We start from the raw sequence: 505,206 nt of genomic DNA, 5'->3' as shown, positions 1-505,206 counted from the left end.
TTAGTTTGAGCCCAAAATTTAAACTTACATGGACTATAGTCATAGCAAATTATTATCAAAATTATTATTCTACATGGGAGCATGTGGGCGTGGCTAAGCATCAAACTGTTAACTCCAGTCATACAAAGCCACATTTCTAGGAGGAGAAGGATGATGAGAAAGACAAACAAACAGCAGTAGGAGATGCAGTGAGAGCAGCAGCAGGAAGAAGAATATGAAGAGAAGGAGCACAGGGGGAGGAGGATGATTAGGATGAGAAACAGCAGAAGGAGAATGGAGGAGGATTAAATGAAGCAGGATAAGGAGGATGAAGAGGATCAGGAGAAGCAGCAGCAGGCAGGAGATGAAGAGAAAGAGCAGCAGCAGGATGAGGAGAAGGAGATGCAGCAAGAGCGACAGCAGGATGAGGAGAAGGAGATGCAGCAAGAGCGACAGCAGGAGGAGGAGAAGGAGACACAGCAAGATAAGCAGAAGCAGGAGGATGATGAGGAGAAGCTGTATTAGCAGGAGGATGAGGAAGATGAGAAGCTGCAGGAGGAGGAGGATAAGAAACAGTGGCAGCAGCAGAACGAGAAGGAGGGGGAGGATGAAGAGAAGCAGCAGCAGGCATAGGCTGAAGAGCAGGAGCATAGGCTGGGATGGAGCGTGGAGGTGGAGGTCGATTGGTTCCCGCGGTCGCAACATACCAGGCGGTGCGAGCTGCGAGGGCCGCTCAATGCCACTTGTGGCTTTAATTGAACTTATTTTTATTAATCATGTGATTAGAATTTATTGTGCGATTAATTTAATATTGCAACAGGCCTACTCTAGACTTGAGACTTGTCTTGCACTTGAGCTCTCAAGACTTGAGACCTGACTTGGACTTGCAAAAAATGACTAGTGAACATGTCCTATGTGACATAAACATCTTGTCACCAATGTATTTATTCAGGGTAAACATTTTCCAAACTTATCGCAGATCAAACAGCAAGCTAACCTATTTCCTTATCATAAAGGGTGATTGACTGCTGAATTGTGTGTCACAAGTTTTTTTTTAAAAATTTTGTATTGTACATCTATGGACCGCATTCTTTTTAATTACTACTCTTGCAGTTACCTAAAGGTAGAACAGCAAAAGGCACTAAATGAATATTTAGAAGCAACTGTTGCTGTTTCTGAATATAGAAATTGTCTCTTTAGCCATAAAAACAAATGATGCAGTGATTAAAATGGTTAAAATGTTTTACATGTTTTATAATTCTATTGAACCTAAGGGCCTCTTGCAGTGATTAAATTTTAGGGAGCGTGTAAGTGGAGAACAATGTAATAGGTTTTTAAACTAAAGAGCAATGCTAAAGATTAAAAGTGGGATGATTCTTATTGCTAAATTAACATCCGCTGAGTTAAAAGGGAAAGTTTGATTGGAGTTCAAATGTATTTACATATAGGCTATTAAGCAAGTGTTTGCCTTAGATTTTATTCAATTCAATTCAGTTTATTTCTATAGCACCAATTCACAACATACGTCATCTCTTGGCACTTTACAGTTCAACCAGATCATAAACTCAAATTGATTCAAAGTTTTCTATCTAAGGAAAACCAGTTGATTTCATTGACTCGAATGCAATCCCTCACACTAAGCATGCTTGTAGTGACAGTGGAGAGGAAAAATTCCCTTTTAACAGGAATAAACCTCCAGCAGAACCAGGCTCAGAGTGAGCGGCCATCTGCTGAGGCCGACTGGGGTTTAAGGAGACAGAAGCAGAGATACAAAAAGCAGCTGTAAAAGGCGGCCCCATCCAGGAAACACACAGCCAGGCAGACGAGCTCCAAGCCAGCTCCCATATCAGAGGATGAAGAGAGCACATCCAGCCAGTCACAGTCAGAGAAACAGGACTACACTGAAAAACAGTCAGATCCTCAACATCTATAAGCAAAGGTGTTGATGGCAGCAGCACAGCTGATATTTCTCTCCAGGATGGAGTCACAGCCAAACAGGAACAGACCAGATGAAGCTACTATGAGAAAAAGCAAAAAGACCATAACATTAGAGATTGAACTAATTTGAATGATGAAAAGGGGGTCCCCATGTCCTCCAGAAGTCTAAACCTATAGCAGCATAACTTCATTGTATCCAGGTGTATAAGAGTATGGAAAGGGAACATAAATGCTTTTTGGAATTTGATTTATAAAAATAAAAATATAAGATCCTGAATAATTTTCTACTTCACAATTATGATCAGCTTTGTGTTGGTCCATCGTATTAAACCCCCCAAAAAACATTAATTGTTTTTCCATTGGAAAAAATATGAAAAATATTCAAGGAATACTTTTTCAAGACACTAAACTTGATTGTGTTTCGTAAATATGTCCTAACAGCTGTTGCATGTTATCCAAAGCAGCAGCCTTTGTCTGGAGCTCAGTTTAAATCTCATGTGATTTCTGTCCTTTCAGCTGTTCTGTTGATGGGCTGCCAGAGCAAAGAGCAAATTGTATCAGCAGGAGTAAATTCAGGTCTACGTCTCCCTCATCTGAAACCTGTGGACCAAGATAATGGAATGATTTTTCCCCATTTCACTGTGTTCACACACCAACCAATTAGAGGGAAACTCAGGGGAGTGTATGCTGGCAGAGCTGGGGATATTATAAAAGAACAAAAGAAAGGGAGCAGCCTGACACATTACAGAACACACACAATGAAAAGGACAAAAATAAGCGGAAAATTATGCATTTGAAAACTATGTTTAGTTTTTATAATCTATTCTTAACATACATTTAAACTCTTTTAGTCACTGTTGGTTTGCTTTTCGGTGTTTTTATATATAAAGACATTTGTAAAGCTGTCTATAAATAATTAGTGTTGAGGTCATGAGATGCTGCTACACCTTTCCACTCTGCAATAAATAAATAAAAAGCTTTGCTTTCCTTGGGAGTTGGTTTGAAATCACTTACTAATAAAGACAGAATGATGGTTGCTGGGGTTTTTTTTCTGTTCTTTTTAACAGCAGAATAAAAGTTTGGGGTTTTTTTCAGGTTCGGTATAATGAGGTGTCAATTTTTCTCTTATGCTGGTTTCAAAAAACCTTCAATAGCTTTATTTTAGATTAGGTCAGAAACTGTGGCTCTAGTTTTTATTCTTTGATGCTGAAATCATCATAGAGTTTTTGAAAGCCAAAGCTGTTGAACTACATAAAAATAACTCCATCTTCAGTTATAAAAGATGAAACACAAGGAGAAAAGCCAAAGTGATAAGTACGTCACAAAAAGATCATCAGTTTTGTAAAGATTTCAAAAGGACAGCTAAAGATATCCTTCTTTAAATGTTTCCAACAGCAATAATCATAAGATTACAGACAAGCATTATGACCATGAATATGTTGATGTAATGATGCATTCAAAGGTCAAAGTTTCTTTCTCACAGCCTGTGGTAAAACTCTGGCTGAATATTTGAACACTCTTGTTGGCAGTGTTCCTTAAAATTTCAGGTCCCAGATTTAAGGCATAATAAGTCATTTAAAAATAAAGATAAAGTTGGTGCTTTTGGGAGGCCATCTGGGAATGCTAAGTGTAAGCTTTCTTAAATTAGTTTTGATGTATATTATATAGTGGGGAATGTTCGCCTAATGGTTATAGCAGTGTGCTTGTGCTCTGAGAAGGTTGCAAGTACCCAGGTTTGTTCCCCACAGCCCCCGCTTTGGTTCTCTGAGCAAGACCCTTAACCTCACACTGCTACCTGGGCGCCACACAATGGCAGCCCACTGCTCCCCAAGGGGCGCGGGTTAAATGCAGGGGTAAATTCTCCAATGTGAGATCAACATTGGCGCCAGCTGGGAGTGGCCACAGCCACCCTGTTCAATGCCCTGGCACCCACTGACCACCCCGCTCACCAGGCAAACATCTCTTAAGTATCATTGCACACATTTTGATCTTGGCCAGAAAGAAAGGAAGGAAGGTTTCCTGGAAGTCTATGATTACTGTAGACATGGGTGGTTTAAGCCCCACTTCAACAGACTGTCTCACTGAGCAAAGACCCTTAACCCCACACTGCTCCCCGGGCGCCCCACGATGGCAGCCCACTACTCCCTAAGAACATGGATTAAATGCAGAGGTATATTTCTCCAATGTGAGATCAATAAAGGTCAATTATTACAATATTTTTTTGAAATCATTGACTTAGAAACATCCCCTTTGTCCAAATTTCAACAGTCTGTTTAACACTACCAACCTGAGATACAAGAAATGTTGCCGTTTGTTGAAGAAAGTTGAGGAACGATCATTATAAACCAGAAAAAAAGCTGAGGCACATTCAAGTCAGTTATAGATCCCTGTAAAGACCAACCGAAATAGGAGCCCTTGCTCCAAAATCAAGCTGTCAAAATGAAAACAAAAAACAAAAAAACTAATTCGATTCATTGTGCCCTTGACTCTGCAGTGATCCCTCACACTGAGCAGAGAGAGAGAGAGAGAGATGGATGGATGCAGTGCTCAAAAACATAAAGGGAACATATAAACAATACATTATAGCTGCATTTAAATCAAACCTCTGTGAAATCACTGTCCACTTAAGAAACTGATTTACAATCTATTCCACACAATTCCATCTATTCCACTCAATAATGGAGTGGTTCTGCAGGTGGGGACCACAGACCACTTCTCAGTACCTATGCTTTCTGGCCGAAGTGATCAACTTTTGAATGTTGGTGGTGCTTTCACACTTGGGTTAGCGTAATATACAATCCACACAAGTGGCTCAGGTAGCTCATCCAGGATGACACATCAACGCGAGCTGTGGCAAGAAGGTTTGTTGTGTCTGTCAGCATCGTGTTCAGAGGCTGGAGGCTACCAGGAGACGTGGAGGGTGTGCTAGGAGGAAAACACCCTTAGCAGCAGCACCACCTTATGCCTTTGTGCACGGAGAACCAGGAGGACCACTGCCAAAGCCTTGCAAAATGCCCTCCAGCAGGCCAAAAATGAGCATGTCTCTGCACAAACGGTTAGAAATGGACTCCACGAGGCTGGTATGAGGGCCAATCGTCAGCAGATGGGGATTGTGCTCCCAGCCCAACCCCTGTCCAGAAAAACACCAGGATTGGCAAATTTGCCACCGACACGCTGTGCTCTTCATATGAAAGCAGGTTCACACTGAGCACGTACAATGGATGTGATGAAGTCTGGAGACACCGGGAAGAGCGATCAGCTGCCAGCAACATCCCTCATCATGACTTGTTTGGCAGTGGGTCAGGCATTTCTTTGGAGGGCCACACAGCCCTCCATATACCTGCCAGAAGTAGCATGGCTGCCATTAAGTACTGAGATGACATCCTCAGACCTCTTGTGAGACCATATGCTCATGTGGTTGGCCCTAGGTTCCTCCTAATCCAGGACAAAGCTAGACCTCATGTGCCTGAAGTGTGTCAGCAGTTTCTGCAAGGTGAAGGCATTGAAGAATAGACTAGTCCGCCAGTTCCCCAGACCTGAATCCGATTGAGCACATCTGGGGCATCATCTCTCACTTCATCCACTAACGTCATGATCTACAACAGGCTGTCCAGGAGTTTGCAGATGCTTTAGTTCAGGTTTGGAGATCCCTCAGAAGACCAACCACCACATCATCAGGAGCAACCCGGCATTGTAGAGAGGTTATAGAGGCACATGGATGCCACATACAATACTTACCCTCATTGTGAGTTATTTTAAAGACACAACATCAAAACTGGATCAGCCTGTAGTGTTTTTCCACTTTAATTTTGTGTGTGACTCTAAATCCAGGCCTCCATTTTTGTGTGATTTTGTTGTCAGCACATACAACTTTGTACAGAACAAATTACTCAATGAGAATATTTCATTTATACAGATTTAGGATGTGTTAATTGAGTCTCTTCTACTGTATTTAATTGAGCAGTGTATATGTATAGCACCTCTTCAACCTTAGACTGACCCAGAACACAGTGCCAGTGGTGTGGACTGTCCAGTGGTTCCTTGTTCCTGTACCAAAGAATATTCAGCCAACAGTCATCAATGCCTATAGACCTTTTGCCCTAACAGCCCACATCATGAAGGTCATAGAAAGACTTTCTTCACCTGACCATAAGTCAAATATGGACAAGAAGCTAAGTACAGGAAGCTGGTAAACCGCTTTTTGTAATGGTACGGAAACAAGTATCTGATCCTGAATGTCAACAAAACAAGGGAGATGATTGTAGATTTCAAAAGAAAAAGGAATGAGTTGAATCCAATTAACATCATGGGAGAATACTGTAGGTGGAGGTGGTGGAGGAGTATAAATACTGTACATTGGTGTTAAATAAGTAAATTTTCCTTTGTGATTAATAAAGTGTTTTTGAATTGAATTGAGCTGAGATGGGGGAAAAACCTAGCCTGACATAGTCCTACTCAATTCTAGTCAGAATATGAGTCTGATGCTGCTCCATAGAGCTGTGATTATGGGGCGCGTTTTGAACGAACCAGGAAAAAAAATGCCTCTGCACTCAATTGGATAGACCTACAACCAATAAGAGCAAGGGAGTGCGTGACGTATGTTAAGCGATGCATAGTTGTTGTCAACAAAAATCAAAGCGTGCAGTTGCACGCCTAGAATAAGACGATGAACCTTGATCGCGTTTCTCTGTTCCTCTTTTAAAATTAATTTGCTGTCGATATCTTCTAGAACAGACCTAATAGCAGAATCTACTCACCTCAACTCTCCAGCAGCAGCCATTGTTGTTGTCACCCAAGCGCGCTTTGGTGACTTGATTGATTACGTTACTGTTGATCATCTGTCCATCATCGTATAAAGCCCGCCCTGACAATTTGATTGGCTCGCCAGATATTGTGCGAGCATACTCGCGCTACTATTGAGCAATGCCAGACCAAACTTCCCGACCTCAAACGTTGTGGGCGGGACTAAGTTTGGAATGGCACCCAGGCTAGGAAAAACAGTTATATGAGGAATAAACCTCCACCAGAAGCAGTCATAGTGTGAGCAGCTTTGTGCCAAGGCTGACTGGAAGTTCAAGGAGAGACAAGCAGACATACCAGAGGAACATAGAAGCACTGATCTACTTTATAAAAGCTGTGCCTATAGCTATGACTGAGGAGAGAAACAGGGCTAAACAATAAAAAACAGGCTTAAATAAAGAAAAAGCAAAGAGAAAAGAAAGTTGGGGGTTGAACAAACGAATACTACAGAATGGGAGAATAGAAATAGAATGAGGCAGAATAAGGAAAAGTGGTCCCTATGACCTCCAGCAGTCTAAGCCTATAGCAGCATAAATATAGAGATCGACCATGATAACCTGAGCTGATCTTACTACAAGCTTTTACATAAAAAGAAAAGTTCTAAGCCTAGCCTTAAAAGTAGACTCAAGTCTGCCTCAAGGACTTAAACTGGTAGTTTGTTCCACAGGAGAAGAGCCTGATAACTAAAAGATTATACTTTTAGAAATTCTAGAAAACACTAGTAAACCTGCAGATTGAGAGCAAAGTATTCTGTTGGGAGCATAAGGTAATATCAGATCTCTGATTGGGCTTAGTACCTGAAAAGAAGGATTTTAATTTCTATTAGGGATTTAACAGGAAACAATGAAGGGGGGCTATGATAGGAGAAATATGATCTCTCATTTCAATTTTTATCAGAACTCTGGCTGCGACATTTTGGATCAGCTGAAGGCTTTTTAACTCAGCTTGTGGACTTCCTGACCAATAAAAGATTTACAAGAGTCCAGCCTTGACGTTACAAATGTTTTGATAATTTTTTTCAGCATCACTCATGTAAAAGATATTTTTAAATTTTGCAATATTCAGCAGATGAAAGAAGGAAATGATCGAAACGTTGTTTGATATAGGATTTAAAAGACAAACACCTTCTGTTGAAAAATTGTGTGGTCACATCAGACAAAGTTTGAGCCTTTTAGAGGAATAAAGGTGAGGCACTTACATCTAAAAATACAATGAGATGTGACGCATAAAGGTGGAAGCATCAGATTGAGGTTCTTTTTTGTTACTTGTTCTTCAGGTGTCTTGAACTAACCTGACTCTTTCAGATGGATTTGCTCCGCATATCCATCTGGAAACCTTCCGTAAAAGTAATTTTGGGAAGGGGCGAAAATACTGGTTAGCTGATTGGCCTATGTTGGTGATAGACGGGCCAAATAAACCTATCAGATCAACGAAGCATATGACGTACTAACAGAGCGACGACGAAGAGGAGCCAATTTATAGATCAAACTCTTGCCGAAACCAGTCGGGAGAAGAGCAAAAACATCTTTTCCTCTGAGAAAAGCCTCCAGAGCCTCCTTCTTCAGTGAAGAAATACTCTGTAATTCCGATAAAACTTGCTCGATAGCCACGCTAACGCTAGTTTCATCGGCTGAAGCTGCCTTGTTCTTTAGACTGAACTGTCGCGCTTCTCGTTGCGTCACACCTCAACACGCCTCAAAGCCAACGCTGATTGGACGTTCGTTTGGTCTCCAGACTGATCTGCGAGTGAAACCTTGAAAGCTCGCGAGATCAGGATGGTCTCACGAGGCTAGTCTTGAACTGGGTGGTGTTTGAAATTGAAATTGACTTCTTCCAGTTCACTACAGAGGAGGAACTTGTTAATGGCTGCAAATATTTCTGTGGTTTCTTTGCACTTTATTTAAGATACATTTAATGAAAATATTAACCTTTGAAAACAATAACTTTTGCCAAAAATTATGGAACTTGTTTTTTAACACAATTCCACCCCAAATAATGAGTGGTTCAAATGGATAATTTAAAGCCCCAATCAATATAACAGGACGTAAGTGTATGTAACTCATTCTGATCCAGCATTGAAAGAGTTAAACGTATGGATTATTAGGACAGAAGATGGATTGAGAAGTCTGACAGCAAACCTCTTCTATCCATCCTTAGTTTCTCCTCTCTGTCATCTCTGACAATATTATAAGCCAGTAGAAATATTAGGCTCCCATGGAAGCAAGATGGCTGAGAAACTGAAAGAGAAATCCATTTATGTTCTTTACCTGTCTCTTCTCTCTTGTGTCAGCTCCTTTTTAGTCTAAACTATCCATGTACTGCACAGACATTTAAAACTAGAGATAAATGTGCATGATACATTTGGATTTATAATGTGCTGACATCAAAAGGGAATGTAGGAGCTGTATCTTTTGCACTCTTCTTATGATTGGACAGATAATAACTAGTGCATAAAAAGATAAGATCATATAACCAGACATTCCTTCCAGACAAAAGCACTTGCTCAGACAAAAACACTGGATGTCTGCTCTCTCTTAGTGAATTACTTAAGCTAATTGCCCCTAATTAGACAGCTATGATTGTGGTAGAGTCTTTGATTTACGAAGAAGCCAGCAGTGATCAGTTCTGTCACATTTTCTACCACCGAAGTGTTTTAATTTAGCATTCATGTCTTCTTTATATGTCCTGTCACAGGACTCCATGCATATATGCAACCAGTTTGCCTCCTCAATTCTCTTGGAACATTTTCTATGTAGATTAATTTGCAACCCAGTGACCTCAAATGAATATATAATTTGCACTTTTGAATCCTTAATATGTCTTTCTATTCTGACCACGGCTCAGTACAATCTGAATATTGTTGTTTAGAGTAAAAACCGACCTTCTACCCGCCTGTTAAACAACATAAAATGTGTTTTTGCTACGAGGTGCCGCATTTCTTCGGCCTCAACGCAGTCGGGTTTTATAAATAACAGAACTTTGCTTTCATTTAGTATGTTCTGACAGTGACGCATTGTTTTAATTTCCAAATGTGTGACAAGATTTGAAAAATGCTTTTAATTTCAAACCACAGTAATGATATTCTTTAGTTCCCCTGGTAAATTTGAAGTGATGTGCAGCCAGAAGCGTTTTAAATTCTGCTTCTCATGTCCCACTCAACTACATGAGAGTTAGACTTGTATTCCTGTTAGTGCAGCCTGTTATGGATGCGTTTTAATTAGATCCCTGTGCTGAAAAGTAGGTTGGTTGTTAATTATTATTTAACAAGTACAGATGAATTCAGGCTGATCTCTCATCAGTTTATGCTGAATGTATTACTCACAATTGACAAGGGGTCTGAAGATATTCACAAACAGGAAGATCATTTTCCCTGTCCAACACCATCATCTACTGACAAATGTCATAGATGGGAAAAAAAGAAAACTATTGTACAATCTGATATATTTCAAGTGTTTACATTGACTGGTTGAGTATGGAATAATAAATAGTTCTTTAATTTATCTATGTATGATAGATTTCATCATAGTTTTATTCGTTTTGTCTATTTCCATTTTTTAGAATCCCTAAAGCACTTTGGTCAACTGTTCATATTTATTTAATGTCCATTGTAAATAAATTTGACTCCGACATTAAAATCTTGATCTTTTGGCTTGAAACTAATGGGCAATGAGTTTTTAATTAAAATATCAGGTAAAACTAATACAAAATAAAGGTTTTCAAATACAATTATAGTATGTGGAGCAATGTTCTTGTATCAGTGGGACAACTGACATGATGGTTCTGCTGCAGCCGTCATTGACGTAATAGATTACTACACTCTAGCCAAGATGTTCAAAGAAAATCATGTGGAAGGAAAAATGTTGCAGAATCAGATGCACTAGTAGAACCAATTTAGTAGATTGGTGAAGTTTAGCGGGAATCAGACATTTAAAAACCAGTACAGCCATTTCCAGAATGTGTGCTACAGCTGATGTACCTGTATTAGAGATAGTTTTAGAAGAATCATAAATTGGTTAAAGAGAAAAACGACTGTACCTTCGTTCAAACTCAAATTTTTATTTTTGTTAATTGCTTTTTTACAGTAGAACTATTCATCTCTGTAAACCAACCTGTGCTTTTTTGATCACTTTAGCAGAGCAACACCCCCTTTATTCAGTTATCAATGCATAAGAGGACAAATCAAGTATTGATTGGATACTGTACAGCACACCAACATTAACCTGACTCCGCCAGATGGATTTGCTCCGCATATCCATCTGGAAACCTTCCGTTGAAGTAATTTTGGGAAGGGGTGAAAATACTGGTTAGCTGATTGGCCTATGTTGGTGATAGACGGGCCAAATAAACCAATCAGATCAACGAAGCATATGACGTACTAACAGAGCGACGACGAAGAGGAGCCAATTGATAGATCAAACTCTTGCTGAAACCAGTTGGGAGAAGAGCAAAAACATCTTTTCCTCTGAGAAAAGCCTCCAGAGCAGTGTTTTGCTCTTCTTTCAGTGAAGAAATACTCTGTAATTCTGATAAAACTTGCTCGATAGCCACGCTAACGCTAGTTTCATCGGCTAAAGCCGCCATGTTCTTTAGACTGAACTGTCGCGCTTCTCGTTGCGTCACACCTCAACCCGCCTCAAAGCCAACGCTGATTGGACGTTCGTTTGGTGAACGGCTACAAATTTTCTTTAACGGAGAGTCTCCAGACTGATCTGCGAGTGAAACCTTGAAAGCTCGCGAGTTCAGGATGGTCTCATGAGGCTACACCAACATCCCTTAGAGTCAAATTTCCTTTTTATGGTTTTAGGCCATATTTTTGATTTCAATTCAATTCAGTTTATTTATATAGCGCCAAATTCACAACACATGACATCTCAAGGCACTTTACAGTTCACCAGATCATACAGTCAAATTGATACAAAGTTTTCTAATCTAAGGAAAACCAGTTAATTGCATCGACTCATTGACTCATATACAATTCCTCACACTAAGCATGCTTGTAGCGACAGTGATTATATATTCCTGAGAATATACATTTTTAAACATTAGAGATAACTGTGTCTGATGCATCTATTTAGGTAACAAGAGAATTAACCTACACAATGAAATAACCTTTTTGATGATGAAATGTATTTAAATGCACCTATATCATTTCTAAATGTACTGACTGTTACCATTCTCTTTAAATGTCCTCTTCTTTTGCATCCTTTTCTTTCACAGTGAGAAAAGCGCATCTTATTTAAGGAAAGTGGAGGAATAGCGCCCTTTGGTGACAACAGCACACATGGTACAGACACTGCTTCCTTGATAGCTCATAGAAATTCTGATGTATTTATATGATAAAACAAATACATTTTTTAGGGAGTGCTGATTATTTTTATGGACAGATAGAGCTGAAATGAAAACAAAAGAAATAAGTTTATAGTTATGTATTAAAGCGTCATATTCCCTTGACCATGGTCCCTTGATTTGTTTAAAAGTATATGGTTCATGTGGCTGTAGACACTGCCAGGATGTGGGTGAAAAAGCAACCCTCGGTTGATCAGATGGATAAGGCAGATGGTAGAAAATCTGCCTAGAAGACTTTCCAAAAACATTCAAGCTGAGCTCTAAGGTCAAGGTACATCACCTTCTAACCACACCATCTGCCACATTTTGAATCATCATGAGCACTATGGAAGACTACCCAGGAGAGCTTTAATGTAGACCGCCAAATTGGAATTTTCCAAAATGAAAATTCTCCAAGTAAGCCCCAAATCTGGGAGAGAATCCTTTGGATTGATTGGGTAATATAGAGTTATTAGATAAGAATCAGCTATGCTTTTAAAGAAGGACATATGTAGCAATAGGAGGAAAGATTACTATTAATTTTCTTCCTAAAAGATTGATTGTGTAAATATTTTCCAGCATGATAGGGGCGGCTCCAGCAAAGCAGTTCGTTTTAGCACACAGTGGGCTGTTTTTTGAAGTAACCTGATTGCAGTTTAGCTATTTCTTCCATTCGACAGTTAGGACACAGACAAACATTTCCTTCCCCATGACTTAAGCTGTGTGAAAAAAAAGATAATTACTGAGATCAATGGATCATCTAAAGATCTAAACTCTACCTTCTTCCAAGCTGCATGACGAGGGACAAAGATCTAATAAGGTGAAGAATCCAGCATTTAAAGTACACAGGAAATCAAATTTAACAAGCAAACTGAAACACATCAGTCTGTTAGTTTCTCATGAATTCAGTTGTTGCTTGAGTCGTCACCTTATCAGTGGTTCATTTCCCATTGCTGCTCATCACATAAGGAACTAAGGCAATGTGGATGTAGAATCTAAATGAAATGTTGCCACAAAAAGCCAGGGAGGTTTGCTCTTTTTACATATAAACTAAAACAATAAAAGCTTTAAAACTGAAAAATAAAAATACTGAATTAGATTACACTTCAACCTCCATTCTTGTACGCAGCAGAGTGGACAAGGTCAATGAATATATTGGTATACATAATTAGAGAAAATATTCTCAGGGTTCTGGTATAAAAATTTAACCAGACTCCGCCAGATGGATTTGCTGGATTTGCTCCGCATATCCATCTGGAAACCTTCCGTTGAAGTAATTTTGGGAAGGGGCGAAAATACTGGTTAGCTGATTGGCCTATGTTGGTGATAGACGGGCCAAATAAACCAATCAGATCAACGAAGCATATGACGTACTAACAGAGCGACGACGAAAACACAACCACAAGCCAGGCTACTCTTGCCGAAACCAGTCAGGAGAAGAGCAAAAACATCTTTTCCTCTGAGAAAAGCCTCCGGAGCAGTGTTTTGCTCTTCTTTCAGTGAAGAAATACTCTGTAATTCCGATAAAACTTGATCGATAGCTACGCTAACGCTAGTTTCATCGGCTGAAGCCACCATGTTCTTTAGATTGAACTGTCGCGCTTCTCGTTGCGTCACACCTCCACCCGCCTCAAAGCCAACGCTGATTGGATGTTTGTTTGGTGAACGGCTCCAAATTTTCTTTAACGGAGAGTCTCCAGACTGATTAGCGAGTGAAACCTTGAAAGCTCGCGAGATCAGGATGGTCTCACGAGGCTAATAAAATAATCCATCTAAATAAAAAAGGACTGCTTTAGACATGCATCCCACACCCCTCCATTGTAACAGTTTGAGCAAAGACAGAATTTTATTTTAGGTTATGCAATAAAAAAATTATATTTTTAGAAATATTTTTAAGTCTAAATTTATTTGGTCCAGCAGGCAAAGTCTTATTGTTACTTTGCAAAAGTATTTGCACATTTACATATTTTTCTTCTTTGTCCTATTACTGTTTCAGAAAAGAAATTAACAGAGAAGTTAACATATGATGGAAGATAACCGTAGTAAATCAGAAGAGCATTTTTCAGATGATGGTTTCATTTACTGGATGAAAACAGATGGTCCTATGTAATAATGACCCTCTTCCCTTGTTAAATCAGATTATTTGATTGATTATTTGTGATTAACCACACAAGCTAAAGCTCTTTTCGCTAGCCTCATCCCAGCCTTATTACCCCCAGACCTGCAGAATATGAAAAAAATAAATCATTTAAATGGAACCTGCTTGATGTGAGGTAGGGTTTTCTCAAAAAGCGAAACACCAAGTTCCAATCTAAATGAACTCAACAAGAGATAAGATTTGTCTTCATTTTATTTTGTTTTTGAACAACATACAGATCATCTGTATTAAGAAATGGAAATGTCTTCAGAGGTGTATACAAAATTACAAAGTTTATCTCTGTCCAAGTTTTTTACATTGAACCTGCTGCACGCTTCATTTGGCAGTTAAGCTTTTTATTCATAGTTCAACAATGAGAAAAAAGACACAAACGAATTTAGCAACTTTGATGTCTTTCTGAAAATTCACATTTTGAATTAAAAAAGCTTCCTGGATGGGAAGTGAAACGTCTTCAAACCTGGAAACCAAGTCCAGCGGATTATTTCTAATTTTTTTCTTCTTTTTTTTTCCCGAATGTCTTTCAACATTTTTGACTGGTGTTAATTTGCTTCACTGGAAAAACAATCTAGAAATAAGTAAGAACTTTCTTAAATTAAGTGTATTTACCTTTAATTTGAGCAGGTAATTGAGATAGTTTGCCAGTAGAATGAGTATTTCTACTCTTAAAATTAGGGATGCACGATATTGGGATTTTGGCCGATATCCGATATGCCGATATTTTAAAACTCATGTAGCCGATAACCGATATCGATACTGATGTTAAAGCTGGACAAAAATAAGTAGTAATTGAAAATAGCAGTTTTGTTATCCATTTCTGACACTTTGAAAAATAATATACTCAAATATATTTTCATATGCTGATATCAAATAGATTTTTAAAAACGCGGTATCGATCTATGTTACTTTCAAAATCACGTGAAATTTCATCGTTCTGTTACGAACTCTCGTGATATTTTGCAAATTCTTGTGAGATTTTGTTAGTAAAATAGATCGATACCGCGTCAATATATCAACATGTAAAAAATATGGCAAAATTTCGTGAATTTTCGGGGGATTTCGTAGCATAACGATGACATATAGCAATATTTCATTAGTAAAAGAGATTGATATGGTGTTTTTAAATGGCAATATATCAGCATATGAAGATATTGTGATATTTTAATATATCGATATTTTTTTCCTCGTCTTTAGAAGTTTTTAAGTCTGTAAAAAAGAAGTTTTTGAGGAAGAAGAAGTAGTATTTTTTTATTTTTTTTTTAACTTTAGAAACTCAGACGCTGATCAAATATCGGGTTAAATATCGGTGGGGTGGCCGATGTCCGATATTCAGTTTTAAGGCAGATACCGATAGGGGGCCGATTATATCGTGCATCCCTACTTAAAATTAGATAACTAGATAATATATACTTAAAATAAGACAAAGCAATTATCTTTTCTTATTTTAAGTGTAAATTGTCTTGTTTCATTGGCAAAATGTCTGTTTTACCTCCTCAATACAAGAACAAATGCACTTATTTTAAGAAAAAAATTACTTATCTAGATTTTGATTTTTTTCCAGTGTTGACATCTAAGCTGGGGGAATGAGCTGTGGGTCCTAAGGCAAGACCCTTCATGCCTAATGCCTGCTTTGGAGTGGCGGCCTAGTGAATAGGGCATTATGCTTGGAATCATGAGGTTCTGAGTTCAAGCTCGACCCCCACAGACTGACAATCTCAGGCGTTTCTCAATATGCGTTCTTGAGCGTTCTCGTGTGCTCGTGACACGTCATCAGCCTCAGCCCGAGTACCGTTCCAATTCTCGAGAACGCCAGATCGAGAACGCATCAAATCCCCGGATGTTGTTCTGCCCCGCCCTCTTTACCGAGCATGCATCAGAGCAGACTTGTGCGTTCTTCAGACTGACCGCTTCCCCAGAATGCCCCACGGCCGCAGCTTGATTCGAGACAGCGCTCACAGTGTTAAGTTAAAAATTCCCTTTTCTGCTGCTGTTGTTCTTCAAAAGTACGTTTTGAAATCGTTTGAGGCGATAACATTATACATTTAAGCCTCCCTGTGTGGCCTGTTTACAGAGTTAGTGCGAAATAAATAAAAAAAGTCCGACGTTGAGCGGACCAGAGTGACCAGCAGACCTCCGAGGGTAACCGCAGCCAGGGCTAAATTTACCCCGTCTGTAGTGCACTTCTCTCGGTCTAGTTATGTGTGAACTTCCGCTCGTTCTGATGGCGGTTTTTTGCGGTTCGGTAATTTTTTTTAATGTTTTTTAAGCTTTAGAAATTAAAAATATTGTTTTCAAAAGGTTTTGTGTAGGGAATAAATAGTTTTGACTGTTAAAGAAATGCTAAAGAACGTTGCATGTGATGACGTCACGAGTACGCTTCTGTTCCAATACACATACGTGCTTGCTTGCTTGCGTTCTCGTCAAGTCCGATCTTCCTGCGTTCTCGCCAAGAACGGACTTGACGAGAACGCGAGTACGTACTCGCGTTCTCGTGAATTGAGAAACGCCCTGACTCCCTGAGCATGACCTTTAACCCCCACACTGCTCCCCAAGGGGATGAGTTAAATGCAGAGTTAATTTCATTGCTCTGTACTTGTGACAGTGTAATGACAACAAAATGCTGGAAATGTATTAGGAATAAAATAATTTCAAAGCCCTGAGGTTTCTGAAACTCTTATTCTAAAAACATCTCTGCAATTTTGTTAAGTGAAATCTCAAGAAAAACCTTTGCTCCAACTTTACATATATATTTCACAATGCTTTAATCTGTTCCTGATTCACTATATATTACTTTATTAAATGCTTTATAGTTATTATAGAATTATTCATAAGATGTGGTTATTCCCTTTTATTTTTTTACTCTGGAATGGTACCAACAAAGTTGTTGGCACCTTTATTTTTTCATGTCTTTTTCTGCTTGTCTTCTTTTTGTCTTTAAGCTAAATTTAACAAGGGAGTCACAATTTTCCACATCAAAGGAGACGTTTTACGAGGAAAAAACAATTTCGCCCTGAAAACATTGTCTGCAATTAAAACATTTCATCTCATTTACATTTCCTTTGAGATGCCTGCCAGTGTGATTCAGTTAAAACCTTTGAAGTTTTTCCCACCCTCAGCCCACAGAAAGGGTTTTTTTTTCCTTCCCCTTTTTGGCTTTGTAGCAAATGTCTCTTATGTATCATTGCACACATTTTGATCTTAGCAAGAAGAAAATAAAAGGAAGGTTACCTGAAAGTCTAGGATAGGAGATGGTGGGGGGAGCGGCGGCCTAGTGGTTAGGGCATAGAGCTGGGAGTTCTGAGTTCGAGCCCCACTCCCACAGACTGCCACTTACAGCATAAGGCAAGTTAAATTCAAGACTTTTTAATGCCACTTGAAATAAAGATTTAAGACCAAATTCACAAGAAACATAAAAAAAACCTGCTTGCGACAACTTAACCCAAAGATTTATTTTAACATAAACCACTGCACTAATGTTTCAAATTTTGAAAAGCTTCCCATACAGGAAGAAAGCTAAAAACAAACAAATGACAGATATATTTGAACAATTATTTAACTGAATTCACAAACTTTGTTTTAACAGGGAACAAAACAAATCAGTTTTAAAGCCCCAACATAACCAGTGCTAAGTCTTTTTTGCAGCTATTTTTCTTTGTATCGTTTTCTTAGTATGTTTGATTTGGTGATAAGTGGAGGCGTTGCAGAGACAAGGGTGGAACTAAACTGAGAAATACCAGCTGTTTCTCTGTAACTCCATTTTGACGCTTTGTGTTTCGTGCTTCGCATGTGCGACTCCACTGCCTTAATTCCCATCGTTCTGAGCTTGAATGACTTCTTGCACAAAATCCACTGAGCCTCATGTATGTTCCCTGGTTTTAGCCATGGAGAAAACTCTTGGCTGGAGACAATTTTGGTTACATTTACACTTGCTCATATTTTCCAGACAAAAAGTTAATGGCGCATCTCCCAAATGTCCCGCTTTTATTGGTTCCGCCATCGGGACGGAACCAATAATGGCAAACCGTTATTTTTAAATAAAAAAAAAATAAATTGTCAATTTTTATGTTTTATTTAGATTACAAAAATAAATCATAATAAAAATAATCCTATTTATGATGTTTTAAAAATTAAGACCTACGAAAGACTGATTTAAGACATTTTAATACCAATTAAGGCCTTAGTTTTATTTTGAAGAATTCAATGCCTTTTAAGACTTTTTAAGGACCCGCGGGAACCCTGCTTAAGCCCACACTGATCCCCGGGTGCCGCACAATGGCAGCCCACTGCTCTCCAAGGGGATGGGTTAAACGCAGAGGTAAATTTCTCCAATGTCAGATCAACAGTGGTGCCAGCCGGGGGTTACCCTGGCCACCCCACTGGCCAGTGTAAATTGTAGTACCATTAGCTTAGCATTTCTTTCCATTATGCACAGCCAGCGACATAAAAATTTTTTAAAAATCACACGATTTCTACAGGCACAAAATGATGGCTTTTAGTTTAAGTATGCCACCGCTAAGAAACATTTCTGTAGGCGCCACTGGAGATCAATAAAGTGAGTTTTTTATTTTACAGCTTGGGAAAAACTCTCCAGTTTCCTTTAACATTCACTGTGGACATACCTAATGCACATATAAAATAAGAGACTGATACACACAGATGAGAAGTTTAAAAAAATTATTTATAATATGATACAAGGATATTTTGTGCAAGACCGGTAGTTGGTGCAGTCAAACCTGTACATTATGAACAAAGCACTTAAAATCCAACCTGAAAACAGAGCATGGCTGCAGGGCCATGACTGTGTCAAATGGCTAACTATCAAGATACTACTTTGCAATATACAAACAGGTTGTTTTACCTGTATACAATGGCTGTTTAGATTCAGATTACATTATTTATATAAAGTGCCGAAGGTTGACTCGTGGTATGATAGGGATTCATATAAACTGTTGTCCATTGCTAAGCGGCAGAATATACACTGTTATACAAACTTAGTTACCAATCTGTGCATATGCTTTTACAAAAAACGAATACAAACAAGTATAAAAGATTTCATAAATTCCCGTTTTTAAAATTCGAACAGATGCTTGAAGCCTTTTCTGTGCAAATGTTTGTTATTTTTGTTCTTCACAAGTGAATAAGAACTGACCTGAAGTAGATGAGACGTTTCACACTTTCTTTAAGGGAATAAGAGATCTTTAAAAATTATATTCGTATGAAAATATATAAGATGTTAGTGACTAGATTAAATGTTTTGTATACATTTCATAGTTCTGTACTGCCACCATAATGTGTCGATGTTACAAAAGCGAGTGAATCCAGCATCACAGTTGAGTGTCGCCGATGCAGGAGAATCGAGGAGGCATCGAGCGGTCCATTAGACTAAACGCGTCTCCAAGCTCAAACGCCAGCAGCTCGGGGAGGATTTTCTAAGTTTGCTGGGAACCCTGCGGGGTAAGAACAGATGATTCAGCCTTACAGAGAGCTACCACACCTTTTTCTGTGGTTCTTACCGAGTTGGTTCGTTTCCGTTTCCAGCAGTCTGGATTGAGTCTTTTCTGCTCCTCTGCCAAAGCCTTGGCCTCCATGGTGTACATCCTCCTCTCCTCGCTCCTCATCTTCTTCCATTTGTCACCCAAGATGACACTAATGGCTCTAGGGTTCAAAGGTAAAAAAAGAAGGTTTTTGGTTTTGCTTCCCTTGTTCTTCATGTAATAATGATAGTAATATAAATAGCTGCTTATATTAGTTGGCATTAACCATGTTTTCGCTACTCCCTGTGAGCTTTAGTATCTTAGCCCTTATGCTACGTTCACACCGGACGCAGCAGGCGCGGCAGAAGCAGCGAGTTTACATGCAAAGTCAATGGTTGACGCGCGTCAAGGCGCAGCAAAAGGTCCCACAGCGCGTTTTGAGCAGCAGGCGCAGCGCGTCTGAGCAGCTGAAGCAGCACGTCGGGAGCATTTAAGCATCTGACGTGCCGCAAACGCGCTACTGCTCGAGATGGAAAAATTTAACTTGCTCGACGCGCCGCATCAACCAATCAGAGAAGCTGATCTGGGAGCTGGCGGGGAGACAGACGCATCACTGATGACAGAGCGCTGTGATCACTCCTCTGAAACTGTTTATTAACGCCTAAATTAACTTAAAATGCTGAAACCTGCCGACAGAATATGTTCGCGTTTATTATCCTGGTGCCTCAGTTTAGATTATTTAGATGAAAAACACCTACCAGCCGCCGCGGTGAACCGCGAGGAGGCGACCCGGCCAGAGGCTGCTGTTGAATGGAAGGCAGGATGGTAATCTGGATGAACTGACTGCAATGATTAAGTTTTCAGGTGGATTTTCTCACTTAAAAACATATTAAAACTACTTTATTCCCACTGATCACAGCAAATATAGCTGCAGGGCAAAGAAAGGATAGTGAAGCTCCGCCCAACGCGCGTCAGACCCACTTTTGCACCGCGAAGCCAGAGCAGCAAAGCTGCTTCAGCCGCGCGTCAGAACTAACTGGTACAAGCAGCAAAAATGAAGCAGCAGACGCAATTTTGCTGCTCTTGCTGCGTCCGGTGTGAACGTAGCATTATACTTAATCACATGTAGGCATTGAGAGCCCTCAAAGTCCATCCAACAGATCTGATGTAATACTGGCATGCAGTAGGTGAATCCATTTAATTGGAAATGTATTAATATACCAGAAACTGGAATAAAATTGTCCTAAGTAAATGGAATATAGCATATTCCATTGGGGACTTAATTAAAAAATATTGAGTTGCTTCACAGAATACTAACTTGTAATAATTTAAAACATTGTTTATATATTGAAGGAAGCGGGAGTCTAAATCTATTGTTATATGATCAATGAGGTTTTCATGATGCAGAACTAGAAAAGATAATAATCAGGGAATGCTAGGTCATTTCTGGATTAATGGGCGAAGATTAAAACTTCTGAAGCACTATACCTTTGCCAAAAAAATATATATTTTTCATTTTTTAAAGATAACAACTATGGAGAAACAGAAATCTTTTCTTACCGGTTGTCCTTTCCAGGATACATCTGCGTGTATTCCACCCTGTACTTCTTGGCGAATAGCATGAAGGCATTCATCGGTCGCTTGCATTTTGTAGGTGTGGCGTTGCTGGCTGTCCCTGAGTGGTGACTACGGTGGGATTTGCTACCGGAGGATTGTGGGGAGCAGGAGCGCTCCAGCTTATAGCAATCTGGGCTGACAGCGCCCCCGCTGGAGAGGGAGGCTCTGCGCTGACGAGCCATGCTGCTCAGAACGTACACTGCTGAGGAATCCAGAGGAGTAAAGTCATAGCTGTGGGAAAAAAGGACATAAAACACATTTAAGAATGTAACTCAAACTATATTAAGTTCATTTATCAAACTACAAATTCCATAAATATCTTTATGTACATATAGTACATCAGGGCTATCTTTAATGAGAAGACTCCAGCATTATCAAAACATGTAAATGAAATTGATGACCTGTGTTATCATAACTCAGCCTCTGAATGTTGGTGACAATAAGGTTATAAACAGTTTACCTTCTGAAAGTGTCAAAGACAACTGAGTCATCACAGTTAATAGCATCTGGGTGGTTTGGTGGCAGGCACACGTCTCCCAGCTGCATCTCATAGCAAGGGATCCCATGATGCACCACAGTAAGGCTCGGATAAAAGGAAGACCACCCTGACAGAAAGAGATGACATAGTACAATTCTCTAAACAAATAAGACATTTTATAATAATGGTGAGCAAAGATTATGTGCTGATTTTTTTTTTAATAAGAATCTGAAAAGGATGCTATTCATAGCACCCCCCCCTCCTGGTTTTACTGTTGTTAAATGGTCAAAGCTACCAAGGTATGTGTGTAGCAGCCTTAGAAATCTAGAGCCTAATGCTACATTCAGATAACCTGACTCCGCTAGATGGATTTGCTCCACATACTCTTCTTGGAGTTGCATTCTGAACAAAGATTGCTTGCTCTAAAATAGTTAAAAACTAATTTGACCTGATTCCAAACTCTTCAAGATAAACTTTGGCTCCCAAACAAATACCAAAATCATTGCTTCTATTTATTCATTCTGTTTTTCACCCATTGTCATTTCTATTTCAATGTGTACATAGCACATTAATTACACTGAGTTTCACTGGTTCAGTCAAGAGTTCTTAACTAAAATATGTTCGACTTGGAGTAGAATGATTTTTGAAATAAATTCTTATAATTCAAAGTAAAGTTCAAAACATAAAAATTAACTCTGTGCAGATTTAAGTGTTTGACCATGACTTGAGCTCGATTTCATTTGTTGTACAATATAGGACAATATATATGACAATCTGAAAGTTATTTGAATCAAAGTCCGAAAGTAGTAACTGAATATAGAGTTATTGCATTACATCTGTGATTGATTATGGAGATATATTGTACATGCATGCTGCATCCTCCATCTTGTGTCATATTGACTGAGTGTACCATGCATCATTACGATTCATTACAAATTCTAAGTCCCTTACTCATTACTGCATTCTTTATGATCTAGTTGGTTGGACATCACTAACAATTCGTAGAAAACAGCACTGGTGTAAACTCCCACTGTACCTCTGTAACCCCCTCTCTGTGAGTTCTGGTAGTTATCAGTTGCGCTCCTCTCAGTGGTTACTTTTTAATGTACCCCGAGCTTCAACAGAGTTGGGAAAAACTGCATTCTCCTACTCTGCACCTTTGGGATGGAATAACCTCCAGAAAGAGCTCAAATGGTGAATTTGATTTAATTAATTTAAAGCAACCATGAAGAATGTAGTGATGGAGATATGTGCTTGTTTTTCTTGAGATGCTCAATGTGTTTTAACATACTGCTCTGATTTTATTTAATATTTTATTTATTTTTATTATGAAAAATGTAATATGTTGTAAATATGTATGAACTTCCTGTGGTTTGGCTGCTACTTTGGCCAGGTCTCTCTTGAAAAAGAGATTCTGAATCTCAATGGGACTTCCTGGTTAAATAAAGGTAAAAAAAAAAATCTATCAAATCAAATCAATGACTGGCAAGAACAGCTTGAGCGCATGATAGAAATTGCCCATCTAGGTTTTAATCTTTTACGCAAAATTTAAATAAAAGAACAAGAGTCGGCGGGTGTTACCTGACAGAATATCAGGGGGTATTATTTTGTTTAAAATGTAGCAGGAAAAATCAAAAAATCATGACTGGAATCATAATTCCTTATTGTCAACTAACTAAACAATCCACACCACCAGACAGAAACACCCAAGTTTCAAGATACCTTTGTTTTTTACGAAAAACGGATGATCCAATCTGCACTCGGCTGTGAGGAGACCTTTTTCAGGGGAGCCAGGGTCAAAGGTCAGCTTGAGAGCAGCCTGGCCAAATGATATTGTATCTTCATGGTTTACCAGTTTAAGTCCATCAGCCCCAAATCTCTGCAAATTAAGAAATTAAGTGTTACTTACTGTCTGTGCAGTTTTCTTTTTTAAACAGCTCTAGACCATCTGTTTTGGTCTGTTGAAGGATTAGCAATTTACATTCCTTAGGCTTCATTTACTGAGTGACTCAATGCAATTTTCCTGACATGTCTGCCATCTTGTGGCCAGCTCAGGAAAAGATGGAAATGAATTTGAGTCTTGAGGTCTGCAATGCCTTACTTTGGTTGAGAACGAGGAGCGTGAGATGTTTTCATCATCAGAGTCATCATCTGAGTCCCCCAGTTCATCAGCTTCCTGCCATTCAACGTTAGGACCTCGATGGAAGCGCAGGCGAGTTCCTGAAATATCAACAAAGCAATGAGTAATGGATAAAACTGGGTGCAGTACACATGTTTGAACACCAGAGGTCAGAAATGCGTTACAAATTTCCAGTTCTCTCAAAAAAAAACATTCAAGAACTCTGGTTGTTGTTAAAGCAGTGTGCAAAGTCATTCTATTAACATCTATTTAAAGAAATTCAAAGGATCTGTTTTAAGACCAAACTGGTTGATTTTTTTTAACTAATTGTTTAATTTAAATATTAGTATTATAATTATGTGTGAATAAAGCATTTTGTTCACATGAGTTTGAAAAAGCACGTAAGTATGATATGAATTTACCTTTTAAGAAGCAGTGCCAGGCTGTGGACGGCCAGGAATGAGACCACGCCATGTCTTCATCATCAGAAAATGATGAGGACATGGAGAAAACCCCAGACTCTGATTCACTGCTGGCCTGTCGTAGGTAAGAAGTGTAATTCTTACATTTACAGTAATAATCAAACAGCCTGATAATAGAGTTTAACAGGAAACAAGGGTTACCCTGACACGTCTGCGCTCCCTGAGGTGGCCTCTGGAAGGGCTGGGTGCGCTGCTGGCTAATGGAGGTCGGGCATAGGAATGTAAACTGTTACTGTTGCCAAAGATGTGGACTGGAGATGATCTGCAATTGATATTGAGATAAATGTTAATGCAGGGTTCCTACAGCATAAGGCAAGTTAAATTCAAGACTTTTGAAGACTTTTTAATGCCATTTGAAATAAAAATTTAAGACCAAATTCACAAGAAACACAAGAAAAACCTGCTTGCAACAACTTAACCCAAAGGTTTATTTTAACATAAACCACTGCACTAATGTTTCAAATTTTAAAAAGCTTCCCATACAGATATATTTTAACAATTATTTAACTGAATTCACAAACTTTGTTTTAGCAGGGAACAAAACAAATCAGTTTTAAAGCCACAACATAACCAGTATTAAGTCTTTTTTGCAGCTATTTTTCTTTGTATGGTTTTCTTAGTATGTTTGATTTGGTGATAAGTGGAGGCGTTGCAGAGACAAGGGTGGAACTAACTCCATTTTGACGCTTTGTGTTTCGTGTTTCGCATGTGCGACTCCCCTGTACGGTGGCCCTGAAGTGCAAACTGCAACTACAAATCTAAAAGCGCAACTACATTAAGAAAAACAAAACTACATAAAGCAAAGCGCAACTACGTTAAGGAAAACACAATTACATTAACCTACCGGAAAAGGTAGGTACCAGTGGGAAACATGAGACATCACTGATTGGACGACGGCGCCGTTTGACCCTTGAACCGGAAGTCATTCTGCCTGCTGCGGCTTTTGAAAACATGGATATTGTCGGCGCCCCAAACATAGCTGCCGTTATCCAGGAATATTTTGAATCAGGACATACGTCCGAGGTGATACTGGATATGCTCAAGACTGATCACGAAATTTCAGTTAGTTTGCGTACACTGAAGACACACTTTAAAGAAGCTGGACTGTTCAGACGACGCAACTTCCGGTTCAAGGGTCAAACGGCGCCGTCGTCCAATCAGCGATGTTTCATGTTTCCCCCTGGTACCTACCTTTTCCGGTAGGTTAATGTAATTGTGTTTTCCTTAATGTAGTTGCGCTTTGCTTTATGTAGTTTTGTTTTTCTTAATGTAGTTGCGCTTTGCTTTATGTAGTTGCGATTTCCTTAATGTAGTTGCGATTTCCTTAATGTAGTTGCGCTTTTAGATTTGTAGTTGCAGTTTGCACTTCAGGGCCACCGTACCCCTACTTTAATTCCCATCATACTGAGCTTGAATGACTTCTTGCACAAAATACACTGTTGCGTTACATTTACACTTGCTCATATTTTCCAGACAAAAAGTTAATGGCGCATCTCCCAAATGTCCCGGCCGCAACAACGCTTTATTGGTTCCACTATCGAGACGGAACCAATAATGGCGAGCCATTTTTTTTTTTTTATAAAAAAAAGGTTAATTTTAATGTTTTATTTAGATTACAAAAATAAATCATCATAAAAATAATCCTATTTATGATGTTTTAGAAATTAAGACCTACGAAAGACTGATTTAAGATATTTTAATACCAATTAATGCCTTAGTTTTATTTTGAAGAATTCAACGCCTTTTAAGACTTTTTAAGGACCCGCGGGAACCCTGTAACGTTTTTTTTTATGCTCAACCCACAGTTGCAGTGCCTATTTTTTTATGTAACCCTAAATTGCTTTGGGCATAAACATAGTGTGTAATAAATGACTTATTTGAATTTTTTTACAGTTACAGATAATAATAATTTTAAGAAAACTGTCTAAAATCAGTACAGAAACACGGGTATTTCCCAACAACTCCCGTTAGGTTCTCTAACTTGCCAATCCAGCTGTGTGAAAACTTCCCCTCAGTTGTACTCAAGTATTACTAGTGTCAGTCTCACAGCGGACTTGAGGAATTTAAATGTGCTCTTTTTTTGTTCGTTTTGAAGGCAGTCTGAATTTCTATGAACCTCTTGTGTGGCGCATCTTTCAGCAGAGGACTCTGGAGACTGGTGGCGATGTTGGCTAACTCTGCAAGCCAGTTGGTGTTAGGGGAGCAGCTGAGCTCCTGGTGGGACACGTGTCCAACCTGGAATAAGCTCTGAGACCTCTGGTCTTCCTCCACCTCCTGCAGTTCAGGCATATCATCTGAAGAAAAATCAGGAAACAATTCAGCCAAAACATCAGAGAGAAAAAAAAGGCAGAAAATAACACAGATTCTGTTGAACGAGCGTTTTACCGTATTCCATGTGGCAGCCGGGTGAGGAGGGCAGATCCTCGTTGCACTTGAGCGGATCAAAGGACTCGTCCATTTCAGAAATGAGTTTTTTCCTCTTATTTAATTTTTTCAAAAGCAAAAGATTGTCAACAGGCTTACTTAGCTTCCATCTTTTGCAACTTCAACTGGTTTGGAAGACAAAAAAAAAAAAAAACATAAGTTAATGGAGGAATGTATTCAGCTACACTTCTGCTAGTAAATAATAATTACTAATTGCCTTTAAATAATTAAAATAATCTATTTTTTTTAGAATTTCAATTGCATTAAAATGTAATAATTTGGAATAAAGCTGCTTTTTTAAATCAAAAACAGGCTTTTTTTTTCTCCTTGTACCTAGAAATGAAATTTCCTGGTTACAATCTGTAATCACTTGGGTGGAAAACTCAACAATCTGTATTTCATTATAAAGTGAATTAGAGCTGAAACAATTAATTGGCTTAATCGAGATTAATCGATGATTGAAATTATCTTCAATTTAGTAATCGATTTTTTGTGAACTGGAGTAGAGAGCCCTTAAGCTGACAGAGTGACCTAATTTGAGCAGTAATTATATCAAAATTGTAAAAATAATATATAGTAATTTTTTATTTAAGATAAACAACGTTTTTGTCTGTCAATATGTCCTTTTCAGAACCCCTCAAGTGGAAAATCTTAGTTTCAACTGGTTTAATTTAGTAAAAAATCTTCTTTAAGGAACATTTGGCCATCAGATTATTAATCGATTAATTGAAAAAAATAATTGGCAGATTGATCGATTTGCAAAATAATCGTTAGTTGCAGCCCATAGAGATGTAAGAATCCTTTATTTTCTTTTACAAAATGTATTTCCTATAACAAGTAAAGGCATGTCTGAGTTGAATGCCAGACAATCAGCAAATAACAGGAAAGCTGAACACAGTAAAGTTGTTTTAACACTGGAGTTTTTATTTTTTTTCTTTATATCAAACTGAGGTACAAACTGTTATTCAATGATGCAAACTGTGTTACCTGCTATTAGATAATACTGTAGGGTTAGAGTGTCTGTTTTTGTTTTAAAAAGATCTTAAAATGACAGTTGCCAAAAATAACCTAAAACTGCCAATGGCGGAAACGCTAGAGAACTTTTTCTTAATACTGTTGTAATATTGTGACACTGGAAATTAACAACACAATGAAGTTGGGGGAGTGTTGGCCTAGTGGTTAGAGCAGTGCGCTTGTGCTCTGAGAAGGTTGAAGTACCTAGTTCGGTTCCCACAGCCTGCACTCTGGGTCCCTACACTGCTCCCCTGGAGCCACACAATGACAGCCCACTGCTCCCCAAGGGGATGGGTTAAAAGCAGAGGTAAATTTATCCAATGTGAGATCAATGTGGGGTCTTGTTCATGAATAAGGGGAAGACGGAGCGGGAGATTGATAGGTGGATTGGTGCACCGTCTGCTGTGAAGCGTGCCCTGTACCAGTCTGTTGTGGTGAAGAGACAGCTGAGCCAAAAAGCAAAGCTCTCAATTTACTGGTCCATCTACGTTCCTACCCTCATCTCTCCCTTAGAGATAGGGTGAGAAGCTCAGTCATCCGGGGAGGACTCAAGAGTAGAGCCGCTGCTCCTTCACATCGAGAGGAGCCGGTTGAGGTGGCTCAGGCATCTGGTTAGGATGCCTCCTGGATGTCTCCCTGATGAGGTGTTCCAGGCACATTCCACCGGGACGGGGCCCAGGGGGAGACCCAGGACACGCTGGAGGGACTAAGTTTCTCGGCTGGCCTGGGAACACCTTGTGATCCCCCTGGAGGAGCTTGCCCAAGTGGCTGGGGAGAGGGAGGTCTGGGCCTCCTAATGAAGCTGCTACCCCCGTGACCCGACCTCGGATGGATGGATGAGATCAATAAAGTTAGATTATTATTATTGATGCTTAGAGTAGCTCTTTATTAAAGACATAAAATTACAGCCCTGTGGGATCTTTTTTTAAATTTTTTGAGTGTATACTTTCCACAGTACAAACTGAATGCAAAGGATGTTTGAATGAATGTCAGCCTTGGTAAAAAAATAAAAAATATTTAGACCATCTTAAGTCAGGAAAGCCATTCTAAACATGGATATCAAGGAAAATGTGAGCAATCCTTTGTCTCTATGAATGGTCACGTGACTCGTTGCGTGGAGGCCTTGTTTATAAACTCAGAGGGGGTTGACGCATGCGCACCAGAGCTCATTCATTCACGACTACGCAGCTAAAGAGTTAAATAACAGAAAATGGTCTTAAAGGCCATCTAACTTAACTTTGAAACTCGAAAGCAAAGCGAATGTGATTCTATAAATGGCAGAGAGATGTTTATTTAACATGTATGGAAATCGGATTACATCATTAGCATGGAATTAAAGTAAAACAGCCTGTAATAAAAAGGAAGCCGTTAAAGCCTAAATGAATCAGTTTTTAAAGAAGCAGAGGAAGAGATGTTTTTTCGCTGCGCGTAGATCAGAAAGCAAAGATTTACGGTACTGACCGTGGATCCATTGATAGCACGTCGGTAATAAAACGCTTCAAACAAGTTAAAATAGAGAAAATAGGTAGATTAGCGAGACGAACGCTGTGTCCGCTTCACATAGAGACAGAAGGTCGGAACATTTGCAGAGACCTACAGCCTGTCGGCTCCGTCACTGTAAACAAAAGAATGTCAACAAGTTGAGACATGACGCAACCGCTGCAGCCTTTAAAATGAATGACACTCAATATCACATTAAATATCCTAATTATACCTTCACTCGGCTTATGGGAAGTTTTATCAATTAAATCAATGACTTAGTTTCACAGAACCTGCAGTCGGGTGGGTTTCATATCAACAACAAAACAACAGGCGTCACAACGAGAGGAAAAAACAGTCGAGCTCAAACTGTTATTTGACGCGAATGAAAGCTGTGACAACCCGGCTGTAAGCTAGTATACGGGCTGCAACGACATAGATGGCAGAGAAATAAGGTTAAAACTTAGTTTCAACGGTCGGTTCTTCGAGAAAAAAAATCAACTTCCCACTTACCGTTTCTTTCTATCGCCATCAAGAAACTCTGAGGCTTTCAGTAGAGGGTGGGAATGAAGGCCTTCAGAGGACGCCTCCTATTGGTCTGTGAGAATTTCAGTAACATGAAAGACGGGTTTCTATTGGCTGTTGTGGTTGGGGAAGGCAAAGAAGGCGGGGCTGAGATTGTTGATCATTTTCTGATTGGCTGAAAGTATATACATTAAACTAATACAGCATCATATACTTCCAAGTGTCAATTTAGATTATTGCATATAGCTAATAAAAACCAACGGTTCAGATTGACAGAGAGTAACACTAAGGGTTAGACACTAAGTTAAATAGGGTGTATTGTCTATCATATAAAGTTTACAATATTTATACTCTATACAGAATTAGATTCAGAATCAAGTTTGTTGCCAAGTAGGTTTGCACTTACAAGGAATTTGACTTGGTGTTGATGGTGCAGACAAATTAGATATTTACAGAATACAGAATCTATAGCTATTTACAATATAATAATAATTGAACTTTATTGATCTCACATTAGACAAGTTTACCTCTGCATTTAACCCATGCGGTTGGGGAGCAGTGGCCTATCTGGGCAATCTGTGGGAGTGGGCCTCGAGCTCAGAAAATCTGGATTCAAAGCTCTATGCCCTAACCACTAGGCCGCCACTCTACGTGTATACAATATATAGTTTATAGCTATTTACTATTTACACAATAGACTGTGCGTTAATGTAAAGCAGGAGGTCTGGAGATATAAACCCAGATATTTTCTGCTGGGTTTAGGCTAAAAATGTTTACTGGTTGGTCTAGCACAGTAATCACAACATGTTGATCAAAGCAGGTATTGGTATTTTTTTAGATGTTAGGTCCTGCTGGAAATAGTCCTTTTCTGCAATAGTCAACAATAGCAAGTCAATGAGTCGATGCAATCAACTTGTTTTCCTTAGATAGAAAACTTTGAATCAATTTGACTGGATGATCTGGTTGAATTATCTCTCTAAAGTGCCTTGAAATTTGAATTGGCGCTGTATAAATAAACTGAATTTAAATGGAATTGAATTGAATAGGAAGCATGAGCTCATCTAAGATTTTCTGATACATGGCTGCACTAACTCTGGAAATAATAAATCACAGTGGCTCAATGCCAGAAGACTTTGCTCTTAAAAATATTATGAACTATAGGAACTCCACATTTGGCCTCAAAAAACGTATTCTCTGTGCCTTTCCACTGTTCATTGAGACTCTACAATTTAAAAGTAAATGTTCATTCAGTCCAATTGTTTTTTTCCTGATGCAAGATGTTGTGTTCAAGACCAACGCGACAATGATAAATCTCTCTCAGACTGTTGCATGTTCTGCTTTCACACTTGTTCCTTTCACTCAATTGGATGTCAATCACCCTCAGCAAAAATATTTTAATATTTACACTCCATGTACAGTAAGAGTTATCAATGTATGCAAGGCAACTGTAAGGTCAGCAGTGTTCCATATAATTTCAAGGCTATGAAATTTTCTATACAAATGCAGATTTTTGCTGGTCTTAAGTAAACAAAATATTTGGGTTTTATTTGTCATAAGTCATGCTAATAAAATTTTAATTAAATGAATAAAAAAAACTCCTGCCTAGTATATAGTTATTTATCTATGTCAACTTTAGTCAAATCACACTGAGCATCAGCTTCGCTGAAAGAATACAGAAGTTATAACTCTTAGATCTTTATGTTTTTTCTCACTTGGGTCAAATAAATCAGAATGATTATTTGTAGACAGAGTCATTGTTATTAACAATAAATTGTTTCAATTAAAGAAATATGATGCATATCTTCTCTTTATTTGTGGTTAAACTGCGAATGATGAATCTAAGCGTTACATTAAACATTTAGTGTAGCCATGGTAAAAAATGTCTTCTTTATTTTTGCAATTTCTTATATATTTGTGTAATCGTGGAGGTATTTGAAATTTGATCTTTAATCTTTTTTTTCGCGAGATAATCAAAAAAATCCTATTGACTCTATCCCTTCCCCTACACCACAAGAACAGGGACAGCCTACCCCTTAGAAAGAGTATGAAGAATGAAGACCCAGGGGTGAAATGCCCCATGAGAGACAAAAAATAATCTCGTGTCACACACAAATATAAAAATGTTCTTTAATGACATGAAAAGTCAAACACACATTTGTTTTTCTGGCTAACGTTGTGATTTTGCTTTTAAAAAATAAAAGTGCTACTAAAGAGTGGAAGGAGGGGGAATCAAAATTCTTAAATATAAACTCAGTTGCAGACAGAAAACAGACAAAAACAGAAGAGTTTGGTTGGGGGAAGACGACGACCCATTTTTCAAATCCTGTAAAAGTCATTGGCAGAGGTAGACAGCAATAATGTATACTTCACCTACACAAAAAGTATGAGCTAAATCTTACATTAAGACACTTCAAAAAAGAAAAAACTGTCTGAAGACACTGCCTACAATGACTACAGTCCATTGGAAAAACGTTTTCAATCAAAAGTGGGCCTATACCGTTTAATAACACTCACTTTCAAAATAGTACAGCAATGTGTTGTATCTTCTTACAAAACTATCAGCTATCCCTTCCTCTGGCATTTGCTTTGTTGTAAAAGCAGAGCATTTAGGCAAAAAGCCACTAATACCTATTAACAATAGAATACCGTTTATCAGATTAAAAGCTTTTAATCTGCTGATAAACAGAGATGTTTCTGTGTATAAATGTAAAATCAGCTCTGATGATAACAAAGTATGGTATTTTTTTAAGTATAGCACCGTGAAAAGATATTCACCCCCTTCAAGTTTTTTTCTGCTGTTCCTTTTAATCAAATGCAATTCAGATTATGGAAATATTTTGAGCAGCCTAATATACCCTGCGAAAAGCAGCTGTTTATGTGCTAAAGTTTATATAGATATAGCAGTTTTCCAAATTTAATGAACAAATACATAAACCTATAAAATCTAAGATGGACTTACCTAAAAAGAATTTCACTCGCAGCCCACATATTGGAGGGTTTTGAGCATAAATGGCCAATTTAAAGATATGAAGTCCAGATTTAGATTAGGTTACTTCACTATCTTTCAGCTTTCCAGAGGTGGATTTCATAATCGGCTATGATTGTCCTGGTTAATACCCAAAGAGGCTTTAGGGTACTTGAACTAATGTTCTAGCTCCTTTAGGAGGGTCAAAGCTAGCCTCGTGAGACCATCCTGATCTCGCGAGCTTTCAAGATTTTACTCGCTAATCAGTCTGGAGACTCTCCGTTAAAGAAAATTTGGAGCCGTTCACCAAACGAGCGTCCAATCAGCGTTGGCTTTGAGGCGGGTTGAGGTGTGACGCAACGAGAAGCGCGACAGTTAAGTCTAAAGAACATGGCGGCTTCAGCCGATGAAACTAGCGTTAGCGTCGGAATTACAGAGTATTTCTTCACTGAATGAAGAGCAAAACACTGCTCTGGAGGCTTTTCTCAGAGGAAAAGATGTTTTTGCTCTTCTCCCGACTGGTTTCGGCAAGAGTAGCCTGGCTTGTGGTTGTGTTTTCGTCGTCGCTCTGTTAGTACGTCATATGCTTCGTTGATCTGATTGGTTTATTTGGCCCGTCTATCACCAACATAGGCCAATCAGCTAACCAGTATTTTCGCCCCTTCCCAAAATTACTTCAACGGAAGGTTTCCAGATGGATATGCGGAGCGGAGTCAGGTTAGGTCAAAGCAGCCCCCACCACCATACGTCCAACACTGTGTTTGAGTCTTTGTTTAATGCTCTTTCAAAAACATTCAGTTTTATGTCACACAGGAAATCCACCCCCCCTTTAAATCATTGTTTGTTTTCTAATCAGTTGACAGAATATTTTGCCATAAGTCATTGGGCTGATGAGGATTGGTTTGGCAAATACAAGATGGGGCTCAGGAGTCTTAGCGGTTGGCGGCGGCTTTGGCCGTGGAACCCTTTAAAGGAGGACATTTTTGTCTGGTCTCTCTCCATAGTGATAAATATTGATCTTAACATAGATAGCTGTAGATCTTTGGATGTTGTGCTAGGTTCTGTTTTGAGTTTCTGAAGAAAATGCTGATGTACTGTAGTTTTAAAGCAGTTACAGCTTCTGTAAATGTTCTTGTTTTTGTCTATTTGGATAGAGATACTGATATATACGGATTCACTGAAATCCCAAAGCCTTTGATATGTCTTTAAGTTTCCAGTAATATATGTCAGTAACTTTATCATGTTATTTAATTTCTATTGATCAGGGCATGGGGCATGGATTTTGGCCAACTTTATATTATCAGACATAATTTTTATTAAAGTTTGGTAATAACTGGTTCAGTAAATATAAATAAACTCAGCTTTAAAAAAACACATGATCGATCATATAAAATGAATAACTAACAACGGTTCAATCACTTTATTACTTTTTTATACAGGGTTGGTTTGGATAGATCTCCCTCTCTAAGTAAAGAAAAAAATCATAATTTAAAAACTGCATTTTGTATTTATTAAGATTATCCTTGCATGATTTTAAAGTTTGCTTTAATTTTGAAAACATTTAGGCTGCAAAATTTTCCAAATCTCTAAGGAAGTAAATATTTTTTCACGCCATGTGTGGATCATATGAATTTCTCCTACTGAGAAAGGTAAATGTGGCAAATCGAAAATGACTATCCAAACATAAATCAACTGTGGCATCCTATTTAAGACTGCTAAGGTTTAGAAATTTACAAGCAATAATACACTGTCTTATCAGAATACCTTTTTTCAAAGAAAAATATGGGGTGAGGCTTAACAAAGTGTTTCAGTTTACAAAAAAAGTGAAGCACTTGACACTCGACAATAAAATGCACACATATTCTTTACAGTGAAAGTCATGGTTAATGCAATAAAACAAGCTTTTGAGCAACTCTGCTTTGGCGTGCTGAATCTGCAACTTTCTGTTGTACACTCTACTAAAACGGGCCATATCTTAGTCTTAATTGTAAGACACTCAAATGTTGTATAGTGGGTATTCACATTTCTTCTTGTGTTTTGAGTAGCATTGCGGAAAAACATCCTCAGTGGGCCTGTTTGTTCCCGTTGTCTCCATTATGGTTTGTTGGAGTCGATTTATGCACTCTGCTGCTCAATCTCAGTGCTACTTCCAAACAAGGCCACCAGCTGCTCCTCGTAGTTAGCGATGTTTCTCTTCATGATGTCCATGCACGGGCCGAGTAGTCTCTCAAAGGCTTTGACATCCAAGACTTAAAAATACAAAAAAAAAAGGAAGAGAGAAGCAATGAACTTCATGGGGATAAGTAAAGGACATCTACATCAATTCAATTGAAATAAAAAAGGTTTTTTCATTGGGATCAAGGCTAATTTTATACACTAATCAAGCATTTGAGAATGCTGAACCTTGCAGATTACCATTGCATATGTTCTGCAAGCTGAAACTGTTACCAGTTAATACAGACCTGATGATGTTTATTTATAGAAAGGGAAACAAATGTATGCTTTCAGAATTTTGTGGGATAAAACTTAAAGACCTTACAATACACTGGAAAAAAACAAAATCTAGATAAGTAATTTCTTCTTAAAATTAGTGCATTTGTTCTTGAATCGAGGAGATAAAAGAGACACTTTGCCAATGGAACAAGACAATTTACATTTAAAATAAGAAAATACAATTGCATTGTCTTATTTCAAGTGCATATTATCTAATTATCTTATTTAAAGAGTAAAAATACTCATTCCATTGGCAAATCATCTTATTTATCTACTCAAATTAAGGGTAAATACACCTAATTTAAGACATTTTTACTAATTTTTAGATTGTTTTTTGCAGTGTAGATTGTGTTTGTGCAAAAAATTACACTGCAAAAATTTTATATCTACATAAGTCATTTTTTTCTAAAAACAAGTAAACATTTTTTGTATTGAGGAGGTAAGTGAGAGACTTTGCCGATGAAATGAAACAATTTACACTTAAAATAAGACAAAACAATTGCACTGTCTTATTTTAAGTGCATGTTATCTAATTATCTTATTCAAAGAGTAAAAATACTCATTCCATTGGCAAACAGCCTTATTTACCTGCTCAAATTAAGAGTTAATGCAGTTACTTTAAGACATTTTCACTTATTTCTAGATTGTTTTTGCAGTGTATATATGTATATACACCTACACTGGAAAAAACGATCTAGAAATAAGTAGAATTTTCTTAAATTAAGTGTATTTACCCATAATTTGAGTAAGTAAATGAGGAAGTTTGCCAATGGAATGAGTATTTTTACTCTTAAAATAAGATAATTAGATAAAATGTAGGGATGCACGATATTGGGATTTTGGCCGATATCCGATATGCCGATATTTTAAAACTCATGTAGCCGATAACCGATATCGATACCGATGTTAAAGCTGGACAAAAATAAGTAGTCATTGAAAATAGCAGTTTTGTTATCCATTTCTGACACTTTGAAAAATAATATACTCAAATATGTTTTCATATGCTAATATCAAATTGATTTTTAAAAACGCGGTATCGATCTAATTTACTTTCAAAATCTCGTGAAATTTCATTGTTCTGTTACAAACTCTTGTGATATTTTGTTAGTAAAATAGATCGATGCCGCGTCAATATATCAACATATAAAAATATGGCAAAATTTTGTGAATTTTCGGGGGATTTCGTAGCATAACGATGACATATAGCAATATTTCATTAGTAAAAGAGATTGATATGGTGTTTTTAAATGGCAATATATCAGCATATGAAGATATTGTGATATTTTAATGTATTAATATTTTTTCCCTCGTCTTTAGAAGTTTTTAAGTCTGTAAAAAAGAAGTTTTTAAGGAAGAAGAAGAAGTAGTATATTTTTTTGTTCTTTTAGACTTTAGAAACTCAGAAGCTGATCAAATATCGGGTTAAATATTGGTGGGGTGGCCGATGTCCGATATTCAGTTTTAAGGCCGATACAGGCCGATACCGATAGGGGGCCGATTATATCGTGCATCCCTATTAAAATGCACTTGAAATAAGACAATGCAATTGTGTTTTGTTATTTTAAGTATAAAACTGTCTTGTTCCATTGGCAAAGTGTCTCTTTTACCTCTTCAATCCAAGAAGAAATGCACTTATTTTAAGAAAAAATGTCTTATCTAGATTTGGATTTTTTACAGTGTATATATTATTTGTCCTAACTTATCTACCCTCCTCATCCCTTTTTTCCAGATATGCCTAATTAAAATAAAAAGGTTAAACATTAGACCTGAATTTCATCAAAATTGATTTTCATACAGTAGATGCCTCCCATCCAATTAAACTGAGCCATAGGTTTTTTTTTCAGAGAAGCCAAAAAATGGCACCCTAAAAAACATGCAGATGAAACTGCATTGATTCAAATTCAAACTGTTGCATACTGTGGCTGCAGTAATTTAAGTTTTTTTGGGTCTTAGTATGCTTGTCTATAATCTCCTCTTTTAAGAGTAATCCTGCATAAACACTTTTAGAAGGGTAATAAGGCATAGCAGGAGATTGATTATGAAAGGCTGCCTAGACCCCTTAATACAGTACATCAAAGAAATGTACAAAATGTACCCAAGCATTTGACACTCCCCACAGCATATGCCGATGCAGCTCTGGGCTTGTTTGTGACAAGAGCCAACTCCCCAAAATACTGGCCCCTCGTGCACGTGGCAATATCCACCTCCTCTTCCTCCTCCTCGTCTTTTTTTGTCTTGTGAAAAACAAAAGTGTAAAAATAAGAAAACCAGAACTGAAACACAACACTCCCAGTATGCATTTGAGGCTCATGCGCCGAGTTTTCGGGTAGAGAAACATTGTGAGGATACAGAAATAAATGAAATCTCCAAAATTACCCGGCTTCTTTTCATGGTGATTCTAACTTGGCCGCTCTCAACGATGTAAAAGCAATCGGCTAAATCACCCTGTTGTAACACAGCAATACAGGTGAGTGGAGTCACATTATGTGAGCGCAGAGCAGAGGATAAAAACAGTAGCTATCATTGCAACGATGAATTACCTGAGCAATAATTTGCTGGGAGTCGTTATACACCCTTGTGGAAAGCACATCTACTACCTTCATTCTCTCTGACACCTGAAACAGAAGTCATCAGTAATTTGACTATGAATTCATGATGTACTTTGTTGAACCCTGTGCTGCAAAGCTGACCTCTAAAGACGTGAGCAGGGGAAGAGTTTCAATGAATGCCTCGTACAGCTTCCTCTTCTTGGCGTTGTTTTTCACTATGATCCTCCTGAACGTCAGACGATCCTGTAACACAGTTTAAAATAAAACTTTTATTCATTTTGGTAGATTAAAATGAGATTTTCTTAGTTTAACATGTCTAAATGGCTTCATATTTGTGACGTTGTTAAAACTTTTTCTGCATTTTGTTTGCATGTTTTCCCTACAGATTAATGGGTTCTCTCCAGCTACCCCAGCTTCCTCCCATAATCCACAGTAAATCTAACTTAGGTACTGGTGTAGGTACCAGATCTGCTCGGGGCCCCGCCCTTTCTTATAGCAACTCTTAAAAAAAAAAAAAAATTAACAGCAATATACTGGACTTTGTTTCCAAGTTTGAAGACGTTTCCCTTCCCATCCCGGAATCTTTTTTAATTCAAAATGAAAGAATTAGCATTGAGTTAGAGGTTTTATACAATAGCCCAACAAAGCCTTTTTTTTGTTTTAAAAACACGCAAATTTAAACTGACGAAAGGGTCCACCCCTTTGGAGTGGGGGTCGTTTGGCTTCCTTTTTTAAGGGCTGATTATACTCCTCGCAGCAATGTGTCCAACATATTCTCATTATCAGTTCGTCTGAAATCGTACGAAAAGTTATGCACAGTATTTCGTACGTTTTTGACGTTTTTTCCTCCAAAAAACAGATCAGTGCGCATGCGCTGCCAGACAGACGAAAAAAGCAGATCCGCGGACGGACATAAAACTGGGAAAAACAGTGCAATAATTACTTCTTGATGTCTCTCACTAGGTTGCTTGCTGTTTTGTTTCTTAGGGTTAGGGTTAATTGTATGTTAAATTCTATGTTATTGAATGGTGCGTAAGATGCGCATGCGCATGGATATCTTGTCTCGAGGCAAGACGTAAAAATATGGCGAAATACGACGAAAAAAACGTCAAAAACATTAGAAATTACTGTGCATAACTTTTCGTCTGATTTCATACGAACTGATAATGAGAATACACTGATGTGTCGCAGTGAGCTTGAGACAGACATTTTTGATTTATGCTCAATTTTGAGCGTGGTCTGCGCTATACGCTGTGGGTCTAGATACGGCCGAGGCGATGATGAAGTCGGGACGAGTTTGTCCGACAACGGAGGGCCAAACATGAGGGCCAAAAAGAGCGGGGATCCAGGTGGAAAAAGGGTCCCAACGTTCTCGCAAACCTCGCTCTTCTATTCGGTCAAACTTTACGAGTTGTTTTCCGCAATTGCGGTCATAAAAACAAAACAAGCCGGCCTCCTGTCTGCAGTCAGCTACAATTTGGGAGAGGTGCAGCAGAGTGTCTGCGTAGAGGGCGGAGACGTCTTTTTGTTTACTGCGACCTAGTTTCAAAGTATAAATCAGCCTTTAGCCTGCAATGCCCCATAAGTGTCTGAAAGGAGGGTTGTTAAAGGGAATTGTTGGCCTGGCTGATTAAGTGGGGACCTCCGCTCTCCAGTACAGGGGCTGGTGCTTTGATAACAGCTAGAAGGGATTAACTCAATTGCTGCATTGTAGGTTTTTGAAAGCTGAAAGTCACCCATTACGGTATTGCGCCTGTTTCTAACTTGGAAACAAAGTCCAATGGATTGTTTAAAATTTTTTGGAATCACTATGACCTGGATGACTGAGAATCTTCACCAGCATATGGCTCGGACAAACACTACTGCACCCGTTTCTAAGAATCAGATCTCTTTTGACGTCTCAACATATTATTACCTACTATATTTGCTATTATTTCACATTTCATTGGCCATCTAAAGTAGCCGAAAGTAGAAAACAATCATTGTCAGTCTTGAAGGAAAGTACTGCGTCCTGTTTTCATTAAGATCTCACAGCAGTGGAGGACAAATTGAACATCTTAAAAAGAATGACTTTCATAGAGATTTTAGACAGAAAACACTACTTGTAGAAAACAAACATTTGTTGTTGACACAAAGTTATCTTAAGTAAGTTATTAACTAAGTAACGTTTATTTATATGGCAACTTTCACAGACGTAGAGGTCACAAAGTGCTTCACAAAATTAAAATACAAATAAAATACATTTACAGTCACAAAAAACATGGTCATAAAACAAACCTTAATCTACTTGAATTAAAATGCTTTCTTAAACAAATAGGTTTTCAGTTCACCCTTAAAAATGTTATAATGATGTAGCTTAATATGGCTAACTGATTGAGCTAAGATAGGCTAACCTATTAGCTACTGAGAAAAGGTAGCCACAGCGCTACCTTGCAGTTACTTTGTTCCCCATAAACAGATTCTTTTCAATTTTATTATCACTCAGGTAAAACTTCTCCGATCATTAGACACGCTAAAGCTACAGATGCTCCCCACTCGGCACATGTATGTTATTATCGTTGTCTGGGCAACCACAATGTTTTACATCATGTGAAAACGTGCAGCCAATCATATAGCGTAACATCACTGGCATGTGCAGGACCCGAGCAGATCTGGTAACTACAGCGGATACAGACCACTCCCCTTTGTCCAGTATCTATGGGTTCAAGTGGATGACTAGAAGTGGATGGATGGAAAATGTGTGCAAATGAAACTATGTTAATAAAGCAACTCTGTTTGTCCTCGATATTCTACCGACCCTTTAAAACTAGGGCTCCATTGATTTTTCTGGCTGCACCTACTAACCTAAAAAATAGCAATATGCTGTAAGTGTCACAATGAGCTTGGTTTTACACAAAAAAAAAAATCCCAAAATCTTTTACTCAAATACTAAAGAGAAAGTTTGCATTGAAACGTATCCAGTGCTTCTGGCATCCATTTGAAAAAAGTTTTCAATTGGTTTTAGATGTCTGATATGTCAAATATTGGACTGAGGAACACTATGTCAACATGCAGTATTGTAAAGTACTTATGGAGGATAAAAAGTGCCAAAATTAAATAAATAAATACAGCATTAAATAAATAATTAAATGTGTCAATAATTAATTAAATGTGGAATTAAATAAATAAATGTGTCATTAATTAATTAAAACCACGTCACTAATATAAAGTGCCACAATTAAATAAATAAATATAGCGATAAACAATTAAATGTGTAATTCATTAAATAAATAAGGAATTAAATATATAAATGTGTCATTAATTTTATAAAATACGTCTTCATTTTATAAAAAAAATATATCTAATTATTTCAGTGTGCATTTAATTATTTCATGGTCCTGTGACGCAGTGCATCGAAACCATTAATAGAATCTGTCAAACTCACCCATTAAATTTAGGGGGCGGGGTTAACGCGAATCGAGTCGCCACCTACTGTATCAGAGTATGTTTACAACCTGTGGATCACAGTCTCTGTAATCGATTTGCTTCGCCTTAATGTGCAGGATGACCAATCAGGTGTTAGATAACCGCCCCCTAACTTTGATGGGTGAGTTTGACAGATTCTTTTAATGGTTTCAATGCACTGCGACACAGGACCATGAAATAATTAAATGCACACTGAAATAATTATATATATTTTTTTAATAAAATGAAGACGTATTTTATTAAATTAGTGACACATTTATGTATTTAATTCCTTATTTATTTAATGAATTACACATTGAATCAATTGTTTTTTTTTTTTTTTTTTTTTTTTACAGTGTCCTGTCTGGCAAGGTGGCAATAAGAATAATTGTCTTGATGCCAAAAGGAGCCCAACAGATTTTACTTTCACAAGTGTAGCGGTATGGCAATTGCCATACTGCTCCACTTGTTTCATGTATATAAATTGCTTTATTATAATTATGCAGGGAGTTTTACAGTTCATATGGACACTGCAATGTAAGTAGAGCAGAAAAACAGAAGAAGAAGAAGGGAAAAGAAAAAGAAAAAAACAGGACAAAAGATGAAAGAAAGAGGAGATAGGAAGGAGACAATGACAAAACATTTTCAGTCTGCTTCAACACATGTAATGAGATGGAAAAAAAAAAAAAAAAAAAAAAAAAAAAAAAAAGAACAGCACAACCAAAAAACATGGTACGAGATATACAATAAAGCAAACACCTTGAAACTATCGCTAACGTAATATTATTAAGTCTGACATGTACACTGTGCACTGCAAAAAATATAAATCTCAATAAGTTATTTTTTCTTAAAATAAGTGTGTTTTTCCTTGATTTGAGGAGGTAAGTAAGACACTTTGCCAATGGAACAAGACAATTTCCTTTTAAAATAAGAAAAAACTATTTTATCGTCTTATTTCAAGTAAATATTATCTAACTGTCTTATTTTAAGAGTGAAAATACTCATTCCATTGGCAAATCATCTTATTTACCTGCTCAAATTAAGGCTAAATATACTTAATTTAAGCCATTTTTTACTTATTTCTGGATTGTTTTTGCAGTGTGTTACCTGAAGATATGAATGTGGGGTTTCTGTTTGGAAGTGAATCTCTAAGTACCTGAAGCCTAGCACCTGTAGTTGTTTGTGAGGGTGAACTTGTGCATGTAAAGTTTAACCATAGAAAAAATGCTCAATAGTGGTTGTGGAGAGCCGGAGAGGCACACCCCCCAGAGCACTGAGTCCAGCGCCGGGAGACCCAAAGCCCCAGGCGCCCAAGGGGACCCCAGAAGCGAAGGCACCAAGGCGGGGCCAGCCCCGGAAACCAGACCCCACCAAGGCAGGAGGAGAGACAGCCACGAAGAAGCCCCCCAGCCACCGCCATGCCGGCGCCCCGGGGAGCCGCGGGGACGAGTCCGCGGGCCCCGCCGGCAGCCGGCCACCCCGAAGTAGGGCCGGGCACCGAACACCAGCCCCCCCACGGCGCCGACCTAAACGCCCCAGCCCCACAGAGCACCGAAACACGCCCCGCCCCCCAGCACCAAGCCCCGGCGACCGGCCGCAACACCCACCGCGACCGCACCACCCAGGAAAACACTCAGGCGGCCCCGCCCCCGGCCGGGGCCCATGCGCATCCGCCGCGAACCGGCCGCGAGCGCCGCGGGACCCCCCTAAAACGCCCCCCCGGCCAAAAGCGCAGCCCCACCCCACCAAGACCGATGCCAACAGCGCGCAACGAAACACACCGCGCACAGAATCAGCCCGAGAGCAGAAAAGCCGCCCGGCGCAAAACCGCAAGAAGAGCAGACCGCAGCCGACGCAACCACCCCCCCCAGCAGCCCGAGGGGCAGCACAAAGCCAGAGCGGAGCGAACCGCGCCGCCCCCCCACCGGACGAAGCCAAAGCAGCCCAGCCACGTCCGCCGCCCCCCCCCGCCGCCCGCACCAGGCCCTGACACGCGGCCAGAGCAGCTCCGCCGCCCCGGCCCCCCACCACGCGCCGGCCATAGCCACTCCAGGCCCCCACCCGCCCCGCAGCCCCACCCGCCGCGATCAGCGGGAACAGAGCAGCCCCGCCATGCCTCCAGGAGGGAAAACCCACCCGAATACCTAGCCAGCGCAGCCAGCCCGCCCAGACCGGCCCCCCAACACTACCCCCGCCGGAGCCGCCCGGACCCCCACACACCAGCGGCGCGCCGCCAGCAGGACCCCCACCCAGCAGGCCCGCCCGCCCCCCGAGAAAACAGACATGCCAAACCCCCCAAAGGAAGAAGAAAAAAAAAAAAAAAAAAAAAACAATGCCCCCACAATGCGACAGCGGACACCAGACACCGACCCGCCCGCAACCGCTCCCCCCCACCGAGGAAGAGAAAAAAAAACATAAATAAATAGGTAAATTAATTAATTAATTAATAATTACAATTAAAATAAATAGGCAAGAGGAGAAGTGCGAGCGGAAAAACCGGAGCCCAAAACAGGACCCAAGACCCGCACCCCACCATGCCGTGCAGCTCCCCCCCCCCCCCCGAACCGGTACCACAGAACCGGCATAGGAAAGAAACACCGCCCAGGAACCGGCATCGTAGCGAAGGCACCGGCACCGACCCCGAAAATCCCCGAACAACACCCAGCCCCACCCCGAAGCGGATCCAGTCCCAGGCCCCAGGGATCCGAGGCCCCAAGGGCACCCGATCCCCAGACAGGAGCCCCAGCAAATCAATTGTTTATCGCTGTATTTATTTATTTAATTGTGGCACTTCATATTAGTGACGTGGTTTTAATTAATAAATGACACATTTATTTATTTAATTCCACATTTAATTAATTTTTGACACATTTAATTATTTATTTAATGCTGTATTTATTTATTTAATTTTGGCACTTTTTATCCTCCATAAGTACTATGTGAAAAGCATCATTAGCTGCAGAGGGCGCCCTCTAGCCATGACCTGTGATCCACAGGCCTTAATAAAACGGTTAGCACCAGCGCACGTCACACCCCAAATAACATGTCCCCTGTAATCTTCTGTTTGCTGTTTTCAGAGAGACTCTCCGGCACCAACGCTCCTCCCCAGATTAAGCTGGCCGCGTGGAGAAAGATGGAGCGCCTGCTTGTTCACAGATTAAGCTGCACACTCTAAGACTCTCAGGTCAGCACAGGGTTAGCAGCAACATCCTTCATCTCCCACTGATGATATAACAGAGCTGTTAGCCCCTTTTTAAGGACAGAATCCTTGCTGAGTCATGAATAAGTGGGATGGTTTACATGAAGTGGACGATTTACACCTCAAGCAGCTCCTCTGCTTACAGGAAACTTTACTGTTGTTTAAAAGATATCAGAATACTGATTTCATCACCCTGTTAAATACATTTTAAAACTTTATAATTGATTTTGATGAATATCTAAATTTATATCAAGCAGTATGATTACTGTCCTCCTTTATCCCCACACCCACTGTAATTTAGATAGATCAAAGAGGATATTTACATAAAGTAGGTATAAAATATAAGAAAAATCATTATTTTATGTGTCTTTCTCATGGGCAGTGAATCACTCTTCTTTTAGGTCAGTTAGGATTATCGAAAATGTTTCCTTTAAATGCATTAATATTGGAAAAGTCCAGAACATACTGTCATGGTTTTGCAAACTCCCAATTGTTTAGTTTGAGGAGAATTGCGGCAAACCTGCAAGTAGATGTTGGATGTTAAGGCAATACCATAAACAAAAAATGCTTTGTTGTCCGAGATCATTTAAAATAGAACATTTATCAGGCAGACATTTATGAATCTCCTAAAATCCTGTTCATCCATGAGCACATTCTCAGATGGTTGAATCTGCATTGCTCATTTAAAAACTCATATGCAAGAATGAACACCATGGGCAATAAAACAAGCATCATACTGCTCAGAAAGGAGGGAAATGTGAGTTTTGAGCCCAGAATAAAGGCAAAAGACCTTGTGAACATGCTGGCTGAAACTAGTAAAACAGTGAAATCCTAGAATTTCTAAAAGTAGAATGGGAGGCAGATCTTTTAGTTATCAAGCTCCTCTCCTGTGGAACCAACTATCAGTTTCAGTCAGTGAGGCAGACACCCTGTCTACTTTTAAGGCTAGGCTTAAAACTTTCCTTTTTGATAAAGCTTATAGTTAGAGTGGCTCAGGTTATCCTGAGCTATCTCTATAGTTATGCTGCTATAGGCTTAGACTGCTGGAGGACATAGGGACCCCTTTTTCATCATTCTGCTTCATTCTATCTCTATTCTCCAAATCTGCAGAATCTGTCAGTTTAATATCTAACATTCTGCTCTCTCTGCTTTTTCTCATAGTAGCTTCATCTGGTCTGTTCCTGTTTGGCTGTGACTCCATCCTGGAGAGAAATATCAGCTGTGCTGCTGCCATCAACACCTTGGTTTATAGATGCTGGAGATCGGCCTGTTTTCCAGTGTGGTCCTGTTTCTCTGACGGTGACTGAGTGGATGTGCTCTCTTCATCCTCTGATATCCTCTGACATGTTTCCTGGACGGGGCCGCCTTTTACAGTTGGCTTTTGTATCTCTGCTTCTGTCTCCTGGAACCCCAGTCGGCCTCAGCAGATGGCCGCTCACACTGAGCCTGGTTCTGCTCGAGGTTTTTTCTTGCTAAAAGGGAGTTTTTCCTCTCCACTGTCGCTACAAGCATGCTTAGTGTGCGGAATTGCTTTCGAGTCAATGAGTCGATGCAATGAACTGGTTTTCCGTAGACAGAAAAAACTTTGAATCAATTTGACTGGATGATCTGGTTGTAAAATTGTAAATTGCCTTGAGATGACATGTGTTGTGAATTGGCGCTATATAAATAAACCGAATTGAATTGAAATAGGTTTTTCACCCACATCGGCTTAAAGGCCATCGAGAAAGGAGGAAACAATTACAGAAAACAAAGACCTACATTGCAATTTATAAATGCACTGGGGGTCCTACATTTATCGATAAATGTTATATAGTTGGATTAAATTAAAACTATTGTAACGAGAAAAAGGAGGAAGTTTGCAAATCCAGAGAAATATATTAATCTCAGTGCTCCTCAACGCTTGTAAGAACTGAAGAAGCCTCTTGGATGAGAAACAAACCGTCTTCTAGAAAACTTCACCTCCAGCTGCCTAAACTGAACTTTATCAAGCTTGACCTGGATGACTGGCGATCTTCACAGACATGTTGCTGGTTGTTTTGATGCCAAATCGCTTCACTTCACAAACTGAATACTGTCATTAACAAAAGAATATTGAAGTGATCTCAATACATCAGTCTGTAAGTTAAAGCTTGTAGAAGCATATGGAAAAAGGCTGTCATTTAATACATTTTAAGTGAATTTATGCTTCCACCTGTACAGTAGGTTATCCAATCTGCTCTGTGCCATCTCCCTCTTTTCCACCATGCCCCAGCACAGCCACAGACACCCTGGGTGTGTATTTAAGCTGTGCCAGCTGACTGCACACAGTATGTCATAAAAACCTGAGCAAGCAGCCAGCTCCTGCATGGCTATGTAATGTTTGACTCACCAGGCACCAAAGGGCTCCAGGTGAGGTTGCAATTATCGTGGCTGCCCGGGGGGTGTTGTACATCAGCGCCAGTTCTCCAAAGCTGCCTTTGTTGTCGTAGGAACCCACCAACTTCTCAGCACCCTCGACCTTCACGAAGATGTTGAACGTCCCACTGCATAAAAGATCAAATAAGCAATGAAGATATAAGCAGACGGGGATTCTGGAATCTTTTAAAAGTAACTGCTTTAAACTACCTTTCAATTACATAGAAGTTGTCCCCGTCATCATCTTGATCAATGATGTGCTCTCCCTCCGTGCAGAGCTTTTCAAACATGGCGTCCAAAACCTGAGACATTTGCTCCTGAGAGGGAGAGAAAATACATTGAAGTTTTTTTTGTTGTTGCTTAAACTAATTTATATTACAACATAAATTGACTACAGTACAAAAAAATAATGCACACATGAAAAAGAAAACAAACCACTTCAATCTGACGACTTCAATCATTTACTCACTGGATCTAAATTCTTGAAGAGAAGAATGTCCCTGCAAGCTTCCTGTAGTCTCTGTCTCTGTTCATCCGTTTTGGGATGGGTAACCTGAGAGACAAAAACGTGTTTCTGTGAGACTGCCTTAGGGCGGCCGATCATTAAGTAAAGCCGGTCCTTTTCTTGGCCAGTCTGATTCTAAGCTAAATCATAAATGTGAGGTTGTGGTGTGGAATGCAGTTTACCCGTGGCTCTTTATCTTCTTCTTCATCGTCAGGGTTGAACGCCTCTGCACACACTGTTACAGATAGCAACAAAAATAATACTGTATTGTTAAACTGTGCTTTGTTGATGTCACAGTAAATTTACCACAGTGTAGACTGCATCTAGTCATATTCCTACCATTCATTTTGAACAATAAACACAAATAGAGCAACTATTTATCCTTTAGTCAAAAAGTGGGGTTCACAATACAGTCACTTGTGAAGGTATTCACTCCAAGGCCTAGCAATGTTTTTCACACTTTGTCCCAGTACACCCACGAAGCTGTTAAATGGTATTTTAATCACCTTTTTATTTTACGGAACACAAAATAGAGAATCATTATGAAGGGGAAGGAAAATCAGTCAGGGTTTTTAACCATTTTCTACCAATAAAAAAAAAACTGAAAAGTGTGGCATACATTTAAAATAAGCCCCATGATGACATAGACTGTCATCGGGGGAGCGGGGTTTTTTTTTGCAGCTAGCAAGAAAACTGCAGAGGACGTAGACATAATAAAATAGAACGTTTGGTTCCATCCACCTTACTTCAACCCTGCCTAATTCTCTGTTTTAAAGGAATAGTACACCCAAAACATGATTAGCCTTCATTTTCTACTCACCCCCATGCTGAACAACACTCTGGAGTACTTTTTTGATATCTCAAATGCATCTGGAGATCTGGGAGGCTTCTTGCTGTCTGCTGACATTAAAATAATGGAGGTCTATGGTGACCGAGAAAGAAAGGTCCATAAAAGTCCACAAAAAACGTGTCAATATTCCTCCATACTTCTCGTCTAATGTATTCCAAGTGTCCTGAGTGGGTAGCATCCAGAATTTACTCGAAACTAAGTTATTTAGAATGTTTTTAGAGCATAAACAGTAGTGTATAGGATTTCCTGAAAGCGCGTTCACGACGCTACGGAAGCCGGCAGACCAAACCAGATGAAAGTGCGCATTCAGCGTCTGCTCTGCTGATAATGCAAGCGTAGAAGAAGAAATGTGCTGTTTACCTGTGCAAAGAAAGAAACAACGAAAGAAAAATGTCTGAGGACTTCAGTGTTGAGGAAGAGCATGATTTCTTTGCCGAGCTGAATGCGCACTTTCATCTGGTTTGGTCTGCCGCGGTTTCCGTAGCGTCGTGAACGCTCTCAGGAAATCCTATACACTACTGTTTATGCTCTAAAAACATTCTAAATGACTTCGTTTCGAGTAAATTATGGACGCAACCCACTCAGGACACTTGGAATACATTGGACGAGCAGTATGGAGGAATATTGACACGTTTTTTGTGGACTTTTATGGACCTTTCTGCCTCAGGCGCCATAGACCTCCATTATTTGAATGTCAGCAGACAGCAAGAAGCCTCCCAGATCTCCAGATGCATTTGAGATATCAAAAAAGTACTCTAGAGTGTTGTTCAGCATGGGGGTGAGTAGAAAATGAAGGCTAATCATGTTTTGGGTGTACTATTCCTTTAAAGGCTAAAGGGCTGGTTATACTACAGCAGTGTGTCGCAGTGAGCTTGTCGCAGATATTTCTGATTTATGCCCAATATTGAAGCGTGGTCAGCGCTATGTTATTCAAAAGCGCAAGAGGGAAAATCAGGAACTAGCTGTGGGTCTAGATATAGCCAAAGTGGTGAGGAAGTGGGGGCAAGTTTGTGTGACAACGGAGGGACACGAGGGCAAAAAAGAGCGGGGATCCAGGTGGAAAAAGAGTCCCAACATTCTGGCGCACCTCGCTCTTCTAGCTGCTCCATCTTAACAAGTCGTTTTCCACAATGGCGGTCATACAAACAAAACAAACTGGTAGGTTAACAAACAGGAAATACGAAGAGTGTGGAGCGGATGTAGATTTGATCAATCAGAGGCCTCCTGTCTGAGGTCACCTACAAAGGGGCGGAGGCACAAATGCATTCACTGAGGCACACACGCAGACGACCTGCTTTCTGAGTATAAATCAGCCTTATGTTACGTTCACACCGGACGCAGCAAGAGCAGCAAAATCGCGTCTGCTGCTTCATTTTTGCTGCTTGTACCAGTTAGTTCTGACGCGTGGCTGAAGCAGCTTTGCTGCTCTGGCTACGCGGTGCAAAAGTGTGTCTGACGCGCGTTGGGCGGAGCTACTCTATCCTTTCTTTGCCTTGCAGCTATATTTGCTGTGATCAGTGGGAATAAAGTAGTTTTAATATGTTTTTAAGTGAGAAAATCCAACTGAAAACGTAATCAGTGCAGTCAGTTCATCCAGATTACCATCCTGCCTTCCAATATTATTTCTGTCTTAGCCGCTCAGACCCCCACATACCAGAGGTGCGCTGTCAGTAGGAATCCCATTCCACAGCAGCCTCTGGCAGGGTCGCTGCCTCGCGGTTCACTGCGGCAGCTGGTAGGTGGTTTTCATCTAAAAAATCTAAACTGCAGGCACCAGGATTCTGCCAGCAGATTTCTGCATTTTAAGTTAATTTATGCGTTAATTAACTGTTTCAGAGGAGTGATCACAGCGCTCTGTGTCATCAGCGATGTGTCTGTCTCACGGCCAGCTCCCAGATCAGCTCCTCTGATTGGTTGACGCGGCGCGTCGAGCAGCAAAAGTTCAATTTTTCCATCTCGAGCAGCAGCGCGTTTGCCGCGCGTCATATGCCTAAACGCGCCTGACGCGCTACTTCAGCTGCTCAGACGCGCTGCTTCAGCTGCTCAGACGCGCTGCTTCAGCTGCTCAAAACGCGCCGCGGGACCTTTTGCTGCGCCTTGACGCGCGTCAACCATTGACTTTGCATGTAAACTCGCTGCTTCTGCCGCGCCTGCTGCGTCCGGTGTGAACGCAGCATTAAGCATTCCCTTGGCATAATCCTGCCACCACCATGTTTCAAAGTGGGAATGATATGTTCAGGATGAAGCAGGGTTTGTGGGTAAACCACACATTGTGTTTTTTCATCAGTTTTTTTCTCATATGTATTGAAGCGTATTGCATTCACCAAAGAAAAAAAAATCAGCTTATCTCATATTGACGAGATCAGTATCTCGTCATTATGAGATATTGCTGTCAGCACTTTCTTATAGCTGTTGTTTTAGTCCCTATTGGAAATTAGATATGGGTGGTGTGGCTTTCTTTCATTTAAAAATTTTTTTTTTTTACTTAAGGTATCTAACAAAACCATCATAAAATAGCTGTATTTATACCGAGACATATTTTTATTCTTTCTATTGAGAATTGGAGTAACAGGCATTGGATATTGTATTTGTTTAATGCAAAGCATCTTAAAACAATACACTGAAATTTGTGTTTATCAGTAAAACATTTTAAAACCTTTGCACTTTCTGTGTGTGCGCATGCCACTGTGTATATTCACTTTAGAATGTTTTCCTGTAAGAGAATTTTCAAATTAAACAAGGGCCTAATTTGACATATATTTTCTTTTCACATCCAAGTATGCCTGCTTTTAATTTCTTAAATATTAGCCAATCAAAATGGTGATAGTACAACTATATACGACTGCGTTACGCAACGAGAAAACTACAGACAGTTTTCTAACACCGACAAAACATTTTTCATTACTGTGATCAAGTGAACTATAAGTATCACTTGTCCTGATTTCCTCCTCTATGTCCTTCAATGATATAATAAACCAGGTTAGAGACAGAGCAGCTTCACAGGCTCTTATAAATCAAACGTATTATGATAAGAGGGACAGACGCTAAAAGACAGATGGAAAAAAATATTTTAATTTCTGAGAAAAACTGTTCCTTCTCCCAGAAATGATACAGACCACACTTACAGGAAGTTAATAACCAAGCCTAATAAAAGCAAACTGTAACTCACCTGATGCTCTTCTGATGAATCTGTTTATCACTGGTGCTGTAAACAAGAAAACGCCACATGTTCAATTTCATTATAAGCTGAATTGCTCTGAAAGCTATTATGGAAAAGAGGTTTAGCTGGCTGTCATTTTACAGCTAATTCCCCTGTGGGGGCATATCTCATTAGGGAATCCATATTCATTGTGGTTAGACCTGAATGAGGACAGCTGCTTTGAAGTGGGTTTAGATATCTGAATATCAACAAGAAAGGGAAAAAAACAACCTTTAAATGAACACATGAATAGAGCCAGGGTGTTTGCAAAAAGATCTGTATTAAAAATTAGGGCTGCAACTAATCTTTATTTTGCAAATTGATTAATGTGTCGATTATTTTTTATATGAACTGATTAATTATTGGACAGCCAAAGGTTCCTTAAGACTCTTTACAAAGTTAAACCAGGTGAAACAAAAAAATTCCACTTGAGGAGTTCTGAATAGAGTATTTTGACAGATGAAAACTTTTTTTTTTTAATCTAAAATGCAAAATGTTATTTTGCAACATATTATTTTTTTACAATTTCGGTATAATTAATGCTCTAAGTGGGTCGCTCTATCTGATAAAGATATATTTTATTGTCTCTACACTCAGGTTAATGAATAATCAATTAATAAATCAGTTGATGATTATTTCAATAATTGATCTATCACCAATAATCCAATTTGTTGTTTCAACCCTACTCCGGATCCGGACCAACCTGCTGGCTAATCCGGACCCAACCTGATTTAAAACATTTATTAAAAAAACTGCATGTTGAGTGACAGTGTCTAACTTCACTTGCACTGCTTCTCCTGTTAATACGGTAAAGCCCTCCAGAGCGTCTGGTTCCAGGCTACATGTGATCCAAATTATCCAATGAGCTGCTGTCAGTCTGGGTTGCTGCTGCTGCTACTTTTAGACACAGCAGGTAAACCTGTGGCGAGCCGGACGATGGGAAAGAAGGAGAAGACGGTGAGAAAAAGAGAGCAGAGAAAGTGTGGACTGCTGGAAGAACTGCGGTGAACTGGTGACAGAAAAGTAAAATGGTGTGCTAAAAGATGACCCTGAACATTTGGAGGATGTTTGGCTCAACCTGCTGCTGTGAAGCAGGATTCTCCACCATGAACAGAATCAAAAATAATAAATCTGGATCCTGGCTCAAAATGAGCACCTTGATATGTGCTTGAGAATGGCTTAGTCTCCATTCAAACCCAGGTTTAAAGCCTTGCAGGGCAGCATAAAGCCCACTGGCAACATTAAGACAGAAAAAAGAAAGAAAAAGAAAAAACAAACGTTAATTTCAGGTGTTTTATGAAATATGTCAATCAGGAAATTGTCTATGTACCAAACTGAACAATTGTTCTGTACTTCATAAAAACACTTGATCTGAGATTTTAAAATGGACAAATGTTCTTTATATATATATTATTTAAAAAGTCAATGTATAACATGGATGCATAAAAATCTAAGTTTATTTCAGTGTTAAATTCTGTTTAAAGTAACAGATTATAAATAAAAATGTCTCCTCCCTTTACTGATTGATGATTTTCCTTATTTGGACCCCGCTGATTTTTAATCCGGTTACCCCTGCATTAGTGGCTCTCATCCCAAACACCACTGTAAAACATTATAGGTATTTTCTTTCTTTTTAAAGTTTCTAATTTCTTTTTTTTTACTTTAAAATTCTATACAGTTGAAGATTTTAGCAGGGAGTAAGTGGACCCATTTCAATAGTTCACAGCGTCACAGACAACTTTCCAGCCCACAGCACATTTTTATCCATTAAATGCCTCAATTTTTAATCCTGACCACATCCTAAAATAACACCAAGGTCATATTTAAAAAAGAAACGAGATACAGTATCTTAAAAAAGTGGGCAAAAGACCAATTGGTTGATGTTTTTTTAATCCAGGAACTTAGAAAAAGTCACTTAAAGCCTGTATATTTGATGCCTGAATAAAACTCTGTTATGGTGTTTGGTTCTGATTTGAAACTCCTAGTTAAAGTTGCATTTTCCCAAATTAACCAGTTGATAACACAACTAGAATGTATTTGGGGACACCAGTTTGGAAAAGTTATCATAAAGCTATATCTATTATCGCTGCCAAACATGAAAAATGTAATGAAATCTGAGGGTAAAACTATTTCCTAAAAACATGGTTTGGTTTATTGAAAAAATAAAAAATTATGCAAAATCTTAATTTATGATCATGTTCCCTTTGTTAGTGTATTTAAATTAAATAAGTACTAACTGAACCGCTGAGCCAGAACCAAAACAACGTGACAACAAAGTTTTTTTTTTTACTTTATAAAACTATTTTTTGAGCCACACTATACCATACACTCACTAACACCTCTGGTGACCATCAAACAGAACATCAGACCCTAAAAAACCAGTCTGCACTTTATGCTTCACTCAACATTCTATGTACATATTTCTATGTAAACATTTTTTTTCTATCTTTATCAAAAAATTTTTGCTTTTATTTTGTATCTCTAACCTTCTGCTCTCTCTGCTTTTCCTCAGAGTAGCTTTGCCTCGTCTGTTCCTGTTTGGCTGTGACGTCATCCTGGAAAGAAACATCAGCTGTGCTGCTTCTATCAACACCCTTGTTTATAGATGTTGGAGATCGGCCTGTTTTCCAGTGTGGTCCTGTTTCTCTGACCGTGACTGAGTGGATGTGCTCTCTTCGTCCTCTGGCATGGGAGCTGCCTTGGAGCTCGTCTGCCTGGCTGTGTGTTTCCTGGACGGGCCGCCTTTTACAGCTGCTTTTTGTATCTCTGCTTCTGTCTCCTTGAACCCCAGTCGGCCTCAGCAGATGGCCGCTCACACTGAGCCTGGTTCTGCTGGAGGTTTCTTCCTGTTAAAAGGGAGTTTTTCCTCTCCACTGTCGCTACAAGCATGCTTAGTGTGGGGGATTGTATTTGAGTCAATGAGTCAATGCAATCAACTGGTTTTCCTTAGATAGAAAACTTTGTATCAATTTGACTGTATGATCTGGTTGAACTGTAAAGTGCCTTGAGATGACATGTGTTGTGAATTTGGCGCTATATAAATAAACTGAATTGAATTGAATTGTATGCTGTTTCTTTCCTGAGGGTGTTTTATATATTTTACAAATATTTTTTCCATTTTGCCTGCATATCATGTCGTTCTTCTAAGCTGGCTGCACAATCTTAGCATCTCAGAATGATGTAGGGCTGCACGACATGGCAAAGATAAAGATTTTACGCCTGGTAAAGTATAAATCACTGATTTGTGGGATTGTATAAAGGCACCCAGTTGGTGTTCCTTACAAATCTAACAATCTTTTGGAGCCAATAGAATTGTGAGGGTCAGTGGGTAATATTGATTTCATCTACAAGTGTGATCCCATTTAAACCTGCTCAGAGCTCATGTTTGGTTCCAGGTGTCCACAGATACGCTCTAATACTAAATACAAAGCTGAACAGTATTGTGTAATCCTGATTTTGCTTTCTATATACATGTATTGACTGGGTGTCTATGGGGTACTTTCTTTTTTTGTGGATAGTGCATTGTGCTGTTTTTTTCTTTCCCTCTTATATCATGTAAGTGTGGAAGTATAGGAGCCACTGTATATTTTCCTTGTTTTTTGTTTTGTTTTTTTCATTTTCTCTTTTCTCTCTCCATCTTAATTCTTATCCCCTTTCCATTTCTCACCTTCTTTTCCATCTCCGCCTCAGTTGCATACATTTCATGTCTTAGGGGGAGTGGCGGCCTAGTGGTTAGGGCATTGCGTTTGGCCCCCAGAGGTTCTGATTTCAAGCCCCACTCCGACAGACCCACACTGCTCCCCGGGCGCCACACAGTGGGAGCCCACTTCTCTCCATGGGGATGGGTTTAATGCAGAGGTAAATTTCTCCAGTGTGAGATCAGTAAAGTTCAATTATTATTAATCCCTAAGCCATTTCTAATAAACCTTTATAAATAACTACCAAGCGCAACATTATCACCACAATCATAGCTGTTTACTTGTGAACGAAAAGCTGTTGGGTGTCAGGGTTTGGTTGAGGTTTGAGGACCCAATTGCAGAGGCAGGGTGGCAGAGGAGAGTTTTTGTAGAATTAATGAAAGGTTCACAAACAACTGAGGCAGGAATTCAAAAATCCCAAAAAATCAAACATGAAATAAAGTAAAACAAACCAGAACAATGGAGACTTCAGGAGACACATTAGGACGGAGTTAGACAAAGTTAGACGAGGAACCAGCCCTGAGGAACTGCACAAGGAGAGTATTTAACTGAACAAAGAGAGGACTAACGAGCAGATCGGGAGCAGGTATGAAGAGAGCGGTCTAACGCCCCATCCACACGAAGCCGAACCCTGGCCTAAACGCACAAATTTTTCACCAAACCAGCCTCTCATCCATACGAAGCCTGCGTTTCGGGGGTCTGTAAACGATATTTTTTTTATTAAGCCTTCAGAGTGGCAAGATTTTGAACGCCGTTTTCGCGTTTCCATCTTTAAGCTCTAACCGCATTTTTTTTCTTACACGCATGCGTCATAGCGTCGCCTCTAAACACGCATGCGCAACAGAGTATCACAACAACAATGGCGCCGTACTGTGTTGAATGGTTGCTGCTCATGCTACTCACCCTGCTGTCGGGCTTACAACAGAATCTTCTTCTTCTGGAATATCTCCAGGAAGAACAGAGCAATATCGACGACATAGTTCAGCACCTGAATTTGACTGAACCACGAAAATGGACCCGCAGGGCAACCATGTATAAATATTAGTGGGCATTCCCAACATTTCGTTGCCTGTTTTTGACTATTTTTGCTTTGGCACCACAGCGCCACTTACAGGCCTGGCATACATTTTGCAGCGTTTTCATGCATTCCTGTGGACGATCACATTTATTTTACGTCTCCGTCTTTACGACAAACGTTCTGGAAAATATTAGCGTTTCGTGTTCGTTTTGACTTCGTGTGGATGGGGCCTAAGGAGCTAGGGAATAAGGAGACCAACACAAGCAACATATTCTCATTATCAGTTCGTATGAAATCCTACAAAAAGTTTTGCACAGTATTTTGTACGTTTTGGACGTTTTTCCTCGAAAAAACAGATCAGTGCGCATGCGCAGCCAGACAGACGAAAAAATCAGATCCGCGGACGGACGTAAAACTGGGAAAAACAGTGCAATAATTACTTCTTCATGTCTCTCACTAGGTTGCTTGCTGTTTTGTATCTTAGGGTTAGGGTCAGGGTTAGGGTTAATTGTATGTTAAATTCTATGTTATTGAATGGTGCGTAAGATGCGCATGCGCAAGGATATCTTGTCTCGAGGCAAGACGTAAAAATATGACGAAATACGACGAAAAAAACATCCAAAACGTACGAAATTACGGTCCATAACTTTTCGTACGATTTCGTACGAACTGATAATGAGAATACACTAACTTCACAGCTTCCTAGGAGAGACAGGTCTTGTTACAATCCATATTAAATCAAGCCGATCCCTTCTTTAAACCCCTATCAAGTGAGGATATCAATTTATAAATCCAGATGAAGCTAACCCATTACATAGATTACAGGCATGTCTTGAAGACATAAAAACCTGGATGACTCTTAACTTTCTGCTCCTGAATGCAGACAAAACAGAAGTTATAGTCTTTGGACCAGAGTCTCTGAAAAAGAAACTGATTAGCCAGTCACTTCATTTGGATGGGATTAAACTGATTTCAGATAATAAAGTAAAAAATCTTGGTGTTATTTTTGATCAGGACCTGTCATTTAAATCCCACATCAAAGAGGTTTCTAGAATTTCCTTCTTTCATCTGAGGAACATTACAAAAATTAGAAATCTCCTGTCCAGGGGTGATGCTGAGAAACTAGTCCATGCATTTGTTACTTCAAGGCTGGACTATTGTAATTCTTTACTATCAGGAAGTCCACAAACTGTAGTTAAAAGCCTTCAGCTGATCCAAAATGCTGCAGCCAGAGTTCTAAAGAAAAATTAAAAAGAGAGATCATATCTCGCCTATCCTGGCTTCTCTTCATTGGCTTCCTGTTAAATCAAGAATAGAATTTAAAATCCTCCTTCTCACATATAAAGCCTTAAATGGCCAAGCTCCATCTTATATCAGAGATCTGATTGTTCCTTATGTTCCTAACAGAGCACTTTGCTCTCAATCTGCAGGTTTACTAGTGGTTCCTAGAATTTCTAAAAGTAGAATGGGAGGCAGATCTTTTAGTTATCAGGCTCCTCTCCTGTGGAACCAACTACCAGTTTTAGTCCGTGAGGCAGACACCCTGTCTACTTTTAAGACTAGGCTTAAAAATTTCCTTTTTGATAAAGCTTATAGTTAGGGTGGCTCAGGTTATCCTGAGCTATCTCTATAGTTATGCTGCTATAGGCTTAGACTTTTGGAGGACATAGGGACCCCCATTTCATCATTCTGCTTCATTCTCTCTCTGTTCTCCTATTCTGCAGAATCTGTTAGTTCAATCTCTAACCTTCTGCTCTCTCTGCTTTTCCTCAGAGTAGCTTTGCCTCGTCTGTTCCTGTTTGGCTGTGACGTCATCCTGGAAAGAAACATCAGCTGTGCTGCTTCTATCAACACCCTTGTTTATAGATGTTGGAGATCGGCCTGTTTTCCAGTGTGGTCCTGTTTCTCTGACCGTGACTGAGTGGATGTGCTCTCTTCGTCCTCTGGCATGGGAGCTGCCTTGGAGCTCGTCTGCCTGGCTGTGTGTTTCCTGGACGGGGCCGCCTTTTACAGCTGCTTTTTGTATCTCTGCTTCCGTCTCCTTGAACCCCAGCCGGCCTCGGCAGATGGCCGCTCACACTGAGCCTGGTTCTGCTGGAGGTTTCTTCCTGTTAAAAGGGAGTTTTTCCTCTCCACTGTCGCTACAAGCATGCTTAGTGTGGGGGATTGTATTTGAGTCAATGAGTCAATGCAATCAACTGGTTTTCCTTAGATAGAAAACTTTGTATCAATTTGACTGTATGATCTGGTTGAACTGTAAAGTGCCTTGAGATGACATGTGTTGTGAATTTGGCGCTATATAAATAAACTGAATTGAATTGAATTGAAATTATATTGAGATTTCTCAACATATTTTTGGAGAATAGACTCTCTGAAGTGCATACATTTGGATACGTAAGTGCTGGGCCTAACAATAGGAGAACCTCCCTTGAGCTTTGGATTTGGATTAATATTCACATGTGGACAATAAAATGCCTCCAAAGATGAAAAATTAGGAGGACTTCATCACTGCTACTCAGGTACGTGATCTACTGGAGCAGCAGAAGTCTGTTTATATGGAGTTGTTAAAACAGCAAGAAAATACATACAAAGGCTTTGTGCAAATGCTCATGGATTCATTCAATAAAAGACTGGATGGACTCACAAAGGATTTGTGTGACCTGAGGGCAAGCCTTCAGTTCACTCAGAAGGATTTTGAGGATGAAAAGCTTCATGCAGAAAAGTTGTCTCAAAACTGTAAAGACCTGAACAATGATGTCAACATGCTCAATTCAAAGATGAACACTGTGAATGTTAAAATTGACTACTTGGAAAATCAGTCTTGGCGTAAAAACCTGGTTTTTGATGGAATCCCTGAGTCTGAACATGAAAAATGGAGTGATGCAGAGGATAAAATAAGAAAGATCCTGAGTGAAAAACTCAAACTAGATCAAAAACACATTGAGCTTGAGCGTGTCCATCGCTCTGGAAAGCCACCTGCTAAAGATGAAAAACCAAGGCCAATTGTGGCCAGGTTTCTTCGTTACAAAGACGGAAATACTGTTTTGGAGAAGGCAAGATACCTCAAAGGATCGAACATCTACATCAATGAGGATTACTCTGAGACTGTGAGACAAAAGCGCAAAGAACTTATTCCTGCCATGAAAGAAGCCAGAAAGCGAGGGGACATAGCTTATCTGAGATTTGATAAGCTCATAACACACCGTCCCACAAACAAAGCAAAAGTATAATAATGTAAATGATCATGAAGTGAATGACTTCATTTAAAATGAATGATTTCATTTAAAATGTACTCATATAACTGGACATTATTCTAATCTCTGGCTCTCTTGGTTTTGTAGAGACTGCTCTGCTGAGTTTCCTTTTTACATGCTTGATGATGAGAACTTGCTTTCAAGTCATAACGAAAATACTATGGATAGAAATTTGGATGAAAATGTATTAATATTTCACCCCTTTGATTTGAACGATCTTGACAATTCCTATAATGATGATTTTGATCCTGATATTAACTTCTTTTATGGTACTCTAAATAATCGTTCCTGCAAATATTATTATGAAGAAAAATTTAATCTTTTGTTGGAGTCTGCATCTAAGGATAGTGTATTTTCTCTACTCAATTTGAATATACGTAGTCTTCCTAAAAATTATGATCACTTAGTCACATTCTTATATACATTAAATCATTCATTTTCGGTTGTTGGCCTCAGTGAAACATGGCTTACAGAAAATTCTAAAGAATCTGGTTTATATGAACTGCCAGGATACAACTCTGTCCATACTATCAGGCAGAACCGGACAGGGGGAGGGCTGTCAATTTTTGTGAAACAAAATTTTAAATTTATTCAACGAGATGATCTAATTCTCAATAATGAAGAATTTAATATAGAATCAACGTTTGTCGAGCTTGAGACTTCAAAAAACAAAAATATTGTGATTGGTCAAATTTATAAGCCACCTGATGTTGATATTATTAAATTTAATGATGGAATGAACAAAGTTCTTGGAAAAATAAATCAAGAAGACAAAATATGTTGTAGTATGGGAGATTTTAATATTAATATTTTGAAAAGTGAAATTCATGGTCCGACAAATGAATTTCTAAATATGCTGCATGCTAATTATTTTTTTCCAGCTATAGACAAACCAACCAGGATAACTAATCAATCTGCAACTTTGATCGACAATATACTGTTTAATACTTTGTCATATGATACGATGTCTGTGCTATTATTTACAGACATAACTGATCATTTACCAGTATTTCTTTTTGCAAAATATAATGAAAATGTGAAGACAAGACAAGTTGAAACTCAATACTTTAGAAATTTTAGTAAATCAAATAAAATCAAATTTAAAAAAATGATACAAGAAATTTCATTTGATGAAGTTTATAATGAAAATGAACCAAATTCTGCCTATAAAGTGTTCATAAAACTGTTTAATTCTTGTTTTGATAAATGTTTCCCATTAATGCATGGAGTTGTGAGGAAAAATAACCCTTGGTTTACAAGTGGCTTGAAAAAATCTTCTAGAATTAAAAATAAATGATATAAAAAATATCTTACATGCCCAACTCCACTAAATCTGGCTACATATAAATTATATAAAAATAAATTTGCTCATTTGTTGAGAGCATCTAAGAAAAAATATTACAGCAATCAGTTTAGAAAATGTTTAAATAATATAAAAAACACTTGGAAAACGATTAACCAATTATTACAAAGAAAAAAGGCTGCATCAAAGTTTCCTTCAACTTTTGTTAATGGAAACTCTGTTCTGTCTGATCAATATAAAATTGTTTGTCATTTTAATAACTTTTTTTTCAAGTATAGGTATCACACTTGCCAACAAGATCCAAAACACAACGATTGATCCAGTTGCCTATATTAAAGATTCATTTCCAATAATGGATAGCTTTGATCTTCCAAACAGTAATGAAGTGTGTGAGGTTATAATGCAGTTAAAAAACTCAGCTCCAGGGCATGATGGCATTAGAGCCTCTCTGATAAAAGATGTGCAGACCCCATTGAGCAAACCTCTGACACACATATGTGCACTGTCAATGATTACTGGTATTGTCCCTACAGATTTAAAAGTAGCTAAAGTCATCCCTGTATTTAAAACTGGTGACCGAAGTATGTTTACAAATTACCGTCCTGTTTCCGTTTTACCATGTTTTTCAAAAGTTTTAGAAAAATTGATTTATAAAAGATTATTAAAACATTTAAATACACATAATATAATCTATCAGTATCAATATGGTTTTAGGAAGAATTATTCCACCTATATGGCACTTGTAGAACTTACTGACAGAATATTAACTGCGTTAAACAATAATGAATATACAATAGGAGTGTTCTTGGATCTCTCTAAAGCATTTGATACTGTTCATCATGAAATTTTACTGAAAAAGTTATTTAAATATGGGTTTCAAGGTTTTGTTCATAAATGGTTAACTAGTTATGTAAAAAATAGATATCAGTATGTATCAATGAATGGTCTTGATTCAAAGCAAAACTCAATACAATTTGGAGTAGCGCAGGGCTCCATCCTAGGACCTTTATTGTTTTTAGTTTACATTAATGATCTTGCTAATGTCACAAGTTCTACAATACCTATTCTGTTTGCAGATGATACAAATTTTCTAATCTCTCATAAAGACTTGACTACTATTACAGAGAATTTGAACAGAGATCTAGCCCAGTTTTCAACCTGGTTCCAAGCCAATAAGTTATCTTTGAATGTGAAAAAATGTAATTTCATGGTTTTTGCTGGGCACAAAAATTACACATTTGATGATATAAGAATTTGTATTCAAAACCAACAAATTGATAAAGTTTCTACTGTTCGTTTTTTGGGTGTCCAACTTGACGACAAACTCCTTTGGAGAGAACAAATTGGTACAGTCTGCAAAAAAGTCACTAAATCTCTAGGTATTTTGAGAAGAATTAGAAATTTTGTTCACAATAAAGTGATGTTAACTCTATATTATTCATTAATCTATCCATACCTGTCATACTGTAATATTGTTTGGGCAAGTACATTTCCTAGTTATCTTAAAAAAATATTACTTTTGCAAAAAGCTTTTGTTCGCTTAGCAACATTCTCTAAAGTTGATGCAGCTAGTGCTCCTCTTTTTTCCAAATTACAGCTGTTGAATATTTTTGAAATTAATATTTATCAAACATGTACCTTTATTTTTATGATAAAACAAGGTCAGTCTCCTGATACTTTTAAGAAATATTTTGTTAAGAACTGCCAAGTGCATTCTTATAATACTAGACAAGCTTTGTCTTTTCATTTACCGTTAAGTATTAAAACTCAAGTGCAATTTTCTTTTCGGCATCGTGGTGCAAAATTATGGAATGAATATGGAAAATATTTGGAATCTTCAGAAATAAATGGTAGAAAGTCTTTGAAAAAAATACAGTTATCCAAAAAAGACAGTGATGTATGATTTTACAAAAATTTGACCCCCTGAAATCTGAATGCTAAAATGTAAAAATAATGTTACTGTATATGTCTATTCTGTTTTCTCTGAAAGGACTTTCATAATGTGAGCTGCCTGATATTTTGTTGGTTTACGGGTGTGGCCTTGGTATAAGCCCTAAAGGGTTTCTGTCACACTCCATCACATTTTTTTATTTTATTCTATTGGTGTATTCTGAGTTTTTATTTTGATCTGTGAAAATAAATAAAAAAATAAAAAATAAAAAAATAAAACACAAGAGGGCAACATATGAAAACCTAAGAACTGAAATATAACCAGAAAACACAACAAAATAAGGAATTAAACCAATAAAACTAGAAAACATGGAGCAAAGTAAACCTGAATACTCAAAAGAAAACATAACAGACCCAAGACTGTGACATTGGGCAATTGTCTACCTCTGGAACATCAATAGGGGACGGGCACAGCGCGTTGCATTCTGGGTACGCCGCCATATTGACAGCTAGTTGCTACGGTAAACAAAGACCTAAAACAGCACAGAGACGAGTAAACAGCGATGTTAAAAGCGAAGAAAGGATGCGGAATATACCGAGACACACTGCAGAGGGAAGCCAGGGACCGTTATCTGCAAAAGATGGGCTTCATAAACGGACTTGATCCCTACGAAGTAGCAAGCAAGGAGTGGTGCGTTGGGGAAGAATTTCTACCGCCGTTTGCGAGGGAGGACATATTTTCCTATCTAGTGTGTGGCGTCAGTGCCTACACACATGAAGAATTTCGCTGCTACAAGTCGCTAGAGGCTTACAAACAGCTGACAGATGGAAAAGTTCACGACATGGAAGTAATCAAACCGAATGAGAACACAGTCATTAGATCCAAGGTAAGCTACCGTCTCAACATGGTGTGGTGTTTGTTGTGGTGATAAGACTAGGTGCAGGCACTAACGTAAAACATCAAAAATGTATCTAAACAAATCTTGTGCTGACTGTACGTGTCCTGGGATACTGTAGTTACATTCTGATGATATATGACTGTCCTACCATGGTACTATGTTGTATGTATGTTCTGTAACTTACCAGAATGAAAATGCCGGGAACACACTCTCATGAACACTGGGATTGAGTTGAAAGTTATATTTGGCCGTCTTACAGCAGCGACCCATGCTAGCCGGCGACTCTTTGTTATGGAGGACATTTGTTTTCCATTGAGACGCCTCCAGGTTGGAAAACGGTAAAAAGACAATCCATTTGGGATTTTTTCCCCCGTCCAGTCACAGCTTGCGCTACTACACCCTACGACACAGCAACGGGTGACCATAACGACAGCAGAGGTAAAATAAAACGGCAAAAAACTAAGCAAACTACTAGCAGAAGAAAGCAAGTCCTTACAGGCGCGAAGTCGAAGTGTAAACAATGGGCTGACCAGCTTTCAATATGGCTGCCGCGCAACGTGTGACGTCATGTGCCCGTTCCTTATTCTATTGGTATATTCGTAAAACAGGACAGGGGGACAAAAAAGGAAAACCTGCTCAGGGCCCTGTTTAATCTCAGAGCAGCCCTGCAGCCAGCCTTTGACACTCTATTATTGGGATGCTGTGCCAAGTCTGTTTTGCTGATCTGTGCAGCTCTGCACAGACAGTTTTGTGCAACATAATCATACTACAAGACAAAATGACACCTTTAGGCTCTCCTTTCTTCAGATCTAATGTATTTCCATATTTCCTAATAGGCTAATCATGTTAGGCCTGCTGTAGCGTGGCCTGCAGATGAATCACACAACACCAGAGCCATCCTCCGATCTAACAAAGATGAACAGATTCTGCAGCTGTTATTGAAATGCATTTTATTCTAAATGAAACGCAGATGGAGAGATGCAGAGCTCGGCATAGACAGCCCCCAGCCTCTGTGACCATATATGGCAAATGACAGCGCGGTGGTGGATGCAAGGTGGCGAGCATCTCTGCGCCTTGTTTCTATCATCTGCCAGCGCGCAGCAGCTGTGCGCGCAGCAGCCATGCGAACGCTTCAGCGTGCATGGACACATTCTACAGTCATATATACATTATTCAATAAATAAAATGCATTGTCTCACCTATGAATTCTTCATCGTCGTCGTCCTCTTCCTCCCCGTTCTCCGAATCGATCTGCATGGCCTCGTCAATGAAATTGACCGCTTTCCCAGATCTAGGGGCCGAATTTTGGTCATGGCCAAAGGAGGCCTCTTTGGTCTCGCTGTCCTTCAGACGGGTGAAGTACTGGAGCGCAAACTCAAGCAGATCACTCGGCTGATTCCTCAACACTTCCACGGTAAAGCTCTGTAACAGCTCCGTCAGTCCCTCGGGAATTTCTATACTCATTCCTGTTTTCCGTCTGTGGATGTGGAGAAAACGGGTTTGCTGCGAATTCAAGAAGAAGAAAAACAAAAAACAAAACAAAGAGGTCAGAATAAGCGGGTGTAGTCTGGCCACCACCACCGCCCCAGTCAGACAGCGAGCCGTCCACAGCGGATCCTCTCTTTTCTTGAATGAAAATGGCTGTGGATTTATGGTCCAAGCATCTTCTGCTGCTTCTGGCTATAGGGAACCCACGCATGTGACCCAGGAATCCATGGCAACCACCTATCCAGGGATTGCGCACATGAGCAGCAACGGCCCAAAAACTGCAGTCGGTCGCAAAATACAAATTATGGGAAAGAGGAAGCCGATGGGAAGGAACAGGGAAGGATTTTCACCAGAAGAGGTCAGTTTCTGACAGCATAGCCAGACATCACATCATGCTTATTTTCTTACCCAATAGATGTTCTGTCTATTCAAATAGGTAATTAAGCTGCTTTAGTTTACTGATTTAAAATGTGCTAGAAGTGATGAGTACAACTGCTGGATTGGATTACTATAATGTTTTATATATATTTAACACTTGAAATAAATTCTACTTTGTTCACTGCAAAAAAAATTCTAATCTAAATAAGTTTTTATTTAGATTTTTCTTCAAATAATTGCATTTGTTCTTGGACTGAGGAGGCAAGCAAGACACTTTGCCAATTGAAAACGATTATTTCCATTTAAAATAAGAAAAATTTTGAGTACATAATATCTCATTATCTTATTCTAAGAGTAGATATACTAATTCTGTTGGCAAATCGTCTTATTTACCTGCTCAAATTAAGGGCTAATACACTTTATTTAAAAAAATGTGACTTATTTTTAGATTTTTTTTGCAGTGTATCTATTCAATTCAATTCAGTTTATTTCTATAGCGCCAATTCACAACACGTGTCATCTCATGGCACTTTATAATTCATACAGTCAAACTGATTCAAAGTTTTCTATCTAAGGAAAACCAGTTGATTGCATCGACTCATTGACTCCAATGCAATCCTTCACACTAAGCATGCTTGTAGCGACAGTGGAGAGGAAAAATTACCTTTTAACAGGAAGAAACCTCCACACTGGAAAAAATCCAAATCTAGATCAGTCATTCTTTCTTAAAATAAGTGCATTTGTTCTTGGATTGAGGAGATAAAAGAGACATTTTGCCAATGGAACAAGACAATTTAGATTTAAAATAAGGAAACACAGCTGCATTGTCTTATTTCAAGGGCATATTATCTAATTATCTTATTTTAAGACTAAAATCACTCATTCGATTGGCAAACTATCGCATTTACCTACTCAAATTAAGGGTAAATACACTTAATATAAGAAATTCTTACTTCTTTCTAAATCATTTTTGCAGTGCAGCAGAACCAGGCCATCTGCTGAGGCCGACTGGGGTTCAAGGAGACAGATGCAGAGATACAAAAGCAGCTGCAAAAGGTGGTCTGTCCAGGAAACACATGGCAGATGAGCCAGCTTCCATGTAAGAGGATTAAGAGAGCACATCCAGCCATTCACAGTCAAAGACTACACTGGGAAAACAGGACGATCTCCAGCATCTATAAACAAAGGTGTTGATGGCAGCAGCACAGCTGATGTTTCTCTCCAGGATGGAGTCACAGCCAAACAGGAACAGACCAGATGAAGCTACTATGAGAAAAAGCAGAGAGAGCAGAACGTTAGAGATTCTGCAGAGTGGGAGAATAGAGACAGAATGAAGCAGAATGATGAAAAAGGGGTCCCTATGTCCTCCAGCAGTCTAAGCCTATAGCAGCATAACTATAGAGATAGCTCAGGATAACCTGAGCCACTCTAACTATAAGCTTTATCAAAAAGGAAAGTTTTAAGCCTAGCCTTAAAAGTAGACAGGGTGTCTGCCTCACGGACTAAAACTGGTAGTTGGTTCCACAGGAGAGGAGCTTGATAACTAAATCGGATTTTGTTGAGAAATAAAACATCTTCCAAACTATGTGACACAACATCAAGCAGTGGTTGTAGTTAATTTTTTTTTATTTTTACAAAGTTAAATAAAACATAATTCCAGGTGTGGGGGGATTTACCATTTGTTGTCTGTAGTCTAGGGCCCCAAGTTCCTGGGGCCCCTAGAGTACTAGTTTACTACTAGTTTTTATATTAGTATTCTGTGTATTTGCATTAAATGTGTCATGTGGCTTATGTTTTTTTACATCCAACTGCAAAAAAATATGCACAAATAGCCGCTAGTATAAGAAAAACAAACAAATGAAATAGCTTTGATAAATAAAAATGATAAATTGTACTGAAAATACTAGGGATGCACGATATAATCGGCCCCCTATCAATATCGTCCTAAAAACTGAATATCGGACATCGGCCACTCCACCGATATTTAACCTGATATTTGATCAGCTTCTGAGTTTCTAAAGTCAAAAAAAAAAAAAAAAAAAAAATACTACTTCTTCTTCTTCCTCAAAAACTTCTTTTTTACAGACTTAAAAACTTCTAAAGACGAGGGAAAAAATATTGATACATTAAAATATCACAATATCTTCATATGCTGATATATTGCCATTTAAAAACACCATATCAATCTCTTTTACTAATGAAATATTGCTATATGTCATCGTTATGCTACGAAATCCCCCGAAAATTCAGGAAATTTTGCCACATTTTAATATGTTGATATATTGACGCGGTATCAATCTATTTTACTGACAAAATCTCACAAGAATTTGCAAAATATCACGAGAGTTTGTAACAGAACGATGAAATTTCACAAGATTTTTATGACAGTAAAATAGATCGATACCGCGTTTTTTAAAATCAATTTGATATCAGCATATAAAAATATATTTCAGTATATTATTTTTCAAAGTGTCAGAAATGGATAACAAAACTGCTATTTTCAATGACTACTTATTTTTGTCCAGCTTTAACATCGGTATCGATATCGGTTATCGGCTACATGAGTTATAAAATATCGGCATATCGGATATCTGCCAAAATCCCAATATCGTGCATCCCTAGAAAATACATAAGTGAATCAAATAAGGAGTCAAATATCAGCTTATCTTCGTTCTCCAAAGATGTTTGTTTCAAGAAAGATTTCACTAATCTTTCCTCTTTTGTGTCAATGTAGCCCTGAAACCAACATTTTATTTAACTTTTTAATGTATTAGGTTTCTAGGATTTTTACGTGGTTAAAAATATTTTTATTTAAAAAAATAAACAATATATCGCAAAATGTGTTTTAATTACATTTTCATGGGGCCCCCCTGATTATTCTGGGGCCTTTAGCAGTCATAAATGGATATTTTAAATACAAAAAAATCTTCAATAAAGTTAATATTCTAGGTGTGCATTATTAACTCCTCAAATTCTGTCTTAAACATGTTGAATTTTAGAGATGTTGCATCTTTAGACTTTGCATCTTCACCTTAAGTCTTGATTACATCATTTCTGAGGTTATTGTGCAGGATTATGTATGTAGGTGTGTATTAACATTGCACAGGGCTTAATGAATTAAAAACCCTTTCTGCCTGCAAAACTGTCTGATTTTATTATAATCTTATCTTAATTATAAGGCGAAGCTATGAAAGTAAAGCTAATATCACTACATTTACAGCATGTTTTATTAATGCACTGAGGCTACCTTTACCCTAATGCCCTCCAGGTTTCAAAATGGGACCGTCCCCTTCTTTGTCCTACATCTGTCACCTTTAATCTACAAGACGGAGCATCCTCTAACTCCAGCGCAGACCTGCTGCCTGTTGGCTACCAGCTTTCTGACTTTTCTTAGAAACCTGCTTTGTGTGCTTCTTTTCTAGTCAGATATTTATCACAGTTCATGCATCCAGTCTACAGGGCATAAAAAATTCTCTCTGAAATAGGAATCTTAAACACATTCAAGAGAAAAAACTGCAGAAATGATCAGGACCTGCATGCAAGTACAGCATTAGAGGCAGTAAATAAACGTGCATTTATACATTTGAAGTTGTCATGTTTAAAGAAATTGAGTATTTGAATATATAAACTTTATTCTATATTAAAATATCACTCTAGTATAAAACTGTAAAAGATCCTGCTTGCATATTTCAGTATTTCCCTGTTACTACAGGAATTAGCCTACTGGTTTCTGACATAATTCAACCTAGGCAATAGCGCCACCTGCAGGACAGTTGAGAGTTTTCCCTTGTTTAACCATTTAAAGCCTGATCCAAGAATAAAACAAAACAGAAAATTACTTTTTTTTGGTTCGAAGTCCTTATTTGGACTTTTAACGAAATATGTAAAAAGAAAAAAAAGAAATCCATTTTTGATATTAATAATTTATTACTATGCCATAAGTCAAGATTATCTTTTGTGTAGTCTTCTGTCCTCTGTTATCAGGTATATCTGATTGTGTACAATAGGATTTTGAGCAAAGTTTTTACCATTAAATTATGCAAAAGGCGTCAGACGCAAAACATTTTGGAAACCGTATGTGTCAAATATGATACATTTGGCATTACAGGGTTAAAGGGGCTTAAAAAAAAAGGAAAAGGTCCTGAAATCAGTGCAAAGTCAATTGTCTTTAAAACATGTGAAATGTTACAAGTCGTGATGTAGGAAACTCATCACTACGTTTACTAAATTATATTGGTTGCATCAATAGATATAGATGTTTATCACAAATTTGATCAACTTCCCTTATTGGTATTAGAATAATGTGGGCCTTTAACATGCATGTCCATTTCATTTAAACACTCTTCTAAACATCCTCCCCCATGCCATGATTCTTCAAATATTACTACTTTTGTTTCATTTAAAAACATGGATATTTTCAGGAATCTATCCATATCAGCCTTGGCAAATCTCTACAATAATGCACTATAACCACAATAACTCCTGTAAAAACCACTGTGCAGCTATATTATAGTTTATTTATTGACTGTGCAATATGCTGAATGTGCAATATATGTGAATAGTCATACCACTACCTATATAAGCCATCCGGATAGTACGTATTTTTTTTTATTTTTTTTTTCATTGTGTGCAATACATGTACACTTGCACCTTAATCCTTATTTATCTTGATATATATATTGTTTATTCTTAATGCACCTTTTTTCTCCTTATTTGCACCTTCTTTGACTTCTATGCCAATATGTGACCAGTGAATTTCTCCGCTGTGAGATCAATAAAGCTCATCTAATCTAAATGTTTTCTACCAAGTTCAACAGAACCTTCGCTCAAGAATACAGTTTGCCTTAACCAAAAAAAAAAAGACATTGATCGGAAGTATGTTTATGTAAATGCCGTACATGCCAGAAACCATTTATGCAAAGTAATGGTTAGGCAGAACTTCGCCACCTGCAAAACGGTTTCACTTCTGCTTTAATAAAATGTTTTCCATAGACAGACAACGCTGGATTTTTTTTTGTGTGGCAACATTTATTTGATCAATAAGACGGAATTGTATCTTTCCATAAACAGCTCAGTTAAATATTAACAAATTTACAGTCATGAGGAATGTAAAAAAAAAGAAAACAAAAACACCAAAAAATAAACAATGGTCTTGATAAAAAAAAACCATTCCCCAGGACCCCCTCCCCCCCCTCAGGATAACCACCACAGTGGCACTGGAACAAGAAACAGAAACAGTCCGATTCCCAGTTCCATTGTCACACACCCTCCTGTTCAGTGCTTCACAGTTCATCCTTCGACTGTCCCTGCCAGGACAAAAAAATTAAAACAGTTAAATACTGCTCAGTTTTACTTTAAGGCGTATTCTGGATATAAACACATGCAAAGACGTCTCACCGTTTCATCTTCATCATCATCTACAATTTCTTCCTCTTCTTTATCTTCAGATCCTTCATCTGCTGGTTCCTCTGGCTCTTCCTCAGGTTCCTCTTCAACCTACCAAGGACAATAGTTTTAATAAGTACAGCAAGGCTTTTAAAATAATGCTAATAAAAAAATAAACTAGCATGAACTTGCCTGTTCGTCCAGGGGAACATTCATGCTGAGTCGGAGCATGCGCTCTATTCTGTCTCCATAGGCTTTAGTGTCAGCCAGCTGGTATCCTGAGCGCAGTGTAGCCGTCTCAAACAGAACCACTGCAAGATCTGATGCTGTCTGGTCCTCAGCATCAGCCTGCAAAAAGGTGAAAGAGAAACTAAATCAAATATGCAGTTTTATTTCCATCTACATATCTAAATGATGTGCAAAAAGGTTCAGCAATAAATGATTAAAATGTAGAATCTTACATTGACTCTGCTGAGCATCTGCTTAACGAGGGGATGTTTGGGGTTGATTTCCAGGGTTTTCTTCTGGCTGGCATAATAACTGAAGGGCATGAGAAGAAAAGTGAGCCAAAAGAACAACAACAACAAAAAACAACAAAAGAAGTGCAGCAGCTGCATATGAATCAATTCAACCATAGAAAGGATCGCCTTATTAAAAGCTTATATAGAATCATACATTGGTTTATGCAAACATTTGTACGGAAGAGCATTAGGGCCACTGAAAAAAGAAAAAGTTACCTGATTTTTAAATTTTATTTCAGTTTAGTATGGGGAAAAAAGTCAGAATTCTGACTTTAATCTCAGAATTTTGGATCTTAATGTAGATGGACACCATGAAGGAAGAGATGTGGAGCACTCAGCTTCACTGACAAAGATGTGAGTTGTTTGAGGTGGCCAGTGACACATTGGTGGATAAATGACGGAATTTTTACGTGCCTGAGGGGTCCCCTCATTAATGGAGGAGCAGAAGGTCATTAAAACAAGAGAGCTAGTCTCTAAACCAGACATGGCTATGGCTTGATGCTAACATGTTTGTTTTTACAGACTTAAAAACTTCTAAAGACGAGGGAAAAAATATTGATACATTAAAATATCACAATATCTTCATATGCTGATATATTGCCATTTAAAAACACCATATCAATCTCTTTACTATTGAAATATTGCTATATGTCATCGTTATGCTACGAAATCCCCCAAAAATTCACGAAATTTTGCCATATTTTTATATGTTGATATATTGATGCGGTATCGATCTATTTTACTAACAAAATCTCAAGAATTTGCAAAATATCACGAGAGTTTGTAACAGAATGATGAAATTTCACGAGATTTTGAAAGTAAAATAGATCGATATCGCGTTTTTAAAAATCAATTTGATATCAGCATATGAAAATATATTTGAGTATATTATTTTTCAAAGTGTCAGAAATGGATAACAAAACTGCTATTTTCAATGACTACTTATTTTTGTCCAGCTTTAACATCGGTATCGATATCGGTTATCGGCTACATGAGTTTTAAAATATCGGCATATCGGATATCGGCCAAAATCCCAATATCGTGCATCCCCATGTTACTCTTTAACTCAATTTTTCCTTCCACTCTACTTTCTTTTACATACGAGGATACTGCATTCTAAAGGACCAATTTCTTAAATCTACATGCCAACTAGCATATCAGTTTAGCTTATAAGATTTACACATTAAAATCGTCTTTAATTGACGTCATTGAGGTTTTTTTATTTGCTGCAAGTATCAATCATAAATTAGCAGATATATATGGTCTTTAAATAAATCCCATTTGTAATGAATATTTAGCAGAGTCCCTTCTAGATAGACCGATACATAGGCCTGCCAATATTAGCCTTTCCCCCCCGCATGAGCCGATACATGCATGGGTCGATTAATAAGCAAATTTAACAGCATTGCCTTAAGATCATTTGAAGTGCATGCATTGTCACTCTGCATTCCTTATAAATTGATTTAGTAACAATGGTCTGTTACATTTGTTATTGTGCAATTTTAATATAATGAAGAAAAAGCAATGCCATCTCCAAGAAACAGCCTAAAAATATCAAAAGCATATATTAGGGATTGTTTAGACAGAGGTAAAAATCAATACTGGGATTTAAAAAAAAGTAACTGTATCAGTTGATCTCTAGTGTCCATGATCATTCTGTGCTTTAAACGCATGTCACTGCATTAATACTCACTTTGTGGAAATATCTTTTCCTGTCTGATAAGCCTGCGCCTTCATGATCCTCTCCATGTTTCCAGACCAGCCGTACTGACTGGCAACCAGAGCACAGGGTGAGTTGGTCAACCTCTGGGAGAGAACGGCCTTTTCAATCTGTAGACAGAATACAAATATTGTGTTAAAATTGTAAACCTGTTAATTTCTTCAGTTGATCTTCCATGGGAGGACCACTAAAACGTGTTCTCCACCTTGTCCTTCAGAGCCTTGTCCTTTAGCCAAGTAGTGAGAGGCTCAAACTCCTTCTCCAGGGCCTCCCTCTTCTCTTTGGCCTTCTCACTTTCCTCGAACTTCACCCCCTCTTTGGCCACGTTCTGGAAGCGTTTTCCATCAAACTCAGGCAGAGCCTGGATGCAGTACTCATCCACAGGCTCCGTCAGGTAAATAACCTCATAGCCTTTCTTCAGCAGCCTCTCGACAAAGGGGGAAGACTCCGCCTGTGAAGAGGAGAACCTCAGATTAACTCAGCGCATGGGGTAAAACACACCCCCTCAACCAGCAGTCCATCTTTACTCACCTCCTTTCTGCTGGTACCAGCCATGAAGTAGATCTTATCCTGCTTCTCCTTCATGCGCTCCACATACTGCTCCAGACTGGACAGGACGGTTTCGCTGTTGGAGGTCTGGAAGCGGAGCAGTTTGGCCAGACGGGTTCTGTTGGAGTGATCCTCGATCACGCCTAGTTTGATGTTGGTTCCGAACTCCTTCCAGAACTTTTCGTTGTACTGATCATCTGCAATCTTCTTGATCATGTCCAAAGTCTTACGGACCAGCTTCTTGCGGATGACCTAAAGAAAGCAGAAACTATTTTTAACTAAATGTTTTTACTTTGTCGTAATCGAGCAGAACTCATTTAATCCAAAACTTTGAGATGTACCTTCAGCAGTTTGTGTTGCTGCAGAGTTTCTCTGGACACATTTAGAGGAAGGTCATCAGAGTCGACCTGGCAAAGAAAACCACCTTTAGTCTCAGATTAAAGCAGACTGATCATAAACAAACCAGCAGTTAAAACTTACCACTCCTTTGATGAAGTTTAGGTACTTGGGCATCATGTCGTTGAAGTCGTCTGTGATGAAAACTCTCCTGACAAACAGCTGCAGCAGAGAGTTTCAGTGTGAATGTCAACCCAATACAAACATCAATCGCTCTCAGTCGTTTAAACTGAACTCAAACCTTGATGTAGTCGTTCTTTTTTGAGCCATACTCGTCAAAGAGGCCACGTGGAGCCGCCGTGGGGACGAAGAGGATGGACTTGAAGGTAACTTCACCTTCAGCTGTGAAGTGGATGTGTGCCAGGGGGTCATCGGTGTCCTGGTGGATAGAAGAAGAAGGTTTACTGGAATCGAACCAGATCTTTATAATCCAAAAGGTTGATTAACTGTCTGCAGATGCTGTTCATACCTTTGAGAAGGTCTTGTAGAAGGCCTTGTATTCATCCTCCTCAACCTCCTTGGCTGGTCTCTGCCAGATCGGCTTGATGTCATTCATCAGTTCCCAATCCCAAACTGTCTTCTCAACCTACAACATGAATATTAAGTTAAGAAATGGGCCTTGGTACCTAGTTAGGATTTTAACACATTTTCTACAGTAATAATAGTTAAGAGCTCAGCTATGATGAGCATAATATAAAAAATGATTAGACCTGCTGGTCAGAAACCAGAGCTACATTCAAAATGTCCCTACTTTCCTTGATTTATCACCTACAATTCTAACCTGGCTCCGCCAGATGGATTTGCTCCGCATATCCATCTGGAAACCTTCCGTTGAAGTAATTTTGGGAAGGGGCGAAAATACTGGTTAGCTGATTGGCCTATGTTGGTGATAGGCGGGCCAAATAAACCAATCAGATCAACGAAGCATATGACGTACTAACAGCCAGGCTACTCTTGCCGAAAAAAGTCAGGAGAAGAGCAAAAACATCTTTTCCTCTGAGAAAAGCCTCCAGAGCAGTGTTTTGCTCTTCTTTCAGTGAAGAAATACTCTGTAATTCCGATAAAACTTGCTCGATAGCCACGCTAACGCTAGTTTCATCGGCTGAAGCCGCCATGTTCTTTAGACTGAACTGTCGCGCTTCTCGTTGCGTCACACCTCAACCCGCCTCAAAGCCAACGCTGATTGGACGTTCGTTTGGTGAACGGCTCCAAATTTTCTTTCACGGAGAGTCTCCAGACTGATCTGCGAGTGACACCTTTAAAGTTCGCGAGATCAGGAAGGTCTCACGAGGCTAAGCCCTTGGTACCTAGTTAGGATTTTGACAAGTTTTCTATGACCTCAGCTATGATGAGCACAATATAAAAAAAGCCCTGAGAAAAAGATAACCGATTAGACCTGCTCGTCAGAAACCAGAGCTACAGTAGAAGCCATTCAAAATTTCCCTACTTTCCTTGATTTGTCCCCTATAATTCCTCTTTAAACATCAATCTATGTACTGAAATATTCTGTCATGATTTGTAGACCTTAAAATTTATCAGAAGCATCTCCTGGTCAGACCATTTAATGCAGTGAAAGGATGGAGTCAGAGTAAAAATAAAAAATGAAAGTCCAGGAAAAGGCCACTGGCTGGAAGTTGGAGGGGATTTGGTCGGGAGTCGCAGGGGAGCAGGCCGCCATTCAGCTTGGAGTTGACTGGAAAGGGCCAGTTTGAACGGCTGCTACCGTAGGGTTTATACAGGAATAAATAACTCTAACTAAATGCGTTTTAATGCTCTCGTCGATAGGCTGCAGCCATGTCTCGAAGTTCTCGTTTTCCAGCCTCATAATTTTTTTAATTGGCATTTTCCGCCCAATTCTGTAGCTTTTTCTGAACATACGGCTTTCCGATCAACCGGAAGCAGTTCCACACAAATATGTCATGATGTGATATGTTTGACAATTGTTTTTATAAGCAATTTTTTTTAAGAATGCATTTTAAATGCCACAATAAACACATTTAATGGATTTTAATGCCAATTAAGGTCTTAATTTAAAAAAATAATTTAATAACCCAAAGAAACCCTGACTGTACCAGAGTGCTTAGTACTTTGAGTATAAGCAAATAAGGTAATATCCAAGACAGGACATTTTCAGATGAAGAAAAAGTATTAAGATAAAGTTCTAGCAAAGGACACTCATTTAATCTGGAGGGTTTAAATTAATCTGTACATAATAGGTGATGCAGAAAAAGCTGCTGTTACAGAGTGATTTTAAAAAACTTGTCACAAGTCTATAAAGCCGTTACCTTCTTTGTCTTTGGTTTGTCTTTATCCTCCTCCTCTTCCTCTACTTCAGCCTCATCTTCAGTGGCCTCCTTCTCTGGTTCCTCTGCTTCAGCATCTTCCTCGATGGGCTCTTCGACCGTCTCAGTCTAAGACATTAAGAACAAAATAAAACCATTGCTACGTTTTCCATCTACCTGAAAAGTTGGAAATATTCGGAGCTGAATGGTCACCTTGCTAGTCCAAACGTAGATGGGGAAGTTGATGAACTGGGAATACTTCCTAACAAGATTCTTGATGGTTTCCAGCTCCAGGAAGTCAGAGGCTTCCTCCTTCAGGACCAGCCTGAGTTCAAGGAAAGATGAGAGAGAACGTTTAAGTTCAAAGTCGACGCAACACCAGAACAATTCAGAAAATGTTCTTAACAGCCTATAATGGTAAATGATTAAACCTACGTGATGGTTGTTCCTCTTCCCAGAGTGTCCCCACGTGGGTCCTCGATGACCGAGAACTGGTTTGAATCCGACTCCCAGATGTGCTGAGTGTCGTTGTTGTGCTTGGACGTCACAATGACTTTGTCAGCAACGAGGAAAGCGGAGTAGAAACCCACGCCGAACTGGCCAATCAGCTCGGACGTAGACTGTCCCTCAGACTGCATCTCTGTCATCTTATTGAGGAACTCGCTGGTGCCCGACTTGGCGATGGTTCCCAAGTTCTTCACCAACTCTTCTTTGGTCATTCCAATACCAGTGTCAGTGATGTGGAGCATGTTCTTTTCTTTATCAGACTGTAAGCAAGAGAGGCAACATTATGTTAATGTTCATTTCCCAATGTAAACACTAAAACACTTAAGTTTTACAGTTTTTAGACGAAGTTCAAATCTTTAAGATTCAATTACAAGCAGTTATAACAAATTATTGCATGTAAATTAAGAGCAGTTTAGGATTTATTTTGTCATGTTGAGACAAAGACTAAAGAAAAGTATTAAAACTTTAACCCATTTTTCCCTTTTGGCTAGCAGGGAATATAAATAAATCCTCATTTAAAAAGCAGATTAACTGCTATACAATAATATTTCACTCCTGAGATCTAATATAAAGAGCTTAAACATAAAGTTTCAACAGTTCTAAACGCATCTTTATAATAAATTAGCCTCATCTGCTTACTTTAATTTTGATGGTCAGCTCTTCATTGGCTGCCAAAGCAGTGTCATCAGTAAGCGACAACAGCCGGATCTTATCCAGAGCATCCGAGGCGTTGGAGATCAACTCCCTGAGGAAGATCTGGAAGACATGAACAACACGTAAGCTTTCCCCCTGACAATAAAACAGTGCCTCCAGCTTTAATTGTTTTTTTCCCCCTTACACACCTCCTTGTTCTTGTAAAGAGAGTTGATAATTAGCTTCATCATACGATTGACTTCTGCCTGAAATGCGTGTTTTTCAGACTTTTCCCTGAGTTCCTTAATCTGAGCAGCATTCAAACCATCCAGCTGGATAGCCTCCTCCTCCCTGTAGGCAAAAAAAAAAGAAACGCAAGTGAAACAAACAGAACACACAGATTCCAACTGTCACTACAGAGTAGTTAAAACAGAAAGCAACTGGGTTAATTGTTCAGCATTTCTAAGGGTGATCATGTTCTTAATGGATGAGAATCTACAGTAACAGGATCAGCTAAGGACACCTTCACTGATCCATCAGATCTGTTCCCAAACTACAGAGTCATGCTTGTCCTGATGACCTGTGTATACAAGCCTGGTCACCCTGACCTTGAGTTTGGTTGATTGTCAGGGTCACAAACAAAAAAAGGAAAAGTGTCAATTTAGGGCAGAAGAATACCCGGAACTTGATTTTTGACTAAAAAGATGTAATTTAATGTCTCAAGTTTGTTTAACAGAAAACAATGAAAGTTTACAAGAAAAATGTCAAAAAAAATAAAAGCATCAAAATATAGTTGGATTAAAAAAAGTTGAATTTGGCTGCTGCAGCTTTATTGGCAATGAAAGCCGCTTTGCAAGGCAAGACTGCTGCTTTATGACCATGCAAAACATTTTCTGAATATTAACTAATATTTTGAAAAAGGGAAGAAGAAAAAAAAAAGACATTGATACAGATGCTATATATGAATGAAAAGCTGCATATTTCTTGTGGTGTTGCCCACTAATGCTGGAATGATGACACATTTAGACAATGTGCAAACTTATTTAAACAATTAATCTGCACCTACCTCTGCACCACCTCGTCATCTGTCCTGGATCCATCCCTGCTCTTCCCGAGGTCCTCCTCCACTGTGCCATCCACACCCACCTCATCCTCAGCCCTTACAGCAGCTGCAATAAGAGAGATAGTTATACTTTTCATACATGGTCGCATATTTCTGATTGTAAAGCAGAGTTTGACAGTGATCTGTTTAGTCTAAATGAGTTTTAAGTCAAATATAATTGTTTTTGGAAAAGCAGGATTCTTAAAGCAAGGGTTCCACATGTATAATTAATTGTGTTGCTCAGGGAAACTTCTAGAAAGACTATTAGGAACCAATCGGGTGATTTTAATAGAGAAATAGAAAAACACTTAAGGATGTTTGCTCTAGCATTTCTCCATCTCAATAGGAGTCAGTGTGCTTTTTTTCCCCTCAGCCAGAAACTTCTAGAAAGGCGTTAAGTCCTCATGATAGTTAAAATGTGCTTTAAGCAGTATAATAAACCATGCAATGTTATATCCACATTAAATATCTAGAAATAAATAGAAATATTGCTCTGACAGCAGCACAAAGACAGGTTCATATTAGCCTTCATTTAGCTAAAGCAGCTAAATATGGTGGATAACAGCAAGAAAGTCACAATGAAAAATATCTTTCCAACACTCACCGAAGGCTAGAAGTGCGAAAACAAGCCCTAACACCCAGACTCGTTTCATTTTGAGATACTTCTCTACCGGTGGTGAGTCTTCAGCTCCCGAGACAAAAGGCAGGAGAAGCAACGAAGGTAAACTGTCTCTATCAGCGGAGGCTGTGCGGCTACTTCTTCCACACTGAGCGTGCCCACTCCAACACCGACCAATGGCTGCGCACCACGCACAACATCGGACCAATCACAGGCTAGCATATGGCACAGCTCGTCCAATCACAGACTTCAACATAAGTCGATGACCGAAAATCGTGGCTAGTCACCATTGGCCAGCAGAGAATACTCAGCACATGCATCCCTTCCTAACAGTAGGAATGTATTATGGATGGAAATCTAAATTGGTTAAAGATTGATTTCTGATGTAAAATGTCATAGTGACAAAACGGGACTTGGTGACACAAAAAACGACGACCTTTTTTTTTTTTTTATACCCAAGTTACCATAACTGCTCTGTCCCAGACAATATAAAACAATGGAATTAGATGACAGCAACTTAACGTGCAAATTTGAAAGATATGTAAATATACTGGGACCTGCATGAGAATCTCCTAGGAGTGTCTTTTATTTCTGTAGGGTTTGTGAGGCTAAAGCGACTCATAACCAACCCAAGATCATATTCAATCACTTTTAAGTTTATAAGCGTTACCTATAAATGTCCACCAGATGGCGGTATTAAGTAAGTAGTAAGCAGCATTCTGTTCTTAACTTTTACATGAGTATTTTCAAGATAAATAATCAGTTGCTCGAGATGTGTGTGGCTATTTATATATATATTAAATTCAGTTTCTGTTTAGTTTATTTATATAGCTCCCATTCACATGTCATCTCATGGCACTTTACAGTTCATCCAGATCAAACATTCAAATTGATTCAGTGTTTTCTATCTAAAGAAAACAAGTTGATTGCATCGACTTATTGACTCGAAGGCAATCCCTCACTCTAAGCATGCTTGTAGCGACAGTGGGGAGGAACAATTCCCTTTTATCAGGAAGAAACCTCCAGCAGAACCAGGCTCAGTGTGAGCGGCCATCTGCCAAAGCCCGACTGGAGTTCATATATATCTGTGTGTCAGCTGTGTAAGCTGATTCTATTGCCTGCATTTGTAAGACAGCAGATTTCTTTCTGTGTGTTACCCCAAACTTGTTATAATTAAGAATATCTAAATAACTAATAAATTAGTCTTTTTTGTAACGTATAAGTTTGATTCATCCAAGTACAGTTAACACGTAGTACTGTTTTGAAGCCACTTTCCATAACAACGTTCTCATCTTAGTTATCTTGAAATGGCTTGACTACCACATTCAATATTTTCCTGTTTTCAGTATTGCATAGGAAAGTAACTTTTTCCAGCAATATATAAACAGCAGGGTTCAAATGATTTTGGACAATATGGACCAACCCTGGTTTAATTTCAGGCAGTAGAGTTGGATATGTGGATCTGCTCTAATACATCTTTTTTTTTTTAAGTAAATAAAGTGACCCGTATCTAATGTTAAGCTCCTTGATGGGAAGTGGGAAACCGGAATTTCTAAACAAAGTAATATAAAGTAATATAGGATTGATCTTTTTTTTCCCAATGAATCAATTTCCATAACTGCAGCTGGTGCCTAAGCCTAGTGATGTAAAAAGAAGAGGCTGGGTATACCATAAATAGATGGCTAAACCTGCACAGGTAAAAACCCAAATGTACACATGTACACCTAAAGGGTCACTTAGAGTTGGCCTTTTCCCTGGTGTGAACATTGGAAAGGGGCCTGGATACTGAAGAGAGGAAATATATTGCACAAGGAGAGCATTAAGACCGTCTCCTCATATTAAGGAGATAGTTGACTAGAATCTTGGTCTTGGGTTTTTTTTTCATAAAGAAGATACAACCCTGTGTAAATGTGCAATTATGTTCACAATTAGTAATTTTTAGGAGTGTGCATTGAGATTAACCTAAGCTAAGTCATCCTTATTTTTTTTATACTTTTCTAACAATTTCTTAATTTGTTACAAAAATGAAACTTATTTCTTCATAAGTTTCATTTCTGTGTTGAATATAATTTTAAGGAAGACTGATTAGTAATTTAGTATACACATTCTTCTTGATGATGATGTCTTTATCCTTGCTGTATAGCAGATGGCTGATCCTCCTGCCACAGGTTTCTTCCTGTTAGGTGATTCTCCTCTACTGCACATGCTTCCTCAGGACGAGGGACTGCTGTAGTTTAAAGTGAACTCCTTGCTATAACTTCAGATTTTTTTTTTAACCAATGGGTATTCTATGACTAACTGACTTTGATTGCACTGCTGTATCATTAAATTTGTATGGGATAACATGATTTAATTGATTTTGGAATGATTTTTGACCTGTAACCTGACACAAATAGGTCAATTTTTATCTTAATCTTTTATAATTTTCAGCTCTCTGAGATATGAACCAGGCTAAATTAACTGTACTGAATTTAATCAAGTTGTATATATTCAATAGTTATTATTATTTTATTATTATTATCTATTAGTTTTAAACACGGACAAAATTAAAAATTGGTGCAATTTTTTTTTTATTAAACACATTTTTCTCTAGGTCTACCAGATTTGGCCGAATGCCAGACGCATCGGCCTCTCATTGGCTGCGGTTTGTAGAAACGCGGAAGTGACGTCAGAACAGCTATACAGGGACAGTTTGGTGTATCTAGAGAAGTCTGCCTTTCCCGCGTGCGGCCGACTGGTAGTCCACAGCGACCCCGCACCTCTGGTCCCCGCAGAGAACGTCGCAATGACGCCCCTGTCGCGGTCCCTCTCGCCTCTGGTCAAACGGACGGAGTGTCTGTGGAGGCTGGGGGTCTTCCGTAGCTTTCTACAGGGGCAGGCCGACCGCCGGTCCATACCTGGTTGTTGGAAGCGGAGTTTCAGAGCAGTGTCCTGCGGAGGAGCCGGTGTCCAGCCGCTGCTGAAGCCGCCCGAAGCCAAGCAGAGCAGCGCATCTCTGAGCAGCAGCAGCTCCTCAGAGGGTCCGGGGGATACAGACAAGCTGTGGTCTGTGTACAAAGAAACGAAAAGACTGACAGAGGGTATGTTGTTCTCACTAATAAGTTCATTTAAAAAAATTATAGCTCAATAATGCTGCTGACTGATTCATTAACAGCTTTGCTTTAAAAACACCTATAATACTAAACATGTTATAGACCAGTAACTAAAATAAAGCTGTTTTACTAAGACAAAATCTCAAATATTTCAAGCAAAAGTTTAGTTTTCTGTTTATTTTAACAAGATTTTTTAAATTCTGTATGTTTGCTATAAAGATACATTTTAAATTAATCAAAGGTCTAATTAAAATCAGCAAATTTAAATTTAAGTTATTTGCTCATTAATCTGCATTACACTACAGATCACAATGTTCCTATATAGGAATGTATATATATTTACCATAATACCACTGAGCTTGCTACTAATATTGCTGAGCACTGCTTGTCAGCTGGCTTAAAGAATGCCACTACACTCTCTCCTCGGTTCCTAGAAGATCCAATCCAATCCACTTTATTTATATAGCACGATTTAAATAAACACAAGGTTTCCAAAGTGCTGCACAAAAAAGATTCAATTACTAAAATAAATAAAAGTAAATAAAATAAAATAAAAGCACTGCCTGCACAGGATAAAAATATGCATGTGTATACATAAAATCAACACTCTACATGGTGTCAAAAGCCAAAGAAAAGAGGTGGGTTTTAAGAAGACGCATTTAGTTGTTTGGAGGATAAACTATTTTTAAATCAGTAATGTTTGTTAAGGGGTCGACTACAGGCCCACTGCACGAGCAGATAGCCCTACTAACTCACACGTTAATATAATTTCCAGAACAGCAAATAGTAAGATATTGTGCGCAATTATAAAATGTACTTAAACATTTCTGCAGAAATTCTGAAATGTTAATTTTCTTTGTTTGAGTGTATTTAAAGACAAAACAAAAAATATACTTTATAGTCAATGTTAATGTACATGTAATAACAAGGATGGGGATTGGCTGCCTAGTGATTAGGGCAAAGAGCTTGGAATCCAGAGGTTCTGAGTTGGAGCCCCACTCCTACGGACTTCCACCTGGGTCCCTGAGCAAGACCCTTAACCCCACTCTGCCCCCCAAGGGTGTGGGTTAAATGCAGAGTTAATTTCATTGCTCTGTACTTGTGACAGTCTAATCACAATAAAAGCTGGAAAGAAAAGAATGAACCAAAATATATTTTGTTTTTTTTAGCTGTTTTTTTTCCCTTTCTGTTTTCTTTCAATCTTAACTCCATTTATTTTACAGGTGTAGCCACTTAGAACCCTTAAAATAACATATTCGTTTAGGTGAAAAATGTCTTTTGAGGTCTTGAGAGCCAGATAGATGTCTGTGAATAACACGATTCGACACAAGTCTTGAATTTGACACTCGTACTGTAGCTCATGTCAGATTATTTCTCCTTAAATGATTGTATTCAAACTCTGATGCTTTGCCATTTTTCTTCAAGGTTAACATGCTGTAGAATCTCACACTGGCCCATTTCTGCTCAGAGACTCCAGAGGCAGCAATTATGTCTATCAGAAATATTTTCAGTAAGAAGAATAAGTTAAAAACTGAAACGTCTAAAAAAGAACAACAATGTCTCATATTAAGTTTTAAATCACACTTTTTAAAAGCTGTTATATTGAAATAGGAAATAATAGCATTTGCTCTGTGTAGGTCCTCATAAAAAACAAACAATGCTTGTTTTAAATTCAAATTATCCAGAAACACTGCTAAGGTATGCGCCTCAATTATTTTTTCCCCCCACTGTAATCTTGTATTGCAGCAGGTGCATAAAGCTTCTCTATGAGGCATAATGTAAATATACTAAATTGTTAACCTTAAAAAAAACTTGTGCATCAGGGGCCGTCATATCTGAATGTTATTTGGAATGGGAATAAATGAAATGAAATTAAACCCTTTGGTGTATTACATTTTCTCTTAGTTATATCCACCAGCTCCGTCGATCCGGACACCATTTTTGCAAACAATGAAATGAGCCTGCGAGACATCGAGATCTACGGTTTCGACTATGACTACACCCTGGCGTTCTACTCCAGCCACCTGCACACGCTCATCTTCAACATAGCGCGAGACATCCTCATCAACAACCACCGGGTGAGGTGCCTGTTTTAAAAGCATCACTGAATAACGTTTGAGCTCTAGGAAACTAAATTTTAAAGAAAACACACTAGGTATTGTTAGAAGTAAGGGTTTTTTTTGTCATTGCAATACTTGAATAACAGTATTACGGTAGCCATTGATTTAAGATGATGTGCAGCTTTAGTTTATACTAGACATCTGCCACTCATAGTTAATCAGATTTTTTATATGACCTAAACTTTTGTTTGTAGTATCCAGAGGGTTTGCGGAAGTATGAATATATTCCAGATTTTGCTGTAAGAGGGCTTCACTATGATGTCCAGAAGGTAAGAGAAACATCCCCTCTACCCAGCTGTCTAACTGCTGCTGCCATATATAGAAAACTTTGTATCAATTTGACTGTATGATCTGGTTGAACTGTAAAGTGCCTTGAGATGACATGTGTTGTGAATTTGGCGCTATATACAGGGTCCCCGCGGGTCCATAAAAAGTCTTAAAAGGCATTGAATTCTTCAAAATAAAACTAAGGCTTTAATTGGTATTAAGATGTCTTAAATCAGTCTTTCGTAGGTCTTAATTTTTAAAACATTAGCGTCAAAAGCATTTAAAGCGTCAAAATCGAGTTACAGAGAAACAGCCGGTATTTCTCAGTTTAGTTCCACCCTTGTCTCTGCAACGCCTCCACTTATCACCAAATCAATCATACTAAGAAAACCATACAAAGAAAAATAGCTGCAAAAAAGACTTAGCACTGGTTATGTTGTGGCTTTAAAACTGATTTGTTTTGTTCCCTGCTAAAACAAAGTTTGTGAATTCAGTTAAATAATTGTTAAAATATATCTGTCGTTTGTGTGTTTTTAGCTTTCTTCCTGTATGGGAAGCTTTTCAAAATCTGAAACATTATTGCAGTGGTTTATGTTAAAATAAACCTTTGGGTTAAGTTGTCACAAGCAGGTTTTTCTTGTGTTTCTTGTGAATTTGGTCTTAAATTTTTATTTCAAGTGGCATTAAAAAGTCTTAAAGCTATAGTGTGTAATAATTACAGGGATATACAGTCAGAAATGTAATATATTATACATAACTATGTTATTTATCATCATCTACAAGCTCAGCCTCTTAACCTTAATATTTGCGTTGCCTTAGAATTCGTTATTTATAATTACATAGGAGCCATGGAGGCAGACACCTTTGCACTACGGCAGCACAGAGCCAACAAACTAGCGATTGCGAGATCGCCCATTACGCTCGAAAGTAACTACGGCAAGTTGTTTAAAGGGATAGTTCGGTATTTTTGACATGAATCTGTATGGCATCCCCATCACCAGTGGCATGCAATCACACTGACTTACCCCTGGCAGCGTCCTGTGAGCAGAGTTATCGTCCAGTTTTGGTCAAGCCGAAAGTAGTCCGGCAGGTTTTTAGGACCAGCGAAATAAAACTTTTCTCTTCCCAAAACATTATGTGTTCAAAAGAGTGATATTTTTGCATCCCAAAAACGTTGTAGTGGAAAAAGTCACACGTCGTTATCAATTGGTCCTATTTTCTCTCTGTTCGTATCACTGCGCGCCGTCATTCAGACAGCGAGCTCAACAACAGCCAGATGCATGTCTCCCTCCGCCTAGCTCCTAGCTGGGCGGACCGAGACATGCATCTGGCTGTTGTTGAGCTCGCTGTCTGAATGACGGCGCGCAGTGATACGAACAGAGAGAAAATAGGACCAATTGATAACGACGTGTGACTTTTTCCACTACAACGTTTTTGGGATGCAAAAATATCACTCTTTTGAACACATAATGTTTTGGGAAGAGAAAAGTTTTATTTCGCTGGTCCTAAAAACCTGCCGGACTACCTTCGGCTTGACCAAAACTGGACGATAACTCTGCTCACAGGACGCTGCCAGGGGTAAGTCAGTGTGATTGCATGCCACTGGTGATGGGGATGCCATACAGATTCATGTCAAAAATACCGAACTATCCCTTTAAGTCTACATGAAATCTATACCCTACACAGACTAATGAAATACTATCTGTAAAATTATCTATGTAAACAAACCTCATCACTTGAGAAGGTAGGTGATGCGGACGTCATGGAAGACATTTTGTCCCGTAACGCTCGCAGTACTGTTGGGGGGGAGAAGCGGTGGGGGGGAGATGTTCATGTTGCTGCGGTCTGCAGTCTGGACGTTAGATGTCGCTGAAAATTACACACTGTAGCTTTAAAAAGTCTTGAATTGAACTCACCTTATGCTGTAGGAACCCTGTATATAAATAAACTGAATTGAATTGAATTGAATATGAAATCATGTTCTCTGCTTCTCCGCAGGCTCTCCTGATGAAGATAGATGCTTTTCACTATATTCAGCTGGGGACAGTTTACAGGTATTTTGTTTCTCCTATTCAGTGTTGAATGAAGTTCTAGAAATATTATTACACAGGTTCATTATACAAATGTTCTAAAAAATTTCCCAACAACAAGTTTACTGATGATTTAAGATTTCAAGATAAACATTTTGTTACAGTCTTTTACCCCATTTAGACTACCCTTGAAAAACCGATCCATGTCAACACCGGTCCGAGCTCGGATCTGACGACCGTTAACACATCACGCTATCTTGGTTCCTTGACTCCTCGCCTCCTAGTGACGATCTGCAGTATTACTGCCAGGATTAAAGGAGGAAATCAAGCAGTTGGTGGCGGTAATGCACCAAAAGTTGTTTGCCAACCGCCATAAAACACAAAAAGAAGACGAAGAAGGAGGGAATCGAGCAATCAAAATGGCGGCGCCTGTCACAATCAGAAACTTATGCTTGATTATTATTGCTGTACTTCAGTGTTTGCGGAGGGTCAGGCGAAGACGGCAATCATTATTTAAAATGTTGCGTGGAGAAGATTTCGATTGTTGTTTATAGTTGTTCTTCTTCTGTTTTGTGTTGTTGGCAAACAACTTCCGGAGGGGCATTACCGCCAACTACTGGAATAGAGTGTGAATCGGGATGTGCAGCCAGATGGAGATGACGCGTTCTGCTCATGCAATCTTGTTATCAGAGAACCGAGCCAGGGAAAAACCGAGCCGAGCCCACCTCTGGAACTGGTCTGCAGTTAGCTCGGTTCGGTTGTGTCTAGCTCGGTTCAGTTCAGTTTGCTTTCCATTTACACACGATAAGTTATCTCAGTTACTGAGCTTGGACCAGTCTCGACACGGTTTTTCAAGGGTAGAGTAAATGGGGTAGTTATCTCCATATGAGGTATAAAGGTTCTGCTGGAGGTTTCTTCCTGTTACAAGGGAGTTTTTCCTCTCCACTGTCGCTACAAGCATGCTTAGTGTGAGGGATTGCCTTCGATTCAATGAGTCGATGCAATCAACTGGTTTTCCTTAGATAGAAAACTTTGAATCAATTTGACTTGATGATCTGGTTGAATTATAAAGCGCCTTGAGATGACATGTGTCTTGAATGTGCGCTTTAAAAATAAACTGAATTGAATTGAAGTACGAAAGCTGAAACATTACAAACGATTGTCCTAGTGAACACTGTTGAATATTTTTCTCCTTTTCTTGCAGAGGCCTTCACCCAGTGCCTGATGAGGAAGTCATCGCCATGTATGAAGGCTCCCATGTTCCTCTAGAGATAATGAGTGACTTTTATGGCAAGGTGAAGATCATCTACTCTCCCTCCCTCTCTAACTGAAGCCCGTCACAACTTTTGATTTTGACTTCGATTTAGACCAGCGTATGCCTGACGTACAGAAAATCTGGCAAAAGCACTGGCATACTTTGGATAAGTTATGGGTACAGTTTGTATAAATGATGAGCATGTGGAACTACGGTGAAACACGCTGGCAGATGTCGTCATACTGCAAGTATGTTTAGAAATTTCTTGACATATGCCAGCGTATGCCATACGTGAGGCATAAGTTAGAGGTAAGTTATCTGATTATTGACATCCGTTAAGTAAAAGGTACTCATAACTCGTGGGGTCTAGCTTATCCAAAACCTCTGAGTAACTGGTGCATAACTTATGCATAACTTATCAAGAACTTCTGTCCAACGCATATCAACGTATTTGACGTGTTCCAGACGAGCGCTGAACGTGTTTCTGACTTAAAGCTACTGTATAACGGCGTATTGGTATAAAAGGGGGTTCACAGGAGGAAACCGTCAGTTCTCCTCCAGACTTCATCGTCATCATAGGATGAAGCTGAGGGTGAATGTGATGGATCCTCCCTGCGTTCACGCCCACAACCATCAAACTTCCTTGCGGACATTACACTGAATCTGCTGCAGCTGCAAACCTTTCTTTCTTTTTCATTTTTCTTTTTATTTACCGTATTTTCACGACTATAAGGTGCATATAAATGTCTTTTTTTCCCCTCAAAATGTGTGGCGCGCCCTATAGTGCAGTGCGCCCTATGTGTGTTGTTACTGCGGACATTGTTAAGACCACCATGAGAACGTTAAAGGGGGAAGTGTGGGCGTAGATTGTGTGTAAAAGAACAGGTATGTGCTTTATGCAGAACATTGTTGTCATAACAACCCTGAAAATGGCAAAGAGACACGCCTATGAAGCACAGTTTAAACTGAAGGCTATCAGCTACGCAGAGAAACATGGAAATCGAGCAGCCGCGAGAGAATTCAAGATTAATGAATCGATGGTTCGCAAGTGGAGGAAGATGGAAAACGAACTCCGACAGCAGACTTTTCCATCTGGAGTCGTTATTAAGGCAAATGAAAAGGGCTGGATGGATAAAGAGATGATGAAAGAGCGGCTGAGGGAGGAGTATGTAAAGAGACCAGGTGTTTTTTTCCACGTATCACCATCGCTGTTAATCTGTGACTCCATGCGTGCCCATCTCACAGCCGATGTGAAAAACAAGGTGAAACAAATGAACGCTGTGCTTGCTGTTATTCCGGGAGGTCTGACAAAGGAACTTCAGCAAGCCGTTCAAAGTAAGGCTGCGAGCGGCGTGGGAGCGATGGATGACCGACGGAGACCACAGTTTCACGAAAAGTGGAAGGCAGCGCCGGGCAAGAAAACAGAGGATGATGACTTCGATGGGTTTGATTAATACTTTGTAATAAATACATGAATAAAGCACAAATATACTCAGTTTTGCTCCCGCTCTATTTTTAAATAGGCAGTAGAGGTATTTAAAGGTAGTAGAGGATATGTACCTGTATATAAACACATAACTGAGACTGCACCTTTTAGTACGGTGCACCTTATGGTCGTGAAAATACGGTTATCTTTTTTTTGGGGTGGGTGATAAACAGCAGCTAGGTTAAAACCGTGATCAAAGACTTATTTTTATGCAGACCAGGCGCCTCCAGCTGCATGGCTGCCCCCTCAGTAGCAGCCATGCGCCTGAGGGGAGCAGCTTTAACTGATGTTTCGTAATGCCCATTAAATTAAGCTTGTGCATTATTTCACGGGCATGACGCTGTCATGTGTTAGGCATAAGTGCGGCTGTCATAGGACATAAGTTCTGGACTCGTTATGAATGCTCTATGTATACACCCTAATTTGAAAAAACACAAAGAAAGTTCAGCGTATGCCAGCGTTATAGAAGATTCTGGTTCGCCCGGCATATGCTGGCTAAATCGGCAAAGTGTGACAGGGCCCTAAGATGACGAAGACTCAAATGTACACAGTAATAATGACTGCTGTCCTGCAGAGTACACATGGCCACACCATGAAACAGTTCATGGACATTTTCTCCCTGCCGGAGATGACGCTCCTGTCTTGTGTCAATGACTTCTTCATGAGGCACAACATCGATTACGAACCCGTCCATCTCTACAAAGATGTTAAGGTAAGGGTGCCTTAGGCTGGTGGCAGCTGCTGAATCCAGCTTATGCCAGTGATATGAATCCTATTTTAGAGTGCTTTTTAAAATCGTATGAATATTTTTTTTTGCATTTCTTCTACATTGCTTAAAGTTGAATGTCTTTTATGAGGACTTTGTGTGTTAACCCAACACAGAGTAGTGCAAAGTTATGAAGAGTTATTGAACAGCTTACCATTCCATTCACCATTGCTCACAAGTAAATTCCGCAGCATCCGCTGCAGATCCACCAGGTTGTGCAACAGCTTCTTCCCCACTGCCATCAGACTGTTGAACCTTTGATCCACAAACCGAACTCTGAACCTATTGCACATTATCGGGCATCAAATGCTGCTGAACGTTTAACTTTTAGCCCTTTAAATTGTTCCTCTCATTTCTATTTTCAATAACGCATTTTTTGCACAAATGCCTATTTGCACTGAACCACTGCAACTTGCACACTGTCTCTTATCCTCTGCACTGTTCACACTTTCACTGCTGCACTTTTTGTATTTTTGTATAACTTGTGCCATTTGAAATATCAATGCAACGTTCATAAGCTGTATGTAACGCAATTTCGTTCTGTATGCAATCTGTGCATACAAAATGACAAATAAAGAAGTCTAAGGTCTAAGGTAAATTGTACATTTCAGTTCAGCCTAACAGCTGCATATGATAGAGGATATGTTTCTAAAGAATTTGCTCATCTGTTGATCTTGCAAAATAGCAAATCTGACAGGAGATAAAGCATACCTGTGAAGATAAGTTTAGTTTGAAGTTTGCAACAGACTGTTGGATTTAGATCTGTAGATCAGACAAAACCCTTATGTTTGGGTTAAAGCCATCTCACTGTTTGTTTCGGGTTGTTGCAAAAAGTGAAACTCTTTACAATCTTTTGCTTCCTCTGAAAAAGTACTGTTTTAAAGTCATCCCCCCAATAGTTTAAACACAGTACAAACACAGTGCATGTTGGTCAGCTTTGGCTTAATGTCTTTCCATGCAAGACTTGCAGCAAACTATGAAATTTGTAAATTATGTATCCCCTACGGCACCAGTGCTATAAAAAAATATTTAATTTACCATTAAAGCTTGTGTTTGTAATAGAAAAAAAAAATCAGGGATATAAATAGCTATGTAAGACTAATAGTGCATGAGTGTTGACGTGTTTACATGTTGCAGTGCGCTGCAATGCTGCAGCCATTAAAAGCGGTCTTAATTTTAGTTCTGAAAAGGCAGCGTCTAATTTTAGTCGAGCAGTTTTGCCACCAGCCATGTGGCTCTGGTGCTTCACAGGGACAGCGGTGAGAAATCAGCACTGTTAGTTCTCCCTTGGAGGCCTGCTGTCGTGCCGCTCTTGTTTGTTCTCTGTGACACCAAAGCATTTTTTTTTGACGGAAAGCTGTCCTTTAAAGCCCCCCCCACACGTGCTGTGTTTAAAGAATCCATCTCATCTTCCCAAGGACGATCTCCTTGATCTCTCTTTATTTAGGAATCAGCTTTGACCTTTTCGTTTTTCAAACCTTCTTTGCTTTTAAATTTTTAATAGATTTGCAGAGTCTTTGAATATGATGGTTTAAGTGTTTGATTCACCGGTTCACATGTTTTCTCACGGCAACAAACGAAGCATCTAAACTCCTGCTTTCTTCCTATTTCATTCGTATTCAGGAATAAGCTCGCTTGTGCTCCAAGCCAATTGTTTATTTACAGAGTAAAGTTGCTGTCAGAGCTGAATACTAACTGTGTATCACTGACTTTCTAGCTAAGTCCTGTTTGCTTTTCCTTTTTGCAGGAAGCTATCAGAGATGTCCATGTCAAGGGTATTATGTATCGAGCTGTGGAGGCAGATATTGGTAACATTCTTTGAATAGAGATTATGAAAAAAAAAAAAGATAAGACCTTATCTTAGAAGGTGCAAACACATAGTTTCAGCTTTGAGGGGTCATGATATTTAGATAGAAAGCACAATAGATTAGTACTATTGACCCTTCTTTTTTTCTTCTCTTTCAAGGGAAATACATTTGCTATGGTGAGCAAAGCCACGCTGTGTTGAAGAAGCTGTCGGCACATGGGAAGAAGATGTTCCTCATCACCAACAGCCCTTTTGATTTTGTGTGAGTAAGCTGCAGCCATGTTTGTTTACAGTAATACTGCTAGTTAAAAATGTTCTTTAGTCTTAATGTTAAACTTGTGGAGCTGTGTTACTGTCAGGTCTAAGCACCTAAAACATCATACATACATACAGGGAAAGAAAGAAGGTACAGAGACAATTAATTTAGTTTTACTCACGAGGAGAGTAGTAAGAGACTGCGGAATTTATAAATCTCCAACCTACTCTGCCAGTTTTCAGCTTTCTCCTCGCTATTTATTAAAAGTCAGAGGGGGGGGTCCCTATTTACACAAGCTGAGGTTGCGCTAAAGGAATAGGAAACAAGAAATACAAATCAATTTGCAGCCTCAGTGAACAGGTCAATTTGCATTTAAATGTCTTGCGGCAGAGATGGCAAAAGTACTCACTTTCCGTACTTGAGTAAAAGTACAGATACTTGTGTTAAAAAATACTCTGGTAAAAGTGGAAGTACTGATTAAACTTCTTTACTCAAGTAAAAGTAACAAAGTACAGGCTTGTAAATTTACTTAAAGTATAAAAGTAAAAGTAGAAACCACTTTTTTCAGGCCGTTGCCTACATTTTAAATGGATGTCTGCCAATAGGACTAGATCTCCGTTGTGTTCATTTTCAATCATCTCGTCGTCCATGCTACTATGCTAACACCACCGCCACCAAGCTGCAATGATTTGCCGCGAATGAATACCGCCGAATCTGTCGATTCATCTTGTAGTGATGCGTCAAATGCAACGTAGATTCCCATCCAATTAGATTGAATTTGGTATTGATGACGTGAAAAATAATAACGGTAACTCCATTGAAATGATTCAAAACTAAAGTAACGAGACAATTTTTTAAAATGTAAGGAGTAGAAAGTACAGATATTTGTGTAAAAATGTAAGGAGTAGAAGTAAAAAGTCGCCATAAAAATAAGTAGTAAAATAAAGTAAAAATATCAGAAAAAACTACTTGAATACAGTAACGAAGTATTTGTACTTCGTTACTTCCCATCTATGTCTTGCGGTCAAATGATCCAAGGTTAAACTTGAGCAATACTTCCTGATAGTTGACCTATACTGCTTGTGCTACACCCCCTCTGGAACAGTAATATGTCACACATTATACATCATAAGAACAAACTTTAAGGATCTTATACATAATTATATCAACAGTTACAGTGTGTAGCTGAAGCGAGATAAAATAAATGGAAAAGTTTAAAGCTAGGTTTAAACTTAATGCCCTAAACAGGGTGCGAGGAAGATGGCAGCAGTGATGAAACTGCATCATCTCTGCGTCATTTCACTGACATGCAAACAGTTCACATTAATAAATCCCTTCTTCAAGAACAGAAGGGAGAGAGAAACAAAAAGTAAAGCAACAAAGAGAAAAGGACAAGAGAAACATAAATGGCAGTTATAAAGTTGGTTTAAAATGAATGGTGTTGAGACTCCAAAATTGCATATTGGTACAGTTTTACATCCTTCATTGTTTTAATCTACTGAGTTTGACACTTTGGAAGAAAAAAGAATCAGGCTGATAAGAATGTTTTCAATAGTGCAAACAGTCCCTTTCGGTGTGTGAACTTCTCTGAAGTGTTTCCTCTCTCGAGTTATGTGGAGCAGTGTTTCCCAGTCAGGGTTACTCGTACACCTAGTGGTCCGCGAGTGCATTGTAAGGGCTAACTGAAAATATTTTATTTCTTAGGTAGTAAAATAAAATGGGGCTGGGACCTGATTTGCTTTCTGAGGACCCAACAAGCTTTAACAGGGTTCCCGCAGGTCCCTAAAAAGTCTTAAAAGGCATTGAATTCTTCAAAATAAAACTAAGGCCTTAATTGCTATTAAAATGTCTTAAATCAGTCTTTCGTAGGTCTTAATTTAAAAAAAATCATAAATAGGATTATTTTTATTATGATTTATTTTTGTAATCTAAATAAAACGTTAAAATTGACAAAAAAAAAAAAAAAAAGTGGCTCGCCATTTTTGGTTCCGTCCCGATAGCAGAACCAATAAAAGCGTTGTTGCGGCCGGGACATTTGGGAGATGCACCATTAACTTTTTGTCTGGAAAATATGAGCAAGTGTAAATGTAACCAAAATTGTCTCCAGCCAAGAGTTTTCTCCATGGCTAAAACCAGGGAACATACATGAGGCTCAGTGGATTTTGTGCAAGAAGCAATTCAAGCTCAGAACGATGGGAATTAAGGCAGTGGAGTCGCACATGCGAAGCACGAAACACAAAGCGTCAAAATGGAGTTACTGAGAAACAGGCGGTATTTCTCAGTTTAGTTCCACCCTTGTCTCTGCAACGCCTCCACTTATCACCAAATCAAACATACTAAGAAAACGATACAAAGAAAAATAGCTGCAAAAAAGACTTAGCACTGGTTATGTTGTGGCTTTAAAACTGATTTGTTTTGTTCCCTGCTAAAACAAAGTTTGTGAATTCAGTTAAATAATTGTTTAAATATATCTGTCATTTGTGTGTTTTTAGCTTTCTTCCTGTATGGGAAGCTTTTCAAAATTTGAAACATTAGTGCAGTGGTTTATGTTAAGGTAATCCTTTGGGTTAAGTTGTCGCAAGCAGGTTTTTCTTGTGTTTCTTGTGAATTTGGTCTTAAATTTTTATTTCAAGTGGCATTAAAAAGTCTTGAATTTAACTTGCCTTATGCTGTAGGAACCCTGTTTAAAAAAAAAAGAAAAAGAAAATTGCCTGGGATCAGCTGTTTTTAACACTGAGCTACCAGAGCTCATCAAAGCAGCTCAGGTATTTTAATTAAAACAAAGTAAAACTAATTAAGTCAGTCTGACTATAATTTTTGTTTTGTATTTTGTTCCCATTTCATCCAGTTAAACTTGATCATAAGGGAGTTACTCAGAGGAGCTCCAGATGTATAAATACAGGTTCATAATAGGATTGCATTTTGTATTTATTTTTATTCCTTACTAACTTCTAAGCATATATTTATGTTGTTTTTTTATTTGAGATGGAAAAAATTAAATTATAGATATTAAATGCTCAAATTAAATAGATTAAGTAAAATAGTCTTTATTTTAGTTATTGTACCTCTTTTGGACAGTCATCAATACTTTTGACTCAGGGGTATCATGTATCAGGTATACTATGCAACCGGTGTTGATTTTACAACAAGGCTCGTAAATATGCTCAGCTGTTCTCCTGGTTTCTCCGTCAAGCCAGGCGGGGTTGTTTTGAGCTTAGCAGACAGGCGAACGCAACGAATTACCATGTCTACTGCGGTAAGTGACTATTTTGTTCCAATTTCGCTGTTTTCTCGCTGGTTCCGACATGATAACTGCACAAATATTGCCACTGCGCTAGCAACGAGCATGCCTTTCACTGGGGCCATGTAGCAGTTCTCGCCGTAAAGCAAGACCGACTCTTGCGATGCACGAGACTTCTGAGCCTGTGGGTGCGGGCCGAGGGCTCCTGCAATTGCAAGTACGGTATTTCCCCTACAGACCACCAGGGCGGCCGAGAAAACCTTTGTTTGACCTGAAATGACTCATTTAATCATCCAAAACGTTATGGAACACATTAATTAACTGAAAAATGTTGCATAAATGCCTTTAAATATAAGTAAGTCCATTTTTCTTTTGTGTTTTCCCTTGTTCTGAGCAGGTAATTTAGACACTTTTCCAATGGAATGACTTGATTATAATAAGACAAATATTTCTATTATCCTGTGCAGTGCATAATATCTAATTAACTTATTTTAAGAGATAAAATACTCATTCCATTGGCAGATCATCATTATATTAATATTTTCCCAGTGCTAGTTCAAACACCTACACTGCAAAAAGAGTCAATCTAACAAAGTCTTGCAATCTCACATCTAGCTAAAAAGTCCTTTTTCATTTGATACACCCCCAAAAAATATAAAATAAAAAAAAAGCAGATTCTGATACATAATTAATCTTCTTTGGAGAAGAACTCAAAATAAGTGCAATAATTTGCCTTTGCAGTAAGACAATTATGATAATGTTTATAAGAAAATACCAGAAATGTTAGCCACTGTAGTGGTTGGACAAACAAAAGGATGTTTTATGAATAACTGATGTATCAGCTGGTTTAATTAACTCCATACAAAGCAGCGAGCAACACTGGCTGTGATATCTCAAACCTACCAATATTTTCACAAAATTTGCTTGTTCTTAAAACTCACTTGAGGCAGAAAGATAATTATTTGCCAGTTATATTTTACACCTGTGGTGGGGACAACTGTATTTATATAAAAAAGCTTAAAGTCTTGATAAGCTGCACTCAGTAGTACCTAGAAGATTTATTATGAGCAACAAAAGGTTGTAAACATCAGCTTAAAAAATTTAGATGTTTTCCAATGTCTATTGATGTGTGGATTATGTATTTAATTTTATTTTACAACGGCATATAAATATTTGCAGCAATCAGTGCAAACGCTGCTGACCATCGGGGAGAGGAATGTGATGGTGAGGAATCAATTAAAATATTGGACGCCTTTTAGAATCTTAGCTGCTTATAAACCTTTTTTATTTAGGCAAAAGATTCTTATTTAAAGTTACAACTGAGCAGTGCAGGCCTATTTCACACTGCTGTTTCAGATCTAATATATTTGATATGCAATTAAAGTTTTTTTATGAAGTGAAACTGAATATCAGAGGAATTTGGATCCAGTCTGGCTTCTAATTCTCTAAATCACCATTTGTGCCGCCAGTTGTCTCCTGACTCCAAAACGTACTTAGCCCATATGCACGGCTCCGTGTCGTTTAAGGGGCCACAGATTTCCACGGCAGGTTTGTTTATTGGAAAATGGCGTGGATCAGTTTGATACTCAAACATGATAATTGGAACCCTAGGTCAGAGACTAGAAGACAAATATAAGGGGGGCAGGAAGAATGAAATTATTGAAGAAAGCCATTGGAATGCCTTTCTGCACAAGGCTGCAACACGTCATTTTGTTCTATTTCCACTTCACTTTTATCTACCGGTTTATGTCAGTCTATCACATAAAATCTCAATGAAATATATTTAGATTTGCTGTTGAAAGAGGACAAAAGGAGGGAAAATCAAATGAGGTATGAATACTTTTGAAAGGCACTTTATGCCCCAAGTTTTATCGATGCGTCTCGCACATCTATGCTAATATTTACTATTCTGTGCACCTTCATATCGACCATGAAGTCCTTTGAAGTCAGAGCTGTTTGCACAAATTGAGCTGCTGGGAATTTGGGCTTCAAAAGATTATCCAGAGCCAAAAGCAATGAAATGATGACCTTGTTTCAATAGGCTAAGATATTAAGTCATCAAAGCAATCAGGAGGGAGGTGTCTACTCACAGTGAAATCAGCCGGTCCTTTAGTTTTTATTAAACAAACATTTTAAAGTGCTACACTAAAGAAATTCTATGAATAAAGTGTCAAATGCTGAAAAAACAAACAAACTGACAGATGAATCTGAGGTGTTTTTCAAGCTCTGCTTTTCCAACATACATCTCCAAATATCTGTGGGAAACAACCTCAGTCTGTAATCTTCCTGTAATGCATAACAATGTATGAATTTGTTTGAAAGCACAGTACATAAGTAACTGTAAAGAAACCCCGCAAAAATGACTAAATGGGGCTGTAATGTTTTCCATTTAGATGAAAATACCATGAATGTTTTAGATACTTTAACTACATTTGTTTTTTATTCACGTAGTTTTTGTCTAACCGCTGCATGTTCATTGAGCCACAGGAATGCAAAGTCAGTATCCAGTCACTAATGTGAAGAAAAGACTATTGATCAAGGAGAAAATATTGTAGCTCGTCTTTAAACTTGGGCTCCTCCCAAATATTGACATTGAAACTAATAAAATATCCTCCTACAAACCAGTGACAAAGAATTTCTGCCTCAGAAAATACTTTTCTCTTTAGTCTAATACCCCTGAATAAAAACAAAGTTTTGTTTTGGACGTTCTACTACAGCTAAGCCAACTGCATTATAAAGTACTTTAGTGGCCATCTATTGCGTTTTTGGACCGGCCCTTCAGGGCCAAATAGCACAGAATTTCCAGAAGTTTTGTTTCTCATAGCTGTCAATCTCTAACAGGGTTCCCGCGGGTCCTTAAAAAGTCTTAAAAGGCATTGAATTCTTTAAAATAAAATTAAGGCTTTAATTGGTATTAAAATGTCTTAAATCAGTCTTTTGTAGGTCTTAATTTTTAAAACATCATAAATAGGATTATTTTTATTGAGATTTATTTTTGTAATCTAAATAAAACGTTAAAATTGACAATATTTTTTTCATTATTAAAAAAACCAATAAAAGCGTTGTTGGCCGGGACATTTGGGAGATGCGCCATTAACTTTTTGTCTGGAAAATATGAGCAAGTGTAAATATAACCAAAATTGTCTCCAGCCAAGAGTTTTCTCCATGGATAAAACCAGGGAACATACATGAGGCTCAGTGGATTTATGCAAGAAGTCATTCAAGCTCAGAACGATGGGAATTAAGGCAGTGGAGTCGCACATGCGACCAAATCAAACATACTAAGAAAACGATACAAAGAAAAATAGCTGCAAAAAAGACTTAGCACTGGTTATGTTGGGGCTTTAAAACTGATTTGTTTTGTTCTCTGCTAAAACAAAGTTTGTGAATTCAGTTAAATAATTGTTAAAATATATCTGTCATTTGTGTGTTTTTAGCTTTCTTCCTGTATGGGAAGCTTTTCAAAATTTGAAACATTAGTGCAGTGGTTTATGTTAAAATAAACCTTTGGGTTAAGTTGTCGCAAGCAGGTTTAATCTTGTGTTTCTTGTGAATTTGGTCTTAAATTTTTATTTCAAGTGGCATTAAAAGTCTTAAAAAGTCTTGAATTTAACTTGCCTTATGCTGTAGGAACCCTGTCTACATCCCAGGGGGATGTGTTATAATGGTTTTGATAATGAATAATATCTACTATATTAAAAAAATGTATGTAACTCAAACCAGTATTGTCTACTAGCATGTAAAGTTTATTTATTTGATAATGGTTATAATCTTTCAGATTTTTATTTAACAAAAGGTTTACATTAACTCATGTACAGCCAAATTATATTCCATTAGGGGAATGATTATCGCTTAAGGTCCTGGGTTCAAATCTCGGACAAGCCTCCAGTTATGTTACGAACCCCAAGTCTAGGGGTTTTGGGGAGGGAACATAAAAATGCATCCAGAGAAAAATAAGTGGAATGTAAAATGATTTACTGCAAAAGATGGTTTCACAGAACCAAAACACAAAACAGCTTAACTCAATTAAAACAAAAGAAAAGAGGCAACAAATTCAAGAACTGTTAGTGCAAATTAGGGGTGGAACGGTTCACTAAAACCACGGTTTGGTTCGGTTCACAGTTTCGTGGTCACGGTTTTCAGTTCGGTAAATGTTGATTGTTAGGAAAATCTATTATGTCTTGTATAGTACAACACATGTTGCACAATGCTTTCACACTGTTGCACTTTTATCAACAACTTTCTTTCCGCCGTCATCGTAGGTCACTCTAAATGCAAAGTGGTCCCATACAGCAGACCTATAAAGTGCTGCTGGCGCGTCTTCCAACTCCTGTTCTTTCCCACTCGCCATACCCACACAATTCTCCACAACAACTGATTTTTTTCTGCTAAGCTACTTCGCTTCTTCTTATTATTGTTTACTACTGGTGGTTGGCTTTGGTCGCAGTACCGCCACCTTCTGCTCTGGAGTGTAAACGCCTATGAGAAAAAGGAGCAGCGCATGAACCGAACGCAACACACGAAAACCGAACTGAGACAGTCGAACCGAACGGTTCGGACGGTTTTCATAAAATGTTCCATCCCTAGTGCAAATTAAATTACAAAATGTCCAAACAAGTCAGTCTAAGGTAAACTCAAAACAACCCAAAATAAAAGACAAAGGGAGCACAGAACCTCCCAAACACAAGCTTCTAGTGTGTACAAAGTCCACCTAAAGCCGATTCAAACAATATACAGAACAAGCGAGAGCAAAGAGTTCAAACTGACCAAAACAGTTTTAAACACTAGTGATGTTATGAGATGAGCCGAGGCTTCGAGGCGTGTGTCGAGTAATGGAGGGGGCTTTTCCCCGAAGCGCGTGTCGAGGCGTGATTCATTTAGAGGAGGGGGCAAAATTGATGACGTCCGAGGCCTCGCTAGCGTGATACCACGTGACCGCTTTGGGAAGTGGTTCAGAAAGCGCAAGAATTTTGAAAGGCATCTAAACATTCTCAGTGTTCAGTCAAGATGTGGGAGTTTGGAGGAGAGCTGCTGTCAGCTGGATAAAGTTTGGATAGATTCTAAGAATAGATTGGTTGTTTTTCCAACCAATCTAGTTGCTTAAAGCTAATTTGGTTAGAATAAACAATGTAATGATCAAAATTTGAGCAAACCACCGGACAAAGCCGGTGTTAAGAAGTATTTTCTCCTATCAGTTGCTATCTGCATAAGTGGCGTCATCTGTTAGAGACAGACTCCCACTCTAGAGGTTGATGGTTCAAGACCTGTCTTTGACTTTTAAAAGTTGCGATTCAACTTTTTGGCTGATGAGACTAATTTGCATTGTTTTGCCCGAGTAAAAATAGATTGGTTGAACATAACTTCCAACCAGATTAAAACCATAAAACGTGGAAAAACAATCATGTTTGAATAAAAATGAGTAACACCTTTCATTTTGCTCATCATTGCCCAATTTGCACAAACACTTTCACTGTCTGCTTGAGTTTATTTCACTAAAATGGCAGAAAAACTGTGCACCTTAAATGATTGTTCTAAGAAATTTTACACTTAAAAAAACTTACAAAAGATTTTACTATACACACCAACCATTAATAATTTCAAGGGAACTTAAAAGGGGGAAAAAATGCAAAATAATCACAGATTTTATTACAAACTGTAGTTCTGCTTTCCACCAGTAGGTGTTGACATGTTCACATGAAGCCTCATGAACTGTGGGGATCGTTGAAACAATTTGGCCAAACGGTTCAAAGCCTCATGAGGCTTCATCTCTCCATCACTATTAAACACCAAAGGTGGGGGAACAGCTTAACGAAACCTCTTCCTACTTGCTGTCCCCCAATTTTTGTTTTTTGAACATTCTTTATTTAAGATTATTAGGAATCCAGAACATATACATATGTATATTTATGCATGTACTTACATAGAGAAAAACAAAACAAAAACCAAAACAAAAAACAAAAAAAAAACAAAAACAAAAACAAAAACGGGGGGGGGGGGGTCTCAGCAAACACTTAAGTCCATTTTGGCAATTGACATTTAGAGGTTCTCATCGGCTCACATGAAAGAGAAATGTTTATATCCAGTGTCTTTCATTAAAAGAGAGAGACATGTCAAGGGGATTAGCAGTTTTAGCATCTTTATCAAAGTGGCCATCCAAAGTGGGAAATAGCTGGGGTCCAAACACTCAAAAAAATGTCAATTTTTACATGAAGTTTTGCTGTTATCTTTTCCATGATATACACATTCTTCAATCTGTCTTGCCACTGTTGAAGGGTGGGAGGCAAAGGCTTGAGCCAAGACAAAGTTATCATTTTTCTTGCTACTAGTAGCAGGATCTGTAGTAACTGGACTTCCTTTTTCCCAATATCATCTCCTGGGGTCAAACCCAGTATATAATGCAGTGGGTTCAGTGGTAACGTAAACTTGAGTATATTTTTAATTTCTATCTGAACCCCCTGCCAGAATGGAATCAGTACTGGGCAGTCCCAAAAAATGTGAGTGTGATCCCCAATCTGACTACAATTCCTCCAACACATTTTTGTAGCATTTCTGTCGTATTTTGAAATACTGAAAGGTGTTTTGAAGAATCTCATTTTTAATTTCCAGTCAAATTCTTTCCAATTTGGACTGTGGGTGATCTTAAAACCTTTCTCACAAATCTCCTCCCACTCCTCATCTTCAATAACAATGTTCATTTCAAGTTCCCACTTTTGTTTTATGTCTATAGAGCTGTCAGAGAAATGCATTTGTAAATGTTTATATAGATTAGATATGATCTTCCTCTTATTATTTTCCTCCACACATTTTATCAAAAATATTTCCAAAGGTGAAGTATTTTGTTTCAATTTAGGCCATTCTTTATGTGATAGAAAATAATCTCTTAATTGTAAATACTTATAGAAATCTTTTGAGCATAATCCATATTTGTCCTGTAATTGCTTAAAGGTCTTAATATTTTCTCCACTGAATAACTGATTAATTCTTATTAATCCTTTCTGAGCCCATCTCTGATAACCCGTATCTAGCTTGTTTGGAAAGAAGTCAGTAATCTTGGCTATTTTTATCATGCGTGATATAGTTAAAGGTGCTCCTATTTTCTTCCTCACTAGAGACCAGACTCTGTATGTACAGTTAATCCACTCATTTTCAATTTTTAAATCCTTCCAATTTTTTCCCTCCATAAATGGCATCGCTTCAAGAGGTACCAGTGGGCAAGCATTGTTCTCCAGACCAATCCAGTTCGTCTCCTCATCCTGCACAAGCCACTGGACCACCGCGCTAAGTTGTGCTGCCCAGTAGTACAATTTCAAATTAGGCAAACCAAGGCCACCTTTTCTTCTTGGGCTTAACAGTAACTTCTGTCTGATTCTTGCTTTCCTCCTTTGCCAAATAAAGTTATTAATAATTTTATCTAAAATTTTAAAAGTGGAGGCAGGTATCCAAATAGGAAGTGCCTGAAATAGATACATTAATCGTGGGAGTATATTCATTCTCACTGTTTCTATTCTGCCCAAAAAGGACAGAGGGAGAATCTCCCATCTAGACAGGTCTGATTTTATTTGTGTGATTAAGCTACTAAAATTTCCATTAAATAGTTGTGAGGTTTGTGGTGTAATCGTCACACCCAAATACTTGAATCCCCTCTTGGACCAATTGAAGGTGACCTCTTTATCTAAATCTGTAGGCCATTTTCCCACTAACATCATAGCTTCTGACTTGGTTTCATTAACTTTATAGCCGGAGATTTCTCCAAAGTCTTTTAAACTAGTCATAAGTCTAGGGATTGAGCACAGAGGATTAGAGATATACAAAATAATGTAATCAGCATATGGTGAGATTTTATGAGTGACTCCACCTGCTGTTACTCCATGAATTCTAGGGTCTATCCGTATTCTTTCTGCCAGGGGCTCAATGCTGATAGCAAATAGTAGAGGTGAAAGAGGACATCCCTGCCTAGTTCCTCTTTTTAAACCAAATTTCTTTGAGGAGTATCCATTCACCCGTACTATGGATGTGGGTCCAGAATATAGCACACTAATCCAATTGATAAAGTCTCTATGAAATCCCATTTTTGCCAGATTGTGTTTCAGGTACTGCCAGTCCACCCTATCAAATGCCTTCTCGGCATCAAGGCTGAGAAGCATTGAAGGATCCTGTTTCTGTCTCGCCACAGAGATCACATTCAAGGTTCTCCTAATATTATTTATCCCTAAACGTCCCGTTATAAACCCTGTTTGATCCGGCTTAATTATTGTGTGGATACATTTTTGAACTCGGTTTGCCAGTATTGTAGTTAAAATTTTTAAATCACAGCAGAGCAAACTTATTGGCCTGTAGGACGAGCAGTTTATGGGGTCCTTGCCCTCTTTGGGAATTATGGATATTATTGCTTCTGACCATTGCTTTGGGGGGTCCTTATTCGTGAGGGCATAATTAAATACTCTTTGTAATAAGGGGGTGACCTCAGTTTTAAAATGCTTATAAAATTCCGCCGGGAATCCATCGACTCCTGGCACTTTGTTGTTCTTTAAATTTTTTATGACCACCTCAATTTCTTGTTTTGTGATTGGATCTCTCATCTCTTTGGCATCATTTTCAGTTAATTTTGGTAACTGAATTTCACCCATCAAATTCTTAATCTTGTCTATTTCACTGTCTATTTCCTCTGAGTCATAAAGTGTCTCATAGTAAGCTGAAAAAGCTTCTGCAATGTCTTTAGGCTGAGACAGAATTTTCTTTGTGAGAGGATTCATTATCTTTTCCACTGTTCGATCTGCCTGTTTCTTGCGCAGCTGAAATGCTAGTAACCTACTGGCCCTATTTCCTGATTCATAATACTTTTGATTAGCAAACCGTAATGCCCCCTCTGCTTTGTGCGTCAACAAAACATCCAGTGATTGTCTGTGTTCGCCAAGAGATTTTAAAGTAGTTTCATCATTAGTCTTTTTATGTTCCTCCTCCAATTGTCGTATACGATTTTCTAACTCCACTCTTTTTTTATCGCGTTCTCTTTTTATTTGGGATGACAAGGAAATCAACCTACCCCTCAGCACAGCTTTTCCAGCTTCCCAAAGAGTTGACACTGATACTTCCCCATTGTCATTGTGTTTCATATACTCAGTCCAGTCTCTTTTAATTCTTTGAACTATTTCTGGATCATTTAGAAGTGAAACATTCATTCTCCACTGTTTAGGTTGTGTATTATTCTCTAAATTTATTGTCATCACTACTGGACTGTGATCTGATATTGTTATTGGTTCAATATGGCAATTTGTAACTTTATGTGCATCCCTCTTTGAGACAAAAAAGAGATCTTTTCTGGAGTAGCTTCCATGGACCTTTGAATAAAAGGTGTAATCACGCCCCTTGGGGTGGCTTTGACGCCATATATCCACTAGCCCCAGTTCTTCAATCAAACTAGGCAGAATTTTTGCCTTCTGGGGCACTGGTCTCTGTTCATGTGGGTAGTTATCCAATTTGTGGTTCATCACACAATTAAAATCCCCTCCAGTTAGTATAAATCCATCAGCTTTTGCTGACAAAAGAGCTGAAATTTCCTTGAAGAAGCCAGGATCATCTTCATTAGGCGCGTAAATGTTTAGGAGGGATATTCTCACTCCTCTAATTGTACCTACAGCCAAAATGTAGCGTCCCTTTTTGTCTTCATACGTGTTCTCTACAACGAAGCCCAGTGACTTATGGCATAAGATGGCAACTCCTCTCCGCCTACCCCCCTCGCATGAAGCGCTGTAAACCTGCCCTACCCATGCCCTTCTAAGTTTTTTATGTTCCGTCTCATTAAGGTGGGTCTCCTGAAGCATTGCAATTGAACATTTCAGCCTTTTTAACTGGGTCAAAATTTTATTTCTCTTTATTGGATTGTTTACTCCATTTATATTATACGTGATAACTGTTAATGTATCCATTTTTATTGCTTAAGGTCTTTTTTTTTTTTTTTCTTTCCCTTTTTTTTTCTTCTCTTCCTCTTTTTTTCCTTCCCTATAAACATACCTAATTGACTATTGTCTCTTCCCTGTAACTGGGCTTAATAACTATCATCAGTGTAATGTCAAAAGCCATAGCAACATAGAAAACATTGTTTGCTGAGAGACACAGAACATTAAAGAAACAAAACAGTTTTCCTAAACATGAAAAACAACTGTGAACTTCCAATTCCCCAGTGGTTTGCCCCTGAACTGGAGTGAACATAAACATAACCATACAAACAAAGTCAGGGGGTCCCCACCCCTGATCTTCTTTAGGCAGAGAGACAAAGCTCTCTGGGTGTTGTGCACGAAGTGCCTGGGCGATGGTCCTCCAGGACGTCCCCGAAGTGTCCTCACACCGCCATGGTTGTAAAGTTTGCTTCATCCAATTTCCCTCCTTCTCCCTTCCCCACTGTTTTGTAGGTTATTTACCAACGATTATGTTATAGCCTAAATCTATATATTTAAGTCAATATTTTGTGATAAATGACATTCCCCTGCAAATCCACTCTAGTCTTTCTTTTATTCTACAATTATTGTCCATTGTCTTCCGTGTTCTTCGTCAAAAGATTTTGTCTTTATTTACCTTCCAACCAGTTCTAGAGTAGACATGAGGACCTTACTCACGACCATTGGCTCTCTCCTCTCTGTTGTCACCATGGATAATGGCTCTGATCTCAACAGGGTTAAGCTGTTGGCTCTTCCCCTTCTTTCCCTGGGTTGTCCATCTGTCCTCCAGGGATGTTTCAATGCCAAGATCTTTCAGTGTAGAGTGTGCAGCTAGAAGTGAGGGAAAGAGTTTTGTACCCCCATTCATGAAGAGCTTAAGCTTAGCTGGGTATGGTGACTGGGCTTTAATGTTCTTTTCTTTAAGCTTCTTTATTACCTCTCTGACCTTTTTCCTTTTCTTCTGCAAGTCAGGTGAGTAGTCATGGTCGAAGTAAATTGTGTGCTCTTGGTACTTTATGTTTCTTTGCTTCCAAGCTTGTAATAGCACTTTTTGTTTTACATCAAAGTCCAGAAATCGGGCTATAATGGATCTTGGGGGCGCCGCGGCTTTAGGTTTCGGACCTGATGCTCTGTGTGCTCTTTCTAGTTTAATTACAACTTCTTCCTGAAACTCTAGAGAAGTGCTCAGAAGGTCTGTGACAAAGTTCACCATATCTTCTTTTTCCGCTCCCTCTGGGATGCCATACAGCCTGATGTTATTACGGCGAAGTCTGTTTTCCATGTCGTCACATTTAGTCGTGAGGATAGCTTCCCTCTCTAGCAAGTATCCCAGCGCCTTCTCCTGCCGTATGCTTCGGTCTTCCGTTGCACTTACTCTGTCCTCCGCTTGAGTCAATCTTCTGTCCAGCCCCTCCATTCGTTTCTTTAAGTCCTCCATGGATGATTCTACTCGATGTAGAGAGCTTTTCAGGTCCTGAAATGAGTCTGTGTTTTCCTGCCGTAGTTTTCGTAACTCCGTTAGCATCGCTGTTTCCCCGCTAGCTTCTCCTGTAGCTTTCAACGGTGTAGCTTCAGCTAACGTTAGCTGCTTGGAGCCTGCCATAACGTCGTCTTTTCTACCAGCCTTCATGTCTTTCTTCTCCGTATTTTGACTAGAACTCCGTCCTCTTGAGCCCTTTCCTTTTATTTTAGTACTCATTTATCACTTTTCATTACCTTGTCGGCTATTTATTGTGGGTCTGGTGGAGCAGCAAAATTATGCGTCCGTCTCCTCCATTGCCTTCCCGGAAGTCCTGTCCCCCAATTTTATATGGTGCAGGTTGGCCTCATCAACATCTGATCGGCTTGACAATCCTCTGCAGGTCCAATGATGTCACAGCTTCTGCAGCCTTCAGGCAGCCAACAAGGAAGGTGTTCTGTCACAGCTGAACCTGCATAACAAAACAAGCCTGCACAGTCTTAAAAGGCCAGGGGCCGTAACAACATTTAAGATTCAAACGCTTTTATGACTATTTGTCTTTGTAAAATGAGAATATTTTAATGTAAACAAACAAATTGCAAGACTCTTGGCTTTTGGGACATACCTGCATGTTTTATGTGTCTCCCTGGCTTAAATAAATGGGATTAGCAGCCACCTCTGCCCCTTGGCTGCCAAGGAGGGAAGGCAATCATCTTAGCTTCCTGCTTTTAAGTCTTATCTTAAAACTGTATATATTTTAATAGCTTTTGATCCGTGTTGAGTTAGCTTGCTCTTATATTTTAGCTGTTCTATTTTCTGAGTGCTTTATGCCTGTTGGGAAGCTTGCTTTTATTTTTTTATTTATTTATCTTAGACACTCAAACTTGCTTTTTGAATACTGCTGTGAGAACACATTGGGCTGGAGCATTCGTCTTAAACACTCAGCGCATCCTGAGTGTGAGGGTTGAAGATCTCCTGTTTATTGGAAGTTTGTGAACATCTATAAAAAGACCATAAAAAAGGGAAAAAAGGGGAAAGTGCCAAACAGTGATACATTGTTCTTAGAGCATTGTATAAATTACAACATGGGTGAATTTGCCTTCTTTGTTATTAGAAGAAAATATTTCCCACTGGGGAAAGTTTGGATGATAATACACCCCCCTTTCTTTGTTCATCTATCAAATCTGTTTTGACATTTTGCTTTTGTCTCTTGTGATGATGACCTCTCAATAAATATACAATAAATACTTTCCATCTTGTATCATGAATACAGCCTGTAAGCCATGTCAGAGTGTTTTTGTCCAAAAAAAGACAGAAGTAAAGGTCAGTTTTAAGCAGCAGCATCCATCCCTTAAATAGATCTGTTATTCTCTGATCTGGTCGGTGGTAAAGACTAAACAAGGCTGATTTTCAGATAGATTTCTTAGGCTTTTTGTGGATAAATATTGTCTTGTTATCTTGCAATAATCTTGATATCATTTTGAACCATTTTATTTCTTTTACCTTTTTGATAACTATTGCTTAAATCCAGATTTGAGAGCTGTTCCTGAGGTGTAATCTGAGCTGAACTGACATATTTTCAACTTTACAGCTCTTTCTAGTTGATAGAATATATGGAGTAGGACTTGGTTCTTTAGTTACATTGCTATTTTATTATCTTTGCTCATTTAATGCCACATCCTTCAGTCTAGGGATGCACGATATTGGGATTTTGGCCGATATCCGATATGCGGATATTTTAAAACTCATGTAGCCGATAACCGATATCGATACTGATGTTAAAGCTGGACAAAAATAAGTAGTCATTGAAAATAACAGTTTTGTTATCCATTTCTGACACTTTGAAAAATAATATACTCAAATGTATTTTCATATGCTGATATCAAATTGATTTTTAAAAACGCGGTATCGATCTAATTTACTTTCAAAATCTCGTGAAATTTCATCTTTCTGTTACAAACTCTCGTGATATTTTGCAAATTCTTGTGAGATTTTGTTAGTAAAATAGATCGATACCACGTCAATATATCAACATAAAAATATGGCAACATTTCGTGAATTTTCGGGGGATTTCATAGCATAACGATGACATATAGCAATATTTCATTAGTAAAAGAGATTGATATGGTGTTTTTAAATGGCAATATATCAGCATATGAAGATATTGTGATATTTTAATGTATCAATATTTTTTCCCTCGTCTTCAGAAGTTTTTAAGTCTGTAAAAAAGAAGTTTTTGAGGAAGAAGAAGAAGTAGTATTTTTTTTTTTTTTTTAGACTTTAGAAACTCAGAAGCTGATCAAATATCAGGTTAAATATCAGTGGGGTGGCTGATGTCCGATATTCAGTTTTAAGGCCGATACAGACCGATACCGATAGGGGGCCGATTATATCGTGCATCCCCACTTCAGTCCATCATTTTCAAACAGATGCATCAAAATACATTTCTGTCTCCTAACTTTTAATATTTATGGTGCTTAAAGGTAAAATGACATAAAAGAGCCAGTGAAAAGGTAAGCAGAAAGCAATAAAAAGAAAGTGTCTAATACGAGAGTCCAATATATCTTAGCATTGTAGCTATTTTCTATGGTTGACACACACCGTGTTATATTTAGATTTTTTTATTAATTTTGTAGCAAATGTTAGCATAGCAAAATTAAAAGCTCTGTGACGATGTACTCCAAATCACATCTTGAGGTATCAATTCCCTTTAAACCCTCGTAAAGAATAATGTCTTTGTTTTCCTCAGGGACCGTGGAATGAGCTACATTGTAGGAAAAGATTGGAGAGATTTGTTTGACGTTGTTATTGTCCAGGCTGATAAACCTAGTTTTTTCAACGACAGAAGAAAGTAAGTATTTTTTGTATACGACCTTTACTGCAACTGCATGGAAATAATCGTACAGCTTGCATTTACTTGAAATCAAACCTTTTACAACTTGTGTTTTCTGTTCTGCTGCAGACCTTTCAGGCGGGTGACAGATAAAGGCGTGTTACTGTGGGACAGAATTCACAGGCTGGAGAAAGGACAGATTTACAAGCAGGTACTCTGTCAGGAAAATTATATTTCATACACCCAAAAACTGCTGAGTAAAATCCAATATCAGTTTATTTTCTCTATTTTTTTATTTTCTCAAAATGAAAATATCCATGCTTGGGTTCATTTAACACCGGATATATATTGGCCTCTAAAATCCATAGATGGGTTTAAGAATGTAATATGTACCTTTAAGGCTACTGAAGAGTAGATTAAAAATAATAACTCATTATTACTAATAACTCATATTTTATTGTTAGTCTAAATTTGCATAAAGCATGTTAAGAAGAAGTCTAAATCCCATCCCATTTAATCAAAGATTTAAATAAATGTTGGGAGCAACCAAAATCAAAGCATGTAGGGTAAACCTAGCATTCCGTAAAAATTCAAAAAATATCCACTGGACTTGGTTTTCAAGATTTGAAGACGTTTCGCCACCTCTCCAGGAAGCTTTCTCAATTCAAATGTCTGGATCCGCAGTGAGTTTGAGTCTTATATGGACAAGGCCTTGTATTGCTTGGAAACATGCAAATGGTAACCGATGAATGGGTCGTTTTAGTTCCATCGTTAGCCTGTAATATCTGAACCTGTCTATGATTCTAGGGGTCGGTCGTTAAAGGGGGGATTGCCATTAAGGGGGGATTGTCTCCTGTAATACCTGAAACCTTTCTATGATTGTTATGGGTCGGTCGTTAAGGAGGTATTGTTTACCGGCTGGAGCGGGTAGGTCCCTCGTTCCTCTGTGATGGGGTGGGGGGTTTGGTGATATCTGGAAGGGATCATGTCTATGATTGAATTGTATGTTTTTGGAAGCTGGAATCTGAGTCCACCACCTCTGTTTAAAGTTGTTTTTTCTCTCTTAACATAGATGGCTTCCTTCACGCCCCTCTCAAACCACCTATTTTCTTTATCCAGAATATGTACATTCTGGTCCTCAAAAGAATATCCTTTGTCCACAAGGTGTAGGTGTACTGCGGAGTCTTGTCCAGAGGCGGCCACTCTTCTGTGTTGGGCCATGCGTCTGTGGAGAGGCTGTTTGGTTTCTCTAATATAAAGATCAGAGCATTCCTCGCTGCACTGAACAGCATATACCACTCACCACTGTTCAGTGCAGCGAGGTCCTCCGGAAGCAGACTTCTACCGCAAGTGGTACGAGACAGAACGACAGCCAGACAGACGGACATTAAACATAAAAAAACCTGCGGCTTGTATATGTACAAATCATGCAATTTAGCTTCTGCGGCTTATATTTAGGTGCGGCTAATAGTCCGAAAATTACGGTAACACAATTACAATATATACAATTAGGGGTCCCCGCTCCATCTCGCCATCAGTTTGAGGGTCCTTGGCCTGGAAAACATTGAAGACCCCTGCCTTAGAGAACATTGTAATGAAGTGCCTACACCCTGTGGTGCTCCTTCAATCATTTACGTTAGAGGAAGGCTTTCATTTCTAGGATAGTTCATAAATATTACACTACTACTAAATAAGGGCCAACTATTTATTAGGCTTTTAACAGGAAAATATTATGAAATACCACCACTGGGTTTCCATGTTTTTGTGCAAGTGGCTCCAACTGTTGCATAGGGACGAGAGGTTTCCTCAGGTGTTATCTGTATCTACTGTTTGGCCAAAACGAGTGATGTCCCAATACAATATTGATATCGGAAATTTGTTTAATATAAATATGGGAATATATATTGGCTTGCATCTAAAATGTCAGATATCACCAAGGTAAATAAAAAAGTTTTATGGGGACATCGAAACCGGCCCTAATTGGTTTGGGCAGTAATTTTACCGGTACGTGTAGTGAAACCTAGATAAGCGTGGAAGCAGTAGCAGAGCAGTAAACAACACCTTAAAAGATAAAGAGCTGTTAATGATTTCATTACAAAGGCCTGTTTTTAGGATCAGAGGCCTAAAGCAGTTAAAAACATCTTACCAGAAGGATCTAACCAGCAAATATAACATGATAAGAATTTGATAATAAACATTCAACAGACATAATTATACAGACCCAATGGGCCTCATGCAATGCGATTTTTTTTTTTGATCAATCAACAATAAAATGCTCACAACGCTCCAAAAACGGATATAGAACCTTAAACTTTTTAATTCAAGGTTGTCAGATATGTGGCCCAGTAGCCAGTTGTGTCTTTTGTAATGATTTTCTGCAGCTCGGGGAATGCCATCATTGGTTGGTTTTGGAAAAAAAAGAAAAAGGAAACGACTCTTTATAAGAAAGAAGAATTAAACAGTAGTTTTTTGTATCCCGTTCTGGTTGGTTAGAAGGGGACAAAAAAAGCATTGAAGACAAATACAGATAACACATTTTAAAGGCCTTTTTTTTCTATAGACCAAATACATAAAACCATTTTTTTTTTAGTTTTGAATTTACTATGATTTAAAGATCCGTCTTTAAAGAAACAGTGATTTTTTTGATTAAAATATAAAATTTTTCTTGTTGAGCAAATAAAAAGATTTAACAACACCCACAACTCAGTATGCTTTGAATACAAATACACACAAGTGCACATTATTATATCTTATATTATATTATATCTATGATATATACCGTAAATTCCGGACTATAGAGCGCACCTGATTACCGTACAAGCCGCACACTCTAATTTTAGATAAAACAAACAAATACGGTATATATTATGAATGCTTTTTTTTTCCAAACTACCTGTAACACTTTTAAATATACAGTGGGGCAAAAAAGTATTTAGTCAGCCACCAATAGTGCAAGTTCTCCCACTCAAAAAGATGAGAGAGGCCGGTAATATTGATCATAGATATACCTCAACTATGGGAGACAAAATGAGAAAAAAAAATCCAGAAAATCACATTGTCTGATTTTTAAAGAATTTATTTGCAAAATATGGTGGAAAATAAGTATTTGGTCAATAACAAAAGTTCATCTCAATACTTTGTTATATACCCTTTGTTGGCAATGACAGAGATCAAACGTTTTCTGTAAGTCTTCACAAGGTTTTCACACACTGTTGCTGGTATTTTGGCCCATTCCTCCATGCAGATCTCCTCTAGAGCAGTGATGTTCTGGGGCTGTCGCCGGGCAACACGGACTTTCAACTCCCTCCAAAGATTTTCTATGGGGTTGAGATCTGGAGACTGGCTAGGCCACTCCAGGACCTTGAAATGCTTCTTACGAAGCCACTCCTTCGTTACCCGGGCGGTGTGTTTGGGATCATTGTCATGCTGAAAGACCCAGCCACGTTTCATCTTCAATGCCCTTGCTGATGGAAGGAGGTTTTCACTCAAAATTTGACGATACATGGCCCCATTCATTCTTTCCTTCACACGGATCAGTCGTCCTGGTCCCTTAGCAGAAAAACAGCCCCAAAGCATGATGTTTCCACCCCCATGCTTCACTGTATGTATGGTGTTCTTTGGATGCAACTCAGCATTCTCTCTCCTCCAAACACGACGAGTAGAGTTTTTACCAAAAAGTTCTATTTTGGTTTCATCTGACCATATGATATTCTCCCAGTCATCGTCTGGATCATCCAAACGCTCTCTAGCAAACTTGAGACGGGCCTTGACATGTACTGGCTTAAGCAGGGGGACACGTCTGGCACTGCAGGATTTGAGTCCCTGGCGGCGTAGTGTGTTACTGATGGTAGCCTTTGTTACTTTGGTCCCAGCTCTCTGCAGGTCATTCACTAGGTCCCTCCGTGTGGTTCTGGGATTTTTACTCACTGTTCTTGTGATCATTTTGACCCCACGGGGTGAGATCTTGCGTGGAGCCCCAGATCGAGGAAGATTATCAGTGGTCTTGTATGTTTTCCATTTTCTAATAATTGATCCCACAGTTGATTTCTTCACACCAAGCTGTTTACCTATTGCAGATTCAGACTTCCCAGCCTGGTGCAGGTGTTACACGTGGAAGAAGAAGGGGTCTTCACTGTGCAGCATATTTAATTTTTATTGATTTTTCTGTGAAAACATGAACAACAACATCAGTTCACTTTTGCTATGTCTCATCTCTGATCACACTGTCTGACGTCTTACTCGCTCCACAACTGCACGCGCCAGCAGCGGATACTTTGACTAAAGCAAATCATGTAAAACATACCAGTCCTGACACATTAAACTGTGGTCGTATTCACCAAACATCAGTAAATGAACTCTTTTTAACCTCCATATTTATCATTTTTAACCACAATATTCCCTTTATTTTCATATATACACATCTCGGTGCTGTAATGGGTTAACTTGTTATTTTTGCATATTATTTCTAACCATAAACAATTATAAACAAACGATAAGACTAGTAACAGTCTAGTACATCAGTAAATTAACTCTTTTTAACCTCCATATTTATCATTTTTAACCACAATATTGATTCCCTTTATTTTCATATATACACATCTCAGTGCTGTAATGGGTTAACTTGTTATTTTTGCATATTATTTCTAACCATAAACAATCATAAACAAACAATAAGACTAGTAACAGTCCAGTATTTAGCCCATGAACTGACCCACCGTATGCTAACATCACGCCACCGCGAGCTGAGCAACTGTCGGTTAGCTCCGGTTATACACTAAGCTATTAGCCGCGTGCTAATGTTAGCAACTCGCTCAACCTGTTGAGACCAACCTAAAGATAGTAACAGTCTAGTACTGAGCCCATGAACTGACTCACCGAACGCTAACATCACACCACCGCAAGCTGAGCAACTGTCGGTTAGCTCCGGTTATACACTAAGCTATTAGCCGCGTGCTAATGTTAGCAACTCGCTCAACCTGTTGAGACCAACCTAAAGATAGTAACAGTCTAGTACTGAGCCCATGAACTGACTCACCGAACGCTAACATCACACCACCGCAAGCTGAGCAACTGTCGGTTAGCTCCGGTTATACACTAAGCTATTAGCCGCGTGCTAATGTTAGCACCTCGCTCAACCTGTTGAGACCAACCTAAAGTCGCACGGCAATACGTTCTTCAGTGTTCGCCCACATCATGTGTCATCTTTACACATCTGTATCTTATGAATTTTACATTTTCTCTTACCTGTGAAAACATGAACAACAACATCAGTTCACTTTTGCTATGTCTCATCTCTGATCACACTGTCTGACGTCTTACTCGCTCCACAACTGCACGCGCCAGCAGCGGATACCTGGGAGACGCAGCGCCCCCTGCTGATCGGATGTTTTCACAGTCACATGCATACATAACATTGAGTCAAAAAAAATAAAAAATATAATTGGGGGTACACTGTAAATTGTCTTTTCAATAAACTGTCCATTAGCACCAAATTGTCTCTGTAAACACCTTATGCCACACTCTCCCCCACAAGTTTTAATGTCTCCCGACATTACAACCAAAGTTTTACCAAGGCCGCCATAACTGTCTCTGCTCAATATGCTGAGTCTCTATCACCTCACAGTGTCTTGACACGAATGATGGCTGTCCCAATGTCTCATAGCTCAATACTACAGGTGGCTGCCTGAGTCTGTGTGGGTGTGTGCGTACCTTTTGAGGTGAACCCTCTCTTGACTCACCACTCTTCTGTACTCCAGATGCAGGATACAGGTCTGGTTGCTCAGTCAGTAGCAACACATCAGCAACATTGTCATTCTTTAGTGGCAAATCCTCTTCAGTCTGTAGTGGCAAATCCTCTTCAGTCTGTAGTGGCAAATCCTCTTCTGATTGTAGTGGCAAATCCTCTTCAGTCTGTAGTGGCAAATCCTCTTCATCAGGTGAGGAACTCTGTTGAGGCTGGAAAGGTTCAGCCTCAGGATTCAACAACCCTTGGCTCTGTTTCCTCCCCTTTCTTGACCGGAGATACCAGTGGTAGGCGCCGTCGTCGTCCTCATCCCCTGAACCACTGTCTGATGCTGACTCTCGCTGCTGGTCGCGGTGTGGTGTCCTCTTCTTCTTTGCAGGTGTCTGGGCGTCGGTCGGCTGGGTTGAAGGCTGTGTAGATGGCAGCTCAAGGGGCAGATGGTCACATGGTAGCAACAGGTTTCTATGTACCACTCTGTCTCTCCCATTGCCATTCTCGGGACTGATCTGGTACACTGGGCTCTCATCCCCCTTCCTTTCCTTTACCCTGAAGATTTGGTCCTCCCAGTAGGCCTGAATTTTCCTTGTTCCACCCCTCGGAGTGAGGTTCCGGATGAGGACCCGATCACCTGGTTGGAGGTCCCTACCCAGCACTTTCTTATCATAGTTGGCTTTCCCCCGAGTTGCTCCTTTATCTGCATTGCTGGCAGCGATCCGGTAGGCATCCTGCATGGTCTCCTTCCAGTGATGAACATAATCCTCATAACTCCCATGGGCATTGTCTCTCTCAATGTTGAACAACAGGTCAATTGGGAGGCGTGGAGAGCGTCCAAAGATGAGGTAATAGGGCGTGTATCCTGTACTCTCATTCTTTGTACAATTGTACGCATGGACGACCTTAGCCAGAGACTCCTTCCAATCCTTTTTCTCTTCTTCGTCCAGGGTGCGCAACATGGTGAGCAGAGTTCGGTTGAATCTCTCCACCTGTCCATTCCCCTGAGGGTGATATGGTGTGGTGTGTGAGCCCTGGATGCCAGAGAGTTCTTTCAACCTTGACAACAACCTGTTCTCAAACTCTCCACCCATATCATGGTGCAGTTTGACAGGGAACCCAAACTTCAAAGTGAAATCGTTGAAGAGCTTATCAGCCACAGTCTTTGCTGACTTGTTCTTTGTTGCATAGGCCTGCGCAAACCTGGTGAAATGATCCATAACCACCAGAATGTACTCATAGCCATGTTTGCACTTGTCCAGGTGGAGGAAGTCGATTGAAACTAACTCGAATGGATATGTGGTCAGGATCGGGTTCAAAGGTGCACGGGTCTGCTTGTGTGGTTTCTTCTTCTTGACACACTCACAAACGTTGGTCACAAAGTGCTCCACATCCTTGTACATCTGTGGCCAGTAAAACCTCTCTCGGACTAGGTCCAGAGTCCTTTCGACCCCCAGGTGACCCATGTCTTGGTGTAATTCTTTAAAGATTAATGGGTGGTAGGACTGAGGAGCGACCAGCTGTTCTCGTCGGAGGGTCCTACGGTGTAGGATGCCATCGTCGCACAAGCTAATTTTTAGCCACTGTTTTAGTAAGGTAGCGACTGCTGGATGTTCTTTCTTGATCGCCGCTCTGCTTGGTCTGTGTCCTTGGCTCTTGTACCAGATGACTCGTGCCAGTATTTCATCCTCTCTTTGAGCCTCACGGATCTGTGATGGAGTTAGAGGTTGGCCAGTCCTGCTGCTACAATCTTTTACCAGGCTCAAAGCACAGGTCTGGATGACTCCAACACCCCTGCATGGATTCTCTTTCTCAACTTGTACATTCTGTATGAGCGCACCAACAGTCTCTCCACTGACCTCTTGCGTGCAGCTGTTTATGTAGTCTTCCATACTGAGTGGCATCCTCGACAGTCCATCTGCATCATTGTTGTTCTTTCCTGGGCGATAGCGTATTGTGAAGTGATAGTCGGCCAGCTCTGCCACCCATCTGTGTCCTGCGGCATTGAGTCTTGCCGTTGTGCGCACATATGTCAGAGGATTGTTGTCTGTATAGACAACAAATGACTTGGCATGGTACAGGTAATCCCTGAAGCGCTCGCAGATAGCCCACTTCAGAGCTAGAAACTCTAGCTTCCCTGAGTGGTACCTCTTCTCTGACTGGCTGAGGCTGCGAGAGCCGTATGCAATGACTCTCATCTTTCCCTGTTGGCGTTGATACAACACTGCGCCCAATCCATCTTGTGAGGCGTCGCAGTGAAGTGCGAAGGGCTGGTCAAAGTCAGGATACCCAAGGATGGGGGGTTTTGTAAGGGTCTCGACCAGCTGATTCATTACTTCCTGGTGCTCCGCGGTCCACTGGATTGGTGTGCGAGAGGGTAAATGACCTTTCTTACCCTTTATTGGTTTCTTTCGTTTCTCAGTCTGTGTCTCTGGGTCATGTTGTTCTAACTTGGGTGGAGCAAGGAGGTTATACAATGGCTTGGCCTTGCATGCAAAGTTAGGGATGAAGGATCGGTAATAGGACAGGAACCCTAGCATCTGGCGCAGGTCGCCCACCGTTGCAATTGTCCGCTTCTTCAGAGCCATCACGGGTGCAACCTCTGCGGGGTCCATTGTGTAGCCCTCTCCTGTCACCATCTTTCCCAGGAACCTCACTTTCCGTTTGAAGAGCTCACACTTCTTGGGTGTCAATTTCACCCCATGTTCCTTGTAGCGCTGGAGAACAAGGCGTACATGTTCTAGATGGTCATCGAAACTGCCACTGTGCACCAGGTTATCATCCAGATACGGGAGACAAATTGTGTCTCTCAGGCCTGTTAAACAATGCTCCATGCTTCGTTGGAACTCAGCAGGGGCGGAGCTCAGACCAAAGGGGATGCGTACCCATTCGTACAGCCCCCAGGGCGTGATGAATGCGGTTAAAGGCCGACTCTCTTCATCCAGGAAGCCCTGGTGGTACGCTTTCCCTTGGTCCAGGACAGAGAACCATGAGCTTCCGCCGAGCGTGTCGAGCATGTCCTGTATTCTTGGGATCGGGTGGCGGTCGGGCACTGACTTACTATTCAGTTCTCTGTAGTCACAACAGAGGCGGAGGGTTCCATCTTTCTTGCGGACACACACCACGGGTGATGAATATTGAGACCGCGAAGGTGTGACCCAGCCCCTGTTCAACAAATCCTGCAGATACTCCTTCACTTCCATATGAAGGGGTCTTGGGACTGACATGTAAGTCTTCTGTACTGGATTAGTGTCATGAAGTGTGATGTGCATCTTCAAAGATGGAATACAGCCTATCTCATCACTGTTGTATGCAAAGGCTTCACACTCCTCCCTCAGCATTGCCATGGTGACTTTCTGTTGTGCCTCGGGGAGATGGCTGAGGTCCACTGGTGGATCCCATTCTTTTGGCCTCTCCACCCTGGCATTCTCTGGTGGTGTCAGGCTCAGCGTCTCTTTTTGCTTGTTCTCACTTGCCTGAGAGCCTACTGAATACATTGTCTTTACGGTTTCCAAATGTCCAATAATCTTGTGTTGGTCCAGGTAGATGTTGTGGTCAGTGGTGTTGGTCATGGGGATTGGAATATACGGAAATCTCCTTTGGGGAATACATACCAGCACCTCAGTGAGGGACACACCTTCAGGTGGGGGATGGAGCACGTCCGGTGTGAACAGCATGTCGCGTCCTTGTGCTTGTGCGTTCACATGGGCTCTAATGTAGATGGTGGACATTTGATTCGCTGGCAGGATCACTCTTTTTCCACCAGTGCGGGCCACCCCAGTAACTGGCTCGGAGCCACCTTGCACTAACTTGACCACATCCTGGGCTGTTTTCACAGTTATGGAGAATGCTTTACTTACTTGTTTAGCCAGATGTCTTTGTTCTTTTCTTGTGTTTGCCTCCTTCCCATTAATTACAGCTTCAATGACGTTATAACCCACTATGGGGTCACTGGCAACTGCTGGGTCGCTGGACACCAGGATCGGAACTTGCAATTTGTCTCTGTCGTCTTCAAGCTGAAAGCTGACCTCAACCCAGCCAACATAGGGGATCGGGGTGTCATTGGCTGCCAGAACTGTCAGGGTGTCGTCATCTAGTAGTTCTGTGACAGACCTGATAACAGTGTGGGGCAAATGCTGCATACGCCAGGAATCATTGATGATGCAGGACTGAGCACCTGTGTCCCACAACACTTTTACGGGGTGATCGTCCATATAGCAGTTGACAATGCACCTTCTTCCAACCAGTCCCACTAGCTGTGATTGGTGCTTGGTGGGGAGGTACTGGATTGTGTTCACTGCCGCTCCTTTGTCTTTTCGCACCGTCCCTGGCGAAGAAGAGTTGACATGTCTCTGCTGACTTTGGGACTCTCGATCCTGGACTACTGGTGATCCCGCCCCAGTGGTCCCGGCCCGTTTCCCTGCAACGGTCTCTGGGCCCGGCAACCACGGGAGAAGTGGCCATCCTGCCCACACTTAAAGCAGTGTGTACAATTTTCACCTACCCCCTCATTTCTGCATTTTTGACAACCTCTGCTCCGCTGTCTCTCCGCAGGAGGATGAGGGCGAGCTTCCAAAGCAGCGGACAACATCTGTTTCATTTCAGTGCGCAGCTCTTCGATCATCTGTTGTGTGCTCAAGATCTGCTCGTTTTTGGTCTCTTTGCCTTTCATCGCTTTGACAACCACCGTTGTGTTGGATTCTTTGGATGTAGGCACACTCTTGGACAGAATGGAGTCGGTTTGAACATCAGAGGTGAGCTCATGCACCCTGGAGCCTCTAGCAGCAGTGCACCTCTTTAGTTTTTCCTGTCGTTCATTTTCCAGTTTTGACGCTTCATTCACTCTCTCTATGAGTTCTTCGTCTGTGATTCTTACATTATTGAGGTGAGGTAGGATGTTAAACTTAACAGCGTCACTCAATAACCCTGTTTCAATGGACCTGAGAAACTTCCGCTGGATGGTGGCTCGACTGTAATGTTCCTCAGCATCCCCATTCTCAGCTTTCCACAATAACTTCTCCTTTACCTCCATGGCACGGAACACAAAATTCAGGGCCGTCTCTTTGGGCTCTTGGGACAGGCTAATGAGTTGGTGGTAAAGGTCTGTGGAGCTATCAACCTTATAATGACCTCTCAGGATGGTGAGGAGAGCGGGGAGTGTAAGGCCGCGTTTTATCTCCAACATGTCTCTCAATGGCAGTCCTGGACTCACAGCCCTGATCACCGCTTCAGTTATCTCCATCTCCCCGTGCCCCTTTTCTGTCCCCATCTCAATCTGTCTGAGGAGGTTGAGGTAGGACAGCTTTTCCTTCTGCCCGCTTTCTCCTATTTGTCCAAATATTTTGAACTCTCTCCTTAGTGTGACCTCAGGCCACCCATGTGCTGGGCTCTTGAGTGGAGGTTCTGGGCTCTTAAAGAGGAGTTGGTGCCGTGGTGAGTGCTCCTCATGTGTGGTTGCCCCGACCGCTGGCGTGACGTGTAGGTGACGTGGTGGAGAAAGCCTCTCCCCCTGACTCTTCTGTGGAACAATCTCATGTTTTTTTTCTTGTTTTTCCATTTCTATCAAGATATCATTCAGGACTTTTTTAACGTCATCATCACTACGACTTATCTCTATCTCATCCAGCACATCTTCTGCTTTCCTAATCAACATCCTCCGGGGCAAACTTCCAGGCTCTCTGTTGTCCAGGCCATCACACTCTAACGACCTGCAGACACGCATGAGAGGTCCCTCTTTCAGTTGCCATAAGGCTGCACTTACACGGTCTCGCAGAAGCTGGACTTCCTCCATTTCTCCACTAAATGAAGAAGAAGACTCGTCTCTTGGGTAGAGGAAGGGGAGCTGATGGGCTTGAAATCCACCGGCGTCCTATCCTCCTGGCTGGCTCGCCAAAAATATGTTACACGTGGAAGAAGAAGGGGTCTTCACTGTGCAGCATATTTAATTTTTATTGATTTTTCTGTGAAAACATGAACAACAACATCAGTTCACTTTTGCTATGTCTCATCTCTGATCACACTGTCTGACGTCTTACTCGCTCCACAACTGCACGCGCCAGCAGCGGATACTTTGACTAAAGCAAATCATGTAAAACATACCAGTCCTGACACATTAAACTGTGGTCGTATTCACCAAACATCAGTAAATGAACTCTTTTTAACCTCCATATTTATCATTTTTAACCACAATATTCCCTTTATTTTCATATATACACATCTCGGTGCTGTAATGGGTTAACTTGTTATTTTTGCATATTATTTCTAACCATAAACAATTATAAACAAACGATAAGACTAGTAACAGTCTAGTACATCAGTAAATTAACTCTTTTTAACCTCCATATTTATCATTTTTAACCACAATATTGATTCCCTTTATTTTCATATATACACATCTCAGTGCTGTAATGGGTTAACTTGTTATTTTTGCATATTATTTCTAACCATAAACAATCATAAACAAACAATAAGACTAGTAACAGTCCAGTATTTAGCCCATGAACTGACCCACCGTATGCTAACATCACGCCACCGCGAGCTGAGCAACTGTCGGTTAGCTCCGGTTATACACTAAGCTATTAGCCGCATGCTAATGTTAGCAACTCGCTCAACCTGTTGAGACCAACCTAAAGATAGTAACAGTCTAGTACTGAGCCCATGAACTGACTCACCGAACGCTAACATCACACCACCGCAAGCTGAGCAACTGTCGGTTAGCTCCGGTTATACACTAAGCTATTAGCCGCGTGCTAATGTTAGCAACTCGCTCAACCTGTTGAGACCAACCTAAAGATAGTAACAGTCTAGTACTGAGCCCATGAACTGACTCACCGAACGCTAACATCACACCACCGCAAGCTGAGCAACTGTCGGTTAGCTCCGGTTATACACTAAGCTATTAGCCGCGTGCTAATGTTAGCACCTCGCTCAACCTGTTGAGACCAACCTAAAGTCGCACGGCAATACGTTCTTCAGTGTTCGCCCACATCATGTGTCATCTTTACACATCTGTATCTTATGAATTTTACATTTTCTCTTACCTGTGAAAACATGAACAACAACATCAGTTCACTTTTGCTATGTCTCATCTCTGATCACACTGTCTGACGTCTTACTCGCTCCACAACTGCACGCGCCAGCAGCGGATACCTGGGAGACGCAGCGCCCCCTGCTGATCGGATGTTTTCACAGTCACATGCATACATAACATTGAGTCAAAAAAAATAAAAAATATAATTGGAGGTACACTGTAAATTGTCTTTTCAATAAACTGTCCATTAGCACCAAATTGTCTCTGTAAACACCTTATGCCACACAGGTCTATAATTTTGTTTCGGGTGTCCTTTGACAGCTCTCTAGTTTTGGCCATGGTGGAGTTTAGAGTGTGACTGTTTGAGGTTGTGGACAGGTGTCTTTTATACTGATAACGGGTTCAAACAGGTGCCATTAATGAAGGTAACGAGTGGAGGACAGAGGAGCCTCTTACAGAAGAAGTTACAGGTCTGTGAGAGCCAGAAATCTTGCTTGTTTGTAACTGACCAAATAATTATTTTCCACCATATTTTGCAAATAAATTCTTTAAAAATCAGACAATGTGATCTTCTGGATTTTTTTTCTCATTTTGTCTTTCATAGTTAAGGTATATCTATGATGAAAATTACCGGCCTCTCTCATCTTTTTGAGTGGGAGAACTTGCACTATTGGTGGCTGACTAAATACTTTTTTGCCCCACGGTAAGTATGTGTCTGTAACACGCAAATAACGCTGCATATACCGCTACTTTTAATTGAACAACGCACAGAACATTGCAGCCGACCAGGAAAAGTCATTAATCACTTTCTTCTTCCCCCTGCGCACTAAAACCCTCAAAGTCCTCTTCCTCGGTGTCTGAATGGAACAGCTTCAGGATGCTGTCACTGACTTCAGTCTCATCCTTGTCGCTCTCACCTGAGCACTCGCGGTCCTCTTCATCCCGCAGCAGCCCAGCCTTCCGAAACCCGCTGCTGATGCTGGATGTTTTCACACGGCTCCATGAAAAAAAACATGTATTAGCCGCACTGTATTATAGGCCGCAGTGTTCAAACAGCGGGAAAAAAGTAGCGGCTTATAGTCCGGAATTTACGGTAGATATAATATAATATATATATTATAGATTCATAAATGGCTAACTTGACATTACTGTTACAGTTTGGCAGGCAACTTTATTTACTTACAGCTCGGTGTCTAATTGGGTGGTTTTATTCAAGGAATCACACTAGTTTAAGAAATAAAGTTCCTGGACAGTCCACTATGGCACCTTAATGTTCATTAAGTAATCATCAATGTGATGCTCAGTTTGTTGGATGCTTCCAAAAATAAAATCCAACCACTTCTGCATTTTACACCTTACTCCAAGACCTTTAACTACGGAGCCCCTAAAGGGACATGGAGGGAAAAAATAAACTTTTGCGAGAATACTTTTGCAGGATCTCGCAATACTTTTGCGAGATCCCAAAATACTTTTGCAAGATCCCGCAATACTTTTGCGAGATCCCGCAATACTTTTGCGAGATCCCGCTATACTTTTGCAGGATCTCGCAATACTTTTGCGGGGTCTTGCAATACTCCATGTCCCTTTAGGGGCTCCGTACATAACACCCTCAAACATAGTTTTTCTTTTCGGTAAAGAAGAATATCAGAAGCTGTCCCTGTGCAGATTAACTACTAAACACGCCACTGCTGCTCAACTTTGAGTTGAATTGATCACTCTCTGCCTCAAGCACCGATCAATAATCAGAGAAAGTATCCGTAGGAGTGGCACAGTCAAAGCAGGAGCTTCCTGGAGAGGTCAGGCAATAACAGCTCTACGTAGCCGGTCATGGCTGCTCGCTTTCTAAGACAGAGGTGCTGTTGCTCAGAGAGAGAACTCGTTAAGATTTTTTCGACAAGCATGAATAAAAATTTTATAAATACTATTTTTTGCTTGTTTTTGATTTTAGGATAGCAGTATAACAGTTATAACAAAAAAAAAGTTAATTGTGTATGATATAGGCCCTTAAAGTTATCAGTATTGTTCTCTTATGTGAACTGAACTTATCAACACAACCCACTATTACTATTATACAGCATCATTCTATGCACTATTTGCACCGTTCGCACTACTGTTTGCATATTTAAATATTTTAATATTTATTTTTATATCATAGGTTTTTATTTCTATTTTTCTTTTTTGTTTTTTTATGCTATGGTTCGTTATATTTTATATTTTATTATACACCGTGGGGTTGAGAGGACTGAAATTTCATCTTTGTTGTATGTTTACCATGTAGCACATTTGACAATAAAGTTGAGTTGAGTTGAGTTAAGTTCAACCATCTTTGCATTACTTATTCGACATACTAAAATATATTAAGGGAAGTTTGATCAGGTTGTTTTTAACTTTACACAAATTTTTGACCCAATGCATGGTTAAAACTGCTTAATTTTTAAAGTCTTTAAACCAGCATTTGACTTAAAAAAACATGGCAGTTTTTAGTGTGTATTTTCTGTTGTGACCACATTTATTAATGCAACAGTTTTATTGTCTGACTTCATGTATTTTTTTTATGTTTTGTTCTGCAGGGAAACCTCTATGAGTTCCTTAGACTCACTGGCTGGAGGGGATCCAGAGTGCTTTACTTTGGAGATCACATTTACAGCGACTTGGCAGTAAGCGGTATTCACACATTTATAGCAAAAAGCTAATTTTAACTGCACAAAGTTGTTGTTTTGAGTTTAAACAAAAAGAGGTGTCTTGTTTTTCCACAGGGAAGTGAGTAGTCCTTTTAGCTAAAAGACTGCTCCTGACTGTTTTATCTTCACACTAGTCTAAAGCCCATATTTATCATTCCAGTCGAATTTTCACTGCTTGTAATATCCTCCCAAGGGCTCTTTGGCATATCAGATAAAACTCAAACTTTGCTGGCACAAATGCAGGTGTTCTCAGCTCATTATCAGTGAAGAGCTAAGCAGTTTATGAGGAGCTAATAACACTAATAACATAGAGTCTCAATTACACAGACTTGTTTAACCACAAGCTCTTGATTAACCATCTGTATGTACATCTGGTACATTGTGAGTCGTTACCCTGGCATAGGTTAACAAGACCCCCAAAAAATGATGTGCTTGTGTTGGGTGACTCATATCAACTAAGGTCTTGTCTACTTTTCTATGCAAAAATCCCCAATTTATAGTTAGAGTTAACTTTTTATATTTTTGTCTTTTTTCATTCTTGGTTAATTAAGCTCCATTCATACCATACCAACTTTATTTATGAAGCACTTTATGCACCGGATAGGACCAAAGTGCTGTACACATTCATAAAATACAATACAATTATAAAATAGAAAAAAAACGAGTGTAAAATACATATTAGTATAAAAAGAGAATAAAACAAAGTAAAACCTCTCAAATTGTGCCAAAAGCCAAGGAAAATAGATGAGTCTCAAGAAGGGACTTAAAAACAGCAAGAGAAGAGGCCTGTCTTCTGCTCAGAGGCAGATCATTCCACAGCTTAGGAGCTGCCACAGAAAAAGCACGGAAAAGTCTGCACGCTCCATTCAATTAAAAGATACTTTATTGGGCCCAAAGCTAATTAAGTAATACATTGTGGAGACTATGGTTACCGTGCTAGAAGGTTAAGTTTTGGGTCTAGTTAGTTATTTCTGTGTTCGTGTCTGGATCATTTTCCTTTTGACAGAACAATCTCACTGCCTGACAGGTCTTCTATTCTGCTTTTACAGTCGGCCTAAAGTGCTTTTCCATCTACACTTTGATTCATGCCCAACCTGCTATGAAAATTTAACGTTGCAAAAGTTCCTTTGCAGTTCATCTGATCTAAATAGACATGTTCGGTTCGATTTGATACCAGATTAAATTCTTGAAGGAGTAAAGGAGTAAAATAAAGTGTTAGGTCTTTGCTAGGCCATCCTTCCTCAGAAGGCCCTGATAATGTTGGTGAAAAGAATAACAATGATAAAATCTCAGTAGCAGTAACACGCACATGTGGGATTTGATAATACACAGAGATGAGTTATAATGAAAATGCTGAAATCTCCCCAGATCATTACCTGGAGTTTGTACCCAATTTAATTTAAGTCCAACAGAGATGGATGAGTCTGTGTGTTTTCTAGGTTTCTTTTAAAAATGGTGAGAAATGGCAGCATCGTCTTTTACATTCCAAACACATTTTCTAAACCAGCTACATTATGAATTCACTTCTATTGGATGATGTTTTTTTTGTAGCTTTGTAGCGTAAGACGTGAATATAAGTGGACTTTGTTTTAATTACTGGCATATTTTTTGCAGAGTTCCAAAATTCAGATTAATGTGTTTCTCTCCATGTTCTCCAAATGGATCTGCAAAGATAGATCCTTTACAGGTGCTGGTCATAAAATTAGAATATCATGAAAAAGTAGATTGATTTCAGTAATTCCATTTAAAAAGTGAAACTTGTATATTATATTCATACGTTACATACAAACTCATATATTTCAGATGTTTATTTTGTTTAATTTTGATGATTACAAATTACAACAAATGAAAATCTCAAATTCATCATATCAGAAAATTAGAATATTACTGAAGACCAATAAAAACAAAGGATTTATAGAAATGTTGGCCAACTGAAAAGTATGAACATGAAAAGTATGAGCATGTACAGCACTCAGTATTTAGTTGGGCCTCCTTTGGCCTGTATTACTGCAGCAATGCGGCGTGGCATGGAGTCGATCAGTCTGTGGCACTGCTCAGGTGTTATGATAGCCCAGGTTGCTCTAATAGTGGCTTTTAGCTCTTCTGAATTGTTGGGTCTGGTGTATTGCATCTTCTTCTTCACAATACCCCATAGATTTTCTATGGGGTTAAGGTCAGGAGAGTTTGCTGGCCAATTAAGAACAGGGATACCATGGTCCTTCAACCAGGTACTGGTAGCTTTGGCACTGTGTGCAGGTGCCAAGTCCTGTTGGAAAATGAAATCTGCATCTCCAAAAAGTTGGTCAGCTGCAGGAAGCATGAAGTGCTCTAAAACTTCCTGGTATGTGGCTGCGTTGACCCTGGACCTCAGAAAACACAATGGACCAACACCAGCAGATGACATGGCACCCCAAACCATCACTGACTGTGGAAACTTTACACTGGACTTCAAGCAACGTGGATGAAGTGCCTCTCTTCTTTTCCTCCAGACTCTGGGACCTTGATTTCCAAAGGAAATGCAAAATTTACTTTCATCAGAGAACATGACTTTGGACCACTCACCAGCAGTCCAGTCCTGTTTCTCTTTAGCCCAGGCAAGACGCTTCTGACGCTGTCTGTGGTTCAAGAGTGGCTTGACACAAGGAATGCGACAGCAGAAACCCATGTCTTTCATACGTCTGTGTGTGGTGGTTCTTGAAGCACTCACTCCAGCTGCAGTCCACTCTTTGTGAATCTCCCCCACATTTTTGAAGGGGTTTTGTTTCACAATCCTCTCCAGGGTGCGGTTATCTCTCTTGCTTGTACACTTTTTTCGACCACATCTTTTCCTTCCCTTCGCCTCTCTATTAATGTGCTTGGACACTGAGCTCTGTGAACAGCCAGCCTCTTTAGCGATGACCTTTTGTGTCTTGCCCTCCTTGTGCAAGGTGTCGATGGTCGTCTTTTGGACAACTGTCAAGTCAGCAGTCTTCCCCATGATTGTGTAGCCTATAGAACTAGACTGAAAGACCATTTAAAGGCTTTTGCAGGTGGTTTGAGTTAATTAGCTGATTAGAGTGTGGCACCAGGGGCCATCAATTTTGAACCTTTTCACAATATTCTAATTTTCTGATATGATGAATTTGAGATTTTCATTTGTTGTCATTTGTAATCATCAAAATTAAACAAAATAAACATCTGAAATATATGAGTTTGTATGTAATGTATGAATATAATATACAAGTTTCACTTTTTAAATGGAATTACTGAAATCAATCTACTTTTTCATGATATTCTAATTTTATGACCAGCACCTGTATAAGCAGTTTGCCTCCTGTTGCTAGCCCTCATGTTTTCCTCACAGCAGCTTGCAGCAAATTACAGTCACGTCCCGACTTGCAATCATGTAACAGCATCATTTTTTTCCCTGCTTTCTACATTAAGTTGTGCTTCAGACATTAGTGGTATAAATAGTTCTCTAAAATGTAGTTTATACATTCTGAGTTGGGAGCCAAAATAAGAATCTTTCCGACAGTCATATGCAAAGCTAACCGTCCACCATCATCTGCCAAAGATAATCTACGCATTTGGACAAAAAAATAATAGTTTTGACCAGATCTTTCTTAAAAAAAAAAAACACACAAAAAAACATGTAACTCAAGCTAAAATAAATTTAGGGTGTAAGCCTTTTATTTCTGATTTTTCTTTTCTGAGGTTATTAAATTCACAAACTAAGATTTTTCGTTCAGTATTTGAAATTCAACAACAAGCAGTGATATTGATCATCTACTTTGTCGGTGCAGATTGTTTAATCTCAGCACATCAGTGTTGCTCCAAATTATTACATCTTTATCTCTAAAAGCTCCTAATTTGTCACTGCCAAGCTAACCTCTGCCAATATATATTATTTTGGATCACAGAGCTGAAGTGCTTTTGAGATGTGTTTATAAATATGCATGATCAGCTGCAAAGCGTTGTACCGAAAGATAAAATTTACATCTCTGGCAAGAAGCCTGCTTCATCGGCCAGCAGCCATGAGTCAATTATGTTGTTTAGCTTGTTTAAAGTCATGGACCTTGGCATTTGTGGTTTATACTGACCACAGCTTATTTTAGACCCCCTGGTTGGAGGATGAGGTTATGGTTGTGAACTGGGGAGTTGACTCAATTACACAAACTTTGAAAATACGCTCTCCAGCTTTTGATGAATTTGGAACGACATATTATATGTCATTTGTTTTCTGATAAAGCTAATGGAGCATTTACATCTGAAATCAAACCATAAAAATCTTTCTAACAAAGCAAATATAACAGGAAAATGATAATAAACACTAATAGAACAAACAGAACTATACAGACAATGTTACATGAATTAAACAAGATTTTTCTAAACCAACAAAAGAAGAAAAAACTAAAGGATATGTAGGTTTAAATCGGGTTTTATGTGGCCAAGGTGACAGTTGTAGCTCTTTTAATAATTTTATGCAGCTCTGGAACCACCACAAAATAAAAAATTAGGTGTTTATATCCTGTGCTTATTGGTTACGGCGGGAAAATTGCAAAAAAAAAAATCAAGACAAAACGTTTTTTTGGTCTTTTTCCTCTAAAGCAAAGATGTAAAACCCTCTTTTTACATTTCGGATCCAAAATGATTTCACTTTTCTAAAAGACAATGAATTATTTGTTTGACTAAAATATAACATTTTCATTGTTGTGAATGTAAAAAAGATTGAATATTTATATATATTTTAAATGCTTATATTGGTACATTCAGTGTGACCATTTTTGCCCAGATCAACATCACTGCTTTAGAAGATACTAGGTATTACAAAAAATGAAAATAACCAATGATGGCATCTTCTCTTTAAACTCAGCACAACCTAATAGGAAGACAAACATACTTTTATACTAATAAAACATCCTCTTATAAGCGTTGTTAATTTCATCCTTTAAACAGATTATGTTCTATTTATCCCCACCTTCTTCTCCCTCCACTTCCCATACCACTTAACAAATTATTAATTACTCATGTCACTTACTATAACAGGGTTCCCGCGGGTCCTTAAAAAGTCTTAAAAGGCATGAATTCTTCAAAATAAAACTAAGGCCTTAATTGGTATTAAAATGTCTTAAATTAGTATTTCGCAGGTCTTATTTTTTAAAACTTCACAAATATGATTATTTTTATTCCGATTTATTTTTGTAATCTAAATAAAACGTTAAAATTGAAAACATTTTTTTTATATATAAAAAAACAAAAAAACGGCTCGTCATTATTGGTTCCGTCCCGATAGCAGAACCACTAAAAGCGTTGTTGCGGACGGGACATTTGGGAGATGCGCCATTAACTTTTTGTCTGGAAAATATGAGCAAGTGTAAATGTAACGAAAATTGTTTATCCAGCCAAGAGTTTTCTCCATGGCTAAAACCAGGGAACATACATGAGGCTCAGTGGACTTTATGCAAGAAGTCATTCAAGCTCAGAACGATGGGAATTAAGGCAGTGGAGTCGCACATGCGAAGCACGAAACACAAAGCGTCAAAATGGAGTTACTGAGAAACAGGCGGTATTTCTCAGTTTAGTTCCACCCTTGTCTCTGCAACGCCTCCACTTATCACCAAATCAAACATACTAAGAAAACGATACAAAGAAAAATAGCTGCAAAAAAGACTTAGCACTGGTTATGTTGTGGCTTTAAAACTGATTTGTTTTGTTCCCTGCTAAAACAAAGTTTATGAATTCAGTTAAATAATTGTTTAAATATATCTGTCATTTGTGTGTTTTTAGCTTTCTTCCTGTATGGGAAGCTTTTCAAAATTTGAAACATTAGTGCAGTGGTTTATGTTAAGGTAATCCTTTGGGTTAAGTTGTCGCAAGCAGGTTTTTCTTGTGTTTCTTGTGAATTTGGTCTTAAATTTTTATTTCAAGTGGCATTAAAAAGTCTTGAATTTAACTTGCCTTATGCTGTAGGAACCCTGTATAAGTAAAGGGTGAAAGGAAATGTGCCTTTATTGTTCCACATTGGGGAAGCATGTCCTCAGCATTCAACCCGCCCCAGCAGTGACCACGTCGAGTAGCATCCAGGGATCATTGTGGGTCTAAAGGTCTTACTCTTTCCATCCATCCATTTTCTTCTGCTGTTTGCCCTTTTTTGTCTGGCTCCACTGGGCCTGGCTCTTCTCCATCCCACCAATATTTCAATGTTTCTATTAGGGTTGAGTAGAGCTAGGCTTAGTGGAGGCAGTTAAAAACAGGCATTTAATTAGCCGCTTTTTTTTTTTTTTACCTGTTGAGCATTTTCATAAACCATTGGAATAAAATTGTAAAACTTCATACAAAAAGTTAATTTGTAATGATTATATGTTTCTCCAGTGGCTCTGGTTCTGATCTTATGGGGCCGGTTGTTTATTAATCAAGACAGTTTATGACACCTAAGCAAACTGGAATTAATGGGAAACGATCTTCTGCTGATTTTTATTATTTAAACAAGTAGATTAAAATAATAGTTCAAACAATTTGAGGTAGAAATGAATGTGTTAAAACAAGTTCAAATTGATGCTAGTTGGTATGAAATGTGCTAAAATAGATATTCTCTTTTTGCACTCCAAGGAATTCGGCTATGATGCCATTAAACCTGCAAAAATGCATGTGGGCAAAGAAACGATATGACAAGCTAAAAAAACCCAAACAGCAGCACAGATAATACAGCAGCTAATAAAACCAAACATTTTTATAAATCCCTTTTAGTAACGGTGATACCGATGATAAACACAATTATAAAACAGCAATATTTCACAAGACGCAATCTACCATCCTTTTTTGCATAGTGCTTCAATTTGTTCTGCTCTTTAAGAGGGTTTTTTTTCTGTTTAGCTTTGTTTTTTTTCCATGTTTAAAGTACAAAGAATCTGGTTACATGCGCAGTTTTTCAGCAGTGCAGAGTTTTCATTTGTTTGGTAGATTCGCTTTTAGTGTCACTGAGTATAAAACAGGTCTGGAATGACTGAACAACGTGTGATGCTGACATTTGACAAGATATACACTCACCGGCCACTTTATTAGAAGCATTCCTCAGGGAGTTTGGTCCATATTGACATGATGGCATCACACAGTTGCCGCAGATTTGTCGGCTGCACATCCATGATGCAAATCTCCCGTTCCACCACATCCCAGAGATGCTCTATTGGATTGAGATCTGGTGACTGTGGAGGCCATTTGAGTACAGTGAACTCATGGTCATGTTCAAGAAACCAGTCTGACATGATTGCAGCTTTATGACATGGCGCATTATCCTGCTGAAAGTAGCCATCAGAAGTTGGGTACATTGTGGTAATAAAGGGATGGACATGGTCAGCAACAATACTCAGGTAGGCTGTGGCGTTGCAACGATGCTCAATTGGTACCAAGGGGCCCAAAGAGTGCCAAGAAAATATTCCCCACACCATGACACCACCATCACCAGCCTGAACCGTTGATACAAGGCAGGATGGATCCATGCTTTCATGTTGTAGACGCCAAATTCTGACCCTACCATCCGAATGTCGCAGAAGAAATCAAGACTCATCAGACCAGGCAACGTTTTTCCAATCTTCTATTGTCCAATTTCGATGATCTTGTGCAAATTGTAGCCTCAGTTTCCTGTTCTTAGCTGAAAGGAGTGGCACCCGGTGTGGTCTTCTGCTGCTGTAGCCCATCTGCCTCAAAGTTCGACATACTGTGCGTTCAGAGATGCTCTTCTGCCCACCTTGGTTGTAACGGGTGGTTATTTGAGTCACTGTTGCCCTTCTATCAGCTCGAACCAGTCTGGCCATTCTCCTCTGACCTCTGGCATCAACAAGGCATTTCCGCCCACAGAACTGCCGCTCACTGGATGTTTTTTTCTTTTTCGGACCATTCTCCGTAAACCCTAGAGATGGTTGTGCGTGAAAATCCCAGTAGATCAGCAGTTTCTGAAATACTCAGACCAGCCCTTCTGGCACCAACAATCATGCCACGTTCAAAGTCACTCAAATCACCTTTCTTCCCCATACTGATGCTCGGTTTGAAATGCAGGAGATTGTCTTGACCATGTCTACATGCCTAAATGCACTGAGTTGCCGCCATGTGATTGGCTGCTTAGAAATTAAGTGTTAACGAGCAGTTGGACAGGTGTACCTAATAAAGTGGCCGGTGAGTGTATGTGAGAATAAAGTTCTTGTTTATCGTCTTTAAGCTTCAACTTGCAACTTTTAGCCAATCCAGATTTCTCTTCATAGCCTATAAAAGGAGTGAAATACTGGTTGTAACATGGTTAGCTTTACAACCCAGGATCCCGATTTAAACTCTCTCAAGGATCTTATAATATTAACTAGCTTCATAATTATGCCTCTCATTACAAAAACAGCAGCGTAACGCTGTAGAATGCAGATCCTGAAGGCTTCCAACATTTCTAAATCCAATATTTTTCATAGAAGTCAGAAACCAATAGTTCAAAAGGATCAAATAAAACCTTGGTGCGGTACTATGTTTAACCTTCCTGTTGTCTGCTGGATATCTTGCTCTTTCTTCCCTAAATAAAAGACAACCTGCTTCAACATGTGGTAGCACATGATGTGTCCTTTTAAATAGCCATGCTTGTCTTTGTGTCCCCTCTGACTTTATTATAAATTATTACCTAGGAGATTTTTCTTTTTTCTTTTATCAGAGTAACATTTTAGCTCTCCACATGATACATTTACTATCTTAAAAAAAACTGTTTTTTCTCTTGCCCGCAGACACCCATCCATCAGAGCCATTAAAGTGTCTAATATGTTCTAATGATGGATATTTCTTGTATTCTCATTTACTGGTTTATTATTAATTTTCTTCAAATGGCCATGAAACATACATGATAAATGTGTAGAAAAACCTCTTAACTGTAATACGATGCAACAAATATCCTTTGGACTGAAACCTGATTATCTTCTCTCCTGACCTTCAGGATTTAACTCTGAAACACGGCTGGAGAACAGGGGGCCATCATCCCTGAGCTAAGAAAGGAGATAAAGATCATGAACACTCCACAGTACGTCCACATGATGACCTGGTTACAGGCTCTGACAGTGCTGATCGAACAGATGCAGGTCAGGAGACCATTGCAGACATTTGATTTAATCTTCTTATATCCCTCATTCTTGACATCTTTGTCCCTTATATCCATGGGTTTTCTTTTAACAGGTGCACCGGGATCCAGCAACCCAAGCTGTCGTTGAGGAGTGGATCAAAGAAAGAGAAGCCATGAAGTAATTAAAAATGGGTTTAATCTGAAAATCTGTAGCTACGCATGACTAAACTTCCTCAGCAGTAATGAAGATACGTCTTGATTGAACAGGGTTTCCGTGGGTCATTAAAAATCATTAGGCAAGGCAAGGCAAGGCAAATTTATTTGTATAGCACAATTCAGTACAAAGACAATGCAAAGTGCTTTACATGATTAAAATACAGGAAGATGAAAAAGAATCAAATAAAAAAAATAAAATAAAAAAAATGCAGAAACAAAAAAGTTTGGACTAAAGAAAATATGTTTTAGTTGAACAGTCGAAGGCAATCCTAAACAAATGTGTTTTAAAAGTCATTAAATTATTATTGTTTAAATTAAGGCCTTAATTGGCATTAAAATTCATTAAATGTGTTTGTGATGATATTTAAAAAGCTTTATTTAAAAAAAAAATTTTGACAGTCATATTATATCACTATATATTTACGTGGAACTGCTTCCGATTGATCGCAAAGCTGTACGTTCAGAAAAGAAGCTTGAGTCGGAGAAAAAGCTAGAGAATGGTAACCTGACTCCGCCAGATGGATTTGCGCCGCATATCCATCTGGAAACCTTCCGTTGAAGCAATTTTGGGAAGGGGTGAAAATACTGGTTAGCTGATTGGCCTATGTTGGTGATAGACGGGCCAAATAAACCAATCAGATCAACGAAGCATATGACATACTAACAGCCAGGCTACTCTTGCCGAAACCAGTCGGGAGAAGAGCAAAAACATCTTTTCCTCTGAGAAAAGCCTCCAGAGCAGTGTTTTGCTCTTCTTTCAGTGAAGCAATACTCTGTAATTCCGATAAAACTTGCTCGTTAGCCACGCTAACGCTAGTTTCATCGGCTCAAGCTGCCATGTTCTTTAGACTGAACTGTCGCGCTTCTTGTTGCATCACACCTCAACCCGCCTCAAAGCCAACGCTGATTGGACGTTCGTTTGGTGAACGGCTCCAAATTTTCTTTAACTGAGTCTCCAGACTGATCTGCGAGTGAAACCTTGAAAGCTCGCGAGATCAGGATGGTCTCACGAGGCGAAGAGAATGGGGGGAAAAAAAGCAAATTTCAACAAAAGTGGTTGGAAAACGAGGAATTCGGTATCTGGCTGCAGCATGTAGACGGGTACCTGTTGGTGGAATTAAAATAATTTTTAAGAGCTTAAAAAGAGCATTAAAAAGCATTAAATTTGAGTTATTCATTCCTGTATAAACCCTGTTGAATTGTTTTCTTGACAGGCCGCTGACGAAGGACATCTTCAACGCTCAGTTTGGCAGTCTCTTCCGCACTTACCACAATCCCACCTACTTCTCTCGCCGACTGTCACGCTTTGCAGACATCTACATGGCATCGATCAGTTGCATGCTCAACTATGACCTCCAGCACACATTTTTTCCTAGACGCACCCCTCTACAACACGAGGCCCCCTTCTGGCCAGAACAAAGTTCTTCTGGATTTGGGATCTCTTCTTCTTCCCTGGCTCCACAGAACCAAGACAGGGTCTGATTAGTCACGGAAAGAGCAGAAGATAAAGATGGAACAATCCCCTCTGCTTTATCCTTTAAGAGGTGTTTTGATAGAATTAGGTAGTGTTTTAGAGGGCATATATTGGTTTTAAATCGTTTCCTTCTTAAGCAGGAAGGCTTGTAGATCATAATCTTGCATTTATTTTAAAGTCCAAAATATAGACCCATTCAAAACATTGTGAAACCAACAAATTAAATAGAAGCCATCTGAAAATTGTCAAAGAGCTGAGTCTGGCAGTGGGCACCCAAGACAACAGCGATGACAGTCAGGTTTCCAGCTCAAATTTTACTTCACGAATTGAGGATATTTGAGTATTTATGCAATAAGAAGGAGAGCAATAATTTTAAAAAGTAATGAAAGGGCTAAAAAAAAATCTGAATACACCCAACCTGCTTTCAAGATCTGTCCAGCATTTTACTCCAAGGCTAGTGGGACACCAGCAGCCCCGTTTCTCCCAACAATCAGAATACTTTATATTAGCATCAATTGTAAAAGTAAGTTTCTAATGTAATTAGTCTGTTTACTCAGACTTAAAATAGATGGAAATCCTGTCATAATATATTCTGAGGACAGTAGCTTTTACCACGTCGTTTGGCCCTAAAATGTCACTTCTAGCTAATGCAGTCAAATAGTCCCTTTTGCAAGGACAAATACAAAGAAATTATGCCGTTACAACTAATGTTGAAAGCCTACATTTTATGACCTTATGACCTTTAGGCTTAGATTCAGCTATTATAGAGGCTTTTGTGGTCTGGCTGTTAACGTCCTGCTTATGCTAGAGATTTAGTGGTGTTGTTTATGGGTCTCTCAGCTTTGGGTTGTTCCATCCCTTATCTCTTAGAATTATTTTTTTTTCTTGGGGGAAAATGTGATTTGTTTGTGTTTTTTGGGGGAGTTGAGGAGAAATCTCATCTTTACTTATGTTTGCTCAAGTTTTTTCACTCCTTTATTTTCATCTGCCATATTTTCACCATATATTATTTTTGGGGGGTGGAAATTACACTCCGTTCTTTGATTTGCTTGAGGTAATTTGGTTACAGACGATGTGTCATCTGCCTTAGATACCTCCACCAGCTTGTTTTTTTTGTTTTTTTTTTTTTCAGAAAATATGTTCTAAAATAACTTATATGCTTTAAAAATTATGGGAAACTCATTCATTATTTATTAAAGTTTTTTTTTTAAAGATTTTTATTCTTAATTCTGGCTCCAAAATAGTGTATATTTGCCCTTTAAAGTAATGAGATTAAAATATTTTTTTCTTTAAACGTGTTATTTATTTGAATACTTTCAGATATTTATGTCTGAAAGAGCACTGGGTGTTTTATTTTCTAAGCCAAAAACTGCTATTATGTGCATGTGTGACGGTGCGAGTAGGTTGAATAGATATTTACGTAGCTTGAACAGTAGGGGGCAGTCTCACTCCAGGATTAGCATGCACTTGTGTTTTTGTCTTAATGCCTCTAGCCTCCCCTGGTAAAATGGGGGGTTTTTACATTAACACTGTATTCTCCATTGCCTTAATCTGTTTTCTTTTTTCTCATTACTGCAGGATGTGTTTTTATAATAGGCTGATGTTATGCAGTATTTTTCTTTCAACTGATTTTGTGCAGCACATTGAAACTTATACCACAATGATGTTTTAGCATATTTCTTTGTATTGGTTTAGCCATTTTACACCAGATTATGTCTTATGTCAGAGGACTGGTAATTGAATATTCTTGTGAAAGCTGCTGTTCCATCAATGAACAAAACATCCTTATGCTGATTTTAAGTGAACAGGGAAAGTGTTTTTCTTTTCTCTTCCTGATATAAAACCATGTAAAGCACTGATACATCATGTAAAAGGGATTATTAAATAAAGTTTTAGTGGCAATAACCTTCACATTCATTTGTAAATGTGCTTCATTTGATCATCTGTGTCCTCTCCAGAGCTAGATGGCATTCTTTACTGTAGTCTTTACTGCAGTAATTACATTCAGCATTAATTGTGTTTAATGAGTATTTGTTCAGCTGCACTCAAATGTTGCATTGGTTCATACACGTGGAAAGCATTTAAAGTTTTCAGCAAATTAATTTGAGGACTGATTGCTGTTTATCAGACTCAACTTTCCAATTACAATTACAGCCTTGGGTTTAGTAGGTTTAATCCTGGGAAATCGTGTTAAGAGCCAATTTCCCATAATGCTTTTGTTGGCTTTCTCAATCAGACAGGTGCACAATCTGAGATCCCTGATGAAACCAAAAGCCAGCAGGAATCATAAATGCTGAAGTCTGAAGGGTCACTTTAGTGCTGCACAGGAACATCTGAGCAACATGGAGAGAAACAACACTTCCCTTACAACCATCCCCTCAGAGGTGATGGTGACTCAAGCGCCTACTATTTTCCCAAGAGTGGGCTACAGTATTCTGTCCTTTTTGATGTTCATCAATACAGTGTTTTCGGTTTTTAACAACGGACTGGTGATTGGCGTGATGTTGAGGAACACATTTCTTCTCCAGCCCATGAACGTTTTGGTCCTCAGCCTGGCGGTTTCTGACCTCATGATCGGCCTGTGTGGCTCGCTGGTAGCCACCATCACAAACTACCAGGGCTCCTACTTTATTGGCCACACAGCCTGTATTTTCCAGGGATTTTCTGTTAATTATTTTGGTAAGTAAAGCTGTAAGGATTGGGAACTCTGTGATTGGAATTCAGGTTCCCATAATGTATATCATGATTTCCATTTATTATTATTTCTATTTATTATTACTTTTGTCGATTTCAATTTATATTTTCTGTCTTTAATAGAAGAGTATGTAAACTTTCAAGCACAGCTGTAAAATACTTCTCAAACTCTCCATTTAATTAAGAAATGGCCTGTTGTAACTCTACCTGTATGACTTGTTACATGAACACTATTGCATAATGCAATCTTAGACCTCTTAAGCAATTATTTCTAAAAAATTCCCTAATTTGTGGCTCCAAACTCACTTTTTCTTTCATTAATTTGTTCCTTTTTTCTTCCTTAGGTCTGGTTTCTCTCTGTACTCTAACCCTTCTCGCCTTTGAGCGTTACAACGTAGTGTGTCGCCCAAAAGCTGCTTTTACCCTAACCATGCGGAGAATCATTAAGGGGCTCCTGTTTGTCTGGATCTTCTGTTTGTTTTGGGCTGTTACTCCATTATTTGGCTGGAGCTCTTACAGTCCCGAAGGGGTCCAGACGTCCTGCTCTCTGGCGTGGGAGGAGAGGTCCTGGAGCAACTACAGCTATCTCATTCTATACACACTGCTCTGTTTCATCGTTCCTGTTGCAGTCATAATCTACTGCTACTTCCATGTGCTGAAATCCCTGAGAAAGGTGGACACCATTTACACCACTAAGAATTCTTAAAATGATCAAGTTGCACTCTTCTAAAACAAGTTTTTAGGTTTTAATAGCAGCTCAAATGTACTCTCCATCAGTTGAACAGGAGCATTGAGCTGCAAGGTGGCCGTTCCAGGAAGAGTGAGAATGATCACGCCATCACCATGGTCTTGGCAATGATCGTATCCTTCTTTGTATGCTGGCTGCCCTACACAGCCTTGTCAGTGGTGGTAGTGGTGGATCCAGAGCTGCACATTCCTCCGCTCGTTGCAACTCTGCCCATGTACTTTGCAAAAACCAGCCCAGTCTACAACCCCATAATCTACTTCTTTTGCAACAAGCAGGTAAACAGATATTGTGCATCTAACAGCATTTTTTTTTAAATTGTCGATGCATTTCCTGGCAGCACATTTTTGTGTGTTTACATCCAACAGTTTCGTGACTGTGCTCTAGAGCTGTTGTCGTGCGGGCGGTACGTCCCCAGAGGGCCCACCAACGTCAGCATCCCTCTGTGCTCCTTGAACAGGAGGAGCTGTCTGTCTTCCATAAGCAGGAGCGCCAGCACGCACAGCAAGGTGTTGCCTCTGTGACTTTTTCCCGGCCAAAACAAACAAGGTGCCATTGTTGACAGCGTTTGTTGGTGCCTCGTCAAGAATACAGGGCTGAGAATGGAGGGGGGGAAATGTCAAGGAAACTTTCCGGAATGTGCTAAAGCTTTACAGCTGCAGTTCACTGAATTAGATATTATTCAGAAAGTTTTTTTATTTTATTTCAGTAAGTCAGTTTTGAAAGTGAGAATCACAAGTTAAATACATAAAAATCAAGATTCTACTTCTGTTCATTTTGATGAGTATCATTTACAGCTAATGAAAAGCTCAAACATTTTGTTTCTAAGAAATTTAGAATAGAATGATTTTTACTTAAGGAATGTGAGAAGATATATATCCTTTACTGGACAGTTAAGACACTCGATACTTGGTTGGTGCAGACTGCTGACTTTTCACATATTTTGTGGCTCACCGTCCACAAGTTTGGTCTGCCAGAGAACATCAATTCAATTTAGTATATTTCTATAGCGCCAATTCACAACACACGTCATCTCAAGGCACTTTACAGTTCACCAGATCATACAGTCAAACTGATTAAAAGTTTTCTATCTAAGGAAAACCAGTTGATTGCATCGACTCATTGACTCGAAGGCAATCCCTCACACTAAGCATGCTTGTAGCGACAGTGGAGAGGAAAATCTCTCATTTAACAGGAAGAAACCTCCAACAGAACCAGACTCGGGGTAAGCGGCCATCTGCCGAGGCTGACTGGGGTTGAAGGAGACAGAAGCAGACATAGTAAGAAGCATAGATACAAAAGGCAACTGTAAACCAGCTCCACAGGCGGCCCTGTCCAGGAAACACACAGCCAGGCAGACAAGCTCCAACCAGCTCCCATGTCAGAGGATGATTGAGCACATCCAGACAGTCACAGTCAGAGAAACAGGACTACACTGAAAAACAGGCTGATTTCGAACATCTATAAACAAAGGTGTTGATGGCAGCAGCACAGCTTATTTTTCTCTTGAGGATGAAGTCACAGCCAAACAGGAACAGACCAGATGAAGCTACTATGAGAAAAAGCAGAGAGAGCAGAACGTTAGAGATTGAACTAACAGAATCTGCAGAGTGGGAGAATAGAGATAGAAGAAAAAGGATGAAAAAGGGGTCCCTATGTCCTCCAGCATTCTAAGCCTATAGCAGCATAGATATAGAGTTAGCTCAGGATAACCTGAGCCACTCTAACTATAACCTTTATCAAAAACGAACGTTTTAAACCTGCCCTTTAAAGTAGACAGGGTGTCTGCCTCACGGACTTAAACTGGTAGTTGGTTCCATCACCGATTTAAAGATGTCTGTCCACAAAGTGGTGTGTCCAAGCAATTCAGTGAAAGGCTGAATAGATGGTCAGCTACAGAAAAGGTGAATCAAAAGTTAAAAGCCATCAAACACAGAAGTATTCAGGATATGAACTACAACTGTTTTTTATTGAAGGTGTTCTGTATTTATTCCTGGAAGGGAAACATCAGAAGTGTCTTACTGTCCCTGTGTTAGAAGAAGCAGGGCAAGAAGATTGCTCAGTCATCCAAACCTCTGAAGGTCTGTTTTATAATATTTTTTTCATTATTATTTGAAACTCAAAGACCTACAGTTAGTGATGATTTGATTAATCTGCTGTTGGTGCAGTGGGTTTCATTAAAACCAAAGTCCAAACAGAACATTCATGCTTCTCTCAGCTGACAGGCCTCCTTTCCCTGCAGTGATCACTGTGTTTTAGTGGTCAGCAAACCCATCAGGCCGAAACCCTGACGGGAGTCTGTTGAATATTGTCAGGAGGAACATGAGAGACACCAGGTCAACAATGCAAACAGGATGTTGGATCTTAACACCTCAGCAAAACCGATCCCTCTGATTCCCCTCAAATGCTGCTATACAGTGATGTAGTAAATAAGGGGAAATCAATATTTGTAAATGGTACATAATGTTCCTTAACATAGTCCTCAGTGGGCTCAAATTTCTTAATTAAAAACCTTTTTTATTAGGCGTATGTAATGAAAAATGACTTTTGGGTTTACATTAGCTTTAAGGCATAATCATTAAAATGAACTAAAATAAATATGTTCCTCTGCATGTAAAGACTTACTATATCAGTTTCACTTTTAAAATTAAATAACAGCAATGATATGCCCATTTATCAAGCTGTACCTGTGACTGGAAGATGTTATTTCTGTTTAAATGTTGTTGAGACTTTCTTTGTGAAATTAGTTTTCCTTTTTAACGTTTTATTGCTTGCTGCCCTTTGTTCTCTCTGCCTATTTTAATTTAATGACAGCGAGTTACTTAGTGAGACAATTTAATTTCTCTGATTTGTTTCAGATTTGTTTAGAGGCATGCTGTGTTGAAGGACGACAAAAAAATTGCTGAATCGAAAGAATGTTTGGCTAGAACTGTAGCTGCCGCCTGTAATTTTCCATTTGTATGCATATTTAACGAGACCAGACAAAGCAATCACAGGCAGTTCAGACAAACAGGAGGAAGTGAAATCTCCTAAAAGGCAATGTACCTGGATTCATTTGCTCAGTAAAAGTATCTCCTTTAAGAAAGTTTCACAGTTTCCGGTTGCCTTGTACTGAAATATCAAATAAACACATAAAAAGGGATGTTTTAAACCCATTTTGATTGCAAAACAGAGCAGCTTATTCTAGAAGTTTTATGCAAAAGCAACTGAATGGATTAAATTCAGAAGAAGTAGCATTTTGTATATGGTGGATTTCATAAAGTCTAACCAGGCAGCAGCAGAGAAAGTTAAGCTGAAAAAAAAAGAAGTTAGGTATAAGTATAATTTAAAATAGTAACTCTCCCCTCATTACTGCTAATCATTTGAAAAGAGTCCAGTTTTGCATCTATCATAATTACAGAATGCTGAGAAACTATAAGCAAAACCCACTTTTGTTTAAAAGCCAAAAAATCTGAATGCCGCCAATGCTACAACCAGTGAATTGTACAGGTTAGTGCATTACTTGATGAAAATAAGTAGATGCTTTGGAAGGACATACAGCACTGCCAACCCCAGTAAAGGTGTTTTACAAGTCTTCAAATAAATCCTCTTTTATTGCAGAAAAATAACCCTAATCCTTGTCTGAAAAATACAACCTTTAATCAAAACATATTTATTCAATGGGGAAAAACTGAGACATCTTTATCCCCATATTCATTTCCAACTTTTGCCGATCTCCATTAGATAAACATTACTGAAGTCTTGTTCAAATTTCTACTTTATGTTTAAAAAAAAGATCAACATGTTGGGGAATTTTCACTTCTTGAATCCTGTCCTCAGTAAACCCCCTGCCTTTAGGTATAAATATGCAACATAGGTTAATATCTCTTTAACACTCTTTAACCCTTTAAAGCCCGATTCAAGAATAAAACAAAACAGAAAATTACTTTTTTTGGGGTTTGAAGTCCTCATTTGCCCTTTTAACAAAATATGTAAAAAGAAAAAACAGAAATACATTTTTGATATTAATAATGTATTATTTTTATTATTTATTATTATTTTTTGTGTTGTCTTGTACTGGATTTTGAGCAAAGTTTTTACCATTAAATTATGCAAAAGGTGTCAGATGCAAAACATTTCAGAAACCGTATGTATCAAATATGATACATTTGGCATTATAGGGTTAAAATGGAAAATACCAACTAAAAAAACCCAACTCATACAATATGAGTAATGCTGATAAAGAAATTCTTTCCCTAACTGGGGAGACTGCAACTTTCCCTAACCTCAGACAAGTACATATTTACATATATATATATATATATATATATATATATATATATATATATATATATATATATATATATATATATATATATATATATAAAGCAAAGAAACCGACTCCAAAGCTCACTGTCACATAATTACGATAAAAAGGAGAGAAATGGGCGAAGCTGCTGTATTTGGTTGTGCTGTTGAACAAGAATAAGGTCGAACGACTGACCTCTTTCAGTAAAAGAGAATTACCGGTAGTTGTGTTTGACCTTCAGTACTCCTGAAATTTGAAGTTACTCTTCATTTCTGAACAGCAGATGCTAACCTTCCATTTTTTTCAAATTTTGTTTAATAGTAAAATATTTCAATCTTGTCTGCTTCAATGGGCTTTTTTATCGGCTTTGAAAGTGAACCGTTTTGCTTATTTTACACGAGGCTGCATATATTGTCTATTAATGTTGTCCTGATACTAAAATAAAGGAGAAATAAAAATCTATTTAGTTTCCAAGAGTTTTTATCCATATTTTTCTCAGAGATTTTTCCCCTGGTGTAATGTTTTGGATGCTCCGGACTGTATCTTATTGTGGTAATCTAATCCCAGATTTATCATGGCTCCATAAGCTTCTGCATTTGAAGCAAAGAGCGTTTCACACTTTATCTCCAAACAGGATTACACAATGTCAAACTATAATCCTGCAGAATTGTTCCCATCATTTCCAGTGCTAATTCATGAACTCCTATCTCGTCCATCTGGATTCACCAAAGCCAGGAGTTAAACCTTTTGGACTCTTAATCAAATTAAATGGACGGCTGTTCCTGTCGTCATAACAGTGCTTCAGCACCTTGCAAAGGTGCTTATACCCCCTAAACCCTTTTTCTAGATTTCACATAATGTAGTAATTTAGTATTGGCTACATAACTTTGATTTTATGCGATGGACCATGTTTCTGAAGTGTAAGGAAATATTGCTTGCACAGGTCTTAGTCACCTTTACAATGACATCACAGAATAAAATTTAACCAAACCTATTACTTTAAAAGGTCACTTTATTTGTTAGCAGAGTCCAGCTGTGTGTAATATATATTTATATATTTGTTTTCGGTATAGATAATGATCTATTGATAATTCCTTGTTGACCAGACGTTTCCTTTAAAAGCAGAGTCCAGCTAACTTTCATGATTTTGTTGTGAAATGAGGGAAAACCAACTTTTTGAGTTTACTTTTGTGACTCGATGTTCTTTTAATGTTCAATGTTAACAATATAAAGTAAGGCTAAGGAGATGCTTCCAATTAGAATAACATTGTAGGTTCCACAGAATGTCAATTAAGTTTTATTAAGAGTTATTAACCTGTAGTTAACTAACCAGTCATTAGGGCTTAGAAATGCCATGGTGTGGCCTTGTGGTTCACTGCAAAAACTATCTAGAAATAAGTAAAAATTTCTTAAATTAAGTGTATTTACCCTTAATTTGAGTAGGTAAATGAGATAGTTTGCCAATGGAATCAGTAATTTTACTCTTAAAATAAGATAATTAGATAATATGCACTTGAAATAAGACCATGCAATTGAGTTTTCTTATTTTAAGTGTAAATTGTCTTGTTCCATTGGCAAAATGTCTCTTTTACCTCCTCGATCCAAGAAAATTTGCACTTATTTTAAGAAAAGTATAGCTCATCTAGATTGGACTTTTTTCCAGTGTAGAAGTCAGATGGTTACTTTCCCTAAAAAAAGAAAAGAATTTGGTAAAAATGTAAAGTAAACATTTTCCCACTTAGTTACAATAAGCTCCAAATTAAAAAGTATGATCTCGTAGTTTAATTATTACCTCCTAAGTCACCACTATTTTCACATAATTTGGAAAAAATCAGCATTTCAAGTTACAAAAACTGAACTCAAAGTTTTATTAACATAAAAGCAAAACTGAAACGATTAACTTAAACCAAAAATTCAAAATTTGCTGAAGTTTATTGGCTTACCTAACAAACTTATAACCTAACTTTGAGTTCTTCCAACTTTTCTTTTTTCGCACAAGGCATCAATCAGAAAAGTAGTTCGGACTCATGAGTACTTTGGAGGATAAGAACCGATGACTGTACAATTATTATTTGAAACATCCACACATTTAAAGAGGCGTGACAAGAATAAAGAGATTAAAAAGCCACATCCATCCCCCTCTTAGCAGTTTTTCACAAGTAAGAGAAACATTTGGAAGAAGATGCTCTGGTCACATAAGAGCAAAGCTGAAAATATCTGGCTGATATAAAAAAGGTTTTGAGTGACAGAAAACAAACACTGCCTGTCATCCTGAGTACCTCATCCTCATAAAAAAACTGTGGTGTGGTGGCAACATGATGCGTAGGAGAAGCTGTTCTTCACCAGTGACAGGGATGCCGTGATGAAGGGATGATGGATGCAGCTAAACAGGGCAGCCCTGGAAGATTGTTATAGAGTGAAAAAAGCTTGAGTGGGGCACGGGTTCACTTTCCAACAGGGCATCAACGTACAACCAGAGCCCCAATAATGAGGTGAACAGATTTCTAAAATCAAATGTGGGGATATTTCCAACTCATAATAATAAAAAATACAAACTCATCAATATAAAATTAGGAAACTGGATTTTATTTATTTCTACATATTGATATTTAAGCAACAGAATTAAATATAAAAGCCAGGAACCTGCCTCTCCACATTGTTAGTATTTCCTAAGACTAATAAAATGAATAAATGCATAGTGTTAGTGTTAATAGAAAACTCGATCTGTGTTTCTTGGTTGGGGGAAAGGGATGGGAGAGAACAGGGTGAAAGGCTTTCCAATTGTGTGGGGCATAAATAGCTCTGCCTTCCCCTAGTGGGGACATTTATCCAACGCTTTTGCCTGTAGCGGTCTGTGGAGACAGGGTTCCCCCACCTCCGAAAAAGTACAACAAATACTCATTCTGTTCATTATGGAAGTAAATCTGTGTCACTGGGATTTGAATTAAAAATGCTACTGAAATTTAAATGTTGTATGTTTGTACTTACTGTTTCAGTTTAATAAAATAGAATAAAATATATTCAGAACACATTTTTGACCTAAAAAAAAAATCCTTGTCATTATTTCTACACAGTTGAAATTTCATTTGTTATTTTCTCTTCAAGCTAAAAATTCACATTACTATTTCAAAGTGATTACATTTTCAATACTTATTTTTCAGTTAAAATTTTCAGTGTTAAAAAAAATCTGCATATAAAAAAAATTCAACCTTTCAAAATTCAAACTCAATATTTTCAGCCTCCTGAGATTCAACTGGCTCTATTTCACTGTCTTAAATTCGGCGTCTAAATTCAGTGTAAAAAGGGAAGGGTTACTTCAGGTCACAGACATTAGCAATGGATAGTGGTGTCCAACACCCAGCCAATCCCGTTACGTTGTCTTAGTCACATGACGTGACACGTGTGGCGCTCATACAGAAGGAAAACCAGCATCATGGACGCGGTCATGCAAGCTAACGCTAACTCAACGGTCAGTTTATTACTTTCATTTTTCTGTAGTTGAGTTAGCGTTAGCTTGCATGACCGGGTCCATGATGCTGGTTTTCCTTCCGTATGAAGGCACCACAAGCGTCACGTCTAATGACTAAGAAAACATAACATACAACATTTAAATTTCAGTGGCATTTTTAATTCAAATCCCAGCGACACAGATTTACTTCCAAAGTTCATATCTATGTGTGTAAGGTTTTTCTACATATGGATAAAAAACAAGTAGTGGTCAAACCTGCAGGTAAAGGATGTTTATTACTATCAACTGACAACTGACAGCATGCAGGAGGCTGTGCATCTCAAAGGTGCAGATTAATTTCTCCCGCTAATGGGCTCTATGCACTGCTCCACTTCTTCCTGAACTTCAGCCAACACCTTTGTTTCCTGTCGTTCATTACTCGACAGTTGATTAATCCAGGTTTGTCTGGCTGTTTCTAAAACCGAGACATAATATAATCCGAGTCCCTTCCAAAAACATTAGATGTACGACGTGAAAATTTACAATTTAATAATTAAAACAGAATTTTTGTTTCACATACCAATTTGAAGTTGGTTATTTTTAGATTAGATACTGTGGTTATTCTGGTATCATCCCATCATACATATTATTATTATTATGTAACCTGATTAAATACCTACACTGCTAAAACGATCTAGAAATAAGTAAAAATTTCCTTATTTGAGTGTATTCACCCTTAATTTGAGTAGGTAAATGAGATAGTTTGCCAATGGAATTAGTCATTTTACTCTTAAAATAAGATAATTAGATAATATGCAATTCAAATAAGACAATGCAATTGTGTTTTCTTATTTTAAGTGTAAATTGTCTTGTTCCATTGTCTCATCATCGGGATTTGCTCCGTGATCAGAGGAAATGTTACTTGCCGCAGAACAGTGGTTAAATTTGGAACTTCAGTTTAATATAATACAACTCTGTGAATAGTTCCGTCTGAAATGAATGAAAATAGTTGTTTTAATGGTTATTGAGTCAGATATGTGGCGGTAATGTTTGATTTATCTAAAGGTTTTTATCTGTTACTGTGTAAATGAGTTTGGCTGGAATTTAAGGACAGATTCTAAGAGATCTGCAGAGTGGGAACTATAAATCTGATAGGAGTTTAATTTTTCTGTTGTTGTTTTGCACAATATGCTTAACTAAGTATTTTTTGTTGTTGAATATTAGAGATTTTGCAGATATATTTTTATACATACATTGTTTAGATTTACTTATGTATTTCTAACCCTTTTATAGTATAGAAAATCCCTTTATTTTCCCACAATGGGCAAATTTACAGCAGCAGAAAGATTATTGAAAATGGTCTCACAAATGTGGACCTTAGAAAAATTTATAAGAATAACATAATAGGGAAGAGTTAAAATATAAACAATAAAATACTGTAAAGTGTTTTAACAATATAAAACTGGAGAATAAATAACCAATATGCAGCTATGGACATTTTTACAGTATTGGATATTTGAAAATAGCAGCAACATCAGAGATGTGCAGAATGACAGCAGCAGGTTATTTAACTGACTAAGGTTTCTATCATTACATTTGATTTGATTTGTTCCTGCTCCCGGTGGTTGGAACCTTTATTCCACTCTGGATTCTTGTGAGTGTAGTCTTTGTTCGCTTTAACTTTTTTTTAAATAAATAAATAAACAAACAGTTTTGAAAACCTCGGTATTCATTCCTTTCCTGCTTTGTGTGTCAACGTTCACGGTTGCTAAGCAACAGAGAATACGCCGGTAAAACCCGTCGAAGGGTGGACCTGTTCGAATTTACAGACAAAACTCTTCTGGCCTCCTTATTTTCAAGGACTTCGAAGGATCCAGTCTAGGTAGACCGCGTCCTTGGAGGATGCAGCCCAGGTTTTCAGAACAGAGCCTCTGATTAAGAGCAGGGCTGCCGAAGTACACTTCGCTGCAGCAAACAGAAAGGGGCGGGGACGGACCACTGTCAGTCTCATACCTTATATGGAAATGGGACCATTTCATTCCGGAACTGACGGGGGCGCTAGTGACACTATTTCCTGTACCGACCGTTTCATAATAATTATAATAATAACGTATTTTATTTGACAACGCCTTTCAAAACACCCAAGAACACTTTCAACATTAAAAATACTAATTAAACAGTAAAGAAATGGCTACAAAACGTGATATGTCACGTGGTATGTCTGTCACGTGGTATGTCCTTTTTTTATTTTGAAATCTTTATTTAAAATTATATTAGTAACAAACAATCTAAAATAAGCAACAATAAGGAATCATTATGGAGAAATAAAATCAATATTTTGGAGACAAATGTACATTACATTAAGAGCACATTTATCCATCCATTAATGTTTATGAATTATCCTCAAGTGGGGTCATGAAGGCTACTGACCCTGGACAGATCCCCAGTCCATCGCTGATTAAGAAAACAGATATAAACAAATACATGCTGGTGCTGAAGTTCAAATAATATATTTTGATGTTGTGAACGGTACTCTTAAAATAAATAAGTTAAAATCTAAAATATAATAGCCTTTGGCTTATTTAATAAGAACTAGATGGAAAAGAGGTTTGGTCTGTAAAACATTTAGTCGACAATTTTGGCCAACTTAGTACGTCCATTCACGGTGCACTTTTGTTGTTTATTTGCCAAATATTTTTTCTTATTATTCTCATTGTGAATATAATTTACAAACAAACCAAAGGACTTTTGAACTTTTAACAAGTGCCTTTCGTTAACTAGAATATACTTGGTTGCAGGTGACCTGGCTCAATTATTATCATTATTGACCATAATGTCTCCTATAAGGACTCCAGCTCAACTAGTAAACTGACTGGTGTCCCACTATTCCATTTAGAAATACCATATTAATTTTATCAATTGCAATAAATTCATGAACTGCACTCCAAAAACATGAATATCCAATTGTAGGAAAACCCAAAGTGATTAATTAAAACCTTAAATGTAGCTTCAACCTGGAAAGACTCGCACAGAAAGTAGGTTTTAGAAAGTTCATTTGACAATAATCTTCAACTTTCTGATCCCGGCAGTAGACACTGTACTGGTAACCACCAGAGAGAATGATCTTTTTTCTACATGAAAACCTTTTTGAATAAAGTCTGTCTTCATCTCACCTGCTCAGCCAATCACCTGCTCAGGTGCCTCCCTCCCAGCCTAACGGCGCCGGTCTCAAGTCCTTCACCCTTCATAAAGTCCAGCTTGATGTGTGCAACTGCTCCTCACCTGAGCTTCCATCACCTCCACCCTGATTACACCTTCGTTTTGCTCGTTTAATCTTATGTTTGTATCTGAACAATATGTTTCTGCAACTTATTTTTCATTACATAAAACAAGTTGATTCTAACTGTTAAAACATAAACAACTTGTCTGTATGTCAGGTTTGTAAAGAAAGTTTGTATTGATTCCAGTCATTGTTCAAAAATGTATAGGAAACATTGTATATTGCAAGTTATTAGCTTTGCTTGCATTTAAAATTTTCCAACAAGATTTTCCAATTGTTAAACAACGCTGTTACAATATATTTACAACTACTTTATTGGTTCTACTGTCTCTCCAACAAATTACAGCCACAATGTAACTTTGTGGAAACGACACCATTTCTATGAAAACTAAATGATGTAAATCAACTGAGCTACAACAAAAGAAACTTTAAAAAATGTAAATAATATTGAAAGAACACATTATGAAAAAGGAGGACTGCACAAGTCAAAAGGTAAATATTCTTTATCAGAAACGATTTCAAATGGCATGTCACAAAAAAACTAACAATATGTGACAGATTGTGGAAAGCAACTTTTATTTTATTTTAATTCAATGTTGGCACTCAGGGCAAAGTCCAGGTATGCCATCACAGTAGTAACGAGGGTACTCTCCTCTCCTCTGCATCTGAAAAAAAAAACAAAAACAAAATAAAAAACAGGTGCATTGCAAGACTGTCATACAGGAAGAATGGATGATACATATGATTATGAATGAATCCTACCTGTAAGATTGGCGGTATCCTTTCTACCTGCATGGTGAAGAGCATTAAACAATAATTAATACTTTATATCTCTCAGTATCTTATCCTTTCATCTCTAATGATATAAAAAAAGTTGTCCAAATAATGAATTTTAATTTGAAAAAAATCATTTAGGGTTTTAGTCTCATTTGCACATAAAGATACACAAATCAAAATTACTAGTTATGTGTAAATTTAAAAATTAACCTTGATTTGTGCCTCGGCTCCTTTGGCATAGGTGTGGTCATCAGCACACAGAGTCTGTAAAAATACAGATATGTTCTAAGTGAAAGATGAATGCAAGTCCAAATAACATCAAAACTGATTCAACCCTTTTAATTCTTCTATCCTGATTTTCTTTCAGACTTAAAAAAATAAGCATAGAACAAAAGTACACTGTGAATGGACATAATACAAATTCTATGACTTAAAACAACAAAGTGATGAATTTTAGCTACAGCTTACCTCACATTTTGCCCTCTCATCAACTTTTTTCCGCTTTCTCTCCTTTTGTAGTTCTTCTCTGGACCTTTTAAAAAGGACAAATTGAAGGTTTTCTTAAAAAACTGAATCTAGAAAAGCGTATTAATTTACTATGTGAAACAAATTTTAAGAAGGTAAAATTACCTTTTGTTGATTTTGTGGGTTTTGCATTATGGATCGTGTGCCGAACACCAGTGCAAAAACTTTTCAAACTTCTTTCTTTCTTCTTCCTTTCCTCTTAACCCCGCATCTTTAAGGCATTTATACTAGTGATTATGAAAATAGCGCCCCCTTCATTTCCGGAATGCAATAGTCCCATTTCCAAATAAGGTATGGGACTGACGGAAAGGTCTGTCCCCGCCCCTTTCTGTTTGCTGCAGCGAGGTCCTTCTCGGGCTGCCCGCACTGACGCGGCTCAGGGATTACGTCACACGGAGCGTCGTGCGCAGTGAAATCAGGACATTTCCTCACTTTCTAAAAAAAACCCGGGACGCCCTGGACAGGACGTGAAATACGGATATGTCCCGGGAAATACGGACGTTTGGTCACCCTACATTATAATAACTCTACTTATAATGACTATCTATCAGAAAACATAAACTAAAGGTCACTAATTAAAACCCTTGTTGATTAGCGCCTTTCAGGAGTTTTCAATCATTCTGTTTCATTTCATTTCCTTCTCTTTTACTCATGCCAGCTGTAACCAATGGTCTTGTTTTACTTTTTGTTGATTAGCTTGGTTTATGTTACATTTCAGGTCTACCTATTTGTTTTAACCTGAGCATCAACCAAACATAAGGATCTGTCGACTCCAAATAAAATCGATTGACCCACTTACCATAGGGGGTTCTAGCCTCGTGAGACCATCCTGATCTCGCGAGCTTTCAAGGTTTCACTCGCAGATCAGTCTGGAGACCCTCCGTTAAAGAAAATTTGGAGCCTTTCCCCAAACGAACGTCCAATCAGCGTTGGCTTTGAGGCGGGTTGAGGTATGACGCAACGAGAAGCGCGACAGTTCAGTCTAAAGAACATGGCGGCTTTAGCCGATGAAACTAGCGTTAGCGTGGCTATCGAGCAAGTTTTATCGGAATTACAGAGTATTTCTTCACTGAAAGAAGAGCAAAACACTGCTCTGGAGGCTTTTCTCAGAGGAAAAGATGTTTTTGCTCTTCTCCCGACTGGTTTCGGCAAGAGTAGCCTGGCTTGTGGTTGTGTTTTCGTCGTCGCTCTGTTAGTACGTCAAATACTTCGTTGATCTGATTGGTTTATTTGGCCCGTCTATCACCAACATAGGCCAATCAGCTAACCAGTATTTTCGCCCCTTCCCAAAATTACTTCTACGGAAGGTTTCCAGATGGATATGCGGAGCAAATCCATCTGGCGGAGTCAGGTTAAGGTGGTTCCCCATCAGTTGCGACAGGTTGTGAAAAAGAACTTCTTAGTGTTAGACTTAGACAGATTTATTTGTCATTTTATTTACAAATGCGTAAAACAAAAATAAATTTCTTCTTTTTTAAAAGTGGTGCGCTCTGTTCCCCATTTTTACCTTAACAGCAAAGAAACCAGCTGCTGTAACAGCTGTGTCCATGTGCAATATGCTCACTCGCTCTTCCAACACAAACATTTTCCCCTTCTTTCACAAAACAGTAAAATCAGTGACAGATTTAGCCAGGGACAGTTGATCCACAATAACTGTCCCTGAAAATTGGGGAGTTCTGGTGATCATACCCTTAAAAGCAGTTTGAATGGGGGCGCCAGTGAGCCAAGATGGAGTAAAGTCGGATATTTCAGAGCTCCTGCAGGCATATCAACATTTTCGTTTAAAAAACCACAACTTCTCACTAATTGTGACCTAAATTGGTTTAATAGTGGCCCTGGACTATAAAGAATTCCGTTCCGGTGGACGCTACTCGATAAATGGCGGATAAACTTCGCAAATTCAAATACGACGGTAGCACGGCAAAGCTAACTGCTAACACCAGATCCACGAAGCTGCGCACTCTAGAGGACGTAAACCCGCAACCCAAGAGCCCTGGTATGTGTGAAGAGCTGAAAGCCGATATCGTAACTTCCTTACGGGGGGAAATCTCCAAAATCATAAGGGAGGAAATGAGAAGCGCTCTGTCTGAGGAGTTCCCCGCTCTCAGAGCTTATCTCAATGCAGTGAGGGCCGAAATTGCTAGTAATTCCACCGCCACCCGTGCAGAAATCACCTCAATTAAATCAGACGTTGAAGATGTGAAAAGTGGACTGTCTACATGGTCTGATGAGGTGAACTCACTGCAGACTATAGTTACCGACCTTCAAAGCGAGCTGGTTAAGATACGAGACAAGTGCGAAGACATGGAGGGGAGGATGAGGCGCGGAAATATTCGTATTGTTGGGGTCGAGGAATATCCCAACTCCGCCAATCCTAAGGAGGTCTCAAAAATTATTAGAGAAGCGCTTCAGATGGACCGGGATGTAAAAGTCGATCGCTCACACCGAACAGCTGCTCTGACGAAACCGGGCGGCGGAGAAAGACCCCGTGTGATCATCGCTAAGCTGCACTATGATGGAGACGCCGCTGACATCCTGAGAAGAGCCAGGGACAAGGCCCCGCTGACCTACCAGGGTAAAAGAATCGCAATCTTCCCGGATTACACCACCAGTGTGGCCAAAGCACGCGCAGCCTTCTCCGATGCACGGAAAGTATTACGGGGGCGAAGCGATGTGCGCTTTGGATTACTTTATCCAGCAAGACTCAAAATAACATACAAAGAGGACAGTAAGGAGTTTCAAGATCCTGTTAAGGCCATGGACTACATATGGAAGACCATCCCTGCTGCAATAACTGGATCTGAAACTGCTTAAATACCAACTGTGACTGTGTTTGGTAATGTCACATTTCTAAACTGGTATGTTGAAAGGGTGTGTAACACTGTCACTTCTAACTTGGTTAAATACCAAAAAGTCATAATTAGTCATAATTTAGTTACATTCATAATACCAGTAGGTTCTACACTGTGGTTAAAGTACATATATTTATTTCCCCTGCGGGAGCCTGGACTTCCACATTCTTGATCTCTCTTGTTTTGTTGTTTTTGCACACATCCGTCTCTCTTTCGGTTGTGTTTGTTGCTGCTTTTATAGTGGCTAGGGTCTTAAACCCACTACTTTGCATTATGTTAGTTATGCACTTTTTTAATTGTGTTTTCTGCGTTTTGATCCCTCTGTTCCCCGAGGATCTTGTGCATTTAAAAAAACAGAGCTTCTGAATCTTAGTCTTGACAATTTTGTACAGCAAAGCCTCACTACTTTTATTTTATTGCATCATCTTGGTTTTCAGCGTTCATGTTATTCAAATGCTTGGTCCCACCAGTCAAATGGCCGTCTCTGCCTCCAATACAATACTATCACATATATATTTTAAATTAAATTAATTATGAGTACACTAACTGTAACAAGTTATAACGTGAGGGGTTTGCATAGTCCAATCAAAAGAAAAAAAGTTTTGTTGCAACTCAGACAATCAAAATGTCACATAGCACTGTTACAAGAAACACACCTATCAGATATGGAACATATAAAATTAAATAAGTCTTGGGCTGATAAAGTTTACTACTCGTCACATTGCTCTGGTAGAAAAAGGGGTGTTGCTATATTAATACATAGGCAAAAAATTTTTACTGAAACGTTGGTACATAAAGACAAAGAGGGTAGATTTATATTGGTAAATGGGATAATTGATGGAACAGCTGTATCCTTTATAAATGTATATGCCCCCAACGAAGATGTACCAGGGTTTATTCAGTCAGTTTTCAATATGATTGCAGAATACAGTTCTGGTCTGCTGATCGTCGGAGGGGATTTTAATTGTGTAATGTCAAATCTAGATAGACAACCACTCTCTCGGACACCCATATCTAAGATGGGTAAAATGCTTAAAAATATGTCTGTGGAAGCCGGATTAGTGGATGTATGGCGATCCAAATTCCCAAAAAATAGAAATTTTACATTTTACTCAAATCGACATGCATCTTACTCACGAATAGATTACTTTTTTACCACCAAGGCCGAACTACACAGAGTTGAGGATATCATAATATCGCCCATCACAATCTCTGACCATGCACCCGTTACCCTCAAGTGGAATATAGGATTGACACCATCATTTAAGCAATGGAGACTTAATACCTCCCTTCTTAATGACCAAGAATTCATAAATTTTGTTAAATTAGATCTCAAAAATTATTTGGACATAAACAATACCCCTGAAACATCTCCTATTATGTTGTGGGACTGTGCAAAGGCTTATTTAAGAGGTAGTATCATCTCCTATACAACAGCAAAAAAAAGACAAAAGGCAGCCAAACAGAAATACTTAGAAGATAGAATCCAAGATCTGGATCTTCACCATAAAAAGACTAGAGCATCCGGGATCCTGAATGATTTGAACACTGCACGTAGAGAGCTCCAAGATTTGCTATCGGAAAAGATAGAAGGTAACCTTCGTTTTGCCAAGCAGTAGTATTATGAAAATGGAAATAGAGCGAGCAGACTTTTGGCCTTCCGACTTAAAAAACAACAGTCCTCAAACGTAGTTTTAAAGCTGAAATCGGGCAATAAATCCATCTTAAAACCAAAAGATATTGCTGAAACATTTGCGGAATTTTACAAGGTTTTATACCGAGACACGGACACTTGTGATGATGAGAATAAAATAGCAGACTACTTACAAAATATAAATATCTCAGAATTATCTGATACTGTAGCTAAACAATTAGATCAGCCAATTCAAGAAGAAGAAATAAAAAATGTTGTCTCTTCCCTTAAAAATAACAAAAGTCCTGGTCCTGATGGTTTCATAAATGAATTCTATAAGTGTTTCATAGACATCGCTAGTCCACTATTATAAGAAGCATATCGCTTTTCTTCAGAAACTAAAACAATGGCGCCATCTTGGTCTGATGCCACAATAGTTGTATTATATAAAGAAGGTAAGGACCCTACTGACTGTGGGTCATATAGGCCAGTATCAATGCTTAACGTGGACGTACGCATTCTAACTGGTATTCTGGCAAGACGATTAAATGTCATAATAAATAAAATTATACATCCAGATCAAACCGGATTCATTGTTGGGAGGCATTATGGAAATAATTTACGGCGTTTATTAAATATTATCTCTCACCAAAAAGAGAAAAAAGCTATGACAGCTGTAATATCTTTAGATGCCCAAAAGGCCTTTGACCGCGTATCATGGAGATACCTTATTCAAACATTAAAGAGATTTAAATTTGGGCCGAAATTCATAGATTGGATACATACATTATATTCTTCCCCACAAGCGGCTGTAAGAGTTAATGGTTTCAGGTCGGCGAGTTTCAAATTGGAGCGCGGATGCAGGCAAGGGTGTCCTCTGTCACCTCTTTTGTTTGCAATTAGCATTGAACCACTGGCCCAGCTCATTAGAGACAAGGATGATATTAAAGGGATTTTGATTGGCACAGAGGAACATAAAATATCCCTTTACGCAGATGATGTACTTCTATATATAGCTGATCCGACATCCTCAATTCAACGTCTGAGGGAAATGATTTCTGTTTATGGCAATTTTTCTGGTTATAAAATAAATGTTGATAAAACAGAAACAATAGATATCAATAGCAATATTCCACTGGAGGTCAAACAATTGAGTGGTTTTGGGTGGCCAAAGGAGGGCATTAAATACCTAGGCATCAACATTGTTATCAACAGATGTTACCGGTTGGCATACCTAGGGCCACATTCATTGAATTGGATAAAAGTATATCAAAATTCATATGGCAAAGCAAGCGCCCTCGCATAAAATATAAAACACTACAAAGAAGTAAGACAGAAGGCGGTCTCAAGCTTCCTGTTTTAAAATATTATTTCTGGGCAGCTCAGTTAAAACCTTTAATTTCATGGATCCAACAGGATTCTCAAACAAGATGGCTGAGCATTGAGCAAGCAAAGTGTTCAGTACCATTAAAAGTTTTGCCATTTTTAGATATTCCAGTAAAGGAGCTGCCATTGTGGACTAAAACCACTTTTGACATTTGGAATAAAGTGCGAATTTCTTTCAAGCTACCAAGAGGCTTATCAACGTTATCAATCATTGGACATATTCAATCCTTCACACCCAATTTATTTGACAAAACGTTTTCTAAATGGGCTGAACAGGGGCTTACATTTCTTCATCAGTTGATCCACAAGAACAACCTTATGTCATTTGAAGAGCTATGTAGGAATTTCCAGAAAAGTGATTTCTTTAGATATTTACAGCTGCGCTCATTTCTAGTTGCACACAGGGACTGGGAAAGAGTGCTTAATTCCTCACCAATTGAAAATCTCCTAATTCATTTTCAGAAAGGGGGAGGAGATAAAAAATTGATAGCAAAGTTATATAGTGTATTTCTGTCAATGAACCTTAACGATCCCACTAGGACAAAACAAAGATGGGAGGCAGAGACGGCCAGAATAATCTCTGATGAAACATGGGAGGGAGTTTGGACTGAGGCACATCGAGTTACAAACTCCAATACGTGGCGGGAATATAAATGGAAAATCATAAGTAGATATTTCAGGACCCCGGATGTTGTTGCCAAGATGGATCCTAGAGTACCAAGCTTGTGTTGGAGAAACTGTGGCTCAGCGGTCCCCACTCATACACACATTTTCTGGTCATGTCCCAAACTACAAAACTTTTGGGATGAGGTGTACAGGACTATGAACCAGATCTTCACAGAGGTTATACCGAGGGATGTTACTGTTGCGGTACTTGGTATTATACCGGAGGGTTTGCAAGGACGGGCCAAAACTTATCTGTTGAATGTGCTTTTTACAGCAGCCCTGAAATAAATTTCAATCAGGTGGATGCAGTTGGAGCCTCCTTCTTATGATTTATGGGTACAAAAGTAAGAGAGTTGTACAAAATGGAAAAGATAACCTACAGGTGCTGGTCATAAAATTAGAATATCATGAAAAAGTAGATTGATTTCAGTAATTCCATTTAAAAAGTGAAACTTGTATATTATATTCATACATTACATACAAACTCATATATTTCAGATGTTTATTTTGTTTAATTTTGATGATTACAAATGACAACAAATGAAAATCCCAAATTCATCATATCAGAAAATTAGAATATTACTGAAGACCAATAAATACAAAGGATTTATAGAAATGTTGGCCAAGTGAAAAGTATGAACATGAAAAGTATGAGCATGTACAGCACTCAGTATTTAGTTGGGCCTCCTTTGGCCTGTATTACTGCAGCAATGCGGCGTGGCATGGAGTCGATCAGTCTGTGGCACTGCTCAGGTGTTATGATAGCCCAGGTTGCTCTAATAGTGGCTTTTAGCTCTTCTGAATTGTTGGGTCTGGTGTATTGCATCTTCTTCTTCACAATACCCCATAGATTTTCTATGGGGTTAAGGTCAGGAGAGTTTGCTGGCCAATTAAGAACAGGGATACCATGGTCCTTCAACCAGGTACTGGTAGCTTTGGCACTGTGTGCAGGTGCCAAGTCCTGTTGGAAAATGAAATCTGCATCTCCAAAAAGTTGGTCAGCTGCAGGAAGCATGAAGTGCTCTAAAACTTCCTGGTATGTGGCTGCGTTGACCCTGGACCTCAGAAAACACAATGGACCAACACCAGCAGATGACATGGCACCCCAAACCATCACTGACTGTGGAAACTTTACACTGGACTTCAAGCAACGTGGATGAAGTGCCTCTCTTCTTTTCCTCCAGACTCTGGGACCTTGATTTCCAAAGGAAATGCAAAATTTACTTTCATCAGAGAACATGACTTTGGACCACTCACCAGCAGTCCAGTCCTGTTTCTCTTTAGCCCAGGCAAGACGCTTCTGACGCTGTCTGTGGTTCAAGAGTGGCTTGACACAAGGAATGCGACAGCAGAAACCCATGTCTTTCATACGTCTGTGTGTGGTGGTTCTTGAAGCACTCACTCCAGCTGCAGTCCACTCTTTGTGAATCTCCCCCACATTTTTGAAGGGGTTTTGTTTCACAATCCTCTCCAGGGTGCGGTTATCTCTCTTGCTTGTACACTTTTTTCGACCACATCTTTTCCTTCCCTTCGCCTCTCTATTAATGTGCTTGGACACTGAGCTCTGTGAACAGCCAGCCTCTTTAGCGATGACCTTTTGTGTCTTGCCCTCCTTGTGCAAGGTGTCGATGGTCGTCTTTTGGACAACTGTCAAGTCAGCAGTCTTCCCCATGATTGTGTAGCCTATAGAACTAGACTGAAAGACCATTTAAAGGCTTTTGCAGGTGGTTTGAGTTAATTAGCTGATTAGAGTGTGGCACCAGGGGCCATCAATTTTGAACCTTTTCACAATATTCTAATTTTCTGATATGATGAATTTGAGATTTTCATTTGTTGTCATTTGTAATCATCAAAATTAAACAAAATAAACATCTGAAATATATGAGTTTGTATGTAATGTATGAATATAATATACAAGTTTCACTTTTTAAATGGAATTACTGAAATCAATCTACTTTTTCATGATATTCTAATTTTATGACCAGCACCTGTACTCATTAAGACTTCTAAAAACCACCTTTAGCCTCCGCTGGGGGCCAGCAGAAGCTATGTTGATGTAAATAAGCTTAACAAGTTTGTTTCTTGGCATATGGTGTTTAGCTATTCCATCCAAAGTGTATGCTTATGCTGGGGTCTCAGGATGATGTGCCTACAAATTCGAGGCTGAGATTATAAGGCATCAAGCTAAGATGTTCATTTTTTTATTTATTTTTTTTTTGGAAAACTGTATATTTTCAACTTTTGTGTTATGTACCATTGATGCGTGGCTGTACAATTGCTCTGTAAAAAAATAATAAAAGTATAAGTAAAAAAAAAAAAAAAAGCAGTTTGGATCAAGCAGAGTGAAGTGTTAGAGTCAAGCGGTAGAATTCTGAACTCATATTTAAGCAAATACCCGTGGTAGAACTTATAACAAATGCTGAGCGAGAGCTCAATGAAACAGTGAACATGAATTTTAGTCTCCACATGGTACAGAAATACTCCTAAAGACTGTATTGAAGCACCAGGAGTTTCTACAAGGTAGAATTGTCTTTTTAAACCAGAATGTTTGACTGATTTAATAAAGTCATATATATCACAGATGACACAATGGTGACATAACTGTTTTTCAATTAACAGCCATCTTTTATACCCCTGTTGTCTCCACTGTGAATACACAGCAGAGTTTTTAATGAAATGTGAACAGGGAGGACTCCCAGGTGACCCACTGGTGCTGCAGAGTGATAATGAAATGGGCGGGTACTTTGGCGAAAGCCGTCCAGGCCGCAGCTTCACCCATTATTCATTCATCAGAGATGGTGGGAGACTGAGAGGCATGCTGAATGTTTGCTCCGTCAGCATCACCAAACAGCAGAACATGTTGACTTTCTGAACCTGGAGATGAGAGGGGCACCCACATCTGCGGGGAGCTCTGGGAACATCACAGTTTGGGAGGTGTACATCGACTTTGCCCTTGTGGTGGCAAACAGCTTTGTTCTAATAATCACCTCCGTCGTGGGAACAGCAGCAAACATTTTCGTCATCCTGGCAGTGTGTCACCAGAAGTCGTTGCAAACATCTGTCAATGCGTTAGTGGTGAATCTCGCTGTGGTGGACTTCCTCCGCTGCACTATCGACTGCCCCGTTCTACTGCATGTTATCGTGACCCTGCAGCGAAGAGGGCATTTGGACCATCTGATCTGTGACACACAAACAGCCTTGTTCTCATTCAGCTGCTGCATCCAGCTGTCGACGCTGGGGTGCATAAGTGCAGAGAGATACCAGGCAATTGCGAATCCCTTCAAAACCAGTCAACGAAAAAGACGGATGATGGTGCTGATCCCTCTTACCTGGATCTTGGGAGTTTCAGTGGCTGCTTTTTGTCAGATGTTTTTGAAAGACCCCACTGTATATTCAAGGTGCAAGGAAGGCCAAAGAGGAAAAATCCTCTCCTATGACACCATCGGTCTCTATGTGCTGCTTCCTCTGTGGGTATCCTGCTTCGGGATTATCACCGGATTCTACGCTAGAATATTTGCTCTGCTGAGGTCACACAATCGCAAAATATTTGATGAAGGCACTTCTGTTCCAACAAAAGACTTCAAAGAAGATAAGCAACCCCCTACAGTAGAAAATGGACAAAACAAATGTGAGAAAAAGCAGACCCCAAGCATTAGTATTGCTGAGCCGAATTTATTTGAGAAAAATTCCCTGCTGACCTCAGGGGGAGCCCTCCAAAACAACTCCATCAGTTCTGAGAGGAAAACTGGCTTTAAAAATACAGTGGAGATGAGTCACTTGGAGAAGGTACAACCCCACCCTCCTGTAGCAGAGAACGCAATGCAGCCTGTAGAGAAAATGTTGGAAACAGAGCAACGCAGTGCTCAGAAAACAGAAGAAAATGCCTCAAATCAAGATGGGATTGCTAAGAGGACAATGCAGGAAAAGTCAAGCAGTCTTAACCTAGAGTATCAGGTCAGAGAAAGCCTGAAACCTGAAAGCCCTGTCAAGGGGAACAGTCTTCCTAATGCGTCATCTACACACCCCGAGCATCCTGAATCTAACTCTGTCCTGTTGACTGATCAGGAACAAGAAAACATAAGCACCAGAGGTGAAACACAGGCAGCACCTACGCTAGATAAAGAGTCCACACAGCCTTCTGTCCAAAGTAATGAAGCCACAAAAGAACACGTTCAGTTGGAGGGGGCTGTTTGCATCATGCCTTCGAAGGCAAGCAAGGAGAGAGCGAGAAAAAAGAAGGAGACTAAAATGGCCAAACGTGCCGGCTATATCATCATATCATTTCTCCTATTCTGGCTTCCCCTAATCACAATCATCTTTCTCAGTTTTTTTCTTCACACAAACACTGATACACAGGTGAGTCGCTGTGCTATCTATACTACATGCTCAGGAGAAATTAACATGCAAATTTGGGAGTGAAAGGAATATTTGGATCATTCTGCCAGTGCATTCTAACGTGTGAAACAAAGCTGTAGCTCTAAACAATGTTGTACCTCTTTGCTTTTTTCAGATGCCCTTTCTTCAAGGAATGGAGATCCTGTCAGTGTCTGTTTCCTGCATCACATCACTTAGTGACCCGATAATATATGCTGCAGTGAACCCACAGTTTCGCTCAGAGTTTTATAAGCTTAAAAACTGGGTTAAATCCAGATTCTATAAGAGATGAGAATATATGCTTTACAGTGTATTAAACATTGTGAACTTTATCAAAGTTTGTTAAACTACTTCCACAGACCTCTAACTGTTCAATAGGGAGGTTTAGGTGATTGACTAAATCCCTTATGGTAACCAGGTAATGTGTCATTAAAAGCAGGTATGCACCAGAGACTAGATCTGGCTAATTTGCTCTTGATTGGTTTCATCTTTGTTTGGCTAGTTAAACACACAAAAAGATGTATTCAATGTTGTTTTGTATTCAATAGCTGCATCAAAAGAAGGCACTCCCACCATTAAAAGATCTTACCTTAACCCTGTAATGCCAAATGTATCATATTTGATACATACGGTTTCTGAAATGTTTTGCGTCTGACACCTTTTGCATAATTTAATGGTAAAAACTTTGCTCAAAATCCTATTGTACACAATCAGATATACCTGATAGCAGCCAGTAGAAGACTACACAAAAAATAATCATGACTTATCGCATAGTAATAAATTATTAATATCAAAAATGTATTTCTGTTTTTTCTTTTTACATATTTTGTTAAAAGGCCAAATAAGGACTTCAAACCAAAAAAAAGTAATTTTCTGTTTTGTTTTATTCTTGGATCGGGCTTTAAAGGGTTAAAAGATCAGTATTGGCCAGGAAAAGCCTGATCTGTCCACTTTGTCATAACATGACAAATGTGAAAAAGTTTATGTATCTGATGAGATATAATAAATATGATGTGATCAAATAATCAAAACACCAGTCCACCTCCCTATTTTAAAGGGACTATTTATTCTATGTGGTTATAGGAGGCCTCTAGTTTTACACGCTGTCGTGCTTTCTTCCATTTTCCACCTGCTGGTTTCTCAGCGGTAGCTAAACCCTGCAGAGCAGAGACATCCCGTGCTGCGAGGAGCTGCTTGGACCAACATTCAGCTCAGCGGGCAAACGCTGTAGAGCTCAGCGTCAAACAATCACTGAGGTCAGCTTATCTGTCTCCAGGGACCCTGCTAACAGGACCCACTGCTGGGCCAGTCAAGTCTTCACATGTTCTATAGCAGCGCCTCCTTATTACCCAGGCTTTCTAAAACAGACTCACTTGGAGTAAAAAGGAGAAAACTATAAAACCTAACCTGCTTTTAGTAACCATGTGTTTTTTTAAAGATAGACAACATGTAATTAGAAGTTGAAATATAAATTTCTTAAGCAAATCAGGATTATTAATTGCAGGAAACTATATGACCAATTATAAATATTGGTATAAAACAAAAGTGACGACATATTTCACAATATTCCAATGTTTTTTTCAAAATAATGAAAAAATCTTTATCTTATATTCCTTCAGATCCCTCAACCATTCAGCTCCTAACTGTTAAACCTACAGAACTTCTTGGCTTCTCTCTGCCAAAAACTAGGAACCACAAATATCCATATGAAATTAAATCACAAAACTATTGTCCTTCGCATTAAAGCTACAGTGTGTAATTTTCAGCGACATCTAACGTCCAGACTGCAGACTGCAGCAACATGAACGTCTCCCCCCCACCGCTTCTCCCCCCCAACGGTACGGTGAGCGTTACGGGACAAAATGTCTTCCACGACGTCGGAATCACCTACCTTCTCAAGTGATGAGGTTTGTTTACATAGATAATTTTACAGATAGTATTTCATTAGTCTGTGTAGGGTATAGATTTTATGTAGACTTTAGATAATAAATATACCCGTTATTTTTTCTACGGTACATTGTTGTGACGTTTTGGTGAGCTGCTTTGCATGGTGATATAAACAGACGAAGTAATTGTAGTCATTAGTTTAACAGCGAGATTGTGTTCGCTGGAAGAATATATATTCCCCGTTTACAGAGTCCAAGTCATTTTGGTGGCACGGGGGTTACAAGGCGAGGAAGAGGGCGAGGAAGAGGGCAGAGAGGCCGGAGTGGGCGTGCAGCCAGGGCCAGGTGAGGGAGAGGTGCCAGCGGGGTGACTAGAGCAGAGGAGGAAAGGCTTGAAGATCTCCAAAGGAGCCGGAGAGAAGTAACCGAGGTATATATCCAGAAAATTATTTTGCAGAAAATTACTGAATCATTACCTGTGAAATGTCAGGGACGTTGCTGAATAAGTATACTGGAGAGTAACAGCATCATCACGCAGCATGTTATTGTTTTAGACAGGTCTGAGCATCCTGTACTCCAAAAACTGCAGTGATATTAGACAATTGTGTGTGTAGGATTAATTACCTGTCCAAGAGAAAACTGGCAACTTGAGGGTCACTTTGAAAACCTTTTTCCTCCATCAGTGACTTCCATCGTGTAAATGCCGTGCCAATGTTGATCCGTGTTTTTTGTCGTTTCTTGTCACGTTTGCGTTTATTCTCGTCGTGTTTCCGCTTCTTAGATGACGGGGGTGCGGTGTCCGCCGCTTTTCGTTGTGATACAGAGTAGGCATGATCCTCCATTCGTCTGATGTTTGGCCACACAGTGCCAAACAGTTTGCAAAGTCACTCACGCCTGCCGCCTTGTTCACCTTTCTTGTTACTGAAGCGCAGTATACCTGCTTCTTCTTCTTCTTTGGTTTCAGGCAGACTAAACGCTTCTCAGGCATAATACTGCCATCTACTGTTCAGTACCGTCTCAGTTAATCTCTCTCAACTTGCCGTAGTTATTTTTGAGCGTAATGGGAGATCTCGCAATCGCTAGTTTGTTGCCTCTGCCTCCATGGCTGCGAGACCGGCTCCTATGTAATTATAAATAACGAATTCTAAGGCAACGCAAATATTATGGTTAAAAGGCTGAGCTCATAGGTGATGATAAATAACATATTTATGTATAATATATTAAATTTCTGACTTTATATCCCTGTAATTATTACACACTGTAGCTTTAAATATCAAGGAAATTAGAATCAACATACCAAAAAAGTTTTTTAAAAATCCACTTGACGTTGTATCCATGTTTGAAGACGTTTCTCTTCACATCCAGAAAGCTTTTTCAATTGAAAATGTCAGAAATAGCGTCGAGTTCCAAGCTTTATGTAGTAGCCCAAAAATTCAGAAAAATCAACCTACAATGCAGCGATAGAGTTGATTCCTCGCCGCTATCATCTCAACCCCCACCCCCATACAGGGGACAAAAACATCAGCCAGACCAACAATTGCCTAGCCTGGGTGCCATTCCGAACTTAGTCCCGCCCACAAGGTTTGAGGTTGGGAAGTTCGGTCTGGCATTGCTCCATAGTAGCGTGAGTATGATCGCCCACCCTCTGGCGATCCAATCAAATTGTCAGGGCGGGCTTTATACGATGATGGACAGATGATCAACAGTAACGTAATCAACCACGTGACCAATGCGCGCTTGGGTGACAACAACAATGGCTGCCGCTGGAGAGTTGAGGTGAGTAGATTCTGCTATTAAGTCTGTTCTAGAAGATATCGACAGCAAATTAATTTTAAAAGAGGAACAGAGAAACGCGATCAAGGCTCATCTTCTTATTCTAGGCGTGCAACTGCACGCTTTGATTTTTGTTGACAACACCTATGCATCGCTTAACATACGTCACGCACTCCGTTGCTCTTATTGGTTGTAGGTCTATCCAATTGAGTGCAGAGGCATTTTTTTTCCTGGTTCGTTCAAAACACGCCCCAAAATCACAGCTCTATGGAGCAGTATCAGACTCATTCTGACTAGAATTGAGTAGGACTACGTCAGGCTAACAATTGCCCCCAACGACCCCCTTTCAGAGGCATAGACCAGTATCTGGTGTTGCAGGCTGACAAAGAACCCAAACAACCCCCGTTACTAAGGAGCGGACCGGTTCTTCTGGTTTAATTTGCATGTTTTGTAAGCAATAACAACTTTTTAGGCCACTATATAAAGCTTAAAAACTTAACGCTAATTCTGACATTGGAAACAAAGTCCAATGGATTTTTTTTCTTTAACGTTTTTGGAATAAACTGTGACCTGGATGATAGAGAATCTTCACCAGCAACCATCAACATATTTGCAAAATTCTATCAGTAAAAATCGGTGACCAAAAATAAGGTTTACTTAATAAAAATAAAATGTTTCCTTTGACCTACTAGATGGCAAATTCTCATCATGGCACAGCTGCATCATATAACACATTTAAGTGGCAAGACAATGTAAAGCACTGTACATGAGAGAAAAAGTTTAGTACATTATAGTGACATAGAGGCGACATAAATAGTTAAAGTTAATAAAGTTGAATACTTAAAATAAGACAATTCCAGGAAAATAAATAAAAAGGAAAGTTGGACCGAATTGTGTTAAGATCGTACAGTCAAAGATCTAAACAAGCATGATATTAATATGGATTTAAAGCAACGTTCAGAGCCTTTACAGTTTTCTTCGAGTTCTTTGCAGGTGGATAATAGACTTTAATTAGTGGGGAATAAGAACTAAATGCTTCTTCTCTGTATTTGGTTCTGGTTATATGTATGCAAAGTAGATTTGAGCCACAAGACCTTCATTACACCCAGATTTGAAACCTCATTGGTGGTTTCTGTTAAAAGCAACCACTTTTGCTGCAAGCACTCGGCTCATTATCAATTTTTACCTCACATAAATGCGAGTTCCTTTATCTCCTATGAACAGACATTAACTTTGTGGTTAATTTTAAGCAGTCAGTCTACAATTTTCAATGCCATTTCTGAGAGTTTCTAGCTGTATTAGTTGGAGCTGTGAGCTAACTTTTAGAATCTCTTCTTCAGTTTTATTTTTGCTTTGCATTTATCCAACTATTGAATCTCTAGACTCCCTCTCTGTGGATATTATAGTCATCTTTGTCATCTTTTGTGAAATGCATTTTGAAACTTCCATTTTTTCACTCTTTTTGTCATTTTTCTTCCCAGAAACAACTTTCACTTTAATCCATGCAATTTAATTCATGATGTCTGAAATTTTGGAATAGGAATTATCTACCAGATTATCAACAGAGTTTGCGGGAAAATTAAAGTTGCATTTTCTTTTTGTCTCATTGGCTAACTGTATCATTGGAAATTATGCTTCAAATTAAAAGAAACGTGGTCAGATATGGCGACATCAGTTACAGAAACTTTGGAAATATATGGACACTTAGGGCTTTGTTTTCAAAGATCATACATAACATTTTAAATGCAGGCTGGGAATTTCTCTTCATTGATTGATTGATTGACTTTATTGAGCTCACAGTGGAGAAATGTACTTGTTACATCAGCTCAAATGGTCAAAATAGAGAAGAATAAAGTGCCATAGGAAGAAAGAGGTGCATAGGATATATACAATATATACAGTGCGTCGTCATATGACAGCTTTCTTATGTGCAAAGAAACTTATTTGCACTTGTTTTAAGATGCACAAACCCTCTAGAGATAAGATCCTTAATGATGGTCAAGTCCAAAATATGTTCCTGTTAATGACTTTCCTGTTTAACGTAACAGGTCAAGTATCACGGAGGTCTGTTGCACTTCTATCTTTAGCACTTTCAATGTGAATCTTGAAGTCTTCCCAAATAATTAAGTGGTCATAGGCAACTCATGTCACAGATTACATTCGAGAGTCAGATTTGCCCAGAAATATCTTCTAATGCGTCAGTGAATCTTTAGCCCCAGTTATCCACATCACCCTCTGTGACTCCACAATTGACACTGTGGAGTCTTTCCGCTTCCTGGGAACTATCATCTCACAGGACCTAAAGTGGGAGCTGAACATCAACTTCCTCACCAAAAAAAGCCCTGCAGCAGCTGAAAAAAATCAACCTGCCAAGGACAAAGATGGTGCACTTCTACTTCTCCATTATTGAGTCTATCTTCACCTCCTCCATCACCCATTGTTACGCTGGTGCCACCACCAAGGACAAGACTGCAGCGTGTCATCCGGTCTGCAGAGAAGGTGATTGGCTGCAATCTTCCATCTCTCCAGGAGCTGTACACCTCCAGGACTCGGAGGCGTACAGGGAAGATTGTGGCTGATCCCTCGCACCCCAGGGAACAAACTATTTCAGTCACTCCCTCTGCTACCAGCCTTATCAACAAGGCCCAGAGACCCCGTGAGACTCACATTGCCTCTTTCCCTCCCCCGTTCAGGACCTAGAAGCTACACCAACATAGCATCTGCAGACCTCCTGCTTTACATTAACGCACTGTCTACTGTGTATATAGCATATGGCTATAAACTATATATTGTATATAGTATATTAATGTTTTATATTGTATATAGCTATAGATTCTGTATTCTGTATTTATATCGAATTTGTCTGCACCGTCAACACCAAGTTAAATTCCTTGTAAGTGCAAACCTACTTGGCAATGAATCTGATCTGATTATACAAAGTGACCACTCCCCCAACTTCAGTTTGCGTTTTGGTCTCACAAAGAGCTATAGACTCAATAACGGGTGCTCAAGTCCAGTGCTTGAGAGCTGCAATACTGTAACTTTGAGTTTGCATCTCTTCTCTAACACACCTGAATCCAAAGGCGCAACCCCATCATTTAGCTCAGAAGCATGGCAAGGACTCACTCATCTGATTGTGTTAAAAACAGGGTGCATCAAAATGTTGCAGGATAGTAGGTCTTGAGGACTGGACTTGAGCACCTCTATTCTATAAAATTAGGTGCCTTATTGAATTCCTGTAACCATCTTTCTGTTAAAACATTATGTAGAGATTATGGTCAGAAATGAAGGAACTGATTAAAAAGGATTTTCCTGACATAGATCTAATGTTGAATAAACCCATTATAAATTACTTTTTATTGGCTTTGGTATTTCTTTCCAGTATTACCACAGAGATTTTATGACTGTTTCCTATCAGTTTCCCAAGTTTTTCCTTGCAGTTAATGTTTCTGATAGAAATGTCACTGATGGCAAGGTTTCAAGGGTGGATAAGATCCTCCCTGAGTACCTTAGATCTCTGGATGTTTTTGGGGAGTTGTGGCTGACACACCTCTTCAACATTGTGTGAAGGTTGGAGCATTGGCCCTGGTGTTGAAGCTGGGTGTGGTGGTTCCCCTGCAACATCAAGGTGGACAGGAGGGTGTGATCCAACTATAGGGGGATCACCATTCTCCGTCTCCCTGGAGAGTCCTTCTGTATGCCAGGGTGCTTGAGAGGAGGGTACTGCTGATTGTCGAACCTTTGCTTAAGGAGTACAAAGTCTGTAGAAGCAGTGCAAGAGTTTGCTCCAGATTGCTGGCATTTGTTTGGACCTGTTCCTAGTTGGTGTTGGACTTTGACAGGGCTGCCTTCTGTCACCGGTCAAGTGCACAAACTTTATTGACAAGATTTGTAGTCGCAGCAATGGGCCCGAGTTGGTCTGGACTGGGGACCAGCAGATTTTTTTTCAGCTTTTTTGCAGATGATGTGGTTTTGATTTGCTCCCTCCTGCCAAGACCTACAGCAGGCACTAAAGTTGTTTGCAGCCGAGTGTGAAGAGGCCAGATTAGAATCAGCTTCTCCAAATCTGTGGCCAGGGTTCTCAACTGGAAAAAGGTGGCTTGTCTTCTTCAGCTTGAAGGAGAGTTCCTCTGTTAAGTGGAGGAGTTCCAAGTATCTTGGGGGTGCTTTTCATGAGTGAGGGGAGAATGTAGCAGGAGATTAATAGACAGATCGGAACAGCTGTGGCAATAATGTGGACCCAGGCACTATTCTGTTATGATGAAGAGATAGCTGAGTGAAAAGTAAAAGCTCTTGATTTACCGATCGGTCAACGTTACTACCCTCACCTATGGTCATGAAATCTGGATGATGACCCAAAGAACGAGATGCCGGATGCAAGCACCTGTAACAAGCTTTCTCCTTGGGCAATCCCTTAGAGATGTTGGAGCTCTGTCATCCGGGAGAGGCTCCGAGTGGAGCTGTTTCTTCTCAACATCCAGAGGAGCCAACTGAGGTAGCTCGGACATCTTTGTCGGATGTCCCCTGGACGCCCCCCTCAGGAGATTTTCTAGCTAGTACTACTGGTAGGAGGACCAGGTGCTGACCCAGGACATGCTGAAGGGACTAAGTTTTCTTGGCTGGCAAGGGAGCGCCTTGTGCTTCCACCAGGAGAGCTGGAGGAGGTGTCTGGGGAGAGGGACCTTTGAGAGTCTCTGGTTCTGTATAAAACAGAAGATGACGAGTATGAGTACGAGTATGAGCCATTGCTGACATCTTCCAGTGGTCATCTATGTAGATGTTGTGGCTTTGCAACTAAAACATGCCGATTACTATCAGGAATGTGTTCAGTGACAGGGTAGGTATTATAGGTTCCCGTATTGACCTCTAAGTTCACTTGGCAGCCTCCATTTTGAATCACAGGCAGCGTTTACTGTTCTACCCAGTATTGACCTCACTCTTGTCTATACTGTACAGGGCTCGATTGTTAACCATTGCCCGATCTCCCGGGGAAAGTAGTTTTTATTGTCGGGAGAGTACAAATTTCATTGCATTTGCCCGCCGGGCAAGTGCAATCATCGCAAAAAAAATGATTTATCACTCAAAATTACTTTTAAATCACCCACATTCGCTTAAAAAAGGACCCACAAGTGTTGCCGGCGCCATTTTTGTTGTTTTGTACACATTCTCGCATGATTTGAAAAAGCCGCAAGACTTTCCGCCAGATGGCGTGATTTTTTTTTCACCTAGCGGTAATTTTGATGTAGTTACCAAAACGACAGGGAAAACTAATCCTGAGTCAGTTAAAAGTCAGGAAATTCTGAAATTATGTAAGACTGTGGAAACCCTGTAACAATAACTATGTATAATGATTCTCTAGAAAGGTCACATTATATTAATAGTATTATCTTGTATAAACATACCGTGACTCTAAAATAAGTTATTTATTTGTGACATTGACTTCTATCTTGTGATTTATCTTAAGTTTTTAACCTGTCAAGTTTTTTTTTTTTTTTAGATTTTCAACATTGCAATTTATATTTTTCCAAGCACACAACAGTTTAAAGCAAAGTTTAGTGTGAAAAGAATGTGCAGGAAGGATTGAAAAGCATGTTAACACGGTAATGTAGGCTTGAGTTCATTATCTGACGCATGCATATACACACCAGGAACCTGGAAACTTAAAAAATACTGAATTACAAAAAACATTTAAAAAACAAACATGTTTCATTGATATATATACAAAAATGCATATTAGGAACTATATTTATCAAACATTATACTGGGCAAATGTAATGTAAAAATCCTTAACATCAACCCCTGCTGTAGACCTTTATCTCCAAAACAGACGATTTCTGTAAAGTTTTTCTCTGTGCTGACAGGAGGCATTGTGTGCTTATTAGCTGGCATCAACTTCTTTTTATTTTGAGTTCAATCAAAAAAGCATGGTGAAATAATTTTTGAGAGTAATAAATCAATATCTGGTGAAATCATTTTTGAGAGTAATAAATCAATATCTGGTTTTACCTGATATTACCATTAAAACCCACACACATACAGACAAAAAACTGCTTTAGTGACCATTATGTACAGAATAGTTGAAGAAAGACTTGGGCCATTTTATGGATGCTTCAACAGAGCTGCTCTCTTTATTCTATCCACTGCACCAAATGCACAATGTGTGATAAATTTTCCCTTTTTTTCACTCTTACACAGTCCAAGACAAGATTTGTATTTCATTAAAAGCAAACTCTAAAATCTGGACACACACCGCTTTATTGTGCTCCACTGCATTAATCTTACCGTCACTGACAAACCTCCCAACAAGAAGCAGAGACACACTTTAATTAAAACAATAATTCTGCAATGACAGCATGCAAATCATTAAATTCAACCAGATAACAGACAGAAAGGGTTTTTGCCAACAACTGCTTGAACTAAATCTAGAAATGAGAGGAGCCAACTTCAGATGCATTTGATAGTCCTAACCGAGAAATATTTACAGTATGAAAAATATACAAAATGGTGCTTTGACTTAATGGAGTCAACCAAGTCACTGTGAGGAAGTCAGTTAATGTTTTTTCATCAGGTTTTCCAGGCTGATGCTACCATCTTGCACGTATCCCCATTAAGATCAGTTAAGTGTTGCAGAGAACATTCACTAATTCACTTGTGCCCTAACTAATATTTACCCTGTATAGTTATCATTAACAACTGTTAATCACTGACAGCAGCTTTCACATAAATCCGTATGGCAAATATGGAAGCTAACACAGATTTGGCTGTTTAACTTTCACTTGCATGTTTCACAGACATATCAGGATGAGTCGTGTGGTTTTACCCGTCGGGCAATGACACCAATAGTTTATGAGTCAGTTCATGAATATTCACAACAGCTATCTGTTCCACTGGATGTATGTTTTTTTGGACTTTACAACAGTAAAGGGGAAAAATAAGAAAGCAGTTAAACAAGTGTTTCAAACAGATAAGTGTGAAGGGTGATTTCATAGTCACAAATATGGCCATTTAGGCAACAAATATATGTGCTTTATTCCAAAAGGCTGTCAAGAATGATCCGGAGACTTTCCTTCTTTGAATCAGAGACGACAAATACATCTACGTCACATATTGAAAAATTGTTTTTTTTTTCTCAGTATGTTTAGGCAACGATGACGATCATTCCAAATGCTTCCTCACTTTGATGTGCTTAATGAAGCAGGATCTGCTGGTTCAACATCAAACTCCCTGGGGCCGCTGTCCACACTCCTTTTATTTATTTATTTTTTAACACCATGCAGAGTTTGACATCAGATGAAATCACAACTTCAAATAAAATCCCAAGGACTGTTAAGCTTCTATTCCCTCTCGGTTATGGCAGGTTGATGCTCAGTGGTCCCTCTCCTCAGCATCTGGTGCTTCTCAAGACCAGTTAGCTGATCAGGTCAGATAGGCGCGACATCTACAAGGCAGATACTCGAACAATGTTGCTCTGCGAGTACGTGGTGGTGGGAGTGGATGTGTTGTTAGACGAGGTCGCCACCGGGGCAGACAGCCGGACCATGGATGGGGAGATGTATGCTTCCTCGCACTTCAAGGGCATTGTCTCATCGAGTTTTGCGTTCAAGCTGGAGCGGCTGAGGAGGAAAATTGAAAGAGTGAGACAGCTGACCTTGAAAGAAATGTCGGTGCTCAGACTTTTTACAGAATATTTCACAGGTATAGGTGTCTGTTTTCATTAAAGGAAAAATCTTTGGTGAAGGAATGCTCAGAAAAAAAACTTTTATAAAGCACTATTTGACAGAGTATATAAAAAATACAATAAAAGACAATAGTTGTTAGACTGTTTTTATGAAGAGAACGGTTTAGAGATGCAATGCTGTGCGAAAGTATAAAACATCTATATTTTCTTTATACTTTGATTCCAAAGAGCCAGACCTTCTCTTCCTTTTTTTAAACATTGAAGTCAATCAATAGTCTTTCAGGCTTTCTGAAGGTCTTTAAAGTTCTTTTTTTAACTTATTTTCTGTCCAGCTTCTTTACTGGACCATGACAGAATATTCTGTCTGTTGAGTCTGTTTTAAAAAGGAGAAGAGTTGACAAACCTAAAGGAAACTCATATACCACAGATCAACATCTAGGTTTAGGTAATAAAATGGAAATAGTTATGTTTCTGTGATGAGCTGATGGTAATTGATAGTATCCATTGCAAAAACACTCATATCCAGTCAAATTTTATGCAATAACACAATTTGACCTCAAGCCTGTATTCTGTTGGGGATAGAAAAACAGTTTTGGCAAAACACAAAACACATCACTGCAAAAACCATCTAATAATAAGTCAAAATTTCTTAAAATAAGTGTATTTTGCCTTAATTTGAGCAGGTCAATTACATGATTTGCCAATAGAATGAGTATACCTACTCTTAAAATAAGATAATTAGATATTATGCACTTGGAATTAGACAATGCAGCTGTTTTCTTTTTCTTATTTTAAATGTAAATATACTTTTTCCATTAGCAAAGTGTCTGGCTTACTTCCTCAGTTCAAGAACAAATGCACTTATCTGAAGAAAAAATGACTTATTTAGACTAGAATTATTTTGCACTGGCACAATCTTGAAGAGAGAAATGAAGTAACTCATCTGCTGTATCTTAGGCTGTATGTTTAGGGTCGTTATGAAACTGGAAGGAAAACCCAGTGTCTAGTATTCGTATTTAGCAAAAATTAAGGGACCCCTCATCATTATGCTTTCACCACCATGTGGCACAGAGGAGATGGTAGGTTTAAGGTGTTGTGCAATAATACATTTCTGACACACATAGTGTGTTTCATGCTGGGCGCAAAAAGTGAAATACTTGTTGGTCTATCTAGAGCAAATCTGGTTTGAGGAAATATGGCGGAAGTTCAATTGAAGAAACTAATTGCTCTCCTACATCCAACTGTGACATAGCCAATCACCTTTGAACCACACCTCCATGAAAGCCAATCGGCATCCAAAGTTCATCTCAAAAGGCATCCGATCTGCAACTCGTCTGCGCAGGCGGTGGGTGCGCTATGTGACTTCATTCAGATGACTGCATTTCAACCCAATTCCAGCCCCTCCTCCACCATTGTAGCTAAAGCTTCATCAGAGTGTCATTTCTCCTGCACTCACTGTGTTCCCTGTCTCATCTCAACTGGTCTGGCAGAAGACCGCCATGTTGAGCCTGGTTCTGCCAGAGGTTTCTTCCCAAGGGAGAGTTTTTCCTCTCCACTGTCGCTTCATGCTTGCTCATCATGGACAGGTTCTCTCAACCTGTGTAATCTAGCTGGACTTCCATCTTCCAGTAACCTGACTCCGCCAGATGGATTTGCTCCGCATATCCATTTGGAAACCTTCCGTAGAAGTAATTTTGGGAAGGGGCGAAAATACTGGTTAGCTGATTGGCCTATGTTGGTGATAGACGGGCCAAATAAACCAATCAGATCAACGAAGCATATGACGTACTAACAGAGCGACGACAAAGAGGAGCCAATTGATAGATCAAACTTTGCCGAAACCAGTCGGGAGAAGAGCAAAAACATCTTTTCCTCTGAGAAAAGCCTCCAGAGCAATGTTTTGCTCTTCTTTCAGTGAAGAAATACTCTGTAATTCCGATAAAACTTGCTCGATAGCCACGCTAACGCTAGTTTCATGGGCTGAAGCCGCCATGTTCTTTAGACTGAACTGTCGCGCTTCTCGTTGCGTCACACCTCAACCTGCCTCAAAGCCAACGCTGATTGGACGTTCTTTTGGTGAACGGCTCCAAATTTTCTTCAACAGAGAGTCTCCAGACTGATCTGCGAGTGAAATCTTGAAAGCTTGCGAGATCAGGATGGTCTCACGAGGCTAATCTTCCAGGTCCCTGAGTGAAGCTGTACTATCAGCTCACGCAGTCCACTGGATCTCCCCATAAAGCTCATAAATCATCTATCTCCACTCCACCACCAGTTTTAGGCCTGGGGGGGGGGGGTCATGCATATCTGTCAAAATTAAGCGCAATGTTTCCTACCGAGGTCTGAAGGCCAAAGACTAAGTAATTGTATAAATGAATTTCTTCTAATTGTCTTTTCTTTTCGGATGAGTTTTTGGGACAGGAAGCTGTGTACTACTGTATTACATCAAGTTATCTTATTCCTGCATAAATGAGCATTTGAGCTGTTAAACATAATATGGAATTTTTCACTTGTTGATTATTTTACTCTTTCTTTTTGTCAAATATTTTCTTTAGATGTAATGTTAATTCTCAGTACATGGCCATGATGTTATAACACGGAATAGAAAGGCTGAAAAAGATGTTGTTTATGCTGATGGCGCTACGTGTTGCTTGAATTCCTGAAAATGTGAGTACATATTTTATGCTCTTTTATTTTAGAGTCTGAATTGCTTCTCTGAAAGAAAAGCTTTGGATGTGTTAGACCATAGACTGATTTCCACTACAAAACCAATGCCTGAGGGCCTGAAGATTTTCACAACGAGGCACTTCTCTTTCTTATGTGCAGACTATCTAGGTTCTTAAGGTTTTCAGGTAATATCATGTTACACATTGTAAAATCAACAGTATTTTTCAATATTTATAGTAAGAAATGGTGGTTGAAAATATCAGTATTTATTTACATATTGATGCACCTTCAAATTCCAAAACCAAGAGGGTTTTGCTGAAAGAACAATAAGGTTAGTCTTGCAGTTTCTTACAAAAGCATTGCATGGTTGTGAAGTGAAAGAAAAGGGAATTTGTCTTTTGTTTTATTTAGCTTACCACCCTGTAGAAGTACTTTTTGAGGCTGAGATCTATTGGGATATGACCATCTAGCATTGCATAAATAAGAATAACAATAGGACCGGGACTTTATCGTATTAAACGTGTTTCCATTAATTTAATAGAAACATTTGAACGTGTTAAAACAATTAACACAATTAATTGTATTGTCTTATATAACTATTAAAATCCCAAGCAGGAACCTTTGTACTAACTCACACCTGTAAATCTGACGCACAAGCTGCATCACAGGTTTTGGTCCACTGGGGTTATTTAAGCTTAAAGACCATCATGTCTCGAACTGAATACAAGTGCTGCAGCGAGGTGTACTTACTGAATACGTCAAATCGGTACGGCCATCTAAGTTTTGGCAGAAGGGTGTACGAGTTTGTCATAATAAGTACTATATATCTGAACAGTACTGGCAGTTAGGAAGGTGCCAGGGCCAGGAACATGAAATATTTCTGTAACTGGCTTAATGGGAAGTAATAGCCCCAATGGCCTAAATGTTTTAATTGTGCTAAATGCCGCACCCTAAATTGATCTTGGCACTGATGACTGGCTTAATTGCTCATTCACCTGTCTACCTCTGCCCAGTTTCTCATCGCTGCTCATCTGATCCACCTGCTCCTGCCTCTATTTAAGTTGCTTGCATCCAGTCATCAGGGAAAAAATTTCTTGTTCTCTATAACCAGTGATGAGAGTGTTTTTAGAGTTCCTTGGTGTTTCTGATATCCTGATCCTGATTGTGTTTGATTCAATGAGTCGATGTAATCAACTGGTTTTCCTTAGATAGAAATTGAAATCAATTTGACGGTATGATCTGGTTGACTTGTCTCTGTAAAATGCCTTTAGGTGACATGTGTTGTTAATTGGCACTATATGATTAAACAGAATTGAGTTGATTAAGCCCATAATTAGACACCACTATCAACCGATTGTGGAAAAACTCCCGGAAAGAAATGACTGTCACTCTTGAACAGCATCAAGAGGCTTTGATAATGTTGCATCAGCATAATTAGCCCTTTACCTATATGCAGAACTACTTAATGTCAGGACTCAGCCGACAGGGCCGTGCAGTTCTGCCGGTTGTGCTTTTTTCTGCTTTCTCCGCAGGTGTTTGCAGTTGACATGTGGGCAGGGCGCACGCCCCTGTGGCTGGTTGAGCTGCGTCTGATCGCACTATAAGAGCAGCATCCAGACAGCAGGAGAACGCCAGAGTGTTAACCGTAGTGGTACGCCTAAGGCCACAGTCTGTCAACTGAGTACTGACTTCCCTCGTTAATCCAAACCTCTGTGTTCCCCAGGTTTCCTCACGATCGCCTTCCAGAGGCACTGCATGAAAAGTGGGATTTTCGTCAATATGCGGCACTGTAGATTGTCGTGGAACTTCAGGTTAGCGGCAGTTTACGGCAATTTGCAGGCTTCGCCGAAAACTCCCGTAAATTGTCAGAAATTGACGTGGACTTTCTTAGGCAGTGTTCCCCCCATGCCTCCCCCCCATGGAATTCTAGGGGAGGCTTTAACATGTAAATGAACATGCTGTGAGCTATACAAATTCAAATCAGGGTTGCAGGGGGGGTTTTACTCCAAGTGACATTTTTCTAAAAGATAAGAAAATCTCTGATACAAAGAGATCAGGCTCAGTATAGCCTCTTACATTTTAGCTTGAATTGATTTATTTAATTAAAGTATAGAGACCAAAACAGATCTTTAGCTGACAGAGCAATACATTTAGAGCAGTAATTATAAAAAAAAAAAAAATTGCATTTAAGATAAAAAAATAAAATGTTGTCTGTCAATATGCTCAATTCACAATTACTTAAGTGGAAAAGTTTCAAGAAATGAGTCTGAGATGATTCACTTTATAACATGTGGCATTATCCTGCTGGAAGTAGCGATCAGAAGATTGGTACACTGTGGTCATAAGGTCCGGCCAGGTCAAGATCCGCAATTGCAATCGCACCAAACAGGAAAAAGAACATCGACAAATTCCGGTTCGTCAAATTAAAATATAGCAGCAACAGATCGGTGACTAGAAATTATAACACAATTCTTATATATATATATAAAAAAAAAATCTAACACCGTTTATTTAAATGATTGGATCCAAACTATTGGTTATTCGCCAACGAGGAAGCAGATTTCTCATCTCCATCAAAATATTTATTTTATACCGAGGGACTTAAACTTTAATCAAATCCATTCAAAAGAAACGTCTTATTACAGGAATGAAAAGAGATGCTGAGTTTGGGAGCATAAGCGTCGTTAGACCTATTTAAGGCTGGCTTCAGTCATCCTTTCTTTGGCATTAGCCACCCTATAATTATTTTGCGATTTAAAAAAAATATATTTTTTTCGGTATTTATTTTTTCCTCATATTTTACCAAAACAAATGCAGTAAAGCACCAAATAAAAGCCATAAAGAACACAAGTTAATCTGAACGCCTTAGCAGCTGTCTGAGACGCGCAATATCTTCTAGGGGCTGAGCCACCCTTGTCTCTTAAACCTAGAGACGCCCCTGTTTGGGAGTAGTGAACAAGTTCATTCAAAAAAGCAGTTTTGAATTATCCTTATCCCGTTACAAAAATCTACAAAAATATATATATATATATTTGGGCAGAAACTGAACATATGCTGGATGATGGTGGGATTTTTTTAATATGTCATATTAAATTAAGCGCTCACAGGGTTCATACAGGAATGAGTGACTCTAATTTAATGCTATTTTAATGCTATTAGAAATGATTTTAATGCCATCTACAAGAACCATGTACACAAGTTATTAGTGTACATGAAATATGAAGGAGCTGTAAGCAGAGTTCCATGACTCCTGTATGTATGTAAACACACACACACACACACATATATACGTATATATATATCCTCTAGCTTTTTCTCCGCCTGGAGCGATATAATATATCTGACGAAATTGTTTTTATAAGCATTTTTTATTAAAGAATTATAAATACTTCGATAAACATATTTAAATAATTTTAGTGCCAATTAAGGCCTTGATTAAAAAAAAAAAAAGAATGATTTTTTTAATTATTTTTATTGATCCGCGGAAACCCTGGTTCATCTCGCGCATGCTCTCTGCGATCTCCAAGAAACTCAGAGCGGTGCGATGTGCAGCCACAGTGGAGGATGGATGCTTTGCTTTGTGCAGGCGGTCTGGAGCAGAGTATGTCGGATTTCGGGGTAAAACTCCTCTTGGACGCGATGGCGACTCTGCATCGAACAAGACGAACTCAAAGAAGAGATGATAGCGGTAAATATATGTTCGATTACTGCCTGCTAAGCTAAAAGCAGCCTAGCCTAAGCTACGGCTAATAGCAGCCTAGCCTAAAGCTACGGCTAATAGCAGCTAATAGCAGTAGCCTCGCAAGAACAAGCTTTATTAAAGTGTATTTTTTGTGATTCACAGGAAGCAGTACGCCGTCTTCACAACTCGGAGACTAATTGCAGGCGCTATGAACCGGAGCAAGGGTTAGATTTAAAGAATATGCTTTCATTCTGCGGTAAAAGGCAATGGATACGGATAGATACCGATGATCATAGCTGTACATTTTGTTTTCACAGACTACTGTCGCCTCACAATGAGGCGGTGACCTATTTGCTCGGAGCCATATCAGCAAGTCCAGATTTGCACGATGTTGATAAAGACGACATTGTGTGTAAGTGACTTGTTTTAATGTTTTCTCCTTCCTTGTTACTGTGACTTGCGTTTGATTTTTTATTCATACCACTCTCATTTAATTGTTTTCCAGCTGCCTGTAAGACGTATTTTCAGACAGTACGCAGGAGCTTCAGATATACGCAGCCAGCCAACACGTTGCGTGCGGAGGCTGCTCGGAGTCGGGCCAGAAGAAAGAGGGTAAGACTTTATTTGCTGACTATTTTTCAGGTGCATTGATAGATGTGTTGTGTCCATACGCAGTGCGCTGATTCATTGTTTTTTATTTCCAGCTGCTGAAAGCGAGGCAGAGTGTGCTAGCAGATGAGGAAGTGGAACTCTGGAAGTCCGCCACCGTCGGCCTCATGTCCGACGAAGAAGATGGCGTCGTTGGCGGTGTCTCTGGATGGATTGTACGGTCGCCGCCATTTCGTAGGCCGGATCTCACTGAACTCTGTGTTAAGCTGCAGTCCCGGTTAGAAGCGATGCCGAAGTACAGGGCCACGCACAGTAGGCGTCTGCACATCGGACCTGCCTCGGAGGGAATGCTGCCAGTTACCTCCAACCCTGAGGAAGCAAACGGACCGTTCACGGAGTTGTAATTGTTAGATAAGCATGTGTTTGGATACGCGTTGTATATAGTTGTGTGTGTTTTAATAAAGCTCTTTCTTTGCATAAACAGCTTCCTGGCAAATGTTCATTTCCTGTATAAATTCATTCATGTCCTTGATGGTAGCCTAATAATTGTGTAGTAGTGTAGGATAACATAAATACACAGCATATGAATGAATAAATATATGAATGAATAAATATATATATATGTAAATTTATATGTAAATATATATATATGCCAACCAATCACGAGCGACTTTACTTGTTTAAAAAGAAGTGGTTCCGTCCAATACTGAGTAGGTTATTCAAGCCAGACCTGGCCAGCCGCGCGGGTTTGCTGCATTCATATGCTAATTAGGGCCATTAGTACAGCTGATCGCTCTCCACATACGTCAAAGTCCGTTTCCGACAATTTGTGGCACGACAAACGCGGACAAGCGCGGGTTGCAAATTGTCGGAAACTGACGAAAAATCAGGGAGATCTGCGGGAGTTTACGGGGACGAAAATCTCACTTTTCATGCAGTGAGGGTCCCACTCGTGCTGACTCCAGGTTCTGAGTTCCCACTGGGTCCTCCCTTTCTCCCGGCTCCAAGCAAGGTGCTTCGAGCCACTCTGGTTTCTCCTGCTGCCCCGGATCATTGGAAAGTAAGTGCAGCTCTGTCACCCTCAAGCCCGAGCCCCACCTGTCACTGAGACACCCGCCACCAGCTCCATCGATCAGAGTCCGCTCTGTCCTCCCCCGGTTAGGTTGCTGCATCCGGTGGAAAGCTCACGTTCCTCTATTCTTTTTTGCCTGATCGCCCTTTCGGGCTAATCACTAACTTCTCCTTTCAGAAGTCGAACGGGTCCCGGTGCTGTTGCTTCCCCGTCAACTCCATTGCTACCATTCTCTCTCTCTCTCTCTCTCTCTCTCTCTCAATAAACAGTTAACTGATCCCTGTTGCCGGTTTTGGTCTGCATGGGCTAAATACGTTTAGCCGAACATGACACTTAAGCTCTTTCAAACATTCTGTGCCAGGTGATAAAATACCCTGTGAATCCTTTGCCCACTATAATCTCCCTCCTTGTTATCAACCTAATTCATGTCCTCAGATTATTCTTTTCCTGCCTTGCCCAAGAGTCATGACAGTGCTCTACTCCCTATATGATATTTGGAAATAGGCCTCCGCTCCTACTTCTGAAAATCGATTCATGTATAAAGCCTCTGATAGGTATATCTACACCTGATAGGTGTATCTTGTAGATGACCACTGCCTGTTTATGACCATATTTTTGGGGCTTTATTTATGTTGTCAAAATATTCCACAAAATGAAGCAGCACTAAAACAATCTTTTACCTTACCATAATCTTCACGAGAGTAGGTTCTTCCCCTGGGTGTGCAGCCTTCCACACTCTGACGTCACCTTAGCTCTTGCTTCCCCGCCTAATCAGTGCAGCTGGATTGTTTTTACTAATTAGATGATTTCTGATGGCAAAGTGGTAAGCAGGATTTTGTGTTGGACGATCAAAGTAAAGAGGGGCTACAATGGGCATTAGAAATCTGTGTTATTTTCGTCAGTCTATCACATTAAATTTAAGGTGCCAAAATGGGAACATGTTAAAGGCATTTGAATACTTTTGCAAAGGAGGGCATTTACTTAGATCCTTTAATTGGAGTATTTTGCCGCTCCATATCTATGTGTAAAGATGATAAAGATGAATTTGATCTACAGTCCTTGCATTTTTTTATTGATGCACATCAGAGGTCAGTTTTAAACATTTCTCACCTGTTGGTCATGGGCCTCTCTCTGATCTGTATGGTGCTGAGCTCCTGGTTGTTGGTGCTCGGCAAGCTGAAGCTGCTCTTCTTCCTGTGGCGTCGAGAGCAGCATGAGCTGAAGCCGTGTGGAGACGAGGAGAGCGAGGAAGTCCGGGAGCCCGACTTGTTCACCACTGAGATCTCCATACAGTTGGCCTGGAACGTCTGCTCGTCAACAAACTCATGATTCTGGCAGAAGAAAAATATGGCTTTAAATCCAGTGTCAGTTGGGCACTTTTTTTTTTTACATCTGCGTTTGGATGTGCTAGATAATGAGCAAAGATGTTTCCAAGCAGACTGAAGAGAACAACAGTCAAATAGTTGGAAAATGAATTGTCAAGGGAATAGGACCCTATTGGGCCAGATGTCCATATTAAGTGCCATCTGTGTGAACACAACTGTGTTCACACAGATGGGGGGGCGACGGGGACGTGTTGCAGCTCCCACCAGCAGGTGGCAGGGAGGCACCGTGAAGGATCGGATGCGGTACCTTGAATCACGCCTCTGTTCTCACTACCTCCTGCTCATTTCTCCATTATCTATAATACCCATCAAGAGAAGCCTATTGTAAACATTTTCACAGCCGTCTGAATACAATATGTATCCTTTATGTAGCATTTTCCAAACAAGCTGCAGGTCTTTAAACAACAGGAGAATCCTCCAAGATTTCACTGTCTCTGTAAGTCTGCACCCGGATTAAAGCTGTGAGTGAAAATAACTGCCACGGTATGTCACAAGCATTAAAGGGGATCTTTCATCTCTAAATTATAGATAACACGAAACAAAGCAGGCTTTTTTGTTAAGAAGGAAATAAAGTAACTGATAAGAACACTCATTTTGTCTTGAATACACACACAAAGAAAACTCGTCTCCACATTTCCCAACCCCATTTACAGCTATTTTTAACAAGCGCTGCATATAAAATAGATTCTACAGTTCCAACATGGATGGAAAACTCACTTTGTTTCTATTTTTATCTGACTGTAACAGGTTGGCACTAATGAAGATGCAGCCCAGACTGCAGGAGTAATGTAATTTTACATGAAAGGATATGGGGTTTGTTTTTATTTTTCAGAGGGAAATGTGAATCTCGCTGTAAAGGAACAAATGGATGTAACAAAAGTTATTGCTTTCCAATGGACATAGGTTTTCAAAGCTACCAGCTAGACTAAAACTTTATTTAGATTTACTTTGCCCCCTATATATACTGCATGCCATTGCCAGTTTGTTTTCCTATTTTATCATAAATAGTAAAGTAATCAAGACATAACTTCAAAATTCTTCCATCAAAGGTCTAAACTTGCATAACAAACAAATGTTGCAAACAATCTGAGGCATTTTTGAGAACATATTAGATTGCTAAAGATGACTTGGGTTGACTAGCATTGACAGCTTTTACTGTCAATGGTCATTAGTAGTCATTTTTAACACGTGTTGTGGTTCTTAGTGATGTTTCCTGCAATTCCACTGGTTCTTTTCAGGGTTTTCATGAAAATGATGACCATGTACAGGAACTGAATGAATGCAGCTAGTTCCACCATGTTTACTCATGTATAGCCTTGACCAGCGGGGTTTAACTCCAGTCCTGGTACCCTAAAGTGGTGTTTTGTGTTTGGACTTCTGTGCAAGGCATTGAATGTCCATTATGAACAACGTGTCCAAGCATAAGGATACCCACCGGTGCTCTTGGCACCAGGACATCCTAGGCCGGAGGTCAGTGATCAAACTTTGTAGTCATCTCTTTTACACGTCTGCCATATGTCTTGGAAACTCAGGTTAAGAGAGGGGCGGCTGTGTCAACTAATCACCACCTACTGGTGAGCTGGACACAATGAAAGGGGAGGAAGCTGTAGAGCCTTTGGTTAGGGACATAGCCCCTACCTCTGAGAGAGCATCTCCCAGATTCCAGGGGTTGGGAGACATGGAGCATGAGTGAACCATGTTTTCTGCCTCCATTGTTGATGCAGCCTCCCTTAGCCGTGGCCGTAAGGTCACATTGCCCTTCACAGCGGCAATATCTGAACCCAGTGTTGGACACCTGAAATAAGCAAAGCCGTCAGGCTTGCTTGACTCTGTAGGCAGCAAGCAGGTATCCTGAGGCCAAACATTGCCACTGTCCAGGTGGTTGCAGAGGCAGGAACTCAGGCCTGGGAGGAGTCTGGGTAGGTCATGGAGAAAGACGATTGTTCTCAAAGGGATTCTGGCAAGCTGTCCAGCATCTCTTGATGGCAAAACAGTGCATTGATAAAAAAGTTTCAAATGGGAATGGAAAGCTGATCACAGGTGAATGAAGACATCATCGGATGTTGAAAGAAGCACTTTAGGGATCTCCTTCATCCAGTTGACATACCTTCCATGGCAGAAGAAAAACAAGGTTCTTGGGGCCAGCTAATCACCATGACTCACCTTTTTAGGGCTTTTTTGAGGCCCACCTCAGAGTCCCTCAGGTGGGCCAAAAACTCCATGGTGGCAAGGCTTTGGGGCTGGATGAAATCTGGCTTGAGTACCTTAGAATTCTGAACACTGTTGGGCAATTGTGGCTGGCACCCCTCTTAAACATTGTGGGGAGGATGGGGAGTGCCCCTGGACTAACAGACTGTGGTGATGGTTCCCCTGCATAAGAAGGGGGTCTGGAGGGTGTGTTCCAAATATAGGGACTCTGACAGGGCTGCCGTCTATCACCGGTCCTGTTCATAACATATATAGACAGATAACATGGTTCAGTCTGCTCCCTCCTGCCAAGAGCCACAGCATGCATAGCCAATCCTGAAGCAGTGGGGATGAGAATCAGCTCCTCCAAGTCCAAGGCCATGGTTCTCAGCCGAAAAAAAGATGGCTGAGAGTTCCTGCCTCAGGCGGAAAACTTCCAATTATCTAAGGGCCCTATTCACGAGTGAGGGGAGAATCGAGCATTAGTTCGACAGACAAATTGGTGCTATAATGCGCACGATGTAACTTTCTATTGTGGCTAAGAGAGAGTTTGGTGAAAAGGCAAACCACTTGATTTACATGTCAGGTTACATTTCTACCCCCACCTCCGCTCATGAAATCTGACCAAAAGAACAAGATCCCGGATACTCTGACATATGCTTTCTCTACAGGGTGGCCGGGCAGTTCCTTAGAGGAGGTGTCTGGGATGAACAAAGACTGGGAGTCTTTGCTGAGATTGCTTCCTTCACGACAGTCCTGGATAAAGCGGAAGAGGATGAATACATTTCAGCATGAAAGATGGTGTTTCTTTAGTGAATTAAGCCCTTGGAGTTACTAAGACAGAGATAGTCTTAAATTCAAATGAAAATCTCAGGAGAAGTCTAAAAAAGGCTGTGCCCAGACATCTCCTAACCAACCTGATTGAGCTTGAGATGTACTGCAAAGAAGAGTGGACAAAATGGGCACCTTTAGATAATTAGGGATTCTGGCATCACATTAAAAAAACCTAAGTTGTTATTCTGGTAAAGGTGGAACAAAAAGTACAAAGCAAAGGCTGGTGATACTTGCATAAACTGTATTTTCTATTTTCTATTATTAATACATTTGCAACAATATAAAAAAATATTTACCACTTTGTCATCATTGGGTGTCATGTGACGGAAGACATTGATTGTTCATTATTTGTAAAAGAGCTGTAATATAACTAAAATAGGGCAAACAAAATCCAAATGTACTGAATTTTTCAGTAAGAAAGTAATTTTTACCGTTGTCTTTTCCAAGCAGTGCAGCAAATGATGATGTTGGCTCTCGAAAGGAGGGCTGGCAGCCTTTTCAGCCAAGGCTTTTCCTGCTACCTTAGAGGCCTTGGGAAACACAAAGTCAAAACAGAATAAAGAGAAGAAAAAGTAGTTGCAATGTAGATGAGCAGGCTCAGACTCTTAAAACAAATAAACAGTGGCAGTGATGCGGGTGAAAAAAGGCAAAGCACTGAAATTAAACTGCTGATCTGTAGCTTGGCAGCCAATGTACTGCATCAGATGTGGGAAAACTTGGGCTAACAGAAGAGATGCAGAGAGAGATCAACTGGTAGATGAAACCAGATGATTTTCATTCTATTTAGCGCTAGAGAGTAACCTGGCAGTCAGAAATAAAAAAATTAGGGATGCACGATTGGGATTTTGGCAGATATCCGATATGCCGATATTTTACAACTCATGTAGCCGATAACCGATATCGATAGTGATGTTAAAGCTCGAAAAAAAAGTAGTCATTGAAAATAGCAGTTTTGTTATCCATTTCTGACACTTATATATAAATAATATACTCAAATATATTTTCATATGCTTATATCAACCTGATTTTTAAAAACACGGTATCGATCTATTTTACTTTCAAAATCTTGTGAAATTTCATCGTTCTGTTACAAACTCTCGTGATATTTTGCAAATTCTTGTGAGATTTTGTTAGTAAAATAGATCGATACCATGTCAATATATCAACATATAAAAATATTGCAAGATTTCGTGAATTTTCGGGGGATTTCATAGCATAACGATGACATATAGCAATATTTCATTAGTAAAATAGATTGATATGGTGTTTTTAAATGGCAATATATCAGCATATGAAGATATTGTGATACTTTAAGTTATCAATATTTTTTCCCTCGTTTTTAGAAGTTTTTAAGTCTGTAAAAAAGAAGTTTTTGAGGAAGAAGAAGAAGTAGTATTTCTTTATTTTTTTTTTAGACTTTAGAAACTCAGAAGCTGATCAAATATCGGGTTAAATATCGGTGGGGTGGCCGATGTCCGATATTCAGTTTTAAGGCCGATACAGGCCGATACCGATAGGGGGCCGATTATATCGTGCATCCCTAAAAAAAATGTCATCTTTTCCTTCTGTGATACTATAGTTTTCTTGTAGTAATTGGTGTAGATTACAAAAAGGAATCTATTCAAGTATCAGTAAGGTATTTTGAACTAGGTCGGAGGTAATGTTACAGGTATTTTATGTTTCCTCTGACCAAAAAGGAAGAAAAAAAGGGAATGATTTTTATTTTTGTGAGGCATATGTCAACTGTTCATTCAAGCTGCTACTAATGAGAGCTTGACTTCAGCAAGTAAGAAATTACTTTGCTTTCTTGCCCTTAGTAATTGTGACGTTCTGATAACGGTTGTCAGTCATGGGCCAATTATCAACGACTGCAAATGTTTGTCAAATTGCTCTTGTGTTTTGAATCCATTTAATTGAATGGCAAGAAAAATTAAATATAAATTGAGTTTAATATAAAAACTCAAGGTTTTTATATTATAATAATCTCTCACCAGGTAACACCCATGATTAGCCTTTGCTAATTAGGCTTATATAATCTTATTATTATAATAAGATGCTACCGACAATTTAAAATGTTGCTGCTGTTATCATGTTGTCTTTGTTTTGGAAAAATAAAATCCTCTTTTATATTGTAACTTCTCTAACACACAAAGTGTATTATTGCCTTTGCTCATAATATGGCCAATCAATATTTGCTAATTACAAACAGTTAGGTTAAATAAATTACTCTAGGCTGTTATTCATTCAGTTAAATGTCAAATTATTGACACCTTTTAAATTAAAAAAAACAATTTTGGACAGTTTTGGAGTGGAGCAGCTTTGAAGAGGGGTACAGATAAAAAAAAAAAAAAAAGATAATTTGCTTTGCAATGCTGATCAGAGATGGCAAAAGTACTCACTTTCCGTACTTGAGTAAAAGTATAGATACTTGTGTTAAAAAATACTCTGGTAAAAGTGGAAGTACTGATTAAACTTCTTTACTCAAGTAAAAGTAACAAAGTACATGCTTGTAAATTTACTTAAAGTATAAAACTAAAAGTAGAAACCACTTTTTTCATGCCGTTGCCTACATTTTAAATGGATGTCTGCCAATAGGACTAGATCTCCGTTGTGTTCATTTTCAATCATCTCGTCGTCCATGCTACTATGCTAACGCCACCGCCACCAAACTGCAATGATTTGCCGCGAATGAATACCGCCGAATCTGTCGATTCATCTTGTAGTGGTGGGTCAAATGCAACGTAGATTCCCATCCAATTAGATTGAATTTGGTATTGATGACGTGAAAAATAATAACGGTAACTCCATTGAAATGATTCAAAACTAAAGTAACGAGCCAATTTTTTAAAACGTATGGGGTAGAAAGTACAGATATTTGTGTAAAAATGTAAGGAGTAGAAGTAAAAAGTCGCCATAAAAATAAGTAGTAAAGTAAAGTAAAAATATCAGAAAAATCTACTTGAGTACAGTAATGAGGTATTTGTACTTCGTTACTTCCCATCTCTGATGCTGATATTGATTAATTTTACTAATTTCTACCAAATACAGTGATTTTTAATTCAAACTGTTATTGGCTTTTAAGATGTTTAGCTTAACTGTATTTTTAACAGAAGCAGTTAGCTAAAGTTGTTATTAACAGCTTACAGGCCTATAAAACACCCCCAAAAAACTTGCTTATTTCTTGCATCTCAAACCAACATGTATATTTTCTTTTTTTGGTACAACAGATATTAGGCAAATTCAAGATGAACCTTTTTAAGAGCAACAGCAGTGGCACACCTTGAAACAGATCAAACAGATTGCACCAAATGAAGCAAAAAGGTTACACTATAACAACACAACACACACATATATATATATATATTTATATAAAAAAAAAGGAAGCTGATGGAGTTCTGCACGGCTCTGGAATGGAAGGCATTGCATTAGTCTGCACTACAACCTGGATGCTCAAGAAGTCACACATACAGATCAAACACAGAGTTTAGAGGAGATGCAGGCTGAGCACACAGGTTCCGTGGCCTGACACACTCTCCGTTTTCCCCCTTTTGGTCTCCCTCCTTCCCCTCCAAACCCTGGTGGACAAACATGCAGAGCTTGTTCATGAGTCAGTGTGACTGTAATGGCTGCGTTCTAACAAAAGGAAAGAACCCACTCCCCAAAATATACCCGCCCCCCCCTCCCGAAGCCCTCTTGCTGTATGGGACAAAAAGATAGCTTTCACGAAGCATATCAATGCTGGAACTGAAAGGTGTGATGCAAGAGAGAGGACGATCACACTAAAGCACTGGAATGACATCGGCCCTTAAATTACTGTATGAGAAGCCCCCCCCACCGCCCCCAACCTCCAAATTGCATTTGTTCTTGGTGGCATGCCCCCCCCCCCCCCCCCCCCCCCCCCCCAACCCAAGTCCATCCTCGAGCACAAGCGGCATGCAAGCGTCAGCGAGGACCCAGGGCGGTCGGTCATGCTGCTGCTTGGCGCCGTTACCTCCTCCAGTGCGTCGATCAGGAGCCCATTTTGTTTGTAGCGCATATAGGCGTTAGTGCCCCGAAGCTTGGCAGCACGGATTCTAGCGAGGCGAGTTTTCTGTTTGAACAAACAGACCTCTGTTTTAGCCCCTGACGGTTTGTCTGTCTGTCACACTAATTGGCCCTGTCTCTGCCTGACAGCAACAGCATCCGGCAGGAAGAACTTCTGCCCAAATCTACTGTTAGCAAAACTCTGCCTTGGCAAACACTTTTGGTGGGGAAAAAAACAACAAAAAGATGTAAATATAAAGAATGCTTTTCTTTTAAAAAGCTGCTGACTCGATAATCTGGATCTAGATGATTTGTTCAGTCTTTTTCATTCCCCTCTGTTATTTTTGACTCCCACTGAAATACACTTAAGCAAGTTCAGTCCACCCCGATGTGCACATCCACACAAGCACAATAAAAGATTAATATTCTGGAAGATAGTGTTTGCCCTGTCATTCTGTTGCAGGCGGATGAGACAGGGACAGCGCAAAAAGGGCAGAGAAAAGCAAAACAAATACTATAAAAAGAAGGAAGAGGAAGGAGAATGGGTGGGGGGTTGGGTTGGGTCAGTACCCTCTGGGCTCGTCGTTTCTCTGCTCGCTGGCTTTGGTGGTAAATACGGCTGAAGTTTGACACTATGACAGGGACAGGCAAGGCGATGACCAGCACCCCACTTAGAGAGCATATGGACCCAAACACCTTCCCCACAATCGTCTTTGGCACCATGTCACCGTACCTGCAAGACAGAACAAGCGCATATCTCTGAAAAGAGACTCAACAGAAAAACAAAATGGAGATAATATTATCAACCTTATTATATTATCTTTTCAAAACCACATATTTTCTTACAAAAATACTTTTTTTTTAATGAATGTTGTTACTTTACAAATGAAAACTTTGATGTATTGTATTGAGGGTTTATATGATAGACCAAAATCAGTAATGAATAACTGCAAAAGGGGAGAAAAAAAAAGGATGATTATGATAGTAAATGTTGATAATGCATTATAGAACCACCTTGAAATGTAATTTACAAATAGGAACGTTTTAGTTTATGTATTTATTGATCTCGCAAATAGCTCAGGTTAAGCATATTGGTTCAAAACAATCAATAAACATCAATTTAAAAGGATTGCATTACATTTTAGAACATAATAAATTAATGGAAATATCCTTTATTGCCCAATGTAGCAGAAATAAAGGGACAGGAATGCGGAAGCATACTGATTCACAAAAAGGTAAACATACTTAAAACTATGAATAAGAGAGTGCATTAAAAAGCAGATTTACAGCTGAAAAGGTTATATTCAGAAGAAAAAATGAAGAATTCTTACTCTAAGCATGAGACCCGTGATGTGAAAAATTATTTTCCTCTCCATTTCTCCATTTTATTGACAATAAGTGGTTTATGAGTATTTTATCTTCTATTCAAAAGTATTCACTCAGCCTCCCACACACTTGCAAGAGTTTGTAGTGAGTTGTTTTCACTGCCTGATGTTGTGGAAATTAGCTTGGCTTATGAATGCTCAAGGTTATTTCAACATCTGTTTGCTCAAACTGTCTGCAACTTGTTTTGGTTAAGCTGCATTTGAGAACCTTTACAGCTCTTTGCATTGGATTGAGATATCAATGATCTAAATGATTCCCCTGCAACTGGTTGTTTATTGAGGATTGATCCTGTAGAAAGAACAACTCAGATTCTTGTCACTTGCAGCCTCTGGCAGATTGTCTTAAACAAATGACTTATATTTAATTTAGTACATATTCTAATCAAGTCTAACCAGTCTCCCTTACTCTGCTGAAGAAAAATCTCAGATTAGCATGGTTTGGTATTTGGTATGACTAGAGTGCGAAAAACGGGGGGCTGGGGGTCCAGGGGGCTCGACCCCCGCGATTAATCCATGAGATCCCCTGAAAGGCTCAAAAGCAAAATTTAAAGGGGGTCTTAAATTGTGTCAAAAAAATAAAAAAATAAAATATTTTTTGTCACTAATGGTCACTAAACTGTTTTTAAGCTCAACATGTCCAGTATTTAAAATTCAAACCTTTATTCACAAATAGGGATGCACGATATTGGGATTTTGGCCGATATCCGATATGCCGACATTTTAAAACTCATGTAGTCGATAACCGATATCGATACCGATGTTAAAGCTGGACAAAAATAAGTAGTCATTGAAAATAGCAGTTTTGATATCCATTTCTGACACTTTGAAAAATAATATACTCAAATATATTTTCATATGCTGATATCAAATTGATTTTTAAAAACACGGTATCGATCTATTTTACTTTAAAAATCTCGTGAAATTTCCTCGTTCTGTTACAAACTCGCGTGATATTTTGCAAATTCTTGTGAGATTTTGTTAGTAAAATAGATCGATACCGCGTCAATATATCAACATATAAAAATATGGCAAAATTTCGTGAATTTTCGGGGGATTTCGTAGCATAACGATGACATATAGCAATATTTCATTAGTAAATAGTAAAAGAGATTGATATGGTGTTTTTAAATGGCAATATATCAGCATATGAAGATATTGTGATATATTAATGTATCGATATTTTTTCCCTCGTCTCTTGAAGTTTTTAAGTCTGTAAAAAAGTTTTTGAGGAAGAAATAGTATTTTATTTAACTTTTTTTAGACTTTAGAAACTCAGAAGCTGATCAAATATCGGGTTAAATATCAGTGGGGTGGCCGATGTCCGATATTCAGTTTTAAGGCCGATACAGGCCGATACAGATAGGGGGCCGATTATATCGTGCATCCCTATTCACAAATATGTTGTTTTTTTGTGTGGAGCCAGCCAATCCTGTTCTTGTACCCAAAGTAGCCATGTACTTTTCCGCAGTTAATAACACGAAACAGATTGCACGAAGACAGCAGGTCTTCACTGATGTTTGTGGACCTCAACGGACCTCCTCTGGACAAATTCAACCCAATTCCATTCGTCAGAAACTGGATTAAAGTGCGTGCATAAAAGAGACAGACAGTCTTTGTGCATGTGTGTGTTTTCATAGATTGACTGTCTGTTCAGGCTCTTGCCTGCTCCACCAGATTCACAGAAAGCTTCATCCACCAAGCTGTCAGGAAGCTGAGCACCCCCTCAAAAAAAACAAAAAACACTACTATTATTACTATATTTATTTACTTTTCATTTGCACTGTTACTGTTACAAATACTGTATCTTACATAATTGGTAATACTAATATTTTTCCTCTTCCATTACCATCTGCCTTTTTGCACTAGCATAAGTATTGCATATTTTATATTATTGTACATTTTATATTTCATTGTGAAATTGAATGTTTAAATTTTAGTATTAGGAACTGATCTTATCGTTTGTGTCTGTGCACTTTATCTGTTTCACTGTTGGTGAATGAGAAACGTCCTCTCGAGTCCTTGTATGTCTGGTGAATGTGAAGAATTGACATTAAAGCTGACTTTGACTTTGAAATGTTATAGGCCTACTTCATATTGAGAAAATTTAGATCGGTATTGCGCAACAATCGGGAGATGGGAACCCCCCCCAAATATTGACAGGTATTTCGCACACTGGGTATGACCCCCCTTGCTATGGGTAATACTTAGTGTCAGTTCTCTACAAACATTTTTAAGTTTAACATGTGTGGGGGGAAGAATCAGCAGCATTTGTGTCAAAGGGTATCAACACAAAACCAGGCCACTCTTTCAATTTGATATATGCAAGGAATTGAAAAAAAAAAACTTTTACACCTAATCACAGCTTGCGCAGGTCTGGTTTAAATCACAATAAAATACTTGAAAGCCTGCGGTTCTTACTGCACCTGACAAAATGTTATAAAATCCAGATGGTGTGAATATTTTGCCATGTCCTGGAGCTGACATGTGTCTCATGCTATTTTTAAGAGTCCTGAAATAGTTACAGTGAACTTGGATTATTTCACAACTTCAAATAGAAAGTCACACATATGAAGCGGTTGAGGAATAAATAGGAATTCTCTGAAGATGACTCGTGTTGGCCTACTTTCTTTCCATGCAAGTCTTCTTTAAAAAAAAAAAATACACTATTTCATGTATAATTACACACCTGGTGGCAGCAGCTAATGCCTTCACGTTGTGACCAAATGTGCTACACATCCTCTGTGACCTCAGTTAGCCTAACAGCTTGCAATAGATAAAGGGAGCAGTTTCACATCGAGTACAAGTAAAGAGGGGAGGAGTTGGGGACAGTCTGGGGGAGATATGTTTAAGATTGTTGTCCTCGGCAACAGCTACTCTAGTATTTACTTGTTATTCTCATATAAAAACAGGCTGTGAATTATGACATGGAAATATGGAGTGAAATGAAAAAAATATGAGTTCTATGGAAATTTTCTAAAACCTTAATTTATTTTAACCTTTTTTGAATTAATTTATGCAATAACATATTAAATCCTATCATTAAATAGATTTTTCTGTTCTGATACAAAGTTAGATATGGTGTATTCTTTAACAGGAAACCTAGGTTCAATCCCATGTCTTTGCTTAAAGCAGGCATGCCTTACGTCGGTCCTCGGGGGACGCTGTCCTGCTGGTTTTACAGGTATCCCTGCTCCAACACAGCTGATTTTTTATTGATAGCTGATTAACAGGGTTCTGCTGAACTGCAATCATCAGACCCAGCTGTGCTGAAGCAGGGAAACCTCTAAAACCTGCAGGACACCGGCCAGGTCGAGGACCAACGTCTGGCTTAAAGTGCTGCGCTCATGGTTTGCACACTGTTCAGAGGTGGATTTGCCATTATTGTTAGGATTATTGTCCAGCTGCATAACCCACACTGCCATGTCCTTGAGCTTAAGGTCATCAACCAGGGGCTTATTAATCAGGATTTTCTGGTAGAGCAGAACTGATGGTTCCATCTATTCCGTTTTAAAACTGTAAAATGGCCTAAGACCATTGCACTATGACATGTTTTACTCTCATTATAATGTTTTCTTTGTGAAAACAAATTGTTCTCAAAATAAAAAATGAGCTCCATGGTCTTACTGTAATATAGGAACTAATTTTCAGTGGAATCTCTTAATTGTCAGAGGTATGTCTTAAACCTTACCTATTTTCTTACAAAAATACTTGTGCCACTTTATTTTTTATGAGTGTTGTTACTTTAAAAATGCAAACTTTGATGTATTGTATTGGGGATTTATATGATAGACCAAATCAGTAATTAATAACTGCAAAAGGGGAGAAAAAAAAGGATGATTATGATAGTAAATGTTGATAATGCATTATAAAACCACCTTGAAATGTAATTGACAAAAGGGAATGTTTTAGTTTATGTCTCTTTATATATCTGTCCAGACATTTTATCCATTGATCTGATGGTTCCATCTATTCAGTTGTAAAACGGTAAAATCGCCTAAGACCATTGCACTATGACATGTTTTACTCTCATTATAATGTTTTTTTGTGAACACGAATTGTTCTCAAAATGGGAAATTAGCTCCATGGTCTTATTATAGGTACTAATTTTCAGTGGAATGTCTTAATTGTCAGAGGTATGTCTTTATTCAGTTTAGTTTAGTTCCAAAATACTTTATTGATCCCAAAGGGAAATTAAATGTTTTTGTAACTCATATGTTGATAGGCATGAAGGACCTTCACAACAAAAAGTGATCTAGTAATAAATAAAAATGTCCTAAATTAAAGTTGTAGTAGGAGATCTTTTCTGACAAATTTTTTACCATGTGGCTTGAAGATCTCCCAACAGCCACGTAGCGAGCAGTGAAATAGAAGGTCTGGAAGTGAAACGGGAAAAAAAATGGTCGCTGCTACACTGTGAAATCAACAGGTAATGTCCACCAATCTCAAAACACGGTCCGTGGTCCACTATTGGTTCCTGACACGTCAATCAGGGTCGTCTGCTTCTCCCTCCCCTCTGTGCACGTACCCTGACACATGAACAAATCGACCCCCCATTGCTCGTGCAGGGGCTATTAATATTTCTTGAAGATACAACTGTGAAACGGAGAAGAGGACGCCATGGCTGGAAGCTAGCCACAGTTATGTTGTTGTTAGCTCAAGTCACTCTGTCTCGGCTTGTTTCGTTCCTTGATCTCGGAAACAACTCGACAGACAGCATGCGCGTTCATATGTTTAGAAATGTATGTGTATGTTCAAATATATAGCTTCAAGATCCAAGTGTGAGTGTAAGTGTATAATGAGATAATATGCACCTAAAATAAGACGATGCAATTGTTTTTTTCTTTCCTATTTTAAATCAAAAAAAGATAAGTGTCAATTGTCTTGTGACGCACCTCCTCAATTCAAGACAAATTACTTATTTTGCAGTGTTCTGTCTTGCACAGGATCTGGAGGAGCCTTTAACTAACTTTCTGACTGATCTAATTTTCATCAAACTTGAAACCCAGAATATCAAAGGATGACTGTTTATGTCTCAACTCACCCAAAAAGTGGTCATTTTGAATTTGGTTGCGTTTGATCATGATTACCAGTCACTGCTGATCTAAGGTACATTTTAATCACTGCGATTGAATGGTTCATTACTCAACATAAAGTGGTGGACTATCTACAATAAGACATTAAATTGATTTTTGCAGCCATAAAACACCAATATGGGTGAAAGTATTTGTGGTTTTAACTTTCAAACTGAAAAGCTGGAAACCCTCCTGCATCACAAATCAAATTGCTGATACCTCTAACTCCAACATTCAGCTTGAATTTAGACAAAATGGAGGGCTAACTGGATAGCTGAAACCTGGGAATAGGTAGCAGTTTAAAAAAGAAATAGGATTCAGCCTTCAAGTGACAAGTAAAGCCAGGAATTTACGAATTTGCCTGGAAAGTGAGGAACATGTTCTTAGAACATTGGTTAACATCGTTATTTGTAGAAAATAAGCCAATCGGACACAAACCAAGAAACCCTGTGCAAAAAGCATTCAGAAATATATTGTTGTTATTGTTTTTTTACCAATAGTCTTCTCCTGTCATTGCAGTCCACAGGCAATGCTGAGATTCACATCCATTGCACATGAATGATTCAGAGAGTGTATGTTTTCCTTGTTTCCAAAGCCTTCCTCCAGACAACCAGCAGTTTGCATGAATGCAGGTGGGGTGAGATGAATGATCGAGACCCTAATGCGCAAATGACCTGAGAAGACCATTACCTCCCGAGAGGAAGATAAATGCAGGTAGGAGGGGACATCAGCACTGCTCAGTGTCTGTGACAGCAGCGCGTCTCTCAAGTGAGGCGGCGTAATGTGAATGTATCGCTACACGGGAGGTTGACTATTTCATAAATGAAGTTGTCTAATGCCCACAGCCGTCTGCCTGAGTCATTAGGCTTTTGGGTTTCCATCATGCTGGACCCATTGGCCTGGACTTCAGCAAAAGAAAAAAGAAAAAGATGTAATAGTGGACATTTTAATATCACGCTTGATGAGGCTTCATGTCTTACGGTTTGCTTTCAAGTCAACTAATTTTGCACAGAAGTTATTAGTTTTATAGATCATTACGAGTTGAATCATTTTCTTATGCAATCAGACATGCTGCCTGCCAGCAGGTGTCAAATTACTCATTCTGGAAGTTGTGTTGAAGGTTAGATTTCTGTTACACAAATCTTAACTTCTTGCTGATATGGGCTGGTAGTACTTATATGTTATTTTCAAAAAATGCCACAGAAATATAAATTGCATCAAGAAATGTTTAAAAATTCTCTTTTGCTCTTTTTCTATTCCATTTATTAATATATAAATAATATAAACATTTCCCATGTTGCTGTTCTTAAGGTTTAAAGTATTTTGGAATAAAATCAAAGATGTAGTCATCTATTCCTCTTTTGAAGCCAGTAACTTCTGCACATTTTGTTTTTTCTTTTATAAAGAAAATCAGCTGTTTTAAAGGTTTTATATTTTGAAACGGTATCTCTACAATCCTAAAATGCTAAAGCAGCATGTCTGTTCAGCGACTGACTACAACCTTTATAGTTATTTATTAATTTATAGTTAATTTATTAGCTAGATAGTCTAGCTAATTGACCTGCTTACAATCTATCTTAGCCTATAGCCAAACAAAGCAACATTATTCTTATTCTGTGCAACAAGAATTATCCCCGAAAAACTCTAACATATTTATTGAGTCTTATTTCTGCATATTTTACTTTCTACTCTGCGACTGTGAACATATATAAAATATTAGCAGCAATAAAAAAGAAACTAAATCTTTTATAAAGACGAAGGGCTTAGGCTTATAATGCTTTAAATTATCTCAGTTTGGGATCAAAGTAAAATATAACCATTTATTCATTCATATATATTATACAGTACAAAATATATTTACTGGTGAATTAGTATTGTAAGTAGCAGACCCTGGTCTCTGATTTTGATGGCCTGTCAACACACTAATAGCTTTGGTTTTTTCATCAGTTTTAATTTTTACCCAGATTGGTATATGTTGGCTCAGTGGTTTCTCTTTTTCAACCCTTGTCTCTAAGACCCACTGATCTGCAAGTTTTCAATGAATAACATGAATGAATAGGTAAGGCTTCTGCAACGCTTGATGGCATGCTGAAAAAAAAATGCAGCATTTTGAATCACGTATGATCAGTATCAGAAGTAGGTTTGCACTTAAAGCCATTCAAAATTTCCCCACTTCCCTTGATGGACCCTTGGCTGGTCTCCAGAGATTCCTTTTTTAAAACATCAATCTTTGTACTAAAATATTCTTTTTGTCATGATTTGTGGACATTAAGATCTAAAGAGAAGCGCCATCTCCTGGTCCAACCCTGTAATTCAGTGAAAGGGTGGAGTCAGAGTAAAAAAATATGCAAGGGTAGGGTCACTCCAGTGGCTGGAAGTTGGCTGACATTTGGAGGGGCCATTTGGAATGCCTGCTACTGTACAAGAAATCTGACTTTTTGTTGATGGTGTACACAAATTTGATATATATATATATATATATATATATATATATATATATATATATATATATATATATATATATATATATATATATATATATATATATATATATATATATAATACTGAATCTATAGCTACATATAATATATAGTGCAATATATGGTATATAGCGATATACTATATACACAGTAAAGTGCATGTTAATGTAACGCAGGAGGTCTGGAGATGCTTGGCATAGCTTGTAGGTCCTGGATGGGGGAGAGAGAGAGGCAGTGTCAGTGTCATGGCGGTCTCTGGGCCTTGTTGATGAGGCTGGTACCGGATGGGAAGAAACTGTTCTTGTTGCGTGAGGTTTTGATCCTGATGGACCGTAGCCTAGTGCCAGAGGAAAGTGACTGAAATAGTTTGTGGCTGAGGTGCAAAGGATCAGCCACAAACTTCCCTGCACGCCTCAGACTCCTGGAGGCGTACAGATCCTGGTGAGATGGAAGATTTCAGCCAATCACCTTCTCTAGAGACCGGATGGCACGCTGCAGTCTGCCCTTGTCCTCGGCGGTGGCACCAGCGTACCAGATGGTGATGGAGGAGGTGAGGATAGACTCAATGGAGTAGAGGTTCACCCACATTGTCCTTGGCAGGTTGGGGTTTTTCAGCTGCCGCAGGAAGTACATCTTCTGCTGGGCTTTCTTGTTGAGGGAATTGATGTTCAGCTCCCACTTTAGGTCCTGTGAGATGTTAGTTCCCAGGAAACGGAAAGACTCAACAGTCTCAATTGTGGAGTCACAGAGGGTGATGGTAATAGCTGGAGCTGAGTTCTTCCTGAAGTCCACAACCATCTCCACTGATTTTAGTGCAGTGAGCTCCAGGTTGTTCTCCCTGCACCAGGTCTCAAACAGGGAGTAAAATAGAACCTCAAGACCAGGATTAATTGCCCCACTTCATGTTGTCAGACAGGTTTTATTTTATAGACTTCAGTGACATACAGTGAGGTTTTGTTAGGAATCCAGTTTGTGTGGCCTGTTTGTGTGTTTTTCCTTTTCCACCACCAGGAGTTTCCCTGTCTCCGCTGTTCCTCCCTGCACACCTGCGGCTCATTGGATCATTATCTGGAGGTTTGAGCAGTGGGCTGTCACTTCCTCGACGTCAGAGTGTTTGCCAGTTTTTGGGTACTCTAGCCAAGCTGAGTTTAGCTGAGTCTTTGCTCCCCGGCAGGAAGCTTTCCTGTGTTACTGGATTCCTGGACCTTCTCTCCCCTGGAAGGAAAAAAACTAGTTAAACTGAGCAGGGGAAAACCTCCATATGTTCCGTTCAAGTACCCATCGGAAATCAGAGTGACAGTCCACTCCATTAATCCTCCGGGTCCAACGATTGTCAGCCTGTCCGCCCTCCAACGTGTGCACCTTTCTCTGGATTTACCACACAATCTGGATTCAAGGACTAACAAGGCCCCCCTCAAACGTGAGTTCCCAACCTTGCAAAATCTCAAGAGCTTCCAAGATTCCCACAGTACCTGAACTGACCACTGAACTTCCCTTCTCACTTCCAGTCCGGGTCACAAGCTCACTGAGTTCCAGATCCAACTCCTGTTTACTCCTTCAATAAACCTGTTAAATTTTTTCCGTGCTCTCTGAGTGGTTTCTCTGCATGTGGGTCAGATTTGTTAAACCGATCATGACAGGTTTGGCTTATAATTGCCCTCAATCAATCTTACCTCATGATTCACCAAGGTTGGTTGAAAAGGATGGGTTAGATTGCTACATGGTCCAGATTAGTCAGGGTACCTTTTACAACTAGTGTTTTATTTACTTGGATTATCTCTGTCTATCAAAAATTGTAATCAGAAATATTTAAGTATTCTAGCTGTTATGTATCCCTATAGTTAGAATTATTAAATTCATAATCATAATAAATATATTACATTGTCTTAGCAACAACGAAAAATAAGTGTTGCATTACTTTCAAAATAATAGCATGAATTGTTGTAAGTTTAGGTTAAAACTGTTGAGTAAAGATGTGATTTTCCTGAAGGCATTTCATAATGGTAGAATCTCATACAGGCCCATGCTTATAGCTTTTATATGTTTTATTTAATCGAGTGGGCATGAAGGATTTTACTACATTGAGTGTGGAAAGCAATGTTTTCCTGCATCAACTTGTGATGGCCAAGCATGGCGGTGAACAGGAGGGAGCAAGTGCACTCAGGAGAGAAGCACTAACAGTGATGGATTGTTCACTAGGGAGAAGTTGAGACACACCAAGCCGCTGCTCCTGCATGAAGGCAGAAGCAGGAATTAACAGCGGCGACAGATTAAAGTAATGTTCCTGCTTTCTTCTTGTTTTCTCTGACTGCCAGGTATCCAGGTTCGGCAGCATGAGCTGACACGGCTGAGACGCAAAGATGAATGGCCAGATTTTTATCCTCACTGCAGCGGAGGAAGAGGAATGTCGGAATGACTGAGTATCAATTCCCCACTTCCACCCACCTGAAACGGTGTTGTACTCGTGCCGTTTTGAATAAAAAAGAAAACAGAGCTTTCCCTAGCAATGATCCTGCAGAGAGACAACAGCACTGCGGATTGTGGCCAGCCACCATACCAACAGGTAAAAACAGTAAGCCTTTGAGGGAGACATGTCGGATCAAATCGAATATTTGAAGAGTGAAAATGGCTGGATGAGGTGGGGTAATAGACCAATCAAACATTCATGAGTCTCTGTATCAACGTTGGCGGCAGCATTTGTGCAGCTGACCTCCATCAGAGAGGCCCTGAGACAGAATTGCTCATGACCTCATCGTCTCACAGCGAGCGCCGTCGACAGCTAAGAACACAGACACGCCCAAGAACACACACAGGCAGTGGCGAGAACATGCACCTGTTTGTTTCTGTGTTTCAGTGTGTGAAAAGGCCTGTAATTTGACATGTACTTAAACCAATCCCTCTTCCTAAAAAAGCAATCTCGTTCCTTGATTATCTTCCAGAACCCTGTGTCTGAAATCTGACTGCCATCTGGTTGGTGGGAAGTGCAGAAAAAAAAGTGATCTGGATGGTTTTAGGCTCCTGTTATTTGTTCATTTTCTTCAATTCACTGTAGGAGCCCTCCTTCTAAAATTAAACAAAACAATATAAGATCATTTTAACTTTCTTCTTGTTCTGATATTCGCCTCTAAGTCTGTCGCATACAAGCTGTTAGTGATTGCAAAGAAAACAGTAAGTCCTACGGACTCCTTTTCTCCGATGAAAGCACTCAGGGTTAAAGTAAGTCCTGCCGTCCCACCAACTCACATTCCAGTTGTGATCATTGCGGCAGCTTAGCAATGCTGACAAAAGGATTGTAGCTGATCTTTCGGCTGAGAGGGTTTTGTCAGGAGCATTAAAATCCAATCATCCTCTGGCACCTCTGTCATACATCCAGCTTCCACCTTCTGGATTTTCTATGTAACTCATTCACCTTCAGCAGAGGAGACTGCAAAGTGCATTAGTGCAGAGGGAAAGGAATGACGTTTTTAGGTGCAGGAGGTAAGATGAAAAACATTTGGGATAACAGTAAAGCTGAGAGTGCGGCATTTTAAACGGCTGGGAGGAAATTTTACTTGGTAATAGTAAAATTCGTCTCCCAAGAATCTGTGGAAGAACATGACATGGAGATAAATCAATAAAATGAAGATATGTAGGTAAAAGGACGTAACATTACATGTATTCAGACTGATATACTCAGTGTGGAGCAATGCAATTTTTATATATTAACATATGAAGTGACATTTACAGAATATACTGTCCTATGATGAGAACATGGTTAAAATGTTGTTTTTCACACCATACTGAATATGCTCGTCTGTCTGTCTGTCTGTCTGTCTGTCTGTCTGTCTGTCTGTCTGTCTGTCTGTCTGTCTGTCTGTCTGTCTGTCTGTCTGTCTGTCTGTCTGTCTGTCTGTCTATCTATCTATCTACAGTAGTGGCATTTTAAAATGGCTCTTCCCAGTCAAACCAGCCAAATGGCAGCCAACTTCCAGCCATTGGAATATTTCCTTATTCTGTCTCCACCCTTTCACTGAATTACAATGTTTGACACTTCCCTTTAATGTCCACAAATCATGACAGAAAGAATAGTTTAGTACAAAGATTGTTTTTTAAAAAGGAATCTTAGGGGACCAGCCAAGGGCCCTATCAAGGAAAGTGGTGAAATTTTGAATAGCTGCTAGTCTGTCTGTCTGCACTGCAAGAAATGGAAATCTAAATAAGTAATTTTTGCTCAAATTAAGTGCATTTTTTCTTGAATTCAGGAGGTAAGTGAGACACTTTCCCAATGGAACAAGACAATTTACACTTAAAATAAGAAAAAACAATTGCTTTGTCTTATTTCAAGTGTATATTATCTAATTATCTTATTTTAGGAGTAAAAATACTTATTTCATGGAGAGATCATCTTATTTGCCTGCTCAAATTAAGGGTAAATACACTTCATTTAAGACATTTTTTACCTATTTCTAGATGTTTTTTGCAGTGTGTCTGTCTGTCTGCTGTCTGTCTGTCATCAGAGCAACAACACAGGCAGGTAACTAAAACAGCTGCACAAGTAACAATGGAAACAGTGAAATCGGTCTGGGCTATTCTCCAATCCAAACATCTCTTAATATTTATCCAGTAACCATCAAGAAGGAAAACCTAAACCTCTAAAGGAGAAGAGTCAGACCAGTTGCCATCTGACAATTACACCTTCTTTTGTATTAAATATTTCTGGCATTTATAATCAAACACTCAGATGTTATAAATATGTTAATCTTAAGAACGTTCATTAAGACATAACATTTTTTCCTCGTGTTGTATAAATGGTCAATGCTCTGATCCAGGAAAGGGTTAACCCGTCTCAAGCCCATGTGGAGTAAAACGGTGAGTCTGGTTAAAAGGTTCCGCCACAGTCTGAATGAAAAAGAGCTGAGAGAAGAATCATTTTTATGTTGTCTTCCCCCTTTCGCAAGATAAAAGTAAATAAAATAACTAAATGTGTCTTTTGTTTGCATTTTTATGAATTACCTAAATAGATACATTTTCTCTAAAAATGCATTTTATACCAATAGTTATCCAAGGTTTATTTATTAATTTTACTGGTTTATTCATTGATTACTATTTTATTTAAGGTGTTTATTCAATTTAATCTATATGGCTCCTTATGAGTTTACTTTTTTTATATATAATAAATTGACTTTACAGTTTTTTTGCTTTCATTGTTTCTTTATATTGAAAGTTTATAGAAAAGATACATGTAAAATATATTTTCGGTTTACTTTACCCTTATTGACCAACTACTGTTTCCAGGCCGTTCAGCCCTGGATGTCCCCCCTCCTAAAACAGGTGTGCCTCTCAAACAGTTTCTCATATCAGTTCTCAAAAAAAATAAATAAAAAGTGTAAAAAATAATTTAGCACCAAAAGGAAGGAAAGCCTTATTATTGAGCATTGTGTGCAAAGATCAAACCATTTTATGCATTTTGTTCTCTGTCCTGTTTCCTGTCCATATAGTTCTTATGCAGCTCTTTAGCCACATCTGGGGGCAAACCTTCAAACCTTCAATGATTGCAGCTCACATGATGGGTTATTGGGCTCAGGGGTTCAGTGCAGATAAGGTTCTTGGTGTTGTTTTCCCCATATTTTAAGCCCCGTCCACACAAAGTCAAAATGAACACGAAACGCTAATATTTTCCAAAACGTTTGTCGTAAAGACGGAGACGTAAAATAAATGTGATCGACCACACGAATGCATGAAAACGCTGCAAAATGTATGCCAGGCCTGTAAGTGGCGCTGTGGTGCCAAAGCAAAAATAGGCGAAAAAAGGCAACGGGAAAAAAATGCGGTCAGACCTTAAAGATGGAAACGCGAAAATGGCGTTTCAAAATCTTCCCACTCTGAAGGCTTAATAAAGAAAAGATCGTTTTAAGACCCCGAAACGCCGGCTTCGTATGGATGAGAGGCTGGTTTGGTGAATAATTTGTGCGTTTAGGCCAGGGTTTGACTTCGTGTGGACGGGGCCTTAGTCTCTGAGTCTATGACAGGATGAAAGAAGCCATCGTTTATCTCCAGTCGTTAGACTTTTTCGTTTGATCGCATATGTAGTAATCAACATGCAGCGTGGCTGCACTGGGAAACAGGTGGAGGTGGGGGGTGCTTAGAATTAGCTACCGCTTGGGCAGAACTAGGCAGATCATTGCCCCTTTTAATCCTTCAGCCACCTTAAATAATTTTTCATCCTCTAACCTGAAAAAAAAAAAGAATTGCCTTTTCACTTTTAATTTCATTTTAGGTTAATTCCTCCAGTTTGTCAACTAATTTTTAATACTTTTAATTTTAACCTTTTACTTTATGCCCTACTTACTTTGAAAAAATGTGTTAATGTCTATGAGTTATTAATTTCCTGTCGGGGTAATTTTCTTAAGAAGAACTGAAATACAGACTTATCGATAATTATTCCTGGAGGAAGGAGAGACAGTTGAACCCCAGACTTAAACATACTGTCTCCCACTGGACCTCCTCTGCAGAGCGTTTATTAACAGAACATGACGCATGGTTACAAACAGAGTATTGTTCTGACAGAACAATTGATCAGTTCATGAAGACAGAATGCTCCATCAGAATGACAAGGCAGGATGGTCTCCTGACTGGATCATGAGAAAAAATGCACAAATGTTTCATAAGCACACATTAATTTTATAATCATCATTGAATAAACCCAACATTTCCTATAAAGGTTTGTCATTTTTCTCTCCTTAAAAGTAATCTAAAGATAAAATCTTATCAATTATACTGTGGATATATCACTGTATATAATAATTTGATAAAAAGAGAGATTTTTAGTGACAGACTCTAGTATTCACACAGATCTTTCCTTCCAGCAGGTTTTAGACTTCATGACTATGGGGTTTGTTTGAAAGGGTCAACCATACTGCACTGCAGGATTCTTTGGCATCTGAAAACACGGTTCTGCTTGTTTGCACTGCATGCATCCACAGCACTGCCGTGGTTTTCTCTAGTTTTGCCTTTGACAGGTAAAAAAGATAGTGTACCGGTTGTGTCATTACTCTCACACTCATTCACATGAGCGATTTAAGAAAGGCAGCTGTTGTGAAGCTTTATTTTTCCAAAGTATAAGCAAAGCCAAAAAGAGACAGCAAATGGCAGCCCTAAATTACCAATCCCGAAACTCATGTGTGCGTTCTCAACATTTTCACACTGATATGCTTAAATTAAGGAACTAAAATCATTAAAAACCTCTGTCCATTTATCATGTTCCTATTTCACTGATCTCTGAGTTTTTTTTTGGTTTATTTTTGGTAGCTAATCTTTTGAACAGCATCTACCTTTTTAATCGCATTTCTCTTTTGTATGATCCATTTCTCAATCACTTTGCATCTTTATCTTTTACTGCAGGCTTCCACAATCAGCAATATAAATGAAAGCCGTTTCCCAGGATAATGTCGACAGCAGGCAACAATACGTTCCACGAACAGGTGCCCTTTCGATCTCCAACAGCTTGCAAAACCTCAATTGGTAGCTTATATCTCTGCCAATGAATGCAAATGTTTTTTTTTCTAATTTTACTTTGTTGTAAATCACAGTTTATTCTGTTTTTTTGACAGCTAAAATTAATAATATTTTTTCCCAGCACAATTATTAAATGTGCATTTTCTCCATTCTTTAATTGATCCAATTAAGTTGCACCATTAATTGATCTGAGTGTACTGTGTTTGATAACTGAAGAATTTTCTTTTGCTGCAAACTTTCCCCCTTGCTGCTGAAAACACCATTTGGGAAGAAACAGAGCTTGCTCTGTCGTACTGTATAAGTCCATTGCACCTATTGGGAGTCGAGGCACAATCCTAGCTTACCAGATCTCCTCTTCAGGGCAAGTATAAAAGGCATTAAGGTTTTGGCTAAGATTATCCTAAGCAATATAGATAACAAAATCCCTTTATTGTCCCACAAATGGGGAAATTCTGGTGTTAAAGCAGCAAAAAGATTATAGAAAAAAATGGTCACACAAATGTGGACCTTAGAAGAATGTATAAAATAACATAATAGTAAAGAGTAAAAAAAAAAAAAAAAAACATAAAATACTGTACTATAAAGTGTTTTAAAAATATAAATACTGTGCACCTGGAGAATAAATAACCAATATTCAGCTATGGACATTTTTTACAGTAATGGACATTTTAAAATAGCAGCAACATCAGAGATGTGCAAAATGACAGCAGCCTGTTATTTATGTTGGTAAAAGTTAAGATAAGGGTAAATGTACAGATTGCCATAAATTCAACTACTAAAGAAACACTGATAAGAAGTCTTAAAGGAATAGTACACCCAAAACATGATTAGCCTTCATTTTCTACTCACCCCCATGCTGAACAACACTCTGGAGTACTTTTTTGATATCTCAAATGCATCTGGAGATCTGGGAGGCTTCTTGCTGTCTGCTGACATTCAAATAATGGAGGTCTATGGTGCCCGAGACAGAAAGGTCCATAAAAGTCCACAAAAAATGTGTCAATATTCCTCCATACTGCTCGTCCAATGTATTCCAAGTGTCCTGAGTGGGTAGCATCCAGAATTTACTCGAAACGAAGTCATTTAGAATGTTTTTAGAGCATAAACAGTAGTGTATATGATTTCCTGAAAGCACGCACCTGCGCGTTCAGGTTGCTACGGAAGCCGGCAGACCAAACCAGATGAAAGTGCGCATTCAGCGTCTGCTCTTCCAATAATGCAAGCGTAGAAGAAGAAATGTGCTGTTTACCTGTGCATAGAAAGAAACAACGAAAGAAAAATGTCTGAGGACTTCAGTGTTGAGGAAGAGCATGAATTCTTTGCTGAGCTGAATGCGCACTTTCATCTGGTTTGGTCTGCCGTGGCTTCCGTAGACTCGTGAACGAGCTTTTAGGAAATCCTATACACTACTGTTTATGCTCTAAAAACATTCTAAATGACTTTGTTTCGAGTAAATTCTGGATGCTACCCACTCAGGACACTTGGAATACATTGGACGAGCAGTATGGAGGAATATTGACACGTTTTTTGTGGACTTTTATGGACCTTTCTGCCTCGGGCGCTGGGCACCTCCATTATTTGAATGTCAGCAGACAGCAAGAAGCCTCCCAGATCTCCAGATGCATTTGAGATATCAAAAAAGTACTCCAGAGTGTTGTTCAGCATGGGGGTGAGTAGAAAATGAAGGCTAATCATGTTTTGGGTGTACTATTCCTTTAATATAGGCAGAATTATAGAGATTGGGATTGGGTAAGAGCGTTTGTGTGAGTGCTTGCCTATGTTACCTATTTATTTACTTATTTAGGTAACATAGGCAAATACACATTACACAGTACATTTATGGTATCTTTACTAACCTTCTGAGGACTAATAGACCATATAGTGACCAAAGGCTGGTCCTAATCAGGGCAAACTTAGCCATTTTTGGGCACAAAGCAATCTTTTGTCAAGGGGCCCTCCTCCATGTCCACCTTAATGTGTCAGGTTTCTGTTTCTGTTATAGTATTCAGTCTTGCTTTACTCCTTGTTTTCTAGTGTTAGTGGTTTTATTTTTATTTTGCTCTGTTTTTTGTTTTTTTCCAGTTACTGTCCTAGTCTGGGTTCTGTTATGTTTTCTTTTGAGTGTTTAGTTTTCTTTTCTCCATGTTTTATAGTCCTAGTAATTTAATTAAAATTTTGTTATTATTTCCAGTCTTCCAGGTTTCTTTTTTTTGCTCTCTGCTGCCCTCTTGTGTTCTCCTTCTTCCCTAGCTCTTTCCTTCTCTTGTTCTGTGCACACCTGCTCCCAGTTTCCTCATTAGCCCCCTCTTTGTCTCAGTCTCCTTTAAAAGCCCTCTCTCTTCAGTTCCCCTTTGCTGGGTCCTCGTCAAACACTGCCTAACTTTGTCAAACTTCCTCCAACTCCGTCTTTCTCGTTGTGACAGTGATTCCCCCTGATGTCTCCACGGTTTCTTGTACGTTTTGACTGGTTTTTATGTTTGATTCTTTTGGATTTTTGGACTCCTGATTTCATGCTAGTTTGGACTTCCGTTTTCATTTTCATTATTGGATTTTTGGATAACCTGCCTTTGTTATCAGTTTCCCTTTTTAATTAAATCTAAAGAAATTCACCTCTGCCTTCCTGCCTCTGTTTTTGGGTCAACACTCCATAACCAAATCCTGACATAATGTCCCAGTAGGACCCGATTGTGATGGAATTCTGTAAAGCTGCCATGGTGTTCATACTGCAATACTGTAAACCAGATAGCAGCACAACTGTTGTTACTCTTTCCCTCCCCTGGCCTTTACAGCTAAATTATTAGAGCCTTTTACTACAGCAATCCATAGCAAATATGCATATCGATCTGGAGGAATCCGTCATTCAAAGGGTGTCCGCCCCAGTGCTCAGTACTAAATGGTTGATGTGTTTGAATCAGCAACAACGCTGCACATTATAGAAGCCATGGCTTTTGGCTTCTTTAAGGAGGAGATGAAAGGTTAAAATATATCTGTTTCCCCTCTTAAGAAAAATATACCTAATATACCTGTAGTATTTTCATAGGGGAACAAAATATTTTTACTTCTGCATTTTGTTTCAACGATAAACACTTTGCTGTAAACTGTCATTACTCAAACAGGGTTTAGTTGTTTTTTAAAAGTTGCCAAAGGATAAAAAAAAAATGAGTTCACTACTGATGGAGAAAAAAAACACTTTGATGTTTTGCTTTGGGAAATTGAGAAAAACCGTAAGCTGAATTTTTGATTATTCAAATGAACGTGTTCTTGAACTAAGAGCATTTCAGAAACTGATATAAAGTTAGAATCAGTCAAACGGTAAGCTTAAAAACATTTATTTTATACAAGAGCTTTTTGGTTGAAATTTTTTGGATTATTATGTTCCTTCTTTCATAAATATGTTCAGTTGTTTTGCTGTGAAACAGACTAATCTGTTGGATCTCTATAAAAAGCTTTTATTTTTATTTTACTTTTATTTTTTATTTTTTTTAAAAGTGTTAACGTTCAAGGTTAAAATATATCATAGAGCCTCATCAAGGACATTTTCTGGATTTTCATTCCTTTGGCTGTCTAACTTCATTTATTAAGAACTTTTTTGTTGTTTTTATTAGTATTTCAATTTTTTTTAATCTTTGTTTTAATTTGTGTAGTTTATATAATTTCCCCGCATAAATTGTTCAGAAAATAAAACCTTAAACAGATGAGGGAACATTTATGATTAATTGCTATAGCTTATTGATTTTTGATATTGCACCAGTCTCAGCCCCAGGCTGGATGCTGAGAATTAGTGATGAAAACAAGGTTCTTTGTAGATATGTTCTATTTATCCAGTCAATTGAGCAACACCTGCTTTACTGAACTGATGGCAGACATGTTATGACCTACAGGACCCTTTAAGCTGTTTAGCTGCTTTAGGAATAGATGTTTTAATTTTCACTGAATTAAGGGCCAGATGTTTATTCATACCCAGATGAATACAGCCAGAAGCTCCCAGAGGGGCCCCCCCACACTGCTTTCTATTACAACCAGAGGTTTTAGCTCAGGTGAAGTCCAGATAATTAACTATACTAGGGCTGCAACTAACGATTATTTTGCAAATCGATTAATCTGTCGACATTTATTCGATTAATTGATTAATAATTGGATAGCCAAAGGTTCCTCAAAGAAGATTTTTTACTAAATTAAACCAGCAGAAAACTAAAACTTTTCCACTTGTTGGGTTCTGGATAGAACATTTTGACCTATGAAAACAATTATTTTTAATCTTAAACGCAAAGTGTTTACATATCATTTTGCAATTTTGATACAATTACTGCTTTAGGTGGATTGCTCTGTCAGCTAATGACATGTTTTACAGTCCCTATACTCCAGTTATCGATTAATCAATTACTGAGTTAGTTGACGGTTATTTCAGTAATCGATTAACCACGATTAATCTGATTAATTGTTTCAGCCCTAAAATATACCTAAAAATTTCCTCGTTCTGAGTCAATATTCAATTTTGATTGCTCTCTTTAATCTGGGTTTATCAACTTTAGGTTCTTACGGACAAACTGGACTTCATCTCTGTGGATGGCAGCCCTGTTCCCCTGTTGTATTTTTTGTGTGTGTAATAAACAAGGCAAGCTGACATCCCTGGACTGAACAGCTGTTCTGGTCATAATAGGACAGACAAACTACCATTCTGCCTCAAATACCATTTTTGTTCTTTTTTTATTCATTGTCAAGTTGTGGTGGGGTAGGTAACGCTTACATAAAAACTAATCTGATTAGTTTCAAATAAAAATATTAAAATCTGATGTCTTTCTTTGGCTTACAGCATCTTTTTACACGAGTCTTCTTTCATGAAATATGGTTTCCTATTTAGAAAACATACAGGGTTTCAGCCAGCATTGATTTTATATAAATTGTGTTTTTTTCTCTCTCTTTTAGCTCTGCTTTGATAGCTCTGCTTCATCTTTCTGTTTTTTTGATCTCTGCTCATTTGAGCGGCACACTATATCTCTGGATGTTTTACATGTAGGGAAGGATCAGTCCATTCTAGTAAATGGAAAGGGGGGAAACAGAGCTTGATGTCTTGATTCGTTGTCATTGTTTTGAGGCTAAATCACTATTAAATTTCAAAGGTGCATAAATATCCCAGAGGTGCTGTTAAAGGTGTGGGCAACCAGTCGTTAGGAATATGCTGGTAAGGGATGGGGTAATTATCAGGTAGTTGGTAACTAAAATGAATATACGTTTATGTATAATCTTGAATTTTAGTTATGTACATTTATAAGAACCGGAAGTTTGTGTTTGACTATAAATATTGGCTGGCAGCACTGTCAAGAAGCTCACATGAACACGAGGCAGGAATTTATGCTAAGCAAAGCTCAAGTTCTGTGTGCAACAATATCTTATATTCTCCATATGCATGGGCGTAGGTTTGCATAGGGACCATAGGGACATGTCTCTACCAAAATGTTGGACCGATCTATTTGTTCCTACCAACAATTACAGGTGAATAACATGTTTATAATTTACAATACAGCATTGTTGCAGCAGTAGAGAAGTTCTGGATGGAGAATGACACACAAAAACATGTTTTGTCTAAAATTCAAAATTTTCTACTTATTTTTTTTTTACAATTTTGGTATTATTCCTGCTCTAAGTGGGTCACTCTGTGAGCTAAAGACATGTTTTAGAGTCTCTATACTCCAGCTAACGATTAATTAATTACTACATTTTTTTTTTACATTATTTCGATAATTGATTAATCCGATGAATTGTTTAAGCCCTAAATAAAATACATGAAATGGGTTAAATAGAGTAACTACAGCCTAGACGTACAGCTTGTAGAGTGAGGTCAATATATTAAGTGCTCAGTGTCAGTTCCTCTTCTAGTTCCAGTGCACAAGTAAATACAATGCATTTATTTGGCACGCCTTGAATCTTTTGCTTTGTTTCATGATACAAAAAGAACATCTAAAATAGTGGGTTTTACCTCTATTTACCCCTGCACAATTCTCTATGTTTAAAATAAAAAACGTATAAATCCACATATAACAGACATATTTAGACTATATTCTGTAAAATAGGCACAGATTTACCTACGTGTCTTAGGCACTGGTAATTTCAAATGCAAACCTTCCCAAAGTGGGAAAAAAAGTCCTAATTCCTAATTCATCAGAGCTATTTAACCTTCAGCCATTGTTAAACATCAAAAAGTGTGTGTAGTGCTTATAAAATTTGTATAAATGTAGCAAGAAATGCTGCTTTTCTCTTTAAATGAAATACACCCTGATTTTCCCGTCAAGCATTAGAAAAACAAGCATGCATATTTTTGCATAGGACCGATGACATCAGACCAATAGTGTCCCTACCAAAGTTAAAATAAAACCTATGCCCCTGTCCATATGCTGATGAAGATTCTCAGTCATCCAGGTTATAGTTATTCCAAAAAAAAGTTAAAAACAAACCAGTTTACTTTTTTTCCTACCCATCCAGAAAGCTTTCTAAATTCAAAATGTCTGCAGTAGCTTTGAGTTCGGGTTAATTTGCAGACCAACAACGACTCCCCGTTACAAAGGGGCGGACCTGTTTTCAGTTCAATTTGTGTGTTTTCTAAGCCATAACAAGGCTTTTGTTGGGCTACTCTAATAACCCGGGAACTCTGCACTACTCCAGATACTCTGGACTTATTGTTGTTTGCTGGAACATCTGCAGCATCGTATTACTCCCATGACTGAATAGTTATTTTGATTTATTTTTCATACAGTGTAAAAAAAACAACAAAAAAAGATCACATTAACAGCCGTAACAAAACCAAGTTAAAATCTCTACTTAGTCTCCTGCAACTAAGACACATTAGCTTATGCACAAGCAAACTATCTGTACTCATTTTCTTTTAAGTGTTTATGTGCTTATTTGCAATATGTGGGAAGCGATAAATCCATATACGTACCTATATAAGATATCATCTTATCTTAAGATTAGAATTATTGGTATTACTGGTCTTCTTTTAATGAAAACCTCTGATAAACTATACCAGAATTTCTCTCAACAGCAGCTGACTCTCACAGATCACATAAGGGATAAGTGAGTGTTTTAGAAGCGGAGCCATTCCAGACATGTGAGCGAAATGAGCTGTTTGGTGCCATTTAGCCAAAAAAAAAAAAAAATCACTCACAGGTTATAAATGCATGTTAAATATTTTCATAATCAACTGACCACAACCCAAAGATTGAACTGAAAGACAGGAAGAACCACTGGCCTGCATGATTTTAATTCAATTCAATTCAGTTTATTTATATAGCGCCAAATTCACAACACATGTCATCTCAAGGCACTTTACAGTTCAACCAGATCATACAGTCAAATCGATACAAAGTTTTCTATCTAAGGAAAACCAGTTGATTGCATCGACTCATTGACTCTACAGCAATCCCTCACACTAAGCATGCTTGTAGCGACAGTGGAGAGGAAAAACTCCCTTTTAACAGGAAGAAACCTCCAGCAGAACCAGGCTCAGTGTGAGCGGCCATCTGCCGAGGCCGACTGGGGTTCAAGGAGACAGAAGCAACCTTTATGGTCCTATAAGGTAAGTGTGATTGTTCTGAATACAAATTAGGAATCTGATACTTCCAAATCTTATTTAGACCTGAAGTAAAGGTGAAACTTTTTGTTAATCCGTTAATTGTCTCACAGTGGGGAAGTTCGTTCTCTGCATTTTAAACCATCCCCTTGGGGAGCAGTGGGCCGACATTGTGTGGCGCCAGGGGAGCAATCAGGGGTTAAGGGCTTTGCTCAGGAACCCAGAGTAGAGACAGTGGGATTCAAACTAGATACTTGCAACCCCTCAGAGGACAACATCACTGCTCTAACCACTAGGCCAACACTTTTTTTTTTTTTTATAGAAAAAAGCAAAGAAAAACTGTTTTTGTTTATTTTTGTCTTCGCATTTTCATTATTACTTTGACAATAAGTAAGAAGCTGCTCTCAATTCATAATATTTCATGAACCAATATAAAAACTAAAAGAACTAGACAGGCTTTGATTGGTGGAAATGATGTGTTTTCAATAGTTGAGGCTGAGGTTGTTTTACCACTGTCCCCCGAATTACGGGGACAGACAATTCCTTCTTCTGCTTAGCACCTCAGGTCAACTAGAAAGTCTGCACAATATTTTTCTTCCAAGAGAATAAGGTCAAATACATCAAAAAAGGAAAAAAGCACACGAATCTATAGAATAATTTGATCGACACAGAAGCGGCTGGACTGTTTTATTAAATATATTAAGCTAAAGATATTGAAACTCCCACTCATCAACGCACATTTTGATCTACAGCACTTTGATATTTTAATGAGAAGCAATGGGATGAAACTAGTTTAATTATTACATGAACGATATCGATTAATCAGCCGATTAGACGTAAGATGAATGAAGCCCGCTTTCATATCTAATGCACTTTCTAAGCATGTTGTTTCATGGCAGAAATTATGCAGAGAACTTCAATCATCTAAGGCTCAAATTAATTTTATTCTTACCATCTCATTCACGCTGATTTAACATCTGTTCTAGTTCATTGGAAGTAGATATATGTAGTTAGAATGTACTCAAACAGAGCTGTTATGGTACATTCATTGTCATTGAACATGAGAATGTAATTAGACAAGGAGTGCACAGTTGCTTTTGTTACCCCTGAAAGCCTTAAAATGAGCTAAAGCTTTCCCCTCCAAAGCAATGCAAGATTCACAAGCAAGATGACACTCAGGAACTTAAAGGCCTTATAGTTTGTGATAAAAAAGTTAAGTTACCTGTACAGAGAGCAGACGGTTGGTCAATGGAAAGCCGAAGGATTCAAAATTCATGCATTTAAAGGGAACCTATTATGCTTCCATGTTAGGATAGATCTGTGGTATAAAAATATATCTAACATTTATTTGCACAAAATCCTTGTCAGATGAGATTTCACCTCCTAAGTTCTACCTATTTTGTGCCCCTTTAAGAATGTACGGTGGCCCTGAAATGCAAACTGCAACTACAAATCTAAAAGCGCAACTACATTAAGGAAATCGCAACTACATGAAGGAAAACAAAACTACATAAAGCAAAACGCTACTACATTAAGGAAAACAAAACTACATAAAGCAAAGCGCAACTACATTAAGGAAATCGCAACTACGATAAGAAAAACAAAACTACATAAAGCAAAACGCTACTACATTAAGAAAAATAAAACTACATAAAGCAAAGCGCAACTACATTAAGGAAGTCGCAACTACATAAAGCAAATCGCAACTACATTAAGAAAAACAAAACTACATAAAGCAAAGTGCAACTACATTAGAAAATCGCAACTACATAAAGCAAATCGCAACTACATTAAGAAAAACAAAACTACATAAAGCAAAGCGCAACTACATTAAGAAAAACAAAACTACATAAAGCAAAGCGCAACTACATTAAGGAAAACAATTACATTAACCTACCGGAAAAGGTAGGTACCAGTGGGAAACATGAGACATCGCTGATTGGACGACGGCGCCGTTTGACCCTTGAACCCCACTTTTAGATTTGTAGTTGCAGTTTGCACTTCAGGGCCACTGTAAGAATTAGATATTTAAGGGATCTGTCACTATTGTACTGTAGCTGTCCTTGCATCGGCTGCTCAGTGGGCAGCACTGCTGCCTTGCAGCAAGAAGGTTCTTGGTTCAATTCCCGGCCCGGAGTCTTTCAAGACGCCTTTTGCGTATTCTCTCTGTGCATGCGTGGGTTTTCTCCGGGTACTCCAGCTTCTTCCCACAGTCCAAACACTTGACTTTTAGGTTAATTGGCCTCCCTAAATTCTCATTAGGTGTGAGTGTGTGTGTGAATGGTTGTTTGTCTCTATGATGGACTGGGGACCTGTCCAGGATGTACCCCGTCTCTCGCCCATAGACAGCTGGAGATAGGCACCAGCACCCCTCGCGACCCCGCTTAGGGATAAGCGTGATGGAATATTGATGGATGGATGGATGTCCTTGCATCTCAAATTAATGTTTACAATTATGCTTTATACATATGCAAATTTCTGTAACAAAGGATCAGTTGATCTACACTCTGACACTCAGTCAGACCCATAACCTCCAGAAGTGGAACATCCTGCACAACAAGCAAGGATGCAAAGAGCTGTTTCTGAATGGTATGTACCCTACTGTTGCATTAGCCTGAGCCAAATGACAAATCATGTTCATGATTGACAGCAATATAATACACACAAGACACATCGACTTGGTAATCTCCAGGCTTGCAATGAACATCACACACAGAACTTTCCTTCAGCTGAAGTCTTTTGTCAGATAAAATCTTTATCGTTTCCAGCAGCTGTAAAGCCCGTGAACTGATAGAACATGTGGCTGTTCTAGGGGCCGGGTTCAGCTGGGGTTGCTAGGTCAGAGATAGTGCCTGCCAACTGTGATGTTATAATTGAAAGGGTTTCAAAAGGGCTCAGTTTCCATATATCTGCAGTAAGAAACATTTAGTAATTGCAAGAAAATACGGTCGACGGTAGAGACCTCAATGGAAGTGCAAAAAACGTGCATAAAGTGAACTTTGCATAATAGGTCTCCTTCAAGAACAGCAAGTGGCATATTTAGGGAAAGGTCAATAAATTAAAAGAAGAGGTTAAACTCCCTGTAGAACAGCCAGAGGGAGACATTATGGCATTTTTAATAGTAATAATAGTTTACACACAAAAAAAACCCATAAATAAATAAAAAAACAACAAAAAAATTAAGTGATAGGTGGTAATATGATCACTTAAGACTGTGGCACATTTTCATTGATCTTGCTAAAACAAAACAACAATTTGTAATGATGTGCCAGACTTCCCCATTACAATACTAATTCGAGGTGAGCATATTCAAAACACTTCTGCAGGTTTATATTCTAAGTTCCTGCTGCACTTCTATATGCTTATCACATTTATGGGCTGTTTGGTGTTGAGCTGAGGTTTTATGGAAGACAAACTTTAAGATAATAACAAAATAAAGACATGTCCTTGAATAAATGTTTACTAAATAAATTGGCATAAAATTAAAAGGACAAAAAAATACAGCAAATAAATAAATGTAGGCTGTGGTTAAATTATACATTAAGACAAATGTATGTGTCTCTTATTTAGATTCTTTATTCATTCTCTATAATAATAAACATGTTTATTTATCATGGTTATAATTTTCAACTTATTTAAAAATATGCAATATATTTGTTTAATTTTAGCCCTATTTATATCCATTTTATATTCCCATATAAATATCTGACTCATTATGCAAATGGCGATGCGTTTTCTTAAACATACAACTTCTGCCTCTTAGGTGTTTAGACTGTTTGAAACCTACATGCTGCAGTTCATGTGTTAACAGACCAACTATGAGGCCAGTTTAATCTATTTTTATTTGTATTTTGTATATCTACACTAAGATGCAATCCAACTCTGTACCACAGCTTTATTTGCATGCAGTTGAGAGCAAATTCTTTCAGTATCTCACCACTTTTAATGTAAATGCAGTTACCAGGACTCCGGCACCTTGCAAGGAAAATTTATACCTCTTAACATCCGTATTTTGTCACTATACACAGTTCATTGTATCCCATTGACAGCTGTTGAAAAACACAAAGTAGTGCCTCACATGCTTTTCTATATTTTTGCAAATAAAAATGCGTAAAGCGAGACAATAATTCATATTCTGTTCACTCAGTCAAAACTCTGTAGAACCAATTTTTACTTCACTTTCAACAGCAAGTCCTTTGAGAGTCTATCTTTATCTGATTTAATGAGGTAGAGAATTCAATATTTCCTAGTTTTACTTTTCAAAACAGATTCTGCAATTTCATATTTGATGGAAAACACCTGGCAAGGACAATAGTCAAGTATTAAACCAAATATGGTCAATTATGTTCCATTAATTCCAGATTGCAGCTTATTCAATTCAAGGTTATCCATCGTTTGCACTTTTCCAAAACCAAACTTAATAAGCTGTTTCCTAGTGTCTCTCCTATATGTGACAAATGTAAATCAGACAATGGGACTTTGGGTCATATGTTTTGCTCTTGCCCTAAGCTTATGGACTTTTGGTACAGAATATTTAAATGTTATAGTAACGCTTATGGCAAAGTTCTATATGCAGAAAACCATTTGATAATTCTGGGTTGCTCTAAATTCCCTGTTACTCTTCCCATGTCTCTGCAGCAGGCTCTAATGTTTGGTTTGGTGGTTGCAAAAGGGGTTATTCTGAGGGAATGGAAATCCTCTACACCTCCATGCTTTAAGAAATGGCTCAATGATATGGTGTCCTGTACCTATCTCGAAGAAATTCGATACTCTTTGTCAAACAATCATGATAAGTTCCTAGATGTGTGGGGTCCTTTTAACAGACATATTCAAAAATAATGGGTTAAAATGACTCTTTTCTGGCCCTTTTTTCTTTTTTTTAATTCTTTTTTTTATTATTTATAATTATCTCAATACTGTCATCCTTTATTGCACTCTTCTTTTTATTGATTTCCCATGTTTTATGTTGATCCGCTTGACACAATGTCTGCAGAATTATTTGTTGTCCTCTCTGACTCTGCCTCGTGCTTTTATATGCTCTATTAATATAATAATAATATAATTATTCTCTTATCAGTTCTTCAGTTCGCTGACACTGTTTTGTCTTGTTTTTTGTTTTTGTTGTACTTGTTTACTGTTTTGCTGTATTTTTTTTCTCTTTTTTGTCTTGTCTGTTTAACTCTGGAAATGCATAAATAAGATAAAAAAAAAGAAAAAAGATGGTCAAGTAGATTTAGAGTCTTACTCTGCCTTTTTGAAACATTAATCTTAATAAGCGTGATTTCAACCATTCCACTGTAACTCTGGTTATATGTTAAGGTGGCTCCACAATAAACCTCTCCCCACTCTTTAGTCCTTTACAGCATCTGAAAGGTATTTTTCCATCATTGTCCTATGTTCACAGTGGCTCAATCCATTTCCTATCAACTATAACCATCTTTTGTGTACTTGAAAAAGAAAAACATCCCCATAGTTTTTTGCTTCCACCACCAGTGTTTTGTGTGTGTCAGGGCTCCTGTCTGTGTGTTTGTTTTTGTGTTTGTCTCTCTTCCACCAACAGGAGGCGCCTGGTTCTGGTCCGCCTCCTCACACACCTGCTGACGGTTACCTCATTAATGGAGTGCTTTTAAACTGCTGATTGCCACTGCCTCGATGCCAGAGTGTTTGCCAGTTTTTGGTACTCTGGCCAAGCTGAGTTTTCTCTGATTAAGACTGAGTTCTAAATTTTAACTTTGTTTTTGTCTTTCCGCAGGAAGTCATCCTGCAAACTGGACCTTTTCGGACCTCCTCTCCCAGGAGGGATCAACTGAGTCTTAATCTGAGCCAGGGATTCAAACAGGAGGTTTGGATCCAGTCTCCTTTTTGAGGACGTTGAAATTACTCTCAGAGCAAGGGAACCATCTTCACCACAACCCGTTTAAGTACAGTCGGAAATCTGAGTGGCAATCAGCGTCTCCGTTAACCTACACCGTCCGAGTTCTGGGTAAACCCTGTTCCGCCCTCCGCCAAATCAGACATACACTGGAAAACCAACACACAGATTGGAGCCAAGGATCCTTCACTTCTCTGGAAACGTGAGTCAACAATCAGATCCTCTCCTTCAAGATTAACGAATCAAATTTCTCACTGAGCCTGAACTAACAGTCTGTCTTCCCCTCGCCTTCCAGTTCCAGCTGAGCAGAGTTCAGGGAAACTCTGCACCGAGCTTAACATCTTCAATAAAACCCGTCAAACTTTTCATCCGTGTCTCTCTGTTTGGTTTCACTGCATGTGGGTCTGAGCCTTAGATAAAATCATGTCAGTTTGAATGCATTCAATGAATAGTGTCCACTGAATATGATCATATTTCTAGTGAACAGTGAACTGAACGGACTACTTTTGAAGTAATGAAAGTGAACGAGAGCGAGGTTCACCCTGAGAATAATGAGCGACACATACAGCTCAATCGCATCCAATTGATAACAACACTTTTCATTGGATGACGTCTGGTTTTACGTCACTTATTGCAGCAAACAGAAACAGAAAGACAGACTAGCATGTCTACTGCTAGTACTAGTCTGTGCAATTCAGACTCATCTGTTGGTTTTTCTGATTCCAATTTTGCAGAGCACCTTGTAGAGTTTTATGAACTAACAAAGGAAGAAAGGGACAAAAAAAGAAAACTTGCGTTTTCGTGCAAGCTGTGCCCACTGGGACTTATCAAACAAGTCCGTACGTCAGCCATGTCCACTTCAACTTTAAAGCTACACATCGGGTTAAAGCATCTGAGCTATCTTGGTAAATATCTGCTACTGAAATGGGAATGTAAGAAATCCCTTTTGGTATAAATCTTTTAAGCTGATCCTGAATGTTCCTGTATGTTTCTGAAGTTCTGTGTAATTTGGCTAAATAATGGCTTCACTGCACATCCAGTATACCTTGACTGTATCAAGTATTTTCCATTTCTTTATCTGTATTATGATCACTAATATGTGTTTCTAATGTGTAGGATTGTGGCTTAAAGGAAAATTCCGGTTTTTAACACTTTTAGCCCCTTTTCTGTAGTGTCCAGGATGAAATCGAATGATCGACACCAAAATTTTGATGATTGGTCCTGTCTCGGCTATTTGGCTCATGCAGAATCCCCCCCTGGCTGCTTCAGAATGGCTTGCATAGTGCATGTCAGATAATGTCCTTAAAACAACCTTAAACGTTCTTTTTTTAAAAATATGCTACTCACCGAGTCGTCAACGCTGTTCAATGACGTTCAAAAACAAGTTTCGTAAAGAAAAAACGTTCCTGTAGTGTTTTATTTAGCATTTTGTAAATCCCATTGAGTTCTGTTGGAATAGTCAATATCCCTCCGCCACCGGAAACTGAAATGGGGCCTGTTTACGCTTAGTTGCAGTCTTTTCGCAAGGCCCAAGTGTTTCTGCTTCACTCTGTGTACTCCGACGTCGATGTTAACGGCTCTGTTAAACACTTTAAAAAACTCTGAAAATGGAATACGAAAGGTGGATTCTTGAGGAGGACATATTGGACTTTGAGTTTGATGGTAGAGGATTCGAACGGGAAGCGAAAGTTTATAAGCGGTTGTGATGTATCGGAAAAAAAAAATAAAATAAAATAAATCTGGGATTTACAAAATGCTAAATAAAACAAGACAGGAACGGTTTTTCTTCACGAAACTTTTTTTGGAACGTCATTGAACAGCGCTGACGACCCGGTGAGTAGCATATTTTAAAAAAAGAACGTTTAAGGTTGTTTTAAGGACATTATCTGACATGCACTATGGAAGCCATTCTGAAGCAGCCAGGGGGGGATTCTGCATGAGCCAAATAGCCGAGACAGGACCAATCGTCAAAATTTTGGTGTCGATCATTCGATTTCATCCTGGACACTACAGAAAAGGGGCTAAAAGTGTTCCTTTAATTTACCAGTTGAACTTGAACTAGTTAATTTATAGGTTTGTAAACTTGGTTCATTTTTTGAAAAAGTGAACTTTTAACGTGAGCTACTTCATTTTCATTTTGCTCTTTTTAATTATGAACTTGGAAAACATTGGCCATCATTAGGTGTTTCCATTGGAATAGTGTAATTAGGGTCAACTACGGTGTTTTCCATTAACCTTATTTTGTTTGTAACCTCCAAGTTTTAAGTTGAGTATCTTATTCTACATATTTGCTGTGATTCCTACATGGCTTGTATAGAACTGAGAATTTGAAGTCTTTAGGCTTTCAAATATGGAGAAACAGCATTTAGTTCCTATTCTCCACTTATCTGGAACAAACTTCCAGAAAACTGTAAAAGTGCGGAAAGCCTGAGTTCCCTTAAATTAAGACTAAAAACACATTTGTTTAGGATTGCCTTCAACTGTTCTAGTTAAACAGTTCAAAACATCATTAGTTCAACTCTTTTATTTTCTTTAGTCCAACTGTTTTTGATGTTCTTTTTGTTTCTGCGTTTTTTTATTTTATTTTATCTTTTTATTTATTTTTTCCTACTTGCTTTGATTCTGTTTTATTTTCCTATATTTTAATCATGTAAAGCACTTTGCATTGTCTTCGTACTGAATTGTGCTATACAAATAAATTTGCCTTGCCTTGCCTTGCCTTTGATTCTGTTATGGATTTCTTTCTACCACCTTTTCAAAGAGGCCAGGTCTGTGTAATTCTGCAATCCTCCACGGTCTTAGGATGCTTGTGATTTTATCCAAAATTTTTTTTTAAAGAACAGCTTTATTAATATACATTTAGGGATTTAGGGCTATCAGATTGGATGCCATATTTTTCAGAATTTATAAACAAACAAATGAAAACCACACAGCATTTTCCTCTATTAAATTATGTGCTACTATCTCTCAGTGTGTTAAAGAAATTCCCAAATCTACACTAAAGTTTCTGGCTGTCATGTGAAAAATTCTGAAAATTTCAGAGTTCAGAATACTTTTACAAAACACAATTTTAACCAGCTGCCAGTACGAAACCAATTACTAAAAAATAATTTATATATTTTTTTCTTATTGCTGTGTTATAGGTAGTTGTTTTTTTTTTTCAGATCAAACTACAAAAAGACTGCGGTTTACATTTTAAGTAATATTCATGACGACTTGTGCTGGTTAGGACAAAATGGTTTTAAAGATAAAGTAAGATATGTTTTTATAAAAAACAAAATCATGAATGTCTGGGTAAAAATCACTTTACACTTGGAATGCCTTTTTAATTTCAGAAAGTTTACCACCACTAATTGCTCTCTGTATCAAGTGTCCTCGGTCTGTCATTGATATTTTTATGAATGCATAATTTTTTGTCTGACCTTCACCAGCCATCTGATTGCACACGCCTCCCTATTGTGCTTCCTGAGGTAATTCTCTGGCCCAGTTTCACAGCTCAGTGGTTTCAGCAGCACAGACGAGCGCCACAAACCTGCAAGACCAAAACCTGTCAATTATTCTGAAACCCTGATACTGTCGCTGACCGTGCCCAAAGTTGATAACAGCAAAGACAGGCATTAGAAGTGTGCACAGATAACAAGATAGCAGAAAGGCCAGAAAGTATTATATACTATACCCCCTTGAGGACGCCATTTTGAGCTAACGCAGAAGATCAAAAAGTGCCAGAGTAGACATGTTCTTTAAACTTTTTTGTTCTTCGGACTCCCTTTGAAATTACCCTGACCAAACAGGACAGGTGCAATATATCCCGACAAATATCAAATGGTGCATTACTTCACAACATCCCGATTCTCCGTACCTTTTCCACACAGCTGAAAGAGCACAATATTCATCCCTGCTGACAGTTAAATAATAGATGTGCAAAAAAAATATATAATTTTCCCTTTGAACTCCATCATGCTATGAAGTATGAATTTAGAGTTTGAGGGAAATAGATTATACTGCCGACGTGTCACAGAGGCATACAAACATGAGTGACAAGATGATAAAAAAAATTTTCTTTGGTTGTATTTGTGAGAACTGCAAAATTTATGGGGTCCTACCAGAGAGGGTGTGACAGTGGTTTTGTCATATTAAGAGCCCTCATAAAATATTTAGGTTGAGAAAAACACCCCACACCCCCCGAAAAAAAACATTTTATGCCAATAGGCAGTGAATCTCACCATTAAGTAAGAAAAGACAAATGTACAGAGCCTTGGAAAGGTATTTTTCTTTTTTTTATGATTTAAGATTAAGCTTTAATTCAATTGTTTTGGGGCATTTTTGTGACAAACCAAAACAAAGAAATATAATCTGTCTCTGTCTATTAAAGACTAAATATTTAAGTTTTCCTAATCGTTCACAAAAAAAGAAATGAAAGTGAATTTAAATATATAAACACAACACATTTGGCTTTGCTCCCATTTTTTATGAGATGAACTCAGAGATCTAAAACTTTCTCATGTTTGAGGGAAATTGTTTTATTGTGCATGAAGAAAAAGTTTTAGATCTTTGAGTTATGGACACTGTTATTCTCTCTGCTTTTCCTCAGAGTAGCTTTGCCTCGTCTGTTCCTGTTTGGCTGTGACGCCATCCTGGAGAGAAATATTAGCTGTGCTGTTTCCATCAACACCCTTGTTTATAGATGCTGGAGATCAACCTGTTTTCCAGTGCGGTCCTGTTTCTCTGACCGTGACTGGCTGGATGTGCTCTCTTCATCCTCTGGCATGGGAGCTGGCTCGGAGCTCGTCTGCCTGGCTGTGTGTTTCCTGGACGGGGCCGCCTTTTATAGCTGCTTTCTGTATCTCTGCTTCTGTCTCCTTGAACCCCAGTCGGCCTCAGCAGATGGCCGCTCACACTGAGCCTGGTTCTGCTGTAGGTTTCTTCCTGTTAAAAGGGAGTTTTTCCTCTCCACTGTCGCTACAAGCATGCTTAGTGTGAGGGATTGCCTTCAAGTCAATGAGTCGATGCAATCAACTGGTTTTCCTTAGATAGAAAACTTTGAATCAATTTTACTGGATGATCTGGTTGAACTGTAAAGTACCTTGAGTTGACGTGTTGTGAATTTGGCGCTATATAAATAAACTGAATTGAATTGAATTGAGTTTATCTCATAAAAATTGGGAGCAAAACTAAAAGTGTTCAGTTTATATTTTTGTTGAGTTTAAATTAACTCGGATATGCAGGTAGCAAAATCCTATTTAAAGTCCAGAGCAATCATCTGCTTTAGTAAAACATGGAGTTTGTAAATGTGGTCTAGTGTAAATATATCCTAATATAAGTACGACCGTTCTGCTTTGAGACATTTTTGAAGAACAATATTAATCAAATAGCTTAATAAAGAGAAAAAAACGCAACCGAAAGGTCAGGGAAAACATTGTAAAGAGTTTTCAACCTACATTAACTTATAAACCAATGTCCAAAATCTTGACCACTCAGTACTGTTTAATCCATCATCCTAGAATTAACAAAGTATGGCGCAACTGGGAACTAACAACACATCTCTATTGACCTAAATTCCCAGGCGGGTCAGGGAGAACGTTAATCATAGAAGCAGCCAATAGATCTACGGTAAAGGAGCTGCAGAGATCCACATCTCAGTTGCAATAGTCTGCTGGCAGATATAAATATTTCAGAAGTCTCTTTTAAGCTAATGCTAACCATGTGGACGGTGCTGTTGTCAGATGTGACCAAAATGTAACCTTTTGTTCTGCCTTTCAAATATGGCAAACTAACTTTGCGAATCCTCCTGTACACATTATTCCCACCTTTATTATGTTTTAACTGAGTCAAATTGATGGAGTGCTATTTCTCAGCAGGGAAAGGGGAGTTGGTCAAAGTTTACGGGAAGATAGATGAAGCAAAATATAGGGCAATATCTGAGAGATCCTGTTAGATGCTTCACAGGATTTTAGACTGAGGCAAATTTCACCACTGTGGCACAATGGAGGTTTTTTCTATTTTACAATATGTTCACTTTCTAGCAAGCCCATATGCATACGGTCAGAGCCATAATGGAACAGTTTAGAAAAAATGTGTTCAGTCTTTGGATCACAATATTTTCCTATTGTAAAGGGGGGTGCAATAATTTGCTCCTTCCTCACGCTTCCCATCAACCCTTCTGAAATAGAACGGCGCTCATGCAGAGCCTCTCCAATAAACAATGAGATCCTGGACTAAAGAACCCTGAAGACTCCTTGTCTAGAGCAAAGTCATTCATGTGATGGAAAAGGTCCATTTTATTGCAAGTATACTTAAGGCATCTATTTGTTCTTCTGAGAGGCCTCCATGTGTTTTGATCAAATTTGACTCATTTAATTTTACTGTCTGGGTCCACGCTTTCAAAGGTAAAAGGTTGAGGTCTGGGAGAAGGACTTAAAAATGAAGGTAGCAGGGTGGAAAATCTTTAAATAGAGGTGCAAGGGTGTAAAAACATAACCGGACTCTGCCAGATGGATTTGCTCCACATATCCACCTGGAAACCTTCCGTTGAAGTAATTTTGGGAAGGGGCGAAAATACTGGTTAGCTGATTGGCCTATGTTGGTGATAGACGGGGCAAATAAACCAATCAGATCAACGAAGCATATGAACTATCTACAGTTTAGTAAGGTTTTTCATGGAGATTTCCATTGGCAGTGCACTCACAGTCAGATTGCCTTGCAATAAACAGAGAGAACTGTCATGATTCTTTGGTTCTGTTTAAGTTTCTTTTTAAATTTTCACTTACAATTTGATTTATGCAATTCTGTGTTTCATTGGTCATTGGTTTCTTTTCCATTTTATGTCTTCTAGTTGTTTTCTAGTTATATTTAAGCAGTAGTGTGCTACTCTCTTTTCCACTAGCTCCCTTATAGTTGTTTCTCTCCACACCTGCTCCCTATTAGCTGATTGGCCCATTCTTTGTTCTCTCTCCTATATATACACCTCCTGTACAATTCCTCATTGCTGGATTATCTTCTACTCCTCATGTATGTTTCTCCCTGGCGTCTCCTAGTTTTGGTTACCATTTTATTATTTATGAATTTGTGCTTCTGCTACCAAAACAATAGAAAATCGATATAAAACCAACTCCCCTGTGAGCTGAATGTTAAGGAGTGCACATGACATGAGTAATGCAGAACAGACTGGCAACATATACTGGGAGAAAAAACCCTGCAAGATATTTTCAGTTCAGGGACAATGCTGCAGCATGTTGCACTGGGGTAAGGCTGTGAGATATACCACGAGGCTTCCAGAATCTGAAAAACAATAAATGATCATGATCTCCAGCATGATCATGAAACACAATGAATCTGTTTTGCTCTGCACTGCATCTCTGGCTTTAGGCCGGGTGCATAACATCCAAAATGCTGGCTCTCTCAGGTTTGGACACCAAAGACTGATGGGATTAGGGGTGTGTGGGCTGATAGGATGCTGCTCCGATGCTATCCCTCAGATATACATCTTTATAGAGAGGGGAATCCCAAAGGCATTGAGATTAGCCTGCTAGATTTTCCCTTCAAGTGATAAGCATGAGGAGAGACAGGCAGAGCAACACATCATATTGGGCAGATGGGAGACAAACGATAGATGCAAGCCAGAGGGCCACACTGCCTGTTGTATGGCATGCTGTGGGAGAAAAAAAAAAGATTGCTTGAGTGTTGCGAACTGTGAACAATAGCAGCAGAGATTGAAAAACGTGAGATGGATAAGTGTCAGTGTTGTTTTGACTGGATTTTGAACCGCAGTAGAATGAAGTGTGCATCAGATATGAGAAATACAGCTGAGACAATAATGAAAAAGCACATTTTTCTCTGAGGAGATATTTTTTTTACCAAAACTATGTGAATAAAAATCACATCTGGGGTCAATAATAGCCGCTCCTAACCATGCATACAAATCCAAAAAATAAGTCTGTATGTTACCCCCAATTTACACTGGGTTGGATTCTGCTCTATTCACAATCACAGCACTATGAGTACACAATTTTTTTTAGGTTACGTTAGTGCACATCTAAATTGTCCTTAGGTGTGAGTGTGTATATGTGTCAGGAAATGGTGTTTGTTGAGGAGGACCCAAATGCAGAGACGAGTTGGCAGAGGTGAATTTAAGTGGTTTAATAAAGTTCACAGACACTGAGGCAGGAGGTTCACAGGTACTGAGGCAGGAATCAAAAAATCCAACAAAAAATAACTCACGAACCAGAACCTAGCAGACATCAGGGGAAAACCAAAATCTAGGAACCAGGAAGAGATGAGGAAGGCAGACAGACGATAGACCAGGGGTTAGACGAGAGGTTATACAAGGATCCAGCAAACAGGAACTGAAGAGGAAGGGCTTTTAAAGGGGGCAGAGACAGGGAGAGGGCTAATGAGGAAATTGAAAACAGGTGAGGGCTGAACAGAGAACAGAGCAAGAGAAAGAGGACACAAGAGGGCAGCAGAGGACAACAAATGGAAAACCTGGAAGACAGGAACTAATAAGAAAACAACATCAAAATAATAATCAAATAACTAGGATAAAAAAACATGGTGAAAAGAAAACTAAACACTAGAAATCAAGGAGCAAAAGAAAAAAATAACAGAAACAGAAACCTAACAATATGAATGATTGTATGTCTCTGTGTAGGTCTGTATTGCACTGTGACACACTGCGAACCTGTCCAGGGTGTACCCCACCTTTTGCCCACAGACTGCTGGATGTAGGCACCAGCCCCACCACGACCCTGAATGATCAACCGGTACAAGGTGGAACATCACATCAACATAGTTTTATTTTCATAAAACATCATTTAACTGTACAATGACCTCAGAAGTGTATACAGAGCAATCAAATGGGCTTTTCTATGAGCCAAGGTACACATGCAAAGGTACCAGAAATTACTAGGTTCAGTTTATCCAATGAAAACAATAAGGAAGAATAGTACATTCACCTCACAAGAACCCACTGCTAAAGAAAATGCACAAACACTCTTTTCATCTGCACACCTTAAGCAATATAATCCTTTCTCTCGCAAGACACTCAGTATACATTTGCAGGAACTATAAACTTTTTGAAAATAAGTCACTGGATTGCTGGAAACTGTTCATAGGACTTTTTGAAAATCACAGGAAAACACTCATAAGTATCGACAAACAACTTTCTCAGGACATTTTCGGACTGCTCAGTAAATGCAAATATTTTCAGGACTGGACAATTTGATTAATTTTTTGTGCATAAACATTAATTTTTTCACTGTAGATAATTAAGAGGGAAAGTATTTTTGTTGATATGGGTTTGTAATGGGTTTCTTTTTTTTGTTTTTTTTTTGTTTTCTGTAAACGAATAACAATGTTTGATTATCCTTTTTGTTCACTGTATATAGTTGCACCTATTGTTTTAAATTGAATTTTTTCAATAAAAAGAATTAAAAAAAAGAAAATGCACAAAGAAGATTTCTTAATGAACATTTGGGAAAAACAAACGGTGTCAATGAAAAAGTAAAGCCAAGAAAGGTTTTATTTGTAACAGAGAAATAAATGAAACCTTCAAGGATTGCTTAGTCAATAACTTGATTTTTATTTAAATTAGATGGAAATAGCTTAGACACAGAGGGCTTAGGAGGGGCCCTGAGAACATTTGAAGGCAGTTTGGAAGAACGATGCTAAAGTAAAAGGAGCTTATCATGTATTTGTTTTGTACAAGGCGTTTCTTGAAGTTTTCATAAACAAAAAACTTTTTAAAAGTAAAATTTTCTAAGCCTACTATATATTTTATTCTGTTATTCCACTTAGCTGCACATAGTTAAATGAGGGAATTGGCTTAATTCCCTTTCACATGTGTTGCTTTGTACAGCAACCCAAACTTGGTAAGAATTACATTTCATAAGCCCTATTAGAAATGTATCTACTAAGAAAAAAAAAGTTCACTACTTATTTTTCCCAGTTAATTTTCTTTTATTTTGCTTATATTCACCTTTAGCACACCAGGCAGTCTCTAGGGCAGCGGGTTGGTCTGTGAGATCTTCAAAGAAACAGACATGAAGCACGCGCCTTCCAATCGTAGTGCATTATAAATGAAAAGTAAATGACGACTTTATAGTGCAGTGCTGCCAATGAAGCTTTGATCTTCAAGCTTAACGTTCACAGTGGAGTCTTATGAGCCACACAGACTCAATAAAGACCAGTAGAATTACTCTCCTTTAGCCAAGCAGACACAGATAAACCCCACAGAGTAATCCTCCATGTATAGTTTCGGCAAAGGCACCTCAGCTCTCGCTTACATATCAAACATGTATTCCCTCAACCCTTCCAAATCCAGCTTAACCCTAACCCTAAAAAAAAAAAAAAACTAGGCAGCTAGTTATCAACATAGCTTTGACATTAGCATGCACACCCTCCCTCATTTGGGATATCTTCTTAAGAGTCGGGAATGATAAAGAGCCTTTCCTCTCCGGCATTCTTCCATTCCTGACTTTGACTCACCCTTCGTCTGCCTGGACCTGCCTGCCTCTAACTATGAGCTGGAGATGAAACGCTTCATTCTCCCCCCCCCCTTTTTCCCCCCTTACATCCTTTTTTTTCTATTATCATGCAGCGCTAGCACAGCCCTGCTCTGACATTTTTCTGCTGCGTTCCAATCTCTCAGGCTACACCCGCTGACACCTGGGAAACAACTGCTGTCCTATGCAAAAAAAAAAAAAAAAAAAAACAAACCTATTACTTTGCTGTTATATGCCAAGTCACCTTTACATCAGCTCCTTGTCATCATAATTGCCAGCAAGTCCTTGTGGCGCTTTATTTTAATTACAGGATGAATTGCTGTTCTGTATTGCTTGAAGTTTACAAGCCCCCCCGCATGCACATATTAAACAACCTGTTACCTTGAGAAAGCTCTAAATGTGAGAGTAATTACTTCGAGATGGAATGTCAAACAGAAATATTCAAAACCAAAATGAGTGTACTCAACTATTTAGTTGTCGGTACATATTTTTCAGTTATAAATATACGTTCTTCTAACACAGTCATGAAGTTTTGATAATAGAATGACTCTGGTCTGTGGCTGGGTTGAGTAAAATCACATTAAAGAGTGGCTGAAGGCACAGTGAGGTGCCACAGCTCTGGATTAAAAAAAAAAAAGAAGAAGAACCTTAAATGAGAATAAATTAAAATAATCAGAACACTGAAGCGATTATGCTAATCATCTAATTATGTATTCACCATAGGTTAATCGGTATGCAGATGAAACAGCAGTGGCATTTGCTTGAACACAGAAAGCCTTGATTTTGTATTACATGCATTAGTGTTAAACCCATAAGGCCCTCAGCACGTTTAAAGATGAAAACTTTAAATTGTAAAATGTATCAACTATAGGAAAGTGTATAATTACCATTGCAGGAAAAATAATCCTCAAAATTAGAGGTAGAATTAGAAATAAGAGGACAATCTTTTATTTCCGGGTGGATCATCTAAATAATTGGTCCTCCTAATTGTCAATCATTCTGGTGATACGTTACGTAAGGCCGCTACGGTTTCAGACAGTCATTGAAGCTCACCTTTCTCACCACGGTTCTTTGAAAATGGCAGAGGGTCGTAAGAGACGGCTGTCGCCGTAGGCTGTCGCAACCCGACAGCGGCGACTAATAACAAAGATGACACAGGCACCGCGCCAAGGAGGAGAAGTTAACTGAACAACTGTGCAAAAAGCAGTGATCATCTGTCCGAACGGTCAGTTAAATGAGTTTGCTATAAAGTCCACAATATAGTCCCTGCAGTATGTGGACACAGTAAGCTTGTATGAGCTATGAGTAGAGAATATTTTGAACAGGGCCTGCACGAGGAGAAATGGGCTCGTGCATGCACATTTCTTTTGAAAGTGGAGAGGGCGAGTATTTTAAAAATCCTCCACATCATCTTTAAGAGATTGAGGTGATGTATAAGTCTGTTCACCTCAGGATTTTAGTACAAATCAGAATCTGAAGAATTTCTGGCAGCTGAATAAGAGGCTGAATAAAAAGTGCAGGTAGACGCCTTTATGGCATGGCTTTGGAATAATGTTTTCATCTTCAATGTGAAAATATATCAGGTAACAATTCATAAGTATGATAAATAAATAAAATTTTCATAGGGGTGGCCAGGCAGGGACCAATGTGCACTGAGGTGTCTACACTCATCACACCAGAAAATTATTGAGTAAAAGATGAATATTTACAAAATAAATAAATAAAGACAGACTAAATTTTAATAAAACCATTGCTAATATATATATATACAATATGTATACATGTATAATCTAAATTGGTTCTGGTTCTGGTAAATATACACTTTGAATAGGTAGAGCGGTGATTCTTTATTGCTAATTTTATAGAAGATTACTTGATTACTGCAGAGACCCAAAAGGTTTCCCAATAAACCATGAAACCTGGTTTTGAAAAGAGCATGAATTCTGTTTATATCCTTTCTGACTTAAGTATTTTTATATTAATGTCTAAATTATAACTTTAATTTTCTTAGTTAGTTTATTTTTTATAAACTAATTACTGAAAATTAAGGCCCTTTCTCATATGTCTGCTTATGCATTCTCTTGTGCTCCTGAAACAGCATCAGCTTAAGTCCTAGTACTGTTCCAATTCACAAGAACAGCAGACCGAGAACAGAGTTAAGTCCCCGGCTGATGTTCTCGGCCCTCTCTTTTTACTGAGTATGCATAAGGTCAGACTTGAGATTGACAGCAGTCCCAGCATGCGCTGTAGCAGCAGCTACAATGGAGCTTTCAATGGAGCGCTCACAGAGCTCAGGATATTAAGTTAAAAGTTCTCTTTTCTGTTGCCTCTGTTCAATAAAAACACCTTTTAAGATCATATGAGTTGAGGACATTATACTTTTAAGCGTCAATATATGTTCCATTTATTGCGTAATTTGGGCTCAAATTTGACAAACAGATTAGCTCCGTTGTCAGCTCGAGCTTTTTCCAGCTCCGTCTTTTGGCCAAAGTCAAGTCCTTTCTCAGTCGGCAGGATCTTGAGAAGGCAATCCATGCTTTTATTAGTTCAAAACTGGACTACTGCAATGCCCTTTACGTTGGCCTCAGTCAGTCAACAATTTCTCGTCTCCAACTTGTGCAGAACGCTGCTGCCCGATTTTTAACAAACACATCCAGACGTCAACACATTACTCCTGTGCTCTCGTCCCTCCACTGGCTTCCAGTCCGTTTTAGAATCGATTTTAAACTTCTGCTGTTTGTTTTTAACGCCATCCATGGCTTGCCCCCCTCTTAGTTGTCTGAGATTTTAACTTTCCGCAATTGTGGCAGAGCTTTACGCTCCGCGGGTCAGCTTCTGCTAGAGGTCCCTAGGTCAAGACTCAAACAGTGGGGCGATCGTTCTTTTGCCGTCGCTGCTCCCAGACTGTGGAACAAACTACCCCCTGACATCCGCACCACTACTGACCTCAGCCTTTTTTTTAAAAAGCTTAAAACCCACTTTTTTAAATTAGCTTTTAATTCTGACTATAATACTGTCTCTTAGATGTCATCTTTCTGTGTGCTCCTTTCTATGCACCTCTGGAAGGCTTTTAATGTCCTGCAGCACTGCACCACTACAGCACTTTTAATTGTATCTTGTATGTTTTTATATGTGTTATGTATTGTTTTTATGGCTTTGTTGTAAAGCACTTTGGGTACCATTTGGCTATTGTAAAGGGCTATACAAATACATTTGATTTGATTTGATTTTGATTTGAAAAGAATATTCCGAAGTTGAGAAGACTGCGGCAACCAGCGGACCTCCGAGGTCAATGGCAGCCAGTGCTAACCTTAGCCTGTCTGCAGCAGCCCTCTCTCACCATAGAGCGTGTGAAGGACTGCTGACTCTGATGGCAAGTTTTTGTTTTATTTGGCAAAATGTTCTGGAGGTTGTAAAGTATTTTCTAATGGGAACAACAAATCCCTTGGTTGGGATGGCTGTAGGGGTAGCCACTGATTGGCTAGGCCAACCTTGGCCCCCCCTTCCAGCTCCACCACGTCATCTCCTTAGTTTGAACCTCTTCTCAAACCATTTCAGAACCCTATTTTGCTCAATGACAGTGCCCATTATCCTGCTGAATGAGACATTAGTCATCATGGTTTCATTATGTAGGTTGGTCCCATCCCTAGAGATACAAGATGAAAAACACTGGCCCTTCTAGCTTATTTCCTTTCCAAAGTGCTTCTTAGAACTTCTCAATCCTGTCTGCACTGTCAGAATGATGGAAGGTAAAGTCAAAGGATTTTATCAGAACTGACAACCCTCTTCCATTTGCTTAGGTCTCTGCAATCCACCATTTTTGGCGGTCGACAGGGGTCAGTAAAGGTTCCTTGATTCATATTTATATATGCAGTCTGGTACACAAATGTACTTTTGATTCTGACATATTTTTCTTAGAAACAGACTACAGTAGCTAGTCTATTAGTTTGGACAACGCACATCCCTCTCTCTTCTCTATAGGTCTATCAGTGAGAGTGGTCTCCCATGAACCTTTTATTACCAATTCTTTTTTAGACTACCATACTTTTGATAGATGCTGACCACTGCAGACTTGGTAAATAAAAAAGATGGTTTTGAAGAGAGTTTGACCTATTTATCTAAGCAGAAAAACTTAGTCCTGATTAAACCTGCTCAAATCTCTAGATTTAGCACCTATTTCTGATGCTTTAAACAGATCAGCTTTGAGAACAAAGTTTTTGATCACTGCCTATATACCCCTCACTAATAGATGACATGTCAAACAGATAATCGGCACTATTTACATTACGTGCAATGGTGTTACTGTTACCTAAATGCAGAAAAGCTGATTCTGTTCTAAGCCATTTTTGACCAGATGCATATTCAAGGTCAGACCTGTGACTGCTGTTGTCTAGAAAAAGTCGGGGGGGGGGGGAATCACGAAAGGTCTTTGGGATTAGTGGCTCTGTGCTGGAAAGGGGAACTGGTCCAGGAGCCTCATCACGCTGACAGCAGATTAGTGCTCTGCAGCACCAGAGCAGACGGTGCAAGATTAACTTTGATGTGCGATTCCACACAGAGCAGCCGCTGGATATCAGTTGCCTCAACCAAATGGCCCCTTAACTCAGAATTTGCAGTGTGTGCATTCGCAATGTGCAGTATCTGGAAATCAGCCTTTTTTAACAGCTGGTTGCAGCCTGACCAGATTTACAGCACACAGTTTGTCTATTATTTCACCCACCATAAAAACAAGTTTACAATGTTTTAAAACATCCCACTATTTTTTTCTATGGCTATAAGTAATTTAGTCCTAAGTTTAATTATTGTTGTCACTCCCCTGGTTTTATGGATGAAGAAAAGGCTCCTCATGAGGTAAAGCATTTCCTTACAAGTAAATCTTTTAGACAGTTACACAATGTCTGCAGTAGATCTTGAGGAGCTTTTATAAAGTACAATTCCAGATTATGTCACTGTGTAGTTATCTGTGTTATCTACTCTCAGGCTCTGAGACTTCAAACTTTTCAGATAAAGCCTGGGAATAAGAGTTTGAAAGCAGCAGAAATGTTCCAGTCAGAGAGGGATTAAGGAAAGAGGCTTTCAAGTTTTTCATTTAGTCTTTTTTTTAGATATCTAAATAAAAAAAAAAAAAAGGCATTTCTTTTTTTCCTCAATCTGGATAAAAGGATGATTAAACACCAAGCGCAATAACAATCCCTTCATTTATCAACTGTTCAAACAATTAAATCTTAATGTCAGAAAATATAAGAAAATTACTAATTAGCAATTCTAAAGATGATATTCACAGCTATACCTTAATTCTTTCCTCAATTCTTTTTTTTTAGATGATAATTATAAAATTTCATAGACAGACTCGCATTATTTTGATGGAACTATTCGGACATTTTCCTCATATGTTATTTGCTGCAGAGGACTTTACATTTCATATTGTTTTTTTAACCATTTGTTTTATTTTGCTTTGAAGTTTGGTCTGAAATATTCAGATAGATCAATAACTCAGTTGTATTTGTCATGCCAATAATTTGGTATACCTTCTAGTTTAGATATACCTAGGTTTCCTAAACTAGAAGCACAATTGCTTTAATCTGCTCATTAAACACAGCAATAAGCCTAAAGGGTGCAGATTAGATTAAATGTCTGTTTACAGTAACAAATTTGATATTCAGTATACCTTTTTTTATTATAACAGAGGTCTTCAAAGTGGAGATTGCGACCCCCTAGTGTGCTGAGGAGATACTGCAGGAGAGTCTCGAGCCAAAGCATGCAGCAAACCCCAAGGATGGATTATGGGCCTACAACAGGCTTAAAAAAAATAAAAACGTGCTTTGTTTTATTACAAATAAATCAAATAGTAAGATTTGCAATATTTCTTAAACTAGAATTTGTTTTAATATTTTACCTTTACACCAAAAGAGGGAGTGTGTGCCTAGTGGTTAGAGCAGTGCGCTTGTGCTCTGAGAAGGCTGAAAGTAACCGGTTAGATTCCCACAGTGTCCATTCTGGGTCTCTGAGCAAGACCCTTAACCCCATGCTGCACCCCGGGCCCAGCACAATGGCATCCCACCGCTCCCCAAGGGGATGGGTTAAAATTCAGTGATGAATTTCTCCAGTGTGAAACCAATTAAATTCAATTTTTACTATTATTAAAAGTTAGCATTAATACCTGATTACTGTGGAGTTATTTTCAGTTTATTTTGTTGCATAATTATTAGTTGGAAATTCGTAATCCTCTTGACTCAACAGGTTAAATCTGCACCTCAGCCCCTAGTTTGAATTAACACCTTCTTAAGCACCCCTGAACTCTGATGAATCTTGGGGTCCCAAACTGAAACGTTTTGATGACCCTTCCATTACTTGAATCCTCTGGTATTAAAGGGGTCATAGAATGCAAAACACGGTTTCCATTATCATAGATGAATAACGATAGTTCAGTGGGTAAAATGGACGTACAGAGACACCTCCTTTCTCTGCAAATCTCACAATTCTAAGCTGCCTAATCCAAGCAAAGCACCGAATTGACGTCAATTTTGGGATGTTGCTTATTTGGTACAGGCCTGTACTTTTGTTACGCCCCGAAATTGACAATTGACATACGTACAGACCGGCCCACTGGTTCACTGGCGCAAGGGGGGGCTATTATGAAGTGTGGACTGCTGGGCCGCTGACTGGACTGGACCTCAGTAGAGAGGCATGAGCCACCCATCTTCAGCCGGAGGAGGGGGGGCTAGGGACCGGTAACAGAAATCCCAAGTCTCCCAAAAGTTCTAGGAGTCTCCTTGATATAGCTAGTTGTTCAGGATGCCTGCGAGTCGGACAAATTATCACGGATTTTAGACTATGCAAGGTGGTGCTTTTTTAATGTGAGTGAGATCGCACAAGCAGTGCAATAATTCGCGCACCATGTGTGGATTAGAACTACTTGGATTGTGCAGGCACAACAAGAGAGGGGTGGAGGTTGCTTGTGAAACCTGTAGGTATCTGTCCAAAGCGATGCTTTGTTCTAATCCACAAGTCAGACTTAGCGCTGAGAGATGGTGCTGGTCGGACTCGCCAATCTCAAAGGAAGAAGAGCAACTCCCTTGTTTGCATTTGCGCAGTGAATAAAGGTCTGATAAATTGGCTCGTAGACGCTTGTAACTCTGCTTCTACAACATGTTTTATTTTCTCCCGACCCTGATCTGGAGGTGGCCGTCAATTTAGTCATAGTGTTTCTATTTATGGTAAAATTGCATAAACATCTAATTGCTTCCCCTTCAAATAATCTGCAACAATGGGCATCACGGGGTTGAGTTCTGTCCTTTTCTAAAGCTGTTTTATTTTAACTGACCCAGTTTGAGGTAGATTTTAAGCTTTTGTTTGGACAGGTTTCCTCATGAGTGAAGAATGTTAAAATACTGCGGTACAAAGAGCTGGGTAAATTCTTTAAATATTTATAGAACGGACTGCAGTTATTCTTTCCTTTAAACTACTTCAGAACAAAAAAAAAACATGGGATCCTCCTTCATTAAACAGGATGTGAATGAGAGCTGACTTGTGTCGTTATGTTCAAAGCTGTGGTATATTTATACAATATTTAAAAGTAAGACTCATACTGATAAATGATATGATAGAAAGGTCATTGTGAGATATGATTCACAGAGGGACAACAGTATATTCTCCCTTCAGAGGATTAAACTGACTGATGTAAGTAATGGGCCAAAAAATCCAAAATCCAGGAGTTTTTATGATACATCTTTTGAAGTTTTTCATCAAAGCATTGACCATTCAGAGAGTAATCTACAAGCCCATTAGTTTTTCCTAGTAGTGACATTTTTTCCCCTTATGATTCCCTTTTCCTTAAACCCCCTTTACCTTTTTGTTTTCCATCATAGATAAGCATTTACAAAGAAATATACAATCAGATGCTTGATTTCCAAACAAAGATGAATCTGTGTTAGAAGAAATCCTACATGGTGTGAATGTGTTTTGGACTAGAAGAATTATCAAAATGTTGCTGTTATGCAAGAACATCAGTCATAAATGTTGTTTTTACAAACATTTTACCAAGTAGAAAGCTGAGTAAATTTTCAAATCAAAATCTGCCCCCAAAGTCCCATTAATAAAGCAGAAGGAAAAAAAGCTCTATATTCTAAAAAAGCTCCACACTTCTTCAATTCTTCTTAAACTTCTCTTTATATTTCATACTAGAGACTAAACTTAATTTTACACCCTGTTGTGTGTTTTTATTGAATGGAAGTTGATTTAAAGCTGCAAAAGACTTGATAGACTTGACATATGGCCAGGGCTATATTAGAGGGAAGATTAGATGTACGCGTATTCATGCTATAATGAGTGATTGTTACTCTGGGGGCGTAAATCAAATCCATGGCACACTTTTCTGATTTTTATTAGTCATGCACAATATTAACCATTTCAACCGATACCTATGATTTTCGGCTTTTCATGACCGATACCAATTCTGATATGGATAAGTTCATATTCAATTTAATCTTTGCATAATCTGGGGTTTGTGGTGAATAAAGCTATGAAAAAGCTCTGGCTTATCTATAACAGAAAACAAGAGGTTTTGGCTCTTTAAATGATTTATTTTTATGCCATCACACAAAACGGTGGTCTTTTGCTTTAATTACCAGCAGCAATAGACAATTCAATTAAAACACAAGGAGCATCCTGTTAAAATTAATTATTGAACCGATCTATGGTTTAACTGCAAAGGTATTTGTGAAGTCCAGTAGTTTTCAAATATATGATTATCTGCAATTAGTCACTTAGTGACAAAAAATGGGTTAGGGTTATAAATATTTTAAACCTTGGTTTGCAATATTTTTGTTGAAATTGCAAAACACTGGTTGATAGAGGTAAATCCAGCTGTTTATAGTTTCGATGTAAATCTGACCATAGCTTCTTCCTTATCTAGGTTCTGTCAGAGAGGAGTTTGGAAAGGTCATGCCCTGAATGATCTGGGTATGTCTTTACAAACTCAATTGGCTTTTCAAAAGATTCAAAAGGCTCTTTCTTTTATAAAAGATATTTTTAAGGCAAAAATCAAAGAAAAAATGTCATCTTAAATATTTTTTCAGAATCTTGAAAGATATTTGTGGAGCCTAAGTCATACATTTTCAGACATGAAATGTGATGAACTATGTATGTCAGCTTCAGTAACAAAAATGTATGTAAATGAAAGTATATCCTCAAAAATTATGTGAATAATCAACAATACATTGCCTGAATGCATGAGGCCTTGTGTGTCTAGCATTGATTTTTGCGAGTTAAAATCTTGACCCAACCACTGAGCCGTTAAGCCTAACATGCTAACGGGACTAACATCTGAAGTCCATATGTCTGTGGTAAAACACGTGTAGTCTGTTATTTTTGGTCAAGTTGTGGATGTGTGTACGAACTTTATCATTAAGGGCAGGTAGATATGTCTGAGAAGAAGCCATGGCTCGGGATGAAGTAACGTGGCTCCAAAAGTTCTATCAAATAAACCTGGGTCCTCGACGACAGAAAAGGTCTGTTCGTGGAGCGCTATAAATTCCATCACTTTGTCGTAAATGGCTTTAGCTTTTTCACTGTGTCTAAAAGAGTTTTTTTACAGCTTTCAAAAACCTTCTGAATGGAGACATGTGTCCTCTGTGTTGTCTTAGCCTTAGCGCCGCATGCTGCCACCGCTGCTGCTTCCATATTGCTTCGCTACAATGACGATTTTTCAGGTCATCTATTAGGTTTGTTGTGTTAAAGATTGAAGCCTGTTTTCCTTCTCTCAGAATTTTTGTTGAACAGGTTTTGCAAACGGAGAAAAAAAACTGTTCATTAACAGCCTTGGGTCCTGCTAGTAAGATTTGCAAAACCTCACTTTGGGGCTGCTCTGCCTGAATAAAATTACACAAAACTTAATTGATTTATCTGCTTTTTTTATCGGAAAAATGTGCCAATAAAAAATTCTGCCAAATTGGCCGATATTTTATAATATAAAAATATCGTTCATTCCTAATTTTTATTAGTAAAAAATATAGGCGAAAAAAATATTTAACGTCCAATTCACAAGGATAATTTCTTTTTTTCTGTATTCTCATGTCATAATGTAAAAGAAATTAGAAAACATAAAAGTTAAAACATTAAAATATATATATGTATTGAAAGATTAAAGGCAAAATTCACTTCAAAATTGTTGTAATATGGATAAATGCCCTTTTTTTTTTTACAAACACACCATACTTATGATACATACATCAAACATTAAACCACTAAAACTTTATATTTCACATAATAGAAGCTCACAGTAAAACTCAGAGAAAATATCTGTACTCAAAATGAGACAGAATAAGTGGCAAGGTGTAAAAATGTTCTCAAAGCTCTCTCAGAGAGCATGGACAGCAGCCAGAGAGGCAACAGAAGCGATCCCAGATGACAGCGAGGATGGGGAGCCAGCAAGGAATCTCAGAAGAGGTAACGGGAGATAGCTGTATCTCCCTTAACAGCTGCTGTCTGGCCCCAGGGGTAGAGCTAAAGCCACGTCCGCCGCTGCAGCCGCCCCACCTACACACGTCACTTCTACTGTATGGAGACATTGTTATTTTCCCACTCTTACTCCACAAGGCTTCAGTTGACATACAGTGAGAAAAGCGACATGAAAAATAATAACTTAAGGCCAGAGGAACAACAAAAACGAAGCAACCTAAAGGTCATTTTCCTCATGAAAATTGGTCTTACATGAACACAATCTATCAGCCATCAGAGGTGTTATTACTGTCTGCTTTTACAGCAGGAGAAGCTGAAGCCTGAATTAAACTGACCTAGGGTCAATGTGCATATGACACAACTGCCATTATATATAACTCCCACTTCTTTGTCACCACTGAGGAAAGGCATCCCAATGAATAGCAATGTAAAAAGTTTAAGGACATACAAGCATGTTTGAGCCCATCCCCTTTAACCACTGGCTGCACATTTGAATATACCCTCAACAATCATGACGGAATGAAGGTTATTCATTATTACGACACCAAAGTGCGGTCTTCTCTCCACTATCCCACAGCGTTGCTATATTTAAGGACTTCTTTCATTTCTTATCCCTTTTTTTTCTTAGTCCTGGCTGATGGCAAAGCAATTGCTTTCTGGGACGTCCGCCGTTAAAGACTGAAACAACAGAAGTAAATATTGAAACATAACAAAGATGTGGTGTGTGGTGGTATTTATCAACTTTGTAGTTGATGTGTGGTGGTATTTAACAACTTTGTAGTTGTTTTCTGTTGTTGTTTCTGTTGTTGTTTAGTTATTGAGTTCCTCTCTGTTTCCCCCCTGTGCTTGTTTCTTTTTCCCTTGGCTTCCTTCTGCTTAGTTCCATTCACACCTGCTCCATATTCAGCTCATTAGCACATCCCTTGTTCTGTTCCCACATATATACACCACCTCTGCAGTCGCTCAGTCCTGGTTTGTTGTTTTTGTTTTGCTGCTTCCTTATGTGAGTTTTCCCCTTTATTTTTTCTGGGTTTTTTTTTATTGGTTCTTTATATTTTTTTGTGCTTTGGATTTTTTATTTTTGCCTCATTATCAAATGTACAAGACTCACCTCTGCCTTCTGATCTCTGCATTTGGGTCATCAAAAACCTCCACTCTATCGTGACAGTTAAGTTTTCTTTAAATTTGTATATGTAGGTATGTTTTGTTTATGTATGTTTGCTCTGTGATGCAGATCTGGACAACCCCAAATCTTGTTAATATTGAGTAATTATTGATGAAATTGAAGCATTATCGCCAAAACTGAGTGGTATTTGATATATAAGATTGGGATAGAAAAAATAAAACATCAAAAATGCCCTTTTTTTGGGCGCTGGTCATTTTTTCCCTTCACCGCTTGGTATCGTTGTAGTTTGACAATTTTGTCCTCTAGTTTTTATGGAAGAAAAAAACTGCATTTTTCAGCTTACACTCCAAGCACTGATTGTACTTCAATTTATCTCTTAATTGATCCCATTTCTCAATACACAATTACAGGAAACTTTAATTTTACATGACCATGATTACTCAAAACACACAACTACAAAGAAAAACAACCTATATGTAAGACACAGGAATTAGAAGTAGGGTTGAATTGTTAACAAAAGTTTAAAATGGGGATGAATTGGCAAACGGTTGTATCGATCTGGAACTCTTTTTTTTCTCAGACATCAGCCCTGCATAGATAGCAGGCTTTGCTCCATTAATGGAAAGCTCAGCACAGTGACAAAGGAATGGTTAATCACTTCTAAATGTCTTGCTGGAGATCTGATCTGATCTCATGTATCCCCACCTTTCAGCAAGCATCTTTCCTAATGTGCATACAGAAAGGCTCTCTTTAGTCATGTTTCTTAATGATGCAGACAAACATTTCTGAGTGTGACACCACCAGGGCTTGTTTACAAAGAATGCCTACAGAAGCGGTATCGTGATTCTGTGTTTTAAGTGTATTGTTCAATTCTTTTGTTTAAATCTCTCATCTGGACTGTGATTAAATCGATGCACATTGATCCAAAGCGAGCTATATCTGCCATGCTTGTTACTAGCCGTTCACAGGGAGACAGGTAGATAAAAAAACATTTGTGGAAAACTCAATACAATTTCCCTCCAGGAATCAAAACAGGGCTTTAACGTCATAAAACAATATTATCACTATTAACAAAGAGATGATTAATATGAAACCTTAGAAAACATGTGGAGCTAAGTTAATATAGCAGGCGTGTGGGAATCAGTTATATTAAAACAAAGCACCTTCGGCCCACCATGATATTTATGTGATCAAGACATAATTTAGCTCCACATTTAGCCCAGTACCCATCACGTAGGCTGCGTAATTACCTTTAATCTCCATTCATGACAAATTAATTGCTAGCCAGCTAGCTTCTGCACAGCTGCACTACTTAGGAATAGCTCTGGCTCAGTACTAGAGTGGCCGTCATGCAGTCGGAAGATTCTTTGCTGGATTGGGTCGATAAAAGACGCTGTAAAGCTCTTTGTGGAAGATAAAGGTTAAAAAGTCCTAAATAAAATACAACGTGAGATTTATATATGATACAGTGATGGTAGAGCAGAAAAATCTAATTCTTTGTTCTTTGCAAGACTTTTAGAGGGATTCAAGTCTTCAAAGATGAATTTAGAGCTTTCGCTCTTTATCTTTAGAGCAAAGGTCTTAGCTGAATTTTTGTCAGACTAAACTAAGCAGTTCCATTGTATGATAGATGCATTGTTTGTTCAGGGATGTGATTTGAAGTTAGAGTTGGGTTATATGTTTTCTTTTAAGGTTGAGTGCATTGTATAAGCAATCAAATTATTCATTTTACCCTTTTAAAATGTGGTTACACTGTGATCCAAAACTATGATGCATTTCATTGGAATTTTATTCAAAAGTAAAACAAAGTTAGGAAATCAAATGCAAACTGGAAGGAAAACAAAACATAACAAAACAACATATCGATCTCAGAAATTGTTGCATGTATCTATCAGTCGGATGTGTTGGGAGCTGGAGAAGTACCACCTTCCTCCAGCAGAGTCCGCCGTGGATCCTCCTGAGCCGAGCCTTCGACGCACCTGAGGCTCGTTCCATCATCAGAGGATCCACAGTATAAAAGCTGTCTTCAGACCTTGCCTCGACGCCGCAGTGTTGAATCTAGTTGGTTAGCACCTGAGCCAAAGAACCTTCTGAGAATCTTTTGATGCCCTCTGAGTCCTGCTAGGATTCTAATCCTTTGTGTCTCTGTTTCCAGGAAACCAGTTTTTCTCTGTAAGCTCTGGATGAGCTTAGACTGCCGAGCCTGCCCTCTGAGCCAAACCCGAAGACTCCTCTCTGGATTTCCCATGCAGCTCTGGATTAAGAGCTGGAAACCCAAAGCCAAGGTCTGCTCCCTCATCAGAAGTAAGACGCTGAAGCAGTTATCGGACCCTGCTGAAACAAACCTTCTCTGGACCCAACAGCTCCTCTCTCTGAGCTCAAACCGGAACCCTCAAGGTATTAACCTGAACATCACAAACCCAAACCCAATTGCTCTCAAGGCTAACTGCTCTGTTATCTACACAGACTCCAGTGAACCAGTCCCCAGGCCTGAACCAGTTCCTGACAATATTCCATGTGCTTGTGAACAATAAACTTTGTTTAAACTTTTACTATTGTTTCCGTCTCCGTGGTGTTCTGCATTACTGGGTCTCATCAGTGAACCCATCATGACAGGATGCACAAAATAAAATCCAGTGTGATTACCTTTTTAAGTCACCTTTTTAAGATATCAGTGCATATAAATGTTTATGTTAAGGTTTTAGAGTTACAGTAGTGAAATTTAGTATACAAACAATATCCAAACTAAGAAGAAAAGCAGGGAGGTCAGACATACAGTTATGGAAGGGCTTATGGTGTGACTAGTGTCATGGTCTTGTTTCTATTGTGCTTTACTTTGCTCTGTTTCCTAGTTTTATTGGTTTAATTCCTTTTTTGTTGTAATTACTAGATTTGTTAGTTCTCATGTTTTTCTGTTGTCCTCTGTTGCCCTCTTGTGTGTGTGTGTGCTCCTTTCCCCTTGGCTCCCTCGTTGTCTCCTCTCACACCTGCTCCTTGTCAGCTCGTTAGCCCTGCCTTTGTCTCCGTCAGCTATATACGCTCTCCCTCTGCTCTCACTCTTTGTTGGTTCCTTTTTGTTGATGGTCCTGTCATTGCTGCTTTCTTCCTACCTCGTCTCTCCCTGGCTCCTCGTGATTATTTTCCCCTGATGTCTCCATGGTTCTGGTTTGTGTTAAATATTAAGTTGAATTTTGGACTCCTGCCTTTGTTAAAATGTTTCCTCTCATTAAAAACTACAAGAACTCACATTTGCCTCCCTGCCTCTGCATTTGGGTCCTCAAACACCAACCCAAACGTGACAACTAGTTTTTAGAACAATATGCACTAATGGAGCACTAATCTTTTATCATCTGAAAATGGAGAGAGTAAAGCAAAACTAAAATCTGCCAAGATATGGCAATCAATCTAAACTGACAGGTTAGGCACGAAAGCCTTAACCAAAGAAGCATCCAAAAGGGGAGTAATTCTAAAAGAGATCCACAGCTCAGTTGGCATTAGCCTCGTGAGACCATCCTGATCTCGTGAGCTTTCAAGGTTTCACTCGCAGACAGTGTTGGGCACGTTACTTTGAAAAAGTAATTAGTTATAGTTACTAGTTACTTCTCCCAAAAAGTAACTGAGTTACTAACTGAGTTACTCCACAATAAAAGTAACTAGTTACTAGTAAAAGTAACTATTGTGTTACTTTTGCGTTTCTCGCCCCCGTAGCCCTCACCACCCGGCCCCCACCTTCTCGCCGTGTGTTTCTAAAGCCAGCTGAATAGAGCGAACGACAAAGACAAGAACCTGCAGAGAGTTAAGCATTTATTGCAACTCAATGTAAATTACATCAGGGGGAACGCCATGTGAAGTTTTTTAACAGGGCATTCAGATCTGGTGAAATTAATAACTGGGGATTTCTAATTCTGAAATCCTGTGTGTTTGGGTTGTTATAGATACTGCAACATCTATCTATCTATCTAGATCTATACTCTGTGTGTGACATAAAATAGGGATCTCCATCCCTGCCACAAAGGCCATCAAATAATGTTTAAAATAAAAAAATACAGTAGGTTGAGAAGGCAGAGTATCCATCCATCCATCCATCCATCCACCCACCCACCCACCCACCCACCCACCCACCCATCCATCCATCCATCCATCCATCCACCCACCCATCCATCCATCCATCCATCCATCCATCCATCCATCCATCCATCCATCCATCCATCCATCCATCCATCCATCCATCCATCCATCCATCCATCCATCCATCCATCCATCCATCCATCCATCCATCCATCCAGATTTATCCCTTTCTCCATATAGGCTATCATTTCTGGCTTTTGTCAGGTTAATCATTTGATTGTTCACGCTCTCCATAGTTCTCCTGTGGCGCGAGCACAGGGAGACTGTTGCGCGCCTTTAGCGAGCATGCGCGTTTCCTGTCGCTTGCGCGGTGACTCGTGCCGCCTGCGCTGTGTGGAGATGCAGAGGAAACCGTATCTGATGGGGAAACGCAGCTCGACGTAACACCGCTATTTCCATCAGGAAAACGCTGTTTTGCTGCTGGATCCTCCTCACTCTCCATCTCTCTGTGTGTGCTGTACGTTAACACCCGCCAGCGGAAACACCCACCTACCCAACTGACAGACGGAATCTCACTATACATCAGCCATTCTCATCCTCCCCTCTCTCATGACAAGGCGCGCACCTCTGGATGACCTAAAAAAATAATCTTTAATATCTCTTAAACAAAAGTAGCACAAACAATATTTTTTTCTGCACAAATCTGCACTAACGTTGCACTAACCATTCAGTCTATATGCAGAGTTTTTTGACGTGGGTGGGGTGTCAGCTTCACGCAGCTGCGCACCTATCATGAAAAAAGGTTCAGGTGCGACCTGAGTAACGCGCAGTAACGGGGTGTCTGCAATGGTAACTGCGTTATAGTTACAGTCAAAGTAATTAGTTAGATTACTCGTTACTAAAACAAGGTAACGGCGTTAGTAACGCCGTTACTTTCAACGCCGTTAGTCCCATCACTGCTCGCAGATCAGTCTGGAGACTCTCCATTGAAGAAAATTTGGAGCAGTTCACCAAACGAACGTCCAATCAGCGTTGGCTTTGAGGCGGGTTGAGGTGTGACGCAACGAGAAGCGCGACAGTTCAGTCTAAAGAACATGGCGGCTTCAGCCGATGAAACTAGCGTTAGCGTTGCTATCGAGCAAGTTTTATCGGAATTACAGAGTATTTCTTCAATGAAAGGAGAGCAAAACACTGCTCTGGAGGCTTTTCTCAGAGGAAAAGATGTTTTTGCTCTTCTCCCGACTATCACCAACATAGGCCAATCAGCTATCCAGTATTTTCACCCCTTCCCAAAATTACTGTAACGGAAGGTTTCCAGATGGATATGCGGAGCAAATCCATCTGGCGGAGTCAGGTTAAGGTGGGATAGTCATACCGACTATGCCACCTTATTGGGGCGACAGTGGCGTTGGATTTAGGAGTTTGCCCTGTAATCGAAGGGTTGACGGTTCAAGCCCCGACTCCGACTTTCATTGTCTACTGATGGTGGTCAGAGGGCCCGGTGGCGCCAGTGTACGGCAGCCTCGCTTCTGTCAGTGAGCCCCAGGGCAGCTGTGGCTACAATGTAGCTTGCCACCATCAGTGTGTGAGTGTGTGTGTGAATGGGTGAATGAATGTAGTGTAAAGCGCTTTGGTCAAGTCTCCTAACTTGAATAAAGGCGCTATATATAAGTACATGCCACCTTTCTTTCTTATGTTGAAAGAAAACCAAAAGAAAAAAGTTCTGTTTGTAGTTTTTTTCAAAGGACATGTAGATGACATGGCAAACAGATAAATTAAAACTGATCCTTTTTGGGGCAATTGGGGAATTTAAAACATGATGTGTTGTAGAAAACGAACACCTGACGCAGGAAGAAAGCTATTAGAAATAGTAAAAGACTTGCTACTAAAGCAGAGGTCCACCTTCCAGCCGAGGCCATCTCATTCCCAGACCATTAAAAATTGATGCTTGATCAAGCCTCTCATGTACGTGCAGGTAGCATAAAAGGTTGTACCAGGACTCGCAGAGATTTTATATGAACTTCAAACAGTAAGACTAACCAACCCATCCCGTACCCTATCCCCAAACAAACACTAGTATACACATCACCGTACAATTCCAAAGCTACCAACTACAACAGAATACGTGTCACATGAAACAATGTGATCCCTATTGTCATTGACAATACTTGACAAGAGGGGTACCACATATTGTCAGTTTTTGAAGCAAAGGGAGTTTGAACAATATTTGAGGGAAAATGCTGTGTTTTAGCAAGGTTGCAACCCCAACATAGAACCAAAGAAACAACTGATGTGAAAGCAGAGAAAAATTATTAATTAACATGAGTTAATTTTTGGCAACACTTAAATTTAAGGCTCAAAGACTCTATCTATGCAGTGACTTGTAGATGCAGCAAAAATATTCTATAAACAGTTCATTCTTACTGTGACATGATCTATCTCCAAAACTCTCAATTTAAAAGATCTATGTTAGTGGTAGTGATAAGTCAAATAAAAAAAATATATATATGAAAAAGGAGTATGAATACTTTAGCAAGGCCCTCTATTTTATAGCTAAAGGTTAGTGGAAAGCTGTGAGGAAAAAAAACTCAGTGTAATTTCCTCCGACACCATAGATTCAGGAGGCTGCGGTGTGTGTGTGTTTCCTCCTGTGTAATGTCTAATCAGAAGTCCAGCAGCAGTGTACAGCCTGGAGATAAGCAGACATACAGGATGCCGTGAGATGTGATTTGAAGCTGGCAGAATTGGCTGTTTGTGGAATGGATCCATCCTCCACACAGCAGATCTGTCGTTAGACAGTGGTGTGCTTTAATAAGAATTATTTCACAGGGTGACAGCTATGAACGAAGCCCCAAACATAGTGTTGCTGTTATTAACTGGACATGCATCTATTCTATGTTGGTCCTTAAAAAATAATTGGTGATCCCCCCCAAAAAATAACCAAAACCTTATAGATTTTCTTTAAATTCTCTCTTCTTGCTGTTAATGGTATGAGAAAGAGTGTTCCTGAGGCTTGTCACTCTTTACATCTCATTGACTAGGAGTTGAATACTCCAGAGTGAGCAGTGGGACGTATGACACAGTATTTGTGGTGATGATTACAGCCCATTAACTTTGATGGATGTTGTTTCTTGGGGAAGACAATGGGAGATGGAACAACGGCTGCGTACCTTGTTTTCTGTCACCAACGTGTATACAGAACTATTAAGGAATTTATCTTGTCAATTTTTAGGAAGATTTCTTATTGTTATCCCCGAGTTTGATACTTAGCACTAAATGAATGTCACGTTTCAGTTTGGGTATACGTTACTTTTGAACAGCCAGAGATTATCATGTGACCCTCGTTCTAAAGGACAGAAAAGATCTAGTATAGGGACATGGCAATAAGCAGATGGATCCAAGAGAACATCCCATGTGTAAGTACTGTGGACTATTGGTCATGTCATGGAGCACGGACAGATGGAGAGCGGGGCACCGCCCAATCACAGACACTCTGCAGGAGAAATACAGGTAAGTGACCACGATCATCTGACAGAAGATGATTATCTGAGTTGGCCAATTAACTGTTTTAAGAGTCCAGTCCAAGAATGTCCCCAAGTGTTGCAGTCCGAGAGGACATGCTGGAAGCCCATCCTGGTCAGGGATCCAGAACAGACAGGAACAGGATCCAGATCAGGCAGGAACAGAAACAGGTGGCAGGATCCAGACTTTCAGGCATCCACAAGCTCCCAGGAGGGTTCAGAGTCTGACAGGGTCCGAAAGCGTGACCAGGTGGTCCCGCACAGGAGCAGACAGGATCAGGTGCAGATGAGCAGGATCAGTGGAAGAGGGTAGCAGAGACAGGACGTGGAACCAGAACTTGATGCAGGACTTTAAACTGGTCTCCTGCTTGGAGCCAGGCTTACTGAGATAAAAACTGAACCTCCCCACATATAGAGCCAAAAACCCAGAGGACTCCGCGGGGAAGGAACAGTGGACGATCAGGGAGACGAGACAAACACAAAAACCCTCTTTCCACTGGCTGCTAGGATCCAGGACATGAACGATGAATCAAAATAACAGACATGCTGAACTGAATATAACCCAGAAGAAACAGGTGAGAGGAATAAATTATAATTGAGGCAGGGAGGGAAAACGGCAGGTGAAAGAGATAACCAATTAAGGAGGAGAAAACAGGCCAGATCATTACAGGTCAAGCTAGAATTTGTTACGAAGTCTGCTTTATTAATGCTACTTGTCCTTGTCTGCTTTTTATCCACATTGTGGTTCTTTGCATGTTGACCAAAGTCGAATGAGGCGACATCCACCATGTGAAGATTAAACCAACTCTTAAAGGAGAAGTCTGGTCATATTCAGAATTCAAACTTCTGAAAGTACTTTAAATGTGAAATTATTACATACTGTTCAATAAATGATGTGTTTTTAATTAAGAGTAATTTTCATTTGAATGTGCTTTACTGGAGGCATCCATGTTTGTCAAAGAACACTACTGCCACCTACTGGTTAGTGACGTCACGGTGCGGTATCGGCTGTTGATCAAGTCCCTGTGCTGAATCTGGTGTTTGTCACAACGCGCTATTATCCAAGCAGTCTTGGAAAACATTCTTCTTCCAAATGTTGGCTACATATTATGTGTTTTTTCTCTGGCCAGAAGTTCGATGGCAAGTCCTCCCTCTTCAAGTTGGCAATCCAACGACCAACCCGTCCGTGGAGGATCAGGAATCCGAAAAGTGAAATAACTATTTTTTTTTCACTTTTACCCCATTTATACAACGTGGGCATTGTCAGTTTACCTATAGCTCTGGTGAATTTCAATGGTGAAGTCCTCTGGAAATCTTCAATAATTGTTGTTGATTGCAGATGTGTCTAGTAGTTCCAATTGATTTTGCTTGTAAAGCGGGGAGAATGGCGCTAGGTTTACCGAACCGTGAATTCACAGCCAGAAGATCGCAGGAGGGAGGTGTTACTATGTTTGGGCAAAAATGGCCGCTCCCGGACTCCCTGATTTTTTTTTTTTTTCCTTTTTTTTACTGATTAACTCTAAATTCATTAAATCACCACAAACGTATTAGTTTTAGGTATCGATAATTATCCATTGATCATTCCTTCCTCACCAGACTTTTCCTTTACGCTTCTTCTCTGGGATTACAGACAATTGGCTGCCAAATACAAATAATATTTGGCTGTTTACAGTTTTCTCACTGATACCTCAGAAGGAAAGTAAAAATCCCCTTTTGGGAACCTGAGCTTATACAGTTGTTACCCATGAGTAGGACACCTGGAATGAGCCACACCAGACAGTAATCCTGAAGACATGAACTAAAACTGCACCAAAATAAAATTAAGACAATTATACTACATGAGTAGTATACTCAAAAAGATGAGCTGACAGGTTTTCTTCCCTCTGAGTCAACATGGTGGATTCATTCAGCACAAAAAAAGGTACATCATTATCAGGCATCACTACAATCCCAAACATTCTACAGAACTGGGTGTTTATAGAACTGTAAGACAGTGATGCCTGGGTGTGCATCTCAGCCAATCGTGGTAAACATTACCTGTAAGTAATCGTGCACAGGCATAAACAGGTTATGTTGACATGACCAGACTATTTTAACAAGACCTGGCTAAGGCTGTTTGGTTAAAAAAAAGCTTTTCCTGTCAGGACTTCATGCAAACCATTTTCCTGGACTAAATGGATATATGAACCTACAGTAACAACTAACACAATTCTCCTTAACATACTGTGTTAAACAGGACAACATTGTATGTGAATAATTTCAACTTCAACCATGTTCAATGTATTCGTTATGAAAATATATTAACTAACATTTCAATCCACAACCTGTAGGTCAGCCTCTGCCCTGTCTATTCTCAGTTGAACGTGGCACATCTGAGCATGTTATTACAGATGCCAAACACTGACTCTGAAGCTGCTCAGTGGGAGCAGATGCTGCAAGAAAAAAAAAAGATTTTGAATCCGATTTTCCAATACCAGTGAGATTGATATCAAGTGAGACCGGGATGGACCACTCAGCAGGTGGTTATGAAATAAATTATTGAATGTTTTAGTGCAGCACAGATCACAGAGCGGTTCACTTGCTGAGAACTTGGCTTTATGTTTAATAAGATAAAGTTTTGGATTATTTTCATGTTAGGTTTATGTTTTATACATAATTTGCACTGTTACTTTGTTAGCCAGATTACAGAGAGTAGATGGCCTTCCGTCACATTGTGAATGTCACTGTGTGTACGGAGGTCATCTAATCGGGACAGCCTTAGTGTCTTTAAAAATACACAGGATATGGGCACATCTTGGAGCCAGTCTGATAGAGGAGAGCTATCTGTAACCCTGAGACATAGAGGCAAGCTGCATGAAGTTCAAGACATGGATGGTGTGTCAGTTTCTGATACGGACAGCTAAACATCAACATGATGCAACACATAGACTCATGAGCTATAAGAAGCAGGACATGACCTTGTTCGGGGCTCAATCTTTGCCGGACGCTCGCGGACATGATTTTTGAGCCCACAGCTGTGCAAGCTCCAAGCATTTTCTCTGTCCTGTAACGACCTAATCTGGAATAAACTCAGTTACTTTTTTACTCCTGTTTTTATAGTCCTTTTTTATATGATTTTACCCAGTTTGAGTTAAGAGAAGTAAATAACTTGCTCCCAGGAAAAGAACCATGAGGAAGCCCCGAGGCGCAACAGCTTTTTAGGGGACATAACTTCCTCATTTAACACTCATTTTGGGCAAGATTCTCATTCGATACTACAGGAGAACACAAATATTTATCTTGTCTTGTAATGCACTAACTGAACAATGAGTATAATGATATCCCTCTGTCATGTTTTAAAAAAAAAGTTGGACATCCTCCAGCTGAATGTGCCTTCCTGAAGAAGAAGGAGCTGGAGCCATCTTTGTTGTGACTGTGGCTGGCCTAGTAGCATGTTTACTCTATGCAATCTAACCAACCAAGCTGTCCACTTAAGATGACCGCTCCTTATTTGCATAATGAGGCAGAAACTCATACAGAAATGGCAAAAGGACAGGCATAAATAAATAGTGTTGAAGAACAAAACAAAAAAAAAGAAAAAAAAACAGAAAAAAAATCAAACAGAAACACAGAAATAAATACATATGAACAACAATTCATTAATAAAGCTTTAATTTCTGCTAACATTTGTTGTATGTATTTCTTTGCCTATTATATTGTATGCCTATTTATTTATTATTTATTATGGTAAATGGCAGTCTGCACAGTGTAACAGTGGGTAGCACTGCTGCCTTGTAGCAAGAAGGTTCCAGGTTTGATTCCAGGCCCAGGGTCCTTCTGCATGGAGTTTGCATGTTCTCCCTGTGCATGCAGGGGTTCTCTCCGGGTACTCCGGCTTCCTTCCACAGTCCAAAACATGACTATTAGGTTAATTGACTTCTCTAAATTCACCTTAGGTTTGAGTGTTGCCCTACGATGGACTAGCGACGTGACCAAGGTGTATACATCTTGCCCATTGACAGCTGGAGGCGCACCAACACCCTTTGCAACCCTGCTTGGAATAAGTGTGACGGAAAATGGCTGGATGGATGGTAAATGGCCTTGCTACTGTTGCTCATTATATCAGAACTGGTCTTCCACATATTACACAGACTAAGGTATCCATGAGCACTCCAAAAACCAAGGAGTCATCTTTCCATTTAAAACATGTTCTCTATAATTTATTTGTATGCCTGGACAGTCCTTATTAGCTCAGACATGTCTGTCATTGTTTGACTGACATGCTGCTAAATTATTTAACTGTGTTAAAAATGCATAAAAACTAAAACATAGCCCTTTTTTAATTATATCAAATCCTAGCCGATAGCATAAATATATTTGTCAACTGTTCTTTTTATTGGTATTTTATTTGAATCATGTATCAGTCTTTTTACTATAAACTTTGACTAATTACTTCTTTGCAGTAATCAAAGTTCGTTTGCTGGTTCAAAAAGGTTTAAACTGCAAACTAAACCTTCTGAACCTTATGCAACCTTTGACCAGAGCAAATATACATCATGGTCAGAGAAACCATGCAGAGAAACAGGTAGACCAAGATCAGGGCCTGTCTTTGAACATAAAAAGTATACCAATGCCCAATATAAGTATGCTGTGCGTTATATTGGTAAAAATGAAAGAGCAATGAGGTCTGACTCAATGGCCAGAAAACTCTTTTGTAACAATACCCAAGGTTTCTGGAAAGAAGTTAGAGGTATGACATCCTACAAAACATCCCTCCCATGTTCGGTTGATGGCATATCAGGCACTGCTAACATTGTGGAGCTGTGGCGCCAACATTACAGCAGATTATTTAATTGCATCCATAGTGAACCATGCACTACAAACAATGTTGACCATATAGATGAAATCCTGCCTTATGAGGTTCATAAAGCTATTTCCAAATTATCTAACAATAAAGCCACTGGGCTGGATGGAGTCCCAGCTGAACATTTAAAGTATGCAAATGCAAGGCTAGCTCCTCTACTTTCCATTTGTTTCACATCGTTTTTTATTCATGGGCTTTTACCTGACTCTATTTTAAGTGTCCTGTTAGTACCCGTCATTAAAGACAAAACTGGAAACATTGGCAATTCTGATAATTACCGTCCGATAGCGCTGGCCAGCATAGTTTAAAAAATTATTGAATCAATCCTGCTGGACAGGATTTTAGAGGTTATCAAGTCTACAGATAACCAGTTTGGTTTTAAGGCTAGGCTGGGCACAGATATGTGTATATATGCTCTAAAAGAGATTACTTATAAATATAATAAGCAGAACTCTTCAGTGTTTATGTGTTTCCTGGATGCATCAAAAGCATTTGATAGGGTAAACCACAGAAAACTATTCACAAAACTGACACAAAAAGGAGTACCAGAGTATATTGTTCGTATTTTGAAGTACTGGTATACTCAGCAAACACTGCAGATTAAATGGGGGGAATGTGTCTCTGCTCCATTCAAAGTTAGTAATGGGGTGAGGCAGGGCGGGATTTTGTCCCCAGTTCTCTTTAACTTGTATCTGGATGAACTGTCACACAAGTTGAGAGCTTGTCACACTGGTTGTGTGGCTGGTGACTCGGTACTTAATCACCTGATGTATGCAGATGATTTAGTAATATTTAGCCCTAGTACTGCTGGGTTACAGCAACTACTAAACATCTGCTCTGAGTATGGTCTGGAACACGACATAAAGTACAATCCATCTAAAAGTGTGATCATGATCTGTAGGAGTAAGGAAGATAAATCTACTGAGTTTCCAGATTTTTTGCTGTCAAATACTGTGCTGGGCGTAACAAATAAAACCAAGTATCTTGGGCACATCATCACAGAAAATCTGTCAGACGATGAAGATATTTGCAGACAGCGTAGATTGTTGTATGCTCAAGCTAATACCCTTGCACGTAAATTCGGTTCATGTACTGATAAAGTCAAAGTGGAACTGTTTAATGCATATTGTACCTCTCTGTACACTGCTCACCTGTGGACTACCTATAGAAAAGTCAACCTGCAAAGGCTGCAGGTGGCCTATAATGATGCTATGCGGTTACTTTTGAAACGTCCAAGATGGTCCAGTGCAAGTGAGATGTTTGTCACAGCAAGAGTTAATACCCTACAAGCTGTTCTACGAAAGTTAATGTATAAGTTTATTTGTAGGTTAAATGCATCTGAAAACTATATTATTTTGTCACTCACTGATACCACACGTAGTGCAATCCGATATCAGTCTAAGCTGTGGAGACACTGGTATTCCTGTCTTCTTAAAGATCCTATTTAATCGATAATGGTACTTGTATTGTGTTTTTATCATTAACTATTTTTATTTTATTTTTATGTATGTATTTATTGGACCATGAGTCCGGAATAAAGTTTATCTATCTATCTATCTAAACTGAGATTAAAAATGTAAATTTGACTGAATAATGCATGTAGCTGCTGTTTTGCTGCGTAAAGGTCACTTCAATTGGAATTTTAAGTTTGTCCATCATCATGACAAAATGGGAGATTGTGTCTGCACAACATAATGTGATGTAATTTACAGCAACACTATTAATACCACTGAAGCACAGATCCCAGTCCACTTGGAAGCTAGTGTGCATTATTTAGAAGCTGCAACAATCTGCAAGCATTCCAAACCCCCACATCAGTTTTTACTGAAGAAATTCAAAACTTGTTTTATTTTTTTATTTTGTTTTAGCTATTCCTTTTATATATTTATTTTAAATGTTCTTAAGAAGATCGGTTCTTTGGTAATAATTTCTCATGTTTATAAAAGTATGTAGAGAGGCGGGGTGGGAAAGCCGACATTGATCTGCTGATGAAACAACCTCGGAATCAAACCAGCGGGTGATCAACTTCAACACCAACTCTACCCATCTGAAAAACTCTCACAAAGAGAAAAGACAATTAGGAGAAATTATTGATACAATGACTTTGTCTTTGGCGCACAGACCTTGGCAGGAAACATAACACTAATTTTGATAGATATGCATGAACAGGAGCAAAGAATAGGGCTATTTCCCTCCAGGCCTGAAACTGGTGGTGGCGTGGAGATAGATGAAGTTGGTCAGTCTGTAGACTACTGGTTAGTGAGACGGTCTGCTGAGCTTTATGGGGAGATCCAGAGGATTGCGTGAGCTGATACTAGAGCTTCACTCAGAGACCTGGAAGATAAAAGTCCAGTTGGATAGCACAGGTTGAGAGAACCTGTCCATGATGAGCAAGCATAAGGCGTCAGTGGAGAGGAAAAACTCCCCGTTGGGAAGAAACCTCTGGCAGAACTAGGCTCAACATGGCGGTCTTCTGGCGGACTGGTTAAGATGAGACAGGGAACGCAGTAAGAGTCTGGGAGGAATGACACTCTAATAAAGTTTTAGCTACGAAGGTGAAGGAGGGGCTGGAGGTGGGTTGAAACGAGGTCATCTGAATGACGTCACAGTGCATCCGCCGCCTGAGCACAGAGCAGACAGGTGCGTATCGGAGGCCTTTTAAGATGAACTTTGGATGCCGATCGGCTTTCGTGGAGGTTTGGTTCAGAGCTGATTGGCTGTGTAGCAGGTGGATGAAGGAAAAACAATGAGTTTCTTCAGTTGAACTTCCACTTAGGCTCTATTTGTTCACACAGGATGCTGACACACAACATGGCTTCATAAGACACAATTTGAGAAGAAAGGTTTACTCATTAGGAACTCAGATGACTCAGATTTTTGCACAAAAAAAGGAATAAAGTTTATATCTTCAATTATGGAAATAATTTACCTTTAGTTTTATCACAACATCTTTTCTTTTCTGAAAAGTCTAGATTTAACACAAGAAAATCTAAATAGAGGAACCTTTTCCTGTTTATCTTCAGGTACTCCTATTTTCCCTTGAATACCCTGTAGAATACAGAAGCCCACCAAATTAACAAAGCAGAATGCTTTAGTATTAGATCTTGAAGTACCCTGAACTAAACTGGGGTGTCTGGGTTTGTGGTGGGAGCTTGCCTAACGTTTATAACTAGTAAATGTTTCCAGTATTGTTTCAATCAACTTCCTGTTTAAGCTCCTGTACAGTTTATGTGAACAGGTCCTTTTCACATATAAATTATATGACTGAAGTGATCCCTTTTGCTCTCTACTAACACAATCTTTAACCTTTAAATCCAAAGTCATTTGCAACAGATTGGCTCCTCATTCCTTTCCACTGTGGTCACGAGAGTAAGCAGTACTACTCCTAAGCTAAGGACTTGCTGCAATCAACCACCCACTGTCTCCACATGCTTACTTACTAGGAGAGATTGCTGCAAGGTGACGACTCCTGGCAAATATCTGAGCTGTTTTGGATGGATAGAATTTTAGAAATGGGCATTATCAACTGAATTAACTGAATCTCACAAAAATAAAATGTACAAAATAAAAAAAAATATCTCTGGACTCTGCAGTGGGCTGAGATCTTCAATCCAGATGTCAGGACTCCAGTCTGTGTTTGTCTTTTGGTGTTGTTCTCCCTTCCACCAGCAGGAGGCGCCTGGTTCTGGTCCGCCTCCTCACACACCTGATGATGGTTGCCTCGTTAGCGGACTGCTCTTAAGCTGCTGATTGCAACTACCTCGACGGCAGAGTGTTTGCCAGTTTTGGATACTCTAGCCCAGCTGAGTTTTTTGCTGAGTAAGACTGAGTTCTTGTTCTACCTGAGTTTTAACTTCGTTTTTGTCTTTGCCTCTCGGCAGGAAGTCTTCCTGCAAACGGGATCTTTTCGGACATTCTCTCCCTGAAGGAATCAACTGAGCCTCAAACCGAGCTGGGGATTCAAACAGGGGGTTTGGATCCTTCTTCCTTGAAGAGGACGTTGAGTTAACTCTCTGAGCAAGGGAATCATCTCCATTATGACCCGTTCAAGTACCGCAGGAAATCTGAGTGGCAGTCAGTTTCTCCGTTCACCAACAACCACCCAAGTTCTGGGTAAACCCTGTTCCGACCTCCATCGAATCAGTATAACACTGGAAAAAAGCACACAGATTGGAGTCAAACATCCTACAACTTCTCTGGAAACATGAGTCAACCACTAGAGCCTGTTCTCCATATCCACGATTCAAATTTCCCACTGAGCCTGAAATAATCGTTTGTCTTCCCTTCACCTTCCAGTTCCGGTCGAGCTGAGTTCTGAGCAACTCTGCACTGAGCCTAAACTCTTCAATAAACCTGTTAAACTTTTCATCTGTGTCTCTCTGAATTGGTTTCACTGCATGTGGGTCCGAGTTTTAGATAAAATTATGACACCAGATCACTCAAACTGAACCAGCAACAGTTAATGGTTTGATTGAGGACTCAGCAGTGATAGAACACACAAGAAACAAATAAAAATATTTTAGAAAGTTAAATTCTGGGTTAGAAGCATTTAGGTTTACACTTTAAATGTGTGTTTATAAATGTTGATGGTTCAGAGCAGCCTAGTTATTGTTCAGGTATCATTCATGTCTGTCTGGCATTATTTCAAAGGACTGGAAGTAAAACAATAAATACAAAAGTAAAAGAAGGAATTCATACGTGAATTATGAGGCACAAACACAATCTTTAATCGTAAACCACCAGCAAAAAAACAAATAGTCAATAAGCCTTCTGTGGTTGTAATAAAGGGTGCAGATAATTTTGCAGTTTCCAAGTCTGTTCTTCAGAGTAATTAACTTCTGCAAATAATTTACAATCAAACCTTTTACTTTTGTTATGCAGTTTTTTTGTCTAGGGTAAGACAGAAAGACAGAGCAGCTTTATTATTCTCAAATGCAACGTTAACAAAGCAGAAGCAAAGTCTTCTCCTAGCTGTTTCTACAGTAACCTGGAGGCAGATACAATAGTTTATGTCGTGGAGATATTAAATTATGCTGAAATTCTGTCAAGAAATAGACACTGCTCAGCACAGCCTTTCACCTGTCGTTATATCACTAAATTTACTGTATGTGCATAATAAAAATAGATTCATTTTGTTTAGCGATGATTTATTACTTGGTTTCTATTACTGCAAAGTGCTGATTTATCTCTGCAGTCGTATTGATGAAGCAATGCCATTTTTATGTTCATTAAATTGAACAATGTTCTTACAGGAAACATCCAAACAGAAAGGAAATATATATAAAAATATGTTTATGTTTTATGGTTATTTCATGTTACAGATCTATTGTACTTTGATCTGCAGATAGCAAAAATGTACAAACTCAACGACCCTTGAAATGTACTTGTAATCCTATTGCAGTTTGCGTTCAGTTGCAAAATAATACTGGAATAAAGGTGAAAGATTAATTTAAGTGCAGCCATCAAAAAGCTCAATATTTATCATATATGTAGGGGAATTTTTTTTTCTGTTTTTTTTTTTTCAAATAGGCTAATATATTAAAAGAGGTAATTTCTGTTAGTTTTGACTAGTGTGGCTTGAAGCTAACATAAACCTAAAATTCCTTAATCTACCCATCTATTGTCTTCTGCCAATTCATTTGAGGAATCTCAAGATCTCTATAGACCAGAAGGAAATGTAGTCCCTCCATAATCTGGGTTTCACCATAACCTGGGTCCCTCCTCTTAGTGGGACATGGGAAGCCTCAGGGTGGCTTTCCATGTCCCACTGAGAGACATGAGACCCAGTTAAAGGTACACTATGCAACCGGTGTTGATTTTCCAGCGAGGCTCCCCCCAGAGGGCAGTAAAAGTGCACTGTCGTAAATATGCTCAGCTGTTCTCCTGGTTTCTCCGTCAAGCCAGGTGCGGTTGTTTTGAGCTTAGCAGACAGGCGAACGCAACGAATCACCATGTCTGCTGCGGTAAGTGACTATTTTGTTCCAATTTTCGAGTTTGAAAATTGTCGCTGGTTCCGCCATGATAACTGCACAAATATCGCCACTGCGCTAGCAACAAGCATGCCTTTCACTGGGGGCGTGTAGCAGTTCTCGCCGCAAAGCAAGACCGACTCTCGCGAGACTTCTGAGCCTGTGGGTGCGGGCCGAGGGCTCCTGCAATTGCAAGTGCGGTATTTCCCCTACAGACCACCAGGGCGGCCGAGAAAACCTTTGTTCGACCTGAAATGACTCATTTAATCATCCAAAACGTTATGGAACACATTAATTAACTGAAAATGTTGCTTAGTATGCCTTTAAGGTGAATGCTAAACTGAATGCTTTCGATGCAGAGGAGCAAGGGCTCTAATCAGAGCTCCCTCTACATGATACACCAACTCATCCTAATGGTGTGTTCATAACAAAAGCATTTTGGGCCAGGTCATGTAATCTACATGCAAAGTCTATGGTAGACAGTGTCAAACTGTGTCCAAAGGACCTGCGTCATGTCCCAGTGTCATGGCTTCCGATGCTGGAGTTCTCAAAGCTGAACTTTCGCAGAGCATCAACTAATCAGAAAAACTGATCCAGGAGAGAGACTAAGACGCCATTAGCCTGGAGGGGCTAGCTACTTTCCGCGCCGACAGAAACAAAGAACTCAGCGGTAAGAGCCGAGGAGGCGGACTCTGTGTTTACATCAATAACAACTGGTGTAAAAATGCTAGAATAGTCACAAGTTTTTGCTCTCCGGACATAGAGCTTCTGACTGTTAGCTGCAGACCCTTTTACCTGCCCAGAGAGTTCACTGTTGTTACCATCACAGCGGTGTATGTCCCCCCCAGCGCTGATACAAAGGAGGCCATGAGTGTTCTCTATCGGACTGTCTCTGAGCTGCAATCTACACACACAGAGGGCGTTTTCATCATTGCTGGAGATTTTAATCAGGCGAATATGAAAACTGTTCTCCCTCATTTTTATCAACACGTGGATTTTGCTACTCGTGGAGAGAACACTCTGGACTTAGTTTATACAAACATAAAAGACGCATTCAGAGCAGCCCCCCGCCCCCACATCGGCTCCTCAGACCACCTTTCTGTGATGCTAATTCCTGCATACAGACCCCTGCTGATCAGAGCAAAACCTACAGTGAAGCAGGTGAGGGTCTGGACGGAGGGGGCCATGGATGCACTCCAGGACTGCTTTGAATGCTCTGAATGGGACATGTTCAAATCAGCAGCAACATATGACAACAAGATCAATGTTGATGAGTACGCCATGACTGTTTCAGCCTACATCAACCACTGCATCGAGGACGTCAGCACAACAAAGACCATCACCACCCGAGCCAACCAACGGCCCTGGATGACTGAGGAGGTCCGCCACGCGCTAAAAGCACGGAACTCAGCCTTCAAGTCTGGTGACAAGGAGGCACTGAGGACAGCTAGAGCCACCCTGAACCGTGCCATCAGGTTAGCAAAGCGGAACCATAACCAGAAAATCCAGCATCTGTTCCACGACGCCAACAACACCAGGAGCATGTGGCAAGGCATACGGGCGATCACAGACTACAACACGCCCCCTGCCCCGGTGGATGAAGTTGATGCTGACTTCCTAAACGGACTAAATAACTTTTTTGGGAGGTTTGAGGCACTAAATCGCACTCCAGCAGTGAAGGCTGTCCCACATCAGGAAGAGGAGGTTCTCTGCCTTGACACAGCCGACGTGTGGAAGACTCTGAGGAGGGTCAACCCGCGGAAGGCCCCAGGTCCCGACAACATACCTGGGCGGGTGCTCAAGGAGTGTGCAGGTCAGCTAGCTGGTGTCCTCACGGACATTTTTAACACCTCGCTGGAGCAAGCCACAGTGCCATCATGCTTCAAGTCTGCCTCCATCATCCCAGTGCCAAAGAAACCTCAAGTCACCTGCTACAACGACTACCGGCCCGTCGCACTGACTCCCATCATGATGAAGTGCTTTGAAAGGCTGGTAAAGGAACACATCGTCTCCAGTCTCCCCCCAACACTCGACCCGTTCCAGTTTGCCTACCGGCGAAACCGCTCCACTGAGGACGCCATCTCCTCTGCTCTTCACCTGAGCCTGGCCCACCTGGAGGAGAAGAACACCCACGTGCGGATGCTGTTCCTGGACTTCAGTTCAGCGTTTAACACCATCATCCCACAGCACCTGGTGGGAAAGCTGGAACATCTGGGCTTCAACACACCCCTTCGAAACTGGCTGCTGGACTTCCTCACCAACAGACCTCAGTCAGTCCGGGTCGGTCAGAACACCTCTGATGTCATCACCCTCAGCACGGGCTCCCCTCAGGGCTGCGTCCTGAGCCCCCTGCTGTTCACCCTGATGACATATGACTGCGTCCCCAGGTTCACCACCAATCACATCGTGAAGTTTGCGGACGACACCACGGTGGTGGGCCTCATCAGGGACGACAACGACCGGGACTACAGAGAGGAGGTGGAGCAGCTGGTGGACTGGTGCAGTGAAAACAGTCTGATCCTGAACGTGGAGAAGACGAAGGAGATCATCGTCGACTTCAGGAAAAACCGCCCCCACCATGCTCCACTGCTCATCAACAGCTCAGCTGTGGAGGTGGTCAGCAGCACAAAGTTCCTGGGGGTGCACATCACGGACAACCTCACCTGGACTGTAAACACTTCATCTCTAGTGAAGAGGGCACAGAAGCGCTTGTACTTTCTGCGGAGGATGAGGAGAGCCCGCCTGCCCCCGCCCATCCTCACAACCTTCTACAGAAGCACCATAGAGAGCGTTCTGACCAGCTGTCTCTCTCTGTGGTGTGGAGGCTGCAGAGCTTCTGACTGGAAGAATGTGAGGAGGGTGGTGAGGACAGCGGAAGGAATCATTGGGGCTCCTCTTCCCTCCATTAAGGACATTTCATCACAGCGCTGTGTGTCCCGAGCCCGTAATATCATCAAAGACCCCTCACACCCCCACCATGGACTGTTCTCCCTGCTGCCCTCTGGAAAGAGGTTCCGCAGCATCCGCTGCAGATCCACCAGGTTGTGCAACAGCTTCTTCCCCACTGCCATCAGACTGTTGAACCTTTGATCCACAATCCGAACTCTGCACCTATTGCACATTATCGGGCATCAAATGCTGCTGAACTTTTAACTTTTAGCCCTTTAAATTGTTCATCTCATTGTATTTTTCAATAACGCATTTTTTGCACAAATGCCATTTTGCACTGAACCACTGCAACTTGCACACTGTCTCTTATCCTCTGCACTGTTCACACTTTGACCACTGCTGCACTTTTTGTATTTTTCTATAACTCGTGCCATTTGAAATATCAATGCAACGTTCATAAGCTGTATGTAACGCAATTTCGTTCTGTATGCACCCTGTGCATACAAAATGACAAATAAAGAAGTCTAAGTCTAAGTCTAAGTCTAAGTGCAAGCTTCTGCCGCTACAAACAATAACAGATAAGAATCCTGATGAACTGACTGCACAGAGGACGTTTTGAGGAGCCAAGACTTTCTCTAGATTGCATCAAAAGAACAGAGTAGCTCAATGGCTGGAGTGGCAAGAATCCAGAGTGTCTGAGCTCAAATACACATTTAATATTTTAAGTTAAAATGCATTCGTTGAGCACGTAGCATAAGACTGAGGCCAGCCATCCTCAGAAAGAAACTCACTCCGAATCTGAGGCTTGACAATAAGTCGGAAATTTCTTTCTAACACCCATGAGCTAGCTTTTCCAGGCAGGTGGCAGCAAACTCCCACTCAGCTTCCTACAACGTGCATTATGCAAGACAAATAACAAAATTGTGTTATGTTCCTTTCCACTTTCCCTCCAAACTCTGCGACCATATAAAATACCAAATTAATTTTCATCTGTAAAGACAAAACTTTTGAGAAACAGTTCAATCTCTTTTCTCCTTAGTGCAGTAAGACAGAGCTGTAGCAGAGTCCTGGATGTATCCACATGCTGGCTTTTTCCTACTGATTCCAGATGCACTTTTTTCTTTCCTTTCAACTTTTCATTATAATCCTTGGGCACAGCACTCTGAAAAGCTTCCTTATTCAGCGGTACGTTTTGGTTTTTGTGGCTCTCCCTCCTTTTAACAAGTCGACTGCAGAACAACTGTCACGTAAGCAGTCCTCCCCATAACTATGTAGGTTTTAAAAGGGCCATAGTACAAGATTCCTATACTAAAAGACTTTTTAATTGGTCTTTAATTAACATTTTTGGAGAAACTGAATATTACACCTCTATAATATATCATGAATAAAAACACTTGAATTATACCTCTCTGTGCCTAATTAATCTATACACTATGTTTTTGAATTTGCAGTATTCATGTTCAAAGTAAGACATAGCCTATTGCCTGGGAATATCCAAGAGATGTTCTCTAAAAGGAGGGTACGATTTAAAGGGAAGGGGAAATTTTAAGACTAATAGATGTAGAACAACAAGAAAAAGATTATGTTTATCAATTTGCGGAGTTAAATTGTGGAACAAACTAAATGAGAACCTAAAGCAATGCCCAGACATATTCCATTTCAAAAAAATGTACAAAAAGATTATTTTCAAAAGGTATAGAGAAGCAATGTAGAAAGTTTTGTTTGTTTTTTTGTTTTGCTAATTTGTATATATGCATGACGGTATATGCGTATACATATTTATGTATGTATATGTGTAGGTAGGTATGTATTTATATGGATATATATAGCAACATAATTATAAATATTGTAAATTAAAGAAATACAAGAATTAAAGGGGTAGGAGCACATAAGTTTTACTTCTTCCTACTCCTTTTCGCACATGTAATAGAGGTATATTAATTTAGGAAAGAAGGGTACCTTGTTTGTTGTTTTTTTCTCCAATGTTTTTAAACATTGTTTTATTGTTTTGTTTTTTTTTTTCGTTTTTCTCTTGCATGTTCGAAATAAAGACTTATAAAAAATATATATATATTTTTTTTAATCACTATCATAAATGACATTTTTAGGATACTCAGATTTATTTCAATGTATTGCTACATTACCTTAAAAGAATCCTGCGGTTGCATAAGAGAGAGCAGTGAGAGGGATTAAGGAGGCAAAGTTAAAACTCCTTGTGATTTATCAATACTCAAGGAATCCATCCGGGGAGAAAAAGAGAAAAGTAGCCCAGAGCAGATGTCCTGTTTCGTTTCAGTTTGACCAAATGGCCTACATTAGGTGATATATTTTGCTATTTATAGAAGTTGGGCCAGGCAGGAAACAGCTGCCATGCGTCAGGGTGACAGCCTGACATCCCTCATCTCAGCAGGACCTCCCTGCAAGGCAGACAAGTGGAAACTCTATACCTAAACTGAAATGGGACATGGCCTTTTATCACTAACACCACATACAGAAAACTAATGATATATGGAACCTGTGGCAAAGACTCAACAATGAAACTGGGTTAACAGGGGCTTGTATGGGCATCTTAATTCAGAGCCCAAACTTTTACATGTCTGGAGGCCTTTTTTTCTCTCTCTATATATATATGTATACAAAGGCGTCTTATCGTGATCAGGAGAGGCCTATTAGTGATGCAAACCTGCAAACAATTTAACAGCAAATTAAGCCAAGAGAAAAGTTAAGTGGGACTTAAGTTTACAAAAGGGTTGAATCAATATTTATGACTCTGGTCGTGTTCAGGTAGAATGAATTGCTGTAAACAAAGTTTTAGTTAAGGAAGCTGACATTATCGTTGCCTATGAAATTGATGACAAACTCTGCGCCGTGTTCGCCTCTACAACATGAAAGTTTATATTGATTTCAACACTTACAGAAGACGCGAGACAGCAATTAGGTGACCGTTACAGAGTGAACTTCATCTGCAACGATGATCCATTAGGGTGAAGCGTCTGAGAGAAACATTTAAGGGTTCTCATGAATGTTTTTTTTTTATATATTGTAGCTGCTTTGTTCACACAGTAGACTGATGATTGTTGTTCGCCGTAATCTCCAAACCTCAGCTGATCACAGATGTTGCTGCGTTGGCTGAGGGCTGTTTTTGATAAAGAGACAAATGTCAAGGGAAGTGATATTCACACTACAAAAGCTGGCAGTGTTTCAAGAGATTGTGTTTGCCATGCTGCCCCATGCGCCTGAGAGACATAATCGGTGCATACAGCAGTGAAAAATAAAAGAGAGAGATAGAAAAACATTATGGAGGAGGTTACATTCTAAGTATTCAAATCAATGAAAGCTTTTATTCTTACAAAAATTGGGGAAATTTCTATTTGTTTAACTAATAAATCTTATTCGAAAGAAAATTCTGTTTAGTTACTCTTAAAAGGTGCCAGATTTGTAAGATATATGAATAAGTGAGGTGAGGATGTGGGTTGCTAAACAGATTTTAGTGGAGGCAGTTTGATAGTGTGGAGCAGTATCACTCTCTGTCGAAAAAAAACAAAGCTTATTACAATTGAAGACAAGGTGAATACAGAAGGATATCGAGATGAGATTCTGGAGCCTGTGGCTGTCCCATATCTCCTCACGTGGAAATTGAACTCTACTCTAAGATTTTAATGAGGGTCTCCACCAGAGTGATCTTTTACCAGAAACTCCCTCCAGAATTTGGATGGATTCCAGGATGGAACATCCTGTCCACAGTTCTATCCCACTGAATACGCTGTAAAAACGATCCAGAAGTAATAAAAAAGGCATAAATTAAATGTATTTACCCTTAATTTAAGTAGATAAATAAGATGATCTGCCAATGAAATCAATATTTTTACTCTTAAAATAAGATAATCAGATAATATGCGTTTGAAATAAGATACAAAATTTTTTTTATTTTAAATTAAAAATGTCTTATTCCATTGGCAAATGTCTCACTTACCTCCTCAATTCAAGAAAAAATCAGAATCAGAAATACTTTAATAATCCCAGAGGGAAATTACTTTTGTTACACGCTCCAGTTACAGTTTTATATAATATATACACACATCCAACTATACAATGTAATAAAGATTAAAAAAATAAGAATAAAAAGAGATAAAATATATACACATATAGCTCTTCTGTATATATATCTGTACGTATATCTATGCATATGTCAAAACTAAATCCAAATAATGGGAAAACCCAAGTAAAGTGATAAATCCAAGTAAAGTGATAAATCCAAGTAAAGTGAAGCGTGGTGTGCAAAAAAAATGCACTTATTTTAAGAAAAAAATTACAAAATTAGCATTTTTTGTAGTGGGATCAGTTCAGCTTGCTGTTTCCAAGAGTGAAAAACACAAACCCATTGTCTGACTAAAGAACGGGTCGCTGTATCTTTGAATGACAACGGGTCGCTGGATCTTTGAATGACAAATCCAGTAAATGACAACAAGCGCTAGAGAGGATTTGACAAGTTTCATGAGTGAAAGCCAGCTATTCATCACTTCAGCTCAGCCGAAAGTTGCATTCTCCAAATGGGGATTTATTTAAAGGGAAATAATTAGGCTTTCTCAAGTAATTATATTTACTGCCATCAAAATTGTTATGAAAAAAGAAGAATTAACCATGTTTTGCCTATTGGGCAGCATTTAGTCTTTTACTGTTGCATTTTGCAAGGCAGGAGCATTCAAAAATCAGGATCTTTAACACCTTCCTCTTTATAAAATCTTTTTAGATCATCTACGGTTCTTTGTTATGATCTCCTCTGGTCTAAGTGCACAGTGTCTTTTCAAGTAGGGTTTACATAACTTAACATTTTAACATTGATATTTAATGGAAGAAAATACATTTCCCTTTCGTTCTTTATTAATACAGTTTCTAAGAGTTGTTAGAAAAACGTGTCAATTCAATTATACCTTCTTAATCCTAAAGGGAAATTCAGTTTCGGTACAGCCTGTCCAAGGGGGAACACAGTTTCTGGCTTTGCTGCCATGAGAGGCGCGGCCCTTTTTTTAAGATAAGCTCAGGAGATCTTAAGTTTTCTCACAGTCTGTAGCAGGAATAAGTTTGGCTCTTCTCTAGCCTCAAATGTCTAATTAGTAGTCTGGCAGTTACACAGAAGAACATTGTAAGAGATAAATGAGACAGTTCTTTTCTAACATGAATAGTGTTTGGTTGTTATTGTTTGTTTTTTCTTTACCTACTGGAAAAAGGAAACCAAATTATAGTTTGTTTTTCCAAATATTTAAAAATGTTATTTTGTTTTTTTGTTGCATTTAATTCATACATATTTGGCCACATGATAAAATAAAAAAAGAACATCTATTTATATTTTCAAAAATTTCTTAAATTAGCTTTAAGACATTGGCCGTTTCTTAATTCACACGAGTATGAACTCATGTTCTCACCACTTAATACCAGCCACTTCACACTCTGTTGCAAACTAACCCAAAGCATGCTGTAGCTCTTTGCAAGAGGGAGCCAGGGATCTGCAAACCAAGCAGGGACGAAATCCACTGGACCCTAAAAGAAGCCCCCCTCCGAGCACTAGCTGCACTTAGAAATTCTTTGCATAAAGGTTATGAATAGATCCAGGTATAGAAAGAAGCCATGTCATAGTCCTACATGCACCAGGAACAGGTATGACTTAATGCCAACAATACGGACAAAACTCCTGCTCCACTTGTACAGAGACTGGATGGCCCCTAGTAAAGGGCCCCAACTCTGCCCCCCACAGGGCACGACAAGGGACACAGTCAAATACCTTCTTCAGGGGCATAAAACACGCGTGGACTGGATAGGTAAACTCCGAAGCACCCTCAAGAACCCTGCAGAAAGTGTGTTGCTGTAACAGTGTTTCATGGCAGGGAGACGGCCATCTTGCTCCTCCTGAAGCCGAGGTATATTCTATTGGATTCCTCTGTGTCATTCTCTTATACTTACATGCAGTTTGTTGCTTTTATTCAGCCCCCCAAAGCCATGACACCATAGCTGGAAGATGTGTTGACTCTGTACAGTAATATTCTTTTAGTGCTATGACCTTTATATCATTAGGAGCTGTGTGCTGTAGCTTGTATAGTGTCTTTTCCACTAGGTAACATCATATATTACCTTGTTTGCTGTGTTTCAGACATCCCTGTTAAAGGTACAACAGTGATACAGGTGCTCAAAAAGCTTCTTATTCAAGAAATAATAAACAAACTGTCGTTTTTAATACAGGAGAATAAGTTGTGTACTAATAAGCAGAACTTGCAGTCAAACAGCAGGCCAATTTCTTACAATTATATTTAGATAAAAAGAGCTCAAACCATCAGTTTCACATATTAGTAAATTATATAAATGAAACATTAAAAAAATTGTGGAAATCTAAAAAAAAAAAAAAACTTGCAGCCTTATTTGAATAGCAGTGCTTTTACTCATCTTAATCTCAGGGTTGAGATTAACTTCTACCATGTACGTGTGCAGCAAAGCTGCCCTTTGAAGTACTAAAGTAGACAAGGGAGCTCAGAAAGTGCAGTTTAATGATCACTAGTTCGAGGTGATGAAGTGACATCTAAAAATAAAAGAGCAACTGTTTCCCCATCATCCAGCACACATTATGTGCCCTTGTGGGGGTAGTGTTCATGAGGGCATCGCAGGCATTAAAAACATTACGGCTCGACATGAAAACGAACCCAGCTTGAGCTTTGTGTGTTGATTAGCGTGAAACAAAAGCAACAAGTGCACAACCTCAGGAACTATTTGTAGCCACTAATTACGCTACTGATGGTATAGCACAACTATGAGCATAATTGTTTAAACAAGAAAGTGGTAATGGCTATTTTTCTCCATGGAAACCTTTAGAAGCTGCAGTGGTTATGAAAAGGGTTTATAAAGGTCACAAAATGAAATGGAAAAAAAAACTGACAATAAAAAGTCTTTAAAACTAAGATGATATGTGGATGGAGTATTCCCACCATCTTGGTATGAAATTATTGCATTTCCACCTAGCCTTATGGATATAAGTATTTTCAAATGTGATAGAACACAGAAGAAGGGCTAGGTCAATTCTGGAAGTAGGTAGGGACTGGTTGTCTAGTGGGTAGGGCATAGAGCTTGGAATCTTGAAGTTGTGAGTTCGGAACCCACTACCACAGACCGCCACTCTGGCTCCCTGAGCAAAGACCCTAAATCCCACACTGCTCCCTGGGTGCTGCAAATGACAGCCCACTAAAATCCAGAGAGTAAATGTCATTGTGCTGTACTTGTGGCAGTTTAATGACAGTAGAAAACGCTGCGGAAAAAAACCAAAAAAATTTGGTTTATACAGCTTTGCTGCCTAATGCAAAGAGACACCATATAAATACTAGCATAGGAGGATCATTTTTTCATTTGTTTTAAGGTCATGATACAAGTCAGAAATGTTTCTTAGAGGTTTTTGATCTAAATTTATATTATACTATGTCAAAGTTACCACATATTTCTTGAATGCACAATCATGACACCTGTGTCCTGTTCCACTTCCTCCTGTATGTGTCATGATCCAGGCGCTGATAGCTAATATTGCTCACTCAGCTCACCTGCCTAACCCTCCCCGGTTACTAATTATCATTCATTTTATCCACCTGCTCCTGCTGCTTTATATTTGGCCCAGCCCAGCTATCGGGGCCAGATCATTGTTTGTTAGTTTGTTTGATTCACTTTGTGTTTTTAAGTTAGAGAGGGTTTTTTGTCTTGTCGTGGTGTTTTCCTGATCATGTCCTGGTTCTTATCCACTAAGCATGTCTTTTTCGTGCTTACGGCTCAGTGGAGGGGGCTACTTTAAAGTTCTGTAGTTTTCCTGATGTCACGTCTTGTCCTGCCTTTCAACTCACCTGTTTTCCATCTGAAAATTTCTGCCTGAACTTGCTGTTGGACTCATGGAACCTTGCACCTGCCTGAATGCTCTGTGGATTCCTGGATCCCTAGATCTCTTGTTTCTGATCGGAGCCCCTGACTGGGTTATGGAGCCCTGGATCTCAGAATTGACCTGTTCTGAACTGTTCCCCTGACCTGGCTTGGGGAAACTCTGAGCGGCTCCTGCCACACCTGGTTGGCAGTCCGTCGGCTGGATCCTGCCTCACTCAGAGAGGATGGACTGAACTGTAAAACCAGGTAAGTGGCTCACATGGATAGTCATCTTCCATCAGATTATCGTGGTCATTTACCTGCGTTTCTCTACCTAAACCAGCGTGCCTATGAAGGGGGGTGACCCGCCTCAGTTCTACGTTCCGCATTTTGAGCTAAAATTTTTTAAATTAAACTTTTTTTACCTTTCCCAGAGTCTGTCTCGCTTCGAATTCTGGGTCCTACATTCTGAGACTTTAACAGTATGAGCTTCACTGAACTGGGATCAGTAAAATCTTACCTTCAAGAAATCTTCTTCCAGCAAACTGGTTAAATAAAAATATACAGGCTCTCTAGACAGTAACATTTGTTTAGACTTGTTTAGCAATGCACAGCAATAACACCCCTTTATCTAAGATAATGAGGTGGTATGGTGGTAATAGCATTGAAAACAACGAAAAAAATGTTCTTTAACTGTAGATACTCACCAAAAGGCTTCCTGTTTAGAATAGGTATTTCGCTAACCTCAAGTTAAATAACAAAAACACAGTATTTTCAAGGCATTCCTTTAAAGAAAAAATGTATTTTTCCAGCAGATTTAATGAGAGTCATCCAGTCAGTTGAAGCTTTATCTTGTTTTTCGTGTCACAGGGCAGCAAATGTTTTCAGCGGTTCGAAGGACTGCGGTAAGGCTAAGTTGTCATTTTCACTTTATTCCTAAAGAATTGTTCTATTGTGATTTTATTGAATACCGCAAGGATTTGTTTGCTGATATAAGATTGACCTTCCTTTAAAAATGACACTGCAGATACAAAATCAAGTGTTGCAGCTTTTCTCTTGTATAAAGTAAAACTTCTCATTTTATCCATATTTTCTTAATATTTATAGAAAGTGGTGTACTTTAAATTATGAATACCTCAAACTCATTGTAGTCTCACTTTGAGGCACATTATACTTTAGGTGTTGAATTATTTACATGTATTATTTTTATCCCTGAAAGCCTTGGTGATGCTCTACTTATCTTTTTATCAGCTTTGTTAACAACATGTTTTATCATGGCTCATAGTCTTGTTCATTTTTTTTCTGAATAAGGCAACTTTCCTGTTAAAACCTTAAAATCATGACATCAAATGTTTGTAAATGTTTGACTGTTTAGTGGAAAACTGACATTCTCTTTAACCTCACTTGGTTTTATAATTTAGAGGCGACCTTTTTTAAGCAACTTAGTACTTAACTGGATCTGTACTTGTGCTAAATTATATAAAGTAGTTTTCTTGTGCAATGTTTTCACAAGACCTGTACCAGCTGGAAGAAGTGATCTAACTTTTAACCTACTGTCCTTTTAAAACTGTACCTAATAGCAACATGTTGTCACAATGTCATAAGGTGGCATTAAAGGTACTATAAGTGTTTGACAACAGATATTTAGGCAATATTTGAATATTTAAAAGCAATACATATATATTCATATATCTATCTTTCTTGGTTACTCTGTCCCTTTTATTTTTCGTCTTTTTTTTCTCTCCCTCCTTTTACCTTCTTTTTTCCTCTTATCCTTCTTTGCCTACTTTATTTCTGGCCATTTTTCTTTTTCTTCTTATTTTTTCTGTATTACCCGTGTCTTTTTCCTCCTCCTTGTTCTTTGTCTCTTTTTTTCATCCTTTCGTCTTTTGTTCATTTATCTTTCAGTCCTTCCTGGGTTCCTTTATAATCAGCCTAATTCTTCCGCTCCATTTTTCTGTCCTTTCTGACTTACTTTATTCATTTCTTCTGTTGAATGATTCTGTCCTCCTCTCTGATCTCCTTTGTTTGTTCCCTTTCCTCTCTCCTTTTTTCTATTTCATCCAGTTATTTATTTTCAATTTGCTACATTTTCTGTCCTTTCAAATCTTTCTTCACCTTTTTTTTCCGTCTATCTTTTCTTTTTCACTTTTTTTTGCCTCAATGTTTTCCTTCCCTTGATGCTTCTCTATTTTATAACTTCTTCTGGGTTTAGCAGCTGCTAAATTCACACTGAACCTGAACTCTGCTGGCTTGACTCTGGAGTTAGGACATGAAAAATGTGGAGGAACCCTATTTTCTTATTTCAGAGACTTGGTTTCTATCTGCTTGTGTTTGAACATGCTTGGCTCATAGAAGTCACACAGTCTGCCTTTTAACAACCTACCGATAAAAATACATTGCACATGAATATTTATGTATTTTACAGAGAAGTAGAAAATATTTTCTAAACACTGTAAATATATTCAGAAAGATATTTAGCTCATAAATCATAACGTAGAGCTTATGTTTCACTTTAGCCATCAACACGTTTGCAATAAAAGCTCTAAAAAGATGAATCACCGCCCTGCTCTCACTGGGTGTCAGATGGAAACCCAAATACACGATGCAGAATGCCCTGAGTGAATCTCTTGGTCACTTTAACATATCTTTGAAGAGCGAATATTTATTGATCCTGACATGATAACTCGATTGAGCGCTAAGTAGACTCTAAACATAAAGGGAATCCATTTAGAAACCCTCTTGCACATTTGAACAAAGTGATGATGAGGCATTATGTGAGTCTGCATACCAATCTCTGCGACCAGACGTGCCATTTTCATCTGTATGTAAATGCTGAGTATGTAAATAAGGCCACGCTGCACCGGAGGAGCTGATAGCTGTTGGGCTTAGATTTATCACTGGCAGTGTTTGATCCACTGATCTTGTGGCGTACACTTTGCATCGGAATTTCTTTTTTACAACGCTTCAGCTTTGAAGACAGGACACGGTCGCATAATAGGCAATATTTCCCCTTTTCATTCATTCACTCAGAGCTGGGTCAGGGTTTCCAGTTTGCTAGATTGGATGAAAGTGGAGCCAGGCAGAGCAAATGCTTTCTAACAACAATGAAATCGAGGTGATGTGTTTTCTCACATATCTCCTCATTCCCTAATGCAGTGATGCTGCATTCATTTGGAGAAACTTTAATCTTGTTCTGGAAAATTCCATTAATCTTCAGCATTGCTTGCAACACAAAGAAGATAAAAAAAAATGCTGAGCAGTGGAAAAAAACACTGATGCCATATTTTACATCCACACCCCATGTGCAGAAGCCACAAGACTATTTTCTTGCATAATAACAAAGTCAATTAATGACATCCCACCCCCCATGTTTGTGAAATGTGCGTGTTACCGGTGCAGCCTTTAAGACGGCTTGTCGAAGAAATTGAATCGAACAGCAGGACAGCCATTTTGTCCTTGCCTTATATAGATTATTTATCAATCTGACTGTACACTCTGATGCATGGCTGCTTTTACAGTCAGTTCACATACACAGTAACCTCACATCAACCTAGCAGCTGGCCATTATCTGTTTTTCAGCTCAGAGTTGACTGACCGCAAAAACACATACCAGCTGACATTACCTGTCAGTCTGAAATATAGATCTCCTATTAATACTGAATTTTGGGTGAAAAATGTTATAATAATGATGAGGCATGATTTGTTTGGGCCCTTCAGTATAGAGGGTGTTACATATTTTATAATTTAATAGGGATTTTATGATTCAAAGCCTCCTTCGTTCTTCGTTCTGCGGCATCTGTGTGTGTTGTCTGTGCTGCTGCATGTGCTCTATTGAACCGATAAAGCTGGATTATTATTTATGCAAGAATGTGTGAAACATTGCGAAATCCTTTTGCAGCTTGTTTCAGATGCCGCTTTTGATTGAATGTGCTGTATTTCTGAAGCAAAATTAAGCATCAAAGCTGAAATAATACTAAGAACTCACTCTTCTGTAAGCTGTGGAAATAAAAGCACCTGATAACTGTCTGAGTTCTGAGAAATGCCTGAATATTTCAGGCAGGATTAGAGCTGATGCATGCTAAGATTTAGCCGAGCATCTCCCTGTAAGACTTTTTTATTCAGATTTGTTTGGTTTAAGCCAATTCCTAAGCCAAAATTACAACATATGGAACAAACAAACACTACACACTCAAAAAATTGCTCCTCTACATTTTAGAGTTGTTTTTACTCTCACAACCTTTGACACCGAAAGTCTTATCATTCCCTTCAATCTGACATTTATATTTATGTAGCAGTAAATATGTGTTTCTATTTCATTCATAAATAATTGTAAATAATTGCAGGCTGCTGGTCCAATTTGTAGCACTGTTGCCTCACAGTGAGAACGACTTGGCTTTCGATCCCCAACCTACGGCCTTTCTACATAGTTTGCATGTTCTCACGATGTCTGGGTTCTTTATGGGTACTCTGGCCTCCTCCTACAGTCGAAACCAAGACTGCTAAACTGCCCTTAGTAATGAGTTTGTGTGTGCATGGTTCTGTGTCTCTGTGTTTCCCCGTGATGGACTAACAACAGTCCCTTAAAAAAAGAAACTATCCCATATTAAGAAACAACATCTGGTGTTTATTTAAATTCTCTTTTGATTTAAATGTGCAGTAAATCAATTAACACACAAAAGAAAAGGCAAAAATAAATTCACAATGTCGGTAGGGTGGAAGGAAATGTCCTTTATATAATTTTCATAGAGTTGGCAACTCTATGTCAACGTTCACACATCATTCTGAAGTAACCCAATCCCGATTTTTTTGTCCCGATTTTTTTTAATCAACACAGATCCAATTTTTCTCCAATGGGACCCAGGCCACTTCGGTGGTCCTGAATCTGATACGAATCTGATCTTTTCAATTGCGACCTGTGTCTGAGCGGCCCGGTCGCATTAATCTGACCTGAAAAACTCACACGAAGAGAAAAGACAATTAGAAGAAATTTATTGATACAATTACTTGGTCTTTGGTTCTCAGACCTCAGCAGGAAACAGCGTTGAATTTTGATTGATATGCATGAACAGGAGTAGAGAATAAGGCTGTTTCACCCAAAGGCCTGTAACAGGTGGTAGAGTGGAGATAGATAAAGTTAGTCAGTCTGTAGACTGCTAGTTAGATAGATGGTCTGCTGAGCTTTATGGGGAGATCCAGTGGACTGTGTGAGCTCATACTAGAGCTTCACTCAGGGACCTGGAAGATGGAAATCCAGCTTGGATAACACAGGTTGAGAGAACCTGTCCATGATGAGCAAGAATAAAGCAACAGTGGAGAGGAAAAACTCCCCGTTGGGAAGAAACCTCTGGCAGAACCAGCCTCAACATGGCGGTCTTCTGCCGGACTGGTTGAAATGAGACGCAGAATGCAGAAAGAGTCCTGGAGGAATGAACTCTGGTGAAGTTTTAGTTCTGATGGTGGAGGAGGGGCTTGGAGGTGGGATGAATTGTGATCGTCTGAATGAAGTTAGACAGTGCAACCAGGCAGCACACAAGTTGTGGATCAGAGGCCTATTAATATGAACTTTGAATGCCGATTGGCTTTCGCAGAGGTGTGGATCAAAGCTGACTGGCTGTGTTGTAGTTAGATGTAGGAGAGCAGTTTCTTCAGTTGAACTTCCACCTACACTCCCTTTATACTCAACAAAGGTCACTATTCTGCACAGAATCAGGAAGAAAAACCACAAACATGGCGGACAATAATGTGGAGAGCAGTCTTTTTTTATTTTTTAACCATCTTGAAAGCACTACCATCCATGTTTACTTCTGCTTGCTTGTGAGGTTATTGCGTCCTCAGATCGGGACAATTGCATTGTATGAATGCAGTTCACACAGGAGAACACATACAACTTGCATATATTTGGAAATGTGAACAGCAATGCAAAAAATGTCCAGTAGGTACTCTGCCTTTCAACCATGTAATACTCGAGATAGGCAACAGCCCCTGTGACCTTGATTGACCATCGGTAGAAGATCTCACTCTCCTTTTCCAAGTCAGTTCAGTCCAAATTACTGAATTGGAAAGAAATGTTTCTTCTTGCCAAACAGAAATCTGTGAGGAGTAAACCTAAACGATTCTATATCAGCTTGAAGTGTAATAGCAGAGCTGACGCCATCCTGGAGAGAAATATCAGCTGTGCTGCTTCCATCAACACCCTTGTTTATAAATGCTGGAGATCGGCCTGTTTTCCAGTGTGGTCCTGTTTCTCTGACTGGGACTAACTGGATGTGCTCTCTTCATCCTCTGGCATGGGAGCTGGCTCGGAGCTCGTCTGCCTGGCTGTGTGTTTCCTGGACGAGGCCGCATTTTACAGCTGCTTTTTGTATCTCTGCTTCTGTCTCCTCAGTCGGCCTCAGCAGATGGCCGCTCACACAGAGCCTGGTTCTGCTGGAGGTTTCTTCCTGTTAAAAGGGAGTTTTTCCTCTCCACTGTCGCTACAAGCATGCTTAGTGTGAGTCAGTGCCTTCGAGTCAATGAGTCGATGCAATCAACGTGTTTTCCTTAGATAGAAAACTTTGAATCAATTTGACTGTATGATCTGGTTGAACTGTAAAGTGCCTTGAGATGACATGTGTTGTGTATTTGGCGCTATATAAATAAACTGAATTGAATTTAATCCATTATGCAACAACAGCCTAAATGCCCAGGAAATGATGCTTGGGCTTCATTTCCTGGGCATTACAAAGCATCAGTTCAAGCTACTCCCCTCAGGCGCATCATGGTCAGAATGCAGCTCCTCTCAGGACCATGTCAAGTTACTCAGCATAGTAGTAACTTACACTTAACGTATGTCAATGATCAGATAACTTACCTGTTACTTATGCCCCATGTATGGCATACTTGCCGTAAGTCGACGTGCTTCAGCATGTTTCAGCATTCTTTAGCAATCTCATAACTTATAAAAAACGTACCCATAACTTATCCAACATATGCCAGCGTTTTTTCCCAGGTTTTCTGTCAATCAGGCATACGCTGGTCTAAATCATCAATGTTTGACAAGGGCTTTAGTCTATAAATCACTGCAAGGCTTAGCTCCAACATACATTACATAATTGTTGTCAGTGTGTCAGCCTCTGAGACCTCATAGGTCTTATTGTTCGACTCTTCTCTGCTTACCAAGAACCAGAACGAAACATTGGAAGCAGCATTTAGTTCCTGTGTTCCACTAAGCTTGATGAAACTCCCAAAAAACTGTAAAAGTGCTGAAAACCTCAGTTGTTTAGCGGCCATTTGATTGAGCTTTCTAAACATTATTAGTTTAAGATGGTAATTTCATTTTACTTTCAATCATTTTATCATTTTTTTTTACAATTATCTTGCAGTCTATTTTTCCCTATGTGTTTTCCTATTAGAACATGTTCCGCACTTTGAATTTACCTCCTACTAAAATTTGCTACACAAAACAACTTGCCTTGCCTAAAATGTATTAATAATTAAAAAGGCTTACTTCTTTCATGATCTATTGCTTAGAGGTTTAGCACATCAAATAAAGAATCTTTACTTATTACTTTCTTAATTGTGATCTAATCAGCAGCTTTGTTGTCGTCTTGCTTAGGGTGGTGTTTCCCCTATCAGCTTAATCAGGTGTGCATGAGCACCAGTGCATCTCTTTAAAAAAAATAAAGGAGTCCATGAAAGAAATAAATGAGCACATTCAGTTTAAAAGGTCTATAGATGTTATTTTTGACCTTGCGTGTGAAAATCTGGACATACTATAGACTTTCGAAGGGATTTGATTTTTTTTTCTGCAGAAATCAGGTTTAGTTGTTCTGAGCATTTAAAGAGGTTCAAAGCTCCAGTGAATTCAATAAAGGCTCTGCCGAACAGACTTTTGCTATTTTACCATAAATATGCAGATATGATCAAAGGTCCCTATGGCGACTCGCCAGTAACCCCCGAACATGGAAGCAGCTGGAAGGACACAAACATTTGCAGATAAAATCCATGTTTCATGCTGAAATTTCAAAAGCTGATCTAGTACTGATAAATATGAGGAAAACAGGGGGACGATACAAAATGAAGCCTAAAATCTTTAAAAATAAAATCTAGATCTTTTTAAAATAAAGGTACTTAAACTGAGTAATTTTCTGTTTTGTTTTAACCCTTTAAAGCCCAATCCAAGAATAAAACAAAACAGAAAATTACTTTTTTTTTTGTCTGAATTCCTTATTTGGCCTTTTAACAAAATATGTAAAAAGAAAAAACAGAAATCCATTTTTGATATTAATAACTTATTACTATGCGATAAGTCAAGATAATTTTTTGCGTAGTCTTCTACTGGCTGTTATCAGGTATATCTGATTGTGTACAATAGGATTTTGAGCAAAGTTTTTACCATTAAATTATGCAAAAGGTGTCAGATGCAAAAAATTTCAGAAACCGTATGTATCAAATACGATACGTTTGGCATTATAGGGTTAATACATGTTTGATGTGGGCTGGTTGAGTATATATAAAGGGTTAGATGTGGCCCCCTGGGTGGTGTATTGCTGAGGTTTGATATATGGATTCTGTCACAGCTCAGCACACTTACCTAGGACCCTTCCCTAAGCCCTCCCACCTCAATCCAGAGCCTTTCGCTCTCTCCTTCTGTGAGACAGGTGGTTTGGCATCTTTAAAGACTCTGATGAAAAATATATAAAGGTATATAGGTAATAAATCTGTACCGTATTGCTGTCAATAAAATGTTTATAATTCAGCTCACACTTCCATAACACGCCTTTAAATCCCCGGCTGCTTGTGTGAAACTGCTATGGCTAACAAAGCGGATAAATACAGTCGTACTGTCTTTTTTTCAATTTTGCAGAAGAACATAAGATCTGCATCTTCCTTTATTCCATCTTAAACAATGATCTTAATCTCCTCCGAGTACGGTTCCCTATTTCCACCCCCCCTGCTCTCGCTCTTCCATTTTGCAGTCATTTGCATGGGCAGAAAAGGAGTGTGCAAAGAACACATTTCAGTGCCTGGTTCCTCTCATTAAGTCACCTGTCACTAAAGGACCATTATACCAGCCCCACATTAGCATTCCCTCTCTGCTCCCCAATAAAGCACCTGGTTCCGACGGGAAGGAGGGGTGGGTCGGAGCCTACAGGCGAAAGGCAGCCTACACATCTCACATTAACCACTTGTGTTTTACACCGCGGTTCGTCGCATCTCTCATAATGGTTTGCTGATTTTCATAATGTGCATAAAACACACAATGCCAACTGGTGTAATGTATTCCTCTGAACATGAAAATAACACCCATCTCACTCCATAATCAAACACACCAAATGTTCTCACTGACTGTCGTGCTCTGCGTAAAAAAAAAAAAAAAAAGAGTGAAAATTCTGTGCTTCATCTGCCACAGGCACGCTAACTTATCCAATCATGTGAGGACTAAATCAAGAATGCATTTTTTTTTATCTCTTGGGAACAGAAACAGTGAAAGGCCCTCCAGATTTTTCCTGTACATTTCAATTAGATTTGACATGTAGTGAAGTGTTTGGACTTCAAAAAGGGCTACGCTCTGCACCGCGGCAAACCACCATGTCAGGGCTCTGCATTGTGTGCTTGCTTTGAATGCCGCGAGGCTGAGGTGTCAAAACTGGCAAGCATGATAATGGTTATACTTCTGGTGGTTTATGGGCCCTACAGTGACCCTTGTGTGTGTTAACCTTGCTTCCTCTGCCTTATAAATTGTATCCAGAGAGGTTTATGGGGACCCACTTGTCAAGCCTTTCCAGTTGGATTCGGTGGGTGGGACTGCAGCATTGACGACTCGGCGATAAATTCGTCATCTCGTGACTACATTGTTCGAGCTTGTTTGTTGCAGGACAATGCATTTATTCTGTGCCACAAGTGATTGCACCGTTATGCATTATCTCCACACTGTAAAAATTGCATGTTAATTAAAAGTGGCATTGGAACAGCACTGCTTTATTGAGCTCTTTATAAACAGTAATGCACTGTGGGAGGTGTGATAAATATGGTGCCAAGTCCCTGAATTTAGAATTAAATGGGAATAAACAGCTGAGTTTTTTCAGGTGTAGCAGGAAAAATGGGAGGGTTCAGAATCTAAACCCAATTAGAACCTCCTGTATTTTTTTTATAGGTTGATTACAATGCTTGTGATTGATTTTAGTATCAAAGACTGGGCTATGTCGAGGTACACATCTTTAAAGGACCCAAAAGATTTCTGCCAGGCTTTTCTAGGAGATCTGAGCTGTTTTAACAGGTTGTCAGACGCAGTGGTGGAATAGCAGGTCAGACAGAGAAGCTCATAGCTTGGCAACCAAAAAGGCAGACTTGTACATTTATATGAATATTTGATATGAGTATATTAGTGCAAAAACATACTTCAACCTCATTTTTCAATAAAAACAGTCCTTTGAGCTTTTTCTCCACATTTCATCACAAACTTCAATGTATTTTATTAGAATTGTATGTCAAAACTGCAATAAAATAGTCCATAGTTGTAAAGTACATAAAAAAAAGTAATAGTTTTTTTTTTTTTTTGGGGCGGGTGGGTTGGAATTCAGCTGTAAATTCGTATTCAGCAACACTAAATCAATTCTCTGCAGAGCCACCTTGCACTGAAATTATTGCTGCAAGGCATTCAGGGTATTTCTCTGCCTGATTGCAAAGCTAGAAATATAATGTTTCACCCATTTTTCTCAAAAAAAGAGCTGAAAGCCAGTCAAACGGTGATGCAAACTATAGCTTCAGATTTCTAAATAAATTCAGTTCCAGGGCTTGGAATATAGCCTCGTGAGACCATCCTGATCTCGCAAGCTTTCAAGGTTTCACTCGCAGATCAGTCTGGAGACTCTCCGTTAAAGAAAATTTGGAGCCGTTTACCAAACGAACGTCCAATCAGCGTTGGCTTTGAGGTGGGCTGAGGTGTGACGCAACGAGAAGCGCGACAGTTCAGTCTAAAGAACATGGCGGCTTCAGCCGATGAAACTAGCGTTAGCGTGGCTATCGAGCAAGTTTTATCAGAATTACAGAGTACTTCTTCACTGAAAGAAGAGCAAAACACTGCTCTGGAGGCTTTTCTCAGAGGAAAAGATGTTTTTGCTCTCCTCCCGACGGGTTTCGGCAAGAGTTTGATCTATCAATTGGCTTGTGTCTGGCTTGTGGTTGTGTTTTTTCGTTTCACTCAGTTAGTACGTCATATGCTTCGTTGATCTGATTGGTTTATTTGGCCCCTCTATCACCAACATAGGCCAATCAGCTAACCAGTATTTTCGCCCCTTCCCAAAATTACTTCAACGGAAGGTTTCCAGATGGATTTGCTCCGCATATCCATCTGGCGGAGTCAGGTTATTGGAATAAGCCACTCTGACACAACTAAACCATTCAGGTTTCAAAAAGGTGATCCTCCACCTCAGTCTTTATAATTTTTTTTACAATTGACCTTTATGTACCTCGATCGACCTTCCTTTTAGCTCAGCAGCTCCTCCAATGTTGGAGCCTGTTGACTACACTACCTTCCTTGCCCTTTGTGAGATATTTAAACTTATGTACATTATCAGGTTTTATGCAACCATTGTCTAGAGAATCTTGAAGAAACTTAAGGGGAGTCCAAATAAAAGTCATTTAGACAGAAACTGAAACAAAGCTGTCAAAACACATAAATACTCAATCTAACGGAAAAGGACTCAAAACAAGTGAAAATACATGTGTCTGTCCAGAGTTTGGTGCAGTGCAAAAATCTATAAGAAGGTCTTCAACTGCTGGGACACTTAGTATCCCTCTAAAACATAACATGTAAGAGAACCAGAACAACTGGTAAATTCACAGATAAAGACCTGGTAGGATGGATAACAGCCGCTTTAGAGACGACTTCAGTCTGACCAGCAATTATTCTCCTGAAAGGAAATCTGATTTTGTGAACTGCAGCAGTTCAAAGTGCTGTTTTCCACAGATAACATGACTGTTCAAACTACTGCTTGTAACCATATCTGAAATAGAGTCCCTTCAAATATATCATGCTATAATAATCTCTTTTGACATTTGCTTAATCGCAATTTATGGGAGGGTGCTGGTGTTCTGGTTATCACTGTAGCCTCAAAGCCAGCCAAAGAATTGGGAGTCATGCTCAGGTCCAAGTTGATTCAGAACATTTTTGCAGTGAATGGATGGCTTTTGGGAGAATAATCGGACTTCTGACTGCAGTTCGATGTATATATATTAGGGATGGAACAGTTTATGAAAACCGTCCGAACCGTTCTGTTCGACTGTCTCGGTTCGATTCGCGCGTGTTGCGTTCGGTTCATGCGCTGCTCCTTTTTCTCATAGGGGAAGCGTTTACACTCCAGAGCAGAAGGTGGCGGTACTGCCACCAAAGCCAACCACCAGTAGTAAACAAGAAGAAGCGAAGCAGCTTAGCCGGGTGTAGCAGAAAAAAAATCAGTTGTCGTGGAGAATTGTGTGGGTATGGCGAGTGGGAAAGAACAGGAGTTGGAAGACGCGCCAGCAGCACTTTATAGGTCTGCTGTATGGGACCACTTTGCATTTAGAGTGACCTACATTGACGGCGGAAAGAAAGTTGTGGATAAAAGTGCAACAGTGTGCAAGCATTGTGCAACACGTGTTGTTTATGCTAACAGCATCACAACCAACATGTCAGGCTAACAATCAACATATACCGAACCTAACCGAAAACCGTGACCACGAAACCGTGAACCGAACCGAACCGTGGATTTTGTGAACCGTTCCACCCCTAATATATAAATATCTTCTATGTGTTTGGTGTGATATCTGACATGTGGTCAATTTCTGCCAATCATTTAGTAGAATCAACATTAAATTAACCGATTCATTTCAACTTATTTTATTACACAAACGCGTTCAATCGATTCTGAAATTGGTGATTTTAAAATCATGTTGTTTCTCCACATCTTGCGGAGAAACAACATTATTTCTTTCAAATTCTCCGGCGATTCTGATTGGATATTTGCCTTATCTTCTTTTCCAAAACTGATCAATATTCTTTAATTTGGCCCGTTTAATTTGGCCCGTCAACATTTCTCCTTTGCTTGAGAAACACATTATCACATAGGTTTGTATTTAGCCAAGTCCAACAAGATGCGTTGGGTCGGATCAAAGCTGAGTGCAAGGTGGCTGGGATGAAGATCAGCTCTTCCAAGTTCATGGTTCTCAACAGATAAACGTGGCTTGCCTTCTTCTTGCTGTAGAGGAGTTCCCGCCTCAAGTGGAGGAATTCAAGCACCCTGGGTCCTGTTCATGAGTGACGGTAGAATGGAGAATGGGAGACTAAAGTCTGATTTATACTCAGAAACCAGGTTGTCTGCGTGTGTGTCGCAGTGAATGCAAATGTGCCCCGCCCCTTCCGCAGACACTCTGCTGCACCTCTCCAAAATTGTAGGTCACCTCAGACAGGAGGCCTCTCATTGGTCAAATTTATATCTGCACTACTCTATGTGTATTTCCTGTTTGGTACCTTACCGGCTTGTTTTGTTTGTATGACAGCTATTGTGGAAAACGACTCGTGAAGATGGACCAGCTGGATCCCCGCTCTTTTTCGCCCTCATGTTCCTCCGTTGTCACACAAATTTGCCCCCGCTCCCTCACCGCCTCTGCCATATCTGGAGCCACAGCTAGTTCCTGATTGTCCCTCTTGCGTTGTGGTGTGGAATAACATAGCGCAGACCACGCTTCAATATTGGGCATAAATCAAAAATATCTTCGACAAACTCACTGCGACACACTGCTGCGGGAGTATAACCAGCCCTTAACAGACAGGTTGGTGCACCTCCCGCTGTAATCCAAATGCTCCCTGGTTAAGAGAGGACCGAGCCAAAAGGCTCTTCTCTTTGGTCGGTCTACATTCCTACATATGGTCATGAAATCTGGTTCATGACCGAAAGAACCAGATTCTGGATTCCTTTGAATGGTGGCTTGGCACTCCCTTAGAGATAGGGTAACGAGTTCAGCCATCTAGGAGAGGCTCAGAGGAGAGCCACTTCTCTTCTATATCGAAAGAAGTCTGCTGAGGTCGTGTGGACATCTGTTCTGGATGCTTCCTGTACACCTCCCTCGGGAGCTGTCCCAGGCACGTCCCAACGGGAGGAGGCCCAGGGGACATCCATGACACACTGCTCTGAAACACTTCAAACATTCCTAAGAGGAGCTGGCTAGGGTGTCTGGGGAGAAATGCTGCCCCCCAAAACAGGTCCCGGAGTTGAAGAAGCAACAAATGAAAATGATGGAATAAATTGAAAAGAAATGGAAGTCATTCTCTGCGATGGACTGGCGACGTTTCCCAGGTGGACCCCGCCTCTCTCCCATTGACAGCTGGACATAGGCACCAGCACCCCTCACGACCCCACTTCGGATTAAGCGTGTTAGAAAATGGATGGATGGATGGATGGATGGATGGATGGATGGATGGATGGATGGGTGGATGGATGGATGGATGGATGGGTGGATGGATGGATGGATGGATGGATGGATGGATGGATGGATGGGTGGATGGATGGATGGATGGTTCATTCTTCTTCATTAATTAATTCCTCTTCAGAAATGTACCAACTCAAGCCTATTGTTCAACACAGATCAACTGCTACAGGATTTCTACCTATTATTTTGACATTGGTCTAACCCAAGGGTGGGTATTGTCAGTTCCTGAGGGCTGGTATCCTGCAACTTTTAGATGTGCTTTTGGTTCAAATAATCTGATCAAATGATTAGATGGAGGAACTGACTGCTTACTAATTTGGTAACTAGATCAAATGTGTTGGACCAAGGATAGATCTAAAAGTTGCATGATACTGGCCCCCAGGAACTGGAATTGCCCACTCCTGGTCTAACTGATCCCCAATATGTGCTGCCGATATTTTGGGTCAATTCTTCCTGCTGATATGGCTTTTGCTTCCTCTTTTTACATGATAAAAAGGACACCATGATGAGAAATATAAACATAAAAACAATGGAAAGTAAATTAATGGTCAATCGACAATCCATGAGCCTCACATAATCTTAAGGCACGGATGCTGAAATGCACTCGAGAAAAGGCAAACACATGTCACTGCCGTCACCGAGCACTAATATCTGCCAAAAATAATGGCTGGACAGCTCATCCATCCATCTCTATCTCATTTAAAGACAATTACAAGGTCGGCTTTCTATCACCTGAAGAACATTTCCAGGATTAAAGGACTAATGTCTAAGCATGATCTGGAAAAACTAATCCATACGTTTATTTTAGTCCAATCGATTACTGCAACAGTGTTTTCACAGGTCTGCCTAAAAAGTGGATCAGACAGCTGCAGCTGATCCAGAACGCTGCTGCCCGTGTCCTCACTAAGACTAAGAAAGTAGAGCACATCACCCCAGTTCTAAAGTCCTTACACTGGCTCCCTGTATCTCAGAGAATAGACTTTAAAATACTTGTTAGTCTATAAATCTCTGAATGGCTTAGCACCTAAATACATCACAGACTTGCTATCAGTGTATCAACCCTCCAGACCACTCAGGTGGCTCCAGCCTGCTCTGCATACCTAGAACCAGAACTAAACATGGAGAAGCAGCATTTAGTTCCTATGCTCCACTTATCTGGAACAAACTTCCAGAAAACTGTAAAAGTGCAGAAAGCCTGAGTTCCTTTAAATCAAGACTAAAAACTCATTTGTTTAGGATTGCCTTCGACTGTTCTAGTTAAACAGTTCAACATATTTTCTTTAGTCCAACAGTTTTCATTATTCTTTTTTGTTTCTGCATTTTTTATTTTATTTAACTTTTTTATTTTTTCCTACTTGCTTTGATTCTGTTTTATCTTCCTGTATTTTAATCATGTAAAGCACTTTGCATTGTCTTTGTACTGAATTGTGCTATACAAATAAATTTGCCTTGCCTTGCCTCTACTATATGCTAGTGCAGTGTTGCTCCTGTTTCCAGTGACACTAGCTTCACATTTCCATGGATTAAAAGATTAAAAAATAAAAATAATAATAAAAAATTAAATTCAATTCAATTCAGTTTATTTATATAGCGCCAAATTCACAACACATGTCATCTCAAGGCACTTTAAAGTTCAACCACATCATACAATCAAATTGATACAAAGTTTTCTATCTAAGGAAAACCAGTTGATTCCATTGACTCATTGACTCAAATACAATCCCTCACACTAAGCATGCTTGTAGCGACAGTGGAGAGGAAAAACTCCCTTTTAACAGGAAGAAACCTCCAGCAGAACCAGGCTCAGTGTGAGCAGCCATCTGCTGAGGCCGACTGGGGTTCAAGGAGACAGAAGCAGAGACACAAAAAGCAGCTGTAAAAGGCGGCCCCGTCTAGGAAACACACAGCCAAGCAGACGAGCACCGAGCCAGCTCCCATGCCAGAGGACGAAGAGAGCATATCCAGCCAGGCACAGTCAGAGAAACAGGACTACACTGAAAAAAAAGTCAGATCCTCAACATCTATAAACAAAGGTGTTGATGGAAGCAGCACAGCTGATGTTTCTCTCCAGGATGGCGTCACAAAAACGATCAAATTCATATCAAACCAATAGATAGATGGTTCAACATTTGGGAATGTTAGCTGGTCGGTCAGGACATCAGGCCCCAAAACAAATAGGTTTTGGCCTGGATAAGAAAGGTAGTATCAAGCCTCTGTAATCAACACAATCAAAGCCTTGTTAAAAAAAAATTTACTCTTCAGAATTAGAAAAATTTTAAATAAATTTACTGCTGAGCTGCAAGATCTCGCTTTTTACATTTAATTAAATAGTTTGCTGTATCATCACCAAGTGGAAAATTCAGAAAAAGAGCAATATTTTACTTGAAACTGAATTTTTTTTAACACTGAGGAACTGCAATTAAAAAAAAAAGGTTTGAAAACCTTTTTTTTCATCAAAAATGAGTGCAATACAGCTATTACTGAAGATTTTCTCATTTTATTTTTCAAGAGAGAGCAGATGTGAAATGGAGTAGATAAAATGTGTGTCTGTGTGTGTGGGTCATGGAGTGTATGTGCGTGTCTGAAACAAACATGTTCTTGTCAGAAGCTGAGACCCCTCATGTCTATCAGTGGCAATGTCTGTGGTTCCAGAGGAACAAGCGTGCCCATGTTCTAGAATAAACCCTGTCCTTCCCAGTCCTCCTCCCTAGTGGGTTGCGCTTGACTTCCACCGTTTTCACAGCTGCTCTCAGCAGTGCACTCCATTACACCTTAAATCACTTAAAAAGATCTGAAGCACCGAAAACTCCCTCAGCAGCTAATTCACCCTGACTACGTGGATTATCCAGAGAAAACAGGAGCATGAAAACACTGCAACATCTGATTCCAGCCTAATAAACTCTGATATCTTTAGATTAGAATCCGAATGGGCAAAATCACACCAAGTCACGATGATGATGCTTTAGCCCAGCCTTTCAAAGGAGCTGCAAAGCAAAACACCACAGATAGAAATCTCCTATTCTGAACCCAGTCAAGCATTGCTTGAAAATCTGCGCAGATCCGTTTCGATATAGGCGCATTCCTCTTTGTTGGGTATCCAAAAGCGGCCGCAGAGATTAGGCTCGATAAATAGGGTGCGATAAGTGGGTCTTGTCCTGTGTTTGGTGGCATAGAGCAGAAGACACACAGAAGCATGACACGCAGCTGCACAGAGCTATTGATTCTCCCCTGGTCTCCAGGCACCCTTCCCTTTTCATTCAGGCTTCCTGCCAAGTGCCTCAGAACAGGAGCCCCCTGCTCTCCTCTCCCAATGTCTACACGTCTGCTTAAGCACAATCAATGGGCCATCAGCGGGGGAGAGAATGCCCACCACTGTCTGTGCTTCCACAGGGTGGGAGAAAAGGGAAATTGAAAATATACATAAGGTGAAATGCATCATGAAAACCATGCTGGCATGAAATATCTTAACGTTTTGCCTTAGAGTGCAGGTTTCAGTCACTGGCGCCTCTGATAGCCTTTAAAAAGCTTACTTGCAGCTAAATGAAAAGACCAACTCATTCGTATCAGTCTAAATAGCTATTTCTTAGCTGTTTTTCTGCATCCTGGACTCTGAAGAAAACACAAAACACCTCATTTCCTTTGCTAACTGGAAGAGGGTGCAGCATACACTCTCAATCTAGTTTTTATACAGACAGTTAATTCAGCTCTACAGGCCGCATAGATTAGAATATCATTGAAAAGTTACTTTATTTTTACCTTATATTGAGAAAATAGAGGTCATATTATTATAGATGGATTTCACTCAGTGGAATTTATTATTTTTTATATTAAGCAAATAGCTAATAAAAAAAAAACAGAGCTCAGTATCTCAGAAAACTGAAATGTGGAATTAAACCCAGTTAAATCAAAACATGTAATTTCCTGATTTTCGCAGATTGCAGAGTTGACTGTCGTTTAGCAGGAAGGAAGGAGGACAAGACACTGAAGGACACTGCGGAAGAAGCAGGCTTGGCATAATAATGGAAAAATTCAGAGATGGCAAAAGTACTCACTTTCCGTACTTGAGTAAAAGTACAGATACTTGTGTTAAAAAATACTCTGTTAAAAGTGGAAGTACTGATTCAACTTCTTTACTCAAGTAAAAGTAACAAAGTACAGGCTTGTAAATTTACTTAAAGTATAAAAGTAAAAGTAGAAACCACTTTTTTCATGCCGTTGCCTACATTTTAAATGAATGTCTGCCAATAGGACTAGATCTCCGTTGTGTTTATTTTCAATCATCTCGTCGTCCATGCTACTATGCTAACGCCACCGCCACCAAGCTGCAATGATTTGCCGCGAATGAATACCGCAGAATCTGTCGATTCATCTTGTAGTGGTGCGTCAAATGCAACGTAGATTCCCATCAATTTAGATTGAATTTGGTGTTGATGACGTATAAAATAATAACGGTAACTCCATTGAAATGATTCAAAACTAAAGTAACGAGCCAATTTTTTAAAATGTAAGGAGTAGAAAGTACAGATATTTGTGTAAACATGTAAGGAGTAGAAGTAAAAAGTCGCCATAAAAATAAGTAGTAAAGTAAAGTAAAAATATCAGAAAAATCTACTTGAGTACAGTAATGAAGTATTTGTACTTCGTTTCTTCCCATCTCTGGAAAAATTAGTGGAAGGAAAAAGTGTGGTAAGCAATTTGGATAACCACAATCTGTGAATGGTTGTAAAGCGAAACACATTCAAAGTCTCCATTTGGATGAATGGAGGGTTTAAAATTCATATTGCTCAAGGTCCAGTGAATCCTTTCTATAATCAATAATTTTGGAAACTCTGTCATCTACTGTTTGTTTTCTGGTTTCCAAAAAAGTCTAACTTTATGTTCCTCTTTACTGACCAGCTTTATAAAGTAGCTAATTTAATTTTCCAGCAGAATGTGCCTCCTACCCACAAAGTGTTACTTTAACAGAGGTGGAAAGAGTATTAAAAAAGTGTAATTGAGTAAAAGTATCTTTACTTTGCTTAAATTCTACTCAGAGTAAAAGTAAAATTACCCATCTCAAAATTTACTCAAGTAAAAGAACAAAATTACTTAATTTAAAATGTAATTTGAGTAAAAGTTCCTTAGTTACTTTGTGTTATTTAATGCAAAAAAGGATGAGTCATGAATAGAATTGACCACAAGGTGTTTTAATCGATTTCAAGGCGTATTTCAGTGGACATCCACACTTGCAAAAGATCAGCTGGGCTAAAGAACATACTTCCTCTCAGCACAAGGACAGTCACAACCTGTACCATAAAGTGCAAACAATTTTCAATCCTACTGTCTAACAGACAACACCATGATAGGAACAAAGACATTTAAACTACATTTTAAAGTTTTCAAAATGCACACAAAATTAAATGCCCAAAAGATCCCAGAAATCAAACTAAAACGCAACAGAATGCCACTGTTATTAACAAGCTCCTCATTTAATGATTTTAACTGACACTTGTTTTTACATCAATTGTTTATATGTTTGAATTGTGTAAATAAACTGCTGTTAAAAGTCAAAAGTCTTCTTCTATTTTTTAATGGCGATTAAGTGTCGGTTGCGTAAAACAGGGGTTTAAATTTCCGGCCGAATTTCATTTTTTCACCATCAGTATTTTACATTTTTTTTTGTACTCAGTAACGTGAGGGGGTTTTAAATGTAGCAAAGTAAAACTACTTAGGTTAAAATTTACTCGAGTAAAAGTAAAAATTACATATTTCAAAAACTACTCAGAAAATTACGTATTACTCATAAAATATACTCGATTACAGTAACGTGGATAAATGTAATTTGTTACTTTCCACCCCTGTACTTTAATACCTTCAGAGTTGAATAAACTCTGTTTCAGATAATATTTGGTGCCACTCCAAATGAGTGTAAAATTTACTCCATAGCCAGCGTCAACTTTTCTGAATTAATTTCACTAATTTTGGTGTCAAAATCCAGAAGATATCTCAGAGACTGTTGGTGACACTGCATGGCTGTCAATTTTTCACCTACTATTAAGCCGATAATAGATCAGATTTACATTGAAGTATAGTTATAAATACTCTATTTTCAGTAAAATAGGTTGACTCTTAATTTTCAACACCAAATATTTTACTGTGCATAAATACCTTCTTTAATAACCATGACATCGCTATGATATAGAGCTCTTAGCAGGGGTGGAAAATAACGAATTACATTTACTAAGTTACTGTAATTGAGTACTTTTTATGATTAAGTTGTAATTTTCTGAGTAGTTTTTGAAATATTTATTTTTTACTTTTACTCGTGTAAATTTTAACCTAAGTAGTTTTACTTTGCTACATTTAAAACCCCCTCACGTTACTGAGTAAAAAACTTTAACAAAAAAATACTGATGGTGAAAAAATTAAATGCGGCCGGAAATTTAAAACCCTGTGTCACGGAACCGACACTTAATCGCCATAAAAAAATAGAAGAAGACTTTTGACTTTTAACAACACTTTATTTACACAATTCAAACATATAAACAATTGATGTAAAAACAAGTGTCAGTTAAAAATCACTATTAAAGTAAAACACAGTAAAATCATTAAATGAGGAGCTTGTTAATAACAGTGGCATCCTGTTGCGTTTTAGTTTGATTTAATGGTATCTTTTGGGTATTGAATTTTGTGTGCATTTTGAAAACTTTAAAACGTAGTTTAAATTTCTTTATTTCTATCATGGTGTTGTCTGTTGGATCAGCCCAGCTGATCTTTTGACAGTGTGGATGTCCACTGAAATACGCCTTGCAACCGATTAAAACACCTTGTGGTCAATTCGATTCATGACTCATCCTTTTTTGCATTAAATAACTCAAAGTAACTAAGTAACTTTTACTCAAATTACATTTTAAATGAAGTAATTTTGTACTTTTACTTGAGTACATTTTGAGATTGGTAATTTTACTTTTACTCTGAGTAGAATTTAGGCAAAGTAAAGATACTTTTTACTCGATTACAATTTTTTAATACTCTTTCCACCTCTGGCTCTTAGCAAACCTATAAAGGATTGTCAAAAGTCAGATAAAAATAATAAGGACCAGCAATGCGGATGAGTTGAAGCCTGCTATTAATGCAACATGGATTTCTTTAGCACCTCAGCAGAGCCACAGGTTGATCTCCTTCATAGCACACTGCATTGATACAGTAAATCATATAAAAACAGCAGGTACTTAATGAGCACTGATAGTACATGTAAGTAATTTTCAGCACGCTGATAATTTAAGTACGCTTATTAAAATTTTCTAAAAAAAAAAAAAAAAAAACCCTGTTTTTTTTTTTTATAAACAGTAGATCTAAAACATGACTTTCACCATTTGAATTTTATGACAGTAACAAATGACCTACACAATAATATTCTAATATATTAGATTGCACCTGTTTAAGTTCTGTTTTCTAAAAGCACACCTTATGCAATAATACAAGAAGAGAAAAGGCCCTCTTTATTTTCCAGAGTTGGTTATTCAGCCTACTCCAGCGGTGATCCACTATGCAGCATTCTGCACCACTGGAAGGCTCCAGTTCATGTTGCAGATCTGTCAGCCTCCTGTCACGGCTCACAATGGAGAGACAGAGACGTCCCCATTACCAAGGACGTCTCAGTTTTGTTCTCGCACACAAAACATCTTTTTCAAATCCATCTCGAGCAGCACAAAAGAACTCAGAGCCGAACCCCAGTGAATATCTTTGCTGCTACCCAATAAGATAAATAATGTAGCCTTTTGCACAACTCATCTTTCAAGTGTGCTTTGAATCTAAATGGAGTGCATGTCCGGCAGTACACAGAGCCAGGAACCGAAGACCGTGCATATTACTAATTATGTGCTCAGTGGTCATTTAGGAGGGTGAGTTGTATTTCGACTGGTATTGAGTGAGCACAGGGGGAAGATTTGTATGTGCCATTAGGAGGACAGAACATCCACTAAGTCAGTGTCACCCACATAATAGGAGCCGATAGGAAGAAGCTGATGAGACAGAGAACACCTTGAATAATAGCAGTAATATTTAGAACCACACAGTTTTCCTGCAGAACTGAGAGGAGGGGAGCTGCATCAATGCAGGTGTGAAGACGGGAAGATATAAAAAAAAAAGCTGCAGGCATTTGTACTGAACTGAAAAATAAATAAAACATTTAGGCTATTCTGCCGTAACACATTTTCAGATAGACATTTGTTAACGTCCAACCACAGTCTTAGTGTGTGAAGATAAATGCATAAAACTGCAGGAAATTTGTTTTGCATGTTTGATTTGTGATGTCAGGACTTTCAACGGGATCTCACTTCTGTGTCATCATCATCAGCAGGAGTTAGACAGAGTGGAAAAGGGGAGGGCTGGGTTGCTCAGTTCTGCAGCAGGGAGTGAAAAGGAATCCAACAGCCTATATTTCAAACATCTGCAATGGTCTGATCATGATTTCTGGTCAATTTAGGGGAAAGAGAAAAAGCAACTGGTGAATGTTTTTTTTACCAGCTTGGAGAACATAATCTCACTCATGCAGTGCATGATGGCAATAATAGGGCAATAACTGAAGTATTAGTATAATTCCAGCACCGAAAATCGGAGCACTTGAATGCTCTCATCAATACAAATTAATGTGATGTAATCGTCTTAGCTGTGTTTAATCATTTTATGCTACATCAGCACACGGCAGCTGCTGACATTGTGCATGGGCATGAAATTAGCATTCAAATATTTACTGTACCTCGCTGAAAGGAAAATGAGCTGAGAGAGAATGAATGACAGGCAGGGTGCAGAGAAAGGAGAGGAGTGGAGTGCAGGGTTTTATGAGTCCACTTATTTTAACCAACAAGTGTAACTTCAGTTTAATCCCCTACTGTGCCTTTCTCACTTAGATCTGTGAACTCAGCTTTGCTCATTTGTCATTTAGGCTATAAGCTGTCCATTTTCTGTTTCATGAGTCGTTTTCTTTCTCTTTTTTCCCCCCACTATTATCCTTTTCAGAGCGACCCTGAACTGTTCAATGCAGTAAACTTTACAAGCGAACCACAGAAATCCTTGAAAATAAGCAGAGAGAAGGCTTGACCTTCAGCAGAATAAAGGGTTCGGTCCATTGAGGTTGAGCGACAGATTTGCCAGCAGCAATCTGATTGGCTGGGAGCAGCTGGAGGACTCTTTAATAAGTCTAGTGCACACCTGGCAGCATTTGCAATCAGCAGGGGTGCTTCCAGAAAATGTTGAAATGGGCAGCCAGAAAGGGATGGGTCTGGGTTAGGGGTGGGTATTGCCAAAGAAGTCACGATTCGATTCGAATCACGATGCATCACGATACTTGAATTATTGCGATGCATTGCCATATTTTCTCCTCCATGTTTTGTTTTTGAATGACTCGGCACAGTATCCCACGGCCGAAAATGCTTGTGACACAAGGCAGCGTGCGTCAACACATTTGCAGCGACATCTACTGGACTGGAAGTGGTATTGCACTTGTTTTTGGCTGATGTTCGCCAACCATTCATGCAATTTTATTTATTCATTTTTTAAAATTAATAATCGATTCTTGGCATCAAGAATCGATTCAGTAGATCACGAAAATTAGAATCACGATGCATCATCATCACGATTATTTTGCACACCCCTAGTCTGGGTGCAATGATACGTGGGGGGTTACCAAAGTTATGAATTTTAGAGTTTTAACACAAGATTTCTTCCCCGGTACATAAATGCTTATTTTAAATAAAAAAAAATGATGCATACAATCAGGGCTGAAATAATTAATCAGATTAATAGTTATTAGTTGATAATTGAAATAATCATCAACTAATTTAGTAATCAATTAAGCGTTAACTGCATTTGCTGCTGCATTTGATACAGTTGACCATAATATTCTTTTAGAAAGACTTGAATATTTTGTTGGAATTAAAGGAACAGCACTAGACTGGTTTAAATCTTATCTATCTGATCGAATTCAGTTTGTTCATGTTAATGATAGATCTTCAACACGCTCAAAGGTTACCTGTGGAGTACCACAGGGATCAGTGCTAGGACCAATTCTCTTTACTTTATACATGCTCCCAATTGGTAGAATTATTAGACAGCATGGGATTAATTTCCACTGTTATGCTGATGATACCCAGCTATATCTGTCTATAAATCCAGATGAAGCTAACCCATTACATAGATTACAGGCATGTCTTGAAGACATAAAAACCTGGATGACTCTTAACTTTCTGCTTCTGAATGCAGATAAAACAGAAGTTATAGTCTTTGGACCAGAGTCTCTGAAAAAGAAACTGATTAGCCAGTCACTTCATTTGGATGGGATTAAACTGATTTCAGATAATAAAGTAAAAAATCTTGGTGTTATTTTTGATCAGGACCTGTCATTTAAATCCCATATCAAAGAGGTTTCTAGAATTTCCTTCTTTCATCTGAGGAACATTGCAAAAATTAGAAATATCCTGTCCAGGGGTGATGCTGAGAAACTAGTCCATGCATTTGTTACTTCAAGGCTGGACTATTGTAATTCTTTACTATCAGGAAGTCCACAAACTGTAGTTAAAAGCCTTCAGCTGATCCAAAATGCTGCAGCCAGGGTTCTGATGAAAATTAAAAAGAGAGATCATATCTCGCCTATCCTGGCTTCTCTTCATTGGCTTCCTGTTAAATCAAGAATAGAATTTAAAATCCTCCTTCTCACATATAAAGCCTTAAATGGCCAAGCTCCATCTTATATCAGAGATCTGATTGTTCCTTATGTTCCTAACAGAGCACTTCGCTCTCAATCTGCAGGTTTACTAGTGGTTCCTAGAATTTCTAAAAGTAGAATGGGAGGCAGATCTTTTAGTTATCAGGCTCCTCTCCTGTGGAACCAACTACCAGTTTTAGTCCGTGAGGCAGACACCCTGTCTACTTTTAAGGCTAGGCTTAAAACTTTCCTTTTTGATAAAGCTTATAGTTAGGGTGGCTCAGGTTATCCTGAGCTATCTCTATAGTTATGCTGCTATAGGCTTAGACTTTTGGAGGACATAGGGACCCCCATTTCATCATTCTGCTTCATTCTCTCTCTGTTCTCCTATTCTGCAGAATCTGTTAGTTCAATCTCTAACCTTCTGCTCTCTCTGCTTTTCCTCAGAGTAGCTTTGCCTCGTCTGTTCCTGTTTGGCTGTGACGTCATCCTGGAAAGAAACATCAGCTGTGCTGCTTCCATCAATACCCTTGTTTATAGATGTTGGAGATCGGCCTGTTTTCCAGTGTGGTCCTGTTTCTCTGGCCGTGACTGAGTGGATGTGCTCTCTTCGTCCTCTGGCATGGGAGCTGCCTTGGAGCTCGTCTGCCTGGCTGTGTGTTTCCTGGACGGGGCCGCCTTTTACAGCTGCTTTTTGTATCTCTGTTTCTGTCTCCTTGAACCCCAGTCGGCCTCAGCAGATGGCCGCTCACACTGAGCCTGGTTCTGCTGGAGGTTTCTTCCTGTTAAAAGGGAGTTTTTCCTCTCCACTGTCGCTACAAGCATGCTTAGTGTGGGGGATTGTATTTGAGTCAATGAGTCGATGCAATCAACTGGTTTTCCTTAGATAGAAAACTTTGTATCAATTTGACTGTATGATCTGGTTGAACTGTAAAGTGCCTTGAGATGACATGTGTTGTGAATTTGGCGCTATATAAATAAACTGAACTGAACTGAACTAACTAGAGTATAGAGACTCTAAAAGGTGTTTTTAGCTGACAGAGCAACAAACCTTGAGCAGCAATTAAACCAAAATTGTAAAAAAAACATTTGCAAACATTTTTTATTTAAGATAAAAAGATTTTTCAATCTGTCAATATCATCTATCCAAAACTCGTTTAAGTGGAGCTACAGTGTGTAATTTCCAGCGACATCTAACGTCCAGACTGCAGACCGCAGCAACATGAACATCTCCCCCCCACCGCTTCTCCCCCCCAACAGTACGGCGAGCGTTACGGGACAAAATGTCTTCCACGACGTCCGCATCACCTACCTTCTCAAGTGATGAGGTTTGTTTACATAGATAATTTTACAGATAGTATTTCATTAGTCTGTGTGTTCAGTACCGTCTCAGTTCATCTCTCTCAACTTGCCGTAGTTACTTACGAGCGTAATGGGCGATCTCGCAATCACTAGTTTGTTGGCTCTGCGCTGCCGTAGCGCAAAGATGTCTGCCTCCATGGCTGCGAGACCCGCTCCTATGTAATTATAAATAACGAATTCTAAGGCAACGCAAATATTAAGGTTAAGAGGCTGAGCTCGTAGATGATGATAAATAACATAGTTATGTATAATATATTACATTCCTGACTGTATATCCCTGTAATTATTACACACTGTAGCTTTATGTGGAAAAACTTTAGTAAAAAAGTCTTCTTTAAGGAATCTTTTGCTATCTGATTATCGATCGATTAATTGAAAATATGATCAATAGATTAACCGATTTGCAAAATAATCGTTAGCTGCAGCGCTACATACAATGCAAAAGGAGCAATACCCCCACTTATTCAGTAGTGCCACAAGAAAAGGATTAGCATAATCGACTTGTAAAGTCATCAAAATAATTCCCTTTTGCAGAACTAATGATGCATAAGAAGAGGCTCAACATATTCTCATTATCAGTTCGTATGAAATCGTACGAAAAGTTATGCACAGTATTTCGTACGTTTTTGACGTTTTTCCTCAAAAAAACAGATCAGTGCGCATGCGCAGCCAGACAGACGAAAAAAAGGAGATCCGCGGATGGACGTAAAACTGGGACGGACAGTGCAATAATTACTTCATGATGTCTCTCACTAGATTGCTTGCTGTTTTGTATGTTAGGGTTAGGGTTAATTGTATGTTAAATTTTATGTTATTCAATGGTGCGTAAGATGCGCATGCGCACGGATATCTTGTCTCGAGGCAAGACGTAAAAATACGACGAAATACGACGAAAAAAAATGTCAAAAACGTACGAAATACTGTGCATAACTTTTCGTACGATTTCATATGAACTGATAATGAGAATACACTGAGAGGCTTGGCTTTTAATATCGGTGGTAGGGAGCAGCAGTTTTCTGTCAGATGAGCAAACCCGGTCAGACTAGCATACCCGCAGTCAGTAACTGTTTATCACTTAATAATACTACTTCAGCGATAGTTTAAAGGTGTTGCTTTATTGTATGTCTCGTACCATGTCTTTCGGTTGTGCTGTTCTTTTTACATCTCGTTGCAGGTGATGAGGCAGACTGAAAATGTTTTGTCAATGTCTCCTTTCTATCTCCTCTTTCTTTCATCTTTTCTCTTTTTTTCTTTTCTTTCTTTTTCTTCTTCTGTTTTTCTACTCTATTTATATTGCAGTGTCCATATAAACTGTAAAACTCCCTGCATAATTATAATAAAACAATTTATATGCATGAAACAAGTGGAGCAGTATGCCAATTGCCATACTGCTACACTTGTGAAAGTAAAATCTGTTGGGCTCTTTTTGGCATCAAGACAATTATTCTTATTGCCACATTGCCAGACAGGACACTGTTAAGTAACTGTTTATCCCTTTAATTTATCCCTTTAGTTTATCCCTTTAGTTTTGTATGAAAAATACACTTTAACTAGATCAAGGGACATGTATTACTTTAGTCATGTACAAAAAAAACTATTTAATTACTTACTTATGGGTGTTTTTCGAAAGGTATGGCGATCTGACCTTAAATAGTTTTTTTTTTGTAAATGACTAAAAAGATACACGCCCATCAAGGGAGTTTAAAATCTATTTTTTTGTTAAAAAAACTAAAGGAATAAATGCATATCTGACGTCTTGCGCATGTGTATTGATGATGGGTATGCTGGAGTTACAGGGTATGCTCATCTGACAGAACAACGGTCTGGAAGGTGCTCCAGCACAATTCTTAATGGTAATTTGTCAGATTATTTGCATTCCTGGTAATTGCTGAACTGGCATCCCAATGTGTTTAGAACAGTGATCATAAATAATGCTGTAGACTACCATAAGCTGATGCCACTGAAGTTTTTCACAAGATTCAAAGCTTAATGTCTGACATGATCTAATTGTTTTCATTTGAAACAGGAAGGAAACAATTAACTCAAATGCAAAAATAATATAAAACATTGATTAGTAAGACATAATAAGTAGTGTGTGACAACAGGCAGAAAAGGGGGAGGGGTGTTTACTCAGTGTTGTAAGGAGCTATAGCAACAATCTGGTATGTAATTCTGTTTTTAATTATAGTCAAATATTAAAACCAGGATATTCTCACAAAAAAATTTAAAATCTATATATGACTATATGCATATCAGATCAATGTTTTTGATTATTGGTGTTTCTGAGAAACTAAAGTGATGAAGTGATGCCATGTGTGGAGAGGAAAAAACACCATTAAGTAAAGTTGATGGACTTTAAAGAAGTTGCTCATCCACCTACCCCAGTGTTGTCATGGTGACGATGGTGTACCAAAAGGCTGCGGGGATGCTGGTGAACTTGGTTGCTGTGGAGCCTTTCTCTGCATAAAACATGACCGTGGCGAATATAATGATGGCCATGGTGAGAGAGAAGAGCAGGAAGCCCAGCTCGGAGGCGCAGCTCTTCAAGGTGTAGCCCAGGATGCGCAGCCCCGCAGAGTGCCGGGAAAACTTGAAAATCCGAAAGACGCGGAAGACCCTCAGCGTGACGAACGCCCCGCTCACCTGGTCGTTGTCGGTCATGACCAGGCCGATGTAGTACGGCATGATCGCCACCACATCGATGACGCTCATCACGCTCTTCATGAACTTGCAGCGGCTGGGCGCAGCGATCAGACGAAGCAGGTACTCAACCGTGAATATCATGACGCACGCGGTGTCCAAGCAGAAGAAGGCCAGCGCGTAGCGCTCCCCGCAGGACACCTCTTTGGACCTGTTGGGCAGAGTTCCGCATGGAACCGTCTCCACAACGTTCGCCATGACCGATATGGCGATGAAGAACCCCGTAACATAGTAGAAAACCAGTGCCAGGGTGCTGGTGTGGGGGTTTTCAAAAGCCCGCCACAGGTACTCCCGGAACGTCAGATTCACCGGCGTGACGTCGTTGCTCATGTCCATCTCCTCGTCATCCTGGAGACGCTCCGCGTTCTCGCGCCTCCGGTCCTTGTACTCCTCGTAGCAGCAGTCTCCGATGATCTCGGGGATGATGCCGAAGAAGGCGAGCTCCTCGTCGTACGCGGAAATGCACTCCTGGCGCGGGTAGTGCAGCTTGCCTGTGCGGTAGAAATTGAGGATGTGTCTGAAGATGTCGGGGTCGCGGTCGAAAAAGTACTCGCTGGTCTCCTCGTGGAAGAAGAAGTCCCTCTCGGTACTCCCCAGCAAGCTGTCCGGGTACCTCTCCAGGGTGGTCCGCCACGTCTGGAACTTGGTGCCGCTCACGTTGAGGATGATGAGCCCGTCCTGGGTTTTCCTCTTGTCTTGGGGAGGGATGGGCATCGGGGTGCTCGCCACGGGCATCCACCCGATGGCCGCCGCTCTGGCGAAGGGGAGCCAAGCCGCTACACCTGCTGCCATGCTGACCTGTAGTGTTTAAATCGACCCTTCTCCGCTTGTCACAGTGCTACGGCTCAGAGATAGATCGCATCTGCAGGAATACAAGCAGATAGAGAGAAAATCAGTGTCACATAATAATAAAAAATATCACACAACCACTTATTTTTTTCTCTCTGAGCATATCCATTTCCCCCCTAACTGTTCTGTTAAGAAAGCCCACTCTGTGCGGCAGAATATCAATTAGATTCCCAAATGTCCATCCAGGATTATGCTGGATTTTTCCCTCTTCCTTTGCAAATAAACCCAAGAAAAAGTAAAAGACCCACCATAGAGACGCTCCATCATTAATCGGCATCCGCGATGACTTCAATAAAACACTAATCCTGGGAAGGGAATATTTGCAATCCAGCCAGCCATCTATTACTCACTGCAGCCAGGCGACTAGGACCGAGAGGTTAAGAAAAAAAAAAAAAAAGAAAGAATACTGTGCTGTAACGTTGCATCAACAAGTTAAACAATTGAAGCGGTGGACTCCAGGCAGAGAGTGCTCATTTGTCCCTCCTTTACCAATCCGCAGGGCTCATGTGCAAAGCTTTTTCCCCCTCTCGTTGCAGCGACTCTTCAGCAAACTCATGTTCCTTTCTCTCGTCGACTGCAAGACCACCTTCCTCCCCCCCCCCCCCCCCTCACCTCCCCCACCTTTCTCAGCACCGAGCAGTGGAGAGATGAGAGGAAAAATCGGATGCAGACAGAAAGAAAGAGAGAGAAAGAGGAGCGGTCCTTTCTGCACCCACAAATTCCTCAGCTTGCCTTGCTCCAGTGTGCGCGCATAGGGAGCTGTTCAATGCGCTTCAGTCCTTGTAGGCGGTATCTCCTGGAGCTCGGCTTCCACATTTGTTTGGAATGTTTTCAGCAACGTGGATCAACAAGCGTCTGCAGTTTACCTGAGATATAATGAAGTCTAGATGGAACAGAAAGTTCTTTTAAATATATCAGCTTATTTACTCTACAGAATGTTCTCATATTCCTTTGTGCGTGTAAAAATACACATGTAATTTTGTCTCGAAAAGCGCAGCTTCATTTGCGTATTTTATTTATTTTAATTACTATATTTAACGAGAAAAATAGGAAAGTGAAAAATCTAAAGTTTTGTCCACAATTCACAAAAAACAGTCGTTAGTCATCTTTATGTCATTTAGAAAACCATTTGATCCATGGATAAAACAAGCCTCCAGGGAGCAGCATTAGGTACCACTGTCCAGATCTAGAGCCATTCCAACGACAATGATCAGAAATTGTATGAAAACAGCTCAATATAATAAATACTTTGAACCTAAGCTGGGGAAAATAAAACACAAATTCACTGTAAAAACAGTTAAAATGTAAACCTGCACAGATATTTTACATTTTTAAATGATTTTTCCTATTATTGTACAACAAATATGATAAAAATGATTATTGTAAAAGGGATTTTGTTTGTTTGAATGTATTTTTTACCTGCTAAGAAAATTAATATATAGCATTAGTAATAGAGATTGATCAATGCATGTTTTGTTTTTGTTTTTTGTCCAACCCTCACTGGAAAAAATCCTAGATAAGTCAATTTTTCTTAAAATAAGTGCATTTCTTCTTGGATTGAGGAGGTAAAAGAGACACTTTGCCAATGGAACAAGACAGTTTTATACTTAAAATAACAAAACACAATTGCATTGTCTTATTTCAAGTGCATATTCTCTTATTATCTTATTTTAAGAGTAAAAATACTAATTCTATTGGCAAACTATGTCATTTACCTACTCAAACACTTAATTTATGACATTTTTACTTATTTCTAGATTGTTTTTTCCAGATTGTGGTTACTCTGACATCTGTTTAATCAAGGGGTTCCCAACCCTGTTCCTTAGGGACCCCTGTTTGTACATGTTTTAGGTGTTTCCTTGTTGCATCACACCACATAATAGTGGATGATTAACAGGCTTCTGTAGCGCTTGACTGAAGAGGAGGAGCCCTAATTTGAATCAGGTGTGTTCAGGGTAGGGGGCCACTGGTTTAACCAATTCCTGATTTGTGCTGCCCATTTGAGGAGGAAAGTGTTGCTCTCTCTTCTTTCATGTACATTATAACAATTATATATTGACAAGTCTAAATAAAAAAATACAACAAACATTTTTGAACAAATAGATTTTTTAAAATATTTTTTTTACAATGCATTGCAGAAGGAAGGAGCAGCAATGCATGTGCATAACCAAATCTCAAGACATGGCTGTTGACTGCACTAACGATTCAACATATGCATGCACCCATAGGCACCTAGCAATACAAGAAAAAACACTAATAGTGGCCAAACATTAGCTGGCTGAAGTGTCCATTTGTCTCTAGTGAGAAATATGTGAATTACACAAAAGACCTGAGAGACTTGATGCATGCTGATAACACAACATTCGCTATATGTGTTAAATTTTCTCAAAAATTCAAGTAGGTCTATCTTCAAGAAATATATATAAAGCGGAATTAAGATGTTTTAAATCCCAATCAGGTTACATTCAAAGTAGGGATGCACGATATTGGGATTTTGGCCGATATCCGATATGCCGATATTTTAAAACTCATGTAGCCGATAACCGATATCGATACTGATGTTAAAGCTGGACAAAAATAAGTAGTCATTGAAAATAGCAGTTTTATTATCCATTTCTGACACTTTGAAAAATAATATACTCAAATATATTTTCATATGCTGATATCAAATAGATTTTTAAAAACGCGTTATCGATCTATTTTACTTTCAAAATCTTGTGAAATTTCATCGTTATGTTACAAACTCTCGTGATATTTGGAAATTGTTGTGAGGTTTTGTTAGTAAAATAGATCGATACCGCATCAATACATCAACATATAAAAATATGGCAAAATTTCGTTTTCGGGGGATTTCGTAGCATAATGATGACATATAGCAATATTTCATTAGTAAAAGAGATTGATATGGTGTTTTTAAATGGCAATATATCAGCATATGAAGATATTGGGATATTTTAATGTATCAATATTTTTTCCCTCGTCTTAAGAAGTTTTTAATTCTGTAAAAAAGAAGTTTTTGAGGAAGAAGAAGTAGTTTTTTTTTTCTTTAGACTTTAGAAACTCAGAAGCTGATCAAATTCAGTTTTAAGGCCGATACAGGCCGATACCGATAGGGGGCCGATTATATCGTCCATCCCTAATTCAAAGCCTTAACATACTATATCCCCAACCTCCTAGCCATTTTCTTGTCACTTTTTCTTCAGAAACATAAAAAAAAATTGGCAGATCTTTATATCGGAAACAATAACTGTTGTTTCTTAAAAAAAAATATAAACATTTTCGAAACATAAGATATATACAATTAAGCATTTTGAGTCACTTTTGGAGGACAAGACCAAAGGCTTGCAATCAGTTGATGAGTAAAGGAGGCATAGCTAATCAAATTCCTCTGCTTATAGAAGGACACCTGAAGGACAGATGATAGGACTGGAAGTCTGTTTGGGGTGGCAGGGGATAGTCTGAGTGAAAAAGAATAGCAGTTGGAATTAAAACGCCATCCAATAATTCATCCAGCCACCTGTTCAATCATTTTTTTGTCAATTTAGTTATTTAGCCACTGATGATGAAAACAAATCACAAACATTTGTTTTAATATTTATAATAGCCAAAAGGACCTGAGAACGCAGAAAATATCAGTGTAGAAAGGGTTACGCTTTGACATGAGAAATGTGCAGGAGCTCTGTTCTCATATCAGCAACAAATGATGATCAATATTGTCTTATGAACTGCATTGTTCTGTAATACTGTTGAATAGCTTCAAAGGTCAACATCAGTGCGCAACACCAATCCCCTGACATTTTCCAAAATAACTATAATCAATAAAAAACACACAATCCCGTGCGCAACAGCAGGATAGTCTCATACAGAGACAGCTGTGGCATCTGGGGAGCCTGACCTCAGTTTTAAATATTCCAGCATGTTCAGAATGAGCTTTAGGCCCTTTTTAAATGCTTTAATTGCCCTTCAGGACCATGGACAGCACCCATGCTTTCAACAATGCTGCAGGTTTCTCTGCTCAGCAAAATGTAAGAATCCTACCAGTGAGACCAATGAGAATGGATGGTGAGTCCAGATGAGGTATGAGAAATGTGCTGCAGGCATTTCTATCATTTAATTTGGTGGCAAATGAGCAAGATGAAGTTCCCTGCTTTGCCCCGGGACGGTTTGACAGTTTAACTGTCTAGCTGATGGACACCTTAGATGCTGCAGCAGTCAGACCTTTGGCCTCCTGCACTCCAGATCTTCACCCAGCTTACACAAAATTCACAACCAGCGCCTAGTCCCCTCTGGCACAGTTCAGCATGTTGCTGTTCTTTGAAGGCTGAAGGCAGTGAAGTGTCAGAAGTCCCATTAATGTATGCTGTGCATGCCAGCAAACTCCCACTGTTCAGTTTGAACAGTCAGGCCCAGGGGCTATATATTCATCAGGGCATTTAAATATTCCAGAGGTTGGCACCAAACAGAGGCACACCTGCTGAGCAAGCGTTTCAGACCAAAGATCCCTGCTGTTTTTGTTCTTCCAAGAGTAAGAACCTTTGCAAAATTGTAGCTTGGCATTGGACAGAATCTTTTTTCTTTTCTTTTTTTACACAACACTGATCCTAACCTATTTTGTTTAGTCAGGAAAAGTGCTGAAGTGATCTGATTTTTCATATATGTAGAGCATATACTTGGTACTAAAGCCTTGTCCGTCCCCCACCTGTTGCTGCAAACTTCTTGACAACTCTCTAAAAGAAAATCTCTGCCTCTTTTCATGCTCCTTTAAATGATTTTTGCTGTTTTGGAATCATTTCAGGAAAACCCCAATGGTCCAACAGTCAAGAGGATGTTTTAGGCATCTTGACAGAAACCAATGTTGAAGAACGATAAAGTTAAAATAAAAAAGTATACTATGGGTTCTTTGCTCAATGTGGTAGTTTAATATTAAACAAAAAGCAAAGGAATTGCAACCTTATTTGCATTTATGCATCAAAGCATTTATCTAATCTTTGTTGGATTCTTACTTAAAGGAATAGTACACCCAAAACATGATTAGCCTTCATTTTCTACTCACCCCCATGCTGAACAACACTCTGGAGTACTTTTTTGATATCTCAAATGCATCTGGAGATCTGGGAGGCTTCTTGCTGTCTGCTGACATTCAAATAATGGAGGTCTATGGTGCCCGAGGCAGAAAGGTCCATAAAAGTCCACAAAAAACGTGTCAATATTCCTCCATACTGCTCGTCCAATTTATTCCAAGTGTCCTGAGTGGGTAGCGTCCAGAATTTAGTCGAAACGAAGTCATTTAGAATGTTTTTAGAGCATAGACAGTAGTGTATAGGATTTCCTGAAAGCGCGTTCACAACGCTACGGAAGCCGGCAGACCAAACCAGATGAAAGTGCGCATTCAGCGTCTGCTCTGCCGATAATGCAAGCGTAGAAGAAGAAATGTGCTGTTTACCTGTGCAAAGAAAGAAACAACGAAAGAAAAATGTCTGAGGACTTCAGTGTTGAGGAAGAGCATGAGTTCTTTGCCGAGCTGAATGCGCACTTTCGTCTGGTTTGGTCTGCCGCGGATTCCGTAGACTCGTGAACGCGCTTTTAGGAAATCCTAAACACTACTGTTTATGCTCTAAAAACATTCTAAATGACTTCGTTTCGAGTAAATTATGGACGCTACCCACTCAGGACACTTGGAATACATTGGACGAGCAGTATGGAGGAATATTGACACGTTTTTTGTGGACTTTTATGGACCTTTCTGCCTCGGGCGCCATAGACCTTCATTATTTGAATGTCAGCAGACAGCAAGAAGCCTCCCAGATCTCCAGATGCATTTGAGATATCAAAAAAGTACTCCAGAGTGTTGTTCAGCATGGGGGGTGAGTAGAAAATGAAGGCTAATCATGTTTTGGGTGTACTATTCCTTTAACTCCCAGAATAACTTGTTAGCCACTGGTTGGTTAATAGTTTTATGAGGATAAAAATTGTTAAAAAAATTGTGTCACTTCACAATTTGATGCCTCTACTGAGGCGGAAACAACAAAGAAAATATGTGAATCCTATCTTCAGTAATAATTTGTAATTTAAGAAAAGCAGCATTTCAACAAAACTATAAAATCCAGCCTATGAAATGTTGATTTCTTTTTACTTTTTGTTTAGTTATTGTTTTCATATTGTGGGTTTTTCCATCACAACATAACTGCAGCTCCAACCTTTGCTCCTTCATAAAACAAACACTTTGCTGCTCTTTGATCTGATGAATGACATGATGCGAGGCTCTGACACACTTCATGAAAGAACAGATTTTCAAGGTTGAGCTCCAAGGTGATTTCAGATGAATAGCGTTGACACAGAGCAGCGCAGACGATTTCATTGCACCATTTGTGTGTTTATAGATTAGGTTTATGTATTGGGTAATTAGTGCGGATGTCCTCAACAAGGTTGAACACCTTCTGTTGAAATTTCTGCAAATTCGGTATAAAAATCTGTTTGTTTATATGTTAATGTTTGGGGCTTAGGTTGTCAAATATGAAAGAATTCATTTTGGTTTCTGGTTAAAACAAAATTGCATTCAATCCTCAATCTCTCCATCCAAATAATTGCTTGCATGTTAAACTTGACCAATTCTGAAGCTTTTGGGATTTATTAGGTTGTGTAACAGGATGAATTTTGCAAGCAGGTTCTTAAGTGTGTCCACTGCTGTAACACAGAGGCAAGCACCCAAAACAAACCCAAACATACACGCACTGTCTGATAAGGCTTTAGACATTCGTGTGGGCTCACACACATGCAGCCATATTTTCTGCACTTAATGCTCTGACAGTAACAGACTGTCCGCTGTGTACGCTAATGCAGCCCACACTGCTTCTTGTTTTCTCTTTTCTATATTTAGTCAGGCCCAGCGCAGTGATTGAGATGAATAAACAAATGAGTCCCCCTTCACTGGAGACGAGCCAGGGCTTGTTGAGAAAATAAGCAAAGGGGCTGACACCTTTTTATACAGATCATATGAAGAGAAATGCAACATTTTCCAAATGACCGAGGCTATCTCATGAGTTACAGAAATAATATGACTCTTTGGCAGTCATCTACAGTGCTAACCCTTTTTTAATGCATAAATTGCAGTTAAAGTAAGTCCTCTAGGACAGAAATCTGGTTTAACCTCAAAGTTACCTCATAATGGAGCATTTCAACATGATACAAGGCAATATAGGGGTATTGAATAGAGAGCTGATAGGGAGAGATGAAGAAATCACAAAACCGAATGAAAAAAATTGTGGAAGGAGAATAAAAGCAGGCCAATTCAGGCTTATATCCAGTCTAAGACTCAGAAACACCCCTGGTGTGTTTTATGAAATGCTGCTAATGAAGTCATGAGTCGTTCTTGTGACCTCACAATGACACGCTGATATCTGCAGGTGAACAGCAGACAGCCAGGCAGCCCACCACGTCATCTCCCTCAGCTGCCTTTGGCTCCTCTCAGCTCTAATGAGTTATTGACCCCCTGCGGATGTGTAAAATAGAGTAGGTCCTCATGGTTCTTTATTGCATACAGCAGCTGGTGTGGTTGTTTCTGCATACGTGTGTGAGCTCGTCAAAGAACGTGTCTTAAAGCTGCAAAGAAGTTTTTTCATGTGCAGTAGTCAAGGGCGTTAGACAGAGCAGCAGGCTGACCCCTGAGAACATACTAATGTGCAATGGATCCACTGCTGGTAGTCATACAACGGCAAGTATGCAATAAGGATATGTGTGGGTCACAACCCTTTTAGTGCTCTATATGATGTGTCATTCTAAGCAGATTTGCAGTATCATAAGTCTGTGCTGGCGCAAGATAAAGCTGATATTTCCAACCATATGCATCCATAAGCATTAAGCACTAATTAAGCAATTTATTATTTGAATTCTATAGACACTTCCCTATAAAATTAGGTAAGAATTACATGAGGATAGATATAAGTGGGTCACTGGAAATTATTTTCCTAATTTTCATAAAATACATAAAATACAATTCATACTCTGTGGTTGTTTAGCAGTTTAGCTGTCCCCTTCCTTTAAAGGAAAAGTCAGGTCAGCAAGGAATAATCAATGGATCATTATCTATACCTAAAATTAAAGTTAATTAAAAGTTTTCTGTGATTTAAATATAGTATATATTATATATAGAATAGTTAATCAGTATCACTGGAAAAACGATCTAGAAATAAGTAGAAATTTCTCAAATTAAGTGCATTTACCCATAATTTGAGTAGGTTAATGAGATGACATGCCAATGGAATGAGTATTTTTACTCTTAAAATAAGATAAAATGCACTTGAAATGAGAAAAATGCAATTGTTTTTCCTTATTTAAATGTGAATTGTCTTGTTCCATTGGCAAAATATCTGTTATACCTTCTCAATTTAAGAACAAATGCACTTATTTTAAGAAAAAAATGGCTTATCTAGATTTTGATTTTTTCCAGTGAGTGTAAGTGTAATCCTTTTAGTTAATCAGGAGCGGCCCTTTTTGCCCAAATATGGTATCACCTCACTCCTGCCATTACTCAGCAGTGACGTCACGGTGCGGTAAGCCTAGGGCCATTCTCCCCGCTTTACAAGCTAAATCAATGGGAACTACTAGACACATCTGCAATCAACAACAATTATTGAAGATTTCCAGAGGACTTCACCATTGAAATTCACCAGAGCTATAGTGAAACTGACAATGCCCACGTGCATGGCAGCTGGATGCTGGAATATATTTGGTAAAAGTTAAAAAAAAGAGTTATTCCACCTTTCAGATTCCTGATCCTCCACGGACGGGTTCGTCGTTGGATTGCCAACTTGAAGAGGGAGGATTTGCCATTAAACTTCTGGTCAGAGAAAAAACACGTAATATGTAGCCAACATTTGGAAGAAGAATGTTTACAAGATGACTTGGATAATAGCGCGTTGTGACAAACACCAGATACAGCACTGGGACTTGATCAACAGCCGATACCGCACCGTGACGTCACAAACCAGTAGGTGGCAGTAGTGTTATTTGACAAACATGGATGCCTCCAGTAAAGCACATTTAAACGAAAATTACTCTTAATTACAAAAAATAATTTCATATTTAAAGTACTTTCAGAAGTTTGAATTCTGAATATGACCGGATTTCTCCTTTAAAGAGCCACTGACAGTAGTATGGGTACCATAAACCTTATGCGGAGTCTTTGTCTTTGATTGTCATTGAAAGTATTCCTAGGCATGTTGGTTTCAGGGACAGATCCCCTGACATTGTTTTTCATTGTGTGTTTTCCTTCTCAATTTGGTTTCTCATGAGGAATATTTTTGACTGAATGCTGTGTCAAATGTGCGATAGTTGTTACAGTTTTAAATAAAAAGTCCTCCGGTCCAGCCAATATGAAATGAATTCACCATTTTGCTCTCCAGGTATCTATAGATACATTTACAGTAACACCTTTTATAAATTCAATAGACATCAAAGTTAAAATAAGCCGTATTTAAAGTGATTATTTGTGTTCATTTCAGTGTGTGGGGTTAAAACATCTTGAAAAATATGCATTGACTGCCACAACTGCACAAGGGAAGCACATCAACAGCAAAAAAAAAAAAAAAACTAAAGCATGGCTAATAAACCAAACTGAACTTTTCCCCCCTCATCTGTCTTATTTCCAATAGCCTTGCTGCAGTGCAGGGAAAGAAATACAGTATGTGGGCTTGGTGCATAATGTGTAATTAAAAGCTAAAGGCCCCCACTTAGCAAACACTTGCTGTACTGGTAATTCATGGCAAGGACATTGTATAGTTTGAATGTGTTGAACTCATTAGCAGTGGCAAGGTGGGGTGGGTAGATGCCATGTGAGCATCTTAAACCGTTGCCTTTAATGGGTTCAAAATGCCTCCTTTTCCACATGCCCAAATAGAAATAAAGCTTTTCTCCATGCATGGCAAGTCTTGAAACCTTTACGCTCCAGCTGCATCTGTGCAGCAAAACGATGGCAAAGATAAAGAAAGAAATTTGCCTCGCAGTTCTCCTCAGAATCTGATCCTACATTAACCAGCATATTCCAGGTTCATTGTTCATCACCAGTGCACATCAGTTTATGAGACGTTCATTCTGGAGCACAAGGGATGGCATCCAATATACGAGATATAAAAAATTTTTTTATCTAATCTTCTTACTGTTGAAATAACATTTGTTTGGCAGATGTGAGGTTCCATTTCACTGGATCGTGATCAGCATTTTATTGCCATTTCCATTGATTGATACTTGAATGTCACAGGATTTACTGCGGCTGGCTCAGACTTCCAGGAGTTGTTCAATCTGTATTTTGGATCTGTTTTTAGATAATCTGACTCTACCAGCTTATACTGTAAGTCTGAACAATCACCAAATATACATTCTTCTAACTTGTTTTACATGCTATTTAGCTCTTTTTCCAGATGGACTTTTGTTTTCAGGGCCCTTAAGTATAAGCTTTAATTCCTAGATTACTGCCACCATCATTTGAAGCAACCAACAATAAGGTAAAGGAAGGGTCAGGGAGGGATTTAAGCTTGTGGCTTGGTTGTTTATTTGGGCAGTAAGAGTGTTGGCCTCTCCTGACGTTATTTGTCAGGACTTGGCATTGGCTGGCCTGACTGGTGACATTTGCTTTCCCACCATGTGGCCCCTGTACTTTAAGGCCAGATGGCAGATGATGCCTCAGAAGCTGAAGACACACAAAAATACGCATGCATGCGTAACGTCAAGTTTTCTCATCTCTCAGCAGTGCGGGTTGGGGCCTAAGCAGCAGAACGATTTATCATCGGAAATGATTTATAAAGTCCTGATTGAATACGAGAAAGGCAACTTTTGGGTGAGGGGTGGGCGGTTGGGTGGAGGGAGAGCAGTTATATTATGATTGGTGTCAGTTAGATCAATGCTTTCTGCTCTCTGTGAGCCTCATCTTGCTTGTGCAGGGTGACATATCATCCTGAAGGCACAGTGCAGAGTTCTTACACCTCCTTCTTTTTACGTGGACTGGAAATTCTTTTTTTTGTATTCACTCACTGTCGCTGTTCCACTCGTTTTTTCGCCTCGGCTCGGTATCTTTTACCACTGAGAAGGGAGGATTTGTCACCTGTGAGAAGTAACAACCAACGAGTAAGGGTTTGTCATCGCAGCCAGGGTGTTGCGATTAAACCAAGGAAATTAATGTTGAAAGAAAACGGTTCAGTGTGACAGCTCAGTGTTTATAACAGAGTTACTGTGCAGTCTGAAAATGCCTGGAATTTGGAGTTTTTTTCCAGCTGAAAATATGCCTGAAAAACACAACAGAGGACTGACAAATATATTACATATTATTCCACCCATCCACCCATCCATAAATAATCCATCCATCTATAATCCACCCCATCCATCTATCCATCCATCCATCCATCTTTAATCCATCCATCCATCCATCCTCCCACTCATCCATCCATCACCCACCGACCCATCCATCTATCCATCCATCCATCCATCCATCCATCCATTCATCCCAACTCAACCCATCTGTCCATCCATCCATCCATCCCAACCCATCCATCCATCCATCTATCCATCCATCCCTCCATCCATCCATCCATCCCAACCCATCCATCCATCCATCTATCCATCCATCCATCCATCCATCCATCCATCCATCCCAACCCATCCATCCATCCATCCATCTATCCATCCATCCATCCATCCCAACCCATCCATCCATCCATCCATCCCAACCCATCCATCCATCCATCCACAGACCCATCCATCCATTCATCCCAACTCAACCCATCTGTCCCTCCATCCATCCACCCATCCATCCATACATCCATCCATACATCCATCCATCCACAGACCCATCCATCCATCCATCCATCCATCCATCCATCATCCATCCATTCATCCCAACTCAACCCACCCATCCATCTATCCATCCATCCATCCATCCATCCCAACCCATCCATCCATCCATCTATCCATCCATCCATCCATCCATCCATCCATCCATCCATCCCAACCCATCCATCCATCCATCCATCCACAGACCCATCCATCCATCCATCCATCCATCATCCATCCATTCATCCCAACTCAACCCATCTGTCCATCCATCCATCCATCCATACATCCATCCATACATCCATCCATCCATCCATCCACAGACCCATCCATCCATCCATCCATCATCCATCCATTCATCCCAACTCAACCCACCCATCCATCTATCCATCCATCCATCCATCAATCCCAACCCATCCACCCATCCATCTATCCATCCATCCATCCATCCATCCCAACCATCCATCCATCCATCCATCCACCCATCCATCCATCCATCCATCCATCCATCCATCCATCCATCCATCCATCCATCCATCATCCATCCATTCATTCCAACTCAACCCATCCGTCCATCCATCCATTATCCATCCATCCATCCCAACCCATCCATCCATCCATCCACAGACCCATCTATCCATCCATCCATCCATCCATCCATCCACAGACCCATCCATCCTTTCATCCATCCATTCATCCCAACTCAACCCATCCATCCATCCATCCATCCAGTTTAACAAAAAGGACTGACAACACAGCCAATTTGGGTCTAAGAAAATATAGAATTTTGCTAAAGAAACTTTTGAACCCTGCAAAAATGAAAGTATTTGTTATCAATCTTACTGGAGCAAGCAAGCTTTGGAGCTTATGGAGGTTTTTGTCTTTGTAGATTTCATTACTTCTTCATTCTTTTCCCACTGCTTCTTGTGCAGCTCCCTGGACTGTAAATTAAAGCATTATCTGCCACGAAGAGGTGAGCCACAGCATTTCAAAAGTTGACAGAATTGATGCTGCAGCATCACATATTGAGTTGATATTCTCAGAAGGAACAGTTTAAAGAAAGAGGCAGGCATTTTGGAACAAATGCACATGGGGGGGAAGTGTGAGATCGTTAATCAATAAAATCAGGTTGCTCTGAGTTAATTTAGGTTCATATAAATTCTGTTAAAAAAAGATCAGTTCTAGAAGCAAAACAGCCTCTACCTCAGCATTAAAACTGATAAACCCAGCTGTCTTCAAGCTGTATTTAACATATCATGAACTTCTAGACCAGTGAGGCTCAGTCCAAAAATATTAAGACATTCATCCTTTCGCTACATTTTACTTTAAGCATCCTGAGCTTCTTGTAATCCATAAATGTGTCTGTGATCAATACCTCAGCTTAATTTTCTGAAGGTTACTTTTCTCTTTGGCAACTTCATCCATTTTCATCCCAGTAACTGATCTTTTTCAGAAAAGCATTTGTGTTTGTTGAGCTCCTAAACTCTGACCAACGAATACTTCAAACATAAAAAGGCTCCCAAGTGATGAACCTATGTAGCATAAGTCTGGAAAAGAGGTATTTATAACTTGGATCTTTAGGGCCTTTTATAGAAGCAGCCTGTCATAAAGGTGCTGCTTGTTCCCATTTATTTTGCTGAGTCTATTAAAAAGAATCTGCTGTAGAACAGAACAGGCATGAAATTGTGTTTAGCACAACTAAAAGGAATTAACATGGATGAGGCATCTTACAGATCCTCCATTGGTTCTCTGCAGGATTGTTTTAGTCTTTCTTTAAAATATAGGATTTTAGATTTTTCTTATATTTTATTTCTTTGTCATCCATTTGATGCTGCTCTAAAGTACAAGATATCTCAAAGACGGAGAGCAGGACAGGGATGAATCAGATTTCTTCCACTTGTGTTTGCCAACTGGATTTTTTTAGTGTATGGAAGTAATATTTGTATATTTTCCATCTTCATTAATTGTGTTAAGCTTCTAATGAACCTTACAAGGTGTCTTTACCCTTTGAAAATGATAACGTCACAAGATAATCACAGAATTCAATGCATCTTGTGATCCAAATATAAGTGTAAATCGGAATACCTAATTGTTGGAGTTATTATGATTTCTGTTGTTTTTATCATTTTATTCATTTATATGTTTTATACTGCTCTCAATCATTTGTTTTTCTATGTTATCAGTGGAAATAGTGTATGCAGGTCATAAGACGGTCAAATGTTTTGCGAGAATGCTTTCCAGTTTTTCATTTGAGAAACACAGGAGTGGAAGTTCATGAGCCGACACCTTTTTTAAAAGCGTATACTGAAACCAGAAAAGTTCCCTATCTTAAAAGTTCCTGCTATGTCTAAGAGATTGCGTAATCGAAACCAACACCTTCTGTTGTAATGTGTTGACTGCTCAATAAAAAGCCCTGCAAGTGTCGAGCCAAGCGGAGATGCAGAGACTGATGCTGCTCTTCCCTTTGCAAAGCACGGTCAGGAAAAATCTTACACTGTCTTTGTTTCATTTTTTATAGGTTAAAGTTGGGGAAACGTAACGACCCTAACACTAATCCAGCTTCTGTAATCATTGTCTTTAAATCTTTACCTGAATATATTTTTGCTTTTTTAGAATCTCATGTATTTAATTGCTGTTTCTTTTAAGACTGCAGGTTGTCTTTTTCAATAACCTTAGATTTGTACATATAATTAGAAGAAAAAAGGCTTCTTTTAATGTCATTGTACAGAGATTTCATAAAGCCAATATTAAGTCAACATTAATTTATGTGACAAAGGTTCTCCTGTTCTGAGGTCATGTTTTAATATTATGCACACTGAACAGGTGGGAGAACTGCATTGATCCTTTCATTTACCTCTCAGCTGTACATTTAGCATTTCCACTTTAATGCCAATCATGCAATTATCTTCAAAATATATCTTGTTTTAGTTTTAGTATATCATCATGATGTTAACAGATGTTTTCAGAGCAATAAATCCCCGAAGGAGCCATGTAATGAGCACTTTTAGCAATGAAAATGTACAGTCAAAGTTAAAACATAACTGCAGGCATGAGTCATAAACTCAATAGAGACTCCATGGAGGATGTGACTGCCTCAGCCGTTAAAGAAAATCTTTACATGGAACAGCTTGAGACAAATATAATGACACATCTGAGTCTTGCACAAAGAGCAGCGACGCAAATGAATGGCTGCGCTTCGGCGACTAATGAGATAACCTGCCTGTTGAAGATAAAGCTGAGGTGTTGGGGTCATCAGCAGCGGAGCTGCTCCACTTGGATGGCGGCTCAAGGCGTAAGAGAGGCGGTGCGCCGTCCTTTGAGAGTTTTGTAATTAATCAAAGTCCCTCCTTTTAAACTCAACTATTTCACATTTAACTTTATCTCCTTGTCTCCCATGTGCAAAGCCCCCGCTTGTGATGTGAGCCCATATCTTAATTACTCTCAGATCACTGATACTTCCCGCACACACTCTCGCAAAGTCTCCTGAAGAGACAGAAAATCATTTTACAGCTGAGGAGATAAGTCCCTGTGCTCCCTTTAACACCGTCACCACCACCAGCCCCTCACCCAAAAGCACATCAGACAGCACTGCAATGACAGACAGCCGGCGAAGGCCTCGTGCTGATAATTCATCTGTTACACACGAGTAATGAGCCCCCCACCCCCCATGATGGATTTCAAACTGAGACCTTGCACAAACATTTCGGTTTCACACTATTATACATCGTTATTAAGTTATTAATGTTGGTGGCTGCTGCATGCCGCCTGCTGCAGGAGAAGTTTTTCAAGCTGAGCAAAGCGTCATATGTGCTTTCATAATATGATCTATCAGAATGCAGGAATGTTGACTTTTACTGATGTGTCTGACTTTATTGCTAACCTTTGGGGTTGTTAATCCTTTAGTTTTGTCCTGAATCACACATCAGTCACAGGCAGAAATAAAGCCTGAAAACACATCTTTTTCCTCAGCTGCTGTAATGCTCTTAGCTTCCATTTAAATATCACACATCCTGGGAACCCTGTTAAAAGTTTGTCGATACATGTTTAATGTATGCTGTTGCAGCCGATTAAGTATTTGTACACCGACAAGAAGGAATGCAGCTGCTGTAAAAGTGGCTGGACAGGAATTTAAGTGCCACTCATTAATATCCAAAAAGAACCAGATTCGAACTTATACTGTAATGAAATTTTCCAAAAATTGTACTTAGAGGTAGAAACATCGTGTGCTGCTCAAAAGTTTGTGTCAGGTTTCTGTTTCTGTTATAGTATTCAGTCTTGCTTTACTCCTTGGTTTCTAGTGTTAGTGGTTTTATTTTTATTTTGCTGTGTTCTTTGGTTTTTTCCAGTTACTGTGTGTTGGGATCCTGAGGCCTGCCCACCTGGGGGCGCCGAGGATCCCTTCCTGAGGGTTTGTGTTACTGTTGGGATCTGGGGTTCTGTCTATCTTTCTCCACCAGAGGGCGTACAGGATCTCCTGAAGCTGGAGCTGACTTCACCAGCTGTTCCTCATCTGCTCATCAGGAGACCAGTACTTAAGTGGGCTGAGGACCTCACTCCGGTGCCAGAGTGTTTAGTCAGTTATGGTACAGCAAACCCTGAGCCAACCTGCCTGTCTTGTCTCCTGACTTGTAACCTGAACCTGATCTATTTTGTCCTCTCTGCTTCCCAGGTTGAACCTGTCTGAAACCAGAAACCCCTGAAGAGTTTCTCTGTTGGAAATCTGCCTGTCTGTTCTCAGAAGAACCCAGGAGAATCAAACCTGTCAAAGACCTGCCAGCTTGCTCTCAGAAGAATCTGGAAGGGAAACTTAAACCTGGAGATCTGCAAGGTCTTAACCAAGCTCTGCCTCCTCCAAGCCCTCAGCCTGCCGACAGCCTCTGGACCCTCCTGGTTTCCCCCCTCTGCCGCTCAGCTCAAACTCCAGAACAGTAAACCCAGTCGTGACCGGTCCTGGATCTGATTACCCCCTGACCTGTAATTGTTCCATATTTCATTAAACCTTTGAACTTTTTCCCAGTCTAAGTTTGTGTTTCTGCATATGGGCTTGAATCCAAAACCCATTATGACACTGTCCTTGTCTGAGTTCTGTTATGTTTTCTTTTGAGTGTTTAGTTTTCCTTTCTCCATGTTTTATAGTCCTAGTAATTTAATATTGTGTTATTTCAAGTCTTCCAGGTTTCTATTTGTTGCTCTCTGCTGCCCTCTTATGTTCTCCTTCTTCCCTAGCTCTTTCCCTCTCTTGTTCTGTGCACACCTGCTCCCAGTTTCCTCATTAGCCCTTTCTTTGTCTCTGTCTCCTTTAAAAGCCCTCTCTCTTCAGTTCCCTTTGCTGAGTCCTCGTCAAACATCGTCTAACATGCTCCAACTCCTTCTCTCTGAGCCTTCCTCCTTATGATTGTGATTCCCCTGATGTCTCCATGGTTTCTGGTACGTTTAGACTAGTTTTCATGTTTAGATTTTTGGATTTTTGGACTCCTGGTTTCATGTTTGTTTGGACTTTGTTTTCTTTTTGGATTTTTGGATAACCTGCCTCTGTTTTCTGTTAACTCATTATTAAATCCACAAGAGATTCACCTCTGGCTCCCTGCCTCTGCTTTAGGGTCAACTAACCATAGCCAAATCGTGACAGTTTGTATGATGCCTTTGTAAAGGAAAGCTTTGTGTTTATAACTTTAAGCTTTTTCTCTCCAGTCTTTCCTGAGAAGAGATCACTTGGAAGAAACACTTTAAATAACATGGGTTAGTTAGGTTTATGTATTTAATGACTAGAAAACATGGCAACCGCTTTTACAGAATGCTAATGTTACTCAGACCAGAGAGGTTGCACAGAAACAAAAGTACCGTCGCGTTTGCTTCATCAGAGTCGGCAGCAGCCTGAATGGTTAAAGAAGCATTTTATGCATTTCCAGTGTCTCCCCCTGCCACGTCATCAAATGTCACATGATTGCATGTTTGTAAATTAGGAGAATTCATTGACTCCAGCCTTATGAATATATTAGACAGCGTTCGAGATCAAAGACAGTCCAAATGCGCAGTGACAGAATTGGCAGTTAAGAAGGATCATCTGTGTTCCCATTTCACTCCCAAATCTTTATGTTCATAATGAAGATGTTTGTTTTTTATCCTGACAAAAGAACTGTCCTAAATAGATAAACTGGTTGGAAAAATATTAGCCATGACATTAAACAAGGAGGCAATATTAGGGTTTAACAAACACAAGCACAACAGCTTCAAAAGGACAAGAAGGAGAGCCTTTCATGTTGATTTGAAAGCTTTAATTATGAATTTAAACTATTCTTACTCTAGTATGATTAAAAAATATATATATTACTATATATCAACTGTGTGTTGTGACGTTTGATTTAATTGTCCATTATCATCTTTTTTCATGCAGGGTCAGTTATCTACATACATACTGTATCTCTCTAAATATATCCATAAACCTCCACAAATTTTGGTATAAATTTAATATATGCATTAATCCTCATGAACATTTCCATAAATTCCCCTTGGCCAGCCGCACAGAAACATACAACACATTTTTTTTTAACCATCATCAAGCTCATGCTAAATCTCTAGCTCAACAATGACCAATCTTACCTTTCAGGTATTGCAGGCTAACAAAGTACCAAAAAAAAAACGTCCTATTTCTAATGGTGGATCCATTCTTTTGGTTCAACTTGCATGTTTTCTAAGCCAAAGCAAGTTCTTGGGCTACTATATAAAGCTTCAAACTCAAAGCTAATTCTGAATTTTGAATTGAAAATGCTTCCTGGATGGAAAGCGAAATGTCTTCAAACTTGAAAACCAAGTCCAGTGGAATGTTTTTGAACTTTCTTACCTAAAAGCAGAACTGTAACTTCAAGGTTTTGCACCCTGGAAGGCAACTTGCAACTCTACACTGTTTTAATAGCAGACCACTTTGGACCAGCAGTTTCAGAAGCCATGGAGAGAAAAGGCCACATTCAACCCTCTAGATTCAGTCCTACATCTCAAGCAAACACACAAGACTTGTAAGGTAAGTGTTTTATCTGTTTTGTTGTCTAACCAGCAACTTTTATAACTCATAGGACCTGATCTTTGAAGTTTGCAAATAAGGAGGGATAAGTTTAACAACAAAGAAAGTGGGGATATTGCTAATAGGAAAATAGGAAATGATTTGGTTGAGGCTCATTAAAATCAGAAGATTGTACATGCTCGGCCCTTAAAGAAATATGAGGAACTAAGCTGTTGATGAAGGTAATAATGAAAACGATTATTTAAAAAGATAATAACAACGGTAATACAAAACACTATCATAATATTATAAACATTTAATTTAAGTTAGATATAAATAATAAAATATTATAAATCTTAATTGTCTTTTTCTGCTGATTGAGCCTCACCACTCCAACCCCACCCCTCGCTGACAGAGAGGGAGTGACAATCAGATTTACAGCCGATTACGTTCTAAACAGCTCTTTCACCAACTCTTCTCAACCTGATATACTGGAAAACAAAATAGGCCTGTAATGATTTAATAAAACTTAACTGTGCTTCATGCGGAGCCCGTTAAATAATATTGAGGGAGGAAAAAAAAATCCCTCTTGCAACAAGTAAAAGAAGTGGACCATTCCTTCCCCCCATCTCGCTCCCCCTACAGACATATTTACAGAACATGGTCCAATTAGCAGGGTTAAGGACGAAGCCATTTCAGAAGCATAATGTTAAAATGCCACAACCACTACCATTTTATTTATTTAGTTAGTTAGTTAGTTTCCATCTACACTTCCTATCTACACCTTATAGACAAAGGACATTCCTTTGAGGACCAGAATGTTCACATTGGTTTGAAAGGAGTGTGAAGGAAGCCATTTATGTTAAGAAAGAAAAAACAACGTTAAACAGAGAGGGTGGACTCAGGTTTCACCAGTAATAACGTTGATTCTTTCCCACTATCAACGCAACCCCCACCCCCTTACAGGGGAACAGAACATTTTCGCCTGTTTAGCCAGGCCAACAATTCCCCCTAACGACCCCTTTCAGAGATATAGACAGGTATCAGGTATGACAGGCTAACGAAGAACCCAAACAACTCCTCATTCCAAAGGTGCGGACCAGTTCGCCCAGTTCAATTTGCATGTTTTCTAAGCCAAAACAAGGTTTATTTTTGGTCCACACTCTAAAATCGCGAACTCAACGCTATTTCTGACATTTTGAATTTCTGGTCAGGAAGTGAAAGGTCTTGAAACTTGAAAAACAAAGTCCAGTCGATTGGTTTTTACATTTTTCTGAAGTCAGATAGGTATTTAGTCAGATAGTCAGATAGTTAGTTAGTTAGTTGTATTTTTATGAGCTGTTCTATGGCTCATTTTTTTCTTATCTAATCTCAAAACTTCTCACCAGAAAGCCCATATCAACTCCATATAATCAACTTTTAATCAAACACAAAGGTCTTGATCAGTAGCCTCTTAGGGCCTGGTTTCTTTGATTCCAAATAGGAATAAGTAAATTGCTTGCACAAAAAGTCATGCCTTCAATTATTAGAAGGCATGACCTACTTATAAAATTATAACAGGTGCAAACTCTGGAAATGGTCAGGTGTAAATGAGGACTAGGCTAGTTGTGCTGAAAGTGAAAGCAAGATTTTCAAGGCAGGGCATTGGTTAGGGTTAACCCTAACCCTAACAAATGCTCTTTGCGCAATTAACAAAAACAACCAAAGATAAAAACAATAATATTAATAATCATGATTATAATAATCATTAATAGACTACAATTAATTAACTCCTCCTCACCAACCACTGGTGGTCTCTCTTTTTCCTCCAAGCTCAGGTCCTCTACCAGAGGTCTGGGAGCTTGAGGGTTCTGCGCAGTATCTTTGCTGTTCCTAGAACTGCACTTTTCTGGACCAAGATGTCTGATGTACTATTTCCAGGGATCTGTTGTAGCCACGCCTCCAGTTTGGGAGGTCACTGCCCCGAGGGCCTCAATGACCACGGGCACTACTGATGGCTTGAACTTCCAGGTTTTCCCCAGTTCTTCTCTGAGCCCTTGGCATTTTTCTAGTTTCTCATCTTCATTTTTCCTGATGTTGCAGTCACTTGGTATTGCTATGTCAACCACTACGGCTTTCTCTCTGCTCCTTATCCACCACCACAATGTGAGGTTGGTTCGCTATTGACAATCTGTCCGTCTGTCTCTGGAAGTGCCACAGGATCTTGCTGGCTGTATACTATTCCAGCCTCTTGGTTATGGCTTTCCCTGCCAGCATCTTACACCCTGCAGTTATCTCCTGGATTGTCTCAGGGGCCTTTTTGCACAGTCTGCACCTGAGGTCTTCTCTGGTGTGGGCCTCTATTGCTCTGGTGCGCAGGGCCTGCTCCTGTGCAGCCATGATGAGTGCCTCTGTGCTGTCCTTCAGTCCAGCTCTGTCTAAGCCATTGGTAGAATTTCCTGATATCCGCCACTTAAGTTACGTGTCGGTGGTACATCCCGTGTAGCAGCTTATCCTCCCATGACGGAACCTTCAACACCTCATCTTCTGTTCCCCATTGTCTGGGACATTCACTGAGGAAGTTGCCTGTTGGAACCTTGTCCTTGATGTACTTACTGTATGGATGTTGGATGTTTCATTCTGGATAGTGACTCTCACACTTACTAGTCCTTGTCCTTCTTCCTAAAACCAGACTTAAAACCAAAGGTGCCTTTATGGCAGTGGCGCCGAGACTCTGGAATAACTTGCCTTGGCATATTAGATCAGCAGGCTCCTTTGAGGTTTTTAAATCCTCTTTAAAATCACATTTCTTCTCCCTGGCTTTTAACCATGTCTAAGTGGACATTTGGCAAAATGTTATTTTAAATTTAATTTTATTCTAAAATGTATTTTAATTGAAAAATGTATCCTATTCTATTTCTATGTGTTTATGTATTTTGGCCTCCAGTTTTTAGCTTATGTTCCTTAACTGTGATTCCTGTACAGCACTTTGATCAACCCCGTGTTGGGATCCAGAGGCTTGCCCTCCAGAGGGCGCCGAGGATCCCCTCCTGATTGTCTGTTCATCTGTAAGGATCTGGGGTGCTGTCTACATTCCTCCACCAGAGGGCGTACTGGATCTCCTGAACCTGGAGCTGCCTTCACCAGCTGATTCTCATCTGCTCATCAGGGGACCAGTACTTATGTGGGCTGTGGACAACACCTCGACGCCAGAGTGTTTGTTAATCACGGTACAGCAACCCTGAGCCAACCAGCCTGTCTGATTCTCTGACTCCACTGTAACCAGAACCAGAACCTGATCAGTTGTGTCTTCTCTGCTTCTAGGAAGAAACCTGACTGAACCCTGGGACTCTGGAGGAGTCTCCATAGCCAAACTCTGCCTTCCGCATCTCAGGAGCTCTGGAGGAGCTCATCGCCTGAAGCCTGCCAACCTGCTCTTGACTGAACCCTGAAAACTCTGGAAGAGTCTCCCTTGCTGGAATCTGCCTGCTGCATCTCAGGAGCTCTGGAGGAGCTCATCAGAAACCTGACTTCCTGCTCTTGGTAGCCAACCAGGAGATTTACAGTCTGAATCTGCCTGCCTGTTCTCTAGGTGAGAACTTAGAGCAACTCAAGGACTGAGTCTCAGCTAGTCAGAAGCCTAGCCCTGCTGCTGCCTAGCCCTCTGCTTATCCCTCTGCCTCTGGACTCCTCTGGCATCCTCTCTCAGCCTGAACCACATCAGAGATCCCTGTGAATCCAGCCCCGGACCTGTACCAGTATCAGTACTATCACCTGGATTGTGTTTCCTTAAAAATAAACTGTTGAACTTTTAACCCTGTCTCCATGGTGTTCTGCGCTTGGGTTTAGCTCCATTAACCCAACATGACACCCCGGTTGTTTTAAACATGCTTTATAAATATAGTTTGAGTTGAGTTGAGTTCAATTCCTTACAGCTAGCGGACAGTCTCATTGCTGGATTTGGAGCTTTCATGTCTTAACCATCGGCGTCGCCAGACCCCATTTACTGGGGCACGTGCCCCAGTATAAATGAGCTGTGCCCCAGTATAAATCTCATGAATATTTGCAACAGCATTACATTTTTTTAATGCATCAACTTAGATAATTTCAACGGGAGGAGAAGTATATTTCTACTCAAATGCGCAGCAAGTGTGTTGGTAACTCCAAATTGAGGATGTATTAGCGCCCCCACGTCAGCGCATGTCACTGCATGAACTGCAGGTAAATTAACGCGCTGCTCTCAACTGAGTTGGATGGGACACTGTGCGGCCGCGACGCATTTTTAGTTCTGGTAACGTTTCTTACCCGTCAATTTTATTATTTTCCCAGTGAAATCACATGATTTATAGGCTACTAACTGAAAATTACTGCATTGGTTTGTAGATGGATATCAGGAAATTCCTCACACGAAGCAGAGACAGGGAAGCGGTAAAACAAGATGAGAGAGAGGGAGGTAAGGTCCCGTAATGAATTAGTGATTTAAGCTAAGCAGTTACATTAGAAACGTTATAAGCAATATGGCTGATATTTACATAATTATAGATTTACGTTTTTTAATGTTTGCTGTAGAGAATGAGAATGAAGGTGCTGGAGTAGGAAAGGGAGGAGGAGGCGAGACTGACAGGTGAGAGACAGGTGAAGAACAGGTGAGACGGGACCATGAAGGTGATGAGGGAGCAACAACCAGCGTCCACAAACAAGAAGGAGACATTAGTGACTTAGGGGGAAAGCATGATGGTCCTAAACAAGTGAAGTTGTCCCACTATCCCCAGGACAAATTTGGAGTAAAAAAAACTTTCATTTAATTCAAAATGGTTTGAGCTTTTCCTGGTTAAAAAGAAAGCCTTGTCATTAAGGATATGCAGTGTGTTTTCAACTTGCTTGATAACATCATATTCCCCACACTAACGCAGGTCATCCAGATCTCCCTCACAATCCCAGTCTACAGCTGGAGTTGTGAAAGGTCATTCAGTGTGTTGAGAAGGATCCACACTTGGCTGAGGTGCACAATGGGACAAGACAGGCTCCATCATCTTGCTATTTTATCAGTTGAAAAGGAAGAACTTTCTAAGCTGAGTCACAAGTGATTGACCACTTTGCAAAAATGATAAATAGGAGGTACACTTTAATGCTCAAAAAATAAAAGGAAAACTTAGTTCAGGATGAGTTAAAATTTCCCCCGAACTAAAACTCTGAAACCTAGGAATTAATGATTACTTCAGAATGTGTATAAGGAAACTTTTTATTTGTTAAAGTTGTTGATGTCTTATTTTTTATAGCTGCAATGTTGAAAATGTTCATGTTTGTTAAAACAAATATGCTCTTATACTCATTAATATCTCAACTGGTAATTTTGGTAGGAATGTATCAGGGTTGGGCAGTGTGCTTGTCTGTATTTATGTATGGCAGGAGGGGCATATGCACTAGGGGGCCAGTGCCCCAGTAAAGCTTTGTGCCTAGCAACGCCCCTGCACTGTAAACCCAGATTTTGTTTGTACTCAAAGAAACTGAGTTCATAGTACTTAGAGAGGTCTAATTTACTGACATTACTTGTTTATTTCAATTAAGCTGAACTTTTTTATGTCCTTTTTCAGTGTAATTATATTTTTAAGTACAGTCAATGGTTTGGACTTAAACAAACTAAGTTAGTATCACTAAATTCTTTATATTAACTATTTTTTCTGAGTAAACACCACTTTCCAATGATCTAGCTTATTGTAATTATGTATTTGAGCTCAGACAACTCAATATCATTAGTTTGCCTCTCACGTCATCCACCTGCCCGCGAAAAATCCGGTTTAGACCAGTTTTGAGCGAGTGAAATAGAAAAGCTGGCACTGAGGAACTCCGAAGCATTTTGAGACAAAACAGACGACAGCGTTATTGAGATCTTCAACAACTCATAACAAGGAAGTCATTCCACAGAGATTTAAAGCACTCGGTGAATGAAGTGAGTTCAGCCACAAAACGGTAAGTTTAATCTCTTGTTTTGCTACAGTACTTAGCAAAGGCTACTTAGCTAATGTTAGCTTGTTAGTTATCTTGCTTGGTTAGAAAAGCTATTTTTCAGTTACTTTAAGAAGCTTTACTCTATTAACTGTAATTTTCCTTACTCCACAGAAGGAAATGATTGTTTAACTGGTTCTTTTTAATTTATGTTGATGTGATTTGTATGCATACATAAAAAGGCACCATCCAAAACTGTATCATGTGCCTCTTATCATTTTTTAACTCCTTTTGCACTAATTTCTGAACTAGGCAGGGGGTGAACTCTATACAGGGCTGCATAACAGTAAAGGCTGTTGACTGCAAGATGTTAACAAAGTCATGTACTGTTATTTCTTTCAGGACAATGATGAAGAAAGTTTGCACAACAATGTTCCTGTGGGGGTCCTCCGCAATGAACAAGAAAATATAACTCCACACAAGCAGTCCATTCACCATAATGTATCCTCAGTGGGAATTATCCTGGAGGGAAATGTAGTGATGGAAGTTGAGAGCCTTCCGCAGGCCATGTACACGGTCTTTGGACTTACCTATGCACTCCATCTCAGCTACCCAAAGTACATGAAGAACACCTTTGATTTTTTTCAGCAGGTACTTCTTAACTTGGGTAAGACAGATCTGAGGCCTAAACTTCAAACACTTAAAAATCAGCTTGCCATGTAAGATCCAAGATCTGCTCATTTAAAATCTTTTGGGCTTTGAATTTTCTTTTGTTGATACAAATAAAATGTTCAATGAAAACAATAAAAAGTTGAAGTGAAATGTATTTTGTACAGCTCTATTAATTTAACACGTTTTGAGTTTTGTGAACTAAAAAATATAAGTTTGGTCAATTTGAATACACAATTGAATTGAACTAAAATGCAGTAATGCCTACTTAACAAGCTAAGTTTAATTGACAGGTGTTAAGCTGTTGCTCCAACTACATATCGTCAGTTACTACAACTTGATTACCAGTAAATACAACTTAAATATTCTATTCCAATCCATTAGGTGCTCAAGTACATTTAACATAGTTTACTGCACTCATACAACTAATACCACATTACTTAAATTTTTTAAGGCAACGAGTTACCTTGATTTTTTTAAGTACATTCTACTTATCTGGGTTTACAGTGTGGTCTTAACATCTGTGGCCTTTATTTCATCCTTTAACCAGCTTATTATACCTGCAGGATATTTGGTTACTGGTAGAGCTGGATATTTATTGCCTGGGACCTGCCTTACTCAGCTGCATTACACTATATATATTTTAAAAAAACTAAAACTTTTACGAGCACAAGAAAAAGATGCAAAGGAAACTGTGCATCAGAGGAGATGGGGTGCATCAAAGTCCAAATAGGCAGCAAAGCCCAGTGCAAACACATACATGATGCCAACACACATGCACATAAAACATATGCTTAAAAAAAGTGCTTCAAGGAGGAAAAACAACTGGGAGACCAGAAAAGCTGCAAACTAGTTCTGTGCTCTAGATCACAAGGGAGAGATGATCATTGATTCATATGGAATCAGATCCTACACATCATCACTATTTAAAGGGATAGTTTGGTATTTTTGACATGAATCTGTATGGCATCCCCATCACCAGTGGCATGCAATCACACTGACTTACCCCTGGCAGCGTCCTGTGAGCAGAGTTATCGTCCAGTTTTGGTCAAGCCGAAAGTAGTCCGGCAGGTTTTTAGGACCAGCGAAATAAAACTTTTCTCTTCCCAAAACATTATGTGTTCAAAAGAGTGATATTTTTGCATCCCAAAAACGTTGTAGTGGAAAAAGTCACACGTCGTTATCAATTGGTCCTATTTTCTCTCTGTTCGTATCACTGCGCGCCGTCATTCAGACAGCGAGCTCAACAACAGCCAGATGCATGTCTCCCTCCGCCTAGCTCCTAGCCGGACTACTTTCGGCTTGACCAAAACTGGACGATAACTGCTCACAGGACGCTGCCAGGGGTAAGTCAGTGTGATTGCATGCCACTGGTGATGGGGATGCCATACAGATTCATGTCAAAAATACCGAACTATCCCTTTAATGTGAATTTTTTTAAGGATCTGTGAAACACTTTGTTATGTAGCATCAGTTTGCAGCTTTTCTCTACTTACAGCTTTTTTGATCACCTGCAGGATTTACGCATTGTGTCTTTTTTTTTTGTCTCATTTTTGTGTTTGTAATAATTTTTATTCTGCAAGAATAAAAATAATATAATTCAATGCTTACCCATGACCCTGTGTGGACTGAGGAAAAAAACCTAATAAATGTAAATAAGTGCAGCCAGTTCTTATATCAAAACTCTTTGAAGTTGTGTAATCATGCCTAACTCAATACTGAGTTAAAACTGTTTAAATCAATAATTAAAACTATCAAATTATATTAACATTGATGCCATTGTTAAATGTTTGCATGCTTCTGAGTGGCACTATGTAGCGTATGAAAGAACAACATTTTGATATGCAAAGCTTAACAGTTCTTTATCTGCAAAAGTAGAGTTTAGAGCCAGAGGGCAATCCTGGGGATTTGGAGAGTAGCTTGGGGGCTTTGCTGACAACAGAAGCATGTGGTTAAATTAAATGTGAGGCTGATATAAACACTCGTGAGCAACGTGAACTCAAACCATGTTATTAAATGCTGAAGATCTACGCTTTCTGATCTGCTTGAGTAAACAGAATATCATAAAAGCACTTCTATTTCCATGTGCCTTTGTGTACCCTCTGCACAAATTAAAACATTGAAACCACTTTTTTATTACAATTTAGGATTCTCATTAAGACCTGGTCTCACCACCATGAGGATAAACATCAGAAGAGAAACTGTTACCCTGGAAAAGCAGCACAAATACTCACCTGCTTGTTTCCCCACCGGCGTATGAATCAGCCTGCAGTTGTCTAATCACCTCCTTTCACTCCTCCAGCTTGTTACGGTCTAATCATCCTCATTTGAATGGCTCACATGTGTAATTACCGCTGTCAAGCAGTCCCGGGCCTAACAGGTCAGCTTGCTTCGAGGGCCGGACCCATTATAAAGAGGCTAACTTGTGATCATAGCTATAGGCCAGCTGCGGTTATATAGCCCAGGAGTCCAAATGTCAGCCTGTCTCATTGGGGAAAATAAAGTGTTTGTTTAACATGGAACGAGGCTGGCGTTGCTTTGATTAACACAAATGGCCGTAACTCATTTAGGGCTCATCAGAGTCTGCTGTTTTCCAATCAGCAGGTTTTACTGAAACTCAGGAGGCTCTAATGATGCAGGTGCAGAGCAAACACACACCTCTGAGTTGACTTTTCATCACATGAGCTCAGAATTGCAAAGGCTTTATCAGTCTGAATTCAGTTTTTGTGGCCTTGACCTTCCTTGTTAGGGTACTGTCTGGTTACAGGAAAGATACCAAAGAATTTAAAACTCCTCCCTATAATGACATTATGTTAAGGTTATTTAATATGACTATATTTCATTTTGGATTTCAGACAGCCTTTAAGAATCTATAATTAAATGGGATTTTCATTATTACAAATAGGGATGCACGATATTGGGATTTTGGCCGATATCCGATATGCCGATATTTTAAAATTCATGTAGCCGATAACCGATATCGATACCGATGTTAAAGCTGGACAAAAATAAGTAGTCATTGAAAATAGAAGTTTTGTTATCCATTTCTGACACTTTGAAAAACAATATACTCAAATATATTTTCATATGCTGATATCAAATAGATTTTTAAAAACGCGGTATCGATCTATTTTACTTTCAAAATCTCGTGAAATTTCATCGTTCTGTTGCAAACTCTCGTGATATTTTGCAAATTCTTGTGAGATTTTGTTAGTAAAATAGATCGATACCGCGTCAAAATATCATAATATAAAAATATGGCAAAATTCCGTGAATTTTCGGGGGATTTCGTAGCATAACGATGACATATAGCAATATTTCATTAGTAAAAGAGATTGATATGGTGTTTTTAAATGGCAATATATCAGCATTTTAATGTATCAATATTTTTTCCCTTCATCTTTAGAAGTTTTTAAGTCTGTAAAAAGAAGTTTTTGAGGAAGAAGAAGTAGTATTTTTAATTTTTTTTATTTTAGACTTTAGAAACTCAGAAGCTGATCAAATATCGGTGGGGTGGCCGATGTCCGATAGGGGGCCGATTATATCGTGCATCCCTAATTACAAATATGATTTCTTTTGCAAACTCACCTTGCAATTAACTAATTAACTTAAATGTTAGCAGCGTGTTTTGAGATATACTACAGAATTTTTTTTTAGGACTGTATGCAGCAATTTATGCATATTAATGCCCCACGCAGGCTAACCTAGGTAACTTACGAGGGTCTGATCCATCACTTTTACGTGACCCAGATGCTGTTTATGACAAAAAAGATATGACAGTTACCTGATCAGACATATGTTTGATCCTCTGATTTTTTTGACTCCTGTGGCCTTTGGTTTTCTAAGTATTCAGACAGGAAACAAGATTAGAGAGAGGGAGAAGACATGTGGCAAAGGTCACCAGGCCAGAACAGGGACTTAACCCCTGCACCACCTGCACCCTACACCCATCATGTATGATTTAATCTAGCGGGGGGGAATCTGTAACCTACCCTCCAAGCTGAATTCTCACCATATTTGTGCCTTTTTACAAACACAAGAGATTCCATCTTGTCCTGCTTTATCCAATCGAAATCAACCCAAAACAGGTTGCTCAACCACGTTGCTGTATTACAGGTAAAAGGGGGCATATAGCTGGGATGAAAACAAAAGCTGCAGAACCCACAGCCAAACCAAAAAAAAAAAATGGCAGCACTAGATCTATGCATAGCTGCTGCTATCACATCCATTTTGTCAGAATCCATGATGTCATCTTTGAAAGAGGAAAAGATAGAGAATGCACGGATAAGTAGTTGCAGCTTCTCATAGTGTCTGATACTAACAATACCATGATTCTGGTAGGTGAGCACTAGGTGTTGCTTCACCCACTCAGAGAAAAGCAGGGTAAACTGGTTTCAGAGAAAACATAAGCTACAATCAGCGATGAGAGGCAAGGGAAAAAACTATTTTTTTTTTCAATTTACACAATTCATTTTCATTCTCAAAGCATGTTTACTTGTTTTATTTCTAAGATCTTGTTATTAATTAATCACTTTAAACAGAATGGAAGCCCTACAGTTACACATAACTTGGAATGGTCAGACAGACAGCTGGCACAGAAAGGCACAGCTCTGTCTTTGTACCCAGAATGAGCACGTCGCAATCTGTTGAAGTACGAATGTAGACACAAAGCCTGCTACTCTGCCTTACAGCTAACTAAGCCTCTAACAATGCCTATAGAATGATTCATTTTACGGGTGAAACCTTCTTACTGCTAGCTAAGATACACCGTGCATCTAAAGATACTTGGTCATGTTTTATGTGCTGAAAAGCAGGACAGCCTTCATTTTCAGAGGACGAAATTTTTTTTTTTTTTTTTTATGTACGACAGGTCTGTGCATTTTTTTGCGTATGGTGATAATGAAATGTCATTTTGCATGAGCGTCTGCACTCTTTATCAAGAGGATAAAGTGAATAGATACATTTAATTAAACAGCACTTACATGGGATCATAATTAACCTGGTCTGTTTGATTATTTATCTTTTCTAAAACCTATTCTGAGGAGACCTTCGCATTCCTTTCACACCTATAAGAAAGTTATATGACACATAAATGCAGGGGTGGAAGTTAATGAATTACATTTACTCAAGTTACTGTAATTGAGTACTTTTTATGAGTAATTTGTAATTTTCTGAGTAGTTTTTGAAATATGTAGTTTTTACTTTTACTCGAGTAAATTTTAACCTAAGTAGTTTTACTTTGCTACATTTAAAACCCCCTCACCTTACTGAGTAAAAAAAGAAAAAATAATGATGGTGAAAAAATGAAATGTGGCCCTGCCTTGCATTTATCCTTTGTATTGTCTCATAATCCAGTGCTGCGCTTCGGAAGATGGCAGTTGCTAATCACAATTTAGGGAGTATGGATGAGGAAAGGCCTGAAGAGGAAACATATTCTGGAGATGAAAGCCAGAAAAACCCTCGGCCATATTTGGAAGGATTATTTGTTTTCAAATGCACAAAAGGGAACAATGTGATAATGCAGTGCAACATGTGCCTGCCCAGCAAAACGGAGCTTTCGGCTTTTAAAACATCAACATCCAATTTAGGAAGAAATGTGGCGGTAAGTTCGTTATCATGGTGTTGTCTGTTGGACAGTAGGATTGAAAATTGTTTGCACTTTATGGTTCAGGTTGTGACTGTCCTTGTGCTGTGAGGAAGTATGTTCTTTAGCCCAGCTGATCTTTTGCAAGTGTGGATGTCCACTGAAATACGCCTTGAAATCGATTAAAACACCTTGTGCTCAATTCGATTCATGACTCATCCTTTTTTGCATTAAATAACTCAAAGTAACTAAGTAGCTTTTACTCAAATTACATTTTAAATGAAGTAATTTTGTACTTTTACTTGAGTAAATTTTGAGATGGGTAATTTTACTTTTACTCTGAGTAGAATTTAGGCAAAGTAAAGATACTTTTACTCGAAAACAATGTTTTAGTACTCTTTCCACCTCTGTTAAAGTAACACTTTGTGGGTAGGAGGCACATTCTGCTGGAAAATTAAATTAGCTTCTTTATAAAGCCGGTCAGTAAAGAGGAACATAAAGTAGATGACAGAGTTTCCAAAATGATTGATTATAGAAAAGATTCACTGGACCTCGAGCTATATGAATTTTAAACCCTCCATTCATCCAAATGGAGACTTTGAATGTGTTTCGCTTTACAATCATTCACAGATTGTGGTTATCCAAATTGCTTACCACACTTTTTCCTTCCACTAAGTTTTCCATTATTATGCCAAGCCTGCTTCTTCTGCAGTGTCTTTCAGTGTCTTGCCCTCCTTCCTTCCTGCTAAACGACAGTCAACTCTGCAATCTGCGAAAATCAGGAAATTACATGTTTTGATTTAACTGGGTTTTATTCCACATTTCAGTTTTCTGAGAAACTGAGCTCTATTTTTTTTATAAGCTGTTTGCATAATCTTAAAAAATAATATATACCACTTAATTTTACTTTTACTCTAAGTAGAATTTAGGCAAGGTAAAGATACTTTTACTCAAGTAACATTTTTAGTACTCTTTCCACCTCTGCATAGATGAGACTGATGAGACTGATGCCTGCTAGCATGTAATTTAATCTATTCTGGACTTTATAGTATGATTCTTTGCCAAAGGGTTTCCTTGACATGGGAAAGACAAATTCTGTGGCTTTCAATGAAAAAGGGGGCTGCAGTTTTTATGCACTCATACATACATACACATATATACATATATATATGAATACGTGTATCAGACCAACTCCAAAGTTGGCTATTGTTGAATTCTGCTGTTGTTCTGGTGTTAGTTAGCAAAGATCAAAGCTTGTTTCTATCTCCCTTTTTTATTCTCTTTTAAGATTAGAGTAAACGCAATTTTAAACTAAGCAATAGAATACCCTTTATAAATATTAAGCCTCTGAGTTAAGAAAATCCCCAAAATAATTTTTATCTTTTTAATCAATCAAAGCTGTCATAGTTAAAGTGCTTGTTTCTCAATTACTAAACGTTACTTCAGTAGTTTGTCTTTAGAGCAGAATGATCACTCACTGGGAAATAAAAGAGGTCTTACTTCAGCTTTTTCCCGGCGTTAGAAGAGTAATTGATTTCTGAAAATGAATATAATTTGATGTTGCATTTTAAATACTGCAACATAGGCAATGCTGTAGCTGTTTTTTTTATTTGGGTTTGAGCAAATTCAGAGTGTTTTGTGTTTTGTAATTGTCCTGTAAATGGAAGTGGGTGAGGAGACAATGTAAATAGACTGGTCTTTTTTTTTTTTACTTACACTGCAAAAAGTAACACCCAGAGGATCACTCTTGGGACACCTTCTAGTCTTTTTTTTTCCACCCTCCCTTTAACTCCCTGTCTCCTCCTCATGCTTCTCTTTTACTCCATCACTACACTCCCAAGAGGTGAAAAGCACTGAGCTCTGAACTGCAGGAGAAAGAAGAGGAGGGGGAGGATGTGAGAACAGGGCGAGCAGAAATTCACAAGTTTCCTGACTAAGATTTGTGTGTGGGGTGTATGTGTGTGTGTGTGTGGGTGTGATGGCTGCATGTGTGTGGGGGGGGAATGTTTCACAGACAGACATCTGGGAGTGCTCTGCAGCCAGGGGGGCTGTAAGCCACCGTTGAGTTGAGAAGCAGTGCAGATCCGCAGCTGAACTGCACCGACGTTACGGCTGGTTTATGGACTAAGCCCGTCCAATCAGAGCTCTAATTAAACCAGAGCAGTGAATGAACAGTGAGAGAGGGTTGTTTACTGGAGCCAAAAGACTGCAGTGTGAACGTGTGCTGCAGCACCACGTTGACATGGCCAGTTTATTATGAGCAAATAGTTGCTTTGCTTTTGTTGTATTTTTTTTCCTTTTTTTTTATTTGCCTCACTGCTTAAAAGAATCTCGGTAAGGCAGACCCAGAAGGTTGCACGTTCTATTTCATTTCCATTTGAAAAACAGCACAGAGGAAATGACAAATGCGTGACGCCTGGTGAAAACCCTTCAGGGCAGTAATGTAAATAACAGAAATTAATCATCTTCTCCAAAGAGGGAGAAGCGTGCCTCAGAGTCACAACAATGGTCACAAATCTGGTCCAACCTTTCACATCCTGTAAACAAAAGATGACAGACTCCTGACACTGTTAATGCTTAACTGTGTATTCTGTGGGTTTAGAAATGTGCATGTTTGCACACTTTGTGATTGCAGCAACGCAGTGGCATCTCTCTGTGTGGCTTACAGTAGTTTATTGGTTATAATAGCCTTTGTGTAGCCTTGGTCAAACTTAACCTTCACGAAAGCATACCCTGCAGAGGTAATAATACCCCTTGCAACCATAAATTTACATTAACTTATGTGGATTTCTATGTGATAAAGGTGATACCTTCTGCAAGTAAAAGTTGGGAAATGGTGGACAGATTATTATTTAATCCCTCTTTACACTCACACTGCTTTATAAAACCAAAAGCAGAAGGCTTTCAAATTAGAAAATATGTTCCATCCAAAGATTTATAAGCTGATGGAAACAAACGCTTCAAACTTTACCATTTAAACATGCTTCTTTGTGTTTCTCTGCAGCCCGAGGTTTGCAGATGCAACCAGTAAAAAGAAAAAATGTTTTTTATAAGGATGTATTTGTACGCCATCTTTATGCATACATTGTTTTTGGCCTCAGTGTCTGTTTGACCTTAGAGTACCTTTATTCTCTGAAACTGAGCTGTTCACTTTTACCTGACAGCAAATAGTTGAGCAGAACCAATTTAATCTTGTTTTGCAGCCCAGGATGACACCACAGCAAAGTACAGCAGTGAGGCTTGTCCCAGCTGCTGGTGGAGGTAGACACTAAATGCACCCATGCACTGAGCAAAAACATGGTAATTGCAATGTGTTTATTTGAACTTTATAGTCATCATGGGAAGCCGTGGCAACACAGTGTGGAATTGCCATACCCAGGGCGCAGACACGCTGCAGCTCTCTGCGACTTAGTCCAACAGCTTCCAGGGAAACTAATTTGCAGCTTGGGAAAATACCACCTGACAGATCGATTCACCGGTTATACTCACAATTAATGGACAAGTCGTTCTCATGGAACAAAAAGAATCCCCCGGCTGTTGAGATTTGGCACAGAGGAAACAAATGATGCTCTCTTATATCTCATAAATGGCACAATTAAAACTAACCGCGAGCTCTGTGTACATTACAATTCCTCTCAGGGGACAGCTTGACATTTGGAGAATCCTGTTAGGTTTCTTGTCGCTAAGAACACCTACCAGGATTTTTATATTTTTTTAGAAGAGATTGTGCATTGCAGTACAATTGAATCTCATTTGCAGACAAAGAAGCATTTGCATAAGGCTGAATATTGCATGTGTATTCTTAGCTTGCAGGAGGTGCTAAAATAGTTGTTTTCAATGAGAGCGATCTATACATAGAGCTGGTCTGAGCTGAAGTGTTGTTGGAGGAGAGCACACACCAGCTGTCAGTGTGAGGAAAGAGAAGAAAACAGCTTTCATCATGGAGGAGGCAGAGAGCCGCTCGGCCATAGAGAGGCAGACGCCGACTTAGTCATAGTTTTTTAAAATAAGTTCACATGGGTAAATCCGAAATCATCTAGAGAGATGGAAGAGATCAGTGGCGGTTCTTGCATAAATAGCTCCCTGGGCAAACCCTCCGTTCAGCTGTATGCTGTGCTGAATAATAAACCATGCTGAACTTGCAGTTTACCTTCACTGGCAACAAAGCATTTCGCCCTGCTCAGTTCTATATTACCCCTATACCTCCTGCTCTTTATTGATTTCATGATGCAGAGATCCACTGAAATGATTCCAGTTAAGTTGTGTCAAGAGAGCTCAGCTGAAAGCACACAGGACGTAGAATTTTCCCCTCCTCATCCAATTTCTCACTAACTTTTCATACATAAATGTTAGAGGGTAGATAGATAAGTATGATGTCTACCCGCTGATTTAGCCCATATTAAAAGCAGGGAAATGCATGATGTGTAACTCAACAAAACTACTCATCATCGCAGGAGATTGTATAGATAAGCAAAGCAAATCTAACACTGACAAATCCATTCTTTTCCAAGAAATCTACACAGTGGAAATCAGATTAACTGTAGCTCCTCATCAAATAGTTCAAAGACCTCTGGGTTGTTTTACATAACATCTGTCAGGATGCGATCTGACTGCTGTTGACTTTCCTTCCCCTCCTATGTTCCTGAAGCAGGGTACTCTATCATTGCCCTGTTGCTTGTGTTTTTGTTGATGGACGAAATTATGGGATTTGACTAAGAGGATTAAAATGACAGCCGTTAATGAGACACAGCTGGGACTGGATCACAACAGACAAAACCCAATTTCACCACCATCAACGCACAGACGCCACGTGCTCACAAGGGCATACGCATTAGCACCCATATGATCCCCATCACACTTTTCTTTCCCCTTTCTAATGCTCACCTAGAGGCTAAAAGACTAGCTGCCAATCACCTCCATGTAAAGCGTATTACTCAGGTTTTATTATCCCATTCAAGTGAACCGGATTAATTATGCCTTCTCTGATGGATTTGAAATGTTTAGCCTAACAGGACACACTGGGAATAATAGCATAATTGTAAGCTCTTCCTAACTCCTCCCATGTTGTGGTAAAAAAAAGTCATTTAAATGTCTATTAAACAGTAAAGAACAAATTGCTCTGGTGACTCATATTGGACAGCATAAAATCACAAACCTGAGGCATGTTGTGTGTGATTAAGTCATCCTAAGTAATCTGACTGCATAAAAGTGAAAATTATGATCATTTTATTTTATTTTTAAAATCATCTTTCTTGATGCCAAACCACTGACCAGAAAATCCTTTTAAAAATAAGTTTCCTGCCCTAAGGTTCAGGCAGGAGGAAAAAAATATTTGAGCGGATTAGATACCAAATCGGGAGCTCAAATCTTAAAGTGTCTACTGTAAAAGCTAAAAACCTGGGCGTGTTCGGGTTTTATCTTTAATAACGCCCCTGCAAGTTAATGTCTGGATGTGTATAGCCGAATACTGCTGGTGTTCAAACATTTTACAGAAACACAAATCAAAAGACTTTGACATGCAGGTCAGTTCAACTATGTCTCTAACAGCGCTACGCATATAAAGACGGAAATAGTTGTTGTAGTAGATGTACTCTTATTAAAATGGCCGAGGCTAATTTATCCTGGAAAGAGAGTGATTGTGAATTTCAGGTTTTCAATTAATCTCAAATAAATTTATTTAAATAGCACCAATTCACAACACATGTCATCTCAAGGCACTTTACAGAGACAATTCAACAAGATCATACGGTCAAATTTAAGTTTTCTATCTAAGGAAAAGCAGTTGATTGCATCGACTCACTGACTCAAACGTAATCCCTCACACCAAACCTTTTAACAGGAAGAAACCTCCAGCAGCACCAGGCTCAGTGTGAGCGCCCATCTGCTGAGGCCGACTGGGGTTCAAGGAGACAGAAGCAGAGATAGAAAAAGAAGCATAGATACGAAGGAACTTGTCAACCAGCTCCAAAGAAAACACAGCTAGGCAGACGAGCTCCAAGCCAGCTCCCATGTCAGAGGACGAAGAGAGCACATCCAGCCAGTCACAGTCAGGGAAACAGGAATACACTGAAAAACAGGCCGATCTCCAACATCTATAAACAAAGGTCTTTATAGATATTTCACAGCTGATATTTCTCCCCAGGATGGTGTCACAGCCAAACGAGAACAGAACAGATGAAGATACTATGAGAAAAAGCAGAGAGAGCAGAACGTTAGAGATTAAACTAAAAAATTCTGCCTCACGGACTTAAACTGGTAGTCGGTATAAGATCTTTCCAAAGATTCTTAGATCATAACATTGGCTGGGCCTTTCTAACACATTAAAATGCTCTGATCCAAACCAATTATTAGTTACAGGCTGTATTTTAAATGTAGTTGTTGTTTTCTATCAGAAATTTAAGCTTATATTCTAGTCTAAATTATTCAGCAGCTTCTAATAGGTTTCTTCAGTCTGATATCCCCACCATGCCCTATTAGGATCAGGGGCAGAGCTAGATGTGGTGCCAGGGGGGTCATGGCCCCCATGATCTTAAAGAGAGAAAACTAGTCATTGTGGATTATCCTTTATAAAAACTAAATGATTATTACATTTAACCAATCCTTTATCTCAAAGTAATGCAGGTCATGTTTAACTAAGATAACATCTAAACAAAAAAACACAAACATCTTGACACCTCATTAGACCTCATAGAAAAAAAAGATACATTTTTTGGGAATTGAGGTAACAAGGCAGGAAAATGGAATAATAATTGGAGGGAAATTACATTTAGAGATTACATCTGAAAAATGTGACATGCATTTCCATTCTCCCTGAATAAAATATTTCCAAATCTATTTTTGCTGCAATTATTTGGGGGTTGTGTGTCTAACAGCTTTTCATTTCTAGAGACTTAAATTGGGTCCCTTTTTCAAATAAAATGGATCAAAACCGCAGTTGGATTTAAGCTTTTGCAGATATGGTTCTGTCTGTATTTTTATGGTTTTTGTCCCTCAGGAGGATGAACCTCTGTACGGCAGTTGTTGATGTGAGTATATGAGCACAGGATTAAAAATATGCCAGAGGCCACCTCCCGCTGGGATTTGTTGGGAGGCAACCGGAGAGGGGGCTCACCCAGGGTGTAATTCTTGTAAAACCTGCCACTGTCAATGTCTTTTGAATTATCTGAATGATTTTTCCACGTGATTTTGTTGCATCGAGCCCCTTTTACCCTCCTGTTGACTTTATTAGCTTTTCTGTCTACGCTTGAGAAAAAAATCTACAGCACAAGGCGGCCAGAACCAAATTTTAAGGTGAGAAAATGTGTTCAGGTGTAATAGGTTTCCCACTATGCATAGTATGATGCATGATGGAAAGACCACATAAATTAACAATGGCTTCAATTCAGCACTGCTTTGGCAAGAATTAAAGGATCTTGTGGTTTTTCTTTTGTTTCATTTAACAATTTCCCCCACCTGAACCATGAGTGTCTGCAGCTCCTCCAGGGTTAACATGGATGAAGCATGTATAATTTTCTCCAGAAGTGGAAAGAGTACTAAAGAATTGTAATAGAGTAAAAGTATTTCCATCTGAAAAACTCACAGAGAGAGAGAAAGATGCAATAAGAAGAGTTTTATTGATACAATAGTTTGAACTTTGGCGCTCAGGCCTCGGCAGGAAACATAAACGCTGATTTATACTTTAATGCAGATAAACTGATGTATGAGAGTATGGATATTTCCCCCGGGCCTGAAACTGGTGGTGGAGTTTAGATAGATGAAGTCCATAAACTGTCCATGAAGAGCAAGCATGAAGCGACTGTGGAGAGAAAAAACTCCCCTTTGGGAACAAATCTCTAGCAGAACCAGGCTCAACATGGCGGTCTTCTGCCGGACCGTTTAAAGTGACAGGGAACTCCATGAAAGTCTGGAAGGACTACGCACTGGAGAAGGGGATGGAGGTGGGTTGTCTGAATCAAAGTCCGACATAGCGACGGATCTTGCGCTTGTTGAAGAGCAGGCCGAGAGATGATTTGGAGAAGCTTTTAAGGTGGGTGCTGGAAGATGATTGGGCATCGAGGAGATGTAGCTTGAAGCGGATTGGCTGCATCGGAGGCGGATCAACCTCTGATTGAATGGAAGTAATCAGAGTTTCTTCAGTTGAATTTCCGCCTTAGCTTCATCTTTACTTTGCCTAAATTTTACTCAGAGTAAAAGTAAAATAACCCATCTCAAAATTCACTCAAGTAAAAGTACAAAATTACTTCATTTAAAATGTAATTTGAGTAAAAGTTACTTAGTTACTTTGAGTTATTTAATGCAAAAAAGGATGAGTCATGAATGGAATTGAGCACAAGGTGTTTTAATCGATTTCAAGGCGTATTTCAGTGGACATCCACACTTGCAAAAGATCAGCTGGGCTAAAGAACATACTTCCTCATAGCACAAGGACAGTCACAACCTGTACCATGAAGTGCAAACAATTTTCAATCCTACTGTCCAACAGACAACACCATGATAGGAATAAAGAAATTTAAACTACATTTTAAAGTTTTCAAAATGCACACAAGATTAAATGCCCAAAAGATACCAGAAATCAAACTAAAACGCAACAGGATGCCACTGTTATTAACAAGCTCCTCATTTAATGGTTTTAACTGACACTTGTTTTACTTTAATGGTGATTTTTAACTGACACTTGTTTTTACATCAATTGTTTATATGTTTGAATTGTGTAAATAAAGTGCTGTTAAAAGTCAAAAGTCTTCTTCTATTTTATTATGGTGATTAAGTGTCGGTTCCGTAACACAGGGGTTTAAATTCCCGGCCGCATTTAATTTTTTCACCATCAATATTTTTTTATTTTTTTACTCAGTAAGGTGAAGGGGTTTTAAATGTAGCGAAGTAAAACTACTTAGGTTCAAATTTACTCCAGTAAAAGTAAAAATTACATATTTCAAAAACTAGTACTCAATTACAGTGACGTGAGTAAATGTAATTCATTACTTTCCACCCCTGATTTTCTCCTCCTTCATATTTGTGTTAAAGACGTTTCACCAGTTCAATAGGGTGTCATGGTTGGTTTAGGAATCAAACCCACATGCAGAACACCACTTGGAGACTGATAAAAAGTTCAACAGAGTTTATTAAAGGTTGCACAAAGATAACATGAACTGGATTCAGGTAAGCTGGTCCGGGAGGGATTCTCAGGCGTCTGCAGAGACGGATAGTTTGATTAGCCCGGTTAACAGATGAATCGTTGCTTTTCAGATTTTTCTGATAATACCTTGAAGAGGTCCAGGCTTTCCTTTCTGAGAGGGGGAACCGATTGGATCCAGAGACTGTTGGTTCAGCAGAGTGCTCAGCAGCAGCAGTGTCTAGCTTCTGACTTTCCAGTGACAGACCTTGGTTGGAGGGATTAGCTCTTTCCTTAAGAGCAGCAGGTGGATTCCAGAGTGAGATCTTCAGGTTTGGCTCTCTAGGGCAGGCAGGCAGGTAACAGGCTAAGCTCATCCAGGGCTTCAGACAAGAGACAAGTTTCCTGTGAGCGAGAAGACAGAGACTGGTTAGAATAGGGCTTCTCCTTAGAGACAAAGATTCTAGTAGTTACAGAGGCTCAGGTTCGCTAACCAAACTTGGTCAACACTGCGGCGTTGAAGGAAGGTCTGGCTGCTGATTATAAAGGCAGGTCTCCTGATGGGCTGATGAACGTCAGCTGTGCTGGAGGGCTCCAGCCCAGGAGATCCACAGCGCACTCTGCTGGAGAAGGGTGGTGAATCTCCAGATCCCAACAGTACCCCCCTCTCAACGACCGCCTCTTGGCGGTCCCGAGGATGTGGACGGGAGGGAACTCTCATAATCCTCGATCAGGGATGGATCGAGGATAAATGAGCCAGGGACCCAGGTGCGGTCCTCCGGACCGTAGCCCTCCCAGTCGACGAGGTACTGCCAACCGCGACCTCGCCGACGGGAGTCCACGATCCGGCGAACCGTGTAAGCCGGATGACCATCAATGTCCAGGGCGGGTGGAGGGGAGTCGGAAGGAGGGCACAAAGAACTCGTGATGACAGGCTTTATCTGAGAGACATGAAATGTAGGATGGATGCGCAGAGAAGGTGGCAGGTGCAGGCGGACAGCAGAGGGATTAATTATCTGATTGATCTTGTATGGACCGATGAACCTGGGTGAAAGTTTTTTTGACATGGCCTTAAGGGGAATGTCTCGTGTCGACAGCCAAACTTCTTGGCCTGGAGTGTAGTCAGGGGCGGGACGTCTCTTGGAGTCGGCAAACCTCTTGGTTGAGGCAGATGAGCGGGTGAGGGTGGTGATAGTATCTTTCCAGATACGTTGGCAACGGCGGATGTGATGATGGACTGACCTGACCGCCATCTCTCTCTCATCTCTCGGGAAAAGTGGAGGCTGATAACCTATGGATACTTGAAAGGGGGATAAACCAGTAGAAGCAGATCTCAGGGAATTATGCGCGTACTCAATCCAAGTCAGGAACTGACTCCAGTCAGTAGGATTGTTGGAAGTAAGGCAGCGGAGAGTAGACTCGAGTTGCTGGTTCATCCTCTCCGTCTGCCCATTAGACTGAGGATGATAACCAGAGGTGAGAGAGGATTTGCAATTTAATGCTGAGCAGAAGGCTTTCCAGACCTGTGAGATGAACTGGGGACCACGATCTGAGAGGATATCTTGAGGAATACCATGGAGGCGGAAAACATGCTTCACGAGGAGTTGAGCCGTCTGGAATGCAGTGGGGAGCTTTCTGAGGGGAATAAGATGACAGGCCTTGGAAAATCGATCGACGATGGTTAAGATTGTAGTCATACCTCTAGAAATCGGGAGACCGGTGACAAAATCAACAGCGATATGAGACCAGGGACGGGTTGGAACAGGTAGAGGATGCAGCAGGCCAGAAGGTGGTTGGTGAGAGGTCTTGTTTCGGGCGCAGATGGGACAAGCCAGAACGTACTCTTTAACGTCTTTATGCAGAGACGGCCACCAAAATCGTCTGTTTATGAGGGCGATGGTTCTGCTCACTCCAGGATGGGCCGAGAATTTCGCTGCGTGCATCCACTGGATGAGGCGGGATCTGATGGAAGACGGGACATACATTTTATTAGGAGGACCATTACCTGGGTCAGGTTCAGAGGCCAGGGCAGAGTTGATCAGATCAGTGATCTCCCAGGAAACGGCTCCAACTGTACATGAGGCTGGGAAAACAGGTTCGGGTGTCTCAGGTTGATCGGTGGAATACAGACGAGAGAGAGAGTCGGGCTTGACGTTCTTGGAACCAGGTCTGTAGGAAATGATGAGATTGAAACGTGAGAAGAACATAGGACCACCTTGAATGCCGTGGGTTGAATCTCTTTGCCGATTGGATATAAGCCAGGTTCTTGTGGTCAGTCCAAACCAGTACTGGATGCTCAGCCCCCTCGAGCCAGTGTCTCCATTCCTCCAGGGCGAGCTTAATGGCCAGAAGTTCTCGGTCTCCAACATCATAATTTTGCTCGGCTGGGGAGAGTCTGCGTGAAAAGAATGCACATGGGTGAGTTTTCTGGTCAGAATCTGACTGCTGAGATAACACAGCTCCTACGCCGGAATCAGATGCATCAACCTCAAGGAGGAACTGTTTCGTAGGATCAGGCTGGACCAAGATGGGGGCACTGGAAAAGAGTCTTTTTAATTTATTAAAGGCATCTTCGGCTTCTGGGGTCCATTGAAAAGTTTTCTTGACAGAAGTAAGAGCTGTGAGGGGTAGAGCTGTCTGGCTATAGTTCCTTATGAACCTCCTGTAAAAGTTTGCAAACCCAAGAAATCTCTGAAGTTGCTTGCGGTTTTCAGGTGTAGGCCACTCCAGAACTGCCTTTATCTTGTCTTCTGATGGCTTCACCTGCCCGCCCTCGAGCAGAAACCCTAGAAAAGTGACAGAATATTGATGAAATTCACATTTTTCAGCTTTCACAAAAAGTTTATTTTCTAGTAGCCTCTGAAGGACTAAACGAACATGTTTCCTGTGGTCTGAGAGGTTCTTGGAGTAGATCAAAATATCATCGATGTAGACAAAAACAAAAACATTCAAAAAATCTCTGAGGACGTCATTGACAAGAGCTTGGAAACAGGCAGGAGCGTTCGTTAGTCCAAAAGGCATGACCAGGTACTCAAATTGCCCTAAGGGGGTCTTAAAGGCTGTTTTACATTCATCCCCTTCTCTTATTCTAAGGAGGTGGTAGGCGTTTCTTAGATCGAGCTTGGTGAGCACTGTAGCACCTTGTACAGGTTCAAAAGCTGATACCAGTAATGGTAGGGGATATTTATTTTTGACGGTAATCTGATTCAAACCCCTGTAGTCAATACAGGGGCGCAGGGAACCATCCTTTTTACCCACAAGGAAAAAACCAGCACCGAGAGGATATGAAGATGGGCGAATTATTCCAGCAGCTAGAGATTCATTGATGTATTTTTCCATGGTTTCACGCTCTGGTTTGGAAATGTTATACAATCTACTGCTGGGAAGAGGGGCTCCTGGTAGTAAATCTATGGCGCAGTCATATGGTCTGTGAGGTGGAAGAGACGTCGCACTGACCTTACTGAAGACTGGTGCCAGATCATGATACTCGGGAGGAACAGAAGTAAGGTCAGGAGAGTCCATCTCCCCCCTACCTCTAGGGGACTGAATAGTAGGAGCCTCAGAACGAAGACAGGATTCGTGACAGGAGGTGGACCAGGATTCAATGTGGCGTTCAGCCCAGTTGATATGGGGGTTATGACGTTCCAACCACTCGAATCCAAGCACCAGGAGAGAGCAAGCTGAAGGAAAAACAAAAAACGTTATAATCTCCCGGTGGTTTCCAGAGATAAGCAGTTCTAAGGGTTGTGTCTGATGAGTGACTTGATGAAGCGTCTTTCCATCGATAGCAGATACTCTGAGAGGCTTAGTTAAAGGAACAGTCTCAATTTATAACTGCTGGACCAGGTCTGAATCAATCAGGTTTCTTTCACAGCCAGAGTCGATGAATGCGGATAAGGTGAGATTCTGGTTAGAAAAGAACAGAGTTGCAGGCAACAACAAATGAGGAGTTTTCTCAGATTTTAGGTGGCCCGTCAGACTCCTCACATCCTCTGACAGGCCCTGGCTTTTGATTTAGCCGGGCATGAAGCGATAAAATGGCCAGTCTCACCACAATACAGACACAGTTTAGCCTTAAATCTCCGTTGCCTCTCTTCAGGGGATAGCCTAGTGTGTCCTACTTGCATTGGTTCGACCGCCGTTCCTTCTGAAGAAGAGAAATTAGAGATTTGGACAGGGGCTGGAAGAGTCTGATTTTTAGACCTTGGCTTGGTACTGGGTTCTGAGGAACCAGAAAAAACAGAAGCATTATTAAATGCAGGAGATGAAACAGAAAAATTCAGGTTTTTTTGCCTTCAGTGATTTCTAGTCCGAAGTCTATTATCCAACCTGATGGTCAAACGGATTAAATCCTCCAAAATAGCAGGTTCGTCTATTGTGGCGAGTTCATCTTTAATGTTGTCATTCAAAGCCTTAAAGTAAGCACTCTTAAGTGCACACTCGTTCCATCCTGAGGCTGCGGCTTTAACCCGGAAGTCAATGGAGAACTCAGCTACTGTGCAATTTCCCTGTTTTAAATTTAGCAGGGCTCGGGAATCAATAGTTCTATCTGAGTCATGGTTGAAAACTTGAGAAAGCTCAGATATGAATTCTGAAAAGGTACATGAAAAGCTAGACTCAGAAGAGAACCTTGCCTCCGCCCATTCAAGGGCTCGTCCAGTAAGCTGAGAGAGAATGAAGGAAATCTTTTTCCTATCATTTGGAAAACTGCCGAGGTAATGCTCAAAAAGCAAACGACACTGAAACAAAAATCCTTTACACTCCTTTTGGTTACCTGAAAATCTTTCAGGAGGACTCGGACGGAACTCAGGAAATGACGTCACGGACGGTGACCTTAGAGACTGAAGTGGTTCCGGAACAGAACGGACTGCAGGCGTAGCATTAGCATTTCCCATGTAGCCAGCGTAATTCTGCAAGACTTGGTTCTGATATTCAAGTTTGTTGTGTAGCTCACGGATGGTGTGGGCATGTCCAAGGATTTGAGCATCCTGCTCCTCAAGCCTCCTCTGGAGGTGATCTGCTGGGCCTTGTGTTTGGCCGCAGTGTTCTGTCATGGTTGGTTTAGGAATCAAACCCACATGCAGAACACCACTTGGAGACTGATAAAAAGTTCAACAGAGTTTATTAAAGGTTGCACAAAGATAACATGAACTGGATTCAGGTAAGCTGGTCCGGGAGGGATTCTCAGGCGTCTGCAGAGACGGATAGTTTGATTAGCCAGGTTAACAGATGAATCGTTGCTTTTCAGATGTTTCTGAGAATACCTTGAAGCGGTCCAGGCTTTCCTTTCTGAGAGAGGGAACCGGTTGGATCCAGAGACTGTTGGTTCAGCAGAGTGCTCAGCAGCAGCAGCGTCTAGCTTCTGACTTTCCAGTGACAGACCTTGGTTGGAGTGATTAGCTCTTTCCCTAAGAGCAGCAGGTGGATTCCAGAGTGAGATCTTCAGGTTTGGCTCTCTAGGGCAGGCAGGCAGGTAACAGGCTAAGCTCATCCAGAGCTTCAGACAAGAGACAAGTTTCCTGTGAGCGAGAAGACAGAGACTGGTTAGAATAGGGTTTCTCCTTAGAGACAAAGATTCTAGTAGTTACAGAGGCTCAGGTTCGCTAACCAAACTTGGTCAACACTGCGGCGTTGAAGGAAGGTCTGGCTGCTGATTATAAAGGCAGGTCTCCTGATGGGCTGATGAACGTCAGCTGTGCTGGAGGGCTCCAGCCCAGGAGATCCACAGCGCACTCTGCTGGTGAAGGGTGGTGAATCTCCAGATCCCAACATAGGGATTGTTTGTAACTGAGCTATTAATATCTTTGTCATTGAAGCATGCATGTTGTTTTTTTTTGTTTTGTTTTTTTTCTGTAAATCCTGATGCTTTCAATAAAAATAAAAAAGAAGTTATCATAGATCGAGAAGTCATCAAGTTGCTCAAATGGTAAGCTATTTGATTATTTAACTGGATTCGTTGTCCAGGGTCCCTGTGAGACAGAGGACATCACCTTGTCAGAAGCCATCACAGCCTCGCAGGAATGAGGTGACTGTAGGTCAGCCAGACATGATGTGGTGGCGGGGGGGGAGGGGGGGGGGGGGTTTGGGGGGTTGGGGGGGGGGGGCTCAGTTTAAGGGGAGAGATAATCCAGATATTCCACATAAAGGCTTACTTGCCTATAGTTTCTATAAGACAAAACGCATTAAGAGAAAAACAATTTTATAAAAATCTCAAATTGACTGCTTTGTTTTAAGGACAACTGTGACAACGGTGTTATCCGTGTTCCCAGAAGACTAATTATATACATATTAACATCAATACTGTATGTAAACACGGCAATAAAACAACTTTTATATGAAATCTTTCAAAATCATCAGATTAAAGTTTGAAAAAAAATGCATTTAACATGCTTGTATTGCCTTCCTCCCCTTTTACCGACTCTCATGAGCAAAGCATCATCTCATATCTGCTGTGTAAATGTCACTGTGTGTTATTTAGCGTAGTGATTATAGTCTCCCAGATATGGCATGGAGCTTAGTTTCATTAAAAAGATTAGCAGCAGACGGAGATGAGAGCTTCTCTAGCCAGATTTGTCCTCCAATCTTTAGTACAACAGTCTCTATGCTTCTGAGTAATGACGACTTTAATGTGCATCGGATAAAAATGCATGACGTCCATCGAAGATGAAACGTCAATGAAAGGATGCTCCAGGTGGGGGGAAAAAAATGCATGATCCATGCTTATTTCTGCACATATGGAAACATGCTTAATTACATTTCCAGGGACTGTGAGGAGCTTACTTGACGCTAATGTGGGCTGGACACACAGCATAATGTCATATGCATCCAGAGGTGTCTAGTTTAGAGATGCTAAATAATGTGAGCCGACCATGATTAATTATGGTTAAAAGCGGGCTGAGGAGACAGAGTCTGTGATGCATGCTTTTTAATGTGATCAATGGGAAATGATTTTCATCTGCATGTCCTTCAGCATGGGTGTTTCAATCTATACCCACTTGTGTATCCCACAGACTGACAGCCGTAATGTTTAATGTTATATATTCTCATCCAGCCACAGTGACATCAGTTTGCTGTGGACCATTTACTGTGATTTCCTTCACAGCCTCAGAGTCCAGTTGGTGCAGTAGATAAAAAGGCTGAGCCCAGAGGTTATTCGGGAGTCTACCCATGTAGGTGGATGTGGTTGGAAAACTTTAACCTCTCAATTTGTAACAGACACTATAGATGGAGTAACGTATTGCCACTCAGTTTATTTCAGCACCGAGCAGCTCAGGTTCATTCAGTCAATTCAAAATGAGTTAATTAATCCCATATGAAAATAACATTTTCACTACAAGTTCCATCTAAAACTCATAGTATAGTTAAGTTTCTATGCAACCATGCTGCCAACGGTAATGGGGTCCCGTCTCACATTTATTTGGCACCAAACTCACTAGTATATTTCTAAATGGGCCTAAAATGAGGATAGCTTTGTGAATTATTTCAGAGCCATGTTGGAACAGGAGGAAATCAACCCCCAGCATCACCAGGGTATTCAGATAGGTTCTACAAACCTTTGTTAATGGATGAATTTAGTGCCGTGATGCTTAGAAAGCACAGTTGTGAAATTGATTCCTTATTAAATATTCAACAATGTTTAATTATATCATAACAAATTGGAAGTTATAGTTAATGACAGGAAAACAGAGAAAAAGTGGTAAGGAACCCTAAAATCACATATTGGGGTCCAGCTAAAGCGGGGGGCCTACAGTATAGAGAGCTTCAAGGAATGGGGTTCCAAGAATGAGCAAACTGCATACAAGTTTTATTTTACAAATTACAGCACAAAGTGTCAAATACAGTACAGTGCTGTAATGCAAACAAAACTATGGAGTTACAGTGGGTACTTGACTTTTAAGAATGTAAAACCTGACTCTCTGTGTAGAAATCCAATAAATATGTGTGGTTCTGGGAGAGGCCAGGAAAAGTGCACCTATAGCTGACTGAATGGTATCATGTTCACTGTCATATTCAGCTAATTATAATATTGATTAAAAAAAAGCTTCCTTGTACAGTTTAAAAGGGCTCTTTAAGCCCGTGTCAAAATATACTTTTCATTAAACCAAATCTCTTTTCTATTTTTCTTCTCAGTGTGATACGTGGTTGTTACCTATTTGGCATAGATAAAGGCTTCAAAACATAAATCTGTTTGTAATTAATCCATGAGCCACTAAGTGAAATGTGTTGCTGAAATAAAATACCTTTTTAATCACATTTTAATTAATTGAACATGACTGGGATGTTTGGTGCTTGGTCGCAGAGAAACCAACTCCTAATATTAGGCGGCGTAGTGGTTAGGGCATAGAGCTTGGAAGGGATCTCAGACTGCCACTCTGGGTCCCTGAGCAAGACCCTTAACCATTGTTGGAGAAACTGGGAGAAACTGGGTGCCTACAAACTGCTGTTTTCAAGCTAATTAATGGAAAGTTAGGTGGAATGAAAAGTAGACAAATAACAATTACAATTCCTTTAGGGAAAGGGGAAGGAAAATCATTTATTAAGAGGAAAGAAATTGAAAAATGGCAAAAAAAGGTGGAATGAAGATAAAAAAGGAAGAAGGTTATATAAAGTGCAAAAGTCAGTATTAAATAGAAATATTAATGAGAGAAACCGAAGGGAAGAAATAATATTGATCAGATTAAGAGTAGGTCATACTTATTTAAATGACAATTTATACTTAATAGGGAGGAAAATAATGATAAATGTGAAGGATGTGGAGAGATAGAAAATGTAGAACACGTATTGATGAACTTTAAAACATCTGGACCTGAAAGGAAGAAATTGGAAGGAGTTGAAATGACAGGCCAAGAATGGAGTCTTAAAGGATTATTGGGAAATAAAGGAAATATAAAAGATATTTATAGATTAAGGAAAGCATTATTTATTTATCTTCAGAATACAAAATAAAAAAATAGAATTTAATAGATGTAAAACAATGTTGCTACACACTCATGAACAGTAGGTGGCGGTATGCACGCCCCTTCCCTAGAGCCCGGTGGAACCGAAAACATTTTGAATGGAAATCAATGGGGAGAAATTAATAAACTTCTGGTCCCAGTCGCTCTCTGTCACTGATTCCAGATATGCTGGTTGTGTATTTAAATTGTTTTGTTTTTTATGAGTTCCTCTTTGGTCAAAATCTGGTCAAAATCCATCAATGAGATCGCACCAAACAGGAAGTTAAATGCACAAAGGATCCGGTAGATTTCCAAATAAAACACATCCGATCTTAACCCATGATCCTTTTTTGAACTAGTTTAATTAGTTTCTCCCGTATGCCACGACGTAATGCATTGATCTGAAAATCAACCTCAGACGCAACGCACGCAGTGGCGAGGGTTTGATCCGTCAGATGGAGTTAAATCACAAAGAATTCAATGTTGAATCGGGGCGGCAGCTAAATGCTAGGCGATGGCTAGCAGCCAAAACGTTGCAATTTCACATAATCCTGACGAGATCCGAAAACCCGTAGCAAAAACTAGCAAGCGGGTGATTATGTATGTTCACTAAGTAAATATTATGTAAATAAACCCTACACTTCTCGCTATAAATGTAATCAAAACCCATTTAAATGCAGAAACTGATTGAAATTATTGATTTTCCCACTAAAAGTTTGAGAAATCTCAGCCATGTTTATACCAAAACGTTTCAGTTTCACATTATCTTGAAAAATCTTTGCAAGAAACGAACAAGCAAGTGAATATGTACATTCCCTGAGTAAATATTCTGGCAACAAACTATACATTTCTCACTAGAAATGTAATCAAAACTCATTTTAATGCAAAAACAAACTCAAGTTATTAATCTTTCCACAAAAAAATGAGCGAATGGCGGCCATCTATATATATTTTTTTCTTCTCCCAGCTGGAATCTTGAAAGTCACGTGACTAGGACATAAAACAATAGAAAGCGTATAGGCAGAAGAAACGTAACAGTACCACAAAAAAATGGCCATTAATGTACCTCCACTACGTTTTGCAGTGTGGACCAACGTAGTGGGGGTACGTTTTCCCATGAGACTGGGTTGGCCTTAACCCCACACTGCTCCTCAGGCACCCCACGGTGGCAGCCCACTGATCCCCAAGGGGATGGGTTAAATACAGAGGTATATTAATCCAAATTGAGATCAATAAAGTTAAATTATTATCATTATTGTTAATGGTAGTTTGGTGAAATCTCCTTCAGTTTCAACATGGCAGTGCATAAAACCAGGTCCACAAAGTGCTGCTAACATTTCTAATATAATCTGACTGAGGTTTAGTTATGTTGCAAAGAAAATGGTGCAAAAATTCATTTTTTAAATGTGCAAGGAGGTTAAATTTCCCAAAAGCTGTCTGCACCTGTGGAGAAAGCAACTTTGATTTCAAAATGTGTGAGAGATTACAGCAAAGTCACTTACTGGGAGTTTTTGTTGTATGATTTGCATTTCAGCAGAGGAGTGACCCAACAAGTTCAGAGCAATGAACTGTTGGTTCTTAGCTCTCTTTTGGTTGAGCCATTATGATGAACACACAGTCTCCCCACGCGTGCTTTCATTAACATTCAGCAATTATACCTGGCACTTGTTCAGGCTGTACACTGGCAATCTGCTGGACTATTTGGAACCGCATCGCCCTTTCAAAGCTCAAGGGCCGCAGCATTATTTAGCCTGGCCTGACGCTGCGATGAATTAGTGAGTTTCTGCAAGTGTGCTCTGAATTCCATTATGCTAATATTAACAGACGGCACATTTGCAAGGCGCATCAAATGGGCTTGTACTCCTATCCATGTAAGCTTATTCTGCTTGCTGGAACGTGCTGCAGATTTAACCACCTGTGCACATGATCTAACACAACGTTTTGCATGAGTTCTGAGGCTGTGACTACATTAATATTCTCTAATAGGAATTGGCTTACTCTATGAAATGTAAAAAAGGCAGTGCAGGTGGTACCCATTGACCCACAGGTCTCTTGTATCATCTCCTGGGTTAAAAGCTGACTGAGAGCATTGGCTTCGAGTCTTACAGCAGGAGGGAACAAAAAAAAAAAAAAGAGTTATACCTCCATTTGAAATCGGCTTGAGTTTCCAGCCTACACACAGGTCATGCTTCAGTGGTCTGAAAAATTACAGGATACCACCCTTTTCCAATTTCACCAGTGCCGGACCAAACTGTTGCGGGCTCCTGAAACAATTACCCCAAAGGCTGCAGAAGCAACCTTGTTTATAGCTCATTGAGTACCTACAGTTCCGATTTAGCGCTGGTAATTACAACGTCGTTATCTCCCCCTAAATCTTCTCCAAAGGTGTTACTGCAAAGTAGCTGCCTTTGGCTCTGCTATTTGCCATTCGATCATTGATCAAAACAAACACAGCATCAGTATGCCCGGGCATCGCTTGAATAGCCTAATGTTCCTGTTTCCAGGTGTCTGTGACCCAGCAGTACCCGCTCACCCAGAACACATCAGTCACACTAACACCCATCTGTCGCCCACCATCACAAAATATGGCCCCTATTTCTCTCTCTCTCTCCTTGAATGCCCTGCCCTGCTTGGAGAGGACAAACAAATCTACTGATTTGCTTCTAATCTGTAGTCTGGACCTCAGCGGGCTGCCGTCAGCCTAGCACATCTAGGAGAAACATTCCACCGGGGGGGCCATACATTAGCGCAGCATCCTGCCTCCACCGTGCTGATAGGGACAGGGCAAAGGGACACGCCCCAATTAGAGACAGAGATGTGGGGAATTTGCCCCTGACATGTCCTGCTGCTCCATAAAAGAAGCGAAAGTACACCTTCTCCAGTACATAGCGACAGCTTTCTCTTCTCTTGCCGCAGGCTGTTGCTAGTTTCAGACCTCATGAAGGCAAAGCATTTAACATCATGCTGTTACTTTTCATGCTTATGCCTGGGTCAAGATTGTATGTGGGAGCTTTGTGTCTGTGGAGGGAGAAAAGTACCTAATCTAGTGTTTGCGTGCACGATTATTGCTGCTTGTGTAAAAAAATGCTTTGCAGGGGGAGGCATGAGGGTCTTTGGCATGCATCTCTCGTCTGAGTCTTCCATCAACTGAAATCCGTCCCTCTCTATAGTGCAGCATATTGAGCAAAAGGGGTCTGAGGTGTGCTGGATCGGCTTCACGCCTAGTGCATCTGCATGCTGCATGAACACAATCTTCCAGAGCCTGATGGGAGTCCCCTTTTCATCCGTTTGCATTGTTTTTGCAGGTCCACAAGAGGGGAGCCAATTTTCAGCAACAGTCCATCCGATTTTTAATCAAGATTGTGTTCAAGAGAGGTAAGCGACACAGAAGAAAGCATAATGCAATAAAGCAGTAATGAATTTTTCATCTTTGTTCTGTATGAATAAAACACAACAATCAGACGTAAAACGCATATCCCTATTGGGACACTAACAGTGCCTTGCAAAGACTATACCCCTTCTTTGTGTTTTCCTTGTTTAAACCCCAAGCGTTCCTCTTTCATAAAATGGCCTTATGTAGAACATTATTGTGAGGTGGAAGGAAAAGTGTGCATGCTTTTTACAAGTTCCCTTCCTGAGTCAATGCTTGATTAAATCCTTCTACTGTTGATGGGAATTTATGTGTAAATCTCCTGCTGGAAGGTGAACTTCACCCCAGGTCTAAGTCTTTAGCAGCCTCTATCAAGTCCTCTTTATCTATCGCCATCTCTACTCTACTTTGAAAAGCACAGTTTGTCTCTGCTGAAGAAAAGAAACCACAAAGCATTATTCAGTCATGTTTAAATTCTCCCGTGGCGGTGGCACTTTCAGTTTGATGTAAAAGTTTTACTTTTTTTCAACATACAGCGTTTTTTTGTTGGGAAAATTATTTGTTTTATTCTTATCTGACCATAGCTGTTATCATATCATTGCTGTGCTATTTTCATTCTAATGGCAAATATCCATATATGGTAGGGTTATTTTTTCGTACTTGTTTTCATTTTTGGATAATAAACTTAAACGGTGAGATGTTACCATACCTGGGTTCAGAAATACGCACTGGTCCATAACTTTAACCCAAACATAAATGTATCTTGATACAAAATGTAGTTATCTTCACTTTTTGCTCCAATTTTTTGCACATCTCAACATCTGCAAAAATGTACTAGAAAAGCACTTGAAAAACGCAGACCTCCACCAAGCAGCAAATTTTGCCGCAAACTGTGATTTACACCTATAGCTAAAACTCGCACAAGATCTGGATCATTACCTATTTTAAATTAATAGTTCCTTGGCATGAGGTGCACCTTTGGTAAATATTTTCTTTAAATTTCACACATTTATGAATAAGACATAAGTTGTGGCTGCAGCCTCTGGTGTTTGCTCTGTTCTCTTGTTTGTGCTTTCTTGTTTGATCAGCAGATCCAGACTTCATGCGAGGCATAACTCACCTTTCCCATGTTGTGGTCTTCAGTATAACACTTCTTGAATTTTTTTAGTCCCATGCTGAAACTGTCAATAGTCACTGCTGCCACCCTCTGGTTGAGAGGGGAAATGCTTTTTCCACCACATAATGTTAAAAATCTTGTCTTATTCAGAAGTCAAACTTCTGAAAATACTTTAAATATGAAATTATTACAAACACTTCAATAAATGATAAGTGATTTTAATTAAGAGTAATTTTCATTTGAATGTGCTTTACTGGAGGAATCCATGTTTGTCAAAGAACACTACTGCCACCTACTGGTTTGTGACGTCACGGTGCGGTATCGGCTGTTGATCAAGTCCCAGTGCTGTATCTGGTGTTTGTCACAACGCATTATTATCCAAGTCATCTTGAAAACATTCTTCTTCCAAATGTTGGCTACATATTATGGGTTTTTTCTCTGGTCAGAAGTTCGATGGCAAATCCTCCCTCTTGAAGTTGGCGATCCAACGACAAACTCGTCCATGGAGGATTAGGAATTGGAAAGGGGAAATAACAAAAAAAATTTTCACTTTTACCTGATATATTCCAACATCCAGCTGCCATGCACGTGGGCATTGTCAGTTTGACTATAGCTCTGGTGAATTTCAATGGTGAAGTCCTCTGGAAATCTTCAATAATTGTTGTTGATTGCAGATGTGTCTAGTAGTTCCCATTGATTGATTTAGCTAGGCTTATCGCAACATGATGTAATTGTCAGAATATGTCAGGATTGAGGTGGTACTATATTTGTGCAAAAATGGCCACTCCCAGACTCAGTGACCACAGCGAAATAGTTATTTTAATTTTTTTACAGATTAACGCTAAATTCATTAAATCACCGCGAATGTATTAGTCTTAGGTATAGATAATGATCCATTGATTATTCCTTACTGACGGGACTTTTCCTTTAAAGAATCCTTTAAAAAAAATTCCTGCATCCTGATTATGTTGTGGATTATCACCAAAATTTAATGGATTTTACCTTGGACTGACGTTTCACCTTTGGTAAGAATTAAAAATCCTTTCATAACTTATGAAGCGATCCTGTACACAGACAGATAAACAAACCCTCCTAAAATAATAACCTCCTTGGTGAGGGTAATAATCAATAGTTGGATGAATACATATTTTTTGTTTGATTGGTGAAAAAAGTTACTAGCTATTTGGTAAGTAGATAAGGCTAGTAAAAGCCCATTAAATGGATCCATATGATTAGTTGTATTTAAAAATGACCAGAACCATGCAGACTGCGTTATGGTAATGTCAGTCAGTGGGTTAATACTTTTTTTTTAAATAACTCACCTATAATTTTTTCGAAACTTTTTCCCATACCTGTGTGCTGTGACCCCTGGTCTTTATAATCTCATTGGTTCATTAATGTTCTCCAACAAGCGGCTTCACAGGACAGCTGAATTTATGTTAATATTAACTCACTTACTGAGCCTTTTTATTTTACACTTTGGTTATTCTCTAAGCAAATAGTTTGAAATTGATTGTATTTAGTGGTTTTGGATTAATGGGGTGGCTATATGTCAGGAAGACAGTTTGTGTGGTCTGTTTTGTGTCTGTCTCTCCCTCCACCACCAGATGGCGCCCTGTCATTGTTGGTCCTCCCTGCACACCTGCGGCTCTTTGGATCATTATCTGGAGGAGTACTTAAGCGGTGGACTGTCACTACCTCGATGCCAGAGTGTTTGCCAGTTTTTGTTTCACTGAGTCAAACTGAGTCTTTGTCTCTCTGAGTCTAACCTTGTTTTTTGTCTTTGCCTTTGGCAGGAAGTCCTCCTCCATACTGGATGTTTGGCCTTCTTCCCCTGGAAGGATTGTTTACCGAGTTCACACTGAGCAGGGGAGAAACCTCCACATGTGCCGTTCAAGTCCTTCACAGAAATCCAAGTGACAGTACGCTCCAGTTCTCCTTCGGGTCCAAAGTATGTCTACACTGTCCACTCTTCAACATGTACCCCCTTCTCTGATCAACCCACACAGACTGGATGCTATGAGTACACTGAGTTCCAAATTCAACCCCTTTTACCCTAACCTTAATAAACCTGTTTAACCTTTTGTCTTGCTCTCTGAGTGGTTTTCTGCATCTTTGGTTCAGACCTTTAAATCACATCATGACACTATAAAATAATATCACAACAGAAAGTTCAAAAGGAATTAAAAGCAATGACTCATAAAATTCTGACAAATGTTTGTGGTTTTAAAATGACAACGTGAAAAATTTTGAACACTTCTATGAGGCTCTGTGAAATCAGCTCCACCTCGGGCATTCAAGGATTGTGTTTCAACATAAAGGATCAAATGTATTTGTTTGATTATTCAGTGTATCAACTATGCATGAAGCAATTATGTCCCCCCTGCCTTTGGGCTTGAAATTAAACAAATGAGTTTCTATTGCAGCAATCTTTTCTCCTTCCCTTTCTGCACGTCCATTCATTAACCTGCTGGGCAGCCATTTGTTTGTGCAAACATTCATTTAGTCTGGGTGTTTGCCAGTTTCCTCAGCTATGGAAGTGTTCTTTTTTTTTATCCTCTTTATGACATGTCAGCATCTTGTGACAAAGTCTGTAGGGATCGAGTCTGAAGATCGAAGCCGCACTGACAGATAAAAGGTCAGAGGGAAAATGGAGAAGGAGGCCCCAGGACAGAGCTTGAGGTGACAGACAATGTTGAGATGGGGAACAGAGCACAGCATATGTAGAAGCTTAGATTGATTGGAATTTGAGGATTGGGAGGGAAAAATTGAATTTGTGGGAAGAGAGGGCGGGATGAAGGCTGGAGCAGAGCGGATGGAGAGCAGGAGTCAGCATGATAGACGCAAGCGACAAAATGAGATATTTGCCCTGAGAGCACAACCTTCAAAAGCTTAAAGACGCATGCCTTAACACAATGTTACTCTAATATAATCCCAATTTGTGAGTGTGTGCGGTAGTGTGTTTGGGTAAAGGATTGGGGTTCAAGAATAGTAAGAAAGAAAAGCCGCTTCATACATTTCCCCTTTAATTAGGGTGACCAGATTTGGATTTCTGAAAAGGAACCGGACCAAGCATTCGAACCAAGCCGTCAGCTCCAGGGCTGGTCCAGGAACCCCGGCGGACGGGGGCAGGGAGCCAGCTGGGGACGGAGCGACCGAACCCGACCCGTAGATGGTATGCTTTCCCCCGCCTGCCTTACCGTGCTTCTCCCCGCCTGCCCGGCAGTGCCCTGCTCGATCTAGTCGAACAAAATCCAGGATGATTTTGAAAGAGGACATCTGGTCACCCTAACCTTAAAGGGGAACACCGTTTTTCTTTTTACATTGGGCCCTTGATTTTACATTATTACATCATGTTCTACTCACCCATAAGAGTTATGTGTCATTTGAAGCTGTCATTTGGGGAATCACTGTCCCCCAGACATCTGCGGTTATATTTTTAATATTCATGTTTTTTAAAAACAAAGCAGAGTGTGTATGACATCATCCGTGCACGCCGGCTACCGTTCATTCTTCCTGTCCACTGAACTGCAGCTAGTTTTACTCACATGCCTGGAAGATGTCTAGTGCTATTACCACAAAGGATCTCGCTCTCCAAATGGAATTAAACGATTCAGATTAGCTAGCCGAATGAATAGAAGGGGTAGAGCGTAGCCACCTGTTGCCCGGGCTGCCTGTCACAACTCCAGTCCGGCGCGCGGATGATGTCATGCACGCGCCGCTTTGTTTTTAAAAGATATAAATATATAAAATATAACCGCAGATGTCCGGGGGACAGTGATTCGCCTACATGTTATGAATGCTGGCGTACCATAAATGATAAATTATGAACAGTTTAGTTTGTGCCTTCAACTCGTTTCCCATAGGAAGACGTTACTTGGATATAACCTAACGGAATATCTTCAGAACGGCTCCAAATGACACAAAACTCATATGGGTGAGTAGATCATGACGTGATAACGTAAAATCAATGGCCTTATGTAAAAAAAAAAAAAAAAATGGTGCATGAAGAAATATTGAAGCATAAACATGATTTTCAGTAACAGTACTGTATATATTTAATTAAGAGATATACTGTGATAAATAAAACAAAACAAAAAACACATGAGTAAACAAGTACAGCTCAAAACTTTTAAAATAAGTACTAAAAGTAAAGGATTTCTTACTCGGCTCTATGTGTGTTTAGGTTAATGATATGTGTTATGGTTCTCCCCTTTTGAGACTTTGAGTTTTTGGTTTTCAGTTTTCATTATCTAAATGTTTCTTTGTTGTTGGTTTCTTGTTTGTTTTCCATTTTATATTGTGTTTAAGCCAGTCTTAAGTTACTCTCTCTTGCACCCTTGTGCCTGTCTTCATTCCCCTAGCTCCCTTCTAGTCACTTCCAACCACACCTGCTTCATATCTGCTAATTAGCCTGGTCTTTGTTCAGTCTCCTATTTATACACCTCATGTTCAGTCACTGTTTTCTGGTTCCTTTTTGTTGTTAGTTGTTTCCTTGTCTCTGGCTCTCCCTGTGAGTTTTCTCTGATGTTTTCTGTGTTTCTTGGTTCTCAGTATTTTTTGTGTTTTGGATGTTTGTTTGTTTGTTTTTCATTCATTTTTAAATCTACAAGAACTCCTCTCTGCTTTTGGGTCCTCAAGCAACCTCACCCTCCTTGTTTGCAAATAGGCTGACACTGTAAGACCCAATGATAGATCAGAAACTTTTACAGATTTTAAGTCTCAGAGGCCCAACACTGATCTGGACCTTAGTTCCCCTTTCTATCATGAATGAGTGATGGGTTATTGGTAGTCTTTTGCTTTACAGTTCATAGAAAATTGTCCTATGTTGCTGCCACAACCTGTCATGCACTCTACGCGAGATAAATGACAGGGTACCCCATCCCGTTAGTAACTGTTGCAAGGAACATGACCAAAGGTCAATATTTGACAAGTTCAGTGAGAGACTATTGTTATATCATTACACTACAGTTGGTCTGAACTTATACTTTTCTCTTTCTGGCTTCTTGCTTTATCACTAGAATACTGGTAATGTTATTGTATTTTATATAGAACCAAAGGGGGAAAAAAATAAGGAACACAGGATCACATGTCCAGGACATGCATTTCCAATTTTTTTTTTATGCTAATAGGGGATGAAGTGTGAACCCACATATCTCATCACTTTAAATAGGCTGGGTACTGGATAATACATTGGAACTTGGGGACCAAATTTCCTGTGCAGTCCTACGGATGTGACATTAATTGATGCTGCTTGAGTTCCCCCAACAGTTTTAATACTGGGAGTCGCAGATTGCTTCAGCAGTAGTGGTAGTAAAAGAAGAAGAAGCAATTGGGTCTACTTTGTAAGTCGCATTGGATAACAGCGTCTGCTAAATGCATAAACATAAGAGGCGGTTGTTTCAAACTCTTACTTTGTCGCTTGACATGGTGCTTGTTGTTGTCATAAAATAGACGTGGAGGTCTTGTAGTAAACCATCATGTAGTAAACAGTGTTACAGCATCACCAACGCAGTGCAAATCAGTGAATACGACCTGTCCATGAAGCATTTCTGCATGCTTCAGTGCCGGCTTGGCTGGAGCCTGCAGTTATTCACAGCACCAGTCGTGTCACTTATAAGTCTCTTTTCCTCATCCTGCCTCAAGTTCATTCAAAATAGAATTTTCCACACCCATCCCCCAATATCCCCTGAACTGTTACTGCTTAACAGAACTGAACTTTTTTTTTTATACCTCTCAAAATTGGTTATTTAGTTTTTACCTCACCCCTACTGGAATTACGCAGCACCACCACAGGGGTGTGCCCCCCTACTTTGGGAACCATTCTACTAACCAATTGAAGCCACTCTCCAGTCCCAGACTATCCTGGGGAGAAATCAAGCACTAGGTCTTTGTGGCATTCAGCTATTTTTATAACAACTTTACTTAAGAGGCTTGATTAATGATTATTTGATTAGGAAATTAGCTAATTTCCTTTGGACCTTGGTTCTCTTTGCAAATGTCTGTCATGTGCCAAATGTTTTTTTTTACATCCATGTAGATTTCTTTATTACATCTTAAAGAATTTGCTGCCGTCATACGTAATTCACCTTCAAAAACAAATCTATTAATTTAAATTTTACAGGCCTTATTTCACAGTAATCAGGCATGTAAGGACATTTTTTATTTAAATATAAAGCAAAACAAATAAATCACTATGATATGTTGTTTGTACCTCAAATAAGTTCAGCTCATTTTTCAGAGAAGTCTGGCTAATCGGTTAAGATTTCTCCTGCATTTTTGTTTCTAATTGTCTTTGGGGCAATGACTGATTGATTTCCTTTTTTCATATGATGAGTGTACATGTGCATCCTATATTTTCCATCTGGATTCTTTAAATCCTTGTAATCTATCTTTCTCACTCCCCCCCTTCTCTATCCTGCCTGCTTGAAGGCTGCTGCCTGCAATGGGAGGAGCTGGATCATCATGGATTCAACTGGCAGCAGCTTGAAATAAACATGTTGTGGAGGACAGACGCCTGTGTCCCAGTACGAATGGGGAAGGACAGCCTGACGTGGGTGGGCCCTGACCTTGGCCAGGTTCCCATCATCAGAACATGAAGCATCAGGCAGCTCCAGCCCCTTGGTCACTTGGTCCTGCTGGAGTTGTAGCCCTCGTCTCGGTTCGTCAGATGAACCCGGCAAGCTTTCTCTGTCTCTGCCTCAGCATGGCCCCCAGCATTATGTCAGAGAGGAACCAGTGAAAATTAACACCTAATTATAGGCTCCACTCTGTGAAGAATGGTGCTGGTGCCCATGGAGTGTGTCACCATGCGGGGGCTGCATGGTTGACTCACAGTGGGACTCAGGTCTGAAAACAAGGCAGAGGACACAAGAGGAACACACAGGCACACAGGTCATAGAGTGAATCCACATACAGGCAGATCCATGGAACTGATCCGCCTGCCTTCCTCGCCTTCTTGGTTGGTTTGTGCCTCAGCAGGGTCCATTCCCCCCCCCCCCCCCCCCCCTGGTGAAGGGAGACGCAACAGAATCCACTTGTGTTCCATGCGTGATCCAACAGGATTAATTACACACACAATAGAAGCTGATGCCTCTGGTTTCTGCTCTCCCCGGGCTCCCTTGTGGTGACGATGGTGTAGTTAATCTTCACCAGGAACAAAGGGGATTATTGTTTAGGCGTATATACAGATGTGAGCTTGACTATGCTATGCTGCCATCTTGTGATTGCATCTGGACATGTGCAGAATATAAATCAGAGGGCCAGGAGAGCATCCTGGTGAGTTCTTTTTCATAATGCAATATCTAGTAGTAGAGGCAGATTAAAGATTAATGAAGGGCTTCGGGAGAAATAGTTCGTGCTACAGAGTTAAACCTGCAGAAAGTACAGTAGCTACATACAATGCCTCATACACACTTTACATTTCCGTTGATGGAGTTTTAGGTTATAGGCAAACATAAAGTAGCAGATAAATGTTATATGGAAAAAGAAAACCTAGATCCTGTTTTTATTTTTATTTTAGTCGCCTTTACTATGAAACAATAAATAAGGCAAATTAGAAGTGGCTACAGTAGTTGCCCAACTGGCAAAAAGAAAGTTCTTGTTGAATTTAATCTGAAAGTGAATAGACCTTTTTTGATGGCCACAGAGTAGAATTCAGTCCCTATTAAGGGGTAAAGAAAATGGTGCACAGTTTTCTAATTCTTTACATGTAAACTTTAAGTACAGAGTGCATATGGATTCAGTTTAGTGTAAAGATCCAAAGTATTGGTGGTACAAAGCTTTTCACATCTAAAGACTGACATTTTGACAGTTGCTCCAAGCAAAATAGTGCAAGCTCAGTCTGACCAGAGGTAGAGATATCAAGTCTTACACTGAACTTTGACTAGTCTGTTTTCACACAGAAACACAGTTTCTAAAGTTGCACTGCTTGGATGCTTTTCATTGTTCTCCTGTTGGAAGGTACATTAAGACTTTAGTTTGTTATGTCTGGGAGGGTTTCTCCTGATTTTTAATGTATGTTTCTTATGAAGGTAAACGTCCCAACCTGATGACGCTGCCGTCATGTTTAACCGGAGATGGCAAAAGTACTCACTTTCCGTACTTGAGTAAAAGTACAGATACTTGTGTTAAAAAATACTCTGGTAAAAGTGGAAGTACTGATTAAACTTCTTTACTCAAGTAAAAGTAACAAAGTACAGGCTTGTAAATTTACTTAAAGTATAAAAGTAAAAGTAGAAACCACTTTTTTCATGCCGTTGCCTACATTTTAAATGCATGTCTGCCAATAGGACTAGATCTCTGTTGTGTTCATTTTCAGTCATCTCGTCGTCCATACTACTATGCTAACGCCACCGCCACCAAGCTGCAATGATTTGCCGCGAATGAATACCACCGAATCTGTCAATTCATCTTGTAGTGGTGCGTCAAATGCAACGTAGATTCCCATCCAATTAGATTGAATTTGGTATTGATGACGTGAAAAATAATAACGGTAACTCCATTGAAATTATTCAAAACTAAAGTAACGAGCCAATTTTTTTAAATGTAAGGAGTAGAAAGTACAGATATTTGTGTAAAAATGTAAGGAGTAGAAGTAAAAAGTCGCCATAAAAATAAGTAGTAAAGTAAAAATATCAGAAAAATCTACTTGAGTACAGTAACGAAGTATTTGTACTTCGTTACTTCCCATCTCTGTGTTTAATCTAAATCATGTTGTAAATAAGGAGAAAAAGTATCAGTTCAGCAATGTCTAATAAATGTTTTGTCCTTTATTTTATCTCCCGGACGGGAGAAAAAGGTGAACCTTAGAGCCATTCCTTCTTAACTCTAAAAGGTTTTCTCTCAAGATTGGCCTAAATGAAGCGACATCCATTTTGGCTTCAAGTCTGACGAACTTAAACTGTCTCTGCTGAAGAGTAGCTTCCCCAAAGCATGATGCTGCCATGTGGACAAAAAGTTAAATTTTTGTGTTGTTTCCAGTGTCCTGCTGATGTCTAATGACACTCTGCAATATTAACTTTTAAAAAAGGCTTCCATTTGTCACTGTTTGTAAAAGTTATTTTTTTTGTTTTGTTTATCAGAATTTCTAATTAAACCAATAAACCACCTTATGAGTGCCTGAGTTTAATCAAATAACTCCAATCATTTTTGTCAGGAAAGTTAGTAAATAAATCTTTATTAGGTCTTCAAAGACTTACCAAAAAGGTTAATAACAAAAAATGTAATCTTTCATTCTTAAACCATACAAAACCACAGAAAAACAAACTTTAACACCATCAATAAGTTCAGCATCTCTTAACTATTGAAGTGTGTCACCTGTTTACATCAATACAGTAAAGACGGAGCAGATTTTAATCAACAAGCTTCACACAAACCCTCTACTGCTCCATTCCTGCTAATCTACGTCTGGGTGTATCACTCATTTCAGAAGTCAATAAAAAAGAAAACATTGGCACAACTGATTTTCAACAATCAGTACAGCTGCAAGCAAAGTTGTTTCATTTTTGGAGAGCACTTTGAAAAGTGTGCTGCGTCAGAAAACCTCAACTAAAGAAGTTTGTTTGCAGATGATCAGAAAGGAGTACAGGTCTAGAAATTGTCGCGTATTGCAGTTTTTTTAAGGTGCCGTCACTTTGTAGGGGCTCCCTGGGACATTGTCGTCTCCCCATTTGACAATGACGGTATAACTGCCTTTATCCTTGACTGTATAGGTGACGTTGTACATCTTGTTTCCCATGTGTTTGACATAAACCTCCTCACATGGAGCTTGGGGTCCATGCACGCCCACCATCAGCATGTTGGTACCTGGACAGAAAGATAAAAAAGAGATTTTATAGAAACCAAACATGACTTTCCTTTCCTAAACAGCCCAACTCATTTTCACTTTTAAAAAAAGGAGTCTTGGTAACCTTCATGTTGTTTTTTGCTAATTTCTTTTAAATCATTATCTAATCAGTACGTAATCTACACTCCCGAAAACTAATATGAGCTTGATCTGATTTTATCACATGAGGCATATGGAGGCTTATCAAATGGTACGCTGTAATTTTCTTGTTCAATGTTTCCTCCTTTCTGCAGGTTGTTAATCATGTTTTCTTCTTAAAAGGTTATCTATTTGTGATATTTATGAATACAAAAAAACACTACAGCCTTATGTGAAAGTGCTACAGTACCAGGAGTCTGGTAACCTGACTCCACCAGATGGATTTGCTCCGCATATCCATCTGGAAACCTTCGTTTGAAGTAATTTTGGGAAGGAGCGAAAATACTGGTTAGCTGATTGGCCTATGTTGGTGATAGACGGGCCAAATAAACCAATCAGATCAACGAAGCATATGACGTACTAACAGCCAGGCTACTCTTGCCGAAACCAGTCGGGAGAAGAGCAAAAACATCTTTTCCTCTGAGAAAAGCCTCCAGAGCAGTGTTTTGCTCTTCTTTCAGTGAAGAAATACTCTGTAATTCCCATAAAACTTGCTCGATAGCCACGCTAACGCTAGTTTTATCGGCTGAAGCCGCCATGTTCTTTAGACTGAACTGTCGCGTTTCTCGTTGCGTCACACCTCAACCCGCCTCAAAGCCAACGCTGATTGGACGTTCGTTTGGTGAACGGCTCCAAATTTTCTTTAACGGAGAGTCTCCAGACTGATTAGCGAGGGAAACCTTGAAAGCCCGCGAGATTAAGATGGTCTCACGAGGCTAGGAGTCTGGTAACATTTGCAACGAATCAGTTTCTTATAAGGGTGCACTGTATGCAATTAAAACGCTCCAGAATCCTTAACGATCGATTTTGAATTTTTTTTTTCTTGTCGGTTTAGCTTTATTTTCTAGTTAAGTCAAACTGAATACATTCAAAGCAGGATTATCCATTTTTTTCTCTTCCATGTGCCTTTAAGAAGAAAATATTTTGTGAGATCCCACACTGAATATATTGACTTTATTTGAATGTGTTTTTACTGTTAGGATTAGCATCTTTAATGACCATTAGGTGCAAAAGCATCCATGCAAATAGAAAATAATCCCTCTGTTTGGTATGTGTGTACAATTCCCAGAGATATATCCTAAATGTATCTTCCCACCTGCTTTGCTGCAGTCAACAGTGAAGTTGTTTTTCTGCCCGACTAAAGCTTTAGACAGTCCCGCTCCACGACAAACAACCTTGCTGGCGTCACATTTCAGTGCTGCTGAAGTGGCGGAGGACATCGAGCTGTAGGCGGCGCCGACTTTGGCGGTCTTTGTGACAGTTTCCACCAAAACGGAGGAGGTCTCGTGGAGGCTGTGTCCCCCTGACAGCCGTGCTCCTGCAGAGGAGGAGAGTAACAGAAAACTTATCGGAAAATGTCGTGCCTTCGATGTTACATAACTCACTGAGTATCAACAGAGGAATGAGGAAAGCACAGAAGCTGTTGATTAGTTCAAATTCAGACAAAAAAGAGAAAGTGGCTCCAATACAGAATTATCTAACACCACTCGGGGATAAGGTAAACTCTCATAACTTCTCGGGGATTCTTTAAATCTTGAAGGTATCACATTAAAAATAACCAGTGAAAGTGAAAATACTGGATGGCTGTAGTAAACAAGACTCACAAATGCGTATGACATAACCTTTTTTTTTCCAAAACTGCCACAATTTCTTTCTTTATAGCAGAACATTTGTCTCATTATTGTGACATTTGTCACCCACAGATCAGATGGAGGAATGACTATCGAGCAGACCTGTGATTTTGGCTTTGAAGGGGCTGCCCACTATGTGCTGAGGCCCGCCGTATTTGATGGTGATCAGATAGTTGCCGGGCGCCATGGGCGTGTATGTGATCCTGTAGCCTTCTGGACACTCCCGACAGTCCATCTTCACCTTGGAAGGCCCGTCGATGTTGACGGACAGAGCGCCTGAGCCGGCATTACAGGTGTTGACCACGAACTCAGAGGGCACCCCTGGTGGAACGAGGTGCAGATTTTATCAGAACTCTTTTTGTTTGCTGAATGTCACACCTTAATAGTGTAAGAGGTACATGTGATATCTACCTGTGGTTCCCCCCAGCAGGCCGGCGCCGTGCGCAGTGACCATCCCAGGATCAGCAATCAGACCTGGATCTCCCACTCGAACGTTAAAGGGGCTTCCAGGAATATGGCAGCCATTGAACTTGACATCTATGGAGTGGACGCCGTTCTCGCGTGGAATGAAGCGGATCGAGCTCTTGTCTGAAGGAACATTTTGAAATCATTTGAACTGTTGCTCCTTTGAAGTTAGAACAAAATTAGATTGCTTCCTCTTTTTTTCACATACCGCCATCGAGATCAGTGACGTAGCACTCCTCAGATGATCCGGAAGGCGTGTGAACTTTGGCGTCGACTGCGCCTCGGGCACCATTACGCTGCACCATGAAGGAAGCCTCCTGATTTACCTTTAAGTCTTTCTCCTACAGGAAAAAGAGAGGATTACACCCAAACTATAGTCATTAATTTAATAAATTTTTTTAGCTTGGAAAGAGACATTTGAATTAATTTAGTTTTTTCTCATAACTGCAGATTTAATGTCCACATAACAATAGAGACTCCCATCAATATTTGAATAAATGTCCATTTGCTCACTGTGGAGAAACAGCAGGCCTTATGTAGGCATCAAATACATTCTGGATTTATTCTGGCAGAAAATTTGCCAACTTTTCTCATCAGAGCTTTTTCAAATTGCTTGATTTCCTGATACGGAGCCCACTTTTAATCATAGTCCATTAATTTTCTATGGGATTGAGGTCAGAGCTTTTGGAAGGCAATTTGAGAAGCTTAATGTAAGCTCTCCAGGGCTATTTCTGATATGTGCTGATGATCATAGTCCTGTTGAAAGACCAAACTGCATTTTATCCATCTGACCAAAATTATTCCCAGCTCAAAGAAAATTGGTCATAACATTCAGAAACCACCCAGGGACCATCGTAACGCGGTTCAATTGGGCAGCGTCAATGTCCACAGTCTAGCCGTTTTAAGGTCATCACGGACTAAAAGGACGGTGTGCAAGATAGAAGCCTCGGCCTCAAAATGAATGTCTGAAACCTGGAGCTATGGCAGCATCAGGGCTAGCTAAAGTGGTAGGTCACACATCCTGCAAACAGGAAGCCTGGGTTTGTATCCCAGCTGGGGGGAATGAGCTGCCACTATGGGACCATTCACGCTAATGCCTGCTTTGGTGAGTGGCGTCCTGCTAGTGGTTAGGGCATTGCCCTTGGAATCCTGAGGTTCTGAATTTAAGCCCCACGAACCACACGCTGGCTCCCTGAACAAGACCTTTAACCTCCACACTGCTTCCCAGGTGCTGCACAATAGCAGCCCACTGCTCCCCAAGGGGATGGGTTAAATGCAGAGAGTTCATTTCTTTGCCCTGACAGTGTAATGACAATGTAAAGCTGAAAAAACAACAACTCTGGAATTAGGCTCCAGGTCTGCTTAGCTTTCAGGGATGCTATTGCATTGTAAAGTGTGGAAAGTGTTTTAAAGATAGAGAACTTGTCGTACACAGAGCCCACTGGTCAAAAGTTAGACTTTCAAGTATCTACCTGAATGTGGACCCTCACTGTGATAAATACTTGATCAGTGAAGCCCCCCTCATTCACATGTTTTGGACATGCCCAAGCCTGGAGGATTTTTGGAAAGAGGTCTTCCGGACTTTGTCCATAATTCTTGAGATCGATTTAAAGCCCAACCCTTTGGTTGCTATTTTTGGCACCACTGGCGAGGGTAGCACCCGCCTCTCACCAACCTAATGTCGTGTTGTGTCTTTAGCCTCCCTGCTGGCTCGACGAGCTGTTCTGATGAGATGGAAGGATGCTGCCCCGCCCACCCATACTCAGTGGCTCAAAGATGTTATGTCATGCCTTACTCTTGAGAAAATGCGTTACTCAATAACTAACTCAGAAGAAAACTTTTTTACTGTGTGGGGACCCTTTTTGAAGTACTTCCATCACTATAAATTGAGATGAAGATATTTCCCTGTCGACCTTCCTACCTATGTTGAACTTGAGTTCCAGTTAGGTTTTAAGTCTTTGGTGTTATCCAGGAACAGGGACCGACTGTACTATAACTATTACTGCTGGTATGGGTTAGGGGTTTTGTTTTGGTGGTGTTGCTTTCCCATTCTGACTTTTTTTTTTCCTGTACACTCTAGACCTAGATGTAAACATCACAGTGTGCAATGTTGTGTGTTAAAATGAAAATTCAATAAAAAATATTCTGAGGAAGAAAAAAAAAAGATAGAGAACCGCCTCAAAGCTTCCACAGCTTCATTTGCTCAAACTGAACAGCCGGGAAACCTGGTTTCTGAAAGAGTTATGAGTTAAAAACATTTTTCAGGGACTGAACCTGAAAATATAACCTAATGCCAATAAACCAACCAATATAAGGAAACTCTACCACTTCTGATTAGATGAGTGTTTAAATATCCAAGAAGGAAGAGAACAGCCATTAGTCCTATGCCGTTAATGTCCATATCAGATCCTAAACATCTCAGAAAGACTGAATGCTTCTTCACCAGGAGACACAACCTGCATGACTCATCAGCTCTAATATAGCTCAGACTGAGTTATCAGGTATAAGAGGCAAACAAAGGTAGAGTTTACATCGAGGCTTTGCCCCCTACAGCAGACAACAGCCCTGATCAGACACAGATAATGTGATATTATATAACACTTAAGAGACCCTTCAGCGGAGCTCCAGAGTGTCATTGAGTAAACTAAAAACGCATGCTTTGAGCTCTATCTTTGCGTATAAAATAAACGCCTCCCAGTGACGTCAGTGAACTCGTAACCTGCAGCGGGTATCTTTATCTAACGCTCCTTGTTTTGCTGCATCTCCAAGAGAAACGCACATAAACTAACTGAGAGCTCACATAGCACAGCTTGTGATGTCTCACATTAGCAAGGGACAGTTAATCCAGTCCTTCATCGTCAGCCAGCATCGCAGTATTACAGTCATGCATACTGCTCCAACACTGGCATTCAATTACACTTCAAGGACAAAGTACTACCAGACAGAAATATCCACCGCAAATCATTTTTACCATCTGCTGTTCAGCCCTTATATTTTGTATATGTGTATATTTTATCTGCACAGAATTAATTTGATTGCTATCAGCAGTGTGTGTGCATGTGTGTGTGTACCCACCTGCAGGCTTGTCACAGTGAGCCTGCGGGCCTCATCTGACAGCGTAGCGATTGGAACGATGAACGGGCTGTCAGGGATGTGCTCGTTGTTGAATTTGATTGACACCTCATAGTCACCTGGGGAAGCAGGCATGTTATTTACTTTCACAATCAAGTGAACCGCAGGGAAGCGGAGGGAAAACAGCTGGAGAGCCGACTGGTAAAGAGACGGAAAATAAACAGGAGGAGCATCCAAAAGAGAAGCCTTCTACAGCAGTTCTTACCCGGCTCCTTCACTATGTATGAAACGCCGCAGGAGCCGTCTTTCCTATCTTCAAAGGAGATTTCAGCCTTGCTTGGGCCTTCGACGGCGATGGACAGGCCACCGGCTCCTGCCTCTCGGGTCCAGATACTGAATTCAGCTAATAACGGTTAAAAAAAAAGTAAAGCCTAAATTAATCCATCTTTAATAACACCTCTGATTCTCAACATATCACAATATGAGTGGAATATAAATGTATTTCCATAATATAATCCTAAAAGAGAGACTCATATAGATTCATAACACAACATATTGTATTTTCTCAGCATTTAATTCCATTAAATTTGATAAATATGGTGTACAGCTAATTGTTTTCTTTAACCAAAATGTTAATATTACATCAAAAACAGTTTTTTAACCACAAGGCCAATAAGCAACAGTAGATTACTGCTATGGACTGATTACAGACTGATGTAACAAAGCAGATTTATAAAAAGTTAAGTGGAAGGAAGAAGTGCGTTAGAGAAAATTAGAATATTCCACAATGGAAACTTGCAAATGCATGTTTTATTTCCTTGCTATAGTGGTTTCTATTAGGGATGCACGATATAATCGGCCCCCTATCTGTATCGGCCTGTATCGGCCTTAAACCTGAATATCGGACATCGGTCACCCCACCGATATTTAACCTGATATTTGATCAGCTTCTAAAGTCTAAAAAAAAAAAAAAATACTACTTCTTCTTCCTCAAAAACTTCTTTTTTACAGACTTAAAAACTTCTAAAGACGAGGGAAAAATATTGATACATTAAAATATCACAATATCTTCATATGCTGATATATTGCCATTTAAAAACACCATATCAATCTCTTTTACTAATGAAATATTGCTATATGTCATCGTTATGCTACGAAATCCACCGAAAATTCACAAAATTTTGCCATATTTTCATATGTTGATACATTGACGCGCTATCGATCTATTTTACTAACAAAATCTCACAAGAATTTGCAAAATATTGCGAGAGTTTGTAACAGAACGATGAAATTTCACAAGATTTTGAAAGTAAAATAGATCGATACCGCGTTTTTAAAAATCAATTTAATATCCGCATATGAAAATATATTTGAGTATATTATTTTTCAAAGTGTCAGAAATGGATAACAAAACTGCTATTTTCAGTGACTACTTATTTTTGTCCAGCTTTAACATCGGTATCGATATCGGTTATCGGCTACATGAGTTTTAAAATATCGGCATATCGGATATCGGCCAAAATCATCATCCTATAATAAATAGTGGTACTATAATTTACCGAGATGCACTTGTGTAAAGAAAAAAATAACAATTTTGCTTACATGGTGCTCCAGCCACGCCTCTTTCAAGACCTGGACCTCCTGCACGGACCTTGTGGGCTCCGCCTTCCCCCATGGGCCCTACAGTGAACTGGAAAGGGCTGCCGGGAACATGCTGGCCCCTGTACTTAACGTTCACCGTGTGAGGTCCGATCTCCTGGGGTATGAAGCGGACACTGTATGTGCTGCTTCCTCCGTCCACGATGTCTGCGTCCACCGTTTTCCCACTGGGGCTCGTCACCTGAGCTGTCATGGCCTGAGATCCGCTCTCAGCTGCTATGTGAAATCAACCGTTTAGATGTTATTAAGGTTTTCATAAAAGAAAGTCCAGCTTAAATGAAATCTGACTCACGCTCAGGTCTCCCAGTGATGCCAGCAAAGCTGCTGAGGCTCTCTCTGCCCAGAAAGTCTCCAAACACATCCCTGAAGGGGCTTCCTCCTCCTCCCACCTGGGTGCTCTCCTCCACCCGCACTTCCCTCTTAGTCTCCCCTGCGCGGGTCTTACTGATCTCTGTGCGCTCAGTGCGAGTGTACGTGTGGCTGCTACGGGTGAATGTCCGTGTTAGCCTTTCCTGAGCGGAAACCATCTGGAACCAGTTTCCTGCAGAAATGGAAGTGGATGCCGTGTTGAATTCTTTTATTTCAAAGAGGTCGACCGCTGCTGTCCAACCATGTCTGACCGCCTGATTTACTCACCTGGGATCTTGAGGTTAAGGCCGCAAGTGCTGCCCACAGAGGCAATAGATGAAGCCTGTCTCTTCCTGGTAATACTCTCCTTAATCCTTCCCTCTCCAGTCACCTTCACAGAGAAAGGACTTCCTACAAAAAAACAGATAAAAATTGTTTTTCTTTCAAATTTAAAGGATCTGTTTAACACATATTTAACTTTTTTAGGTAAAAAACATTATACTATTTTGTTTCTTTGCTTGATTAGGATAGATCTGTCTCTCTTAGATCAATCTATATTATACACTGAACCTGTTTAAATCAATAAATGGAAAAAAAGAAGAGCAATGGAATGGTTTTAAAGCTAAACTGATCATATTTGGACTTTTCATTCATAAATGCATCCAAACACGCTCTATTTAATTTATCTGCATGCTTAGATTAAATTTTTTGTTTATTATTTTGCTTCTGTTCACAATTAACAGAAAAATAACTAAATAACGATAATAAAAAAGCATTTTAACTGACCAGGGATGTGTTTTTCAGCAAACTTGATGTTAACGATGTAGCTTCCGGGTTCCGTTGGGCAGTAGGTCACTCTGCACGTCCCGTCCTCTACATCTTCACAGTTTATATCCACTTTGCTTGGACCCTCAATTGACAACGCCAGACCGCCGTAACCTTGTGCACAAGCAGAAGGGAGGATTAGATTTGTATTAGATTGGCCGAATAGGAGAAATAACAAAAAAAAACGTACCAGCGTTCCTGGTGTCCACAAAGAATTCAGCCATTTCGAAAGTGTGCGCCTCGACCAGTCCTTTCCCGAAGGCCTTCACTCTGCTGGCTTCACCGATCTCTGACTGGCCGACCATTATTTTGAAAGGGCTGTTCGCCACATGCAGCCCATTCTTCCTCACGCTCACTTCATGTTCGCCAACCTCCTTCGGGGTGAAAGATATGCCTGTTGGTAAATAAGAGGGAAAAAAATTCAAATCAGGATGGAAAAAAAGAAAAAAGCTGCATTCCTTTGTAAACAACTACAAACTTCAATAAGTTCTGTTTGTTTGAATTTTTTCACTGTGTATTATAGTGAGGTAGAAAGAAAATAAATTATGCTTGATTTTCTTTCAAAATAAAAATCTAAAAACCAGGCCCCCTGAGTTATTCTGCCTTGCGGAATAATTCAGGTTCAATAAAGAAAATCAGTAAAAAGCAGATTTGAATACTTCGGATTTCCGATCAGTTTCTAGAGTTTGAGCTATTCTAACACATTTATTGATCCAAACAATCTAATCATAGCTCTCTCTGTATTTCATTCTGCTTGAAGCTGAACGTCCCCTGCAGTCTCAAGTCGTTTATAGCGTCCAAATCCAAAGAATAAATCCATAATAACTGAATGATTTATAAAGTTCTGCTCCTTTATATTGTATTTTAAGTTGACTGCCATCATCTCACCAAGGTGTCTGTTGGGCAGTCTTTTGAGCAGGCAGGGTTCCTCGTTTCCAGATGGAGCTCTGATGCTGGCAGCCAGAGAGCTCAGATCAGTCTCTGCAATCTTCAGCGACACGTCGGCTGAAGTCCCGACGTTAAGCTGGGAAGTTCTGGTTATGCTGTCATCCCCTGACATTCAAAAAAAAAAAGACATATCGAATGTTTTTCCTTCCATAAATCTAGCAGTTTACTTTTAGTGCCAGAAATGTGTTTCCTCACCTGTGATCTTAGCAGTAAAGGGGCTGCCAGGAATGTGCTTATTGTCAAACTTCACGATGATGTTGTAGTCTCCTGGAGCAGTGGGAAGGTAGGACACGGTGCAGGTGCCATCTTTGTTGTCCTTACACGTGATCTCGGCTTTGGAGGGACCCTCAACTGCAAGTGAGAGACCACCTGTTTGAAAGAAAGAACAAGTTATATTTCTTATTGATAGCTCTCATGTTTGTAACTTTAAAAAAAATTGAAAATGCATAATGTCACCTTCTCCTGCATTCTTCGTGACCACAGTGAAGGTAGCAGCTCTGTTGACCATTCCATAGCTCAGACCTGGACCATAAGCAGTCACCACTCCGCTGTTCACAGCATCCACATAGAACTGCAGGGGGCTTCCTGTAGAGTAGAGGGGGTGAGGAAAAAATACGTTGGATCAGACAGTGGAGCCATTTATTGGATCTGAAATATAAATTCAGAGCAAAATGTCCATAAAAAGCTGACCTGGAATATGATTTCCTTCATATTTGATATCCATCTCATGCAGGCCCCTCTCTGTGGGCTGGTACTTGATCGTGATGGTGCCATCCTTGTTGTCAGTAATGTGTGGGCGGGCGGTCTTCCCAGAGGGCATCCGCACCTCACCTGAAGTCATATAGTGTTTAAATATCATTTATCTGAATGAAAAAAAAGGTATTTTTGCAGGGTTTTAAATGTGTGAGTCTCACCTGTGATCTCTCCTTGCTGTGGCATGAACGGCACCAGGAAGTTAACCGGACGAAAGAGGGGATCCACAGGGTCGCGAGGGACCACTGGTTCATTGGACGCCTGGCAACACAGAGTGGAATAAATTGCTCTAAAGCTGGAGGTGGTGGAGCATCAGAGGTGGAAAGTAAAGAAATACATTTACTCAAGTTACTGTATTGAGTAGGTTTTTTCTGTATTTTGTATTTTTCAAGTAGTTTTTAAAATCGGTAATTTAAATTTTACTTGATTACGTTTTGAGTGAAGTATTCTATTTCGTTACATTACAAATCTCATCCGTTACTGGGTAAAAAAAAACTTTGGAAAACCGAAAGGAAGACAAAAAATCGGGCCCGGAAGCACTACAGTGAGTGACGTGATCAGCATGTAGATCTAGGCTACCAGGCGCCAAGTCTTTCTGTAGGAGATTGGGAACGAGATGGAGGTGGTTCAGGACAGCTACGACGGTTCAGAGAACGTTTCATAGAAATGCTAGCTGAAACATCGAATTCTGCTGCCCAAAACGACGAAAAACCTTGGCCACATTTGAAAGACTGCTTTTCATTTAAATTCAAGAGGGCCAACAGTATCATCATGCAATGCCAGATGTGTCTGCCAAAGGTGACTGAGGAAATCTAGATAAGTCATTTTTTCTTAAAATAAGTGCATTTGTTCTTGGATTGAGGAGGTAAAAGAGACATTTTGCCAGTGGAAGAAGATAATTTACATTTAAAATAAGAAAACACAATTGCATTGTCTTATTTTAGGTGCATTTTATCTAATTATCTTATACTAAGAGTAAAAACACTCATTCCATTGGCAAACTACCTCATTTACCTACTCAAATTTAGGGTAAATACACTTAATTTAGGAAATTTTAACTTATTTCTAGATGTTTTTCCAGTGTGGCAGCATTCAATAACTCCACATCTAATCTGCGGAAGCATGTTTTGGTAAATATTTAGTGCATTGGTACTTCAAACAAAGTTTTCATGACTAATAGCCAATTAGCAAAACAACTTGTTTCGTGGCATTGCTAATTTTGTCTAGCACGCATGCGGCTCTTTCATCCTTATGAAGTCGCTTGGGAAAATAAATTGCTAAAAAAAAAACTAAGTATTTCATTTAAGTCAGTGTTTCCCGCAGCACTATCTTGGCGAGGTTGGCAACTGTTTTTTTTTTTTTTTTTTTTTATGTAACTAAGTAACTTTTACTTAAAATACATTTTAAATTAGCTACTTATTACTTGTACTTGAGTAATATTTCATCCAAGTATTGGTACTTTTACTTGAGTATGATATTTTAGTACTTTTTCTACCTCTGTAGAGCATGCATCTGTAACCTCTATCTGTTCATCGTGTACTCACCACCACATGGAAGGGACTCTTTGGGATGTTCTCCCCGCCGAAGCGGATGGTAATGACATACTTCCCAGGCTCGGGGGCCGTGTAGTAAATGTCAAAGGTACCGTCGTGATTCTCCACCACATCCATGTCCAACTCCATCCCCTGTGGCGTTAGCACCTTACAGGTCACCTTGCCCTTTCCGGCTGCCTTGGCATCCACTGTGATGACTGTATCCTCAGAGGTCTGCAGCTTCTGGAGACTCGCTGTTAGAGGCAGAGATGGAAGAGGAACAGAAGGTAAACTTTGGAAATTAATCTATCTGAACTTAAATATAGTTTATATTTATTTTTTTAACTTACAAACTCCATGTCCTCCTATTGAAACTGCAGGATAAAGGAGAAAATATTTATAAGCTAAATGATTGTTTCCATTTAAAGAACTATTATAGAAGCAACAGGACTTTCTTACCTGTAAGACGACACTTGCTGGCGTCCCCTGTGGGAAGCGACTGGATTCGATACGGAGAATAGGGAATTTCATCTCCTCCGTATTTGATGGTGATTGTGTAAGGGCCAGTAGAATCAGGCACATAGGAAACAGTGTAGGTTCCATCCCTGTTGTCTTGGATGGTTGCGTTCTTCGGCTTTCCCTCTGGGTCCTGTAAATTATATGCAAATGAAGTTTGTTAGACACAGAAGCTTATGGCTCAGATTATTACCGCACCTCGCAGCTGCGCTCACCAGAATCTGCACAGTGAGCAATCCTTCTCCAGCATCCCGAGCATCAATCGTGAACTCAACAGGCAGGCTGGCAGGCACTCCTTTGGTGTCTAGACCAGGCCCACTGGCGCGGACCTTGCTGGCATCGTGCCCAGGCTGAGACATTACCTTGAAAGGGCTGTTAAAGGGGTGGAGGAGAGAGTAAAGGATAAAGGGAAATAAGGACAGAAGACCTGCTGAAGCACACGTTCTTTTCCAGGCAGACAGAGCTTTAATTAAGACATATCTACACTTAGAGTCTGACAGGGTGTTTTATTTTATTTTTTATAAACTCATTTATCTTATACTGAACCTGTGTGGGACTTCCTGATCTGCATATTTAACAGCTACAGTGTAGGGGCCGTCCTGCGCTGGGGTGTAGTGCACTGTGTGGGTGCCGTCACCGTTATTCTTCACACCTACAGGCTCCACACTGCCTGCAAACACATGAGAAACGTTGCATTTTTTAATCCCTTTTCTGTAGTGACTAAAAGGTTAAAGGAATAAATCAGAACATTTACAGTACGGTGTTATGGAAAGAACATGAACAGCTGGTATCTTACCTGCAGTAGCTTTTTTTGTTTAGCATGAATCGAGATCAGCTATTTCCAGAAGCTGAAGCTAACGGCTAATCTGAGATGGACTAAGACTAAAGCGGCGTTCAACATTTACATTTCATTTGACAATCAAAATAATTCAATAAATTTGATTGTTTCTACTGCTTTTTATTGTGTTCTTCTTTAATTTATAGTGATACATTATAAAGGGAAATATTTATTTAATTTCCAATTAAATGAATTTAATTGGAAATCGGTTTATACTTATCTTCAATGTAGTTTTTGACTAATCTAAACAATTTTTTTGATTGAGGTGCATTATTTTGTATCTTAGCTGACAGAATTAAATTGTTTTTATAATTTTTTTTTTTTATTGAACACTATTTCTCTAATATTTCTTGTTATAAACTCAGTCTAACATATTTTGGTGTGTTTGTTGTTTGTATCCTTGTTTCTTTCAACATTTTCTTTATAGTAGCATTTGTATCTATTGGTCTGTAGGAAAAAGTGCTCAGCTAACAAATCCTGACTGATTCATCACATTGGAAATTAAGTTAAGACGATATGCATCACCAGTTATCCTTCCCTGTGAAACACCATCTGAGAACAGCATATATAAAGTGCTTCTAGGCCGAGTTGTTGCTAAACACTTATAATAAACTTGTAAAACAAAGGCAGAGATATAAAATTTTCGAGTGAATGTTATTTGATAATGCCTCACTTTGCCATTATGCAGTTATTCTGGCTAGAAAAAGCTGATATGCTTGATTATTGGTGTTAAAAGGGAAGATCATTGGTGATGCACTGCATTTTACTGTCTTTTCTTTCTGTGTTAAAAAAATGTTCCTAAATTCTATATAGAACCTGCTATTTTCAACATGACAAAAGGGTTACGTAGGAAATTTAAGGTGTTAAAAAATTCCGTTATAACCACAAAAGTGTTATACATAAAAACAGTTGTATTTCCTGAGAGATGAAAGCACTTCTACTGATACGGTTATTTCTGAACGCAGTTAAGGGCATGGGATTTATTTTAGGGCACGGGTCTCCAACTGCAACCTCTAGTTACATCTTTGTTCTGACGCACCTGACTCAAATGAATTTCTTATTGCTTCTGTCAGCCTCTGAATAACTTAAAGACAAGCTAAGAAGTCATTTAATTTAGGTGTGGTCAAGAAAAAAAAAAATCAAAACGTGGCTCTAGAAGACAGGAGTCTAAGACCTATGATTTAGGGGTGTCAGAGTAAAAGGGGCTGGATATCACCACAATCTGTATAAATACTATAATATCAAGTTGATCAAGCCATTTTGTAAAAATAAATAAAAGGTTGCTCGTTTCTATACAGAACCTGCAAAGTTCAACTTGACAAAAGGTTAATTAGGACCAAGGGCGTAGGTTTGATTTGAACTTTGGTAGGGACACTATTGGTCTGGTGTCATTGGTGCTGCAATATGCATGCCCGTTTTTATGCTCGATGTGAGCATCCGTACTGATAAGAGGAATTCATTGTTAAAAGAGAAAAGTAACATTTTGCTCCATTAATAAAAATGTTATAAGCTCTACACTCATTAGATGCTGTTTATCAATGTTTGAAGTATCACCGGCTCTGATGAATGTGGAATTAGGACTGTTTTCCACTTTGAAAATGGTTTCATTTGAACGACTAAGAGAGAAGGTAAATACAGTATTTTCTTTTGAAGATATAGAATTGTGCAGAGTTAAACCCCACTCTAATATTTGTACCTACTATTCTCTCTCTGTATCAAGCAAAATAATACATTCATTAAAATATTAACTTCACTATAAAAGTTGAACATCTGGGCTGTAGTTACTCTGTGTAGTCCATATCATGTATTTCATCTGGGGCTGAAAAAAGTGAATCATATTAATTGATTATTTCAATAATCGTCAACTAATTTAGTAAGTGATTCATCATTAACTGGAGTATAGAGACTTTAAAACATACAGTAATATAAATGTAAAATGTGCCTTTCCCCACAGAGCAACCCACTTAGATCAGTTATTATATCAAAATTGTAAAAACAAAAACAAAAAAATGAAAACAGTAATATCAACTTAATATCGATAAAAATTGAAATCCTCACATTTTCTTTTTTAGTTGGCTGTGGATAAGAATCAGAAATGTTGATGGTTTACAGCCTTTATTTGCCCATTTTTCCAGCAGTCTTCAGAACTCCTGGCTGACTCAGAATATTTCGTTTTATAAAAGAAAAAAAAAAGGTTTTTGTTTTTTTAGTGTACATGATATTCATTTTTTTTTTTTATCGGGACTAGTTTTGTAGCCTAATATTAATTGTAGTAACCGCTGCATTCTAGTGTGAATAAATTTTCAATGTTGTGCTCCAAGCACACGCGGACTAGAAAACAGCCAATCAGAGAGAGAGAAGGCGGAACTTAAGGCAGAACAACCAATGAGAGTTGAGTTAAACAGCACAGCACAGTTCCATGCGCTGCTACATGAAAGGGACAGTAGAGAGCAGGCAGAGGAGCAGCGAGAGGAATAGAAGCCACTGCTGCAACAACTACTGCTGTAAATTATAAACATGTTGCTCACATCCAATTATTGGTCGGGACATTAGGTCGGTTAAAAATTTTGGTAGGGACAGGTCCCTATGGTCCCTATGCAAACCTACGCCCATGATTAGGACATTTAAAGACCTCAGGACATCTCTAACCTGACTCCGTCAGATGGATATGCGGAGCAAATCCATCTGGAAACCTTCCGTTGAAGTAATTTTGGGAAGGAGCGAAAATACTGGTTAGCTGATTGGCCTATGTTGGTGATACAGCCAAATAAACCAATCAGATCAACAAAGCATATGACGTACTAACAGAGCGACGACGAAGAGGAGCCAATTGATAGATCAAACTCTTGCCGAAACCAGTCGGGAGAAGAGCAAAAACATCTTTTCCTCTGAGAAAAGCCTCCAGAGCAGTGTTTTGCTCTTCTTTCAGTGAAGAAATACTCTGTAATTCCGATACAACTTGCTCGATAGCCACGCTAACGCTAGTTTCATCGGCTGAAGCCGCCATGTTCTTTAGACTGAACCAGGGGCGTTGCTAGGCACAAAGCTTTACTGGGGCACTGGCCCCCTACTGCATATGCCCCTCCTGCCATACACAAATACAGACAAGCACACTGCCCCACCCTGATACATTCCTACCAAAATTACCAGTTGAGATATTAATGAGTATAAGAGCATATTTGTTTTAACAAACATGAACATTTTCAACATTGCAGCTATAAAAAATAAGACATCACCGACTTTAAAAATAAAAAGTTTCCTTATACACATTCTGAAGTAATCATTAATTCCTAGGTTTCAGAGTTTTAGTTCAGTGAAATTTTAACTCAACCTGAACTAATTTTTTATTTTATTTTTTGAGCATTAAAGTGTACCTCCTATTTATCATTTTTGCAAAGTGGTCAATCACTTCACTGTGACTCAGCTTAGAAAGTTCTTCCTTTTCAACTGATAAAATAGCAAGATGATGGAGCCTGTCTTTTCCCAATGTGCACCTCAGCCAAGTGTGGATCCTTCTCAACACACTGAATGACCTTTCACAACTCCAGCTGTAGACTGGGATTGTTAGGGAGATCTGGATGACCTGCGTTAGTGTTGGGAATATGATGTTATCAAGCAAGTTGAAAACACACTGCATATCCTTGCTGACAAGGCTTTCTTTTTAACCAGGAAAAGCTCAAAACATTTTGAATTAAATGAAAGTTTTTTTTACTCCAAATTTGTCCTGGGGATGGTGGGACAACTTCACTTGTTTAGGACCATCATGCTTTCCCCCTAAATCACTAATATCTCCTTCTTGTTTGTGGACGCTGGTTGTTGCTCCCTCATCACCTTCATGGTCCTGTCTCTCCTGTCCTTCAACTGTCTCTTGCCTGCCAGTCTCGCCTCCTCCTCCCTTTCCTACTCCAGCACCTTCATTCTCATTCTCTACAGCAAACATTTAAAAACGTAAATCTATAATTATGTAAATATCTATCATATTGCTAATAACGTTCCTAATGTAACTGCTTAGCTTAAATCACTAATTCATTACGGGACCTTACCTCCCTCTCTCTCATCTTGTTTTACTGCTTCCCTGTCTCTGCTTCGTGTGAGGAAATTGTCAATCTACAAACCAATGCAGTAATTTTCAGTTAGTAGCCTATAAATCATGTGGTTTCACTGGGAAAATAATAAAATTGACGGGTAAGAAACGTTACCAGAACTAAAAATGCGTCGTGGCCGCACAGTGTCCCATCCAACTCAGCTGAGAGCAGCGCGTTAATTTACCTGCAGTTCATGCAGTGACATGCGCTGACGTGGGGGCGCTAATTCATCCTCAATTTGGAGTTAACGACACACTTGCTACGCATTTGAGTAGAAATATACGACTCCTCCCGTTGGAATTATCTAAATTGATGCATTAAACAAATGTATCACTGTTGCAAATATTCATGAGGTTTATACTGGGGCACAGCTCATTTATACTGGGGCGCGTGCCCCAGTAAATGGGGTCTGGTGACGCCGATGGACTGAACTGTCGCGCTTCTCGTTGCGTCACACCTCAACCTGCCTCAAAGCCAACGCTGATTGGACGTTCGTTTGGTGAACGGCTCCAAATTTTCTTTAACAGAGAGTCTCCAGACTGATCTGCGAGTGAAACCTTGAAAGCTCGCGAGATCAGGATGGTCTCACAAGGCTAGGACATCTCAGCTCGTCTCAAACTAGATGTTAGATTACGATTTCAAGACCAGCTAATCTGGATCTAAACACCCAAGGTGTTTCATGTGCAGGTAATATATCAAATGTTCATAAACTTTCAACATAACTTCATATCACTTCTATAGTATCTCTTCTAAAATCACTTATCCTTATTTTTACCTGTTGGTCCGTAGAGTTTGACATCCAGTGGGGCCTGTCCAGCCTGCGTACAATCTACTGTGAAAGTCTGGGGAACATGCGCCCTCACTCCAGCACCCAGACCTGGTCCAGAACATTTCACCTTGGTTGGATCCACCGGGTCCTTCACCGGTACACGGAACGGGCTGCCAGGGATCGGCTGGCCTCCGTAGTTAATATTCACGTCATAATCTCCAGGAGTGAAGGGAACATACTCCACACTGCAGCTGCCATCTTTGTTGTCTTTGCAGGATATTTTGGCCTCTGAGGCTCCCTCGATGGTCAGACCAAGGCCCCCTGTGCCTGCACCCCTGGGACAGAGAAGAACACATTTATTCCTTCTTCTACTATCACACTGTATTGTTTCTTCTCCTATTCTAGATGTCCCAATTCATTAAGACTAGAACATCCATCCATTTTGTAGCTAGAAGGGTTGATGGTGTGTTCCCACTTTCTCTACAGGATCTGGTCAATGGTTGCTGCAGGAATAAGAGAGACTCCTTATGCCTTCTTTGACAACTTTTTGAACTTTTACCAAGGACAGCGTTTAAAAGGAGGTTACAGAATGTCTGATGAATAAAACATGAGATTTTATGTCACTTATCATATTTTAAATCCTTTTTTGTTGTCAATGGAGAGCTGCTTCCCCATTGACTTGTTCTACCTGTTGCAAAGAAGCTTTTTTAAGTGAAATAAATAAATAAATTCCTGCATCCTGATTCGCTGATCAGTGGGTTGCCAAGGGTGCAAGTTATGCTTGAACCTTCTCTTCATAAAGGAACAGCAGCATACAAAAGTAGAACCACATGGTGTTAAATACTAAACTACTAATTATATATTTTAAATTAAAGGATATACTTTAAATGCTATATATATGTTATGTTGTGAATTTAGCTTTTCTATTGCAGTAATATGTTATAGATCTTGTCTCATTGCATGCTCTTTAGTGTAGGCTGAAACATCCGCATGATCATACATTACCTCGTTTCCACTGTGAAACAGTTCGGCCTGTTGGTTATTCCTCCCTCCAGACCCGGTCCAAATGCACGCACACGGGTCGGATCACACCCTTCCACCACAAACACCCTAAAGGGGCTCTTAGGAACCGCTGCGGCATCATAAAGGACCTCAATCAGATGCATACCTGTGCACAAATAAAAATCATCTCAACAATGTTCACATAACAGGCAAAATTATTCAGCCGTTTCACTCGTTCTGTTGATTATAGGCCAGATACATTCCCTTATAAGGAAATAAACATCTGTTTATTTATAAAGGAAGCTATCTAGAGCGCAGACGCTGGGGTGAACATCCAAGACGTTACATCTGTTCCCTATTCATTATTCTGTCACAACATTTTTCTGACAGAGCGCTCTCGGTAGGCCCGTGCGGCAGATTCACAGCAACGCTGCAACAGTATTAGAGGATGTCTGGTGAAACGAGAAGTGCTCTGTGATCTCTTTGCTTTGTGTTATAGGTCTCTATTAATACCCCCCCTGTCATCCCCTGTGCGCAGGCAGCCTTCAGCACACATACCTGCCTGGTTAAGAGCTTCTGTTCCACAGCACACTATTTATAAAGCAGAGCCGGTCTGCCTGATCTCTGCCCCTCACTTCATTGCTTAACTGCATCATTCTGTATTTATACCCCTGCCTCACTTGCTCCATCTTTATTCCCAAACGGCGCCTATAACGAGCACCTGTTAGTGGGTTTTTCCTCTCTAGCTGGGTGAAGATTTTCTTGCCTCTGTAAAAATCCTCTGCATTACATGGTATCTTAACAGAAATGTTTAACTCCACAAAGTTGGATGACCTCATTAAAGATTGATTTCTTTTCTCTGCTCTTACCGTCCTCAAAGGCTGTGTACTCCACTCTGTAAGTGCCATCTCCCTTGTCAGTAATGTAGGTGTCCGTGTTGGCGCCGGAGGGGTTGATAATATGAACTTGCACACGGTTGCCTCCAACCTTGCTGAGGGCACGTGCATCCACAATGAAGTGGGTTGTGACTTCCCTCAGGACCCCTTGAAACACAAAAGCACTTCTGGTGATTTGCTGCCTGGCATCAAATGGGCTCAATAACGCTAAGTCATCATGCATCCACACTCATATTGATTTAGACACAAAGCAGCGGTAATTCCACGGCTATTATTCGCTAAAGGAGGTGGAATTCATTAGAATAACAAAGCTAATATTACCTCTTGGCTCCACTCCAGGCCCATAAACGTGAACCCCACTTGTGTCCACAGAGGGTTCCACCTGCAAGACCTTTGGGAAGTAAGGAATAGCGTGCCCGCCATACTTGATAGTGATGGTGTGCGTGCCGTGGAAGGATGGGATGTACGTGACGGAGAAAGTCCCCTCGGATGATTTCTGGATGTGTACTTCAGCTTTGATCCCAGTTTCAGACACAATCTCGATGGTGAGCTCTCCCTCGCCTGCTCTTGTGCAGTCCACTGTGAAGGTGGCTGGTTCACCCGCCTTGGCCTTCTCCAGGCCTGGCCCGCTAGCTGTCACCTTGCTGGGGTCGAAGGCTGGGCAGATGGCGGCTTTAAAGGGAGAGCCAGGGATGTGCTGCTCAGCAAACAGGATGTTAATAGCGTACTCGCCAGCCTCGGTGGGAAGATATGACACTGAGCATGTCCCATCGCCGTTGTCCTGGCACTCGATTTTGGCCTCGCAGGGACCCTCAACTGTCAGGCCAAGGCCCCCCGCCCCAGCTCCTTTTGTGTCAATGGTGAAGGGAGCTGGTTTACCCACAATGCCACCCTTAAGGCCTGGGCCGAAGGCTCGCACCTAAAATAAAACAACTAAATCAGCTTAGAGGATCTGAATAGGGTCTTCAAAAGTTCAATTATAACCAAACTGTAATACATAAAAACACAAGTTGATTTAATCACAACAGCTCTATTTCTAGAGAGATGAGAGTACTTTTATGAGGTTATTGCTGAATGCAGTTGGAGGTATGGGATTTCTTTTAGGGCACGGGTCCAGCTGCAACCTTTAGTTACATCTTCGTTCTGACACACCTGACTGAAATTAATTACTTATTGCCTCAGTGAGCCTCTGAATAACTAAAAGACAGGCTAAGAAGTAATTTAATTTGGGTGTGGTCAAGAAAAAAAAAATCCTAAAGACCTATGATTTAGGGGTGTCAGAGTAAAAAAGAGGCTGATTATCACCACAATCTGTATAAATACTAAAATATTAAGTTGTAAAAAGAAATAAAAAATATTGCTTCATAAATCACCTACTGGTTGTTCTCAAGTTTGTTTAAAGTAATTACATTTGGTCATGAAATGCAAATGAAAAGAATTGAAAATTGTTAAGAGGAGTGAATACTTTAAAAGGCTAATGTGTATTAACCTGACACCTGAAACATTCCGTTGAAGTAATTTTGGGAAGGGGTGAAAATACTGGTTAGCTGATTGGCCTATGTTGGTGATAGACGGGCCAAATAAACCAATCAGATCAACGAAGCATATGACGTACTAACAGAACGACGACGAAAACACAACCACAAGCCAGGCTACTCTTGCCGAAACCAGTTGGGAGAAGAGCAAAAGCATCTTTTCCTCTGAGAAAAGCCTCCAGAGCAGTGTTTTGCTCTTCTTTCAGTGAAGAAATACTCTGTAATTCCGATAAAACTTGCTCGATAGCCACGCTAACGCTAGTTTCATCGGCTGAAGCCGCCATGTTCTTTAGACTGAACTGTCGCGCTTCTCGTTGCGTTCGTTCGTTTGGTGAACGGCTCCAAATTTTCTTTAACGGAGAGTCTCCAGACTGATCTGCGAGTGAAACCTTGAAAGTTCGCGAGATCAGGATGGTCTCAGGAGGCTAAATGTTGATACCGCTAAGATAAACTTTTACCTTTGAAGGATCTGCCGGCATGACAGCTTCAACCCCAAACGGGCTCCCCATCACAGGGTTTCCATCATAGGTGACATCCACCTTGTACTGGCCTTCCTCTGGAGGAATGTACTTCACACCGTGAGTGCCTTTGGCTTTATCTGACTCCAGTTTGCATGGGATTGGCCGGCCGGAGGGAGACGTCATCTTAACTCCTACGTTGCCCTGGCCGCCAGCTCCCTTTGTGTTAACAGTGAACTCCTGATCCCTTCCAACCTCCACTTCTGAAAATCAGAGAGCCGTAAAATATTTAAATACCACAGCTTCATGTAAAGTGTGTGTAAAAAACGTAAAAGATGGATGGTGCTTACTTGTGTCTAAGCCCTCCACTTTCACTTTTCCAATATCCAATGCTGGTGATACTGTGACTTGAAAGGGACTTTTTGGGATGGGATCTCCTCCATGAGTAACAGCAATAGCCATGTTTCCCTAATTAAAACGATACAAATGAATAGTAACTGGAGGCACAGTTATAAACAGCGGTAACTGTCAAACAGAGGCTCTCTCTACCTGCTGAAGAGCCGTGTACTTGATAGTGTAGGAGTAATCGTGGTTATCGATGATCTCGAAGTCACGAACCGCCTCTCCAGGAGTTGATGTTGTAAAATGAACCTCAGGCTTGGCTTTTCCCGCTCCCTTGGTGTAAATGGTGAAGTGGGTTGGATTGCCCACTTCAACACCTAAAAACATCATTTTTTTTGTTAGTGTTGCCAGAAAGAAACATCAGATTTGGTTTATATCAATGAAGATCACGGCAAAGAGTCCCAATAAGACTTTGAAAGATCTCACCTGTCTTGTTGAGTCCAGGACCCTCCGCTCTCACTTTGCCGGCATCATGGGAGGGATCCACTTTGACTTTGAATGGACTGATAGGAATTTCCTGATGAAAGTATCAGATTTGTCAGAAGGAATGTGTATCGATGGATGGATGGATGGATGGATGATAGCTCTTATGCATTCCTACCTGGTCAGCAAACAGCACCATGATGGTGTACCGGCCCGGACCAGGAGGGGTGTATTTGACAGTGAAGGTGTCATTGTCATTCTTGATGATGTCGAAGTCGATGTCAGCCTCTGCAGGTCCAACCACCCCTGGAGCACACTTGATTCCGATGCTAATGTCTCCTGATGGTGCATACCAATGAACCCAGTTCAGAGTTTTCTCAAAAAAAATATAAACTAAAGCAATCACTGCCTTCCCTCAGGCCTTATTTTAGTTACAATTATTCATTTCAGGCAACAATGTAGGGCCTCATGTCAGATTCACCTGTTCTTCTACTTTTAAATGCTTTTTTTTCTTTTTAGGTTTGAAACTCAAAGTCTGGATAGAGATAATTCAGCCAACCAAAAACCCAAGAGAGTCTTTTAACCACTCACATCACCTCCTCGTGCACGCTCACCTTGGCCAGCTTCGCCGCAGTCGACAGTGAAGTATGTTGGCTCGTTAGCTTTGAGCCCCGTCTTCTCCACTCCAGGCCCATAGACCTTGACTTTGTCAGGATGAGAGCCCTCTCCAACCAGCACCTAATGAATTCACAGTGTACTTAAAGCAGCGTCAGGCCAGCTGAAGTGCAACTGCTCCAATCCTCTCACTTTATCTATATTCGGTGAAGTGTCATAATATTGGAATGATTTAATTTTACATGCCACATCCATGGTTGTGCATGCATCTTACCCTGAAGGGGCTGTTGGGAACATTGACCTCCCCCCAGGTGATAATGATGGTGTGTTTAATGGGTTTGATGGGAGTGTAGGCACACAGAAACGTGCCATCTCCCCTGTCAGTGATCTTGATGTTGAAGGTACAGCCTTCAGCGTCCTGGGAAGACACAAAATCCTTGCAGAAACTTCTGCTGTGTGCAGCCTCATGCAATATAAATGCCACATCTCCATGAATAAAAGATAACACCTCTGCAAACTTGTGCAACTCCATACCTGTGCGTAGATCTTAAGCTGACCCTTCCCAGCCATGCGGGCGTCAATGGTGAATTCGGTGGGTTTGTTTACGATGACCCCGGTCGGCTGCAGTCCTGGCCCGAAGGCTTTCACCTGCAAATATTTTTTTTTTTAGAAAATACACCAAACAAATGTTACTAGATTGTGTTTTTTGATAGGAATGAAAGGGAGTTACCTTCTCTGGGAAAACATCGTTAGCAGCAGGGAGGATGTGGGCCATGAAGGGGCTGTCCTTGATGTCTTCATCATCACAGATGACGTGGACAGCGTAGTCACCTGGCTCAGTGGGCCAGTAGCGCACATCACAAGAGCCGTCGCCCTTATCATCACACTCGATTTTAGCTTGTGATGGACCTTCGATGGAGAAGCCTGGAGAAACACCATTAAAAAGGCTATAAGGAGCCTGACTTTTTAGCCAAGTGCATAATAAAAGGCTGCACACTAACATCTTTCTCATAAACATTAAACTTTAATGTGCTTTGAAATGCACAAAGTCATGCACAAGAAAATAATGTGATTTAAAACCAAATTAATAGAAAGCAATCTAAAAAATTAATGTAATGAATTTTTGGAATAAAAAACTTTTAAAAACATAACACTGCCTCCATCAATTATCAAATGGTATATATTTAGTTCATTTTCTTATAGATTAATAGCAATTTTACCCATCTACTTGTATCATTCCTTCTGTTGCATTAACAAACTGCAAAGGAGACTGTTTTTGGCTCAATGCTTTTCTGATGCACACAATGCATCTAAAAACTGCTGGTTGAGATATGAAGATTAAGAACTAGTTTTCCTGTTAAACATGTTCCTTCAACTAGCCTAAGGATCTATGACTCACAATATCATGGGTTTATAATGCTTTCCTTGGCCATCCTGTCAGATAAGAAAGATTTGCAGATGTCCCAAATACCGAGGACCAAAACTAGCTGCGTATCACTTCAAATTAATGTAGGCAATGAGACCATAAAAAATAAGCAGAGTAAGTATTTTTGCAGTTTCAATGCTGCAAATCATGACATAGATATTGATTAGAGAGAACTTTAACGATTCTTCCTTCAAACCCTTTGGACTTTGCAGGTTCGTAATGGCGTCATACGTTTTCCTCTTTCAGATGAAGGACTGAACAGAGCTCTGAGCTGCTTTATGACCTAGCACAGTTTTAAACTTCATTTTTTCTTCCTCCCTAACCATTATGTAGTGTTCCTTGGTCTTGATGTTTTTTTCACTAATGTTCTGAAAAGAAACAGCCTTCACAGAACAGCTAAATTCAAACTTGGACTAAAAGGGAAGAATAAATAGTTTTCTATCCTCTTTATTGAGGTGTTTTGAAGTGTGAACGTGCTAAAGGATTGTAGCGCTTTTGTAAGACAATTAAAGAAGATTCAAAAAGAGGCTAAAAGACTTACCCAGAGTTCCTACTTCAGTGCCGATAGCCTCGACCACAAAATCAGCGGATTTTCCCACCATGCCAGTCTTCAGACCTGGGCCCCAGGCCCTCACCTTCTGAACACCAGCTTCCTCTCCCACCTCCACTTCAAAGGGGCTGTAGCAGACACAGTAATGTTATGTTGCAGCAGTTTGATTATATTGAACATCAGCACAGCACAGCTATTCGGATCTTACCTGCGTGAGATGGGCTGGCCTCCCCAGGTGATGCTCACTGTGTATTTACCAGGCCTCATGGGGTAATATTCACACTCGTACACTCCATTCCCTGCATCTCTCACTTTGACTTGCTCCTCCACGCCAGCTGTGGATAACCATAGAAGATCGGCACAGTTTGACTCTTCTTTTAGAGTCTTATGAGAAGCAGGCGTGAATAAAACATTCTGCCTCTAAGCTCAAACTACAGAAGACCATAAGAAAGACAAAGAAATTAAAGCGTGATGAAATGAAGAGGAGTCTGTCTGACTCACTTGGTCCTTTGACAGAGACATGCAGAGCACCGGTGCCAGCTCCTTTGGTGAAAACTTTGAAGTCTGCCACCTCCTTCACCCTTACGCCTTTAGGCTGGAGCCCTCTGCCAGTAGCTCTGCATGCATTGGGATTTATCGCTGCAAGAAGAAAGTGGGAGAGAGAAGATTATTTCCAGGAGGAAAAATGGGGACAGCAGTTTGACAGTAGTGTTAGTATCAAAACACGGATCACTGGAGAATCCTTAAAACGCTGACAGACAAGAACCTGAAAATAACACCGATGCTTTTTTTTTTTTTTTTTAACAACACACTAGACCGAAAACACAATGCTGATGGATAAACTGACACTTTACACTGCAGAAAGGGGAGCATCTGACAACATTTCAGTCAGTCACTCGGAAAATATTGAAGGCAGGCTTTGAAAAGGAGAGCTGAATGATGCAAACTTCAGACATGATGAAAAACAAACATGTCAACAGCACAAGCAGAGTTCCTGAAACCAGGAGGAGCAGAGAAACGTGGAAAAACTCACAGAAATGCAAATTTTGACACTCTATAAGAAGACTATCTGTACAACACTGACTGGTCTCTTTCTGAACAGGAGAGAACCACCAAGCAGGAAGAAGACAGAACAGACGAACCAAGCAAGGCGCTCTTAAGATTTAAGGAAAGCACAGAGTGCACAGCCTGGCATAGGAGGGATGGCGCTGGGATGGTTTGACAAGCCCCTCCTATCAGGCGTATACTAACTTGGACGCCCAGGTTTAGGGGAGGAGCCCCCTTCACTCCAGGAGGGGTGCGCACTGACTGAGGAACTATCTGCAGTGGAGCTCCTGCAGGAGGAGCAACTTGTGGAGCTAGAAATGACAAACAGTGTGGGTTATGGGCTGTAAAAGGAAGCCTGTGGGTGTTTAAAAGCCAAAAACAAAGATGACAGCAAATTGTGACAGATAGATGGTGCTGAAACCAGAATCCCAACAAGAAATCTAAATTACATGACAGCTATATGCAATAAAAAACTATGCCTCACCCTCTGCAATGTTGACATTGAAGGGGCTCTTGGGGATCTCCTGGCCTGCAAACAGCACGTGGATGCTGTGAGGCCCCTCCATTATGGGGCGATAGGTGCAACGGAATACGCTGTCGCCCTTATTTTCCAGAATCAGCTCCACGGTGTCTTTTTTGCCCTGGGGATCAACGATGACCACACTGATGTCGCCAGTACCAGCGCCTTGAGTGTGCAGGAAACATGTAGGATTAGCATCATGTAAAGGAAGGCTGATGATTTAAGTGTTTTAAGTGCTCACCAGCTGTGTAGATGTCAAAGTAGGTGGGTTTGTTGGCCACATTGCCTGTAGCATCCAAACCGGGGCCCCTGGCGTGCACTTTATTGGGGTCGCCCATATCTTTCTCCACATTGACAGAGTAGGGGCTCTTCTTGATGTCCTGACCTGCAAACAACACCTTCACCTAAAGTGAAGGAACAGCGAATCAAGACATGTCTGGAATCTATTGGCTTATATGAGACACTGAGAGGGAAATATTCCGTCCAATCTAGAGTCTGTTTCCCTTAAATGAAAAAAAAAACACAAATTCCTGCGGCTAGAATTACAGATTATTAATAATTGGTCTCCTTAAGGACAAATTATGTGTAAAAGACCAGTAAATTACTTTTTAAAGTGCCTCACTGATGCGTTGAGGTGTTTTATTAAATTCAATTCCCAAAGAATTATATTATAAGTAGGACAAAAAACATATCATGACGCATATTGGTGTATATTTCTTACCTGATTGTATTAGTTTTATATTAAGTGATATTTTCATTTTCACTGTTGATCATTTTTCTTTCATAAAGAGTAATACTTTACAAAATATTTACATCACTATTTCCACTATGCAAATTACTCTTTCTAATGTTATATTCTCAATAATGATTATTACCAGAATATTGTTATTCTAAAGATGAGATAATGCTGCTTTTTTGTGTTTGAATATCCAAAACAAATATTGTGAACATATTAGATCATGTGTAGAATCCGAGTTAATTAAGAGACACTGAGTTTGTTCTTGCCTTGTGGACACCCTCCACTTTTGGAAGATAGGTGACTGTGTAGGTTCCATATTTATCCTTGTTGGGCTTAACTTTAGCCTGGAGAGTAAAAAGCCAAAGACGAGCAGAATTAAACCAGAAGAAAAGATGCTACAGTACACTTTGCAAAAGTTTTCTGAGTCCAGAGAACCAAAGTTAAGATTAACGACTTGCCTCCTCTTTGTGTCCTTCAGGATCCTCAACAAACACCAAGACCTCTCCACTGCCAGCCTCCAGTGTTTCCACTGTGAACACAGCGGGTTGCAGAACTTTGTTGCCATGAGGCTCGATACCTGTAAAGGAGGATCACAGAGGTTTTAGCTAATGTGGCTTATTAGAAACAGAGGAGAACAGGAAAAAATATATTTCTATATAAAGATACTCTTTCTAATAACAATGATTTTGCACCTGCAGAATGACATGGGCAAAACATTTTCTGTAAAGCTCTGACAAAATATTCGGTTTCCAGTAAAATTGTGGAAAATAGTTTGCAATAGTTCATTATGTCTTCAAATTACTTTATTATAATTTTTTCCTGACAGATAATCATGAAGTGGTTAGGTACTGGAAGGTAAACCGCACAAGTGCAATTTAATCTGAGCATAAAAACAACTTTTGGGTTACATGCAAAAGGCTAGATATGGTAGGGAACAACACATAGCAAAGCACAGAGGTGGCAGAATAATCCTGTGGAACCAGGAAGTTGGTCTGAGTAAATGGTTGGAGGCTGTAGAAGACTTGCAACTGGGGAGATTTAATCAGGATTATAATCATAAAAATTTAAATGAAGGATTGTACCAAGATTAAAAAATGGATGTACAGCCATGTTTTCCATCATATTAAAATATTTTGCAAAGAATAAAAGGTTGATTTTTCAATCTGTAGATGTACAAAGCTGGTAGAGGCATGCACCTAAACACCTGCAGCTGTAAAGGCAAAAAAAGTAGTAGTAGTAATAATAAGGGCGGTAAATACAAATGATGCTACACCTTTTAAGTTTTTGCTGTTTATTAACAATGCATTTGTTTGTCTTGAAGTAATGTTTCAATATATTGTATCAAAATTTAGGGAAGCTGAAAACTTTAGGAAGATAATGCGTAAATCAGAAAAACAAGGCTCTCCTATGTTTAAATTACTTTAAAAAGTTCCAAACATGTCTTCTTTTTTAGATGCTGTGTTGGTTTTAAAGTCTAGGCTGGATACCTGGTCCGTAGGCTTTGACCTTGTCTGGGAAAAGCTGTTTGTTTCTAAGAGGAGCGCCGGGTTTCAGTTTGGCCTTAGGAAACTGAGACAGGTATGTCATCACCGAGTGCTCGTCCACATCTGGGTCCACGATTTCCTCAGGAGCGATCACCTGTAACAAGAAATGTACCGTACAATTGTCCAAAATTCCTTGGATAATTCTGTAGGGAAACAGGCTTTGCTTTTTCTTAATGAAAACCGATTCTTAAATTAGCAGTGTGTCACTTTAACAAGGGGGTGGATTACTCTTTCTCCATAATAGAATTGGATTTAAGGATTAAACATATTTATTTTCTCCACCTCTGACTTCTCTCTCTCTTAAAGCGTTTGTTTGCCCGTGTATCACACAGAGGCACAAAGCCACGCTTCCCTATGGTTATATTTAAACTCTGGACAACAGGGTTAAGCCACCATGGGGGGATTTTATCCTGAGCCAGACCTCTCCCCACATCTACTTAACAAAACACCACACTGGATTCCAGCCTCCTCCCACACCAAGGCCTGCAGAGCTGTGACATTACACCCCTAGCTATCTGACAAATGCAAATACTTGTTGAGAATAGATAACGACGTCTCTTAGATAAACAAGTAAACAACCCGCATGGCGCACATTTTCATTCTGGGGAATGCTTACTAATGTACATTTTTTAGGTGCTGGCATGGAGCGTGTTGAGAAAACTCACAACGAATTCATATTTTTTAAACAAATAAAGCCTCATCGCCTAATGAGAGGTATGAAAAAGAAAAAAAGAAGTGGAAGAAAAGATAAGCAGGGTGGTAAATATTTAATTTTCTCCTCCAATATAATATCCTGGGAATAAACCAGCCTCCAGTATAAAGCTGTCTTTAATTTACGCCTTTCTCTAATTAAATGTTCTCTAACTGTGTTTGTATTTGTAAATATTCACTGCTTTGGGTTGATTTGGGATTTCATTCTTTTCTTTAATAGAATAAACAAACATCCCTTGTTCGTACTTGTTGCTCTTCGTTGACCAAGACGAGCGTCTGAGGCTGATCTTACCTGAGGCACGCCCAGCCAATCATCGGCCTGCTGCATGGCTTCCCTGGCATTGTCCACGGGCTTATTTGGATCCCATTCTGCCCAGTCGGGACACAGACCTATGAAGGACGCAAAGAGGCTAATTAGTAAAAGTGTGGCCTGGTCTAACGGGTGCAGGGCTAGACAGCAGCCGCTATAAAAAGACCACTTAGGCTGTCGGTGCTATCTCTGCCTGACCTTACCCACGCTGCTCAGCTTCACCCGATTCTGTATGTGTGACAGCGGATGTCTCTATCGAGCATTCACAAGGGGCAGCTTCGACAGACACAGCAGTGCTCTGGCTGTGGCTGAGCCTCGCATGCTCTGGGCTGCTAATGCCTAAATTGGATTAGTGCTGGCAATGGAGTGGTCACTCACTCAAAGGACCCATGGAGACACACCACAGAATGCTATGATCTAATCAGGATTGACGCTGAACCACTGAACACGGATTTTCTTTTGGAAAAAAGAGTGTGTTTTGTATAAGTACACAAAACGGCAAAAAGCACTTTGTCTTGTAGAAAGAGAATTCCTGGACTGACAGATGGTTTTGTCGTCGCCTGGCTGCTGAAGCTAAAGTTCAATCAAAGTTTCTGTGTTTTTAAAAGGGTTCCATATATTTTCATGACAGGATGGATGGATTACTCCAACCCTTTAGAAAGCAGTAAGGAGGATAAAGTCCCTGCTCATATGCAGGGGATGATTTACCATTAGGCAGTACTAGGCAGTTGCTGAAGCTCCTGGGGGCCCCATAAAACTCTGTTTATGTGTATGGTTAATACAGCTATTCCTTATTTGTGCACGTTAATAATTTTTTTGTTAAAATGCCATCAAAATGCTTATAAAAATAAATGTGTCTCAGACCCTTCAATGTCCACCATATTGGATCAGACCATTTGCTGCACATGTTCAGGAAGGTCCAGCAACAAACCATTTAAAAACAAACGATGCGAAGAGTAGAATTGCAAACTTAGCATTGTTGTTGCCATATTTAATGACTTTTCAGACCCCTCTAGCATTTTTATTTAAAAAAAAGAGCCTAGCGCCTTTTTTCTGCTGCTGGAGACTTTGGCCACAACATTTAAAGGCACCGAACTCTGCTCTCCAGAGCGAGTAGATTGGTAACCCCGCCTCCTGCTCTCCTCTATCTTGTCTGCTGTCATGATTCATGCAGCTATTATTTCATCCAAATGAAAAATGGAGAACAGATAAGCAGATCATGGCTTGTCTACAGTGAAAAGAAGGACTGGGTTATTTACTTTTGTCGTCACCTTTTTGGAAACACAGGAAGGAACAATCGGCTAAGTCAGTGCTTGGAAAAAGTATTTTACTCCTTTTGAGACAGCATGAAAAGTAAGCTGAGTACAAAACATAGAGAGAAATACATCAAGAAAAGGGACAAAACGTAGAACAAATACTGTATGTCCATTCTATTAAAATTTCTGTATCTGTACAATGGGTTTTTTTTTTTTTTTTTTTTTGTCTTCTCAATTCAGAGGGCCCCCCTGCCTGTCTTTGCCTAAGGCCCCAAATTTCCTAAATCCATCCCTGCTGATACGATATTCATACTCATCAGTTCCTGGGAAGTTTATGTTCCCCATTTGCTCCAGGAACCCTGTACAAAACACAGCTGCCTTCCAATCTCATCTCATCTGCTGTTTAGGAACAGAGGATGAGACAAAAAGACCTTGTATGGTCACTGTAGCAGCACAGTGTTTAAAAGATGCGTCTCCTCAGATCAATGGCTCATATAAACACAGTTAAACACGGTGTTCCACACTTGTTACTCCCCCACTTTCCCTCTCAGCGAGGCAGACCTGATGGAGGACTTACTCTTTAACATTCATTGTTGGAAGCAAAAGCTTCGACTGGCTGTGGATCAACTCTGCGTCCTTGTGGTCATTGGATCTGAGGCTTAGGCAACTCCCTATGATAGATTACCCTGCATTTTGTTGCAGGCAAGCACCCCCCCCCCCCTTCTTCTCAATGGAAGATGAGGAAGGGTGTCCAAATTTGGGGGTGTAGTTTAGCTTCAAGGCTTTAAACCTGAAAGCCAGGCTTGAGCCTCCTGGGCTTGTAACTTTGGAAGTGAAACGGTTCGATTACTATGAAGCAGCTGGTAGGAACCTTCTCAGACACATTTAGACGCTTTATATTTTAATGTTTATCAGTGGCGACCTGTTTTCAAAGTGACCTGATTGATCCCAAAGTCGAGTTTAAAGACAAAAGGAAACTGCACTGCAATAGTCTGACTCGGCATTTCCAGCAGCTGCAGTTGTCGAGCTCCTTACCCGGGGCACAGTTGTCCACCAGGGCTCCAAGGGCTTTCCCGTCTCGCCAATCTCGGTTGAAGTTGTTGATGGGCAGCTGGGGAACCTTGTTTTGAATCCAGCCCAACAGGCGCTGCTTGGGGGTCAGCTTCTTGGTCTCTTCATCATCTTCGTCGTCCCACATGGGCATTGAGATGGAGTAGTGCAGGATGAGCGTCCATATGAGACCCAGGATCAGCTTTAGATTCCCATCCACAATCGCTTTACTGTCTGTAGTCGGACAATAGAGACAACACAGTTCATCAAGGGTTTAAACCTTACTACATTCTGGATAACCAAATATTTTTTTATGTGTTTAATGCAGACTTCTTCTAATTGTATGTGGTTTTAATCAAAATGCTTCCTTCTTGCACTTCTTCAGAGATGGTCGGGCTATTTTAAGAAAAAAAAAAAATGATGACTGGCTGCTGAGGAGTAAAGAATGTAACACTCCTCCCTAACCTCTTTCCGCCAAGACAGCTGTCTGGCTGAAGACCCTCTGACAGTTTGTCATGCAGTCACAATGGTCCGCTCTGAACCCAGTGACAGCTGAGGATGTGTGGAGAAACAGATCCCCTCTCTGCATAAATGCCACTTGGATTTCAATTACCTCCCTAAAGTTGCTGCGCCAGACAGTGATAAATGAAATAGGTACAGATTAGAGCCCTATCACAGTGTGCACACAGCTCATTTCTGGAAGTTCTCAGGGGGGATAAAGTTTGTCCAACAAGCTGGTTAAGATTCACTCCGATTCTAAAATTCACCTATTAAAGCCAAACATGTAGAACCTCTAAAGCGTTTCCTTTTAACCGATTAATGCTGTTTATTATCAGAGGATGGTTTTGGCTTTTGCTGCCTTACTTTTCTGAGACCGGCACTCAGTATCAGAGGGGGATGTTTGATGTGTCTCTGCTTGAGTGGCAGAGGCAGGTGGCACATGGGCTGTCCGGCTTTAAGGGCGGCCGAGCGGTCAAAGAGCCATCCATCAAACCATATCTGGTTACACACTATGACACGTGTGCAAATGGTGATTCTCTCGGCGTCCCCACTGTTGTATTTTCAGGAGCCAGGAAGTAAAAAGCTGGCTCTTTGATTATCACACCCGTTTACCTTCAAAGCAATCTGACCTCGGGCGAGCCAGGTTATACAGCAGGGATGTGTGTGCCAAGCAGCATAATAACTATGAGACTCATTAGTCATGATGTGCTGCCTATAAGGTATAATCTGTGATTGTGACCTATGCTCTCCTGTGATGAGCAGCGGCACTTTAGATCGGACTTGGCCGTTTACAGTTCGCCCCAAATGTCAGGCTTAGGAAAACACACTCCTTCACAGTACGGCGGCCAAATCCTCAACCCTGCCAGGAATTTCACTGAAACGTGGCAGCATCATTAGACACTAAAACAGAAAAAATACTCTGTCAAAATCTAATCAGTGCTTTCTTAATTTCAATAATGCTGCTATTCATCAGGCTTTTACGGACAAAAATGCTACTGCTTCTTTTTTTCTAAAGGACTATCAAATAAAAAGTAAAAACATGGTTGCTCTAATACTCTGATATAGGTAAAAATTTTATTGCACTTCTATTCAGATTTTTGCATAAAAGCAAACCAGGCTAATATTTATCTGTTTCTAAATAAACACAAAAGTGTGTCTTAAAGATCCTGCAATGGGATAATAGATTAATAAATCAATTCTAGAGGAGGTTCTTAGCATTAATGCACCTATTACCTCACTTAATTTCAAAATATCGCATTCTTTTTTTTCTAATTTGAAATGTAAATCACCTTATCGATGAAAAACTGACTAATTGATTACTGTGTAACTAATTCTGCTCACCCAAAGCAAAGTGAAGCTGTTGTGATTTTATTAATGGGCTAAATGCTACGAATCCATGATATTAGATACCTGTATGCCTGATCTGTGAATTGCACAACACTTAATCTACAGGCACAGGTGTTGCTGATGGTTTAGAGCAGCCAAAATGGGGCCGTCTGTTTTTGGAAATGTGTGGATTAAACCATCTGCATAAAACTCTGTCCTTCCCATTGGCACTGCCTTAGTACGTTTCAATCTCATAGCTCAGCACCAGGCAGCAGTAGTTAGTTTAAGGCTTGCAGAGCGGCCACCCTGCAAGGGGCATAATCCAACTCGGTGACCTTGGTGACACTTTCTGCAACAACTTTCCAATAAGGTGCTGCTGACCTCAACATAACACAGAGAGTTCTGGAAGACATGTGACTGCTATCTGACAACTGGACTGATAAAACATCTATATATATATATATATATATAAATTAAGGACTCCCTCTTATAATTCATTTTTAGTTTGAAATTCTTCAGCTCAATTATAGTAAAAGCCACTGTATGCCCAGTCTAATGTGCTCTATTTAAACACATTACACTACGCTTTCCCTTTGAAAAATGCAAAGGGAAAGCATGTTAGTGGCAGGTAGCCTCGTGAGACCATCCTGATCTCGCAAGCTTTCAACGTTTCACTCGCTAATCAGTCTGGAGACTCTCCGTTAAAGAAAATTTGGAGCCGTTCACCAAACGAACGTCCAATCAGCGTTGGCTTTGAGGCGGGTTGAGATGTGACACAACGAGAAGCGTGACAGTTCAGTCTAAAGAACATGGCGGCTTCAGCCGATGAAACTAGCGTTAGCGTGGCTATCGAGTAAGTTTTATGGGAATTACAGAGTATTTCTTCACTGAAAGAAGAGCAAAACACTGCTCTGGAGGCTTTTCTCAGAGGAAAATATGTTTTTGCTCTTCTCCCAACTGGTTTTGGCAAGAGTAGCCTGGCTTGTGGTTGTGTTTTCGTCGTCGCTCTGTAAGTACGTCATATGCTTCGTTGATCTGATTGGTTTATTTGGCCCGTCTATCACCAACATAGGCCAATCAGCTAACCAGTATTTTCGCTCCTTCCCAAAATTACTTCAACGGAAGGTTTCCAGATGGATATGCGGAGCAAATCCATCTGGTGGAGTCAGGTTTAGTGGCAGGGCCATGCTTTGGGATGCCTTTTATTTAGCGTGGGCGGGGCAGCTACTTAGACCTGATGAGAGGATGTGTGTAGCTGAAACAAACCTGCTGAAGACTAAAATAGACGTTAATGTTTAATGGCTGAACACTAAACTGGAGCTGAAATGGTTTAGATTTACGGCTATAAAACTCTTTTTACAACTACTCCCAGTGGGGCGGTATCCACATTTAATGGCACCCAAATGAAAATATGACATCACTTGATGTAGTCAGGACCAATGTAGTGAATGAGTGTGGAGCAGGAATAACTCCCAGTGGGCTCCAAGGCTGCGTAAAGTCCAAACCTCAGAAGAGGGATTTGTTTCTCAATATAACCAGTGACCAGACTAACTGCTGTTAGAAATGCCAAATTAATAGCAACGTGCTACCAAGGTTTTAATGCAAGGTGGCCATATTGTGTTTATCGGTCAGAGTCTGTGAGGAACCTTGAACCTTTCTGACTTCTGAAAACAATAATGCAACCATTTTCAGCATTTACTTAATCATATTTAGTTGCTTTAACACAATTGCTTCATATTGTAAGGGTGTTAAAGTAACTAAATATGATTAAGTAAATACCAAAAGTGGCTTCATTATTTTTTTCAGTGTTCTTGTTCATTTTATTCTTGTAAATTTCAACTTTCAATGAAAAACTGGACACATAATCAAACTGCAACCTTCAATGAGGTCATATTATTTTTTTAAAGCTGAGATACTTGGAAAACTATTAGTTGCTCAGGTGAGAATTTTTACAAGATGTTTAAAGGGGGTTTCATGCAGGCCTGACAAATAAATACACTGAAAAAAAATAATGCAACTTTTTTGGCATTTAGTCAATCAAATTTAGTTTCTTTAACACAGTTGTTTCATATTATTAGGGTAGGTCACAAAACAATTGTGTAAAAGTAACTAAATATGATTAAGTAAATCCCAAAAGTCGCTGCATAATTTTTTTCAGTGTTCTTGTTCATGTTATTCTTGTAAATTTCAACTTTCAATGAAAAACTGGACACATAATCACACTGCAACCTTCGATGAGGTCATTTTTTTTTTTAAGCTGAGATACTCGGAAAACTATTAGCTGCTCAGGTGAGAATTTTTACAAGATGTTTAAAAGGGGTTTCATGCAGGCCTGTCAAATTAATACACTGAAAAAAATAATGCAACTTTTTTGGCATTTACTCAATCAAATTTTGTTACTTTAATACAGTTGTTTTAGCAGTGTAGGTCATAAAACAATTGTGTTAAAGTAACTAAATATAATCAAGTAAATGCCAAATGCGGTTGCATTATTTTTTTCAGTGTACATAAATCATTGTGCCAGTTCAGAGGATAAATTAATTTCTTATTTTTCAATTATGCTCACCTATTGAGACCAGCTTGATGTGCTCCCTGTCCAGAAACTCCAAAGCCACAGAAACATTTTCCAGTTTCATCTGACGGAAGTTGGGCCTGCTGTGATGCTTTCTGTACATCTTCTTCTGACTCAGCACCTCCAGCAGTGAGATGAGCTTCAGCCCGTCGCTGAAGTCCTTCTGCAGGTCGGTGATGGTCTTGTTGACGCACTTCAGGTGCTCGTTGCACCACCTGGTGAAGGTGTTCTGCTGGATCTTCTTCCACGGCGCGTCCTCGGCCAGGTCCTTCTCCGTGGCCGGCATCTCGTCCTCCTCCTCCTCCTCCTCCCCAAAGTCCGTGGCCTGGTAGTATTGAGGAGGCAGCTGCTCCTCGCCGTAGCTGTTGCTCATCATGATGCTCCTCTCCTCCTTCACAGTTTATAACTCGGTGACACTCGGGTGTGAAAAGTTTTGCGCGTCGGTGGCAAAGAGCGAGAGGAGAGCTGAGAGTTGGAGACTTTAAAAATGATTCAGAGCTCCTGTGCCAAAGCAGAGATGGATTCTATTATCCGATAAATGAAAAAGGTTTTAATTGGCACCTTCTTGATGAGTTGTCCTTTCAGTATAAAAGTAAAAAAAGAGTGGATTCAGTGACAGGTGAGCTGGAACAGCGAACTGAGCACGTTAAAGTTGCATGCTGAGAGAAGGAAGGAGATGGTTTATAAAGGGGCCCCGGGGCCGCGTCATTCAGCGTCTGTGGTCATGGTCTATTTGTTCATCCATGATGAAAACGGGAGTCGAGCTCGGTTTTCGTGCAGGATTGTGCCGTGATTGGTCAGACCCTGAGCAGCGCAACAGTTGTGGCATCCAGCTTATTTTTAGGAGCTCCAATTTGGGCAACTGGTGGGGGGGGGGCGTGGGCAGGGGCAGGGGCTGACCGATTGTTGTGGATCTGTGTCATGCTGAGAGGGGTCCAAGTGGATGAACAACCGGACTAAGAAAAGACTGAGCAGTGGGTCCCTGGGGGCCGCTGGGTGGTCGCGTTACGGTCACAGCTTCACGTGGAAATCCTCCAGAGTGAAAGAAAAACTGAGATTTAAAAGACTGAAGTCATTAAACAGAGTGACTGGACTGCTTCTCTGACAGTTATCTGCCACCACAGTGAGAAATGCTTTTCAGTGTAGACAAGCAAAGGTCAGCATGCTCCCTGCAGGGGCTAATGAGATTGAACTATGTTAAAAGAAAACAATATAAAAAAAAAACGTTTTGGACTGATTCAGTTTTTTTTTCTCTTTGCTTTTGCAAAACCTTGTTTGCCAGATGTGAATCCCACAAATCTAACATTCATAAAAGACGGTCCTGTTCTAAGTGGAAAACTAACCTGATCTTTTTTATATATATATTAACACTAAACCTCACCCTGATCTCAACATACTTCAGTGTAAGGCAGTGGCTGGGTCATGCTGTGGGGATCCAAAGAAAGGAAAACAAGAGCTTATTGGCTCTGGGCTTGAAAAGAGACATGGGCAGAGGTTGACCTTCCAGTATCTTTAATATCTTAAACATATGCAATATTGTATATTGTATATGTTAAACTGCAAAAAGTAAAAATCAAATATCTCATGGATAAGTAAATTTAGCAGGTAAATAAGACAATCTGCCAATGGAATGAGTATTTTTACTCTTAAGATAAGATAATTAGATGAAAGGCACTTGAAATAAGACAATGCAGTTGTGTTTTCTTATTTTAAATGTAAATATTCTTCTTCCATTGGCAAAATGTCTCTTTTACCTCTTCAATTCAAGAACAAATGCACTTATTTTAAGAAAAAATGACTTATTTTGATTGCTATTTTTTGCAGTGTACAGTCTCTTTCTGCTTTTTCTTGCACAAATATTCCAGAAAATCACATCAGTCCTATTTTTAGAAAATGTTTTCATAGAATAATATCACTTGCTAAGGGAATCCTTATCAGCTATCTAAACCCACCTGACTTTGTGTGGAACTTACCCTCCATACAATCATAAATTATCTGTCCTTAACATCAAAACCTTCCATTTCCATAAATACATTTTTAGAAAAATCACTTGATTAGAATCATGTTGATGGAATGAAGTTGGCTAAATTACTGCAGCAGATGAGAAGAAAGTCACTAACATCTATCAGACGGTAAAGGGTTACAATGCTGTTGTCAATGCTCTGATATGATCTGTTGGAGCCACATGCTTGATTTATGATTGAATATTTATTTCTAGTTTACTATTTTTGTCTGGTTTTGGTATGATATACAGGTGCTGGTCATAAAATTAGAATATCATGAAAAAGTAGATTGATTTCAGTAATTCCATTTAAAAAGTGAAACTTGTATATTATATTCATACATTACATACAAACTCATATATTTCAGATGTTTATTTTGTTTAATTTTGATGATTACAAATGACAACAAATGAAAATCTCAAATTCATCATATCAGAAAATTAGAATATTGTGAAAAGGTTCAAAATTGATGGCCCCTGGTGCCACACTCTAATCAGCTAATTAACTCAAACCACCTGCAAAAGCCTTTAAATGGTCTTTCAGTCTAGTTCTATAGGCTACACAATCATGGGGAAGACTGCTGACTTGACAGTTGTCCAAAAGACGACCATCGACACCTTGCACAAGGAGGGCAAGACACAAAAGGTCATCGCTAAAGAGGCTGGCTGTTCACAGAGCGCAGTGTCCAAGCACATTAATAGAGAGGCGAAGGGAAGGAAAAGATGTGGTCGAAAAAAGTGTACAAGCAAGAGAGATAACCGCACCCTGGAGAGGATTGTGAAACAAAACCCATTCAAAAATGTGGGGGAGATTCACAAAGAGTGGACTGCAGCTGGAGTGAGTGCTTCAAGAACCACCACACACAGACGTATGAAAGACATGGGTTTCTGCTGTCGTATTCCTTGTGTCAAGCCACTCTTGAACCACAGACAGCGTCAGAAGCGTCTTGCCTGGGCTAAAGAGAAACAGGACTGGACTGCTGGTGAGTGGTCCAAAGTCATGTTCTCTGATGAAAGTAAATTTTGCATTTCCTTTGGAAATCAAGGTCCCAGAGTCTGGAGGAAAAGAAGAGAGGCACTTCATCCACGTTGCTTGAAGTCCAGTGTAAAGTTTCCACAGTCAGTGATGGTTTGGGGTGCCATGTCATCTGCTGGTGTTGGTCCATTGTGTTTTCTGAGGTCCAGGGTCAACGCAGCCACATACCAGGAAGTTTTAGAGCACTTCATGCTTCCTGCAGCTGACCAACTTTTTGGAGATGCAGATTTCATTTTCCAACAGGACTTAGCACCTGCACACAGTGCCAAAGCTACCAGTACCTGGTTGAAGGACCATGGTATCCCTGTTCTTAATTGGCCAGCAAACTCTCCTGACCTTAACCCCATAGAAAATCTATGGGGTATTGTGAAGAAGAAGATGCAATACACCAGACCAAACAATTCAGAAGAGCTAAAAGCCACTATTAGAGCAACCTGGGCTATCATAACACCTGAGCAGTGCCACAGACTGATCGACTCCATGCCACGCCGCATTGCTGCAGTAATACAGGCCAAAGGAGGCCCAACTAAATACTGAGTGCTGTACATGCTCATACTTTTCATGTTCATACTTTTCAGTTGGCCAACATTTCTATAAATCCTTTGTTTTTATTGGTCTTCAGTAATATTCTAATTTTCTGATATGATGAATTTGAGATTTTCATTTGTTGTCATTTGTAATCATCAAAATTAAACAAAATAAACATCTGAAATATATGAGTTTGTATGTAATGTATGAATATAATATACAAGTTTCACTTTTTAAATGGAATTACTGAAATCAATCTACTTTTTCATGATATTCTAATTTTATGACCAGCACCTGTATATGAACATGAAATATTTTGGTTTGAAGTATGAGTTGATTGACTTCATTATGAAATTATGAATTTGTTTTGCTGCCATTCATAATTTACGCTGTTTCTCGCCTCCGCCCCTTCATTATGGACAGGTGACTGCAGCACCTGGATTATATTGGAGTTGGCTATTGGTGCCGGGTGAATTCTTGGATTCAGTCAGCGCAGCCATACAGTTTTTGACCGCTTTTGGTCATTATTGTTTTTTTGAGTGGCAAAAAAAGAACGAAATGAGCCGATATGATCTGCCTGTCATGTCATGTTGCGGTAAGAAAATCTAAGTTTGTTTATATTTTGGAAAATAAAGCGTCTTGATCAAGAGGAAAGAAAGTTTGTTGGATTGCATGGTCACATTAAAAAACAACTGACAGAGCTGAAGTGAGTCTAACTTGGATGCTTCTGAACCAAGAGCCAAACGCATCTTTATTGGAAAGATTGCGCTATTATGATCAAAAATGAATAGAATACCCGGTACATACAAAAGTAGGAAATCTTCCCTAAAGTAACCCCCCAAAAATTACTAGAAAGCGAAAAACAAGAAGCTTAAAAACCTTAAGCTTAAATCTATTTTGGGTTCATTCATTTATAAATAAGGAATTGGCTATATTCCTTCATATTAACGTAAAACAATGATTTCTGGTGATACATTATTAACACTGACGCATCAACAACACATTATTTGATCTGGTTGTTTTATTCACAGGGGCTGGGTGTTTTTTTTTATTCTTTATTACCTCATTGTGTCTGAGACAAAAAAATCTGTTGAATAATTTAAAATATATATGTTTCGGGGGGAAAAAAACAAGGTAAATCTGTACTTAGTAGCTAATAGTGCACTTATGATTCAGATAGGCCTAGGCAATAGACAAACCTAAACATTACAACCTGTGTTATAGCTATTCTGCAGACTAATATTCCTTGTAAGTGAAAACCTACTAGGCAATAAATCTGATTCTGATTACAGTAGATACTACTTTGAGCTACTTTGTTATATTCAGAGATGGGATGTAACGAAGTACAAATACTTCGTTACTGTACTCAAGTAGATTTTTCTGATATTTTTACTTTACTTTACTACTTATTTTTATGGCGACTTTTTACTTCTACTCCTTACATTTTTACACAAATATCTGTACTTTCTACTCCTTACATTTAAAAAAATTGGCTCGTTACTTTAGTTTTGAATCATTTCAATGGAGTTACCGTTATTATTTTTCACATCATCAATACCAAATTCAATCTAATTGGATGGGAATCTACGCTGCATTTGACGCACCACTACAAGATGAATCGACAGATTCGGCGGTATTCATTGGCGGCAAATCATTGCAGCTTGGTGGCGGTGGCGTTAGCATAGTAGCATGGACGACGAGATGATTGAAAATGAACACAACGGAGATCTAGTCCTATTGGCAGACATCCATTTAAAATGTAGGCAACGGCATGAAAAAAGTGGTTTCTACTTTTACTTTTATACTTTAAGTAAATTTACAAGCCTGTACTTTGTTACTTTTACTTGAGTAAAGAAGTTTAATCAGTACTTCCACTTTTACCAGAGTATTTTTTAACACAAGTATCTGTACTTTTACTCAATTACGGAAAGTGAGTACTTTTGCCATCTCTGGTTATATTTAACCCTGAAAACATACAGTGAAATTTGTATTTGTCACTTGGGACAAGATCTTGAAGGGTTATAAATGGGTATAAATATTTTTTTGGGTTTTTTTTTTGCTGCATAAAAAAATGAATGAATAAATTCTAAAAAATTATATTTTACTTAAATAAATGTGACCGTTATGGTTAAAGCTGCTTCTGCAATTTAGTGTTCTGTTTTGAATTTCCAGCAAGCAAAACTGTCATTTCCAGATCTGCTCACTGACAGCATATGGAGCCACGTGTATAGAAAAAAATTATCTTGAGGAGTCGGTAAATGTTCTGGGGTTGTCATGGTGGTGTGACTCAGCACTGGTGCCAGCTAAAGGTCTGATAAATAACTGGGAGGGTAAGAATAACTGTGACACATGCAGAAAGTATTTCCTGGAAGGTGTTTGGTCACAGCAGCGGACCCCAGGTGTGTCTCTAAAAAAGAGGGGATGATACAAAAAAACATTTTAGATGTTTTTCAGCTCCTTTTATTTTGCTTTTTTTCTCCCAGTCTAAATCATATCCGGTAAAACGTAGCTAACTGAACTAAACATAGTTAATGTGGTCACTTAACGTGAGTCAGAAACCGTCTCAGGGCTTAGTGGATGCTCAGGTGTCATCTTATTTTCAAAGTGAGTTTGCTTCTAGAGATAGTACTCAGCTCCTCACTTGCTGTCATGATGCAGCCTGATCAGTTGCAGTAAGACCTGAAGCAGGCGCCAGAATATTCTGCAGCGATAAGAAGCACTTCATAAATAAAAGCGACCTAGCCAGTATGGCGTGTAAGGAATACATTGTCAAGGTGAAAAGCATCAAAGCACAATCAAATATTATCTTAACATTCACAAAAGACACAAATCTAACTCGTATAAAACATGAAAAAAAACAAAATTATATATATATATATATATATATATATATATATATATATATATATATATATATATATATATATATATATATATATATATATATATATATATATATATACAGCAAGACCTAAGGTACTACTGCATAAAACTTCGAACTCAACGCTATTCCTGACACTTTGAATTGAAGCTAAACTGTAATGCTAATTGAGGAATATATCATTTAGAAGCAGCCAAACAAACCTTTCTCTGGAGGAGATGCTGAAGAATCTTTTGACAGGATTGCCTTCGACTGTTCTAGTTAAACAGTTCAACCAAAACATATTTTCTTTAGTCCAACTTTTTTTAATATTCTTTTTTGTTTCTGCATTTTTTATTTTGTTTTATTTATTTTTTATTTTTTTGATTCTGTTTTATCTTCCTGTATTTTTAATCATGTAAAGCACTTTGCATTGTCTTTGTACTGAATTGTGCTATACAAATAAATTTGCCTTGCCTTGACAGAACACAAGTGTTATGCATTAAAAATCTGGAGTGAATTTATTTTATTCTAATGTATGTAAACAAGCTCTGCAGTAAATTTTCTGCTCGTTCCTAATGGTATATTCTTTACAGTTTGTGATAATGTTTAGCATTGAGGTTTATATATAATTATTGTTTTTATTTAACTTATGAATCTCTGTGTGCAAAGGTGAAGTAATGTTTATTTTCTTCAAAACACAACATTCATGTAGAAAATGTCCTTTCATTTTCCTCATTTTCCTTCGTTCCTTCATTTTCGTTGTTGAAAAGAAGCTAAGAAAGTTTGCCGTTTTGCTGAATCTAAGTACCCCATAGCAGAGATGGCAAAAGTACTCACTTTCTGTACTTGAGTAAAAGTACAGATACTTGTGTTAAAAAATACTCTGGTAAAAGTGGAAGTACTGATTAAACTTCTTTACTCAAGTAAAAGTAACAAAGTACAGGCTTGTAAATTTACTTAAAGTATAAAAGTAAAAGTAGAAACCACTTTTTTCATGCCGTTGCCTACATTTTAAATGGATGTCTGCCAGTAGGACTAGATCTCCGTTGTGTTCATTTTCAATCATCTCGTCGTCCATGCTACTATGCTAACGCCACCCCAACCAAGCTGCAATGATTTGCCGCCAATGAATACCGCCGAATCTGTCGATTCATCTTGTAGTGGTGCGTCAAATGCAACGTAGATTCCCATCCAATTAGATTGAATTTGGTATTGATGACGTGAAAAATAATAACGGTAACTCCATTGAAATGATTCAAAACTAAAGTAACGAGCCAAGTTTTTAAAATGTAAGGAGTAGAAAGTACAGATATTTGTGTAAAAATGTAAGGAGTAGAAGTAAAAAGTCGCCATAAAAATAAGTAGTAAAGTAAAGTAAAAATATCAGAAAAATCTACTTGAGTACAGTTCCCATCTCTGCCCCATAGTGAAACATGTTGGTGGCTGCATTATGCTGTGTAAGCATTTTTTGCCAAAACCCCTTTTTACAAAGTATTATACTTTCAGATGTGTTACGTCTTCCAAAAAGTAGCATTATTTCTGTTTTTCTACTATTTACTGTATTCAGTTAGTTACTGATAAACTTGTGACTTTTAAAGCTTTCCTCAATCCCATTTTTATCTTAAGATAATTAATTTTTCTCAGTTATTGTTTCAAAATGACAGAAATGCATGACCTCTTCTGTGTGCTTCAAGCTTTCATGTGTCCAAATGATTAGAATTAAAATCAGCCCCCTGCCTCAGTGAAAGCTTAGTCATCCATGCTCCTTTTTTTTTGGGGGGGGGGGGGGGGGGGGGTGACTTATCAAAGACTGATAAAGATAAAGCTAAATAAAGAAAAAAGAAATCTCTAAGCTCCATCTGTGGATCTGGCCTTTTGACATTTTATTTCTAAAGCTTGCCTGTGGCTTTTTTACAATCTGCCCTGCACCTTTTTTAATTAGCTCTTTCCTCTGTTTGCCTGTCAGTTGACTATATTAATTATTTAGAAAAGGATTTGGGGTGAATTTTCTGCACAGATAGACCCAGGGCCATAGGCTGCTTGATTAGCCCATTAAGACACATTTTTAATCCTTTAGCTTTAACTCTGACAGAATGAGACAGCAACCTGATTCTGAATCCTAAGGGAGGGTTTGCAGACTTGGGAAACTAATTTACTTTGAACCTAGGCTAACTTTTTACACAAAGCTGCACATCCAGGGTAATTTTAGCTAATTAGATTTTCCCTAATCTCAACAAACCATGAGTTGTGTACAGTGTAGTAATCTGCGTAGTTTAGAGGACTCATCAGCAACGTTGACACACCAGTTCCTGCCATCTGCATCGAAGCTGCGGCTGTGAGATCATGTCATGTCTGTGGAGGAAAGGTTAAAAATATCTGTACAACCAGGGTAACCTGACGCCTCTGGAGAGACTGTTCCTACTACCGCTGAGTGTTTTTCATGAATGGGACTCCCAGAGACCTTAAACCTTGTGACCATGATGACCGGTGAGGTCAGATACCCAGAAACAGAAGGCTCCTCAGACATCATATGGGTTGGATATATTTATTTTCTCAACTCATTTGCAGTGCAAAATAGACCTCCAGGTAACAAAATAGCCACGACTATATTAAAAACAAACAATGCGATAGATATGTAAAAGCAGCACGCTTTAAAACACTGCAACATAGAAGCTCTACAAACTATAACAATAACTCTGTAATGAACTCTGAAATAAAGACAATGTTTTTATGTGTTTTGCACATATATTTATACCGCTTAAACTTTTTCACATTTCATTTAATACAACACATTCAAAGGTTTTTCTCATCAGAATTGGGTTAGACCAACATAAAGCTTCAAATAAATGTAAAGCGGAAGAGAAAGGAAACATGCATTTAAATTGATTTTTTTTAAAAGGCAGTGTGGTTAACAGCCAGCTTAACTCTGATATGCCAGAATATAATCCAGAGCAATCATTTGGCCCAGATACGTCACCATTTAGTAAATAAAGACCACCTGTGTGATTTAATCTCAGTATGAAACCAGTTCTCCTTGTAAGGCCCCAGAGGATTTTTAGAAAAAAAAACTTTAAAAAGAGTTAGGTAATAAAACAATACAAGAGTTTTATTGCTGAACTTTTTGATCATAATGCAGTGACTCGTGTGTGGCATATGGCTAACTCTATAGATCACCCTGAGTATATTATCCACACTTTGAAACAGGGTAGGGTGAGCGTAGTGCTGTGGGGACTGTTTTACTTTAATAAGTAAAGGGTGTAAATGCAGAATATTAACAGGTGTCTTCAACGTTTTCTAGGCCAAGGACCCCCAAACTGATAGCAAGATGGAGCGGGGACCCCCTAATTATATATAGTATGAAATTGTGTTATATCAAACTGGTCCTATAGTCACTCTATAAGAGATGGAGTAATGTAATGAAAGTAATTTCTCCCTGGGATTATTAAAGTATTGCTGATTCTGATTCCTGGTTGATGGGACAGGTGTTGTGAATGAAACGGCGCCCAGCTTGAAAGAGCTCCTGTGTGTCGCTGAATGTGTGCATTGATGTCTGAAAGACATCTGCCTCCATTTATCTGTTTACTACAGTGTGTTGAATTAATGTTAATGTGCATTTAAAGACATTTCAATTAGTGGAAAATATTGCAAGGGGGAATATTAAAAAAAAAGTCGAATCAATAGGGGTGTAAATTATTATCGTTTTGTAGCGATGCATCGATTCAACAGCCGACGATCCGATGCATCGACACGTCCGCAAGATAATTGATTCATGTTTATTTTTTCCTCTGGTCTATTTTTATCTATTTGCTCCTGGACGTAATTCTCCCTCCCGTGCTGCGGTGGCGCTAAACTTATTTTGCCCTCCTACCTCGCTTCCTGGTTATACTCTTACAGCAGTGTGTTGCAGTGAGCTTGACACAGACATTTTTAAATTATGCTCAATATTGAAGCGTGGTCTGCACTATACGCTGTGGGTCTAGATACGGCCGAGGCGGCGAGGAAGTGGGGGGCGAGTTTAGACCGACGACGGAGGGACATGAGGGCCAAAAAGAGCGGAGATCCAGGTGAAAAAAGGGTCCCAGCGTTCTCACGCACCTCACTCTTTTAGCGGGTCAAACTTCACGAGTTGTTTTTCTCAATTTCGGTCATAAAAACAAAAAAAGCCGGCCTCCTGTCTTCGGTCAGCTACAATTTGAGAGAGGAGCAGCGGAGCGTCTGTGGAGGGGGCGGGGACGTCTGTAGCTGAGGTATTGCATTGCACTCATTGCACTGATTTTCTGCAGTATTTTTGCAGTATTTTTTGATGCAACTTTTCTACTTCTGTTATTTGCTGTTGTTTCTGAAAAAAAACAAATGCATAACGATATTACAGCTTTCATTGATTTATTTCAAACTTGAAACTTTGTTTAGCCTGTAAGGTGTAAAAAAAAAAAATTATGTATGAATTGAATCGAATCGTGGTGTATTTTTGAGTATCGAAAATAATCGAATTGTTGGGTCAGGAAATCGATACTGAATCGAATCGCCATGATGGATGTGATTTACACCCCTACTAATCAACCAAAACTTTCGCGACCCCCATGCAGTACCTCCATGGACCCCCTAGGGGTCAAGGACCCCCTGTTGAAGACCTCCGTGGCAGAGGCTCACTTTCCTCTGGACGACTCAACTGTTAAAGCTTGGAGACACAGAAGTGTTATATATTAGAACAACGTTACCGTGTCCAAATGGTGTTGCCATTGTCAGTATGTATGAGGAATTGCCTTCAAGTCAATGAGTCGATGCAATCAACTGGTTTTCCTTAGAAATCTCTGAATCAATCTGACTGTATGACCTGGTTGAATTGTAAAGTGCCTTGAGATGCACGTGCTCTATATTGGCGCTATTTAATTGAATGTAAAAACAAAGAATCTGTGCAGACTTTATGTTCCTCTTTATGTGTTGAAATTATGTTCTCTTTTTAGTCTTAATGAGCCTTACAGTTTAAACATTGATCAAGGCATAAGGAAAAATTTAAATAAGTCTATTTGGCCTTCATTTGAGCAGTTTCATAAAATTATGTCAATGACAAGAGCATTTTGACCCTGAAACGACAATTCTATCTGTACTGCAGTTAAAATAAGATAATGGGATGTTTATTTCTTATTTAAAGTGTAGAAATCTTATTCCAGTGGGAGATAATTTCACTTACCTACTCAAATCAATGCAGATATAATAAGAAAACTAAATTATCTTTTTGAATCAAAAGGAAAAGAGTGAATACTTTTGTAGTTTAACTATTTTCATAGAAAAAGGATAGGAAATATTTCAGTTACTGAATAAACAAAGTAGACAGAGACATACCGTGAAGGATTTATTATTAAAACATATTTAATTAATGAATCCTTTCCCTTTCACTTTATGCAGTACTTTGTGTTGGTCTCACTTTAAATCCTGAAGAAAAAATAAGTATTTTTTGGTTGTTGAAGTGAATAAATGTGGAAACATTTGGTGTGAGTGAGACCCCGAATGTTTCCAGTGTTTAACAGGACTTTAGTTTTTGTTACACATGGGTCAAGTAGTGGGATTTGCAGTCCTGTGGCACATTTATTTTCATAAAATCTCCTTAAAGCCAGGCAATGCTTTTCAAATTTAAACATACATGTTTCAGAAAGCATTTCTGAAATCCAAAAGACTAATAAAAAAAACACGAGTTGTTCTTTGTTGAATAAAAGCACACGATGGCCACCATAGGGTTTAAACAAGAGACCTGGAAAGTTGTCCTCTTAGTAACATCACCATAAATAAACATTTATATAGCTTAGACTTTGACTATCAAATATACAACGCTTTTTAAAATAGAATTAACTTTCTACAAAGCTAGTACAAATGGATATAAGAAAGAACTCTCCCCATAGTACTGTATGTTGCATCTATTTACAGGAAATACAAAGAACCCTAAATCCACATAACTGACATAAATATAGTTTTGTGCTTCAATATGTTTTCTAGCATGCTTTCTGAGTCTCAAAAGATTGTCACAAAAAAGAGCGTTACACAAATGTAAACGATATCCTTAAATACATACTGGAGTCAACAGTAGTATGGAGGATAAAAAGTGCCAAAATTAAATAAATAAATAAATAAATAAATACAGCATTAAATAAATAATTAAATGTGTCAATAATTAATTAAATTGGAATTAAATAAATAAATGTGTCATTCATTAATTGAAACCACGTCGCTAATATAAAGTGCCACAATTAAATAAATAAACACAGCGATAAACAATTAATTAAATGTGTAATTCATTAAATAAATAAGGAATTAAATATATAAATGTGTCATTAATTTAATAAAATACTTCTTCATTTTATTAACAAAATATATATAATTATTTCAGTGTGCGTTTAATTGTTTCATGGTCCTGTGTCGCAGTTGCATCGAAACCATTAAAAGAATCTGTCAAACTCACCCATCAAAGTTAGGGGGCGGGGTTAACGTGAATCGAGTCTCTGTAATCGATTTGCTTCGCCTTAATGTGCAGGATGACCAATCAGTTGTTAGATAACATTATATATTTAATTCCTTATTTATTTAATGAATTACACATTTAATTAATTGTTTATCGCTATATTTATTTATTTACTTGTGGCACTTTATATTAGTGACGTGGTTTTAATTAATGAATGACACATTTATTTATTTAATTCCACATTTAATTAATTATTGACACATTTAATTATTTATTTAATGCTGTATTAATTTATTTAATTTTGGCACTTTTTATCCTCCATACAGTAGATGATGTTTAGATAGGTTTTATATATTCCTATTTACAAGTTTCAGACACAAATCACCTTCCTACTCTAGGCCTCTAATAGATCCTCAAATGAGAACATTTGGTATTTATTCTGTTATTTTTTGTTAACATTTAAAACTTCAACATTCTTCTACTAGGTACCTTGATCAAGCTGAAAAGACGTCCCTAATATTCAGCCAAGAAATCCTGACAAAATATTTTTTTTTTTACATGAAACCGATTTGTGCAAGTGCATCTAAATAAATGAAAATATATTCATAATAAGGGGACGAGGTTGATAGTTTAGTCTTAAAGCTGCTGCAAACCCAAATTACAGTTTCTGAGAACATTAATAAATTGCTGTATGCTGTAATACTGTATGTGCTTTTTTTTACAATTAAAAAACAAACAAAACAAAATAAAATCTGGCATTGTAAAAACTATACCGTATTTGGTTATTTAACCCTTTCAATTATGTTCTGGTTCATCAGAAATAATAATAATCAAACAAAAAAAACACGTAAACAAGCCTGATGGATCTCCTTAACTAAAATAAAGCTTAATGAAGATGTTGACTTTCCAGCAGTGATTTTCTGCCCTTTTTTCCATCTTCACTGGGTTTGGTTTAAAGAAAGCATTTTAGTTTTATTATAATTTAGTTTGTTGCAAGGATTTTACAGTTTGAAGGAATAGAAAATGAAATCCTTTTACCAACCGTCACAAGGATGTGCATGACAAGGAAGGGCTATATATACTGCATGCATCATTTAGGTAGTTAACATTGGATTACTTCTTGAGCTCCTTGACTTATTTACTGTCACAGGTAGAAGCTTCAGCTGGAGAGTACATTTTGGGGCAGGTATGATTTTAGGTAGCCTCGTGAGACCATCCTGATCTCGCGAGCTTTCAAGGTTTCACTCGCAGATCAGTCTGGAGACTCTCCGTTAAAGAAAATTTGGAGCCGTTCACCAAACGAACATCCAATCAGCGTTGGCTTTGAGGCGGGTTGAGGTGTGACGCAATGAGAAGCAAGACAGTTCAGTCTAAAGAACATGGCGGCTTCAGCCGATGAAACTAGCGTTAGCGTGGCTATCGAGCAAGTTTTATTGGAATTACGGAGTATTTCTTCACTGTAAGAAGAGCAAAACACTGCTCTGGAGGCTTTTCTCAGAGGTAAAGATGTTTTTGCTCTTCTCCCGACTGGTTTCGGCAAGAGTTTGATCTATCAAATGGCTCCTCTTCGTCGTTGCTCTGTTAGTACGTCATATGCTTCGCTGATCTTATTGGTTTATTTGGCCCGTCTATCACCAACATAGGCCAATCAGCTAACCAGTATTTTCGCCCTTTGCCAAAATTTCTTCAACGGAAGGTTTCCAGATGGATATGTGGAGCAAATCCATCTGGCGGAGTCAGGTTAGATTTTAGGAAGGCCGGCCCTCACACGCAAAAATTAGGAGCGGCCCACAGGGCAAATGCCCCATATGACAGGTTACTAGTTCGAGCCTGCTTTCCAGTTTCGGCGCTTGCCGAGACTCCCTAAGCTATAGGTAGCTGATTGAACATTGTCCTGTCAAGCAATGTGGCAATAAGAATAATTGTCTTGATGCCAAAAAGAGCCAAACCCGTCACTGGGCTTAAGAGGCTGGCAAACGGGTCTTACCAAAAGCCCAGAGTGAATCTTTCATGCAGTAATTCAAGCAAAAAGAGCCACAAACCAGTACTGTGCAGCACATGAACGCAGTTTCCAGTGGACCCACATTTCTGTCCTAAAAGTGCTTTATTGGTCTAATGAAATATTCTAGTTCTCAGAGAACTGAATTTTGGGTTTGCAGGATCTGCACGCAATAATCATCAGTATAAGAATAAATAAATAACAAATTTTCCCTATTTAACAAAATTCCTCATAACAATTGGATCACATTCTTTTTTCTTGAGACCCTCTAACAGTTCGGTACGGAAGAGGATTAGGGCCACTGAGAAAAAAAAAAAGTTCACTGATTTTTTAATTTTATTTCAGTTTAACATGGGAAAAAGTCAGAATTCTGACTTTTTTCTCAGAAATCTGACTTTAAATCTCAGAATTCTGACTTTTTTCTCAGAATTCTGACTTTTTTCTCAGAATTCTGACAATAAAAAAAGTCAGAGTTCTGAGAAAAAAAGTCAGAATTCTGAGATTAAAGTCAGAATTCTGAGATTTAAAGTCAGAATTCTGAGATTAAAGTCAGAATTCTGAGATTTAAAGTCAGAATTCTGAGATTAAAGTCATAATTGTGAGAAAAAAGTCAGAATTCTGACTTTAATCTCAGAATTCTGACTTTTTTTCTCAGACTATACTGAAATAAAATAAAATAAAAATCAGTTAACGTTTTTTTTTTTTTCAGTGGCCCTTCCGTAGTTCGGCGTCTCTTTAGAAAACGACTGAATTGTTTTAAAACAAGAGATAAAGATTAAAGAAACTCTTATTGTCGACCTATAATGCAAAGTTAGTTCAAATTAAAGGACTAGGTTTCAAAGTGTTAAGGCAAGCATAGATGAGTTAGTTCAAGAAGAAGAGGAGCTAAATTAAATTAGTTTTACAATAAAAACAAGTGATTTAAAAATAAATAGCAGATAAAAACACACGGTGTGAAATGACTGGCTGCCAGTTTATAAATTGGTGATGCTAACAGCCAGCTTTCTTAAAGATTTACAGGTGGAGAACTACTTTCAATATTACCAGAAACACTTATGAGCAATAGAAGAAAAAACACGAAAAATTAAATAATCAAGTTTACAAATTAATGACATTCTAATTAGGAAACATTAATAAACAAGACCATAATTCTGTCACATATTAAAAGAGAAGAAGATCCTATTCAGAAAGGACTGACACAACATTAGCATACATCTATTTAATGAATTACTCCTGATTTGGGCTGCAGGGCAGCTCATCGTCGCAGCGCTTAGACTGAGCCCATCTCAGTCCGTGTTTCCATGTAGTACCAATCTCCCCAGAGAACAAACTTCTCAGCATGTTATCTATGATACTGTTTTTAGGTGTGTTGTATTGAAAGGACTCCAGTTCAGTCTGTTTATGTGGCAGGGAGAGAGAACACAGGCTGGTTTGAAGCGGACGTCCCTCCCATCCAATCAACACCGGACCAGGGCTCTCAACAAGCCAGCCATTGCTAGCAGCAGTGCTGCGGCTGCAGAGAGAGTCACAATGGAGTTCCAACCTAGCTCACTCCCCTGAGGGGACAGACAGAAAGAGGAGTGTTAGGAAACTGTAGAAGATTTCAAATTAGGATCTAATCAGCATTCCCACACACTGATTATCTGAAAAAATGGCATTTCAATATTGGGCTATACCTGATGTCTGTGGTCTATTTGTTTCTCCTAAATTACTGCATACATTTTTGTAGAGATGAGCTAATTAAACCCTGCCAGATTTTTGGTTTCCTGGTACCGACCCAGCGTTTAAGCACAGCCAATATATTTACAATGCAGTTGAGGTCAGAGCCATTCTAGAAGCTTAATGTTAATGTGCTTTATTCTTTCCAAACTTTCAGAACAAACCAATGTGAAAGAGTTTTATCTAGTTAGAGAATTAATTACTTTATGAAAGGCCTACATCTACATTTCTACCTGCTGGTGAAGATTTTCAGTCATCCAGGTCATAGCCATTTCAAATAAAGTAAAAAAAAAAAAAACAATCCACTGGACTTTGTTTCCAAGTTTGAAGAGGTTTCGCTTCCCATCCAGGAGCTTTTTCAATTCAAAATGTCAGAAATAGCATTGAGGTCGGGGATTTACACAGTAGCCCCACAAGGGCTTGTTTTTATTTAGAACATGCAAATTGAAACAAGATGGTTCCTAGAATCTGCAAGTTTCCTGCTCGAGCGTCATTCTGAGGGTGTCTTTCCCAAAATGGAGTGCAATATGCTGGTGAAGATTCTCGTTTCAACCTGCATGTTTCTAAACAAAAGTACGGTGGCCCTGAAGTGCAAACTGCAACTACAAATCTAAAAGCGCAACTACATTAAGGAAATCGCAACTACATAAAGCAAAGAGCAACTACATTAAGGAAAACACAATTACATTAACCTACCGGAAAAGGTAGGTACCAGGGGTAAACATGAGACATCGCTGATTGGACGACGGCGCCGTTTGACCCTTGAACCGGAAGTTGCGTCGTCTGAACAGTCCAGCTTCATTTAAGTGTGTCTTCAGTGTACGCAAACTAACTGAAATTTCGTGATTAGTCTTGAGCATATCCAGTATCACCTCGTACGTATGTCCTGATTCAAATTATTCCTGGATAACGGCAGCTATGTTTGGGGCGCCGGCAATATCTATGTTTTCAAAAGCCGCAGCAGGCAGAATGACTTCCAGTTCAAGGGTCAAACGGCGCCGTCGTCCAATCAGCGATGTCTCATGTTTCCCACTGGTACCTACCTTTTCCAGTAGGTTAATGTAATTGTGTTTTTCTTAATGTAGTTGCACTTTGCTTTATGTAGTTGCGATTTCCTTAATGTAGTTGCGCTTTTAGATTTGTAGTTGCAGTTTGCACTTCAGGGCCACCGTACAAAAGCCTTCGTTGGGTTACTGTATAAAGCCTCGAACTCAACGCTATTTCTGTCATTCTGAATTGAAAAAAGGTTCCTGGATGGGAAGCTAAATGTCTTTAAACTTTAAAAACAAAGTCCAGTGGATTGTTTTTTAACTTTTTTTGGAATACATTTCCACCTCCACCTAACGTATTATATTGGTGCCACTCATAGCAGAAACGACCCGCACCATGATGCAGCCATTACCGTGGTTGAGAGTTCATAAAGTGTTCTATGGTAAAAAAAAAAAAAAAAAAAGGTTGAGAAATCTTAAATTGTACATGTGGTTAGCTGCAAAATACAGTGAGTCCTAAAGGTGTTAATGTTTGCTGACTGGGCCAGAGCCGTCTAAGTCTACGGTTAGTGGGGTTTCTGGTTCTACAGACAGAGATAAAGCTGCTGCCTGGTTTACTATTACACATCTTTATACAGGTGCTGGTCATAAAATTAGAATATCATGAAAAAGTAGATTGATTTCAGTAATTCCATTTAAAAAGTGAAACTTGTATATTATATTCATACATTACATACAAACTCATATATTTCAGATGTTTATTTTGTTTAATTTTGATGATTACAAATGACAACAAATGAAAATCTCAAATTCATCATATCAGAAAATTAGAATATTACTGAAGACCAATAAAAACAAAGGATTTATAGAAATGTTGGCCAACTGAAAAGTATGAACATGAAAAGTATGAGCATGTACAGCACTCAGTATTTAGTTGGGCCTCCTTTGGCCTGTATTACTGCAGTAATGCGGCGTGGCATGTAGTCGATCAGTCTGTGGCACTGCTCAGGTGTTATGATAGCCCAGGTTGCTCTAATAGTGGCTTTTAGCTCTTCTGAATTGTTGGGTCTGGTGTATTGCATCTTCTTCTTCACAATACCCCATAGATTTTCTATGGGGTTAAGGTCAGGAGAGTTTGCTGGCCAATTAAGAACAGGGATACCATGGTCCTTCAACCAGGTACTGGTAGCTTTGGCACTGTGTGCAGGTGCCAAGTCCTGTTGGAAAATGAAATCTGCATCTCCAAAAAGTTGGTCAGCTGCAGGAAGCATGAAGTGCTCTAAAACTTCCTGGTATGTGGCTGCGTTGACCCTGGACCTCAGAAAACACAATGGACCAACACCAGCAGATGACATGGCACCCCAAACCATCACTGACTGTGGAAACTTTACACTGGACTTCAAGCAAGTGGATGAAGTGCCTCTCTTCTTTTCCTCCAGACTCTGGGACCTTGATTTCCAAAGGAAATGCAAAATTTACTTTCATCAGAGAACATGACTTTGGACCACTCACCAGCAGTCCAGTCCTGTTTCTCTTTAGCCCAGGCAAGACGCTTCTGACGCTGTCTGTGGTTCAAGAGTGGCTTGACACAAGGAATGCGACAGCAGAAACCCATGTCTTTCATACGTCTGTGTGTGGTGGTTCTTGAAGCACTCACTCCAGCTGCAGTCCACTCTTTGTGAATCTCCCCCACATTTTTGAATGGGTTTTGTTTCACAATCCTCTCCAGGGTGCGGTTATCTCTCTTGCTTGTACACTTTTTTCGACCACATCTTTTCCTTCCCTTCGCCTCTCTATTAATGTGCTTGGACACTGAGCTCTGTGAACAGCCAGCCTCTTTAGCGATGACCTTTTGTGTCTTGCCCTCCTTGTGCAAGGTGTCGATGGTCGTCTTTTGGACAACTGTCAAGTCAGCAGTCTTCCCCATGATTGTGTAGCCTATAGAACTAGACTGAAAGACCATTTAAAGGCTTTTGCAGGTGGTTTGAGTTAATTAGCTGATTAGAGTGTGGCACCAGGGGCCATCAATTTTGAACCTTTTCACAATATTCTAATTTTCTGATATGATGAATTTGAGATTTTCATTTGTTGTCATTTGTAATCATTAAAATTAAACAAAATAAACATCTGAAATATATGAGTTTGTATGTAATGTATGAATATAATATACAAGTTTCACTTTTTAAATGGAATTACTGAAATCAATCTACTTTTTCATGATATTCTAATTTTATGACCAGCACCTGTAAGGTTCCTCTTCATCTCAGCGTCCAATGGAATGCCAGATAGAATAGGGTCCTCCAGTAGGATAACATTATCATCACCACAGAATAAAAATATGATCTTTCCTAAAGACTCTGCTTTAACCTAGTTAAAAGTTAATAAAGCATTCTTCAAAGGCAGGGGGGAAAAAATCCAGTATAAATAAACTGATTTCTATGGGACATTCTGTGGTGCGTTCAATGCTTATTTTACCCGCTGTTTGTAGCTTATACATAACTCTGCATCTGTATATATAATATTGTCCCCATGTGGATTAGAGAAAACTTCAATATAAATTCAACTTCGACTTTAAAATAACCTTAAACGTAAGTTTCTGATATTTCTGAAAAAGTTTTTTTTTTGTATCATGTATGCTTATCAAGTATTCTGGGTGGAATTTAATCCGTAATTCCACCCAGACAAAAAAAAAAAACAGTTAAATACATTATTAACAGCCCAGAAAGTTTAACATTTTCACCCACAAGAGTGCATATTAACTTAGCAAACTTAGCTTCTGCATGTCTTTTTGGTATTAGAGACTCTAAACCCTTTAGATCATCACAATTTATTTGTATACCTTTAAAACAATTGCAAACATTATGTGCTGTTAGCATCTATTGAGGTTATTCCAGGTGCTTAAAAGCCAAATGTGGTACCACTAATTATTGTTTTTTAATTTCTGATTGTTCACACTAAACAAACACAATAATATGTGGTATTTTATCTTAAGGACAGCTCTCAGATTCATATTTCTGAGTTAACTTAAAGTACTGTTTTTTGGGCTGCATCACTCACTGGCATAAACTGTTCAGCTTTGGTATCCTGAAACAATCTGTGTTGGATGCAGTTTAATACGTGTAGAAAGTACTGATATAGGTTCAAGAAACAAAAGGCTTCCAGTTGCCTCCTATTTCAGCACTTATTGATATAAGAGGATTTAAGTGGCTGCATCATGACTGCGGAGATAATCTTATCGGCCATTTTCCAGAGCTGCTGACCGTCAGTTAAAATAAAAAGGGAAGTTCAGCAGAGGCAGATGATGCCTCATGGAGGGATTAGACATCTTCGCCAGCAAGTCTCTGAGCTGAATAGAGGTCACACATTGGGTTTAGATATGACTGCATGGTGATAAAGTAATATTAACCTTATCAACCCCACAGAAGGGAAGTGGACAATACCACAGGGAGCTTGTTTTATTTAAACCTACGTAACTAACCGTTTACCTGAGTGAAGTTGCCCCTCCCCCACTTCTTCAAATCAGACCAAATTAGTGTCAAATGTTTGTGCTGGTTTGTGCAGCAAACATTTTTGTTTGTGCCGCTATCGTTTTAAAGATATAAATAAATGTTTCTAGAGGTCATCAAAGGTCAACCAGCCCCCCCACCTTCTTCAAATCAGAAGAAATGGGTGTCAATGAACTCAGCTCCGTTTGAGCTGGTTTGTGCAGCAAAAATTGTTGTTTGTGCTGCTTTGGCTTTGAAGATATTAATGAAAATGTAAAGGTCAAAAGGTCAACCAGCCCCCCCACCTTCTTCAAATTAGACAAAATTGGTGTCAAACGTTTGTGCTGGTTTGTGCAGCAAAAATTGTCGTTTGTGCCACTTTCATTTTAAAGATATAAAGAGATGTTTCTAGAGGTCATCAAAGGTCAACCCCCCCCCCCCCCCCCCCCCACTTACTTCAAATCTTCAAATCCAAAGCAGCAGAGTTAATTGACACCCATTTCGTCTGATTTGAAGAAGGTGGGGGGGCTGGTTGACCTTTGATGACCTCTAGAAATATTTCTTTATATCTTTAAAACGATAGCGGCACAAACAAAAAATTTTGCTGCACAAACGTAGCACAAACGGAGCACAAAATTTGACACTAATTTTGTCTGATTTGAAGAAGGTGGGGGGGCCAACTTCACTCAGGTTAACAGTTTGTGTCAGAAAGTATATCTTAATATGATACAGTTTTGTATATATTCATCATTGAGGGGCTTTGCTGTCTTTCTTAAAGCTATAAAGCTTTTTAGGGGAAAACTAAGGCCCCGTCCACACGAAGCCGAACCCTGGCCTAAACGCACAAATTTTTCACCAAACCAGCCTCTCATCCATACGAAGCCGGCGTTCCGGGGGTCTGTAAACGATCTTTTTTTTATTAAGCCTTCAGAGTGGGAAGATTTTCAAACGCCATTTTCGCGTTTCCATCTTTAAGCTCTAACTGCATTTTTTTTCTTACACGCATGCGTCATAGCGTCGCCTCTAAACACGCATGCGCGACACAGTATCACAACAACAATGGCGCCGTACTGTGTTGAATGGTTGCTGCTCATGCTACTCACCCTGCTGTCAGGCTTACAACAGAATCTTCTTCTTCTGGAATATCTCCAGGAAGAACAGAGCAATATCGACGACATAGTTCAGCACCTGAATTTGACTGAACCACGAAAATGGACCCGCAGGGAAACCATGTATAAATATTAGTGCGCATGCCCAACATTTCGTCGCCTATTTTTGCTTTGGCACGACAGCGCCACTTACAGGCCTTGCATACATTTTGCAGCGTTTTCATGTATTCGTGTGGTCGATCACATTTATTTTACGTCTCCGTCTCCGACAAACGTTGTGGAAAATATTAGCGTTTCGTGTTCGTTTTGACTTCGTGTGGACGGGGCCTAACCCTTCTGAAGACATGCATCTCTGAATAGACGAGCCCCTTTTTAACCTATTTACACCACAGTATAAAGCAATGATAGTGAAATTCAAAGTTTGCATTTTACTGCGCATTTTTTCAGTCTTTAATAAGAATATTTACATCTCTGTTTCAAAGAGTATATCACATTATATCGCATTGTTGCCTGAATGATTAGAAATTGCACCAAAGACAAAAAACATTTACATTAAAAACATGAGAAAAACAAGGTTTTTGTTTTAACCTATTTAAACTGACATTTTGTTTGTTTTGTTTAGTAGATCAGCTAGAATACTGCATTATTTTGCTGAAAAAATAAAGAATGGTTTATTAGTTGTACCCTAAATGTTCACACAGTCCTCTGATTACATGTTTTTAGGGGATATAAACACAAAAAGGCACTAAAATTGAACCAGATAAAGAATAACAATAAAGACAATCACAAATCTGTAGACTTGATGATATGTACTCTTAATTTCTAAACTGGTAAAAGTTTTTTGTAATTTAGGCTATTTCTTGGGTTGTAAATTGTCAAACTGCCCACCCGTCCTGTTAAGTGGCGCTTTGACAAATATGTCATGAGACTAAATCATAAAAAACAAATCATTTGAATTCCTTTAAGGATAAAGGTGTAGAATATTTTTTACCGGTGATCAAAAACTAGACCACGAAATCAAAAACAAATATTAAAATTGAGAGAAAAATGAATGAAGTTTTATATTTAAAGAAAATATTAATATATTTGCTTTAGACAATTTTTCAACAACCACTGGATTGAGTGTATCCTCGGTATTCAGACGTTCTGCGTTTGCAATAAAAAAATACACAAGTGCACTGCAAAAAATAGAAATCTCAATAAGTTATTTTTTCTTAAAAGAAGTGCGTTTTTCCTTCAATTGAGGAGGTAAGTAAGACACTTTGCCAATGGAAAAAGACAATTTCCTTTTAAAATAAGAAAAAACAACTTTATCGTCTTATTTCAAGTAAATATTATCTAACTATCTTATTTTAAGAGTAAAAATACTCATTCCATTGGCAGATCATCTTATTTACCTACTCAAATTAAGGGTAAATATACTTAATTTAAGAATTTTTTACTTATTTCTGGATTGTTTTTGCAGTGTGTGCTTTAAACTGAAGACATAAAAAGGATAACACTGGAAAAAGTCAATTTTTTCTTAAAATAAGTGCATTTGTTCTTAAATTGAGAAGGTAAAACAGACATTTTGCCAATGGAACAAGACAATTGCATTTTTCTTATTTCAAGTGCATTTTATCTAAATATCTTATTTTAAGAGTAAAAATTTTAAGAGTTTTAAGAGTAAAAATACTCATTCCATTGGCCTGCTCAAATTAAGTGTAAATACACTCAGTTTGAGAAATATTTACTTATTACATGAAATCAATATCGTGTCATCAACACTTTAAAGTCAAAAGACCAGTTCCAACATCCTTGAATGTGGAAAAAAAGGAAGTAAAATTTCCTTTATTAAACCTTCAACTGACTAAATATGAGCTACAGCAAGGCTCACAGCAGAAGCAGCAGCCGCCACTAGTTTTAGATTCCCCAGTTAGATACATACAACACACTAAAAGGCTCTATACTTGACCTCCAGAACCTCCACCACTACGGACCCAGGAGCATAAAATATCAGCTCCAGTTTGCTCACAAGCATAAAAATAAACCAAGGATGTTTTAGGATTCTATTCTGTTGCCCAGTGAGTCAAAATAAACCCCTTTCAGGCCTTTGGATCAGCATTAGCCTATGTCTAAAAGAGGAAGCATTAAGCATCCGCTGAAAAGAACACCCTGCATACAGAGGAGTAAGGCACAGGCTCAGGACTTCTATGCTTTCTCTGGTTTTGCAAAACGCGTCAGTAGAGCTTCAAACAGGATAACGAACACAAGCATGTCTCAAAGTCCATCATGGATCGGCTTCAAAAGACGTCTGGAAGACAGTAGAGGGGTGATCATAAGCTGTCTAGAGATATCTTGAAAATCTCTGTTGGAATTAAAGCCAGAAACCTCAAGAATATTAATGAACCGGAGACTTTTTTCCCCATAAAAGCAGAGATTGCTGCTAGATGTTGGGGTTTTTCTATTAATCATGTTTGCTGCACAACACTGCAAAAAATGGAAATCTAAATGAGTCATTTTTGCTTAAATCAAGTGCATTTTTCTTGAATTTAGGAGGTAATTGAGAAAATTTGCCAATGGAACAACACAATTTACATTTAAAATGAGAAAAAGACTATTGCTTTGTCTTATTTCAAGTGCATATTATCTAATTATCTTGTTTTAGGAGTAGAAATACTCAATCCATTGGCAAATCATCTTATTTATCTGCTAAAATTAAGGGTAAATACATTCAATTTAAGAATAGTTTTTACTTAATTCTAGATGGTTTTTGCAGTGAACAGCAACATTACACTGAAAAAATGATCTAGAAATAAGTAAACATTTCTTAAATTAAGTGTATTTTCCCTCAATTTGAGCAGGTAAATAATATGATTTGCCAATAGAATGAGTAGTTTTCGTATTAAAATAAGATATTTAGATAATATGCACTTGAAATAAGACAATGTAATTGTCTTTTTCTTATTTTAAATGTAAATTGTCTTGTTCTACTGGCAAAGTGTCTCACTTACTACCTAAATTCAAGAAAAAATGTACTTATTTTAAGAAAGAAATGACTTATTTAGATTTCAATTTTTTGCAGTGTACTACACACTGAAAAAACGATCTAGAAATAAGTATAAATTACTCAAATTGAGTGAATTTACCCTTAATTTGAGTAGGTAAATGACATGATTTGCCAATTGAATGAGTATTTTTATTCCTAAAATAAGATTTTTAGATAAAATGCACTTGAAATAAGACAATGTAATTGTGTTTTCTTATTTTAAATGTAAATTGTCTTGTTTCATTGGCAAAATATGTCTTTTATCTTCTAAATTCAAGAACAAATGCACTTATTTTAAGAAATAATGACTTTTCTAGATTTAGATTTTTTCCAGTGCAGACGCTCTTCACGAGGGAACTGAATATATCCTAAACTACACTGCAAAAACGATATAAAAATAAGTCAAAATTTCTTAAATTAAGTGTATTTACCCTTAATTTGAGCAGGTAAATGAGATAGTTTGCCAATGGAATGAGTATTTTTACTCTTAAAATAAGATAATTGGATAAAATGCACTTGAAATAAGACAATGCAATTGTGTTTTCTTATTTTAAGTGTAAATTGTGTTGTTCCATTGGCAAAATGTCTCTTTTACCTCCTCAATTCAAGAACAAATGCACTTATTATTATAAGAAAAAACGACTTATCTAGATCTAGCTTTTTTGCAGTGTACAGTATTTATACACATATATTACTGTAGCTGTTATACAACTATTTCATCACAAATTGTGTTTTGTTTGTCTATTTTGCAGAAATAAAAACCAATTTACAAAAGCGATTTTTGTTATGCAAAATTTTCTTCTATATGATTAAAGAAAGTTGATGTCAGTTTGGTTTTTATAATCACATTAAACAGTTTTCTGTGCTGATTACTCAAAATTTTATGTAGTTTCCTTTTTTTGTTTCATTATTTATCATTTATTTTATTTTATTAATCTTTAGGAATATGTTATTTATTCAAATATATATTCCACTTGTTTATTTAGCATTTGCTAGGACCGTCTGGGATTTCCAGCAAAACAAAACAATGAATCAGGTAGAGTTAAGCTCCTCCCATACCTTGCTCTCTGGGACGCCAGCTCCGACAACCAGCACCAGACCACAGCCACAATTATAATCATTCCTACGAAGGGGATGGAGAGAACAGGGTGCTCAGACGGATGGATGAATCTCTGAGGAAGGATCAAAAAACAAACACAAGGACCATGGCGATGATGGGGGTGAATGGATGGATGGACTGATAACACAAAATAATACAAACACTGAACAGAGCTGTTGATTCAGACCAAAAAGACCAACAAAAATCAATACATGATGAAAAAAAAAAATGTCACAATGTCTAATGCTGGGATTTACAGGAAAAGACAGTGATGGAGCGTTTTAAACGCCCCATTAAACAAACAATGCATAACTTTACGGTGACATAAACATTTAGTCGGCATGAGGATGTGCGCTCAGGATTGTGCGGCATTTGTTGTCAGCATGTGATGTTTTGAGTGGCCGGGAAAAGAAAGGCGAACAATGTGAGGGAGTATTTGGAGGCGGTTTATTCTCTCTATCCTCGTTATGGCGTTAATTTGTCATCTGACAGGCTGAGAGGTCATAGACATTCAGAGAACAAGGACAGCGAGAGAGACAGGCACGGGGAGACAGTTTGACACAACGCAGACACATCCCATCATGGCTGTTGAAGGCAAAACATAAAGGATCTTTTTTTTTTTTTACTCCTTGCATCTTGTTTTGTCTTTTAGCTTAATTAAAGTCTTTTTTATTAATTGATAACAGATCTAGAAGCTAAATAAATAAACCAAAGAAATAAAAGGTAAGCTGTATTGTGTCATTAATTGCTTTGATGTGAATTTTGAAAAGCCTCTTTTATATGTGGGTTGCACCATTGAAAAGATTACAAATCTGCACTGGTAAAGCCAAACAACCCGTTGGTATAAAGAATGTGTTGATGTTGGGATATACCTGCTTCATTTAAAAAAATAGACTTTTTTAAATCATTGGTGGCAAACTTAATGCAAAGAAATCTCAAGATAAGATTCACCAACCAGTTATAATCCCCTTCTTCCTCACATCTCAATTATTTTTTGCTTATTTCGCACATTAGGCAAACAGGACATTCTTAAATCTGTGTCTCTACCAATATATGCATTTTTTTCCACAAATATTGTTCCATTTTTAACCCTTTAAAGCCTGATCCAAGAATAAAACAAAACAGAAAATTTCTTTTTTTTTTGTTTGAATTCCTTATTTGCCCTTTTAACAAAATATGTAAAAAGAAAAAACAGAAACACATTTCTGATATTAATAATTTATTACTATGCAATAAGTCAAGATTATTTTTTGTGTAGTCTTCTACTGGCTGTTATCAGGTATATCTGATTGTGTACAATAGGATTTTGAGCAAAGTTTTTACCATTAAATTATGCAAAAGGTGTCAGACGCGAAACATTTAGGAAAACCGTATGTATCCAATATGATACATTTGGAATTATAGGGTTAAGCAGGGGTATCCAAACCAAAACCTGTGAGCCATTTCTAGCTAATTGTGTACAATTCAAATGTTAATATGACTTGTGAGTAAGTGTAAGATTCAGATGAACACGTTTTAACATTTTAATGTGAGATAAATTCCTCTAAAAATGGAACAGTTTTCTTTTATTACACACACTTCTTTCTAACAGTTTAATTTTCTATTTTTAGCTAAATTCAGCAAACCTTTCTGAAGAGTTTAAGTCATAAGAATATCCAGGTTTTGCTACTGAGTATAAACAAAATACAAGACATTGAAGTCATTCAAAGGGAACCCCCTCCTTCCCACAGAAAAAGCCAAAAGCAAGAAGTCATTTCTACAAAGCTATTGAGACTGCATTTAAATACACTTTTGATGCAATTATTGTCTAACATAGGATATAGTTAGATTAAATTGAAAGTTAATTTACTTATCTGTAAACTTTTTTATTTCAATTGTTAGTCTTTATCTTAAAGAGTATTTATATTAGTTGTGTTTTTGTCCATCAACAGTATTAAAGCCCCATTATCACAGAGAGGTCAGGACACAGACACTGTGGAAGTGAGGGGAGCGTTTCCCTCCATCTAAAGAGGAAAGAAAATGCTTATATGAGCTGACAGGGCAGGTCAGTTCATATCAGAACATGTATCGCCACAGTATGGGACACATAGAAAAGTGGATAACATACACAGAGTACAACAAAGTGTAATGTGACTGTTAATGCATTAGCTGCAGCTGCAGGGGGGGAAAAAGCATTTATTTTCTACATGCAGAAAAGCCTTGCTTTAAAAACTGGAATAAAAATGCATGCATGTCACAAAATGCATACCTAAATATAAAAAATTTTTTTATTGTGCATGAGTTGCTTATTCAAAAATATACTGTGCTTTGTAAACATATTCATACCACTTTAATCTTTTAAAATGTGTCATGTTGGTTGAAGGACAAGCTTAAATATATTTTACTGGGGTTTTATGTGACACTCCGACACAAAATAGTGCAACTATTCTGCTTTCAAAAAGGTGTGTTTGGATTTAAACCCCATATCTCTCTTAATTTAAAGTCGTAGGGAAGTCATATTTAAATGTCAACTCATTCTGGCTTAAACATGTATATAAATGTATTCTTTATCAGATGATTTAGTCCAAAAATTTAGAAAATTTCTATAAAAAAAATAAAAATCCTCTCTTAAAATCTCTGGGGGTAATTTTTTAGGGATGCACGATATTGGAATTTTGGCCGATATCCGATATGCCGATATTTTAAAACTCATGTAGCCGATAACCGATACCGATGTTAAAGCTGGACAAAAATAAGTAGTCATTGAAAATAGCAGTTTTATTATCCATTTCTGACACTGAAAAATAATATAGTCAAATATATTTTCATATGCTGATATCAAATTGATTTTTAAAAACGCGGTATCGATCTATTTTACTTTCAAAATCTTTCTTCATTATTTTATGCAGGACAGTTATGTCAGCCTGTAAACCTAAATTCGGCCAATCATATATCAGCAGTGATCTGTCAATCACATTTTTTTGGTCATAGCATCTTGATTCATATGTCACAGCTAATATATGCAACCTTTGAAATAAGAATCTTCGCAGAATGGTGGTGACGGTTGCAGGTGTATAGTTGGAGAGCGAATTGTTGAGACTTATTAGGCTATAGTGTGCAGGATATAGAGTGAATAATTTATCTACAAGCAAGAGATTGTGTGTCAAGACTGTGTGATTGTGTTGTGGGTGTAAGTGTTTTTCACGCCTTCTACACCAAACCAAGCTTCTGCCGCCCTGGCGTCCTCTTCCACAACATCTTCTTCCCCACTTTCCACCTCTAAATAAAAGGGAGGAGACTCATCCACGATCTCCGACACTAAACTCTCCTCCTCTTGCATTTTTCCGCTGTCCATGGCGTTCCTTGACAGTGTCGTTTCTAAGTCACCAATTTAGTGCTAGTAGGTTCCCAATGGAATTTCCCATTGGGAACCTACTAGCACTAAGTTGCTAACTGGTTAGCAAGATGCTTCCATGACACCGGGCTCAATCAAACGTGCTTGCAAACCTTCCACCACAACAATCCGCCCCCTTGATAAACTGCAACAGTTGGAACGGCCGTTTCCCTACGACTTTAAAGGCCACTTATTAGTAAATAAACCACACCTGTGTGTTATTTATTATATAATATAAGGATTATAATAATTGAACTTTATTGATCTCACATTGGAAAATTTTTCCTCTGCATTTAACCCATCCCCTTGAGGAGCAATGGGCTGCCAGTGTGGGGTTAAGGGTCATGCTCAGGGACCCAGAGTGGCAGTCTGTGGGAGTGGGGCTCGAACTCAGAACCTCAGTATTCCAAGCTCTATACCAGGGGTCACCAACCTTTTTAAGGTTGAGGGCTACTTCAAGGGTACCGAGACGTAGGAAGGGCGACCATTACTGACCCATGAGCTGCAAGGGTTAGCGTTAGCCTAAACCTTGTTCATTATCAACATATTTTTATTGTTTGTGTTAATTTCTAAGTTTATTTAGACATTGTCATTTTGACATCTCTATAAATGATTAAAAAGAAGAGCAACAGAACAAAATCAAATTTCAAACTTAGCCCACTGGTGGGTTGTTCTTTATTTAGAAGACTCTGAGGGCCCCCCATGTGGTCCTTGAGGGCACCTTGGTGCCCACGGGCACCGCGTTGGTGACCCCTGCTCTATACCCTAACCTCTTGGCCGCCACTCTACCACTCAGTATAATTATGACTTTATTAAAGATCTTTGTTAGGCAACATTAGATACATTTTTAAGACCAGGGGACATCAATAAGCAGCTTTAGGTGATGAGAGTTAAGGGCGATAAGAATGGAGGCGGAGGCAGAGCTGTGAGAGACTTGAGGCTGAGGTAGAGGTTGACTTCAAGCAGGACAAAAATTATCGAACACATTCATGTTTCAGAACCGCCCAAAGTCATGAAGCAAATTGGAATTTGTCACAAAGGCTGATATTCACAGCTGCTCTCTTTCCAACAATTATCTAGAAATAAGTAAATATTTCTTAAATTAGGTGTTTTTACCCTTTATTTGAGTATGTAAATTAGATACTTTGCCAATGGAATGAGTATTTTCAATGTTAAAATAAGATAATTTGATAATATGCACTAGAAATAAGACAACCATATTGTGTTTTCTTATTTTAAATCTAAATTGTCTTGTTCCATTGGCAAAATGACTCTTTCATCTCCTCAATTCAAGAACAAATGCACTTATTTTAAGAAAAAATTGACTTATCTAGATTTCGATTTTTTCCAGTGAGTGGAGCTACACTGCAAAATCGATCTCAAAATGAGTAAAATTGTCTTAAATTAAGTGTATTTACCCTTAATTTGAGCAGGTAGATAAGATGATTTGCCAATGGAAAAAGTATTTCCGAATACAAATACAATAAATAATACAATACATAGATAATATTTCCTTAACTTCACAGTCCTGTAGTACTTTGTGTCGGTCTGTCACATAAAAAGCTAAAAAAACAGATTGAATGTGAGATTGTAGATTTTAAAGGGTATGAATATCACTAGGAGTGGCTGGGAGATAAAAAACTCTCAGTAGTGGTTCATGTTTGTCCCATGGTGACTGTAATATCTGGTCTCTCCTCACCTGAGTTCCTCCTGACAACTTCTCCAGCTCGGCCTTGCAGCGCTGCAGCTCCTCCTCCAGCTCTGCCCTCTCCCTCTGACTGCTGTCGTACAGAATCTGCAGCTCCTGCAGCTCCATCTTCAGACCATCACACTGTATAAAAAAAAATCCAAACAGACAGCTGTTTCTTTTTCTTTCTGTATGTCCATCCAAAACATTTTAAAGACTTATTAAGAGTATACTGCTGCCATGGAAGCATCACACCTCTCTCTGAACCTGGGAGGCCTTCTCCTCGGCCTGTTTCAGCTGCTCTCTCAGTGAGAAGATCTCCCCGATGCCTCCGTTCCAGCTTGTGGGCGTCACCGACTTCCCATCAAAAGAGATGTTCTTCTGGATGGAGGCATCCACCAGGCGACAGTTCTCAGACTGGGTCATGGTCATGTAACTCCCGGTCATGACCTTGCCCGAGCCAGCCTCGCCCTCCTTCTCCTCTCCACCCTCCACTGCATCCTCCTCTTTGAGGGACAGATAGACACTGGAGCTGTGGAGGAAGGAATTTAAAATGCCATTTCTCATTTGTCGTTTTAAATGCTTTCAGTTGTTTCTAATCCCTTACCAGCTAATCACAAAATCAATTCAGCGGATTTACATCAACCTGTCTGTGACATTCCAAATGTGCCGCAGTAAACAAACAGGTGGTGAGTATTTTTTTTACATGACATATGGCTTTGCCACAGGGCAATATTCCAGAGGGTATCCCCACCAGCTGATAAAATGAGGACGGCTCATGACTGAGCAGCCGTTGACCTCTCACCATGTCCTCTGTCTCTGCAGCAGCTGCAGCTTCTCCGTCAGCCTCCTGTTGCTTTCCTTCAGGCTCTCACACTCCTCCCTCAGCATACGGCACTCCTCCTTTAGGAGGTCCACGTCACCTGAAAGAGATGACTGGGAAAGGTCAGATGACAGAACGGCTCATTTTATGCCTTTGCTCAAACTTACTGATATTATCATACGTGCCTATAAATATATAATGCGAAACTTGTCAAAGAAATGTCTTATTTTCTTCCACCCTGTATTGCTGCACAGAGTGGAAGAATTTTTACCTGCAAGACTGCAGGAAAATTGGTGAGTAAAATGCAATGAAATACCAAAGAACATTTGCTGCTAATGTTTACATCATTTTAGTATTTATCAAAGCTTTCTGTAGTAATTTTGGTATATGGCAAGGCAGGGTTAAAGGAACAGTACACCCAAAACATGATTAGCCTTCATTTTCTACTCACCCCCATGCTGAACAACACTCTGGAGTACTTTTATGATATCTCAAATGCATCTGGAGATCTGGGAGGCTTCTTGCTGTCTGCTGACATTCAAATAATGGAGGTCTATGGCGCCGGAGTCAGAAAGGTCCATAAAAGTCCACAGAAAACGTGTCAATATTCCTCCATACTGCTCGTCCAATGTATTCCAAGTGTCCTGAGTGGGTAGCATCCAGAATTTACTCGAAATGAAGTCATTTAGAATGTTTTTAGAGCATAAACAGTAGTGTATAGGATTTCCTGAAAGCGCGTTCACGAGTCTACGGAAACCGCGGCAGACCAAACCAGATGAAAGTGCGCATTCAGCTCGGCAAAGAACTCATGCTCTTCCTCAACACTGAAGTCCTCAGACATTTTTCTTTCGTTGTTTCTTTCTTTGCACAGGTAAACAGCACATTTCTTCTTCTACGCTTGCATTATCGGCAGAGCAGACGCTGAATGCGCACTTTCATCTGGTTTGGTCTGCCGCGGTTTCCGTAGACTCGTGAACGCGCTTTCAGGAAATCCTATACACTACTGTTTATGCTCTAAAAACATTCTAAATGACTTCGTTTCGAGTAAATTCTGGATGCTACCCACTCAGGACACTTGGAATACATTGGACGAGCAGTATGGAGGAATATTGACACGTTTTTTGTGGACTTTTATGGACCTTTCTGCCTCGGGCGCCATAGACCTCCATTATTTGAATGTCAGCAGACAGCAAGAAGCCTCCCAGATCTCCAGATGCATTTGAGATATCAAAAAAGTACTCCAGAGTGTTGTTCAGCATGGGGGTGAGTAGAAAATGAAGGCTAAACATGTTTTGGGTGTACTATTCCTTTAACCTGACTCCGTCAGATGGATTTGCTCCGCATATCCATCTGGAAACCTTCCGTAGAAGTAATTTTGGGAAGGGGCGAAAATACTGGTTAGCTGATTGGCCTATGTTGGTGATAGACGGGCCAAATAAACCAATCAGATCAACGAAGCATATGACGTAACAGAGCGAGGAGCCGATTGATAGATCAAACTCTTGCCGAAACCAGTTGGGAGAAGAGCAAAAACATCTTTTCCTCTGAGAAAAGCCTCCAGAGCAGTGTTTTGCTCTTCTTACAGTGAAGAAATACTCTGTTATTCCGATAACACTTGCTCGATAGCCACGCTAACGCTAGTTTCATCGGCTGAAGCCACCATGTTCTTTAGACTGAACTGTCGCGCTTCTCGTTGCGTCACACCTCAACCCGCCTCAAAGCCAACGCTGATTGGACGTTCGTTTGGTGAACGGCTCCAAATTTTCTTTAACGGAGAGTCTCCAGACTGATCTGCGAGTGAAACCTTGAAAGCTCGCGAGATCAGGATGGTCTCAGGAGGCTAGTGAGTTGTTTGGGAGGGCCAGTATCACATTGGTGGAAAATGATGGAATTAGGCAAGTTTTTACGTCCCTGAGGGGCCCCTGGTGAGGCTATTTCATTAATGGAAGAGCAGAAGGTGATTAAAACGAGAGCTAGTTTAGTCTCTAAAACAGAATTCTGAGATTAAAGTCAGAATTTTTTTTTATTTTTTCAATAGCCCAAAGACTCCTCCATAATCATACTTGCATAAACATTCAGTTCAGCTGATGTTTTCATGGGAAAAATATTAAACAATCAGATGGAAACCTTAAGCTCCCCTCCCTCTGGCCCATCTATGGTTCAGCTGTTGAAACCACAGCTGAAATCATGTGTTAGACGTCTGAGTCCCTCCCTGACATGACTTCATGTTCCTGGCATCCAAACTACACAGAGATGCAACTCCCTCTGCAACACTTTGCAGTCACATCTGTATGATGTATTATTTATTGAATCTCAGAGGTGATAAATGTGCTTGTCAGGAGGATGCTAACATGATGCGAGGAGAAGATGACTCACTTATTTGTGTTTTAGTTTCATGTCAGCCATGATGGGGTATCAGAGGTTCTCCGTGTTTTTTAGGGAATAGGATGAACTTAATAATAAAACTGTGTCTTTCTCTGTGTTCCCTGTTGAGAGCTGACTCTTTTTCATCTCTTTCTGTACCAGAGTTATCTCTCCTCCTTCCCTCACCCTCTCTCCTCTCGGCCTCCCTGCGCTGGCTCTTCATGCTGATCTCTGCCCTCAGCGTCGTGATCTCCAGCTCGTACTCCTGGGTCTCCTCGGTCAGGCGCTGCAGCTCAGCCCGCCGACGGCACAGCTCCTCCTGCAGTGATGCGATATCGTTCTCCCGCTCCGCAGCTGCGTCCTCCGCCGCCTGCTGAAGCAGGAGAACCTCCTCCTGGGCCACGCGCAGCTCCTCCTGGGCCTCGGCCAGCTCGCTCTCTTTCTCCTCCTCCAAACTGTTCATCTCCTCCTGCACGGAGCGCAGCTGGGCTGTGGAGGAGCAGGAGACGGTTAGCTTTACTTCATAGGTGTGTGGGTAAGGCTGTTGTGTCACTCTTTGAGAGTGATCTCACCTGAGTTATTGCTACAGTGTGTTTCTGTGTGGGTGGTGTGTGCTTGCTGAGAGCAGAGCTGATGTAACTGAAGGTAACCTCAGCTTTTTTCACATTAGAGTTAAGATTGTTAGTTTAGCAGTTACATGAAGAGGGAAAACAATGCTGAACCCTTGTCATATGTCAGATTTAGATATTGATATTTACATGAAGAACCTTTCCAATCTGATTTCTTTGCTGTTCTGTAACCATTAACGGAGACATTTGGCTTGATTGAAGTAAAAAAAAACGCCGACAGCACATGAATGTTTAATTTTTTACAATCAGTGTGGAGGAGGCATCACTGAAAGGACTACCTTTGAAACCACTTTAGACTGCAGCCCTGTGAAACTTCAGCTGAACTAGTGCAGCAAAAATCTTTTTTAAATCAACAGATCTCGTAAAATGTTTGTTTTTGAATATGAAATGTATTAAAATGTGTTTGAATAGCAGAACAACACTAAGCGGGTCTTTTGTGAGGTAAAATTAAAGGGATATATGGTTTTTGACTAATAAAAATACCCTGCGTTCAAATGCCCCTAAATAATCTGTGCAAGCTGTTGCTTTTAGTGGCCTTCTAACTAGTAAACATGAGGGGAAATATAACCTATGTATAAATCCAGCTGTCCGGCCTTGAGTTGGGGGAGTGGTGGCCTACTGGTTAGGGCATAGAGCTTGGATTCTGGAGGTTGTGAGTTTGAAACCCACTCAGACAGACTGCCACTCTGGGTAGCTGAGCAAAGACCCTTAACCCCACACTGCTCCCCTGCTCCTCTATACTTGTGACAGGGTAAGGACAATTACATAAAAAAACAAAAAATGCTGTTTTGTTAAAGTAGATCAGTAGAAAATAGCATAATGAAGGTCAGATGCAGCAGAAAGGTCAGGGGTGAAGACATGGCTGTTTCCGTAATCCCTGTATAGCGGTTATGCCATTTTAAATGAGTGTTCGAACGTCTAATGCAGGGATAACCGATTAAAAATCAGCGGGGTCTGAATAAAGAGAATCATCGACCAGTAAAAGTCCAGAGACAAAAAAAAGAACATTTGTCCATTTAAACATCTAAAGTGTTTTTTGAAGTAGAGAACAACAATCGTTCAGTGTGGTATACAAACATATTTTATAAAACACCTGAACTGAGCATTTGTTTGCTTTTCTTTCTTTTTTCTGTCTTAATGTTGGCAGTGGGCTTTAGGCTGCCCTGCAAGGCTTTAAACCTGGGTTTAACCGGAGACTAAGCCATTCTCAAGCACATATCAAGCTCCTCATTTTGAGGCTGGATCCAGATTTATTTTTTATTCTGTTCATGGTGGAGAATCCTGCTTCACAGCAGCAGGTTGAGCCAAAAATCCTCTAAATGTGCAGGGTCATCTTTGAGCACGCCATTTCACTTTTCTTTCACCAGTTCACCGCAGTTCTTCCATCAGTCCACACTTTCTTTAACGTTTTCTCATCATCGTTATCCATCGCCCGGCTTGCCACAGGTTTGCCTGTTGTGTCTAAAAGTAGCTAGCGGCAGCAACCCAGACAGACAGCTCATTGGCTAATTTGGATCACATGTAGCCTGGCCCCGGAGGGCTTTACCGTACGAAAAGGAGAAGCGGTGCAAGTGAAATTAGACACTGTCGTGGGACAACATGAGGTAATAATTTATAAATGTTTTAAATCAGGTTGGGTCCGGATTAGCCAGCAGGTGGGTCCAGATCCGGACCGCGGTACGCTAATCCATGACCTCTGGTCTAGTGGATGAAAAGGTAGTGGACTCAAAATTTCCCATAATGCACCTTGAAAAGTAGTGATCATCCATGGCCACTAGACAAGCAGATATATCCCAGATTGCTTTGCGAGAGCTCTCCTTGCAAAGCATCATGGGATTTTTTTGTAGTGGCGACAAATAACAAACCCCACATGGTGTGAGGAGCTGGAGTCACGTGACCAACGGGGAGCAAAAAGCAGTGATCATCTGTCCTAACGGTAAGTTTCACTATAGAGTCCACTAAATAGTCCCCGCTCTATATTTAGGGAGGACCCTCGGACACAGCCATGGAGCAGGATATGAAATCAGAAGATATGCTTGAATCAGAAGATATGCACATACTAAAGGGTAGGGGTGTAAATAATAATCGTTTCGTATCGATGCATCGATCCAACAGCCGACGATCCGATGCATCGATACGTCCGCAAGAGAATCAATTCATGTTTTTTTTTCCTCCGGTTTAATTTTATGCATTTGCTCCTGGGCGTAATTCTCCCTCCCGTGCTGCGGTGGCGCTAAACCTATTTTGCTCTCCTACCTCGCTTCCTGGTTATACTCTTACAGCAGTGTGCTGCAGTGAGCTTGACACAGACATTTTTAAATTATGCTCAGTATTGAAGCGTGGTCTGTGCTACACGCTGTGGGTCTAGATACGGCCGAGGCGGTGAGGCAGTGGGGGCGAGTTTAGTCCGACGAGTGAGGGACATGAGGGCCAAAAAGAGCGGAGATTCAGGTGGAAAAAGGGTCCCAGCGTTCTCGCGGACCTCGCTCTTTTAGCGGGTCAAACTTCACGAGTTGTTTTCCACAATTTAGGTCATAAAAACAAACCACTGTTTGCGGTCAACTACAATTTGGGAGAGGTGCAGCGGAGCGTCTGTGGAGGGGCGGGACGTCTGGAGCCGAGGTATTGCATTGCACTCATTGCACTGATTTTCTGCAGTATTTTTGAAGTATTTTTTGATGCAACTTTTCTACTTCTGTTATTTGCAGTTGGTTCTAAAAAAAAAAAATTCATAACGATATTACAGCTTCCATTGATTTATTTCAAAATTGATACTTTGTTTAGCCTGTAAGGTGTAAAAAAAAAAAAAAAAAAAAAAAAAAAAAAAAATTAACCGATTAATCGAATCGAATTGTGGTGTATTCTTGTGTGTGTGTTCTTGAGTATGGAAAATAATCGAATCGCTGGGTCAAGAAATCGATACTGAATCGAATCGCCATGATGGATGTGATTTACACCCCTACTAAAGGGCTGTGTATACTCCCGCAGCATTGTGTTGCAGTTAGCTTGTTGTGCCCAATTTTTTTTGGTTTGCGCTATGTTATTGCACTTCACAACGCAAAAGGGAAAATCACGAACTAGCTAGGATGTGGGTGTCCGTTTGTCGTTTTCACAAGCTTGTTAGCTGTCTACAACCCCTCATCCAATCGGACAACACACAGTTCACCTGTAAGTGTTCCTGAAAGACTGGCCATGGCGCGGCATGTTTTATCTTCGGGTGTGAACCAACAGACAGTCGCACAGAGCTACAAACTAGCGTCCTGCACGGTGTCTGGGATGGTGTCCAAGGTTTGCCAGGCATTGAGGACGGCACTACAGCCAGAGTTTCTGCCATTAGGTACCAAACAGGAAATATGCATAATGTTGAGCGGATCTAGAGTTGACCAATCAGAGGCCTCCTTTGTCTCCTCCCTGCGACGCCATCTGTGGTCACCTACAATTTTGGGGAAGTGCACGAGGGTGTCTGCGAAGAGGGTGAGGCATATCTGCCTTAACGGTTTCTAAGCATAAACCAGGCTTAACTAATACAGGACATGCATGTCAATCATATTTGGTCTTCAAAGGAATATCGGCCAATGTTAAAACAGAGAGATTTCAGTTAAAAATCTACACCACAAAAACTGACATGAACATCAGCAGTTACGGCTACTACAACAACTGATGCGTTTTATCAGCTGAGGTCGGTCACTTGGTACCTTGCAGGTTCTGGATCTGTCGAGTGAAGGCCTCCGCCTGATGGGCGCTAGCCAGGCGCTCATCCTCCAGCAGACCTGCAGAGATGTACAATAAAATAAAAAAGAGATGAAGAGCGTGTGAAGAGATGGGAGGAAAAACAACACATCAGAGGGATGCTGATAAGCTGCTGCAACCCCAAGCATGACCGAAGGCTGCAGCATATTTCTCTGTTTATGTTTCTATTAAAGAAGCTCATAATAATAATATAGAAATTTGATCTTTTTTTTTTTTTTTTGGTTGCTATTTTCACAGCTTAACTTTGCTGCTATACTTAGAGTTGTTATTAGTTTTTGGTTCCTGTAAGTGTGAATGGTGCCAGCTATGCTTTTCCATCCAGATTTATTGGCTTTAGTGCAACAACTGCTAGCTGTGGACAGACTGCTAAGGCTGCTGTGTGAAAGACGGAGAAAACAAAATATCTCTGAACTATGCGAAAACCATGCATAAACGGTGACTGGTACTATAATCCATTCAGTCGCTGGTACCAGGACCCTCTGGTTAAAGTTTTTACATTTCTTAGCAACCCGACGCCATTTTTAGATGGTTAACAATTGTTTTGTATTTCTAGAATCCTGGCCTGTCCTACTTTGGAGTCGATTATATTTGTTGCATTTTGTTTTAGGTTTATAGTTTAGTTTGTTTCATGTCATGTAATTTATCTTCTATTTATTTTCTTCATTTGAACTTCTCTAAGCCAGTGCTTTAAAGTCTTTCAGTGTCCAGCTTTCTTAAGTTTATTTCGGTTAAAGAGAGCTAGAGTTAAAGAGCAAAAGACATATTTTTAAGAGAGATCAGATACATTTTTTATTCAGTTTAATTATCTGAGAAGGCATAACTATGTCTAAAGAGATTAGCTTTAATATTTACTGCACACATGAAAAGTGCACCATATGTGACTTTAAGAGTTTTCACGAATATTGATCTGGTTTTCACCGAGTTGTAAAAGTATTTAAATCTAACAGCAAGCAGACTAAACCATACATGGACAGGGTGATCAGGGGTTCCTCTTTCAAAGGGACTGCAGAGCAGTTTTAACCCTGGCTTTAGTTTTTAAGAGTCACAGCTGCAGAGCAGACGCCTTCCTTTGAATTTCCAATGGGATTTAGAAAACATTTCAGCCAAGTTACACAGCAATCATATCACGTAGTCAAAAAATACTTTGCAAGAAAAATTCCAAAAGTGGGAATTTATATTAAGTTCTTTTTAGGGCTGAAACAATTAATTAAATTAATTGTGATTAATTGATTATTGAAATAATCGTACAACTAATTTATTCGATTAATCGTTACCTTGAGAATAGAGACTCTAAAACATGCCTTTAGCTCAATGCTTCCCAACTTTTTTTGACTTGCGTACCCTTTTGGGTACTTTGTACGTACAATATCTAATTATAAAATAAGCATTTAATTGTTAGGTATTTTGTTCTTTGCATCTATAAAAAAACAAAATAAATATGTTGCCTGGAAGCTAGTAGGGAATCAAAATAGGTACAAAATAAAATTAAACAATAAATCTGTCTCTATAAAACTGGAGCTCTTCTGAGTAACTTAGACTTTGTCATTTTTACACACAAGTGTATACAAGAAGAAATTTTGTTCAGTACAGCTCTCAAGACATTTTCATTTTTTTAAGTACAGCCTTGATAAAGGGAAGCTGCAGTGAAACAGTTCCAACATTCAGTTTTTTTTTTTTTTTTTTATAACCCTGTTTTATATAACATTCAGCAGTCTAATGGCAGTGGGGAAGAAACTGTTCTAGAATCTGCTTATAACTCCCTGAACTCCCTTATAAGCAGATATAAACTTGATGAATTGGAAACAAAATACTAAACAAAAATTGTAGTCGGACTGACTACTTTGATTTCAACATGGATGACACCTGATCTGCTTTGATGAGCTCTGATAGCTCAGTGTGAAAAACAGCTGATCCCCACACTGTTTTCTACATCCAGGCTGTTCCTCTGCTTGGTTTGGATGTGTGTCAAAGATGAAGGTGAACTCAAACCTATAAAAATAACTAACTTTTTTTGTTGTCAAGCGTTTTAGTGATATGTTTACGTAAGGCCGTCATACGTGCTCGTCCCCATTTTCACTTACCGGTGGTGAGTCTGACAAAGTGGAAAAAAAGCACATTTGCTTTTGGAAAGTAGGCTTGTATGAGCGATGCAAATAGCAACTTTTAAAGGCATACTATGCAACATTTTTCAGTTAATTAATGTGTTCCATAATGTTTTGGATGATTAAATGAGTCATTTCAGGTTGAACAAAGGTTTTCTCGGCCGCCCTGGTGGTCTGTAGGGGAAATACCGTACTTGCAATTGCAGGAGCCCTCGGCCCGCACCCACAGGCTCAGAAGTCTCGTGCATCACGAGAGTCAGTCTTGCTTTACGGCGAGAACTGCTACACGCCCCCAGTGAAAGGCATGCTCGTTGCTAGCGCAGTGGCGATATTTGTGCAGTTATCATGGCGGAACCCGCGAGAATTTTCAAACTCAAAAATTGGAACAAAATAGTCACTTACCGCAGTAGACATGGTGATTCGTTGCGTTCGCCTGTCTGCTAAGCTCAAAACAACCGCGCCTGGCTTGACGGAGAAACCAGGAGAACAGCTGAGCATATTTACGACAGTGCACTTTTACTTTCGTCCTCTGGGGGGTGCCTCGCTGGAAAATCAACACCGGTTTCATAGTATGCCTTTAAACAGAGCACGCACAAGGAGAAATGGGCTCGTGCACGCTCTCGCACGTGCTTAATAGGCGTTCTATCTTAGGAGCAGGTACAGGGTTGTGCATGTGCATTTTTTTTAAGTGGAGAGGGCGGGTCTTTTCAAAAATTTGCGAAAATCCTCCTGCATAACTTTAACATTTTTTGTCAATATGCTCTATCGAGAACTTCACAATCGGAAAAGTGTTATTTTCACCTGGTTTAATTTAGTTAAAAAGTCTTCTTTAAGGAACCATTATCTGATTATTAATCGATTGATCGAAAAGATAATCCTCAGATTAATCGATATGCAAAATAATTATTAGTTGCAACCCTAGTTCTTTTGATTGTGATACAGAGAGATTGAATCCAGCTAAACAATTTGCCTTCAGTAGTCACCTAAATAGCAGTCAACAAAGCTGTTTCATCTAAATAAGAGAACAGGGAATCAATCAACAGCTCTGAATATTTAACCCAGACATAAAGCCAAATATAATTTTTTTGAAACTATCCAAACTGTGGTTAAACTTTAGTGTAGACTACTGGAACGGATTGCAAATGGTTCAGTTTTTCATTCTTACACAGCCCATCACTTTTTCATCATCTTCAGAATTATGCGCCACTTTTTTCTGGTCTATCATATAAAATCCAATTGAATTAAATCAATGTTTGCAACTGTCATGATCAAACATTTCTAGTGCTAGGAAAACATTTGCAAAGCACCAGTTATGTAAATTACTAATAGCTGCTAATTAGTTGCTATAACCAATTCACTGCTGCTGAACTAACACACGCATAACAAATCCGCAGCTAAAAACAAACATTTATTCACAACTAAAATGACTTTCCAGTCTCTTGATGGGAAAAAAAATGAAATAGACATTAAAATGGCATTTAGTAGCTTCAGGCTATAACATGTCCCCAACTTGCACGGATATGAATTGCATCAAAGATGAAGCCAAAATCTAAAACACAGACACAAACTATCAAAGACTCAGAACATGGTTAATTAGCTCTGTACTGGTCACACATAATTATCTGAATCATCCCAATGCTAACACCACAGAGTCTGGTATAACAAACGGCCATTTGTCGTTATGATCCGGGACATTAGTTCAGAACCTTCTGTCAACAGACACCTTGGCTGTCGATGGAACGACCCAACCGCTGCAAGACAAAGCCCTGAGCTCATGGTGAACCCTAGTGCTCACACTCATAAACACAAGCTGAGCTCAGTGTGGCCTCATACCTACGGCCTTATTCACTGCAAGGTTCCCTCAGCATTAACGCCCTCATTTATAAGGAGTGACACAATACCCTACTACCCACCAGCTAGGAACCAAGGACCTTGTCAGTGACCGCATTAAATGTCTGTTTTATTTTCATAAGTAAAATGTCTGGAGAGAAAAGTTCAGCTGTTCAAAGGAGAAGTGCAGTTTTTCTGTATTTATCCTTTTTTTTTGGGTCTACTTTGTCTTGCTTCATGCAGCTTCAACTGTACAAATCCAAACATGACACAGGAAGAGCAGAGTTAAGAAACTTTGCTAAAAGCTTAGTGAAGTCTTTGTATCTAGAACACAATTTTTTTTGTTATTTTGTTTTAAATCTAGATAAAAGCAGGGTTGCTCAGTGGAGCTGTGGGTTGCACTGCAGCCTTGCAGCAAGAAGATTCTGGGTTTGATTCCTGGCCCGGGGTCTTTCTGCATGGAGTTTGCATGTTCTCCCTGAGCATGCGTGGGTTCTCTCTGGGTACTCTGGCTTCCTCCCACAGTCCAAAAACATGACAGTTAGGTTAATTGGCTTGTTAAAGTGAGGAGGATTTGTCCCCTTGGAAGTAAAGGCTGTAGCGCCCTGGGGGACTCCTCACCGGTTCTTTTCCTGGGAGCAAGTTATTTACTACTCTTAACTCAAACTGGGTAAAACCATATAAAAAAGGACTATAAAAACAGGGATAAAAAAGTAAGAGTTTGTTCCAGATCAGGTCGTTACAGGACAGAGAAAAATGCTTGGAGCTAGCACAGCTGTGGTCTCAAAAATCACGTCCGCAAGCGTCCGGCAAAGTTTGAGCCCCGAACAACGTCATCTCCTGCTTCTTATACCTTCTGAGTCTGTGTTGCATCATGTGGATGCTTAGCTGTCCGTATCAGAAACTGACACGCCATCCATGTCTTGAACTCCATGCAGCTTGCTTCTATGCTTCAGGGTTACAGATACAGCAGCTCTCCTATCAGACCGGCTCCAAGATGTGCCCATATCCTGTGTATTCTTAAAGACACGAAGGCTGTCCTAATTAGATGACCTCCGTACACACCGCGACATCCACAATGTGAAGGAAGGCCTTCTGCTCTGTCTAATCTGACTAACAAAATAACAATGCACATGATGTATAAATAATAAAACCTAACAGGCTACTCTAAATTCTCCTTAGGTGTGAGTGAATGGTTTGTTTGTCCTGTTTGTCTCTGAGTTGCCCTGCAATGGACTGGCGACCTGTCCAGGGTGGACCCTGCTAGAGATAGCCATTGACAGCTAGAGATAGACACCAGCAGCCCTCACGACCCCCAATTGACAAGCATGTCAGATAATGGATGAATGGATAAAAAGCATAATGGTAAAGAGATTTGCTGAAAACAAAAGAATGAAATGTGGATGGTGCATTTGTAAGCAGTGCCCCTTGACTTTAACACCCTTTAAGAAATGTCCATCCCATTTCCTGCATTCAGATGGGTGCACAGAGTCCAGCTGCATTTAGCTCCAACCATCTTCCCATTAACTTTGATCAACTTCATTACATTACATGTTTGAGGTGTTCCACATGTGGCAAACTGCAGATGGTACTTTTCACTCAGCAATGTCTTCTCTATGCCACTCTTTCATAAATACCATACTTATAACGTCCCGTTTGGAGATCATTCTGCTAAAAATGTGCACTTCTGCAGCTTCACCATAGATTCCTCGGCCTTGCTTGTTCTTTTGTGACTGACACATACGTTTTTAGTTTGGTGTATCAGAGTAAAAGGGGCTGAATACAAATGTAGACATTTCAGGTTTTATATTCTTTAAAGAATTGAACGTTTTGGTCAAGGCTTTGTTCAAAGCACTGCTTGCCTTTTCAGCTTGCTTAACTGAATCATTCTCCACATGATGACTGATCAGGGTAAAAATAAAACCTCTGCATCATTGCTGGATATCTCACCTTGCAACTCATGGAAACTTTCCTGGTGCTTGTTGGACGTCTCCCTGGCCTCATCCAGCTCAAGCTGCAGCTGCAGCACCTGGGCCTTCAGCTCCTCCAGCTCCTGCTCCTCCGTCAGCGGCTCCTGCTCCTTCCTCCTTTTCTCCAGCCCTTCCCCTTCCTCCCTCAGCTTCCTCTCTTCCCCCTCGTCCTCCTGGTCCAACACTTCCTTCTCGTTGTCCTCCAGGATGCCTCTCTCCTTGGCTGTCATCTCGTTGTCCATGTTCGGGCTGCTGTCGGCTTTCAGATCACCAGGATCATCTGTTGGAGGGATGCGGATGATAGAAGAGGTGATAAAAAGGAGAGTTTGATGTGTTACAAAAATCTGTCATTCTCTGCATCCAGCCATGCTTGAAACAACAGCACCATCTTGTGAGACGCACATTATTTTGCACACCGACTCTTACTCCATTTATATCCACTAAGAAAATACAGTGTGAACTATTAATATAGAAAAAAAATTAGATATTCTACTTGTGAATTCATCTTTTAGGAAAGAAGAAGGAAAACATCTACCTATAAAGCAACAGCTTAACAGTCAGGATGTAGTTTAATCAACTGCTCTGCAATTTGAATACAAATGTTCAGCCAGCAGGTGGAGTGAGTTAGCTGACACATTGCGGCAAAGCAAAGTAGAGGGGGGATGAGTCAGTATGCTGAAGCAATCACTATGACTCACCACTCAGCAATGCACCTCAAAGTCCATAACAACATGAGCTGGCGCTTATAGTAAGAGAGATGAGGCACATGCGACTCTCACAAAGCGCCGTGTCACATTACACGGCCCTATGCAGTCTTTTCATTGCTTATTTCACAGCCTGATCCAAGCATGGCGGTTTATGCACAGAACTGATGTACAGCAATGCATGATGTAGACAAATACAAGACGGGAAAACTAAAGTAAAAAAAAGAGGGGGGGGGGGTGCGCTCAGCTGCAATTTCAAAGGAAAAGTATCACTCCTGCTTTAACTCTGTTCAGTAACTGCAAGAAAATCTGCTCTCACCACAGCCGAGATGCACTGACCCGACATCATTTTTCTCTCACCTTTCAACAGCATGCTACCCTTAAGGTCGAGTCCGTTTCACAGTTAAATTAAAATGTAGCATTACAAATTTGGAGCCGAGTGCCTCATAACTGCGGGTTAAGACTCAGAGAGGAGTGTGACAGTGAGATGAGCAGAGGAGGGAGGCTGCAGCAGGGGACAAGGTGGTGAATTAACTACAGATCTACCTAATTAGCAGCCATACATGCCTGTGTGTAATCAGGACTCGGGAGGATTTCGCATCTCGAGATAATTATTTCTTTCCCTCCCCTCAGATTTCTTGTAACTACAGTACTGAGCATGGAGAAGTTTAGACAGGGTTACATCGTAGAATAATATCCCAGGCGTAGGACGTTTTACAACAACCTGTACGAAGACTGGAAAGTCTCCTATGAGACATGGTGGTGGCAGGATCATGCTGTGGGGGTGGCTGGTCAAAGTTTATGGGAGGATGGACAGAGTTGTAATTATAACCTCTGCAAATGAGGTTTATTTACATTTTTAATAAATATATGATACAGAGATTTGTTTCACATTGAACACAAACATTAGTTTCATTATTACTGTAATAATATAGCCTCGTGAGACCATCCTGATCTCGCGAGCTTTCAAGGTCTCACTCGCAGATCAGTCTGGCTACTTTCCGTTAACAAAAATTTGGAGCCGTTCACCAAACGAACGTCCAATCAGCGTTGGCTTTGAGGCGGGTTGAGGTGTGACGCAACGAGAAGCGCGACAGTTCGGTCTAAAGAACATGGCGCCTTCAGCCGATGAAACTAGCGTAAGCGTGGCTATCGACCAAGTTTTATCGGAATTACAGAGTATTTCTTCACTGAAAGAAGAGCAAAACACCTTTGCTGACATGTTGCTTATTTGCTGAGCTAACGAGCTTTTACCTGCAGCAGAAAGAGTAGCCTGGCTTGTGGTTGTGTTTTTGTCGTCGCTCTGTTAGTACGTCATATGCTTTGTTGATCTGATTGGTTTATTTGGCCCGTCTATCACCAACATAGGCCAATCAGCTAACCATTATTTTTTGCCCTTTCCCAAAATTACTTCAACGGAAGGTTTCCAGATGGATATGCGGAACAAATCCATCTGGCGGAGTCAGGTTAGTAATTATACACCATAAGATAAAAAATTAGTTGGAAATTGTTGGTAATTAGCATACCTCGAAAATCTGTAAGGAGATATGTTTCACTATAAGTTAGAAATGCTTTATAAGACAAAATCTCTGGTGGAGTTTGAAGAAGGCAGTGAGCAAACCCATACATCCACCCTTTCCCACTCATTCCACCACGGTCACGGTGATGCTGGTGCCTATCTCCGGCAGTCTATGGGCAAAAGGCGGGGTACACCCTGGACAGGTCGCCAGCAGGCTATCAGTGGCTAGTGTTTGACTGGAAGTGTTATTTTTTAGTAAGTCATAACAGCAAAGAGTGATCTACTAACTAGGAAAGAGCTTTTTAAACTGCAGTTATCATTACAAGTGGCATTTTGCGTTGGATTTTTAAAAACACGTAATAAAAATATCAGTTACCCTTTAAATAGTTCCAGATTTTATTCTTGATACAAGCTGCAGATCCTCATATTTACCTATAAATCTTATTTGCAGTGTTGGTTGAAAAATGTAAATAAAACTATAAATGCAGGACAGTCCTGGAAGACGAGGCTGCAAAAGACTTGAGATTGTGATGGAGGTTAATCTTCCGGTGTGAGATGCTCTTCCACACAGTCTACTGTACTAAAAAAACTTCAGAACCTCTGGCTACGTTCACACAGCGGCCTTAAGTGACCCAAAATGATTTTTTTGCCCATATGCGACCTGTATCTGAACTTTTCATGGCAGTCTAAACAACAATGATCCAATTTTTCCAATGCGACCCAGGCCACATGGTCCTGAGCTATCTCTATAGTTATGCTGCTATAGGCTTAGACTTCTGGAGGACATAGGGACCACTATTTCATCATTCTGCTTCATTCTATCTCTGCTTTTTCTCATAGTAGCTTCATCTGGTCTGTTCCTGTTTGGCTGTGACTCCATCCTGGAGAGAAATATCAGCTGTGCTGCTGCCATCAACACCTTTGTTTATAGATGTAGAAGATTGGCCTATTTTTCAATGTAGTCCTGTTTCTCTGACGGTGACTGGCTGGATGTGCTCTCTTCATCCTCTGACATGGGAGCTTGTCTACCTGGCTGTGTGTTTCCTGGACTGGTCGCCTTCTACAGTAGCCTTTTCTATCTCTGATTCTGTCTCCTTGAACCCCAGTCGGCCTGAGCAGATGGCCGCTCACATTGAGCCTGGTTCTGATGGAGGTTTCTTCCTGTTCAAAGGAAGTTTTTCCTCTCCACTGTCGCTACAAGCATTCTTGGTGTGAGGGATTGCCTTCGAGTGAATGAGTCGATGCAATCAACTGGATTTCCTTAAATAGAAAACTTTGAATCAATCTGACTGTATGATCTGGTGAACTGTAATGTACCTTGAGGTCACATGTGTTATGATTTGGTGCTATATAAATAGATTGAATTGATCCGATACGTATCTGATCTTTTCAATTGCAACCTGTGTCTGAACTGCCAGGTCGCGTGCATCCAACTTCAACTAACTCAACAAAGGTTCAGCATCTTGCTACACAGAAGCAGGAAGAAAAACAACAACCATTCCGGACGATAATGCGGAGAGCAGTCTTTATTTTCAACCCTCTTGAAAAGATTTTATTGTTATTGCACGGGCTGAGGTTGGAAAGAAGTGAAAGATTGCTAGATGCGCTCCAGCAATAATACATGTTTACTTCCATAAACACACACACTCGCTCATGATTTTATTGCGTCGTCTACTGCGCGTGTCGTCTACTGCGCATGCGGGACACTTGCGTTGTGTGAATGCAGTTCACACAGGAGATTGAGTACAAGTCACGTTTATCTGGCTATGTGAACACCCATGCAAAAGAATTGGATTTCACAACAAAAATTGGAATTGAGCATCAAGGCCTCCGTGTGCAAAACTGTTTGGTTCCTGTTCACTGATTCTCTCTATGCATGCTAACTGAGCCTCAGCTGTTTTTCAAAGATTGATGGGAACATTTTAAGCTGGTAAAAACATACCATACAATATTTTTAGCTGTAATTTCTACAGAGTGTGAGAAGAACCAAAAGAATGTTAATACTTTTGCAAGGTACTGCATATGCAAGACTGCAATGCCCAGGTGAATATATCTTTTTCATATTATTGTTAATTCAAAGAAAGCAGCCCCTGGGAGGAATGTACGAGGTTTCATGAACACTGGGCAATTTTTTCATTAATCTTTGATCCTGGGGTAATGAGTTAGTCATAAAGAGCCGGAACACAGTAGCAGGGAGGGAGGCTCAGCTGCTTGTATAGCCAGCGGCAGATAAAGGCCATCAAGAGACTGAACCTTCCCACTGAATATCACTCAGATTCTTTGGGACGAATGATTAGAAGAAGCCGTTTCAAGGGTTCTCTGCTGAGTCTCAGTGTAATGCAGCACAAACTCTTTAGGCTATCTTCTTATAGCCATTCATGTATCCCACAGGGATGGAATCCTCTACCAAGTCCTCAGGCTTCATTTCCTGGACATGGAGAGTGACTTGAAGAGCTGCTTTCACCACCAACAACTTCCTAGAACTTTCTCAAGTCCTCCTGAACTTTGAGGCCTCAGTTCTCCTAGTCACCTGGTAGCAGAGCTGGATGATATGGCTTGAAAATCTAATCTCCGATTTTTTTATTTCTTCCAATTCTAATTAATCAATGTTTTTCTCCCCTTTGAGTTTCATTTTAGAAATTAAACGTATACTATGCAACCGGTGTTGATTTTCCAGCGAGGCTCCCCCCAGAGGGCGAAAGTAAAAGTGCACTGTTGTAAATATGCTCAGCTGTTCTCCTGGTTTCTCCGTCAAGCCAGGCGCGGTTGTTTTCAACTTAGCAGACAGGCGAACGCAACGAATCACCATGTCTACTGCGGTAAGTGACTATTTTGTTACAATTTTCGAGCTTAATAATTTTGCATGTTTTCATACATTATTTGTTATGCATGTGTCTAAATAACAAAGATTGTAGTTAGCCAAGTTCTCGCCGTAAAGCAAGACCGACTCTCGCGATGCACGAGACTTCTGAGCCTGTGGGTGCGGGCCGTACTGCAATTGCAAGTACGGTATTTCCCCTACAGACCACCAGGGCGGCAGAGAAAACCTTTGTTCGACTTGAAATGACTCATTTAATCATCCAAAACGTTATGGAACACAATAATTAACTGAAAAATGTTGCATTGTGTGCCTTTAAAAGAGACATATTTATTTTAAAAAATTGCATTGTTTTCAAAAAATGTATTAACATTAAAAAAAAAATTCAAGCTTTGAAAAAAGCTGTAAACCAAACAAAACAATGAATCTATAACAAACTAAACATTTGCAGCTAGTAGCATCAGACAGGGATAAATGAACTCATATTAATCTGAGCTATGGACACCCAAAGATTGGTAGATTGGTGAAAAAAAATCAAGATTTTCTGATAATCATATCTTCATAAACAAAACATTTGATTAATCATTTTTTTCAATTAATCGTCCAGTCCTACCTGTGTCATGATCTGGCCTGTTTGCTCTCCCTTAATTAGTCATTCCTTTCATCTGTCTGTTTTCCCTCCCTGCCTCAATTATCATTTATTCCTCTCACCTGTTTCCTCTGGTTTATATTCAGTTCAGCTTGAGCATTCAGGGCCAGATCATTACTTGTCTTTCTGTTAGCCTGTCTGTTAGTTTTGTTCCTTGGTTCATGTCCTGGATCCTAGCAGCCAGTGGAAAGAGGGTTTTAGTGTTTGTCTCGTCTCCTGATCGTCCACTGTTCCTCCCCCACGGAGTCCTCTGGGTTTTTGGCTCAATATGTGGGGAGGTTCAGCTTTTATCTAGTAAGCCTGGCTCCAGGGAGGAGACCAGTTTAAAGTCCTGCATCAAGTTCTGGTTCCACGTCCTGTCTCGGCTACCCTCTTCCACTGAGCCTGCCTATCTGCACCTGATCCTGTCTGCTCCTGTGTATGACCGTCTGGTCATGCTTCTGGTCCCAGTCAGACTCTGAACCCGCCTGGGAGCCTGTGGATGCCTGGATCCTGCCACCTGTCTGTTCCTGCCTGATCTGGATCCAGTTCCTGTCTGTTCTGGATACCTGACCAGGATCGGCTTCCAGCATGACCTCTGGGTCTGCAGCACTTGGGGACATTCTTGGACTGGACTGTTAAACCAGGTAAGTGACCAATTCAGATATTCATCTTCTGTCCGATGATCATGGTCACTTACCTGTGTTTCTCCCACTACAGAGTGTCTGAGATTGGGCGGTGCCCCGCCCCCCCCCCGCCTGCAGTGACGCGAGCCACAGCTCCACTTTAGTTTGTGTTTAATAAACCTTTTTGAACTTTCCTACTGACTGTCTCTCCTTGAATTCTGGGTCCATCTGTCCTCGGTTCATGACAGCCTGGTACCTCAATCCAATTCAATTCCATTCAAAACGGAAATTATTCTTAGTTCTTATTTCAACCGGTACGTATTTTAGCTGCAAAATATAAATCAAGATGCTATGATAAAAAAAAAAAAAAAATGATTGAAACCTTACAGGGGTCTCTAAAGTGTGATTTATTATCCACACTTAAAAATTCATGCAATAGTCCTATAATATTCTGATGTTCTTTTCTCCTGCTAAGTTTTTTGTAATCTCTTAGTTTTGATTGTATGTTTGCAGAAAAAACACACACAAAAAAACATCTTGAAACACCAAAGCACAATTTTCAACAGCACATCTATATCCAAGTTGCAACATCTTTTGTCGTCTACCTGTTTGTTAGATGCTCCTTAAATAGAGCTGTTACCAACTGGGAGAGCAGGCGCTGCACACTTTTAATGGCTCACTTCTATTCCTCACTTCAGGCACTTTTGCAACATCATTAAAAAACTGTTATTGTCACAGCCTAGATGAAAATAAGACACCTTCAGTCTTCTAACTTAGAAATGTTATAATGGAGAAACTAAATTTCCTCCCTTTTAATAATTCAGAACATGTAAAATTGTTGCATTGTATAAAATCATTCAAATGTTTTGACTAGTGCATCTTCAAGCTTGTGAAACCGCAAGGTTTCTCAAAAGAAATTCTCAGGGAAATTGATTTAAGATCCTCAATTAGTAGCTTTAGAAAATCAAAGAAGAAAGAAGGAAGACTTCACGCTTCGCCTTCTTTTGGAATTAAAGTCCAGCAGCTTTTAGACGGGTTTCAAACATCAACATTTTGACTGTTTCTGTGGTCATTTGTGGTAAGAGTTTGCATCATTCTCTTTTCTGTGAGTTTTTTTTACATCATTTTTGTGTTGCTCTTGTCTTTTTGTGTTTATTTTGCAGTTTGCATCATTCCATGTTTCCATAGCTTGTTAGTCTGTTTAGGGCTGAGCTGCAACCAGAATGTCATTGATGTCTAATATTATATTGATCAAATTCTGTGGATTATTTTTGATTGTTTTTAGTTGTGCTGCACTTAAAAAGATACTGAACTGTCAAGCAAAGTGTAGGAATAGAACTTTAATATCAGCTAATGCCTATTTTGAACTTAATTGCAACTGTTTTGGGGGACATATTAGTGATGCATAACTAATATTAATCAAATTTGGTACAATGTAGCTTTTAACAAATCCATGCAAACAGATTAAGTAATGTTTGAAACAGGAACCTCATGAGTTCTATTTTTATTTTGCTCCTTGGCACCCAGCAGGTCCCCTATTGAGTGACTGAATCTCCTGAATGCAATAAATCATTATGTACAAACTTAGATCTATTGATAACCAACCAATAATTAACTCTTTCAGCTTTATTCAAAACAAAGCTGCTTTAAAAAGCAGTTTTTTTCCTCTGCAGCTAACCTTTTATTTAGTCATATTTTAGTAGCTACATTTTCAAAATTAATCTTCTTTTATTTATTTTTACTGCAATTATATTTTTAAATTACAGTAATTGTTTTTTTTTATTCTTTTTATTTTTCTTTATCTACTAAATATATTGTTTTCTTATTGCATTTCAACCACCAATATTTTGTATTCTATTGTTGTTTTATGGGAGAAACAAAAAAATTATGCCAGTGATAAAATGATGTTTCTCCCATTCAGAAAGTGTTTTAAATACAAATTTTAAAAGTGTCCTGTATGTTTGCATTCAGGCCTTTTTCATAAGATTCCCACAAAAACATAAGAACCAACAATTTCCATCAGAAATTACCTGAAAAGTCAACAGAGCCTACGTGTTTCTATGTGAATCTCTTTACAAATCTGTTTTGTGATGCCTCAGAAGTTTCTTAGAAAGCATTAATCAACTAAAGACAAAAAAAGACCAAGAAACACAGTAGAAGTGTTATAAAAAGTTTTGAAGGTTAAAGCAAAAAGACAGACATCTTTTAGCTCTATCCATCATGTTAAAAATAGAACCAGTGGCGGTTCTAGACCAAATGTACCAGGGGACCAGGAGGGGGCCAGCGTGTTTTCATGGAGGCATGAAATACAAAACAGGGCAAGTTATTTAAATATATCAAGATAGCTGCATGAAGTGAAATTTCTCTTCAGTTAGGTTCAATTAAAATTTAAAATGTAAATTTCTTATTAGGTCAATATACATTCATAATTTAGTAATTTTAAATATTTTTTACCTAATTTGAGTTAAAATTTCCATTTTCTATACCAGAGGTTTTTGAAAGTATGAAAAGGTGAGCCCCCCTCCAGGGAGCACTATGCCTGCTGCATATTAATGGAGGAGCAGAGGGTCATTAAAACAAGAGAGCTAGCCTCTAAAACAGACATGGCTATGGCTTGATGCTAACATGTTTGTTAGCTGTCAGAATTCTGAGATTAAAGTCAGAATTCGGAGAAAAAAGTCAGAATTCTGACTTTTTTTCCCATACTAAACTGAAATAAAATTTAAAAATCAGTTAACCTTTTTTTTTCAGTGGCCCTAATCCTCTTCCGTACTTATTAATGTACGCTGTCCCTGTCAAATAAATAAATAAATTACAAATAGAAAAAGAGCAAAAACTTTTATGTCTGAATGTGAACAGAGACATTCGCTCGTTGACTTGCAATCGCACCAAAGATCCTTTTACAAAGGTTGGACTCAAGGGAACTATACCTTTTTTTATTGTTTTCACTATTTCCCTTGTATTGTTTTTTAATTAGGAACCGCTTTGTGTTGATCTTCCATGTTGGATCCCAATAAAATAGCAATAGTGATTATAACCTAAAAAATGAGGAGATGTTCAGGTGGTTTGAAGATTGTTGCATGAAAGGTATATGAATAAACCTTCCCTTTACTAAGGACTCTACCTCGCCTCACCTTGAGAGTGAAAGTCGAATCAGCTGTGGTCACACTCGTGATGCCTGCCCTGCTGGGCCTCGGTCACGCAGAGATCATTTTAGACATGGATGCAGCACGCATCCAGGAGCAGGGTTGGACAGAGCAGTCATCTCAAAACGCTGCAGGCAGAGGATAGCTATATCTGAAAGCAGCACATTCCCTCCTAATCACATTGCTGCAAAACACATTGGCCACATTGGAACAAACAATCTGTCAGAAAAGAGCGAACACAAGCAGGTCATGTGCTTTTTGTGAGCATCTCAAAATACCTGTCTGAAATTAAATTTGCACATTAACGAGGCAACATTGCCTCTCTGTTTCGCCTCTGACTGGGCGCTCAGTGCTGGAGCTGCTCACCTAATGGAATTTGCACGCTGCAGATTTGAATGGAAAAGTGAAAATTTGGCAAACAAAGGCGTGCATTGAGAGGGAGGGATGTGACGCATACTGACGAGCTGTTCAGTGAGGAAGGTGTAATTCTGCTGTTGTCAATGTAAATAAAACCTTTATATTAACTTTTCTGACAGGAAAAAAACATATGAAGGTTTATTTAGGTGATTAAAACCATGGAACCTACACATTGTTGCAGAATTATTTCCCCATTTTTGGCAGACACACTCCCTACACTCTGTGCTCTCACCAAACAACAAACCCTCTCACAGACACTTGACGAGTGGTCCGAGCTGTTGAGTCCAAACTCACGAGGATCGTGACCAAGCATCAAGAAGTCACAAAACTCCAACAATCTGGCATTCGAGATCAAAAGCACTCACGCTCCACAACTTTTTGACATTGCATCACTTTAAAAAGCTAAACTTTTTTTGTATTTTTATTGACTTATCTGGACAAAGCAGTGCAAAAAACCAGATATTCTAATCAGTTTGTCCCTTTAACAAACGTCAAACGCTGCCCTAGAGTGTACTGCAATATGACGGATTATAGTACTCTAGTTTAATCAGATAGAGAGAAAACAGGAAAGACGTTTTATTAACAAAGATGCCACAATATATGACTTTTCAACAACAATGCCACTCTATGTGAAAGCCAAGGCCTCTGTAGAGGGTGCCGTGACCTGAAGCTTTTACTGCTGATCAGAGGTGAGCATTTTTACATAAAAAACTGACTTGACTTTGATGCACAACTTGATAGAAGGATAGAGCCTTCAAAGGAGCAGCAGGCTTCACAGGAAGATTAAATAAGGCAGAATGGGACTCTATCTATGCAGCTGGCTTTTAATTAGGGGATCAGAGTAAAGGAGGAGGAATATTCAGTGAAACGTAAATATTTCTAATTTTTACTAGGGGTGTAAATAACAATCGTTTTGTATCGATGCATCGATCCAGCAGCCGACGATCCGATGCATCGAAAAGTCCGCAAGAGAATCGATTCATTTTATTTTTCTATTTTTATCCATTTGCTCCTAAACATAATTCTCCCTCCCGTGCTGCGGTGGCGCTAAACCTATTTTGCCCTCCTACCTCGCTTCCTGGTTATACTCTTACAGCAGTGTGTTGCAGTGAGCTTGACACAAACATTTTTGATTTATGCTCAATATTAAAGCGTGGTCTGTGCCACACGCTGTGGGTCTAGATACGGCCGAGGCGGCGAGGAAGTGGGGGCGAGTTTATACGACGACGGAGGGACATGAGGGCCAAAAAGAGCAGAGATCCAGGTGGAAAAAGGGTCCCAGCGTTCTCGCGCACCTCGCTCTTCTAGCGGGTCAAACTTCACGAGTTGTTTTCCGCAATTTCGGTCATAAAAACTAAACAAGCCGGCCTCCTGTCTGCGGCACTGTCTGCGGTCAGCTACAATTTGGGGGAGGAGCAGCGGAGCCTCTGCGGAGGGGGCGGGACGTATGGAGCCGAGGTATTGAATTGCACTCATTGCACTGATTTTGTGCAGTATTTTCTGATGCAAGGCCTTATTATTTTTCAGTGAATTAGGTTTTAATAGGAATAGGTGGAGTGCAACTTTTCTACTTCTATTATTTGCTGTTGTTTCTCAAAAAAATATGCGTAGCGATATTACAGCTTTCATTGATTTATTTCAAATTTGAAATATTGTCTCGCCTGTAAAGTGTAAAAAAAGAAAAACAAAAAAGAACCAATTAATCGAATCGAATCGTATCGTGGTGTATTCGCGAGTAACGAAAATAATTGAATCGTTGGGTCAGGAAATCGATACTGAATCGAATCGCCACGATGGATGTGATTTACACCCCTAATTTTTTACTGGAAAAAAATAGCCCAGATTTGTTTTTTACCACTCTGTGTTGATGTATCTTAAAATTCTTACTTGGTTATGACTATAGAGTGATGTGACAGAATGTGAAAGAAGTTCAAGGGTTATGAAAACCTTAGCGAGGCACATTAAACACCTTACAGAGTCACCGTGGAAACCAGTGAATGTGACCCTGGTGCTTTTAAGGCTGGAACAGATTGCATATTAAATATGGATGGAGATTTCCAGAAGGAGAAATTCAGAAGCAAAGAGCTGTCATTTCATCCTAACTTCATGTGACAGCCTTCATCCTCGCTGCATCTCAGAGTCATTTATGATATGATCTGAAATGGGGGCGCAAAGGATTCTGCTTGCTTGGACCTTAATCATTTCCCACACTAAACCCAATTGCGCATTATTGCAGCGAGAGCAACAGTTGGCAGTAAAAAGCAACAACAGCAGGCTGGAAACTGGTGCTGCAGGCTTTCACAGGTGTGATGCGATGGCGCCTGCTACTGAAGCATGAAAATATGATTAGACAAGTGTGTCAGTGGTGTATCTGTGTGACACATATGTGTCTAAATCGGGGAAATATGTTGTTTCCATTTGCTTCCGTGTGCTCCTTAACTTCTCTATATCTGTGTAAACCAGGAAATTCGACATTAAGGGGGGTGTTTTATTCTAAGACATTGTCTAACATCCAATTAAAGTCATAATGTTTTGATTAGTGACAACCCTAAGCCTAAAAGGATCTCCTCACACTTCATAGATCTTTATAAGATGATATATTACAATAAGCGAGGAGTGTGGACTCAGGTCCCGTTTGGAGGCTGGCTTTTTATGTTTTATTAAAGACATTCCTACGCAGTTTCTGTGGCCCAGTACTTTTCTGCTTTGCAGTTGGGGCTGCTGCAGCAGCAGCGTCAGTCCAAGAACCTAGATGTTTTTGAGTGGATCATTGTCATTGCTTTTTTTAAAGCAGGTACAATAGATAATAAATATCTTGTGATAGAACAACATACCAGTTAAGAAGGCGGGGAAATGCTAAACAGGGTTTTCCACCTTTTTTTTTTTGAAGAATTAGGATTTTAAGTAATGTTCCCCAAAAAGGAAAAAAACGAGCTCAGTCCGATAAGATGATACACATCTTTGATCAGCTATTTTTTAAAGTTTTGTTATAGCTTCCATTTCAAATAGGCCTTTTTAAAAACTGTTGTTTTTTTTTTTAATGCTTTGATCTTGTTGGATGTCTGGTGTCATTCTGCTAGAAGTGTAGGGTGACCAGATGCCCCAAATTGGGCAGGAATATGCTGCGTTTTTCACTTCTGTCCTGCAGTCCCACAAATCTAAATTATATCTCTTATTTGGCTGGTTTAAATTAGAAAATAAAAGGTTTAAAAATGCAAGGAAAGCAGAGCAGTTAAAGGATTTTGATACAAAATAGGATCGAAACTACATTTGTAGAAAATAAAAATGCAACCACAACAAAGTCAGTGAAATGGTTTAGAACTGGGTGAGGCCAGTGAAAGGTGATTCTTAGAAAGTTTGTAGCTCAATTTGCAAAAGTTCGTTACAAAATACAGTAAAAAAGCTGCAAATGGCCCAAATTGTCCCTTAGTGTCCCAAATTATTTTTTTGAGATCTAGTCGACATACTGGAAGGTGCACCTTTGGCCTTAAGTCTCTTGCAGCATCTTAAAGCTGTACTTTCAGTATTTGCCTGTTTGCTTCATCCATCTTCCTATCAGCTTTACTGTCCCTGCTGAAAAGCAGTGCAGTGTTTTGCCCTCGTCATCATATTTCATGGTAGGTAGGATTAACTTTGGATGATGTAAAGTTTTAGTTTCCAACCTACCAGAATGTTTTGCAAAGAAGAACTGAAGGGAGTACATCCTTTAATGTATTTTCTGTATATCGGGTTTGGCTCGTTGAAATTGCAAACATGACATCGTTGGTTTTCGTTCGAATATGGCTTCTTCTCACTTTTTCGTGAGAACAGATTTGTGGAGGACAGAACTAATTGTTGACCTGGATCCCTGCAGCTCCTCCAGTTAGCATGGGCTCTTTAATTCTTTGGCCAATGCTCTCCTATCCTGGGCCAACAGTGGCCCAACAGATGGCCTTTTCTCGGTAGATCTGCAATTATGTCATATTTTCTAAAATAACTGATCTTTTTTATGTGTTTACATTTTAGGAATTTGTTCGGTAACCTGACCCTCCTTGTAACCTGACCCAAATTGTACGGTGGCTAAGGGCGCAAACGGATGAATTCACAGCAAAGTCAAGCAGCCATATAAACACAAAAATTAGACTATCACAGGAAATAGAGAAGCAAAAGGAAAACTTGTTGGAAACACAAAAATCGCTGCAAACAAATATATTTAGCAAATAGTTGAAAAGCTGAAATTAATTTGACGGAAGAGCTCCAGCCCAGTATGCAGAGACAATCATTGACTCATATCGGGGCAGATAATAGGCATTTCTATGAATAAATGTCTATGGAGCAGATCTATTTTTTTTTTTTATGGAATGCCATCTTGAGGAAATCTGGAGGGAAGAAAGAAAAGCTAAATTTTTCTTTTGCATTATCTCTCTGAGCATCCCATGTATGCCTTTACTACGGGTGCAGGCCCTTATGAGTTGATGTTAATCTGTCCCTCATGGTCTGCAGCACTTTCGTTATGCGAGGATAGTTTGCACCTTTTTTTAAACTTGTTGTTTTTGTTACCTGCATCATTTTCCTTTGCATGCTAACATTATTTAAATGTTTGCAGCTTTTTTACACTTGCACCACTCTATTTCCTATGATTAAAGAATTTCTCCTTTGCAGTGATTTTACTTTGCATGTGTTTTGTGTGTTTCTCCCTTGGTCTCCTTTTTTTGCACTGGTCCAATTTTTAGGTTTGCAGGATTATTTTTTTATTCACTTTGAATTAATACACACTTCTAATGCAAATGTTCAAACAGTTTTTATTTTCCTACTTGTAAAAACCTTCCAAAGCTGTCCTCAATTTTTTGGTGCTTCATGTTCAGATATCTCATTTAAAATACTATTTTCTATTTTTTTTTAATTAGAAATAAGTAAAAGTTTAAAAAGATATGAGTATCTGTTTTTTGTAAGGCACTTTACGAGCACTGCATCTAATAAACAAGCAGACAACCATGTTGAAGCTGCATATGTTAAAAATATGTATGTTGGCGTTAAATCACTGTGTAGGAGGTCATGCATAATGCACACCACCCACCACCCCAACCCCTGAAAAGCAGCCTTGTTTTGTCTGACATCATAGCTTTTCCCCTGCACCGCCATACTTCCTCAGCTACATATAAAAAAGAGCAGAGAGAAGGGAAGGAGTTTGGAGAAAAACAATCAGCAACATAAGAGCACAGCTCTGCTTTAAATCAAGGCTTTACTCGCTGCTCCTCTCACCATTAAACACTCCGCAGGACCAACCATGTGAGGCGGTCCATCCCACTGTGACCTCTGATATCAAAGCCTCAACATATGGACCGTCTCCATGGTAATTTAGATGGACTTTGCTCACAGGTTGGCATACATTTTGGCTTTTTTTCCCATCACTGAGTGATCTTATCAAGATCCAGTTCACTCAACATTGCAGGATAAATGCTGACTCTAAAGGTTTAGTGAGCAGATAGAAATAGGGGCAGAGGTCCTATGAGGTTAATGTTAGATTGGTTCCTATTATTTGTGCTTGGAATCTGAGAACTCAGGGGAGATTTAGGAGCAACAGAAATAAGAGAAACTAAAAAGGCCACACACATTCAAGAGTTAACATTATGTTTGAGTTTAATAACAAAAAAAAGTCCATGTTTGCACTTTCCAAAATAAATGGAGGGAAAGTGGGTCAATGGAAGAGAAAGACATTCTGGCCTTATTAAATGAGTATGCAGATAAATAGTGAGTCTTTGGAGGAGTGAGGATATTTTGTGCATCCATGGGCTGTACATTACAAGACATAAATGTTAGGAAAGCATTATAACAAGTGATGCAGCAATAATCTGTTTGATCACAAATCAGCAAATCCCACCTGAAAGCAATCTCTGCGAGGTTTTAAGGCGATTCAGTCGGACAAAAGAAAGACGCAGGGAAGCATAAAGCAAAAACGATGCTGCAAATTTTTTAAAGAATAAAGAACCTGAGGGTGAGAAGCTGTCCACTGATGATATCTCACCATTTCCAGCAGCCGGGAAAGATGTGAAATCAGCAGAAAGGGGCTGCATGAGTTCCCAAACTGCACTAATTCCCTTGGGAACGTCAAGAATTCTCCCATTATGGAACAAGGCAAGAACAAAACTACATACGGCTGACTTCATTTTGCAGAGTGCTTTGAAATTAATTCTTAAATAAGGCATTTATAGGGACAGGGACATTTTTTCCAGGTAAAACATATTTAAATGGATCTTTTTCAATGAAATTCACACAAAATGCTGGTAACAATGCAATTAATCATCAAGTAAAAAAACACTTTTAAATAAGTCTGTAATATCTTTATAGTGTGTGAAAATAGTGTTTTGCCTGGGTCAGACTTTAATCCAGTGCTGCCAGAAAAATATTTGTCAGTGACAACAAAAAAATAAAGTACCACTTGGCGAGAGTCATCAACCGCCTGTCACGATCTTGTCGTGTAAAACTGGCTCTTTTCTCTTTTCATTCACCTGCCTAATTCCGCCCATTTTCTCATTACCATTCATCCGGTTCCACCTGCTCCTGATTCTATTTAACCAGCCATCTAACCAGTCATCAGGGCCAGATTATTTTCGAGCCAGTGGTGATAGTGTTTCAGCGTTACCTTAGTGTTTCTGATAACCTGTTCCTGACCTGTTCTGCCTCTCAACCACTGAGCCTGCCTGTTCCAGTCTGATCTGTTTGCCTGACCTATCTTTGGATGCCTGCTGGATTCTGCCTGTTTGCTGAACTTGGAGCTGCTTCCTGTCACTGACCTGAATTTCCTTTCGGAACCTCTTTGGACTTCTGATCTCCTGGTTCTGAATCCTGAACAAGTCCTCAATACCAGCTTGGGCTCAGCACTCTGGATGATCCTGCTTTCCTTTGTCTGCTTGGATATGGTCTCCTGCTTGTTCTCAATCCTCCAGGCCTGCAACATCTGGGACAATCTGGGCGGGACATGCCACGTCTTGTTGGCAGCCCACCGGCTTAATCCCACCTTGTTCTCTGGGCAGGAACTGAACTAGTAAACCAGGTTAGTGACTCACGTTCATAAAATTCCTCTGCCAGATTAAAGCGGTCACTAAACTGTGTTTCCTTTCTGCAGAGGTTCTCACTGCAGATCCAAAGTTTTTAAATAAGACATTTGAATTATCCAACTGTCTGTCTACCTTAAGTACTGGGTCCCCTGTTCTGAGCACTGACACGGCCGATGGTTTTATGAGTGCTAGACTCCACCGCAGAAGAAAACCGGATTGAAATCCTCCTAAAGTTTGAGGCAGAACTATTTGATTCATTGAGAACAATATAAACAGTAAATACTTTGGGTATAATTGCACCCAATATGTCTGGATGACGAATGGTATTGCTGACCTTGTATGCAAGATAAATTGTGAATTCACCAACTCACAAAATGCAGAAATGTTTCAAACCAATGAGGTGTAGTATTGCGTATGAATCGTAGGTGGCTGAAGCAAAAACCAACATGGTTGTGCTAGTGTTAGCTGAAATACACTATTTCTTTTTTTAATTAGCCAAAGGAAGCAACTTGGGCCTTTGTGGAAAAAGATAATTAAGCGTTCCACCCAACCGGATGAGTTACATTTATCAGTTAACTCTGCTGGTTGTGAAACAGATCAAGTATTTGATTTGTCACAGCTTGTACTGCTGCTCTGATTGGCTAAAAGCTTCACATGGGAGGTATGTGTCACTTGGTGTTATAACCAATCAGATCGAACAATAGCACTGAAAGGCCCTCCCTTTTATGAAGACTTTCCACAGGAGCCTTTCCAGATGGATACCCTATAGAACTCAAATGGATCTACACCTATCAATCTGGCTTATGCCAGGTTATGGCATTGTACATAAACTCCCAAATCGGCACAGAGTAAAGTTTGTAGGTGGTAACATAATGAGGGATTTTAACGAAAATAATTATCCCCCACATGGGAAGAAAGCTCTCAGTGAGTATTAGAGAAGGAAAAAATAAGGAGCAGGCAATTAATAAATTCAAATCTAATTGAAAAACGCTGTGAAAAAACTGACATTTTTAAGAGTTGGAGAAAGTCAATCTGGAGGAATTGGTCAAAATCACCCCTGCTCAATGCATGAGAATGGTTATATGGGCGACAGTGGCGTTGGATGTAGGAGTTTGCCCTGTAATCGAAGGGTTGACGGTTCAAGCCCCGACTCCGACTTTCATTGTCGTTGTGTCCTTGGGCAAGACACTTCACCCGCATTGTCTACTGATGGTGGTCAGAGGGCCCGGTGGTGCCAGTGTACGGCAGCCTCGCTTCTGTCAGTGAGCCCCAGGGCAGCTGTGGCTACAATGTAGCTTGCCACCATCAGTGTGTGAGTGTGTGTGTGAATGGGTGAATGAATGTAGTGTAAAGCGCTTTGGTCAAGTCTCCTAACTTGAATAAAGGCGCTATATAAGTACATGCCATTTACCATTTTAAATGATGCTATATATACAAAAAAAGGCTTTCATATGAAATAGTTCATTCACTTCAGTAATTCCTTACTTATATTTTGATTACTGATCTTATTTATACATGGATCTTATTGGAATTCTAAGGGATTGACTAAGACCTTATGTGTTAATAACCTCAATTAGACATGTGCACTGAGAAAACCCTGTTTAATACTTTTTCCTCTACTTTATTGTTTTTTGTTTTCTTCAAACACAGAGCCCAAATAAGTCAGGCCAGAGAATGAGGGATCTGGGACACCCTGAGGACTGGACAAACATGCCCAATTTGTTTTGTTAGCCGTGTCTCTTAGAGTTTCCCACATCCACAAAGTTTTTCTAAGACATCCCTTCATGCTGTTTATTAGTTCCAGAGAGCCTCGCTAGTGATATGGGAATTTTTGCACCACGAGTGGTGAACTCTAAAGAAAAGCCGTGTGGGCTGAGGACACTGTCAGGTACATAAGGTTATGTGCGTGTGTGTGGATGGGCGTGTGTGTGTCGGTAGGGGTGTGTGTGTGTGGGTGCTGGAGAGAGCAGAGATGATGGCAGCGTTCACGGAGGGGGAAGAAGAAACTGAGTGGGATCGCAGGGAGAGAAACGCTTGGCGGCTCGAGCAAGTGGGAGGACCAGCAAAAGATAATGCTTTTAGACAGCCTGCGAATATCAGCTGAACATCTGATGATGTTTTATTGATTAGTGACAGCGTGTGTTTGTGTAAGACCTTCTGTATTTTCCTTATGGTTGCTTCTATGAGTGTGGATTTAGCAGCATTTTTCCCATGTGAGCATAATAGAAAAACAAGAAAACTCCCCTCTCTCTCTCCAGATGTCAGATCGATGACTTATGTCTGGCTGGAAATGACCTCATTCAGAGAAAAAGCACATTAAGCCATTTAGAACCACGACTGTGTGTAACTCTGAACAATGTGACTTTACACTAGTCAACTAGCCGTGTCCACTTAATAATGCCTGCTTGACGTCCACTCCTCTTATAGTGAATCAGTCAGGATGGTTATTACTGAAGAACACACACTTGCCATGACTACACGCTGAATTTCCTCGTGTCAACAGGCAGCCTGGGGCTATGATGAAATGAAAGGTCCCTGGAGTTACGATAATGGGAACAAGCTTGTTAGGGAGGAAACATTTTCTCTTGGGACAGCCTCCATGTTATGATGGTCAATGTACAGCCTTAAGCTGTGCATCAAACAACTCTGTTAAGTATACAAAGATGTAATAAGTCTATATTGAACATTTCAGATTCTCAAAACACTTCAGGACCTTTTATTTTTCTTTAAGTTTAGATTTAATATATACTGGGAAGTTAAATCCTCTTTTGCAGTAAAATCTAATCTGATTTACTAAAAACGGTGTTGATAGGTGACTGCAAATTGTTAGCTCGTTATATCACTGGAAGACTTTTTCTGCTGCCAAGCTTTTGTAAGAATATCTGACCTTATAAGTTTTTTGTTCGATGTTACATAAAGAATAAACCAACAAGCCTTTGGCTCTGAGTTTTCATTGGTTTTATTTATATTTTGTGTTTTTCTAGTTATTTTTTTAGTTTATTTGAGTTCTTAGGTATTTCTTGTTTGCCCTCTGCTGCCCTCTTGTGTTCGGCTCCTTTCCCCAGCTCCCTTCTAGGCTCCTCTGTTCACACCTGCTCCCAATCTGCAGATTAGCCTGCTCTTTGTTTTTCTCTCCCATATATGCACCTCCTGCTCTGTCACCTTTGCTGGTTTGTCATCATGTCTTTGGCCCCTTGTTGTGAGTATTCCTTGTTTTTAGTATTTTTGGATTTTGTGGATTTATGTTTTGGGATTTTTGCTTCTATTGTCCTTTTTGGTTCATTAAATCTTGCAAGAAACCACCTCAGCTTCAGTCTCTGCATCTGGGTCCTTCAAACCTCCATTCAACCTGACAGACTCTAAATGAAGCTGCCTTATAAAGCAAATAAATTAACAGAAAACACTGAAAATATTTTATTTTCTCTCTATAGTTCCTTTTTAGGCATATAAAAAAATGACAGAGACAAGTCTGAATACCTTTGAAACTAATAGTTCTAAATCTGACTTATTCAAAATTCTGCTTTCCAATCTGAGGATGCATAGAAGTGTGTTCATCACTGCACACTTAAAATGTTATTTTTCCATCAGATTATAACATTTGTACATTGACTTTTACTGGCAATCAAAAACTTCAATGATTATAAGAATGTAGCCTACATATCTGCAGAGAGGAAGGTTTCGGTTTAAGTTTAGCTCATTTATATAGAGCCGATTCACAACATGTCACCTCAAGGCAGTTTACAGAGATAATTCAACCAGATATAGTCACACTGTTTTCAATTTTTCTATTTAAGGAACACCAGTAGATTGCATCAACTCATTGACTGCAAGGCAATCCCTCACACTAAGCATGCTTGTGGCGACGGTGGAAAGGAAAAACTCCCTTTTAACAGGAAGAAACCTCCAGCAGAACCAGGCTCAGTGTGAGCGGCCATCTGCCGAGACCGACTGGGGTTCAAGGAGACAGAAGCAGACATAGAAAAAGAAGCAGATATACAAAGTCCAGGAGACACACTCAGTGTACGTAGGTACAGTGAGGGCCTTTGGATTTTTGTTGGAGAATATCAGTGAACAAACAGCATCATGAAGACCTACTGTGAAACACTGTATCAAGCTAAGAGCATCAATCCATTGTCATTATTAAATAACACATTACATCAACCTTTACTCATCACCCCAGCAGTGACAATCTGTGGTGGCTGCATCATGCTGTGGGCAGGATTTCATTCATCCATCCATTTCTGACATGCTTTAACCCAAGTGGGGTCATCAGTCAGTCAGGAAATAGGAACAGTTCCTGTTCTGATGGAAAAATGAAAATCTAAACATAAAGTCAGAACTTTAAATGATGTCTCTTTGTTCTACACTGTGGTTCATCAGAGGAAATCCAACAAAACAACCTGAGGTTTATGACAACATTTGCCATTTAGGCATCCTGTGGAGGCAGTCCTCTTAAGTTCAGCTGAAGGGCAGTGTTTCACAGGAAGCCTGGACCCAGGCGGACCGGCAGGCCTCTGGACCTGTGGTTCCAACTGAGCGCTCTCTACACTGATAAACATCCTCCAAGCAGAGTCCCAAACAGGGCCGCCCTGTACGCACAACCATTCAAAAAATGCAAAACAAGATCCTCCCTTCTTTGGACACATACACAGAAACCATTCCAGAGATTTCTCCCTGAACAAATGGCTGATTTAGAAAATAGAGATGCTCTGAATTTATTGGAATAAAGCTGCAGCATTTTATAACCTTGCAAAGAAAAAAATGACATTTCTCAGCCTGAAATAGCATATGCTCCAGTGTAACAGAGCCAACACTGGGCCTACATTATTTCCTGCTATTGGCTGGCAGCTAGGCAACACCTCCCAGCGTGCTGCCTCCATCAAATGTCTGCAATATCTGAGCCCCAGTGCCCATTTCTCATTATGAAAACAATCATCTTCCTCTTAGCGCCTCTGTCCAGCTTGCAGTAAACATTTCCTCAGCTGAGATAAATATCAACCCGTTACCTTGTTTTTGTTTCTTTTCTGCTCTGATCCTACATGATCTGCGAAAAGCAATTTGTGACGGAAGCAGCAGCACCGACCTGTAGAGTCCAGAGTCTCTTCTATGAGTGGAGGCAGGCGCAGTCCATCCATATCCCCCCCCCCTCCTCTGCAGAAGGCGAGTGGGCGACAGAGGGTCAGAGGACTCCACCCGCCCACCTCCGCTGCTGCTGCCGCCGCAGGTAGACACGGAAAGTACCGAGCAGCGCGGAGTGGAGTGGCTCACAGGAAAAAACGAGAAAACAAAATAAAAAAATGCGGAGCTGAGCGGAGTTTGTTTCCCCTGGAGGATCTGGGGGGATCCGGGGAGCTGCAGGCTGAGCGCCGGAGCGTGGGAGAGATGCCGAGAGGATAGAGGGGAGGAGCAGGGAGGAGGGAAGGATGCTGCTTAGCCAGACGGCAAGCTCCGTCTCCCTCTGCATGGTCCCTCCCTCCCCTCTCTCCCTCCCTCCCCTCTCCCTCTCTCTTCCTGTCTGCATGCTCTACTCGCTGTTTACTACGTGAGCAGTTTTTACTACTTTTCATCTTTTCCAGTGTTTTCTTTGCTTCTCTTTGTGCGACGGAGTGTTAGGGCCAGACTGGAGATTTTTTTTTCTTCTGTTTTGAGAATGAAGTCGTAAAATTACGAAAATAGTCATAACATCGCGAGGATAAAGTCATAAAATTACGAGAATAAAGTCGTAAAATTACGAAGGTAGTCATAACATCACGAGAATAAAGTCATAAAGTTATGATAATAAAGTCGCAAGAAGAATAGTCATAAAATTACAAGAATAAAGTCATGAGATTCCGATAATAGTCGTAAAATTACGAAAATAGTCGTAACATCGCGAGGATAAAGTCATAAAATTACGAGAAAAAAGTCGTAAAATTACGAAGATAGTCATAACATCACGAGAATAAAGTCATTAAGTTATGATAATAAAGTCGCAACAAGAATAGTCATAAAATTACAAGAATAAAGTCATGAGATTCCGATAATAGTCGTAAAATTACGAAAATAGGCGTAACATCGCGAGGATAAAGTCATAAAGTTACGAGAAAAAAGTCGTAAAATTACGAAAATAGTCATAACATCGCGAGGATAAAGTCATAAAATTACGAGAAAAAAGTCGTAAAATTACGAAGATAGTCATAACATCACGAGAATAAAGTTATAATAATAAAGTCGCAACAAGAATAGTCATAAAATTTCAAGAATAAAGTTATGAGATTCTGATAATAGTCGTAAAATTACGAAAATAGGCGTAACATCGCGAGGATAAAGTCATAAAGTTACGAGAAAAAAGTCGTAAAATTACGAAGATAGTCATAACATCACGAGAGTAAAGTTATGATAATAAAGTCGCAACAAGAATAGTCATAAAATTACAAGAATAAAGTCATAAAATTACGAAAATAGTCATAACATCACGAGAATAAAGTCATAAATTTATGATAATAAAGTCAAAACAAGAATAGTCATAATATTATGAGAATAAAGTCGTAAAATTACGATAATAGTCGTAAAATTACGAGAATGAAGTCTTAAATTAAGAGTATAAAGTCGTAACATTGCGAGATTAAAGTTGTAAAATTTTGATAGTAGTTGAAAATTACGAGAATAAAAATGTAAAATTACGAGAATAAAGTCATAACATTACGATAATACAGTTGTAACATGATAATAAAGTTGTAACATTACGAGATTAAAGTTGTAAAATTATGAGAATAAAGTCGTAATATTATGAGAATAAAGTTGTAACATTACGAGATTACAGTCGCAAAATTCCGAGAATTAAGTCGTAACATTACGATGATAATAAAGTCGTGACATTACGATTAAAGTCGTAAAATTACGAGAATTAAGTCGTAACATTGCGAGACTAAAATCGTAACATTACGAGAATAAAGTCAAACAGTTACAAGAATAAAGTCGTAAAATTACGAAAATAAAATCGCAACAAGAATAGTCGGGAAGAGACAGCCTATGGACAGCGGACCGTTGTGACAGCAAATCCCATAATGATTTGCAATGAGAGATCTCCACACAAAGCATTCTGGGATATATCTGCCTCTTCTAAGGCCTTTCTTTTTTTCTCATACACTTCCTAGACACTTTTTCTCCTACGACTCTCAGCCACTTTCAAAGAACTGTGGTGAGAAAGGTGAGCTTCAATGGCTGTCTGAAACCGTAGCTCACCTCAGATATATGCCTGAAAGTGCGCATGCACAGAAAAAGATAGCTAACGGGACAAGCATGTAGGATGTCCTTATGTAAACATATCACCAGAATGATTGACAACTAGGAGGACAACTGATTTAGATGATCCACCCAGAAATAAAATATTGTCCTCTATACCTGTAAAAGAGACTGCAAATTTTAGTTGTAAAATTTATAGATTAACAATTAAATTGGTACAAGGAACAAATTATGATAAAGATTGCAAAAACAGGAAGTATAAGGATCTCAAAACAAGACCAAACTTTTTAATTGGATCTAAGGTTGTGAGATTCTGTTACATGGACACCATTGATTGTGCAGTCCCTCTGTCAGTTACCTTGCAAGCAAGGTAGGAGATTTGTGAAGTCACAAACGCCTGAAAGTACATCTTGCCAGAAGCGAACAGATGCATTAATCATGACGCAGAAATGTTTCAGATGTTCGACAAAATGCAATGACGTCTATGACGTCCAAGCATCAACCAGAGATTCAAAGCTGAAGCAAAACAAACATAGCTGTGATTGTTTTAGCTAGAGAGAGCCTCTGTTTCTTTTTGAAAAATGATTTGTGCCTTTGCGGATGAGATTTTTTTCCATTTCTCCTGACCTAGTTGTAAAACAAATAAGGCATATAAATCATCACAGTTATTACTGCTGCTGTGTTTGGCTTAGAAGGCAGGTGCCATTTGGGGATTTAACCAATCAACTAAACTTAATCATTTGTTCTGAAATTCTCTTAATTTTTGCAAAGACTTTCAACAGGAGCCTTCCCAGATGGATTCTGTATCAATCTTATTTATACAAGGTAACTCTGTAAGTACTCTGTCAGTATAAAAAATATTTTGGCATTACTCCTCAAAAACTGATCAAATAAGTAAAACTTTCTAAAACTATGTGTATTTGCCCTCAAACTGAGCAGGTCAATAAGATGATATGCCAAAGGAATTTATATGTTTGCCCTCAAAGTAAGATAATATCATATTATCCAATTGACATTAGAGAATGGAGTTGTTTTTTTATATTTTAAAGGCAATTCACCATATAACATTCGTAAATTGTCTTATCTACCTGCTCAAATCAATGGAAATATGCCTTTTTCAAGAAAAATGTACTTTAATTTCCTTTTTTGTAGTGTATGCTTTCAGTATAGGGACTGAAATATCAGGACAATCTGCAAGAACAGGTGAGGCTGTATGAGGATCTGCTCTGTCCTCATATCCGGGTCGTATCGGATTAATACCCTTAAAGGCTTTTCCTGCTTATCTGTGACGGGTCCAAAAAAAACTGAATGTCCTCCTTAACTAATCCACATTATTGACATTTCCTATAAACTGCTTCAAACTAAAGACTTTTATTGGACTTTTCTTGCTTTTCAGTCTCTTTACCTCTGAGCACTTACTGTATTTCTACAAGCACAAGGTTGGTTTACTATGCTGGTAAATATCTGCAGGTGTGATAGCAGACAGAGCAGCAGGTGAGACAGCGAGCCGTTGGGCATGATCTGTGTACACGAGACAAGAGAAGGAGAGACACTATGCTGCTCTGCTTACAGACATAGATAGAGACTCTCTCTATATCTGAATAAAAAATATTTGTGAATCATAAAGTAGTTCCACTCTTATCTTTTTTAAAATGCTCTAATTTCCTTCTGTAAGAGAACCAAAGCACCAGGCTACACTCTGAAGTAATCTAAGGCAGGGCAGAGTTTCCTTGCTTCAAATGATTAACTAAGCACTGATTCAAATGTGATAATTTGTTTATCATTAGTCTACAATGAACCATCAGTCAGTCCTTCACCAGTTTCTCATTAGTTTCTTAATAGCAAAACATTTTATGGCCCCTTTTATGAATTTTCCACAGTCCATCTTTGGATAAGGTTCTACACATTAACCATCCAAGTGGCGGCTAATGCAATGAGTGTGTTCGGCGTCATACAGTTTGGTCTATGTGCACACCCAAGTTTAAAAATTGAGGGTGTCTCAATTTTTAAACTTGGTTGAAATACTTTTTTTTCATTTGGTCCTGAAGGTATGTGGGTTTTTTTTTATCTGATTGGGAAGAAATCCTGGACAACAGAGGTCTACAAAGCTCAATACATACGGCTGGTTTTAAATCGGCACCATGGGAGCACTTTTCTGCAATCTCAACTTTGAGCATTGTAGACTGAAACAGTCTGGGGACTGTCATCTGGTCGTGGCTTTGTCTGCTTCTGATGCACGCAACTTTGCAGGAGGATGTCTCTATGGATATTTTTGTTCGATTTATCTCAGTTTCACTGTTATCTTATTAAACCCAACAGCAACCTCATGGTGTTGCAGCACTAGCCACACCCATTTCCAACTATTGTCAAGTCCTATTGTCCTATTGTCAAAATCTGCAGAAGAACTTCCCTATTACAGGTAAGTTGTTCTTTTTAAATGAAGTTTTACTTAATGCACAAATATTTAAGATTAGTCTGAAGGTTTAAGTTAAATTTGAGCAAAATACAACAATATATTACAATAACTAAACACATTTAGGCGAGCAGAAACAAAGCAAGAACTTTCCAGTGTTTTATGTTTTTTATCCAGCAAGCTGTTTGCAGACTAACATTCATAAATGCAATCTTGACGAGTATCTCTGCAATTCAACAGACGTGCAGAAATGTGTGCAAGGATCACCATAGAATGTTGTGCACAATCTGAAATGTTGGTGAACTAAGTTTATACTCTGCTAAAGAGGCATGATGGAGTTTTTTAATGATCCTGCCACCTGTTAGCCTCGTGAGACCATCCTGATCTCGCGAGCTTTCAAGATTTCACTCGCAGGTCAGTCTGGCTACTTTCCGTTAAAGAAAATTTGGAGCCGTTCACCAAACGAACGTCCAATCAGCGTTGGCTTTGAGGAGGGTTGAGGTGTGATGCAACGAGAAGCGCGACAGTTCAGTCTAAAGAACATGGCGGCTTCAGCCGATGAAACTAGCATTAGCGTGGCTATCGAGCAAGTTTTATCGGAATTACAGAGTATTTCTTCACTGAAAGAAGAGCAAAACACTGCTCTGGAGGCTTTTCTCAGAGGAAAAGATGTTTTTGCTCTTCTCCCGGCTGGTTTTGGCAAGAGTTTGATCTGTCAATTGGCTTGTGCCTGACTTGTGGTTGTGTTTTCGTCGTCGCTCTGTTAGTACGTCATATGCTTTGTTGATCTCATTGGTTTATTTGGCCCGTCTATCACCAACATAGGCCAATCAGCTAACCAGTATTTTCGCCCCCTCCCAAAATTACTTCAACGGAAGGTTTCCAGATGGATATGTTGAGCAAATCCAGCAAATCCATCTGGCGGAGTCAGGTTAGCCACCTGTGGCCAAAACACAGAAGAACAGCACCCTTCAGCTCGTTCTCGTACCTCGTGCCTGTACTTAACAAGTTTATTTATACTTTTTTCACTTGTTTGGAAGGTGGGACGCTTTTAACGCAGACTTGCTTGAGGTCACATTTTTGACAGCGCGGTAACTTACAACCTGAAGTACATTCAAGGATGCAGGCTCATAGATGCATCGGTGTTAAACTACTGAAGTGTTATTCTGCTCTTCAAACGATGTTTTAATTGTAAAGGGAAAAATGAAACAGCTATTTTAAATATATTTTTCAGTAAAAACACAGTTCTTTAAAGCAAAGCAGTCAGTGCGGTAACAGGAAGTTGTTAAATATTATGTTGGGACTAGAAATGTCACTTGGCCATGATGGAGACAACTGGTCAAGGAAGAAAAAACAGACAATTATTTTCAGTTAAAATCCTCAGGTCATTATAAGACATCTAAATATGTTCATATAGGCTACCATGGATACAGAGTCCCTACAATCAGTTCTGTATTTCGTCCAGGATCTAAGTCTAGTGAAACATCCTAAATAGACTGACGGCCAGACAACTATTCTTCCTACTGAACAACAGACAACCTCATTAATTAGATGATACAAGCGCCTGATCTCAGTGAGTACTACAGTGGTCATTAGCATGCGAATAAATTAGACATGTATCTATCAAAGCTCCAAACAAAACTCAAACAGAATTAGTGAATGAAAAAGATCCTGCAGTTTGTCTCTTTAAGAAATCTGTACAGATGGGATCTATTCCTGATTCTAAGACTGTTTTCCTCCAGATTCACACATGTACGTCCAGGCAAAATCTGACATCTGTTATTTAGTTGGAGCTGACCCAGTTTTATAATAGAATACAGTAGAGTGTGCCAGCTATTGCTAGTTAGCCCGATCTTAGCAGGGTTTGTTTTGACTCTAAGCCATCACGATTTGGTTTGTTATGATTTTGTAGGAAAAAATACTGCAAAGACAAACAAACCAAGTATGGAGCTTAGTAACCTAATTGTACATTTTTCATTTAAACATCAAGCTAGTGAGAAGAAAACTAATTATGCATTTCACTTTTGCTGTTTAAGAGTGTTTTGTTTGACAGAATACAAGCATGGTGAGGCATTAACTATAAAACCACTGTAACACTGCCACGGTAATTTAGCAGCGACTCTAACTTGCTCCTTTTAGTTCCAGCCCCTCCGTATGGAGGGTTTGAAGAGGTGTCGTAATGAGCACAGAGAGATGTAATAGAGCAAACTCGTTCTCAAATGCCGCTCAGGGAAATCACGGAACAATAAACGTGTGCCAAATCTTTTTTTCTCACTGTTTCTCATAGCTTCCGTAATCACACTGAGACACACTTTCTTCCTCATTTGTTCATGAAGGTTTTAGTTGGAGGCTGTCTGCCAAACTAATTTACCCGTAATGAGATCCAGACGAGCTGTTGCAACAGAGGCTGACAGCTAACTTTGCAGATTACTGATCACTTCCCCTGTTTTGTTCATTTCCTCCCTGCCTCCTGCTGACTCTGTCTCACTGTTTGCTGCTCGTGAACTCTATAAACACCGAACACTTTTATATCTCTGGTCCTCACTTCTGTCTCTTAGCTGCTATCACATCTGCTAGAGTTTATATATCAGCACCTGAAAATGTGAGGTTTGTCAGGAAACTCTGAGGACGAAAGAGAAAAGGCCATACTCCACTGACTGTCCCCGACTGTAGGATTCTCCTATCTAAGCTCTGTCAGGAGACAGGAAGCGCTCTGTAGTCACCCTGACACCTCAACTAGATATCAACACGTGTGCTTTCATGTACATACTGCTGTAAATGTAGAAAAGGAAAGCAGAAGTTTCTGAGCCGGAAATAGAAGTGCTCAACGAGAGCGTATACACCCCTGCTATACACAAGAAAGGACAAAAAGAAGAGTTTAATAATAGATTAGAAAAAAAGAAGAGTGAGGTCTGCTACAAATATCTTCCCATAACTTTCATAAATATAAATATTCATTGTGTTAATATTAAGCAGAAATAACCTGTTACACATGACGTAATTCAAACCAGGAAATGGAGAGAGATAGATTACATTAAAATAAATATATATTAAAACACTACTGGGAAAATATATGTGGCAAATAAAGGGAGAATAAATGTTAAAATGTGCCACTTAGAAACTTATTTTATCATTTGCCTTATAATTTCTTGGTGTCTGCTTATAGTCAAAACAAGTAGCTTGTAAAAGAGTTATCCTTGGTCATCTATGAGCAAAATCCAGAATCTATCTGTGTGAGGCAGGAAACAAAGTTTTTAGCACAACATGCTTCGCTACAGTGGTGGCAGCATCATGCTGTGGGGATAAGCTTTCTCAGCAGGAAAAGTGACTTTGCAGAAGAGGGATAGGAACATAGCTGGGGTTACAGCATGGGCGTAGGTTTGCATAGGGACCATAGGGACATGTCTCTACCAAAATGTTGGACTGATCTATTTGTTCCTACCAACAATTACAGGTGAATAACATGTTTATAATATACAATACAGCATTGTTGCAGCAGTAGTGAAGTTCTGGATGGAGAATATTGACAGATGAAAACATGTTTTCTAAATGCATCTAAAATGCAAAAGTTTTATATTTTTTTTTTACAATTTTTGTATAATTTCTACTCTAAGTGGGTCACTCTGTGAGCTAAAGACATGTTTTAGAGTCTCTATACGATTAATTGATCACTAAATTTGGTGACATTATTTCAATAATTGATTAATCCAATGAATTGTTTCAGCCCTAAATAAAATACATGGAATGGGTTTGACAGAATAACTGCATCCTAGATGTACAACTTGTTAAGTGAGGTTAACAAATTAAATGCTCAGTGTCAGTTCCTCTTCTAGTTCCAGGGCACATGTAAATACAATGCATTTATTTGGAGCCCATTGAATCTAATATTTCATTTTATTTCATGATACAAAGAGAACATTTAAAAGAGTGGGTTTTACCTCTATTTACCTCTGCACAATTTTATATCTTCAAAATAAAAAAAAAGTATAAATCCACATATATATGCGTGTTAGACTATATTCTGTCAAATGGGCACATATTTATCTACTTAGTCGCTGGTAATTTCAAATGTAAACCTTTTCAAAGTGAAAAAAGTCCTAATTCCTCATTCATCAGAGCCAGTTAAGCTTCAGTCATTGATAAACAGCATCTAGTGTGTGTAGTGCTTATAAAATTTGTATAAACGTAGCAAGAAATGCTGCTTTTCTCTTTAAACGTAATACATCCTGATTTTCCCGTCAAGCATTAGAAAAACAAGCATGCATATTTTTGCATAGGACCAATGACAACAGACCAATAGTGTCCCTGCCAAAGTTCAAGTCCAACCTACGCCCTTGAGTTACAGTGTCAGTTAAAGTGATTAAATATAAATGTATGCCACACTATTCAGATTTTCATCAGTGAAAACAGGAAGTCCCTTCCCCCTGTTGCCCTGTGTTGTTTTTTTTCATAAAAACTCACAGTTTTACATTAAAGTCTGTGCCTTTCACTTGATAAAATGAGAAAAGCCTTAATGGGTATGATTGCATTTTCCAAGACGCAGTGTTCCCTTCTTTAAGGTCCCATACAGTGTTAATCCTGTGGTTATAATTCCCAGACGAGGAGCCTGAGCAGAAAGACATCTTTTAGTTTAAATCCTCCCACAGTGCTTTTCACCACACACAGACAACGGGAGAGAACTGGCTGTCAACACATGACAGGGTGTCGATAATGAGCTGACAATGTCTGGCTTCACTCCACAAGTGTCGCTGTGAAGCGGCAGGCTGCCTCAGAAAAGGCAAAGAGGAAATGCAGATACCATTACACTTTGAGCTACACATACACATGTTAACTTCTCAAACAGCTTTTTGTTTTCTTCACAGTCTTTAGGATCATTAGGTTTTCTTTTTTGTTTTCGGCAAATGGGGGACAGGTCGTTGCTTTTCTTTTTGTTTGTTTTATAATCAGAGTTTATTGGTCTTTAATGCTCTTTGTCATTATTAGGTGATGGATTTTGGGCTTGTGTTTTTACAGTTTCCATGTTGTTTTATGAGGTTCCTTCCTTTCCTGGTTTTAGGCTATTTGTTTGCTCTGTCTGTACATTTCTATTTATTTCTCTTTAATTTGGTTATAAGTCTGAGTTTTCCTATTGATTAGTTCTCCTTCCTAAGTCTCCTTGCACTCCTTCTCACTCAGCTGTTTTATATTATCTCCTGATCACCTCACCTGTATTATAATTATGTCTCCCTCTCCACTGGTCTCACAGAATACACTGGAAAAACGATCTAGAAAAAAGTAAAAATGTCTTAAATTAAGTGTATTTACCCTAATTTGAGTAGGTAAATAAGATAGTTTGCCAATGGAATGAGTATTTTTTCTCTTAAAATAAGATAATTAGATAAATATGCACTTGAAATAAGACAATGCCAGTGTCTTTTCTTATTTTAAGTGTTAATATTCTTGTTCTATTGGCAAAATGTCTGTTTTACTTCCTCAATCCAAGAACAAATGCACTAATTTTAAGAAAAAAATGACTTATGTAGATTTAGATTTTTTCCAGTGTATATGCTAATCCATTCTGAATGTTTGTTGCTGATTCTTGGTGTTTTTTCTGCCTTATTCTCTGTTTTACAGTAAATTACTAAGCGTGTCTCTTCCTATTACTCTGCTTCTGCTTTTCCTATTCTATTGCTGTAAGTCCTCATTTATTCTTATTAATAATAAGCTGTTTTTGTTCAGGCAGTCTCTAGAAGTGGGTCCTTCACAGGCCGATTTATGACAGTAATGCTCTGTAATAAACCTCTGAGGCCTTTACAGAAACATTGCCTTAATACTGAGAATACATTTAACAAAGTTTATTTCCTAGTTAGGTGAATTATTTCACTTGGTTGCACTGGATTTTATTTAGCCGCATCAAAATATGAGGGGCTGATGGCAAATGAATGTCATAGATTTCCAGATTTGTACATGAAAAACCTTTTAAAAGTCATGGATCTTCTGCTTTTTATACCGGTATGCACTACTTTCTGTTGGTTTTCCTTGAACCAGAGCAATAATTTTACTGATTTAAATAAAATTTTCAACTTTATATGTCCTTTTTTTTATCCATTTTTCAATGACATTTCATTGTATCACCTGTTTGTAGAGCACTGCGTCTTGGAATATGGCTAAATACTGGATGTGAGGTAATCGGAGGTCACATTTTGAGCTATTTCAAATACTTTGGTTTGTCAGGTCCAGTGTGTTAAAGATTTACTGCAGTTCTTAAACGATTCTCTCTTCTTAGGTGACAGTGGTCAAGTTGCAGAGCTGCGAGACAAACATTCAGCTGCCATAATTTGTTAGTGGATACGCAGGAGGGATGAACGGAGCTCGATAATTACTCAGCAGTGACAGTGTATCATTGTCACTGTCAGCTGGCTGTGTAATGGATCCTCAGAGCTATAAAAGATAGTGATTCAGCCAACAATCCACTTTTTCTCTGCCGGGTTGTCAGCCTTTGACTTCGAGCATCGCTGTTGCACCCCGTGGTTGCCTAGCAACTAAAGGAAATTGGAGGTGCCTTTGAATTAGGACATTATGAGAGGTGATTAGTATATTGGTCTTAATGACAAATGTCTCCATAAACTCTCTCATTTTTTTCTACTGCTATTTATATCTCTTCATTACTGGAAGTTCTAATTCTAGTCTCAGACTCTGCAGCGTCATGGAGCTGCTGGCTGAGGTGGATGGCTGAGGCCTGTGGCATTACGTATGCTACGTTTGTGTGCTAGTGCAACATGGAGGCAGAGGAAAGGAACTCTGACTATTTCCATGACACCATAAACAGGAAATAGGAAGGGCGCTGCACAACCAGAGGAGGACGTGTAAATGTGGGTAAAAGCTGCTAAAGGGTACAGAACAATCCTGAGAGGCTGTCATGCAAGTTAAATCACGGTACATACTTTTGAAAACCTAAACTAAGTTAAGAAACAACTCTTGTTACGCATATGTGAGCAAACAGATAAAGTTTGATGAAACTTCAGTTTTGTTTTTGTTTTAACTGCATTACGTCTTAATGCGGGTTTAACAAATAAACTCCCCCAAAAGAAATACACGATTGTTCAAATAAGGCCAAAAATGATGAAAAAAACCAAAGCGCTGCAACATGGGTAGAATTAAAGACTTCTATGTTCACAGATAACACTTTTCATGTCCTTTGTTTCATTCTGAGAGAAAACAAGACACAGCGGCGGTCCTTTTGGTGGCCTCCTCCAGGTCCTTATCCCCCTACTGTCGCCATGCCAACCTATGTGGTAAGGAGGCTTTGCTGTGAGCCCCAAAGAAACTTGATGAGGTCCTAGGATAATTAGGAGCTTATTATGGAGCCCAATGAATAGGCCAGTGGGCTCCAGCAGCCACACAGGACTGCACAATAGAAAACACAGAATTGGAGCTCAGATCAAAGAGAAGTGCCCGATCGTATGATAAAGAGCAAAGAGGGATCTGAAAGGAAATATTGCTCTACATTCACACCTACAAATATAGCTCATAATCCCTGTTTTTAAGCATCTGTGTGTGAGAGTGTTTGTGGGGTTGCTGCAGTGTGTAATAGGATCCCTGCATCACAAAAATCAGAGTATTTTTTTTTATCCAGGCGACTTTTACACAGATGCTTGACACGAAGCTGGTCCTCCCACTCACAGACACATATAGACAAGCATTCAAACCGTTTCAAACATTGGATCTATGCAGAATCAGATGCCTTCTGTTATTTACAGGTTCTATGTGATCTTATCTGATCCAATCAATTATCTGAATCGGAAAAAAACCTCATTAATAGCATTACTAGACTTAATCTTTCAGTAGTTCTGTCCACACCAATCAGGACTGGGTCAAACAGAGCCAAATGACACAAAGCTTTACATTTTCTGTTTTATTACATATACCTTTAATTTGTGACATAGATTCCATCCATCCATCCATAGCCTCGTGAGACCATCCTGATCTCGCGAGCTTTCAAGATTTCACTCGCTAATCAGTCTGGAGACTCTCCGTTGAAGAAAATTTGGAGCCGTTCACCAAACGAACGTCCAATCAGCATTGGCTTTGAGGCGGGTTGAGGTGTGACGCAACGAGAAGCGCGACCGTTCAGTCTAAAGAACATGGCGGCTTCAGCCGATGAAACTAGCGTCAGCGTGGCTATCGAGCAAGTTTTATCGGAATTACAGAGTATTTCTTCACTGAAAGAAGAACAAAACACTGCTCTGGAGGCTTTCCTCAGAGGAAAAGATGTTTTTGCTCTTCTCCCGACTGGTTTCGGCAAGAGTTTGATCTATCAATTGGCTCCTCTTCGTCGTCGCTCTGTTTCGTCATATGCTTCGTTGATCTGATTGGTTTATTTGGCCGTCTATCACCAACATAGGCCAATCAGCTAACCAGTATTTTCGCCCTTTCCCAAAATTACTTCAACGGAAGGTTTCCAGATGGATATGCGGAACAAATCCATCTGGCGGAGTCAGGTTAATCCATCCATCCATCCATCCATCCATCCATCCATCCATCCATCCATCCATCCATCCATCCATCCATCCATCCATCCATCCATCCATCCATCCATCCATCCTCTTCTACTTATCCGGGGTCGGGTCGCAGGAGTAGCAGCTTCAGTAGGAGGCCCAGACATCCTTCTCCACAGCCAATTGGACCAGCTCTTCCAGGGGAACTTCAAGACGCTCCCAGGCCAGCTGAGAAACCCTCCAACGTGTCCTGGGTCTCCCCCTGGGCCTCCTCCAGGTAGGAGCACCTCACCAGGGAGACGTCCAGGAGGCATCCTAACCAGATGCCAGAGCCACCTTAACTGGGTCCTCTCGACATGGAGGAGCAGCGGTTCTACTCTGAGTTCTTCCCGGATGACTGAGCTCCTCAGCCTATCTCTAAGGGAGAGCCCAGACACACTATGGAGAAAACTAATTTCAGCCGCCTGTATCCGTTGTTACGTCCACCAGGCTTGTTTCATGGACGTAACATTGAAGGACACCACACAAGGATTTTCTGATTAAATGAAAATTTAATTTATTAAATTATCTAGAAGAAATTAAAAAAAAAATAAAAGAGAATACCTGAAATAAGAAAGTAAAATAGATCAATGCAAAAACCAAAACTAACCAGAATTAAAACAAAACAGACTTAACAAAACCCCAACCAGACCAATAAAAACCAAACTAAATGGGGTAAAGCAACAGAGCACCAATCAGGGCAAAACCTAACACCTGCAGCAGGTGTTAGGTTGGAAAAATGGCAGTGACCCTGCCATTTTTCTCCTGGTCACTGCCAATCTGTGAACTGCACTTCTATAATGTGACCGTTGTTACCACAGGGGGTGAGCATTGGCATTTGTGCTGCGATAAAATACCTGACACGATACTTGGGTCATGAAGCAATATTATCACGTTATTGCAATATCACTATATATTGCGATATTTTTCCCTGCTGTCATAATTAAATTTATAGATAAAAAAATTAGTGCTGTACATATTCATCAGAGATCTATTGCACTATGCTGGAAGAGCATGGATGCCCCCCTCCATTACACTCTGGAGGAAATAATGTGCAGGTTCACTTGGACTGGAAAAACTAACATACACTCACCGGCCACTTTATTAGGTACCCAATGCTAGTAACCGGTTGGACCCCCTTTTGCCTTCAGAACTGCCTCAATTCTTCGTGGCATAGATTCAACAAGGTGCTGGAAGCATTCCTCAGGGAGTTTGGTCCATATTGACATGATGGCATCACACAGTTGCCGCAGATTTGTCGGCTGCACATCCATGATGCGAATCGCCCGTTCCACCACATCCCAAAGATGCTCTATTGGATTGAGATCTGGTGACTGTGGAGGCCATTTGAGTACAGTGAACTCATTGTCATGTTCAAGAAACCAGTCTGAGATGATTCCAGCTTTATGACATGGCGCATTATCCTGCTGAAAGTAGCCATCAGAAGTTAGGTACATTGTGGTCATAAAGGGATGGACATGGTCAGCAACAATACTCAGGTAGGCTGTGGCGTTGCAACGATGCTCAATTGGTACCAAAGAGTGCCAAGAAAATATTCCCCACACCATGACACCACCACCACCAGCCTGAACCGTTGATACAAGGCAGGATGGATCCATGCTTTCATGTTGTAGACGCCAAATTCTGACCCTACCATCCGAATGTCGCAGCAGAAATCAAGACTCATCAGACCAGGCAACGTTTTTCCAATCTTCTATTGTCCAATTTCGATGAGCTTGTGCAAATTGTAGCCTCAGTTTCCTGTTCTTAGCTGAAAGGAGTGGCACCCGGTGTGGTCTTCTGCTGCTGTAGCCCATCTGCCTCAAAGTTCGACGTACTGTGCGTTCAGAGATGCTCTTCTGCCCACCTTGGTTGTAACGGGTGGTTATTTGAGTCACTGTTGCCCTTCTAACAGCTCGAACCAGTCTGGCCATTCTCCTCTGACCTCTGGCATCAACAAGGCATTTCTGCCCACAGAACTGCCGCTCACTGGATGTTTTTTCTTTTTCGGACCATTCTCTGTAAACCCTAGAGATGGTTGTGCGTGAAAATCCCAGTAGATCAGCAGTTTCTGAAATACTCAGACCAGCCCTTCTGGCACCAACAATCATGCCACGTTCAAAGTCACTCAAATCACCTTTCTTCCCCATACTGATGCTCGGTTTGAACTGCAGGAGATTGTCTTGACCATGTCTACATGCCTAAATGCACTGAGTTGTCGCCATGGGATTGGCTGCTTAGAAATTAAGTGTTAACGAGCAGTTGGACAGGTGTACCTAATAAAGTGGCCGGTGAGTGTATATTGCCAAGGGCAAACAACAGGATTATGAGAATCTATAGGAGCCATATATGAGGATCATAGGGACTGAAGGTGGAAGTTATTCATGGGTGTCTTGAATGGATGTCTTGACTACAGTTTCTTTTCATATATTGCCTTGTTATTTTTCTCTGCCTTAATCTAAAGGGTTTTGTATATTCTTGTAACTAGAAAAATGCAGGTTTGAATGGTGAATGCATGAGTGAATGTAAGTTGGTAAAAGTACATGTTACAAGGTTAAGTTTGTTGTCTGTAAGTTTGTTGGGTCAAAAAAGAGAAAATTCAATAAAATATATTGAAAAAAAAGGCAGAGATGGACTAAAGGTGAGATGCAGTTTTTAGACAAATTTAAATACATTTCCTTAGACATTTCAGAGTAAAGGGAACAACAGGCAAGATTCTAATGGATTCTTTTATTCCAGTTAATTAATCCTGGGGCTTTCATTGAAAAAGGGACAATAGATTCTGACCTTTTTAAATGTTACTTCTGAAATAAATTGGACCAGGAAACTTTAAACAATCTTTTATCACCCAACTGTAGTGAAGTTACACGTATTCCTGATCATTGCTGGTAGATGTGAATCTAGTCCACTGTTGATGTACGGTGTATCTGATTTGAGGTAAGATGGGTTATTTATTATACGGTATTCTCCATACCTACAATTGTCTTTCTATAACCGCAAACCGCTCTGCCCATTCTAATGCAACCTTAGACATCAACAAAAGTGCTGTTGTCCCCCTAATCGTCTCTAACTGGATATATTTGTCTATTTAAGACCATTGTCCAAACATTTTAGAATTAGACTTTGTTATAGTTCTCCCCATTTGGGACGCTGAGTTTTTAGTTTTTGTCATGATTTTATCTAAAGCTCGGACCCACATGCAGAGAAACCAATTCAGAGAGACACTGGTGAAAGGTTTAACAGGTTTATTGAAGAGTTAAGGCTCGGTGCGGAGTTGCTCGGAACTCAGCTCAACCGGAACTGGAAGGTGAAGGGAAGACAAACGATTAGTTCAGGCTCAGTGGGAAATTTCATTCGTAGACATGGAGAAGAGGATCTGGTGGTTGACTCACGTTTCCAGAAAAGTTGTAGGATCTTTGACTCCAGTCTATGTGCTGTTTTCCAGTGTTATTCTGATTCGGTGGAGGGCAGAACAGGGTTTACCCAGAGCTCGGATGGTTGTTGGTGAACAGAGAAACTGACTGCCACTCAGATTTCCTGTGGTACTTGAATGGGTCATAATGGAGATGATTCCCTTGCTCAGAGAGTTAACTCAACGTCCTCTTCAATTAAGAAGGATCCAAACCTCCTGTTTGAATCCCCAGCTCGGTTTGAGGCTCAGTTGATTCCTTCAGGGAGAGAAGGTCCGAAAAGATCCAGTTTGCAGGAAGACTTCCTGCTGAGAGGCAAAGACAAAAACAAAGTTAAAACTCAGGTAGAACAAAAACTCAGTCTTATTTAGCAAAAACTCAGCTTGGCTAAAGTACCCAAAATCTGGCGTCGAGGCAGTGGCAATCAGCAGCTTAAGAGCACTCCGTTAACGAGGTAACCATCATCAGGTGTGTGAGGAGGCGGACCAGAACCAGGCGCCTCCTGCTGGTTGAAGGGAGAACCACACAAAAAAGAGAAACACTCAGAGTGGAGTCCTGACAGTTTTCAGTTATCAGTCGTTCTGTTTTGTTGATCTTTGGTTTATTTTTCCATTATATTCAAGCAGTCTTTAGTTGCTCTCTGTTGCCCCCTTGTGTTTGTTTCCTTTCCCCTTGGCTTCCTTCTAGTTAGTTCTATTCACACCTGCTCCATACTCACCTCATTAGCCCCTCCTTTGTTCTGTTCCCCTTATATTCTCCACCTCTGCAGTCACTCACTGCTGGTTCCTTGTTGTTGTATGTTGCTTCCTCATCTCTGGCTCCCCATGTGAGATTCCCCTGATGTTTTCTGGTCATTTGTTCCTTTTTATTTTTGTATTTTGCCTCAGTTACTCATTAAATCTACAAGCTTCACCTCAGCCGATTGATCTATGCATTCCTCAAAAACCTCCACCCCACCTTGGCAGACTTACACTTTATTGTCATTTTGTAAACACAGAGTGTATACAAGACGAAATTTAGTTAGGTACAGCTCTCATGAAATTTCAATTTTTTAAAGTGCAGCAGTCATAAAATGTAAACATTGAGAGAAAAAACATGGTGCAAAAAAAAAAGCATTGATATGGTCAGTTTGATCCAGAGATTTTGATATGATTTACAGTTTTTTTTAACATTTCGTATTTTTTTTTGTTGTTGCTTTTTTTTCTCTCAACATTCAGCTGTCTGATGGCAGTAAGGATGAAGCTGTTATGGAATCTGCTAGACCTGCATTGAATGCTGTGAATCCTTTAGAGATGGTTTTGCATGAAATCCCCAATGACTTCTGTGCTATTTGTGTAAACGGCATTTAATAAAATTTACCTAATAAAATTAGAACTTGATTTACATCAGCATTATCCTCAAGACCAAAGTATGCCATTCCTAATTTAGCTGAGAATTTTCTGCTTATTCAGGAGAAAACCAACAAGTTATTGGTACAGACCCTTTAAACTGACAATGTTCCCCTCAGATTGGGAGAACAAGGACTGCTTTGATTAAAATGAAGTAAAAGAGGACTATAAACTAAATAAAAATGCCAGATTTTGTAAGTCTGATGCAGAGGCTTTAGGTTTTATAATTAGCAGAATTAATCACTGTAGTCTCTATATTTGGGTGTTTTTAAAATAGCTACAGCCTCAGCTGTAAGAATGCTGACAAAGACCGGAAAGCAAATAAATATTTCAAAGTCTCTTCACTTCATAAAACAGAATTTTTAGTTTGATTTTAAGGCACTTTTATTGATGTATAAAAGCATTATTTTTAGGATCTTTGTGACTTTGAGATTGTTTTTGTCAGTAGTTTCAGTTCCTTTGTTTAATCAGTGGATTCTTTTTCCTTGTAGTTCAGTTTATCTGCGTGTTTCCTTGTGTCCAACGTAGTTATTTCCTACATCGTCTGCAATGTTTACATGGTTTTTGTTAATATTCCAAAGTCAACTTCCCCCCAGATGAACCATTTTATTGTTTTCAGCAGCAGAAAATTTAGTCAGACTCATCTGTTCATTGTAGCTGACTTTTTTCCTGTTTTAGTCACTCCTCGCAGGATTATTCTGCTGCTACAGGTTCCTCTTTAGATAACAGGTTCTTCTGAAACGATTGTGTTTACCTCTGTTTACCAGTGCTTAAGCCCAATACAGCTCACACAATTCTATCTATTTGTCATACTTGCTTGAACAGACCTTGCTAATCAATATCCCCACATATTTACACATCCTTGTTGTCTATATTAAGGTCATGCAATCTTCTTTCTGCTTTGAGTTCCAGAAGGATAATCTTATCTGTTTCTTGTTCAATGTGCTGATCCCTGTGACATGCTTGTTTCCTCTTTTGCTGTGCATACACACTTCTATTGTTTATGTATCACATCAGCTTCGGTTTTAGCCATTCATTGTAGTGCCATTGTTCTCACTGTGTATTTTGAAAATGCTCTAGTTGCAAAAAGCGGTGACTTAGATGTTTCTTCCCGTAATTTACAGAAAAACCAAAGTATACATTTAATCAATTATAGTTCTGCAAAGCGTTAAAAAGAACATCAATACATGCAATACATGTGTTTAGTTATTATCTCTAATTACATAGGGGACTTGTGACTTGCAGATGCAAATAACCGTCCCTCCCCCCTCCTATAACACAAAAAACTACTTCTGAAAAGAGCATGAATTATGTACAAATTCTGTGCAACAAATCACCAGCAGGGGTGACCTCAGGGCCAAGGCCACCTCTGCCCACCTTTTTATTTCCTCCCCTGGTTAAGATTATTAAAAATAATTGTACTTTTTAATACTTGTACAAAAAACGAAACTATTTACAAAAATGTGGAAACCTGTGTAACAGAAAGCATGAATGTGAACAGCTTGTTGTTTGGTAGGCAGCCACAGTAACAGCAGGTATGAGGAAGGACATATGATAAGACTCCATTGTGGCTCTAGGATGCAGCAGCCTATCACATATTAACTCTCCAGTGTTTTAACAGGGACACATTTTTGAGGACTTGTTTTATTTTTGGCAGAGATCTTCTGTATCTCACCAACTGCTTTGGACTGAAGGGGAATTCTAAGACAGAACTTTTCCTCCTGATTGGCTTATCTAGTTGCTTCCTTTCCACTGTAGATAAGCTGCTGTTCCAACATGCAACACTTAAAAAGAGGGTTTACACCGCCACACAATAAAAAAAAAGGCCTCAGGCTGCGACTACTACACCCTTAAAGACAGTCTTCAGTCTTCTTCTCAGCAGTTGTAGTCTGATCTGCCCTGATTTTTCCTGTTGATACTGTTTCTGTTGTGGCTACAGTCCAGTTTAGCGTTCAGGCAAACACCAAGGTACGTATTAGGACTGATTTATACTCAGAGACCAGTTGTCTGTGTGTGTGTTGCATTTAACGCAGATATGCCCCCCCGACACTCTTGTGCACCTCTCCAAAATTGTAGGTGACCGCAGACAGTGCCCCAGACAAGAGGCCTCTGATTGGTCAAATCTACAACCGCTCAACACGAATCATATTTCCTGTTTGGTAACTTACCGACTGTTTATGTTGTATGACCGCCATTGTGGAAAACGACTCAGCTGGGCCAGCTAGAAAAGTGAGGTGCGCGAAAATGCTGGGACCCTTTTTCCACCTGGATGTTGGATCCCCGCTTTTTTCACCCTCATTGTCCCTCCGTTGTCGCACAATCTTGGCCCCACTTCCTCACCGCCTCGGCCGTATATAGACCCACAACTAGTTGGTGAAAGACCCTCTTGCGTTGTGGTGGGAATAACGTAGCATAGACCACACTTCAATATTGGGCATAAATCAAAAATATCTGAGACAAGCTCACTGCGACACACTATTGTGGGACGATAACCAGCCCTTTATACTAAAAAACCAGGTTGTCTGCGTGTGTGTCGCAGTTAACGCAGATATTCCCCCGCCCCCTCTGTAGACACTCTGATGCACATCTCTGAAATTGTAGGTGACCGCAGACAGTGCCACAGATGGGAGGCATCTGATTGGTCAAATCTACATCCTCTCGACGCTATCCATATTTCCTGTTTGGTACCTTACCGGCTTGTTTTGTTGTATGACCACCATTGTGGAAAATGACTCGTGGAGATGGACCAGCTAGAAGAACGAGGTGCGTGAGAACGCTGGGACCCTTTTTCCACCTGGATCCCCGCTCTGTTTCGCCCTCACGTCCCTCTGTTGTCCCACAAACTTGCCACTTGCGTTTTTCCACTTCCCTCTCACCACGGCCGTATCTAGACCCACAGCTAGTTGGTGATTGTCCCTCTTGCGTTGTTGTGTGGAATAAAATAGTGCAGACCACGCTTCAATATTGGGCATAATCGAAAATATCAGGAAAAAGCTCACTGCTGCGGGAGGATAACTAGCCCATTAGCGTCCACTGCTTCCCTGTCCAGCACCTTAGTGCTGCTAAGTGTTCTCCACACTAATCAGTCATCCTTATTATAGTTGGTATAGTGTCATTAGAGGAATCAGAATTTCTCTAGATAAGTTGTAGCTACCTATTAATTTCTCTTGCTAATCTTTATGTAGTTTAAATGCGTATCGGTGTTTAACCTCTTGTAAAGTAGTCTGTGTTACACTTGTTCACAAATACATTCGATTTCTCCAGCTATCAGTTGTCTTCTAACTTACAGCCTACTTCTAAAAAGCAATGTTTGATCAATAAATGTCCATTTCTTTTTCCTTTTTGGATATTTTCTAATTTTTACTTGACAGCCTGATCTGTGCAACACTTGATGTCTCTGACAAATAAGGATAAACAGTTTAAACCTCTGATTAACATTTGGCAGGCAGACTTTGTCTGATGAAAATTCTCTTTTTCATAATAGAAAATACATTTGACAGCTGAGGCCAAAGTGTTTGGTTTTCATTCCAAAGCGGTTGCTTTACAGGCTTCAGTAGTTGAACTTTGCATTGAGGTTACAGGTTCCCAGCTTATGACTCATTCACGAAAATCCGCTCTGCATCTGTGCTGTGCAGAGAACAGTCAACATGTAGCTTATTTAGCAACTAAACACAAGATTTGGAGCAAACTAAAGGCTTCTATGGTCTTATTTCTTTGTCAATTGTTGGAGCCAATAAAAAAGATGGATCTAGTGTGATATGTCCTTTAGTATGTTTCCTTTTTTATTAGAACAGAAGAGCTTTATTTCTACACTGGTCAGCAGCATAGGACAGTTCAGAATTGCTTAGTGTTCCTCTTTGGTTTTTCAAAGTCTTCACCACAGAGATTAAACAAACCGCTGAAGTGTGCATTTCCCATTTATCTGAGCGATAAAAGCGACATCACTGACCACACTAGTTGTTTGATGATGCTGAACTCTGTCTTTTTTTAAAAGTGATTTAATTGGAACTGAATGCATCCCTAATCATCTGCCTTCTGGGAAGCGAAATCAACATGCCGCCTTACAGATTTATCATGCTACAGACAGCTTTCTGGATCAAAGCTGTCATCGTAACCATAAACAAATTTTGAGATGTAACATTAATGAGCTGCAAAGAAAAATGTAGCCAACATGTAATGAAGATGCAAATATTCGGCTCTGTGACAGAATGATGGGGTTCCTGCTGCAGGATTTCTATTTGGTTTTTACTGTTTTGTTTTTATAAAGCACCAACTCAACCAAACAGAAACCAATGTCTCATAGAAAAAAGAAATGCTTGAACCACTTTATTACAATGGAGTCTGTATTCTGCAGCTGTGTTTTTTTTTGTGCTTGAGCCCGATCAGATGAACAGTGAAACGCTTATGACCCCTGCTGGTCATATTAGTGAACTCCAAACACAGTTGGAGCCCAAAATGAAAACAAAGGAACTTTATTTAAGTTTTCTTATTCAGTTACTTAAACCAGAATAAGAAAGACTCAGAATTCACTTTCTCTTTGCATAACTTCTTCCTCTTATATATAAAAGAAAGGCAGATATGATTTATCGGCAGGGGAGTGAGGCATAGTGGGTAGGGCATTGCGATTGGTATCCACAGGTTCTGAGTTCAAGCCCCACTGCCCTGTACTGACACTCTGGGACCTGAGTGAAGTTTCCCCCCCCCACCTTCTTCAAATTAGACAAAATTAGTGTCAAATGTTTGTGCAGAAAAATTTTTTCGTTTGTGCCGCTATCGTTTTAAAGATATAAAGAAATATTTCTAGAGGTCATCAAAGGTCAACTAGCACCCCCACCTTCTTCAAATCAGACAAAATGGGTGTCAATTAACTCAGCTCCGTTTGTGCAGCTAAAAAATTTTGCTTGTGCTGCTCTGGCTTTGAAGATATTAATGAAAATGTAAAGGTCAAAAGGTCAACCAGCCCCCCCCCACCATCTTCAAATTAGATAAAAAATTTGTGTCAAACGTTTGTGCAGCAAAAATTTTCGTTTGTGCTGCTTTGGCTTTGAAGATATAAATGTAAAGATGTAAGGGTCAAAAGGTCAAAACCCCCCCCCCCCCCCCCCCCCCCCCCCCCACACACACACCTTCTTCAAATTAGATTAAAAAAATTTGTGTCAAACGTTTGAGCAGCAAAAATTTTCGTTTGTGCCGCTACCATATTAAAGATATAAAGAGATGTTTCTATGGGGGGCTTGTTGACCTTTGATGACCTCTAATTTAAAGAAGGGTGGGGGGGCTGGTTGACCTTTTGACCTTTATATTTTTATTAATATCTTCAAAGCCAGAGCAGCACAAATGAAATTTTTTGCTGCACAAACGGGGCTGAGTTAATTGACACCCATTTCGTCTGATTTGAAGAAGGTGGGGGGGCTGGTTGACCTTTGATGACCTCTAGAAATATTTCTTTATATCTTTAAAACGATAGCGGCACAAACGAAAAAATTTTCTGCACTAACGTTTGAGACAAATTTTGTCTGATTTGAAGAAGGTGGGGGGGCCAACTTAACTCAGGTCACTTTGGGGTCCCTGAGCAAGACCCTTAACCCCGCACTGCTCCCTGGGCGCCGCACAATGGCAGCCCACTGCTCCCCAAGGCGATGGGTTAAATACAGAGGTATATTTTGTGAGACAGTGTAATGACAAGAAAGAAGCTGATAAGACACCAAAAATATAATACGCTAATATTTGTTTTTTAAAGTAGCTATTCTTTTCTGAAAAAAGTGCATCCTCCTGAGCTGAAATAAATGTTCAATATTAAATGATTATATGCACAATATTAACCACTAGTCTTTATGTTTACATGCTTTAGCAGCTGCCAATAAGACTTCTTTACAATTTTTATTTCATCAGTCTTTAACCCTTTAAAGCCCGACCCAAGAATAAAACAAAACAGAAAATTAGTTTTTTTTTGTTTGAATTCCTTATTTGCCCTTTTAACAAAATATGTAAAAAGAAAAAACAGAATTTTTTTTTTTGATATTAATAATTTATTACTATGTGATAAGTCAACATTATTTTTTGTGTAGTCTTCTACTGGCTGTTATCAGGTATATCTGATTGTGTACAATAGGATTTTGAGCAAAGTTTTTACCATTAAATTATGCAAAAGGTGCCAGACGCAAAACATTTCAGAAACCGTATGTATCAAATATGATACATTTGGCATTATAGGGTTAAAATGCAATTTAAGACATTCATTTAAGCTGAACTTAAGGAAAAATAAGTTTTAAAAAATTGTTTTCAGCTATACTTTTGGGGTAACATTGTTTTCTGAATACTCTTGTAAGATGGCAGGAACAAAACCTTTGGCGTAATGATTTTGTGGAACGTTGAGCAGAACTTTTCCATGTTATTCAAATTAAGAATTTCTACCTGGACCTTCCGTGTGTCCGTTTCACTAACGCCTTAAAACTCTCCCCCATTCCCACCTACTCCTTTCACTGAGACACTTTCTTTAACAGCCCTCTCACATATTCAATATGCACTAAGTCAATTTTGTATACTTATATAAAAGCATTTCTGTGTAGATATAGCAAATTATCCCCTTTTATGTTCCCCAACCCTCTGTAATCTACCCAGCCAACCCCAACTATCTAATTAGTTTGTCCCATCTAATTAGTTTGGGTCTATACCTGACTATACCAGTGTTTGCTCTATGGAGTGTTTGTAGAGCATGCAAAAACAACTTCAGTGTAATTGAGGTAATATCATTCTCCCTCAGCAATCATCCTCTAGGGAAATAACAGCTTAAAAAGCTGAAATCTTTAGGTTAATCGATGCAGAAAAGATTATATAAATAGTTTTTTCCCCTGAACGTGACTCTACAGTTTTTTCTCCACTTCATTCTTTGTAACAGTAAAAAAAAAAAGGCTCCTAAAGGCTGATTTTCTTATGGGATTTTTCAAACTTACACACAAAAATAATGACATAAAATCCCCCATAATGCAATACTGCAAATACAAAAGTTGCTGAGCAGTTTTAAAATGTTGATTAAAAAGGTTTGTTTAATTTAACAGGAATGATCAGACAAAGGCACAGAATGCATAAACATAAAACTAATTGATCACAGTGCACCAGAGATAAACAAAGAATGTAAACGAGATCACAGTTCTGCATGGAAAACGTCTTCAAATGTGTCGAAAACAAAACGAGAAGAAAAACAGAAGTAATTAGTAAAAACGAAAAAAGGTGCAACAAACATCATCAGTGGTCCTTGTACATGTGTGCCATCCTCATACTGTAATGTTAATGAGATAAACATACATTACTTTAGTGATTCCAAAAAATATTGGCTTGTAGTTAATCACAAAAAACAGAAATGTTCTCTGAAACGTAAGGCAGGTTTTATAAGAACCATCTTTTTTTTTTTTTTAAGAAACAAAGCCTTATCTCACAGTATAATCCACCACTTCTACATCACATTATTAAAAAAGAGACTAAAGAACCTGGATAAGCTCTTAAGACTTTTATAAAACCAAAAAAAAAAAAAAAAACATTATAAGAGATGATTTTTTTTTTGTGCATGTGTATGTCTGGCTGCACTAGAGTACTGTTGTGTTGCTGTTACTATGCTACCGGCACGATAAAGCAGCATTATTGATTTTCTTTTTTTTTTTTTTGGCCTTTAAGAGACAAGACAGCTAGTTTTATCAGACTCTAGCAGTAGTTCACTGTAGATGTTTATGGATCTCTCATATCAACATTAATGACACTTCTTTGCACTTTTCTTCAGCAAGTCCCTCCTGTAAATCCCAACTGTAAAACACTCACTCTTTTAAGAATAATTCTATAAATAGTGCTCCTAGAAATCAAATATATTGCACATTAAAAAGCAACAGTTAAATGAGAAAGAAGTCATATTAAACGAGAACGCAGAGGGTGACAGAATTAAAATATATGGCAGGACAGCCTGAAGTTTCTCCCTTACGTTGAATATTCTAACATTTCTGAACAGTGTGTTTGTTAGATAAGCTCAAAGTGAAAACATGTCGATGCTTTTATAACACCTCCGTCCACACGCAGCTGACTCTGCAAACCTCAAACTTTAACATGAAGAGGCTCTTTTCTGTTTTCTGCTTTGCATTTTCCAGAGAACATTTGAGGGTTTCAGGTGTGGCAGGTTTAGTAATTTGTAGATATAACCTAAATAGGCAGCTATAAGCACTAGCCTACAATAGCTAGAAATCAAGTAAGTGTATTTTAATTATGGTGCCAGGTAAAAGTTTGACAGCATCTCATCTCAGAATGTCAAATAACGAGTTAAACGCAGCAATTGAGGCCAAGCTAAGCTAATTACCTGCTAGACCGCACTAACTACAAACAAGGAAACAAGTATTTATGAAAAGTTTCCAACTATTCTGATAGAGAAAAATCATCTCTTCCTCATAGAATAAAATATTTCAACGTTTTAGTTGACAGTAGTCTGATTGTTTAGCTCACAATCTGGAAATAGTTTGAAGCTTTAGCCTAGCTCTGTGTAAAACTAAAAGTACAATATAAATTTTTTTTTTTATTTTAGATTAGATTTTAACTCGTTTATGAAGCTCAAATTAGAATCTGTTTTTAAAATAAAATGCTCAACTTTGTTGGTACCAATTGGCTGCAGAAAGAAGGTTTAATTTAGAATTACTGGAATAAAGTTCTTCCAAATGAAGAAGCTGATCTAGTTTGCATATTTTAGGGAGTGTTTTTTTAACGCTAGTCTTAATTAGGGTGATTAACAAAACCATGAAATATTAATGTGAAGCTAAGTAGGGCTTAATGGTTGAATATCATTAGTTCACTATTTTAAAGAAAACAAGATTTATTTTTAAAGTGTTTGAAAACCAAAGCTCTTCAGTTTGAAAGCTTGTGAGGCTTGTTTGCTAATTTGGTTAGCATCTTGTTTTTGGAGTCTGAGCTCAGTGTCTTTATGTTAATTTTACCAGATGTTTAAAAAAAAAAGAACAAAACAAACAAAAAAATCAAAAGAAGGATATTTTTGAGGTGCCTGATGAACAAAAAAATGCTTAGAAACACCTTTTTCCTGACTGAGTTAGGTCATAACATGAATTTAATAAAATGGGACAAAATAATGTTTTTTTTCCCCCTAAATAAACAAACCTACTCACCTTTTTTTTTTTTATCTGTCCTTAACCAATTAAATTTTAAGACAACTTCATTGATAAAGTAGAGACAATTTACTGTAACATACAAATTGTTTAAGTTTAACAGAGAGGTAAACACATTCAAATTCCATTTGAAAGCAAAATTAAAAAACATCCTAAATTTGATTTAAGTCTGTTTTTAAAAATACGAACCTCTAAAAATGGTCGCCTCTTCTGAAGATTGTACAACCAATCTTCTTTGACGCTTCTATCAAAACTAACAGACTAAGATATTTTCCGAAAGGTCTCAACATTGTTAATCAGGCATCAGGAGCTTGTCTATGGCAAACTGTAAACGGTCCCAGTTCTTCCAGAACACGGTCAAAAAGCACACGCCCAGCAGCGTGGCTACCATATGATAGCGGCTCTTCAACAGCGGAGCGGCAAACTTGGCCGCGGTGGAGACGCACACCAGGATGACGGTGATGATGGCCAGCATGATGTTAATGCTCTTCCCCAGTAAGACCCGAGCGTCTGGGCTCTCCAGCTGCACCGTTTGCTGCTGGTGCTGCTGCTGGAGCTCCAGCTTTGACACGCGTGTCTGACATGACTCCAGGGCTTCCTGTGACACATTGGAGAGATGAAATCAATCAAAAAGCTTTTGGGTTTGCTTCAATTTTTTTCTGATATTTTAACTATAAAATGACTACATCAGTTTAAAATACATTAAAAAAAAACTATCTGGTTCACATCGCCAAAAAGTGTCCTTTTAGGCGATGTGACAATAAGAACAATTGTCTTGATTGAACAGATTTTGCTTTCACAAGTGAAGCAGTATGTCTATCGCCATAGTGTTCCACTTGATTTATGCATATACCGTAAATTCCAGACTATAAGCCGCTACTTTTTTTCCCGCTGTTTGAACACTGCGGCCTATAATACAGTGCGGCTAATACATGTTTTTTTTCATGGCGCGAAAAACAAAGTATTTGCAATCACTGGACATCAGTGTGAACCGTGCATTCAAAGTGGCACTGTGCAGTGAGTGGGAGACGTGGATGACCAGCGGCGAGAAATCCTTCACCAAAACTGGCCGCATGCGAAGGGCATCTTTCACTGATGTCTACCAGTGGGTTCTCAATGCGTGGACCTGTGTGAAAACACCCAGCATCACCGGCGGGTTTCGGAAGGCTGGGCTGCTGCGGGATAAAGAGGACCGCGAGTGCTCAGGTGAGAGCGACAAGGATGAGACTGAAGTCAGTGACGGCATCCTGAAGCTGTTCCATTCAGACACCGAGGAAGAGGACTTTGAGGGTTTTAGTGCGCAGGAGGAAGAAGAAAGCGATTAATGACTTTTCCTGGTCGGCTGCAATGTTCTGCGCGTTGTTCAATTAAAAGTACCGGTATATGCAGCGTTATTTGCGTGTTACCGACACATACGTATATTTAAATGTGTTACAGGTAGTTTAAAAAAAAAGCATTCATAATATGTACCGTATTTGTTTGTTTTATCATACGGATTAAATCAAACGTTTAAAAAATGCTCACGTGTAATATCTTTATTTGTAAATATCTCATACAACGTGGAAAACCTGCGGCTTAAAATCAGGTGCGGCTTATAAAAGCACAAAATAGATTTTCTTTATAAAATTAGAGCGTGCGGCTTCTAATCAGGTGTGCTCTATAGTCCGGAATTTACGGTAAATTGCTATATTATAACTTATGCAGGGAGTATTACAGATTATATGGACACTGCAATGTAGAATAAGAAAAGGAAAAACTGGAAAAAAAGGAGAAAAGATGGAAGAAGGAGGAGATAAAAGGGAGATAACGATAAAACATCTTCAGTCTGCTTCATCACCTGTAAATAGATGTAAAAAAAAAAGCACAACCAACAGATATAGTATAAGAGATACAATAAAATAAGACCTTGAAGGAATTTCACTTCATGCAGCTATCTTAATTTATTTGAATCCCTTGCCCTGTTTTTTTATTTCATGCTTTTCTGTTCCCCCAGGAAAACACGTTGGCCCCCTGAAACATTTGGTCTAGAATCTCCATAAACTATCGCTGAAGAATAAGCGGTATTATTAACTATTTTAAATGTCCAAATATTCAAATTATGACTGCAGAAGTAAGAGGAACAGATCAGAAAAAATAGCTCATGGTGCTATTTTCTCTGTTATTGGTCAACTTCTCCTTCCCCTGTTTAAATTCAATACCAATCTTTCACTCAATCTTCTTTTGGGTGTTTCCTCTGAGTACTTCTGGAACCAGTCCAAGTACCACTAATGGTGCAATGAAATAGCATACATACAATACAATAAAATATTGGAATAGTCCTGAAAAAAATACTGAAAAGGACTGCATTGAATGGAAGTGAAGTCTTGGGGATCCCTTCAAGGCTGCTGAAAATAACCAAAAAAGTGGCTTACTTCAGAGATGGCAAAAGTACTCACTTTCCGTACTTGAGTAAAAGTACAGATACTTGTGTTAAAAAATACTCTGGTAAAAGTGGAAGTACTGATTAAACTTCTTTACTCAAGTAAAAGTAACAAAGTACAGGCTTGTAAATTTACTAAAAGTATAAAAGTAAAAGTAGAAACCACTTTTTTCATGCCGTTGCCTACATTTTAAATGGATGTCTGCCAATAGGACTAGATCTCCGTTGTGTTCATTTTCAATCATCTCGTCGTCCATGCTACTATGCTAACGCCACCGCCACCAAGCTGCAATGATTTGCCGCCAATGAATACCGCCGAATCTGTCGATTCATCTTGTAGTGGTGTGTCAAATACAACGTAGATTCCCATCCAATTAGATTGAATTTGGCATTGATGACGTGAAAAATAATAACAATAACTCCATTGAAATGATTCAAAACTAAAGTAACGAGCCAATTTTTTAAAATGTAAGGAGTAGAAAATACAGACATTTGTGTAAAAATGTAAGGAGTAGAAGTAAAAAGCCGCCATAAAAATAAGTAGTAAAGTAAAAATATCAGAAAAATCTACTTAACGAAGTATTTGTACTTTGTTACTTCCCATCTTTGGCTTACTTATAGTATTTCTAGCAGTGACGGCTGCCCAATAGAGGGGGCTAGGGCGCCGCCCCACCCACCCAATGGCCCTGATGGATTAATACATTAAAAAAATATATGTATAGTTTTTTATAATTCAATTTCAAATTAAAATGTAAAATCTTTAATGAATCTTTAATGACTAGTATTCATTCCATTTTTTGTTGGATTGGTGACGTATTTCCGCCATAGGGTGCAAAAATCTTTGCCCATTGACTCCCATTAAAAGTTGCACATGCGCAGTAGCTCCTCTGCAGTACAAAGATATAGGAAAGCTCAGGGCGCAGGAGAGCTGCTCCCTAAGGTGACAGGAAGTGTATTTGCTCACCACCTTCCAACACAGCGCAGACGGTTTACGAGGGTTGAAGATGCATTGGAGAGAAAGAGAAATGGCACAAGAAACGTCTTTTTCCAGGACCTGGTTTAGCAAGAAGGCTGACTGCCTGTTTCCTTTTTCAAATGTCAGGATCTGAGCCAGCATGGATAAAGACGGCTAGGACTGATTTAAAGCACTTTTTAGGAAAGGCAAAGAAGAATGAACAATCTGGGATTCACATGGAAAATAATATAGTGTACTTTTTCAAGGTGATTATTAATTTGCATGGTTGCTCATAAATAAACACATTCTCAAAAAAAAAATAGTATTTTATATATATAAAAAAATATAAAGTTGACTAACAGATTTATATTATTTTTAGGTTTGTGACAAAATATTGGACCGTTTAATACACAGATTTACCTTCACAAAAAGTGTACAAAAAGTAAATGGTAAATGGCCTGTACTTATATAGCGCCTTTTTTCAAGTCAAGAGACTTGTCCAAAGCGCTTTACACTACATTCAGTCATTCACCCATTCACACACACACTCACACACTGATGGTGGCAAGCTACATTGTAGCCACAGCTGCCCTGGGGCTCACTGACAGAAGCGGGGCTGCCGTACACTGGCGCCACCGGGCCCTCTGACTACCATCAGTAGCCAATGCAGGTGAACTGTCTTGCCCAAGGACACAACGACACTGAAAGTCGGAGCCTTGAACCGTCAATCCTTCGATTTCAGGGCAAACTCCTACATCCGACGCCACTGTCTCCCTATACAAAAAGTAAACCTCTAAATGAAATTATATGTTGTTTTTATAAAGTGTTTTTCAGTTTTTTGTTGTTAGCATTCATACAAACATACTGGTGTGATAACTTGCTTTGATTGGGTTTTTGGTATACGTCTATTTTGAATTTATAGCCCCCCCTGATGAAAACTCCAGCAGCTGCCACTGGCTTCTAGCAGTACTATTACTGCTAACTTATTGTACGAACCTGTATGTCACGAGCCCTTTCATGAGCCTGGTAAGCCACCCTCTCCTCGATGCTAGCCAGCTCCTGCTTCAAATTAGCCATCTCATTTTGATGAAGCTCTGTTAGGTCATTCAACTGGTCCTCCAGATGCTCGTACCTGTCAATCAGGAAACAAGAATACAGATTAAAAGAAAGATGCATATATTTAAAGAGATAAATATAGAATTAAAGGATTTACAATCTAAAATCTGGATATGAATATTATTCCACTTAATCTGGGGCTGCAACTAACGATTATTTTAAAAATCGATGAATCGGCCGATTATTTTTTCGATTAATCGATGAATCGGACAAAAAATATTTTTTTTATATTAACCTCTTTATTCCAAAATAAACATTTTAGACAGAACAAACAAGCACACAAGTACAGGTTGCTCATTAACTGCACTGGTGCAATATGAAAAATAAATGTTTGTGTTAAAACTACGCAAACTTACATGAGAAATGTAGCTGTACATCCACAAAATATAGGCTACTTTGTTTCATAAAGTGCAAAAAAAGACATTTTTGTTTTTAAAAGCCCCTAAGGGGTTCAAACAATGGGCCCCCCATTTCAACAAATGAGTTTTTTTTTACTAGAAGAGTTCTGCCTTTTAAGACAGGAAAGTATAGCAGTTAAAGTTGCTACTTGAGAAAATACTGAACCATAGAGATAAAAATAGCCCTGTGATTCAAATTATAAATTGTATTTGGAATAAAAATGAGAGAACTAGGGGTGCTAAAAAACACATCCTCCAAAGACAGATATTTACATGGGAATGTGGCAGATAATTAATTGACATATTACTGATCTTGCTGGATTTTATTCTGCTTTACTTCAATAAATTGCAGGATCTTTACTTTATCTTTGCCAGAAGATTTAAACTTTAAAAGCCTTTCCCTCATAATTTGCAAGTTAATTTATTTATAAAGAAAATCTAAACGCTAATTAAGCTAATTCAAATAAAAGTAAAATAATTAGCCAACCTTATCACTGTCTGTAACCCACTAACAAGGTAAGGAAAGCATCAGATGAGCTACCTGAGAAACTAACGTTACGTTTCCCCACTTTAAAACAAAACAAACATGGTTACTCATCCTGCTGATCAGCTTTCTTCACTGTCATTGAAGGCTCCAGCATGTTTTCTTTTCAGGTGCTGCATCATAACAGTGGTGCTTCCGTGCCATGTTCATTTGTTTTTACAAAAGTTGCATGTTACGACTTTTTTCCGCTTTACAAAGCGCAGGCTGTCTGCGAATTGAGACGCAGCTTGCGTTTGCGGTGTCGGTCAATAGAGCGCTGACTCGCTCTGCCGTATTTTTTTTTTCTGCCCGCGTTTCAATCAAGTGGCAGTGATGACGACGGCGGCGGATGACGCATTAATCACGCGAAACAACTAATCGATGATGAAATTCGTTGCCAATGCTTTTAAAAGTCGATTTTTATCGTTTTTATCGATTCGTTGTTGCAGCCCTAACTTCATCCCAAACAGTTTTATAACTTCCAAGCAAACAAGCGTTCTGCTGGACCGTGTGATGGGGAAGCAGAGAGGAACTCACCTGTACCTCTCCTCTTGTAGTGTTTGGCTTAGAATACTGTACTCTCTCTTGAACTGATCTTTGATCACCTCCATGTCCTCCTCCAGCTGGCTTTGAGCTTCTTTGATCTCTCTCACCTCCTCGTAGCACAGCTCCAATCTTCCCTGACTCTCTCCCCCTGCTTGCTGCCCCTGAACCGGACTCTGCAACGGTCTGACCAGGGCCCCCCCCACAGCGGGGTTCCCGTTGCTGTCCGCTGAAATGGAGGAGCACTCATCATCACTGGTGTACTTGGGCTTGCTCACCAAAGAGGTGCTGCTGCTCAGCCCTTTTCCTGCACTGTCAGAGGACATCGTAGAGGGCGTGTCGAGATTGGTTTTGAGGTGAGAGATGTTATCTGCGCTCCCAAACTTGTTCCTGATGAGGTTGGCGAACTCTCTGGGTTTGCTGAAAAAGAAAGGAGGGGAGAGAGAAACGCCGGGTCCGATGGTTTTGATCTTGTCCATTGTCGGGTGGCGGCCGCTGCCGGTCATGTCCCTCAGCTGTCTGGGTGACTCCCTGGGTATGGTGCTGCGTTTGGCTGAGGGAGGCCTGGGAGGCGGGCTGTGAAGAACTTCACTGTCCTTCATCTTTCGGTGGTACTGCTCCAGTTTCTTCTGCATCTGTGCGATGTTTTGGGACGACTTGTGGTTCCTCTTCTCAAATGCCTGTTTGATGCGTCCCAACTGCTGCTTGTCCACACTGTTCACCAGCTTCAGATACTCTGCCACGTTGGCGTCCCGCGCAGTCTGCTCGATCTTCAGCTGCTCGGTGACTTTCAGGATCTTCTGCTGGAGGTTGTCCAGGCAGGAGCGACTTCGCTGGACCTCCGAGAAGGAGGAAGACCGAGGACTCCCATCTGTGAGGTCCAGGTCCAGGTTGTTGTCAGAAGAACCCCGACGCATTGATGAAGGCAGGCTAAAAAATCCACCCTCTGTGCTCCGGTCCTGCAGCACAAAAAAAAAGGAAGCTCCATTAACAGAGAAGAGCTTCTGCAAGCAAAATGTGTCTCATCAGCAAAAGTATCCCTCGCATCCAGGAGGAAATGAAAGTACAATTTCATGCCTTATCAGTCCACAGGGTATGTGCATGACTTTAGAAATGATGCATTCCTTTGAAAAGAATTTTCTGCTTAGGTTTACAGTTCCAACTTCAATAACGATCATTCTTTTTTTCTTAGTGGTTGCATTAAGTGTAACTTTAAAGGTTTAAACAGTTTTTGATTCTCAGGTTGATGTTTATTAAAAATCTTTGAAATCAGGGTTCGTCCTTTAACTTTCAAAACTTGAGTATGAAACTTTAAAATATTATTTGCACTGCAAAAACAACCCAGAAATGAGCAAAAATGTCTTCAATAAAGTGTATTTAGCCTTAATTTGAGTTGGTAAATAAGATAATTTGCCAATGGAATGAGTACTTTTACTCTTAAAGTAAGATAATTAGATAATATGCTCTTGAAATAAAACAAGGCAATTGTTTTTTTCTTATTTTAAATATAAATTGTCTTTTTCCATTGGCAAAGTGTCTCACTTCATCCTCATTGCAAGAAAAAATTACTTATTTAGATATCTTTTTTTGCAGTGTGCATTCTATATTGCAAAGCTGATCTAGAAATAAGTCAACATTTCTCAAATTAAGTGTATTTAGCCTTAATTTGAGTAGGTAAATAAGATGATTTGCCAATGAAATTAGGATTTTGACTCCTAAAATAAGTTCAGTAGAAAACATGCACTTGAAATAATACAATGCAGTTGTTTTTGTCTTATTTTAAATATAAGTTTTCATGTTCCATAGGTAAAGCGTCTCACTTACCTCCTCAATTCAAGAACAAATGCACTTATTTTAAGTTAAAATTACTTATTTAGGCTTCAATTTTTTCAAGTGTATTCCCCTGGTGTCACCCCCACACCATCTGGGTGTGTCTGTAAGGCTCTTATTTGGCACATCTGCTGTTTTTTTAAGATCTGGGCCCTAATCCTATTTGTTTATGGTTTAAAACACAGATGACACTGCAGATTGGAGCTATGAAATATGTGTGAAAGAATTGGAGCATGGGTATGTAATGTAGGTCAGCAATAAGGCAACACAAAGCCACAGGGCTCCGAAAATCCCTGTTCCAGACGCTGCCTTTCCTCCTTTTATAGTTAATCACCGTTTCTCCCAGAACAGGACTATAGAGTGCATTCTTTTTTCTTTTTTTTCTCTGAGTCGAGTGTTCAGTGACCAGAACAGAACGAAGGCTCCTCAGGCGCTCATTTTTGAGGAAGTATCCAGAAGACGGACGTATGAGAGGCAAGTAAGGAAGTTTAATAACAGAAGGAAACCCAAAGACGCTCAATAAAGAGGAAGCAGCAAAGTTTAACTTTAATTTGGTTTCTAAAATACGTATTCTGAGACAGAATGCAACTTCAAGTGTGACGAAACTGCAGCCGCCGCTTAGCCTGATGTGGCATCACTCGGGCTGACCACAGCTCAACAACGGTGTTATGACAGGAAGTGTAAGCTGATAAAAACTTCAGCTAAGTGTTGCACAATAAGCACCGTGTGTGTGGTACGAAGCTGCGCTAATCTCCAACAAATAGAACGCCGCTATTCACGCAAATAAACAGATGACTTAAGAGGAGTTAGGCCCCAATCCTGCTTAGCATTGCAACATCACCATTGACTGGTCACATACTGCAAGCTTCCCATTCGAGGAATGGATCGCCACACACTGACTTTAACGAACACATGACTGTCATGAGGAAATAAAGAATAGCTTTACGCCCAAATTGGTGAATTATAACTAGATGTGTGCTGACACAGACTGAATAGATACTCAGGCTGTTTCTCTGTTCACACAGCTAGACTTCAGTCTGATCCAATTATCCATGCAGTTTCCAATTACTTGCTGGCAAACCCCGATGCTACATTATACCATGAATATTTTCAATTTTGCACAGACAAAGCTTTTTAAAAGTTATGTTCCTTGGTTTAATGTTTTGAGTAACATTAGCAACCTTTTCAAATGAACTGAGATGCATGAATCGACTTTTCCGGTAATTTACTTCTGAATTGATGATAAAAGAAATGTCAAACTTTCCTTGTTTTGAGTTGATTTTTTCAAAATTATAATAAATCTTTTGGCCTTAGCTTTAAGAGCCATCATTTCTCAGATGTTAGCATAACTATAAACTGAAGGCCTAAAATTTCAAGTTATTAATGTTTGTGTCATATTTCCTTAATGTGGAGAGCTTTACAATAAGACAGGAAAAGTTCTGCAAGGTCCTGAGTTTTCTCTGTTCACTTTTTTGATGCAAAGTTCAGTTCAGTAGCTTTTAATTGTCCCAGTATGAGCAATTTTTGTGCAGTAGTAGTACACCTTTCACACACATGTTCACATTTCACAAATCACAGATAAAAAAAATAAAAGAAGAAACACATAAAATATTTAAAAAGCTAAAAGTAAGGTGGATAAAAAAGACAGAAATGTAAAAAAAAAATAAAAAGTTAATAAATATGTGCAGTGCAGGGGATGAATGAGAGCATAGGCCTCATACGTCACTCTTGGCTGCCCCTCTGCCACCCGTTGCTGACTGAGGGTTCCTAAACTGGGTGTGAGCTGTTTACAAGTATTAAGTTTGTCAGGATTTAAAACATTTTAACGCCACAAAAATATTCTGATCTACCATTTCTAGGGCTTTGTGTCATTTTAATATGATGCCAGACTTAGTGCCAGGTTGATCTGAGTTTTCTCTGACTGCATGGTTCACAGTAGCCTCGTGAGACCATCCTGATCTCGCGAGCTTTCAAGGTTTCACTCGCAGATCAGTCTGGAGACTCTCCGTTAAAGAAAAGTTGGAGCCGTTCACCAAACGAATGTCCAATCAGCGTTGGCTTTGAGGCGGGTTGAGGTATGACGCAACGAGAAGCGCGACAGTTCAGTCTAAAGAACATGGCAGCTTCAGCCGATGGAACTAGCGTTAGCGTGGCTAACGAGCAAGTTTTATCGGAATTACAGAGTATTTCTTCACTGAAAGAAGAGCAAAACACTGCTCTGGAGGCTTTTCTCAGAGGAAAAGATGTTTTTGCTCTTCTCCCGACTGGTTTCGGCAAGATTAGCCTGGCTTGTGGTTGTGTTTTCGTCGTCGCTCTGTTA

The 505,206-nt window shown here is 39.4% G+C and overlaps 10 protein-coding genes and 2 long non-coding RNA genes across 18 annotated transcripts in view; 4 read left to right on the top strand and 8 right to left on the bottom strand.

Moving 5' to 3' along the window:
- Positions 1-18,854: 18,854 nt before the first annotated feature.
- On the bottom strand, positions 18,855-29,869 carry hbp1 (HMG-box transcription factor 1). Of its 2 annotated transcripts, none has more exons than XM_038294335.1 (11): positions 29,798-29,869; positions 26,753-26,916; positions 26,484-26,661; positions 24,509-24,629; positions 24,308-24,422; positions 23,868-23,986; positions 23,489-23,645; positions 21,749-21,893; positions 21,232-21,519; positions 19,711-19,852; positions 18,855-19,644 (listed from the first exon to the last, which is right to left on the bottom strand). In XM_038294335.1, the coding sequence occupies exons 2-11, from the start codon at positions 26,823-26,825 to the stop codon at positions 19,627-19,629; spliced, it is 1,356 nt and encodes a 451-aa protein (XP_038150263.1). In that variant the 5' UTR covers positions 26,826-26,916; positions 29,798-29,869; the 3' UTR covers positions 18,855-19,626. The 2 variants fall into 2 exon arrangements, with proteins under 2 accessions (XP_038150263.1, XP_038150264.1); XM_038294336.1 differs by lacking the exon at positions 29,798-29,869 and adding an exon at positions 29,267-29,720.
- Positions 29,870-34,179: 4,310 nt separating this feature from the next.
- LOC119789457 (cAMP-dependent protein kinase type II-beta regulatory subunit) lies at positions 34,180-65,265 on the bottom strand. The gene is made up of 11 exons (XM_038294334.1): positions 64,672-65,265; positions 51,381-51,416; positions 47,544-47,596; positions 47,326-47,409; positions 47,067-47,173; positions 46,831-46,984; positions 37,958-38,059; positions 37,808-37,882; positions 37,644-37,712; positions 37,363-37,501; positions 34,180-35,023 (listed from the first exon to the last, which is right to left on the bottom strand). Exons 1-11 carry the CDS (start codon positions 64,934-64,936, stop codon positions 34,890-34,892), a joined length of 1,218 nt encoding a protein of 405 aa, XP_038150262.1. The 5' UTR covers positions 64,937-65,265; the 3' UTR covers positions 34,180-34,889.
- A 5,090-nt stretch (positions 65,266-70,355) lies between these two features.
- hsp90b1 (heat shock protein 90, beta (grp94), member 1) lies at positions 70,356-79,197 on the bottom strand. The gene is made up of 18 exons (XM_038294321.1): positions 79,038-79,197; positions 78,398-78,500; positions 77,541-77,682; positions 77,338-77,454; positions 76,627-76,958; positions 76,405-76,516; positions 76,195-76,320; positions 74,379-74,495; positions 74,151-74,288; positions 73,994-74,071; positions 73,855-73,920; positions 73,496-73,765; positions 73,170-73,415; positions 72,938-73,074; positions 71,185-71,263; positions 70,916-71,071; positions 70,736-70,834; positions 70,356-70,644 (listed from the first exon to the last, which is right to left on the bottom strand). The coding sequence occupies exons 1-18, from the start codon at positions 79,084-79,086 to the stop codon at positions 70,621-70,623; spliced, it is 2,391 nt and encodes a 796-aa protein (XP_038150249.1). The 5' UTR covers positions 79,087-79,197; the 3' UTR covers positions 70,356-70,620.
- Positions 79,198-81,743: 2,546 nt separating this feature from the next.
- On the top strand, positions 81,744-136,055 carry nt5dc3 (5'-nucleotidase domain containing 3). Its single transcript, XM_038294322.1, is given in 15 exon segments — positions 81,744-82,132; positions 84,050-84,222; positions 84,459-84,533; positions 86,530-86,585; positions 87,766-87,856; positions 89,877-90,014; positions 91,816-91,876; positions 92,035-92,137; positions 109,516-109,617; positions 109,729-109,810; positions 124,934-125,020; positions 133,983-134,012; positions 134,014-134,124; positions 134,219-134,283; positions 135,536-136,055. Coding segments are annotated over 15 exon segments (1,737 nt in total). The 5' UTR covers positions 81,744-81,837; the 3' UTR covers positions 135,804-136,055.
- A 2,044-nt stretch (positions 136,056-138,099) lies between these two features.
- LOC119789438 (parapinopsin-like) lies at positions 138,100-139,814 on the top strand. The gene is made up of 4 exons (XM_038294317.1): positions 138,100-138,474; positions 138,834-139,162; positions 139,267-139,512; positions 139,603-139,814. Exons 1-4 carry the CDS (start codon positions 138,138-138,140, stop codon positions 139,756-139,758), a joined length of 1,068 nt encoding a protein of 355 aa, XP_038150245.1. The 5' UTR covers positions 138,100-138,137; the 3' UTR covers positions 139,759-139,814.
- Positions 139,815-151,248: 11,434 nt separating this feature from the next.
- On the bottom strand, positions 151,249-151,782 carry LOC119789459. Its single transcript, XR_005281592.1, has 3 exons — positions 151,658-151,782; positions 151,496-151,559; positions 151,249-151,291 (listed from the first exon to the last, which is right to left on the bottom strand). It is a non-coding gene; the product is annotated as an uncharacterized LOC119789459 (long non-coding RNA).
- Positions 151,783-160,895: 9,113 nt separating this feature from the next.
- LOC119789441 (dopamine D2-like receptor) lies at positions 160,896-162,755 on the top strand. The gene is made up of 2 exons (XM_038294320.1): positions 160,896-162,445; positions 162,600-162,755. The coding sequence occupies exons 1-2, from the start codon at positions 160,970-160,972 to the stop codon at positions 162,753-162,755; spliced, it is 1,632 nt and encodes a 543-aa protein (XP_038150248.1). The 5' UTR covers positions 160,896-160,969.
- Positions 162,756-172,219: 9,464 nt separating this feature from the next.
- LOC119789454 (potassium voltage-gated channel subfamily D member 2-like) lies at positions 172,220-302,029 on the bottom strand. Of its 2 annotated transcripts, XM_038294330.1 has the most exons (7): positions 301,675-302,029; positions 300,258-301,439; positions 190,827-190,989; positions 190,225-190,323; positions 186,665-186,763; positions 182,938-183,158; positions 172,220-173,735 (listed from the first exon to the last, which is right to left on the bottom strand). In XM_038294330.1, exons 2-7 carry the CDS (start codon positions 301,367-301,369, stop codon positions 173,561-173,563), a joined length of 1,869 nt encoding a protein of 622 aa, XP_038150258.1. In that variant the 5' UTR covers positions 301,370-301,439; positions 301,675-302,029; the 3' UTR covers positions 172,220-173,560. The 2 variants fall into 2 exon arrangements, with proteins under 2 accessions (XP_038150258.1, XP_038150259.1); XM_038294331.1 differs by lacking the exon at positions 190,225-190,323 and having other exon boundaries at positions 301,675-302,028.
- A 51,557-nt stretch (positions 302,030-353,586) lies between these two features.
- On the top strand, positions 353,587-361,930 carry LOC119789445. Its single transcript, XR_005281589.1, has 3 exons — positions 353,587-353,668; positions 353,775-353,844; positions 361,389-361,930. It is a non-coding gene; the product is annotated as an uncharacterized LOC119789445 (long non-coding RNA).
- Positions 361,931-364,113: 2,183 nt separating this feature from the next.
- On the bottom strand, positions 364,114-401,984 carry LOC119789455 (filamin-C-like). Of its 2 annotated transcripts, none has more exons than XM_038294332.1 (46): positions 401,260-401,984; positions 396,852-397,100; positions 394,543-394,640; positions 393,483-393,633; positions 392,454-392,572; positions 392,262-392,339; positions 391,498-391,660; positions 391,221-391,421; positions 390,191-390,328; positions 389,898-390,024; positions 389,681-389,817; positions 388,444-388,637; positions 388,248-388,361; positions 387,988-388,131; positions 387,713-387,836; positions 387,277-387,437; positions 387,102-387,192; positions 386,823-386,992; positions 386,624-386,741; positions 386,274-386,536; positions 384,602-385,199; positions 384,254-384,427; positions 383,388-383,550; positions 382,389-382,717; positions 377,237-377,360; positions 376,906-377,062; positions 376,634-376,823; positions 376,525-376,548; positions 376,187-376,428; positions 374,804-374,903; positions 374,580-374,720; positions 374,346-374,474; positions 374,085-374,258; positions 373,830-373,994; positions 373,132-373,335; positions 372,903-373,055; positions 372,405-372,527; positions 372,061-372,309; positions 371,712-371,984; positions 370,375-370,512; positions 370,113-370,228; positions 367,246-367,378; positions 366,984-367,160; positions 366,675-366,893; positions 366,038-366,259; positions 364,114-364,763 (listed from the first exon to the last, which is right to left on the bottom strand). In XM_038294332.1, the coding sequence occupies exons 1-46, from the start codon at positions 401,639-401,641 to the stop codon at positions 364,576-364,578; spliced, it is 8,127 nt and encodes a 2,708-aa protein (XP_038150260.1). In that variant the 5' UTR covers positions 401,642-401,984; the 3' UTR covers positions 364,114-364,575. The 2 variants fall into 2 exon arrangements, with proteins under 2 accessions (XP_038150260.1, XP_038150261.1); XM_038294333.1 differs by having other exon boundaries at positions 371,712-371,981.
- Positions 401,985-416,808: 14,824 nt separating this feature from the next.
- Positions 416,809-468,454, bottom strand: LOC119789437 (coiled-coil domain-containing protein 136-like). 4 transcript variants are annotated; one of them, XM_038294316.1, is made up of 9 exons: positions 468,006-468,095; positions 446,085-446,384; positions 440,148-440,222; positions 436,010-436,312; positions 433,442-433,559; positions 432,892-433,168; positions 432,649-432,780; positions 427,537-427,649; positions 416,809-417,703 (listed from the first exon to the last, which is right to left on the bottom strand). In XM_038294316.1, the coding sequence occupies exons 2-9, from the start codon at positions 446,344-446,346 to the stop codon at positions 417,691-417,693; spliced, it is 1,293 nt and encodes a 430-aa protein (XP_038150244.1). In that variant the 5' UTR covers positions 446,347-446,384; positions 468,006-468,095; the 3' UTR covers positions 416,809-417,690. The 4 variants fall into 4 exon arrangements, 3 of the variants coding, with proteins under 3 accessions (XP_038150244.1, XP_038150242.1, XP_038150243.1); XM_038294314.1 differs by having other exon boundaries at positions 416,810-417,703; positions 468,083-468,454; XR_005281588.1 differs by having other exon boundaries at positions 417,625-417,703; positions 427,537-427,600; positions 468,083-468,454.
- A 26,649-nt stretch (positions 468,455-495,103) lies between these two features.
- Positions 495,104-505,206, bottom strand: part of LOC119789448 (transmembrane and coiled-coil domain protein 3-like) — a 23,671-nt gene continuing 13,568 nt past the window's right edge. Inside the window, exons 2-4 of the mRNA XM_038294325.1 lie at positions 501,051-502,015; positions 499,473-499,608; positions 495,104-495,700 (exon numbers count right to left, since the gene is read on the bottom strand). Coding sequence (XP_038150253.1) covers positions 495,395-495,700; positions 499,473-499,608; positions 501,051-502,015 — 1,407 coding nt within the window. The 3' untranslated portion in view covers positions 495,104-495,394. The remainder of the gene's footprint in view (positions 495,701-499,472; positions 499,609-501,050; positions 502,016-505,206) is intronic.

This window comes from Cyprinodon tularosa, unplaced genomic scaffold (genome assembly GCF_016077235.1).
Source record: "Cyprinodon tularosa strain WSP-4 unplaced genomic scaffold, ASM1607723v1 ctg339, whole genome shotgun sequence".
In the NCBI taxonomy this organism is placed as follows: Eukaryota; Metazoa; Chordata; class Actinopteri; order Cyprinodontiformes; family Cyprinodontidae; genus Cyprinodon; species Cyprinodon tularosa.
The sequence above is the reverse complement of the archived record's forward strand: the minus strand, read 5'-3'. Positions and strand labels throughout refer to the sequence as shown.

What these genes read in the sequence shown, in the direction of transcription:
- hbp1 (XM_038294335.1), bottom strand. Translation starts at nt 26,825, where the DNA reads ATGGACGAGTCCTTTGATCCGCTCAAGTGCAACGAGGATCTGCCCTCC. An exon ending in GGGAGCGCAGACGTGTCAGG is followed by an intron (nt 24,423 to 24,508) that starts GTAACCCTTGTT and finishes TACCTACGACAG; the next exon opens with GCCAGCAGTGAATCAGAGTC. An exon ending in GTCTTTGACACTTTCAGAAG is followed by an intron (nt 21,520 to 21,748) that starts GTAAACTGTTTA and finishes TTTTTCCCACAG; the next exon opens with CTATGACTTTACTCCTCTGG.
- LOC119789457 (XM_038294334.1), bottom strand. Translation starts at nt 64,936, where the DNA reads ATGAGTATAGAAATTCCCGAGGGACTGACGGAGCTGTTACAGAGCTTT. An exon ending in ATTCATCAGAAGAGCATCAG is followed by an intron (nt 47,597 to 51,380) that starts GTGAGTTACAGT and finishes TATCTGTAACAG; the next exon opens with TGTGTGCAGAGGCGTTCAAC. An exon ending in TCTTCAAGAATTTAGATCCA is followed by an intron (nt 47,174 to 47,325) that starts GTGAGTAAATGA and finishes TCTCCCTCTCAG; the next exon opens with GAGCAAATGTCTCAGGTTTT.
- hsp90b1 (XM_038294321.1), bottom strand. Translation starts at nt 79,086, where the DNA reads ATGAAACGAGTCTGGGTGTTAGGGCTTGTTTTCGCACTTCTAGCCTTC. An exon ending in CTCTTTACAAGAACAAGGAG is followed by an intron (nt 77,455 to 77,540) that starts GTGTGTAAGGGG and finishes CATGTCTTCCAG; the next exon opens with ATCTTCCTCAGGGAGTTGAT. An exon ending in GGAAAAGATATTTCCACAAA is followed by an intron (nt 71,264 to 72,937) that starts GTGAGTATTAAT and finishes CATGCCCTTCAG; the next exon opens with TTATTATGCCAGCCAGAAGA.
- LOC119789438 (XM_038294317.1), top strand. Translation starts at nt 138,138, where the DNA reads ATGGAGAGAAACAACACTTCCCTTACAACCATCCCCTCAGAGGTGATG. An exon ending in TGCTGAAATCCCTGAGAAAG is followed by an intron (nt 139,163 to 139,266) that starts GTGGACACCATT and finishes ACTCTCCATCAG; the next exon opens with TTGAACAGGAGCATTGAGCT. An exon ending in ACTTCTTTTGCAACAAGCAG is followed by an intron (nt 139,513 to 139,602) that starts GTAAACAGATAT and finishes TACATCCAACAG; the next exon opens with TTTCGTGACTGTGCTCTAGA.
- LOC119789441 (XM_038294320.1), top strand. Translation starts at nt 160,970, where the DNA reads ATGAGAGGGGCACCCACATCTGCGGGGAGCTCTGGGAACATCACAGTT. An exon ending in ACACAAACACTGATACACAG is followed by an intron (nt 162,446 to 162,599) that starts GTGAGTCGCTGT and finishes TGCTTTTTTCAG; the next exon opens with ATGCCCTTTCTTCAAGGAAT.
- LOC119789454 (XM_038294330.1), bottom strand. Translation starts at nt 301,369, where the DNA reads ATGGCAGCAGGTGTAGCGGCTTGGCTCCCCTTCGCCAGAGCGGCGGCC. An exon ending in GTCACCATGACAACACTGGG is followed by an intron (nt 190,990 to 300,257) that starts GTAGGTGGATGA and finishes TCTGTCTTGCAG; the next exon opens with GTACGGTGACATGGTGCCAA. An exon ending in ACTGCTTGGAAAAGACAACG is followed by an intron (nt 183,159 to 186,664) that starts GTAAAAATTACT and finishes TTCTTCTGCCAG; the next exon opens with AATCATGAGTTTGTTGACGA.
- LOC119789455 (XM_038294332.1), bottom strand. Translation starts at nt 401,641, where the DNA reads ATGATGAGCAACAGCTACGGCGAGGAGCAGCTGCCTCCTCAATACTAC. An exon ending in GATCAGGAAGTCCCACACAG is followed by an intron (nt 377,063 to 377,236) that starts GTTCAGTATAAG and finishes CCCCTTTAACAG; the next exon opens with CCCTTTCAAGGTAATGTCTC. An exon ending in CCTGCTGGGGGGAACCACAG is followed by an intron (nt 366,894 to 366,983) that starts GTAGATATCACA and finishes TCGTTCCACCAG; the next exon opens with GGGTGCCCTCTGAGTTCGTG.
- LOC119789437 (XM_038294314.1), bottom strand. Translation starts at nt 468,134, where the DNA reads ATGGATGGACTGCGCCTGCCTCCACTCATAGAAGAGACTCTGGACTCT. An exon ending in AGAGACTCTGGACTCTACAG is followed by an intron (nt 446,385 to 468,082) that starts GTCGGTGCTGCT and finishes TCCCTCCAACAG; the next exon opens with ATGATCCTGGTGATCTGAAA. An exon ending in CTGCAGAGACAGAGGACATG is followed by an intron (nt 433,169 to 433,441) that starts GTGAGAGGTCAA and finishes CTTCCTCCACAG; the next exon opens with CTCCAGTGTCTATCTGTCCC.